The sequence below is a fragment of the Hemitrygon akajei genome, chromosome 11, assembly GCF_048418815.1.
Source record: "Hemitrygon akajei chromosome 11, sHemAka1.3, whole genome shotgun sequence".
Lineage (NCBI taxonomy): Eukaryota > Metazoa > Chordata > Chondrichthyes > Myliobatiformes > Dasyatidae > Hemitrygon > Hemitrygon akajei.
Window position 1 is genome coordinate 11,623,308 of NC_133134.1, and position 475,942 is coordinate 12,099,249.

At 43.4% G+C, this 475,942-nt stretch overlaps 1 protein-coding gene and 1 long non-coding RNA gene across 3 annotated transcripts; one reads left to right on the plus strand and one right to left on the minus strand.

Moving 5' to 3' along the window:
• Positions 1 to 7,159: 7,159 nt before the first annotated feature.
• LOC140735318 (ras-related protein Rab-26) lies at positions 7,160 to 471,179 on the plus strand. 2 transcript variants are annotated; one of them, XM_073060213.1, is made up of 9 exons: positions 7,160 to 7,248; positions 19,717 to 19,824; positions 275,187 to 275,228; positions 280,495 to 280,561; positions 301,748 to 301,800; positions 462,387 to 462,452; positions 463,973 to 464,029; positions 465,564 to 465,640; positions 469,981 to 471,179. In XM_073060213.1, the coding sequence occupies exons 1-9, from the start codon at positions 7,162 to 7,164 to the stop codon at positions 470,081 to 470,083; spliced, it is 660 nt and encodes a 219-aa protein (XP_072916314.1). In that variant the 5' UTR covers positions 7,160 to 7,161; the 3' UTR covers positions 470,084 to 471,179. The 2 variants fall into 2 exon arrangements, with proteins under 2 accessions (XP_072916314.1, XP_072916313.1); XM_073060212.1 differs by lacking the exons at positions 7,160 to 7,248; positions 19,717 to 19,824 and adding exons at positions 51,858 to 52,330; positions 56,484 to 56,594.
• Positions 409,623 to 436,612, minus strand: LOC140735073 (uncharacterized). The gene is made up of 3 exons (XR_012100678.1): positions 436,287 to 436,612; positions 411,014 to 411,073; positions 409,623 to 410,338 (listed from the first exon to the last, which is right to left on the minus strand). It is a non-coding gene; the product is annotated as an uncharacterized lncRNA (long non-coding RNA).
• Positions 471,180 to 475,942: the final 4,763 nt, after the last annotated feature.

The following is a 475,942-nucleotide window of genomic DNA, read 5'->3' on the forward strand; positions in this document are numbered from 1 at the left end:
AATCTCTCTGAATTGTAGAGGATAGCATGTGTATAAATGTCTCTCTCCAGCAGACTTCATCATGACTCCAGTATTTCTGCCAATTTTTAATGTTTCTTAATTTTACATATGATTTTTTTAATGTTCTATCGCTGAGCAGCAGTGAACCATCTGATTGGCCTATCAGAGAACTAGATGACTTTGGGAACTAGTTGACTTGACCAGCATTTCTGATCTGACTATTTTTCATGATTGCACTTAATAAAAAAAAGTCCTTCTGATAAGATCGAACATCCCCTTTGACAAACTTATTGCATGCACGAATCAAAAGGTTACCAAATCATTATTATGAGCAGTGAAATCAATACTCATGTTTTGGGGGAAACAGAAGCTTTATATCTGCAAAAAAAAAGGACATTCAGCAATATAATTGTAACTAATTCGGTTCTTAAATATTATATTTCAAATCTAAGAATGTTAATTAAAATGACATAACATTTTGTATTAGGAACCTTCACTTTATATTGCAAATACTGTTTTAATTAAACTAACTGGTAGTCTATAAACCATCCAGTCCATTATTACATTTATATACAGCCAAAAATTAACATTTAATTTCTGGATTTTGTGGTGGATTTAAGTTACAGTATAAATTAAGACCTCAATAAACTTTAAAAGTATTTTAACTTGCGGCTAACTAGAGTTTCTGTTGGAATTACTTTGTCTCACCTGCAGTAGAAAAGCAAAAAAACCTGTGGTGCTGTGTATCTGAAATAAAATCAGGGAATTCTGGGATACTCAGCAAGCTGGGCTGCATCAATAAAGAAAGAGTTAACGCTTCAGTTCAGTTCTGAAATGTTACTTCTTATTCTCTCTCTGTAAGCACCGTCTGGGTCTTTCCAGATTTTAAGCATTTGTTTCAGATTTCCCACATCTGCCGTCTTTAAAAAAATCATTATTGTTTCATCAGCAATTGTAACATTAGCCGTTTCTCTCTCCAGAAATGCTGCCTGATTTTCAGGATATTTCTCATAACTGAAGTGTTCCATCCTGGTGAATTTCCTTGGTGTCCTGTCTATTACAGTATATTTACTTAATTTCACCCAAACTATCCCATGACAAATGACTAGTTGTGTCACAATTGTGGAGGATGAGAATTGAGTCCCCATATATATACTGAATATGATGCAGAGAATATTCTCAAGCATGCTGTTGGACTGAGTGGATTGAGTTATAAGGAGAGCTCAGTCCTTTCAGTCGTAATAGCATCCAAATGAATATTTTGATGAGGAACTTCTTTAGACAGAAGGTGGTGAATTCATTGTGGAATTCATTGTCACAAATGGCTAAGGAGGCCAAGTCATTGGGTATATTTAAAACAGAGGTTGATAGGTTCTTGATCAGTAAGGGCGTTAAATGTTGTGGGGAGAAGGCAGGAAAACGGGTTTGAGAGGGAGGAAAAATATCAGCCATGATGGAATGGCAGAGGCAGACTCGATTGGCCATCCATTATTAAGGACCTCCAGCATCCATGGTATGTCCTTTTCTCACTGTTACCATCAGTTAGGAGGTATAGAAGCCTGAAGGCACACACTCAGCAATTCAGGAACAGCTTCTTCCCCTCTGCCATCTGATTCCTAAATGGACATTGAATCTTTGGACGCTACCTCACTTTTTAATATACAGTATTTCTGTTTTTGCACATTTAAAAAAATCTATTCAATATATGTAAATTGATTTACTTGTTTATTTATTTATTACTATTATTTCTCTCTCTCTGCTGGATTATGTATTGCATTGGACTGCTGCTGCTAAGTTAACAAATTTCATGTCGCATGCCAGTGATAATAAACCTGATTCTGATTCTGAATGGCTCCTGTGGCTTATGGTGTCATGGTCTTATGGAGGAGTCTCTGGGTGACCTACAGAGTTCAATAAAATCATGAGATGGCCACAGTCCTTTTCCCAGTGTTAGGGAGTCTAACACTAGAGGACATGCACTTAAAGGGAGGCGAGAAGAAATAAAAGGTAGCTGAGCAATAACTCTGTCACACAAAAAGTGATGGATATGTGGAACAAGCAGCCAGAGAAAGTGGTAGAGGCTGCTGCATCTGCAATGTTTAAAATTAATGACAATAAGAAAGACTCAGGGGGATATGAGTCAAGTATAGTCAAATGGGACTAGCTGAGATAGTCATCTTGGTTAGCATGGCCAAGTTGGGCCGAAGGGCCTGTTGTCAACGATATAATTGTGAAACTCAGGAATGAATGATGGCGTGATTACACGAGATGAGTATGATGTTCTCTCCTAAGGGGATTCCAGGACATTAGAGCGGATTACCTTAATGGAGAATGCCTGTGTGTGATTTTGTTTAACGCGGGGAGGCTGATGCATAGACAACCACCACACGGTCCTTGATCTTGTTAGATCTTCATTTATTGATTTATTGAGATCTAACATGGAATAAGCCCTTCCAGTCCTTCGAGCCACAGCCACAGCGTTGTGATCCCTTGAAGTACAGTTGGCCTCGATTTAATGTTAGACTAAACATGGGACAATGACCAATTAACCTGCTAACTGGTGTGTCTTCTGACTGTGGGAAGAAACTGGAGCATCCGGAGAAAACCCACAGGGAAAACGTACAAACTCCTTACAGGCAGTGGTGGAAATTGAACTCAGGTGACCACTATGCCTTCGTGTCACCTAGATTGTGGTCAGGGTCCAGCGGCATGGAGAGCAGAACAACTGGGGACCCCTCACTGCTGCAGCCTTCCTCCTCCTTCACTGCCGTTGTGATGCGTCATCTTACGTCAGCTGCACCGTTGAGGCCCTGGTTGGATCGCTCTTTATCTGGAACTTCCCTCTTGACCTTGCCGGCATGGGTGATCCTACCAGGAGCTAAGCGCCAGATGCCAAAACTCCAGCCGGTATCGCTCTCGGGATCCCAGGAACTCACAAACCTCTCCGCCATGGCAAAGTGATGGCCCTTGGAGAGGAAACAATGGAGCACTGGATGTGGAAATGGCAAGCTTGTGAAACTGGCTCTCATGGGAGAAGATGAGGCAGAAAGCAAACAAACATCCAGGAGGAAACTGGCGCTGCTACAGGACGATAAAATGGTCTCTTGACATCCCAATCTACCTTATAATGACCATGCACTTTATGGTTTACCTGCACTCCAATTCCTCCATAGCTGTTGCACTTTATTCTGAATTCTGTTATCGTTTTACACTGTTCTGCCTCAATGCACTGAGTAATGAATTGATCTGGATGAACAAGCTTTTCACTACCCCTCGGTTCACCAATAAACTATTCCAAGTAAGATTTAGAAGCATGTTATGCAGAATTAGTAGAGGAAGGTATCATGTATCATAGGGATGAGATCAGGGTGACTGTGAGAGACGATATAAGATCTACAGAGCAGAATGTTGAGTCTATCTGGGTAGAGATTAAGAATATTAAAGGGAAAAAAAATCGCTGGTGGGTGTTGTCTATAGGCCACCTAATAAAAATATTGCAGCGGCTGAGAGTTATTTCTCAGTTAACCAAGAAATAACTGAGACTTGTAAGAACGGAACGGCAGTTGTCATGGGGGATTTTAACTACCACGTAGATTGGGTGAATCAGGTTGGTCAAGGAAGTCTTGGGGAAGACTTCATAGAATGCATCCGTGATGGCTTTCTTGAGCAGCATGTTAGTGAACCTACAAGAGAAAATATTATCTCACCTGTGCAGTGAGACAGGTAAGATTAATGATCTTCTAGTCTGAGATCTCTTGGAAAGAGCAATCATAGTATGACTGAATTTCACATTCAGATGGAGGATGAAATAGTTAGATCTAAAACTAGTGTATTATGCTTGACCAAGGGAGACTACAATGGGATGAGGGAGGAGTTGGCTAATGTGAATTGGGAGCACAGGCTATTTGGTAGGACAGTTGAGGAACAGTGGAATACTTCCAAAGAGATTTTTCACATTGCTCAACAAAAGTATATTCCAGTCAAAAGTAAGGACAGTAAGTGTGGGGAGAGCCAGCCTTGGATAACTAAGGAAGTAAAAGATAGTATCAAATTAAAAGCTCTTGTGTACAAAGTCGCAAAGAGTAGTGGGAGACTGGAGGATTGGGAAAACTTTAAAAAGCAACAGAGAAGAACTAAACAAGAAATAAGGAAAGTTAAGATGGAGTATGAAAGTAAATTAGCACAGAATATAAAAAGAGATAGCAAAAGTTTTTATAAATATATAAAGTAGAAGAGGGTGGCTAAAGTCAACATAAGTCCCTTGGAAGACAAGAAGGGGAAACCTTTACTGGATGATAAGGAAATGGCTGAGGCATTGAATGACTATTTTGTGCCAGACTTCATGGTGGAGGACACATCTAATATGCCAAAGAAAGATGTTATGGATAAAATGGAAGGTGAGGACCTCGATAAAATCACTGTCACTAAAGAGATAGTGATGAACAAACTAGAGGGCCTGAAAGTAGATAAATCCCCCGGTCCTGATGGGATGCATCCCAGGGTGCTGAAGGAATTGGCGGAGGTTATAGTAGATGCGTTGGTAATCATTTATCAAAACTCTCTAGACTCTGGGCAGGTCCCGGCGGATTGGAAGACAGCAAATGTCACACCACTTTTTAAAAAAGGTTGTAGGCAAAAGATGGGCAACTGTAGGCTGGTTAGCTTAACATCTGTAGTTGGGAAAATGCTTGAAGCTGTCACTACGGAAGAAATAGCAAAACATTTAGAAAGGAGTGGTTCCATTAGACAGACGCAGCATGGATTCAGAAAGCGCAGTTCCTGTTTGACAAACTTACTGGAGTTCTTTGAGGACATAATGAGTGCAGTGAATAGAGGGGAACAGGTGGGTGTTGTATACTTGGATTTCCAGAAGGCATTCGATAAGGTGCCGCACAAGAGACTTAAAAATAAGATACGGTTGCAAGGAATCGGAGGAAGTGTATTGGCATGGATAGTGGATTGGTTAACCAATAGAAGGCAGAGAATTGGTATAAATGGGTGTTTCTCTGGTTGGTAGTCAGTGGTGAGTGGGGTGCCACAGGGGTCGGTGCCGCGCCCGCAGCTGTTTACCACTTACATTGATGATTTGGAAGAGGGGAATGAATGTAACAGCAAAATTTGTTGATGACACTAAACTGAGTGGAAAAGCAAATTGTACAGAGGATGTGAAGAGTCTACAGAGGGACATAGATAGGCAAAGTGAGTGGGCCAAGGTCTGGCAGATGGAATATAATGTTGGTAAATGCGAGATCATCCACTTTGGAAGGAATAATAGAAGAGCAGATTATTATTTAAATGGTGAAAGATTGCAGCATGCTGTTGTGCAGAGGGACTTGGGAGTGCTTGTTCATGAATCGCAAAAAGTTGGCTTGCAGATACAGCAGGTTATTAAGAAGGCAAATGGAATGTTGGCCTTCATTGCTAGAGGGGTTGAATTCAAGAGCAGGGAGGTCATGCTGCAACTGTACAGGGTACCGGTGAGGCCGCACCTGGAGTACTGTGTGCAGTTCTGGTCTCTGTACTTGAGGAAGGATATACTGGCTTTGGAGGCAGTGCAGAGGAGGTTCACCAGGTTGATTCCAGAGATGAAGGAGTTAACCTATGAGGAGAGATTGAGTTGCCTGGGACTATACTCTCTGGAATTCAGAAGAATGAGAGGGGATCTTATAGAAATATACAAAATTTTGAAAGGGATAGATAAGATAGAAGTAGGAAAGTTGTTTCCATTGGTAGGTGAGACTAGAACTAGGGGACATTGCCTCAAGATTCAGGGGTGAAGATTTAGGATGGAGATGAGGAGAAACCGTTTTTCCCAGAGTGACGAATCTGTGGAATTCTCTGCCCAGGGAAGCAGTTGAGGCTTCTTTGCTAAATGCATTTAAGAAACAGTTAGATAGATTTTTACATAGCAAGGGAACTAAGGGTTATGGGGAAAAGGCAGGTAGATGGAGCTGAGTTTACGGACAGGTCAGCCATGATCTTATTGAATGGTGGGGCAGGCTCGATGGGTCGGATAGCCTACTCCTGCTCCTATTTCTTATGTTCTTATGTAAAACATCAATACACACCCATGAACTACCTCATTCTTCTTCTTCTCTCCCATCATTTGTTTTTGCAACACTATTGGATGGTTTCCTAGTATAATAAGATGGAGCTTTGACTTCACAATCTACCTTATTAAGGCCTTGCACCTTATGGTCTACCTGCACTGCACTTCCTCTGTAACACTTCCTTCTGCATTCTGTTATTGTTTCACACTTTACTACCTCCATGCAGTGTTGTAATGAAGTATCTGTATGAACGGTACACAAGACAAGGCTTTCTCTGTAGCTCTGTACACTTGACAATGATAGACCAATTTACCAACGGATAGTAAAACACAAGAGATTCTGCAGGTGCTGGAAATCCAGTGTAACGTGAACTGAAGGCTGGAGGGACTCGGCAGGTCAGGCGGCATCTAAACAATGGATATTGCGGGCCGAGAATCATTTCATCAAGACCTGATGAAAGGTCTCGGCCAGAAACGTCGACTGCTTATTCCTCTTCCAATGCTGCCTGACCTGCTGAGTTCCCCCAGCAGTGTGTGTGTGTGTGTGTGTGTGTGTGAGTGAGTGAGTGAGTGAGTGAGTGAGTGAGTGAGTGAGTGAGTGAGTGAGTGAGTGAGTGAGTGAGTGAATGAGTGAGTGAGTGAGTGAGTGAGTGAGTGTGTGTGTGTTCCTGTCCTGATTATTCTGCCCCTTTTCAACAGAAAAACCTTTCGTAAACGTTCTGCAAGTTATACATGGAGTTTTGGTGTTTAGCTTTAAAGTAAGCTCACTCGAGTCTGTGTTAAATGGACCTGATTCATTAACAGCAGAGACAACAAATCAAAAGACATTTCTTCTGAATTCGGTGCCAAATTACAGCGCATGAACTATTAGCTCTAATACTTTCGCACTGGGGCAGCCACCGGGCAATAAGATGGATGGAACATACGTGCGTAATACGTGCCCCATTTCTTGTCGTTATAAGAATAAATGGTCATGGCCTTTACAATTGCAGTTGTGCGGATGTGTTCTGGTTTATTCATGATGCGAAGTGGGCCGGTCACTGCGATATGTTGGTGTTTTAAATCTTGGAGTTTCCATATCGCCTGCCTTGCTGTTGGTTGGGACCGAGAGCATGTTGACTGTAACAGGGCGTGACACTGAGCAGGTCGCGTCACCTGGAGAAGGGATGTGGGCACCTGCGCGGGAGCTTTGTTTTAAGGTGAGTGTTTGTGACAGAGAATCACTCCTCTGAATGAGGCTGTAGTTACTCCAACTCGTACCTATGTGGAAATAATACTGCGAGTGACACTTACAGCCTGCATTCTTTGCATTTTAAAACAGGTTGGATCTTCTGTTGCAGAATTCGTTCTTTTCCCTCCAGTTTCTTATCTATTTTGAAATGCAACGGCTTAACAAATCCGCATTATTTCTTTCTGTACCCGCTGGAGTTTAGAGGAATAAGAGGGAATATTATTGAAACCGATCGAATTTTGAACGACCTAGATAGACTGAACGTGGAGAGGGTGATTCAAGTGGTGGGGGAGTCCAGGACCAGAGGGAATAGAGCCTCAGAATAGAGTGACGTCCCGTTAGAACGGAGATGAGGAACAATTTCTTTAACCAGAGGGTGATGTATCTGTGGAATTCTTTGCCACAGACGGCTGTGGAGGCCAAGTCATTAGGTATTTTTAAAGCGGAGGTTAATAGGTTCTTGATTAGCAAGGGTGTTAAAGGTGACGAAGAGAACAGGGTTGAGAAGGAAATAAATCAGTCAGGTCGGAATGGAGGAAACACTCGATGGGCCGAATGTCCTTATTCCGCTACCATGTCATATGGTCTTTCAGAGGGAATACCTAGTTAACTCATTATTTTATTAGAATTTCTTTTTCGCTAATAGAAGCAGTTATTGTTCGTAATATTGCAAATGCGGTATTTGCATTTATAATGTTTTATGAAATTTACTTTTAAGAATTCAAATGCGAAATCTTTACACAGTTTAGGGCGAATTAGGCAGGGCAAGATGCACTTTCGCTGTTTAAATACGTCGGCTTTGATTTAAGGGGGGCTTACTCTTGTGTAATGCAGATACTGGGAGAGTGTATAAGCCGTTATAGCGGCGTACACGCTGACTCTTCGTTCGCATTTCAAACCTGACTGGGGAAGTTGTAAAAATGAAGGATCTCGACTTCCAGCAGTTTTTCTTTTGCGCCTGATTCCCGCACTTCCAGTCCTTCGTGCCCTGCTTAAATGTTAGTCGAAGGACGCTATCGCACAGAAACAGCTCTTGCCGAACTATTAATCCACACTATCCCATCGACCTGCACCCGGACCACAGAAACCCCCATCCCGTCCACGTACCTATCCAAATCTCTCAAATGTCGTATCCACCACTTCTGCTGGCAGGGCGTTCCACTCTCTCACCACCCTCTGAGTGAAGAAGTTTCCCCTCATATTCCCTTTAAACATTTCACCGTGCACTCTTAACCCATGACTTCTAGTTCTCATCTCAGTTGATAAAATAACTTACTTGCAATTACCCTATCCATACCCCTCATGGTTTTGTACACCTCTATCAAATCTCCCCTCATTCTCCTACGCTTCAGGGAATAAAGACCTGACCTATTCAACCTCTCCAAGAACTCAGGTAGGTCCTCAAATCCCGGCAACGTCCTTGTAAAATTTCCCTGCACTCTTTCAATATTATTTATCTCTTTACCGTAGGTGGGCGCAGGATATTTCGAATTAGGCTTCAACAACGTCTTATACAAAATATTCTGTACATTCGATAGACTATTTTAAAAAAAACTTAAACACTACAGTAATCAGCGTGCGATTGATGGAAGAAGGCAGAGGGGATGGGAGGGTTATGCAACACAGTTGGCCCTCCTTATCCACGGGGGATTGGTACCAGGACCCCCCGCGGACACCAAAATTCGTGGATGCTCAAGTCCCTTATTAACATGTCACAGTGAGGTGGCCTTTAGGACCCAGCGGAACCCCGGACTTTTATTTAACATACTTCGTGCGGTGGACATTAGGACCTGGCGGTGCAGCTCTGAATCCGCAGTGTTTCCGTTCACGAAAATAATCACGATAGCGATTGAAAATAAGGTGGAAGTAATAAAGCGACCAGAAAGAGGTGAAACGCCATCGGTCATTGGAAAAGCGTTAGGCTACATTCGGTCAACGATCGGAACAATTTTAATGGAGCATGTGAAAGGCCCTGCCCCAATGAAAGCTACAATTATTACTGAGCAACGCAGTGGTTAAATTATTGAAATACGTATGTTTCTTAAGTGTTTATATGCATAGAAAGGTAAAATATGCATTATATACTAAGAGAAACGTTTGACCAACTGACGCTAAATAATACCGGATGTACCTGTTCCGACTTCAAGTCGGACTCAGAAACGGAACTCATTCATAACCCGGGGACTGCCTGTACTTTTAAGTTATTTCTAGATTATTTATAATACCTAATTTTAAATGTACTGTATTGTTTAGGGAATAATGACAAGAAAAAATAGTCTGTACATGCTCAAGCAACGAGTGCTGGAGAGAGAACTTCCGGGTTTTCCCGATCCGCGGTTGGTTGAATCCGCGGATAAGGAGGGACGACTGTAATCAGTAACCATCCCCAATTCTGGCACCTAATCCTACTCTGTCCACACCGAGCAAACCATGCCGTAGAACCACAAGACGTCAGAGCAAAATTAGGCCATTCGGTCCATCGAGACTGCTCTGCCATTCTATCATGGCTGATTTATTATCCCTCTCAATCCCATTCCCCCGTCTTCCCGTAACATTTGATGCCCTTACTAATCAAGACCCTATTAACTTCTGCTTTAAGTACCTGCAATGACTTGGCTTCCGCTGCCGTCTGCTGCAAACAGTTCCCCAAATTCACCACCTTCTGGCTGAAGAAAGTCCTCCTCGTGCCTGTACAAAGGGACGTCCTTCTACTCTGAGGATCATTCTCGTGATCACCTTCTTGACCCTCTCACAGGTAACACATCCTTTCTCAGATAAGGCGCCTAAAACTGCTCCCAATACTCCTAAGCTTGGCCTGACCATGAAAAGCCTCAGCCTTACTTTCTTGTTCCTCAGGTAATACTGGCGATGAAGGGCCTCGGCCCGAAACGTCGACTGCTTGTTTTCTCCATAGATGCTGCCTGGCCCGTTCAATTCCTTCTGCATTCTGTGTGTGTTGTGTTTATTAATCACCAGGTCGCCTCTCCTATAGAGACCAACACTAGGGTCAATTTCAGTTCACTTGCCTTTCCAAACACAGAGTCTGACAGACACAAGATATTCTGCTGATAGTGGAAGTCCGGAGTGCCACGCACAAGAAGTGAAGGAGGTACTCAGCAGCTCAAGTGGCAGGCGGTGAGGAATAAACAGTCTAAGTTTCGGGCTGAAACCCTTCATCCGAACAGGCTGGGTTTGACCATTCGTCTTCTTAAGCCCATCGGCCCTTCTGAGGGCACAGGCCGCCGACATCAGCCCGCCAAAGTCCTCAGCCCTGGGCTGATAGGTTGATGAAGGTTTAACACGCCCCCTAGGCGAAGATCCTTCCTCTCCCAGGGATGAGGTATTTGGAACTCCTGTTGGCTTTTCTATAGCTCTGGGATTTTACGGGATGGGGCTGCTAGCCCCATGCCCAGTACTCCCCCTTTCTCAGCCGGGCGTGATACTGTCCATGGCGGAGGTAGAATTTGACAATGGTTGGTGTTGAATCTTCAGTCCTCGCCTTTGTCCGACATACCAGTGGACACATTGTAAATTTCAACCTGGATGCCGCGGTATGGCGGTAATCGCGGTAAATCACCACGCCAGGCGGCGCTGCGAGTAGAGTGGGGACACGGCGCCTCCTATGGATGGCAACACATCGGCAGAGTTTCTCGTTGTGTCACCCGTGAGCACACTCAGCGTCGCGTTTACCGCTTTAACAATTCCGTTCCGAGAACGCTTCTTAGAACTGTCACAAATCGACCCAAAGCGCCTCAGCTGCCAGTAGCGAAAATTGTCGGAAGTTCAGTCGCCCTTGTAAGGCAAGAAACGCCACTCTTTAGTCTCTGCATGGCAAGCTCCCACAGTTTTCATTAGTCAAAGTTAACGTGTCGGCAAGAGGCAACAGATAGACTGGGGTGGAGGAACAGGAGTGGAGGTACATTTTGGGGGTAGGGGACAGGGGTAAGAAGGGATGGAGTGGGACTAGGTGGAGAGGATGGGGGTGAGGAAAGGAGTGAGAGATGGGGCCAAAGTGCATTGAGATGGGAGTCCACAAGAAATACTGGGGATCCTGGAAATATGGAGCTACACACAGAAAATGCTGCAAGGACTCAGCAAGTCGGGCATCCACGGAGGAAAATGAATTGTCCACATTTCAGGCCAAGACCCTCACCAGGATTGCAAAGGAAGAGGGCAGAAACCAGAATATCCACCTCCCCCCAACTACCTATCTTCTCTGTTTCACCCAGAATCACCTATCACAGTTCGTGCTGCTCTCCAACCACACACCAGCACTTTTGTTCAAGTTTTTGCCTCCTCTCTTTCCAGTCCTGATGAAGGGTCTCGGCAGGAAACATCAGCTGAAATGTTGCCTGATAAATGTTTGGTGGGTGCATCCTGTTCCAGAGGAATGTTGTTTCATTTGTTTGTATATGTATATGGTCAGATAACAATAAACTTCGACTTGAACTCAACCAGCTGTTCATTTCCCTCTATGAATGCTGCCTGACCTGTTGAGTTCCTGTTGACTCTTTTGTGTGCATGGCTTGAAATGGGGGTTTAAGGATGGAGTTGGAGGTGGGGTTGGGAGAAGAGGGGGGAAGGGATTGAGGAGTGAAGAGGAAAAACCAAAACACATTAAACTGAAAAACCAAATAAATAAAAACTATTCATAAATCTTAGCCAGGGTATTGCTGCCAACAGGCTCTCCATTGCCTAAGGGTTTGGAGGAATCAAGTGTTTTGGTGGATGATCTAAGGTCTACCTCCCAGAGTTGTGCCTATGGCAGTGGAAGAAATGCCAGCTCACATTTAGTTGCTTTTTTTTTAGTTTTATAAAGTTGGTTTTGATGCAGAAAAGAGAGTTATGGGTCAGGTTAGGGTTCAAGGATAGGGATGTGGGAGAATTAGAGGTCAGGCCAGAGTCTAAGTCTTCATTCTGCATTCAAGTCTTGAATCACCATCATCTTGGGCGTGCAAGTGATCATGTTTTCCAAACCCGAAGCCAACTCTGGTGTAACACATACAGATTACTGGAGGAATTCAGCAGGTCAGACATCATCTCTATAGAGGGAAATAAACAGTCGACGTTTCTGGCTGAGACCCTTCATGAGGACTGCTGGTGAGGTTGGGATTGGTACAGTGAGAATGAAGGGTGGTGCATTCAGAGTGGACGGGGTTGGAATAGGTGAGTGTATTGGTAACGACGACATGGTTGATGTCTCATCGTCAGTTAGAGATGAAAAGGTCCAGAGTGGGTAGAAGGCCAGTGTGGGTGTCCTAGAGGAGAAGGAGGGTTGAAGATGGGAGAAGGGGTCATCAATGGGTGCTGAGGAATCCTTGCCGAAGGAGTAGGCCTGGTGATGAAAGTGATGGAAGAAGGGCACGATGTAATGGTAGGCACAAAACTTACTGAGATGTGGGCACGAGGGGGCAAACATGCTGAGGATAGAATGCTCTGTCTCAAAGACAGTCAGGATGGAGGGGACGTTGAAGGCATGTCAGGGGAGGGTAGAGTGTTGGAGGGGTCAGAGAAGAGAGGAAAGAGGAGGGCAGAGGGTTTCAGGGAAAGTGGGGTGTGAGGGAGGCAAAAGGTCCAAGGAGTGAAGGGAAAACAAGGGGCAGAGGGGAGCTTGAGAGGCCAGGGGTGGGTGGGGAGTTGTGGTGGATGAAGAACACTGTAGAGCCCAATGGCAGTGCCTGGAAGTGGTGTTTTGGGCTGAGGGATTTTGGCCCGGAATGTTGATTGTCTATTTCCCTCCATAGATGCTGCCTGACCTGCTGAGTTTCTCCATCATTTTGTACACGTTGCTCTGGATTTCCAGCATCTGCAGAATCATCAATGCCCAGCTCAGGAGTATTGGGTACAGTTTTGGTCAGACAGTTGTAAGAAAGACATTATTAGTGAACAAAGCAGATTTATGAGAATGTTCTCAGGACTTGAGGACCTGAGTTATAGGGAGAGGTTGGACAGCTGCGGACTTTACTTCTTCGAGCAGAGGAAACTGAGGGGTGATCTTATAGAGGAGTATATACAGTAATCAGGAAGATAGAGAGTCAACTCTAATTTTTTCTTTCTTTTTGTATTTGCACAATTTGTTGTCTCTTCCACACTTTTTAGCGTGGTCTTGCATTGATTCTATTATGATTATTGGACTTATTGAGTATGCCTGCAAGAAAATGAATCTCAGGGTTGTAAATGGTAAAATATATGTACTTTGATAATAAACTTACTTTAAACTTTGAATTTTGATGAGTTGTAGAGTCTTTGAAAGTGAGTCTATAGGTTGTGGATTCAGTCTAGTGTTGAGGGTTTTAGAGGGATATGGGTCAAATGCAAGCAAATAGGACTAGCTTATTTCGGCATCAAGATTAGCATGGGTGAGTTGGGCCAGAGAGTCTAGTTCCATGCTGTGTAACTCAATGTCCCCTAGACCTTCAATCAGCCCCCTTCCACCAGCCTTGGGAATAACACTAGGCTTGTTCTCCCTTAATTACCGTGTGGTAAAATCAAGGTGATTAAAATGATTAAACCAGTTGATTGTGTCATCACCAATTAACTGGACTCTGACCACTTGAACTCGTTCCTCAATCACACTTTAATACTTGTGCACAAGGAGCTCAGCCGCTCTCACCAAACTGCTCTGAAGGTTGAGCAAAGGGATGCCATTTTTACACAGATACCATATACAAATATTGATCCGACAGAACCGTTTTGCAGTTCTGAATCCCATCACTTTCATATTTCAGTATGGACCATGATACATATTTCAGGTGTTAATAACCAATTAAATCTAAGTGTTAAAGGTCAATCATACTTGAGAATTAGTAAAGTAACTGTCCAGTTAAAAAAGTGCTGCTGCCTTTGCATCTTTACCATGTTTTGGTATGCTCAGTGACCTTAGTTCCCAGGCTTGTACAAGAGTGGGGCTTTCAAGAACCATGTTTATCCTGGGCAACTGCACAATGTCTACAGATGGTCCCTGTCAGCTTATCATCTAGACTGTTGCCTTACTGAACTTCCACACATAGAAAAGCTGTACAAAGCGCCTGCGCTCTGTTCTGTTAGCACAGCATTTTAACCCTTGTTTTGCTGCAATTTCCAAACTGAGAGAAATTACATCCTCTGGTTGTTTCCATTCAGGATGAGGCAACATGGACTTTAAATTAAAACCAGACGTGTTGCCAGGAAGAAGGGCTTTATAGAGTGTGCAGTAGATTTCTGGAAGTCACTCTCCCAAATATTGAGTTGCAAGGATCTGTCAAGAAAGTCAAAGATGAGATTGATGGTTAATCAGTTGGACAAGGGTATTACAAAGATTAAAGATTAGGTTTATTTGTCATATGTACATCAAAACATACAGTGAAGAGCGTCATTTGCGTCACCATCCTTGTCTGAGAATATGCATGTCTGGCCATGTTTCTGGCACCAACTTACTAATCCTAACCTGTATGTCATTGGAATATGGCAGAGGTCCTGGAGGAATCTCATGCAGTCACAGGGAGAACGTAGAAGCTCCTTACGGAGAGCATCGGGAATTGAATCCTGATCGGTTATCGCTGGCACTGTAAAGCTAAATGCCTTGCTGTCTCGTTGTAGCCATGGTGACAATGCAGGGGTCACAGAGGCACCAGAGACGGCCGATGCTGGAATCTGGTGCAACAGACAATCTGCTGGAGAAACTCAGCGGGTTGAGCAGCATCTGTGGGATGTTGGGTGTGAATGTTCTGCACCGGCAACGTTTTAGGTCAAAACCCTTCATCAGGGCAACATAGATGGGGCATATTGAATGGCAGAATGGCAGTCTTGTTTATAAGACAAGTCAATGGAATCCTTCTAGAAGGCAAAGAGTTAAAGGTGAAACAGAGAGAACTCCCTATTCCCAATTCATTACAGCCCTAAAAAACATACATTACACCATCTTATTTAAGAGATTCAATGTGTGAAGTTTGGACAGAAAATCGATGCTCGTTACCACAACATTGTGCTATGTTTCACCTCACTGTACTGCATGGAACAGTAGTAGCTACAGGCATTTTTTGCCGAGCAAACGGCTCTCTCATGCACTGCCCCGACAAAAAGTGAAAACAATACATCAAATACTTAATAGCATGGCATGTTGTTCTAATGCTACTTAATTACCAAATTGTTAGGTGCTGAATGACTTTTATATATATATAACACCATCCAGTACTTCGGGGCATTGCAGAGTGCAAGAACCAATTAAATACTTTTGAAACGCATTCATTTTTACACCCAGTGGCCACTTTATTAGGTACACCTGTGCTCCTGTTCCTTAATGCAAATATCTAATCAGCCAATCACATGGCAGCAACGCAGTGCACAAAAGCATGCAGACATGGTCAAGAGGTTCAGTTGTTGTTCAGACCAAACATCAGAATGGGGAAAGAAATGTGACCTTTGACTGTGGAATGATTGCTGGTGCCAGATGGGGTGGCTTGAGTGTCTCAGAAACTGCTGATTTCCTGGGATTTTTGTGCACACACAGTCTCTAGAGTTTACATAGAATAGTGTGAAAAAAATTCAGTGAGCAGCAGTTCAGTGGGTGAAAACACCTCATTAATGAGAGAGGTCAGAGAGAATGGCCAGATTGGTTCAAGCTGACAGGAAAGTGGCAGTTGCTCAAGTAACCATGTGTTACAACAGTGGTGTGCAGACGAGTATCTCTAAATGCACGCACAGGCTCCAGCAGCAGAAGACTACAGACATACACTCACACAGTGGCTACCTAATAAAGTGGCCACTGAATGTTAATAACACCACCCAGTGCCTCAGGACATTGTAGTATGCTAGAGCCAATTAAATACTTAGATGTGTAGTCATCTCTATAATTTAGAAAAGGTGGCAGGAAGCTCTTTATAACAAGCTCCTGCAAACAACCATGAGGTGTGACCAGATTAGATGGTTGGTAATGTTGATTGAGAGAGGAATTTCGGCTGGAGCACAAGGGCTAGCTCCCCTGTTCATCCAGAATAGAGTCTTGGGATCCGTTCAATGTTCCTATGTACAAAGTGAAAGTCTCAGTTTAGCATCTAATCTGGAAGAGCTTCGCTACACCTGGAAATCAACTGGTTAACGTAGAACAAAATAATATAAAGCAGATGATCTTGTAGCGTTGTTAGAAATTGGATGAGATGGCATTAAGAGCACCTCTGAGTCATGGCTGAAAGAAGATCATAGTTGGGAGCTTAACGTCCAAGGATACACATTGCATCAAAAGGACAAGCAGGCAGGCGGAGGGGGTGGGGTGGTTCTATTGGTAAAGAATGAAATCAAATCCTTAGAAAGAGGTGACATAGAATTGGAAGATGTAGAATTGTTATGGGTAAAGTTAAGAAACTGCAAGGGTATAGATATAACTCCCTGATGGTAGTTATATATAGGCCTCTGAATAGCAGCCAGGATGTGGGATACAAATTACAACAACAGATAGAAAAGACATGTAAGAAGGGCAAAGTTACAACAATGATGGGGACTTTCAATATGCAGATAGTTTGGGGAAGTCCAGATTGGTGTTAGATCCCAGGAAAGGGAATTTGTAGAACGCCTACAAGGTGGCTTTTCAGAGCAGCTTGTGGTTGAGCCTTTTAGGGGAAAGGCAATTCTAGACTGGGTGATTGTGAATGAAGCAGGTTTGATTAGGGAGCTTAAGGTGAAGGAACCCTTAGGAGACTGTGATCATAATATGATAGAATTTGCCCTGCAGTTTGAGAGGAAGAAGATAAGGTTAGATAGATCAGTATTCCAGTGGAATAAAGGAAATTACAGAGGCATGAGAGAGGAGCTGGCCAAAGTTGATTGAAAGGGGACACTAACAGGGATGACAGCAGATAGCAATGGCTGGAGTTTCTGGGGGAATTTCAGAAGGTGAAGGATATGTAGATCCTAAACATTAAGAAATATTCTAAAGGGAGGGTGAGGCAACTATGGCTGACTAGGGAAGTCAAAGACAGTGTCAAAGAATGAGTGGGAAGTTAGAGAATTGGGAAACTTTTAAAACTCAACAGAAGGCAACTAAAAGGCCATAAGGTTGAAAAGATGAAATATGAAGGTAAACTAGCCAATGATATAAAATAAGATAACGTAAGTTTTTTCAGACATACAGTATAAAGAGTAAAAGTGAGGGGAGAGTGGGTATCAGACTGCTGGAAAATGATGCTGAAATGGTTGCAACGGGGGAACAAAGAAATGGTGGATGTTCTTAACAAGTATTTTGTGTCAATCTTCACTGTGGAAGACTTTAGTAGTTTGCCAGAAAATTGAGAGTGTCAGGGGCAGGAGTGAATGTGGTTGCTCTTACTAAAGAGAAGGTGCTCAGGAAGCTGAAAGGTCTGAAGGCAGGCAAGTCAACTGGATCAGATGGACTACACCTTAACGTCCCAAAAGAGGTAGCTGAAGTTATTGTGGAGGCATTACTAATGATACTTTGAGGTTCTGGGGGACTGGAAAATTGCAAATGACACTCCACTCTTGAAGAAGGGAGGGAGGCAGAAGAAAGGAAATTATAGGCCAGCTAGCCTGACCCCAGTGGTTGGGAAATGTTGGAGTCAATTATTAAGGATGAGGTTTTTGGGAACTTGGAGGCACATGATACAGTAGGCCAAAGTCAGCATGGTTTCCTTCAGAGGAAATTATGCCTGACAAATCCATTGGAATTCTCTGAGGACATAACAGGCAGGTCAGACAAAGGAGAGTCAGTGGATGTTGTTTGCTTGGATTTTCAGAAGGTCTTTGACAAGGTGCCAAACATGTGGCTGCCTAACAAGATAAAAGTCGATGGTATTACAGGAGATATACCAGAAGAGACAGAAGACTGGCTGACTGTCAGAAGGCATTGAATGGGAATAAAGGGGGCATTTTTCTGTTTCGCTGCTGGGGACTTCTAGTGTTCCACTGTATTTGGACCACTTCTTTTTATGTTTTACGTTAATAATTTGGAGGATGGAATTGATGGCTTTGTGGCCCATTTTGTGGATGAAATGAAGATAGGTGGAGGGGCACATAGTTTTGAGGAAGCAGAGAGTTTGCAGAAGGACATGCAGAATGGGAGAATGGGCAAAGAAGTGGCATATCAATTATAGTGCAGGGAAGTGTATGGTCATGCACACTGGTAGAAGAAATAAAGGTATAGACTATTTTCTAAATAGGAAGAAAATTAAAAAATCAGTGGGACTTCAGAGTCCTCATCTTTCATTAAAGATTACTTTGCAGGTTGAGTCGGTGGTAAGGAAGGCAAATTCAATGTTAGCATTCATTTTGAGACAACTAGAATACAAATGCAGGGATGGTATGTTGAGGCTTTTTAAGTCACTATTCAGACTGCACTTGAAGTATCGTGAGCAGTTTTCAGCCCCTATCTAAGAGAAGATGTGCTGGCATTGGAGAGGGTACAGATGTGGTTCATAAGAATTATTCCAGGAATGAAAGGGTTGATATATGAGGAGCATTTGATGGATCTGGGCCTGTACTTGCTGGAGTGCAGAAGAGTGAAGTGGGGGGGGGGGGGGGGGGATATCATTCAAACCTATCTAATATTGAACGGCCTAGATAAAGTGGATGTGGGGAGGATGTTTCCTATTGTGGGTGAACCTAGGATCAGAGGACACAGCCTTAGAATTGAAGGATGTCCATTTATAACAGAGATGAGGAAGAATTTCTTTAGCCAGAGGGTAGTGAATCTGTGGAATTCATTGCCACAAATAACTCTGGAGGCCAAATCATTGAGTATATTTAAAGCAGAGGCTAGTAGGTTCTTGGTTAGTCAGGGTGTCAAAGGTTATGTGGAGAAGGAAGGAGAATGGGATTGAGAGGGATATAAATCAGCCATGTTGCAATGGCAGAGCAGACTCAATGGGCTGAATGGCCTAATTCTACTCTTATGTCTTATGGACAGGGTAGACAGCAAGAAACCATTGCCCATATCAGAAGAAGATAAAGCTAGAGGACATAGATTTCCCCTGTAGAGGGGATATGAAACCATTGTACATCCAGAAGGTATTGCCTACCAGAAATATATTTTCTTGAGAGTAGTGGAGGCAGGGAGTTGCTGACAGTGTTTAAGAAGTGTCTAGATGGGCACTTGAATCACCCAGGCATAGAAGGCCAAGTGGTGAGATTAATTACATTGGACATGGACACGGTGGGCTGAGAGGTAATTTTGTATGACTCTCCGTCTCCGAGTCTATGAGCAGCAAATTCATCTGGGACCTAAACATCATTAGGAAGCAGCTGGGCAGCATGTTCCATGCAAAATAAATCACACCTACAAACAGTGTCCTCAAAACTGCACTCTTACTGATCTTGCTATTTTTATAAGTATTAAGAAAGTTTGCAATATTTGAAGAATACATTTATGAAACACTGGTGCATTCAAACCAATTTTGCTGAAGATTTAAGATGAATACTAATGAAGTACAAACTCTTTTGTGTATTTTAGACAATACTCTTTGGAGATTCTGGTGTTGGAAAAACCTCCCTGTTGGTCAAACTGAGCCAGTGCAATTTTCAAAGGCATCTAACCCCCACTGTCAGCATGGGACTGACGGTAAGCACTTGTGATATGTTCCATTTAAAATAATATTTAATAGATGGTAAATTGTTCATGATCTGTTCTCCAACTGTTCACTGCAGTGCAATATGTAGAAGCTTCATTAGTGATGTTAGTATACTTACTGCCTGTTACACCTCTGGCATCTAGGGCAGCTATGAAGGTCCTTCATCTCTGGCATGTTCAGGGCTTCCCTCGTCATGTCAGTAGCTTCCTCTTGCTTTTCACGACAGTCTGTCATGCAAGTCCCAGGTGGAGACTCAGGAATACCGTCACACTCAGCTGAGGAAGGATCCTTCATTGCTGTTTCTGTAACAATTTTGTTTGACCAATCAGAGCTGTTAGGCCTGAGCTGAACCCCTTGAACCTACAGGACAGGTGGACCACCCTTTGTCTGACCTATACCCTTTGACCTGTTTGGCATGGGTGACCCTACCAAGAACCAAAGCATTTTCTTGCAATCATGCACAGGAAAATAAATTTATACAGTAGAATCAATGAAAAGGTACACAAAAAGGGGTACTGATTGTGGATGATCAGCCATGATCACAGTGAATGGCGGTGCTGGCTCAAAGGGCCGAAGGGCCTACCCCTGCACCTATTTTCTATTGTCTATAAAAGACTGATCAGTAACCAATGGGGAAAATAAGACAAACTGTGCAAATGTAAATAAATAATACTGAGAAAATGAGCTGTAAAGTCCTTGAAAGTGAGTCCATGGGTTGAGGAATCAGTTCAGTATTGAGTTCAGTGAAGTTATCCACCCTAGTTCAGGAGCCTGATGGTTGAAGGGTGATAACTTTTCCTGAACCTGGTGGTTTTGGACTTAAGGCTCCTGTACCTCCTTCCCAATGGCAACAATGAGAAAAGAGCATAGCTTGGATGGTGGGTACCTTGATGCTGGACACTGCTTTCTTGTGTTAGCATTCCTTGTAGAAGTGCCCAGGGCTTTTCCTGTGATGAAACTGGGCTCCGTCCACCTTTCCATTCTTGGGTATTGCTACTTCCATACCAGGTTGTGATGGAATGAAGATGTAATGCTTAATATTAATATTTTTGAAACATTATCAGCATTTCTGAGAAAGTAGATTTTTCTGCCATACACAAACATTGGTAAGCAGTTTGTGCAATGCTATTACAGCTTGGGGCATCAGGGTTCACAGATCAATTCTGGTGTCCTCTTTATGAAGTATGTACGCTTGTGGGTTTCCTCCAGGTACTCTGGTTTCCTCCCACAGTCCAAAGATGTATTAATTAGTAGGTTAATTGGTCACTGTAAATTGTCCTGAGATTAGGTTAGGATTAAATAGGTGGGTTGCTGGGCTGTGGGGCTCATTGGGCCAGAAGGGCCAGTTCTGCACTGTATCTCTAAGTAAGTAAACAAATTCTGAGGACTTGGAGCCTTTGCAGAACAGGTATTGATGTAAACTGAATGTATAATATAATTAGGCATCAGTTTTGATCCTGACCAAAGGAAACAGCACGGTATAACTTCATTCATCAGGATTTTTTCTGTTTTTATGTTTATCTGTATTCAATCGGTCATCTGTGATCCAAAAGCTGATGGAAATCCAAAATAAAAACACAAAATGCTGAAGCACTCACAGGTGAGGCAGCATCTGAGGAGAAAAGAGAGATTTAATATTTAATAGTAACAAGAGCTTTGCAGATGGTGGAAATCTTCAGCAACACACTCAAAATGCTGGAGGAACTCGGCAAGTCAGGTAGCATCTATTCAGGGGAATATGTAAACGATGTTCCAATCCTGATGAGGGACCTCGCCCCAAAACATTGACTGTTTATTCCCCTCCATAGATGCTGCCTGACCTGCTGAGTTAGTCCAGCACTTTGTATATATCACTCAGTTTATAGTTGAGGTAATTTCACCAAATTGAAAATTTAGTACCAAGTAGGTCAACCTCGTTGTGCAGTTCTTGCATTTTAAGAACATACGGAAATAGGAACAGGAAAAGGCCACTTGGCCCCTTTAGCCTGTACTTCCATCCAATAGGCCGCAATTCCTTGACCTTTCAAAAGATGTATCTACCTTCTCTTTAGCAATTCCCAGTGATGTAACCTTCACAATCCTCCAGGATAGAGAATTCCAGAAATTCGCCACTCTCTGCGAGGAGAAATTCTTATCATCTTAGTTTTAAATGGTTACCCCAACCCTATGGCTGTGCCCACGCATTTGAGAGAGTCATAGAGTCATACAGCAAGGAAACCAGACCCTTCGGCCCAGCTGGGTCAGGCCAATCAAGGAGTCCCATTTGCCATGATTTGATTTCAGAGGCCTCCGTCGGTCGGGGTTGACAATGGATGTTGTGTCCTGGCTGTCTAGATATGTAAGTCCTGGGCAGTACAATCTGGAGAGCAAACTGCTGCCCATGTTCCAAGCTCCCCCTCTCCATGCATCTGATGAACCGAAAGGAACAGCAGCAACCGATACAATTTGACACCAGCGACATCGCAGGAGTTGTCAGTCAAGGTTGAACTCAAGGTAGGACTACCTCAGGGACTCCTGCTCTGGATTATTCCCTCAGTGTTTACTCCTGAAGACTTCCCCCTGAGTGGGTCTATCCATAAGGCAGCAGAAGTCTGAGATCAGAGATTTCCTTTTCCTGGATGAGCTGACAACCACGGCTGACGAGCCATATCTGACCAAAGTGACTGGTTTCAAGGCACCAGTAATCTGCCTTTGCATCTTCTACTGCCAGTAGAAATGGTTCCACCGGGCTTGGTAGCTAAGCCACATGTGAAGGCCAGAAGCTAGACTTGGTTGTCAGAGGCTATGTGAGGTGCACACCATTGGGAGCATTTAATAGATAGTGGGAGCTTGGTTCCCATTACCACCCTGGCTATGACAACCTTAAGGAACCAAAAAGCCAGCATTTAGCCCATAACCTTCTAAACATTAATGGAAACACCTCAGCAACTACTCTGTCAAACCCCCTTAGGTTCTTGGTCGGATGTTCATCGAAACATACAGTGAAATGCACTGTTTGCATCAAATCAAGTCAGCGAGGATTCCACGTCCCATTCCCATTCTAATATGTCTATCCATGGCCTCCTCTATTGTCAAAATGAATCCAAACTCATGTTGGAGGAACAACACCTTATATACCGGCTCCAACCTGATGGCATGAACATTGACTTCTCTAACTTCTGTTAATGCCCCTCCTGTCCTTCTTACCCCATCCCTGACATATTTAGTTGTTTGCCTGTTCTCCATCTCCCTCTGGTGCCCCCCCCCTCCTTTCTTTCTCCCGAGGCCTCCCGTCCCATGATCCTTTCCCTTCTCCAGCTCTGTATCACTTTCATCAATCACCTTTCCAGCTCTTAGCTTCATCCCACCCCCTCCGGTCTTCTCCTATCATTTCACATTTCCCCCTCCCCCCACTACTTTCAAATCTCTTACTATCTTTCCTTTTGGTTAGTCCTGATGAAGGGTCTCGGCCCGAAACGTCGACAGCGCTTCTCCCTATAGATGCTGCCTGGCCTGCTGTGTTCCACCAGCATTTTGTGTGTGTTGTTGTTCAGCGAGGATTATGCTGGGTGCCATGCTTCTGGCACCAACATAGCTCACAACTTACTAACCCCAACCTGTACCTCCTTGGAATGTGGGAGGAAACCGGAGCACCCGGAGGAAACCCATGTAGTCAAGGAGAGAAAGTACAAACTCCTTAGAAACAGTGACAGGAATTGAACCTTGATCTTACAGCTGATCAGCTGTAGAGTTGTGCTAACCGGTACACTACTGTGCCACGCTTGTCAATAAGATCACCTCACATTCTTCTAAACACAAAAGAATACAGAATATGGTCAAGGAATTTTAGGTGGACTTTTTAATATATTTATACAAAATACTGTGTGTGTGTGTGTGTGTGTGTGTGTGTGTGTGTGTGTGTGTGTGTGTGTGTGTGTGTGTGTGTGTGTGTGTGTGTGTGTGTGTGTGTGTGTGTGTGTGTGTGTGTGTGTGTGTGTGTGTGTGTGTGCGTGTGTGTGCGTGTGAGATTGCATGTGTCAGATGTGCTACGGACTCAGGGAGGAACCTGCCATTGCAACAGCACTACGTGGAGAGCGGATACAATGACATATTGACAAAGTATTACTGGCATAAATCCCTGTTTATATTTTGGGATGAGCACTGAAATCTGCTGTGTGTTTATTGAACCCTGCACTATATTCTGAATGTACTAGGCCAAGTGTGGAAATCCTTTTGAAAGCATGTATCCAAATTGGCGACAATTGTTAAAAAGGTTCTCTTGTGTTCCATAGTCATCGATTAATGAATTAGTAGCAATATTTTTGGACATTTTTAAGGAAAAAGGATGAGTCCTGTTGTTTATTTACATGTATCCATTGTTTTACTATTAATAAAAATAGTAGATTGAAATAAATGAAGCATTTTAGAAAACCTGTTCGAAAGTTATTAATATTAATCTTTTAAAAAGACAATTGAAAAATAACACCATTTCTAAACAGTATTGTGATTGTACCTCATATATAACATATGAAATGTGAGTGTGAAATTATAAACTTTGGTGCAGATTCATAAAAGACCAATGAAAGGAAAATAGACACTCTTTGCTCCCACTGAGACTTCGTTGTTGCACTAACAATGACAAATATTTTACATCCAGCCTTTTGGTAATATAGAACATAGGATAGGCCCCTCAGCCCACAATGTTGGCTGACTCTAAGATCAATTTGTCCCTTCCCTCCAACATATCCCTCCACTTATTGAGATACCACACGGAATAGGTCCTTACGGCACTTTGAGCTATGCTGCCCAGCAACCCCCAATTTAATCCTAGCCTAATCACAGGACAATTTACAATGACCAATTAATCTACCAACCGGTAGGTCTTTGGACTGTGGGAGGAAGGCAGGGCACCTGGAGGAAACCCACACAGTCATGGGGAGAATGTACAAACAGCAGCACTTGCAGGCAGCGGTGGGAATTGAACCCAGTTTGCTGGTACTGTAAAGCATTGTGCTAACCACTACGCTACTGTGCCGCCCTATCAAAGGGTCTCTTAAATACTCTTCATATATCTGCCTCTACCACTACCCTTGGCAGCATGTTCCATGCACCCATCACTCTCTGTGTTTAAAAAAAATCCTACCTCAATGTCCCCCCTATAGTTTACTCCAAACAGCTTAAAATGATGTTCCCTCATTATAGCCATTTCCTCCCTGAAGAAAATCTCTCCAGCTGTCCACTCGATCTATGCCTCTTATCATCTTGTACAACTCTATGAAGTCACCTCTTATCCTTCTTCACTCTAAAGAGGAAGCTCTTAGTTTGCTCAACCTAACCTTATAAGACAATAAGAACAATGACAAATAATTTATTGTACTTACCGCTATTATCAGTGAATGTCCAGTGTTCGTTCACAAATGACAGAGGAAGAAATATATGAGCAGACCAAAGCCAATGCCAACTGGCCCAACTGTTTACTATCCAAATACTGATGTGTACATTAGGTATACGAGGAATTCAAAATGTATTATCCACCATTGCGCGTTCCTGCAACTATCTAACTGGCATCAAGCCAAAGTGAGACACTTCCTCTGAAAGCACCTCACTGCTCTCGGGTTGTAAAAAATCCTTGGTTTCTTCATTTGGCAGTAAAGGTGATCATTATTATATTTTTATTATGGGTGGGGTATAAAGAAATAAGGGGCAGCACTGCATGCCACACGCCAACAAAACTTTTGCATGTTTACCTCTGTCTTTTATGATTTGCTGCTCCATGGCGAGTGTACCTAATTAAGTGGCCACTGAGTGTACACAAAAAAATCGCTCAGTCTGTTTCTCTTGCAATGTAATGAGTGACGGCAAAAGTTCATAAGACTGATATGAAAGAACAATGATGTCACTGAAGTTTAGCAACACCATGACGACTTTGACAACTTACACGAAAATAAACTTTACTTTTTGTGTTAATTGTGTTTTTCTGTATAAATGTGTATAATTTATGTTTATTGGTATTAATTTATTATAATCACATCTACCAAGATATTGTGAAACACATGTCATACATACTGTCTATACAGATCAGATCATTACACAGTGCATTGCACTAGAATAAGATAAAACAGTAATAATGCAGAATAAAGTGTAAAAGTTGCGGAACAAGTGCAGTGCAGGTAAGGAATAAAGTGCAAGATCATAATGAGGTATAGTAAGGGGAAGAAGCAATGTTAGAGTCTATTTTATTGTTAAAGAGGTTTAACAAGAGTAGTTCATTTTTGACTCTTCCAGTTTTGATTTATATATTCTGTGTTTTTGCACATTCTTTCTTGTTTCTCTTGTGCCATTTCTTTGAGTGGGGGGTTTCGGGGTTTGATGTTCTTGCTGTTTGTGTGATTTGATTGTTTTTTCGCGTGGGGGGTTTGATATTTTTCTTTGAATGGCTTCCATGGTTTTCTTTGTCTTGTGGCTGTCTGGAGAAGATGAATCTCAGTGTTGTATACTGCATACTTTGATAATAAATGTACCTTACACCTTGATAACAATGGGATAGAAGCTGTGCTTGAGCCTGGTTATACAAACTTCCAGGCTCTTGTACCTTCTACCTGCTGTGAGAGGGGAGTAGAGAGAATGTCCAGGGTGGGAGGGGTCTTTGATAAAGCAGGCTGCATTGAGAAGTATAGGGTACACAGAGGGGAGACTGGTTCCTGTGATGTGCTGAGCTGTGACCACTACTCACTGCTGATAAAGCAGGCTGCATTGAGAAGTATAGGGTACACAGAGGGGAGACTGGTTCCTGTGATGTGCTGAGCTGTGACCACTACTCACTGCTGTTTCTTGTGGTCTCGCCATGCCAAGTCATTAGGCATCCAGGAGAGTTACGGTTTTCTCGTGAATGCTGCATATTTGATACAATGTGCCTGCGATGCTGCTGCAAGCAGGATTCTCTGTGCATACATGCACAAAGAACGATACAGCACAGTACAGGCCATTCAGCCCACAATGTTGTGCCGACCCTTAAACCTTGCCTCCCATATAACCCTCCACCTTAACTTCCTCCATATACCTGTCTAGTAGTCTCTTACAAGTGTACTTGTATGTGCAACAATAAATTCAATGTTGAATTACTAAACGTGGTAAGAAAGGGGAGATTCATTATGCTGTTCACAGTGTGTACATTGTACTTTAAAATTAAATAATATTATGGGAGATCATTCATATGAAGGAGTGTCCATAGTCCAGGGGTTCACAACCCAGAGACAGCTTGTTGTGTCCAGAGCTGTAGGCTGGCTTCAGCTGCACTGGGCTTTGTATCTAAGGACTCAGTTTAGTTTTGAATGCTGTTGCTTGCTTTTATTGTTTGCAGGATATAAGTTTTTTTCTCTCTCTATGCATTGGGTGTTTGTTGGTCTTTTTTTATGGGTTCTTTTGGATTTCTTACTTTGTGGCTGCCTGTAAGGAGACAAATCTCAAGGCTGTGTAATTTATACATACTTTGATAATAAATGTACTTTGAATGTTGAACTTTGAACTATGAATGTTCTGCATTTCCTCATTCCATTGTAGTTTTAATAGGAGCCTGAAGAGGGCAGTGTCATTATGCAGTTGAGCATTGATCCTTTGTTAGGTTGCGGACAGGTAATTTCGGTCTCCACTTCTGGCGAAGTGTAGACAGCAAGCAACAAGCTTAAATAGAACACAACAAGCTTAATATACGGAAAAGCATATTAATGCAACAACACAGACCTGAGTGGTCATTCTGAAATATAAAAGATAGATTAAGATTTAAAATTAAGATTTGCTTTAAGATTAAGATTTAAATTTAAGATTTGCTATGTCACATGTACAGTACATAGCGAATGGTGGGGTGGAGATGAGTCTCTGCCAAAGGAGGTGTGAGGCGCTCCTTTCCCTCCGCTAGCCTTCAGGTCACCCTTGGGCAAGGTGTAGCACCTGCTTAGCCCCCTCACCAACCCCCCCCCGATCAGGGTGATGTGAAGTCATGGGAGCAGGTGGTGGATGGTCGTAGGAGCAGCCGGTGCAGATCACAAGTCCTGGTTATGCAACCACTGACGTCAGGCGGACTATCTGTAGAGAGTACTGACAATGGCTGGGGTCACCCGTCTTGTAAAGACTCTGCACAGAAGAAGGCAATGGCAAACCACTTCTGCAGAGAAATTTGCCAAGAACAATCATGGTCACGTAAAGACCATGATTACCCATGTCATACAACATGGCACATAATGAATGAACAGTACATCAAAACATCAAAACATGTGGTGAAATGCATTGTTTGTGGCAACAACCATCACAGTCTGAGATGTGCTGGGGGCAGCCCAGAAGTATTGCTTTGCTTCTGGTGCTAACATAGCATGGCTACAATTTATTAACCCAAACCCGTATATCTCTGGAACGTCAGAAGAAGTTGGAGTACCCAGAGGAACCCATGGAAGGAACGTACAAACTCCTTACAGGCAATGGCAGAAATTGAACCCTGATCTTATAGCTGGCACTGTAGGTACACTACTCTGTTACCCATACGACCATAATTGATATGAATTATATGAAGTAATTGTGTGTAAACAGATTTCCCATAATTTAATTTTTTATCACTTTAACTTGTTTCTTTATCATTATTAAATATTTTAATGTATGAGAGTGAGGAGATTTAAGGTTATTCAGGGTCACAAATCATTAACAATACCAAATACTGTGTAAGTGTATTTTCTGAGTTAGTGTGGATGTGTTTCCTATGGAGAGAATGAAGACTTGACATTTCAGGCCGAGACGCTTCATCAGGATTGAAAGGGAAGGGGGAAGAAACTTCTACACTCCTGATGAAAGGTCTCAGTCTGAATCATCGACTCTTTATTGATGCTGCCTGCCCTGCTGAGTTCCTCCAGCATTTTGTGCATGTTGCTTAGGATTTCCAGTATCTGCAGAATCTCTTGTATGAAGTTTTTCCTGTTTGTGAAAACCCAGAATTAGGTTTTAATCTTTTGCTACCAAAGTCTTTTGATCCACAGGATTTCGGTTCAATAAACTTGGCAGCTTAACTTGATTGTAAAAGAGCAGAAGAGGGAGGCAGAGATTTTTCAGTAGTGGGGTGGTCAGGAAGGTCAGCTTGGACAAGATGGCTGAAGGGCCTGTTCCTGTGCTGTATGACTTTTTCTCAGGATCAGAATCAGGTTTATTATCACTGATATATAGACATGGAACAGAACAGCACAGGAACAGGTCCTTTGGGCCAAAATGTTTTTTCAAGCCAAATAAATTAATAATTAAATCCTTTATGCTTGTTCATATCCTTCCACTTTCTTCACATTCATGTGCCTATCTAATCATCTCTTAAAAGTGCCTAATGCATTGGTCTTTTAATCTGCTCTAAGATCAACCTAACACTTTGTGAAATATATTATGAAATTTGTTGTTTTAGACTATAAGATATAGGAATAGAATTAGGTCCATTGAGTCTGCTCCACCATTTCATCATGGCTGATCCATTTTCCCTCTCAGCCCAAATCTCCTGCTTTCTCCCAGTTTCCCTTCACGCACTGACCAATCAAGAATCTATCAACCTTTGCCTTAAGTGCACGCAATAACTTGGCCCCCACGGCTACCTTAGCAACAGTATAGTGCAATACATGAAATAGTGCAAACAGCCTCTGACAACCAAGTCCAACTCCTGGCCTTCACATGTGGCACAGTTCTTATGCCCGGTGGAGCTCTTCTCACTGACAGGAGAAGGGGCAAGGGCGGGCCACTGGCACCTTAAAACCAGTTGCTCCGGGCAGATGGGGCTCGTTAACCACGGATGGTAGCTCATCTAGGAGAGGGAAAACTCCGATTTCAAATCTCCGCTGCCTTGCGGCTATACCCGCTCACGGGAAAGGCTTTGGGAGTAAATCCTGAGGAAAAATCCGGAGACGGAGTCCCGAAGGCGGCTGACTGCTGTACCCAGCGGCACGGCATCTCCTGCAGTGCTGCTGGCACCAAACAGTATCAACTTTTGTCGTTCCTTTGGACCTGTCACCAGCATAGAGAGGGGTGTCCCACTGTATGGGCAACAGATGGATCTCCATATCAACTCTGCCCTGACTCGTGTTCTGGAGAAGCCTCTCTCAGTGACTACCAGAGGCGCAGTATCCACAGTCAACTACAACTGACGGAGGCCACACTACAATTTGAAATAATTTGAAATATACTGTTATTCGAAAAAATAAATAAGTAGTGCAAAGAGAAAGAGAGCAAAAACATTGAGGTAGTTTTCATGGATTCATGGTATTTGGTGGCGGAAGGAAAGAAGCTTTCCTAAAGGATTGAAGAGGGATCCTGTATCTCTTCTTTGGTAGTGGTAATGAGGAGAGGGTGTTGTTGTTGCTAGTTAGATATAAATGTGATGGAACACACACAAAATGCTGGAGGAACTCAACAGGTCAGGCATAGAGAGGAACAAGGAGCTGACATTTTGGGCTGAGGCCTGTCACTAGGACTGGAAAAGTAGTGGGAAGGAGCCAGAATGATTGGAAAGGAAGGGGGAAGAAATCAGTTCTTTGTACCTCTCCATAGATGCCGCCTGACCTGGTGAGTTTCTCCAGCATTTTGTGTGTGTTACTCTGGATTCCCACCTCTTGAAAAGTCCAACCCTACGTCCCCATTGTGGGAGGTGGAAATGGGTAAGGCCGGCCAACTGGGCAAATCTCTCCGTACCATGGCTACAATGGATTACAGAAATATTGGTGATCTCCAAAGGAAGGTTGTCGCTGCCCTATGTTCCACTGGGAACTAACGGCCCAGGAAGAAGACTCTGTATTTCCAGCATCTGCAGAATCTCTTGTGTTTAAAAATGTGATACTTGCTTCTGCTGCTCTTGCAGCGGTTTTCCACCCTGTGTAAAAGGGTATCTTAATGCCTGCTCTTGAACAGCACAGCTACAGGTGACAAGTGAAGAATGAAGCAATTATCCAACATTACCAATGATAATATCCCAGTTCACAATCACCCAGTCGTAATGCAAGAAGCGAAGAGCAACCAAGAAATAAATGCGTTATTCTGCCAATAGCAGCAGCAGATGTCTGATTCATCGCACAGTTTATGTTCCAGTATTAATGGAAATGTTTTTCAACTGGATTGATATACACATAGCAAAAAGTTTATTTTTATAACATATTATTTTAAATTACTGGAAGATGCAATGAAAGTAGAGTCCTGAGATTGCTATGTGAAAGAATTCTATTCAGAAGGAATCCAGAATGATGTGACTGGTGTATATAGAATTGAAGCAGACGATATTAGTCTTTAGTGCAATGAAATTGAATATTTTTTCGGAGGGCCGTGGTCATTAGAGGTGTGATCACTTGACTCAAGTATAATGTTCTCCTAAGGGTCTAAAGTTAGTTGTAGAGGCCAGTCCAGGATCCACATAATCCTGCCCCTTTGCCCCTTGCTGAGCACCATGGGACTTAATCCAGGATGTTAGGGTGGATTTGCTTAATGAAGGATGCCTGTGTGTGACTTTGTTTTACATGGGGAGGCTGATACATGGGCAGCCATCATACAATCCTTGACAGATTGGGGTCGGGATCCAGTGACATGGAATGCAAGATGACAGAGAAGGCTTCACTGCTATTGTGAAGTGTCATCGTTTTCTGCCAACTCCACTGTAGAGGTCTTGGTGGGATTGCTCTTTGTCTGGAACCTTCCCCTTGACCTATGGGCAACCCGACCAGGAGCTAAGTACCAGACAGCATCGCTCTTGGAATCTCAGGAGCTCGCAAGCCTCCGCACCACAATAAGGTGATGATCCTCGGAGAAGAGGGGAGTGGGCAATACAGATGGAATGACAAATTGTATCCATTGTCATGAAAGAGGATCAAGGAAACAATGAAGGATCAGACAAGTTAGGAAAGCGTTTAATTAAAGTAAAGGGAGATATGAGGCTATCAGGCAGGAACTTGGAAGCATAAGTTGGAAACAGATGTTCTCAGGGAAAAGTACGGAAGAAATGAGGCAAATGTTCAGGGGATATTTGCACGGAGTTCTGCATAGCTATGTCCAATGAGACAGGGAAAGGATGGTAGAGTACAGGAACTGTGGTGTACAAAGGCTGTTGTAAATCTAGTCAAGAAGAAAAGAACAAGTATGTTTTATAAGTTACTCTTCGTGATTTTAAAAATGACCTGGATGAGGAAGTGGAGGGATGGGTTAGTAAGATTGCTGATGACACAAAGGTTGGAGGTGTTGTGGACACAAAGGTGTTGTGGATAGTGTGGAGGGCTGTCAGAGATTACAGCAGGACATTGATAAGATGAAAAACTGGGCTGAGAAGTGGCAGATGAAGTTCAACCCAGATAAGTGTGAAGTGATTCATTGTGGTAGGTCAATTATGATGACAGAATATTGTATTAAAGTTAAGACCCTTGGCAGTGTGGAGCAATAAAGGGATCTTGGGGTCCGAGTCCAAAGGACATTCAAAGCAGCTGCGCAGGTTGACTCTGTGGTTAAGAAGGTGTACGGTGTATTGGCCTTCATCAATCGTGGAATTGAATTTAGGAGCTGAGAGGTAATGTTGCAGCAATATAGGACCCTGGTCAGACCCCACTTGGAGTACTATACTCAGTTCTGGTCGCCTCACTACAGGAAGGATGTGGAAGCCATAGAAAGGGTGCAGAGGAGATATACAAGGATGTTGCCTGGATTGGGGAGCATGCCTTATGAGAATAGGTTGAGTGAACTCGGCCTTTACTCCTTGGAGCGACGGAGGAAGAGAAGTGACCTTATAGAGGTGTATAAGATGATGAGAGGGAGGCATTGATTGTGTGGATAGTCAGAGGCTTTTTCCCAGGGCTGAAATGGTTGCCACAAGAGGACACAGGTTTAAGGTATTGGGGAGTAGGTACAGTGGAGATGTCAGGGGTAAGTTTTTTACTCAGAGAATGGTGAGTGCGTGGAATAGGCTGCTGGCAATTGTGGTGGAGGTGGATACAATAGGGTGTTTTAAGAGACTTTTAGATAGGTACATGGAGCTTAGTAAAATAGAGGACTATAGGTAAGCCTAGTAATTTCAACTTTGTGGGCCAAAGGGCCTGTTTTGTGCTGTAGGTTTTCTATGTTTCTATGAACAGCTTATGAAAGGTTCAAAAAGCTAGGTGATGATAGAGATCTAGAAGATTATAAGGCTAGCAGGAAAGAGCTCAAGAAAGAATTTAGGAGAGCCAGAAGGGGCCATGAGAAGGCCTTGGCGGACAGGATTAAGGAAAACCCCAAGGCATTCTACAAGAATGTTAAGAGCAAGAGGATAAGATGTGTGAGAACAGGACCAATCAAGTGTGACAGTGGGAAAGTGTGTATGGAACCAGAGGAGATAACAGAGGTACTCAATGAGTACTTTGCTTCAGTATTCACTATGGAAAAGGATCTTGGCAATTGTAGGGATGACACAGCAGACTGAAAAGCTTGTGCATGTAGGTATTAAGAAAGAGGATGTGCAGGAGCTTTTGGAAAGCATCAGTTAGAAAAGTCACCAGCACCAGACAAGATGTACCCCAGGCTACTGTGGGAGTCGAGGGAGGAGACTGCTGAACCTCTGGTGATGATCTTTGCATCATCAATGGGGATAGGAGAGGTTCTGGAGGATTGGATGGTTACGGAATTTGTTCCATTATTCAAGAAAAGGAGTAGAGATAGCCCAGGAAATTATAGACCAGTGAGTCTTACTTCAGTGGTTGGTATGTTGATAGAGAAGATCCTGAGAGGCACAATTTATGAACTTTCGAAGAGGCATAATATGATTAGGGATAATCAGCATGGCTTTGTGAAAGGCAGGTCATGCCTTATGAGCCTGATTGCATTTTTTGACAAAGGATGTAGAAGTCACAGAAAGGGTGCAGAGGACATTTACAAGAATGTTGCCTGGATTGGGGAGCATGCCTTATGAGAATAGGTTGAGTGAACTCGGCCTTTTTTCCTCAGGGCGACGGAGGATGAGAGGTCACCTGATAGAGGTGTCGAAGATGATGAGAGGCATTGATTGCGTGGATAGTCTGAGGTTTTTTCCCAGGGCTGAAGTGGCCAGCATGAGAGAGCACAGTTTTAAGGTGCTTGGAAGTAGATGCAGAGGAGGTATCACGGGTAAGTTTTTTACTCAGAGAGTGGTCAGTGCATGGAATGAGCTGCTGGTGATGGTGGTGAAGGTGGATACGATAGGGTCTTTTAAGAGACTCCTTGACAGGTACATGGAGCTTAGAAAAATAGAGGGCTATGGGTAACCCTAGGTAATTTCTCAGGTAAGGACATGTTGGGCACATCTTTGTGGGCTGAAGGGCCTGTAATAAGCTGCAGGTTTTCTGTGTTTTATGTTTCTATGTTTATTCATCCTATCCAGTGACACATATTAGTAATTTGTTGTGGTGTGTTGACTCAACGTGAATCAAAATCAGTATCAGGTTTATTATCACTGACATATGTCATGAAATTTGTTGCTTTGCAGCAGCAGTACAGTGCGATACGTAAAACTACTATAAATTGCAATTTGAAAATATAAATTAAATGTAGTGTTAAAAGAATGCAAAAATAGTGAGTTAGTGTTCATGGGGGGTGGTTCATTGTCCATTCAGAAATCTGATGGCAGAGGGGTAGAAGCTATTCCTAAAATGTTGAGTGTCTTCAGTCTCCTGTTCCTCGTCCTTGATGGTAGCAATAAGAAGAGAGCATGCCCTGGGTGGTGGGGCTCTTCAATGATGGAAGCCCCCTTTCTGAGGCATTGCCTTTTGAAGGTATCCCGGATGCGAGTGTGTGGTGAACTACATATACCTGTCTGGACATGCCCCTCTGCTGACTGCTCCTGTGGCTCCTCCCACAGACCCCCGTATAAAGGTGGTTGGAGGCACTGCTCCCCCCTCAGTCTCCAGGATGTTGTGTGGTGGTCTCTTGCTGCTAATCGTGGTCTCTTGCAGCTAATAAAAGCCTATCGTTCGCCTCCCATCTCCGCGAGTTATTGATGGTGCGTCAGTGTGCTAATCAGCAATCACTGTCATTTTATAAAGCTCAGTCTATGGTTCCAAATTCAAGTCTGTAAGTGGGTTACAGCACATCAAATGTGAAGGTGGCTTCTAGCTCCTCTATTCTGTTAGGCTGTGCATGCCAGACCCCATCCACATGTTGAATTTGGACAAAAAACCTCTTTAATCCTTCCACCGATAACCTCCAACCTCTGCCCCTTGCTTTCGATCTGTCCGCACAGTGAGAAAGGCTTTGCCTACCTGTTCTATCTTTCCACTCGTTATTTAATAGTTCTCCCTTCTTCTCTGTAACACTGAAAGCTTGACAGAGAGCAGGGAAAGAAACCTAAACACAGGAGATTCTGCAGACATTGGCAATCCAGAGTAATACAAGCAAAGTGCTAGTGGAACTCGGCAAGTCAGGCACGAAACGTTGACTGTTTATTCTTCTCCAAAAGAAACTTAAAGTTGAATAGTGAAGCCTAGTGTCATCATGGTTGTGATTTGCTCACACAGTCCAAAATCACAGGTAATATCTTCATGATCTGGAGCCTGGAGATGGGGCACGAGTCTATGATCGACTCTATTTCTTGGTAATCCCCTGATAAAGGTGCTGAGGGCGACTGAAATCATTGAGGAGAGTGCAAAAGGCAGGTGTTCAGTGCCTTCTACTGGTCTCTCGCTCACTGCTGCTGAAAGAAGGTGTCCGTGAATGACAGTCTTTCTCTCTCTCCCTCTACGCTGTCCGAGGATGATACTGGAGCTCTGGGTCTCAGGCAAGATTTTATTGATGCGCTTTGTAGATTGGACTCTGTACGTCACATTATAACGTATTTCTGGTTTCTCTTCAGTCCTTTTTATGTTGTTACTTTGGGTGATTTTGAATCAGGACAGCCTGCAGATAACAAACACTGAGCTGAACTGAATATGCCTACTCTTTCAATTTTGCGTTTTATATTCTGTGTTTCTCGCTCATATTTTGTTGCTGTTTGCACGTGGGAGGGTTTGATGTTTTTCTTTGAACGGGTTCCATGAGTTTCTTTGTTTTGTGGTTGTCTGTGGGAAAGACAAATCCCAGGGTTGTAAATACTTTGATAATAACCGTACTTTGAATTACCTCTAGCCAGTCTATCACGATGGCCTCCTGCAGGTGGGAGAGTCACCCTCCCTCTATTAGCCTCTTCAGCAGTGCCTCTATTGTATACCCTCTTTGACTTTCACACCATTGGTTGTCTCCCTAGACACTACAGCAAGGAACACTTTCTAAGCTCAAGTACCTCCGTTTCTTCTGTGAGGCCAACAGCACAAACCAAGCCTTGGTTGCACTCCCCATTTTATTCAGCACCTATCTGTTCCATCATGTCTCTCTGAGGCTTCTTTTCCCCATTGTATAAAGGGACGCTGATATACTTTGTTTGCTGATTGAATCTCATTCAACTTCCTTTCAGGGATTTCAGCATTCACTGGAAGGACAACCAGTCTTAGTATCTTCTGCTAGGACCACAAGCCAAAAATTGAGGCCCTAATTACTTTGGCCATTTATGATGGGCATTCTATATTGACTTCATGCCCAGAGCCAGACCGTTGAAATTGACATTCTATTCACAGTTCTGGTTTTGAAGGACACCATAAGACATAAGAGCAGAATTAGGCCATTTGGCCCATCAAGTTGGTTCTGACAATTAATTGATTTATTATCCCTCTCAACTGTGTTCTCCTGCCTTCTCCCTGTAACCTTCGACACTCTTGAAGAACCTATCAAACTCCAATTTAATATACCAAATGATTTAGCCACCTCTGCCATATGTGACAATGAATTCCGCAGATTCACCACCTTCTGGCTAAAGAAATTCCTCAAGAGACTGTAGGCGGACATTGAAAAAGATCCAGTGATGTTCCCAAAGCCTCCCTGAAGAACTGACAGATCTTCACTGGTGCCTGGAAATCTCTGACCCATGACCACTTGATGTGGAGAAAGAGCTTTCAGGATGGTATTGAGGACCTCAAGGTCATAGATCAACAATACAGAGGAGCCCTGCATAAATGGCACCTCACAAACTATTCCCACCTGTCCATCAACTACTCCCTGCCCCATCTGCAGAAAGGTCTTCAGTTCGCACATTAGCCCTGTCAGCCACCTCAGAACCCAATCGTCAGTCTAGAAAGCCCAAGAAGAAGAAAAAGCCAAAGTCAAACTATTCATGGCAGACATGAGTTATGATTTTCAGAACAACACAACTCTCAGTGTCCCCTCTACTATCAGATTTCTGAAGTCCATCAACCCATGAGCACCCATTATTCTCTTTAATGCACAATTTATTTATTTAGTAATTCATAGTAATTTTATGCCTTTGCACGGTACTGCTGCTGCAAACAACAAATATCATGTCATATATGTCAGTGATACTAAATCTGATACCAATCATAGAACACACTATAGACGTAAGTTTAATTAAGACATAATTAGGACATTTATGATCCTCCAATGTATTATATACTGGACACATATCTGTCTAAATAATAATTATAGTTATATATTATACAAATGCTTTGCAATCAATTAAGATATTTTAAGACTATAAGATATATGAGCAGCATTAGGCCATTTGGCTAATCGAGCCTGCTCTGCCATTCTGTCATGGCTGATTTATTATCCCTTTCAATCCCATTCTCCTGCCTTCTTCCCATTACCTTTGACGTTGTTACTAATCAAAACTCTGTCAATCTCTCCTTTTAAATATACCCAATGATTTGGCCTCCCCAGCCATCCGTGGCAATGAATTCCACAGATTCACCACCACCTGGCTAAAGAAATTCTTCCTCATCTTCGTTCTAAAGGAACATCCTTGTAGTCTGAGGATGTACCCTCGTACACACCACCAATACTGAAAACATCCTCTCACATGCAGTATATCTCGGCCTTTCATTATTCAATAGGTTTCCATGAGATCCCATTTCATTCTTCTAAGATCCAGTGAATACAGGCCCAGAGCCATCAAATGCTCCTCATACATTAACCCTTTCATTCCAAGGGTAATTTTTGTGAACCTCTTCTGGACCGTTTCCAATGCCTGTAAATTATTTCCTAGATAAGGGGTCCAAAATTGCTCACAATACTCCAAGAGCAATTTGACCAATGCCTTATAAAATCTCTGCATTAGTCCCTGCTTTTATATTAAAATCTCCTTGAAATGAATGCTAACGTTGCATTTTTCCTTTATTACCACCAACTCACCCAGCAAGTTAACTTTTGTGGAATTTTGCACAAGGACTCTCAAGTCCCTTTGCCCCTCTGATTTCTGAATTGGCTTCCCATTTGTAAAATAATCTATGCACCACCTACCAGAGGAGCATAATAGTATGATTTAATTAAAGTTGAACTAGCAGTGGCCAAGAGTACACAACAATATGGTAGGAATCAGTTTCTTTCAGAGAACTTGATCTGGACATGGAGGAAACTTCATCCTGTACTTCAGAGATGGCATGAAGACTTGGTTAAATATCTCACAAGGTTCAAATTTCAAAGTAAATTTCTTACCTAAAACATATATGTCACCATATACAACCCTGAGATACATTTTCTTGCAGGCATACTCAATAAATCCAATAACCGTAATAGAATCAATGAAAGATCACAGCAACTTAAGTGTTCAACTTGTGCGCAAAAGACAACAAAATGTGCAAATAAAAATAGAAAGAGGAAAAAAAAGTTGTTATTCAGAGCAAACATCAAAATGGAGAAGAAATGTGATCTAAGTGAATTAGACTTTGGAGGGATTGTTGGTGCCAGATGGGGTGGTTTGAGTATCTCAAAATCTGCTGATCTCCCGGGATTTTCACGCAGAACAGTCTCTAGAGTTTACAGAGAATGGTGCGAAAAACAAACATAAAAAAGAATCCAGTGAACAACAGTTCTGTGGGCAAAAACACCTTGTTAATGAGAGAGGTCAGAGCAGAATGGCCAAACTGGTTCAAGCTGACAGGAAGCCGAAAGTAACTCAACAACAGTGGTGTGCAGAGGAGCATCTCTGAATGCACAACACGTCAATCCTTGAAGTGGATGGGCTACAGCAGCAGAAGATAATGAATGTACGTACATTCTGTGGCCACTTTTCTAGGGACAGGAGGTTCCTAGTAAAGTGGCCACTGTGTATACAGCTTCATTGAAATACAGCTGCACCTGAAGACAACTATTAAATGGCCATGAATGCTGCGTCAGATTTCCAGGGCAAATCACATTGCCGATGCACCCACTAAGAGGCTAACATTATTGCAATAATAACTGCATATCTCTGAGACCTACACTTGATTGACAGAAAACTCCATTGCTTGTGTCTATTATACTGTAATGATGGACAATTGGGAGCGATTGCAAAAACCCCAGCATAATCAAGTGACTTAGAGGAATGAAAGTGAGAGAGAGAATTGCAAGTAATTTGCATTGAACAGCTGTACTTTAAAGTGTGATTGCAGTATTAAAATTACCCTGGGAATATAGACATAGCTCAATTTAACACTGTTTTTTTCTTTTATCATTTCCACCCTGGAGTGCTGGCTGGACATAGTCCCTACTGCAATATCCTGCTTTGTTAATGCAGGATAAAATTGTTCGCAGTTACACAGCCCTTTATAGAATGTCGAACAGTACAGCACAGAAACAGGTCCCTTCAGCGCACAATGTTGTGCTGAATAAATTAAATTAGTAATCAATTGGCCAACTATACTAATCTCTTCTGCCTACATAATGCCCATATCCTTTCATTTTCCTCACATTCGTAAGATTATAAGGAAGAAAATTAGGCCATTTGGCCTATGGAGTCTCCTCTGCCTTTTCATCATGGCTGCCCCATTTTCCCTCTCAGCCCCAATCTCCTGCCTTCTCCCTGTATCCCTTCATGCCCTGACAAACCAAGAAGCTATATACCTCTGCCCTAAATATGCCCAATGACTAGACCTCCATAGCGGACGGTGGCAACAAATTCCACAGATTCACCACTCTCTGGCTAAAGAAATTCCCCCTCATGTCTAATCTAAAAGGACGCTTCTCTATTCTGAGGCTGCGTCCTCTGGTATTAGAATCCTCCATCATAGGAAACAATCTCTCCACGTCCACTCTATCGAGGCCTTTCAACATTCGATAGGTCTCAATGAGATCACCCCTTATTCTTCCGAGTTCATATGCCTATCTAAACGTCTCTTAAAAGCCTCCAACCATAACTGCGTCTACCACCACCCAAAGCAACACATTCCAGGTACCCCCCCCCCCATTCTCTGAGTGAAAGAACCTGCCTCTCATATCTCCTTCGAAACTCCCCCCTCACCTTAAATGCATATCCTCTGGTATTAGACATTTCAACCCTGGGAAAAAGATATTGTTTGTCTACACTATCTATAGTTCTTATATTCTTATAAGCCTCTATCTGATCTTCCTTCAGCCTCCGCTGCTCCAAAGAAGACAACACAAAGATGTCTAACTTGTGGTGCCACAGTAACGTAGCAGTTAGTCAGTTGTCTTTACAGCTTGGGCCATCAGATTCAGAGTTCATTTGCGGTGCAGCCTGTACGGAGTTGGTACGTTTTTCTCATGAGCGCATGGATTTCCCCAGTGAGCTCCAGTTCCCTCCCACATTCCAAACACGTACCAGTTAGTAGGTTAATTGGTCACCGTAAGTTGTCTGCGCTGTATTTCTAAAATAGACTGGGCCATCTCCAGTACTTTTTGTAGGAATTTCCGTTCAAGGGCATTGGTATTTCCCTACCAGGCTATGATGCAGCCAGTCAATATACTCTCCACCCCATATCTATAGAAGTTTGTTGAAGTTTTAGATGTCATGCAGGATCTTTGCAAACTCCTAAGGAAGAAGAGGTGCTGCTGTGCTTTCTTTGTAATGACACTTATGTACTGGGCCCAGGACAGGTCCTCTGAAATAATAACATCGAGGAATTTAAAGTTGCTGACCCTCTCCACCTCTGATCCTCCGATGAGAACTGGTTGATAGATGTTTGGTTTTCTCCTCCTGAAGTCAATAATCAGCTCCTTGGTCTTGCTGACGTTGAGTAAGAAGTTACTGTTGTGGCACCACTCAACCAGATTTTCAATTTCCCTCCTATATGCTGATTCATCATCACCTTTCATTCAGCTGGCAACAGTGGTGTCGTCAGCAAACTTGGATATGGCATTGGAGCTGCGCTTAGCCTCACAGTCATCAGTGTAAAGTGAGTAGTGTGAGGGGCTAAGCACACAGCCTTGTGGTGCACCTTTGCTGATGGAAATTGTGGAAGAGATGTTCTTGCCAATCTGAACTGCAAGTGAGTAAATCAAGGTTCCAATAGCATGGGGAAATATTGAGGCCTGGGTCTTGGAGCTTATTGATCAGGTTTGAGGAAATGATGGTATAAAATACTGAGCTGTAGTCAATAAAGAGTATCCTAATGTATGCACCTTTGCTGTCCAGATGTTCCAGGGTTAAGTGAAGAGCCAATGAGATGGCATCTGCTGTGGACCTATTATGCCAGTCGGCAAATTGGGGCAGATCTAAGTCACTTATCAGGAGTTGGTATGTTTCATCACCAACTTCTCAAAACAGTTCATGTAAGTGTGGATGTAAGTGCTACTGGACAATAGTCGTTAAGACAGGTTACCACGTTCTTCTTAAGCAACAGTATAAGTAAAAGCCTGCTTGAAGCACATGGGTACCTCAGAATGCTGAAGCAAGAGGTTAAAGGTCTCCAGTCAGTGTATGAGAGTTTTATAAAGTTTCATTGTAATTTCCTGTTTATAAAGCAGCAACATAACTACCTGTCACATTAAAATAACAGGACTTGGCTTCGCACAGTCTATTACTCTCTTTGTGTGGCCACTGTTGACACAATGTTTGGATATGGCCCCAGAGTGTAGAGAGAGACACTGAAGTGGGTCAACAGTTCACTGACTTTAATGAGAACTGTTGCAGAATTTAAAAGAAAAAAAACAATTAATTAAAACTCTCAAATTGAACATTAAATGCCAACACTGTGGCTCGAAGCAATTGCCAAATACTAAATGAATACTGGTCCTTTACAGTGCCTGTCAAAACGGTAGTCCTCATTCCTGCCAGGGTTGAAGGTAAGCAGGGTGCATAAATATTGCTGAGCTTTTGGTCAAGTCTCGACAAGGGTAGAATGAAAAGAAAGGAGTTAAACACCACCACATGAAACAGCAATTACTTTGAATGTGCATACACATGAACGATCTTGCCAAATCTGTTGCCTAACCCACCTGCACAGGCGCATAGTCCATGGTTGTGACAATTGTCCTCCAACAGGACCACAACCTTGCCATGGTTTGGAGGCTTGCATGCCTCATTTACTCAAACTGTGCTTGATGAAGGAGCAAGCTGGCTTCAGGAAGAACGGAAAGTGTGCTGACCAGATTTTCATACTGTGTAACAACATAGAGCAGTGCACAGAATGGCAGAGACAACTGTATGTAAATTTCATGGACTTTGAAAACGCTTTAGATAGCATCCACAGGGAAAGCCACTGGCAAATTCTCAGATCATATGAGATCTCTTCCAAGATTGTCCAGCTCATCCAGAGTTTCTGTGCTAACTTCACCTGCACATCTGGGGACTGCAACTTGAGCTTTGAAGTCAAGGCAGGCTTCAGGCAAGGCTGTATAATGTTGGCAATATTGTTGAACCTGGTGACTGACTGGGTTATGAGGCAAACAAAAGACAAACAGAGAGGCATTAGGTAAATTCTATTCTCTACTTTGGAAGACGACTTGGCAGATGACCTTGCATTACCATCACATACACCCCAGCACACGCAAGAGAAAACTCAGAGCCTGTGGACCTTTGGTGGACAAGTTGGACTCAGAATCAGTCAAAGAAAGACTGAGACCGTGACCCACAATGTAGGCTCTCCTCGTCTTGTCAACACATACAGCATCAACTTATCCAGTGCCGGCAGATCCACGTACCTGGGCAGTATCATTCAGCAGGATGATGGGATCAAGGACGACATTGAGTGCAGACTCAGAAAAGCTAGAAACATCTTCAGAACAATGAGCGACGTATGGGGATCAACCGAGTACAGTGCCCACACCATGGTGAAGCTGTACCAGAGCTGTGTTCTGTCCATGCTCTTGTATAGGTCAGAATGTTGGCACAAGACAGGGAAACCTTGCCAATCTGTCATCATTTCACACCATGAGCTCTGGAGGACCCTCTGCATTTTCTGGCCAAGAAAGATCACCTCCCACATCCTTATGCTTCCAAAGTCATCAAGAGAACGTGGGTACAAACATCATGAGGAAACACTGGAGATGGATTGGGCATGTGTGAAAAGAGAGGTCAATTTCATCATTAAGACAGCACTTCACAGGGAAACCAAAGACAACTTGGCACCACACCGTAGAGGTTGAAATAAGGATATTGAACCACACCTGGGGCACAATAGAGAAGATTGCCAAGGACAGACAGGGATGGAAGACATTCATTGCTGCCCTAAATGCTGTGGCATAACGGGCAGTAACTAACAACCCCATTTTCCTGCCTTCTCCCCATAGCCTTGGAAACCCAGTCTAATCAAGAACCTCAGCCTCCATTTTAAAAATACTGAATGACTTGGCCTCCACAGCCATCTGTAGCAATGAATTCTATACATTAATTACCCTCTGGCTAAAGAAATTCCTTATCATCTCTGTTCAAAAGGGACTTGCTTGTTTTCTATGCCCTCTGGCCCCATCAGGGAAGAGTCTGGATAGGAATAAAGAGTTGATATTTTGGGCAAGACCCTTCATCAGGGCAGCCTGTATGCAGGCTGTGTTTTTCTGATTTGAAGCACACACAGAAAGGTAACCATCTCCATCTATTCTCTATTTGCCCTTCAGACTGCAAAATCTTTTCATAAATTCATTCTCATTAAAAACCTAAAAAGAAAGCTTCCACCTGATTTTTGAGAAGTTGTTTAGTTCACTGCATATCTGTGCTCACATGCACAGTGAAGGCAGTAGAACTTCTAAAATAATTTTTTTCTTGAATGTCTTTCAATTGTTTTTGTTCACCTAGTCACCTTGTTGTGGCGGGGAGGCTTATGAGTTCCAGAGATCCTGAGTGTGATGCCTTCTGGAGCTTAGCTTTACCAAGATGGTAAAGTCAAGGGGAAGGACCAGACAAAGAGCTCAAGACCTCAACAATGGAGCTGGCGGTAGATAATGACACGTCACACCGGCAGTGAAGGCAAAGGAAGACTGCAGCAGTGAAGGGTCCCCAGTCATCTTGCATTCCACGCCACTGAACCCTGATCCTGATCTGTCAAGGACAGTGCGGTGGCTGCCTGTGCATCAACCTTCCCACGTTACACAAAATCATGCACAGGCGTTCACCGTTGAGGGAAGAGCCCTTTGGGAGTACATAATACTTGACTCAAATGATCGCAGTACTACTGCACTCAAAGGAGCATCTCATAACACTCCAACCACACTGTTATACTCAGTTTAATGATAGTTTCTTGGTGTAGATTCTGAACTGTACTCTGGGGTGGATTCAGTAGAATGCAAGGAAAACTACTTAACACGGGCAATCAGATTGCCTACACACTGGTAGAGGTATTTATAACAATCAAATAAGAGTACAAAATACAGTAACTGCAAATGAATTAAGAATTATGTTTGACCATCTCCTCCAAAGAGGGGCAATGACATTGCTTTGCTGGTCCCCACTCTCGTCGTCGCAGGAGCGACCTCTCTTTCCCTCGCCGAAGAGAGAGAGCCTGTCTAAGATATCGAAGTGCTGGGTTGTGGACTGTAATTTTGATGGACTCTGGACCAAGGTCTCTTTGGAGGCTTTTGCTGTTGCTTGCATGGTGGGAGGGGGTGAGGTTGGTGCATCTGCTGGCGTGAGTGGGGGTGGAGGAGGGGTTGATGTTTTGCTGCTGGCCCTGTGAAGGGTGTGAGTAGGAGGGTTATCGGGGCTTTGATGTTCAATCACTCATTCTATGGGGTCTCTTGTCTCATGGATGTCTGTGAGGAGCATGAATTTCAGGTTGTATACTGTATACATTCTCTGATATTAAATTGAACCAAAATGAAATGAAATGATGACCTCGAGAGGAAACGGGCAGTTGATGTCAATAGATGCTGCCAGATCCACTGAGTTCGTCTGGCTGTCAAAGGTTCACTTATTATCAAAGTGTACAACTCTGAAGATCTTCTTCTCCAGGTAGCCATGAAACCAAGAAAGAAAAGAAAGACGACACAATCATCAACCCCCAATTCCCTCCTCCCAATCAAAAAAATTAACAAAATGGAACAGACACCCAAACCCCCAAATCCCCCTCCCTGCACAAAAATTGAGAAAGATTGGGCGAGAAACACAGAATCTAAAAAACTATAAGACCGAAATAAGTCTATAGTCCAAGTCCACATCCAAAATGCAGAAAACCTGGGTAGCACACTCCAGGCACAGGGGGAGGCTCTCCCCTCTCCAGTACAGAGCAATCAGAGGACAGGTAGCTCACTCTCCACACTCCCCTCAATGCTTCCATCGCCCTCATTGCTTTAATTGGTGCACAGTGGAAGCTGTTACTGGAGAAATTGAGTCAAACACCAGTTTGCGCCCTGCCCCCCAGCCTGCCCACTACGAGATTCTGGCACGCTGCCTCTGTCTCCTGGAATCCTCTCGGAGACCGTAGAGCACTGGAACACCCAAACTATCTCCAAACTTCCACATTCGCCTCGATGTTTCAATCTCTCTCAGCACTTCATTCGGCGAACGGCTCCAACAGTTCCAGAGTCACATTCAAGATGAAAAACAAATGTAAAAGACATAAAAGAAATGACATACATGTTTTCATGATCTATCCAGAAGATGTTGACTGAAGGAGAGCTGTACTCGGGCGCCATCTTGACTGGAAGGTTGGAATGATAGAAGCTGCTTGCTTTTTCTTGCACCAGCTTTCAGTATCTGCAGTCCCTTGTGCCTCCAAAGACCATCCAGGATTTGTGTAAACATAAATCAGGAATATTAACAGAAAATGTAGGAGGCATGGGAAACTCAGCAGGTTGGGCAGCATCTGTGGTGAATGAAATAGAGACATCGAACATGTGGGGAGATTTGATGGAAGGACACATAACTTTGGAAGGGTACAGATAGGGAAAATGCAAGCAAGCTTCCTCCACTGAGGTTGGGTGGGGCTAGAACTAGGGATCAAGGGTTAAGGGTGAAAGGTGAAATATTTAAGCGGAACCTGAAGGGTTCAGAGGGTGGTGAGAGTGTGGAATGAGCTGCCAGCAGATGTGGTGGATGCAGGTTCCATTTCCACATTTAAGGGAGATTTGGATAGGAATATGGATGGGAGTGATGTGGAGGGCTATGGTCCAGGTGCAGGTCGATGGCAGAATAATAGCTGGCACAGACTAGATGGGTCAAAGTTCCTTTTCCAGTGCCGCAATGCTCTATGCTCTAAGTCTCTAGGTATCAGCTTTCACTTTGCGGGGAGAACTCTAGACTCACGAGTTAGAATATTATTAGTTTCAGAGTTGCTCCAGAAACGTATGTAGATAATCTTGGTTGACAAACTACAATCCTGTCCTGAGGAAGCACCAGCCTTCCTTTCAGATAGGATACTTAAATGAGGCTTTGTTACCTTGCCCTCAAGCAAATGCAAAGATCCTAGAACCCACAACATAGAACATCACAGCACAGTACAGGCTCTTCAACTCATGATGTGCCAATCTTTTAACCTGCTCTAAGATCAATCTAACCCTTCCCTCGTACAAAACCTTCCATCGTCCTGTCGTCCATGTGCCTTTCTAAGAGTCCTTTAAATGTCCCTAATGGACCTGCCTCTACCACCAGCCCTGGCAGCTTGTTCCACACACTCACCACTCTATGTGTAAAAAACCTAACTCTGACATCCCTTCTCGATATTCCTCCATCACCTTAAATTCATGCCCATTCACATTAGTCATGCTGTATGACTTTGAGAAACTACTTTGAAACAACATCTCTGAACAGACTGTAAGTCAGGAAGTTATTTAGGCCCTTCAGCCCATTTATGCCATGCTACCCATAAGGTACTCAGTTACACTAAGTCATTTTATTACCTCCACCTTCCCATCAACTCTCCACACATTCTACCACATGGGGTAATGTGCAGTGCCCAACTGATATACCAACTGGCATGGCATCGGGATATGGAATAAACCACAGCACCTGGGAAAAACCTATTAGAATCAGAATCAAGTCTATTATCATTGACATATGTCATGAAATCTGTGGTTTTGTGGCAACAATACATTCCAGTACATAAAATAAACTATAAATTACAATAAGAAATATATATAAGATATGGGGTGGTGGGTTGGGAGATATATCTCTTCCAAAGGAGGTGTAAGGTGCTCCTTCCCTCTGCTAATCTGCAGGTCGCCCTTGGGCAAGGTGTAGCACCTGCACAGACCCCTCCCAAATCAGGGTCACGTGAAGCCATGGAAGCAGGTAGAGGATGTTTGTATGAGCAGCTGGTTGATATCAGAAGCAGAATCAGGTCTAATATCACTGGCATATGTCATGAAACTTGTTAATTTAGTGGCAGCAGTACAGTGCAATGCATGATAATATAGAAAAAATAAATCTTTTACAGTAAATATACAAACGTTTGTATATATAAAAAATTTTAAAAAGTGATGTATTATTCATGGGCTCAATGTCTATTCAGAAATCAGATGGCAGAGGGGAAGAAGCTATTTCTCAGTTGTTGAATGTGTGCCTTCAGGCTCCTGCCCTTCCTCCCTGACAGTAGCACCGAGAAGAGGGAGTGTCCTGGGTGTTGGGAGTCCCTAATGATGGATGCCGCCTTTTTAAGTCTTCACTTCTTGAAGATGTCCTGGATGCCGGGGAGGCGAGTTCCCATGATGGAACTCACTTGAGTTTACAACTTTCTGCAGCATATTTTGATCCTGTGCTGTGCTTCCCCCCCTCCCCCGTACCAGATGGTGATGCAGCCAGTTAGAATGCTTTCCACAGTAGAAATCTGTGGAAATCTGTCCATCTGTGGATATTAGCGAGTGTCTTTGGTGACATACCAAATCTCCTTGAACTCCTAATGAAATATTACTGCTGTTGTGCCTTCTTTGTAACTGCATCGATACGTTGGGCACAGCATAGATCCTCAGAGATGATTCAGGACCTTGAAATTGCTCACCCTTTCAATTTCTGATGCTGTACATCTGTAGAAATCTGATGGAGTCCTATGGAAACTCTACAGACCTACACGGAGGACGTGGAAACTCCACACAGAGATCAGGACTGAACATGATTGACTCTACTATTTGTGCCATTTTGTTGCTTATTTGCCATTTGGGGATGTTTTTTGTAAGCTAGTCACTTCTGATCCTACACGTCGCCAACATGTGTACGAACAGTGATTATTGCATATAGTTCTGCTCACCCCACTATAGAATGGATGTTGAGGCTTTGAGGTGCAGAAGAGGTTTACCAGGAGGCTGCCCAGTTTAGAGGATGTGTGTTATTATGAGAGGCTGGATAAACTTTGATTGTTTTCTTTGGAGAACCAGAGGATGAGGAGAAATCTGATAGAGGTTTATAAGATTCTGAGAAGCATAGATAGGGTAGTCAAGGAGTATCTGTTTCCCAGGGTTACAATGTCTAATACCAGAGGGCTTGCATTGAAGGTGAGGAGGAGTAGGTTCAAAGGGGATGTGAAGAGAAAGTTTTTTACTCGGAGAGTCACGGATGCCTGGAATGCACTACCTGGTATGGTGATAAAGGCGAATACATTAGAGACTTTTAAGAGACTTTTGGATGGGCACATGGATGTAAGGAAGACGGAGGGCTATGGATAGGGTGTGGGTAGGAGGGATTAAAATTTGGGTGTTTCTGATTTGCTTTTTACCTGGCTCGGCACAACATTATGGGCCAAATGGCCTATTCCTGTGCTGTATATTCTAAGCTCAACCTCTAGCAGGCTGACGGAGAGGCTGCAGATACTGGAAATCTTGAGCAACACACACAAAATGGTGGAGGAACTCAGTAGGGCAGGCGGCATCTGTGGACCCTTCATCAAGATCTCGGCCCAAAACGATGACTATTTATTCCCCGACATAGGTGCTATCTTATCTGGTGAGTTCTTACAGCACCTTGTAGGTACGTCACCCCGGCTGGCTGTAAATTTGTTTTGATGGGAGGATGGAGTCCTAGGCTTGTGAGAGGCAGCATATGGATGCAAAACCTTCTTTCACAAGAATCCATGCTGCTGATTCTCCACGTCGATGCATTCTTTGCAAGATTAGTGAGAGAGGGCATGAGAACAATGCTAAGTGACTTTTCAATACATTATGTTGTATCAGTGAAAAAGTCATCACTGACTGAACGTCACAGATTCACAATAAAAGAAAATCGCAGAGGCTCTTGAGCTATGATACACTGAACAAAACCATGGTTACAGAATCAGGAGATTTTGTCGCTGTGTCATAGAGTTATACAACAGGTCCTTCTGCCCAACTCATCCATACTGCACACACAAAATGCTGGCGGAATGCAGCAGGCCAGGCAGCATCTACAGGAAGAAGTACAGTTGACGTTTTGGGCTGAGACCCTGCGTCAGGAGTCATCCATGCTGACCAAGATGTCCATCTGAGCTAGTCCCATCTGCCTCCCGTTTGGCCAATATCACTCTAGGCTTTGCAAATACACATATCTGTCCAATATTTTTTAACATTGCAATTGTACCCACCTCTGGGGATCTCCTTTGTAGCTTGTTCCACATATCCAGCATCCTCTGCGTGAAAACATCCTACCAGGTCCCTTTTAAATGTTTCTTCTCTCACATTAAAACTATGCCCTCTAGTTTTAGACTCCACTTCTTGAGGAAAAGATTGTAGTCACCCACCGTATCTATACCCCTCATGATTTTATATATCTCTATAAAGCCACCACTCAGCCTCCCTCATTCTGGGCAAAACCCTCATACTGTTGAGTCTCTCCTCATAACACAAACCCTCCAGTCCTGGTAACATTCTTTCCGCACCCTTTTCAGCTCAAAGATCAGCTTTATTTGTCACATGTACATTGGAAGATACAGTGAGGTGTATTGTTTGCGTCAGGTTAAGTCGGTGAGGATTGTGCTGGGGGCAGCCTGCAGATGTCACCATTCTTCCGACGCCAACATAGCATGCTCGCAACTTACTAACCCTAACTCATAAGTCTTTGGAATGTGGGAGGAAACTGGAGCACCTGGAGGAAACCCACACGTTCATGGGGAGAAAGTTAAGCTTCTTACAGACAGCAGTGGGAATCTAACCTGTATCAGCAGTTGCTGGCACGGTAAAGAGATTGTGCTAATCGCCTCACTACCATTCAAATCATAACCCTCTTCCTTCAGTTGGGTGACTCGTACTCTAAGCATCACACAATGATTTGTACAGTCGCTACTTGACGTCCCAACCACTCCAGTCAACACACACGATGCAATGTTCAAAATTGACCACAGAGCTTCATGGTTTTGCCTCTGCACAAAAAGAGGTCATTTTCCCCATCAGGTAGTTCAGTTGGTGCCGCAACAATGTTTTACTGAGGGACTGCCACACTGTCAGGGGGATACTAAACTGAGATGTTGCCTCAGATGTTCACAAAATATCCTGGGTTATTATTCTCTATAGATTTCTCCAGTGTCCTGACTAACTTTCACCCCTCAACCAACATCATAAAGACAGGATGTTCCAAGTCTTCCACCAAAGCGCTGGGGATTCTCTGTAACTAAAACAACTGGTGCCCTTGTGTAAAAGTGCACAGCTTCAAACTAAGCAAATTTCCAAACAGCTGATGCCATTTGGCTTCCTGTAGCCAGATTTCTTCAGAATAAAGGTAGACTTTTGCTATATTCCAATAACTTTGCAGGAGAAGATGTCCCAAGATGTCTATTTGGACTAGTCTTATTTGCTTGCCATTTGGCCAGCATTTCTATAAAACTTTCATATGCACTCAGTGGCCACTTTATTAGATACTCCTGCTCATTAATGCAAATATCTAATTGGCCAATTATGTGGCAGCCACTCAATGGATAGCAATATGCAGTCGTGGTCAAGAGGGTCAGTTGTTGTTCAGGCCAGATATCAGAATGGGGGAATAAATGTGATTTAAGTGACTTTGACTGTGAAATGATTGTTGAAGCCAGAAGGGGTGGTTTGAGTATCTCAGAAACTGCTGATCTCCTGGGATTTTCACACACAACAGTCTCTAGAGTTTACAGAGAAAGCTGTGAGAAACAAAAGAAACATCCAGTGAGTGTGACAGTTCTGTGGGTGAAAGTGCTAATGAAAGAGGTCAGAGGAGAATGGCCAGACCAGGTCAAGCTGACAGGAAGGTGACAGTAACTCAGCTATCCACGTCTTACAACAGTGGTGTGCAGAAGAGTATCTCTGAATGCCTAACACATTAAAATTAGAACTAGAGGGGCTACAGCAGCAGAAGACCATGAGCATACATGCAGTTTCCACTTTATTAGGTACCTCCTGTTCCTAATAAAGTGGCCACTAGTATTAGATTTCTCTACCTGGGAAAACGACTCTGGCCTTGCACCTTACCTGCGGCTCTCATGATCCTACATAACTCTGTAAGGTCAGCCTACCTCAGCCTCCTTCACTCCAGGGAAAAATGTCCCAATCTATCCAGACTCTCCGACCTGCTGTTCCAGAGCCAGGTGGGAGTCTAATGGGCCTCAAATTTTCAAGCCATTATCTAATTATTATATTAATCCTCGTAAGATCTACCTGAGAGCAAATTGGTAGCCACGTTTCCTTCATTGCAACTTCAAGGAAGTAGTGCATTGACTGTAAAGGGGTTTGGGACATCGTGAAGACACGCCGTCTGTGGGCGTGTTTCTTTAACGGACTATGATCAGCTCTCAAAGGGTTAACCAGCAAAGGTGTATGATGTTTACAGTTAATTTTACGGTGCCCCGCCCATATCTCTGCGTCCATTGGACAATCTCCTGGACCAGGAGCAGACATACGCTTTGCTGGTTTGCTGGCCGTCTTGTCTGTCAGTGTAGGGTGGGCGTGGCCGTGCTCGGAGCGAGCGGGTAGCGCGTGTAGGGAGCAGGAATCCGGGCTGTTGGTCAAGTCGCTGCCGAGATGTTCAGGAGGCACATCCCAATTTTGACAACAGACATGATCCCTCCAGCCAGGTGAACAGCAAACACTGCAGTCACCACAGAGCTCCTACGTTGCACAGCTTGCTGGAGGATAGACGCTGCAAACTCGCGAACTGTTGTTTTTTTTTAATTCATAAACTCCTCCCCAGTTGAAAGGCTGCAGATCACATCCGAGATGTCGAGGAAAAAGACACTAAAGAGCAAAGGTACCTCGTCTCCCACCACCACCTTACCGGCAGGACGAAGCAAAGAGCAGAAGAAGTCGGCGAAAGCCAACTCCGGGGCCCAGGGTCCGATTAACGGGGTGGCCATTCCAAACAGACCATCCCTGAGTAACAGCAGCGAGTTTTATGACATTGCATTTAAGGTTAGTTCTTGCCAGGGAGCCTGGCAGATTTGTGGTCGTTTCTGTGTGTTTATCGAAGGATTTATTGCATGTGTTCATGTGTTTGCATGACACCATTTCATGGTCAACACTCACCTGGATATAGAATTAAAAGCTGACAGAAACTGAGGTTATTTTAATCAGTCAACAGCCTCTGCGCTGTCAATATATATATATATATATTGTCTTGAGTTGCTGTTTTGACAGGGAATGTACAACAAAGAGACAGACCATTCGGTTTAACTCTTTGTGCTCCCAACGTTGCTTGACACCCCGCATCACTCGGTGTTTAACTCTAGAGAGAAGACTCAGACGCTGACTCGGCTTTTTACCACCTCACTATCTCGGGAGATGCTAAATGAAGCAAGATCACGTCGATCCATTAGCCCGGACTCCTTCGGCAGCCCGCAGTGCAGATTGGGACCATTCATCCCGTTTTGCCTGTACTATCTCTGAGAGAAGTTCTCTCCAGTAAACCCCACCCACTTTTTCCCCTTCACATTTCCGTCTTGTGTTGTGCACTTTGCCCCCCCCCCCACCTTCACACCGATCTTACGTAATTTCAACCGTTAAATTGCCAGAAACCCCAGGGTATAAACTATAGAGCCCCGTCAGTTGGGTTATGAGGCTTATCAAGAAGGTTATGTAATAGGCAGCGATAACAGAATCCACCGTATAGCGTGCCCGTTGAAGGGCCCCTGAGAATTGACCGATTGTTTCCTGGTTGGATAGCAAACGTTGCCCAAGTGTTGCAAATCTGGAATGAAAACTCGTCTTATTCAGTATCAGACAGCCCATTAAAAGAGGAGATTGAAGTATTCTAGTCCTCGGGGAGCTCCGTTAACTCTCCTTGCCAACCTTGGGGTCGGTTCATAACTGAAAACCTCACAATGTCATCAATGGAGGACTGAGAAAGTGGGTCAAATCCCAACACTGAGGGCAAGATTTTCATATAATTCTTTGAAGAAGTCACGGTGCCGAATGTACTGGAGGAACTCAGTGGGTTAAGCAGCACCTGAATTTTCCTCCCAAAAAGGAATTTTTGAAATTTTGCTGAAATCCTGTTGCAGCCAGAACCAATTTATGAATTTTCTGTTTCTGAAAGGTGCCGACATATGGTAGTTTTTTTCCAACTGCGGTCTGCACGCGTTTTGCTGAAGTTCCCGATGAGTTGATGAGATTGTTGCTGTGTTCCACAGCGAGGCGAAGTTAGACGCTGCCAGAGTCCCTGATCTTCACAGATTGGAAGGCATTCACTTCTCATTTGCAGAAGAGAGACTCTAGTGTAAGATTAGGAGTCGGCCATTTGGCCTGTTTGTCTGCTCTCTCATTCAGTAGGATCCACCTTAGTGCTTGTCCCATTATCCTTGATTCCATTTCTATCGAAAATCCGTTTCAACTACTCAATAGCTGAGACTTTTGGGTGACAATGTTCAAAGATTCACTATCTTCTCACTGAATGAGTGACCCATTATTTTGAGACTGTCAACCCTGTTCTAGACTAGGCATTCAGATGGAAACCCCTCCTTGCATCTGCCTGCCAAGGCTTTCCATGGACCAATGACAGGATGGGGAACAACAGAGCAGTTGCCCGTGGGCTAGTGGGAGGATGGGGAACAACAGAGCAGTCATCCATAGGCCAATGGGAGGATGGGGAACAACAGAGCAGTCACCCATGGGCCAATGACAGGATGGGGAACAACAGAGCAGTCATCCATAGGCCAATGGGAGGATGAGGAACAACAGAACAGTCATCCATAGGCCAATGGGAGGATGAGGAGCAACAGAGCAGTCATCCGTGGGCCAATGGGAGGATGAGGAGCAACAGAGCAGTCATCCGTGGGCCAATGGGAGGATGGGGAACAACAGGGCAGTTAACCTGTGCATATAGATAAATTAACTTTGACATTCCCCCCACCATACTTTCCTCCAATAACCCTAAAATTATGTCCCCCACAGTACTGGCCATCTCTGGCCTGGGAAAAGGTCCCTGGCTGTCCACTTGATTTATGCCTTTTATTGTCTTGTGCACATCTATCAATTTGCCTCTCATTCTCCTTCATTCCAAAGAGAAACTCTCTTTTTTGCTCAGCCGATCCATGTAATAGACAATTTCTAATCCAGGCAGCATCTGGTAAATCTCCTCTGCACCCTCTCTGAAGCTTCTAGATCCTTCCTATAATGAAGTGACCAGAATGGAACACAATCCTCCATGTGGTCTAACCTGGTTCCAGGTTCCAGTTCAGTCACTCAGAGATGCATGGTGCTGTTACCTGTTGAGGTAACAAGGAGGTTATCCCCTTTTTGCTTAATTATGTTTTACATTTATTGCCTGTGGTCAGACTATAGCCGTTGGGTACAAAATGTTAAAAATCTTATTTCCCTGTGCCCCCTAACCAGAGGACACAGCCTCAGAATAGAAAGGTGTCCTTTTAGAACAGAAATGGTGAGGAATTTCTTTAGCCAGAGGGTGGTGTTTCTGTGGAATTCATTGCCACAGACAGCTGTGGAGGCCAAAGCATTGGGTATATTTAAAGCAGAGGTTGATAGTTTCGTGATTAGTAAGGGTGCCATAGATTATGGGGAGAAGGCAGGAGAATAAGGTTGAGGGGGATAATAAATCAGCCATGATGGAATGGCACAGCACACCCAATGGGACAAATAGACTAACGCTACTTCTATGTATTATGGCCTTATCTCAGTGCTTTCTACTTCCCCCAACCCCAGTCCTCTTGGTTACAAAACTGCTAGTTCTCTCCAAAAGGAAATGGCACTGGATTTTGGAACACCTGAAATTAATGCAGAAAACTATAGAAAATCTAGTGAGAGAAAGGGAGTTAAATTTTGATATGAACTATTATCAGAGCTGGTGACTCTTTGTGGTGGTTGACTTATGGGTAAAGATTTGAAGGAAAATTGATAAGTTTATAAGTAGATAGGGGAAGTTCAAGTTTATTATCTTGGCCATACATAACACTGGGTATAAACACCATGGAAATTAGTGTTCTGCAGCTGTCATTATAAACATAAATTAGCATAACTAAAGACCAGCAGTGGAGATTTACAAGGATGCTGACTGGATTGGAGAGCATGCCTTATGAAAACAGATTGAGTGAACTTGGCCTTTTCTCCTTTTGTAGCGGTGGAGGGTGAGAGGTGACCTGATTGAGGTCTGTAAGATGATAAGAGGCATTGATCATGTGGAAAATCAGAGGATTTTTCCCAGGGTTGAAATGGCTAACACGAGGGTGCATTGTTTTAAGGTGCTTGGAAATAGGTACAGAGGGGATGTCAGGAGTAAGTTTTTCATACAGAGAGTGGTGGGTGCGTAGAATGCACTGCCGGTGAGACGATGTTAGAGGCAGATAAAATAGGGTCTTTTAAGAGTCTCTTAGATAGGTACATGGAAAAATAGAGGGCTACACAGTAGGGGAATTCTAGGCAGTTTCTAGAGTAGGTTACATGGTTGGCACAACATTGTGGGCTGAAGGCCCTGTAATGTGCTGTAGATTACAGCAACCAGCATAATTAAAGACCCCACCCATCCCGGACATTCTCGCTTCTCACCTCATCCATTAATACAAAAGCCTGAAAGCTCTTGCCACCAGACTTGAGGACAGCTTTTATCCTGCTGTTAGAATTGTTCCTTAGTATGATAAGATGGACACTTGACCTGACAATCTAACTTATGATATTGTCTACCCGCACGGACTGTGACCATAGTTGTTCCACTTCATTTCTGCTATCTCTCACTGTTTTCCTTGGACTCCTTCAATGCAAAGCATAATGAATTGATCTGTTACAAACAGTATCCAATACAAGCTTTTCACTCTATCTCAGTGCATGTCACAATAACAAAACCAATTTCAATTCCACCAATACACACCACTCAGTGCAGTACGGTCTGTGTCATACAAGGATGATATCTTGCTCATGTTTTATGCATAGATGTTCAAAGTAGTCTTTCTTTTTTTTAATATAAAAAGAGTTTCACTTTTTATTAATACAAGGAATTCAGGCTGAGAATTCCAGGATAGGCACAACTTGTGGCTCATTACAAAAGTGCACAAGTATTGGTAGCGCCTGCTCCCCGCTCACGTGCATGTTGCAGTAACCATCGCTTGTTTTATTTCAGGTCATGTTAGTTGGAGACTCTGGCGTAGGGAAAACCTGTTTGCTGGTGCGCTTTAAGGATGGAGCGTTCTTAGCAGGAAGCTTTATTTCTACAGTGGGAATTGACTTCAGGGTGAGATGTCCTTGTATTTCTTTATCCTTGTGTTTAAATATGCTGCTCGGACAATGACACGAAGCTCAAGGCACAGAAAAGCACCTGCCTATGAGTTGCAAATTGCACCGACTGCACACATCTATATCTGTTCACATTGATGCCTTTTGCTTGGTGTTTATTGGTATGGAATCTGCCTTGTTGAAGGCACTCTTGTCTCGCACTGACTTTTCCATGTGAAGCATTAAATTAAAAATGTATGTGCAACTTTAAAATGGTTTCTGTCATCACTGCAAAACCAGGAGCGAGTTGCTGAAACTGAAGTTGACTACTGCTGGTAGATGCTGAGAAGCTGAGCCGAGCTCTGAGGTTCAAAGTTCGAAGTAAATTTATTATCAAAGTGTATGTATATATCTATCACCGTGTACAACCCTGAGGTACATTTTCTTGCAGGCACACTCAATAAATCCATAATAGAGTAATAACCATAATGGAATCAATGAAAGACCACAGCATCTTGGGTGTTCAATCAGTGTGCAAAAGACAACAAACTGTGCAAATACAGAAAGGAAAGAAACACTAATAATAAATAAATAAATAAATAAATAAATAGATAACATCGAGAATGTGAACTGAAGTATCCTTGAATGTGAATCCATAGGCTGCAAGGGCACTTCAGTGATGGGGTAAATGAAATTATCACGTCTGATTCGGCAGCCTGATGGTTGAGGGGTCAAACTGTTCCTGAGCCTGGTGGTCTGAGTCCTGGGTTCTGATGGCAGCAGTGAAAAGACAACATGATCTGGGTGGTGCATTGGGTGTGCTTATTGTGGTTGAAACTAGTATAGGGATTGACCGAGGGTGCTGTCCATGGTGATTGATGGGCATTGTCTACTGGGCCACAGAACTGAACTGATCACTAAACACAACCAATGGACTCATTTTCAAGGACTCTACAACTCCAGTTCTCAGTATCAACTAATTAATTATTATTATTATTGCTATTTTTGTATTTGCACAGTTTGTCTTTAACATTTTGGTTGTTTGTCAGTCTTTGTAGTTTTTCATTGATTATATTGAATTTCTTTGTTTCTACTGTGAATACCTGCACAGTATGTGATGACACATAAGTACTTTATGGTGTCATGTAAGTACTTTAATAATAATAGTTGCGTTCAGCTTTGAATTTTGAGGTTGGTAAAACTCCATGGCAATGCCGCCAACAGTGTATGCAGGCGTACTTCTCGTGTTGGAGGGATTCATTGCCAGTGGAATTAAAGACAGGTGTACGAGTCCCCATCTCCAGAAGATCACTTTTCGGTACGTGCCAGTGAGTGTGCAAATGGTATAAAAATGCTTGCGTTCCCATGCCACTTCAGTGACTAATTGTGTTGCAGTTCAGTGTGATGGTTTTGAAATATAGGCAGGTTTATTGGAGCAACTAATTTGTGAAAAGATGATTGGCCAATTAACTACTCGAACAGGTGTGAGTTTTAGACAGGACTTCGGGGAGAAATGCTCGTTTCAAAGCCCCACCATAGCATCTTTGACATCCAAATGAACAGAGTGCCTCTATAACGTTCTCATTCTCTCTGAGTATCATCCAGGATCAAGTCTCCAGCTGTTCAGATCAATTTACTACTGAAGTACCTGCTACCCTAAGATTCATTTTCTTGCAGTCAATCACAGTTGAACAAAGGAATACAACAGAATTAATGAAAAACTACATGTGAAGACCGACTGTGTAAAAGAAAACAAACAGTGCAAATAAAAAATAATAATATTTTCTTAATAACTAAATAAATAATACAGAGATCATGAGTTGTGGAGTCCTTGAAAGTGAGTCCATAGGTTTTGGAATCTGTTGAGTGAAGTTATCCACACTGGTTCAGGAGCTTGATGACTGAGGGATAGTAACCGGTCCTGAACCTAGCCGTGTGGGACCTAAGGCTCCTGTCCCTCCTTCCCAATGGCAGTAGTAAGAAGGGAGCATAGCCTGGAGGGTGGGGGTTCTTGATGATGGATGCTGCTTTCTTGAGGCAGCACTCCGTTTGTATTGGATGGTGAGGAGGGCCTGTTTTGTGATGGGTTGGGCTGTATCCAGCACTTTTTGTGGACTTTTCCATTCTTGGGCATTGGTGTTATGGAAACACCAAAGCCCAGTGTGGGAGCTGATGAATTCCTAATACCAGTCATTTTTGTACTGAGTCACAGACAGCACCTGATGCTAGGGACCATAAATTAAGAGCAACCTTCTGTTCAGGATGAAGAAGGACTGTTTGGTACTGACTCTCACCTGTTAGTTTATTTAGGTTATCCTCTACTGCACATTAACTTCCCTTGATATACAGCCGAGGTAAATCTGACCGTCTTTGTTGGCTGCATTACTTAGAAAGTCAGCCCTTCATCATTTCACTTTTTAATCTTCTACATTCTCCTCTGGCATGCAGAGAGAATGGCTGCCCTGGAAACGATCATCTCCACTGTATTTCAGATAGTCTCTTCAAGTTAGAGGCAGCCCAACAATAAGGATCATGATGGAACCAGAGTGGTGGTTGTCCTCAGAAAGACCAATCTCCATTCTTGTTTCCCTCTCATACTTTCTCTCTGTATCTGCCCATCACCTATTTCTGGTGCTCCTCTCCCTTTCTTCCATGGTCTGTCCTCTCCTATCATGCTCTCCCTTCTCCTGCCCTTTATCTATTTCATCAAACAACTTTCCAGTTCTTTACTTCACCCCCTCCCCTTCTCCTGGTTTCATCTATCACCTGGCACCTTGTACTACCTCCCCCTCCCCCCACCTACTTATTCTGACTTTCCAGTCCTGATAGATAGATAGATAGATACTTTATTCATCCCCATGGGGAAATTCAACTTTTTTTTTTCCAATGTCCCATACACTTGTTGTAGCAAAACTAATAACATACAATACTTAACTCAGTAAAAAAAAATATGATATGCATCTAAATCACTATCTCAAAAAGCATTAATAATAGCTTTTAAAAAGTTCTTAAGTCCTGGCGGTTGAATTGTACAGCCTAATGGCATTGGGGAGTATTGACCTCTTCATCCTGTCTGAGGAGCATTGCATCGATAGTAACCTGTCGCTGAAACTGCTTCTCTGTCTCTGGATGGTGCTATGTAGAGGATGTCCAGAGTTTTCCATAATTGACCGTAGCCTACTCAGCGCCCTTCGCTCAGCTACCAATGTTAAACTCTCCAGTACTTTGCCCACAACAGAGCCCCCCTTCCTTACCAGCTTATTAAGACGTGAGGCATCCCTCTTCTTAATGCTTCCTCCCCAACACGCCACCACAAAGAAGAGGGCGCTCTCCACAACTGACCTATAGAACATCTTCAGCATCTCACTACAGACATTGAATGATGCCAACCTTCTAAGGAAGTACAGTCGACTCTGTGCCTTCCTGCACAAGGCATCTGTGTTGGCAGTCCAGTCTAGCTTCTCGTCTAACTGTACTCCCAGATACTTGTAGGTCTTAACCTGCTCCACACATTCTCCATTAATGATCACTGGCTCCATAAGAGGCCTAGATCTCCTAAAGTCCACCACCATCTCCTTGGTCTTGGTGATATTGAGACGCAGGTAGTTTGAGTTGCACCATATCACAAAGTCCTGTATCAGTTTCCTATACTCCTCCTCCTGTCCATTCCTGACACACCCCACTATGGCCGTCACCCCACTATGAAGGGTCTTGGCCTGAAATGTCAACTGCTTACTCTTTTCCATAGATACTGCCTGGTTTGCTGAGTCCCTCCAGCATTTGTGTGTGTCCTTGGAAAGTTTTGGAAAGGGGGTTGGGGGTTTGGGATAGGGCAAGAAAAGGGAATGAATTAATGGTCTTTCTGTCAGGTCAATGCACCGAGGTATTTTAAGCTGTCTTCACAGGTTGCCATGATAACACAAGTTCACAGGTTCTTATTACTACCATCAGGGAGGAGGTATGGGAGCCTCCTCAAAATGTATTATTCCCCTCTGCCACCAGATTTCTTAATGGACAATGAATCCATGAACACTACCTCACTATATATATTTATGTATTGAACTGTACTACTACCACAAAACAAAAAAGTTTCACAACATAAATCAGTGATATTAAATTTGGCTGGCTGCATCACAGTTTAGTATGGAAGCATCAATGCCCATGAGTGAAAAATCCGACTAAAAGTAGTGGATACGGCCCAGTCTATCACAGGTAAAGCCCTCCCCACCATTGAGCACATCTACATGGAGTGCTGTCGCAGGAAATCATCAGGGAGCCTTACCACTCAGGCCATGCTCTCTTCTCATTGCTGCCATCAGGAAGAAGGTACTGGAGCCTCAGGACTCACATCCCCAGGTTCAGGAACACTTATTAAAGAGCATCATGCTTTTGAACCAAAGGGGGATAACTTCATTCAACTTTACTTGACCCATTGTGAAATGTTCCTGCAGCCTGTGGACTCACTTTTAAGGACTCTTCAGCTCATGTTCTCGATAGTTATTGCTTATTTATTCATCATTATTATTTCTTTCTTTTTGTATTTGCATGCTGGCTGAACGCCCAAGTTGGTGTGGTCTTTCGTTGACCCTACCATGGTTACTGTCCTGTTATGGATTTATTGAGCATGCCTTCAGGGTTGTACATGGTGACTGATAATGAATTTACTGTGAGCCGGAACTTTGAAATTTGATTATGAAAAACATGCCGTGGTTGAATAGTGGTGGAGATTCGATAGGCTGAATCGCTCAGTTCTGCTCCTATAACTTGCAGCATGGAAATGAAACATGTTAGTTTGAACAGTTGAGCACGAATTCCTCAGCATGGCTCTGAGTAGTGGATGTATTTGCATACGAATTATCCAAATATTTATCCTGCAGAGCAGATGTGCTGTCTGATTATTTAATTGAATACTTTGGATAGAAAATACATTAAATGAATACTGGGCAATTAAATGAATAATTGTTGAAGGGCACGTTTAGAAGTTTGAAAGTTTGGCAATTGAAATTAAAGATTAAACTTCTCAGTGTTGGGCTTGATCATTAGCCTTGAGTTCTCTGTCATGATCCTCACAATGTTATCTTCTCTTGCTTACTGCTCATTCATTTCTATTAGCCTTTCTTGCTACTCGTTGGGATTTAAAGCCCAAACTTGGTGGCAAGGATATCGAAAAGATTGCAGAACTATACAGTTATAGGCCTGTTCCTCACTGTATCTCTAAATTAAAAAAAAAGGTCTATAAGTTGTGGACACAGCTCAGCAAAACATAGAAACCAGGCACCCCTCTGTGCACTCTGTCTACACTTCTCACTGCCTCAGTAAGTAGCCAGCATAATCAAAGATCTGACAAACCACAGACATTCCCTCTTCTTTCTCCCCTTCCCCCCCCCCCCCCCCCCCGGTGGATAGAAGATACAAATCAGTAACCAAAATGGTCTTTTTCTTATGGTTTTGTGAATCAAGCCCAATCCCTATGATGAAGGAATAATATACTAATCCATACATCTCTCGATCACTGTATCTCTGCACCAGGACGCTCAGTCTCGAAAACAGTTACTTTCCCCAAGTTGTAAGGCTGATCAACAGCTCCACCCACTAACTCACCCCAACCACCACTACTTTATAATTTACTGTCCGAGTCACCTAACGTACAGACACAAGCGCATCTACCCTTGTTGTTTGATTACCCTTGTTGTTTGATTTCCCACCTTGGTAGAGAGTCACCAGGAAAGCAAGGACCAATGCAGTCATCAATGTAGCAGAAGAAGAATTGGGGAGCATTACCAGGGAAGGCTTGGAACACAGACTGTTCTACATAGCCAACAAAAATGCAGGCATAGTTGGCGCCCATGCGGGTGCCCATGGCTACCCCTCAAGTCTGGAGAAAGCGGGTGGAGCCAAAAGAGAAATTGTTGAGGGTGAGGACCAGTTCTGCCAGTCGGAGGAGGGTGGCGGTAGAGGGGAACTGGTTGGTCCTCTTATTGAGGAAGAAAATGTAGAGAACTTTAAAGCCTTCTTGATGAGGGATCGCAGTGTACAGGAACTAGGCATCGATTTTGAAAATGAGGCAGTCAGGGCTGGGGAATTGGAAGTCAGTGAGGAGATCAAGAGCGTGAGAAGTGACATGGATGTGGGTGGGAAGGGACTGAACCAAGGGGGATAGAGTGGAGTCAAGTTATGAGGATCGGAGTTCAGTAGAGAAGGAGCAGGCAGAGACAGTAGGCCTACCCGGGCTGTCAGGTTTGTGGATCTTGGGTAGGAGGTAGAAGTGAGTAGGGCAATGGACGTGAGTTCTCCAGAGCTGATGAGTTTAATTTTTTCTTGTTTAATAATTTATCTTATTTAATTTAATATTTAATAAATTCACTTATTTAATAATTTCGTTTTGATTCACTACCTCTCCACTGTGATACATCTGAACCATAGTGGAGTCAGAACAAGAACTTTAATTGGCCCTCTTGATTTCCCTGCGGAACAGCACAATGGCGCAGTTAGTCGAGCTGCTTCCTCGCAGTGCCAGTGACGCAGGTTCGATCCTGACCTTTGGTGCTGTCTGTATGGAGTTTACACAGTGAAGACTGCACCAGTTCAATAAGGCTGCTCATCAGTTCCTTCTTTCCCCTCTCCACTTTTGTGCAGGAAATGATATGAAACAATTTTGAATCATAAAGAGTAGTTAGTGATGATCAGTTAATGTTGGCTTTGCATTATTTAAAATGCTTTAAAATTAATTTTAAAGTACGGTTCTCTTATTGATTTAGAGGGTCTTTACAGAGCTGCCTCACTTGGAGTAGAATGATATGTTCTTAATTGGATGATTCTTGTGGATTGTATGGCAGTTCATGTACCCATGAGACCTGTGTGGTGTTTTTTTAAAATGTTCAACAAAAAATCTTTATCAAGGAAAAAATATACTGTTCTTCCCTGAGCATTGTTAAACTCTTGAGATGACATAATTTATTATTGTGAAATCCTGAGTGATTTCTGGGCACGTGCTTCCCCCTCTGTTGTGGTGCGATTTGTTGGAAAGGAGGTACTCTAGCTGCGACAAGACAGATCACACGGCACTCCAATGAGTGATTAGTATGGCTCAGCAGATCATTGGGACTCAGCTGCTGGACTTGAAGACAATTTATAACTCTAAAAGCCAACGGCATGCTCATAACTTTATTAAAGACCCATCCTATCCTGAACACAATCTTATGCCATTTGGTAGGAGATACAGAAACATCTTAGCCAAGACAGTGAGACTGAAAAACAGCTTCTTCCCGCGGGCTGTTGTGCAGCTGAATAAAGCTACACTCAGCTTGTCAATGGCCTTTGAATGTTATGGACTATCAAAGTCACTTGTTGCATGTAAATATGGGATTTTTAAAAATTAAGCTGTACTGCATACATTGTAAATATTTGTTTTGCATGGACTGGAGTAGCACCGTAATCTCGTTGTCTTGAGCAACGGCAATAAAGTTCTGTTCTATTCTATTGATGTCAAATTCAAAGTTGAATTTAATGCCTTAGGTTCATCTTGGAGTGATGGAGTGGAAATGCGTTTCTACCAAAGCAGGTGTGTCTCACCTTCCCTCCGCTCCTGCTTACGGTCATGTGAAACCACGGGAGCAGGTGGTGGATGGTCATATGAGCAGCTGGTGCATATCGCAAGTCCTGGTTATGCGACCTCGGACGCCAGGCAGACAATCTCTGAAGTGGATCCATAATTGACTGGGTTCACCCGTCTTGTAAAGACTCTTCCCAGAAGAAGGCAATGGCAAACCACTTCGGTAGAAAACAAATTGCCAAGGACAATAGAGTCATGGAAAAGTACAGCACAGAAATAGGTCCTTCGGCCCATCTAGTCCATGCCAGACCATTTAAACTGCCTACTCCAATCCACCTGCACTGGGACCATAGCTCTCAATGCCTCTATCATCCACGTACCTATCCAAACATCTCTTAAACATTGAAACTGAGCTCGCATTGGAAAGACCATGATCGCCTACAACAGGATGCATAACAAGTGAACGATGCACATCAGGTGCACTGAAAACTTCCTGCAGCAGCATTACTGACATATAGAGCATTCACAACAAAGCATAAATTAGAAATAAATTGTACAGTTTTTTTTTGCAATTGAAGTTCTTTCTGGTCAAAGCATTAGTGGTGTTGCTAAACTGTAGTGATCAGGGTGTTGTGATTGGGGTAAGATCTGAATGGTTGAAAGGGAAGGGAAGAAAGTGCCCTTGACCTGGTGGTGTGAGCTCTTTAGGCTTCTGTACTTCCTGCCTGATGACACAGGGTGCAAGAGGAAGGATTTAACAGCTCGCTGGGAATTGTTGGTGCTGAAGACACACATCATCACGGTGTCTTTTCTGCCTATTTTGTTTTTGTTTGAAGATTGAAGAGGTTTCGGGGAATTCAGTGTGTAGAGATGTGGGTTAGTATATCAAAGGAAGGGAAGGGAATACGAATGTCTGTGAGATACTGAGAAGTGTTGTGGAACAGGGGGATTTTGGTGTATGTGTCCACAGATCTCTGAGGCTGGCAGAGAAGGTAAGAGCTTTAAGAAATTCTGTGGAAAACTACACTGTATTTGCTGTGGAATACAATATTAGTTGAGGAATAGAATATTAGAACAAGGAAAAATGGTGGCTATTTATATACAGTGCTAGATGGGTCACATCTGGGTTAGATTTGTTCACTGAACGTAGACAGATCTCGTGTTACCACCCTGCTCTAATATTCTTCTCCTTAACTGACACAAAAGAGTTTTATGTTGCCCTTCTTCATCAAGTTTGGAATCAGATTTATTATCACTGATTTAAATGTTGTGAATTTTGTCATTCTGCAGTAGATTGATTTGCAGGGCATAAGGTCAGTGGCAGAGCAACTCTCCCTGGATGCTGCCTGACCTACTGAGGATCTGCAGTGGTTTCTGTGTGACAGAGCCAGTCGTGCTGTCCACTACAAATAGATTTTCTAAGTGATTAGTACACAAAGGCATTTCCTCCTGAGTCAAAGCATTTGCCTTGATTCCTTCCCTGATGATGGAATAGTTGGATTTTGAGACTGAAAGCCAAAAAGTCTGCGGATTAATATCTGATTATGCCCTCCTCTCATTACTACAAATGAGGGAGGAGATACAGTAAGGTGTAGACCCCACTCAATATTTTTGGAACAAATTCTTTCCCTCTACCATCAGATTTCTGAACAGACAATGGACCCATGAGCACTACCCTAGTTTTTGCACTATTTATTTTTCTATATACTCCTTATTGTAAGTTCTAGTATATACTATGTATTGCACTGTATCACTGCCGCAAAATGACAAATATTCACAATGTAGTATGTCCATGATAATGTACCTCATTATGATTCTGGGTTGGGAAAAGGTTCTGGATTTTGAGCATTTTTAGAAGCAGTCACACACGGTTAGACAAAATCTTATCTTGATGAATCCAATCTCTTTCTTGTTCTCCTATATTCCGATGTATTCCTCTTCACCATCGTACTTCATCCTAGATCCAAAACAAAATTGCCTTTCTCATCACCCTCCATTTGTAGCCTCCTCTGCCAGTTGTAAGGTGTAAAGGGTTCTGCCTAATTTCCCTTCCAGCATTTTAACTTTCAAGTGCTAATTCAGCTCTTCAAAGTCATAAAAATTAACCCACACTTGGTGACCTACAGTGTCTTCCACTTAATGATCTCAACTTTTTAAATCTTATTTTCATGTCTCTGTCTCTGTGCTTGCCTCCCTCTCTCCCAGCCTCTCCCCTCTCTCCATAACCTCCTATCAGCCTTGCAGTTTTCCTGGAATTTGTGCCACTGCGTGTCTATCCATTGAATTCAGTTGATTGGTTGCTCAGCAGCCGTACTTCCAGCTGCCTTGAAGATAAGCTCTGGAATTCACCCCTGACTTCTCCTTTCTCTCTCCCTCTCTCCCTCTCTCCCTCTCTCCCTCTCTCCCTCTCTCCCTCTCTCCCTCTCTCCCTCTCTCCCTCTCTCCTCTCTCCCTCTCTCCCTCTCTCCCTCTCTCCCTCTCTCCCTCTCTCCCTCTCTCCCTCTCTCCCTCTCTCCCTCTCTCCCTCTCTCCCTCTCTCCCTCTCTCCCTCTCTCCCTCTCTCCCTCTCTCCCTCTCTCCCTCTCTCCCCTCTCTCCCTCTCTCCCTCTCTCCCTCTCTCCCTCTCTCCCTCTCTCCCTCTCTCCCTCTCTCCCTCTCTCCCTCTCTCCCTCTCTCCCTTGTGCTTCACCTTATCCCTTTGCAGTCCTGCTGCCCCTCCCTGTGTGACTTGGTGTCAGGTTATTTTAAATAACGTCTTCATGAAGTGTCTGGACACAATTCCATAAGATAGAGGCACAATGCAGACACTGTGTCTCGGTGCAAGGAATCCACAGGAAATAATTAAAGGTTTAATTTTTAAAGTGATTTTTTAAAAAAAAAATTTGTTTGGTGTGCTGTCAGGTTTTTTTTGGTATATACGAGTGTAGCTAAATCAGTATACTTGGTTATTTTTAAAAAGAGTTCTGGCATGAATCTGCAGTCTGCAAATAGTGCAGTTAAATTGAAGTCAACAATGATAACATCGCACATAGTCATGCACAAGATAGTTATTATGCCTTTATTTCATCCTTTTTTATTAGGGCCATTCTACTTTCAGTCTTTTCTCTTTTAAAATATTCAAGGTTCATGGTTGTTGTGATCTTTCAGTATACGAGAACAAAATGATTGTTACCCCAGATCCGATACAGCATTAAATACAAAATTAGCATAGAGAACACTATAAAAAACCACAATAAATATAAATGTGAGAGTAATCCTATAAAACATGAGTGTGGCCACATACCTGTACACGTTTGGGTGGTGAAATGGAGATGTGTCTTTACTAAAGGAGGTGTAAGGCACTCCTTCCCTCCACCAGCCTGCAGGTCACCATTGGCATTGGGCAAGGTGTAGCACCTGCTTAGCCCCCTGGGATCAGGGTCACGTGAACCCATGGGAGCAGGTGGTGGATGGTCATATGAGCAGCTGGGTCATATCAAAAGTCCTGGTTATGCAACCACTGATGCGAGGCAGACAATCTCTGAGGAGTATTGTGAGTGGCTGGGGTCACCCGCCTTGTAAAGACACTACCCAGCAGAAGGCAATGGCAAACCACTTCTGTAGAAAAATTTGCCAAGAGCAATCATAGTCATGGAAAGACCATTTTGATGTGGCACATAATGAGCAAACGAACATGTACGCAGTACATAAGATTAGTTGACATATACATGTAGCCTGATTATATGTACATAATCACAACCTGCAGTGTATGTATATAAGCTGATTTTATGTCTATATGGTTATAAATACGTAACCATATGTTTTGTGCAGGAGTATCTGTAAGTAAGGTGGCTTTGACAGGAAATGACAAAGTGACTCTTGGCAAGAGGAAAGTTATATATCTTGGAATATTAATCCCCAGATTTAATTAGTCTCTGTAATGGGTCGGGTTAAATAATTTTAATTCCCATTCCCATTCCACTGTGTCGGACCATTGCCTCCTCTTGTGCCGAGTTGAGGTTACCTTCAGGGTGGAGGAGCAGCACCTTATTTCATCAGGGTACCCTCCAACCTGATGGCATGAATATCGATTTTCTCCTTCCACTAAACATTTTCACTGCCCCCACCCCATCTATTCCCCACTCTGACCTTTTGCTTCTCTTCACTTACCTATTACTTCCCCCTGGGTCCCCTCTTCCTTCCCTTTCTCCTGTGGTCCACCCTCCTTTCCTATCTGATTCTTCCTTCTCCAGCCATTGACCTTTCCTACCCACCTGGCTTCACCTGTCACCTTCCAGCTAACCTCTTTTCCCCTTCCATCCCCCCCCCCTCCACCTTTTCAGTCTGATATCTTCCCCCTTCCTTCTCCATCCTGAAGAAGGTTCTCAGCCCGAAATGTTAACTTTTTTTCCTTTTCCATAGATGCTGCCTGACTTGCTGAGTTCCTCCAGCATTTTGTGCATGTTGCTGTGGATTTCCAGCATCTGCAGACTTTCTCATGTTTGTTGGTTACAGATTCCTGTTGGCGCCGTTTATAGATCTAGCTTGTTATGGATGTTGCATACATTCAGAAGAAGAGCCTTCAATTTTGTGCTTTTACCAATTATCGCTGCCCCATGTCTAATTGGTGATAAACTCTTGAATGCTCTCTCTTCCTGCTGCACATTTTCCATTTAACAAACTACTTGGTCATGCCACCGGCTGCTGTCTGGAAGATCCCACAAGCAAATGTGATTGGTTAATGGTTGTGCAGCATTCTTTACACACAACAGTCAAGAAAGTGCACCGGCACTCCTATTTCCTCGGGAGGCTGGATAAATTGGCATGTCCCTGTTGACCCTCACCAATTTTTATCGATGCGCCATAGAAAGCATCCTGTCCAGATGCATCATAGCTTTGTAAGGCAACTGCTCTGCCCGAGGCTGCAAGAAATTGCAGAGAGCTGTGAACACTGCTCGGCACATCACAGGAACCAGCCTCCCTCCGTGAACTCGATATTTTTTGCTGCCTCAATTAAGCTGCAGAATAACCAAAGACCCCCCACCCCCCCCCCCCATGGATATTCTCCCTTCTCCGCTCTCCTATTGGGCAGAAGACACAAAAGCCTGAAAGAAGGATGCTTTTTTTTTTGCTGTTATAAGACTATCAAAGAATCCCTTAGTACAGAAAGATAGACTCTTAGCCTCACAGTCTACCTTGTTATGATCTTGTGTCTTATTGTCTGCTGACACTGTCCTACCTCTGTAACTGTGACACTTCATTCTGCATTCTGTTACCCTTTTCCTTGTACTACTTCAAGTTACCAAGGTTATTTGTTTTATTTATTTAGAAATACAACATGGTAACAGGCCCTTCTTTACAAGCCCGTAACGCCCAATTACCGTCATGGTAGTGTAGTGGTCAGTGAGACACCATTACAGCTCGGGGTGTTGGGGTTCAATTCTGGTGTTGTCTGTTAGGAGTCTCTCAACATCCTCTCCGTGGTTTTCCCCGAGTGCTCCAGTTTCCTCCCACAGTCTGAGGATGTGCTGGGTAGGTTAGTTGGTCATTGTAAATTGTCCCGTGATTAGGTTAGGGTTAAATAATTTTGTTGGGGGTTTGCTGGGGTGGCATGGCTCAGAGGACTATAAGTGCCTACTCTGGGTGTGACGATAAATAAATAAATTACATGGATGTGATCAAATAATTTACTAACCGCTACAGCTTCGGAATGTGGGAGGAAACCTGAGCACCTGGAGGAAATCCATGCGGTCACGGGGAGAACATACAAACTCCTTACAGATGATGTGGAATTGAACTCTGGTTGCTGGTGCAGTAAAAACAATACATTAACAATGTACCTTGCTGCCCAGCATGCAAAAACAAGTTTTTCTCTGTACCTCGGTACATGTGACAATAATAAACCAATTTAGCCTAAATTCTACATGGTTGATATTGCTGGTGGAACACAGCAGGCAAGGCAGGATCTATAAGGAGGAGCACTGTCAACGTTTTGGGCCGAGACCCTTCGTCAGGAGTTGTTTGAATTTCCAGCATCTGCAGATTTCCTCATGTTTGCTTTTTATTATCATTGATATATGTCATGAAATTTGTTCCATTTGCAGCAGCTGTACAGTGCAATACATAAAAATTTTCTTTCAGTTATAAAAGGAATATATAAAAAAATAAACACAAGAGATTCTGCGGATGCTGGAAATCCAGAGTAACACATAAAAAATGGTGGAGGAACTCAGCAGGTTAGACAGCATCTATAGAGAGGAATAAATAGTCAATGTTTCAGGCCAAGACCCATCATTGAGACTGGGAAGAGTGGGGGGGCGCAGAAGGCAGAATAAAGGGAGGGGGGAGGGGAAAGAGGAAAAAAAACTGGCAGGTGAGGTGGGTGGGGGAGGGGAGAGTGAGAAGCTGGGAGATGATAGGTGGAAAAGGTAAAGGGCTGAAGAAAAGGAATCAGGTGGGAGAGGAGAGTGGACCATGGGACAAAGAGAAGGAGGAGGGGTACCTGGGGCAGTGATGAGAAGAAGAGGTAAAGGGGAGCCAGAATGGGGATTGGAAGAAGAGGGAAGGGGGAGTGGGGGAAACTTCCTAGAGGGAAGACGAGTTGTCGCTCCTACACCCCAAGAGTGGCCTCATCTTGGCAGTAGAGGAGGCTCTGGATTGCCATGCGGGAATGAGGATTGGAATTAATATGGCTGGCCACAGGGAAGTCCTGCTCGTTGTGAGAGGTACAAAAGTGCTCAACAAATCTATGTTGGGTCTCACCACTGTAGATGAAGCTGCTTTCGAGAGCATAGGATACAGTAGATGAGCCCAACAGACTTTTGCAGATAAAGTATTGTCTATATAAAAAGAAGTAGCACAAAAATAGAGCAAAATAGTAAAATGCAGAGTTTTAACATTGAAAAATAAACCCTTTTTTGAGATATTCCTTATTCCCAAAGAGTGAGGTTCGGAGGTTTGGCATTGAAAAATAAACCCTTTTTGAGATGCTCCTCCATCTTAATTTTTAAAATTAGTTAAGTCTGGAAAAAATCAAGTACTTTATCAGCTTGTCTTCCTTCTCTGTTCCCTCATCTGTTATGGAATGCTGAGACATCACACGTTAAACCTCGAAGTGTTTGCCTGTTTACATTTCCTTCCTAGTCACTTCAACTAGCGACGTGTTAGTCTTCTGCTTTGCAAGATGTTGCACTTTGAGCATTGAATGAGATCTTCAACTAGTCACTCTTAACATCTAAACCCTGAAATTGTCCTAGACTTGCTGCTGTTATGATAGCTGGTGAAATGATGGTGCGATTGGTAGGGTTGTCAGCCGAGCTCTATTTTGGTTCTGAGTTGCAGATTGACAAACTGGATTATAAATAAGTGGATGGACTCTGCCTGAAGTGCTTGAGTAGGGTGCACTCTTACCTTTGAGTCAGAAAGATTTGGGTTTGAATCCCACTCTGGGAAAGTGGTTATCTTATAAGACCGTAAGATGTAGGAACAGAATTGGGCCATTTGGCCCATCACGTCTGCTCCATCATGGCTGATTTTTTTTTCCCTTTCAGCCCCTTACTTATGTAAGCTCTCAAAATATAATACTAAACTCTGTGAGCTTTTACGAGACACAAGAGATTCTGTAGATGCTGCAAATCTTGAGCAAGAAACACAAAATACTGGAGGAACTCCGCAAGTCAGGGACCATCTATTGAGGGGGACAAACAGTCAACATTTCAGCACAAAATTTGTCATAGCGAAGTGTGGCACAGGAACAGAACTTTGAGCTCATTCAGTCCATGTTGAAATCATTTAAACTACCTACTCCCATCGACCTGCATTGGGACCATAGCCCTCCATACCCCTACTATCCACGTACCTATCCAAACTTTTCTTAAATGTTGAAATTGAGTTCTGATACATGACTTGTGCTGGCAGCTCATTCCACACTCTCATGACCCTCTGAGTCAAGAAGTTTCCCTTCGTGTTCCTCTTAAACTTTTCACCTTTAACCCATGACCTCTGGTTGTAGTCCCAGCCAACCTCAGTGGAAAAAGCCTGCTTGCATTTACCCCATCTACATCCCTCATAATGTTGGCGATTTTGTGGCCTGATAAAGGGTCTCAGCCCAAAATGCTTACTGTTTTTTCCCCTCTATAGACGCTACCCAGCAAGCTTATATGGTATAATACTGAACTCAGGGAATTTTAAGAAGCAGACAGACAGACATACTCTATTGATCCCGAGGGAAATTGGGTTTCGTTACAGCTGCACCACCAAGAATAGTGAAGAACTATAGCAATATAAAACCATAAATAATTAAATAATAATAAGTTAATCATGCCAAATGGAAAAATAAGTCCAGGACCAGCCTATTGGCTCAGGGTGTCTGACACTCCGAGGGAGGAGTTGTAACGTTTGATGGCCACAGGTAGAAATGACGAGAGCACAAGAGATTCTGCAGATACTGGAAATCTTGAGCAGTACTCACAAAATGGTGGAGGAACTCAGCAAGTTGGGGAGCATCCATACAGAGAGAGAAACAGTTGACATTTCAGACCAATTCCCTTAATCGCAACACATTTTGGGGGGGCGGGTGTGATTGGTCAAGGTAAATGAAAGATTCCCTTCCACTATTTTCACAGTAAGTTGTCTTGCTCATGCACTGTTAAACTCGGGTCCTCTTTTCATAGATATATGTAACTTGCATAAATTTTTAAAAAACCTATGGTAGCCAAGGAATTATTCATCAAAAGGAGCTTATTAAGAATGCTTAAGTGAATGGCAGGATGATTGTAGATAGGAAATTCAATGATTACGGGAATCAAATGGAAGAAAGCATGGCTGATACTGATAGGATGGGAGAAAGAATAGCAAATGCCAGAAAGCCGGGCAGTGAGGTTTGGGAGGAAGGGTGGGGTAAGACCATAAGACATGGGGGTAGAATTAGGCCATTCATCCCATCAAGACTGCTCTTCCATTCCTGATTCATGGCTGATTTATTATCCCTTTCAACCATATTCTCTTGCCTTCTCCCTGTAACCTTTAATGCCCTTACTAATCAAGAACCTATCAAACCCTACCTTAAGTATGCCTAATGACTTGGCCTCCACAACCATCTGTGGCAATGAATTCCACAGATTCACCAGCCAATAGCTAAAGAAGTTCCTCCTCATCTCTGTTCCAAAGGGATGTCTTGTTCTGAGGGTGTGCCCTCCTATCCTAGACTCCATAAGTGTAGGAAACATTCTCTCCACGTCCACTCTGTCTAAGCCTTTTAATATTTGGTAGGCAGCGCTGGAGAAACCATTTGGAAGGTGTGTTGCAGTTAACAGGGAGAGGGGCTCTGTGTCTTGAGTGCACACCTAGTTAAGTCGTGTGTTTATCATTTGTTTAATCTTGTTTTGTAATGCGGACAAATTTATCAAGTTTATTGAGTGTTCATTGTTGCAGTTTCTGTAGCTTGGGTGACGTGGATGAGTACTTGTTCGATTTGCACGTGAGTGAAGTGTTCCATTGCTTACTTGTGAATAAACAGCTGCTGTACTTGCCCACAATCAATATCTGCTGCTTCACTTACTGAACCCCCAAATCTGCTTTAAATTGATAGAACAAAAAGTGTTCTTTTAAAAAAAAATTGAATTGACATTTGGTGCTGTTCAACCTGGGATGTTCTTTTCACCAAAAACTTCCAAATGGAAGTTTAAAGAAGAAGCAGTGTTTTTAATGTGGGCATTTTGGCCAACGACAGCATTTATTACCTATGCATAATTGCCTTGAAGAGAGCGGTAGAGGGAAAGAGTGATGGGGGAGGGTATCGAGGAGGAAGAGAGGGAGAGTGACGGAATTTGTGATGGGACAGAGGGAAACAGAGAATCTCTTGGAATATATTTTATTCTTTCTTTCTTTCTTTCCCTGGGTTGAACTGTCTAATACCAGAGGGCTTGCACTTAAGGTGAGGGGAGTAATTTCAAAGGAGATGTGAGGGGCAAGTTTTGTTTTAACCTGAAGAGTGGTGGTTGCCTGGAGTGCACTGTCTGGGGTAGAGGTAGAAGCGGAAACATTAAGGGCTTTTTAAGAGACTTTTCATGAGGCACATGAATGTGAGGACTGAATGGAAGGATATCGATACTTTGTAGGCAGAAGGGATTAGTTTATTTGGCCTTTGATTACTAATTTATTTGGTTTAGCACAATATTGTGGGCCAAAGGGCCTGTTCCCTGTACTATGCTGTTCCATGTTCTGTTATTTATTAATTGTGGTGTACATGTATAAGGTTGAGTGAACTTGAGCTTCAGAATGCAGTCACAACGGGCCAGATGGCCTAATTCTACTCATGTGTCTAATGGCACACTTAATTCTGGTGAAGGTACTCCCACCTTGGGCAGGGGATTCCAGGATTTAGAACCAGTGATGAAGGGTCAGCTTTCTCTCTGTCTCAGGCTGGGGGATTGTAGAGGGGAATACCCAAGGCTGTTCCCGTGCACCTGTTGCCCTTGCCCGCATTGGTGGAGGTCACAGGTTTGGAGATGCTGTTGGTATTACCTAGCCAAGTCACTGCAGAGCCTTTTGTAGCTATTGTGCACCAGTGTTGGGGGGGGGGGGGGGGGGAACAAATAAAGATAAAAGATTAGTCACGTGAACATCGACACCTACAGTGAAATGCTTTGTTTGCGTCAGCGCTTGCCTGGTCTTCCTCCGGGTGCTGTGGTCTCCTCCCACGTTCCAAAGGTGTACTGGTTTGTTGTGGGCATGTTGGAAGCATGGTGACACTTGCAGGCCGATCCTCAGACTGTTTGATCATTCATGCAAAAGGAGAACTTTTCTGTGTGTTTTGATATACACTCTATAGGACAACTATCTTTTTCATACGCAATCTGTGACCTATTCTTGTCGCCACAAAGATATGGCAGGATGAAGCCAATTAGATGCAGTACCTGAGCATCAAGTGCATTGACTGGCTGTCAAAGAACTGACTATTTCAAAAATCTTTATCCCCCATGCAGTGAAAGGCTTTACACAGCTTCTGTCTCACCCAGTGCATGCTGCGTTTTAAAAAAAAAGATAAAGTGCTAAAAATGCCTGTAACACAATCTTACCTGGTGCTGAGGTAATTTAGTCAATAAATCTGTCGAGGGAGATTGACTGTGCTTTTGATGGTTTAGCTCAAATCAGTAAGATTTCTGAAAGAGTGTGAGTTATAATGTTCCAACTTTCCAACCAAGGCACTGAAGAATTGCAACAGTAGGACTTTGGGGCAGCATCCAGTGACCTGGACAGCACTGACAAGCTGCTCCTCACAGATCCAGTGACCTGCGTTCGATCCTGGCCTCTGGTGCTGCCTGTGTGGAGTCTGCGTGTTCTCCTACTGACTGGGGGGCCCATTGTCCCATTTTCTCCTGCATCCAAGGGCATGGTTTGAAAACAAAATCAAGTCTGAATATGGTGGAAATCTAGATCATAGTCAGATTTAATATCTCTGGTATATATTGTGGAATTTGTTAACTTTGTGGCGGTAGTACGATGCAATACATGATAATAGAGGGAAAAAAACTGAGATGGAGATGGAGCTTCTGTACCTCCTTCCTGAAAGTAGCAAAGAAATGAGGGCTTGTCCTGGCTGATGGGGGTCCTTAATGATAGACACTGCCTTTTTGAGGCATTGCCCCTTGAAGATGTCCTGGATACTACTGAGGAGGTGCTTATGATGGAGCTGACTAATTTAAAAACTCTCAGCTGCTTACTTCAGTCCTGTGCAGTAGCCTCTCATACCAGACGGTGATGCAGCCAGGTAGAAAGCTCTCCATGGTACATCTGTAGAAATATGGAAGTGTTTTAGGTGACAAAGCAAACCTCCTCAAGCTCCCAATGAAAGACAGCCACTGTCTAGCCGCTTCTGTAGCTGCATCTTTCCAGCTCATTCAGTTCTGATGAAGAGTCTCTGCCTGAAATGTCGACTGTTCATTTCCCTCCATAGATGCTCTCTGAACTGCGGAGTTCCTCCAGTTTTTTGTGTGTTGCCATGGTTTGGAAATTTAATTGGGCTGCTGTGAATTCTCACTACCATGGATGTGTGTGATGGAATCCAGCGGAGTTAGATCATACAGCATCTGGCAACAGGCCCTTCAGTCTAACTGGTCAATGCTGACCAAGATGCCCATTTGCCCACATTTGTCAGAGGGCGTAGAGGTAGCTACACTTCAATGAGCCTGCCAGCTCCTCATTCTGATTTGTAGATGGAAGCACACAGATGACATTCTCCCCCTCCTCCACTCCTCCCACCCTCCAGTCACCGGGCAGATCTCCAGACTTCAGCGAGGAGGTAAATATAGAAAGGCCCCTCCTCTTCCCCTCCACCCTCCCAGAGTGAATGCATCAGAAGCTGGAGCATGAGCTGTTTTAAGAATCAACAGTTCTGGCAAGGACTAGTTCTGCATCCACTTTTAGATGTTAAGTTTTAGCATCTACGTCTGCTGTGAATGTGGTGCCTGCGATGACTGAATCCAGATACATTTTGAGGCTCGGTGCTGATCCAAGCCCTCTCACTATCGCAGAACAGCATACAGCAAACCTCGAAGGATCTGATGGCTTGGGAAATCCAGTAATTCGGCATCTGGCTCACCCTAACCCTACCTCAGCAATGCAATACCACTGATCGCCTCTTGTACAGATCAATTCTTGCTGCCTCAGTAAAGCAGCCAGCATAATCAAAGACCCCACCCACCCTGGTTATTCTGTCTGTACCCCTCTCCCATCGGGCAGAAGATACAAAACCCTGAAGGCATGTACCGCCAGGCTCAAAGACGGCTTCTCCCCCACTGTTATCATAACACCATACGAGATAGGAGCAGAATTAGGCCATTTGACGCATTGAGTCTGCGCTGCCATTTCATCACGGCTGTTGCATTTCCCTCTCAACCCCAATCTCCTGTCCCCTCCCCACAACCCTCAATGCCTTGAGTAATCAAGAACCTATCAACCTCTGCCTTAAATATACCCAATGCCTTGGCCTCCACAGCTGCTTGTGGCAATGAATTCTGCAGAGTGACAGCCCTCTGCCCAAAGAAATTCCTCCTCATCTCCATTCCATTCCTCTATTCTGAGGCTATGCCCTCTGGTCTTAGACTCTCCCACCATAGAAAACATCCTCTCCACATCCACTCCATCAAGGCCTTTCAACACTCCTCGTATGACATGCCTTTCAATACCAGAACATTTTCGTGAACCTCCTTTGAACCCTGTCCAGTGTAAGCACATCCCTTTCTTAGATGAGGGGCCCAAAACTGCTCACAACACTCCAAGTGAGGCGTCATCAGTGTTTTATAACACATTACACCCTTGCTTTTATATTCTTATTAGACCTCGGGTACAGTAAGATGGACCTCACAAATTACCTCATTGCGATCCTGCGTTTAATTGTTTCCCTGCTGTGCACTTTCTCTGTACTGTATACACTTCATTCTGCATTCTGTTATTACATAGGATATTGAACAGACCATTACAACACAATACAGGCCCTTTGACCCACGATGTTGTGCCAACCTTTCAACCTACTCTAGCCCTTCCCTCCTACATAACCTTCCATTTTTCTATCATCCATGTGTCTATTTATGAGTTAAATAATTCTATTAAATGTCTGTAGTTTTCCTTGCTCTACCCCAATTCACTGTGTAATGATTCGATTTGTATGACCAATATGCCTTGGTACATGTGACAATAATAAACCAGTACCAGTATCACCATGGATGTGCCTCTGATTCTGTCTTAACTTAAGGTATTATGCAGACGCTGGCTCCTTCCTGTCCAGTCCTGGTGAAGAGTCTCAGCCCAAAAACGTTAACTGTTTATTCCCCTCCATAGACGTTGCCTGACCTGCTGAGTATTTTGTGTGTGTCCCTTTGGATTCAAAGTTCAAAGTACATTTATTTCAAAACACATATACAGAATATACCTCTGAGATTCATTCTCCCGCATCTGCAGTCTCTTTTCCAGCATTTCCATCATCTGCAGGATCTCCTGAGTTTTTGATTTTGAATTTGTCTTTTTATCTGCACTAAGGTGTTGTTTGCGTGCAGACATTCCTCTCTCTCTCTTCACTGTCGTGTGTAATTCATGTATAATTATTATTCTGCGCATTGCCTGCACCAGCCTGCCTTTGATGCAGCTGCTGCAAGCAAGATTTTCTTAGTACCTGTATCTCACCCGTGCATTGCTGAAGAATTTCTGCGCCCCTCTGACCACTTGTCGGTTCCTACAAAGAGCCCAGAAATTATTCAGCAAAGCCTGGAATAAAAAAGGAAAGTAGAAAATGCTCCATTTGTGTAGCAGGTCAGGCAGCATCTGTGGGGGGTGGGGGGGGGGGAGAGAGAGAGAGAGAGAGAAGAATTAAAGTTCCCATCTAATGATACTTCATCAGATAGTGGAAGGAAACTAAGCAAGTTTCATCCAAGCCTTCTGAATCCCTTTTTCTCCCATTGGCTGAATGCACACAGTCTTTTCCCCAGGGTTGGGAAATCGAGAACGAGAGGGCATAGCAGTATGCAAGACAAGTGTAATAATGTGCCTTTATACACACGACAAAAATAAGCCAATCAACAACTTGAGGGGCAACTTTTTCTGTTCACAAAGGGCAGTATGTATGTGGAATGAACTGCTGGAGAAGTGTTTGAGGCCATTGCAATAACAACTTCTGAAAGGAACAGGAAAGATTTAGAGCAGGGGCTCCCAATTGGGAGCCTACGCACCCCACGATTAATGGTAGGGGTCTATGGCATATAAGAAAAATCAGGAACTCGTGCTTTATAGGGATGTTGGGCAAATGTTTTAACATCTGAGTTAATGTGGACCCTTTAAGCCAAAAGGTGTGTTTCCACTCTGATGACCTTTTGGCTGTCTGAGTCCCAGTTGGGGTTGATGTGTTCAGTTGGATTTGATTTCAGAGCTTTGCTGTTGTCCTGTTATTGTCTCTAGTTGTGCTCAATGCCAGCAGTCATCAGATTTGGGTTTATTATCACTGATGTATGTCATGAAATGTGTTGTTTTGTGGCAGCAGTACAGTGCATTTCTTAAGGTATATTAAATTTATAATAAGATATATATATGTATGTGTATGTATATATATATATATGTATATATATATATATATATGTATGTATATATATATGTGTGTGTATATATATGTATATATATGTGTGTGTGTGTGTATATATAAATTAAAAAATATATATATATGTGTGTATATTTTGCTGGCTGGTGGTGTACTGGCATCAGCACTGGACTTCGAGGCGAGTGGTCTCGAGTTCAAATCTGACTGGCTCCTTGCACATTTTCCATCTGTGCTCGGTTGGGTGTTGAGCCAGCAACTCGGCCTCACTCAAAAAAACAATAGTACAATGCTGCGGAAATGGCAAAATGCCTCCCACCCCCAATGCGCCACAAGGTGTGAAGAGGGTCAACAACAACAACAATGTGCATACGTACTGTATGTGAGCATATATAATTAAATAATTGTAAAAGAAAGCAAAAATAGTGAGGTAGAGTTCATGGGTTCATTATGCGTTTGGAAATCTGATAGTGAAGGGGAAGGAGCTATTCCTGAATCGTTGAGTGTGTGCTTTTAGGCGTCTGTACCTCCTCTGTGATTGGTGTAATGAGAAGAGGGCACGTCCTGGGTAGTGAGTGTCGTTAATCATGGATGCTGCCTTTTTGAGGCATCGCCTCTTGAGGATGTCCTCGATGGTGGTGAAGCTCATGCCCGTGATGTAAGTGGCTGTGTTTACAAACCTCTGCAGCTGTTTTTTTTTCTGATCCTGTGCAGTGGACACCTTCATACCAGATGGTGATGCAACCACATGGATATTGGTAGAACATAGAAAATGGAACAGTAGAGTACAGGCCCTTCAGTCTGCAATGTTGTTCTGACCTTTTAAGTTGCTGTACTCCAAGATCAACCTAAACCTTTCCTCCCATATGGCCCTCCAATTTTTTTTTTTCCCTTCCATCCATGTGTCTACCTAAAGAGTTTCTTAAATGGCCCTAATGTATCTCTCTCTACCACCACCCATGGCAGTGTGTTCCATACACCCAACTCTCTCTGTGTAAAAAGCCTACCTCTGACATTCCCTTATACTTCCCTCCAATCAGCTTAAAATATTGTCCCTTTGTATTGGCCATTTCCATCCTGGGAAAATGTCTCTGGTTGTCCATGAAGAGTTAATAGTATTTGCAGACTTCAGAAGCAAGAAGGCTCAGGAGAAATTCACTCTGTTCCAGTGGTAATGGATACAATGAGGCAGGCATTCATTGAACAAATAATTCAGGGAGCCTTATACTAAACACAAGGCCCATGACCATTTAACACCAGATGTGGGACTAGCATCCAGGCACATGAATTGCATCCTGGTCAGATTCAGAGCAATTCCAAGGCAAGAGCTGTAGATCTTGTGTATACTGATGCCTTGCATTTCCTCCTCGAAGGACCGGCTTAATAAAAATCTTAGTGCCGAGGTTGGGAAGAGGGAATGGGAATAGAAATTGTTCTGTTGTGCGAGGTACCAACAATATCAATTCTATGGAAGAACTGGAGAAAGGGACTTCCTTTTGTATAGCACACCCCTAGAGTCCATAAGCATTCCACAGTCATGGGAGTACCTTTGATTTGAGGTATGGTTAGCGATTGTAGTGTAATAAAGATTCAGATTTATTTATCACATATACATGGAAACACCCAGTGCAATGTGTCATTTGTATTAACAACCAACAAAATCGGGGTTCTGCTAGGGCAGCCCACAGGTGTTACCACACTTCCTGGCACCACCATAGAATGCCAGCAGTGCTCGGCAGAACAACTCCGAATCCATCAAAATAGAACACAACAAGCGCAAAAAAAAAACAGCAGCAAAACAAGCCCCTTTCTTCCCTTCCACCCACCCACCCAGTTAAGCCACTGACTTCCAAACTTCTGATCGACCTTCAGGCTTTGCTGTTCTGTATCACCCCCTGGACCAGCCGATGAAGGGGCCCCAAACTCCTGCTTGAACTCCGGGCGTGCCAACTGACTGGCCCTCGTGCCTCCTACTCACACAGGCATTTGATTATGGCAGTGAGATTCATGCTCAATACGCTTCAACATGCGTCAGTACGATAATCTGCTTTAGATCATTTGTCTCTGTTTTAGGGGAGGTATGAATCAGAATCGGGTTTATTATTAGTGACATAAATGCTGTGAAATGTGTTGTTTTGTGGCAGCAGTACAGTACAAAAATATTTTTTAAATTACTATAAATTACTAAAATAAATGGGTGGTGTAATAAAAGGAATAATGAGATCATGTTCATGGGCCATTCAGAAATCTGTTGACTGAGGGGAAGAAGTTGTTTCAGAATCATTGACTAGATGCCTCCCCCCTGACAATAATAATGAGTATGTCCTAGACAGCGAGGGTCCTTAATGATTGATGCCTCCTTTATTGAGACACATCATCTTGAAGATGTCTTGATGGTGGAGAGGGGTCAAGGTACATTTTATTATCAAGGTATGTAGCCACATACAGCCCTGAGATTCATTACTTATGGGCATACTCAATAAATCTGTAGAGTAGTAACTGAAACAGACCAATGAGAGACCGCCCGACCAGCGTGCAGAAGACCACAAACTGTGCAGATGCAAATATAAATAAGCAATAAATATCAAGAACGTGAGAGGAAGCGTCTCTAAAAGTGAGTCCAGAGGTTGTGGGAACATTTCAATGAAGTTACCGATTTTTTGGGTCAAGAGCCTGAACTTGGTGGTGTGAGTCCTGAGGCTCTTGTACCTTCTTCCTGATATTGCACCCATGGTGGAGCTGGCGGATTCTACAGCCTCTTGCAATTGTTTGCATTGGAGCCTCCGTGCCGGGCTGTGATGCATTCAGTCAGAATCCTCTATAGAAATACCACATACCAGATCATCTCAGTCTCCCAAAAGAATGGAGCCACTTATGCCTGGCTATAATACCAGTGATAATTCCTCAGCTCTTCTTCAGAGCTTTGCTGTGTGATCTCCCTGTGAATGTACACAGGGACTCTATTAGCTATCACAATAATAATTTAAAAAAAAGATCACGCTTAAGACAGTTCAGTGCTCCCTCAATACTGACCCTTGAACAGTAAGGCTGTGAGCTACTCCAGTCACGTAAAGAGCCGGAAAAGCTCAGCAGGTCAGGCAGCATTGACGGAAAGAGGAGGGGTTCATGTTTGCATTCCACGGCCCTCGAGCATTAACTGTTTCAGAGATAAGAGATTGCAGATGCTGTGAATTTGGAGCAACATAACAGGGAGCTGGCTGGGGTCAGCAGGTCAGGTAGCGTCTAAGGAGGAACTGGTTTCTAAATAGGGAGAAAATTCAGTTGTCAGAGGTGCAGAAGGGATTTGGAGTCCTCATGCAGAGGGTACTGGCTCAGATTGGAAGGACGACAATTAGAACAGAAATGGTGAGGAATTTCTTTAGCCAGAGGGTGGTGAATCTGTGGAGTTCATTGCCACAGATGGCTGTGGAGGCCAAGTCATTGGGTATATTTAAAGCAGGGGTTGACAGGTTCTTGATTTGTAAGGGTGTCAAAGGTTATGGAGAGAAGGCAGGAGAATGGGGCTGAGAGGGATAATAAATCAGCCATGATAGAATGGTGAAGCAGACTTGAGGGGCTGTTCTTAATTCTGTTCGTATGTCTTAAGGTCCTTGTGGACATGGGCAATCAACATTTAAGGCTGAGTCCTTTCATTAGGATGACTACTATTCTGCATTTTGGATGGTTGGGTGAAGGTATGTTGCTACCAAAGGAGGTATAAAGTGCTTCTTCCCCCACTGGCCGGCAGGTCACTCTTAGACAAGGGGTAGCACCTGCTTAGCCTCCCCCGATTAGGGTCACGTGAAGCTATGGATGATCATAAGAGCTGCTGGTGCATATCAGAAGTCCTGGTTATGTGACCCCTGGTGCCAGGCAGAGAATCTCTGAAGAGTGTTGTTAATGGCTGGGTTCACCTGTCTTATAAAGACACTGCTCAGAAGAAAGCAGGGGAAAACAACTCCAGTAGGAAAAAATTTGCCAAGGATAATCATGGTCATGGATAGACTGTGATCGCCCACGTCATACGACACGGCACATAATGAAGAAGACTATTCTATGTTAACAAGTCACACTATTTTTCTTTGACTTGCTGTGTTTTCCACCATTTTCTGCTTTTATTTCAGAATTCCAGCACTTGTAATTTATTTCTTCTTGATCTTTATTGATTACTAATCACATTTTTCTCATGCATTTGGAGATTTCATTGAAGATAAATGAACCCTTCTTGGGCCTCCAGCCGGGTACAGGTATCAAATATAACCAACGTTTCGATCGTCAAGGATTCAAGCGTTGGTTATGATCCCAGCTGTACCTGGCTGGAAGTCTGAGAAGAGTTTCTCCTTCACTGGGGAAGCACTTGATGCTTTCTCAGTAGAGATAGTTTGCTGGTTTTCGACGTGTCATGGACGTGGGAAGGTTAGCAACTTGACTGCTCTGGTTAACCTTGACGCGGTTGGCCTATTTATCTTATTTTGCTGTTGGCCTTGCTAACAAAGCACAAGCAAGTGTGAGATTAGTACACAAATGCTTATTTTAATGTGTATTGGGATGCATCGTAAGGATTTCTGTCTCCACTCAAGTGCAGAAGTGAATACATTAAGTGCATTTATTATCAAAGTATGTATACTATATACAACCTTGCGATTTGTCTCCTTTCAGGCAGCCACAAAACAAAGAAACCCAATAGAACCATTAAAAATGAAGAGTGTCAGACACTCAATGGGCAGAAAAAAAACTGTACAAACAATAAAAGTAAGCAAATAGCATTCAGAACTGAAGTTCACATGGTGGGTCCACAGCCACGAAGCCAGTCAACACAGCAGCCGATTCAGGAGCCCGTTAGTCACAGGCTACTGCCTCAGTTCAGTGGAGAGAGAAGTGAACCTCACAGAGCAGCGAGGTGAATACCAGCCCATCCCTCACCTCCGGCTCTGACACCCCAACCTTTGCATACACTATTATCATAGTGTGGGTCACTGAAGATAGCACCGTATGACATAGATGCAGAATTTGGCCATTCAGCCCATCGAGTCTGGTCTCTATCTTGAAGAAATTCTTCCTCATCTCTGTTCTAAAGAGACGATCACATATTCTGAGGCTGTGCCCTCTAGTCCTAGACCCTTCCACTATAGGAAACATTCTCTCAATGTCCATTCTGCTTGATGTTCTATTTTTCTGTAGACAGTTACTGATCAAAGATCATTGGGGAATCCAGGATCCAAAGGTTTCCTGGATACTAAAGCAGTAGAAAAGTGTCAAGAGACAAATACCTTACAGCAGAACAGAAAATTATAGGCACAGGTTATGCTTTAAAAAAAAATGTAACCATGGCAACGTCAAACAGTTTTCTAACCTGAAATGTTAACTTCCATTTAGAACAGAGATGAGGAGGAATTTTGTCCGCCGGAGTGTGGTGAACCTGTGGAATTCATTACCACATGCAGCTCTGGAGGCCAGGTCATTGTGTATATTTAAAGTGGAGGTTGATAGTTTCTTTATTAATAAGGGCCTTAAGACATAGGAGCAGAATTAGACCAAATTAGAGCAAATCTGCACCACCACTCCATCATGGCTGATTTATTATCTCTCTCAACCCTGTTCTCCTGCTTTCTCCCCTTAACCATCGACACCCTTGCTAATCCAAAGCCTATCAACCATCAATTTAAATATACCCAATGACTTAACTTCCACTGCTGTCTTGTCAATGAATTCCACAGATTCTCCACCCTCTGACTGAAGAAATTCCTCCTCATCTCTGTTCTAAAGGGATGTCCCTCTTTACTGAAGCTGTGCCGTCTGGTCCTAGGCTCACCCGCTAAAGGAAACACCTTCTTCACATCCACTCTGTCTAGGCCTTTCAGTATTCAACAGGTTTCAATGAGATCCCCGCTTGTTCTTCTAAACTCTAGTGAGTACAGACCCAGAGCTATCATATGGGAAGAGTTCATACTGTGGTAAATGCTCTGCATTTCCATACATCCCATTCTCACACAAGCAGTGGTACCAGTGTGGTAGTTTAAGGAGACAAAGCTGCCCCAGACTTCTCCTAAATTCACAGAACAGGGTCACACCACTGCTTCAGGCTTCCACTGTTAAATTACCTTTCAACCATCAGGCTCTTGGACCAGCGTGGATAACTTCACTTACCTCAACACTGAACTGATCCCACAACCTATGGACTCACTTTCAGGGACTCTACAACTCATGTTCTTAGTTTTATCTGTCTCTCTATTATTGTTGTTTGATTTTCTTTTTGTGTTTGCACAGTTTGTCTTCTTTTGCACATCGGTTGTTTGTCAGTCTTTGTGTGCAGTTTTTCATTAATTCCATTGTATTTCTTTGTTCTACAATGTCTGCAAGAAATGAATCTGCTGAGTGTGGTGACTTGTTGCAAGCTACACATCCGTTCATTACTTCTTTTAGAATCATTCTATTCTTTTAAATCTAAATTCTCTGACAATTACTAATGATAGTCTATTCAAACTTGTTAAGGGAGTGGCATGGCAGTGTAATGGTCAGTATAACGCTATTACTGCACCAGCGACCTGGGTTCAATTCCACCGCTGTCTGTATGTTCTGCCCGGGTTTCCTCCCACACCCCAAGGCCGAGTGGCCCAGCAGGGTAATTGGTCACATGGGTGTCATTGGGAGGAGCGGGTTCATTGGGCTGGAAGGGTCTTTTACAGTGCTGTATCTCTATCTAAAAAGAAATTTCACTTGCCACGCAGGTGGAAGTCCTGAGTAGAGTGGGCATCAAACCACCCTGCCCCAAAGGTTGGCATCTGTAGCCATGAGGGGTGGCACTGTGGTTAAGTTACTGAACTGGTAGCCAGAAGCTTAGAGACCCAAGTTCAAAACTCAACATTACTAATGTTGAATTTAAATTAGCTTGGCACTGGAAAAGTAATGCTAATGTTTTTCCTTTGTGCTACTGTGATCTGTGTGGATGGCATACAAAGGAAAGTTTTACACTGTATCTTGGTACATGTGGTACGCTTTACAGTACCAGTGACCCGGGTTCAATTCCCTGTACTCTCTGTAAGGAGTTTGTACGCTCTCCCTGTGACCACATGCATTTCCTCCAGATGCTCCAGTTCCCTCCCACAGTCCAAAGGCGTACTGGTTGGTAGGTTACTTGGTCATTGTAAAAGGTCCCGGGATTAGGCTATGGTTAAATTGGGAATTGTTGGGCATCGTAGCTCTAAGGGCCAGAAGAGCCTATTCCATCTGTATCTCGATAAAATAGATAATAAATGTGGTAATAATAAACCACTTGACCAACTACCAGTCTCTCCTTTGAGATTCAGGTTTCTTTCCTGAGACCTGAGTATCTGGCTCATTCAGGGACACTTGGTTTTGTACTGAGGGTAGACTGCGTTGTCTGAAGCAGCTGTCCTGAATGTTGGCCTGAGTTTCTGAACTTCAGGCGGGTGTGAAAGATCCCAAGGCAATTACATAACCAGAATCAGGTACATTATTGGATACTTCCATAATGTGAAGCCCGTCATCTAAGGCAGCAGTACAATGCAAACACACAGAAATGACTATAAATTACAAAATAAATAATGCACTAAAAGGAATAACAAGGTAGTGTTCATTTGTTCATAAACTATTCAGAAATCTGTTGGTGAAGGGGAAGAAGCTGTTTCTGAATGGTTGAATCTGGTTCTAAAGGCTCCTGTATTTTATTTCTTTATTAAGATACAGCCAGCTGGTAGCGTAGTGGCATCTTCGGGGCGAGAGGTCCCGAGTTTGAATCCAAGTTCGAATCCAGCTGACACCTTTGCACGCTCTTCATCCGTGCTGGGTTAAGAGCTGGTGATCGCTTTAAAAAAAACAGCAAAAAAAAACCTCACCCGGCAGAAGGCAATGGTAAGCCACTGCTGTAACTTCCATCGTACATGATTTCCCAATACATCAGTGCGGCGTGGAAGGAAATCGCCCGCTAACTGGAAAATTCTGGATGCGACATACCTTTCCTATTAAGATTCCAGCCCTTTGAGCCGTTTACAATGACCAGTTAACCAGTTACTGCTACATCTTTGCACTGTGGGAAGGAACTGAAGCGCCCACAGGAAACCCATGCAGTAACGGGAGGATCATGGGAGAACGTACGAACTCCTTTCAGACAGCAGTGGGAAATGAACCTGGGCTGCTGGTACTGTAAAACATTGTGCTAACTACTACAGTACCGTACCCAATGTATCCGCTTTGGTTTGGTAGGTACAAGGTGTCCTGGATGGTGAAGTCCTTTGTGACAGATACCACTTTTTGAGGCACTACCTCCTGAAGATATCCTTGATGGTGGGGAGTGTTAAAGTAAACGATTAGCTTTATTTTTCATATGTACACTGAAATGTGAAAACATGCAGTGAAGTGCATCATCTGCTTCAAATGAAATCAATGAAGATTGTGCTGAGGCAACCTAAATACTTTGCCATGCTTCCAGTGCCAACACAGTATGCCCACAGTTCACTAACCCTAACCATACACCTTTGGTGAGTGGGAGGAAACCTATGCTGTCACAGGATAATGTACAAACTCCTTACAAGAAGCTGTTCTTGAATTACTGAGTGTGGGTCTTCAGATTTAATTTAGCCAAAGTCGGTCCCAAGCCTGGATGTGCAAGGAGGAGGATTGGGCATGAGGCCAGCAACCCTGCCTTGTAAAATCCCAGGGCTGCAGAAAAGCCAACAGATGCTCCAAAGGTCTCATCCCTGGGCGAGGAAGGATCGCCAAAGACGGATGACATGTGGGGACAACTTGAAAGACTGGGACAGAGGATTCTGGTGAGCTGCTGTTGGTGCCATTTTGATGAGCTTAAGAAAAGTGAAGAAAGGTCTTCAGGCTTCTGTACCTCCTTCCTGATGGTAGTAATGAGAAGAGGGCATGTCCTGGTGGGTGAGTGTCCTTGGTAATAGATACTGCCTCTTGAAGATGGTGGAGAAGGTTTAACCTGTGATTAAGCTATTTCAAAGAAGTGAGGATGCCCCACCTAATAGTTGCTGCCTTTATCAGATTATCTCTCCATTTATCTTGCTGCTGATTGTAGCATCTTGAGTAGAAATTACTGTATTTACTACATTACAACAGTGATTACATTTTATTGGCTGTAAGCTGCCTTGTGTTGTGAAGACTTAATATTAATGCACATCCTTTCACATTCCTGCTGGCCAAGCAATACTTGGAGATGCCTCAACTGCAACGCACTACAAAAGATTTTGTTTTATAAACTGCATAACTACAGACCCTGGATGCCAGTGGGCTGGTGATCTGCCCTCTCCTATTTGCACATTAATCTCACCCTCAACGTGTTCCCACCAGTTGATGGCTGTGATGCTTTTTCTCCCCACACACACTATTTTTAGTTGGCTCCCTTATTATACGTTCAACAGATGTCCTTTGTGAAATTTTGTAATGACGTTAGTGGGAGAATTGCACAATAATAGGAGCTGTTCAGATGAGCTGTTGCCTGAGCAATGCGAAGTCTTCATCTGCCCAAGTGGTAATTGCATTCAGTGTCAAAACTGCAGTATTCCGCAAATCACAAATAGACCCATTGTGTGAGTGTGCATATGTACATAGAATAGCGAGCAGTACTGCACCGTACGGGCCCGTCGGCTCACGATGTTGTTCTGACCTAAATAAGCCTACTCCATGAACAATCAGAGACAATGCTGCACAGGTTCAGCAAGTCAGTCAGCATCTATGGAGAGGGATAAGTGGTCTCTGGTCAAATCGTCAACTGATGCTGCCTGACCTGCTGAGCTCCTCCAGCATTTTCTGTGTGTTGCTCCAGAGTTCCAGCATCTGTAGAACCTCTGATGGCCTTTAATAAATTAATCCTTTCCCTCCTACATATAGCACATAACACTTCATTTTTCTTGCACTCATGTGCCTATCTAAAAGTCTCTTAAATGTCCTAATGTATCAGTGTCTCCCACCACCCCATACTTGTGCATTTCAGATACCTACCACTTGCTGTGTATATTTTTTAAAAAAAACTACCTCTAACATCTCCCTTAAACTTTCTTCCAGTACTGGCCTGGAGTGGACGTCCTCTGGTATTGGCCATTGCTGCCTTGGGACTGTGTCTATCGGTGTCTCTCATAATTTTATACATCTCTATCAAGAAACTTCTCATCCTCCTTTGCTCCAAAGAGGAAACTTCTGCCTTGCTCAACATTTTCTCCTAAGGCATGTTCTCTGATCTAAAGTAGATCTCCTCTGTGTCTTCTCTCAGCTTCCACACACTTCCTATATTGAGGCCATCAGAAATGAACTCAGTACTCCAATATATGTACATGCATGCCTTTTATAGGTCCTGCTTAATTTAGTAATAAAGAGTAAAGTTTCTGGTTTTCAATGTTACAGTGAGAGGCTGGAGAAGTCAGACTTTTTTCCTTGGAGTGTAGGAAACTGAGGGGTGACCTAATACAGGCATGGCAGCACCTATATTTCATTAGGAGTTTGAGGAGATTTTGTATTCACCAAAAACACTCGCAAATTTCTACAGCTGTATTGTGGAGATCATTCTAACTGGTTCCATCACTGTCCGTTGAGGGGGTGGAGGGCTACTGCAGAGGATCGAAAGAAGCTGCAGAAAGATGTGAACTCAGCTTCAACATGGGCTCTAGCCTCCCCGGCAGCCAGGATGTTGGAGCGATGCAATGCAAAAAGGTGGCATCCATTATTAAAGACCTCCATCCTCAGGACATGCCCTCTTCACATTTCTATCATCAGGAAGGAAGTACAGGAGCCTGAAGGCGTACACTCAACGATTGAGGAACAGCTCCTTCTCCTCCGCCATCAGCATCAGATTTCTGAATGGACATTGAACCCATGAACACTACCTCACTAGTTTTAGCACTACTTATTGAATATATATGTGTAATTCACAGTTATTATGTATTGCAATTTACTGCTGCTGGAAAAACAACAAATTTAATGGCATGTGCCAGTGATATTAAATCTGATTCTTATTCTGTTTCTGTATGAAGTCATGAGGGGCATGGATAGGATGAATGGACTCAGTCTTTTTCCCAGGCTTGGTGGATGAGGAACCAGTGGGTATAGGTGTAAAGTGAGTGGGGAAAGATTGAACATTAACTTGAGGGTCAACATTTTGACCGTGTGTAAGGATTGAGCCACCAGACGAAATGGTTGAGGCAGGTACTTTTGAAAGACAGCTGGACAAAAAAAAACAACAATTGCTTGGAATTATCTGGGCCAAATCCGGGCAAATAGGACTAGCTTGGATGGAGACCTTTATCAGCATGGACCGATTGACCTGAATGATCTGTTTCTGGACTGTACAACTCTGCAGCACGTTTTGAACAATATGTTGGCAATTTCATGCCAACCCATAGCCCTTCATTTGAAGGGTCTTCAAACCAAATGATAACCTCTGTTTCTCCCACTACAGATGCTGCCTAATCTGTTGAGTATTTCTGATATTTTCAGGTTTTACTTTGCATTTCCAGTATTTGCATTTTTAGATTATAATTTATAGCATAAAAGGCCACTCAGGCCTAGATACAGAACAAATTGGACCTATCCCATCGCTGTTAGAAGGTAATGCTGCTGATGAGAGACTTTGAAATAATCTTGCTCCTTAACATTCTACAATCACACAATAATACTGCATGGTAATTTTTAATTCCAACAATGCCATTAGTGCCTCTGCCACTAAACCCACCCTTCAGATCTCTTCCAAATAAATTAGTTTTAGTAAAGGTAAAGTTCTGAAAACTGTTCAGAAGCAACATCACTTTTTCTCAGTATTAGTAAAGACTTCTTAGAAGAGAGTGCATGAGACAAGATAGTAGATTAATGATTGCTAGCAATAATGTAATGTGGACAATTCATTTATAGTCACTCCGTATTATGTTAATAAGCCTCTTAATAATCTGTTACCTGTTGAACCAGCCAGGAGGATCCGATTGGTTCTCTTGAGATGCAAATGTTCAATATTTTGCAATATGTGCTGTGTGTGATATGAGTCTTGTGTGTGCACTGTGGTCTGGAGGAACATTGTTTTGTTTGGTCAGGTGACAGTTATCTTGAACTTGAAATATGTGCCCATTACAATGGAATCTCATTATTGAGAGTATGGGGTGAAAAAAAAAATGAGTTCCATTAAGATTCAATTTTTTTCTGAAATCATCTTATCTGAATTTAATAAGAAGGTGATTCAGAAATGATACCTCGAAGCAATGGTTGTTCATTTTTCAGTGGCGTGAAGGGGAATTTCTTTGGTCCAAAACATATGTGAAAAGAGACTGATAACTTATAAATTAATGTTTTTCCACATCACCTCATCAAAGCTTCTTCCTCGTGGGTGCAGTACCTTTGCAGAAGTCTTGGGCACTGTATCTATATACACATGTCCCTAAGGCTTTTGCACTGCACTGCACGTGAGTACATTTATGGACTGGGAGACAAGACTCAAAGGCATTAGAGTGAGCCAGTCTGCATTCAGAGTATGTAATATTTGTAAGGTGCTTGTTGGGACAAGGTGCTGAGGGAGATGGAGTGAAGGTGAATAGGGAGATACAGATTCGTTATGATTCAGTTTAACGGTAGAACAGAGTTGAGAGGCCAGATACCCTTTAATTGTTCCATAAACTGGCCAATCTCCTTGGACATTTAATAGGCAACAGATTAGTTATATTGTTCTCTGACACGTTCCTATCCTGTGGATAGACAGGTCATTCAACCACAAGATGTAGAGGAACATGACCTTCGGCCCAAGTTGTCCATGCTAGTGAAGATGCCTATCTAAGCGAGACTCATTTGTCTGCATTTGGCCTGTGTCTTTCTAAGCTTCTCCTATCCATGTACCTGTCCCTTAAATGTATCTGCCTCAATCACTTCCTCTGCCAGCTCATTCCAGAAAATCTAGGCAAATAAGCTATAACTGAGATACATCTTTTCATTCAGTCTTTTTTTTCAGGATATAGCTGTCACTTGGCAGGGCTGGTATTTATTTCCCATCCCCGGTTTCCCAAAGGAATGAGCTCGGGAGATGCCTTCTTAAAACGGAGTGGCTTGCTAGTCCATTTCAGAGGGTGTTTAGCAGTCAGCCATATTGATAATGTTCCACAGATCAACTGGTAATATTCGTGGTAACAAACACAGGAAAGTCTGCAGATGCTGGACATCCAAAGGGACGCAAACAAAATGCAGGAGGAACTCAGCAGGTCAGGCCGAATCTGTGGAAAGTAATAAACAGTCAGTGTTTCAGAACGAGTCCCTTCTTCAGGACTGAGAAAGAAGAGGGACAATGCCAGAATAAACAGGTTGGGCAAAGGGGAAAGAGACCAGCTTGGAGGTGATAGATGAAGCCAGATGGATGGGAAAGGTCAAGGAATGGAGAAGAGAAAAAATCAAATGGGAGAGGAGAGGAGTGGACCTTTGAAGAAAAGGAAGTTGGCGGTGGGGGGAGGATCCAGGGTGAAGGAATAAGCAGGTGCGAAGAGGTAAAGGTCAGAGTGTGTGGGGGGGGGGGGGGGTGTTACAACATATTACTTGAAATGCTGCTGCCTGGATTAAAGGGCATGAAAGGACAGGTTGAGCAAGCTAAAGCTTTTCTTTTGGTACCAAGGAGGATGAATGGTGACTTGATAGAGGTGTACAAGATAGGGGGCACAGATCGAGTGGATAGCTAGAGGCTGTCAACAAGGGCAGATATGGTTAACGCAAGGGGGTACAGTTTTTAAAATGATTGGAGGCAAGTATTGAGGGGGGGGGGGGAGAGATGTCAGAGGTAAGTTTTTTACACAGAGAGAAGTGGGTTCGTGCTACACCCTGCAGGGGATGGTGGTAGGGGCTGATACATTTGGGACATTTAATAAACTCTAGATGGTCACATGGATGATAAAGACATGGAGGCTAATGTAGGAGGGAAAGGTTAAATTGATCTCAGAGTAAGATACTGAGGTTAAAATATTGGAGCTACCAGCATGTATGTGCAATGTAAATAGAATTATAAAAATTGGTTTAAAGTGTTTACAGTGCAATACAGTGACAGGGTTAATAGATCACAGATGTCCATACATTGCTGGGAAGATTGGTTCTGAACCTGGTTCTGTGGGGTCAGTGATGAGTTCTTTACCCAGGATGTTGTTCTGCTATGACATCCATTGTTCTTTTGTGTTGAACAAGGCGACTTGGCATTTCTCTCATGGTGGCTTCCTGGTTTAAGCAGTGATTTTGCTATTTCTGCCAGCCGGGGGTGGTTAGGTGTGATGGATGTGCAGCATGGTAAAATGAGCAAAGGGGCTGTTCCTCCTTAGATCAGGGGAGTGATGTTCCCCAGAAGTGGGACCAGGTCCACCCCCATAAATTTGATTGCCCTGGTAACAGTATGTTTAGCTTCCCTTTGAAGCATTGGTTCATTAAGGTTGTTGTAACGGGGGGAGGGAGTGGGGATAAGCCCCCACTACCTATTAAATGCTCCCAATGGCATGCGTCTCAAATAGCCTCTGACAACCAAGTCCAGCTCCTGCTCTTCATATGCGCCTTCCTGCTAAGCCAGTGGAACTGTTTCTACTGACTGGAGAAGGGGCAAAGGCACATTACTGGCACCTTGAAACCAGTCGCTTTGGGAGATGGGGCTCATCAGCCGTGGCTGGCAGCTCATCTAGGAGAAGGAATACTCTGCTCTCAAACCTCCGCTGCCTTGCAGCTATACCACTCATGGGGAAGGATTTGGGAGTTAACCCCGAGGAGCTGGAGTCCCTAAGGCAGTCCTACCTTGAGTTCAACTCTGGCTCGTAGTCCCTGTGATGCTGCTGGTGCCAAAATGTATCAGTTTCTGTCGTTCCTTTGAATTCATCAGCTGCGTGGAGAGGGGGAGCCTACTGCATGGGCAACAGCTTGCTCTCCATAGTGTACTGCCCTGGCTTGTGTATCTAGACCGCTAGGACCCAATATCCATGGTCGACCTCAACCAATGGAAGGCCTGAAGCAAACTGCACATCCAGTCATAGAGCACTACAGCAAAGATTTATACCCTTCAGCCCATCTAGTTCATGCCAAACTATTATTCTGCATAGTCCCATCGACTTGCAACTGGACGTGAGCCTTCCATATTCACCCATCCCGGTACTTTTCCAAGTTTCTTTGCTTTGGCATAGTAATTGGATTATCTGTTTGGTTTACAGTGAAATCACCACTGCGCGGGCCTTGTGTGGAACGAGATTCTGGGTTTGTTAAAAATCAAAGATTAACCAAAAACTGAATCCTAATTCTATTTATTTAGGCTTAAAAATCTTTACACGCAGCTGGTCTCAGTCAATTATAGCTTCCATTGTGAAGACTGAATCCAAGCCAGCGTTTAATTGATGGCGTCTCGTATAGTCGTTGCTAAGAGACTGTGTATAAATGACCATAATAATTCTTTGTTGCTCTCTCATTCCTTTTCACTCTTGCATCGGGTGTTAGAGGTGGGCAATATTTCTCAGCAGCCCAGCACTTTTATGACAAGTGTAATTGATTTGTGTGTGCATAGCAGGCTTAAGTAAGTTCGGTTCCGGCTGGAGTACATGTAATATGTGCAGATATGGGGAGGCTGAAGATCTCACTGCATGATTTATGTAACACGTGTGTTATTTTCCCGTAATCACACTTGCGCAATGAACAAACAGGCTAAAACGCCTAAGCAAGTCTTAATTATGGTAACACAGACAGTGTGCTGGAGGAGCTCAGCTGGTCAGGCAGCATCTATGGGTGGGAATGAACAGTTAGCGTTCGGGCCGAGGTGTCCTGATGAAGGGTCTCGGCCCGAAACATTGACTGTTTATTCCCATCCATAGATGCTGCCTGACCTGCTGAGCTTCTCCAGCACATTGTGTGTATTTCTCTAGATTTCCAGCATCAGCAGTACCTCTGGTGTCTTATTATGGTGCTAAGGCCAACTCTCATTTGGGCTGTGTATTAAAGGAAAGATCTGCTGGCTGTGGAGGGGTTCAGAGGAGATGCCCAAGAATTATCCCAGGACTGAGACCCTAGCATATGGGCGGCATTTGATGGCTCTGGGCCTGTACTCAATGGAGTTCAGACAAATGATGGGAATCTCATTTAAAAACTATCTAGACAGAGTGGATGTTTTCATTAGTAATCTAGGATTCCAGGGCAGAGCCTCAGAATAAAGGGATGTCACATTAGAACAGAGATGAAGGAGAAATTTCTTCAGCCTGAAGGTTATGAATCTGAGTCTGGATGTGTGTACCAGCATGTTCACTCCACATTTGTGCCCCACTGATATCAAAAGGTATCAAAAGGCAAATATCATTTGCTGCTTCACTTTGCCTTCCCATCAAATCTCTCACATGGGGAAATGGAGGTTGTTGCTGCTCTGGCTTTGCTGACGCCGGCATCTCTACGTCAACTGCCAATCATTGTTCCCATCGCTGGGCAACTGCCTCCTTCAGGCTGCAGGGTGTCTGTGGCATCAGACATGTTGTGGCCACCGGTGGCTGTGGCAGGCTCTGCAGAGTACACCTGATGAAGGAGAAGGGCGAGCCTGATGAAAAGTTACCAGGCATTAGCATTCTCGTCTGCAGTGCCTTCACTGTTGTCTTTTTCAACCTGTTTAACTGTCTTCTTGCATTGGCTGCCTCCTCCTCGTGGGAAGCACTCTCTCCACCGAGAGACTACAGGATACAGGAGCATGGTTACGCCATTTGGCCCATCATCTGCTCCACCTTCAATCACGGGTGATTTTTTTTTCCCCCTAACTCATTCTGCCACCTTTTCTCTTTAACTCATAACCCTCTCACCAATCAAGAACTTGTCAATCTCTGCCTTAAATACACCCTATGATGTCTTCTGAGATAATAAATTCCACAGATTCACAAGCACCTGGTTGAAGAAATTTCTCTTTCATCTGTGTTCTAATGAGGCATCCCTTTATTCTGAGGCTCTGCCCTCAGATCCTAAGTTTTCCTGCTAATACATACATCATGTCCACATCCACTCTATCCAGACCTTTCACTATCTGCTAGTTTTCAATGAGAACCCCCTCATCCTTCTCAGCTCCACTGAGTACAGTACCAGAGCCATCAAACATACCCCATACATTATTGTGTCTGTCCTGGGACCTTTCTCACGCAGCTCCTCTGGACCCTCTCCTGGGCCAGCACATCTTTCCTTCGATACGGGGCACAAATGAGAGATGGCTGGGTGTTCAAGTCCCACTTGAGACACTGATTCTGGTTCAAGATGATGGAGGTGATGCCCAGTAAATACTTATGGGCGGCAAAACACCTTATTAATAACACTGCTAATAATGATCGCTGCTAACAGTGGAGAGGCGTACAGAGGCAAGGCTTGGTGAGCGGAAGCTGGAGGAGGAGGAGGTGAAGGCGAGTCACGGTGGAGGCAAGCGGAGGTGGGGGGCGAGGGAAGTCCAGATGTTTGATCAATTTAAGTGCTGGGCAGAAGGGGAAAGGTCGCGTAAGGCCGAATTGCGGCAGCGGGGACCAGGCTGCAGAGCTGTCTGACAGCAAGGAACAGCATGATGTGTGGACGATTTAAGCAGCGGCCCGGATTGAAAAGGGCAAGGTGTTGGGACCAGAGGTGGGGGGCAGGCTGGTTCTGCTCTGCGACGTTATGTGAGCTCTGTACTGAACCGAGGCTGAGGTCTGCTCCAGTTGCAGTGACGCCTGGCTTTGTGCCTTTTGTAAAACTTCACTTCTGATTACTATTTGCTTATTTCTATTGTTCGCACGATTTATTTTTCTCTGCGCACTGGGTGTTGTCATTCTTTATTTAATGGGTTCCTTTGAGCTTTCTTTCTTCTGTGACTCCCTGTAGAGAGATGAATCTCAAGTTTGTGTAATGTATGCATAACTTGACAATAAATGTACTTTGAACTTTGAAGCAAAAAATCTGGGTTGCAGTACTGAGCAGTCTTAATCCTCTACCTTCCCACCAAGCCTTCCCCACCTGCCCTCTGATCTTCTAAGATCTCGATTGTCATTTTGAAGAAGGGCAAAGCTTTATCACAGGAGATGTTTAATCTCTCTGTCAATATCATAGATTATCCAATAGTTGCTTGGTAGATCTCCAAGGGCATTCAATCCAGCTGTAGATTGGAAACCTGTCTCTATCCATGGGTTCACAGACCGGTAGGAGCCTGTCATTTGGGGGCATGGGCAAACATTAGAGCTTAGGAATGCCAGTGACCTAGTAATTTGTGAAGATGACAAGTCATGATTTGTCAATCCCAGGAAATTGTAGGCCATGATGATCACATTGATTTCTCTGAGAGCTTGTGTTTCCTGTATTGTATAGGATATATTAAATAGCATATAGGATGTATTAAAAATCTGGCATAACAACAAAGGTTCAAAGGTACATTTATTATGAAAACATGTATGCAGTATACAATTGAGATTCGTCTTCTCCAGATAGCCTCGAAACAATGAAAGCCATGGTATTCGCCAAAAGAAACACATCAATCCCCTCCACGTAGAAAAACAAACCATGCAAATGGCAAGAACATTAAACCCCTAAAACCATTCCCTCTTACCTGATGTCAGCAAGACCAAGGAGCTGATTATTGACTTCAGAAGAAGAAAATCAGATGGCCATGAACCAGCCAGAGGATCAGAGGTTGAGAGTGCCAGGAACTTTAAGTTCCTCGGTGTTATCATATTTGAGATCCTGTGAGTGTAATTATGAAGAAAGCATGGTAGGGCCTCTACTTCATTAAGAGTTTGTGGAGATTTGACATGACATCTAAAACTTTGACAAACTTCTATGGATCTATACTGGAGAGTATGTTGACTGGTTGCATCACAGCCTGGTATTGAAACACCAATGCCCTTGAACGGAAAATCCTACAAAAAGTACTGGACATAGCCCAGTCCATCTCAGGTAAAGTCCTTCACACCATTGAGCACATTTATATGAAAAGATGTCACAGGAAAGCTTCATCTATCATCAAGGGCACCAACACCCAGGATATACTCTCTTCTCTCTGCTGCCATTAGGAATAAAGTACAGGAGCCACCAGGTTCAGGGGCAGTTATTACCCCTCAACTATCATGCTCTTGAACTAGAGGGGATAACTTCACTTGCCCCATCATTGAAATGTTCCCACAACCAATGGACTCACTTTCAAGGACTTTTCATCTCCTGTTCTTGATATTCATTCCTTATTTACTTATTATTATTTCTTTCTTTTTGAATTTACACAGTTTGTTGTCTTTTGCACTCTTAGTTGGTCAGTCTTTCACTGATTCTGTTATGGTTAATATTCTGTAGATTTATTGAGTATTCCCATAAGAAAACAAGCCTCAGGTTTGTATATGCAGACATATGTATTTGATACTAAATTTACTTTGAACTTATGGAGAAGCTCAACTCTGGCTGTAAGTTGCTTCAGGGTAATGATAGGTGGTGAAAGGTACTCCAAAAATACAAATCTTTCCTTCTTTATAAAGGGGTGAATTGTAACTATCACAAATACAAGTGATTCTGTGGGTGTTGGAAATCCAGGGGTAATGTGCACAAAATGCTGAAAGAACTCAGCAGGTCAGGCAACATCTATGGAGAGGAACAAACAGTCGATGTTTCAGGTCAGGATCCTTCTTCAGGACTTGAAAGGAAGGGGGAAGAAGCCAGAATGAGCAGGTGGGGCAAGGGGAGGGAGTTCAATCTGGAAGGTGGTAGGTGAGAAACAGGTGAGGGGAAAAGTAGATGGGAGAGTGGGGATGAACAGAGAAAACCATTCAGTCCGTCGGCCTGTTCCTTCATTCTGTCATGGCTGATCTATTTCCTTCTCAACCCCATCCTCCTGTTGTCCTCCTGTAATCTTTCATGCCCTGACTAATCAAGAGCTGTCAACCTCAGCCTTAAGACCTGGCTTCTAGAACCACTTGTGGCAACAAATTCCCCAGATTCACCACCCTCTGGATAAAGAAGTTCCTCCTCATCTCTGTTCTAAAGGGATGTCCTTCTGAGGATGTGCCCTCTCGCCCCAGACTCCCCCATCAAAGGAGATATCCTCTTCACGTCCACTCTATTGAAGCCTTTCAACATTTGATAGTTTTCAATCGCATCTTCCCCACCCCCCCATCATTCTTCTAAATTCCAGCGAGTACAGACCCAGAGCCTTCAGGTGCTGCTCATATGGTAACCCTTTCATTCCTGGAATCATTACAGGAAGCTTTGAGGTGAAGAGCTGAAGAAGAAGGAATCTCTAACAATACAAAGTGGTAACAGCACACCTTCTGCAGGAAGTCGAGCTACTGGTGTGTTTGTTTTTCTGCTACTTGGCCCTTTAACAGTTGACACCGCAGTGACAAAGCTCTACTGAACACTAACCTCTGGGACAAGTGAAAACTCCCTGCAATAACCGAAAAATGTAATTTTTAACATGAAATATAATTTGGCTTTGCACCACTGCAGTTGATGTAGTTGTGTGCAATGTTAACGTGACTGAGACCTGGCAGGGAACTTGTTCAGTGGTTTCTTGGATACCAGGCAATTGAAGATGTAGTGTGCTCTGGCAATAGGTGGAAGATAAGCCAGAATTTTATTGCGGTTCTGTTCATTCAGATTCTGATTTACTTTATTTATTTATCACACATACATTGAAAAATGCAGTGAACTGCAGACATCGGGCCTACAGCCTCCAGTTCCTATGCTGGACCAGCAGACATTGGGCCTACAACCTCCTGTCTCTGGCTATAACATCGGGCTTACAACCTCCCAGTCCCTGACCCAGACTGTAGACATCACATGTACAACTTTGAGACATGCTGACCCAGTGGCTTTGAACTTTGGCCTTCACCATCACTAACATCGGTCTTTGAACTGAGCTTCAACCTCTGGTATTGGATGCAGGACTAGCCGAGGGCTGGGCCTCAACCTTGGACTCGCATGAATTTCCAATCCCAGCACTTGCCAAATGAGGGAAGGTCACTAGCCTTGTCCTCAGTGCTTTCCAACCATGTCCTTGACCACAGGGTTTTGCTGGTCTTCATCCTCAGCACATGCTGACCCAGTCCCTGGGGGCTGCTGGCCTTCCACTGTGGAACACTCTGACCACAGGCCCCTATCCCTGACCTCTTCATTCACTCCCCCTCTTCCCTGTTCCTCAACTTCAACCTGATCCTAAACCCTGCACTGTCTCCAAAACTATCCCCATGGAAACTAAAAAAAAAACCTAACAAAGTCTGAACCATGATCTCAACAGTCATTGCAGCTCGACACCATCAGAAGAGAGGTTGTTTTATTCAACTGATGTTGCATTCAAAAGAGATGGGTACATTTCTGGGCGAGAAAGATAGGAAATTGGTGCAGAGGTAAAAGTTTAGACCCTTTCCTGAACAGAGTAGACCTGGAGGGTGTATTGGTCCACCAGTCTTACTATGTTCTTAATGGGCTGAATCATCTGCTCCGACACATCTTTCCTATGTAATTTTAGATTAGGTTAATTTGAAACAGAGTGAAATGCATTGTTTACGTCAATGACCAACACAGTCTGAGGATGTTCTGGGGGCAGCCTGCAAGTGTCACCACACTTCTGGCACCAACATGGCATGCCTGCAACTTAGTAACTCTAAATTATATGTCTTGGGGAATGCGGGAGGAATCTGGAGCACATAGAGGAAACATGCGATCACAGGGAGAACATACACTCTCCTTACAGATGGTGGTGGGAATTGAACCCCGACTGCAATCACTGGCACTGCACCGCCTCGTGCAGCTGCAACCTGGACTTCCTGTCAGATCGCTCATCGCTCTCAGGTGGTAAGGGTGGGCACCCTCACCTCTGCCCCTCTGACCCTCAACAGAGGAGCCCCCCCCTCCCCCACCAGGACTGTGTCCTGAGCCCCCTCCTCTACTCCTTATACACCGATGACTGTGTGGCCATGCACAGTTCCAACCTGCTGATCAAATTTGCAGATGACGCGGCGTTGATAGGCCTTATTTCCAACAATGATGAGACAGCCTGCGGAGGAGAAGTCGACGCCCTGACACAGTGGTGCCAAGAAAACAACCTCTCCCTCAATATCGATTAAAACAAAGGAGTTGATTGTGGTTTACAGGAGGAACAGAGACAGACTAGCCCCTATTGACATAAATGGGGCTGTAGTTGTGAGGGTGAGTAGGTTCAATTTCCTGGGTATACACATACTGGCTGTATGGTGAAAAAAGCACAATGGTGCCTCTTTCACCTCAGATGGCTGAAGAAGTTCGGCATGAGTCGCCAAATCCTCAGGACGTTTTACAAGGGCATCACCGAGAGCATCCTGACTGGCTGTGTCACTGCCTGGTACAGGAGCTGTACTACCCTGGATCGCAGGGCACTGCAGAGAGTGGTGTGGACAGCCGAGCACGTCTGTTGATGTGAACTTTCCTCTATTCAGAACATTTACAGCAGCAGGTAAATAAAAAAGGCCCAGAGGATCATCAGGGGCTCCAGCCACCCCAGGCACAAACTGTTTCAGCCACTTCTGTCTGGCAAATAGTACTGCAGCATTAAGGCCAGGACCAACAGGCTCGGGGACAGCTTCTTTCACCAGGCCATCAGATTTATCAATACATATTGATCTGTTTGCATACCTGACTGTACATGCATGTATACTAAACAATGATGTTTACAGTCTTAGTGTTTGGGCAATATTCTTCCACATTTCCCTTCCTTACTGCTTGTACATTGTAATGGAGACGCAACATAAAGATGGATGTAAGAAATAAAATTCTAATTCAAGTTCTAATTCTAAAGCATTACACTAATGGCTATAATACTGTGCTCCACATGTCATATATAAAGTAAACCATTATATTTAATATATAAAGTGAAATATTAGAACAAATTAGCACAACTAGACTGAGAGTTTCCATGTCGATCTCCAGTCAGAGCCCAGTGATCAGGCAGCTTTACAATTCCTACCTCCAGGGTTAAGGAGTGGGAGAAACTGTTTAACATCGTACAAGTCTATGTGGATTTGGCAAAGAGAAGATCAGGTTTTCCTACAGCAATGTTTAAAGGTTCAGGCAAGGAAGAGCTTAAGTTTCAATGTAAATCATCTGCAGCACTTTCAAAGTTCAAAATAAATTTATTATATAAGTACACATTGTCAGCAAATTCAGCCCTGAGATTCATTTTCTTGTGGACTTAAGAAACACCATAGAATCAGTAAAAGTCCACACCTAACAGGGTGGACAAACAACCAATGTCCAAAGACAACAAACTGCAAATACAAAAGAAAAAAATGATAAACAGATATGTAATAAATATCAAAGACATGCGATGAAGAGTCCATGAAAGTGAATCCATAGGTTGTGGGAACAGTTCAGTGAAGGGGTGAGTGAAGTTATCCCCTGTGGTTCAAGAGCCTGATGGTTGAGGGTTAATATTTGTTCCTGAACCTGGTGTGGGTTCTGAGGCTCCTGTACCACCTTCCTAATGGCAGCAGTGAGAAGAGAGCATGACCTGGATGGTGGGGTGTCCTTACTGATGGATGTTACTGTCCTGAGACAGCGCTCTATGTAGACATGCACAATACTGGGGAGGGCTTTGCTTGTGATGGACTTGGCTGTATCCACCACTTTTTGTAGGATCTCAATGGATCTCAAATATTTTTACACTCTTTTGCACTATATTTCCTGTTGTAGTGTTTTAGATTTACCTCCCCTCACTCTCTGCTTTCCTCAGAGGTGGCTCCCTTTGTGATTCCCTTATCCATTCATACCTCCCCACTAAGCTCTCTCCTGGCACTTGCACCTGCATTGAGAAGGAGTGCTACACCTGCCCATCCACCTCCTCCCTCACCAGCACCAGGTGAGGCAACACCCCACCCTGCGTATCTCTTGGGGCTGTCTACTGTAACTGATCCTCCTTTATGTTGGTGAGACCCCGGCATAGATTGGGCAATTGCTTTGTCGAGCACCTTCGCCCCATCCACAAGAAGCAGGATTTCCTGGTGACCAGCCCCTTTCCCATCCTGACATGTCAGTCCATGGCCTTCTCCACTGGCGTGATGAGGCCACTCTCGGGTTGCAGGAGTTACACACCATATTCCATCTAGGTAGCCTCCAACCTGATGACATGAACATCAAATTCTCCAATTTCAGTAATTTTCCCCCTCCCACTTTCCTTTTCTTCATTTCCCCACTCTGGCACCCATCTTTCCTCTTCTCTCCTCACCTCCTATCATCTCCACCTGGTGCGCCACCTCCTTCCCCTTCTCCCATGGTCCACTCATGTCTCTTATTAGATTCCTCCTTCTCCTGTTGTTTACCTCTTCTGCCTATTATCTCTCGGCTTCTCACCTCATTCCTCCTTCCCAAACCACTCGGCTTCACCTATCAAGTTCTAGTTTGTACTTCTTCCCTCCACCCCCCCCCCCCCATTCTGACGTTGTCCCCTTTCATTTGAAATCCGATGACATCGACTGCTTACTCCTTTCCATCGATGCTACCTGACCTGCTGAGCTCCTCCAGCATTTTGTGCATGTTGCTCTAGATTTCCAACATCTGCGGAATCTCTTGCATATAATGTTGCAGCTATTGTGTGAGTGTCAAACTACAACAGGGACATGACAGGACATATGAAAGTTAAAAATGAAAATGCTTGAATTCTGAAATATAAACGAAAAGTATCAGAAGTTCTCAGCACGTCAGGCTGAAAATGTGAGAAGAGAAAATTAACGTTTTAGGTTGAAATCCATTGTTAGATGCGGTCTGACCTCCTGCATAGTTCCAGAATTTTCTATTTTTAGAATTTACACAGAATGACCACTTTATCAGGGAACCCCAATACATAATGAAGTGGTCACTGAATGTATGTTTGTGGTCTTCTGCTGCTGTACCTCATATATTTCAAGTTTTGACGAGTTAAGACACTCTTCTGCACATCACTGTTGTAACACGTGGTTATTTGAGTTAATGTTGTCTTCCTGTCAGCATGAACCAGTCTGGTCAATCTTCACTGACCTCCCTCATTAACAAGGTATTTTCACCCACTGAACTGCCGCTCAGGGGATTTTTTTTGTTTTTTGCACCATTCTTTGTAAACTCTAGAGACTGTTGTGCATGAAAATCCCAGGAGATCAGCAGTTTCTGAGATACTCAGATCACTCTGCCTGGCACCAACAATCAACATTCCATTGTCATAGTAACTTAGATCACATTTCTTCCCCATTCTGGTGTTTGGTCTGAATATCAACAGAACCTCTTGGCTGTGTCTGCATGCTTTTATGCATTGAGTTGCTGCCACATGAGTGGCTGATTAGATATTTGCATTTATGAGCAGGTGTACCAAAAAAAAAAAAAATTGGCCACTGATTGTACAGTACGTAGGAATTCTGTTGTTCGGTCATTGCTTGTGATGAGATTTTTTTTAAAAATGCTGTTTATTACTTAATTGTAAATCCCATTGAGTTTGAATTAGAGTTTCTGGATGACTTGGCCGGTAATGTACCTGCAGTAGCACTAATAAATTCAGTAGGGAATTTAGCAGAATTCTCTTAACACAGCGAGTGCTGTGTGTGTAGCACAGTTTACCACAGGTGGTGACTGGAATAAACAGCAGGGATATATTTAAAGAGATGCTGGAGAAAGGTTTTTGTGAGGATAAAGTGATAAAGAAAGATTGAGGAGGTGGCTGAGCACTCACGTGGGTGGACAGCCAGAATAAATTTACTCCTTCTCTGAAGTTAGCAACTGTAAGAGCAAGGTGTCACTAAAATTGTATTCAACAGCCACAACAGAATTGAGCAGAACTGCAGGAAAGTCATAAGCCAGACAATATAAAAGAAGAATTAGACCCTTCAACCCATTGAGTCTGCTCTGCCATTTCCCTGTAAACCATGGCTGATTTTCTTTCAACCACATTTTCTTCCCTTCTCCCTATAATCCTTAACCCCCTTCTCATTAAGAACCTATAAAAGGCACAAGAGATTCTGCAGATCTTGGAAATAGCTTTGTTAGAATGCTTTTATTAACTACAGCTTAGCGTTTAACACAATCATTCCTACAGTTCTGATCAAAAAGCTCCAGAGCCTAAGCCTCTTGTACCTCCCTCTACAAATGAAGCCTCACCTTCCTAACCAGGAGACCACAATCTTGTGTGGATTGGAAATAACATCCCCACCTTGCTGACAATAACCACTGGTGCACCTCAAGGATGTGTGCTTGGCCCACTGCTCTACTGTCTCTACACCCGTGACTGTGTGGCTAGGCACAGCTCAAATGCCACCTATAAATTTGCTGATGATGCTATTGTTGGCAGGAATTCAGATGGTGACGAGATGGTGTACTGGAGAAGATATATCAGCTGGTTGTGGTGTAGCAGCAACAACCTTGCACTCAATGTCAGTAAGACCAAAGAATTGGCTGTGGACTTCAGAAAGGGTGAGACGAGGGGCAGACACCAGACTTCACAGAGCAGTCAGAAGTGGAGAGAGTGAGCAATTTCAATTTCCTGGGTGTCAATATCTCTGAGGATCTGAAACATTTTTCCTTCCCCCCCCACTTTCTTGCTCTGACATCTTATCTTTTTTTCCAGTGTTGATGAAGGGTCCTGGCCCAAAACATCGACTTTCGTTTCCATTGATGCTGCCTGGCCTGCTGAGTTCCTCTGCCATTTTATGTGTGTTTCTCTGAGGACCTATTCTGGACCTAACATATTGATGCAGCTATAAAGAATGCACAGCAGTGGATATATTTCACTAGGAGTTTGAGGAGATTTGGTATATCACCAAAGACACTTGTAAATATCTGCAGAGGTACTGTGGAGAGCATTCCACCTGGCTGCATCATCATCTGGTATGGGGGTGCTAGAGTAGAGGATTGAAATAAATTGCAGAGGGTTGTAAACTTAGTCAGCTCCATCATGAGCACTAGCCTCTGTAGTGTCCAGGACATCCTCAAGGAGCGATGCCTCAAAAAAGCGGCATCCATCATTAAGGGCACCCATCACACAGGACAGGCCCTCTTCTCGTTGCCACCATCAGGGAGGAGGTACAGGAGCATAAAGGTACACACTCAGTGATTCAGGAACAGCTTCTGCTCCTCTGCCGTCAGATTTCAGAATGGACATTGAACTCACGAACACTACCTCACTACTATTTTTATTTCCATCTTTGCAATACTTAATTTAACTATTTTATATTTACCATTATTCATATTTTATTTTCTATTATCCTGTATTGCTGCCGTAATGACAACAAATTTCACGACATACGCCGGTGCTGTTCAACCTGATTCTGATCAGATCTATAAATTGCAAAATAAATAGTGCAAAAACAAAGGAATAATGAAATTGTGTATTACGGACCATTCAGAAAGCTGATGCTGGAGTGGATGAAACTGTTGCTAAATGTTTGAGTGTGGTTCTTCAGGTTCCTGTACCTCCTCCCTGATGGTAGCGACAAGAAGAGGGCATCATCCTTTATCCTTCAGATCTCCATCGAGTAATGGCCCAGAGCCATCAAACAATACTCATACATTAAGCCTTTCATTCCTGATGTTATGCTTGTAAACCTCCTCTGGACCGTCTCCATGGCCAGCACATCTTTCCTTAGTTGTGAGGCCCAAAATCGCTTGCAAATGCAGTATGACCAATGGCTTGAAGCCACTGCAGTACATCTTTGCTTATATATCCTAGTCCTTTAATATAAATACTAACAGCGATTGTATTTGCCTTCCTTACTCTTAATCCAGATCCTTCAAAAGATAATTGTTATGAAGCTTTAAAGTTATTAAAATCAGTTCAGCGCAGACACAAGCTCATCCATAAGTGCAGGTCAAACTCCCAATTTTGTGTCAGATCAGAAACTTTTATAAAAAAAATATTGCTTTTTCCAGATGAGTTTGTCCCAATTCTACTTTTGGACAAATACAAATGATAACTGCCTGTGTTTCACTGTGATGTATTTTCAAGGAAAAATTACTGCTGTTATGTAAAGGGATTGTTCACCCCAGAGTTGAAATTTGAACTTTTGCTGATAAGAATCAACCAATTAGATGATGCCTGCTATTTTTTATACTAGATGAATGCATGGAATGTCAGCAAGTTGTATCTGATATCAAATAGCCTCCTTTTGAAAAGTTCAATGTAAATTTATTATCCAAGTATGTATACTACCCTGAGATTAATTTTCCTGCAGACATTCACAGTAGAACAAAGAAGTACAATAGAATCAATGAAAGCTATACACAAAGATTCACAACCAATATACAAAAGAAAAGTTGTGCAAATACAAAAAAATGTCAATAAATAGTTCTGAGATCTGAGCTACAGAGTCCTTGAAAGTGAGACCATTGGTTGTATGCAATTCCGTTTTGGGGTGAGTGAAGTTATCCACGCTGGTTCAGAAGCCTTGTGGTTGAAGGGTAATAACTGTTCCTGAACCTGGTGGTGTGGGACCTGAGGCTCCTGTACAAAGGCAGCAGCAGGAAGAGAACATGGCGTGGATGGTGGGGGTCCTTGATGATGGATGCTGCTTTCTTGTGGCAATACTCCTTGCAGATGCGCTCAATGCCAGTTTGCAAGTTGGTTTATGCATGGCTGCAAGTGTTGAAGGGGAATTCTTTTATAATCAGAGCAAGGCTGGTGTTATACTAAACTTGTTCTGAATCCAATGCATATGCTTTTTGCATTATGTGGAAGAAAATTGCGTCAATTGGGGCAACATGGAAGCGTAGTGGTTAGTGTAACGTTTTATAGCGGCAGTGACCAAGGTTCAATTCCTGCTGCTGTCTTTAAGGAGTTTGCATGTTCTCACAGCGACTGCCTGGGTTTTCTCAGGTGCTCCAGTTTCCTCCCACGTTCCAAAGACATACGGGCTAATAGGTTAATTGGTCATATGGATGTTATTGGGCTGGAAGGGCCTGTTACTGTACTGCAACTCTAAATCAAGTACAATTAAATGAATATATGAATTTATTCCTCAGAGCAAGGAATCTGCTTGAATTTATTTTGAACTTTATTGTTTTTCATTAAGTCTCATAGCTTTCTTACAGTTGAGGTAAACCTTGTACCTTTCTTACAGTTGAAATACATCTAGGTAGCCTCCAACATGGTGGCATGAATATCGATTTCTCTTTCTGGCTAAAATAATTTTCCTTCCCCCTCCCGTCTTCTATTCCCCACTGATCCCTTACTTCTCACTTGCCTATCACCTATCCCTTGGGTCCCCTCCTCCTTCCCTTTCATCTCCTCCTTGCCTTTCTCCTAAGGTCCACTCTCCTCCCCTATCAGATTCCTTCTTCTCTAGCCCTTTGCCATTCCCACCTATCACATTTGAACTACCCTCCTTCCCCTCTCCTCACCTTTTTATTCTGACATCTTCCCACTTCCTTTCCAGTCCTGAATAAAGGTCTTGGCCTGAATCTTTGATTGTTTATTCATTTCCATAGATGCTGCTTGCCTGCTGAGTTCCTCCGGCATTTTGTGTGTGTTGCTCAAGATTTCCAGCATCTGCACAATTTCTCTTGTTTGGGTTGAAGTATACACTAATTTTCTATTCATTGCTTTGGCACTGTTGATTAGACAAGCAGTTGTCGTTCATCCCTGGTTGAAGAGGTAAGTGTGAGTGAGGGATCCTGAATAGCTGAAATCCTTCTGGTGAAGGTGTTCCTGCAACGCTGTTGGGCAGAGACAAAATCAGCAGGTGCTTGTGAACACCAAAACCTGCGGGCTCCCTCCCACGCTGCACACTATCCAAATTTGGATGTAGACAGTCAGTGACCTCTTTATTAGGTAGTCCCTGAAGCTAATAAAGTGGCCACTGAGTGTATGTTCGTTGTCTTCTACTATAGCCATCCACTTCAAAGTTCGAAGTGTTTTGCACTCAGAGTTGTTCTTCTGCACACCACTGTTGTAACGTGTGGTTATTTGAGTTATTGTCGCCTTCCCGTCAGCTTGAACCAGTCTGATAATTCTCTTCTGACCTCTCTCATTAATGTAGCGTTTTTGGCCACTGAACTTCCACTCACTGAATGTATTTTTGTTTTTTTTGCACCATCTTCTGTAAACTCTGGAGAGTGGTGTGCATGAAAATCCCAGGAGGTCAGCAGTTTCTGAGACCACTCCAGCTACCCTGTCTGTCACCAGCAAACATTCCACAGTCACTCAGATCACATTTCTTCCCCATTCTGACGTTTGGTCTGAACAACAACTGAACCTCTTGACCATGTCTGCAGGCTTTTGAGCTGCAGCCGTATGATTGGCTGATTAGCTATTTGCATTAACGAGCAGGTGTAACATTGAGTGTGTATCCCACAGTACTCTTTGTAATCCTTGTACACTACCCACATGGCCACGAATCATTGTGTCATGTATGGATTTACGATCTCACCCATTGAGGTTTTCATCCAGGTCATATATATATATCACAACCAGCTCACCATCACCTTAATGAGAGCGGGCATGGAGAGATAATGAGAGCCTACCTGCCCGCGGTGCCTACATCCAGCATCACAATTGAAATATCAAATTGGATTATGCAGGCTTTATTCTAACAGAAGTGGAGCATTAACTTTCCTATGACATGAATAATCTGCAGACAGCATTGACCCCGTGGAAACATCAGGGAATATACATCAGTTCCACTCAGATATTCATGGGTTTCTCGCTCATTCAACATGTTCGAGGTAATGGGCTGCCACTATCACTTAAGACCATGTTGAAGTTAATAAAATTTTGGTATTGAACTATTCACAACTGCTGAAGTACTTATGAGTGGTAAAGATAATGAGGTTAAAGCAGAGTAGAAATGTGATTAAGGAAGATGTAATGAGTTTGACACGCATAATCAAGGATCAAGGATCAACCTTATTCACCAAATAAATTTACATGTATCAGGAATTTGTTGTAAAGTGTTGACGTGATGTGCAACAACAAAAAAAGCAACATTCAACAATTATAAAGAGGCAAAGAGTCATAGAACACTGCAGCAGAGAACCAGGCCCTTCAGCTCATCTAGTCCAAGCTGAATTATGAATCTGCCTGGTCCCATCAACCTGCACCCCGACCATAGCCCTCCACACCCTCCCATCCAAATTTCTCTTAAATGCTAAAATCAACCCCGCGACCACTATTTCCTTTGGTATCTCTTTCCACACTCTCACCACCCCCTGAGTGAAGAAGTTCCCCCTCCTGTTTCCCTTAAAGATTTCACTTTTCACCCTTACTCTAATTCTAGTCTTACCCAACCTCGATGGAAAAAGACTGCTTGTATGTACACCATCTACACCCCTCATAATTTTGTATACCTTTATCAAATCTTACCCCCCCCCCCCTTCTCCTACACCCCAGGGAATAAAGTCCTAACCTATTCACCTTTTCCTTATACTGTAATCCAAGTCCCGGTAATATCCTTGTAAATTTTCTCAGCACTTTTCAATCTTATTGATATCTTTCCTGTAGGTAGGTGACCAAAACTGCACACAATATTCCAAATTAGGCTTCACTAATGTCTTATACAACTTCAACATAACATCCTGTCTCCTGATTTAAGAAGGCCAATGTGCCAAAATCTTTCTTTACAGCCCTATCTATCCTATTAAGAATAAAGAATTATATAAAGTACAGCTGTGGAATAAAATGTGCCTACATGCATAAATACCAGCATGTATTTGAAATGTAAACAGTATTATAAAAAGTGATTTAAAATGACTACAGAGCAGTGCAGCCATGGCGTGATAGATAGGAGGTTGGGTAGGGGAGGGGGGGGGGCTAACTAGAATGGTTGATCAGATGAACTGACTGAGAGAAGAAACTTTTAAGATGACATGAAGTTTTTTTTTGTTTTAATAGCCCTATAGCATATTCCAGAAGGGTGCTTTTTGGAAAAGGCTGTTTGCAGAGGGTAGTTTCCGCAATAATTTTCCTGCCTGCTTCCTTGTCTTGGACCATGTTCACCCTGCAGTGATGGTAGACTGCAGCCTGTGACCTTTTCTGCTGACCTGACAGTTGACTGTAGTTTTCGTCTATTGTGAGGGGATGCCGAACCAAACCAGACAGTAATGCCTAAACAAACATTGCCCTTCTTCACAAGAGCTGTTGCATTTAACTGCAAACGACATTTCAAGATCTGGTTAGTCACTGTCTGATGTGATAATCAAGGTAACAAATATCTGTGAATGCCTGATTCCCTAATTGATCCATTTATCTCTCTCTCTGGCCCTTCTTTCACAGCCTCTTTGTAAAAATACTGTCGGAAATCTAGCTTGCTAGCACGATATCTTTTGAGGATATTTATACTCCTGTCATGCTTTACTTCAAGAAGCTTGAGAAAATGCCATGAAATTATTCTATTGATACAGTTTAATGGAACAAATTGCGTTTAAAACTTCAAATGTGATTGAAGCGCTCTAGAATGCCATTGGATCAACGCCGTAGAAAGAGATCAAACTCAGTACCAGTCCTTGAGCACTCTAGTGTCTCTTTCTAGTTGAACCTTTTGTGACACCAAATCAGCAAAATCGACAAAGTCATTGGAAAAGATTAGGAACTAAGTAGAGAGAAATAATTCAAGAGTAACACACACAATATGCTGGAGGAACTCAGCAGTTCAGGCAGCATCTATGGAATGGACTAAAGATTCAACAGTACAGGCCAAGACTCTTCATCAGCATTTTGTGTGTGTAACTCTGGATTTCCAGCATTTGCAGAATCTCTTGTGTTTAAAAATAATTCAAGGACGTCTTCAAAGTTCCCTTGAAAACCTCCAGTGCTTCCATTTCCGTTTTGTGGGTTCTGAGGTGGCTGATGAAGCAAGTGTGGGAACTGCAGACTCTCCTGCAGGGACAGAGAGAAGGTTTCACTGAGCCAGGTGGCTGAGGAGTTCGTTGAAGGCATGTATTCCTCCTGTCAGTTACCTTTAGTCTTCCTGCAGACTCCAAGTATATGGTCTCAAGGTTCTGCTGTCTTGAAAACTCCTACTCCACTTTGAGTGGTCATGGGGCAGGGATTGAAGGAAACTTGGAAGACATCCTTGAATTATTTTTCTTTGTTTGGTTCCAGATCTCTTCCAATGACTGTGCCTGTTTACTAATTTGGTGTCATGTATGGGTGAACTAGAAAGAGTCACGAGAATGTTTGGGGACTGACTTTGCCGAGTTTGATCTCTTTCAACATTGACACTTATTATTGAAATACAGTGTGGAATAGTCCATCTGGCCCTTCAAACCATGCTACCCAGCAATCACTGATTCAGTCTTAGCTTAGTCACGTGGCAATTTACAATGTCCAATTCTACTACCAACTGGACCATGGGAAGAAACTGGAACTCCCAAAGGAAACCCACACAGTCACTGGGAGAGTGTACAGACTCCTTAGAGACAGTGGCATGAATTGAACCTGCTCACTGGTACAGTAAATCATTGTGCTAACCACTACACTACAATGCCGTTCTACATTCTGGAGTACTTCAATCATGTTTGAAGTTTTATATGCAATTTGCTACATTAATCAGTATCAGTAGAATAATTTCAATATATTTTCTTAAGCTCTTTGAAGAAAAGCATTACAGGACTGTAAATATACCCTCAAATATTCAGACTACTGTGGAAGACTTTCCAGTGGCACCGTTGATAACTGGTCTGAGAAGGTTAGCTGTCCTATTGGAGAACGTAATATCACATTAAGGTGCAAAAAATCCAATAGGGTGTTAAGGTAGCGTAGATGATAATGTAATGTTATTACAATGCCAGGGATCGGTGATCAGGGTTCAATTCCCATTGTGATCCATAAGGAGTCTGTGTGTTCACTCCGTGACCGTGTGGGTTTCTTCAGGGTGCTCTGGTTTCCTCCCACTTTCCAAAGACATACGGGTTAAGGTTATTGAGTTGAGGGCATGCGATGTTGGCACCAGAAGCATGGCAACACCAGCAGGCTGCCCCCAGCGCATATTCGGACTGTGTTAGTTGTTGATGCAAATTTCACTTTATATTTTGATATTTTGACATACATGTGGTGAATGAAACCAATCTTTAAATCTTTTTTCCGAAAGGACAGCTTAGGGGAGGAAGAAGTTATAGTCCAATCATCTCAATTTCATCTTTCTTCAACCAACTAAAGCAGATGACCTCACTTTTAGACAGTGCTTAGAATTGTTATTTTTCTTGGAGTCTAACTTTCTTATATTTATATTTTTTGTATAATCACCTGTATGTATGGAACTGTTCAGTAAATTTTTCAGTAAGTGCGGTATAGCTGCTTCTGAATTTTTCTAGAAGCTTCTTAGACTTCTGTAGGTGATGTCACGCCACTTGAATCTGGCTATTCTATAGCGTACACCTCATCAATGGAATGTGCCTTATCTCTAGTGTGAGCATCAGATGATCATGACTTCCTTTGCTTTGTCCTCTTTCTTTGTTCTTGTAGCACTTAACAACCGCCAAATTTTATGCCTCATTCTTGACTTCTGAAGAACCTCTGGAACAATGTCAGCTGATCCAGCAAGGACTTCGGCTTGATTGCTGTTCGTAGGAGCTTGTTGTGTGCATGGTAACTGCTGTGCCTTCTTACCTTACACCAGTGACTTCGTCTCTAAAGTACTTCAAAAGTTCAAAGTAAATTTATTACCAAAGTATGTATAATGTCACCATATACAACCCTGAAATTCATTGTCTTGCAGGCATTCGTAGTAGAACAAAGACATTCAATAGAATTAATGGAAAATAACACACAAAGTCTGACAATCAACCAAGTGCAAAAGAGTACAAACTATGCAAATACAAAAAAAAATGAAATAAGTCAATAAGTAAAACTGAGAACATGAGTGCCTTGGAACATCTTGACACAGGGAAGGGGCTATAGATAATTGCAAGTTCCTTCCCTTGTATAAGCATGTGGTGCGAAATTACAATGTAACAGGATGCAATTTGTACCAAATTCCAACAAGTAGTTTCCATAGAAACATGTCATTCGGCCCAGCTGATTCACACTGTGCTTACCTGCCACATGAGCATTCTCCCAGGCCTTTTGATCTCACTGAATGCGAGGCTTCATAAGGCATTGGCCAGATTGCACTTGGAGTATCAGGTTAGCAGTTTTGGGTCTTTTATCTAAAAAAGAATGTGTTGACATCGCCAAGGGTCCAGAGGAGGTGCACGAGAATAATCTTGGGAATGAAATGATTAGTGTATGAGGAGTGTTTGTACTCTGTGCCTGTACTCGCTGGAGTTCAGAACTTTGAGAGGGAAAGAATCTCATTGAAACTTATTGAATATCAAAAGGCCCAGATAGAGTGGATGTGGAGGGGATGTTTCATATAATGGCCGAGTCTAGAAACAGAATGCAGAGTATCAGAATAGAAAAATGTCCCTTTAGAACAGAGGTGAAAAGGAATTTCTTTAGCCAGGAGCTGACAAATCTGTGGAATTCTTCATTACAAATGGGTGTGGAGTCCAAGTCATTGGGTATCTTTAAAGAGGAGGTTGATTGGTTCTTGATGTAAGGGTGTCGAAGATTACAGGGAGACGGCAGGAGAGGGAAAATAAATCGGCCAAGATGGAATGGCGGAGCAAACTCGATTGGCTGAATGGCCTAATTCTGCTCCCATATTCTTATGTTTTATGGTCTTATCTTTTTGACCTTTTCTCTGAATCAGAATTGGGTTTATTATCACTGACTTATGCTGTGAAATTTGTTTGCGGCAGTACAGTGCAATTCATAACATATGCTATAAATTATAATAATACATCTATATACATATATGTATGTATATATTAGATAGATATTTTATATAATTTGTAGTATTCTTTATGTATTGCACTGTATATAATATATACTTATTTATGTTGTATATTTACAAAATAGATCAGCAGTGCAAAAAGTGAGTAAAAAAATAGTGAGGTGGTGTTCATGGGTTCATGGACCATTCAGAAATTTGATGGTAGAAGGGAAGAAGTTGTTTTGGAAACGTTGAGTGTGTTGGATTTGTTTAACAGAACAGCAGTCTCATCTACAACATCCCCTTGTGGCACCAAATTCCCATGTTTGAAGACAACGCTAAGAACATTTAGGCTCCCCTGCCTCAGCTGCCAGACACTTCAGCATGAAAACAGTGCCCCTTGAAAGCTGCTAAGAATAGATTTTATTCCAATGTGATGACTCCATGTTCACAATTCCACTGAGACTACCAGCTTGCTGTCAACCCTCTATGTTCTGGTTGCTGATAGAAAATGCTGAAGTTTGACTCTACCTTCAGCCCCAGACCCTCGCTCATTATCTTTCCCTGGTGTTAAATTGCCTTCGGTTTGGTGCCAGTGCGAATGACTCTAGTCCTTCAGCTATCTCTCAACCGTCTCGCTGTGCTATTTCAAGTTCAAGTTTATTGACACTCAGCCATACGCTTCCATAGAGCTAAACAAAACACTGCTTTTCTGGGGCCAAGGTGCAAAACACAGCACATACAACTAGGATCTAGCCATATGGTCACAATTCCCTGAGTCGCATGGCTTGAAGAGTGACAGGTTGACATGAAGTGCGAGGTGCATGTTAATGTAAGACAGTATAATGTTACTGACGCTATTATAATAGTAGTATAAATGTGTGAAACAGCGGCAATAAAAGATTAGAAGTGCCCACTGCAGGATGAGAGCGTGTCAGTGAGTTGGGGAGTGGGAAGGGTGTCAGAGCATTGATTGTGTGATTGATAAAACGTACGGTGTGTTGATCTTCATTAGTCAAAGGATTGAGTTCAAGAGCAAGTTAGCACTGTAGGACCACACTTGAGTTATTGTGTTGAGTTCTGGTCGCATCATTCCAGGAAGGGTGCGAAGGAGATTTGCCAGGATGCTCCCCGGATTAGAGAACGTGTCTAATGAGGGAAGGTTGAGCAAATCTTTGGAGCAAAGGAGGATGAAAGGTAATTTGATAGAGGTGCATAGGCTTAAGGAGGCATAGATAGAGTGGACAGAAAACACTTTTTACCCAGGCACCAGTAGCCAATACCAGAGGATTTTGGTTTTAGGTGAGTGCAAGGAGGTATAGGGAGAACGTCAGGGATAGGCTTTTTACACAGAGTTGTAAGTGCCTAAAAACACTGTCAGGGCTGATAGAACAGGGATATTTAAAAGATTCTTAGATAGGCATATGGATTTAAGAAATTTAGAGCGTTACGGGCTGTGTAGGAGGAAAAGATTTGATTGATTGTGGAGTAGTGTTAAATGGGCTGGAACAACACGATAGGTTGAAGGGCCTATACAGGGTTGTTCCATTCTGTGTTCCAAGCTCAAACCACTAACAATCAGAATGTTTAGTCACTACCACGCAACTGTTTCTGGATGCTTGCTGTGTACAAATTGGTTCCGCAAGTCTGCTATACAATGGTGATTGTTGGCTGTAAAGCATTTTGAAGTGCCCTTAGGAGGGAAATGTGTCGACAAATTTCCACACTTTTCTCCTTTCGCAAGCTGGTCCTGATATGGGGCGAATAATAGTGTAGAAGTTTGTTGAAAGCTACAAAGGGACATTTGTAGGATGCTGAGAAGTGGCAGATGGAGTTCAGCTCAGAGAAGTGTGAAGTGATTCACTTTGGAAGCTTGAACTTGAAGACAATACAGGGTTAATGGCAGGATTCTTGGCAGTCTGGAGGAACAGCGGGATCTTGGGGTCCACATCCATAGATCACTCAAAGCTACCATGCAAGATGATCGGGTGGTTAAGAAGGCATTCGGTGTGTTGGCCATTACTGTTCAGGTTATTGAGTTCAAGAGCTCTGAGGTAATGCTCTATAAAACTCTTGTTGGACTGCACTTGGAGTAATGAGTTCTATTCTGGTCACCTCATTATAGGAAGGATGTGGAAGATTTAGAGAGGATGCAGAGGAGATTTATTAGGATGCTGCCTGGATTAAAGAGCATGTCTTATGAGAAAAGGTTGAGTAAGCTAGGGCTTTGCAGTTTGGGGTGAAAGAGGCTGAGAGGTGACTTGATATCACCATCATCATTATGTGCCATGTTGTTTGACATGGGCAATCATGTCCATGACCATGACTGTTCTTGGCAATTTTTTTCTACAGAAGCAGTTTGCCATTGCCTCCTTCTGGACAGTGTTTTTACAAGACAGGTGACCCCGACCATTATCAATACTTTCCAGAGACTGTCTGCCCGCCATCAGTGGTTGCGTAACCAGGATCTGCGATATGCTCCAGCTGCTCATACGACCATCCGCCACGGCTTCATGTGACCCTGGTCAGGGGAGGGCTAAGCAGGCGTCACACCTTGCCCAAAGTGACCTGCAGGCTAGCGGAGGGAAGGAGCGCCTTCCACCTCCTTTAGTAGCAACGTACCTCCACCTCGCTACCCATATAGTTGGTATACAAGATGAGAGAGTGGCAGTCGGAGACTTTTGTCTCAAGGAGAAATGGCTAATACAAGGGGGGGGAGTGTCATTATTTTAAGGTGATTGAAGGAAGGTATAAGGGAGATATCAGAGGTAGGTTTTTTAAACACGGAGTGGCAGGTGCATGGAACACACTGCCTGGGGAGGTGATAGAGGCAGATACATTTGAGAGAATCTTAGATACATGGATGAAATAAAAATGGAGGACTGTGCAGGAGGGAAGGGTTAGATTGATCTTCGAGTAGGGTAAAGCATTGGCACAACATTGTGCACCAAAGGGCCTATACTGAGCTGTACTGTTCTATGTGTTTTGTTCCTAATGAAGGTGGGCCCATTCACCAACAAAGCAACAAGGCAGTGATAATTCATCATTTGGTTCCACTGTACCTGATCTAATATAACTACTGCTGTTCTAATTAGACTGTTTTCCTGCTCTGTCAGAATTAGCCCAAGCTTCCTTCTCAACGTCTGCAGCTATATATCATGATGGTTTATCATGACATGATAAAATCATTGTTCTGCAACCAGATGGGAATGCCTGAAAAACCACTGATGCTCAGCTAATGAAGAGCAAATTGATCTGTCCCAGTGAAATACTTTTAAAATTGAGAAGCTCGTACTTTTCAGGCTCAAACTCTTGTCTGATATCTTTTTATCTCCCCATCCCCTCTTCTTCTGTTCTCCACTCTGGCCTCTTAACTCTTCTTGCCTGCCTTTCACCTCCTCCTGGGTCCCCTCTTCCTTTCCTTTCTCCTCTGGTCCACTCTCCTCACCTATCAGAAAATTTCCTCTCCAGCCCTTTATCTTTCCTACCCACCTGGATTCACCTATCACCTTCTAGCTATCCTCCTCTCCCTCCCCCCCCCCCCCCACCTTTTTATTCTGGTGTCTTCTCCTTCCTTTCCAGTCCTGAAGGAGGGTCTCAGCATAAAACGGTGACTATCTATTCATTTCCGTTGATACTGCCTGACCTGCTGAGTTCCTCCAGCACTTTGTGTGTTTTGCTTTAGATCTCCAGCATCTACAGACTCTCTCGTGTTTATTGTTGTCTGATTCCTGTCTAGTTTCAGCTGCCAATAATACACCCTGAGGATGTTGTTCCAGGTCCCTTACAATTCCTTTTCCGCACACAAAATTTTGTGCAGTGCATATCAAATTCCCATAAGTTCCTGGAGTGCAGCTTTGTAAACTCAGTCCTAGACAGTAAATCATTATCACGAGATTCTGCAGATGCTGGAAATCCAGGGTACACACTCAAAATACTGGAGGAACTCAGCACAAACAAGAGAAAATCTGCAGATGCTGGAAACCCGAGCAACACACGCAAAATGCTGGAGGAACTCAGCAGCAGCTATGGAGAGGAATAAACAGTTGACGTTTAGTCTGAGATTCATCATCAGGATGAAGGGTCTTGGCCTGAAACATTGCTCTCCATAGATGCTGCCTTACCAGATGAGTTCCTCCAGCATTTTGCATGTCACTCCTAGACAGTGTAACAGATCAGGCCACTCGTATACAAACCAGATTCTTGGGTTTTCCAGTTTTTCAATGCATAGCAGGAGCGTTAACACACTGTTCATTTCTAAACAGAGTAGTATGGATCAAAAAAGAGTCACTCTCTCAGTGGTGAAATGTCATTATGTGATGGATGTCAGGTACCTTGTCAGTACCTGATTTAGTATACACTGCTTTGTAAGCTGCTCAGTTCACAATGTAGTCTTATGCTATTAGTCCTTCAGGAGGACAGTGCACATTGCATAATAGTGACGGGTATTTCCATGCTGTCAGTCAATCTATAGAACATAGAACATCACGGCACAGTACGGGCCCTTCAGCTCACCATGCCCTTTTAACCTACTCTAAGATCAATCTAAGACACTGATTCCCAAGGGGGCATTAGAGGAAAATAGAAGTTGTCAGGAGGCATTCAAGATTCTTGGTGGGGGGGGGGGGGGGGTGGAGTAAGTGGCACCCTAACTTGAGACATGATTCCTGACTGACTGTGTCAACTCGCTGCTGTCATCAACATCCGATAGGCATTCCCAGTTTGCGTTAACTTTTTGTTTTAATTTAGCCCCGTTACTGATGGATAAATAATGATTTCAGTTAGTCCCTACGCGGTGAAGCCTTGAATTTGAATCCTGCTAAGAAACAGAAATGACAGAAAGTGTGTCAATTCAATGTTACATACCTGCAGTATGGTTTTATTCTGTTCCCATCAGATCAGTGACACCCTATGTATCTTATTTTAATACTGTACTAGTGAAACCATCAAGATTGCAGGAACACTTCCGTAAAAGACACCTGAAAAATCTACTGAGCAAACACGAGGAAATCTGCAGATGCTGGAAATTCAAACAACAACACACACAAAATGCTGGTGGAACACAGCAGGCCAGGCAGCATCTATAGGGAGAAGCGCTGTCGATGTTTCGGGCCGAGACCCTTCATCAGGACTAACCGAAAGGAAAGATAGTAAGAGATTTGAAAGTAGTTGGGGAAGGGGGAAATGCGAAATGATAGGAGAAGACCGGAGGGGGTGGGATGAAGCTAAGAGCTGGAAAGGTGATTGGCGAAAGTGATACAGAGCTGGAGAAGGAAAAGGATCATGGGACGGGAGGCCTCAGGAGAAAGAAAGGAGTGGGGGGGAGCACCAGAGGGAGATGGAGAACAGGCAAACAACTAAATATGTCAGGGATGGGGTAAGAAGGGGAGGAGGGGCATTAACGGAAGTTAGAGAAGTCAATGTTCATGCCATCAGGTTGGAGGCTACCCAGGCGGTATATAAGGTGTTATTCCTCCAACCTGAGTTTGGATTCATTTTGACAATAGAGGAGGCCATGGATAGACATATCAGAATGGGAATGGGACGTGGAATTAAAATGTGTGACCACTGGGAGATCCTGCTTTTTCTGGCGGACCGAGCGTAGGTGTTCAGTGAAACGGTCTCCCAGTCTGCGTCGGGTCTCACCAATATATAAAAGGCCACACCGGGAGCACCGGACGCAGTATACCACACCAGCCGACTCACAGGTGAAGTGTCGCCTCACCTGGAAGGACTGTCTGGGGCCCTGAACATTGACTTCTCTAACTTCTGTTAATGCCCCTCCTGCCCTTCTTACCCCATCCCTGACATATTTAGTTGTTTGCCTGTTCTCCATCTCCCTCTGGTGCCCCCCCTCCTTTCTTTCTCCCGAGGCCTCCCGTCCCATGATCCTTTCCCTTCTCCAGCTCTGCATCACTTTCGCCAATCACCTTTCCAGCTCTTAGCTTCATCCCACCCCCTCCGGTCTTCTCCTATCATTTCGCATTTCCCCCTCCCCCCATTACTTTCAAATCTCATACTATCTTTCCTTTCGGTTAGTCCTGATGAAGGGTCTCGGCCCAAAACGTCGACAGCGCTTCTCCCTATAGATGCTGCCTGGCCTGCTGTGTTCCACCAGCATTTTGAAAAATCTACTTATGGTATTACTCAGTTCCAGAAGATGAAAGAAGCATTTGAAAAGCCTTGCACCCTTGAGTCATTTAGCAAGAAAGCTAAAAATGAGCTTGATAGTGGTCTCATTGCTTCTCATAATGTTTCCAAAATGATTGCAATGTGTGGAAAATATCACACAATTGGTGAAAGATTATGAATGCCCACTGTATCAGAAGTGCTCATCAGTGTTCTCAAAATGGATGCCAGTATTTTAAAATCAATTAATAACTCTGTAGTTCATCATATTGACGAAATGAGTGAAGACATTGAGTATCAACTATGCACAGAGCTACAAAAAGCTGAATTTGGGATACAATGGATGAGTCAATTGTGCAAGACAATGAGGTATTGCTAATGGCATATGTACAGTTTATCAAAAATGAAAAAAAATTATGAAGAGATTCTCTATTGTAAAAAGTTAAAAAGAAAAATCAATGGAGAATCAATCTACAATGAGCTCAGAATGTATATTGAGGACAAAAGTATTTTAATTAGAAACATGATTTCTTGTGCAACAGATGGAGCACCATATATGACAGGTTGCCATGCTGGTTTAGTGGCATTTATGAAAAAAGAAATTCCAAGACTGCTTGCAATCCATTGTTTAATTCATCATCAACATGTCACAGCCAAAAACCTCAGCCGGTGACTTTTTTCAAGCATAACTTTTGTAATAACTGCCATCAACTAAACTAAAGCATATCCATTAAATAGCAGAATATTTCACCAGTTATGCCAAGATAATGGGGAAGAGTTTGAATGCTTGCTTCTTCACACTGAAGTGCATTGCTGTCAAAAGTTTGCTGCTTAAAATGTTTCTTTGATCTTTTTGACACTGTGGTTGAACTTTTGCTCCAAGTTGACAAGAGCTTGGGAAACAAGATTGAACTTCTATGTTGAGATGTGGCATCCTAGCCGATCTGTATTACAAAATGAACATTCTAAATATGAAACTGCAGGGTGGGAATTTCAATTTAATCCAGCAAAAAATGTAGTGTCCATTTTTATCAGAAAATTGGAAATATATAATCAGACATTGGGAGAAGAATGTTCTCACAGTTTCCCTACATGGAAAGTGTGGTACTTTCTTTCACAGACAGTGATTTGCAAGAGTACTGCTTATACTTGCAATCACTGAAGAAGGATTTTCAGAATTGATTCAAGGATTTGAATGATCTGGAAATTCCAAACTGAGTAATTAACCAATTTCTTTGCAAGGTGGAAGAACAGAAAGAGAGCTTGCAGGAAGAAATTATCGAAATACAAAAATTTCAGCTTTTGTGGTATGTGGCTACACTGTCATATAATGCTTCCTTGTCTTTGGAGAAGAACCAAACTGCTCTTCGTTGCATTTCCATCCTCCTACCTTGTTGAAAGAGGCTTCAGTGCAGTGAACCACATCCTCACAAAAGCTAGAAACTGCATGGACATTTTATATCTTATAAGGTAAGATAAGGTAAGATTTTATAAGGTATTTGCTATCACAACTTGAACCAGATATTTCAACTCTTGCTAAAAACCATTAAGCTCAAGGATCACATTGACATTGAAGCTGCTGTACTGTGTAAGCTAGGTTTAAAGACAAACAAAAATTTAAAGCAGAATTATTTTTCTCATGTTAGCATATAGTAGATATGTTTTTACACTATGAGGGCGCTGGAAAGCATATTGTGCCTAAGAGGGACATTGGCAAATATGAAGGTGCTTTAGGGGGACACTGGGCTAAAAAAGGTTGGGAAACACTGATATAACCTTTCCTCCCACATAGCTCTCCATTTGTCATTCATACATGAATTTCTTAAATGCCCCTAATATATCTGGCGCTAGCAACACACACTTATCACTGTATAAGAAAACTTACTTCTGACATCCCCCCTATACTTTCCTCCAATCACTTTAAAATTATGGGCCCTCGCATTAGCCATTTCTGCCCTGGAAAAGAGTCTCTGGCTGTCCACTCTGTCTATGCGTCTTTTAATCTTAAACACCTCTATCAAGTTACTCTCATCCCCCCTCATTCCAAGGAGCCCTAGCACACTCAACTTATCCTCAGAAGACATACTCTCTGATCCAGGTAGCATCCTGGTAAATTTTCTCTGCACTCTGAAGTTTCTCAATCCTTCCTCTAATGAGATGACAAGAACTGAACACAATACAACAAGACCAGAGTTTTATAGAGCTGCAACGTTACCTCATGGCTCTTGAACTCAATCCCCTGACTAATGTAGCCCAACACTGCATTACATATCTTCTTTGTAATGCATTCCTTTATTGACTGTCTGTGCACCATTGCTTTGTTCTGTTGTCTGAAGGGGACATTGAGGCACATTCAGATTGTAGAATATCCTTCCCAAAAGCAAAATGCTGCAGATGAAGTGAATTGTCTTTATTACTTACATCCTTCACATATATGAGGAGTACAAATCTCTACGTTACGCCTCTGTCTAAATGTGCAGTGTGCAATTTATAGTAATTGATGATAAATAGTATGTACAACAGGACAGTCAACATAACATAGAAATACAATTGTATCAGCATGAATTAATCAGTCTGATGGCCTGGTGGAAGAAGCTGTCCCGGAGGCCTGTTGGTCCTGGCTTTTATGCTGCAGTACCATTTCCCGATGGTAGCAGCTGGAGCAGTTTGTGGTTGGGGTAACTTGGGTCCCCAATGATCCTTCGGGCCTTTTTTACGCACCTGTCTTCGCAAATGTCCTGAAAGTTCACAACTACAGATGCGCTGGGCTGTCCGCACCACTCTCTGCAGAGTCCTGCGATTGAGGGAAATACAGTTCCCTTACCAGGCAGTGAAGCAGCCAGTGAGGATGCTCTTAATTGTGCCCCTGTAGAAAGTTCTTAGGACTTGGGGGCCCATACCAAACTAATTCAACTATCTGAAGTGAAAGAGGCGCTGTTGTGCTTTTTTCACCGCACAGCTGATACGTAGGTATGAAGCCAGAAGGCACACACTCAGCGATTCAGGAACAACTTTTTCCTCTCCGCCATCTGATTCCTAAATGGACATTGAATCTTTGGACACATACAATATTTCTGTTTTTGCATGTTTTTTAATCTATTCAAAATACTTAATTGATTTACTAGTTTATTTATTATTATTTTTATTTTATTTCTTTTTTCCTCTGTGCTAGATTATGTATTGCATTGAACTGCTGTGGCTAAGTTAACAAATTTCACGTCACGTGCCGGAGATAATAAACCTGATTCTGATTCTGTACAGACCACGTGAGATCCTCGGTGATGTTTATGCCAAGGAGCTTAAAGCTGTTTACCCTCTCAACCCCAGATCCATTGAGGTCAATAGGGGCTAGCCTGTCTCCATTCTTCCTGTAGTCCACAACCAGCTCTTTTGTTTTTGCGACATTGAGGGCGTGGTTGTTTCCTTGACACCGCTGTGTTAGGGTGATGTTGGAAATCAGAAATAAAACAGGAATTGCTGGAAATGCTTTGTAAATCAGACAGCATCTGTGGTGAGAAAAATAGAGTTATGAATCCAGTGACCATTCATCAGAACAGATGTAGACGGTGCAGAGGAGGTTTACCATGATATTGCCTGCATTAGAGAGCATACCTTTTGAGGAAAGGTTGAGTGAGCTATGAGAGGTGAAGTGATAGAGGTGTACAAGAGGATAAGAAGCATAGTTAGAGTGGTTAGCCAGAGATTTTTTTCCAGTGTAGAAATGGCTACAACTGGGGACATAATTTTAATGTAATAAGGTGAAAGTATGGGGGGGGTGGGTTTTGGATGTCTGAGGTAAGTTATTTATACAGAGAATGGTAGATGCATGGAACGCGCTGCCGGGGGTGGTGGTAGTGGCAGAAACATTAAAGACATTTAAAAAGCTCTTAGGTAGTCACAGAGATGATAGGAACATGGAAGGATATGTCAGACGGAAGGGTTAGATTGATCTTAGTTGGTTAAAACGTTGGCACAACATCATGGGCCAATGTTCTAGAACGATCTGGTCAGTTCTCATGAAGGGTCATGGATTGGAAATGTCAACCGTGTTTCTTTCACCACCAATGTTGTCTGATCTGCTGAGTCTTTCCAGCACTTCCTGCTTGAGTTTACTTAGAGCAGGGGTTCCCAACCCTTTTTTATGCCATGGACCCCTACCATTAACTGAGGGGCCCTGATTTAGAGATGCAGCATGTTAGCAGATCCTTTAGGCCCAATGAGCCTATGCCACCCAATTACACCCATGAGACCAATCACCCTACTAACCTGGACATCTTTGGGATCGAAGAATACCTTGTTGAGCTATCTCAGCCGTCGTACACTTCAATGTGAATCCAATGCCCCTTCAAAGCTGGCAAGACTGGATTTTATTCCAACATAACAACTCCAGGTCATTAGTTCCTCGGAGGGATCACTGAGGAATATTTGTCCAAAATGAATTTGCATCCCTGAACCGTTGATTAAAACTGCGTGATGATTTAGACGCAACTTTGCTGAGATGATTAGTGCATGGCTAACAGGAAGTGTAGCAGTTAGTGCAATTGCTTTACCGTGCCGACAGTCACAGATCTGGGTTTGATACCCGTCTCTGTTTGTGAGGAGTTTGTACATTCTCCTGTGACTTTGTGGGTTTCCTTTGGGTGCTCCCGTTTCCCCCCCACATTCCAAAGATGTTTGGTTGGGGTTAGTCAGACATTGGAATGCTGCGTTAGCACCAGAAGCCTGAAAACACTTGTTGAGTACAATCCCTGCTGATTTGATTTGATGCAAACAATGCATTTCACTGAATGCTTCCATGTACATGTGACAAATAAAGCACATCTGAGACATGGTGTGAGATGCTGGAAATACACTCAGTGGCCATTTTATTTTGTAGCTCCTGTACCTGGTCAAGAGGCCAGTGAGTGTATGTTCATGGTCTTCTGGTGCTGTAGCCCATCCACTTCAAGTTTTGATGTATTGTGCTTTTGGTGATGCTTATCTGCACACCATCGTTGCTGCACATAGTTACTTGAGTTATTGTTGCTTTCCTGTCAGCTTGAAACGGTCTGGCCATTCTTCTCTGACTGCTCTCATTAGCAAGGCATTTTTGCCCCCAGGACTGCCATTCACTGCATGTTTTTTTTTTGTTTCTCGCTCCATTCTCTGTAAACTCCAGAGCTGGTTTCCCAACCTGGGTCCACAGACCCCTTGGTTAATGGTATGTATTGGTCCATGACATAAAAAAAGGTTGGGAACCCCTGCTTGAGAGACTGTTGTGCATGAAACTCCCCGGAGATCAGCAGTTTCTGAGATAATCAAACCACCCCGTCTGGCACCAACAATCATTCCATCATCAGTCACAAAGATCATATTTCTTCCCCATTCTGATGTTTGGTTTGAACAACCACTGACCCTCTTGACCATGTCTGCATGCTTTTATGCATTGAGTTGCTGCCACTTGCTTGGCTGATTAGATATTTGCATTAACGAGCAGATGTACAGGAAATGGCCACTGAGTGTATGTCTAAAAAGATGCAGGTTATTATGGTCAATTGGTCACATGGGTGTAATTGGACGGTCCGGGCTCATTGGGCCTGTTACTGTGTTATATCTTTAAATAAATACGTGTCTTTCTTCTTACCATCATTTAAAGTCAAGTGAGTTCCTAAAACATTAATTATTCCACAATCAGGAACACCACCACCCAGGATATGCTCTCTTCTTGCTGCTGCCATCAGGAAGAAAGTACTGGAGTCTTAGGACTCACACCTCCAGGTTCAGGAACAGATATTAACCCTCAACCATCAGGCTCTTCAATCTGTAGGGATAGCAGTGACCTGGGTTCGTTTCGAGCTGCTTCCTGTTTGTCCTCCCTGTGACTGCTTGGGTTTCCTCTTAGAGTCCAAAGATGGAGTGGTTGGTAGGTTAGTTGCTCATTGTAAATTGTCCTGTGATCAGGCTAGGGTTAAATCAGAGGATTGCTGGGCTGTGCAGATTGAAGGGCCTATTCTGCACTGCATCCCAATAAATAAATAAACTAACTTCACTTGCCCCATCACTGAACTGTTCCTACAGCCAATGTACTCACTTTGCAGGTCTTTTCTTATCATGTCCTTGATATTTCTTGCTTAATTATATATTATTATTTTTTGCTCTCATATTTGCACAGGTAGTTCTCTTTAGCACACTGGTTGTTTGTGTGCCCTGTTGGGTGCAGTCTTTCATTGATTCTTGTATTTATTTAGTATGCCCTCAAGAAAACCAATGTCAGGATTGTGTATGGTGTCAAATATGTACTTTGATAATAAGTTTGCCTTGAACTTTGAATTGAAACCGATCCTTGCTTACTCTCTCGGTAAATTTGCACAGGGATACATGTCACACTAACCAGCTGGTGTTGACAAATGTGGCAGCTGATCAGAGACGGTATCTTCTTTGTGCACATGTATCAGATTTGAACCTAATGCATACGGGCTGTGGGAACACTATGTTGGCACTGTATTGACAGTCAGTCACTCTGTTAGATAAATTGTCCAAAGCACATTTGCTGAGCATATCATTACCAAGGATTTCAATCATTGAAACTTTGATTGATGTTAATTATGTTGAATTATTGAACCAAATTCAACTTCTTTAAAAAAAAATCCATCAAGACATCATGATTGTGAAAGCAAAACAATACAATGTGTGAGACCCAAGATTCTGCAGATGCTGGAAATGTTGAGCAACAGGCACAAAACGCTGGATATAGAAGTGGGGAGGTTTAGGGAAGAAAAATTTTGCCTTCAGAGTAACATACAAACTGCTGGAGGACCTCAGCAGGTCAGGCAGCATCTGTGGAGGAAGATGAAGTGTTGACATTTTGGGCCGGGACTCTTCTCAAGATGAGTGAAATGGGTCCGTAAAGTAGAGTTGAACTCTTAAAGGGATTGGTCACAACGAATTCCATGTGAGGGAAGGGTTAACATTTGACCCATCATTCAACTTCTGGACGAAGTTTGGCTTGTATTCCTGAGAGACAAGAGGGTGAAAATGCTGGAATCTGGAACAGTGTGCTAGAGGAACTCGCCAAGCAAGCTTTGGAGAAAGTGTGGAAGAGGTTTACCAGGAATCTGCCTGGATTAGAGGGTATGCGTTGTAATGAGAAGCTGGACAAACTTGGGTTGTTTTCTCTGTAGCAGAAGAGGCTGAGGGGAGATCTGATGGAGGTTTATAAGGTTTATAGAATAGACAGACAGCATCTTTTTCCAGGGTTGAAATGTCTAATACCAGAGGTCATGTATTCAAGGTGAGAGGGAGTAATTATAAAAGGAGATGTGAGGGACAAGTATTTTATACAGTGGTGGGTACCTGGAATGCATTGGAATGGTTGAGGCAGAAACATTACAGACTTCTAAGAGACATTTAAATAGACACATGAATGTGAGGAAAATAGTGGGATATGGACATTGTGTAGGCAGAAGGGATTAGTTTAGTTGACCATTTGGTTACTAATTTACTTGTTTCGGGACAACATTGTGAGCTGAAGGGCCTCTTCCTGGGCTGTACTGTTCTATGCTCTTTGAGCAGATTCTGTGAGAGCACGGGCAGTTGGGAAGCGATTGTGGATGTTTCGGATGGAGATCCTGCATCAGGACTGAGAGTGGAGAGGTGAGGTGGCCAGTGCACTGGACCTCCCTCCAGCAGATTGTGGGTGGCATGTCTGATTGGAGACATCCATGTTAATACAACACATCTCTCATGTGGCCTTCGCACACAATCATGCCAGGGCCACTCTCACTTGCATGTGCATGGATACAGGTCCAATTGTGGTATTTAAGAGAAGTTTGGATAGGTCCATGGATGGGAGGGGTATTGAGGTCTATGGTCTGGGTGCAGGTAGATGAGAGTAGGCAAAAAACCAGATTGCACAGTTGAGTTGGACCAAAGGGCCTGCTTCTGTTTCTGAGAGGAGAGAAGAGGGAATGATTTTGGTGGGTGGGGTTATAACTATTCTGGCTGATAATTCACAAGATATAGGAGAAGAATTTGGCCACTTGGCCATTGAGTCAGTTTTGATATTCAGTCGTGGCTGATTTATCTTCGCCTCTCAGCCTCATTGTCCTTACTAATCAAGAACATCCTTACTCATCAAGAACTTAACAACCTGCACTTTAAATATACCCATTGACTTGGCCTTTACAGCATCTGCGACAATGAATTCCACAAATTCACCACCCTCTGGCTAAAGAAATTCCTCCTCATCTCTGCTTGGAAAGGAGAACTCATGGAGAAAAGCCTCCCCTTCAGAGGGCACATCCTCAGAACAGGACATCCTGCTTGAAGAAAATATCCTGTTCTGAGGATGTGCCCTTTGGTCTCTCTTCATTGACAGACTTCTCCACATCTACTTGATGTGGGCCTTTCGATATTCAGTAAGCAGTGAAAAGTGTGCACTGAGGATGAGGAGGGGAGGCTGGTTCCTGTGATGTACTGAGCTGTGTTCAAGGTTTTTTTTTCTTGCTGTCTCGGGCAGAGCAGTTGCCGTTCCAAGCCGTAAAGCAGCATTTTACTGTGATGGAAAGTTATGCCATGGTAAATTGCTCAGGTTTCTGGAAGGGGACCTGAATCCTCTGCTGTCTTACTACGATGAGTGGTTTACCCTGCTGAGCTGCAGCAGACTTCAAAGATCAAAGTACCTATACCTCACCATATACAGCCTCGTTGTCTTGCCAACATCTCTATAAATCCGTAATGGAATCAGTGAAGGACTGCTCAACTTGGGTGTTCAACCAGTGTGCAAAAGCCAACAAAATCTGCAAATTAAAAGGAAAAAAATAATAATAATAAACAAATATGCAGTAAATACCGAGAACAAAAGATGAAGAGTCCTTGATAGTGAGTCCATAGGTTGTGAGAACATTTCAATGATGCGGCAAGTGAGGTTGAGTGAAGTTGTCCCCTTTGGTTCAAGAGCCTGATGGTTGACGGGTAATAACTGTTGCTGAACCTGGTGATGTGAGTCCTGAAACTTCTGTAGCTTCTTCCCTGGGGTCTTGCGGTGTACAGAAGGGCACCCATGCCTCCAGCATGGCAACAGTTGTCATGCTTCCAAAGCATTTTGGTACATCTGAGCTTGTGAAAGATGTAAACTGAAAGGCGCTTATTACTTCCTTGATGATAGTCTATTATTCATCATCACCCAGACTGGACTGACTGATCACAAGTCTGTACGTTGTTGTTTGCAAAACGATTATAGCATTTAACTGTGTCGTAATAACAACTACAGAGCAAAACAGCTGCAAGCCCTGTGGGATGTTTGTGAGAACTGGCATAAATGGATGTGCAGTCTTTCCCAGGGCTTGACTTAATCCGACTGCACGTTATTGTTGCTACTTCAAAATTGTTTGCATTGGTGAAACTGAGGATAAAATGTGAGCATTTTTTTAATTGCTTACGTATAAGGTCCATTCACACCATTCTCTGTAAACTCTAGACACTGTTGTGCATGAAAATCCCAGGAGGTCAGCAGCTTCTGAGATACTCAAACCATCCTGTCTGGCACCAAAAATCTTTCCACAATCAAAGTCACTTATAACACATTTCTTCCCCCATTCTGATGTTTGGTCTGAACAATAACTGAACCTCTTGACCATGTCAGGATGCGTTTATGCACTGAGTTGCTGCCACATGATTGGCCGATTAGATATTTGCATGAACGAGCAGGTGTACAGGTGCATCTAATAAAGTGACCTCTGGGAGTAAGTCATTGGGTTCTATCTCGTTGGACATAGTCTTTGTGTATCTGGTACTTCGGTAATGCAACTTTTACTTACCACTAATCAGCCCAGTTTTGAACAAAAGCCAGGTCTTGCACGTAAGCTGTCCAAAAACATCTACTGAAAGCACCACAACAGACCATGCACACGTGCTCTAAATGCATCCAAATACTGCCTGCATTGGTAATAACAGCAATTACCTACAGAGCACAATATCCAATCTTGACACTTTCTAAAACAAGCCTCCGTATGCCACTCACAGACAAGATTTCTTTTGCAGCTGATGGTGTAATGCTCCCTGTTAGTCACCCGTTGCACTCACTTCTCTTGGATAAGAATGAGTATTTCATACGTCCTCATGTTGTGCATGCCTTGATGGAATTATGATGTGGAATATGACGGCTGAAAGCTGTATCTGAGCATAGTCCATCGGAAATGAAATGTAGTTCTTAGCTTTCAGCATTTTTTTGCTGAATATTATTTATAGTAAAATAAACTGTAGACATTGACATAGGATGTAGCTATCAAAATTATTATTGACTCATCTGCTTCTGGTGCCAACATAGAATGTCCGCAACTCTCTAACCTTAACCTATGGGAAATCTTTGGAAACCAGAGGACAGGAAGGAAACCCACGCGGTCACAGGGAGAATGAGCAAACCCCTTACAGGCAGTGGCAGGAATTGAATCCCAGTTGGTGATCGCTGGCACTGAAATAACATTACGCTGGCTGTGTTGCCATTTTGGCCAAAGGTTTGTGGGAACAGATTGGCTCTGGGTGGTGGGGTGGAGATATGTCTGCAGCAAAAGAAGTGTAAGGCATTCATTCCCTCCGCTAGCCTGCAGGTCACCCTTGGGGAAAGGTGTAGCACCTGCTTAGCCCTTTGATCAGGGTCATGTGAAGCCATAGGAGCAGGTGGTGGATGGTCGTATGAGCAGCTGATGCAGATCACAAGTCCTGGTTATGTGACCACTGATGCCAGGCAGGCAATCTCTGAAGAGAATTAATAATGGCTGGGGTCACCCGTCTTGTAAAGACACTGCCCAGAAGAAGGCAATGGAAAACCATTTCTGCAGAAAAACTTGCCAAGAACAATCATGGTCATGAGACCATGATCACCCACATCATATGACATGGCACATAATGATGATGATGATAACTCATCTCTTCAATCGTAACTAACTTTCAGTAGTAATGCACTTAAAATGCTGGAGGAACTCAGCAGGTCAGGCAGCGTCAATGGAGGGAAATAAACAGTTGATGTTTCAGGATGAGACTCTGCAGCAAGACATGATAATCATCAACAACTCAATCCTTCCCTTAGCTGCTGAGTTCCTCCAGCATTTTGTGTGCCTTACTCTGGGTTTCCAGCGTCTGCAGAATCTTTTGAGTTTATAACTCAAGGAATGTTCCCTTGGCCCATCAGACACCCCGATGAAACCAGAATTGTTCTGTCATCGAATGACTGAATAATGCCCAATGCCTTCTTGTGATCTTCCGGCCAGTAACCTTGGAACAGAGGTAATCAAAATCTCTTTAGTTATGGGGCAGGGGTTCCCAACCTGGGGTCCACAGACCCCTCGATTGGTGGTAGGGGTTCATGGCATAAAAAGGTTGGGAACCTCCGGGAGCAATAATATGGGTCAGGATGTTGACCATTGAAGTTGCAACAACTAAAGCACTGTTTATCAAGGATTTGAATTAAGCTTCAGTTTTACTTATTACATGTACATTGAAAGCTACACCAAGTGGCCACTCTATGAGGCACCACCTGTACATAATAAAGTGGTGTGGTTGCTGAAAATACGTTCATGGTCTCCTGCTGCTGTAGCCCATCCACTTCAAGGTTTGATATGTTGTGCATTCAGAGATGCTGTTCTGCACAGCACTGTTGTAACACGTGGTGGTTTGAGTTACTGTCATCTTTCTGTCAGTTTGAACCAGTCTGGACATTCTCCTTTGACTTCTCTCATTAGCAAGGTGTTTTTACCCACAGAACTACTGCTCACTAAATGTTTTTTTTTGATCAGGTGACCCCTCAGTCTTCTACATTACAGGGAGTGAGGTTCTAGTCTGTGCAACCTCTTCTTGTAACTCAGGCCCCCAATTCCAGGCAACACCTTGGTAAATCTTTTCTGCACTCTTCTCACCTTAATAAAATCTTTCCTATATCAGGGTGACAAAAACTTTATTAAAAAAAAACTCCAAACAAGATCTCAGCAACATCTTATATAACTGAAACATAACTTCCTAACTCCTGTATTTAGTGTTCCAACTGATGACGGCCAGCATGCCAAATGCCTTCTTTGCCTTCTGAGACATTACCTTAAGTGAACTATACACTTGTACTGCTAGGTCCTTCTGTTCTACAACACGCCCCGGGGCACTATCTTTCATAGAATAAATCCTACTCTGGTTTGATCTACCCAAATCTAATACCTCACTGGATTGAAAGCCATTTAGAATAGAGTCATTGAACACTACAGTACAAAAGCAGGCTCTTCGGTCCATCTAGCCAAGCTGAACCATTATTCTTCCTAGTCCCATTGACCTGCACCTGGGACAAAGCCCTCCGTACCCCTTCCAGTCATGTACATATCCAAATTTCTCTTTAAGTGTTGAAATTGAACCTGAGTCTACCATTTCCGCACTCCCGCTGGCAGTTCGTTCCACAGTCTCGCCACCCTCTGGGTGAAGAAGTTTCCCCTCAGGTTGGGCGCTATGTCAGCGTAGCGGTTAGTGCGCCACTATTACAGCTCAGGGCGTCGGAGTTCAGAGTTCAATTCTGACATCATCTGTAAGGAGTTTGTACGTTCTCCCCATGGGGTTTCTCCGGGTGCTGCAGTTTCCTCCCACAAGACGTACCGGTTATTGTAAATTGTCCTGCGATTAGGCTAGTGTTAAATCAGTGGTTGCTGGGCACGCCACTTAAAGGGCCAGAACTGTATCTCAATGAATAATAAAAAAAATAGTTTCCCTTAAACATTTCACCTTTCACCCTTACCCATGACCTCTACATTTAGTTTCACCCAAACTCAATGGAACAAGCCTGCTTGCATTTACCCTATCTGTTCCTCTCATTATTTTGTATGTCTCTGTCAAATCTCCCCTCATTTTCCTATATTCAAGGGAATAAAGTCCCAACCTATTCAATCTTTTCCTTACAACTCAGGTCCTCAAGTCCCAGCAACATCCTTGTAAATGTTCTCTGTACTCTTTCAATCTTATTGATGTCTTTTCTGTAGGTAAGTGACGGTAGCTGCATGTAGTGCTCCAAATTAGGCCTCACAAACATCTTGTACAACTTGAACATGACATCCCAACTCCTGGACTCAGTACTCTGATTTATGAAGCCCAGTGTGCCAAACACACTCTTTACAGCCCTATCTCAGCCCACATACAGCATTCCCCTGCAATTTTTTCATAGCCTTCCACACTGTGTACAACACCAGCTTTTCAAATATAATCTGCAAACTTACCAACCATGCCTTGCGGATCCGAATCATTAATATAAATTACAGATAGCAAACGTGCCACCTGTGATCTCTGTGGCACAGCACTAGGCACAGCCCTCAAGTCTGAGAAACAATCTTTGACCATCAAATTCTGCTTCTTACCACTAATCCCAGTCATCCATCTCCTCAAATCCCATGCGAAATAACCTTCCAGATTAGCCTGCTATGAGGGTCCTTCAGACGCCTTCCTAAAGACCATACAGTCAACATCCACAGCCCTATCCTCATCTATTATTTTGGTTATCTCCTCAAAAGAAGTCCAAGAGATTTGTCAGACATGAATTCCTATGCGCAAAGCCATTCTGACTGTCCTGACTCAGACCCTCTCTCTCTAAGGGGATCTCCTGGCCCTCAGAATCCCCTTTAGCAATTTATTGACCACCAAGGTCAGACTCACCAGCCTGTACTTTTGTGGCTTGCTTTTTCTCATCGATGGTACAACATTAGCAATCTCCAGCCCTCCAGAACCTTGCCTGTGGCTGGAGATGAAGCGAAAAATCTCTGCAAGAGTTCCACAGTTTCCTCCCTAGCTTCCTGCAAGGTCTGAGAATGTACCAGATTAGGCCTTGGGTATTTGCTCACCTCATTGTCTTATGAGGAAAGGCTGCGTGAGCTAGGGCTTTGGAGCAGAAGAGGTGTGCAAGATGATGAGACGCATAGATTGAGTGGATTGACAGAGACTTTTTCCCAGGGAAGAAACTGCTGATCCCAGGGGGCAAACTTTTAAAGTGATTGGAGGAAAGTACAGATGGTGTCAGAGGCATGTGTTTTTACAGAGTGGTGAATGTGTGCAATGCCCTGCCAGGGGTGGTGATAGAGGCTGATACGGTAGGAACATTTAAGAAACTCTTAAATAGGCACATGGATGATAGGAAAATGGAGGGCTATGTAGAAGGGAAGGGTTAGATCGATCTTAGAGTAGGTTGAAAGTTCAGCGACAACATAGTGTCAGGTAGGGCCTGTAATGTGCTGTAGTGTTCTGTGTTATACACTCTGAGGCAGGGATGGCCAAACCTATGGCACATGCACCAATAGTGGCGCATTGGATGTTTAGAAGTGGCGCGATGAACAGTGGGAGAATTTATTTATAGCGGGTCCGTCAGGAAAACCATTGTGCATTGTTTGTGCAAACACTTACTCACATAATAGAAGACATAATCTTAATAGACACTATAAAACACAACATCAGACTGAAATAGAAGGAAAACTGAAGCTGATGCTTGGGTCTGAGTTACAGAAAGAATATGTGATTAAGAAAAAGGAAGAAATTAAAAGATGACAAAATATATTTGTAAAAAGTCTCATTAAGGTAAGTAATGTTTATCTTGTTTTATATTAAATCAATATATCATGTAAAAATGCTAAATATGTCTATAACATATTTTTACAAGAATTGAATGGGGGTACAAGAGTTGTATGGCACATCTGAACTTGTGCGTGAAAAAATTGACGTATGGAAAGTAAAAGGTTGGCCACCCCTGGTCTAAGTTCTCCAGTGCTTTTACCCTGTTAATTTGTATGTGGTTGATTCATTTCCTTAGCCTCAATGGTTTACTCCACAGTAAAAACTGAAGAGAAATATTTTTAGAAATCTCTCCCATTTCATTGGTTCCACATGGAGACCACCATGCCGATGACCATGGTCGTTATCTGACTTCCATTCTTGGGAGCTCCCTGCATTATAAGCGACAGCACTTTTTAAAGCTACTTTGTTGATTTATAAAGCCATTTGCAACATTCTGAGGTTGTGACAGGTGCTATGAAAATGAAAAGGCCAAGTTCCATCAGCATTTTGTGTGTGCTGATCCAGATTTTCGGTATCTGCCGTCTGTCTTGTGGCTGAGGCATTTAGACTTAATGGCCATTTTATGAGGTACAGGAGTGGAACCCAGTGGGCTTCTGACTGCTGTAGCCCATCCACTTCAAGATTCAATGTGTTGTGCATTCAGAGATGCTCTTCTGCACACCACTGTTGTAATGTGTGGTCATTTGAGTTACCGTTACCTACCTGTCAGCTTGAACCAGTCTGGCCATTCTCCACGGATCTCTCTCTTTAACCAAGTCATTTTCACCCTCAGAACTGCCACTCACTGGATGTGTTTTTGTTTTTCACACCATTCCCTGTAAACTCTAGAGATTGTTGTGTGTGAAAATCTCAGGAGATCAGCAGTTTCTGAGCTACTCAAACCACCTCATCTGGCACCAACGATCATTCCACGATTAAGGTCACTTAGTTCACATTTCTTCCCCCATTCCGATGCTTTTTCTCCAAACTACAATCTTCAGCATGTCTGCACGCTTTTATGCAATGAGTTTCTGTCACATGATGCCAAGGAACTACTGTACAGCGATGTGTTGCGGGCGGCTTACAAAACCTTAATTGATTCGATTGTGTCTTTCACTGATTCTATTATGTTTCCGGTATTTACTGTGTCTGCCCACAAGGAAATTAATCTTTGGGTTGTTTATGGTGACATATATATACTACAAAAATAAATTTTCATTGAACATGATGTTTGACTAGATATTTGCAATAATGAGCAGGTGTACAGCTGTACCTAATATAGTGGCCACTGAGCGTCTGTGGTCTTTTATTTGTGAACTGAAATTGTTCCTTAATTATGAGCCTGTTCAAGCAGTTGAGGGATTTTAGCTTGTTGCTGTTCAAGTTAATTGGTATAAATATTAATAGAGCGTGGCTGATGGTGTCAAATAGATAATGTACCTCAGATCATTAACATTTTAGAGAGCAGGGGAAATGCACTGCTGGCAAAAATTGAATGGAAATGCATAAATCATACTGCTTATGATTGTACCACAACTAATAGAGAAAGTTTTCTGTCAAAGCTTGAGAAAAGCCATGACTTCAGTCTTGTCGTCAAAACCGCTGTGAATTGGGATTCATGCTTTAACACAAAAGGCCATAATTTTAAGGTGCTCACTCAAAATGCTGGAGGAACTCAGCAGGCCAGGAGCATCTATGAAAAAAAAAGTGCAGTCAACGTCTCGGGCCGAAACCCAGTCCTACTTGAAGGGTTTCGGCTCAGAACATCAACCGTACTCTTTTCCATAGATGTTGCCTGGCCTGCTGACGTCCTCCAGCATTTTGTGTGTGTGTTGCTTGGAGCTCCAGCATCTGCAGATTTTCTGTTGTTTATAATTTTCAGGTGATTGGACAGAAGTATGGGGGATGTTCGTACAGAGTGGTGAATGCCGGGAACACCCTGCCAGGGGTGGTTGTAGAGCCAGATACTTTAGGGGAATCAGTGGTAATGTTAGCATTCATTTTGACAGGACAAGAATGTAAAAGCAAAGATATAATGCTAGGTTATTTTAAGGCATTGGTCAGAACATACTTGAGGTATTGAGAATAGTTTTGTGCACCTTATCTTAGAAAAGATATGCTGGGCAATGGAGAGGTCTAGAGGAGGTTCATGATAATGCTTACAGGAATGAAAGGGTTAAGGTATAAGGATGTTTGATGACTCTGGGCCTGTACTTGCTCGAATTTAGGAGAATCGGGGGGATGTCATTGAAACCTAATATTGAATATTGAAAGATCTAGATAGAGTGGACATGGACCAGAGGGCACTGCCTCAGAATAGAGGGACGTCCCTTTAGAACAGAGATGAGGAGGGTAGTGGATGAGCCAGAGAGCAATGAATCTGTGGAATTCATCGTCACAGGCGGCTGTCCAGGCCAAGTCACTGGGGTGTATTGATGTGTAGGATGATAAGTTTTTAATTAGACAGTGCATCAAAGGTTATGGGGAGAAGGCAGGTAAATGGGGCAGAGAGGGTTAATAAATCCAATAAATTTAATGATTAAATGGCGGAACAGACTTGATGGGCTGATGGCCTTAATTTTGCTGCCATGTCTTATGGTCTTATATTCCCGTGGCCCTGTGAGTGAAAAACAAACCCCTCAAGTCCTCCGTCTCTAATCTGCTTCTCGGTGACCTTCTCTACGAGGTTACCCATTCTCTCATCACACTAAAGTAGAGCACTGCTTTCCCACAGCAGCATAAGCACTGTGATCCATCATCATTTAACTAGGCCACAAAGTGACAAAGGCAGAGTTTGGTTTCAACACAACCCTTGTAGTGAGTGAGAAGTGTAAAGTTGAACATAAGGAACAGTGGCTCATGGTAGCACGGTTAGGACAAGGGAAATGGGGAAGTTAGTCTGATGAACAAGGGGGCTCCAGTCGTCATGGTACCTCAAGGCATTTAAAGGACAGGATGGCACTGCACTGTTCCCAATAATTTCTCCAAATCATCCACATATGTTTAACAAATACAGATTGGTGAGAACAAAATGATTGCTGTGGTTAATAACTTGAATGCTTTCTCCATGATGAAGAATTATTACATTTAAAATTACAGAGTTGTGCAGTCTGGGAAAATTCCATTTGACATGGGAGCAGAATAAGGCCATTCAGCCCAATGAGTCTGATCTGTCATTCCATCATGGCTAATTTATTTTCCCTCTCAGCCCCCTTCTCCTGCCTTCACCCCCTAACCTTAGACACCCTTACTAATCACGAACCTACCAAACTTCACTTCATATATACCAAGTGCCTTGGCCTCCACTGCTGTCTGTGGCAAAAAATTCCACTGATTCTACACTTCCTGGCTGAAGATTAAAAATTAGCTTTATTTGTCACATGTATGTCGAATTATACAGTAAGCTTCCGCCACCACCCCTGACAGGCCATTCCAGGCACCCACCACTCTCTGAGTAAAACAACTTGCCCCACACGTCTCCTTTAAAAACTTTCCCCCGCTCAGCTACAATGCATGCCCTCCAGTATGTGAGCAATTACGTGACGTAGTTCAAGAACGATGGAATGCTGTCCTCCTGCCTGGATGAGAGCAGCAATAACACTTCTCAAGAACTCAACACGTCCAGGACAAAGATACTGGAAGCACACACAAAATGCTGGAGGAACTCAGCAGGTCAGTCTGAAACGTTGACTGTTTAGATTAATTTCCATAGTTCTGAGCGGCGCTAGCACACAACAGTTGCAGTGTGTGCCACCTAGCAAACACTTTGCAGATTCTCAATCGGGTTAAACTTCCAGAAGTGACAATCTGTATACCAAGAAAAACAGCAACAGATACAATAGGAATATCACCACCCACAGGTTCCACCTCAAGTTTTCCACCATACCAGCTTGGAAGTATATCACTGCTCCTTTGTTGTTGGGTCTAAATCCCGGGCTGTTGCGGATGGTGGTGAAAGCAGTGGTGATGATGGCATCGTAGTGGCTTTAGATAGGCACAGGAATTAGAAGGGATGTGTATCTTGTGCAGGCAGAAGAGATTTAAGTTCAATTTGACATTGTGTTTGGTACAGGAGGTGCCTAATAAAGTGGCCAGTGAGTGTATTTCTGTATGTCCCTGGTCTTCTGCTGCCGTAGCTCAGCCACTTCCAAGTTCTGTTGTGTTGTGCGTTCAGAGATGCTCTTCTGCACATCCCCACAGTTGTAACACGTTGTCTCCTGAGTTACTGTTGCCTACTGTCAGTCTGGCCATTCTCCTCTGACCTCTCAAATTAACAATACATTTTATACACAGAACTGCCACTCACTGATTTTTGTTTGCTTTTCACACCATTCTCTGTAAACTCTAGAGACTATAGTACATTGTATGAAAATGCCAGGAGATCAGCAATTTCTGAGATACTCAAACCACCCCATCAGGCACCAACAATCATTCCACAGTCAAAGTCATCTAGATCACATTTCTTCCTCATTCTAATGTTTGATCAGAGCAACAACTGAACCTCTTGACTGTGTCCCATGCTTTTATCCATTGAGTTGCTGCCACATGATTGGTTGATTAGATATTTGCATTAACAAGGTACAGGTGCACCTAATCAAGGGGTCACTGAGTGTAGAATTACAATATTTAAACAAGAGGTTTATGGATAGAAAACATGAGCCAAATGCAGGAAAATTGGACTGTTTTGGGCCAAAATCTGTGCCTCTGATATGTGGCTGCAATTCCTACCACGTTTTGTGTGTGGGTTGAGGTCATTCAGTTCACGTGTAGAATTCACACTATTTTACGCATGTGTTCAACATATAATCAGCTAAACTGCTTAACTCAGCAGAGGGATCCTGTAAAATGTTTGGATAAACTGCTACTGGGCTAATAATGTAATATTTTATTCTGAAAATTACCTAAAACTGGCAAACTCAAAGCTCATTATCATGGATGCTTAAGTGTACTGTGGTGGAAAGGCCTTGAGGAATTGGTTTATTATTTTCACATATACAGTGAAACACTTGTCTTGCACACTGTTTATGCACATCAATTCATTACACAGTGCATTGAACTAGAAGAAAGTAAAACAATAACAATGCAGAAAAAATGTAAAAGCTACTGAAAAATGCAGTGCAGGTAAATGATAATGTGCAAGATCATAATGGGGTAGATTGCGCAGTCAAGGAAGAGTCCATCTTATCGTATAAGAGGTCCATTCAAGACTCTGATAACTTCCTTGAGCCTGATGCTATGTGCTTTCATGCTCTTCTATCTTCTGCCCAATGGGAAAGAGGAGAAGGAAGAATGTTTAGGATGGGTGGGGTCTTTGATTATATCCGCTGCTTTACCAAAGCAGTGAGAAGTGTAGACAGAGTGCATAGAAGAGAAGGCTGGCTTCAATAACTTACTGAGCTGTGTCCACAACTCACCGCAGTTTCTCGTGCTCATGTGCAGAGCAGTTGCAATACCTGGCCATTGCGCATCCAGAGGAGTTACGCTTTTCTTGTGAATGCTCCAGGTTGTGAAGTCAAGAGTCCACCTTAATGTATAAGAGGTCCGTTCAAAACATTGCAGAAGGCATGACAGGTAGATAGGGTTGTAAAGAAAGCTTTTAGCACACTGCCCTTTGTAAATCAATGTATTGAGTACACGAGTTGAGGTGTTATGTTGAAATTGTATGAGATAATGGTGAGGCCTATTTTGGAGTATTGTGTGAAGCTTTGAGCTCCTGCCTACAGAAAAGATGTCAATAAGCTTCGAAGAGTGCAGAGAAAATTTACAAGGATGTTGTGGGGACTCGAGGACCGAGTTACAGGGAAAGATTGAATAGGTTAGGACTTTATTCCCTAGAATATGGAAGATTGATGGGAGATTTGATAAACGTATACAAAATTATGAGGGGTATAGATAGGGTAAATGCAAGCAGGCTTTTTCCACTGAGGTTGGGTGAGAATAGAACTAGAGGTCATGGGTTAAAGGTGAAAGGTGAAATGTTCAATGGGAGCCTGAGCGGGAATTTCTTCACTCTGAAGGTGGTGAAGGTGTGGAATGAACTGCTTTGTGCAAGTGTTGCATGCAAATGTTGGATTTCAACATTTAAAGGAAATTTAGATGGGTATATGGATGGGAGGGGTATGAGGGGGCTATGCGTCCCTCAGGTTGATGGGCACAAATATTAGTTTGGCACAGACTTGATGGGCCAAAGGGCCTGTTTCTGTGCTGTAGTGTTCTAATGAATCTTTGACTCTCAGAGCCTAATAAAAGCAGGATAAATCTGTCCTTGAGCCTGGTGGTACCTACTTTAATTGTCAAGTAGTGAGTTATTTACCATATCTGACCTCTACTTCATCACCCTCCCTATAACGTTACCCAATTTACCATCACACTAGATTAGAAAAATACTTTTAGACAGCATCCCCAGAGATCTCACAATAGTGTTATCCTGCAGAATTTAACTGGGCCAAAAAGTGCCTAGCAGCAAGGCGAGGGCACCTTCACCCAAAAAAAAAACTTCTTGGCTTTTAAGAAAATAAAGGCTCACTGCTACTTCCGCAAAGACGATTGGGAATCGGTAATAAATGATATCCTTCCCAGTACAAAGTAAATATATTATCAAAGTATATATGTGTCAACGTATACTACCTTGAGATTGATTTTCTTACAGGCATTCACAGTAGAACAAAGGAATACAATAAAATCAAGGAAAAACAACCAATGTGCAAAAGAAGACAAACTATGCAATCAACCAATCAATAAATAGATAGATAGATAAATAAATAAATAGTACTGAGAGCATGAGTTTTGGAGTCCATGGAAGTGAATCCATAGGTTATGGAATCAGTTTAGTGCTGAGGTGAGTGAACTTACACACACCGGTTCAGGAACCTGATGGTTGAGGGGTAATAATTGCTCCTCTGCCTGGTGGTGTGGGACCTAAGGCTCCTGTACCTCCGGCCGCATGGTAGCAGCGAGAAGAAAGCTGCTGGATGGCAGTGTTCCTTGATGACTGATGCTGCTTTCTTGTGGATGTGCTCGGAGTGGGGAGGCCTTTGCCAGAAATGAAGAATAGACATTAGGTGCCATTCAGCCCTTCGAGCCAGCAGCGCCATTCACTGTGATCATGGCTGATCATCCACAATCAGTACCCCGTTCCTACCTTCTCCCCATATCCCTTGACTCCGCTACCTTTAAGAGCTCTATCTAACTCTTTCTTGAAAGCATCCAGAGAATTGGCCTCCACTGCCTTCTGGGGCAGAGCATCTCACAGATCCACAACTCTCTGGGTGAAAAAGTTTTTCCTCAACTCCGTTCTAAATTGCCTACCCCTTATTCTTAAACTGTGGCCTCTGGTTCTGGACTCCCCTGACATCGGGAACATGTTTCCTGCCTCTAGCGTGTCCAATCCCTTAGTAATCTTGCATGTTTCAATCAGATCCCCTCTCATCCTTCTAATGTGCCCATCACTTTTTGTAGGCCTCTTCTTTCTTGGGCACTGATGTTTCCATACCAGGCTGTGATACCAGTCAGGATAGTGTGCAGTGACACTGAGATCCTCTAAACAGTGGGTAAAAACAAGTATTAGTTGACGCTATTGTGGAGAAAGTGGGTCTGACCTGTTTGGCAAAGTCAGGTAGAAGATGGAGCGTGCAGCACGCAGTAACTGGGCTTTGCTTCAGAGCAGATATCGAGTTGCTTGCTTGCTGTTGGGATTAGCAGTCCAAGTGCATTGGCACTCACACTGCACAATTACCCAGCAGAAAACCTAAAAGGCAGACACGTGTTGTGATTCAGTCTGCCACAACACTTGCACTGACACTCTTTTTTTGCCAGAGCGTTGAACCCGTGAATCTGCACTGTGCCGTGGTTTGGATGGAGCTTATTTTTAAATTGTTGCATGCCTGGGATGAAGTATTTTCGAGCAGGGCAGGACCAGCTCTCACACGAGAGCATGCAGCGTGCAATGTGAGCAGGCTGAGCTGGCATCTGTCTGCATTTTCAGTTCCTGACAAGCCTTCGGTGACTGGGTGGCTTGAGCGGTCCTCAGCCCTGTGCAGGTGGGTCCCAGCCTCACCGGTGAAATAAAACCAGCAAGCTGAGCCTGCGTGTAATTCCACACTTGTAGTGAGGTTGTGATGTAAAACAGACTGCATCTGTAATGAGCATGTTTAATAATACTGACAGGTAATTTGACAGAGAAGGGTAGTTCTGCAGATCCTTATGGAGATTGTGAGACTGCTGGGGTCATCTGTTGTACTGCCTCACCAACATTTAGGGCCCCAAATAATCCTTCCAGGTGAGGCGAGTCTGTCAGGGTATCTGGTGCTCTCAGTGTGGCCTCCTCTGCATTGGTGAGACCTAATGTAGATGAGGGGACTGCTTTATTGAGCCCCTTCGCTCTGTTCGCTGCAAAAGGCGAGATCTCCTGGTGGCCCCCCATTTGAATTCACCTTCCCATTTTCATTGAGATGTTTGTTCATGGCCGCCTCTAATGCCACGGTGAGGCCAAGCTCACGTTGGATGAGTGACATCTCTGGGTAGCATCCAACCTGATTTCATGAGCATAGATTTCTCTAACTTCCGGAAATTTCTACCACTCCTCTCTTTTTCCATTCCTCATTCATAATACCCCTTCTCTTCCCCTCACCTTTCCATCACCTCCCTCCTCTTCCCTTCTTCAGCCCTTTACCTCTTTCACCTATCATCTCCCAGCTTCTCACTTCACCCCCCCACCTCACACCCAGACATCTTCCCCCTCACCTATCACCTGCCAGCTTGTATTCCTTCCCTTTTCCCCCCACCTTCCTATTTTGGCTTCATCCTCTTTCCAGTCTTGATGAAGGATCTCGACCCGAAATGCTGACTGTTCATTCCTCTCCACAGATGCTGCCTGTCCTGCTAAGTTCCTCCAGCACTTTGTGTGCGTTGCTCTAGATTTCCAGCATCTGCAGAATCTCTTGAGTATGTTTATTTTTCTTTCTCTACTTCCTTGCATATAAATTGCCAGAATCTATATGAAAACGGTTGTAAGTGATTCCATCAGTCCCTCTTCTGCCTTCCTTATGCTCCCACTGTCAAGGAAACAAAACCATATATTATTGGTAAATTGGTTTATAATTGAGGTACAGTGAACAAACTCATCTTGAATACCATCCGTACAAATGAATTCATTACAATGGTGCAGTGAAGTAGTACAAAGTACAACAATACCAGAATACAGAGTGGAGAAAGTGGAGTTCAGGCCGTTGATAAAATGCACGGCCACAACGAGGTAGATTGTGAGGTAAAGAGTCCATTTTCTTGTACTAGGGAACCATTCATAATCATAGAGTCATAGAAAAGTACTGCACAGAAACAGACCCTTTGGCCCATCTAGTTTGTGCTGAGCCATTTAAAGTGCCCACTCCCATCAACCTGCTCCGGGACCATAGCCTCTGTACTCCTACCATCCATGTACCTATCCAAGCTTCTCTTACACCAGCAGCTCATTCCACACTCTCATGACCCTCTGAGTAAAGAAGTTTCCCTTCATGTTCACTTTAAACTTTTCACCTTTCACCCTTAAGCCATGAACCCTAGTTGTAGCCCCACCCAACCTCAGTGGAACAAGCCTGCTTGCATTTGCCCTATCTGTACCCCTCATAATTTTGTATACCTCCACCAAAACCCCTCCAAGTCTTCTACATTCCAAGAAATAAAGTCCTCACCTATTCAGTCTTATAATAGTGAAGCTGATCTTGAGCCTTTTGGTACGTGTTTTCAGGGTTTTGTACGTTCTGCTTGATTGGAGGGGAAAGAAGAGAGAGTGTCTGGTATGGGAGATTTGTTGGGATATTTTAAAGTTCAAAGTAAATTTATTATCAAAATATGTACTGTATATCTCACCGTATTGTATCTGGAGATCTATTTTCCTGCAGATGTTCACAGTAGAACGAAAAATACAATAGAATCAATGATAACCGACACACAAAGATTGGCAAATAACCAACGTGCAAAAGCAGACAAACTGTGCAAATACAAAACAAAACATAATAAAAAATAATACTGTAAAAATGAGTTGTAGAGTTGTTGAAAGTGAGTCAATACTTGTGAGACCCTAGTTGTAGTTGACAGCAAAGGTAGTGATATTTGTCAAAGACATCTGCTTACCACACAGGACAAGGCTTCACCTCGGCATTTAAACCCCTGCAATACCCGAGAGGTAGAGTTAAGCATACTATTTAACCACTTCAACATGTTCTGTTGTGCCTCTGAAAAACACTTCATTGATTTCAGCTCTGCAGACAGAGTACAAAGCATCGTGGATTTCATTTGCAGTTTGTAGCACTCTGGTTGGGAGCTAATTGCCAACCAATTTACTTCCAACAAAGAACACCAGGTAGGAGCCACGAGCTCCAGTAATGAGTGGATTTAAAGTTGTCAGAGAGTACAATGTACCCAAGAGGGATGTTACTTCAGCCCACGTAATGAAAAGTGAAGAAATTTCATTTCAAAATGATCACTATTAATATTATTTATAATGAAAAGACCATAAGAGTGGAGTCAGGCCATTCAGCCTGTCGACTGCTCTGCCATTCCACCATGGCTAATTTATTATCCCTCTCAACCCCATTCTTCAGCCTTCTCCCCAAAACCTTTGATGCCTTTATTGATCAAAAACCTGGAAACTTCTGCTTTAAGTGTACCCAATGATGTGGCCTCCACAGCCATCTGTGGTAATGAATTCCACAGATTCACCGTAAACCTTTAAAAGAATTCACCCCGCCCCCAATTTGAGGAACCTCCCAATCAATTTAATCTCCCATTTTATCTGGTTTTGCTCTGTTAACTGGCTGTTAGGTTTGGCTGTCCTAGAACGTGACAAGAGAAATCATAGAGGTACAGAAGGAGGCTTTTCAGCCCATTATCTCAATGTTGGCTCAAGACCAGAGAAACATTCCAGTTTTCCATTCCTGATCCTGTTCTCTCTAGCCACTGTCTATTTATTCTTTTTCCTCTTGAAGCGCATTATGGAATCGCCATCCACCAACCTGCAGACAGCGCATTTCAGATTTCAAACGTATGCTACTTCCCCCAAAAAAAGAATTCCTCATATTTAACTTAATTAGCTTCCCTAGGATGTTAAGACGGACTCTTAACCTCACAATCTAGTTCATCTTAATCTTGCACTTTATTGTTGAACTGCAATACACTTCCTCTGTGTCTATTTCACTTTAATTCTGCACTCTGTTACTGTTTTACCTTTTGCTATCTCAATAATCGAATCTGTTCAAACAAACTTTTCATTCTACACGTGACAATTTCAATTCCAATTCCGATTAATTCTGTATTTAATGACTATGATGTTGCACACTGAATCATTCCACTAATGGGAGCAGCCTTCCCTCATCCATTTTGCTCAGGCCCTCTATTTTCTCTCAAATCTCTCTTCACTCCTCTCTTTGAGGGAGATAGTCCTGGTCTCTCAAATCCTTCCTTGTAACTGTTGTTTCTTTTCCCAGGAGTCTTTCCCAGATCCTTCAAATGACTTCACGTCCTGCCCAATGTAGCCACCACAACTGAATATTGTGCTCTGGTTGGGGCTGGACCAGTGTTTTATAGTTTCCTTGTCTTTATATTTTATATCTCTAATGATAACGCTCAGAAACAGGATGAAGAGGTCAATACTCCCCAATGCCATTAGGCTTTACAATTCTACCGCCAGGACTTAAGAACTTTTTAAAAGCTATTATTAATGCTTTTTGAGATAGTGATTTAGATGCATATCATATTTTTTTACTGAGTTAAGTATTGTATGTAATTAGTTTTGCTACAACAAGTGTATGGGACATTGGAAAAAAGTTGAATTTCCCCATGGGGATGAATAAAGTATCTATCTATCTATCTATCTATACACTATTGTGCAAAAGTCTTAGGCACATGTAAAAACATTCTGTGAAGTGAAGATTCTTTCAAAAATAATGAAACTAAAAGCTTACAAAGATCAAAACATTTACTATAAAGAGCAGTGATTAGTAAAAAAAAACCTAAATAAAATCAATATTTGGTGTGACCACCCTTTGTCTTTAGAAGTACATCAATTTTCTTAGGTATACTGTTGTGCAGTTTTATAAGAAAATCAGCTGGTAGGTTGTTCCAAGCATCTTGGAGAACTTGCTACAGTTATTCTGCTGACTTTGGCTGTCTCGCTTGCTTCTGTCTCTCCAGGTAATCCCAGACAGATGCCTCGATGATGTTGAGATCAGGGCTCTGTGGAGACCACACCATCTGAAACCATATAATAAAAAAATTGAGGGTGCTTACAAATTTTGCACAGTAGAGTTCATTTGCTTGTTATGTGCCGTGTTGTATGACATGGGTGATTATGGTCTTTCCATGAACATGATTGTTCTTGGCAAATTTTTCTACAGAAGTGGTTTACCATTGCCTTCTCTGGGCAGTGTCTTTACAAGACGGGTGAGCCCAGCCGGTTATCAATACTCTCCAGAGATTGTCTGCCTGGCTTCAGTAGTTGTATAACCAAGACTTGTGATATACACGAGCTGTTCACACGACAATCCACCACCTGCTCCTATGGCTTCACATGACCCTAACCAGGGAGCTAAGCAGGTACTACATTTTGCCCAAGGGTGACCTGCAGGCTCGTGGGGGAAGGAGTGTCTTGCACCTTCTTTGGTAGAGATGTATCTCCACCCTACCACCAAAAAGTGTTTAATAAGGCATGTACAGTAGTGTGCCTGTCTTATTAACCCCTTTCTCAATTCCCTCTTAATGACTTATGAGCATATGAACTCAGGTTTGTTCATACACTCCTTTGAGCAGTATTCTTTACTCTGTGTTATCCCTCCTCAATCTTATAAAATGCATTACCTCAAGATACATTACTCCTCTCTATATTCTTGCCAGCTGCATTGTATGGGTCAGACTTCATCTGATTGATGATATGACCTGAAGTCTGTTTAAACTTTAATGATTAGCTTTATTTGTCACATGAAGGAAAACATTCAGTGAAACTAGAACTAGGGACCTAGCCTCAAGATTCCGGCGAGTAAATTTACGACGGAGATGAGGAGGAACTGCTTTTCCCAAAGAGTGGTGAATCTGTGGAATTCTCTGCCCGATGAAACAGTGAGGATTACCTCAGTAAATATATTTAAGACAAGGTTGGATAGATTTTTGCATAGTAGGGGAAGTAAGGGTTATGGGGAAAAGGCAGGTAGGTGGAAATGAGTCCTTGGCCAGATCAGCCATGATCTTATTGAATGGCGGAGCAGGGCCCATAGCCAACTGTTGCTCTTATTTCTTATGTTCTAATGAAATGCATTGTTTGCCTCAATGACCAACATAGTCCAAGGGTTGACTGCCAGTGACTAGTAGTGTTCCTCAGGGGCCAAAATTGGGACTGCTACTTTTCACATTGTTTGTCAAAGAATTAGATAGTGGAATTGATGGCTTCGTGGCAAAGTTAGCAGATGATACAAAGATAGGTGAAGGGGTAGGTAGTGCTGAAGGAACAATGCGATTGCAGCAGGACTTAGACAAATTGAAAGAATGGGCAAAAAAGTGTTGGGAAATGTATTAATAATGCATTTTGGTAAAAGGAACAATAGTGTGGACTGTTATCTAAATGGGGAAAAAATGCAAACTTCAGAGGTGTAAAGGGACTTAGGAGTCCTCATTCAAGACTACCAGAAGGTTAAATTTGAGCGTGTCCGGAGGTTTACAAGGATGATTCCAGGAATGAAGGGGTTAACATATGAGGAGCACCTGGCAGCTTTGGGCCTGTACTTACTGGAATTTAGAAGAATGCATGGGGATCTCATTGAAACCTACTGAATGTTGAAAGGACTAGATGAGGTGGAGAGAATGTTTCCCCTGGTGGGGGTATCCAGAATTAGAGGGCACAACCTCAAAATACAGGGGCAACCTTTTAGAACAGAAGTAAGGAGGAATTTATTTAGCCAAAGAGTGGTGAATCTGTGGAATGCTCTGCCACAGACTGTGGTGGAGGCCAAGTCTGTGGGTATATTTAAAGTGGAAGTTGATAGATTCCTGATTGGTTGGGGCATCAAGGAATATGGTGAGAGGGCAGGTGCATGGGTATATGGGGTTGAATGGGATCTGGGACCAGCCATGATGAAATGGTGGAGCGGACTTGATGGGCTGAATGGCCTAATTCTGCTCCAATGTCTTATGGATGTGCTGGGGACAGACCATGAGCGTTACCATGTTTCTGGTGCCAACATAGCATGCCCACAACTCACTAAATTTAACCCATACATCTTTGGAATGTGTGAGGAAAGAAGAACAGCTGGATGAAACCCATGTGGTCATAGGGAGAATGTACAAACTCCTTACAGTCAGCGGCAGAATTGAGCTCAGGGATTTAAAAGACTTGTAGATAGATAAATAGATGAAAGAAAAATGGAGGGCAATGTACGAGGGAGGGTTTAGATTGATTGATCTTATTGTAGGTTAAAGGGCTGGCACAAGATTTTGGGCCGAAAGGCCTGTACTGTGCTGTAACATTCTGTGTTCTAGACTGGAATCTTAGCTCTGAAGTCCAACAGTAAAGCTCTTAGCATGAGAGTTGTGAGAAGATGCCAACACTGCAAGTTGCCTCGCTATCCTCTGTTGCTTAATTGGAGACGAGGGGCAGAGAGAGGAAGTTCTATACAATACCCCGCAGGGCAGTAACAAGCTTTAAAGGTGCTTTTTAATGGAGATTAATAAACAGCCAAGTTAGAGTTCAATTCAGAATCTCCCTATCCAAATGCCAGAACATTGCCCCTTAGCTGAAAAGAGACTACTGTAGTTCATATTTAATAGGAAAGATGATTATAATTACCTGGCAGAAGCACATGATTATAATAAATTTACTGGCCTGCTGATGCAGCAAGCATCTTGCAATATCCTGTTACTGAAATACATGGATAATGCAAATACTTCCAGGTGCAAGGCTGTGTCTTCCCTGAGGCAGAGAAGGTTCAAACAAGATATTTATTTTTTAAAATGCAAATCAAACTTGGTAAATTTCAACCAGGGTTCCCCAGGCATTGGCAACATCCTGCTTAGAGTTAGACTTGTTTAACCCTGTTAGATTTTTATAAGTTCCCATGAGATCCCTCTAAACCCTAGAGAATCTAGGACAAATAATGCAATATATCCATCTTCAGAATCAAGTTTGAATTCAGAATTAAGCGGGGTACAGATAGGGTAAATGCAAGCCAACTTTTTCCAGTGAGGTTGGGTGAGACTAGAACTAGAGGTCATGGGTTAAGGGTGAAAGGTGAAAAGTTTAAGGGGAACTTGAGGGGGAGCCTTTGTCACTCTGAGGATAATGCAAGGGAATGAGGCTGCAAAATTGCCTGGCTTTGTAGCTTTTGTAAAACTTCGGTTCTGAATGCTATTTGCTTCATTTATTGTTGGCACTGTTTTTTTCCCTCTCTGCGCGCTGGGTGTTTGACAGTTTTTTTTAAATAGGTTCTTTTGGGGTTTCTTTGTTTTGTGGCTGCTTGTAAGGAGCTGAATCTGAAGGTTGTATAATGTATATGTACTTAGTTAATAAATGTACTTCTAACTTTAAGTGTGGAATGAGCGGAAGTGGTGGACGTAGGTTTGATTTCAGCATTTAAGAGTAAGTTGGATAAGTACATGGATGGGAGGGGTATGGTCCAGGAGTAGGTCGATGGGACTATGCAGAATGACAGTTCTGCGTGGACTAGATGGGCCAAAGGGCCTGTTTCTGTGCTGTAGTGCTCTGTGATGCCTTGGTTAATCTTCTTATCACTATCGGCACACTGGTATCTGAAATTTGTGGGATTGACTCATTCTTCTCCATGGTAACATAGCCTGTATGATGCGGTTGTGGCCTGTTTGGTTGCTCTGAGACAGAGGGCTCATTACTCATGCTGGAGGTTTGAGCACAAGCAATTTCTGTGGCTCCCCGTGCAGTTCTAAGCGAGGGCTGCATTGCCAGAGATACCATTCTTCAGGTGAATATTGCTTAGTGCTCCCTTGGGGAGCTAAAACATCTCATAGCATGGTATCAAAGACCAGCAATACACAGGAAAATAATTACCTCTTAATGGCCATCGTTGAGATCAGATCATTACAAAGCTGCTTGTGGGAGTGTGTTTGCTCCGGTACAACATGTCTGACAGGTTTTAATCACTCTAGGGCGAGTATGTCAGCATGAGATGGGAGTGAGCCTGATAATAAAAGTGAGAAGGATAGAGGTGAGGAAGTGTAGGAAAACCAGGAATGGAGTAGAGAGGCTAAGGAACAGCAAGGTGCAGGAAACATTAATCTGAGTTACCTACACTCACTGGCCACTTTATTAGCTACCTTCTTTACCTATTAAAGTAGCCATTGATCGCATATTTGTGGTCCTCTGCTGCTGTAGCCCATCCACTTCAAGGCTTGACATGTTGTGCATTCAAAGATGCTCTTCTGCACACCACTGTTGTAATAGGTGTTTATTTGAGTTACTGTTGCCTTCCTGTCAGCTTGAACCATTGGGGCCATTCTCCTCTGATCTCTCATTAACAATGCATTTTTGCCCACAGAACTGCTGGTCACTGATTTTTTTTTGTTTTTTGCACCATTATCTGTAAACTTTAGAGAACAGTGTGCATAAAAATCCCAGAAGAGCATCAGTTTTTGAGATACTCAAACCACCCCATCTGACACCAACAATTATTCCATGGACACAGTCACTTAGATCATATTTCTTCCGCATTCTGATGTTTGGTCTGAACAACAACTGAACCTCTTGACCATGTCTGCATGCATTAAGTTGCTGCCACATGATTGGCTGGTTAGATATTTGCATCAATGAGCAGGTGTACCTAATATAAGTGGCCACTGAACATATAGACACCAAGTGGTTCTAATGATGGACATTTATTAGTTCAAGAACTTAGAAGTGCACAAAACAAAGAGTAATAATCCCGTAGAACTTTAATCCATGTAGTCTGGGAAAATCAGGAAAAGAGGAGGCTATTTTCAAAGTTCAAAATAATTTTATCAAAGTACATACATTCTCCTTAAACAACACTGGGATTCATTTTCTTTTGGGCATTCTCAATAAATCTATAATAGAATCAATGAAAGGCCACACTGACTTGGGCATACAGCCAGTGTGCAAAAGTCAAACTGTGAAAATACAAAAAGAAAGAAATAATAATAATGAATAAATAAGCAAGAAATATCAAGAACATGAGATGAAGAGTAATTGAAAGTGAGTCCATTGGTTGTGGGAACACTTCAATGATGGGGCGAGTGAAGTTATCCCCTTTGGTTCAAGAGCCTGAAGGTTGAGAGGTAATAACTTTAACTGAACTTGGTGGTGTGGGTCCTGAGGCTCCTGTACCACCTTTCTGATGGCAGCAGCGAGATGAGAGCATGATATGGGTGGTGGGGTGATGCTGCTTTCCTGTGACAACACTCAGTGTAGATGTGCTCAGTGGCGGGGTAGGCTTTACCCGTGATGGACTGGACCGCATCTATTACTCTTTGTAGGATCTTCCGGTCAAAGGCATTGGTGTTTCCATGCCAGGCTGTGATGTAGCCAGTCAATATACTCTCCACCACACCTTTATAGAAGTTTGTCAAAGTTTTAGGTGTCATGTCAACCTTTGAAAACTCCTAAGGAAGGAGAAGCACAATGAACAACCAGTGAGGAAACATGCTGGAGATACAAGAGCATGCAGATACTGGAATACGGTAGCGTAGCATTTAGTGCAATGCTATTACAGCTCGGGGTGAGGTGGGGGGGTCAGAGTTCAGAGTTCAATTCCATTGTCCTCCGACAGCAGTTTGTATATTTCTGTTTCCTGTTTCTGCGTGGGTTTCCTCCCACAGTTGAAAGACGCACTGGTCAGTAGGCTGATTGGTCATTGTAAATTGTCTTGTGCTCAGGCCAGACTTAAACTGGTAGGCTGCTGGGTGGCGTGGCTCGAAGGGCCAGAAGTGACTCTTCTGCACTGCATCTCCAAATAAACAAATAAAACTCAGCAGGCCGGGCAACATCTGTGGAGGAAAACGAACAGTCGATGTAGTGGCTCAATAACCTCTCCACCCTCAGAATGTCGATCCTAGTACAGACGCGGTCTGACCTGCTGAGTTCCTCCTGCATTTTGTTCATCCACCATGCCAGATGTAGTTGTGGAAGGAGAAAGGACCAATTAATAATCTGGTAGTTAAGAAGCTTCTGGGGAAGAGTGCTCACTGTGAACACAGAACATTACAGCACAGTGCAGACCCTTCAGCCCATGATATTGTGCCGACCTGCTCTGAGATCAATCTAACGCTCACCCCCCCACTTATCCTCCCTTCTTCTATCATCCTACCTAAGAGTTTCTTAAATGTCCCTAATGTACCTGCATTTACCACCATCCCAGAGAGTATGTTCCATGCACCCACCACTCTCTGCGTAAGTAACCTACATCCCTCTTATTCTCTCCATCATTCACTTAAAATTGTGCCCCCTGCTATTAATCACCTCCCCCCAATTTTGTGTGAAAGTTAGGAATGATTATTTTTATATCAGGACCTTAAATCTAAACACAGAAAACCAAAAAACTATAAGCTGTTAGTTGGCTATGCTTAATCAGGAAAATACATTAGTATTTTAGTACAGTAGTAAAGAGCGTTGCTAATGTTAAAAAAAAAACATATGTAATAAATCTCTTCAAATATATTGTGGTTTAAGGCAAAAAACCCATTTGTGGAAGTTAAAGGTTGTATTAGATTAAAGGTTAAGACTTATAACATTGTTTAAAAGAGTAATGATGACACACTGCTGAAGAAAAAGATCCAGAAATTGATAATGGAATGCGAATGTAAAAAATATTACTATTTCAGAAAGTTCATACAGATGTGTAAAAAGGAAAAGTTTGCCAAAAGGTTAATGTGGGTCTCGTATAGAATGAGACAATAAGGACATTGGACAATAAGGAACTGGAAGATTAATTAAACATACATTCATACGCTTGGTGCCAGATGAGGTGGTTTGAGTATGTTAGAAACTGCTGATATCCTGGGATTTTTGTCCACAACGGTCTGAAGAGTTTACAGAGAATGGTGCAAATAACAAAAAATAAAACCATTCAGTGGTGTCAGTTCTATGGCGTAACTCTCTTGCTAATGAGGAAGGTCAGAGGAGAATGTCCTGACAGGTTCAATTTGACGGGAAGGTGACAGTAACTCAAATAACCGCACATTACAACAGCGGTGTGCAGAAGAGCGTCTCTGAATGCACAACACGTCAGATCTTGAAGTGGATGGGCTACAGCAGCAGAAAACCAAGAACATACACTCAGTGGCCACTTTATTAAATGCCAGATGTACCATTGAGTGTATTTTGCATTGGTCTTCAGAAAAGGAAATAGAGAAAATTCCCAGAAATAGTAAAAAGACTGCACATCGAGAGTGAAAGGTGAGCTGAAAGAAATCATTATTAGTGATGAAAAGGGGAAATTAGTAGGATTGAAAGCCAGTAAATTTCCAGTTCCTAGGGACTTCTCCATGTTTTTATACATGTGGTGGATACACGATATCCTCTAGTGATTATTATCTTTCATTATTTCACGTGCAGGAGAACAGTTCCCATATGATGGAAGGCAGAAAATGTAACCCCACTATTTGCGAAAGGAAGGAGAGAGAAAAGGGAAACTGCGCCCTGCTTGGCTGACATCAATAGGATGTAATTCTAGAAGTGGTAGCTTGTAATAAGATGATAGGGCAGGGTTCACTTGGACTTGCAAAAGGAAAAATCTCATTTGATTTATAACTAGCAAAATCAATCAGAGTTAACAAGTAGGTGTGATGTATTTGGACTTTAAGAAGGTCTTTGATAAGCTATTGCAAATAAATTATTAAGCAAACATAGGGCAGTATGGTAGCATAGTAGTAAGTGTAACGCTTTGCTGTGACAATGATCGCGCTTCAATTCCTTCTGTTTATAAGGAGTTTGTACTTTTCCCAGTGACCACAAGGGCTTCATCCAGATGTTTTGGTTTCCTCCCATGTTCCAACCATAGACAGTTTAGTGAATTGTGGACAAGCTTGTTGACATTTGCAGGCTGCCCCCAGCACATCTTCAGATTGGGTTGGTCGTTGATGCAAGTGTGTGTGTACAGTGCATATAAAAAGTATTCACCCCTCCCTCCTACCCCCAGAGGTTTTTATGTTTTATTGTTTTACAACATTGGATCACAGTGGATTTAATTTGGCTCTTTTGACATTGATCAACAGAAAAGACTCTGTCAAGTCAAAGTGACAACAAATTGGTCTAAATTTATTACAGTTATAAAACACAAAATAATTGATTGCATAATTACTCACCCCTCAAACCAGTGTTTAGTAGCTGCACCTTTGGCAGCAATTACAGCCTTGAGTCTGCCTGGATAGGTCTCGATCAGATTTGCACATCTGGACACTGCAACATCTTTCCCCATTCTTCTTTACAATACTACTCAAGCTCTGTCAGATTGCATGGGGGTCATGAGTGAACAGCCCTTTTCAAGTCCAGCCACAAATTCTCAATTGGATTGAGGTCTGGGCTTTGACTTGGCCATTCCAGGACATTAACTTTGTTGTTTTTAAGCCATTCCTGTGTAACTTTGGCTTTATACTTGGGATCATTGTCTTGCTGGAAAACAAATCTTCTCCTAAGTCACAGTTCTCTTGCAGACTGCATCAGGTTTTCCTCCAGGATTTCCCTGTATTTTGCTGCATTCATTTTACCCTCTACCTTCACAAGCCTTCCAGGGTCTGCTGCAGTGAAGCATCCCCACAGCATGATGCAGCCATCACCATGCCTCACGGTGGGAATGGTTTGTTTTTGATTATGTGCGATGTTTGGCTTATAGCAAACATAGCATTCAGTCTGATGGCCAGAAAGCTCAATTTTGGTTTTATCAGACTACAGAACCTTCTTCCAGCTGATTTCAGAGTCTCCACCATGCCTTCTGGCAAACTCTAACCAAGATTTTATGTGAGCTTTTTTCAACAGTGGCTTTCTCTTTGCTACTCTCCCATAAAGTTGCAACTGGTGAAGCACCCAGACAACAGTTGTCTCTCCCATCTCAGCCTCTGAAGCTTGTAACTCCTCCAGAGTTGTCATAGGTCTCTTGGTGACCTCCCTCACTAGTCCCCTTCTTTCACATTAACACAGTTGAAACACCTTGACTGCACACAGGTGATCTCCATTTAACTAATTACTAATATTAAAGGAGGTGAGTACTTATGCAATTATTTTCTGTTTTATATTTGTAATTAAATCACTTTATAGAGATCTGTTTTCACTTTGATAGCAAGGAGTCTTTCTATGTTGATCAGTGTCAAAAAAGCCAAATTAAATCCACCGTGATTCAATGTTGTAAACCAATGAAACATGAAAACATTCTGGGACCGGGGGGGGGGGGTGCGGGTTGTGAGTTGAATACTTTTTATAGGCACTGTATATGTGGGTACATATGTATACACTAGCCCATGGTGTAGTGGTATCCATACTGGACTCCGAAGCGAGTGGTCCTGGGTTCGAATCCAGTTAGCTGCTTTCACACTTTCCATCCATGCTGGGTTGAGCGTTGAGCTAGCAACTCAGTCTCGTTAAAAATAGACAAGAATACTAAACATGTATATGTAGGTAGATAGATATATCTGTTTATTGTAAGAGTATTTGTGAAGAAGAGTAAAAGATAGCATATAAGGTTTTCTTTGAAAACTGCACTTGGAGTATGGTGTTTAGATCTGGTCTCCCTACCTAAGAGCAGACAACCATTTTAAGAAAAATATGAGAAGGAATTTCTTCATTCATTTTCTTGGAATTCTATTTTTAAGAGCTACAGCCCGATAACAGACGTTTCCAGCCCAGTGAGTGCACGCCGTCCATTTCTGTGACCAATTAACCTACTGACCCGGACCCGCTCCTCCGCCACTCACTGCCACCCACGTGCTCGCTGCTTTGACAACTCCGCGTCCCCGACGAACCGAGTGGCATCACCCCATTGGACAGCGCGGTTGGCCAATAGGAAGTGGGCAACTCAGAGGAAACAAACTGAAGAAAGAGCGGAGGGCGTGTCTGTGGAGATAGCACGAGGCGCGGAACAGGACGTGCTGGGAGGGCGAGCGGTGGGGAATTGGGGAGACGAGGCTGGCGTTCGAAGGGAGAGGGCCAGGCTTATCGCGAGATAAAGGGCCCTGTGCGTGACGCAGAGCTCGAGCAGTGGAGCGTATCTATCGGTGACACACGGGGGTTCTGGCGGCCGCCGGGGGAATTCAATGGAACTGAAGAAAGTGTCGTTGTTGCTACTACTGGCACAGCACATTTGGAATGTGGGAGGAAACCAGAGCACTGGGAGGAAACCCACATAGTCATGGGGAAACGTGCAAACTCCTTAAAGACAGCAGTGTATTGAAACCCAGTCGCTAGTGCTCTAATAGTGTTATGCTAACCACTATGCGGTCACGGTGATAGCATACAGACTCTTTATAGACAGTGGAGAATTGAAACCCAGTCACTTGCACTATATTAGTTTTATGCTTCCATATTGCGTTGCTCCAAGTTGTGGTGGCTGAAATAGATTATTGGATCATTGTGAATTTGAGGGATACAGGGAATGAGCAGGAAAGTGGAACTGGGGTCAAGAGCAAGCAAGCTGTGATCTTAGTCAAGATTCGAATTTGTTTAATGTCATTTCCTGTACACAAATGTAAAACAGAACAAAATAATTGTTCATAAGCACTCGAAAATCTGCAGATGCTGGAAATCCAAAGCTACACACACAAAATGCTGGGGGATCTCAACAAGTCAGGAAGCACCCATGGAAAGGAATAAATAGTCGGCGTTCCAGGACCAAGGCTCTTCTACAGGACAATAAAGGAAGGAGAAAGACCCCAGAATAAAAAGGTGGGGAGTGGGGGGGGGGGGCTAGAAAATGATAGCTGAAGCCAGGTGGGTAGGAAAGTTAAAGGTTGAAGAGGAAGATATCTGATAGGAGAGGAGAGTGGACCCTAGGAGAAGGGGAAGGAAGAGAGTATCGGGGGGAGGTAATAGGCAATTGAGAAGAAGTAAGAGCCCTTTCTTATGGGAACAGAAGAAGACAGGAGTAGTAGGGAAATTTATTTTTTTAATTGGAAAGAGAAATCGATATTCATGCCATCGGGTCAAAATACTTGTTCCTCTGGATCTTATGTAAAAAAAAGCAATAAGATAAAGAACACAGTAATAAAAAATGTCTAATATATAAATGCATAAAATCTTATATTATAGCTTAATTGTATGTCCATAAAGTGATGCTAGGCTCTATATAAGAGGACTCTGGCAGGAGATAACAAAGTAGTAGTGGTGGGAGTGTGTGGAGGGGTGAGTTAGTGGGTGGAGGTGTTGATCAGCTTGACAGCTTGGGGAAAGTAACTGCTTTTGAGTCTGATGGTCCTGGTGTGGATGCTACATAGCCTTCTCCCTGATGGGAGTGGGATAACCAGTCCATGTGCAGGGTGGATAGGATCCTTCATGATGTTGCTGGCCTTCTTCCAGCATCTTTCTGGATGTACGTCCTTGGTGGCGGGTAGACTGGTGCAGGTGATGCTTTGGGCCACTTTAATGACCCATTGAAGAGCTTTCCTGTCCATAGCAGTGCAGTTTCTGTACCGTGCAGTGATGCAGCACGTTAGGATGCTCTCCACTGAGCATCTGGGTGCATAGACCAGCTCCCTAGAGCCTCCTCAGAAAGCAGAAGCATTGGTGAGCTTTCTTGATTGTGTAGGATGTATTCTGTGACTATGAAAGGTTGCATGAGATGTGCACTCCCAGGAGTTTCCACTGCTGTGCTGCCGATGTGAAAAAGAGGTGTGAGTTTTGAATTAACACACACAAAGTGCTGGTGGAATGCAGCAGGCTAGGCAGCATCTGTAGGGAGAAGCACTATCGATGTTTCGGGCCGAGACCCTTAGTCAGGACTCGGCCCGAAATGTCGACAGTGCTTCTCCCTATAGATGCTGCCATGTCTACTGCGTTCCACCAGCATTTTGTGTGTGTTGCTTGAATTTCCAGCATCTGCAGATTTCCTCGTGAGTATTGAATTACCTGTTTCCACTGCTTACTGCCTTTTGATCTTATGTAAGTTCACAGTTCAAAAAACAAATTGTTGCAGATGTTGGATATCCAAATTTAAAAAATAAAAACAGTGGGAAATACTCAGTGGGTCTGGTCAGACATTATCTATGAAAAGAAAAGCACAGAGTTATCACCTTGACATTCATCAGAATTGGGAATAGTCTGAGAGTGGACCATTGCAGGTTCATCATATCCTTCCATCTGATCTGCCTTCATGGTTCGTTACTTCAGGAAGACTAACAATAACGTCAAGGATGTCTGCTGCCCTGCCCATTCCCTTTTCTCTCTTTTAACTTCTGGGAGAAGACAGAGGAGCTTGAAAGCCCAGATGGCTAGACTCACAAAGAGTTTCTTCCCCACTGCTGTCTGTCTCTTGAACCAATCACCTCTTTCCAAAGTTCAAAGTAAAGTTTATTATCAGAGTGCATACATGTCACCAGATACAAATCTGAGATTCTTTTTCTCGGGCATACTTAGCAAATCTATAGAGCAGTCACTGTAAGCAGGATCTGTAAACGGTAAACAATGTGCAAATGTGGTAATAAATAAATAGCAGTAAATAACGAGTGTAAAATAACAAGAAAATCATTCCTTCAAGTGAGACCATCGGTTGTGGAACACCAGAATACAATGAGCGTAGTTATCCCCTTTTCAATAGCCGGATGGGTGAGGGTTGGTAACTGCTCCAGAACCTAGTGGTACAAGTTCTGAGGCATCTGTACCTTCTGCCTGATGGCAACAGCGAGAAAAGAGCACGGCCTGGGTGGTGAGGATCTTTGATGCTGTTTTTCTACGGCAACGTTTCATGTTGATATACTCAATGGTTGGGAGGGTTTTTTTTTTACCCTTGATGGACATCCCTTCACATCGTCTTCCCGGTGGTGCTGCCTAGCCTGCCCGACCTCTCCCTATGAGTCTGGGCAACATCTTCGTAAATCTTTCCTGCACTCTTTCCAGTTTGATGATAGAGTAGAGTGACTAAACCTGTGCCCAATGCTCCAAGTATGTCTCACCAATATCTGGTATAACTGTGACATAATGCCCCACCTCCAATACTCAACATTGAGTCACATGAGTCTGGTTGGTTGTATTGTTGTAACGCCAAGGCAGATTCAGGGATCCACTGAGTGAAACAGATTACAAATAGCTATTTATTGATAAATGGACAGTGATACACTAAACCGGGCGTCTAGCTAAACAGTTGCTCATCTAAACTATGCTAAACTACACAAAACTACAATACTGCACGTTCCTTTAGTGTAATGGTTACTCCATCAAATCTCCCCAAGTTATAACTGTAGAACTAAGCAAACAAATACCGAACTAAGCAAATGCAGGGGGCCCATCCCTGACCAACAGCCCTTCAGTGCAGGTTGCAACTTCAGCCTGAAGTGGGCCCTGAGACAAAGGAAAGAGACCGAGTCTCTTGCACTTGCTACTCTTATTCCTCCGAGGTGCCCGTGACCGGAAACCGGTGCTGTAGCGCGCAAGGCTGCCAATGGAAAAGAGCGGCCGCATCCTTTGAATGGGCCGATCACTTACCGGTGCGGCAGAAATGGCTTTCGACTGGCAAATAAGCCAACCCCTCGCACGACAATTGTGCCTGGTCAGAGGGTGGAGGATGAACCGGTGTTCAGCTCACCACTCCATGTCTTACTCGCTTCAGTGCTGAACTGATTCTGCAGCTCTGGCCTGCAAGCATTGAGTTGAAGATCACGTTCTGAGTATTATTCGTCCACTTTTTCATTGTTTGCAAGATTTCTTATTTTTTTCCACCTTTGGTCTTTGTTATAAGGGTTTTTTTTGTGGATTCTATTTTGTTTCTTTTTGGCTACAAAAAGATGAATCTCATGGTTGTACATGTTATCCATACTTTGATAATAAGTATGCTTTGAAGGTGCTGGCATTCAGGCTTAATTTGAGCTCTACCGTTGTGCTCACCGGGAATGGGAAAATGAGACAACTCTCTTTCATCATCTTTATTTAGTTTCACAAGAATGTATCCATTTGACCAGTCACTACTTCCCCCTGTTTATTCTTTCCAGCAGAATGTTAGCTACAGCAGTGCCACACACCAGACAGAATACAGAAGCTGAAGCTGCACTGTGTTGTACAACAAAGGCTGGAGATGCAGTCAGGCAACAATTAAAGTGCATGCTCGACAGCAACAATACAAGATGCACGCAAACGCAGAACAAACAAAATCTCATTCCCAAAGGAATGAGAAACAAAAGACAAATACATTAACGGGAGATTGCAGCGAGGCTGCTGGAACAGGGTGAGATCTGACAGCTCGACACCATCCAGGATGAAGCTTCTATTTGATTGTTGCCTTCTCTCTTTATTCATTCCCCATTCTGGTTCCCTTCTCAGCCCGTCTCCTCACCTGGCCATCAATTCCCTCTGGTCCTGGACTCTCCTCCTTTGAGGGCGTCTAGGAGCAGAGGACTTAGCCTCAGAATACTAGAATGTCCCTTTAGAAAAGTGATGAGGATTTTTTTTAGCCAGAGAGTGGTAAATCAGTAGAATTTGTTGCCACAGATGGCTGTGGAGCCCAGGTCATATGTTTGAAGTGGAGGTTGATAGGTTCTTGATCAGTAGGGGCATAAAAGATTACAGGAAGAAGGCGGGAGAATGGGATTAAGAGAGATAATGAATCAGCCATGATGGAGTGGTAGAGCAGGTTTAGAGAGCCGAGAAGCCTAATTCTGCTTCAGTGTATTGTGGTCATAGGGCCTTGTAGTTCCTGTCCTCCTTCACTTTCTTCCATGGTCCACTATCCTCTCCTATCAGATTCCTCCTTCAGTCCACCAAGTACCTCCCAGTTTCCTATTCATATCCATTTTCCCCCTCACCTGGTTTCACCTATCACCTGCCAGTTTGTACTCCTTCCCCTCCCCAGTTTCTTATTCTGGTCTCTTCCCCCTTCCTTTCCAGTCCTGCTGAAGCATCTCAGCCCAAAACATTGAATGTTTATTCCCCTTCACTGATGCTACCAGACTTCCTGAGTTCCTTCAGGATGCTATGTGTTTGCTCAAGCTCTTCAGCACCTGAAAAATCTGTGGTGTTTATGATTCCAGTCATGAACATTCCTGTAGCAAAGTTCTGTTATTCTCATGGACTGTATTCAAAGCAGAGGTTGATAAGTTCTTGAGTGGTCAAGGTGTCAAAATATTGAGAGAAGGCGGGAGAATGGGGTTGAGAGGGAAAATAAATCAGCCATGGTAGGATGGTGGAGCAGACTCAGTGGGATGCATGGCCTAATTCTGCTTCTTTGTCTTATGGTCTTAAAGCCTTGGGTGAAAATGAATGGACCATCCACCCTTTAAGGATTGAAAATACACTGCCCTGATTTAGGGGGTTGAGGGGCAACCTGTGCAAAGAAGGCACATCGGAGGATGTACGGTAACTGGGAAAGATTATGAGGGGTCATGGGCTGGGGATCAACCGAGGATTGTGGGTCTCGATGAGTGAACCAGGATGGGACATCAGCGTCCTTGGCATCTAAAGATAGGCATTAGGGATGAGTGGATTGGGGAGCTGGTGGGTGAGGTGTGGCGGATGGAGAGTCATGGCTGGGATCTGGAGCTTCTCAAGCCAGAAGCAACATGATGAAGGATAAGAATAGGACTTGTGTGACTAAGGGTCTAGCCCTGTTTATTTTGGACATGTCTGACAGTGGTAAGTGGCTCATGAAAGTCATTCCACATGACTTTCCTGGGGGTCCTCTGGATACAACATTAAAGCCATGACGACTATCCAAGATCCTAATAAATTTGTATTTATTTATTTATCAATACAGTGCGGAATTGGCCCTTCGAGTCACACCACCCCAGCAACCCCTGACAAACCCTACCCTAATCACAGGATAATTCACAATGACCAATTAGAATACCCGGTATGTCCTTAGGTGTGGAAACACAAGTATCCGGGTAAAACCCATCCATTCCACGGGGAGAACATACAGAGTCTCCTCACAGACAACGCCGAAATTTAACTCTGAACTCCAGAACATCCGGAGCTGTAATAGCGTTGCGCTAAATACGATGCTGCCGTGGTACTACTGTGGAGAAGCTGATTGGTTGAAGGGTAGAGGTCACGTGGATAAGGTACTGGACTAGCCCAGAACAGCCTGAAAACAAACTAAAATCGTGTAGTTGAGCTATGCCAGGCTTGGTCCTGGTTTACCAATCTCCAGCTGTGACTCCCTGCAGAATTTGCACTGAAAATTATTATCATTGTAATTTACTCTGAGAAAAATTGATTTTCAGTTGCCTACTGTGGAGAAAAAAGAAGTTCTTCATCTTCTCTTCTTAAGCCCATCACCCCTACTGAGGCACAGGCTGCCAACAGCAGCTCGCCAGAATCCTCTGTCCTGGCCAAGAGTTGATTGGCTCTGTGGCTTCCACTTTCTCCACAGGACCTCATTTGTCTTCTTGGTGAATGTCCTTCCTCTCCCAGGGATGGGGTCTTTGGTCTTCTGTTGAGGTTCCTGTAGCACTGGAGTTTTTGCAGGATGGGGTTGAAAGCCCGATATCCAACTGTCCACTTTGTGCAGCCGGACTTGGGATTGTCCATGGTGGAGTTGGCAAAAAAAGTAACATTATGCAAGTACATTTTTAGTCACAAGTATTTATGATCTTCTTATGTGGTAAAATCTCTGAAAGTGTTGTACTTTGTTGCAAATGTAAGTGAGTTCTTAATGGCGAGCTAATCCATAATTACTGGTTAACGACATCCTTAGCTCCAAAAACATGTGTACTGTCATTCTATCAATAATATAGTACAAGATTCTGTGCTTTTTAACATAATTTTGTTTTTTAATATTCTCAAAAAATGATGCAAGATTCTGTGCTTTTTAACATAATTTTGTTTTTTAATATTCTCAAAAATAGTACAAGATTCTGTGCTTTTAAACATAATTCTTTTTAATATTCTCAAAAATAGTACAAGATTCTACACTTTTAAACATAATTTTGTTTTTTAATATCCTCAAAAAATAAGACAAGATTCAGTGCGTTTTAATGTAATTTTGCTTCTAATGTTCTCAACAAAATAGTACAAGATTCTGTGCTTTTTAACGTCATTTTGTTCTGATGGTTCACCTATCTAAATCTTATGTGTATGCTTTGATCTTTATTTTGCTCTTTGTAAAGTGTTTAAAAATTATCTGGTTCAGAATTGTGCCCCTGGCTCATTGATGTGGAAGAGTAACATTAGTTTACGGGTGACTACAAACCGTAAAATCTGCTGATGTCTGCAGTCAGTCTTGGACTAACAAGAGAAACCTTGTGTTTACTATAGACACCCTGATGCTTTCTGGCATTTTGGTAGTTAGAATTGGAATCAGATTTATTATCACTGATCAAGTTTGTTGCTCTGTGGCAGCAGTACAGTGCAAGACATTGAAAAATTACTATATTACAATAAAATTAATACATAGTGTAAAGGAGGAATAGTGAAGTAGTGCTCATGAATTCATGGGCTGTTCAGAAATCCGATGGTGGAGGGGAAGCAGCTATTCCTAAAATGTTAAGTGTGAGTCTTCAGGCTCCTGTATCTCCTCCCAGTTGGGAAGGCATGAGAAGGCATGTCTTGGATAGTGAGAGTTCTTAATGATGAATGCCACCTTCTTGAGGTACTGCCTTTTGAAGATGTTCTCATGCTGGGAAGGGTTGTGCCTGTGATGGAGTTGGCTGAGTCTACATCACTCTGCGGTCTCTTTCAATCATGCACGTTGGAGGCTGCATACCAGGTGGTGATGCAACCAGTCAGAATTCTCTCCACAGTCATCATCGTCATCATTATGTGGCGTGTCATGACGTGGGCGATCATGGTCTTCCATCTGTCTTTAATCTGTCTTTCCATCTGCTGTTCTTATTCTTTTCTCTATCCATGACCATGATTGCTCTTGGCAAATTTTCTACAGAAGTGGTTTGCAATTGCTTCCTTCTGGGCAACGTCTTTACAACACAGGTGACCCCAGCCATTATCGATACTCTTCAGAGAGTGTCTGCCTGATATCAGTGGATCACATAACCAGGACTTGTGATCTGCACCAGCAGCTCATACGACCATCCACCACCTGCTCTCATGGCTTCACGTGACCCTGATCAGGGGGCTAAGCAGGTGCTACACCTTGCCAAGGGTGACCTGCAGGTTAGCAGAGGGAAGAAGCACCTTACACCTCCTTTGGTAGAGACGCATCTCCACCCTGCCACCCACAGTACATCTGCAGAAATTTTCATGAGCTCTTGGTGGCACGCCAAATCTCCTCAAACTCTGAACGAAGTAGAGTTGCTTGCGTGTCTTCTTCACGATTGCATCAATGGTGCAGGATAGGTCCTTTGAAATGATGACACCCAGGAATTTGAATCTGCTCACCCTTTTCTCTGCTGACCCGTCAACGTGGACTGGTGTGTGTTCTCCGGTCTTCCTTTTCCTAAAGTCCACACTCAGTTCCTTGATCTTACTGACACTGAGTGCAAAGTTGTTGTTGCGACACCACTCAACTATCTGGCCTATCTCACTCCTGTATGCCCCTCATGCTATCTGAGATTCTGCAAACTATTGTGGTGTTATCCGTGAATTTAACCAAATTGCCTTTTCGCTCTTTCAAAGGTCTTTCATAAATCATACCTGGACTTCTTGTAAGGTTTTGGGTCATTGGTCTTGAACAGCACAGATCTAGCCCTCAGTCGTCTGAGCATTGGAGTCTCAATGGAGTTTTCAATCTCCTGTTTCCGACCAGTTCCTCTTCACTATGGATTTCTATTCTCTCTAGAGCATGTTGACCTGAGTGTTCGTTGCTTCTCCTTGAACAGTGATCTGACAGGCCTTCCTCCAGTAACACCCTTCACTCACTTGGCTGAATTCACTTTTGCATTAGAAAATCTTCCCTCGGTTCCTTCTAATCAAAGGTATAGCTGTTGATGACAGAAGGGATGCAGAAGCTGGAGTCTAAAGCAACACAAAAACTACTGGAGGAACTTGGCATCTGTGGAGAGAAAGTAACAGATGATGTTTCAGGTTGACACCTTTTATCAGGACTGGGTCTCTCCATTTCTGTCCATAGAAGCTACGTGACCCATGGACCAGTGATTAAAAGGTTTGAATTGAAGATCTAGAGAGATTATTTTAATTTCGTAACTTCTGGGAAATTTTCTCCCTCCTTCCTTCTCTCTTTTTTCTTCATTTTCGTTAACCTCTCACCCCTTTTCTTCTCCTCACCTACCCATCACCCTCTGCTGTCCCTCCTCCTTCCCTGTCCTCCATAGTACACTGTACTCTATTAAATTCCATCTTCTTCAACCCTTTACCTCTTCTACCTATCACCTCCCTGCTTCTTACTTCATCCCCTCACCTGGTCTCACCTATCACCAACTAGCTTGAATTCCTTCCCCTACTCTCACTGCCCCCCCCCCCCCAACTTTCCTATTCTGGTTTCTTTTCCCCTTACTGTCCAGTCCTGATGAACGGTCTGGCCTGCCCTGTCGACTTTATTCCCGTCTATAGATGCCGCCTGACCTGCTGGGTTCTTCCAACATTTTTAGTCTGTTGCTCAAGATTTGTAGCATTTGCAGAATTTATAATTAATGGATCAAAAGCCTGCTATCAGCTCTCTTGTCCTTGAAAATATTGTATTGCTGTAAAATCACATCGAGTTGACTCATACAGAAGGAGCACTACTGTGCCTGTCTGGTCATACTTCAGAATCTCCGTGGTTCAAAGTAGGTTTATTATTAAAGTCTGTATATATTGCCATATACTACCTCGAGATTTATTGATTTATTTATTGATTGATTGAATGGTTGAATACAGGGTGGAGGAGGCCCTTCCGGCCCTTTAAGCTGCGCTGCCCAGCAACCCCTAATTTTAACCCTAGTTTAATCATGGGGCAGTTTACAATGACCTGTTAACCAGTACGTCTTCAGACTGTGGGAAGAAACCAGAGCACCCAGAGGAGGCCCACAGGCACACGGGAAAAACATACAAACTTCCTTACAGAGAGCGCTGGGTATTGAACCTGGGTCAAGGGTACTGCAAAGCGTCATGCTAATCACTATACTACTGTACTGATTCTTGCAGTATTCACAGTAGCACAAAGAAATACAATAGTGCAGGCGAAAACAAGCAACTAATGTGCACAAGAAGACAATCTGTGCAAATAAAAACAGTAAATAAATAATACAGAGAACATGAGCTGTAGGTTCCTTGAAAGTGAGTCTGATGGTTTTAAACTATTGCTGAGCCTGGTGGTGTGGGACTGATGGCTCTGATGGTAGCAACAAGAAAAGAGCATGGCCTGGATGGTGGAGTCCTTGGTAATCGATATTGGTTTCTTGTGGTAGTGATCAATGATGCTCAGAATAAATTGAGGAACAGCCTTTAAACAAAGAGCTTGCTGGTGACATCCACATCCCTTGTACAAAGAAAACATTGAGAACTGAGTTAATGTGTAGTGGAGCTTGGAGGTTGTACAGAGCAAATCAATATTGTCCAGTCACGGCAGGAAGCATTTCTTAAGAAATGCCTTTGGACCCAAATTTAAATTGATTTTCCTATGTGCAATTCATTAAGTGGAATCATTTAGAAACATTTTATTCAGCACTTTCACCAACTCTTGTCCTCAAAATATTTGTTAATTTTTTTTTAATTGAGAGTGTCCTGACCAGCTGCACCACTGTCTGGCATGGGGATATCATTTTATTTATTTATATTTTATTTAGAGGTACGTTTGGCATAGGCCCTTCCAGCCCACCAAACTGCACCACCCAGCAACCCCAATTTAAACGTAGCCTAATCACAGGACAATGACCTATTAACCAGTGCATCTTTGGACTGTGGGAGGAAACCGGAGCACCCGGAGGAAACCCACAAGCGCATGGGAAAAAACATATGAACTTTCTTACAGATGACGCTGGAATTGAACTCAGAACTCTGACAGCCCAAGCTGTAATAGTGTTGTGCTAACTGCTAGGCTGCCGTGGCGTCCTTATTGCAAGGCATCTGACTGCAAGACACTACAAAGGATTGCCAGAACCACCGAGAAGATCATCAGGGTCTCTCTTCCACCCATCTGAGATACTTATCAGGAGCACTGCATACACAGGGCCCTTAGCTTTGTCAAGGATCCCTCCCATCCATCCCACAATCTCTTTGACCACCTACCATCAGGCAGGGGGTATTAGGATGGGGAAACAGCCTCTTCCCCCAGGCTGTGAGACTGATGAACTCCCTGCCAAATCCCAGGTCTCATCGTGTATGAAGCACCAGTAATATTATGCAGTTTACTGTTTAACTTGCTTCCTAAATGCGTCTTTTGCAAAATGTCGAACTTCTGGAATATATTTTATTATTTTGGTAATATATTTATGGTAATATTACTTTAATGAGTTGTGTGTGACTTATGTGCACCTTGGTCCAGAGGAACATTGTTTCGTTTGGCAGTACACATGTATACAGCTGAATGACAATTAACTTGAACTTGGAAACTGCATTTTAACGACTTCAGTGATTATGCTTACTGAAACTTTCCATCGTGCTTTGATGGCTTAAGTTTGTCTCTGTTTTAATAAATAGTTGGAATTGGTTTGGTAGTGAATGGTTGAATTCTTGTTGCTTCCCTAAAATGTGTCCACCATCCACAAGGCACACTAAGAAGAATGCAGATAGGTTGAGTGAGGCTTTTCTCTTTGGAGTGAAGAAGGATGTGAGGTGACTTGATAAAGGTGTGCAGAATGATAAGAGGCATAAATCAACTGGACAGCCAGAGACATTTTCCCTGGGTTGAAATGGCTAATTCAGTGGGGATAAGGGGGGGGGGGGCGTCATAATTTTAAGGTAATTGGAGGAAAATATATGGGGAGATGTTAGAGGTAAGTTCTTTACACAGATAGTCGTAGCTGTGTGGAATGACCCTACTGGGGTGGTGGAGGAGGTGCATTAGGGGCACTTAAGAAACTCTTAGATAGGCACACGGGTGATAGAAAAATGGAGGCTATGTAGGGGGGAACTGTTAAGTTGATCCTAGAGTAGGTTAGAAGGTTGGCACAACATTGTGGACCAAAGGGCCTTTACTATGTTCTTTGTTCTTATCTAGATGAGTATAGCTTCAACAGCCTGATACCTCCCAGGACAAGGCAGACCAGTTGTTTGTTACCCCAGATGACACCCTAAATAATCTACCATGAATGATAGATTGGTGTTAAACAGATTGGATGCAGGCCCTTCAGCGTGCGGGCTGACCAAGTTATCCATCTGAATTATTCCCTTTTTTACCTTTATTTCGTCCATATCCCTCATAATTGTTCCAATCTGTCTACAGAACGTAGACCAGTACAGCCTAGGAGCAGGTCCACAATGTTGTGTCGAACCAGTTAAATTAGGAAACTAAACTACCACCCAGGCCGTGCTCTCTTCCTGCCACGCCATCAAGTAGAAGGTAGAAGAGCCTCAGGACTCACACCAGGTTCAAGAACAGTTACTACCCCTCAACCATCAGCCTCTTGAACGAAAGGGGATAACTACACTCACTTGCCTATCCATTGAGCTGTTCCCACAACCATTGATCTCACTTTGAGGAATCTTTACCGTGTAATTTCATGTTCTCATTATTTAATTGCTATTTATTTATATTTGTATTTGCACGGTTTGTTGTACTGTGCATTCTGGTTGATGTTTCAGTGATCCTGTTATAGTTACTATTCTATAGATTTGCTGAATATTTCCGCAAGAAAATGAATCTCAAGGTTGTATATGGTGACATATATGTACTTTAATAATAAAATGTACTTTGAACTTTAATCTCGTCTGCCTACACAATATCCATATGCCATCCCCTCTGATATAAATTTGTGGTAATTGTATCCACCTCTGCCAGTTTCTCTTCTGTACTTGCATCATCCTCTGCATAGAAAAAGTTTGCTCTTCAAGCTTTTAAATCTTACCCCTCTTACCTTAAACCTATGCTTTCTAGTTTTGGAACTATGCCCCTCCCATCCTGGATAAAAGACTTCGGCTATTCACTTGATCTATACCCCTCAAATTTTATAAACCTCAATAAGGTTTCTTCCACGCCTTTTTCAATCTTTTCGGTATAGTCAAATGAAAAATTTCACAAATCATGCAGAATTTACACAGCCATCGAATCTTAACTGCAACGTTGTGTCACAGCTTCAGAAAAATATCCCTGTTCCACCTGTCTCCCTCCCCCAACCTCCCTATTAACCAGACTCATAAACACAAGTGATTCTGCAGATGCTGGAAATCATGAGCAACACACACACAAAGCTGGAGGAATCCAGCCGGTCAGGCAGCATCTATGGAGGGGAATAAACGGTCGACATTTCTGATCCTGAAGAAGGATCTCAGACCGAAATGCTGACTGTTTATTTCCTTCCATAGATAGATAGATAGATACTTTATTCATCCCCATGGGGAAATTCAACTTTTTTTCCAATGTCCCATACACTTGTTGTAGCAAAACTAATTACATACAATACTTAACTCAGTAAAAAATCTGATATGCATCTAAATCACTATCTCAAAAAGCATTAATAATAGCTTTTAAAAAGTTCTTAAGTCCTGGCGGTTGAATTGTAAAGCCTAATGGCATTGGGGAGTATTGACCTCTTCATCCTGTCTGAGGAGCATTGCATCAATAGTAACCTGTCGCTGAAACTGCTTCTCTGTCTCTGGATGGTGCTATGTAGAGGATGTTCAGAGTTTTCCATAATTGACCGTAGCCTACTCAGCGCCCTTCGCTCAGCTACCGATGTTAAACTCTCCAGTACTTTGCCCACGACAGAGCCCGCCTTCCTTACCAGCTTATTAAGACGTGAGGCGTCCCTCTTCTTAATGCCTGACCTGCTGAGTTCCTCCAGCATTTTGTGTATAATACTCATGCTGACTTGCTTTCCTCTTTCTTCATTGTCATGAAACGTTAACTGTTTCCCCTTCTGCAGATGCTGCCTGACCAGCTGTTTTTCCCTTGCTTCTTTCTGTTTTTATATAATATTTGCCCATTGTTTTTGATTACTTATGAACAGTCAAACTCCTGGTATAGTTGCCATTAAACAAAAGTCAAAGTCTAGTTTATGGTGATGTTCACAAGTGCATGGAAAGCGGCCAGTGAGTGAGTGGGCCAGTGAAGGAGTGGAGATTTGAGGCTTTGACTTGAGAAATTCTGGCAGTTTTGGCAGTTGGACTGTTCAATCAAGTCAATCAAGATTTGAATAGCTCAGCAGAAAGCCGTTGATTAGACAATCAAGATTTGAATAGCTCAGACTCAGCAGAAAGCAGCTGATTGGGCAATCGAGGTCAGGTGACCAAGCAGTTTGAAAAGCTCAAACAAATAAATAGAGGGTTACCTCAAGCGGAGCAGCCTGTGGAAAGTGGCCAGTGAAGGAGTGGAGATTTGAGGCTTTGACTCGAGAGGCTTCGACGAGAAGAGGTGAAGGAGGAGCTTGTTCCCAGTTAGTCTTTACAATGCCTGCTGAGACGGTGATGTGCCTCTCCTGTGAGATGTGGCAGTCTTGAGGGAACTCCCCTCTCCCACAGAGTCACATCTGCCGGAAGTGCTTGCAGCTGGGCGATCTGGAAGACCGTGTGAGGAATCTGGAGCAGCAGCTGGATAACCTTCGACTCATAAGGGAGAATGAGGCAGTCATAGATGAGAGCTACAGGGAGGTAGTCACACCTAAGCTGCCGGAAGCAGGTTGTTGGGTGACAGTCCGAGGGGGGAAAGCGAAGGAGAGTAGACAGGTAGTGCAGAGCACCCCTGTAGCCATTCCCCTGAATAATAAGTTTACTGTCCTGGATGCTGTTGGTGAGGACGACCGACCAGGTGTGAGCCACGGTGGCAGGGCCTCTGGCACTGAGTCTGACCCTGTGGTGCAGAAGGATGGGACAGAGAAGAGGAGAGCTGTCGTCATTGGAGACTCTATAGTCAGGGGAGCAGACAGGAGATTTTGTGGACGCGAAAAGGACACCCACATAGTTTGTTACCTCCCGGGTGCCAGAGTCCGGGATGTCTCTGACCGGGTGCATGACATCCTGGTACAAGAGGGAAAGCAACCAGAAGTCGTGATACATGTTGGGACCAATGACATAGGCAGGAAGAGGGATGAGGTCCTGAAGTGTGAGTTTCAGGAACTAGGCAGAAGGCTGAAGAACAGGACCTCAAGGGTGGCGTTCTCAGGATTGCTGCCAGTGCTACGTGATAGTGATGGTAAGAATTGGAGGAGATGGCAGTTGAATGCGTGGCTGAGGAGTTGGTGCAGGGGGCAGGGTTTCAGATTTTTGGACCATTGGGATCTCTTCTTGGGAAGGTAGGACCTGTACAGATTGGATGGGTTGCACCTGAACTCGAGGGGGAGCAATATCCTTGCTGGTGGGTTTGCTAGCATGGTTCGGGAGGGTTAAACTAATTTGCAAGGGGGATGGGACCCAGAGCGATAGAGCAGTGAAAGAAGTGCATGGAGTAAAGCTAGATCTAACATATAGAGAGGCTTTGAGGAAAGAGCAGCAGAATAAAGGGTGTAAAGGTAGTAAGGTAGAAGGGCTAAAGTGTGTGTACTTCAATGCAAGAAGCATCAGGAACAAAGGTGATGAACTGAGAGCTTGGATACATACAAGGAATTATGATGTAGTGGCCATTACAGAGACTTGGCTGGCACCAGGGCAGGAATGGATTCTCAATATTCCTGGATTTCAGTGCTTCAAAAGGGATAGAGGGGGGGGGGGAAGGGGAGGAGGGGTGGCATTACTGGTCAGGGATACTATTACAGCTGCAGAAAGGGTGGGTAACAGGATCCTCTTTTGAGTCAGTATGGGTGGAAGTCAGGAACAGGAAGGGAGCAGTTACTCTACTGGGGGTATTCTATAGGCCCCCTGGTAGATAGATAGATAGATAGATACTTTATTCATCCCCATGGGGAAATTCAACTTTTTTTTCCAATGTCCCATACACTTGTTGCATCAAAACTAATTACATACAATACTTAACTCAGTAAAAAATATAGCAGCAGAGGTAGCAGCAGAGACACCGAGGAGCAGATTGGGAGGCAGATTTTGGAAAGGTGCAAAAATAACAGGGTTGTTATCATGGGTGACTTTAACTTCCCTAATATTGATTGGCACTTGATTAGTTCCAAGGGTTTAGATGGGGCAGAATTTGTTAAGTGTGTCCAGGATGGATTCCTGTCACAGTACCTTGACAGGTCAACTAGGGGGAATGCCATACTAGATCTAGTATTAGGTAACGAACCTGGTGAGGTCACAGATCTGTCAGTGGGTGAGCATCTGGGGGACAGTGATCACTGCTCCCTGACCTTTAGCATTATCATGGAAAAGGATAGAATCAGAGAGGACAGGAAAATTTTTAATTGGGGAAGGGCAAATTATGAGGCTATAAGGCTAGAATTGCGGGTGTGAATTGGGATGATGTTTTTGCAGGGAAATGTACTATGGACATGTGGTCAATGTTTAGGGATATCTTGCAGGATGTTAGGGATAAATTTGTCCCGGTGAGGAAGATAAAGAATGGTAGGGTGAAGGAACCATGGGTGACAAGTGAAGTGGAAAATCTAGTCAGGTGGAAGAAGGCAGCATACATGAGGTTTAGGAAGCAAGGATCAGATGGGTCTATTGAGGAATATAGGGTAGCAAGAAAGGAGCTTAAGAAGGGGCTGAGAAGAGCAAGAAGGGGGCATGAGAAGGCCTTGGTGAGTAAGGTAAAGGAAAACCCCAAGGCATTCTTCAATTATGTGAAGAACAAAAGGATGACAGGAGTGAAGGTAGGACCAATTAGAGATAAAAGTGGGAAGATGTGCCTGGAGGCTGAGGAAATGAGCGAGGTCCTCAATGAATACTTCTCTTCGGTATTCACCACTGAGAGGGAACTTGATGACAGTGAGGACAATATGAGTGAGGTTGATGTTCTGGAGCATGTTGATAATAAGGGAGATGAGGTGTTGGAGTTATTAAAATACATTAAGATGGGTAAGTTCCTGGGGCTTGACGGAATATTCCCCAGGCTGCTCCACGCGGCAAGGGAAGAGATTGCTGAACCTCTGGCTAGGATCTTTATGTCCTCGTTGTCCACGGGAATGGTACCGGAGGATTGGAGGGAGGTGAATGCTGTCCCCTTGTTCAAAAAAGGTAGTAGGGATAGTCCAGGTAATTATAGACCAGTGAGCCTTATGTCTGTGGTGGGAAAGCTGTTGGAAAAGATTCTTAGAGATAGGAACAATGAGCATTTAGAGAATCATGGTCTGATCAGGGACAGTCAGCATGGCTTTGTGAAGGGCAGATCGTGCCTAACAAGCCTGATAGAATTCTTTGAGGAGGTGACCAGGCATATAGATGAGGGTAGTGCAGTGGATGTGATCTACATGGATTTTAGTAAGGCATTTGGCAAGGTTCCACACGGTAGGTTTATTCAGAAAGTCAGAAGGCATGGGATCCAGGGAAGTTTGGCCAGGTGGATTCAGAATTGGCTTGCCTGCAGAAGGCAGAGGGTCATGGTGGAGGGAGTACATTCAGATTGGAGTGTTGTGACTAGTGGTGTCCCATAAGGATCTGTTCTGGGACCTCTACTTTTTGTGATTCTTATTAAAGACCTGGATGTGGGGGTAGAAGGGTGGGTTGGCAAGTTTGCAGACGACACAAAGGTTGGTGGTGTTGTAGATAGTGTAGAGGATTGTCGAAGATTGCAGAGAAACATTGATAGGATGCAGAAGTGGGCTGAGAAGTGGCAGATGGAGTTCAACCTGGAGAAGTGTGAGGTGGTACACTTTGGAAGGACAAATTCCAAGGCAGAGTACAAAGTAAATGGCAGGATACTTGGTAGTGTGGAGGAGCAGAGGGAACTGGGGTTACATGTCCACAGATCCCTGAAAGTTGCCTCACAGGTAGATAGGGTAGTTAAGAAAGCTTATGGGGTGTTAGCTTTCATAAGTCGAGGGATAGAGTTTAAGAAATGCGATGTAATTATGCAGCTCTCTAAAACTCTAGTTAGGCCACACATGGAGTACTGTGTCCAGTTCTGGTCGCCTCAGTATAGGAAGGATGTGGAAGCATTGGAAAGGGTACAGAGGAGATTTACCAGGATGCTGCCTGGTTTAGAGAGTATGGATTATGATCAGAGATTAAGGGAGCTAGGGCTTTACTGTTTGGAGAGGAGGAGGATGAGAGAAGACATGATAGAGGTGTACAAGATATTAAGAGGAATAGACAGAGTGGACAGCCAGCGCCTCTTCCCCAGGGCACCACTGCTCAGTACAAGAGGACATGGCTTTAAGGTAAGGGGAGGGAAGTTCAAGGGGGATATTAGAGGAAGGTTTCTCACTCAGAGAGTGGTTAGTGCATGGAATGCACTGCCTGAGTCAGTGGTGGAGGCAGGTACACTAGTGAAGTTTAAGAGACTACTAGACAGGTATATGGAGGAATTTAAGGTGGGGGGGTTATATGGAAGGCAGGGTTTGAGGGTCGGCACAACATTGTGGGCCGAAGAGCCTGTAATGTGCTGTACTATTCTATGTTCTATGTATGATTGGTGCATTAAAAACTTGCAGCAGTATCACAGGCACATAGAATCAGAGACACAACGTTCACAAGAAGACCGTAAAATAAGCATAAGTTGTACAAAATTCTGCAAGAAAGAACACAATTAGGACAAAGGAATCCATTGTTGTGCACAGTGGTCACAGTGTTGCTACACTGAGCTAGATTGTGCTGTTTGGTTCAAGAAGGGAAGGGAAGTGGCTGTTCTTGAACCTGGTGCCATGTGACTTCAGGCTTCAGTACTTCCTGCCCAATGATGACTGTGGGAAGATGGCATTTCTGTCCCTTTCTACTGATCTGCAGGTGAATAAGGAGTTATCCAACATATCCTGAAGAACATTTCACTCAACATTTCTAAAATTGGCTGTGATGATTTCTCTGTGGAAGAGCAAACAGGATACAGCATTTCCTACATTTTAGCTTCATTGGCAATATACAAATACAAGCCCTTCATTTCTTTCATGAGGGAATGGGGAAAAACAGAGCAATTTTCCCACTCAGAGGAGGAATATTGAACCTACTTGTCTACAACAATTTGGTGTATCAGTGCAGGGGTGGTGGTGTTTGGGAATAAAGATATGATTTACGCAGTTGAAAGTCACACTCTGTGGCCGCTTTACTAGGTATCTTTTCTACCTACGTAATAAAGTGGCCACTGAGTGTATGATTGTGGCTTCTGGTGCTGTAGCCCGTCCACTTCAAGGTTCTACTTGTGCATTCTTCTGCACACCACTGTTGTAACACGTGATTATTTGAGTTACTGCCCCCTTACACGTCATCTTGAACGAGTTTGGCCATTCTTCTCTGACCTCTCTCATTAACAAGGCATGTTCACCCACAGAAGTGTCACACGATTTTTGTTTGTTTCTTGCAAACTCTAAGAGATTGTTGTGCATGACTCGCCCACTATAGGAACTGTCCTCTCCACATCCACTCTGCCTTTCAATATTTGATACTCGGTTTTAATGAGAAACTAAAATCAATTTTCTGAACCTGATGGTGTGGGACTTTGGGCTTCCATACCTCCTGCTTGATTGTAGCTGCAGGAAGGTCGATGATGATGTATGTAAGGTTTAAAATGCTATTTGCTTGAAATTAATTAACAAGGGCGAACGATTTTACAGAGATGCTTCCCTTCATTGTCTCTGCTTGTGCCGTGACCACCTCTACACATTCATCCACAGCCAAGCAGCGTAAACTGAGCCAAGTCTGTTTATTTAATGAGAGACTCCACTATGAACATACACAATAATTACAGTAATTTCTGGGTGTTTTGATTACCAGGAATTAGCATTTGTTTAAGGAGCCATCACAGTGACAGTGTGTAAGTTTTGATGCAGGCGGAATAGTGCAGTACGGTAAGGAACTACTCAAAAGCAGCTCATGTTAGCTTTTCAGAGCTCCAGTTGAATCTGCTATCAACTTGAGGGTCAGAGAGTCATACAGCACAGAGAAGATGCATTGCGTTCATGCCAACCTATCTGGTGCCCATCTCTGTGAACCCCATTTGCCTACATTAGAGTTTTATCCTTTTGTGCCTTGCGCATTTTAGTGTCTGCCTAAATGGCTGGTAACGTGGAAATCATGTCTCATGAATTGGGTTAATTTTTAAGCGTGACCAAGTGGATTGACAGGTGCAAAGGCTGTAGCAGTAGATGTTGTCAACGTGGATTTTTTGCAAGGGCTTTGACAAGGTTCCATGTGGTAGGCTGGTCCAGAAGGTCTATTTTAGTGTAAACTGATCAGATTGGCCATAGCATTGCTAAACTGCAGTGAGTAGGGTTGTGCTGGTTGGTTCAGGAGCCAGATGGTTGAAGGGAAGTATCTATTCTTGAACCTGGTGGCATGGGGCTTCAGGCTTCTGTACCTCCTGCCGGAAGGCAGCTGCAAGAAGATGGTGGTTTGTGTGAGGGGATGGGCTGGTTTTGCAGTTCCTTGCCATCTTGCGCCAAGTGGTTGCTGTATCAAGCTGGGATGCAACCAGATAGGACGCTTTTGTGGTGCATCGGTAAAAATTGGTGAGTCATCAGGGACTATCAACTAGCTGCATGTATAAACAAAAATCCACTGTCCCAGTTGAATGTAAGGAAGGCTGCTACTGGAACACCATTCTTACATAGCTTGACATTTTCCCACTTCCACTTTGATCTTGTGTGAACATAGCACAGGAACAGGCTCTTCTGCCTTCGATGTTGTGCTGAACCAATTACCCCAATAACTACAATCCCACTAAGCTAGTCCCTTTTGCCTACACAATGTCCATTTCCCTCCTTTCTCAATACGTTCATCTCACTAAGGGGCTGTTAAACGCCTCTGTTATGTCTGCCTCCGCTATCACCCCTGGCAGCACATTCCAGGTACCCGCCACTCTCTGTGTGAGAACAAAGTGCCTCTTACATCTCCTCTGAGCTTCACCCTATCACCTTAAATGTATGTAAATCCTCTCATATTAGACTTTGGGAGAAAGATACCAGCTGCCTACTCGATCTATGCCCCTCATAATCTTATAACCTTCCAGCTTCCACAAATCCAGAGAAAACAACACAATTTTGTCCAACCTCTACCCACAGCACATGCCCTCTAATCCAGACAGCATCCACGTAAACCTTCTAGAGGATCATACGTCCAGCACCCTATGAAGAAACCTCCTCTGCTGACATTATGGCTATCAATTCTCTTTGGGAGAATATCTAATCATTCACAACAACATCTTTCTATCCTACTAATACCCCAATTTATTACCTAACTTGTTCATTGACATGGCAATTTACAGAATCTATTTCATTTGATTGGCTGACACCCTATCACCTATAATTATTATAGTCAACAGATGACAGTAAAAAGAAATCAAAGCTTTTAGTATCTCACAGATTTGTCTCCTGCCTTTGCAATCAATCTTTAACCATATAACCGTATAACAATTACAGCACGGAAACAGGCCATCTCAGCCCTTCTAGTCCGTGCCTAACGCTTACTCTCACCTAATCCCACTGACCTGCACTCAGCCCATAACCCTCCATTTCTTTCCTGTCCATATACCTATCCAATTTTGCTTTAAATGACAATACTGAACCTGCCTCTACCATTTCTATTGGAAGCTCATTCCACACAGCTACCACTCTCTGAGTAAAGAAATTCCCCCTCATGTTACCCTTAAACTTTTGCCCCCTAAGTCTCAACTCATGTCCTCTTGTTTGAATCTCCCCTCATCCATCTATCTATCTAGAGATGTCAACTCTCTCTATCCCCCTCATAATTTTAAATACCTCTATCAAGTCCCCCCTCAACCTTCTATGCTCCAAAGAATAAAGACCTAACTTGTTCAACCTTTCTCTGTAACTTAGGTGCTGAAACCCAGGTAACATTCTAGTAAATCTTCTCTGTACTGTCTCTATTTTGTTGACATCTTTCCTATAATTCGGTGACCAGAACTGTACACGATACTCCAAATTCGGCCTTGTACAATTTTAACATTACATCCCAACTCCTATACTCAATGCTCTGATTTATAAAGGCCAGCATACCAAAAGCTTTCTTCACCACCCTATCCACATGAGATTCCACCTTCAGGGAACTATGCACCATTATTCCTAGATCACTCTGTTCTACTGCATTCCTCAATGCCCTACCATTTACCATGTATGTCCTATTTGGATTATTCCTACCAAAATGTAGCACCTCAATTTTTGCAGGATTTATCCTGGAAGGTTGACAACCTGGACTGACGTTTGCCAACTGCCGTGGTCTGCACAAATGCTGTTGTTGGTACAAGGGCTGGGTGATGTTAAATAAGGATTCAGTGATGTAATGAATGTAATAATGACTTGTGTTGAGCTGAGATACCTGAGCCAAGGGTCAATCTTTCATTATTCAAGATATTTTAAGAATCAAGATTCAGGATTGTCTAATGTAATCTCCAGAACCCAAGTGTACAGGAAAATGAAATTGTTGTTACTCTGTACCTGATGCAACAAAAAACACAATAAGTTAAAGAACACAATAATAAAAACCACAATAAATATAAATACATAAGCCTACCGCATACACGTACTTAAATTGTATGTCCATAAAATGATGCTAGACACAGGAGTGGCCATACATAAGGTGACTGGCAGGAAATGATGAAGTAGTGGTGGTTGGGGGTGTGGAGGGGTGGGTTAGTGGGTGGAGGTGTTGATCAGCCTTGCTGCTTGGGGAAAGTAACTGTTTTTGAGTCTGGTGGTCCTGGCATGTCCTGAATTCGAGAACCATCTCCTTCGCCTTGTTGACATCAAGGAAGAGGTTATTTGCCTGGCACCAGGCCTCGAGTTCTTCCTCTGCTCATTGTTATTGGTGATGAATCCCACCACTGTTGTGTTATTGGTGAACTTGACAATGTGATTACCTCTTAATTCCAGTGTGTGTTAACTTGATCCTTCACCCTATAAAAGGTGGACAAACTTGCATTGTTTTCTCTGGAGATTCAGTGGCTGGAGTTGAGGGGTGGGGGCGATCTAATTGAAGTATATAAAATTTTGATAGAGTCGATAGCATGGAAGTGTCCAACACTGGAGGGTGGATGGAGATTGGTATGTGCCTGGAATGTGCTGCCAACAGGAGGTAGAGGAAGCAGATACATTAGCAACATGTAGATCACATTTAGACAAGCACATGAACAGACAGGAATGGGTGGATATAGACCACGGACTCGCAGCTAGGGATCAGTTACTATTTGCATCATGGTCAGTACAGACATTGTGGGCTGAAGGGTCTGTTCCTATGCTGTTCTCTTCAATGTTCTTTATGAAATAAACATAAATAGGAGCGAAGATGAGCCTTCCAGTAATTAGAGGTGTGCTGCAGGGGTCAGTATTGGAACCCTTGTTATTTATATGAATGATCTGAATTAAAACACTTGAACAGGAAGTTGGCGCTGTAACAGAGTTACACTAATCACTATGCTACTGTGTCGGCCTGGTCTAGGGAATTAACCCTGCATGGCTGTAGGTTCCACTAGGTCCAGGAATAGTTATTTCCTCAATCATCAGGCTCTTGAACCAGAGCGAATAACTGTTGTCCTTTTCACAGTGGTTATTTGTCAGTCTTTGTACATGGTATTTTATTTAATTATTGTGTTTCTTTTAGTTGCTGTGAATGCTGGCAAGGATATGAATATGTATACTTTGATAATGCATATACTTGGAACTCTGAATTAGTCCTAGCTGTTTATTTTCATGTAAACCTGGGTATTTCACTCCTGTCTTTTCCACTGTATGTTCCTAATTTATCCTGAATGGCTTTGATGCAGTTGGAATGAGTGCTGAGTTTGTGGAATTTGTTAGCAAGAAATGAAAGTTGCAGCTGCCATGATCATCAGTATAGACAATGTATATCATTAACTTGGCTGCAGCTTCCCAAGTTTGTTGATCCACAGTCCTTATATTTTAAAACATTACCAGGAATTCCAAATTATTTAATGTGGCTTGCTCAGATAAAATATTGGACAGAATTAATGCTGCTGCTGTGACGTGGGTTCGATCTGGTTAGATTGGTCTGTGGAGCTGTTAACACAAGAGATTCTGTAGTTGTTGGAAATCCAGAGCAACACATACAAAATGCTGGAGGAACTTGGCAGATCAGGCAACATCTATGGAGAGGAATAATGACATTTCAGGCTGTGCCCCTTCATCATGTAAAATTGTGATTTTTCTTGTAGTTTAACTTTTGTAAGCTTGCTTTAATTTTATTTAATAACCTATATACATGTGATTGTTCAATGAGTTTTCTAGTGGTTGCAGTTGCCTCTGTATTTTTCTGGTTTTAGTGGCAGGTATCACATTACTTGAATCTGATGATTTTATTGGTTAACTGTTATCAATGGATTTTTCTGTTATCTCTGGTCTGGTATGAGAAGACCACAACTACTTTTTAATCTCCCATTCTCTTGGTTTTCTGGACACTTTCTTCTTCTTTGCTCTTCTAACACCAAATAAACGAGCAAGCAACAAGATTTATGCCTCATTCTTGACTTCTGAAGAACCTCTGGATCACAAAACCAGCAGGGTTCAGCGATCCTTGGGTGCTGTCAGTGCAGTCTCCCCGTAACTGCAAACACTTTGCAGTCTGCAAGATTCTCTGCTTTCTGCTCACATCCCAAAGACAAGCCGGTCACTGCAAAACCCCCTTAGTGTGGGTGGGCGGCTGTCAGAAAACCTGGGGAGGTCTATGGGCTTGTGAATACTTTGCAGAGAAATAACGAAGAGAGTGTGGGGAAAATGGTATCAATGCAGGGTTTCCCAACTTGGGGTCCACAGACCCCACAGTTAGCGGTAGGAGTCCATGGCATAAAAAAAAGTTGGGGATGGTAACTAACAGGATTCCCCTGAGAGCTGATATGTAGTTGATGGGCCAGATAGCCTCCATCTATGTCATTAAGAAATATGAGAACATAAAAATGGAGAGCTATGTGTGAAGAAAGGGTTAGATAGATCTTGGAGTGTTTGGCACAACGTTGTGTGTACTGTACTATATTCTGCAGAATGTTCTAGAACAATACAGCACAGGAACAGATCCTTCAACCCTTAAACCCACAATGTCTGCAACGAACATGAGTCTAACTAAAAGCCTCCTAAATGGCACTATCCTGTCTGCCTCTACCACTGCCCTTGGCAGCCAGTTCCAAACACTTGCCACTCTGTGTGGAAAGAAAAGCTTCCAAATTCAGATTTAGATTTATTTGTCAAGTGTACATTGAAACATATAGTGAAGTGTGTCACACAGAGAAACCATTGGTCCATGAACCAGTTATCATTGGAGGTTCAGAGAGGGAGAGGATCAGCAAATTCAAATTCCTCGGTGTTATTATTTCGGAGGACGTGTCCTGAGCCCAGCATGTGTGCAATTAGAAGGAAGGTATGACTGCGCCTCTGCTTCCTTAGGAGTTTGCGTAGATTTGGCATGACATCTAAAACTCTGCCTAGCTTCCATAGCTGTATAGTGGAGAGTATATTCACTGGCTGTATCACAGCCAGGTACGGAAACATCAATGCCCTTGAACAGAAAGTTCTACAAAAAGTAGTGGATGTGGCCCAGTCTATCACGGGTAAAGCCCTCCCCACCATTGAGCACATCTACATGGAGCGCTGTCAGAGGAAAGCAGCATCCATCATCAGGGACTCCCACTGCCCAGGACATGCTCTCTTCTCACTGCTGCCACTAGGAAGAAGGTACAGGAGCCTCAGGACTCACACTGCCAAATGAAACAGCAGATGATTTTTTTTACAACCCAAAGGCAGAGAGATGTTTTCACAGGAAATATCTCACGCTGGCTTGGTGCTAGCTAGACATTTGCGAGAACACATGAAATTGGATGATAGGTTTTGAACCCCTCATGGACCTGGTGTACTCATCAGTATCTGAGAGTAAATGGTTACAATAACAATACTATTTAGAACTGATGTTATTTTTTAGTTTTCTTTTTAAAGATTAATATTAATATTTTTGAATAAGTTTTCTGAAATGCTTGACTTATTTCAATCTGTTTTTGTTACACTTTTATTATGGTTAGGATTATGAATGCATGTAAATAAGCAACAGGATTCATTTTTCTTTAAAATGTCCATAATTATTGTTACTGATTCATTAATCAACAATGATCTCTAATCAAAATTACCATGGCATGTGAGAGGATTTTTTAGAAGGTTATCACCATTTTGGGCACATGCTCCCATGAAGGTTTGCCACCCCTGTCTAGGGAATATTTTGAGTTCTATTGATCAGGACAATTGAAGTATATTACATCACCTTCTAACTTCAGCATTGTGTTGGCTGGGGGAAGTGGAAATAAGCTTTGGAGATAGAGTTGGGAGATGAGCCAACAGATAATCAGGAGCATCACTTACTGTCTGGTCCAATTGGGTTTCTGTTTAATGCTTCGATAATGTTCTGGTAAATGGATGAAATGGAAACATCATGCATCAAAGTCTGATTGTTTTGAACATTTATATTGCCTTTAATATTATTATATGCTTCAGATTACATCCTTCTGCTGTTCTTTTGGTGCATTATTTCAGAAAGACATTATGTCAGTTGGAGAATCATTCTCAAGTTGTATGATTGAACTCGGTCACAATGTTTTAATAAAATAAGATAGTAGACCATCGTGGTGATAGCTTGGATTTCCTTTCCTGTAGTAGTGTTGGTTTCTGTCCCAAATCTGCAGTGAGTAGGCATGGAAACAAATTACTTTTCAATGTGCTAGCCTTCACTTAGAATAGTCAGAGGGACATGACGGGATGGAAGTTAATTGGAACTTGTCTTAGAGATTATTTTCTTTCTGAGTTTTGTGAGCACAACTTTTGCAAAGTTGAACAACTGAATTCATTTCAGGCGTGGATGTGGTTGGTAAGGCCAGAAGTTATTGCTGGTCCCCAAGTGCCCCTGAGAAGGTGGTGGTGAGATGTTACCTTGAAGCGCTGTCCCAATTGGTGAGTGGGTTCCATGATTGGACAATTTTTATCTGTGCACTGTAGAAAGCAACCTTTTCAGATGTTTCACAGCCTGGTGTGGCAGCTGCTCTGCTTGTGACTGAAAGAAACTGCACAGTTGTAGACAAGTCTTAGCATGTTACAGAAATCAGCCTTCCCTCCATGGGCTCTCTCTACATTTCACACTGCCTTGATAAAGCAGCCAGTATTAGCAAAGATCCCTCCCACCCCTGCAATTCTCTCTTCTCCCCCCTCCCATTGGGCAGAAGATACAAAAGCCTGAAAGCACGTACCACCAGGCTCAAGGTCAGCTTCTATCCCGCTGCTGAATGATAATTGAACAACTGAATGGCACTCTAGTTTGATAAAATAGACTCTTGACCTTCTAATGAGCTTGCTCCTGTTCTGTGCATTTTCTGTAGCTGTTACACTTCATTCTGCATATTGTGTTACCTTCGACGTTACCGGTGCATTACCTCAATGAATACAGGCTTTTTACTGTACGTCGGTCCATGTGACAATGATAAACTGATTCCAAGTGACTGTGCTGTGTTTCCATGACAGAGTGGTGTGTGTGTCTGCTACAGGAAGTTGCAGGGGATGGCATTCCTAGGTATCTATTGTCCTTGCTGACAGCTCACAAGTTTAGCAGAAGCTGGGAAATACAGTCCAGGAGGGACTTTAATTTCAATAGAGTCCATTTTCTTTGGGGCTGGAGAGATGGAGGAAATACTTTCTAAATTTATATGTATAAAGGTGTGGTGAACTACATATACCTGTCTGGACACGCCCCCGCTGACTGCTCCTGTCCTCCCACAGACCCCAGTATAAAGGCGATTGAGGTCTGAGCCCGGCCTCTCAGTCTCCAGGATGTAGTGTGGTGGTCAACCACTGCTTGTTCCTTCTTCCAGTCAATAAAAGCCGATATCTCACCTTTATGTCTCAGAGAGAGTTATTGATGGTGCATCAAAAGGTATCATATTCTTTGGACACTTACCATCGTCTAAAGTACATATAACTAAGGTATAGGAGCCTTGGATCCCACACCACCAAGTTCAGGAACAGTGCTTACTCTACAGCCATCAGTCTCCTGAACCGGCATGGATAACTTCATTCACAGTCTTTGGACTCATTTTCAAGGACTCTGCAACTCATGTTCACAGTTTTATTTTTACTTGCACAGTTTGTCTTCTTTTGCACATTGGCTGTTTGTCAGTCTTTGTGTATAGTTTTTCATAAAATTCTATTGCATTTTTTCCTCTAAATGCCTGCAAGAAAATGAATCTTGAGGAAGTAAATGGTAGCATATACATACTTCAATAATAAGTTTCCTTTAACTTTGAAGAGAAGAACAAACAAATTAGTAGAGCAGCTGTCTTGGTGTAGGAGAAGACCCAGTCTAATCCTGACCTTGAACATGTGCCATTAAGCAAAACTAGTTTCTTTTTTTTTAGGCTATTTTGCAATCTTTGTTTCCGATTTCATCTCTGCTCAGTATGTGCACCTCTCTGCCAAGTTCATTCGAGGAGAATGAAAAGGAATTTCTTTAGCCAGAGGGTGGTGAATCTGTGGAATTCTTTGCCATGGAGGGCGGTTGAGGCCAGGTCATTGGGTATATTTAAAGCAGAGGTGATATGTTCTTGATTAATAAGGCTACAGAGATAAGGCAGCAGAATAGGGTTGAGAGGGATAATAAGGAAAAACCCTTTACAGTATTGATGGGCAGAGGGATCTTGGAGTTCAAGTTCATAGCTCCCCGAATCTGGTTACACAGGTTGATAGGTGGTTAAGAAGGCATATGACCTGTTTGCCTTTATTAGTTGAGGCACTGTGTTCAAAACTCAGGAAGTTATGTTGTAGCTTTATGAAACTGTAGTTAGACTGCATCTGGAGTATTTGCATACAGTTCTGATTGCCTCATTGTAGGAAGGATGTTGAGGCTTTGGAGAGGGTGCAGAAGAGGTTTACCAGGATGTTGTCTAGATTAGAGGGCATGTACAATTAGATTAGAGGTTGGACAAACCTGCAGTGGTTTTTCTCTGGAGTGGTAGAAACTGAGGGGAGATCAGATAGAGGTTTATAAGATTATGAGAGGCATAGCTAGAGTAGACAGTCAGTATCTTTTTACAAGGGTTGAAATGTCTAGTATCAGAGGGAATGCATTTAAGGTGAGGGGATAATTTTAAAGGAGATATGAGGGGCAAGTTTTTTTATGCAGAGAGTGGTGGGCGCCTGGATTTTGCTGCCTGTGGTGGTGGTGGAGACAGATGCATTGAAGATTTCTACGAGATGTTTAGATAGGCAAATGAATATAAGGGAAATGGAAGGATATGGACATTGTGTAGACAGAGAGAATTAGTTTCTCGGCCATTTGATTATTAATTTGCAAACACGAGGAAATCTGCAGATGCTGGAAATTCAAACAACAACACACACAAAATGCTGGTGGAACACAGCAGGCCAGACAGCATCGATAGGGAGAAGCGCTGTCGACGTTTCGGGCCGAGACCCTTTGTCAGGACTAACCGAAAGGAAAGATAGTAAGAGATTTGAAAGTAGTGCGGGGAGGGGGAAATGCGAAATGATAGGAGAAGATCCAATCACAAACGAGAAAATCTGTTGATTATTTATTTAATTGGTTTGGCATAAGGTTGTTACCGAAGAGCTTTTTTCTGTGTGGTTCTTTTCAACAGTACTGAGCAAAAGTCTTAGACACCTACTCTCTATCTAGCTAGGGTCCCTAAGATACTTGCACAGTACTGTAGTAATTTTACGTAGTGCACTGTACTGCTGCCACAAAAACAACTCATGAAAATTTGTGAGTGATGATAAACCTGATTCTGATACGGGTCTCTATTGTGGACTGAGAGTGGGAAGGGGGCAGGGAGAGGGGAATCATGGTTGGCAAAAGGGGAAGGGAGAGGGGAGGGAGTGGGAAGCACTAGAGAGACATCTTGTAATGATCAATAAACCAATTGGAATCAAATTGCCTGGTGTCTCAGGGTTGGGTGTGTCTGCACCCATGCACACTCACCCCCCCATCCACCCCTGGCACTCCTCCTCTGCCACCTGTCCCACACCCCTCCCGCAACACCCAGACAGACAGACATACTTTATTGATCCCGAGGGAAATTGGATTTCGTTACTGTCGCACCAGCCAAGAATAGTGTAGAAATATAGCAATATAAAACCATAAATAATAATAAATAAATTATTCCAAGTGGAAATAAGTCCAGGACCAGCCTATTGGCTCAGGGTGTCTGATACTCCTAGGGAGGAGTTGTAAAGTTTGATGGCCACAGGCAGGAATGACTTCCTATGACGCTCAGTGTTGCATCTCGGTGGAATGAGTCTCTGGCTGAATGTACTCCTGTGCCTAACCAGTACATTATGGAGTGGATGGGAGTCATTGTCCAAGATGGCATGCAACTTGGACAGCATCCTCTTTTCAGACACCACCATCAGAGAGTCCAGTTCCACCCCCACAATATCACTGGCCTTACTCCACCCTCACCATTCCTAACATCCTTTGCTCCTGCCAGACTTACAAACGTGCTTTCTGCTCCACTTTGTCAAATACAGTACCGTGCCTTAGGCACCGTAGCTATAAATATGTTCCTCAGATTTTTTGCACAGTACAGTACGATATATTCAATGTTCTATGTTCTAAATCAGCAATGATGGAATACCGATGCAGACTGAATGGGCTGAATGACCTAATTCTGCTCCTGTGTCTTCTGGTTTTAACACTTTCCAGCAGCACTGGCAAACACAGGATATTGATGGTGGGAAACTTTATCTATACAGAGGATGGTGAATCCCTGGAATGAGCTGCCCGAGGAGGTGCTGAAGGCAGATACAATATAATATTTAAAGGGGTTTGACAAGTACTTGGATAAGAAGTGCGGGAAGAGATATCTGCTTAATACAGACCATGTGGAATTCGCACAATAGATCCATTTCTATCTGGTCCTATTCTATGAGGAAACAAAAGAAAATCTGCAGATGCTGGAAATCCGAGCAACACACACAAAGTGCTGGAGGAACTCCACAGGCCAGGTAGCATCTGTGGAAAAAAAGTACAGTCGACATTTTGGGCCGAAACCCTTCGGCAGGGTGAGCATTTAAAGTGAAATTGAAAGGGTATATGGACAGGAAAGGAATGGAGGGTTATGGGCTGAGTGCAGGTCGGTAGGACTAGGTGAGAGTAAGCGTTTGGCACAGACTAGAATGGCCGAGATGGCCTGTTTCTGTGCTGTAATTATTATATGGTTATATAGCAGGGACCACAATGGGGGAGCAGTGAGAGAGAGTTTCAGTGAACTCCTGTCAAAGGGAAGATTTAAACTTCTTCAGGCTAGGTGTCCCTGGAAGAGACTTTGCAGATCCAATCACAAACAAGAGAAAATCTGTTGATGCTGGAAATCCAAGCAACACACATAAAATGCTGACTAAAATGAGCCTGCCTTCTCCAGTCCTGCCGAAGGGTTTTGGTCTGAAACGCCGACTGTACTCTTTTCCATGGATGCTGCCTGGCCTGTTGAGTTCCTCCAGCATTTTGTGTGTGTTATTCTATGAAGAGTTGTTTTCTCAGCACCAATATAAACTGAAGGGAGGTCTGACAGAAGGTTGAGAGAGGCATAAATAGTCTGCTAGTATCTTTTTCCCATGGTTGAAATATCTAATACTATAAGCCATGCATTTAAGCTGAAAAGGGGCAAGTTTTAATATCTAATACTAGAGGCCATATTTTAATATCTAACACGAGAGGCCATGCCTTTAAGATGAGAGAGGGAAAGTTCATTTAAGGGGTAAAGGGAGATTCACAGGTCCAGTGTTTTTCTACAGAGTGGTGGGTGCCTGGAATGTGCTATCGGGGGCGATGGTGGGGGCAGATACAGCAAAGGTGTTTAAGAGCCTCTTAGATTGCCACACAGGTATGCAAAGATTGGAGGGATAGGAAGCATGCACAGCCAGGAGCCATTAGATATCATCAGTTTGCCTGGTAGTGTAGTGTTTAGCATAGTACGATTACAGTGGGATTCATTTCCCACTACCGCTGTCTTTAAGGAGTTTATACATTCTCCCCGTGACCATACAGCTTTCCTCTGGGTGCTCCAGTTTTCTCCCACATAACAAAGTTGTACCGGTTGCTAGCTTAGTTGGTCACATTGGTGCAATTGGGCGGTGGGAGCTCATTGGGCCAAAATGGGCTGAAACCATATACTGTATCTCTAAATAGGTAACACTATTGTGGACCGAAGGGCCTGTTTATGTGCTGTACCTGTTCTGTGATGAGGTGCATCATACCCACTTGACTTGGATGTGTCCCAAAACAGGCTAAACTGGGAAACTTACTGCTGAGTGTGTTTCCTGTTGATGTCGACGATTTATTTAGTAACACGATGCACAGGAGCCGATGAATATGCAAAGGAGGACTCTCATAGGATATGTTTTCTTTAATTTATTCTGCTTGCCTGATTTGAGTGTATTTGAAGTATTCTTCAGTGCATCATGATTGGCATACTTCTGGCTTCTCAACTAATCCATGTTAGTGAAGTTCAAGGACACTTGGAGTGTTTTGTTGATGAGTAACAGAGAAGGACTGAACAAGCCACATTCGTGTTCGTTATTTAACACCAAAGCTTTAAGGAGGCCATTGTCACATGCAGTTTGGGACTGATACTGTTCTGCAATAGTCATACAGCCCTGAAAAAGGCCCTTCGTCCCAATTGGCTGCTGCTAATGCTCATTTGCCTGCACTTGGACCCCATCCTTCTAAATCTTTCCTATGCCCGTACCTGTCCGAGTGTCTTTTCAATGTTGTTATTGTACCTCCCCGAACCAGTTTTTAATATCTAAATAATCTTTATTAATAATCAAAAGTATTTACAAGATTAAACTCTGCAAAGGCTTTTTGTTCTTATATTTATAGTCACTGTGTTCTATTATTTTCCTTAAAACCAATAGGACTGTTAACACTCATGTTGGTTCACTACAGTAATTGAAGACATTCTCACCCAACTGTGGCCCCTCCCTGTCCAGCAGCTGAAGAGCCCTATACTCTTGTCCTTCCCCACCGAGCCCTTGCAGTGGCTGCACCAAGCTTCCCTTAGCACGTGCTCCTGCAGTCTGAAATATGACAATTAACAGCATTCCTCTATGGCAGAGGTTCTCAACCCAAGGTCTAAAGACCCCTCAGTTAACAGTACAGGTCCATGGCAGAAAAAGGTTGGGAACCCTGCTCCATGGACATCTGAACGTGCTGGCAGGCCAACAAGTTTTGGGCAGAGCAAAGGACTTCCTTCACCCAGTTGATGGCCTTCCAGCAGCACTTGAGGCCTGGCTCTGAGTGAGGCACTAAGAACAGCGTGAAATCCGTAGAGTCCTCTGCCATGCAGCTGCTCAGAATGAGCCGTGACGAAGGCCCATGCATCTTCCTCCACACCCTCTTCACAAACCCACCGTCTGCTAAGAGCCGAACTTCCATCCAGCAGCTCAGTCCCTGTGCAGGTGACCCCCATGTGGAAAGGTCGACCCTCAGGTTTGTACTAAACTTCTCCCCTCTCACCTTCAACCTATCCCTCCTGGGTATTACACAGTTATGTGAAGGGCATCTGTTAATTCTTTATCCTAAATTGTTGGATAGTCCCAAATCTGGATGTTTGCAATGAACCTGGGAGAGAGGAAAGGTGCAGTTCTGTGGCATTCTCTGAGGTTACTGGGAAAGTGCTCTCTGCAAGATTGCGGTGACAGAGGAGAACAAAAATATCCCTGCAATTAGAAGCCAGTTTGAATCCCTCCAGCTCCTCGGGTTTTGCAAACTACTTCTCTGTAATGGAGTTCAGAGCTTCTTAAGTAATTAATTTGTTTGTTTGTTTATTTACTTATTGAGATACAGAACAGAACGGGCCCTTCCAGTCCTTCGAGCCACACTGCCCAACAATCCCCCGATTTAATCCTGGTCTAATTGTGGGACACTTTACGCTGACCAATTAACCTACCAGAATCAGAATCATGTTTATCACTGACACGTGACGTGAAATTTGTTAACTTAGCAGCAGCAGCAGTTTAATGCAATACATAATCTAGCAGAAAGAGAAAAATAATAAATAAACAATTAAATCGGTTATGTGTATTAAATAGATTTTTAAAAAGTGCAAAAACAGAAATACTGTATATTTAAAAATTTTTAAGTTTCAAAGTCCATTTAGAAATCGGATGGCAGAGGGGAAGAAGCTGTTCCTGAATCGCTGTGTGCCTTCAGGCTTCTGTACCTCCTACCTGATGGTAACAGTGAGAAAAGGGCATGCCCTGGGTGCTGGAGGTATTTAATAATGGACGCTGCCTTTCTGAGAAACTGTTCCCTGAAGATCTTCTGGGTACTTTGTAGGCTAGTGCCCAAGATGGAGCTGACTAGATTTACAACCTTCTGCAGCTTCCTTCGGTCCTGTGCAGTAGCCCCTCCATACCAGACAGTGATGCAGCCTGTCAGAATGCTCTCCATGGTACAACTATAGAAGTTTTTGAGTGTATTTGTTGACATACCAAATCTCTTCAAACTCCTAATAAATTATAGCCACTATCTTGCCTTCTTTATAACTACATCGACATGTTGGGACCAGGTTAGATCCTCAGAGATCTTGACACCCAGGAACTTGAAGCTGCTCACTCTCCACATCTGATCCCTCTATGAGGATTGGTATGTGTTCCTTCGTCTTACCCTTCCTGAAGTCTACAATCAGCTTTTTTGTCTTACTGACATTGAGTGCCAGGTTGTTGCTGCGGCACCATTCCACTAGTTGGCATATCTCACTCCTGTACGCCCTCTCGGCACTACCTGAGATTCTACCAACAATGGTTGTATCATCAGCAAATTTGTAGATGGTATTTGAGCTATGTGTAGTCACGCAGTCATGTGTATATAGAGAACAGAGCAATGGGCTAAACACACACCTCTGAGGCGCGCCAGTGTTGACCGTCAGTGAGGAGGATATGTTATCACCAATCTGCACAGATTGTGGTCTTCTGGTTAGGAAGTCGAGGATCAACTGGTACCATCGTTGGATTATGGGAGGAAACCAGAACATCCAGATGTTCCTATGTGATCACGTATACATGCTCCTTACAGGCATCGGTGAGAATTGAACCCAGGCCGCTGGTACTGTAAGGCATTGTGCTAAATACTACACTATCATGCAGACCCCAACTTGTGACTTTAATGAATCAGAATTAGGTTTAATATCACTGACATTTGTCTTTAAATTTGTTGTTTTGTGGCAGCAGTACATTGCAACACTATAATTATTGGAAATTACAATAATCAGTGGCAACTTAATTACCGGTAGGTACACCTGCTCAATACTGCAAATTTCTAATCGCCAATCATGTGGCAGCAACTCAATGCATAAAAGCATGCAGACATGGTCAAGAGGTTCAGTTGTTGCTCAGACCAAACATCAGAATGGGGAAGAAATGTGACCAAAGTGACTTTGACCGTGGGATGATTGTTAGTCTAAGACAGAGTGGTTTGAGAATCTCAGAAACTGCTGATCTCCTGGTATTTTCACACACAACAGTCTCTGCAGTTTACAAAGAGTGGTGCAACAAACTAAAAAAACATTCAATGAGCGGCAGATCTGTGGGCGAAAATGCCTTATTAATGAGAGAGGTCAGAGTAGAATGGCCAGACTGGTTCGGGCCGACTGGAAGGTGATAGTAACTTAAATGACCATGTGTTACAACAGTGGTGTGCGGGAGAGCAGCTGTGAACACACAACACATCAATGGGCTAGAACAGCAGAGTGAACACGAACACACGCACACAGACACACACGCACACGCACACACACACACACACGCACGCACACACACACACACACATGTATTGAACTGCACTGTTGACACAAAAAAGTATACGTGAGTGATGATAAAACATGATTCTGATATGGGTCTCTTGTGAACTGAGAGTGGGAAGGGGGCAGGGAGAGCGGAATCATGGTGGGGAAAAGGGGAAGGGAGAGGGGAGAGAGCAGGAAGCGTAAACATGAGGAAATTTGCAGATGCTGGAAATTCAAGCAACACACGCAAAATGCTGGTGAATGCAGCAGGCCAGGCAGCATCTAGTACAGTAACGTTTCAGGCCGAGATCCTTCGTCAGGACTAACTGAAAGAAGAGATAGTAAGAGATTTGAAAGTGGGAGGGGGAGATCCAAAATGACAGGAGAAGACAGGAGGGGGAGGGATGAAGCTAAGAGCTGGAAAGTTGATTGGCAAAAGGAATACAGAGCTGAAGAAGGGAGAGGCTCATGGGACAGGAGGCCTAGGGAGAAAGAAAGGGGGAGGAGATCATCAGAAGAAGATGGAGAGCAGGCAAGGAGTGATTGTGAGAGGGGCAGAGAGAGAGAAAAGAGAGAGAGATGATGCACCATCAATAACTCACGCAGAGACTTAGGAAGTGAGATATCGGCTTTTATTGACTGAAGAACAACACTACATCCTGGGAAAATGAGGGAGAGCAGCAGGCCACAGTCGCCTTTATACAGTGGTCTGTGGGAGGAGCCACAGGGGCAGTCAGCAGGGTCTGTGGGAGGAGCCACAGGAGCAGTCAGACAGGTATATCTAGTTCACCACATTCACCCCCCCTTTGTTTAAAAAAAAATCCCCAAGCATATTTACAGGTTAAGTCTATCAGGTGGTCGAATCGTTCGCTGCGATCTACGTAGCTCCGGCTGCAATTGCACAGGAGCCGGAGGTGATGATGGCACAGGTGCCGGAGGTGGTGCTTGCTCCGGAGGCGGAGAGTGGGTTGGTTCTGTCCCAACAGGAGGTGTCAGGGATCCCTCGCGTGTGAGCGAGGTCCCTGGAATAGACGCGTACGGGATGCCCGGTACATGAGCGTCGTGAGGAGTCTGGGTGTGGCACGGTGTGTGCGGAGTCACCTCGGGTACAGGGTGCATAGTTACCGTGGAATGCTCGGGGTAGTGGTCTGCTGCTCCGGCGGGCGCCAGGTCGCGGACAGAGACCGTGTCCTCCCGCCCATCAGGCAAGACCACGTAGGCATACTGGGGATTAGCATGCAGGAGGTGAACCTTCTCGACCAGCGGTGAGTACTTATTACTCCTCGCATGTTTACGTAGCAGCACTGGCCCCGGGGACGTCAGCCAAACTGGCAGGGTGGTCCCAGTGACAGACTTCCTGGGAAAAGAGAATAAGCGTTCGTGAGGGGTGGCATTAGTGGACGTACACAACAGGGAGCGGATAGAGTGGAGTGCCTCAGGGAGGACCTCCTGCCATCGGGAGACCGGCAACCCTTTTGACTTAAGGGCTAAAAGTATGGCCTTCCACACTGTGGCATTCTCCCTCTCCACCTGGCCATTCCCCCGGGGATTATAACTCGTGGTGCGACTAGTAGCAATGCCCCTAGCAAGCAGGAACCGGCGCAACTCGTCACTCATAAAGGAGGACCCTCTATCACTGTGGACATAGCAGGGATATCCGAACAGAGTGAAGAGCTGGCGCAGGACTTTTATGACCGACGTGGTAGTAGTGTCGGGGCAGGGAACGGCAAAGGGGAATCGCGAGTACTCGTCAATAATACTGAGAAAGTAGACATTGCGGTCGGTGGAGGGAAGGGGGCCCTTAAAGTCAATACTCAGTCGCTCAAAAGGGCGGGTGGCCTTGACAAGCTGCGCAGTGTCAGGACGGTAGAAGTGCGGTTTGCACTCAGCGCAGATCTGGCAGTCCCTGGTCATCGTCCTGATGTCCTCCAGGGAGTACGGCAGGTTCCGGGCTTTAATGAAATGATAAAACCGGGTGACCCCCGGGTGGCAAAGTTGGGCATGAAGGGCATACAGCTGGTCGAGCTGGGCACTAGCACACGGTCCCCGGGATAGGGCATCAGAGTGTTCATTGAGCCTGCCAGGCCGGTACAGTATATCGTAATTGTAGGTGGAGAGTTCTATTCTCCATCGCAAAATTTTATCATTTTTGATTTTGCCCCGCTGTTGGTTGCTGAACATGAACGCAACCGAGCGCTGGTCGGTCAGCAAGGTGAACCTTCTGCCGGCGAGATAGTGCCTCCAGTGCCGAATAGCTTCCACTATGGCTAGGGCTTCTTTCTCCACCGTGGAGTGCCGAAGTTCAGAGCCTTGAAGGGTACGAGAAAAAAACGCCACTGGTCTGCCTTCCTGATTGAGGGTAGCAGCCAGCGCGACGTCAGAGGCGTCACTCTCTACTTGGAAGGGAATGGTCTCGTCTACCGCATGCATCGTGGCTTTGGCAATGTCCCCTTTAATGCAGCTGAAGGCCGCGCGGGCCTCGGCAGAGAGGGGAAAGGTGGTAGACTTGACCAGGGGGCGGGCCTTGTCTGCGTAATGGGGAACCCATTGGGCGTAATAGGAAAAAAAACCCAGGCACTGCCGGAGGGCCTTGAGAGTAGTGGGAAGAGGGAGTTCTAACAGGGGGCGCATACGGTCGGGGTCAGGGCCAATGACCCCGTTCTCCACGCCATACCCAAGGATAGCGAGTCGTGTGGTTCTGAACACACACTTGTCCTTGTTATAAGTGAGGTTCAAAGCATCGGCCACTTGGAAAAATCGTTGGAGGTTGGCGTCATGATCCGACCAGTCGCGACCACAGATGGTGATGTTATCTAGATAGGGAAATGTGGCCGTCAGTTTGTACTGGTCCACCATCCGGTCCATCTCCCTCTGGAAGACTGAGACCCCATTTGTGACACCAAATGGGACGCGCAGAAAGTGATAGAGCCTGCCACCCGCCTCGAAGGCGGTGTAGGGGCGGTCCTCTGGGCGGATGGGGAGCTGGTGATAAGCGGATTTCAGATCAATTGTCGAGTACACCTTGTACTGAGCTATCTGGTTGACCATATCCGCGATGCGGGGTAGGGGGTACGCGTCAAGCTGCGTGAATCTATTGATGGTCTGGCTGTAGTCCACAACCATCCTATTTTTCTGCCCAGTCCGAACAACGACCACCTGGGACCGCCATGGGCTTGTGCTCGGCTCAATGATCCCCTCCCTGAGCAGCCGCTGCACCTCTGAATGAATAAAGGCCCTGTCCCCCGCACTGTACCTCCTACTTTTAGTTGCCACAGGTTTACAGTCGGGGGTCAGGTTGGTGAACAGCGATGGGGGAGGGATCTTGAGGGTGGAGAGGTTGCAAATAGTGTCAGCAGCACAGCTATCGGCATGGTGCTGGGCGGGATGTGGGGTTCGGTGTGTATGTGCGTGTGGTAACGGAGTATATGGCGAAGTCCCACCAAACTGAGGATTCCTGACAGTGAGTGGTGGGAGGGGCCCGTCATATGCCATAGTCACACTTTCGAGGTGGCTCTGGAAGTCCAGCCCCAATCGCACAGGTGCGCACAGTCGAGGCATGACCAGTAGCGCAAAGTTCCGATATTCTGTGCCCTGCACCACCAATGTCGCTACACAACCCACCCGGATGTCCGTGGAATGCGACCCAGAAGCCAAGGTGATCTTCTGACGTACCGGCCGTGTCACGAGTCCACAGCGTTTCACTGTGGCCGGGTCAATAAAACTCTCAGTGCTGCCCATGTCAAACAGGCAGCTAGTCCTGTGCCCCTCCACCAGGATGTCCATCATCGACCTTGCGAGCTGGTGTGGGGCGCTTTGGTCGAGGGTCACGGAAGCCAGCGTTGAACGGGGCGTGTCGGGGGCGGGGCCTGGTGACGCCGGCAAAGATAGTTGTCCACATCCGGTCATGCAAAATGGCGGTCCCCAGGTCTCAGACGCAGCGCTGCTCGACCCCGGGCGCGGTTTAGACTTACATACCTTGGCGAAATGGCCCTTCTTCCCACAGCTGGAACAAGTCGCTTCGCGAGCCGGGCAGCTGTTTCTGGGATGTTTCGGAAGCCCACAAAAGTAACAGAGTTTCATACCTGGCGAATTCGAGGGGTTCGAGATACCGCGACTGGCAGCGGCGTTGGCGAATTCGCTCGGAACCGGGGAATCGCGCGGCTGGACCTCTTCGGCGTACAGCTGCGCAGCCTCTATCGTATCGGCCGTCTCTATCGCGGAGCGTAAGGTAAGATCAGCTTTTTCCAGCAGCCGCTGGCGTATACACACTGACCGGACCCCAGTCACAAAAGCGTCTCGGACCAAGAGTTCCGTATGCTGTTCCGCTGTGAGCGCTTGGCAGTCACAAGTCTGCGCGAGTGCCTGTAGATCTCGGAGAAATTCAGCAGTCGACTCCGTAGGCCGCTGTTTTCGTGTTGCCAAGCGGTGCCGTGCATAAACTGGATTTACTGGCCGCAGGTACTGTCTTTTGAGGGCGGCGAGCGCCTCCTCGTAGGTGGATATGTCCCTGATGAACGAATAAACTTTTGGGGCGACCCTCGAGAGGAGAAGTCTGAGCCGAACGGCCGAGTCGGTGGCACGAACCTCCTCTAAGTACGATTGGAAGCACACCAGCCAGTGTTCAAAGGCAAGAGCTGCTCCAGGATCTTGGGGGTCCAAGTCCAGGCGTTCTGGGCGTAAAACGGTTTCCATGTTGTAACTTTCAGTCAATAAAATTGATGCACCATCAATAACTCACGCAGAGACTTAGGAAGTGAGATATCGGCTTTTATTGACTGAAGAACAACACTACATCCTGGGAAAATGAGGGAGAGCAGCAGGCCACAGTCGCCTTTATACAGGGGTCTGTGGGAGGAGCCACAGGGGCAGTCAGCAGGGTCTGTGGGAGGAGCCACAGGAGCAGTCAGACAGGTATATCTAGTTCACCACAAGAGAAAAGAAAAAGGGGGGAGGAGAGACATAAATAAAGGATGAGGTGCTATAAATAAAGGGGAGGAGGGCATTAACAGAAGTTAGAGAAATCAATGTTCATGCCATCAGGTTGGAGGCTACCCAGACAGAATAAGGTGTTGTTCCTCCAACCTGAGTGTGTCAGATTCTGATATGTCTATCCATGGCCTCCTCTACTGTCAAGATGAAGTCACACTCCGCTCCGGCACTCTTTCTCTGCCACCTGTCCAACACCATTCCTGCAGCACTCCACCTTCACCAGTCCTAACATACGTGTGTGTGTGTGTGTGTATGTATGTATGTATACTCACACACACACACGTGGGGTGGTTGATAAGTCCGTGGCCTAAGGTAGAAGGAGATGAGCTATTAACTTTAAACTTTCTGCATAATCACTCAAAGAGTTGAACTGCATGTGCATGTAACAAGAGCTGTATAACTCATCTCCTTCTACCCTAGGCCACGAACTTATCCATCAACCATCTATGGACGCTTTCTGGAGGTCCAAGATCCGTATGCTCCACGACCGCTGGACTAAGTGTGTAAATGTAGGAGGGGACTACGTTGAAAAATAAATATGTTAGGTTTTCTAAAATTGACTCCTTCTACCTTAGGTCACAAGCAAAAAGAAAGGATATAGTTGGCTGGTTTAGAACTGATATTTGGATACATAAGTTTAAATTGGTTCTGGCAGAACATGAGGACTCTTAAGTGGAATAGAGGGCAAAAAGAGCTGATGTCTTAATGGAATCTGGTTTAATGGCTGCCATTACAAGCTGTTTGAAATAACATTTCTACTTATTCTCCACTCAATCTTTAAGCATAAGTAACTATTCAGCCCGTTTATGTACTGTGGCCTGTCCAATGTTCTGCTTCAAGTACTTAAGCTTTATCAGTGTTTAATGTAATCTTTATAAAAGCTTTTGAGGTCTTTCACATACAGGATATTTTTCATTTGTTTTCTTGTTTAGCTTAATGTCCATTGACAATTTAAAATTGTTTTCGCCTTCAAAATTTTCCTTTATTTAAATAAAAAACTTTCCACAACAGAATTTAGCTGGTATGAAGGGTAAAGAGAAACACATACAGAGTGCTGGAGGAACTCAGCGGGTCAGGTAACATCTATGGAAAGGAATAAACGCAGTTTTGACGAAGGCTTCTTCCTTCCCCCTCCCCCAACCTTATTCTGGCTTCTGACCCCTTCTTTTCCAGTCCTGGGTCTCAGACTGAATTTTCAACTGTTTATTCCCCTCCATACATGCTGTCTGACTTGCTGAGTTCCTCCAGCATTTTGCGTACATTGCTCAAGCTTTCCAGCATCTGCCAATCTATTGTGTTTATAATTAATGGATCGAAAGCCTGATGTCAGCTCTCTGGGCTTTGAAAGTATTGTATTGCTGTAAAGTCACATCTAGTGGACTCTTACAGAATGAGTCCTACTGTGTCTGTCCGATGTGACTTCGGAACCTTAGTGGGCGGATCATTAACTGCCCCCTGGAATATCCCAAGGATAAAGAGAACATGAGATTTGTTCTAGCATTAAAGAGACTTAAATGTTTCTGGTAGTTCCGCTTCAGTCTTTTCTCAAATCTGATGGTCCTTTCAAAATGGCTGATGGGACAGACACAGAGAGAGATGGCTCTTGCATTCAGGAGAAGTTAGGTCCAACAGGAAGTGTATCAGATGAAGAGGTACCTGTTTAAGCTGGGGATGAGGAGGAGTTCCTTTCCTTGGGGAGTTGTGAATCATTAGAATTCTCCGCCCCAGACAGCTGCTTAAGGCTGAGATGAATTTTTATGGATTGGGGGAATTGAGGGTCAAATATCCAACAGGAGAGTGAAGTTGATGTATGCAGTCAGATTTGCCATGGTGATATTGCATGGCAGATCAGATTCAAGGGGCTGAATGGCCTATACTTGTTCCTATTTCATCTTATTGCCTGGCAGTTTAGATAAGTACATGGATGGGATTGGTATGGAGGGCTGGTGTGGGTCAATGGGTCTTGGCAGAATAATAGTTCAGCATGGACTAGATGGGCTGAAGGGACTTTTTCTATGCTGTAGTACTCTATGACTCCAAATCATCAGGCCAAGTTAGTAGAGATGGATAACCAAAGTCTGCAAAGCCACTGTTCACTGGAACTGCTGAGTGATCTTGTGAAGATGTGGCTTAAAGTTGTACAGTACAGTAATGGGTCCTTGGTTCAAATGGTAAATGAGAAAAGTATCTAAGCTAGTAGCATTTGCCTGTGTTTTTCACATTTCGTTCCCAACCTTTATTATCCATGTAGCATCGAAGGCTCTTTTCAACGTTGTTAATGTACCTGCCTCTACTTCTGGTAAGGAATGTCATAGTCAGTAAGATTTAAGAATTCTGTCCACGATGAGTGTTAAAAATAAACTGCACAAACAGAACGAGGCAGTCTCACTCCCAATTACAATGTAAGGTGTTGTGTTGACCCAGAGACAGCAGGGGCTTGATGGGCCAAAAGAACATCTTGCTGCGCTGTATCTCAAAGCAAAATGATGCTTGTCCAGAGTGGGATTTAAAGAGAGATGTGTCATGTGATGGAACCACTTGATGCATTTCCAATATTTACAGATAGAGAATTTGCAGGTTGGAGAATCTATGGTGGGATAAAAGGGTGATAAAGAGAGCTTTTGGCACGTTGGCCTTCATAAATCAACGTACTGAGTACAGGAGTTGGGATGTTATGTCAAAGTTGTATACGATGTTGGTGAGGCCTAATTTGGAATGTTGTGTGCAGTTTAGTTTTGTTCACATACCTATAGAAATGATGTAAATAAGATTGAAATAGCGCAGAGAAAATATATGAGGATGTTGCCAAAACGGAAGGACCTGAGTTATAAGGAAAGATTGAATAGGTTAGAACTTTATCCCCTAGAATGTGAGAGATTGAGGGGAGATTTGATAGAGGTATACAAAATTACAAGTGATATCGATACGGTAAATGTAAGCAGGCTTTTTCCACTGAAGTTGGGTGAAACTAGAACTAGAGGTCATGGGTTAAGGGTGAAAAGTTAAATGTTTAAGGGGAACATGAAGGGGAACTTTTTCACTCAGAGGGTAGTGAGAGTGTGGAATGAGCTGCCAGCACAAGTGGTGGACGCGATTTTGATTTCAACACTTAAGAGAAGTTTGGATAAGTACATGGATAGTAGGGGTATGGAGGGCGATGGCCCAGGTGAAGTTAGATGGGACTAGGCAATTTAAATGTTTTGGCATGGACTAGATGGGCTGAAGGGCCAGTTTGTACACTGCAGTTTTCTGTGACTCATTGAGACATCCACTGTATGGCAGTGGTAGAGAAAATGAGCATTTAGGTCAATGGAGAGACAGCTGATCAAGTGGATGGAGACACAGGAGACTGCAGACGCTGGAATCTGGTTTGTATGTTGATCAGCTGGACTGCTTTGCTCCAGAAAGCTGAGCAGATTAGCTCCAAATTTTGATGAAGTCAATGATGAAGGATCAACTTTATCCGCCATATACTTTACATGCATTAGCAATTGGTTGTGGTGTATAAATTAGTGGTTAAAGTACAGATATGGAATAAAATGTGCATAAATACATTAATAACAATGTATTTACAATGTAAACAGCATTATAAAATGTGTTCAAAGTACTGTGCAGTGACTGAGATCATAAATTGAAGGGGTGTGAGGGGCTAACTAGAATGGTTGAACAGATTAATTGCTTGAGGGAGGAAACTTTGAAGGTAGTGTGAAGTTTTTGTTTAATAGCCCTACAGCATTTTCCAGAAAGAAGTTCTGGGAAAAGAAAGTTTGCTGGTTGGGTAGCGTCCACAATGATTTTTCCTACCTGCTTCTTTGTCCTGGACACATACAAGTCCTGCAGCCAACAACCTTTTCTGCTGACCTGACAGCTCACTGTAGATCTCATATACTGCAAGAGGAAGCTGCACCAAATGATACAGTAATGGCTGATCTGAGAATGATCTTAATGATGGTAGTGTAAAATTTGTTGGCTTTATATCCCCTTCATGATTTGGCATAGTTTCTTCCTGATGCAAGTTAAGTTTTTAATTTTGCTGCCTCATTGCAGTTCATTGAAAAACACAGGGCCTCATTCCAGTAGTATTGCACCATTAACTTTGAAATTAACCGCTTCAAAGAGGCATTTGCACTCTTATAGAACTTTTCATTAAAAATATCTCTGGGTGAATGAGTTTTTTGCTAAAGGTGGTGGAAAATGTGTGATAATTGCGATTGTCAGAGGATTTATCCTTGTCAGCGGTTGTGGAAAGCTCTAAGGATTGTGAAAAGATGAAGTGAAGATGTCATCTTGCTCTGTGCCCACACTGGTCGTTAAAGTAGATTGATAGGCCACCGAGGTTAACTCACAAGATAATTAGTTTTGCTTTAAATCATTAGATGACTTGAGCTCACATATTGGTAAGGCAAGGAAGTTTGGAGTCATGAGAAGTTATTTAGCCAGCTAAGTAATTTATTAGAGATACAGACCTGTTCTTTACCAAAGAGTCACACTGCCCACCTATTTAACCCCTAGCGTAATCACAGGGTAATTTACAGTGACCTATTAACCTATTAACTGGTACACTTTTGGACTGTGGGAGAATTCAGAGGAAACCAGCACATTCCATGGGGAGGATGTACAAACTTCCTACGGGCACTGTCGTAGTTGAACTCTGAACTCCGACGCTCCGAGCTATAATACAATCGCACTAACCATTATGCTACCATGGCGCCCCTAATACTTCCTTATCCCACTGTGTCAGGGAACTCTTCAAAGTTCAAAGTAAATTTATTATCTAAGTTCATATATGTCACCATATACAACCCTGGGATTCATTTTCTTGCGGGCAATCACAGTAAATAGAGGAAGCACATTTGAATCAATATAAGGCTGGACCCAACAGGACAGACGAAGAACCATTATGCAAAAAAAAACAACTAATTGTGGAAATGGTCTGCCTGATGAGCTTCCGGTTGAGATGGAGCCTGACTACAACGCTCCTTCGGTCGACATCTTCTGGATAGATCATGAAACCAGATATTTCATTTCTTTCATGTCTTTTACGTTTGTTTTTCATTTTGAATGTGACTCTGAAACTGCTGGAACCTGTGATTTGCAGTTTGGAGATTGTTTGGGTTTTTCAGTGGCTCTGCAGTCTCCGAGAGGATTCCGGGAGGCGAGCGAAACTCGTGGCGAGAAGGGTGTGGGTACGATGTTTGACTTCATTTCGCCAATTAAATCTTCCACTGTTCTCTGATTAAAGCGACGAAGGGGATTGAAACATCGAGGCAAATGCGGAAGGTGAGCGCCAGCTGCCTGCCTTTGATTGCTGGTGAGATTGCTCTGCTGCCGGAGAGGGGAGAAAGCCTGTCACTGTGCCTGGATAATGCTCCCCAGGTTTTTTGCATTTTGGATATGGACTAGGACAATAAACTTCTTTTTCAGTCTTATAGTTTTTTTATATTCTGTGTTTTTTGCCTGATCTTCCTTGTTTTTTTGTGTGTAAGGAGGAGGATTTGGGGACGATGTGCCTGTTCCATTTTTGTTCATTTTTTTTATTGCAGGAGGAGGGATTTTGGGGTTGGGTGATTATGATGCTGTTCTTTGCTTTCTTGGTTTCATGGCTGTCTGGAGAAGGATTTCAGAGTTGTATACGCTGATAAAAATGAACCTTTCAAATATCAAAAATAAGAAATAATAATAATAAATAAACAATAAGTATCGAGAACATAGGCTGAAGAGTTCTTGAAAGTGAGTCCATACTTTGTGGGAACAGTTAAGTGATGGGGCGAGTGAAGGTGACTGAAGTTATCCCCTCTGGTTCAGGAGCCTGATAGTTGAGGGGTAATAGATGTTCTTGAACCTGGTGGTTTGGGTCCTGAGGCTCTTGTACCTTCTTCCTGATGGCAGCAGTGAGAAGAGAGCATGTCCTGGATAGTGGGGGTTACTGATGATGGATGCTGCTTTCCTGCAACGTTTCATGTCGATGTGCTCAATGGTGGGGAAGGCTTTACCCATGATGGACTGGGCCATAACCAGTACTTTTTGTATAAGGGCATTGGTGCTTCCATATTTGGCCATGATGGAACCAGTCAATATATTCTCCACCACACATAGATAGATAGATAGATAGATAGATAGATAGATACTTTATTCATCCCCATGGGGAAATTCAACTTTTTTCCAATGTCCCATACACTTGTTGTAGCAAAACTAATTACATACAATACTTAACTCAGTAAAAAATATGATATGCATCTAAATCACTATCTCAAGAAGCATTAATAATAACTTTTAAAAAGTTCTTAAGTCCTGGCGGTAGAATTGTAAAGCCTAATGGCATTGGGGAGTATTGACCTCTTCATCCTGTCTGAGGATCCATTGTAGTCTGTCTGAGTGTTAGGTGACATGCCAAATCTTTGCAAACTTCTATGAAAGTGGAGGCGCTTTCTTCATTTGGCATGTTTTCTTCATGATGGCACTTAAGTGCTGGACCCAGCACATCAAGACTTACAAAAAAGCTGGATGAACTCAGCAGGTCGGGCAGCATCCGTTGAAAGGAGCAGTCAACATTTCGGGTCTCAACTCTTCGTCAGTCCTGTCCTGACCTGCCCGACCTGCTGAGTTCATACAGCATTTTTGTACGTCTTGATTTGACCACAGCATCTGCAGAGTACTTTGTGTGGGCCCAGGACATATCTTCTGAAATGATAACACTGAGGAATTTAAAGTTGCTGACCCTCTCCACCTCTGATCCCTCCAATGAGGATTGGCTGATCGAACCCGGGTTCCTCCTCCTGAAGTCAATAATCAGCTCCTTGGTCTTGCTGACATTGAGTGACAGGTTGTTGCTGTGGCACCACACAGCCAGATTTTCATTCTCCCTCCTGTATTCTGATTCGGTGCCACCTTTGATTCGCCCAATGACAGTGGTTTTGTCAGAATCTTAAATATGACCTTGGAGCTGTGTTTAGCCTTGCAGTTATAGGTGTAAAGTGAATAGAGCAGGGGTCTAAGCACACGACACCTGTGCTGATGGAATTTGTGGAGGATTCAATTGTGGATCCATTCTCTGCTTTCTTTGAATGGACCAGATTTGTAAATAGTGAATTTCTACAGATGTACCATGGAGAGTGTAACCCAGGTTAATTAAACCCAAAGAGGTAATGTTAGAAAGCTCCACCTGTGGAGAGATGAAAATGAGGTTTACTGAATTAAAGAAAAAGAACTTCTTCGGGGGAAGCTATATGCAAGAATGAGGCATGGCTGACGCAGCGCAGGAAAGCAAGAGAAGCGCAGCAAACTATTAGAAACCAAAGATATAAGCTGTTAAAAGTGGAATTAGTAGTGAGTATATCTCTACCCTACTTGAAAACCTCAGGGTGAAACCCCTGGAGGAGAGACGATAGCGATAAAAGATCTATTGAAGCTACAACTATAACGAGACAATATCGGCAGAGACAAGTGTTCAAAATCTCTACCGGGTAACCGGGATTTAGTTTTGATAAATCACACCAAGGGAGTTAGTCAGGTTTCCTTTTCTAAGTACTGTATTGTGAATCGACTTTCCATGGATGATCAACTATTTCGTCCAATGAAACAGGAAACGATGGCGAGCCACCCAAAATGAAGAACCAGCGCGGGAACGAAATATTTAATGATGTCGAGGATTTAATACGGTTGGATGTACAAGTTTATTTTCATCTGTGTTAAGTTACTGAATGAGATTTACTTTGTTTAAAAGTTGTGATGTTGGAGAATTGTGAAAGGAGTTAAGCTGTTTAAATATATAATTTTTGAATTTGAATTTGTAGACATACTGACTTGAACTGAAACTGAAGTTAACTATAATACTTAAGAATAGGAATTCAGTTAGTTTTCTAATTAATAGCGATAAATAAAAAGGAAGGGTTAGTCTGTAAATAAGGAATAAGACTAGATCTAATTAGTTAAAGAAATTGGGAGTAACATAGGTTATTCTATTGAATATCACTGATTCTAACTAAAAAGGAATTTGGTTTTTGTTAAATATCTGAGATTTTGAACCTAAACAGAATGTTCAAGTTTTCAATTGTTCTTACTCATGTAAATATTTTGTATATATTTATTTTTTAATAAACAAAACTTACCTCCAGAAGTGTGTGTTTTCCATTGGCTACCTCCTTCCAATATCTAGAGCTTCTGATGGCCTACTAGCAACTAATGTAGTACAATGTAATTTGATTTTTCTTATAAAGAGTGTGGTGACCATTCACACAAGATGGGGCCAGCACTGCTCAGGTGTTACAAGAACAATCTGACGGGTTGTATCACAGCCTGGTATCAAGCATCAGATAGACAGAAACAAACGGGGTTGCAGCTCCATCACGGTACAACTCTCCTCACCTTTGAGGACATATTCAAGAAGGCAACATTGACACAAGAGACCCTGCAGATGCCGGAGATCTTGAGCAACACAGAAAATGCTGGAGGAACCCAGCATGTCTGACAGTATCTATGGAAAGGAATAAACAATTGGTGACTTGGGCCGAAAAACTTCATCAGGACCGGAAAGGAAGGGGGATGAAGCCAGATTAAGAAGGGGGGGGGGGAGGGGAAGGAGTACAAGCTGGCAGGTGATAAGTGAGACCAGGTGAGGGGGAAGGTGGGTGGGTGGGGGGAAGGGGTTGAAGTAAGAAGCTGGGAGGTGCTAGGTGGAAGATGTAAAGGGCTGAAGAAGAAGGTGATGCACCATCAATAACTCTCGGAGACGGGAGGCAAACGACAGGCTTTTATTAGCTGCAAGAAACGATCACACAACATCCTGGAGACTGAGGGGGGAGCAGTGCCTCCAACCACCTTTATACAGGGGTCTGTGGGAGGAGCCACAGGAGCAGTCAGCAGAGGGGCATGTCCAGACAGGTATATGTAGTTCACCACAGAAGGAATGTACCGGTAATAGAAGAAAGGAAAAGAAAAACAGCACCAGAGAGAGTGAGGTGATGGGCAAATTTGAAGAGAAGGAGTGAGACCTTCCCAGAATGGGGAATGGAAAATGAGAGAAGGAAGGAGGATGAGAAATTAGCAGAAGCTGGAGAAGTCGATGTTTGTGCCGTCAGGTTGGAGGCCACTCAGATGGAATTTATGTATTGGTGATGTTCACTCCTTGGGACTGGAAGCTCTCAGCCCTCTTCATTGTTATTTTTCTGAATTCCAGATTCATGTTATTATGTGTGAATTCCCCATAGACTAGTTTTAGATTGGATTATCTTTGTCAAACGTACATTGAAACACACAGTGAGAATGCATTGTTTGTGTCAGTGATCATCACAGGCCGAGGATGTGCCGGGGGCAGCCCCGCAAGTGTCATTACATTCCTGGCGCCAACGTAGCATGCCCACAACTTACTAACCCAAGCCCGTTCATTATTGGACTGTGTTACAAAACCAGAGCACCGAGAGGAAATTCACATAGTCATTGGGAGAACGTACAAACCTTACAGACAGCACGGGAATTGAACCCCAATATCGCTGATGGTCTAAAGCGTTATACAAGCTGCTACACTGCTGTGTCGGTGACTAGGGAGGGTTTAGAACACAAGTCTCAGAGTAAGTGGGTGAGAGCTCAACTGTTAGTCCAGTAACTCAACCACCGTGTGCCTTCACTCCTCCGACATAAGGAGGTCAAAGTTGCCCTGGATATTTTGTCACACTGTACTGAACAATTCCAAAGTGAGGCATGACAAATATTGTTGCTTTAAAAGTCATTATTCTCTCCCAGTTCTGTACCTTTTGCTGAATCGCTGTGATTAATACTGTATTTCTCCCACAGCAGAAATCCATATACTTGATGTAATTTATTTCACGTTTACCAAACCCTCTGGAACCTTTCTGAATTGGATATCTAGGAGGCAGGGATGGTGTTCTAAATTGTTAAATAATGAGAAGTGTTGTGCACTGCCTTTAAAAATACTGCTTGGAGAATCTTTGTCTCCCTTCCTGTTGTCATGAACGGGACGTGATGCTCATTCATTCTTCACTGTCTGGGCACAGAATCAATAAAAACAGAATTTATATTTTGACTGTAGCTTCCTCAACCTTAACTCATCCCTGGGGCTTCACAGTGAAATAAGACTTTTTAAACTGTAATAGATTGGAAAATCAGAAGCAGCCACATTCTAAAATTCGCGATGCCTTTAAAGACCAGAACTTCTATCAGAATCAGAATCACATTTATTACCACCGACATATGTCGTGAACTTTGTTGTTTTTTATTTAGTTTTAATTAGAGATACCGTGCAGAACAGGCTCTTCTGGCCCAACGAGCCACACTGCCTAGCAGACCACCTATTTAACCCTAGCCTCATCACAGGACAATTTACAATGACCAATTAATCTACTAACCTTTGGACTGTGGGAGGAAACTGGAGCACCTGGAAGAAACCCATGCATTCATGAAGAGGAATGTACAGACTCCTTACAGATGTTGTTGGAATTTAACTCCGAATTCCAACACTGCAAACTGTAATAACATCGCACCAGCTGCTACATTGCCATAAAGAAGCAATTGCACACATTGCAGTACATAAAATATTCTATACATTACAATAAGAGATGTATGCAGTATAAAATATAGATCAGAGCGAAGATAGTGTGATAATGTCCATGGGTTCATTGTCTGTTTAGAAATCTGATGGCGGAGGGGAAGAAGCCATTCCTAAAATGTTGAATGGGTGTCTTCAGGCTCCTGTACCTCCTCCCTGATGGTAGTAATGAGAAAAGGGCCTGTTCTGGGTGGTCAAGGTCCTTAATGATGGTTGTGGCCTTTTTGAGGCATTGCCCTTTGAAGATGTCTCGATGCTGGGGAGGCTAGTGCCCATGATGGAGCTGGCTGAGTTTACAACTCTCTGCAGCCTTTTCTGATCCTGTGCAGTGGCCCCTCCACACTAGACGGTGATCCAATTAGTTAGAATGCTCTTCACGGTACATCTGTAGAAATTTGCTAGTCTTTGATGACATACTAAATATTCTCACACTCCTAATGGAAAGTAGCCGCTGGCGTGTCTTCTTCGTAATTGCATCAATATGCTGGGCCCAGGACAGATCTTCAGAGATGTTGTCACTCAGAAACCTGAAGCTATTTACTCTGCGTTTGTTATTGGGTGCTATTTGAAAGGTAGACCTCAAGCTCTTAGAGGTGATGCCTCCAATGAAGTGTGGTCATCATTATCCAGTTGTGCAAATGTATGAACTCAGTGGCCCCTTTATTAGGTAGACCTGTGCACTTACTCATCATCTGAGGAGTGGCAGTTCTATGGATGAAGATGACTTGTTAACGAGAGAGGTCAGAGGAGAATGGCCAGACTTGTTCAAGCTGACAGGAAGGTGACAGCAACTTAAATAAAGATGTGTTACAACAGTGGTGTGCAGAAGGGCATCTCTGAGCTCGCAACGTGGTGAACTTTGAAGTAGATGGGCTACAGCAGCAGAAGACCACAAACATACACTCATTGGCCACTTTGATAGGTACAGGAGCTCCCTGATAAAGTGGCCAGTGAATATAGGGTCTCAGTTTAATGTTTCATAATATGGGAATGGACGTGCTTGGTTTGTGCAGGGGAAGATGCACGAGGATCAATGAGTGTAGGACAGTGAATGTTGCCTATGTATAGTAAAGCCTTTAACAAGGTGTCTCGTGGCAGACTAGTCTGGGCGCAGATTGAATTCATAATTGGCTCAGTGGTGGAAGGCAGAGGGAATGAGCACCCATAAACACAGGAGATTCTGCAGACACTGGAAATCCAGGGCAACGTGACCCAGGTTCGTTTCCAGCCGCTGCTTGGAAGGAGTTCTTATGCTCTCCCTGTGTCCGCGTGGGTTTCTCCTGGGTGATCCAGTTTCCTCTCACAGTCCAAAGGCCTACTGGTTGGTAGGTTAATTGGTCATTGCAAATTGTCTCGTGATTAGGCTAGGATTAAATCGGAGGATTGCTGGGCGAGTGGCTCAAAGGGCTGGAAGGACCTGTTCCGTGCAGTATCTCAACAAATTAATAAGCTCAAAATGCTGGAGGAACTCAGCAGGTCAGGCAGCACCTATAGAAATAAATAAGCAGTCGACCCTTCTTCAGAGCTTCGAAAGTAAGCACCCTCTATGTTCTATGGTCAGTGGTTGTTTCATAGACAGGAGGCCTGGGTCTGGTGGTGTGCTACAGGCATTAGCACTGGGAACTTGGTGATGCATATTTGGAATGAGATGCCAGAAATAGTGACTGAGATTGACATCTTAACAACAGTTAAAGGAATCTGGATATGAACACAGATAGGAGAGGTTTGATGAGCCAAATGCAGGCAGATGAAGGACAACACTCTGGACAACACAGTTGGATAAGTTGGGCCAAAGTCGTTTCCACACTGTATGTGTATAGGATTCTGTAAGGAAGTCAGCACCTCTAACGGTGTGGCACCTCCTCTGGGCTACATCAAAGCATCAGACCAGATTTCTGTATTTGCATTTCTTGGATGTCATTTGAACTTAGCAACTTATGATTCTGGAATGAGGGGGCTCACCGCCACTAGAATGTGGCTGTTTCTCATGTATGTCCTTAAGAATGATGATGGACCATCAGGGAACTGACATGAGAGGGGAGAAGAGAGAATGAACAGGTTGGGATTATATTGGCTGCTTTCCAGAGGCAGTGGAAGTGTAGGCGGAATCAGTGGGAAAAGAGGCTGGTTTGTGTGGTAGATTGGCAACTCCGGAATTTCTTGTGTTTTTGGGAAGAGCAGTTACCTTGCAATGCATCTGGATACGATGCTCTCTATGGTGCATCCGTTAAAATAGCTGATTGTCATCAAGGACATGTTGAACTTCCGTAGCCTTCTGAGGAAGTTGAAGTATTGGTGTGCTTTCTTGGCTGTAGCTTCTGTGTGGCTGGAACAGGACAAATTATCAGTGATATTTGCACTTTTGAGCTTGAAGCTCTCATCTACGTCTACCTCAACGCTAACGATACAGATTGTACTCCACCCCACTATTGCAAGTCAATGATGGCTCATAATTTTGCTGAAATTATATGAGGTGATTGTCTTGACACCATGCCACTAGGCGTTCTGTCTCTTTCCTGTACCCTGTCTTGTCGCAACCCTTCTGTGTAAACATACGTACACAACGCTGGAAGAACTCAGCAGGTCAGGCAGCATCCGTGAGAAAAGAGTAGCCAACGTTTCGAGCTGAGACCCTTCATCAGGAATGGGGGGGAAGAGAGGGCCGAAGCCCAGTAATAGAGATAGGGGTGGGAGAAGGGCTAGAGGTGCCAGGTGGAGAACCAATCAGAGGAAGGATAAAGGGGGGAGGGGATAAGCATGAAAGAACTGTAGAGGTAAAGGAGCAGAAAGTTGAAAGGGGAGAGAGGCAGAGAGGGACCTAAGATAGGGGAAGGGGGAGGGGGAGGGAATTACCGGAAATTGGAGAATTCAATGTTCATACCACCAGGCTGGAGGCTATCCAGACGGTAGATGAGTTGTTGCTCCTCCAACCTGAGTTTGGCCTCATCATGGCAGTAGAGGAGGCCATGTATGGACATATCTAGATGGGAATGAGAGGCAGAGTTGAAGTGGGTGGCAACTGGGAGATCCTGTCTGTTGTGGCGGACGGAGCGGAGGTGCTCGACGAAGCGGTCCCCCAATCTGCGTCGGGTCTCGCCGATGTAGAGGAGGCCGCACCGGGAGCACCGGATGCAATAGACAACTCCAGCAGACTCACAGGTGAAGTGTTGCCTCACCTGGAAGGACTGTCTGGGGCCCGGAATGGTGGTAAGGGGGGAGGTGTGGGGACAGGCGTAGCATTTGCGTTTACAGGGTTAAGTGCCGGGTGGGAGTTCTGTGGGGAGGGACGTGTGGACCAGGTAGTCGCGGAGGGAATGATCCCTGCGAAAAGCTGGGAGGGGTAGGGAGGGAAAGATGTGCTGGGTGGTGGGGTCCTGTTGAAGGTGGCGGAAGTTGCGGAGGATAATGTGTTGGATCCGGAGGCTGGTAGGGTGGTAGGTGAACATCTGTGGTTTTTATCAGTCCCTCCCCTCTCCCTTCCTCTTTTCCCAACCATAATACCCCTCTCCCTGCCCACTTCCCACTCTCAGTCCACAATAGAGACCCATATCAGAATCAGGTTTATCATCACTCACATATGTCATGAAATTTGTTTTTTTTTTGTGGCAGAAATACAGTGCAATACATAAAATTACTACAGTACTGTGCAAAAGTCTTAGGCACTCTAACTATATATGTGTCCTTAAGACTTTTGCACAGTACTGTAAATCAAAATATTCTGATCTCACTGCCTCAGCGGTGCATCGATGGAACGGAACTTCTGACTCAGAGTAAGCACCTGATAAAATAGCAAACAATGTTAATTTGTTTAGCAAACTGTCTCTGTAAAGGATGGAGCAAGCAGAAACTACAGCATCTTCTCCCAAAAAAAGCTGGATCATTTCTACAGGACAGAACAGTGAGTGAGAGAGTGCAACTCTTACACACTGCTGATGTGAGCACAGAGGGCTGAACCGACTCCTGCGCTGATTCAGATGGACTTGTCACATGTAAGTTCATTTCACCAATTTGAATATGTAAATTCAAGGATAGTTGATGGTGACAGAGTCACAGCACAGAAACAGGCCCTTCAGCCCATCTACTCCATTCTGGACCACTTAAACTGCCCTCTCCCATCAACCTGCACCTAGACCACAGCCCTGCACTCACTTAGCATCCAAACTTCACTTAAACATTGAAATTGAGATTTCATGCACTGGTTGTGCTGGCAGCTCGTTTCACACTCTCTCGACCCTCTGAGGGAGGAAATTTCCCCTCATGTTCCCCTTAAACTTTTCACCTTTCATCCTTGACCATTGACTTTCAGTTGTGGTCCTGTCCAACCTCAGTGGACAAAGCCTGCTTGCATTTACCCTATCTACACCCATAATAATTTTGTATTCCTCAATCAGATACTCTCTCAATCTTCTACATTCCAAGGAATTCCTAACCTATTCAACCTGTTCTTATAACTCAAGTTCTCTGCTCCTAGTATATTCCTTGTAAATCTTTTCTGTATTCTTTCAACCTTATTTACATCTTTCCTGTAGGTAGGTGACCAAAACTGCACACAAGATTCCAAATTAGGTGTTATACAACTTCAACATAAAATCCCATTTCCTGTACTCAATACTTTGATTTATGAAGGCCAATGTGCCAGAAGTTTTCTTTACGATCCTATCTACCTATGCTGCCACTTTCAATGAATTATGGACCTGTATTCCCAGATCCCTTTGTTCTACAACACTCCTCTGTGCCCTACCGTTCACTATGGAGTCATCAAGGGAACAGGTAGTTGCAAGAACCTGAAATCTCAGTAAAGACAGAAAATGCTTGAAACACTCAGCATGTCAGGCGGTACGTTTGGAAAGAGGGTATGTGTAGCTCAGTTCAAATTCTAGTTTATTGTTGTCGCAGGCATACGTACACAGGGTATAAATACCATAACAATTAGATTTCTGAGTACAATATAAATGACGACAAACATACAGTAAGTTAACATAAAGTTAGAGTAACACAGTATACAAAATACTGGGGAACTCAGCAGGTCAGGCAGCATCTAGAGAGGAGTAAACAGCTTAAGTTTCAGGCTGAGACCCTTCATCAGGGCTCTAAATTCAATTTAAGTTAAATTAACATAATGTATTATGCAAAAGTCTTGGTCACACACATAGCTAGGGTGCCTAAGACTATTGCATAGTACAGTAGTAATTTTATTTATTGCACTGTACTGCTACAGCAAAAAAAAACAAATGTCATGACATATGTGAGTGACCTGATTCTAATATGGGTCTCTATCGTGGACTGAGAGTGGGAAGAGGGCAGGGAGAGGGGAAATCATGGCTGGGAAAAGGGGAAGGGAGGGGAGAGAGAGCAGGAAGCACCAGAGAGACAGTCTGTAAGGATCAATAAACCAATTGTTTGGAATCAAATAAACCTTGCCTGTTGTCTCTGGGCTGGGCATGTCTGCACTGAGACCCCCCCACCCCCACCCCAGCATTCCTTCTCTGCTACCTGTCCCACCCTTCTCTTGTGGCGCTCCAGCTTCACCATTCCCAATATCCTTTGCTGCTGCTAAATTTACAAATGCTCTCTCCACTCCACATTGACAAATACAGTTCTGTGCAAATATATACCCGGGGGGGGGGGGGGGGGGGTGTGCCTGTGCCTAAGACTTAAACTGAGATTCAGATTTAATCACAAGCAACCAGTGACATGTGTCATCTTGCGTTAACAACCAACACTTCCAAGAATGTTCCGGGGGCAGCCCCCAACTGTCGCCCCACATTCCGGCACCAGCTGGCACAAACATTTTCGGCAGCGTGCTGTTACCTTTCAGTGATCAACGGAAACTCTTTGGACATAACAGAGTTAAGGGTTTTAAGGGTTGGGGATCAAACTGGATGGTTTATCTTTGGAATTGCAGATTCGCGTTAAAGGAAAGTTAGCAGCAGGCTATTTGAAAGCCAAATCTGTGAGTATCATTTTCCTTCCTCAAGTCATTTGGCATCCAGAGCCCGGAGTGACATGTTCCTTATCCAGGCCTCTGGACTGAATATTTTCATAAGGATTAAAGAAATGGTATTTTTGACCTCAGCCAATATTGTCCCTTGATGTGCCCTTTGAGTCCAGTGCATGATTTGATTGGAACATTTGCTAATTGAAACATCTGCCCTAAGTTTTCTCAGTGTAAGTTTTATCTCTGTCTGCACAGATACATTTACTGTCAGTTGACAAAAGCCAATTAATTTTTCATTCAATGTTCCCCACAATGTCACAGGCGATGATCTTGTCAGTGGCAAGCTATCATTTTCTGCAGCTTTGCTGCAACAATGCACAGGAAGACTTTACTGCAGCTGAGGTGATAAAAAAACATTTTATTTATTTTTATTTAGAGATACAGCTCGGACCAGTTCAATGAACCACGCCGTCCGATTTAACTCTTGCCTAATCACAGGACAATTTACAATGGCGAATTAACCTACTAACTGGTATGTTGTTGGACCGTGGGAGGAAATCAGAGCGCCCAGAGGAAATCCACGCGCTCATGGGGAGAATGTACAAACTCCTTATAGCCGGCACCGGAATGCCCCGAGCTGTGATAGCGTCGTGCTAATCACTATGCTAGCGGAGTGTGTCTTTCTGTAAACTTTTAATTATCCTTGGCACCACAGGTATTCTGAAGAAATTTGACGCTGTCAGCACTGGCTACATAAAGTGTCCTCTGAGGCATTGACATATATTCCCAGCCTATCCCTCTGTCTCTGGTGTTAGCCGGGCCAGTCAGTGTCTCATACGAGTTCCTCAGTTTTGAAGGTCTAAGCTGAGTCGGAATCTACCCACAAAACCAACTTAAGGGAAAACAGAAAAAAAAAACTTGCAACAAAAATGTCTTGAACGCTTTTGTTGAACAAAGAGAGGGTGGAGAGGCGCATTCAAGTGGAGTTCAGACAGACAGACAGACATACTCTATTGATCCCGAGGGAAATTGGATTTCGTTACAGTTGCACCAACCAAGAATAGAGTAGAAATATAGCAAAATAAAACCAAAAATAATTAAATGATAATAAGTAAATTATGCCAAGTGGAAATAAGTCCAGGACCAGCCTATTGGCTCAGAGTGTCTGACACTCGGAGGGAGGAGTTGTAAAGTTTGATGGCCACAGGCAGGAGTGACTTCCTATGACGCTCAGTGTTACAGTGGTAGGATATGACCATACTGGGATTTCCTCGACCTCCTTGGAGGAGCATCTTCTGTTAGTCAGACTTTCAATGGTCTTTCTAACCCTGAGCTTAGATGGCAAAAGGCAAGTTAGTTCTTTCTTTTACTGATTTTATTTTAATTATCTTTTAAATAATTTCTTACTGTTTTAACAAGCTTCTAATCAATTTTAGTTTTCTATTTCTAATCTGTTGAAGTATTTTGAATTATTTACATTAATTTAACAGTTTTCAATATTTCTGTGTATCAAAGATCAAAAAGCCATTAAAACTCCATCAGGAGGTGAGCCTCTACCCTCAGCCCAGCTCCTTTCAGACAGAGGATATGGTGTATCTTACCTGGATGTGTCACAGCTTGGTAAAGCAAATGCTTTGCCAAGATTGCTGGGAAGTGCGGAGAGCTGTGACTGCAGTCCAACCCATCGTGCAAAGCAGTCTTCCCTACCTTGACACTGTCTGCACTTCCCACTGCCTTGGGAAAGCAGCCAACATAATGCAGGACACATCCCACCCTGGGATTCTCCCTCCTCCCCTCTCCTGTCAGACAGAAGATCCAAGGCTCGAGAGCATGTATTGCCATACTCAAAGACAGCTTCTATCCCATTGTAATCAAACTCTTGAAAGGACCTCTTGTATCATAAACGATGAACTTTATATCTCCAATCGATCCCATTACAGCCCTTTACTTGTTTCTCTCCACTATACCTTATCTATACCCACAGCACAATATCCTGTATTCTGTTTTTTGTTTTTATTATCTTGATGTACAGTACTGTATAAAAATCTTAGGCACATAAATATATATATAGGGTACCTAAGGCTTTTGGACAATACTGTACTAATTTTATGTATTGCACTGTACTGCTGCAAAAAAAAACTAATTTTATGACATGTGAATGGAGGTTGGCTCACAAATAGAGAAAGCTTGTAGACAGTGTGAGAGGGAGGATCGGCAGGTGATAGAGAAGGGACACGCTCAGACCGAAGGTTTGAGATGTGTTTATTTTAACGCAAGGAGTATTGTGAACAAAGTGGATGAGCTTAGAACCTGGATCAGTACTTGGAGGTATGACCTGGTGGCCATTACAGAGACTTGGATGGCTCAGGGACAGGAATGGTTACTTAAAGTGCTGGGTTTTAGACCTTTCAGAAAGGACAGGGAGGGAGGCAAAAGGGAGGCAAAAGAGGTGGGGGTGTGGCACTGTTGATCAGAGATAGTGTCATGGCTGCAGAAAAGGTGGATGCCATGGAGGGATTCTCTACGGAGTCTCTGTGGGTGGAGGTTAGGAACAGGAAGGGGTCCATAACTTTACTGGGTGTTTTTTATATGCCGCCCAATAGTAGCAGAGATATCGAGGAGCAGATAGGGAAATAGATCCTGGAAAGGTGTAATAATATCAGAATTGTCGTGATGGGAGATTTTAATTTCCCAAATATTGATTGGCATCTCCCTAGAGCAAGGGGCTTACATGGGGTGGAGTTTGTTAGGTGTGTTCAGGAAGGTTTCTTGACACAATATGTAGATAAGCCTACAAGAGGAGAGGCTGTATTTGATTTGGTGTTGGGAAATGAACCTGGTCAGGTGTCAGATCTCTCAGTGGGAGAGCATTTTGGAGATAGTGATCACAATTCTATCTCACCTGTTTGCAATCAGTAACTTGGGCCGGATGAAGTCTGTCCATGTTTGCTGACAATATGAAAACTAGGTTAGGAGGTAGAAAATTTACTAACAATGCTCATTTTGGTTTTTCATCACTTGCAGTATATTGATTTCTTTAAAAGCAGTGTTAAAGTTGGGAATTTGAGGTAGATACCAGAATGTCCTCATTATTAACCGGAGGGCAGAATACGTTATGGGGAGAAGGCAGGAGAATGGGTCAAGAGGGATAATTAATCAACCATGCTGGAATGGCAGGGCAGACTAGATCAGCTGAGTGGCCTAATTCTGGTCCTCTGTCTTATGGGCTTCTATGTGGCTGCCATCCTGAAGCTTCTGAATAAAGGATCACCTGTTAGAAGACTGTTGCAGAGAGCGATGAGTGACTATAACAATCCCTAGGATCGGGAATCAGAATTAAAGTATTTGGCCACTGGGAAGTTTTACATTTGGAGGTTGGAAGGAAGGAGTTTACTGAAGCGGTTTATCCATGGCCTCTTCTTGTGCTAAGATGAGGCCACCCTTATGATGGAGGCAGATCACCTGACATTGCTTTTGGGTAGCCTCCAACCTGATGGCACAAATAGCAATTTCTCCTTCCAGTTTAAAAAAAAATCTTACCCTCTCCTCTCTTCTTCTATTCCCCACCCTCGCCTCTTACCTCTTTTCATCTGCCTATCTCCTGTCCCTGGGTCCTCTCCTCCTTCCCTGTCACATATAGTCCACTCTCTTCTATCAGATTCCTTCCTCTCCAGCCCTTTGCCTTTCCTACTTACCAGGCTTCAACCAATCATCTTATAACCATATAACAATTACAGCACGGAAACAGGCCATCTCGGCCCTTCTAGACCGTGCCGAATGCTTACTCTCACCTAGTCCCACCGAACTTCACTCAGCCCATAACCCTCCATTCCTTTCCTGTCCATATACCTATCCAATTTTTTTTTAAATGACAAAATCGAACCTGCCTCTACCACTTCTACTGGAAGCTCGTTCCACACAGCTACCACTCTCTGAGTAAAGAAGTTCCCCCTCGTGTTACCCCTAATCTTTCACCCCTTAACTCTCGACTCATGTCCTCTTGAAAGTCATCTTCTAGCTATCCTCCTTCTGATCCTCCCACCTTTTTATTCTGGCACCTTCCCCCTTCCTTTCCAGTCCTGGTGAAGGGTGTCGGCTTGAATCATGGACTGTTTATTCATTTCCGTAGATGCTGCCTGACCTGCTAAGTTCCTGAGGCATTTTGTGTGCGTTGCTTGGATCTCCAGCATCTGCGGACTTTGTTGTGTTTAGAATTTCACAACCCGTGTCAGTGATAATAAACCTGATTCTAATTCTGATACTGAAGCTTTGCAGTGTGACAGAATAATCTCACTATTTTACAAAATGATTTCCGACTGGACTCTACACATGGTGTGGTGCTAATTGGTAGAAAAATAACACCATTAATGGAGATCTGTACATAAAAATCAAAGCTAAGAGAGCAGTTTAGTGGCAACTTGCTGGCATTATCATCTTTCAAATGAGTCTTTAAAGTAAGGCCCCATGAGCTGTGTAAGATATTGAAGGGAAGTATCTGCTCTAGATCAATAGCTACACTGCACTGGACAACAGTGAAAAACATTTTATGTTAATTTATATACTACAGTTTGAAGGCTTCTCTTTCACAATGTTACCTACACTTTGCTAGTACCTCATTGGCTGTAAAGTACTTTATGATGCTATGAAAGGGATTTGGGGGACACTATATAAATCCATGTCTTTAGAAATAAGAATTAGCAGTATTTATCATATGTACATCAAAGCGTACAGTGAAATGCATCGTTTAATTCAAATCATCTCATTGGAAGATCATGCTGGGCAGCCCTCATATGTCACACACTTCCACTGCTAATATAGCATGCCCAGAACACACTAACCCTAACTGTAGGTCTGTGGATTGTGGGAGGAAACCCACATGATCACGGGAAGAAGGTACAAACTCCTTACAGACAGCGGTGGGAATCGAACCCTGATTGCTGTAAAGCAACGTGCTGACCGCCGTGCTACTGTGCCACACCTGACTGCCTTCTTCATCAGGAAAGCGGCATTCGTCATCAAGACCACCACCATACAGGCCATGATCTCTTCTCACTGCTGCCAACAGGAAGGAAGTACAAGAGCTTTAGGACCAACACCAACAGGTCCAAGAATGATTGTTACTATTCAACCATCAGGCTCCTGGGCTAGCGTGGATAACTTCACTCACCTCAACACTGAACTATTCCCACAACCTATTGACTCACTTTCAAGGACACTACAGCTCATACTGTCAATGTGATTGATTGATTGATTGTATTTGCTCAGTTTGTCTTCCTTTGCACACCGGTTGTTTGTCAGTCTCTGTATATTTTTTCATTGGTTCTATTGTGCATCTTTGTCCTGCTGTGAATGCCTGCAAGAAAATGAATCTCGGGTGGTATGTGGTGACATTTACTTTGATCTTTCATCAGGCTGAGAGGTGTGATTCAACTCCCCTCCCTGTGCAACTTCCACACACGCCTTTGAAAGGTCTGCTCACACATTAATGCCTTTTCCTCGTCTCTATCACTGGCATTTCAATGTTGAAAGTCCCAGGGTCAATGTGAAGGTTAGAATTGATGACAGTCCAGTTGTAATGGTATTCTCTATTGCTGGATGGTTTTCGTTTTACATCCAAAGAATGTGATGTTGAATTATACATGAAAGCTCTTTGGTATTCTGCAGATAGGTGGCCAAGCCAAGGGATTGTCATAAAAAGAGCAAAGGTCTGGTAGATCAAAAGAACTGCTGGCACTTCAGATCTTCAGTATCCATGAACTTCCCTCTCTCGGGGCGCCGACAGATTTGGTGGGAGAGTTTGTTGTTTGGCTGTGCAGTTTGACTAACTGTGGGTCTGATTGTGAGATAGGAATCTCCCAAGAGTAACTGGGATATCATCATTTGGATCGCACATCAATGCAGATGTAAGGCTTAGGGAGATTTAGGGAGCAACAGGGAAGGCTTAACTGTTAAAAATTGATCTTGTTTTAAATGTTTAAAGGTTAGAGATTAGCTTTATTTGTCACATGTGCATCAAGACGTACAGTGAAATGCATTATTTGCATCAAATGAAATCAGCGAGGATTGTGCTGGGCAAGTGTTGCCATGCTTCCAGCGTGCCCACAACTTACTGACCTTGACCATACGTCTTCAGAGTGTGGCAGGAAACTGGAGGAATCCCACAGGGAGAACGTGCAAACTCCTAACAGAGAGCAGCAGAAATCAAATCTTACAACTGGTGCTGAAAAGTGTTGCAGTAACCACTACACTACCATGCCATCATTTTAGTTAGTTAGTTCCGATCATTTCTAGGTGTTTTATGTCTTTTATTTTAGCTTTTACTTAGGTGGTTCTAATCATTTAAAAATGTTATTTGCCTATTTTAGATTCTTTTTTAATGTTTAATTGGTTTTAAAATTATTTGCATTTTTAATAGTTTTCATTTGCCTTGAGCCAGTCTCTGAGGTGTTTTTGCATGACCTTCTTCCAACCATTTCACCCCCACCCCCCCATACTCCATGCATTGGTCATCTAATGTGTTACTTGATTACAGTCAATAGTCATGCTTTCCTATTGCCAGTAATTTTAGAGCTGAACCAGAAGGGAAAAGCAGAAAAGATTTGTGAGAGTGTTACCTGTATCTTAGGGACTGGATTATCAGAAGAGGTTAGGACTTTAGAGCATAAGAGATCTTATGCCCCGCCCAGCATATCCTTTGCTTCTGTTGGTTGTTAATACATATGATATACTTCACTGTTTGTTTCGATGTCCATCGAAAAAGAAATGAATATGAATCTTATAGAAGTTGTATAAAATTATGAAGAATTTAGAGCGGTTGAAGGCTCACAATCTCTTTCTCCCAGGGTTAGAGTCTCAAGGTTTAAAGTGTGAGAAACGAGATTTAATAGGAACCTGGGGGGGCTACTTTTTCACTCAGAGAGTGGTTCGTATATGGAATGAGCTGCCAGAAGAAATGGTCAAGACAGGTATAATGACAACACTTTAAAACATTTTTGACTGGTGTATACAAAGGAAAGGAATAGATTCTAATTTGCTTCCCAATTTGGGGTCCACAAACCCCTTGCTTAATGGTATTGGTCCATGGCATAAAAAAGGTTGGGAACCCCTGGTTTAGAGGGATTATGGGTGATATGTCAGCAAATGGGATTAGTTTAGTTGGTCAGCATGGATGAGCTGGGTTGAAGTGTCTTTTTCAGTGCTGTATGACTCTGAGGAGTAGAATGGAAACACTAAGTTTTCTTTGACTCCCTTTTGAATTCCATTCTCTCTTGTAGTTCTCATCATTTAGATCATTCAGTCATCAATCAGATTAGGCTGCAATTTGTAGACATATCTGGATGGTTTTTGTAGGCTTGGAGATCCCTCAGCAAATGAGAGTGTGAATGGGAGAATGGAGAGGGCAGGTGGAAATCAATCACGTCACCTGCCTGATGCAGTGTAGTCACTGAGTGTTCAGACTGCTGGAGAACTGACATAAAAACAGTGAAACACTTAGCAAGTCAGGCAGCATCTGTAGAGAGAGAAACCCAATCATTGATTTGTGTTGGGGCCCTTCGCTGAAATGGAGAAAGGGCTCTAGATCACACACCTTAACAGTTTCTTTCTCTACAGATGCTGCTTGACCTTTTGAGTTTTTCTTGTATTTTCTAGTTTTATTCTATAATTGAAGTCTTCTTGTTGCTCTGGTTTTGATGTAAGATCTTAGCACAGCTGTAACAGAGGGTTTCATGCTTCTTCTTCAGCCTGACAAACCAAGGTACTTTACAAACATACACACCATAGTAACACACACAATCTGTAGGAGGAACTCAGCAGGTCAGGCCGTATCTAAGGAAAGGAATGAACAGTCAACATTTTGGGCTGAGATCCTGAGACCCCAATCCAAGTTTTGGTAACTGCAGAAGATGTAGGTCTAGGAGCAAAAATTGACACAGCCCCAGCATGTCTTAATCAAACAGCCTGCATTGTTTCATGACCCAGTGTTTCCAATGGCCAATGCTCTGAAATCTCCAGAGCCTACCATAGCTTTGTACCAGCTGTGGTTGAAGCAGTCCTATTAAAACACTTGGAGAAATGATCTTCATCAATACCAGAAGAAGCCTCATTAAGAAGCTAGACTGGACCCAGTCAGAAGATATATTACGTTAAAACAAACATATTACATGACATTATTTGTTTTAATTAGTGTCATTTGTGAGAAACTCGTTATGTTAATATAAAATATTACATAAGATTTTTTATTAGAGTTATATGTGTGAGAACCACATTATGTTAAAATATAATATATTACATAAGTTTTTATTAGTGTCTTGTGTGAGTAAAAATACATTATGTTAAAATACAATTCCATTCTGTTGATGTTGTGTGTGGTACTTTACAAATAATTATGAGTGTTTGAAATGCAGTTTTCAGATTCGCGCACAATCATAGTCCCACAAACAGCAAAATAACCATTACTAAGTAATAAGTTTCTCTAATTAAGGGAAAATTACTGTTCCTGAACAACAGGAAGGATTCTCCAACACACACACAGCATGCTGGAGGAACTCAGCAGACCAGGCAGCATCTGTGAAAAAGAGTAAACAGTCGACGTTTTGGACCGAGACTCTTCATCAGGACTGGAAAGCAGTCAGAATAAGGTGGGGGAGGAGAGGAAGAAGCACAAGGTGCAGCTGATATGTGAAGTCGGGGGGGGGGGGGGGTAAGGGGCAAAGTTGATTGGTGAAAGAGATAAAAGCTGGAGAAGGGGAAATCTGAAAATAATTCTCTCACTCTTCTAGGGATAAATTACTTTACAGGCAGGAAGAGCTTTATGTCAATGAATCACATCAAAAGACAGAGATGAGGGGCTGCAGATGCTGGAATCTAGAGCGACAAGCAACCTGCTAGAGGAGCTCAGCGGGTCAAGCAGCGCCTGTGGGGAGAGGAATTGGACCAAATGATGCTGATACTGGGTTTTGACCTGAACATTGAAATTCCTTTCCTGCCCCACAGAAGCCGCTCAACGTGCTGAGTTCCTCCCGTAGGTTATTTGATCCATGAAAGCTGGCGTAGCAGCACAACGGCAATGTCCATCCTGGGTTTGTCTTGTTCGAGTCTCTAGTCTAAGCTGCCCAGCACCAGACTACCCGCTGTCAAGGACATAGTAACAGATGGATAACGGCCCGCAATATCATGAAGGTTCCCACCCATCCTGCTCATGAACTGTTTGTCCCACTCCCATCAGGGAAGAGGCTGCATAAGATTCACACCAGGGCCACCAGACTCAAAAACAGTTACTTTCCCCAAGCTGATCAACACCTCCACCCACCAACCCACCCCACAACCACAACTTTATCATTTCCTGTCAGTCACCTTATGTACAGACTCTGCTGTGCCTAGTGTCACTTTATGGACATACAAGCAAGCTATCTTATGGATTTATATTGATAGTGTTTTTTTTTATCCTGTTCTTTATCTCATTGTGTTTTTTTTTGTGCTGCATCAGATCCGGAGTAACAATTATTTCATTCTCCTTTACATTTTTGTCCTAGAAAATACATTAAACAACCTTGACCTGTTCTTTTCTTGCCCACTGGATGTTGGTCATCCTTTGTAGTGTGTTGCCTTTCATGGATTCTAATGTGCTCCTTTGTCTTGTGGCTCTCTACAAGAAGGTTAATCTCAAGGTTGTATGGATACTTTGATGATAATTTTACTTTGAACTTTGAATCTTGAACCTTGAGAGGGTCCTTTGCCCATAACAACGCAGACCTGATCAATAAGTTGCAGCTGACTAACCTGAAGCAAGGATTGACTTGATGTGGGTGACTCTGAGCCAGCCAGTGACGTTCACCCAATTCTGGATCCATTTTGTTTTTGCTGTTGATTAGTTACGGCTGATTGGATATGGAGTTCCAATAGATATCAAAGGAATTCACACCTTACAGATGATAATGCTAGGCCTCATGCACTGTTACATGTCAAGTTGCTAGGGCTCAAGTGTGGTTGCTAGGCAGTTTAGTGCCACTTCATAGAATGGCCACAATAGAAAGGGTCATAGTATTGATAGATTACCCCAATGATAGGTCATGGTTTACAACTGGAAGAAGTTGACTTTGATGAGAGGTGATCTAAAAGAGGGTTATAAGATTAAAGGAGGCGTAGATAAAATGGGCACCCAGCGTCTTTTTTCCCAGGGTGGCAAAGGCCAATATTGGAAGGCATCAGTTTAAGGTAAATGGAGAAAAGTTTAGGGGAAAAGTCAGAGGTAGGTTTTATTTACAAATGGTGTAAGAAGAATGGAGGATGAAATTGAGAAGGGTAAATTGATTGTGGAGTAGGTCTATATAGGTCAGCACAGCATTGTGAGATGAAGGGCCTATACTGTGCTGTACTGCTCTATGTTCTCTATGTTTTGTGGGTCAGCGCAGTAGCATAGCGGTTAGCACAATTGCTTTACAGCACATGCGATCATCTATCAGGGTTCAATCCCCTCCGCTGTCTGTAAGGAGTTTGTGCGTACTGCGTGGGTTTTCTCCCAGTACTCCAGTTTCCTCCCACAGTCCAAATACATACAGATTAAGGATAGTAAGTTGTTGGGATGTCAGGTTGGCACTGGAAACACAGTGAAACTTGTGAGCTGCCCTTTGCAATCATTTGCTGATCTTATTTGACGTAAACAATGCATTTCACTGTCTTTTGTTGTTTCAATGTACATGTGGCAAATAAAGCTAATCTTCTTTAAGGCAGAGATTAATAGGTTCTAGAATGGTAAGGGGCTTAAGGGTTATGGTGGAAAAACAGGGTTAATAAAAGCCCTGATTGAATGGCAGAATAGATTCAATGGGCTGAATGGCCTAATTCTGCTCCTATACCTTATGTACTGCTGCCACATAACAACAAATTTCATTACATATAGTAATGTGCAAAACTCTTAGACACGTACAGTGCCTGTAAAAAGTATTCAGTCTCCTTGGAAATCTTCATGTTTTATTGTTTTACAACATTGAATCACAGTGGATTTAATTTGGATTTTTGACACTGATCAACAAAAAAAGACTCTTTCATGTCAAAGCAAAAACAGATCTCTACAAAGTGATCTAAATTAATTACAAATATAAAACACAAAATAATTGATTGCGTAAGTATTCACACGTGTCCCCCCCCCCCCACCTTTAATATGACACACCATATCATCACTGGTGCCGCCAAATGGCTTTAGAAGTCACATAAGTAGTTCAGTGGAGATCTGTTTTTGGAGACCTGTGTGAAGTCAAGGTATTACAGTTAATTGTAGTAAGAGTACACCTGTATCTGGAAGGTCCAACTGCTGATGGGTCAGTACTCTGGCAAGTTTACACCATGAAGAGAAAAGAACACTCCAAGCAACCCCGCAAAAAGGTTGTTGAAAAAGCACAAGTCAGGAGATGATACAAGAACATTTCCAAGACACTGAATATCCCTTTGAGCACAGTTAAGTCAATCATGAAGACATAGAAAGAATATGGCACAGCTGTAAATCTGCCTAGAGCAGGCTGTCCTCAAAAACTGAGTGACCGTGCAAGAAGGGTCTAGTGAGGGAGGCCACCAAGAGACCTATGATGACTCTAGAGGAGTTACAAGCTTCAGAGTTTGAGATGGGAGAGATTGCACATACAACAACTGTTGCCCGGGTGCTTCACCAGTCACAGCTTTACGGGAGAGTGGCAAAGAGAAAGCCACTGTTGAAAAAAAACTCACATGAAATCTTGGGTAGAATTTGCCTGAAGACATGAGGAAGGCTCGGAAGTCAGCTGGAAGAAGGTTCTATGGTCTGATGAAACCAAAATTGAGCTTTAGCCATCAGACTAAAAGCTGAGTTTGGCGTAAGTCGAATACCGCGCATCATCAATAACACACCATCCCTATCGTGAAGTGGTGGCTGCATCATGCTGTGGGGATGCTTCACTGCACCAGGCCCTGGAAGGCTTGTGAAGGTGCAGGGTAAAATGAATGCAGCAAAAACAGGGAAATCCTGGAGGAAAACCTGATGTAGTCTGCAACAGAACTACGACTTGGGAGAAAGTTTGTTTTCTAGTAAGCCAATGACCTTAAGCATAAAGCCAAAACTACACAGGAATGACTTAAAAACAACAAAGTTAATGTTCTGGAGTGGCAAAGTCAGAGTCCAGACCACAATCCAATTGAGAATTTGTGGCTGGACTTGAAAAGGGCTGTTGACTCACGATCCCCATGCAATCTGACAGAGCTTGAGCAGTTTTGCAAAGAAGAATGGGGAAAATTGCAGTGTCCAATTGTGCAAAGCTGATAGAGACCTATCCACACAGACTCAAAGCCGTAATTGCTGCCACAGGTACATCTACTGAATACTGACTTGAAGGGGGTGAATGCTTATGCAATCAATTATTTTGTATTTTTGTATTTGTAATTCATTTAGATCACTTTGTAGAGATCTGTTTTCACTTAGACATGGAAAAGTCTTTTCCTGTTGATCAGGGTCAAAAAAGCCAAATTAAATCCAGAGTGATTCAATGTTGTAAAACAATAAAACATGAAAACTTCCAACAGTGGGTGAATACTTTTTTTTAATTAGTTTTTTTTTATACATTTTCTACATAGCTACAGATAAAAAAAACCCCAGATCAAAATGAAGAACATTGATACAGTGCAAAAATAAACATACAATAATAATATGATACAAAGAAAGATAATTAAGAAAGCACCCAAATTGAGGACATATAAAATTGGTATCCTCCCCAAGCCCCGCAACAAAAAAAAACTCCAGACCAACCACAACACAATGTAGAGAATATAAATCAGGACAATCAAACCCCCAAAACTGTAAATACATTTAGCAACAGAAGATATTAATGCCTACTACCAACAAAAAGGAAAGAAAAGAAAAGGAGCTGAAAGCAAGGGACCGAAAAAAAACCTTAGTTAAGAGGAAGGTTATGAAAGTACTCAATAAAAAGTCCCCAGACCTTATGGAACTTTAAATCCGAATTAAGGACTGAATAATGAATTTTTTCAAGGTCTAAGCAGGCCATAATATCGTTAAGCCATTGAGCATGCGTGGGCGGGGCAACATCCCTCCATCTAAGGAGGATTAAACGTCTAGCCAGGAGAGAGGCGAAAGATAATATTCGACACTTAGTTGAACTCAGACGTAAATCTGTCTCACCCCAGAAACCGAACAAAGCAATTAAAGGGTTGGGTTCTAGGTGGTGATTCAGAATATATGATAGCGTTATGAAGACATCTTTCCAAAATTTCTCCAAGCTAGGACAAAACCAGTACATATCAATGAGAGAGGCCTCGCCCCTTTTGCCTTTATCACAAAGTGGACTAATGTTAGGGTAAAATCGAGATAATTTAGATTTAGACATATGGGCTCTATGAACAATCTTAAACTGTAAAAGGCAATGGCGAGCACAAAGAGAGGTTGAATTAACCGATTTGAGAATCGAGTCCCAAGTCTCATCAGATAAGGAGGTATTTAAATCGTGTTCCCATGCCATTTTAATTTTATCCACAGGGGCACATCGTAAGGCTGCTAACTTATCACGAATAAATGATATTAAACCTTTACCTAGTGGATTAATAGAAAGAAATAAGTCCATAACATTTTTCTCAGGTATTTCAGGGAAGTTAGGAATTAAAGGAGTAATAAGGTGTCTAATTTGGAGGTATCTGAAAAAATGAACATTGGGCAGATTGAACTTAGCAGAGAGCTGTTGAAAAGAAGCGAAGCGATTGTCAATAAAAAGATCTTCAAAATGTCTAATGCCCTTCCTATACCAATCATGGAATGCTGAGTCATACGTAGTAGGTAAAAAAAGGTGATTATGTAAGATAGGGCTAGAAAAGGAAAAACCATGGAAACCATAAAATTTCCTAAACTGAGCCCATATACGCAAAGTGTGTCTAACAAGAGAATTAACTATTAATCTGGACAAACTACTAGGGAGTACAGAGCTAAGAAGTGCAGAGATAGATGGTGAATACTTTTTATAGGCACTGTATATATAACTAGAATACCTAAGGCCTTTGCACAGTGCTGTATTTGTCAACATGGAGCAGTGAGTGAATTTGTAAATCTGGTGGGAGTGAAGGATGTTGGGAATGGTGAGGATGAAGCGCTGTGGGAGGGGTATGGGACAGGTGGCAGAGAAGGAGTGCCAGGGGTGGAGGGTGGCATGGGTGCAGACACACCCAGCCCTGAGACACCAGGCAAGGTCATTTGATTCCAAACAACTGGTTTATTGATCATTACAGAATGTCACTCTGGTGCTTCCCACTTCCTCCCCTCTCCCTTCCCCTTTTCCCTACCATGATTCCCCTCTCCCTGCCCCCTTTCCACTCTCAGTCCACAATAGAGGCCCATAATAGGATCAGGTTTACCATCACTCACAAATGTCACAAAATTTGTTTTTCTTTCAGCAGTACAGTGCAATACATAAGATTACTACAGTAATGTGGCAAAAGTCTTAGGCACCCGAGCTACATTCTGTATAACTGCCCAAGACTTTTGCACAATACTGTATGTCAGTGATAATAAACCTGATTCTGATTCAGATACCTTGTGATATAAGTACACGTTATCTGCCATTGTCATGTTGACCTCCCTGTAAAAACGTATGCTTGCTGCTCCTCCCTCATTACAAAACCTCAAATGGTTACAAACCACTTTAACACATCTTGGAAGTCATGAAAATGGCAGCATAAATAGAGGAATTTTATCAGCATTCACCGGCTGTTACTTTTGACAGTGTGTGTGAAGGGTCCTTAGGACACAGCTGAAATAAAATCAATATCTTAGAAGCATGTCAAGTGCCAACAACCCATCCCAAGGGCAGCAAGGTTCACTGCAACGCCCCGATGGAGAGAATAAATCAAAGAAAGTGACAGGATATTCCCATGGTGGTTGGCAGAAGAAGAGCTTTTAGTTCCTGCTTCTCCATTAGCAATACAGAGCTTCAAACCACACCAACACTCTCAACGGTCACAAAGCCAAAGTCAAAAATCAAGTAAAAGGTCATGTGCACAAGAGATGGTAGTGTAGCGGTTGGTGTAACATTATTACACCGCCAGCAGCTGGGATTCACTTCCTGCGGCTGTCTATAATGAGTTTGTACGTTCTTCTCGTGACCATGTTGGGTTTCCCTCAGGCGCTCCAGTTGAGGGAGCTAGGACTTTATTCTTTGGAGTGAAGGAGAATGGGAGGTGACTTGTTAGAGGTGTTACAAGACAATCGGAGGCATAGATCAAGTGGACGGCCAGAGACTTCTTCCCAGGCCAGCAAGGGTTAATACGATGGTGTGCCACAGTAGTGTAGTGGATAGTCGAATGCTATTACAGCTTGGAGCTTTGGAGTACGGAGCTCAATTCTGGCATACTCTCTAAGAAGGTTTGTACGTCCAGGTTCTCCGGTTTTCTCCCACAGTCCAAAGACGTACCGGTTGGTAGCTTAATTGGTCATTCTAAATTGTCCTGTGATTAGGCTAGGGTTAAATCAGTGGTTTGCTGGGCTGAGCAGTTTGTTAGGCTGGAAGCACCTGCTTCGCTGTATTTCTAAAATGAATTAAAATAATATTAAGATGATTGGGATGTCAGAGGTAAGTATTTTGTACAGAGTGGAACTTCCTGCCAGGAGTGCTGGTAGAGACAGATACATTAGGGACATCTGGGGAAGCGTTTAGGTAGTTACGTCGATGATAGAAAAATGAAGGGCTTTCTAGGAGGGAAGGGTTAGATTGATCTGAAAAGGTAGCACTACATCATTGTCCAAAGGGCCTGTACTGTGTTCTGCACTCAACAGCCACTTTATTAGGCACCTGTTCACCTGCTCATTAATGCAAATATCAGATCAAAAGTTCGAAGGTTCATTTATTATGAAAGTTTACAACTCTGAAATTCTTCTTCTCCAGATAGCCACAAAACGAATAAAGAAAAGAACGGCAGCACGATCATCAACCCCCCAAATCCCCACTCCCCGCACAAAAAAAAACAAAAATGGAACAGGCACATGGATCCCCAAACCCTTCTCCCTGCACACAATAAAAACGTGGAAGATCGGGTGAAAAGCACAGAATATAAAAACGCTAAAACTGAAAAAAAATCTGTAGTCCAAGACTAGATCCAAAGCACAGAAAACCTAGTTGACATTCTCCGGGCACAGAGTTAGGCCTTCCCTCTCCAGTGGCAGAGTGATCTCTCACCAGTGATCAAAGGCAGTCTCCTTTGTCTGGTAGCAGAGTGATCCCCCAGCGATCAAAAAGCAGTCTCCCCTCTCCAGGGTCACCCTCTGCGTTCCCTCGTCACTTTACTCTGTGAACGATGGAAGCTTTAATTGGGGAAGAGTCAATCATTGGCTTGCGCCCCGTCCCACAGCCTTCTTACCACAAGTTTCGTGCTCACTGCTACTGCTTCCCAGAATCCTCTCAGAGACTGCAGAGTATTGAAACAGCCAAACGATCTCCCAACTGCAAATCAAAGGCTCCAACAGTTCCAGAATCACATTCAAGATGTAAAACAAATGTAAGAGACATAAAAGAAATGAAATATATGGTTCCATGATCTATCCAGAAGATGTTGACCAAAGGAGCCTTGTATGCAGGCGCCATCTTGACCCGATGCCAATGAGCCATTCATGCGGCAGCAGCTGAATGAATAAAAGTATGCAGACATGGTCAAGAGGTTCATTTGTTGTTCAGACCCAAGATCAGGATGGAGAATAAATGTGATCTAAGTGACTTGGACTGTGAAATGATTGTTGGTGCCAAGCATGATGGTTTGAGTATCTCAAAAACTGCTGATCTCCTGGGATTTTCACACACAGCAGCCTCTAGAGTTTACAGAGAATGGTGCAAAAAAACCAAAATCCATCCAGACAGCAGAAGTCCTGTGGGTGAAAACGCCTTGTTAATGAGAGAGGATGGTGGAGAATGACCGGACTGGTTCAAGCTGACAGGAAGGTGATAGTAACTCAAGTAACCACATGTTACAACTATGGTGTGCAGAAGAGCATCTCTGAATGCACAAGGCATCAAACCTTGAAGTGGATGGGCTACAGCAGCAGAAAACCATGAACATACACTCAGTGGCCACCTTATTAGATACAGGAGGTACACTAGCCATTGAGTGCATGTTCAATGACATGACAGGGGTTTCCAACTTTTTGTATGCTGTGGACCAATACCATTAACTGAGGAGTCCATGGACTCCAGGTTGACAAACACTGATTCAAAAGAAAGAACAGTGGAGCACTGGAAGAAGACGTTTGACTCATGACGTTCTGCCCAGTTCATTAAACTAATAATTTTCTTCTTTTATCAGTAAAAGGCCACATTTATTTAGAATCATAGTGGAATAGAGCATGGAAACTGGCCCATTTGGCCTGTTGGTTTCTTAAAATATATAGTGTTATATTGGTGTTGTGTCATGAAGGAGAAATAGTGACAGTATATACCACCACTGTCACATTGTGGTTGTGTTCCTTGATCAGTGTTATAAAGCCTGGTCTGTTGACTTGGAGACGTGAGTTAAAATCTCAATGTGGATGTTAGGCTGCTTAACTTCAAGAACGAACTACTTAGGTTTTTTTTTCAGACATCTGCTGTTGGTATTGAAGCAATAAACAATTTTCCAGAGGTGCACAGCAACTGTGGAAGTAAGGGAGCTGGCAATGCTTCGCACTTAAACCTAGCTCAGGACCGAGAATGGTGGCATGGGGGGTGGGGGGGGGGGAGGGTGTATAACAAGACAGTTTATTTTCCTCCTCTGTGCTATTTGTGTGTCGCCTCAGATTCAGCATGAGCAGTCTTTCGTAATAGTCTCTCTATTATGCCACTCTGCTGAAGATATGCCAACTCTGAAGGAATTTTTGTCCTTGCTGCAATGGGATTTCTGTGAGACCTTCTCTCACTCTTTGATTATATCCACTCTATACTTCTCTATTCTGTGTCCTGATGCCGGTCAGCACATACCACCAAGCTCAAGGAGAGCTCTGTGTCACTGCAATCAGACTCCTGAACGGAAATCTTGTCCAATAAGATGGACTCTTGATCTCAATCTACTTCATGATCTTGCACACTCTCTGTAGCTGTTACACTTTATCCTGCACCGTTATTGTTTCCTTTGTTCTAGCTAGGCATTGTGTTATGATGTGATCTGTATGAACAGTATGCAAGACAAGTTTTTCACTATATCTTGTAACATAGAATTGTAGAAATCTACAGCACATTACAGGCCCTTCGGCCCACAATATTGTGCTGACCATATAACCTACTCTAGAAGCTGCCTAGAATTTCCGTACTGCATAGCCCCTTATTTTTCTAAGCTCCATGTACCTATCGTAAAAGATAGGTAAAAGACCCTTAAAAGACCCTATTGTATCCGTCTCTACCACCTTCGCTAGCAGTGCATTCCACGCACCCACCACTCTCTGTTTGAAAAACTTACCTCTGACATCCCCCTGTACCTACTCTCAAGCACCTTAAAACTATGCCCCCTCATGTTAGCCATTTCAGCCCTGGGAAAAAGCCTCTGGCTATCCGCACGATCAATTGTTACATTACATGTGACACTAATTAACCAATACCAAGACCAATAACAATGTCAGTTGCAAATACAAGAGATTCTGCAGGTGCTGAAAATCCAGAACAACTCATACAAAATGCTGGAGGAACTCAGCAGGTCAGGCAGCATCTATGGAGAGGAATAGACAGCTTACGTTTTGGGCCGAGACACTTCACCAGGACTTATGAAGGGTATCAGCCGAAATATTGACTCTTTATTCCTTTCTATAGATCATGGATCCAAACCTTTTTCATACCATGGACCAGTATGTGGTCTGTGGACCCCAGGTTGGGATGCAGCCTGACCTGCGGAGTTCCTCCAGCATTTTGTCTGTGTTAGGATCGTAGTTATGCCAGGGTGAGCCAACCTCCACTACCGCACTGCAGTATTGATAAACATAACCAGACAGACCCAGGTTGTTAATTATTGTTGTTGACCGTAGTAGATAATTCCTCAAGCAAGACTAAATATGCAGCAATCTTAAAGGCAGTCGTATTAATCCGCTGATCTGATGACTTGATATTTTAGTGCTGCCAGCTTACTGAGAGATACTCTTACCTCCTGAGTCAGATGCTAGTAAATGCAAATCTTATCACTAGACAAACACTGGGGATTAGGTTAATAGGAAGGCAGAAATCACCTTGAAGACAGGATTGTCATAAAACACTAGCAAATAGGAGCGAGAGTAAACCACCTCATTATGATCTTGCACTGCACTCTCTCTGTAGTTGTTACACTTTATTCTGCATTGTTATTGTTTTACCACGTTCTACCTCAATGCACTGAGTAATGATCTGATCTGTATGAGCAGTATGCAAGACAAGCTTTTCACTGTATCTTGCTATAATAATAAACCAATTCCAATTCCACTGGGCTCCTCAAGCCTGTTGGGGGAGGGAGGGGTGGCAGGCAGTTGCAGGCGATAATTGAAACAAAATCTACAGATGCAACCTGGGTCCCGGAGAAGGGCCTCGGCCTGAAATGTCAACTGTTTATTCATTTCCACAGGTGTTGCCTGACCTGCTGAGTACCTACAGCATTCTCTGTGTATTGATTTAGATTTCCATCATTTACAGAATCTCTTGTGTTTATGAAAAACTGCAGGTTCTAGAACTGTGAAATAATTCTGCAAGTGCTCAGCAGGTCAGGCAGCATCTGAGGAGAGAGAAGGAGAGGGATAACATTGCAAGCTGGGATACTGACAAGTTACAGTTGGGCTGGAGATGGATGGAAGGAAGGGTGAGACCAAATAGGTTAATGTGACATTATGAAAGGAGAGGCAATCTGTCTCCTACTCTGCTGACTGTATACCTACTTCATAATCATTTGAAGAACAATTCTTAGTTTGTACCTGATAATCTGGACCTTCTTAAGAAAGAAGGGAAACTCAGCCTTTCATGAATAATAATTCAGCAAAATCTTGGCAGTTTCAAGTTCCTGGGTGCCAACATCTCTGAAGATCTCTCCTGGACCCAACATATTGATGCGATCACAACGAAGACATGACAATGGCTATATTTCTTTAGGAGTTTGAGGAAATTTGGTATGTCACCATAGATACAGATTTCTACAGATGTACTGTGGACAGCATTGTAAATGGTTCTTCCACTGTTCGGTACAGAGCAGCCATTACACAGGATGAAAGAAAAGCTGCAGAAAGTTGCAAACACAACACGAGCACTGGCCTCCCTGGCATCGAGGACACCTTCAAAAGGCAATACCTCAAAAAGGCGGCATGCATCATTAAGGACCCCCATCACCCAGAACATGATCTCTTCTGATTGCTACAAGAGCCTGAAGATACACACTCAACATTTTAAGAACAGCTTTGTCCTCTCCTCTATCAGTTTTCTGAAGGGACAATGAACCTCACTACTTTTTTTTCTTTTTTGTTCTCTTTTTGCACTACTTAGATAATTTTTATACAGTACTGTGCAAAAACCTTAAGCACCCTAGCTAAATATAAGTGCCAAAATTTTTACACAGTGCTGTGTATGTATATATATATATATATATATATATATTTCTTTCTTTTTGTAATTTATAGATTTTTATTAAGTATTGCAATGTACTGCTATTGCAAAACAACAAACTTCACAGCATATGCCAGTGATATTAAACCTGATTCTGATAACCCTGTGGTGATGTGTCATTGTAAAACAGGGTTCTGTCACACTCGCACCGGATAGAAATGTTTCCACAGTTGAAGACACTTCTGCTCTAAACAGGAAAATTATTGAGTTTAGTATCTATAAAAGGGAGAGATGTATGATAGTTACATTTGAGATTAATAATTAACTGCATGAAGGAGATGTGCATGCAATTGTCCATTTCAAGGCAACGCTGCTGCTTTAATTAATTCTTTTGAAGAACTTTTCCTTTTGACTAAGTTCCAATTAACCAACGTACACCATTATCCAAAGACTGTGCCTGTCTCTTATTAAAAGACAAATAATCATTTAATAGATTACATCTGTTTCAGTACCCCAAGCACTAATTAAATAAATGAAATCTTCACAGAAGGGTACAACCAGAACTAGTTCCTTTGCAGCTGTAGTTCAATTGGATGTGCTTGGAAATTTTAGAGTTTGCCTTATGTTAGAACTCTTAAGCTCATGTTATGCTGAATTGTGTAAGACTTTGGTGAATTCACATTTGGAGTATTGTCAGCAGTTCTGGTCACCTATCTACAGAAAAGATATCAACAAAATTGAAAGAGTACAGAAAAAAATTACAATTTCCTGGCCTTAAGGATCTGAGTTATAGAGAAAGGTTGAATAGGTTAGGACTTTATTCACTAGCGTGTAAGTAAATGACCCAAGTTTCGATAGAGGTATACAAAATTATGAGGGTTATAGATGGGGTAAATGTAAGCAGGCTTTTCTCACCGAGGTTAGGTAAAGCTAGAACTAGAGGTCATGGGTTAAGGGTGAAAGGTGAAAATTTTAAGGGGAACCTGAGGGAGGGGGGCTTCTTCAGTCAGAGGGTGGCACGGATGTGGAATGAGCTGCCAGTAGAAGTGGTGGATCTGGGTTCAGTTATAACATTGAAGAGAAGTTTGAATAAGTACATGGTTGGGAGGGATATGTAGGGCTATGGATCAGGTGCAGGTCATTGGGATTAGGCAGAATAACGGTTCAGCATGGACTAGATGGGCTAAAGGGCCTATTTCTGTGTTTAGTGCTCTGTGACTGTGTTGTCTGTGCAGCACTGAGGTAGTGTTCTGTTGTTTGGGGGTGGTGTGCTTTCAATGAAATATCAAGCCGTTTGCTCTGTCCCAGGGACATTAAAAGATCTTTTGCACAGAACGGCAAAGAAATTACCACCAACGACTTGACCAATATCTATCCCAGCACTTGCTTTTCTAGCACCTCTTATTTGGTTGTTGTCACAGTGTTTGTTGTAGGAGCTGGCTGATCGTAAATCCCATGCTACGTTATTTACAATGGCAACTATACTGTACGTCAAGAAAGCCCGATTGTAAATTGTTTTGGGACGAACTCAAAAAGGTTTGGAAGACATGATGAAAATGCTTGTTTTTCTTTTTATGGATCCCGAGAGGGAGACTGAACCGCAGTAAACTGGTGGATTGGCTTATTATTGTCAGGTATAGCAAGGTGCAGTGAAAAACTTAGTTTTGCATTCCGTCCATAAGGATCATCACTTCATCAAGGCTGTTCTAGGGGCAATCAACAATAGAATGCAGAATGAAGTGTCACAGTTACAGAGAAAGTGCCGTGCAGGAAGACAATAAGGTCTGATCTCGAGGCTGATTCTGAGTGCAATAGTCTGTCTTTTCTTACTAGAGGATCATTCAATAGTCTTACAACAGCAGGATAGAAGCTGTACTTGAGCCTACTGGTACATGCTATCAGGTTTTTTTATCTTCTGTATGGGAGGGTGGAGAGGAGAGAACATCTGGGGTGGATGGGATCTTTGATAATGCTGGAGTCTGGACTTTAGCCTCCTCCCCCTTCCTTTCCAGTCCTAATGAGGGGTCTCAACCCGAAATGTGGACTGTTTATTCCCCTCCATAGATACTTCCTGAGCTGCAGAGTTCTTGCAACATCTCGTGTTTGTTGCTATGAATCTAGAGGTGGTCTGTAGGTGTGTGGTGGACATTATATTGATTGGCTGTGTCACAGCCTGATATGGAAACACCAATGCCCTTGAACAGAAAATCCTACAAGAAGTACTGGATACAGCCCAGTCCATCATGGGTAAAGCCCTCCCAGCTATTGAGCACATCTACATGAAACGCTATCGCAGGAAAGTAACATCCATCATCAGGGATCCCCACCACCCAGGACATGCTCTCTTCTCACTACTGCCATCAGGAAGGAGGCACAAGAGCCTCAGGTTCAGGAACAGTTATTACCCTTCAACCACCAGACTTTTGAACCAAAGGGATAACTTCACTCAGCTTCGCTTGCCCCATCATTGAAATGTTCCCACAACCAATGGACTCACTTTCAAGGACTCTTCATCTCATGTTTTTAATACTTATTGCTTATTTATTTATTATTATTATTTCATTCATTTTGTATTTGCACAGTTTGTTGTCTTTTGCACACTGATTGTATGCCCAAGTTGTTGCGGTCTTTCATTGATTCTGTTATGGTTATTATTCTATAGATTTATTGAGTATGCCCACAAGAAAGTGAGGGTTGTATATGGTGACATGTGTACTTCGATAATAAATTTACTTTGAACTTTGAAGTGACGATATAACAAAGGGGGTATGATCCAATGTTAGAACCACTTCTTAAATCAATCAAAAATAATGCAAACATTCAGCAGGTCAGACAGCATTTGTAGAGAGAGATAAAGACTTTTCATCAGAAATAATCTGATGATTGCTCATCGACTGTAAACATGAGCTCTGTTTCTCTCTCTCTCCACAGATGCTGCCTGACTTGCTAAATATATCTGATTTTATTTCACATTTGAAGCATCTGTGGTATTTTGCTTTTGGGTTAATGTTAATCAATGTGTTTGCAAGCCAATTTGGAGTAACCTTGTTAAAGGGGTTGTTGTTTGAGTGAGTAATTTCAAAGAGGAGCTTTAGATAGATGCGTCTGTGATTTTGAGACTGGCAGAAACTGGGTAGAATTGGGAAAGGTTAAGACATTTTGGTGGTGTCAGAAAGTTGACCACAGGGATAACTGGTGTTTGGAGGCCAGGCACTCATAGTGACATTGCTCTTTGATCTTTGGATGTCGGCTCTTCCTACCAACGTCACACCAGTTCACCAAGCGTTAGATTGTTCACCCACGAATAGAGAATGTGAGCTGGGTTTAGATTGCTGTGTGATTGGTCGGTTTTACCCTACAGATGAAGTGGGGCTGTGTTAGTAATCATACTGAGATTAAAAAGGACTTTTAGACAGGCACGTGAAGTTACTGCAGATCTCGGCAACAAGGGGCAATCTGGAGGAAGAACTCATCCAGCCAAGCAGCACCAGTGGGTGGGGTGGGGGGGGTGGGGGGTAGGAATTGTGAAAACTTCAGGTTGAATTCCTGCATGTGAAGGCAGGTAAGTCAAGAAAGTAGATCACCTTCAGGCAAATGTGCAGTTTAAATTGGTGTCATGGTTGGCACTGACATTGTGGGCTGAAGGGTACCATTCTGTATTCTAAAATCCACGAGTACTTGTTCTGTTGATTTACAGCACGGACCAGAGAATGCTGCTTAACTGTGCGGTGAGGTGGGGTGGACTCTTATGCATTGTACTTAGAACGTACAACGTAACAGCACAGTACAGGCCCTTCAGCCCACAATGTTGTGCCGACCTTTTATCCTACTCCAGGATCACAGTAGCACAGTGGTTAGCACAATGCTTTAGAGTACCAGCTTCCCGGGTTCAGTTACCACCGCCGTCAGTAAGGAGTTTGTACATTTTTCGCGTGACTGTGTGTGTTTCCTCCGGGTGCTCCAGTTTCCTCCCACGGTCCGAGGATGTGCCGGTCGCTTGGTTATTTGGTCGTTGCAAATTGTCCCGTGATTAGGCTAGGGTTAAATCGGAGGTTGCTGAGCAGCGCAGCTGAAAGAGCCAGAAGGACCCTTGCTGTATCTCAACAAATTTTTTAAAAATCATCCTAACCTTTCCCTCCATTTTTCTCTCATCTGCTTGCCGATCTAAGAGGTTCTTGAATGGCCTTGATGTATCTGCATCTGCCACCACCCCTGACGGTACTGTGTGCACCCACCACTCTGTGTAAAAAGCTTACCACTGACATCACCCCACCGTATTTTCCTCCAAACACTGTAAAATTACACTCCCTGGTATTTGTCATAAACTTGTTCCCACAGAGCCCACTAATTGATCTACAGTCATCCTCAGCACGTGCCGCAAACTCAAAAGTGCGACAACTTTGAAGTAAGACTGGAAAAAGAATTGTGTCACCTTTCACAATATAATGACACATTTCAAATCTGTTATAAAGATACCAGTCGTAATATCCTCTCGAAAATATCCAGCAGGATACTATCAACCGTTAGCTCTGCAGAATCGCTTCTGGCTAGTGTTGTTTGCAGAATGAGTTGTTGAAATTAATTACTGGAAAAAAAAACAGAGATTATAGAAGCAGGATTAAAGCTATCTCACGTTCCAATATGATCATGACTGATTATCCATTTCAGTATCCTGTGCACGGTATTTCCTAGATCCCTTTCGTTAAGAAATAAATCTGTCTCTTTCTTGAAAATTCAAACTAGAATCAGATTTATGATCAGTCTTTTTTATGATGTGGACATTGTTGTTTTGCAGCAGGCATACAGTGTAAAGTGTGTGCATCTCAAATAGCCTCTGACAACCATGACCAGCTCCCGGCCTTCACATGTGGCTTCGCTACTAGGCCTGGCAGAACCGTTTCTACTGACAGGAGAAGTGGCAAAGGTGTCAGAGAGTCATATTGTCATAAAAAAGTACAGCACAGAAACAGGCCCTTTGGCTCATCTTGTCCATGCTGAACCATTTAAACTGCCTACTCTCATCGACCTGCACTGGGATCATAGCCCTCCATACCCCTACTATCCATGTATCTATCCAAGCTTCCCTTAAATGTTGAAATTGAGTTTGCATGCAACAGTTGTGCTGGAAGCTCATTCCACACTCTCCCAGCTCCCTGAGTGAAGAAGTTTCCCCTCATATTTCCCTTAAACTTTTCACCTTTCATCCTTAACCTATGACCTCTAGTTGTAGTCCCCACCCAGCCTCAGTGGAAAAAGCCTGCTTGCATTCATCCTAAAGGCGACTGTGGGAATTGAACTCCAATCGTGCAGATCACACTACAGTAGCATTAAGCAAACTGCTTAGCTGCCGTACCACCCACCTCCCCTTCCTGTCCCGATGCATCGCGGCTTGCTATGGCAACTGCTGTGTACGTGACTGAAAGGAGGTACAGAGAGTTGTGGACACAGCTCTGCACATCATGGAAACCAGCCTCCCCTCCTTGGACTCTGTTTACACTTCTCCCTGCCCCGGTAAGGCAGCCAGCATCATCAAAGACCGTACCCACCGTGGCTATTTTCTCGTCTCCCTCCTCCCATTGAAATACAAAAACCTGAAAGCACGTACCACCAGGCTAAAGGACAGCTTCTGTCCCACCGTTATCGGACTATTGCATGGTTCACAAATACAAGAAAGTCTGCAGATGTTGGAAATCCAAAGCAACACACACAAAATGCTGGAGGAAGTCAGCAAATCAGGCCATAACTATGGAAAACAGTAAACGTTGAGGTTTTGGGATATTTTCAGCCCATTTTCCAGACTGAAAAGGAAGGGGGAAGATGCCTGGATATAAAGGTGGGGGTAAGGGGAAGAAGCTAGCTGGAAAGGTGATTGTGAAGACAGTTGGGTGGGTAAATTCAAGGGCAAGAGAAGAAAGAATCTGATAGGAGAGCAGAGTGGACAATAGGAGAAGGGGAAGGAAGAGGGGTCCTAGGGGGAAGTAAAAAGCAGGTGAGAAGAAGTAAAAAGTCAGAGTGGAAAATAGAGGAAGGAGGGGTAGGGGAAATTTGTTCACTGGTTGGAGAAATCGATATTCATGCCATCAGGTGTAAGGGTTCCTTGGTATGATAAGATGGACCCTTGACCTCATAGTCTACCTCGTTTTGACCTGCTTTGCACTTCCTCTGTAGCTGTTACACTTTATTCTGTAACTGTTTTACCTTGTTCTACCTCAGTGCACTGTGCAAGGAATTGATCGGTGTGATCAGTAGGCAAGACAAGCTTCTCACTGTATCTCGGTACATGTGGCTATAATAAACCAATTCCAATTCTGAGTTGGCATTCCATCTGCTTTTGATTAAATGATGAGGGCTCATCACCCATTGTGATTCCTGGGCCAGTTTTTAAGTGCTAGGCACGAGCTAAAATGTCTTTGGAATGGATAATGGAAAATGTAACCTTACTTTTAATAGCTGACAATCTTGAAAGAGCTTTTTTATTCAATCGTTATTAGTCGTTGTGCATGATTTGTTGGTTTAAATTGTTATAATGGGGGATAAAAAGCCACTTGTACTTGCTGACAGTCTGCCTTGGGCTACTGATATCTCCTGGTGGATAGTTGGTGATGTTCCATTATCCTGACATAATCTGGTAATTGTGCTAGCCTCTTTTACTCAAGCATTTACAACAGATGTCACTTGCTCAGTCATCAGCCTGTCCTCCATGCAAATCATTTCATCAGAAACACAAGAGATTCTGCAGATGCTGAAATTCTGGAGCAACACACACAAAATACTGGAGGAACTCAGCAGGTCAGGCAGCATCTACGGAGGGGAATAAGCAGTTGGCATTTTGGGCCCAGACCATCAAAAAGAGGAACCAAAGCCAGAATAAGAAGGTGGGGTGGGTGGTGAGGTAATGTGTACGAGCTGGCGGGTGCTAGCTGAGACCAGGCGAGGGGGGAGTTGGGTGGGTAGTGAAAGAGGGAGGGGGTGAAGTAATAAGCTGTGAGGTGATTGGTAGAAGAGATGAAGGGCTGAAGAAGAAGGAATCTGATCGGAGAGGACAGTGGGCCACGGGAGAAAGGGAAAGAGGAGGGGAGCCAGAAATGATGGGCAGGCGAGGATAAGAGAAGGAGTTAAGATGGGTGACAGAATGGACAATGCAAAGAAGAAGAGGTGTGGTGGGGGGGAGGGGGGGAGGCATTACTGGAAGTTAGACAGACTGATGTTCATGTCATCAGGTTGGAGGCTACCTGGACAGAGAATGAGGTGTTGTTCCTTCAATCTGACTTGTCATAGTAGTAAAGGAGGCCGTGGACAGACATGTGAGAATAGGAATAGGGAGAACGCTGTCTTACCAATTACTATAGATGTCAGTTCATGGCCTCCTTTCAGCCCTTACCTCTTCCACCTATCAAGTGGCAGCTTCTCACTTCATCCCCCTCCCCCTCACCTGGTTTTATCCGTCACCTGTTGACTTAGACACCTTCCCATTCACCCACCACCTTGTTCTGGCTCTGCCTCCTTTGTTTCCAGCCCTTATGAAGGGCCTCAGCCCAAAATATTGACTGTTTATTCATTTCCGTAGATGCTGAGTTCCTCCAGCGTTTTGTGTGTGTTACTCTGGATTTCCAGAATCTGCAGACTCTCTTATCAGTTGTGCCTGGCTGGACAGATAGATTTAATGAAAGAAAGCTTCTGTACAATGCAGTGATCCCTTAGCACCACACGAAGACTGAACTTGACTTTGACTGTGGGATTTTGTGTTTACAGAATGGACAGCTTACCAAAGTATCAAGTTTATCCTGGCTCCACTGGGAAGTAAATTCAAAGACTAACTCAACTGAAGGGGAAACTCCTAATGCAAACTGCAATGCACTCAGTGGCCATTTTATTAGGTACACCTGTACACCTGCTCGTTAATGCAAGTATCTAGTCAGCCAATCATGTGGCAGCAACACAATGCATTAAAACATACAGACAGGGTCAAGAGGTTCAGTTGTTGTTCAGACCAAACATTAGAATGGGGAAGAAATGTGACCTAAGTGACTTTGACTGTGGTATGATTGTTGGTGCCAGACGGGGTGGTTTGAGTATTGTAGAAACTACTGATCTCCAGGAATGTTCACACAAAACAACCAGGTTCTAGAGTTTACAGAGAATGGTATGAAAAAGAAAACATCCAGTGAGCGACAGTTCTGTGGACGAAAATGCCTTGTTAATGAGAGAGGTCAGAGGACAATGGACAGACTGGTTCAGGCTAACCTGAAGGTGACAGTAACTTAAATAACCATATCCAAGGCACCTGAACTATATACAAAAAATATATCTGAGTGATGATAGACCTGATTCTGATATGGGTCTCTGTTGTGTGTGAACTATGCAAAAAGCATAAAAAGGCAGTGAACAATAGTCCTGTGGACGAAAACATCTTTTTAGTGAGCGAGATCAGAGGAGAATGGCCAGATTGGTTCAAGCTGACAGGAAGGTGACAGTAACTCAAATAACCACATACTACAACAGCAGTGTGCTGAAGAGCATCTCTGAACGCACAACACATTGAACCTCGAAGTGGATGGGCTACAGCTGCAGAAACCTACTTTATTAGGGACAGGAGGTAACTAATAAAGTGGCCACTGAGCGTAGTTTAAGCATCAAACATTATGAAAATATGGCTTAAAAATTTTACATCGACTGGAAGTTCCTAATAGATTGGAGATGAAGATGGGAACAGCACATGAGCCAATTTTTGTTTCCACAGTAGGACCAGATGCAGGGTTTGGAATGTTCCTTCAGTTTAGATATGGGAAGGCATGAAGCAAGTCAGTTGCTGAGTTGGATGGGGGCTTCACAGTCAGGTTTCCTTTCCTGTGATCTCTCAACTGTCAACCTTGTAGAATTAGGTTACAGGGCATCATGTCCTCATCTTCATCATTGTTTGCTGAATAATCAATTATACCCTTCCTTTGTTTACATACTTAGCAATCCTTCCTCATGTTACCACCCCAATCCTTTGCACACTGTTAGAGTCATAGATCTCTACAGCACAGAAGGAGGCCCTTTGGCCCGTCTAGTCTGTGCCAAACTATTAATGTGCCTTGTCCCATTGACTTGTACCCAGATTTAGCCCTCCATACCCTTCCCATCCATGTACCTATCCAAATTCCCCTTAAATGTTGCATTTGAACCTGCATTCACAACATCCTCTGGCAGTTCGTTCCACACTCTCACCACCTTCTGAGTGAAGAAGTTCTCCCTCAGATTCCCCTTAAACCTTTGCCCCTTAATTTATGACCTGGAGTCTAGTCAACTAGCTAATAATAGTTGTTATGTAAAATTAACTCAAACCCTTCCTATAGCATCATTCATTGGCTTGGATGAGGAAAGATTTACCTGCTGTAATGTGCAGAGGATATAAGATGTAATCCTTGGTTTATCCAAAGATGGACAACTGATGTGCAAAAGAAGACAAGCTGTGCAAATACAAACATAAATAAATAATATTGAGAACATGAGTTGTAGAGTCTTTGAAAGTAAATTGAAACAGCAAACTGTTGGTCTCCTCTCTGTTTATTGCACGAGCAATATCTCTCTCTCCTTTGCCAGTGAGAGAAAGAGAGAGAGAGCCTGTCTGAGATGTTGAAGTGTTGGGATGGACAGTAATATTTCATGGACTTTATCATGGTCCCTGGGGGCTTTGCTTTTGCCCTGTTGGATGGTGGGGGATTGCAGCTTTTGCTGCTGCTTGTGCATGGGAGGTGGGTGGGATCTTTTGGGTTCTGTCATTCATTCTTCGGGTTTTTCTCTGTTTTGTGGATACCTGTGTAGAGTAAGAATTTCAGGTTGTATACAGTATACATTCTCTGATATTAAATTGAACCATTGAACCACAGGTTACTGACTCAGTTCAGAGCTGAGGTGAGGAAGTTATCCACAATAGTTCAGGAATCTGATTTTTGAAGTTTAATAACTGTTCCTAAACCTGGTGGTGTGGGACATAAAGCTCCTATACCTCCTCCTTATGGCAGCAGCGAGAAGAGAGCATGGCCTGGATGGTGGGGGACCTTGGCAATGGATGCTGATTTCTTGTGGCTGCACTCCATGTAGATGTGCTCTCCTTGTAGGGGTTTTTTCCTGTGATGGACTGGGTTTTATCCTCTATTTTTTTGTTGGCTTTTCTGTGATACAACCAGTCAGGGTACTCTCCACTGTGCACCTGTAGAAGTTTGTCCAAGTTTTAGATGACATGCAAACTTTTGAGGAAGTAGAGTTGTTGCCATGTCTTCTTTCTAATGGCACTTATATGCTGGTTGTAGGACAAGTCATCTGAAATAGTAACACCAAGGAATTTAAAGTTCCTGATCCTCTCCACCTCCAATCCCCGATGAGAACTGGCTCATGAACGTCCAGTATCATCCTCCTGTATACAACAACCAGCTCTTTAGTCCTGATGATGTTGAGTGAGTTTGGTTATCTTAAATTTTGCAATTGTATAAAGATGTAGTATTTACCATTCACTACATCTTGGGTGTAAGATATAAAATGTCTCCCAAACAGATCCAGACGTGGTAGCGTAGCAGCTGGCGAAACGTTTTACAGAGCCAATGACCCAGGTTCAATTTGTACTGCCACCTGTAAGGATTTTGTACGTTCTCCCTGTGACCGCGTGGGTTTCATCCTGGTGCTCTGGTTTCCTGTCACAGTCCAAAGACGCATGGGTTAGTAAATTGTGGGTGTGATGTGTTTGTGCCAGAAGCTTTATCTGTCACCGAGTTTAGACTGTGTGACTCTGAACTGGCAGAGCAAATGTAGAGTTTCCAGGGTGTGATGTTTTCCTTTTGCTGACCTAAGATGTGTGTTGTGTCATATTGCTTCTGAGATGCAGCTGGTTTTAAACTGGCTTACCTCTAATAGCAGGTAGATGAAGTGCTGTATCTCAGAAAGCAGAAGCTAACAAAAGATAATGGTGCTCTGGTTTATGGATCTGTTGCCTCCTGATGCTTAACAGACCAAATAAAGATGCTAATTCCTATCCTGGGGGCTGATCACTTGTACAGCATATTGGAAATCAACACAGCTGCTGTTAATGAGGACTGTTTGGAGATGGTTGTTTTCTGTAGGTTCCTGACTAACTGCTGTTTTTTTTCTGTGTACTTTTAACACTTTGAAGTCCAACATCTGCAAAGTGATTAACAGAATATTGTGAGCAGTTTTAGGCCCCTTATCGAAAAAAGGAATTGCTGGTGTTGGAGAGGGTCCAAAGATGGTTCACAAGAATTATCCCAGGAATGAATGGGTTAAAGTAGGAGGAGTGTTTGATGGCTCTGGGCCTGGACTCAATAGAGTTTACAAGAATGAAGGGGAATCTCATTGAAACCTATCGAATATTGGAAGGACCAGAAAGAGAGGGTGTGGAGAGGACGCTTCCTTTAGCGGCAGTCTAGAGGGCATAGCCTCAGAATAGAGGTACATCCCTTTAGAGCAGAGATGAGAAGGAATTTCTTTAGCCAGAGGGTGGTGAATTTGTGGAATTCATTGCCACAGATGGCTGTGGAGGCCCAGAGGAGATTGATAGGTTCTTGATTAGTAAGGGTGTCAGTGGTTACGGGGAGAAGGCTGGAGAGCTGGGGTTGAGAGGGAAAATAAATCAGGCATGGTGGAATTGCAGAGCAGACTCAGTGGGCCAAATGGGCTAATTCTGCTCCTATGTTATATGGTCTTATGGTCTGACAGACATTTGAGAGGTGTGCCAATGACAGTAAAGTGCTTTCACAAGATGGTGCAAGGACATCTTCCTCTTCTCCAGTGTGATGGTCTTCAGTGATCCTTTGGGACTGAGGAGAAATTGCTTGCTCTCTGGCTCTGTCAGTGTTGAGGTGACTGATGATGCCAATGTGGGACCTACTTGTTCTGCAGTAGGAGGGACAGAAAGTGCCTGGTGGCGGGGCCAGGTGGTTAGTTTGTGGTTTGCTGTATTCTGTCTTTTGGCACCTTCTGGTGTATAGACATGAGATTCTTGAAGCCGTCCTGAATGCTTGTTCGCTCTGAAGCGACCTGTGTGGTTCTAAAGCACCGCACAAGATGCTGGAGGAGCTCAGCGGGTCAGCAGTGTCCGTGGAGAGAAATGGATAGGCGACATTTCAGATTGCAAGCTGTCACCTGGACTGGATTTAGCCAGTGTTTGCGGAAGAAAATGGACAGTTGATGCTCCAGGTCAAGCCTGGGATGAACTTGAGGCCAAAAGAAGGGGGCCCCAACCTGAAACGTCAACTGTTCAAAGTTCAAAGTACATTTATTATCAAAGTATGTGTACAACCCTGAGATTTGTTTTCCTGCAGGTAGCCAGGAAACAAAGAGACACCGTGGAGCACATTTAGAGAAAAACCCCACACAGCAAACACCCAAAATGCAAAAAAAAACCCATAAGCAACGAAGAGTGAGCAAATAACACAGAACTTTAAACATCAAGCCCCGTAGTCCCCGAAGCTTCCCTCCATGGGTGCTGCCCAAGCCCAGTCCAGACGAAGGCTGCTGACCAGAAACTTTGATTGCCCATTTCCTTTCATAGATACTGTCCAGAGGAAGGATTCGATCCAAACCTTTGACTACCCACTTCTCACTACAGATAGTGCGGAAACCCAATCCAGGGGAAGGCTCCTGACCAGAAATTTCAACTGCCACAGGTGCTGCCTGACCCACTGAGTTCCTCCACTATCTTGTGTGTTGCTCCAGGCTCCAGTGTTGCCAGTCCCTTGCATCCCCTATGTGCTTCTAACATGGCTGACAGAAATTGGCATTACCTGAGTCTCCTTGCACAGATTTATCTTATTGGTACAGAATTACTTTCTATGTTGTTCCCAAAATCCCTGAAGTATCTGATCCCATTAATATTTACAGGCTTTGTCACCTGCCTTGATGAGAAAAAGGAACAAACTTTCATTCACACCTTTAGAAATTATTAAGAGCTACAAACCTGACAGTGATTGATGATGCTCCCTTTTAGTCTCAGAAGCTTGGAAATCAGTCCAATGTCACCACGACATTCATTATCATCTCATTCATCATGCCTGTGTATCAAAGCCTCTCAGCCTCCTCCTATTTGCTTGGTGGTTTGTGTGTGTGTGTGTAATTGAAGATTGATGGGTGAGCTTTCAGCTAGAATTGGTTAATAATTACAGTCATTCAGTAGACCCCGCTTCTGGTCATACCACCCTCTCTGTAGGGTAATTTGTTATTGAGTTATAGAGTCATAGTCATACAGCAAGGATCGGGGCCCTTTGGACCAATTGATCCATGTTTACCAAGTTGCCCACCTAGTCACATTTTCCCATTTATCCCCCTTTCCAATAAATATATTTATCCAAATGTCCATTAAGTTAGGTTTTTGAACCTACCTCAAACACCTCCTCTGATAGCTTGTTCCAAGTACGCACTAACCGTTCTGTAAAAATGAGTTGCTGCTCAAGTTCCTATTAAACCTTTACCCCCTCACCTTAAACCTGCCCTTTAGTTTTTGATTCCCTTCAAAGATCAAAGTAAATTTACTGTCAAAGTGTGTATATGTCACTGAGATTCATTTTCTTGTGGGCATTCACAGCAGAACAACAAAATGCAGTAGAATCAATGAAAGGCTATCAACAAAGACTGACAGTCAATGTGCAAAACTGACAAACTCTGCAAATACGAAAAAATAAATAAGCTGAGCTGCACAGACAAAATGCTGGAGGAACTCGGCCGGCCAGGCGGCATCTGTGGAAAAGAGTATATAGTCAACGTTTCAGCCTGAGACCCCTCTTCAGGACCTGATGAAGGGTCTCTGCCTGAAATGTCAACTGTTTACTCTTTTCCATCGATGCTACCTGGCCTGCTGAGTTCCTCCAGCATTTTGTGTGTGTTCCTTTGGATTTCCAGCATCTGCAAATTTTCTCATGTTTGTAAATAATGCTGAGAACGTGAGTTATGCAGTTATATGTAATTGTGAATTTGCAGTTCCTGGGAAAAAGGCTGTGTGCATTCACCCTATCTATGTCCCTTCTGGTTTTTTACTCCTCTATAAGGTCACCCCCCCGAAGTCCTACTCACCAGGGAATAAGGTCCCAGCCTGCCCAAGCTCTCACTGTAATTCAGGTCTTTGAGTCAGGGTAAAATTCTCATGAATCTTCCTTCCAGCTTAATCAAAGACAAAGTTGACTTTATGCATGTATGCACAGGCGCAATGGGAAACTTACCTGTGGCGGTATCACAGACATGTAGCATTGAAGACACAGCATTCTCAAGCGAAACAGAAACCTGGGCCAGCACTGTAGCCTAGCCGTTGGCGTAACGCTATCACAGCCCCAGTGATCAGGTTTCAGTTCCGCTGGTGTCCGTAAGCAGTGTCCCGTGACTGATAGATAGATAGATAGATAGATACTTTATTCATCCCCATGGGGAAATTCAACTTTTTTCCAATGTCCCATACACTTGTTGTAGCAAAACTAATTACATACAATACTTAACTCAGTAAAAAATATGATATACATCTAAATCACTATCTCAAAAAGCATTAATAATAGCTTTTAAAAAGTTCTTAAGTCCTGGCGGTAGAATTGTAAAGCCTAATGGCATTGGGGAGTATTGACCTCTTCATCCTGTCTGAGAAGCATTGCATCGATAGTAACCTGTCGCTGAAACTGCTTCTCTGTCTCTGGATGGTGCTATGTAGAGGATGTTCAGAGTTTTCCATAATTGACCGTAGCCTACTCAGCGCCCTTCGCTCAGCTACCGATGTTAAACTCTCCAGTACTTTGCCCACGACAGAGCCCGCCTTCCTTACCAGCTTATTAAGACGTGAGGCGTCCCTCTTCTTAATGCTTCCTCCCCAACACGCCACCACAAAGAAGAGGGCGCTCTCCACAACTGACCTATAGAACATCTTCAGCATCTCACTACAGACATTGAATGACGCCAACCTTCTTAGGAAGTACAGTCGACTCTGTGCCTTCCTGCACAAGGCATCTGTGTTGGCAGTCCAGTCTAGCTTCTCGTCTAACTGTACTCCCAGATACTTGTAGGTCTTAACCTGCTCCACACATTCTCCATTAATGATCACTGGCTCCATATGAGGCCTAGATCTCCTAAAGTCCACCACCATCTCCTTGGTCTTGGTGATATTGAGACGCAGGTAGTTTGAGTTGCACCATATCACAAAGTCCTGTATCAGTTTCCTATACTCCTCCTCCTGTCCATTCCTGACTGTGTGGGTTTCCTCCATGTGCTGCAGCATTTTGAGGATGACTGGTTTAGTCGGTTAATTAGCGTATACTCCCTCGGCACTGGGAGTTCAAACCCGGCATCCTCTGTAAGGAGTTTGTATGTCCTCCCCGTGGGACGCGTGGATTACCTCTGGGTGCTCCGGTTTCCTCCCACAGTCCAAAGACGCACTGGTTGGTAGGTTAATTGGCCATTGTGAATTGTCCCGTGATTAGGCTAGGGTTAAGTCAAGGGGGTTGCTGGTGCCACGGCTCGAAGGGCAGGGAGGCCCTATTCTGTGCTTTAAGTAAATAAATTGGGCAGCACAGGCTCGTTGGACCGGAATGTTGAGAAAGGAAGCTAGATTGAAATCACTGGAATGGAAGATGGAATTGTCAGACAAGTGCAGCAAAAAATAAAGGCAACTTGAAGGAATAGAAGCCTCGCATAATACCGCTGATTGCCTGCAGGCTGTGGGACCTGGAATAAAAGAAATGCATCTCAGACCCGAGGCAAATAATTATCTTCCTAATTAAATACCGCAGCCCGGGAGACACCAAGATCATTTTACATGGACCCTTTGATTCTAATTTGAAATCTCTCCTAAGAAGATTATGAAGGAAAATAAATAAAAGTGCAAGGGGAAATTTCTGCAAGTGATGGTAGCAGAGTAATAAAGAGGAGAGTGGGCTTTAGCTGGAATAAAGCATGTCAGCCATTAAGACCATAAGGCCAGAAACTTACTGTCTGGTTTGAAGCAGCACCCTCTCACAATATCCAAAGACTACAGCGGGCTGTCAGGTCAGCAGAAAAGGTTATTGGCTGCAGTTCACCATCGCTGCAGGACTTGTAGGTGTCCAGGACAAAGAAGTAGGTAGGGAAAATCATTGTGGACACTACCCACCCAGGAAACTGCTTTTCCACGAGCTCCCTTCTGGAAATCACTGTAGAGCTATTAAAACAAAAGCATCATCCATCTTAAAAGTTTATTTCGTCTGGGCAGTTAGTCAGATCAACCATTCTAGCTAGCTGCCCCCACACCCCACTCTGTAGTGAAATCACTTGAGTCAAAGATGATTAAACTCCAGTTTAAGATGGTGCTGGTGAAGCACAGCGATGATTGCTAGCAGCAAAACAACTATTAATTGCTTCATTAATCGCATTTTTTTCCCTCAAAAAATGCAATCAATAGCCTCTACCTTCCCTTTTGGAGTTGAGCGTTTGATCCAGCTGCACCACATGGCATTTTTGCAGCGTGAACTGAAGTCTGAAATTGAAGATGATTGACAGTGTCAGCTCACCTCTGTGCTGAGCCAAGGCTGTGTCCTGCAACTAACAGGCTCCTGGAGCGGCTGTGACTGGCTTAATGTTATTTGCTTACCTCTATTGTTTGCAAAATGTGTGGGTTTTTTTTGCCTATTGGGTGTTTGATGGTTGTCTTTTTTAAATGGGTTCAGTTGGGTTTCTTTGTTTTGTAGCTGCCTGTAAAGAGCCAAATCTTGTCTGTATATCGTATAAATACTTTGATAATAAATGTTCTTTGAACTTTGATGTGGGTCTGTTGGTGGGTTCTCAGGTGGGTCTGGAGGCTGATCTGGGATCCACATATCTGGAACGTTATGGTGCATTCCCTTAATGGAGAATGCCTGTGCATGACTTTGTTTAAGGTGGGGAGGCTGATGCACAGGCAGCCACCGCACGGTCCTTGACCGATCAGGATCAGGGTCCATTGGCATGGAATGCAAGATGACTGGGGCCCCTTCACTGCTGCAGCCTAACTCCGCCTTCACTGCCACTGCGATGTGTCATCGTCTCCCACCAGCTCCACCGTGGAGGTCTTGGTTGAATCGCTCATTGTCTGAAACCTCCCTCTTGACCTAGCCGCCACGGGTGAGCCTACCGGGAGCTAAGCTCCAGACCTCATCGCTGTTGGGATCTCAGGAACTCACAAGGCTCTCCACCACACCAAAGTGACAATCCCCAGAGAAGCCCCTGTACCTGTAACCTTGGTCACTGTAAACACTTTAAACTACTTCTTAAAATGCTGTTTACATTGTAAATACATGCCGGTATTTATGCACATTTTATTCCATATCTGTACTTCAACCTCTAAGTTTAGTTTTATATAATTCTTATTCTTAATAATTGTCCAATGTTATTTTTTTCTGCATGTTGTGCTCTGACCTACACACCAGAACAAATTCCTAATATATGTGGCGAATTACATTGATCCTTGATAAAGCATTAGGAAGTAGATCCAGGAAGTAGATTGATCAGCTGAGTTGAAGTTCCAACTTGCCCTGATGTTTGGAGTAAGTGGCTCGGCTTTTAATGATGAGCACTCAGCTCTCATACTCTCCTGTCTCGGAGAACACGTTTGGTGACGTGGTGAGGCAGCTGGTGGAGATGCTGCGTCACAGTGCCACAGATCTGTGTCCAACCTGGACATCAGGTGTGGAGCAAGCACGTTCTCCCAGTGGTCGTGTGGGTTTGGAATCATGGAGAACAGGAACAGGCCCTTAGGTCCATCTAATGTATGCTGAACTATTCTTCTGCCTAGTCCCATCAGCCTGCACCTGGACCATAGCCCCCTATATCTTCGCATCCATATACTTATCCAAACTTTTCTTAAATATTGAAATTGGACCCACATCCACCATGCCTGCACTCTCACCACCCTCTGAGTGAAGAAGTTCCCCCTCATGTTCCCCTGAACCATTTCACCTTTCACCCTTAACCCATGACCTCTAGTAGTAGTCTCACCCAACCTCAGTGGAAAAAAAACCTACTTGCATTTACCCTATCTATACTCCTCATTCTCCTATGAATCTCCCCTAATTCCTCCTATGAACTTCTGCTGGGTGCTCTGGTCTTGCCTACTGTCTCGGGCCAGAAGGTTACTTGGCCTTTGTAAATTGTCTCTTGTGCGTAGGTGAGTGGTGAAATCCGGGGTAATTAATGGTAACGTGGAGAGGATTAAAATGGGATTAATGTTGGGCTGCAGACAATCAGAATCAGGTTTATTATCACTGATGTATGTAGTGAAATTTGTTTTGTGGCAACGGTACAGTGTAAGACATAAAAATTACTATAAATTACATTAAGAATATATATATTTTTAAGAAAGTAGTGCAGAAAGAGCAAAATAGTGAGGTAGAGTTCATTGCTTTAGAACTTAGAACATTTCGGCACAGTACAGTCCCTTCAGCCCATGATGTTGTCCCGACTTTTTAACCTACTCCAAGATCAATCTAACTCTTCCCATCTACAGAGCCCAGGGTTCACTTCCCGAGAAATGTCCATGATCCCACCTGGAAAATTGTTCCTAATCCATCCGAGTGGTCTCCCAAATACTCATAGGTAAAGTGTTTGTGAATTCTGAGGGGCTTTAGTGTAAGTATGTGGTTGATGGCCAGCACAAAGTTAGTGGGCTGAAGACCATAAAGAACATAAAACACTAAGCACAGAACAGGCTCTTCGACCCTCAATGTTGTGCCAACCTTTTAACCTACCCCAAGATCAATCCTGCATAGCCCTCTGTTTTTCTTTCATCCATGTTCCTCTCTAAGAGTCTCTTAAATGACCTTGATGTATCTATGTCTACCACCACCCCTAGCAGGGTGTTCCCTGTACTCACCACTCTCTTAGTAAAAAATTTAACTCTGGCACCCCCCCCCCCCCCCATACTTTACTGCAATCAAATTGATTCCGTGATTCTAAATTCTGTTCAACTTGTAAGAAAAGAGCAAAGTGCTTTGTCCCCAGGAAGGAAGTAAATCATCATGGTTGTCCTCTTCCATTTTGATTTCGACAGATTTCTTAAATTGGCCAAGGCTACATTTCTGCTTTATTAATGAAAAGTTGAGACAAGTCCCAGGATGGACAACAATGAGGTAAATCAACAGTTAATAAATCAGTGGTACTGAATTTAGATTTTGAGAACATTTAGTCTGTAGGAGAACATGAGGCAATTCACAGTTTTGAGTTCTAAGTGTAACCAATTTAAAATGGGAGACATTGCAATCAATCTTGAGTTAAATTGTGCTTATCTCTATTGTCTCTTTCCCGATTAAGGAAATTCTTATTCAGTCCAGGTAACGGATAAATGTGACATATGCCTTGCTTCGGCTGACTGAGTTATTTTGTTGATTAGTAATAGATGGATGTAAATTGCTGTTTGTCAGCCAGACAGAGAAAATAAGAGTCTTTGTGCTTCTGATTTAACATTATGATTTACTTCCCCTCTAGAGATTGTCCGTGCAGAAAATATAGAGATCCTTGGTGTCACAAGTTCCTGAATAGGAAATATCATCTCCGAGATTTTATTGATCACCTCTGTGGCTTTAGAAAGCTTTTCTAAATCAGAGTGTCAATTGACAACATTGCATCCCTTAATGAGTTAGAGCTGAGAAAAAAGTTCAGCTAGCAGTCTTTTACATAAATTCCATCACGAAGAACCCTTACATGCCCTCTTCCCTTTGCTATCATCAGGGAGGAGGAACAGGAGACTGAAGACACACACTCGACATTTTGGGAACAATTTCTTCCCCTCTGCCATCAGTTCAAAGTTCAAAGTAAATTTATTATCAAAGTACATATCTGCCACCATATACAACCCTGAGATTCATTTCCACAGTAAATACAAGAAACAGAATTGGATCAATGAAAGACCAGACACAACAGGAACTACAAACAACCAATATGCAAAAGAATTTCAAACTGTGTAAATATAAACAGAAAGAGAGGAGAAAACAATTTCCGAATGGCCTGTGAACACTGCCTCACGATTCCTCCTTTACACGATCTACTGATTTACTCTTATTTATTTAGAAATAAAGTGCGGATCAGGCCCTTATAGCCGAAAGATCCACATCGCTCAGCAACCCACCGACTTAACCCTAGCCTAATCACAGGACAAGTTGCAATGACCAATGAAGCTACTAAGCGGTACATGTTTGGAATGTGGGAGGAAACTGGAGCACCCAGAGGAAACCCACACACACACGGGAAGGATGTACAATGTTCTTACAGGCAGTGTTGGAATTGACTCTGAATTCCAACGCCCCAAGCTGTAATAACATCGCACTAACTTCTGCGCTACCATAGAACCCTGTTTATTTGGTTTTTATTGTAACTCACAGTGATTCGTTATGTCAAGTCAAGTCACTTTTATTGTCATTTCAACCATAACTGCTAATACAGTACACAGTAAAAACTAAACAACGTTCCTCCAGGACCATGGTACTACATGAAACAACACGAAACTACACTAGACTACCTGAAACAACACAAAACTACACTAGACTACCTGAAACGACACGAAACTACACTAGACTACCTGAAACAGCACAACACTACACTAGACTACATGAAACAACACAAAACTATACTAGACTACCTGAAACAACACAAAACTACACCAGATTACCTGAAACAACACAAAACTACACCAGACTACCTGAAACAGCACAACACTACACTAGACTACATGAAACAACACAAAACTACATTAGACTTCAGACCTACAAGGGACTACATAAAGTGCACAAAACAGTGCAAGACAGTACAATAATTAATAAACAAGAAAATAGACACAGTAAAGAGCAAATTACTATATAATAATAAATGATGTAAATGTAAACAATGTTTTAGCAGGAATTGAGGAAGAAATCAAAAATTGCAAAGGGAGTGGAGTGGTGTTCAGGTGCGTGCGTGCGTGTGTGTGTGCGTGTGCGTGCGTGTGTGTGTGCGTGCGTGCATGCGCACTGTACTACTGCCACAAAACATCAAAAATTCACAACTTATGTCAGTGGAAATAAACCTTATCCTGATTCTGAGATGCTGCCTATTGGACGAGACACTGGACTGGATTGTGGGGTGGAGATGCATCTCTTCCAAAGGAGGTGTATGGCGATCCTTCTCTCCGTGAGCCTGTGGGTCACCCTTGGGCAAGGTGTAGCACCTGCTTAACCCCCCAATCAGGCTCAGGTGAAACTATGGAGCAGGTGGTGATAGTTGGATGAGCATCTGATGCATATCACAAGTTCTGGTTATGTGACCACTGATGTCAAACAGTCAAACAAACTGAAGAGTATTGACCATGGCTGGGGTTAACCATCTCGTAAAGACACTGCCCAGAAGAAGGCAATGGCAAACCACTTCTGTAGTAAAATTTGCCAGGAACAATCATGGTTATGGAGACCATGATTGCCCACGTCATACAATAAGGCACAAAATGATTATGATGACTGGACTGGACTGGGTTGGAACACCTTGCAGGACATCTGCACAGCTTCCAATGTCCTGCTGGTCTTACTACTGTTCCAAGAACCAGGGTGAACTGCAGATGGTGGCAGCAAAGTAGGCAAATGAATCTGTGGCCAAACACATTGCAAGCTTGCTCTCAGTATTTTAGAAAGGATGTAATAGTGTTGGAGGCAGCCCAGATGATATTTACTTGGCTAATTCCTGGGATCACAAACAATCCGCCAAAGGAACTCAGCTGGTCGTGTGGCATCTTTAGACGGAAAGAAATAGTCGATGTTTTAGGGCAAAACTCTGCATCAAGCCATCTGTATTTCTTTGGTTAATTCCTTTCACCTGTTATGTGGTGGGCAACAATGGGCATAGAACTGAGTCAGGTTTTATAAACAAGCATAAACATTTATTAAACTCTGCTCAACAAAAGTGAAAAGTAAACAAACGACTAACTTAACCGGAAGTTAACTGCTATACGGCAATTTAACAAACAGACAAACTCTGGAATAGTTCTTAAAGTGGTAAATTCAAAAGTCCAAGTGATTTATACAGTCAGTAAGGAGAGACTTCCGTGAAACAAACGATTCCTTCGAAGTATCGACGTTACTGCTGATCGCAGCCGAGAGATGCCTTGTCCAAAGGATTCACGATGAAGGAAATAAAACGGCTTAAAGGAACTGACCTTTTTTTGCTGGAGGGTAAACACTGCACAAACCTTCCTGACCTTGCAGGGGTTATCTCAGATGCAGGCCACTATTGCTGAATGAAGATTCAGTAAGGTTGATCCTTTACAGAACCATTGAATGACACCAACTTTACTCAATCCTTCAGGTTCCCGTACTTTGGTAAGGTCTTCACTCTCCAATGCTAGACTGTAGAGATGAAACAAAGGTGTACAAACAAAAACTGACAGTGGTTGGCGATACTGCCAGCAATAACATTTCCACCTTAAAATAGAAAGTAAAACTCCACTTTAAAATGAAACTGCGTCATGAAACGAATACGCAGCAAAACTAACTAACGAACTAACCAACGATCTACCCCCGTGACAACAGGGGTTTCCCCTTATATACCTATTGGAACATGCCATCACGTGACCTCACACCAGTGGGAAAATTACATTATGTGACCTCACACTGGCGGGAAAACTGTATCACCCCACCATTACAAGACAATTACATCATGCTCACAAGATACTCAATTACATCATGGTCATAAGACAATCACAAGATACCCACAGGGTATGTAACGCACCTCACAAATGTTGCTCAATGCACAATTCAGAAGATTGTTTGTTGCGCCAGATTCCAGCATCTGCAGTCTCTTGTGTCTTAATTTCTGGGGTGGGAGTATTTTCATCTCAATAATAGCTAAAGAATTTGGATTGAATTGAATTGACTTTATTATTTACATCCTTCAAATAGATGAGGAGTAAAAATCTTTACGTTACATCTTCGTCTAAATGTGCAATGTGTAATTATAGTAATTTATAATAAATATTATGTACAACAGGACAGTCAATATAACATAGAAATACACTAGTGTCAGCATGAATTAATCAATCTGATGGCCTGGTGGAAGAAGCTGTCCCGAAGCCTGTTGGTCCTGGCTTTTATGCTGCAGTACCATTTCCTGGATGGTAGCAGCTGGAACGGCTTGTGGTTAGGGTGACTCAGGTCCCCAATGATCCTAGGGAATCTTTTTACACACATGTCCTTGTAAATGTCCTGAATCGTGGGAAGATGACATTTACAGATGCGCTGGGCTGTCTGCACCACTCTGTGCAGAGTCCTGCGATTGAGGGAAGTACAGTCCCCATATCAGGCAGTGATGCAGCCAGTCAGGATGCTCTCAATTGTGTCCCTGTAGAAAGTTCTTGGGATTTGGGGGCCCATACCAAACTTCTTCAACCATCTGAGGTGAAAGGAGATCCTCGGTGATGTTTATGCCAAGGATTTTAAAGATGTTCACCTTCTCAACTCCAGATCCATTGATGTCTATGGGGGTTAGCCTGTCTCCATTCCTCCTGTAGTCCACAACCAGTGACATTGAGGGAGAGTTTGTCTTCTTGACACCACTGTGTCAGGGTGATGACTCCCTCTCTGTAGGCTGCCTCATTATTATTTGAGATTAGGTCAACCAGTGTAGTCTTGTCAGCAAATTTAATTAGCAGATTGGAGCTGTGGTTTAAGTTCTTTAGAGTTTAGAAAAATGAGGGGTGATCTTCCTGAAGTGCATATTCTCCTACAGTGCTTGACAGGGTAGCTGTAGCATTTTGCAAGAGACTGCCTTTGAGGTTAGCTTCACAAACACGAGGAAATCTGCAGATGCTGGAAATCCAAGCAACCCACACAAAATGCTGGTGGAACACAGCAGGCCAGGCAGCATCTATAGGGAGAAGCACTGTCGACATTTCGGGCTGAAACCCTTCGTCAGGACTAACTGAAAGAAAAGATAGTAAGAGATTTGAAAGTAGGAGGGGGAGGGGGAAATCCAAAATGATAGGAAAAGTGCAGTAGTGAATTTAAAAACACAAACACAAGGAAATCTGCAAATGCTGGAAATTCAAGCAACACGCACAAAGTGCTGGTGGAACACAGCAGGCCAGGCAGCATTCTATCATTTCCTATCATTTCGGATTTCCCCCTCCCCCTCCTACTTTCAAATCTCTTACTATCATTTCTTTCAGTTAGTCCTGACGAAGGGTCTCGGCCCGAAACGTCGACAGTGCTTCTTCCTATAGATGCTGCCCGGCCTGCTGCGTTCCACCTGCATTTTGTGTGTGTTGCTTTAAGGTTAGCTTTATTTGTTACATAAAGTGAAATGAATTTTTTTGTCAAATTAAATCCTCAAAGATTTTGCTGGGCAGCCGATAAGTGGCACCACACTTCTAGCATCAGAGCATGCTCACAACTCACTAACCCTAATCCTGCGGTTGGACTGTGGGGTAAAACCATAGCAACTGGAGGAAGCCCACGTGATCATCGGGAGAATATACAAACACCTTACAGGCTTCCGTGGGAATTGCACCCTGGTTACTGGCGCTGAAGTGTTACACTAATTGCTACGGGTAGGGTGGTTATCATTTAAAAGTGAAATGTGTCGTAATTTCTTCTCGCAGATGGTGGTGAATTTCTGAAATTCCCTACCCTCGAAGGGAGTGGAGATGAGATCACTGAAGGCAAGTAAAGAGGATGTAAATGTAGAAAGATCGTGGAACTGAGGTCTGCGAGGAACTGACACAGACTGAGAGTTAAGGCCCAGGGCAGATTATCCTTAAAAGGCGAGCTAGGCCTGGGGGCCAGGTGGCCAGTTGCTGCTCCCATTTTCCTGTCCTGGGGTATACCGATATAATTTATTTATTTAATGATACAGCGTGGAGTGGGCCCTTCTGGCCCTTTGAACTATGCTGCCCCAGCAACCGTTGACAAACTCGATTAACCCTAACCTAAACACGGGACAATTTACAAAGACCAATTAACCTACCGGGTACATCTTAGGACTGTGGGAGGGAGCAGGAGCACTTGGGGAAAATCCAAGCCTTCCACGGGGAGAACGTACAGACTCCTTACAGAATGGCGCTGGAATTGAACTCCGAACTCTGGAACGCCTCAAGCTGTAATAGCACCATGCTAACCGCCACGCTACCATGGCAACCATCATCTGAGAGCTTATTCTGTCAAAAGACTTTCCCCCTGTTTCTAAAAGTCTGATTTTGCTCAGGGACATGCAGAAACAGTTGAAAACATAACTAATTAGAAGTATATCGAATGTTAATGAAAAATAAATGTATTTAAAACATGTTCAACTCATGCTAATTAATTAAAGCATCAATATTAATTAGGTAAATTTATTGAAATAAACTACTTATGCTTGCTGCCCAGTTTGATGACTTCATCAGATGATAAATGCTCCATCCAATAATGAGGGAATGACATAATTATACCCAGCACCTTGGCTCTATACCTGATGGACCTACCCTTTATGTCACTATGTGGTGTACTGGAGTCCTCAGTGAAAGGACTCCCACACACTCAGCTGAGCATGCAGTCCACACCAAACTATAACAGTACTCTTAGACTATAAGACATAGGATCAGAATTTGGCCATTCAGCTCATTGAGTCCACTCTTCTGCCATTGCATCATGGCTAATTTATTAGCCCTCTCAACCTCATTCTGCTGTCCGGTGGTGTAGTGGTATCAGTACTGGACTTTGAGGCGAGTGGTCCTGGGTTCGATTCCGGCTGGCTCCCTGCACGCTTTCCATCTGAGCTGGGTTGAGCAGCGAGCTAGCAACTCGACCTCGTGAAAAACAGACAAAGTGCTAAGGAAACGGTAAGGTGGCCACTGGATGTGCCACAAGGTTCGGAGAGGAATAACAATAACAAACCCATTCTCCTGCCTCCTCCCCGTAACTTTTGACACCCTGACTAATCAAGAACCTATCAACCTCTGCTTAAATGTACCCAACATACTTTTGATATGTTTCAAAACAATGAACAGTCAGACAGATAGACAGGGTAGTGAAGAAGGCATTTGGGACACTGACCTTCCGTGTCAGGGCATTGAGTGTAGAAAGCAACCCACACAAAATGCTGGAGGAACTCAGCAGGTCAGGCAGCATCTATGGAAATGAATAAACAGTCGACGTTTCGGGCTGAGATCCCATGTTTTTATTGAGAATAGGAGTTTGGGACGTTATGTAGCAACTGAACAAGTTGTTGGTGAGGTTGCACCTGCAGCATTTATGATCTTTGTTTCCCTGTTATGGGAAAGATGTCATTAAGCTGGAAAGAGTGTGAAGATGACTTACAAGAATGTTGACAAGGCTCGAAAGACTGTTATAGGAAGAGGTTGGGCACTTTATTTCTTGGAGATATTGAGGGGGGACCTGACAGAGGTGGCTAATAAAATGAGAGGCATAGATACGGTGAATGCACACTGTCTTCCTCCTAGGCAGAGGGAACCAGAAACTAGAGGACATAGGTTTAAGGTGGGAGGGGAAAGAAGATGAGAAGATTAGTTTTCTTTGTCATATCTACATCGAAACATTGAGCCATGAAGTGAAATAGGTCATTTGCATCAATGACCAGCACATCGGAATATGTTCTGGGTGCAGCCTGCAAGTGTCACTGTGCTTCTGGGGCCCAGAGCTTACTCACCCGAATCCGTACGTGTTTAGAATGTGTGGAGAAACCAGAGCACCCAGAGGAAACCCCTGTGGTCACGGGGAAAACGTACAGGCTGCTTACAGGCGACGGCTGGAATTGAATCCCGATCGCTGATTGCTGGCGCTGTGATAGCATTATGCTAACTGGGACCTGAAAGTCAGCTTTTTTTTTGGAATGAGCTGCCAGAGGAAGTGGTTGAGGCAGGTACAGTGACAAGATTTAAAAGACATTTGGCCGGTGTATGGACAGGAGGAGTTTAGAGGGACTCTGGGCCAATTGCAGGCAAATAAGACTCACTTAGAAAGGGCATCTTGGTTGGCATTCTCCAGTTGGACTGACGAACCTGGTTCAATTATGTGACTCTTAACTGAAGATTTTAATATCCACAGATCAGGAGCAGCAGGGTTAGAGTGCTGGGGAGGCAGTTTCAGAACTTGGACCCAGTCACACTCCAAGCTGCACTGAGTTCCGCTGAGATATTAGATCAGGAAGTACGAAGATGGAGGGGAACCTGCAGATGGAGGTGCTCCCATGTACCTGAACACATCGCAGGTGATATACACTTCAGCTGCAATACGCACATCACGCTGGAGGAACTCAGCAGGTCGGGCAGCATCCGTGGAAATGAACAGTCATCGTTGCAGGCCGAGACTCTTCGTCAGGATGCAGCTGGATGGGAGAAGGGAATGAAATGTTCTGGGAGGTTGATGAGGTGCTAATCAAGGGGGGGGGGGGGGGCTGCTTTCTCAGTGTCCAATCCAAAGTCGAATTTATTGTTGTAAGCTCAAGTACGTGCGCACAGATGCAATGAAGAGCTTACTTGTAGCAACATCAGAGGCACATGGCATCACATTGAATAGCAATTCACAGGAAAAGCATAAATGTAAATTATATCCATTTTTACAAGAAAGAACACAATTAGACCAAAAAAAAATCAAGTTTAGTGCAAAGTGATCAAAATAGTCATCGTGTTACTAAGCTGTAGTGATTAGGGTTGGGCCAGTTGGCTCAAGGACCGAATGGTTGAACGGAAGTAACTGTCCTTGAACCTGGTGCAGTGGGACTTCAGGCTTCTGTACCTCCTGCCCGATGGTGTGAGAAAACAGCATGGCTCTGATGCTGGGGGTCTTTGATGATGGGTGCTGTCCTCTTGCGGCAGCGTCTCCTGTGGATACTACCGATGGTGGGGAAGGAGTCCTCAGTGGAAGGGAGATTGTTGAGAATTGTTGGCTCTGCACTAATCCAGGTGACTGGCAGCATTCCATTACGTTCCTTACATGTGTCTCATGGGTGGTACTTGGCATATCAGCAGATGAGTAACATGCCAGAGGATGACTAGGGTACTGAGCAATTAACAACCAAGTTGCAAGTTTGCCTCAAAAACTACATGAACTCAGAGTCTTAGGGCACAGCAGCACAGGAGCATGGCCTTCAGCCCACCTAAGCTGTGCCCGACATTTTTCCGCCTTGTCCCATCAAAGTACATGTGCCTTCTGTCCATGTATGTACCCAAATTTCTCTCAAATGTTGTCATCGCACTCACATTGACCACTTCCGCTGACAGCTCATTGCACTCTCGTGCTACTCTCTGAGTGAAGAAGTTCTCCTTAAATATTTCACCTTTCACACTTAATCTATGACCTCCAGTTCTCATTTCACCCAACCTCAGTGGAAAATGCCTGCTTGTATTTGCCCTACCTATACCCCTCATAACTTTGTATACCTCTATCAAATCTCCTAAGCACCAGGGCATGAAGTCCTAACCTTTTCAACCTCAGGTCCTCAAGTCCTCTCAACATCCTTGTAAATTTTCTCTGCACTCTTTCAATCTTATCAATTGCTTTCTGATAGGTAGGTGACCAGAACTGTACACAGTACTCCAAATTTGGCCTTGCCGACATCTTATACAACTTCAACATAACGTGAGGTTAGAGTTTTCAATCAGCCTCTAGCGCAGAGGTCCCAACCCTTTTTATGCCATAGACCCTTACCATTACCCGAGGGATCCACGGACCCCAAGTTGGGAACCCCTGCGGTGATTCAGCAGTCTGTAAAGGCCACACCTTGAGATGGCCAAACAATGAAATATAACTGGGTTGAAATTCTTCGCCAGTGTGTGTACTAAACCTGTGACACTTCCATCTGTTTCACCTCACATCGATTTCCGTGGAAATAACTTTCTGACACAGAGATCAGACTGGTGTGTGCTTTACAACTGCAACAAAAGACAAACTGCTGCCACATTGATTTTGGTAACATTACTGCTGTCATGATAATGCTGTTTGAAGTTGCTCTCAGTGTATCCCCGAAGCCCTTTAGAAGCTATCGTGCCGAGCTTTAACCAGTTTATTATTAATTAAAAGATAAGAAAGTATGTCTCTTTTTAATACTTTTGCCTAGCTAAAGGCCAAATGGATTTGAAGTATTTATATCACGGGGAGTGTCATGAAAGAGAAAGTGAGCTAAGGAATAAACTACATTTGTTTGTTTATTTTTTTTATTGAGATATAGTGCAGAATAGGCTCATCTGGCCCTTCAAACTGTGCCATCACCATGTGCACCTGGCAACAACCCCCCCCCCCCCCCCCCCCCCACACTTCGATTTTTAACCCTAGCCTAACCACCGGACAAGTTACACTGACCAAGTAACTTACCAACCAATATGTCTTTGGACTTGTGGGAGGAAACTGGAGCACCAGGAAGAAACGCTCGCAGTCACGGGGAGAATGTACAAGCTCCTTACAGGCAGTGGCAGGAATTAAACCCGGGTCGCTGGTACTATAAAGCATTGTGCTAACCACTACGCTGCCGTTAATTTGCTACGTTAACTGATGCCGTCCTACAACTCGAGATAAAGTCCGTCAGGCACACAAGGGAGATATGAAGAGAATGAAAGGGTACTCTTGCGGGTGGTCGGCATGATCTCTGTGGGCTTAAAGACCTGTTTCCATGCTGTATGACTCTATTTCCAAAGCAAGTTCTTTCAGCTACAGGGTAACCTAATTAGTTTTAATATCAGAGAGCTGGCATTGCAAGACAGTCCGAAAATAGTATAGTTCGAGATTCAGAATCAGGTTTATTATCACTGACATATCAGATTCCTTCCTCACCCATTGATCTTAAGTTTACAAACCTCTGCAGCTTTTTGCAATCTGCGCAGTGACCCCTCCGTTCAGGACGGTGATGCAACCAGTTAGAATGCTCTCCACGGTACATCTGTAGAAATCTGCTAGAGTCTTTAGTGACATAACAGATCTCCTCAAACCCCTAATGAAATACAGCTGCTGTGAAATGTAGTCAATGTTGTCAGTTGGGAAGTACAGCAGCCAATATATACACGTCTCCAAGAGGTCAACCACCATAATAAAATTAAACAGAGGCATCTTTCAAGATGACTCTCTAAGCCCACTATGGTTTTGTCTAGTTTTAAACCCACTCTCTAATTTACTGACTTGGATACAGTTAAAGTCATGTACCATGGGAGGTAGGGAAGAAGAAGGCACAGCAGGAGGAGGTGATAGGCAAGTGGAGAGAAGAAGCCAAAGTGGGGAATAGAAGAAGAAGGAAGGTGGAGGAAAAACAGATTACCAAAAGGAGAAGTCATGCCATCAGGTTGGAGGCTACCTCGACAGTATACAAGGTGTTGCTTCTCCAACCTGCAAGTGGTTTCATCATGGCAAGAGAGGAGGCTGTGGTGAACTACATATACCTGTCTGGACTGCTCCTGTGGCTCCTCCCACAGACCCCCTGCTGACTGCTCCTGTGGCTCCTCCCACAGACCCCCTGCTGACTCCTCCCACAGACCCCCTGCTGACTGCTCCTGTGGCTCCTCCCACAGACCCCCTGCTGACTCCTCCCACAGACCCCTGCTGACTCCTCCCACAGACCCCTGCTGACTCCTCCCACAGACCCCCTGCTGACTGCTCCTGTGGCTCCTCCCACAGACCCCCTGCTGACTCCTCCCACAGACCCCCTGCTGACTGCTCCTGTGGCTCCTCCCACAGACCCCCTGCTGACTGCTCCTGTGGCTCCTCCCACAGACCCCCTGCTGACTGCTCCTGTGGCTCCTCCCACAGACCCCCTGCTGACTGCTCCTGTGGCTCCTCCCACAGACCCCCGCTGACTGCTCCTGTGGCTCCTCCCACAGACCCCTGCTGACTGCTCCTGTGGCTCCTCCCACAGACCCCCTGCTGACTGCTCCTGTGGCTCCTCCCACAGACCCCTGCTGACTGCTCCTGTGGCTCCTCCCACAGACCCCTGCTGACTCCTCCCACAGACCCCCCGCTGACTGCTCCTGTGGCTCCTCCCACAGACCCCTGCTGACTCCTCCCACAGACCCACTGCTCCTGTGGCTCCTCCCACAGACCCACTGCTCCTGTGGCTCCTCCCACAGACCCACTGCTCCTGTGGCTCCTCCCACAGACCCCCTGCTGACTGCTCCTGTGGCTCCTCCCACAGACCCCTGCTGACTGCTCCTGTGGCTCCTCCCACAGACCCCTGCTGACTCCTCCCACAGACCCCTGCTAACTGCTCCTGTGGCCCCTCCCACAGACCCACTGATCCTGTGGCTCCTCCCACAGACCCCCGCTGACTGCTCCTGTGGCTCCTCCCACAGACCCACTGCTCCTGTGGCTCCTCCCACAGACCCCTGCTGACTGCTCCTGTGGCTCCTCCCACAGACCCCTGCTGACTGCTCCTGTGGCTCCTCCCACAGACCCCTGCTGACTGCTCCTGTGGCTCCTCCCACAGACCCCCGCTGACTGCTCCTGTGGCTCCTCCCACAGACCCCCGCTGACTGCTCCTGTGGCTCCTCCCACAGACCCCCGCTGACTGCTCCTGTGGCTCCTCCCACAGACCCCTGCTGACTGCTCCTGTGGCTCCTCCCACTGACCCCCTGCTGACTGCTCCTGTGGCTCCTCCCACAGACCCCCTGCTGACTGCTCCTGTGGCTCCTCCCACAGACCCCTGCTGACTGCTCCTGTGGCTCCTCCCACAGACCCCTGCTGACTGCTCCTGTGGCTCCTCCCACTGACCCCCTGCTGACTGCTCCTGTGGCTCCTCCCACAGACCCCCTGCTCCTGTGGCTCCTCCCACAGACCCCTGCTGACTGCTCCTGTGGCTCCTCCCACAGACCCCCTGCTGACTGCTCCTGTGGCTCCTCCCACAGACCCCTGCTGACTGCTCCTGTGGCTCCTCCCACTGACCCCCTGCTGACTGCTCCTGTGGCTCCTCCCACAGACCCCCTGCTCCTGTGGCTCCTCCCACAGACCCCTGCTGACTGCTCCTGTGGCTCCTCCCACTGACCCCTGCTGACTGCTCCTGTGGCTCCTCCCACAGACCCCCTGCTGACTGCTCCTGTGGCTCCTCCCACAGACCCCTGCTGACTGCTCCTGTGGCTCCTCCCACAGACCCCTGCTGACTGCTCCTGTGGCTCCTCCCACAGACCCCTGTATAAAGGCGATTGAGGCCTGAGCCCGGCCTCATTCTCCAGGATGTAGTGCTGTTCATTCTTCCAGTCAATAAAAGCCGATATCTCAGAGTGAGTTATTGATGGTGCATCAGAGGCCATGGACCAATATGTTGGAATGGGTATGTGGATAGGAACTAAATTGGTTGGCCACTGGGAAATTGCACTTTTGGTGGATGGAGTGGAGGTGCTTGACAAAGTGGTCCCCTTATTTATTAATGTGAAGAAGGCTGCATCGGGAGCACTTTATGCAACAGAGAACCCCAACAGATTTCCTCACATGAAAGCACTGTTTGGGGCCCTAAATGGAGGTAAAGGAGGGGGTAAATGGGAGGTGTAGTATTTCTGTACCTTGCCAGGAGTAAGATTAGTGGAGAGGGATGAATGGACAAGAGAATCACGGAGGGAGCGATCACTGTGGAAGGTGGGGATTAGGTAAAGATGTGCTTGGTGGTAGGATCCCATTGAAGATGGTAGAAATTGCATAGAATTATGTATTAGGTGCAAAAGCTCATGGGGAGGAAGATAGGCAAAGACAAGAGGAACACTATCCCTGTTGAGGTGACGGGAAGATGGGGTGAGGGGGGGGATGTCTGGGAAATGGGGTGAGGGCAGAATCAATGGCGGAGGAAAAGAAACCCTGCTCCTTAAAGACAGAGGACATCTCTGGTGTCCTGGAAAGGGAAACCTCATATTGGGAACAGATGCATCAGAGACAAAGGAACTGAGAAAAGGGAATAGCATTTTTACAGGAGACATAGTGGGAGGAGGTGTGTCAAATACCTGTGGGAATTGGTAGGGTTATAAAAGACGTTGGTACTCAGTTGTCTCCAGAGAAGGAGACAGAGAGATAATGAATGGGGAGGGTGGTGTCTGAAATGGAATAAGTGAATTTAAGGTTAGGGTGGAAGTTAGGGGCAAAGTTGATGAAACTGGCTACTCTTGAGTAAGGAGAAAGTGGGAGGAGCTGAAAGGTTGAGGGTGGGGACTAGTTTTGCCAGACGGAGGAGGGTGGCGGTGGGGGAGAACTGGTTGAATCTTTTGTCAAGAAAGAAGCAGAGAGCTTTAAAACTTTCTTGATAAGGGATAGAAGTGTATAGGGACTGGATAACCATGGTGAAAATGAGGTGCTCAGTGCCAGGGCCAATTTCACAGTATTATGTCAGTATTAATGAATCTGATTCTGCTGCTGGATATGTAAGAAATGGAGAGAGATGGATCATGTCTTGACAAAAAGGCATTTAGTTGTATCGTGCTTGGCACTGACATTGTGGGCTAAATATTCTATGTTCTAAATATGACTTGTAAATCAAACCCTTTACAGCAAAGACACAACACTGCTTTTAGTGGACTTTCCACATTGGGGCCCTGCAGGCTTTGAGTGAATTAGGATTGACAATTAATTTCTTAGTTCAGTGGGTCGCAATATATTTTGCTCACAGTGTTGGCAGAGACTTGAAAAGCTGGTATTACAAGCAATCAGTGTCAGTAGTGATGAATGAAGGGGCGTTGCAACAGCTTTCCTCGCGCAGGAAACAAACCGCTGGAGGAGCTCCTGAGGGGCAACAACATCTGTGGGGGTAAAGGAACTCCAGGATCTTGACCTTAAACATTGACTGTTCATATTTATTTATTGAGATACAGTGTAGAGTTGGCCCTTCTAGCTCTTAAAGTCACACTGCCCAGCAATCCCCTCATTTAACCCTAGCCTAATCATGGGACAATTCAAAATGACCAATTAACCTACCAACCGGTAGGTCTTTGGACTGTGGGAGGAAACCAGAACATCCGGAGGAAACCTGTGCAGTCACGGGGAGAACGTACAAACTCCTTACAGGCAGCAGCGGGGATTGAACCTGGGACGTCTGTACTATAAAGCGTTGTGCTAACCACTATGCTACCGTGCCGCCCCTTTCCCCTCTCCACTCAGTCCTATACTGGGTTTCAACCCAAAGCACCGACGGTTCCTCTCTTCCCACAGATGCTACCCAGTCCGCTGAGTTCCACCAGATTGCTTCTTGCTGCAGGTTCCAGCATCCACAGCCTCTCATGACTCAGTTTTCACTCAGTGCCCTGTGAACCAATAGAAACATTGTCTGTGGAACTAAGACATACTTAGTGGAGACTTCCAGGTTTCCGTTATGCTGTCAGACGTCAGTGCACATAAATCTAGTGATACATATCTTTATACCCACAGGTTTTCCAGTGGCACCCAGGACAGCTTCTACCCTGTTGTCATAAAACTCTTGTAACATTTAAAAAAAAACTTTGGATAGGTTGATTAATGGAAGGATATGATGCAGGTATAAGTAGATGGAAGTAGGTAGAAGATCAGGTCGACATAGACAGATGAGCACAAGAGCCTGGGGTAGTGCTTTATGTCTTGAACAAACCTCTCGCACAATAAAGATAAACTTTTGATCTCTCTCTCTCTCTCTATATATATATATATATATATACCGCTTTTTATCTTCTGTTGCCACAAAACAACAGATTTTATGATATATGTCAGTGGAGACCAAAAGTTCATCTTTTAGCACGAAAGTCTGATTACAGCAGGATTGAAGCTGTCCTCGAGCTTGGTGGTACGTGTTCTCAAGCTTCTGTATCTCGCTCCAGGATTCCAAATTGAGAATGGGATATCACTTTCTTTTATCTTTAGTTTGTAAAGGAGAAAAGGGGTTGTTGATAGGGGAGGAATAATTTCTTAGTGTTCTTTCCTCTTTGTGGAACGCAGACTCTTCCCTCAACTTGAAGCAGTGCATTTAATATGGGTAACAGAGATTTACCTGGTACATAGAGAACAGGAATAGGACACTCTGTCCATCTAGTCCATGCTAGTATTTATGCTAGCATCACTCCAGAGAGCTGTATGCACCCAGGACAAAGAAGGGGGCAGGAAAATCATAGTGGACACCAGCAACCCTGCAAACTACTTTTTCCAAAAGCTCCCTTCTGGAAAGCACTATGAGACTACTAAATCTGAAACTTTACGCTATTTTAAAAGCTTCTTCCACAGGCAGATTATCTGATCAAACATTCTAGCTAGCTCCCCCCAGCCCCTCTATCTATTACTCTGCACTATAAATATTTTAAACCACTTTTTAAATGCTTTTTACATTGTAAATATATGTTGTTTTGTATAAATACACTTTTAATTCCCTATCTGTCTAACCTCTAACTTTTATTTTTTATTGATGTATTTTTATTTATATATATATATTTTTGATACTTCTTTATTATTTTGAATTGTTAAATGTTATTCTTTGTTGTATGTTGTACCCAGACCACCTCACCATGGCAAATTCCTAATACATGTAAATCTGTTTTTATTTATTTATTTGTTGTTTTGTTTAGAGGTTCAGCGTGGTTTGGGCACCTCCACCCCTTCAAGTCACGCTGCCCAGAAACCCCTGATAATGCTGATTTAACCCTAACCTAATCGCAGGACAATGTACAATGGCCATTTCATCTACCCGAATGTCTTTGGACTGTGGGAGGGAACTGGAGAGCCCGGGAAGGACGTACAGATTTCTTATAGAGGATGCCGGGATTGAACTCTGAATTCTGATGCCCAGAGCCGTAATGTCATCTTGCTAACTGCTACACTGCTGTGGTACCCAAATCTATATGGTGAATAAAGTTGATCTGTGATTCTTAATCCTCTTCCCACCCTTTATTCCCACCCTTTATTCCACCCCACCAGTGTAAACTCCTGTTCTATTTGTCCATACATTTACAATGTTCATCTTCCCCTTGACATAAGTCTGTCTTTCAGGAAAAGATGTAAATAAGGTTGAAAGAGTACAGATACAATTTACAAGGATGTTGCCGGAACTGGAAGACCTCACTTAAGGAAAGATTGAATAGGTCAGGACTTTATTCCTTTGAATGTAGAAGATTAGGAGGATATTTGACAGCTGTGTAAAAAAATTATAAGGGAGTATAGATAGGGTAAATACAAACAGGCTTTTTCCTCTGAGGCTGGGTGCCACTACAACTAGAGGTCATAGGGTAAAGGTGAAACCTTTAAGGGGATCATGAAGGGAAACTTCTTCACTCAGAGGGTATTGAGGGTTCGAATGAGCTGCCAAAGCAAAGGGTACATGTGAGCTCGATTTCAACATTTAAGAGAAGTTTGGGATGGGAGGAGTGTGGTCCTGGTGCAAGTTGGTGGTATTAGGCAGTTTAAATGGTTCAGCATGGACTAGATGGGCCAACTGGCCTGTTTCTGTGCTGTACATTTTTATGCCGCTTTCCCATCATTCTCATTACCTTAAAGAAACTTTACTTCAATTCCCAGTTAGATGTGCCAGTGACTTGCCTTTCAGTGCGCTAATGAAAAATTATGCAAATTCCACTCTCCAGTTTAATGGTGCAAATGCTATTCTTCATTCGGGTTAATTTGCAAAACAGGTCTGCTGTAACTTGTGCTATTATTTAATGGGATTTAAATGAATATTTATTCTGATCTCATCTGTGACAACGAGTGAATGGTTTGCACTGAAACTGTTCCTCTGCAACTGTCAATGAAATGAATACGACCACAGTCACAAATAAATCATTCAGATCTTTGCAACAACCTGCTTATGCATCGGCACCAATGAGTATTTGCAGGGCATTATTTAAAGGAGCCTGGTCATAATCAAAGATAGGCAGTGTTAGATCAATGGTGCATCAGGCACTGCTTTAGCAGGTCTAGCGAGACAGTCTAAAATTAACTTCTCATTCAAGAAGCCCCATTGATTAAATGTCTGGTTAAGAAAGCAGAATCTCCCGTCAGGCACCAAAGTGCCAATAATCAGAATTGGCAAGTGGTGTCGATATAACTGTCTCCATGGCCCACAGTCTCTGTGGTACACACCCACCCACTCTCTGACAACATGGAATCATAATCACTAGAAGTCATGCAGATGCCAGAAACCTAGAGTCTCTCTCTCACACACACACACACACACACACACACACACACACACACACACACACACACACACACACACACACACACACACACACACACACACACACACACACACACACACACACACACACACACACAATACTGGAGGAACTCAGCAGGTCAGGCAGCTTCTATGGAGAGGAATAGAGTCGACTCAGGTGCCAATGAGGGTTTTTGGCCTGAACTGTCGATGATTTATTGGCTCTCTGATGCGCTATCAATAACTCTAGGAGACTGGAAGTAGGGTACAAAATGATAGGCTTTTATTAGCAGTGAAAATGAGCACGACATCTCGGAGACTGAGGGAGGAGCAGTGCCCCAATCACCTTTATAGAGGGGTCTGTGGGAGGAGCCACAGGAGCAGTCAGCAGAGGGGCGTGTCCAGACAGGTATACATGGTTTACCACACTCTCCCTAATCTGTTTGGGGAAAATGGTAGAGAGCAACCATCTATTGACTGTATCCTAGGATTCGGTCCCAGCAATGATAAAGGGTTGACTTCTGAGACCCAATGAAGGGTCCAGGCTAGAAACATCAATTGTTTATTCCTCTCCATGTATCCTGCCTGACGTGCTGAGTTCCTTCAGCATTTTAGAGTCATTAGAAAAGTACAGCTCAGAAACAGGCCTTTCAGCTCAACTAGACTATGCCGAACCATTTAAACTGCCTACTCCCATATGAACTGGTGCTGGGCCTGTAGCCCTCCATTCCCCTATTAGCCATGTACCTATCCAAACTTCTCAAACATTGAAACTGAGCTCTCATCCACCACTTGTGCTGGCAGCACGTTCCATACTCTTACAACCCTCTGAGTGAAGAAGTTTTCCCTCATGTTCCCATTAAACTTACCACCTTTCACTCTTAACCTATGACTTACTCAACCTCAGTGGAAAAAGCTTGCTTGCCTTTACCCTACATATATCTCTCATAATTTTGTATACCTCTATCAAATCTCCCCTTAATCTTCTACATTCCAAGAAGTCCTAACCTATTCAATCTTTTCTTAAAACTCAGGTTCTCCAGTCCTGGCAACATCTTTGTACATTTTCTCTGTACTCCCTCAACCTTATTTACATCTTTCCTGTAGGTAGGTGACCAAAACTGTCCACAATACTCCAAATTAGACCTTACCATCGTCATATACAACTTCAACATAACATCCCATCTCCTGTACTCAGTACTTTGATTTATAAAGGCCAATGTGCCAACACCTCACCTTTGTCTACATTAAATTCCATCTGCCATTTTTCAGCCCATTTTTCCAGCTGATCCAGAGATCCAAATCCCACTGTAAGGTCTGATAGACTTCCTTGCTGTCCACTCCCAATCTTCCTGATCAAGTTAACCACATTATCATCCAGATTGTTAATATGGATGGCATACAACAATGGACTAACAGCAGAACACAACAGACTAGAGAGTAAATTGTGAACAGCAGGACTTAGATAGATAGTTACTTTATTGATCCCAAAGGAAATTAGAGTGTCACAGTAGTATTACAAGTGCACAGGTATATGCAATTCAGTGTAGGCAATGCCCATATCATATACATAGGGGAGACAGGCAACAGCCTAAGAGTCAGACTTAAAGGGCACCTCTGTAATATTGCAAGGGAAGACCAGAACAGACCTGTTGGCAGACATTTCCAGCAGCACGGATTCCATTGGAGATCCTGGACCTGGAAATGGACATGAACTGGTCAAACCTTTAAAGAAAAAGAGCAAGGAGAAAATGGATTGAAACATCACAAACCTACTCCCCAAATGGTCCAAACAAAACTTGTGAACTAGGCCGAGAAACAAAACCTACTCCCCAAATGGTCAAAACTATCTCTGGGAAGCGAAACTTCCCATAGAATGGGGCTGACCTGCAGAGTGTCGGCAGCAATTTCTGTTTTTACTGTAGGTTTCCCATGTGGAGTACTGTGTTCAGTTCAGGTCAGTTCATAAACATGTACAGCTGCCTTACTTGCTGAAATTCTCAGCATTACATATAATGCCTTACGTACTGAGTATTTCTAGTATTTTTTAACTCAATCCCTTACTTTATTGTAGTATAATGCAATGGTGGAATGATAAAAGATTGGGAATGTAGAAAGAGCAAAGAAGATAAAGTTAAAGATTAAAGATTAATTTTATTTGCCACATGTGCGATGAAAAGCTGCAGTGAAATGTGCCATTTGCATTTAATCAAATCAGTGGGGATTATACTGAGCAGTCCACAAATGTCGCCACGCTTCCAGTGCCAACGTAGCATGCCCACGACTCACCCTAACCGTACACTTTCGGAATGTGGGAGGAAACCAGAGCACCCGGAGGAAACCCACAGGCTCATGGGGAGAACCTACCAACTCCTTACAGACATCAGCAGGAATCGAGACTCAATTGGTAATTGCTGGCACTCGTGCCACCTTCTGAGCCAGTGGAATTTATGGAGATAAGAGGCTGAGTGTTCACTGGGTATCTAGTCTATAAATCAATCTCGGACTGTCTTCTTTATTAATGAGAAACAGTAACTGGGCTCTTCCTGTATCAGTTGCAATGTTACTTTGAGATGGAAAAGGGTTCTGAAAGCTGCATTTCTCACATTCTCCCTTTCTTTATTTCAGAACAAAGTGTTAAACGTGGATGGAGTGAAGGTTAAGCTACAGGTAGGTCAGTCTTCCAATCCGGTTCTAACTCACGGGGGAACAGATGCGTGAGGTTACACAATAAAATAAGTTTCTTTTATCCTTGTTCATGTATAGTTTCTCATGATTCTACTGTCTTTATTTACTTTTCCTGTAAGAGAATGAAACTCAAGAAGGTGTATGGTGACGTATATGTATTTTGATAAGGCATCACCCAGAACCATTAACTGAGACTGATGGATACAGCTCCTAAGTGTTATCCAGGCAGTTCCTGCCTCACATAAATGAGGGGGATCACATAAAAGCAAGGGGCAGACAATGGTGTAACAGTTAGTGTAATGCTTTTCCAGCACCAATGATCGCTGATCAGGGTTTAATTCTAACCACTGCCCGTAAGGGTTTTGCACATTCTTTCCGTGACCATAACATCCTCTCCTCGCTAACGATCAACACTGGCGCTCCTCGAGGATGCGTACTTACCCCATTGCTCTACTCTCTCTACACCCATGATTCCCCATTTACATGACAATGAACCCATGGGCACTACCTCAGTTCTTTTTTTCCTCTCTTTTTGCACTATTTATTTAACTTAATTTTCTTTATATATATATATATATAGATATATATATCATATCTATATATATATATATAGATATATATATCATATCTATATAAAATTTATTCATTCATTCATTTATTTATTGGAATTTACATTTTTTATTCTTATGTATTGCAACATGGTGGTAGTTGCCCATCGTGTCCAACGATGACAGGAAACCTGTGCGGGGGAGTTTTTAGAATGGAAAAGCCATTGCACTGGAGCAGTTCTGCTCTCCTTCAAAAGTCCGGGTCCAGTGGTACCCATCACAAATGTCACAAACTGGGGTCTCCCTTCTTTGCAGTGGATGACCATGCCGTCTTCTACGGCTCGTCGTGCTGACGCAAGGCAACGAATTTCACGACGAATGCTGTTGTTATTAAACCTGACACCAAACTACGTTGGTGTCAGAAGCATTGTGACACTTGCAGACTTGTTGCAGACAACGTATTTCAGAGTAAGCTTCCGTGAACCGTTTGTACATGCGACAAAGCTAATCTAAAAAATAATCTGAATTTTAAATGTCAGCCGATTTCTCTGTAAGTCAGAAACATCCATGCTCAATAGCTGCTTATCGCTGTACATACAGCTTGTGTGATTCTTTTATTCAGAATCAGAAACAGATTTAGTGACAGTGACGCATGTTTTGAAATATGTTCTGAACATTCTAACTGGCTGCGTCACTGTCTGCTATGGGGGTGTGGGAGGAGGCCACTGCACTGGATCAGAGTAAGCTGCAGAGAGTTGTAAACTCAGCTTAATCGTGGGCACAAGCCTCCATGGCATCCAGGACATCTTCAAGGAGCGATGCGTCAAAAAGACGGTATCCATCATTAAGGACCCCCATCACCCAGGACATGCACTGACCATCAGGAAGGAGGTACTGAAGCCTGAAGGCACACACTCGATGATTCAGGAACAGCTTCTTCCCTTCTGACATCTGATTTCTGAATGGACATTGAATCCATGAACACTACCTCACCACTTTTATTTTTGCACTTCTTATTTCATTTATGCATGGCATCCCTTAGCCTCGCGAGACCATGGGTCTGCACCTGGAAAGTCTTCTCCAGGGCACAGAGCTGGGCAAGGTTGTATGGAAGACAGGCTGTTGCCCATACAGCAAGTCTCCCCTCTCCACGATACCAGTGTTGTCCAAGGGAAGGGCAAGGGCCGATACAGCTCGGCACCAGTGATGTTACAGGAGTTGCCAGAACGAGGTTGTAGGCAATGTTGGACTGCCTTAGGGACTCCAGCTCCGGATTTGTCCTCAGGGTTTACTCCCGAAGCCTTTCCCATGAGTAGGTATGGCCACAAGGCAGCGGAGGTTTGAAATCAGAGTTTTCCCTCTCTTAGATGGACTGCCTTCCCAGGCTGACGAGCTCCATCTCCATCTAGCATTGCATTGTACTGCTGCCACAAAGACAACAAATCTCACGAAATATCCGGTGATATTAAACTTGATTCTGATTCTGAAGTTTGTTGTTTTGTGGCAGCGGTACAGTGCAATAGGATAAAAATTTACTCTGCAATAATAAAAAGACATAGAATATAAATAAATAGTGCAAAAAGAAAATAAAATAGCCAGTAGTGTTCATGAGTTCATGGACCATTCAGAAATCTGATAGCAGAGAGGAAGAAGCTGCTCCTCAAAGTTCAAAGTAAATTTACTATCGGAGTATATTTATGTCACCGTATACGACCTGAGATTCATTTTCTTGCAGGCATTCACAGTAGAGCACAGAAATAATAAACATCGAATCTGTGAAAAACTACATACAAAGGCTGCCGAGCCAACAATGTGCAAAAGATGACAAACTGTGCTAATACAAAAAATAATAACTATAATAAATAATACTGAGAATACGAGTCGCAAGAGTCCTTGAAAGTGAGTTCATAAGTTGTGTTATCAACTTAGTGTCGAGTTGAGTAAAATTATCCATGCTGGTTCAGCAGCCTGATTGTCAAAGGGTATGAACTGAAATACTGAGTGGGCGTCTTCAAGCTCTTGTACCTCCTTGATGGTAGTAATGAAAATAAGGCATATCCAAGATGGTGAAGGGTCCCTACAGATGAATGCTACCTCTCTGTAGCATTCAGTTTTTGAATAATCTCTATAACCTCATAATTAAACTAAAGGAATATATACTGTAGTCATTAATGAGCACTGAAACATTTTATTATTATAGCCATCTTGAAAAATGTATGGAAGAATTTCCTCAAATTCAGTTTTCTGTAACCTGGGGCACACCTGTTTCTTTGGAAAGTCTCTTGCAGCTTAAGGAAGTGAATATTTCTGTAGCGAGTCTCTAGTGACATAGAGAAGAAAGTGTTCTTTACTTTGACCTGAGGTGTGCTTAAGCAAAGTACAGTCAGATGCCTCCTATTTGTCATGTCCCTTAAATCAAAGGAGCTTGAAAATGAGATTAACATAATCACTTTATATGTGAATTCTCAATTACTTATATAGTTCGACTGTGAAGGCTAATCCTGACTAATTCTTATCCTTATTCGAAGGCTATAGTGTTTCTCATTTGAGGCTGTGCCAATTATTTTAAATGGGCATTACAAAATCACTTGGCAGTCTTTTTAAATCTGTCTCCTTGTTTTTCTTGCGGTCACTGTTCCTCAGTCAATAACACTGAAGTGTGTTACCTGACCAGTTCAAAGTTCAAAGTAAGATGTATTGTCAGAGTCCGTACATGTCACCACATGCAACCCAGTGGGTATACTTAGCAAATCTATAGAACAGTAACTGTAAACAGGATCAATGGACAACAAACTGTGCAAATGCAGATATATATATATAAAACAATAAATAATGAGCATGAAATAACAAGATAAAAGGTACTTAAAGTGAGACGATCGGCTGTGGGAACACCGGAAATAGAACGTGCCGTTATCTCCTTTTGTTCAAGGGCTGGTTGGTTGAGGGGTAGCAACTGTTACTGAACCTGGTGTTGTGAGTCCTGAGGCCATTGTACCTTCTACCTGATGGCAGCAGTGAGAAAAGAGCACGGCCTGATGGTGAGGATCTCTGATGATGGATACTGCTTTTCTACTGCAACGTTTCATATAGATGAGCTCAGTGATTGGGAGGGTAGTACTGGGCCAAATCCGTTGCCTTTTGTAGGATTTTCCGCACATTCCACCACACATCTATAGAAGTTTGCCAAGGGTTTTGATGACATGCTGAATCTCCGCAGGCTCCTGAGGAAGTAGAGGTGCTGTCGTGCTTTCTTTGCAATTATATTTATATGATGGGTCCAGGACAGGTCCTCTGAGATAGTGACACCCAGGAATTTAAATTTACCTTCTCTACTCTGAAGCCAGGTGGAAAGGAAGCAATCGGATTAAAGAGGAGAGTGGATCACCACAGGATAAAGGGAAGGTTGGGAGGCACCAAGGTGAGGCAATAGGCTGGCAAGAAGTGGAAAGAGGTCAGAGTGGAGAATAGAAGAAGAAGGGAGGGTGAGGGATTTCTTTTAATTTATTATGATCAATATTATCAATATAAATAGTGTTGATTTCACCATAGTAAGATGAAAATTAAGTCACAATATATTTCAAAAGCTGAGGCAAAGACTAGTGGGAGATCTGATAAAAGTTTAAAAAATTATGAGAGATGTATATAAGGTAAGAATCTTTCTCCCAAGGGAGAAATGTTGAATACCAGAGGGCATAGGTAAAAGGCAAAAAGGGCAAAGTTTAAAGAGAACGTGCGGAGTAAGTTTTTTTACACAGGGAATCATGGGTACCTGGACCGGATGCCTGGGAAGTGGTGGAAGCAGATACAAAAGTGGCATTTAAGACGGTTTTAGACAGGCAGACGAATGCAGGGATATCATTGTCCAAAATCCTCACCATCCAGGTCACGCTCTCTTCTCGCTGCTGCCATTGGAAAGGATGTACAGGAACCTTAGGCCCCACACCAGCAGATTCAGGAATAAGTATTATCCTTCAACCATCAGGCTCCTGAACCAGTGTGGACAACTTCACTCACCTCAACTCTGAACTGATTCCACAGCCTAAGAACTCACTTTCAAGGATTCTCAGCATTATTTATTTATTTACCTATCTATTTATTCGCACAGTTTTCTGTTTTTTGCCCCTTGTTTGTCTTTATTTCTCTATAGATTTTCATTGATTCTATTGTCTTTTGTTCTATTTTGAATGCTGGCAGGAGAACTGTGGGGTGAAGAGCCTGTTTCTGTGCTGTACTGTTCTAAAATGAATCTCGGGGTAGTATATGGTGACATATACATATTTGAATAATAAATTTACTTTGGACTTTGGATGTGGAGGCAGAAGGGATAGGCATCGAGCTTGGTGCCGGCATTATGGGTTGAAGAGCTGCACTGTACATTCCAAATAACAATCTGTGGATGCACCGTCTTCATTCCGAGGAGGACCTGCTGCCAAAGATGTGAAGGCATAATCTCACAGAAATTCTCCACTGGTGTCCTACGCCGACAGTGTGGCATTGATTTATCATTCACATTCTGTCTGCAGCTGTGCCATTCTGCTGCCTGATCATGTATCTGACGGCCCGCTCATACACGTTCTTATCTAGAGTAACACAATCTGATGTGTGGGAAATTGAATTTCCGTCAAGCTGACGAGAGGCACGCTGATGTCTCGACAGGAGGTGTAACGAGAATAACTCACAACTTTGTTTTCTCGTTCCAGATCTGGGACACTGCCGGCCAGGAGAGATTTCGCAGCGTAACTCATGCCTATTACCGAGACGCCCACGGTAAGTGATGTATAGAGCATACAGCACAGGGACAGGCCCTTTGGCCCATCTAGTCTGTGCCGAACTATTATTCTGCCTAGTCCCATCGACCTGCACCTGGACTATAGCGCCCTCCATGTCCGCCCCATCCATGTACCCATCCAGAATTTCCCCTAAACGTTAAAATCGAACCCGCATGCGCCACTTGTGTTGGCAGCTCGTTCCACACTCTGAGTGAAGAAGTTCCCCTTAAAAATCCCCTTAAGCTTCCTTATGTTCCTCTTAAAATTCACCTTAAAGTTCCTCATGTTCCCCTTAAAAATCACCTTAAAGTTGCTCATGTTTCCTTCAAAATTTTCACTTTTACCCTTGGGCATGCCCTTTTCTCACTATTACCATCAGGTAGGAGGTACAGAAGTCTGAATGCACACACTCAGCGATTCAGAAACTGCTTATTCCCCTCTGCCTTCTGAGCTCTAAATGGACATTGAACCCATAAACACTACCTTGTAGCGGCTGCTTGCTGAAACAATAGGTGAGGTTGTAGCGTCCAGAAGCTTGGCAGTTTCAAGGAAACTGCATGAACAGATGCGGCGTCGTTCATCTCCAGTCCAAAAACGTTTGGACCGTCGGGGTCACCAATTGTAGCGGTGTGCTACACGCAGCGCTAAAATAACGGAGTCGGTAAACTGCAGTCAAAGTTAAAGTTTATTCCAACTTCACAGCCTTGCTTTAAAGCCTCCCTCCCCCGCGCGGATGCCTCGAGAGGCACGTACTGACACCCCCTCAGGCTTTCTCCCTTTGTTGCGGACCTAGCCTTTGTGCCTGCACGTTGGCTAATTGTCAGCCGGTTCGAGTGTGCTAGTAATTGGGTCGCCACAACCTCACTTTTTTTAATAGATATTATTTCTGTTTTTTGCATGATTTTTAGTCTGTTCAATATACATATACTTTAATTGATTTACTTATGTATTTATTATTATTATTTTTTCTTCTTCTATTTTTATATATTACATTGAACTTTTGCTGCAAAGTTAGCAGATTTCACGACAGTGATAATGCCAGTGATAATAAACCTGATTCTAATTCTGATTGTGATAAGCCATGACCTTAATCCTATCTCAGTAGAAAGACGGCTTGTGTTTACCCTGTCTATAGCCCTCATAATTATGTATACCTCTATTAAATCTCCTCTCAATCTTCTACACTCCAGAGAAAAAAGTTCTAACCTATTCAACCTTTCCTAACAACTCGGGTCCTCAAGTGCTGGCAACATCTGCCTCCTGTGTGCTTGTTTCAAGAAGTAGCAAGTTCCATAGTCATTGAGTAAAGAGGTTCTCCTGATTTTTTGTTTAAATAGTTGTTCATGGCACAAGCTCTTGCTGGCAAGACTGTCTAATTTTCCACCCCTAACTGCCTCTGAGGAGGCAATGAAGAATCCATCATATTGTTGGATCTGGAGACATGTCCAAGCTAGACCAGGGAAAAAGTGGAAACAGTCCTTCCCCAAAAGTCACCAGTGAGGCAGCTCACAACTTTGATCACAATCCTGTGACCTCATACCACAGGACTTGGACAAATTAGAAGAAGGGGCAAAAAGGTGGCAGATCGAATACAGTGTTTGGAAATGCTTGATAATGCACTTTGGTAAAAAAAACAACAGTGCGGGCTATTATGTAAATGGGGAGAATGCTGAAAGATCAGAGGTACAGAGAGATTGGGGAGTCCTCGTGTAAGACTCCCAGAAGCTTAATTTATAGGTTGAGTCTGTGGTAAAGAAGGCAAATACAATGTTGGCATTTATTTCTAGAATATAAAAGCATGGAGATAATGCTGAGCCTTTATAAGCCACTTGTCAGGCCACACTTGGAGTATTGTCAATAATTTTGGGCCACATATCTCAGAAAGGATGTGTTGTCATTGGAGAGAGTCCAAAGGAGGTTTATGTGGATGATTCCAGGAATGAATGGGTTAATATATGAGGAGCGTTTGGCAGCTTTGGGCCTGTACTCATTGGAATTTAGAAGAATGCGGGGGGTTCTCACTGAAACCTACCAAACTTTGAAAGGACTAGGCAGGGTGGATGTGGAGAGGATGTTTCCTCTGGTGGGGGCATCCAGAACTAGAGGGAACAGCCTCAAAATTGAGAGGTGACCTTTTAGAACAGAAGTAAGGAGGAATTTTTTTAGCCAGAGAGTAGTGAATCTGTGAAATGCTCTGCCACAGACTGTGGTGAAGGCCAAGTCCGTGAGTATATTTAAGTTGATTGTTTCCTGATCGGTCAGGGCATCAAAGGATATGGCGAGAAGGCAGGTGTACGGGGTTGAGTGTGATCTGGAATCAGCCATGATGGAATGGGAGAGTAGACTCGATGGGCTGAATGGCCTAATTCTGCTCCAATGTGTCATGTTTGCGTTAGAATGTAGAAAATGACAACAAATGCTGTTATCAGCAACGGAACATGCTGTTATGCTGAACTAAATATTCTAAAATGACTTATTAAACTGATCCGTCTGCATGCACATTGTCTATATTCATCATTTGCTGCATATTCATGTGGCAATCTAAGAGCCTTGTAAATATCTTTATCTTATTTGCCTCTACCACCATCCCTGGCAGCACATTCCAGGCACCCACCACTCTCTGTGTAAAAAAAAAATAACTTGCGCATCTCCTTTCAACTTTCCTCCTCTCACTTTGAATGAGAGCCTTCTAGTATTAGGCATTTCAACCCTGAGAAAAAAGATACCAGCTGTCTACCCTTTCTATGCCTCTCATAATTTTATAAACTGGTCATGTCTCCCTCAGTCTCACTATTCCAGAGAAATCTACCCTAGTCTAATTTCATTGATCATAGTTTTTTTTTGATTTCTTGTTTCATGCTGTGGATTAGAACTTCTCTGAAGAGGAGATCCAGATTTTTGAGTTCTAATCCAGTGGCAAAAACACCATCCATAGATACTTCAAAGAAAATATGCACGGCATCAACCCACCTAAGGACATAGCTATGTAGCAATTTAAAGGAATTAGAATTGGTTTCTTATTGTTACATTTACCCTACTGTATACTATAAATTCCTTATTAGGAATTTTCCATTAATATCTGCTACTCAGTGTGAACTTCATAAACTTGACCTTGACTGAATGTTTCTGCCATGACCTAAACCTACTGTAACTTCAAGAACTCATTATGGTCACTCATCTCTCAGTGATCTGTTCTAGCTCCAGTGAAGCTTTGCCTTAATTTTTAAAGCCTCATCTTTGTTCTAAGACCCCCCCCAGGGGCTTCCTGCCCTTCATATTCCTGTCCTCATGAACAGTTTTGAGATTGGGAGGTTTGAGAGCGTCAAGTACTGAGGAATGAACATCACTAATAGCTTGACCTGCTTTGCTCATGTAGACGCCTTGGCCAAGAAAGCTCGCCACCATCTCTGTTTTTTCAGGAGGCTAAAGAACTTTGACATATCCCAGTCTGGGCCTCACAATCAACCTCGTTATCACCGTTAACATTTTGAGTTGTGTCGTATGATGTGGGTGATCATGATCTATGACCATAATTTTTCTTGGCAAATTCTTCTACAGAGGTGGTTTGCCATTCTGGGCAGTGTCTTTACAAGACAGGTGGCCCCAGCCATCATCAATACTCTTCAGAGGCTGTTTGCCTGGCGTCAGTCGTCACATAACCAGGACTGGTGATATGCACCAGCTACTTATATGACCATCCACCATGTGCTGCCATGGGTTCACGTGACTCTGATCGGGGGTGGGTGGGAGGGGGGGGTCTAAGCAGGTGCTACACCTTGGCCAAGGGTGACCTGCAGGCTAGTGAAGGGAAAGAGTGCCTTACACTCCTTTGGAAGAGATATATCTCCAACCCACCACCCAAACCTTCCTATAATCTTGCAATTTATTGTTTATTTGCACCTTATGTTAATGTCTGTCGCTGTTACACTTAATTCTGTATTTTGTGATTATTTTACTTTGTTCTACCTCAATGCACGGTGTAATGATTTGATCTGTGTGAAGTTTGCAAGACAAGCTTTTCCCTGTACCTTGGTACGTGTGACATTAGCAAACCAATTCCATTTCCAGTTACTTTGGCCAGCTGATGTCCTGATGTCCTGATGTGGCTCAATATTATTATTTTTTCTCTTTGAAGTATCTTGGAATGTGTTTTCTTTTACTCCATGAAGGTAAATTCCCAGATTTCTCAATTGTCATCCAGAACTTCCAAGGTAAGTTCATTGCAGGTCAAGGAAATTTAAAGTATGTTTGAAGGAAGTGAACAATACTGTGTCCAAAATCAATAAACCATAATAAAAATCAACAAGCTTTCATGTCAGACGTCAAAAGCAATTTATATCACAAGGATCTGCCTCATCTTTGTTGAAAACAGATGTTTTCGCTTGTTGTTTGATCCTTCACTGTAGATAAATGAAAAGAATAATTTTAATGTCCTTGATATTGACCCACAGAGGCATCAAAGTTCTTTGACATTGTTATTATTTCTCTTTTATCTCTCTATGGTCTACTTTATTCCTTGACTTGCTCTCAGTTTCCAGTGCAAAAGTGCCACTTTGTGCAAGGGGTGGTGATCTGAACGGTATCACAAGGGGGATGGAGCTTTTCACTGTACCTCTGCAACCCCGCTGGTTTCCTTGGCTACACACTCCGGTCCCGCCAAACCCGTCAGACTGAGACGGCTCTCCCACCCCAAATCCCGGCTTGTGTGGATGCTGCGTAATTTGCTACCCTGTTACAAATCAGTGCCAAGAAACAACAGACAGCACACTGCATACGATTAAAGGAATTACGTTTATGAATTCTAACTGCAGGGTTAGTAAAGAAAAGAAAGAAAAACTAAAATGGGCCCATTATAATTAAACAGTCAAATGTGTACCAGTTGGAGCTTAAGTCACTAATACTTAGTCGATCTTGCTGTCCAGCTCCATCGAAGCATGATCTCCCCACCGGGTCCTATCCTACGAATAGTTCTCAACAGTGTCTTCTCTCTTCATCTCACGCTGAACAAAAGACCCTGCTGATATTCCAAAGCATCCATTATCTCTAACCATAACCCAAACACTGCTTCTACAGAAAGACCATTACGTTAGCAGTGAAACCTCTCCCAGGCTGTTACACCTCACTTTACACTCAGTGGCCATTTTATTAGGTACACCTGCTCGTTAGTGCAAATATCCAATCAGCCAATCATGTGGCAGCAACTCAATGCATAAAAGCATGCAGACATGGTCAAGAGGTTCAGTTGTTGTTCAGACCAAACATCAGAATGAGGGAAGGAAAATTGTGATCCAAGTGACTTGACTGGAATGATTGTTGGTGCCTGACTGGATGATTTGAGTATCTCAGAAACCGCTGATTTCCTGGGATTTTCACACACACAACAGAGTTTTCAGAGAATGGTGTGAAAAACGAAAAAGCATCCAGTGAGCGGCAGTTCTGTGAGCGAAAATGCCTTGTTAATGAGAGGGGTCAGAGGAGAATGGCCAGACTGGTTCAAGCTGACAGGAAGGAGGCAGTAATCCAAATAAACACATGTAACAACAGTGTTGTGTAGAAAGCATCTCTGAATGCGCAGCATCTCGAACCTTGAAGTGGATGGGCTTCAGCAGCAGAAGACCACACCAGGTGCCACACCTGTACCTGATAAAGTGACTACTGAGTGTATGTGGCAGTATTAAACCAATCTCATCAAGGAAGGTAGAGAGTACAGATATAGTTGAGTTTGAAAGCAAATTGGAAAAGTATTAAAAGGGGAAAAAACAGTCAGCCATAGGGAAAGTAAGGAGAGCAGAAACCGTTAGACTGCCATTATATAAAGATAATATGGGGTTTTCGTGAGTTAAAGTTTTCTTTACCTCCTGTTGGAGGAACTCAACAGGTTAGGCAGTATCTATAGAGGGAAATGAAGAGTGGACATTTCGGGCCAAGACTCCTCATCAAAGAAGTATAATTAAAAATCCAATTCAGTCTTCAACCATAGAGTCTGCCAGACAAGTCTGTTCCATCATTCCATCATGACTGATCTATTATCCTTTTGAACCCCATGCCCTGCCTTCTCCCCTTAACCTTTGACGCCCTTACTTATCAAGAGCCTATCAATCTCTGCATAGCCAGTGACTCTGCCTCCATTGCCATCTGTGACAATGAATTCCACAGATTCACCTCCCTTTGGCTAAGGAAATTCTTCCTTTGCTCTGTTCTATTCTGAGATGGTGCCCTCTGGTCCTAGACTCCCCCTCTATAGGAAGCAGCCACTCCATGCTCACTCTATCTAGGCCTTTCAATATTCAATAAGTTTCAATGAGATCCCTTCCCCCTCATTCTTTTAAGCTCCGAGGACATGCCCAGAGAGTCATCTAATGCTTCCCGTATGTTAACCCTGTGTTGATTATTTTTGGATGAGAGAGTTACTAATTTGAAGGTTGGGGGGTCTGATACTTGCCATTCAGAGACAGCCTGTCCTGGGGTTGGAGGCCAGTCTGTATGTGTGGTTGTGTGGCTGGAAGGGTAGGAAACAGGCTTGTTTTGTTTTGTTGTTGCTGCTGCTTGTGTTGTTCTGCGGAATATAGTGGGCATGTTATGTTAGCACCAGAATGTGTGATGACGCTTGTGGACTGCCCCCAGTACATAGAACATAGAACGTTACAGCACAGGAACAGGCCCTTCAGCCCACAATGTTGTGCCAAACCAATTAATTTAGTAATCAAATGGCCAACTAAACTAATGCCTTCTGCCTACACAATGTCCATATCCTTGCATTTCCCTCACATTCATGTGCTTAGCTAAAAGTTGCTGCTAAATTTATATTTTCTCTGCAATTGTCAGTTTTTTTTCTATCTTGCTCTCATTTCCCAGCACTCTCCACATATTCGCTTCTGGAAATCAGGGATCGAAACTCCACAGCCCTCTGGGGTGGAGGCATCCAGAGATTCACCTCCCTTCTTTCCTGTGTGCCTGTCCTTTACTCTGCAACAACAGTCCCTACTCTCCTCAGTTCCAGACTTTGGACAGTAGTCTGGTGCAGCTGGTCCCTTTTGCACTCTTTATTATTTGAAACGTACAGTAATTTTTATATACTGAAACTGTGGTGCTGCTCCAAAACAACAAATTTTGTGACATACGTGAGTCACTCCAAACCTGGTTCTGATATTTCACAGAATTCAACAGAACATTGCCTATATCGATAAAACAAGAATATACGTAGAACATCGAATAAGCACTCAATCCCGACCACAGGTGCTGTCAGTGTGGAGTTTTCACGTTCACCCTGTGCCAGCTTGGGTTTCCTCTGGGTGCTCCAGTTTCCTCCTACAGCCTCAGGACTCACACCACCAGTCTCAGGAACAGTTATTACCCCTCAACCATCAGGCTTTTGAACCATAGGGGATAACTTCACTCAACTTCACTTGCCCCATCATTGAAATGTTCCCACAGCTTATGGACTCACTTTCAATACTCTTCATCGCACGTTCTCAATATTCATTATTTATTTATTTATTATTATTTCTTATTTTGTATTTGCACAGTTTGTTGTCCTTTGCATTCTGGTTGAACCCTCAAGTTGGGCGGACTTTTACTGACTCTGTTATGGTTATTATTCTATAGATTTATTGAGTATACCCTCCAGAAATTGAATCTCAGGGCTGTATATGGTGACATATCTGTACTTTGATAATAAATTTACTCTGAACTTTGAAGTTCGGTCACTGAACTTGCTCCTACTGTGAGGCCCATTCCTTGTTTGGTTTATTTAGAGAGACAGGACGGTAAATGGTCCCAATGAGCCCAGTTATACCTGTGCGACCAACTAACCTACTAACCTCTTATTGTTGTTCAGTCATTAATTCGAGCCGACTCTTGTGACCTCATGGAGGCCTGCACACCAAGCCTTCTTGTTGGAAACTGGAGCACCCGAAGGAAACCCACACAGTCACGTGGAGAACGTGAAAACTTCTTTAGATTAGATTGGCTTTATTTATCACATGTACATCGAAACATGCGGTGAAATGCATCATTTGCATTAACTCAAATCAGCGAGGCTTGTGCTGGGCGCAGCCTGCAAGTGTTGCCACGCTTCCGGCACAAGCAACTTACTAACTCGCGTGCCTTTGCAAGGTGGGATCAAACCGGAGCACCAGAGGAAACCTGGCCATTCATGGGGAGAATGTGCCAAGTCCTTACAGTCAGTGGCAGAACTGAACCGGGGTTGCTGGTGCTGTAATAGTGATATGCAGTTACAGTACTGTGCAGCATGAATCCATTACTCCTCATACAAGGAAAGCAGCCTCGCTGAATTCACCTTATCGAACCTTTCAGGATCCCCAGGACTACTGAGAAGAGAGGCAGGAAATAGAACATAAGGCTGGGAAAATTTTTACCCAGCCCAACAGATGGGAGGCGAATGGGATTGCGTGGGCTGTTGTTGACTTTATGCCCTGCCCAGTTGTACACTCCCTTAAATATTGTGAAGAGGATAATATTGTTCTTGGAGGAAATCCAGCATAAATTGCTTTTATTACTACCTCCTGAACACTGAGGACTAAGTTATGGGGAGAGACGCTGGCAACAAAGGTTGTAGAAGTTTCAAATGAGATTTGTTTGAAGAGTTTAATTTACGGGAGAAAACTGAGTAGATGGAGAAAGAAGGAGCATCTGTTTCTGCTGGGTTGGGAGTGTATCTCAGTGGCCACCTTATTAGTTACTGCCCGTACCTAGTAAAGTGGCCACTGAGTGTATGTTTGTGGTCTTCTGTTCCTGAAGCCCATCCATTTCAAGGTTCGACATGTTGTGCGTTCAGAGATGCTCTTTTGCACATCATGCATGGTTATTTGGGTTACTGTCACTTTCCTGTCAGCTTGAACCAGTCTGGCCATTCACCCCTGATCTTGCTCACCAACTAAGCATCCTCGCCCACAGAAGTTCCTCCCACTGGATGTTTTTGTTTGTTTATTGCATCATTCTCCGTAAACTGTAGAGACCGGTGCATGTGTAAATCCCAGATGATTAAGAGTTTCTGGGATACTCAAAGCCCCCAAATTCTGGTTTGGAGGGGTCACTACACAAAATCAGAAAAAGCTGCAGAAATTTGCAAACTCAGCCAACTCCATCCTGAGTGCTAGCCCACCCCCCCCCCCACTTCCCCACCCCCCAACAACAAGGACACCTTCAAAAGGCGATGCCTCAAAAAGACAGCATCCAAAATTAAGGACCACCACAGGCAAGGACATGCTATGTTTTCATTGCTACCATCAGGAAGGAGCCTGAAGAGATACACGCAATGTTTCAGGAACAGTTTCAGAAACACTACCTCAGTATTTTTTCTCTTTTTTTGCTACTTATTTAATTTCGCTATTTATTTAATTTAGTTTTATATATTCAGTAATAGTTCAAAAGGGTAAGACAAAGGAACACGTACCAATCCTCATCGAGGGACCAGAAGTGAAGAGAGTGAGCAGCTTCAGAAGTTCCTGGGTGTCAAGATCTCTGAGGATCTAACCTGGTCCCAATAAATCGATGTAGTTATAAAGAAGGCAAGACAGCGGCTGCACTTTATTAGGAGTTTGAAGAGATTTGGCATGTCATCATATACGCTCAAAGACTTCTATAGTTGTACCACGGACAGCATTCTGACAGGCTGCATCACTGTCTGGTATGGAGGGGCTATACTGCACAGGTCTGAAAGAAGCTGCAGAAGGTTGTAAATCTAGTCAGCTCCATCTTGGGCACCAGCCTACAAAGTAACCAGGACATCTTCAGGAAGTGGTGTCTCAGAAAGGCAGTGTCCATTATTAAAGATCTCCAGCACCCAGAGCATGCACGTTTCTCACTGTTACCATCAGGTAGGAGGTACAGAAGCCTGAAGGCACACATTCAGTGATTCAGGAACAGCTTCTTCCCCTTTGCCATCCAATTCCTAAATGGACTTTGAAGCTTGGGACACTACCTCACTTTTTTTAATGTACAGTATTTCTGTTTTCGCACATTTTTTCATAATCTATTCAATATACATAATTGATTTATTTGTTTATTATGTTTTTTTTTATTTTTTTCTTTCCCTCTGCTAGATTATGTATTGCATTGAACTTCTGCTTCTAAGTTAACAAATTTCACGTCACATGCCAGTGATAAAACTGATTCTGATTCTGATATATGTATTTCTTAATGTAATTTATAGTTTTTATTTTTATGCATTGCAATGTACTGCTGCCGCAAAACAACAAATTTGACTTCATTTGCCACTGATATTAAACCTAATGCTGATTTACTTCACTGGAGTATTCTCTTATTAATCCTTCTGTTGCTTCCTTTATGATCTGATTTCTTGTCCTGGTTGCCTCATCCTCAACATCATCTGACGAATCCTCTGTTTTTGTATTTCCATTGGCTCCTTTCTTTTTGGCCTTCCGTTCATCCAGCTGGGCTTTGGTCTTTGCATCTATTTTACAAGCAGCTTTTTGTCTCCCACTTGAAGTTCATGCAATAATCTTAATGTATGTAGAGTAGATTCTGGTTCTTTATACCCAGAAAAGCCGAATGTTTGCAACTTTCCTGAGGCTCCTTGAACTCTCCTCCAGCTTAAAACCAAGCTGCATTTTGCAAGCAACTGCTTGACTAACATATCAGAAAGTTCTCAGATGTGTTGTGCTTCCTCAGAGGAGCATGGTCCTTCTTTGGTCCAATATGCTTTCCAGCCAAAGGCAAGGAGGTCATCACCAATACATGTTTGTCCTCTGTTGGGCAATGGTTCACAGTGTTCAGCATGGAAACAGTTGTGGCATCATCCAGTACCTTTCTTAATTCACTTTCAGTTGGCTTCATTGCAGGGATCATGGCATGCAAATGGTGGATGGATATCCAAACAAGTTGTAGTTGTTTCAGCTAATAACACCCCCACAATGCTGGTCCTCTTGTTTTTGCCACCTACAAACTCAATGTGGCTTGTTGGTTATTGTATTTCACTGTTGCATTAACAGGGAACTTTCAGGAAGGAAGCTGTCACCTCCAAATTATCTGTGGCGTGAATGTATGCTAGGAGACTTGTTCTAAGATAGAAACCTCTACAATCAATCATTGAATGCCTATGACAAATCTTTTCCTCTTTGTCTGCAGTTTAATCCTTAGCTTAAGTATTATTGATTATTTGCCCTGTCTAGTGATAGATTTTCTCCTTGAGGCTTTGAATAAAATCGTTAAGTGCAATCATTCACAGTGTATGCTGTGCTTCAATGATGGCAGCTAAACAGACAGATGATTGTGAAGTTCACCTTCCTGCGTCGTTCAGTACGGTGACCCCTCACATACTGCACAGCAGAGAATTCGGCTTCTGACTTTGTTCCATCGTCCAGGTTGAGTCGGTGGTGAAGAAGGCGAATGCAATGTTGGCATTCATTTCTAGAGGAATAGAGTATAGGAGCAAGGATGTGATGTTGAGTCTCTATAAGGCACTGGTAAGACCTCACTTGGAGTACTGTGTGCAGTTTTGGTCTCCTTATTTAAAAGAAAGGATGTGCTGACGTTGGAGAAGGTTCAGAGAAGATTCACTAGAATGATTCTGGGAATGAGAGGGTTAAGATATGAGGAACGTTTGATTGCTCTTGGACTGTACTCCTTGGAGTTTAGAAGAATGAGGGGGGACCACATAGAAACATTTTGAACGTTGAAAGGCATGGACAGAGTGGATGTGGCAAAGTTGTTTCCATTGGTGGGGGAGTCTAGTACGAGAGGGCATGACTTGAGGATTGAAGGGCGCCCATTCAGAACAGAGATGTGAAGAAATTTTTTAGCCAGAGGGTGGTGATTCTGTGGTATTTATTGGCACAGGTGGCAGTGGAGGCCAAGTCATTGGGTGTATTTAAAGCAGAGATTGATAGGTATCTGAGTAGCCAGGGCATCAAAGGTTATGGTGAGAAGGCGGGGGAGTGGGTCTAAATGGGAGAATGGATCAGCTCATGATAAAATAGCGGAGCAGACTTGATGGGCCGAATGGCTGACTTCTGCTCCTTTGTCTTATGGTCCAAGAGGAAAAGGCCGCTTGGTGGGTTCCTTGAAAGGGATGCTTTGTAAAACTTCTACAAATGCACAAGTTGAGGGTATCGTATCTGGTTGCATCATGGTTCCAATACCCAGGAATGGAAAAGCCCACAAGTAGTGGTAAATAGAGCCCAGTGCATCAAAGGAAAAGCCCTGGCCACCACTGAACACATCTGCAAGGAGCGCTGCCACAAGTAAACAGCATCCATCATCAAGGACCCCCACCACCCAGGCCACGATCTCTTTCCCCTGCTACCATTGTCATTGTCAGTCTATAGGTCAGTTGTGGAGAGCGCCCTCTTCTTTGTGGTGGCGTGTTGGGGAGGCAGCATTAAGAAGAGGGACACCTCACGTCTTAATAAGCTGGTAAGGAAGGCGGGCTCTGTCGTGGGCAAAGTACTGGAGAGTTTAACATCGGTAGCTGAGCGAAGGGCGCTGAGTAGGCTACGGTCAATTATGGAAAACCCTGAACATCCTCTACATAGCACCATCCAGAGACAGAGAAGCAGTTTCAGCGACAGGTTGCTATCGATGCAATGCTCCTCAGACAGGATGGAGCTGACTAATTTTACAACTTTCTGTAGATTCATTCGATCCTGTGCAGTAGAACCCACCCCCCACCAGACAGTGATACATCCCGTCAGAGTGCTCTCCATGGTACGTCTAGTTTTTGAGCATTTTAGGGGACAAAGCAAATCTCTTCAAACTCCTATTGAAGTATAGCCGCTGTCTTGCCTTCTTTATAACTGCATCGATATGCTGGGACCAGGTTAGATCCTCAAAGATACTGTCACCCAAAACCTGAAATTGCTCACTCTTTCCTCTTCTGCTCGCTCTGAGGCTTGTTTCGTGTCTGCTCGTCCTACCCTTTCTAAAGTCCAAAATCAGCTCGTTGGTCTTAATGACATTGAGGTGCAAGGTTGTTGCTCCAACACCTGTTGCATTGTTTGCCTATTTGAAACCACCTGCGCGGAAAATTTTGCTCCCCTCCCCTTATTGACATAAGGCAGCACCAGCCAACTGTAATTGGATTACTCAGTGGCAGAAAATGCTTTCATAATCTTTGCAAGGCTGGAGAGGGGGGAAAAGAAAGACTTGTTGTGACATTCATTTCATTTGGCGCTGGAAGCTAACCAGGAATGCTAATGAGGTTTTTAATTGAGTTCAACACCTACATCAGCCCTGCAACTTACAACTGACACACTTACACATGTAGCAGATGCACAGGGTATTAATTAAGAGGAGGATGATTTCAGAAAGGATAATACTGCGTTGATTTTGTTCAAAGTGGATTGAAGAGGGGAATTATTTTATTCTGAAGCTGAGCAGTGCCCAGCCCTACAGCTGATGATATCTTTACCTCAGAGATGTTTGGCCTTGGTGCGGGACTATAATTTGCCAGCATCGTCTGGCAGAATGACAGGTTTCAACTGTACGTGGGAAGTCATTAACTCCTGGCTGGTGCAGAGAACATCTGGCACTTCAGGGCAAATGGACACTGCAGTTGGCAGCTCAGTGTCTTTCTGTCAGCCTGTTGATTGCAAACTGAACAGAGAGAGACACACATAAATGTCTTTTCATTCACAACATTGGAGGAACTCAGTGGCATCTGTTGAGCCAAAGGGATAAAACCTAGAACAGATGGGCCAAAGAGCCTAATTCTGCTCCTATGTCGTATGGTTTTATAGTATGGCACAGGAACAGGCCCTTCAGCCCACAATGTCTGTACCAAACATTAAGCAAATTAACCTGATTCTCTATTAATCTGGATTTCTAGCATGTATAGAATCTCTTCTGTTTATGTCTAGACTGTCGTGCTTGAAGGACTCTAGATCATGGTCTCTTTGGCGGCTTTTGCTATTGCTTGCATGGTGGGTGGGGGGGGTATTGGTGCTTCTGCTGGTGCATTTGGGAGGTGTTGAGTGGGAGGGTTGATGCTTCTGCTTCTGGTTGTGCAATGGGAGGGGGAGGTGGGCTTTGGGGGGGTTCTGATATTCTATCATTCAATCTTTAGGATTTCTTGTTTTGTGGATGTCTGTGAAGAGTAAGAATTTCAGGTTGTGTGCTGTATACATTTTCTGATATTAAATTGAACCATTGGAGCCATTTGTAAAAAGTGTCAAGGCCCCTCTTGATTTTATAAGATCACCTCTCATTGTCCAAAGTCCTAGCCAGCCCAACATTCCCCTATAGCCCAGTTCCTCAAGTCTTGGCAACATCATCATAAATCTTTTCTGCACTCTTTCCAGCTTAGAAGCATCTTTCCTATAACAGGGTAACCAAAACTGTGCATGGTATTCTGAATTCAGCCTCACCAATGTCTTGTTCAGCACAACGCTGACACAAAACTCCCATAGTAGACTCTGTCCAAAGACCATTACCATCCAACATTTCCATGTCTATTATTAATTTATACACTTCTATAAGATTACCTCTCATTCTCCTATGTTCCAAGGAATGCAGACCTAGCCTGGCCAAACTTCTCCTATGACTCAGTTGCTGGTAACGTCCTTGTAAACCTATTCTGCACTCTTTCCAGTTTAACCATTTCTTTCCTGTAACAGGAGGTCCCCAAACTACACACAGTATCCCAAGTGCGGCTTCATTTATAGGTTACAGGGAAAAGACAGGAAAATGGGGTTGAGAGGGATAGGAAATCAGCTCTGATTGAATGGAGGTGTACACTTGATGGGCTGAATATCCTAATTTTGCTCCTGTATCTTATGGTCTTAAAAACTCAAAGTTCAAAGGTTCATTTATTATCAAAATATACAACTTGAAATTCTTCTTTGGCTAGCCATGAAACCAATAAAGAAAAGAAAGGCAGATCGATCATCAACATCCCCCCAAATCCCCCGTCCCCTTGTAAAAAAAAAGAATAAAAATGGAAAAGGCACATGAGCCCCCAAATTCTTTCTCTTGCTTACAAAAGAACCGAACAAAACGGAACAGGCACATTGACCCCCAATTCCTTCTCCACATAAAAAAATGAACAAAACGAAGCAGGCATATCAACCCCAAATCCTTCCTCTCACACAAAAAAAACCCAATCAAGATGGAACAGGGACATCAATCCCCAAATCCATCTCCCCACAAAAAAGAAAGAACAAACAGAACATCAGCCTCCAAAAAAACAAGAAAGATCGGGTGAAAAACACAGAATATAAAAAATTATAAGACAGAAAAAAAAGTCTATAGTCCAAGTCCACATCCAGAACGCAGAAAACCTGGGCAACATTCTCTGGGCCCCAGTGGCAGGCCTTTCCCTCTCTGTAGCAGAGCCATCAAAAGACAGGCAGCCAGCGCTTATCCTCCGATGCTTCAATCTCCCTCATTGCTTTGTTCGGCTAAATGGAGTTGAACAATGGATTTTGCGCCACGTCCTGTAGCCTTCTCACCATGAAGTTTGTGCGCTCTTCCTCTACCTCCTGGATTCCTCTCGGAGACTGTGGAGTGTTGAAGCACCCAAACAATCTCCAAGCTTCTGCATTCGCCTCGATGCCTCCCAGAATCCTTTCAGAGACCGCAGAGTGCTGCAACAGCCAAACAATCTCCAAACAGCAAATTACAGGTATAAACCCCAAATCTGTATAAATTACAGGTATACAGGTATGCACTTTGACTCTCCAAAGTGCATCAGCACATTGGGAAGAGATTACCACTCCCAAAGACTTCTTGGAATGCAACATCCCCACTAATCCCTTGCAATCTCAGGCCTGTGGTCACTCGGAGTGGAGAAAGAACGTCCATTCGGGATGTTATTGAGAACCTGAGTGCATGCTTTGGGAGCCCGCAGACACACCGTATAACTGGCCAAAGAAGCAGAGCAGCTCACAGTGCACCTACCTTGTCAGATAACTTCTGTCCCATCCGTGGCAGACTCTACGGTTTCCAACTTGGCCTCAAAAGTCAGAATCAGAACCTCTGAATCTGATTTATTATCATTGACGTATGTCATGAAATTTGTTTAGAGCTGTGAGGTAATGTTGCAGCTATATAAGACCTTAGTTAGACCCCACTTGGAGCACTGTGTTCAGTTCCGGTCACCTCACTACAGGAAGAATGTGGAAGCCATAGAAAGGGTGGAGAGGAGATTTACAAGGATGTTGCCTGGATTGGGGAGCATGCCTTATGAGAATAGTTTGAGTGAACTCGGATTTTTCTCCTTGGAGCGATGGAGGATGAGAGGTGACCTGATAGAGGTGAATAAGCCAAACGTTATGTGGATTTTCTGGTGTAGTCTATTTTGTCATGTGCTTTGTTGATATCATTCTGGAGGAACATTGTCTCATTTTTTAATTGCATTGCATTTGTGGTTTTTAAATGACAATAAACTGAATCTGAATCTGAATAAGATGATGAGAGACATTGATCGTGTGGATAACCAGAGGCTTCTTCCCAGGGCTGAAATGGCTAACACGAGGGGGCATAGTTTTAAGGTGCTTGGAAACAGTTACAAGGGGATGTCAGAGGTAAGTTTTTCACACAGAGGGTGGTGGGTACATGGAATGCACTGCCAGTGATGAAGGTGGAGACGGATACAATAAGATTTTTTAAGAGGCTCTTAGGAACATGGAGCTTAGAAAAATAGAGGGCTATGCGCTAGGGAAATTCTAGGCAGCTTCTAGAGTAGTTTACATGGTCGGCACAACATTGTGGGCTGAAGGGCCTGTAATGTACTGTAGATTTTCTGTGTTCTATGAAATTTATTGTTTTGCGGCAGAAGAACAATGCAAGACATGAAAATCATTCTAAGTTACAATAAAATATAAATAGTGTAAAATACCTCCAGTAGGACCATAACCTTCTCATACTTCGGATGCTTCTTGTGCCTCAATGACCCCGAGAGCTATCTATGTCGGCTGGAGTCAGAGCTTTATGCTTGGGCTCTTGGCAGGGTCAAAGGGTAGAGGGCAGACTAAGAGTTGCCCACCAGTTCTCCAGGTTTAGGGGTTCAGCTCAGGACTAACAACCCTGACTGGTAAATCAAAATTGTTACGGTAACACAATGAAGGTCCCTTCTACATCATGCCACCCAGGACCTACGTGACTGACAGTGATGAAAACTGCAATGAAGCTACTAATACGATGAAAGAACAGTGCCAGAGATGGAGGACCCTCATTGCTGCCCTCAGTGCAAGTGGTGTAACGGGCAGTAATGAATATGCAAAAAAAGGAATATTGATATAGTGTTCATGAGTTTATGAACCGTTTAGAGATCTGATGGTAGAGGGGAATCATTGAGTGTGGGTACCTCCAATCAGTGTATCCTGTACTCCTCCCTGATGATGGTAATGTGAAGAGAGAATACGATCATAAGACATAGGAGCAGAATTAGGCCATTCAGCCCATCGAGTCTGCTCTGCCATTCCATCATGGCTAATCCCAGATCCCACTCCACCACGTACACCTGCCTTCTTGCCATATCTTTTGATGCTCTGACCAATCAGGAAACGATCAGCTTCCATCTTAAATATACTCACGGAGTTGGCCTCCACCACAGTTTGTGACAGAGCATTCCACAGATTCATTACTCTCTGGCTAAAAAAAATCCTCCTTACCTCTCTTCTGAAAGGTTGCCTCTCAATTTTGAGGCTGTGCCCTCTAGTTCTGGATATCTTCACCATAGGAAACATCCTCTCCACATCCACCCTATATAGTCCTTTCAACATTCAGTAGGTTTCAAAGAAATCTACCCCCCTCCCATGTTCTTTTAAATTCCAGTGAGTATTGGCCCAAAGCTGCCAAACGCTCCTCATATGTTAACCCCTTTATTCCCAGAATCATCCTCATGAACCTTCCCTGGACTCTCCCCAGCGACAGCACATCCTTTCTGAGATATGGGGCCCAAAACTGTTGACAGTGTTATGGATGGTGAGGATTCTTCCTCATGGATGCTGCCTTCTTGAGGTACTACCTCTTGAAGATGTCCTCACTGGTGGGGAGGGTTGTGTTCTTGATGAAACTAACTAGGTCTACAATGTCAGAACCAACAGATCTGGAACAGAAGTGTGCTGTCCTCGATCCTGATGGGAATGTCCCAGAAAGGAAACTGGACAAGAGAAGGACAAGGAAGATAAGTGGGTCAGATCTGTAACCCGTGCTGAAGTTAGTGACTAAGATAAAGGAACTGCGTATATTTTAGTCACATTTACTGATGATGCAAAGATAGAGGGCAAAGAAAATGGTTCTTTTGCCTCTGCTGAAATACTGAAGGTCACTGAGTAAGAGAAGAACTGTCCTTACAAGGACATCCCTGTTTTCTACAGCATCTGACATTACAGTCTTCTGAGAAATCAGAAGAGTTGTGAACTGATTAAACAGAATGTGCTCTCTGTCTCCGAGCTAAAACGACCAGGAAAGTGGTTTACAACCTGGCTCCCCACAGGGATCAACTGCGCTATTTGTCTTACACAAGCCCAAGTTAATCATTCTTTGGATGCGATTATCACACACAGCAGGAGCGAGGCACTTCACGTTGAATAAAAATGAAGTGGCTCGCTTAAACTGCAGATGGCATTGAAGCAGGTAATGAAGCGGCTCTGCAACTGGGTTCCTTAGATCCCACACCACCAAGTTCAGGGACAGTTATTACTCCACTACTGTTAAGAAGGAGGTCTCATGCGACCAGGTTCAGGAACAGTTATTATCCCACTGCCTTCGAGAAGCAGGTGCAGGAACCTTAGGTTTTACACAACCAGGTTCAGGAACAGTTACCCTACTATCATTGAGCAGGAGGTACGAGAGTCTTAGACCCACACCACCAGATTCAGAAAGTTACCCTATTATCATCAGGCAGGAGGTAGAGCAAGATTACGTCCTCATTACCAGCCTCACACCCTACAGACATCGGGCTCCTGAACCGATGTGGATAACTTTAGTCAGCTCCGCTCTGAACTAATTCCATAACCTACAGACTCAGTTTAAAGGACTCTACAACTCAGCACTTCTTTTTCATTTACACAATTTGTCGTCTTTTACAGTTGTTTGTCGGTCTTTATGTATAGTTTTTCAAAAATTCGATTCTTTTCCTTTATTTTACACAATGTAAGAACATAATCAGAATCAGAATCAGGTTTATGATCACCGGCATGTGACGTGAAATTTGTTAACTTAGCAGCAACAGTTCAATGCAATACATAATCCAGCAGAGAAAAATAAATAAAAATAAAAATAATGATGATAATAATAAATAAACAAATAAATCAGTTATGTATATTGAATAGGTTTTTTAAAACATGCAAAAACAGAAATATTGGATATTAAAAAGAAGTGAGGTAGTGTTCACGGGTTCAATGTTCATTTAGGAATTGGATGGCAGAGGGGAAGAAGCTGTTCGTGAATCACTGAGTGTGTGCCTTCAGGCTTCTGTACCTCCTGCCTGATGGTAACAGTGAGAAAAGGGCATGCCCTGGGTGCAGGAGGTCATTATTAATGAACGCTGCCCTTCTGAGACACCACTCCCTAAAGATATCCTGGGTACATTGTAGGCTAGTACCCAGGATGGGGCTGACTAGATTTGTAACCTTCTGCAGCTTCTTTTGGTCCTGTGCAGTAGCCCCTCATACCAGACAGTGATGCACCCTGTCAGAATGCTCTCCATGGTACATCTATATTTTATTTGATAGTGTATTTGATGACATGCCAAATCTCTTCAAACACCTAATAAAGTATAGCCACTGTCTTACCTTCTTTATAATTACATCAGTATGTTGGAACCGGGTTAGATCCTCAGAGATCTTGACACCCAGGAACTTGAAGCTGCTCACTCTCTCCAATTCTGATCCCTCTATGAGGATTGGTATGTGTTCCTTTGTCTTACCCTTCCTGAAGTCCACTTCCCCTTTTCCCAACCATGATTCTCCTCTTCTTGCCCCCTTCCCACTCTTGGTCCACAAGGGAGACCCATATCAGAATCAGGTTTTTCATCATTCACCTATGTCATAAGATTTTGTTTTGTTTTTGCAGCAGCAGTACAGTGCAGTCCATAAAATTACTACAGCACTGTGCAAAAGTCTTGGCACCCTAGCTAGATATGTGTCCAAGACTTTTGCATGTTATTGTATATCCAGATCACCATGAATGAGTAGTCAGTTTCCAAATGAGGAGAACCAGTCAAGTGTAGATTTACAGATTGACAGAACTGTTCCACCCTGTCTAGGAGAGCTGAAATAGAGATTAATATTGTCACCCGTACTGAGGTACAGTGAAAATCTTTTGTTTTGCATGCCATCCAGATAGATCGAGGTAGTTGTGGTGAACTACATATACCAGTCTGGACACGCCCCCCCTCCCCCCCCCCCCGACTGCTCCTGTGGTTCCTCCCACAGACCCCGGTATAAAGGCGATTGGAGACACAGCCCTGGCCTCAGTCTCCAGGATGCAGTGTGGTGGTCAATTGCTGCTTGCCTCACGTCTCCGAGAGTTATTGATGGTGCATCAGCAGTGAAAAGAAGAAAAGGATGCAGAATATAGAACAGTAAAGGCCCTTCAGCCCACAATGTTAAGCCATTAGGGACATTTAAGAGACTCTTAGAAAGGCACATGGATGAAAGAAAAAATGGAGGGCTGTGTGGGATTGAAGTGTTAGATTGATCTTAGAGTAGGCGCAAAGTTCAAAGTACATTAATCAGCAATTTACCTATACATTATACAACCCTTGAGATACATCTTCTTGCAGGTAGCCACAAAAGAAATCCAATAGAACTCATTTAAAAAAAAAGATTGTCAAGCACCCAATGTGTAGAGAAAAACACATTGTGAAAACAAATAGCTTCAGAACTGAAGTGGTATGAAAGAAATGAAGTTTTATGAAAGGTTAAAGGGTCAGTGCAAAGTTGTAAGCCCAAAGGACCTGTACTGTGCTGTAATGTTCTATGTTTTATGTTCAACCAGTGATAGGTTTCTGCCCTTTTGAATCTCATGTCACAGTGGCAGTCTATTCAGTCCATCATGTCTCTGTAGGTCTTGTTTGAAAGAACTATCCAGTCAGGAATGCCCTCTCATAAAACTGCAGACAACTTGACATTAATCATTATATGTTGTCATAACCCTGTGTATTTGGTTTCTTATTGTTAATGCACCATATTCTTTTCTTGTACATTAATCCCGTGCGAAGATTAATTTTTATAAATGGCCTCTTTTCTCTCCCCAGCTCTGTTGCTGCTCTATGATGTCACAAGCAAAACATCATTTGACAACATTCAGGTAGGCAACGTATCACTTAGCAGAGGTGCTAGTTGGTACTTTGTATATGTTGAAACAAGAGACAACCATCAGTTTCATATTGATTGCTATGGACAGGAGTGACTGTAAAGGAACTTCAATAAAGGAATGAGAGTCAACGCCTGGTTTTATTGTAAATAGGTTTTATTCTTGACTAAGGTTTGAGAGTCAACGAATGATTTATTGTAAATAACTTTATTTATTGAATAAGGACTCATAGCTAACAAATGGTTTTTGTAAATAATTTTATTTTGTAATATTTCTGAATAAAGTATATTTTTGGAGGAAAAAAATATGACTCCAATTTGAAATGAACTGGTTGTAATCTGGGTGATAAGTGCACTGTTTCAATAGCTTGTTCAAAATAAAATGATCACCCACCTTGAAGGAGAAACAAAAATCAGCAGCTCTCTGTCTGCAAGAACAAGGATAAAATGAACTTTTGAGTTGCTTATTTGGAACGGCAGACTTGGTATTTTAGGCTCTGAAGGCTGTGAGTGCAGAAATTGTTGAGGACTGTTTGCTTACAATGCTCTATATTAAGATTTATTAAAATGTTAATCAATGCTGAGGTTTGTGCAAAGCAAACAAATTGACTTTTCTGACCAATAGCCTTGTGTGTGACACATTGTATAATCAATTGTTAAGGCTGGTTCCCATTTTATGAATTATAAATACCTGCTTCATTATTTGGAAGTGTGATATATGGATAAACCGCTCGCTCAGTTTGTACGGCATGATGAATTAGTCATCAGGGACCCCACCATCCAGGCCGTGCTCTCTCCACACTGCTACAGTCGGGATGGATGTCTGGGAGCCTCAAGACTCACACCACCAGGTTCAGGATTAGTTATTACCCCTCAACCATCAGGCTCTCGAACCACAGGGGTAATAACACCCCAACCCTGAATTTATATATCCACTTTTAAGAACTATACTTCTCATGCTCGATATTTATTGTTTATTAATGCTTATTATTATTATTTTTTTAATTTGCACAGTTTGTTGCCTTTTACACATTGGTTGTCCATACTTGTGTGCATTTTCATTGATTCTGCTGTTTCTTTGTATTTACTGTGAATGCCCACAAGAAAATGAATCTCAGGGCAATATATGGTGACATACATGTACTTTGATAGTAAATTTACTTTGAACTTTACAGTCTATTCAGTGCTATACCAAAGGAGTGTTAGAGAGAACTGCATTTACTCTTGACTTCAAAAGCTCTTTTACATTTCGTGATTTGTGTTTCCTTTTGGAAGACCTTTTCTTCAGAATTAAATGGTCAAGTAATTGCAAGTGTACCGAAGATCAGTTTCCTATCTGGGCAAGATGTTAGGAGAGCTGAAAGGTTTGTAAATAATGTTTGCTTGTTGGTAACCTTTGCAAATCCTAATCATCTTTGCTTAAAGGTTGAATCTACACTCAGCGGCCATTTTATTAGGTGCCTCCTGTACCTAATAAAATGGCCACTGAGTGTATGTGGCCTTCTACTGTTGTAACCCATCCACGTCAAGGCTCAATGTGTTGTGCATTCAGAGATGCTCTTCTGCACAACACTGTTGTCATACATGGCTATTTGAGATTGGGGACCGCTTCGTCGAGCACCTCTGCTCCATCTGCCACAACAGACAGGATCTCCCGGTTGCCACCCACTTCAACTCTGCTTCACATTCCCATTCGGATATGTCCATACATGGCCTCCTCTACTGCCATGAGGCCAAACTCAGGTTGGAGGAGCAACACCTCATATACTGTCTGGGTAGTCTCCAGCCCCTTGGTATGAACATCAAATTCTCCAACTTCCAGTAATTCCCTCCCTCTCCCTTCCCCCATCTCACTTTCACTCTGCCTCCTCTTCCAGCTGCCTAAAACCTCTCTCATGATTCTGCCTTCTTCTACTACCCATAGTGCTTTCCCCTTACATTCCTTCTTCACCTCTCCGGCCTATCCCCTTCCCCACCCCTTGATCTTTCCTCTGATTGGTTTTTCACCTGGCACCTTTCACCCTGCCTCCTCCTTCTTCAGTCTTGACGAAGGGTCTCGGCCCGAAACCTTGACTGCTCGTTTCAACAGATGCTGCCTGACCTGCTGAGTTCATCCAGCTTGTTTGTACATATTGATTTGACCACAGCATCTGCAGTGTACTTTTTGTTTACTATTTGAGTTGCTGTTGTCCTCCTGTAAGCTTGAACCAATCTGGTCTTTCTCCTCTGACCTCTTTCACTAAAAAGACATTTTTGCCCATAGAACTGTTGCTCACTGGATGTTTTTTGCTTTTTGCATTGTTCTCCATAAATTCTAGAGACTGTTATGCGTGAAAACTCGAGGAGATCAGCAGTTCTGAGGTGCTCACACCATCCCATCTGGCGCCAACAATCATTCCACTCTCAAAGTCACTTAGATCACATGTCTTCCCTGTTCTGATGTTTGGTCTGAACAACAACTGGACCTCTTGACCATGCCTGCATGCTTTAATGCCTTCAGTTGCTGCCACACGATTGGCTGATTAGATATTTGCATCAACAAGCAGGTGTACAGGTGTATTTAATAACGTGGCTACTGAGTATAGTTTCACATCGTTGTTTTGCTCATTCAGAGAAGGACAATAGGTGTGAAGACAAGCAAGTGGAAAAATAATGTAATAGCTTGTGTTTTGTAATTATAATAAAGATGAAACTGTAGAGTAGTGACAGCTGCTGTTGACAGAACTGTCAGGTGACTTTAGGTTACCAGTGATGTACTCACCATTATCCAGTTTGGGTGTCTCCACGGCAACTCAGTACCATGCCTCACAAAAGTCTTGCTCTAAATAGGACCTGAATTCTGCAGGTGTAATTAATTTTTAAATTTGTTCCTTGTTCTCTGATTCAGTAGTAATAGATATTTGCAAACAAAGGAAACACTGTACATGTGTTAAAGTTTGTAAAGACTCTAGGATGATATAAAACTACTCACTAACCCCATTCTCCTGCCGTCTCCTGGTAACCTTTCTAAGCAAGAATCTATCAACCTCCGCTTTAAATATACCCGCTGACTAAGCCTCCACGGATGTCTGAGCCAATGAATTCCACAGATTCACCACCCTCTGGTTAAAGAAATTCCTCCTCATCGTTGTTCTAAAAGGCCGTCCTTCTAATCTGAGGCTATGCTCTCTGGTCCTAGACTTCTCCCATCTTTGGAAACATTCTGTCTTTCTATGTGGTCGAGTTGTTAAGTCGAATCCAACTCCTTGTAACCTCATGGTCCGTAGGGTTTTCATGGCAAAATACGGAAGTAGATTGCCAGACCTTTCTTCCGCGCAGATACAGCTGCCCAGGTTGGGAGCCGGCTGGGTTTGAACACAGGACCATCTGCCCTGAAGTCCAGTGCTGATGCCACTACACTACCAGCCAGCCCCTCCTTCTATACCTTTCAGAATCTGTGTGGGTTTCAATGAGAAACCCTCCCCCCATTCTTCTAAGGTCTATTGAATACAGACTCATAACCATCAAATGCTTTTCATAACGTTAACCCTTGGACCAATGTTCCCTCTAAGGTGTGCATGTGTGCGAGGTAATATATCTTTTGCTATTTGCTCACAAAGGAATTTAAAAGGCGCACGAAAGGTTGTCACCCTCTACCTGATTGACATGTTAAGTATATTTCACGATCGTACACAATCACATTTCCTTTTCTGATTTCTGATGCAGACGGTGTTGACAACATGGTGTTCGCGATGATTTGTCTGCAGATATTGGAACTGGCTTATTCATACCGTCTTTATTGAAGAAATTATTCAGTGTACACCTCTATTGTTGTCACCCAGCAAAAAATTGCAGAGCACAAGACATTTGTGCACACTGGTCATTACAAACTAGAGAGAACACTGGTCGGCACCTTCTTCGGTGTCAGCACACCCTTCAGTTATACCTGGGAGCAGAATGACACAGAATGCTCTGAATGCTCTTTGATCAAGTGGTTCAAGCGTTCCAGTGCATTCGAAATGCCGTACCACATCGTGATACAAACAGACAAATAAACATTGAAAAAGGGAGCGTAAAACTGAGATGATGAAGATGTGTCCATACAGTCACCCCTTCATATTAAGGACTTGCACTTCTCTGCATCTTTAAAGTTATCACAGGTGATAACTTTAAATGCTTACATACCCCCTCTGCTATAACTCCACTTTGAAGTTTGTAGCAAGAGGCTGATTCATTGCCTTTGCTAGGTTTAAACTGCTCTGCACTCTTGTAGAACATCACCATTGTAGCATGAGACACTTTGTGGTGTGTGTGACTTATGAGCTCCTCTTAAGTCGTAACTCATAATCAGTGCTGAAAGATGTCTGTGCACTGCAGGGTACTGTCTTACAAGGCTAATTAAACATGGCATCAACCCAACTTGCTCATCACTGCTAAGACAGCGAGGAAATGTTAGATATTTGCAACGAAGGACATGGTAGAAGTACTCACTGCTGGAATCTGGCTGTGAGGACGATTGGTATTGGAACCAGTTTAATATTGTCACGTGTACCAAGATTCAGTGCAAAGCTTGCCTTGCATATGACGCATTTCGCTGTGAGTTTCAGTGGTTCCATTTAATATCAGAGAATGTATGCAGTGTACAACCTGAAATTCCCACTCTCTGCAGACATCCATGGAACAGAAAAACCCTAAACAATGAATGATAGAAAAAATGTAAGAACCCCAAAGCCCCCGCCTGTGCACAAGCAGCAACCCCCCTCTTATTCCAGCATAAAGAATCATCATTCCCACCACCTGCCATGCAAACGACAGCAAAGCCCCCAAAGACCATGGTCTACAGTGCATCAAAAACAAACTGTTCTCTCCGACATTTTCGACATCCCACAGGCGCTGTCTCTCACCAGCAGGTGATGAATTAATAATCTGAATCCTGAATCTGTTTGTACAGATCAAATCATTTCACGGTAATGATTAATGACTAGGTTGGGGTAATAGTTGTCCAGAAGTCAGAGACTGGCTGGGATGACACAAAGGTCGGAGGTGTTGTGGATAGTGTGGAGGGCTGTCAGAGGATACAACAGGACATTGATAGGATGCAAAACTGGGCTGAGAAGTGGCAGATGGAGTTCAACCCAGATAAGTGTGAGGTGGTTCATTTTGGTAGGTCAAATACGATGGCAGAATATAGCGTTAATGGTAAGACTCTTGGCAGTGTGGAGGATCAGAGGGATCTTGGGGTCCGAGTCCACAGGACACTCAAAGCAGCTGCGCAGGTTGACTGTGTGGTTAAGAAGGCATACGGTGTATTGGCCTTACATCAATTGTGGGATTGAGTTTAAGAGCCGAGAGGTAATGTTGCATCTATATAGGACCCTGGTCAGACTCCACTTGGAGTACTGTGCTCAGTTCTGGTCGCCTCACTACAGGAAGGACGTGGAAACCATAGAAAGGATGCAGAGGAGATTTACAAGGATGTTACCTGGATTGGGGAGCATGCCTTATGAGAATAGGTTGAGTGAACTCGGCCTTTACTCCTTGGAGTGACAGAGAATGAGAAGTGACTTGATAGAGGTGTACAAAAGAATGAGAGGCATTGATCGTGTGGATAATCAGAGGCTTTTCCCCAGGGCTGAAATGGCTAGCTTAAGAAGGCATAGTTTCAAGGTGTTTGGAAGTAGGTACAGAGGAGATGTCAGAGGTAAATTTTTTATGCAGAGAGTGGTGAGTGCGTGGAATGGGCTACCGGTGGAGGAAGAAACGATAGGGTCTTTTACGAGACTCGTGGATGGCTACATGGAGCTTAGAAAAATAGAGGGCTATGGGTAAGCCTAGGTAGTTCTAAGGTAGGGACATGTTTGGCACAGATTTGTGGGCTGAAGGGCCTGTATTATGCTGTAGGTTTTCTATGTTTCTATGGCGAAGGTATGAATCTGTGAAGTGGACACGTTGATGTTTCAGGTTGAGAACCTTTGTTTGTACTGAAAGAGGAGAGTCTTATAGTCATAGAGAACTGCAGTTCAGAAGGAACCTTTCGACCCATCTTGCCTATGCTAATCCATTTTTTGCCTAGCCTGAACTACCCGCACCCAGACCACAGCTCTCAATACTTCTCTCATCTATGTACCTATCTAAACTTCTTGTGAGTGTTACAATTGAACCCGCATCTACCACTTCCACTGGCAGCTTGTTCTGCACTTACATGACCTTCTGAGTGAAGAAGTTTTCCATCAGATTCCCCTTAAATATTTCATCTCGCACCTAAACCTAAAACATCTAGTTCTAGTCTCATCCAATCGTAGGGGAAAAAACCTGCATGTATTTTGCCGTTCATAATTTTACATGCCTCTATCAAATCTCCTGCCATTCTCCTACACACTAGGGAAGAACACTACTCTGGGTGATGGTTCCATGAGACTGTTACTTTCACTTCTTTTACATCTTTTTCTTTTAAATTTGGTTCTGGTCCTGTTGGAACCTGTTGGAGTAGAGTGATCTTGCACTTTGCTGTCTCCAAGAAGGTTCTGGGAGGCGTGTGGCCTCGAGGCCAAGAAGCTTAGAGACAGGGTGCAAGCCCATGATTGACTCCGTTTCTCACCAATTTCACCGATTAAAGTGTGGAGGAAGATTGAATATATCAAGGCGATTGTGGAAAGCGAGTGAGTGGGTATATTTGGTCTTTTACTGTTGCTAGTTTGGGTGACTTTGAATCGGGATGGCTTGCAGTTAATGAAGTCTGAGGTGAATGGAATATGGACTCTTGATTTTGTGTTTTATTTTCTGTGTTCTTGCTTGTTCTTTCGCGTTGGTGTTTTCTCGTTTTTTTTTGCATGGGGGAGGTTCATTGGCATGATTTGTTATTTGTATGTGGGGCGATGGAAGTTATTTTTTTCTTTGAACGGGTCCCATGGTTTTCTTTGTTTCATGGTTGTCTGTGTTATGTGGCTGTCTCAGGGTTGTATACTGCATACATACTTTGATAATAAATGTACTTTGAATCTTTTGAACTTTGAATCCTTTAAATCAAGTCTTAACCTTTTTCACCCTTTTCTATAACTCAGGTTCTCAAGTCGTGATCTCATTCCTGCACTCTTTCAAACTTATTGATATCTTTCTTGTAAGTAGGTGACCAGAACTACACATGATGCCCCAAATTAGGTCTCACCAATGTCTTATACAACTTCAACATAACATCCCCACTCCTGTACTCACTGCTTTCATTTATGAAGGCAATTTTCCATAAACTCTCTTTACGGCCCTATCTACCTGTGACATCACTTTAGACCATGAAAGCATAAGGCATAGGAGCAGAAATAGGCCATTCAGCCCTTTGCATCTGTTCCGTCATTCTGCCATGGCTGAGCTGTTATCCCTCTGAACCCCATTTTCCCTGTAACCTTTGACATTACTAATCAAGAACCTATCAACCTCCACTTTAAATATATCCAGTGACGTCCTCCACAACCATCTGCAGCAGTGATGTCCACATATTCACCACCCTTTGACTAAAGAACTTCCCCTTCATCTCTGCCCTAAATAGGTGTCGCTCTATTCTGAAGCTGCACCTACTGGTCTTAGACTCCCCCACTGTAGGAAACATGCTCTCCACATCCACTCTATCTAGGCTTTAAAGTATTCATTAGGTTTCAGTTAAGTTCCCCCTTCATTTTTCTAAACTCCAGTGCGGCCAGTCCCAGACCCATCAAACACTCCTCAGGTGTTAACCCTTTCATTCCCAGAATCATTCTCATGAACCTCTTCCAGACCCTCTCCAATGCCATCATACCTTTTCTTAGATAAGGGGCACAAAACTGCTCACAATACTCCAAGTGTGGTCTGACCAGTGCCTTAGAAAGCCTCAGCACTGCATCCCTGCTTTTATATTCCTTTTTTGAGAGGACTAGAATACTTCACTCGTATCTTCTTGGAACTGATTCCACACTGTCAAGGACTCTACAGTATTATTTATTTACATTTACTTTTTATTTGCACAATTTGTCTTCTTTTGTACGTTGGTTATTTATGTCTTTCTTTGCATGTGGATTTTTTTGTTTCTATTTTACTTCTCAGTTCTACACTGCATGGCTGCAAGAAAATGTATCTGTGTAGTCATTGTCGTCAATATGTGCCATGTCATAAGACATGGGTGATCATTGTCTTTCCATGGCTATGATTGTTCTTGGCAAATTTTTCTACACATGTGGTTTGCCATTCTGGGCAGTGTCATTACCAGACGGGTGACCCACCCATTATCAATACTCTTCAGCAATTGTCTGCCTGATGTCTTTTCAAATCTTTTTTTTATTATTATTATTATTATTATTATTATTATTATTATTCAAAAATACACAGGTACATCAAAGTAACAACACTTACAATGCTCAAAAAAATTATCTTAAAGATTGAAAATTTTTGTGAATAAAAAAGCAAGAAAAGTGAGAAAAAGAAACCCATTGAGGGCACAACCCCGGAGCCAGGCGTCATATAGAAAGCTTCTAAAAATAAACATCAAACCACCAACAAGAAGAAAAAATATATCAAAACAAAATTTACACTTAGATTGTGGAGGAAATCTATCAGTTAACTGAAATGATAGTAACGAGCAAATGAGCCCCATCTCTTCTCAAAATCAAATAAAGGTTCAAAGGTTCGATTTCTAATTTTCTCCAAACTGAGACACAGCATCACTTGAGAGAACCATTGTGACAAAGTAGGAGCAGATATATCCTTCCATTTCAACAAGATGGCCCTCCTAGCTATCAATGTAACAAACACAATAACATGTTGGTCAGACAGAGAAATACCATGAATATTTTGAGGAATTATTCCAAAAAGCACAGTCAATTTATTAGGATGTAAGTTGATTCTAAGTGCTTTAGAAATTGTCGAAAAGACTGACTTCCAGAACGGTTTTAATATAGAACATGACCAGAACATATGTGTCAGTGTAGCTATCTCAGTTTTACATCTATCACAATAATTGTCAACATTGGGAAATATTTTAGAAAGTCTTTCTTTTGTCCAATGGTAACGATGTACAATTTTAAATTGAATCAGTGAATGACTAGCACAGACAGAGGAAGAGTTAACCAACTTCAGAATCCACGTCCAATCCTCTCATATAAAAGTCAAATTGAGTTCTTTCTCCCAATCCTGTTTAATCTTAAGTAAAGGACGCTTATCCCATTGTAATAATAAATTATAGATTCTGCCTGATGTCAGTGGTCGCATAACCAGGACTTGTGATATGCACCAGCTGCTCACACGACTGTCCACCACCTGCTCCCGTGGCCTCACATGACCTTATCGGGGGCAGGGGCTAACTAGGTTCTACATCTTTCCCAAGGGTAACCTGCAGGCTAGTGTTGGGAAAGAGTGCCTTACATCTCCTTTGGTAGAGATATATCTCCATCCTGCCGCTCAAGGTAGTGTATATAATTTGATAATAAATTTGATTTGAACTTGGAACTTTGAAGTTTGATGATCCAGTTTACCACATGATCATCTAAATGATCCAAGTATAGATGACAAACAACAATGGACCCAGCACAATCTCTGGGGCACTAGCCACATTCCTCCAGTCCGAGAGTGACAACCATCTCCTACCACTCTCTGTCTTCTCCTGCAAAGCCAATGCTGAATCCAGTTTACTACTTTATCCTGAATGCCAAGTGACTCAACGTTTTGGACCAGCCTCTCGTGCGGGGTTGCCAGTATCTCCACGATACTCTTTCAGTTCTGACAAACGGCCTCGACTCGATACATCAACTGTCCCATTTCAGTCCACTGATACTGCCTGACCTTCTGATTTTCTCCAGCAGGGTGTGTAAAAAAACACAAAGAAAGCTCCAGATTCCAGCATTTACATTTTGAAGGTCAGATTCTTTTGGGAAGTGGGAGGTATAGCAGACAGCTTGAGCACAGCTAGCTCCCATGTGATGATAAACAGATAATCTCTTCAGGTTAATGTTGACTGCAGGATAAATCTTAACCATAATGCAGGGAGATATGGCTCCTCGGCCCCTTGAATTAATGCCAGGGAATCTTTCACATCCTCCTTGGGAAGCTCGCTGTATGCACTTCTCTGCAGATCAGACGGTATCTGGAGACTGAAATGGAACAGTCAGTGTTAGTACATAGAACATAGAATAGTACAGCACATTATAGGCCCTTTGGCCCACAATGTTGTGTCAACACTCAAACCCTGCCTCGCATATAACCCCCCACCTTAAATTCCTCCATATACCTGTCTAGTAGTCTCTTAAACTTCACTAGTGTATCTGCCTCCACCACTGACTCAGGCAGTGCGTTCCACGCACCAACCACTATCTGAGTGAAAAACCCTCTAATATCCCCCTTGAACTTCCCTCCCCTTACCTTAAAGCCATGTCCTCTTGTACTGAGCAGTGGTGCACTGGGGAAGAGGTGCTGGCTGTTCACTCTGTCTATTCTTCTTAATATCTTGTACACCTCTATCATGGCTCCTCTCATCCTCCTTCTCTCCAAAGAGTAAAGCCCTAACTCTCTTAATCTCTGATCATAATCCATACTCTCTAAACCAGGCAGCATCCTGGTAAATCTCCTCTGTACCCTCTCCAATGCTTCCACATCCTTCCTATAGTGAGGCGACCAGAACTGTACACAGTACTCCAAGTGTGGCCTAACTAGAGTTTTATAGAGCTGCATCATTACATTGCTTCTCTTAAACTCTATCCCTCGACTTATGAAAGCTAACACCCCATAAGCTTTCTTAACTACCCTATCTACCTGTGAGGCAACTTTCAGGAATCTGTGGATATGTACCCCCAGATCCCTCTGCTCCTGCACACTATCAGGTATCCTGCCATTTACTTTGTACTCTGCCTTGGAGTTTGTCCTTCCAAAGTGTACCACCTCACACTTATCCGGGTTGAACTCCATCTGCCACTTCTCAGCCCATTTCTGCATCCTATCAATGTCTCTCTGCAATCTTCGACAATCCTCTACACTATCTACAACACCACCAACCTTTGTGTCATCTGCAAACTTGCCAACCCACCCTTCTACCCCCACATCCAGGTCGTTAATAAAAATCACAAAAAGTAGAGGTCCCAGAACAGATCCTTGTGAGACACCACTAGTCACAACCCTCCAATCTGAATGTACTCCCTCCACCACAACCCTCTGCCTTCTGCAGGCAAGCCAATTCTGAATCCACCTGGCCAAACTTCCCTGGATCTCATGCCTTCTGACTTTCTGAATAAGCCTACCGTGTGGAACCTTGTCAAATGCCTTACGAAAATCCATGTAGATCACATCCACTGCACTACCCTCATCTATATGCCTGGTCACCTCCTCAAAGAACTCTATCAGGCTTGTTAGGCACGATCTGCCCTTCACAAAGCCATGCTGACTGTCCCTGATCAGACCATGATTCTCTAAATGCCCATAGATCCTATCTCTAAGAATCTTTTCCAACAGCTTTCCCACCACAGAGGTAAGGCTCAGTGGTCTATAATTACCTGGACTATCCCCACTACCTTTTTTGAACAAGGGGACAACATTCGCCTCCCTCCAATCCTCTGGTACCATTCCTGTGGACAATGAGGACATAAAGATCCTAGCCAGAGGCTCAGCAATCTCTTCCCTTGCCTCATGGAGCAGCCTGGGGAATATTCCATCAGACCATCATAATGAATGAAATGCATTCATTAGTAAATAAATGTCACCATCTCCAACCCTGAAATTCATTTTCTTGTGGGCATACTCAATAAATCTATAAAATAATTACCGTAACAGAATCAATGAAGGACCACCCGACTTGCGCACTCAACCAGAGTGCAGAAGACAACAAACTGTGCAATACAAAAAGGAAGAAATAATAATAATAAATTATAAGCAGTAAATCTCAAGAACATGAGATGAAGAGTGCTTGAAAGTGAGTCCATTGGTTGTGGGAAAACTTCAGTGATGGGGCGAGTGGAGTTGAGTGAAGTTATCTCCTTTGGTTCAAGAGCCTGATGGTCGAGGGGTAATAACTGTTCCCGATCCTGTTGGTGCGAGTCCTGAGGCTCCTGTACCTATTTCCCGATTGGCGATCACAGGTGCTGTAAAGCGATTATGCCAACTGCTATGCTACTGCCCCACTCTCAAAAGAGCTCCAGTATATGCATGCCTTCCTGTTCTTTCTCAGTATGTGATCAGCACTGGGTGCCTTACACTGTCATCTAAGATATATCATGACATTGAGAAGCTCATCTGTGCCGTAGTGTATTGTTCTGAACGAGAAGGTTAATCTGAGGTTCCCCGTCAACTGTCATTGAATGAGGCACTGTGCTTAATCAAGTTCAATCTCTAGTGACCATTCCTGCAGGTTTCAATTCAAGGGCATCTTCAATTGAATCTGCTCCAGCTTTGTAGCAAGTCGATACAGCACTTGTGTTTGATTACGCTGAACTAATGTGCACCTTGACACATACTTCACCTTCTTTCGGCTGCTGTTTCCTCATCTGTCGTGTGGAAGCAAGTCGAAGGGTGCAGCCTCAATATTTTCATTCAGCTGACAGCAGATGTTCAGTCCCTAGAATTCTTGCCTCATTTTGATGTCAACCACGACATTTGTATGGTAGTGTTGTGGTTAGTATGACACTATTGGGGCATTCTGGAGTTCAGGGTTCAATTCCAGCATTGTCTGTAAGGAGTTTCTACGTTCTTCCCGTGAATGTGTGGGTTTCCTCTGGGTGCTCTGACTTCTTACAACATTCCAGAGACGTACTGGTTAGTAGGTTAAGACCATGAGATGTAGGAGCAGAATTAGTCCATTTGGCCCATCTAGTCTGCTCCACCATTTCATCCTGGATGATCCATTTTTTTCCCCCTCTCAGCCCCAGTTCCCTGCCTTATCGCTTCATGCCCTGACCAATCAAGAATCTGTCAAACTCTGCCTTAAATACACATAAAGACTTACCTCCATAGTTGCCCGTGGCAAGGAATTCCACAGATTCACTAGTCTCTGACTATAGAAATTCCTCTTCACCTCCATTCTAAAATTTCTCCTCATCTACCCTCTATTCTGAGGCTGTGTCCTCTGGCCTTAGACACTCCCACCATAGGACACATCATCTCCACATCCACTCTATCAAGGCCTTTTACCACTCGCTAAGTTTCAATTAGGACACCCATCATTCTTCAAAATTCCAGTGAATACATGCCCAGGACCATCAAATGCTCTTCATATAACAAGCCATTTAATCCTGGAATCATTTTCATGAACCTCCTTTCAGTCCTCTCCAGTTTCAGCATATCTTTTCGAAGATAGGGAGCCCAGAACTGCACACAATACCCCGAGTGAGGCCTAACCAGTGCTTTATAAAGTCCAAACATTACATCCTTGCTTTTATATTCCAGTCATCTTGAAATGAATGTTAACATTGCATTTGCCTTCCTCACCACAGACTCAACCTGCAAGTTAACCATTAGGGAATCCTGCACAAGTTCTCCCAAATCCCTTTTTGCATTTTCTCTTCATTTAGAAAATAGTTAACCCTTTAATTTCTTCTACTTAAGTGCATGACCATACACTTCCCAACATTGTATTCCATCTGCCACTTATTTCCCATTCTCTTAATCTAAGTCCTTCTGTGACATCCTTATTTCCTCAAAACTACCTGTCCCCCCCCCCCACCTATCTTCATATCGCCTGCAAATTTTGCAAAAAAGCCATCAATTCCACCATCTAAATCATTGACTTGTAATGTAAAAGGATCAGTCCCAACACAGACCCCTGTGGAACATCACTAGTCACTGACAGCCAGCCAGAAAAGGCTCCCTTTATTCCCACTCTTTGCCTCCTGCCAGTCAGCCACTGCTTTATCCATGCAAGAATCTTTCCTGTAATACCATGGGCTCATAAAATGTTAAGCAGCTTCATGTGTGGCACGTTGTTAAAGGCCTTCTGAAAATCCAAGTACACAATATCAACCATTTCTCCTTTGTCTGTCCTGCTTGTTAAGTGGTCATTATAAATTGTCCTGCAATTGATGATGATGATGATGGTGGCATCCGTCTGTCTTGAAGGACAATGGAGTTTGTCTCACCGGAGTGACCTCTCCAGGGCACAAGCCTGCGTGAAAGGTATGGAGATCTTGGGATGTCCAGTCATCAAGATCCCTCTCTGGGCCTCAGCTGTGCAGTCAAAGGTGAAGTAATACGTTTGGCACCAGCTTGGGTGGAGGAGCTGCTGGAAGGACGTTCAATGATGTCCAGCGGCCTTAGGGGCTCCACTCTGGATTTGCTGTCTGGTTTTACTCCCATGGCCTTTGTCTCTCCTAAGGCTGCCCACAAGGCAGTGGGGCTATTTACCCATAGCTGAGGATCCGGTTCACGAGCACCAGGGCGTGTCCACACACCAGTGGGCCTGCGTGCTATGTGTTCAAAGGCCAGACTTCCTCCCCGTCCTCTGTAGTTCAGCCTGAGTCTGAAAGGAGTTCAGTTTCCATGTGTCGCCAGCGAGGAGACACTAAATGAGGCTACGTACTGACTTACACATTCAGCTCTCCTTTTTGTGAGACTGGTAGGCAGCGGTGGAAGTTGAAAGCAGGAATGTCAAACACTAGATGCATCACAACAATCACTTTGACAACATTTTGTCCTGTAATTAGACTAGTGTTAGATAGATGGGTCATTGGGCAGTGCAGCTCATTGGGCTGGAATGGCCCTGTTCTGTGCTGTATTTCTAAATAAAAATAAAATGACAGATTAATCAGCATTCAGTATGGTGACAAGGAGTGATACAGATTGGCTGGTTGAGTGATGTCACAACAAACTTGTACTCAACATCAGTAAGACCAAGGAATTGATTGTGGACTTCAGGAAGGGGAAGTTGAGGGAACACGCACCAGTCCTCATTGAGGGATCAGAAATGGAAAGGGTGAGCAGTTTCAAGTTCCTGGGTGTCAACATCTCTGAAGATCTATCCTGGGCTGAACATATTGATGCAATTATGATGAAGGCATGACAATGGCTATGTATCATCAGGGCTTTGCGGAGATTTGGTATGAAGCCAAAGGATCTGGCAAATTTCTACAGATGTACCATGGAGAGCATCTGAGTGATGACTGGTTACATCACTGTCTAGTGTGGAGGGGTCAATGCACAGGATTAGAAAAAGCTGCAATGGGTTCTAAACTCAGCCAGCTCCATCATGGGCTCCAGCCTCCCTAGTGTCCAGGATGTCTTCAATTGGTGAAGTTTCAAACAGGCAGCATCCATCCCTAAAGACACTCACATGCCCTCTTCTGAACAAGGAGGAGGTACATTCTATGCTTTATGAGCAGCTTCTCCCCCCACCCCCCCCCCCCCCCCACCATCAGCAATGTGAGCAGACTATGAATCACGGACACCTCACTTTTTCTCACTTTTTGCTCTCTTTTTGTATGACTTTTTTGTTTCTTATTGGAACTTACAGTAATTATTTTGTGTATTGCATGGTACTACTGCTGTAAAACAACCAACTTCACAACATGCGAAGTCTTAGGCACAGATATATAGCGAGGGCGCCTTAGACCTTTGCACAGTACTGTAATAATTTTATGCTGTGGGAAGCACCAGAGAGACATTCTGTAATGATCAATAAATCAATTGTTTGGAATCAGATGACCTTGCCTGCTGACTCAGGGCTGAATGTGCCTGTGCCACCCCTTCCCGATGGCACTCCCTCTCTGCCACCTGTCCCTCACCCCTCCCCTGGCTCTCCCAACATCATTTGTTCGTGACAAATTTACAAACTCACTTCCACATTGACAAATACAGTACTGTACAAAGGTCTTTGGCACACGAGCTATCTATATGCATCAAAGAATTTTGCACATACTATATGTCAGTGAAAATAAACCCGATTCTGATTCTGATTTATTGAGAGATTGACTGCTTCCACTAACCATCCGAGACTCTTTAACTGGTAATGGTAAGTTCATCGTCATTCAACCATACACACATGCACAGCTAAACGAAACATTATTCCTCTGCAGCCAAAGTGCAAAACACAGTACATACAGTTACACACATCACATATAGTTATGTTAACTCGTATAGTCACAAAATAATATTAGAACAAGTCCCTGAGTGGCATGGCCTGGAGATTGATGGTGCATGGGAGGTTGTCTTGGAGCCATATTTCTACAAGAACAAGCACGCAGCCGTTTCTCATCTCCCGCAGCTGCAGATGAAGGCAATCTAGCTTGTCTTCCATGGAGCGAGCACTAGAGAGCAGGCCCGATGGGGGAGTCCAGCCCCCAACCCACTACATATTCTTGCCTGTCTGCCACACCTCTGTTCTCTCTCACACTACCTCCGGAGCCTCCTCTCCTGGGTGGCCGGTAACAGGAGATGCCATGACATCAGCAACAACCAAGGCCACACAGCTCCGCCATCACCAATCTTTCCAATGAACCAATGAACCAGACATACTGTATTTTGTATTGCCGTTGTCCATCGGGGTCTTGCAATCACAAGAAAAATGTTTAAGATAAACATCTGTACCTTTTATTAGACCTGAAGAGGCTACTGTGACCAAGCACATCACCATTTTACCAAGAGATGTCTATTGTATGAACAGAGATTGAGTAGGTTAGGCCTCTATTCTCTCATCGTGCAGGGTCTCGAACTGAGAAGTCAAGCATCCCTTTGCACTCGTAAATGTTTCTTGATTCTGTAAGTTCATCGAACAGTTTATATTTTGCTTTTTCACTGACATTTAGAAGAATGAGTGATGACCCCATAAAACCATTAAGAGAATCGCAGAATGTCCAACAGGGTAGATGTGATGAAGACCTAGTTGAGGACTTTAGTACCAGAGATCATTATCTCAGAGCTTAGGACTGAAACAAGGTGAGAATTTTCTAATCAGGTAGTGGGGAATCTTTGGAATGCTGTACCCTGGGGAGCTGTGAAGATCCAATCATCAGCTGCACTCAAGACAGAGACCACTGGATTTAAAATTTAAGTTTATTTTTGCATTCAAATTTCAAAGTATATTTATTATCAAAGTACATATACTATATACAACATTGAGATTCATTTCCTTACAGGCACCCATATAATGAAAGAAACCCAGTAGAATCATAGACTCCCAGAATCATAGAGAAGTACAACATAGAAACAGGCCCTTCAGCCCATTAAGTCCATGATGGAACCATTTATACTGTACTACCTACTCCCATTTATCTTCCAGTCAAGATGGCACCTGTGTACATCACTGCTTCAGTCGACATTTTCTGGACAGATCATGAAAACAGATATTTTACTTCTTTTATGTTTTTTTTAGTTTGTTTTTCATCTTGAATGTGATTCTGGAACTGCTGGAGCCAGTGATTTGCAGTTTGGCGATTGTCTGGGTGTTTCGGTGGCTCTGCAGTCTCCGAGAGGACTCTGGGAGACGGAGGCAGTGTGTGTGAACCTCATGGCGAGAAGGCTGTGGGATGGAGTGTGAGCTGATGCTCGACTCCATTTCATTGATTAAAGCGACGAGGGAGATTGAAACCTCAGGGCAAATGCAGCAGGTGAGCTCTGGCTGCCTGCCTTTTGGTCGCTGGTGGGATCACTTGGGGGTTGCTCTGCTACTGGAGAGGGGAGACTGCCTTTTGATTACTGGTGAGATCGCTGCTGCCGAAGAAGCAAAGACCTACAGCTGTGCCCAGAGAATGTTACCCAGGTTTTTCTGCATTTTGGTCGTCGACTTGGACTGCAGACTGTTTTTCAGTCTCGAAGTATTTTATATTCTGTGTCTTTCACCTGATCTTTCTTGTTTTCTCTGTGTGGGGGAGGGGTTGACGTGCCTATTCCACTTGTTTTTGTGCAGGGAGGAATGAATTGCGGGATGATGATCGTGCTGCCGTTCTTTTCTTTCTTGGTTTCATGGCTATCTGGAGAAGAAGAAGAATTTCAGAGTTGTATACTTTGATAATAAATAAACCTTTCAACATTTTTGAAACTTTGGCCTGCATCAGGACTTTCGTATCCCTACTATCCATGTTCCTTATCAGATTTCTCTTAAATCTTGACATCAAGCTGGCGTGGACCACTTGTGCTGGCAGCTCATTGCACATTCTCACAACTCTCTGTGTAGAAGTTTCCCTTTATGTTTTCCCTTAAACTTCTCACCTTTCATCCTTAAGCCATGACCTCTGGTTGTAGTCCCACCCAACTCAGTGGAAAAAGCCTGCTTGCATTTACCCTATCTATACCCCTCATAATTTTGTATACCTCTATCAAGTCTCCTCTCAACTTTTACTTTCTAAAGAATATAGGCCTATTTAATCTTTTTCCTTATCTCAGATCCTCCATACCCACCAACATCCTTGTAGATTTTCCCTGCATTCTTTCAAACTTGTTTACATCTTTCCTGTAGGTAGGTGACCAAAACTGCACACGATACTCCAAAATCAGGCCTCACCAACGTCTTATACCACTTCAACATAACATCCCATCTCCTGTACTCAATACATTGGTTTATGGAGACCAATGCACAAAAAGCTGTCTTTGCGACCCTATCTACCTGTGACACCACTTTCAATGAATTATATCCCTGTACTGCCAGATCCCTTTGTTCTACCACGCTCCTCAGTGCCCTACCATTCATTGTGTAAGACCTACCCTGGTTGGTCTGACTGAATTGTAAAACCTCTTACTTGTCTGCATTCAGCTCCATCTGCCATTTTGCAGCCCATTTTTCCAGCCGATGCAGATCCTACTGTAAGCCTTCCTCACTGTCCACTACAGAATAGCCCCTGTCTTGGTGTCATCCACAATAGAACCCATTAACCAAAAGGGAGACTATCAATCACCCTATGTCCATTAAAAAAAAACACAGATTGTGCAAGCAACGACCGTGAGTCCACAGCCGCGAAGCCAGTCATCACTGCATCTGATCCAGGAGCCCGCCAGTTGCTGGCCACAGCCTCAGTTCAGCGCAGAGACGAGTAAACCTTGCCTAGCAGTGAGCTGAACACTGGCCGTCCCTCTCCTCCGGCCCTGACCTCTTCAATCTGGCTCGCATCTTAATCGCCTAAACCTTGGGTCATTTCTTGCACCCGTACCCGAGCCCTGCTGTTTTGCTAAGCTCTCAGGCCCGGGCACATTGAAATATACAGGGAACTGTGTCACTCACATTACCAACCAGCATTATAATTCTTTCATTTGGCTGCTAGTCTTGTGATATGACCACTAAACTATAACGGCATTCTACCAAGTGTTCAACAAGGGTAACTACCAAGGTTACGCAGGGGGCAACTCGCAAGGGTTGCCATACATTCTGGTGCTACATAGTATGCCTATAATTCTCAGCAGAACAACACAGAACACAACAAAACAATAAATCTGATCTTTAATCTTTTGTTGTATTTGTGTATCTTGTGGCATGTTCCCATTATATTTCTGTTAGTTTTTTTTTGCAATTCACAGTTCAAAGCATTGTCAGCCTTTGATGCAAGAGAAAGGATTCAGTATTTTTCAGTCTCATCCATTGGAAAATCTCAAATTGCTCAGTACCAGTTACTTACTGTAAAGTTGCAGGCATTGTTATAAAGTGGAACAAAAGCTTAGCTTGGCATGCAACTACTCTTTAAAAAAAAGCTGAAATGAAATTAAATTTATTATCAAAGAACATGCATTCTTTGGCCACTTTATTAGTTGCATCCTGTGCCTAACAGAGTGACCGCTGAGTGTATGTTTGTGGCCTTTTACTCTTGTAACCCATCCACTTCAATGTGTTGTGCACTCAGAGATGCTCTTCTGCACACCACTGTTGTAATACGTGGTTATTTGAGTTGCTGCTGACTTCCTGTCAGCGTAAGTCTGTCTTCACAGAACTCTCTCATTAACAATGTGATCTTGACTATGGAATGATAGTTGGTGTCAGATGGGGTGGTTTGAGTATCTCAGATACTGCTGACCTGCTGGGATTTTCATGGACAACAATCCCTAGATTTTACAGAGAATGGTGAGAAAACTAAAAAACATCCAGCGAGCAAAAACGTTGGGCAAAAATGCCTCAGATTGTGGTGCGTGAAAATCCCAGGACAATTAATGAGAGAGATCAGAGGAGAACGGTCAGACTGGTTCAAACTGACAGACAGGCGACAGTAACTCAGATGGCCACGTGTTACAACAGAGAGGTGCAGAAGAGCACCTCTGAATGCACAGGTTGTAAATCTTGTATTGGATCAGCTAAACCAGCAGAGGAGCATGGACATACGCTCAGTGGTCACCTTATTAAGTATAAGAGGTACCTAATAAAGCGGCTACTGAGTGTACATATGTTGTGCCAGAGAAAGTTGGCAATTTTCCCTCCCTGAAGCAAACCATCATGGGCATTAGTCTCCCCTGCATCAAGGACATCTTCAAAAGGTGGTGCCTCAAAAAAGTGGTATCCATTATTAAAGATACCCTTCATCCACGACGTGCCCTCTTCTTATTACTGTCATCAGGGAGGAGGTACGGGAGCCAGAAGGCACACACTCAACATTTTAGGAACAGCTGCTTCCCCTCCGCCATCAGATTTCTGAATGGACAATGAAACCATGTGCTCTAACTCACTACCTTTTTCTTTGTTTTGCTCTCTTTTTGCACTACTTGTGTGTGTGTGTGTGTGTGTGTGTGTGTGTGTGTGTGTGTGTGTGTGTGTGTGTGTGTGTGTGCGCACGTGCCTCAATATATATACAGTACATGGGGAAAACTATAAATTACATTAAGAAATATATATATATACACACTGTTCAGTTTTGAAATGCTTAAAGAGAAACACTTATTAGAAAAACAAGATTTTTATCGCTATTTACAGGTGTGACAATATGTTAATAAGATGCTTAAAAATGTAACCAAGGCAAATACATGCTTGATAGAGCTCTTTAGAAAAGCAGATAATTCAGATAATGGTAGTAGAATCATTTCAAGCATGTATAAGGGGTTGTCAAATCTTAACAACACATTTGACTTCATACATTAAAACAAAATGGGAGAAGGAAGGAGGGATAATTATATCTGAGGAAGAATGGACAACAATATGGAGGTATCAATGGAAGTGTACCAGTTCACAGAAATGGAGGGAGTTTGGATGGAAAAACTTGATAAGATATTTTATTACACCCTCTCAGAAATCCCATTATGATAGTAACCTCCCTGTTTGTTGGAGAAATTGTGGAAATCAAAATGCAAATCATTATTATAATTTTTGGGACTGCCCTGTTATCAAAAACTATTGGCGGGGGATACACAATGCCCTACAAGACATCTTTAAATGTGAAATGCCCTTGGAGAGTAAGACCATATATTTTGGATATATCCCTCAAGAATGGTTGAAAACAGATAAATATTTAATGAATATACTGTTGGTGGCTGGTAAAAAGACTCTTACTAGGAAATGGTTATCACAGGAGAGCCCAACTTTAAATACATGGATGGAAATTACAATGGACATTTACAAAATGGAGAAGATAACAGCATTGTTAACCATAAGCTGGAACAATTTGATTCATACTGGGAAAAATGGTTTAACTACATAATGCCTCATAGGCCTGATTTTATTCTCACAAATCAATGAATTGTAAAAAAAAACATCACTCCCTACTTGTACATAGTTCTTTCCTTTTGCTTGTTTCTTCTTTCCACTCTTTTCTATAAGTGTATACCCCAGATAAATACTTTGTGGAGATTTGTGATATATATGGTTATATGATATATATGTACAATGTCTGAAATACATCTTATGGAAATGTTTGTTTGATGAACTTCAATAAAAAAATTACAAAAAATATATATACCGTAGATTCCGGACTACAGAGCGCACCTGATTAAAAGCCGCTGGCTCTAATTTTAGAAAGAAAATCAATTTTTTACTTGTACAGGCCGCACCGGATTTTCGGCCGCAGGTGTCCCACGTTGTAATATGAGATATTTACACAGAAAGATATTACACGTGAGGATTTTTTAACTTTTAATTAAATCCATATGGTAACATAAACAAATACATATTGCAAATGCTTTTTCTCGAACTGTGCCTGTAACGCGGCTACTTTTAAATATATGTTGCGTATACTTTTTTACTGAACAACATTCCAATATCTCCTAACGACTGGTAAAAAATATATATACTGCAGCCTACCAGGAAAAGTTATTGATCGCCTTTAACTTAAAAGCAGCGTTCGCTCAGATCTAATGCCGCTCCGCCGCTCGCCCCCCCGCCGTCCCGTTTATCGCAAACCGGCATTTTCCCACAAGACGCGGCGAAACCGGGTGTGACGTCATAGCATCCCGCGATGTAGTACAGAAAACAAATATAGTTAAAACTCTTCTAACTTTAACTAGAAAATGAATTACTAAGCGAAAATATTATAAACTAAATAACTGCCATAAAGGCAGCACAATGCTTTTCTTCGAGTGTTTTCCATGTTGATGAGGGTGAGTACAAATGACTGATTTACAATAATTTAATTGTGAAAGTGCGCTTGATTTATCATACAATTTCATTGGACCTCTGTGAACTACTCATCAATTTTATTGGTCTACTGTTACGAGGCAAAATGTTTTTGGCGGCATGAAAAAAAACCATGCATTAGCCGCACCGTATTAAAGGCCGCAGAGTTCAAAGCTGTTCAAAATGTGGGAAAAAAGTAGCGGCTTAAAATCCGGAATCTACGGTATATATACAGTACTGTGGAAGTCTTAAGCATATATATGTCTAGAATGCCCAAGACTTTTGCACGGTACTGTACACGTATATATTTGTTACTGTAATTTACAGTTTTTGTATTATGCATTACACTCTTCTGCTACTGGATTCATTCTGTTTCACTTTAATTACCACGGCCCTTGTCCTATTTCATTTTCATTTCATTTCATTTTCCATCCATTTTAGCCTTTCTTAATACAGATATCCTGATGACTGCATGAGAACCAATTTAAGGTAGTTTTGTACACTGTAATCTCAAAGGAGCTTTCATTTAAAAACATTAATTATTTCACAAACATTTGCACATACTATTCCTGCATTGAGAGGCAATGTTTCATTATTTTACAATCCACCCTGGCTGCAATTACTATAATTTTAATCGTGAGGAAATTCAATTCAGAAGCAGGAGATGCTGGATGTCAAATTTAAGTTTCAAGTTCAAGTCTATTGATATGCGCATTGCATACCCAGGGTATAAATACCATGAAATTTGGCTTTTTGCAGCAGCAGCTCAGTACATCATAACCATGGCAAATATAAATTGCTTAAACCTAAATTAACTTAGCTTGTACGAAGCTTGCATGATTCAATGAATAGAAATAAATCTAACAACATCATGCAAATTGAACAAAATATAGTCTGAAGTAGAATTAGGGCTTTTTTTTTCAGGATGATTCAATAACCTGATTGATGTCAGTGGGGAAGAAACTGGTGATGAACCTCGAGGTCTGGCTCTTCACGTTCCTGTACCTCCTGTTTGCCGGCAGCAATGAGAAGAGGGCGTGGCTGAAAAGGTTTCAAAGATTTCAAAGGTACATTTAACGTCGGAGAAATATATACGATTTACATCCTGAAATACTTTTTCTTTGCAAACCATCCATGAAAACAGAGGATTGCCCCAAAGAATGAACGACAGTTAAATGTTAGAACCCCAAAGCTCCCCCCCCCCAGCTCCCCCTCCCATGCGTAAACAGCAGCAAAGCAATGATCCCCCCTCCCCCATCAACAAAAACGCATCGGCACCCCCTCCACTGAACTCTCAAGTGTGCAACAAAGCAAAAATAAAGACACAGACTTGCAGTACCCCAAAGACTACTCGTTCATCTGGTATTCGACATACCACAGGCTCTGTCTCGCTCCCTAATAAAGGAAAAAGAGGTGTCTCCGTTTCACAGCGAGTGGGGAGACATAGCAAACAACTCATTGATTTACGATGTTAAAAGTACGTTGCGTCGCTTTTTCCGAGCTCTGTGCCCAAAGAACTCGGGTCTCTAGGGACACAGCCAGCAGGCAGCTCGCTGCTTTCAATCTTCCGTCTCCCGTGACACACCGATTTTCCTGCAGAGGCAGCAACCTCTGGTTCACCCGCCTCCAGAGCCACGAAATCCTGAAACTCCGAAGGCGAGCTAATCTTCTAGGCTGCTTCCTTGGCGTATCGAGCAACGGCCAGTGCTGAGATTCCAACAGCCGGTCCCATTCCTGCAAAGAACCGAAGTCAACACGTAACTCCAAGTCAGGGTCTTCGATAGAACCCTGAAAGGGAGAAATGGAGATATTAAAGACAGAAGCAGAGCTGGTTCCGAAGATGCAAGCAAAGGAGTCGCCATTAGGCGGGTGTCCCTGATGATGGATATCACCTTCCTGAGATATTGCCTCTTGTAGATGTCCTTGATGCTGGGGAGATGAGTCTGTGATAAAACTGGCTAAGTCCACCAGTCTCAGTAGCTTCAGAATCAGTATCAGGTTTCATATCAGTGGCACCTGAGAAATTTGTTCGTCTTTCGACAGTAGTAGAATGTGATACATAATAATAATATCTGCAAATTATAGTAAATATATATGTATAAATAATAGTAAAATAAGTAGTGCAAAAAAATAGTGAGGTTGTGTTCATGAGCTCAAAGCCCATTCAGACATATGGTGGGGGAAGAGGCTGTTCCTGAATCACTGAGTGTATGTATTCAGGCTCCTATACTTACTCCTTGATGGGGTAATGAGAAGAGGGTGTGTCCTGGGTGACGGAGGGTCCCTAAGGATGGATGTCGCCTTTTTGAGGTTTTGCTCCTTGAAGACGTCCTGGATGCTACAGAGGCTAGTGCCCATGATGGTGCTGACTAAGTTCACAACTTTCTGTAGCTTATTTCGATCTTGTGCAGTAACCCCCATGCACCCCCCCCCCCCCCGTACCAGACGGTGATGCAGCCAGTTAGAATGCTCTCCACAGTACATCTGTTGAAACTTGTGAGTGTCTTTGGTGACATACCAAAATTAATGCAAAGGTTCCAAGATTCATTTTATTATCAAAGTATACAACTCTCATCTTCTTCTTCTCCAGATAACTGCGAGACCAAGAAAAAGAACGGCAGCACGATTATCAAACCCAAATACCCCCTCCCCAAAAATGAACAAAAATGGAGCAGGCACATCGAACCCCCAAAACCCCCTCCCCTACACACAAATCCCCACAGGATTTGGTGAAAAACACAGAATATAAAAAACTGTAAGACTGAAAAAATTATTAATTGCACTAATAATTGGTATTTGTTTAATAGTATTAATAATTATTTTGTTTTCATTTGTTTATTATTGTCACATGTACCAAGGTACAGTGAAAAGTTTGTCTTGCACACTGTTCACACAGGTCAATCATTACACAGTGCATTGAGCTAGAATATACTCAGTGTCACTTTATTAGAAGTGGACGCGTGAATGGAACGGTGTGCTCTTCTCTGCTGTGGTCCATCCACTTCAAGGTTTGAGCCGGTGTACCTAATAAAGTGGCCACTGAGTCTATATATTATGTTTACAAACCCAGTGTGGTAGATGGTGCAGGTGATTCTCAGTGACTTCTGGTGGGTGGGCAATGAAACAAGGAAAACAACCAAGTACTTAGTTAATCCCTCTTTTTCTGGTAAGCAATCATCGCTAACAGTAGCCTGTAGCTTCACTTTGGACTTGGAGGCATTTCGATGTGGTGGAACCGAGGTGAGGTGAGGCCGTGGGCCCATCACTGAGAGTGAGGGATCCCCGAGATCTGATTGAATTCAAAAGGTCGGCTACAGGCCGAATCGAGGCAGTGGGGTCCGGGCCCGGAGCATACCAAAGTGACAGAACCCAATGTTTGGGCAAAGATTTAAGCAGCAAGTCAAAATGGAAAGGTCAGGTACAGCACAAATTGAGGCTGCAGGGTCCAGGCACCGGAGAATGCCAAAGCAGCTGAACCCTATGCTGGAACGATGATTAGGCGCCAGGCCAGATTGAAAAGGTCAGGGTGTCGGGGTCTGAAGCGATCGATAGCCAGTTCAGCTTGTTGCTCCTGCTCTGCGCTGAACTTCGGGTGAACTCTCTTTGTGACTTCAATTCAGATCGCTATTTGCTTACGTTTACTGTTTGCATGATTTGTTTTCTTTTTCTCTACACATTGGGTGTTTAACCTCTTTTTTTACATGAGTTCATTGGGGTTTCTTTGCTTTGTGACTGCCTGTTCGGAGACGAATCTCAAGGCTGTATAATGTTTACATACTTTGATAATAAATGTACTTTGAATTTTGACTCCTAGTTGAGACACAAGAGATTGCAGATGTTTGACTCTGTAGCAACAGACAAGATGCAGGGGAAATTCAATGGGTCAAATTCTGTGGAGGGAACGGGCAGTCAATGGTTTGTTTTGAGAGCCTTTATCACTTAGTTACCAGCTTGGTTGAGCAGCAGTTATGACAGACAATTAGCAAAAGACCATAAGACATAGGAGCAGAATTAAGTCATTTGGTCTTTCGAGTATGCTTCACCATTCATTCGTGGCTGATTTATTTTTCCTCTGAACCCCATTCTCCTACCTTCTCCCTGTAACCATTGAACTCTTACTAATCAGGAACCTATTAAGCTCTGTTTTAGATATACCCAATGACTTGTCCTCCATAGCAGTCTATGGAAATGAATTCCTCAGATTCACCACCTTCAGACTAAAGAAATTCATCTTCATCTCTGTTCTAAAGGGATGTCCTTGTATTCTGAGGCTGTGCCCTCTAGTCCCAGACTCCCCCACTGTAGAAAACGTCCTCCGCATGTCCACTCTGTGTAGGCCTTTCCATATTCAACAGGCTTTAATGCAATCCCCCACATTCCTCGGTAGTCCCATCGAGTACAGGCTCAGAGCCATCAAATACTCCTTACATGTTCACCCTGTCATTCTCGTGAACCTCCTGTGGACCCTCTCCAAAGTCAACATAGATTTGGGGCCAAAAACTCTTCACAATACTCCAAATTGCCTTACAAAGCCTTAGAATTTCATCCTTTTACATTCTAGTTTTCCCAAAAAGCATGCTAACATTGCATTTGCCTTCTTTACTAATGACCCAACCTGCAAATTAACCTCCAGGTCCCTCTGCAGCTCTGATTTCTGATCTGCTTCCCTGTAGAGAAAGTAGTCTGCACCTTTATTCCTTCTAGCAAAGTGCACAATCAGAGCATTAGCAGTGACATCTGTATTCTGCAAACAAACAAAACACAATTAATTCAATTCTTTAATTAAGCTAAGATTTCACTTCCATGCAACACTGCTGGGAAAACCGGTGTCCTTACTGATGATTTCTGTAGCCAGAGTAACACCATTATCTCTGAGAAAAGTTAGCATCGGAGAATTGGCTCATCAATCTCATCAATCGGGATGTGGCCTGGTCAAGGGAAGTGCCTGGTGTGAAAAGTGCTAGTCTTTGGCTCGTGAGTCTTCGGCAAGGAGACTACGCCAGGCACAATTGTAGAGGGTGAAGACACGACCGCTAAGCTGATTCAGTGTGCTACGTGCATGATGTGGGAGGTCAGGGACACTGATGGTGCCCCCGGCTGCTACAGCTGTGGAAAGTATGTCCAGATTCAGCTTCTGAAGGAGCATGTTGCAGCACTGAAGAAAGAACTGGATGACCTCAGGTTTATCCGCGAAAATGAGCGTTTTCTGTACAGGACCTACAGTGAGGTTGTTACACTGAGGATACCGGAAGAGAGAAAGGAGGCGACGATGAGGAAGGAAAGGATGCTTGAAGTACAGGAGACCCCAGGGGATGTACCTCTCGTAAACAGGTTCACCCTCTTGGAAGCTGTCAGGCCAGAAGATACTGCCAGTCTGAGAGGCGGACAGGTCTGCGAGCCGAAAATTGGTGCAGAAGCAGAGCCGAGGAGTCAGACATCAGGAAGAGCAGTGGTAGTAGGGAACTCCATAGTAAGAGGTATGGAAAGGGGTTTCTGCGGCAACAGGCGAGATTTAAGGATGGTGTGTTGCCTCCCTGGTGCTAGGATCCAGGACATCACGGACCGATTGCAGGGAATCCTCAAGGGTGAAGGTGAACAGCCGGAAGTGGTAGTGCATGTCGGCACAAATGACATCAGGAAGAAGAGGAAGAACATTCTGCAGCGGGACTTCAGAGAACTCGGAAGAAGGCTGAAAAGCAGGACTTCCAGGGTGGTTATCTCTGGTTTGCTTCCAGTTCCTCGTGCTGGAGAGGGCAGGAACAGGGTGATAATGGATCTGAATGTGTGGCTGAGGAACTGGTGCAGGAAGCAAGGATTTACATTCTTGGACCACTGGGATCTGATTTGGGGTAGCGATGAATTGTACAAAAGGGACGGGTTGCACCTTAATAGGCGGGAGACCAGCATTCTGGCAGACAGGTTTGCCACTGCAACACGGATGTAGTGGGGGAGGGGATGAACTGGAAATATAAGGATGGAGTTAAAGGGAAAGTGAAAATAAGAAAAGTTAAAAAGGTCAACAGAATCAATGGAGTAGAATGCTCAAGAAGAGATCATACAGTATGGCCAAGTGAAATAGGAACTGATATGAAAGGAGAGGGGAGTAACGAATTAAAAGTATTATATATGAATGCACGAAGTATAAGGAATAAAGTAGATGAGCTTGAGACTCAGTTGGAAATTGGCAAGTACGATGTTGTGGGAATAACTGAGACATGGCTTCAAGCGGACAGGGCCTGGGAAATGAATATTCAAGGTATACATCTTATCGAAAGAACAGACTGACTGGCAGAGGGGGTGGGGTGGCTCTGTTGGTGAGGAATGATATTCAGTCCCTTGCAAGGGGGGACATAGAATCAGGGGATGTAGAGTCAGTATGAATAGAACTGAAAAATTCTAAGCGTAGAAAGACCCTAATGGGAGTTATCTACAGGCCTCCAAACAGCAGTCTGGATGTAGGGTGTAAGTTGAATGAAGAGTTAAAATTGGCATGTCGCAAAGGTAATGATACAGTTGTCATGGGGGATTTCAACATGCAAGTAGACTGGGAGAATCAGAATGGTACTGGACCCCAAGAAAGGGAGTTTGTGGAGTGCCTCCGAGATGGATTCTTAGAACAGCTTATACTGGAGCCTACCAGGGAGAAGGCAATTCTAGATTTAGTGTTGTGCAATGAACCGGATTTGATCAGGGACCTTGAGGTAAAGGAACCATTAGGAGGTAGTGACCATAATATGATATGTTTTAACCTACAATTTGAGAAGGAGAAGGGAAAATCGGATGTGTCAGTACTACAGTTGAACAAAGGGAACTATGGAGCTATGAGGGAGGAGCTGGCCAAAGTTCAATGGAACAATACCCTAGCAGGGAAGACAGTGGAACAAAAATGGCAGGTATTTCTGGGAATAATGCAGAAGGTGCAGGATCAGTTCATTCCAAAGAGGAAGAAAGATCCCAAGGGGAGTAAGGGGCGGCCGTGGCTGATGAGGGAAGTAAAGGGCAGTATAAAAATAAAAGAGAAGTATAACATAGCAAAGGTGAGTGGGAAACCAGAGGACTGGGAAGCTTTTAAAGAGCAACAGAAGATAACAAAAAAGGCAATAAGCCAAGAAAAAATGAGGTACGAAGGTAAACTAGCCAAGAATATAAAGGAGGATAGTAAAAGCTTCTTTAGGTATGTGAATAGCAAAAAAATAGTTAAGACCAAAATTGGGCCATTGAAGACAGAAACGGGTGAATTTATTATGGGGAACAAGGAAATGGCAGATGAGTTGAACAGGTACTTTGGATCTGTCTTCACTAGGGAAGACACAAACAATCTCCCAGATGTAATAGTGGCCAAAGGAACTAGGGTAAAGGATGAACTGAAGGAAATTTATATTAGGCAAGAAACGGTGTTGGATAGACTGTTGAGTCTGAAAGTCCCCGAGACCTGATGGTCTGCATCCCAGGGTACTTAAAGAGGTGGCTCTAGAAATCGTGGATGCATTGGTAATCATTTTCCAATGTTCTATAGATTCAGGAACAGTTCCTGCTGATTGGGGGTTGGCTAATGTTGTCCCACTTTTCAAGAAAGGAGGGAAAGAGAAAACAGGGAATTATTTAGACTGACGTCAGTGGTGGGAAAGATGCTGGAGTCAATTATAAAAGAGGAAATTACGACACATTTGGATAGCAATAGAAGGATCAGTCCAAGTCAGTATGGATTTATGAAGGGAAAATCATGCTTGACTAATCTTCTGGAGTTTTTTGAGGATGTAACTATGAAAATGGACAAGGGAGAGCCAGTGGATGTAGTGTACCTGGACTTCCAGAAAGCTTTTGATAAAGTCCCACATAGGAGATTAGTGGGCAAAATTAGGGCACATGGTATTGAGAGCAGAGTACTGACATGGATTGAAAATTGGCTGGCTGACAGGAAACAAAGAGTAGCGATTAACGGGTCCCTTTCGGAATGGCAGGCTGTGACCAGTGGGGTACCGCAAGGTTCGGTGCTGGGACCGCAGCTGTTTACAATATACATTAATGATTTAGATGAAGGGATTAAAAGTAGCATTAGCAGATTTGCTGATGACACAAAGCTGGGTGGCAGTGTGAAATGTCAGGAGGATGTTATGAGAATGTAGGGTGACTTGGACAGGTTGGGTGAGTGGGCAAATGTATGGCAGATGCAGTTTAGTGTGGATAAATGTGAGGTTATCCACTTTGGTGGCAAGAACAGGAAGGCAGATTACTATCTAAATGGAGTCAAGTTAGGAAAAGGGGAAGTACAACGAGATCTAGGTGTTCTTGTACATCAGTCAATGAAAGCAAGCATGCAGGTACAGCAGGCAGTGAAGAAACCTAATGGCATGCTGGCTTTTATAACAAGAGGAATTGAGTATAGGAGTAAAGAGGTCCTTCTGCAGCTGTACAGGGCCCTGGTGAGACCCCACCTGGAGTATTGTGTGCAGTTTTGGTCTCCAAATTTGAGGAAGGACATTCTTGCTATTGAGGGAGTGCAGCGTAGGTTCACAAGGTTAATTCCCGGAGTGGTGTGACTGTTATATGTTGAAAGATTGGAGCGACTGGGCTTGTATACACTGGAATTTAGAAGGATGAGAGGGGATCTGATTGAAACATATAAGATTATTAAGGGATTGGACACACTGGAGGCAGGAAGCATGTTCCCGCTGATGGGTGAGTCCAGAACTAGAGGCCACAGTTTAAGAATAAGGGGTAGGCCATTTAGAACAGAGATGCAGAAAAACTTTTTCACCCAGAGAGCGGTGGATATGTGGAATGCTCTGCCCCAGAAGGCAGTGGAGGCCAAGTCTCTGGATGCATTCAAGAGAGAGTTAGATAGAGCTCTTATAGATAGCGGGGTCAAGGGATATGGGGAGAGGGCAGGACCGGGGTACTGATTGTGTATGATCATCCATGATCACAGTGAATGGCAGTGCTGGCTAGAAGGGCCGAATGGCCTACTCCTGCACCTACTGTCTATTGTCTATTATCAATCATCTCAGCTCATCAGTACCTAGCTTGTCATTCCAACGTACTTCAGAACTCCAAAGTTCAGTCCATTAAAGCCCTCACCACACACAAATCAAAGCTATTTTCAGAAACATTCTGCGGGAGAAAATTGCATCATTATTTATCAAACTATATTGACTGTACAAAATAATCCATGGAACAAACAGCAGGCCACACGTAGTAATGGAATCAGTTTGGGGAACTGTTCATCAGCGATGGCTCTTATCAAATATTCCCTTTATGGATGAAACCATTTGCTTCATGCCCACTTTCTCTTCACCTACCAAAACTGCAAGCAGCACAGGTTATAAAGTTCCACACAAGCGTCATTATTAGGCTTTATGAGGGCGTCACATTCCAAGTTAATAGAAACATAGAAAACCTACAGCACAATACGTTTACCAGGTGGGTCTAAGGACCTGTTGCTGTGCTGTACGTTTCTATGACTATGACTCTATGATTCCACGACCTGTACACTCACTTTCCAGGACTCTACAACTCACATCCTCAGTATTATTTATTTACTATTTAAGTTAATTGCACGATTTGTCTTCTTTTCCACATTGTCAGTTTTTGTGTAAATTGTTCATAAATTATTGTATTTCTTCATTTTCCTGTAGATGCCTAATGGGAAATGAATTTCAGGGTGGTATATGGTGGCATCTACACACATTGTAAATAAATTTACTTTGACTTTGAGGACTGGGGTGCATCAGTTCTTGATAGAGCACATTCATAGTGGGCCTTTTTAGCGCTGTATGATTCTAACTTCTGGAACCCTCAAAAGTGCCTTGCATCAACGATATGTTTAAGTAGTTTGACATAATGGTGGTGACAGTAATACCAAGCGGTCTGTGTCACCACCCTCCTTTATGGCTGTGAAGCTTGGGTAACCTACAGCCGTCACATCAAGTCCTTGGAGCGCTTCCACATAAGCTGCCTTCAGCGCATCCTGGGAATTACTTGTTGTGAGTGGGTGCCTCACACTGAAATACTTGTAAAGACCAACTGCAGAAGTATTGAGGCCATGATCACCCAGCATCAGTTGCAGTGGCTGGGGCACGTGATAAGGATGCCCCCATGTCGGCTACCCCACAGAGTGTTATACGGCCAGCTACATCATGGTCGACGCTCAGCTGGAGGGCCGAAGAAGCGCTATAAGGATCAAATGAAGAATGCTTTAAGGAAGCATTAAAGCATCAGACCTGAGGACCTGGAGGATGTTGCTGCTGACCGTAACACTTGGCGACAGCTGTGTAGGGACGGGGTTCGTATTCTGGAAATGGTAAGAACAACCAGAAGACAGCAGAAGAGAGCCAGGAGAAATGCAGCCATGGTTGCCATCACTACCACCACTACCACATATACATGTCCCACCTGCAATAGAACTTGTGGGTCCAGGATAGGACTGTACAGTCATCAAAGATCTCGCCGTTAAAGGAGTGGACGTCGTCATTGGATTCCGACGGACAACCGAAGAAGAAGACAGTAATACTAGGCACACTAAATTATGAGGGGTAGAGATGGGGTTACTACAAGCTGGCTTTCATCACTGAAGTTAGATGAGACTAAAGCTATGGGTCATAGGCTAAGAGTGAAATATGAGCCGGTGGGGGGGCGGGGGGGAGAGCTTCTTCACTCAAAGGGTGGTGTGAGTATGGAAAGAGCTGCCAATAGAAGTTTTATTTATTTATTAAATTTATTGAAATACAGCGCAGAATAGGCCCTTCCAGCCTTTTGAGCCATGCCACCCAGCAATCCCTTATCTAATCCTAGCCTAATTACGGGACAGTTTACAGTGACCTACCAGCTGGTATGTTTTTGGATTGTAGGAGGAACCAGTGCGATCACAGGGAGAACATTCAGACTCCTTACAGGCAGCGGCAGGTTGCTGGTACCGTAAAGCATTGTGCTAACCACTACGCCACAGAGGTTCATGGGTGTGGGTTCGATTTCAACACTGAAACGAAGTTTGGACAAGTCCACAGATGGACTATTGTGGGCTAGAGTCCAGGTGTGTGTTGATGGGACTAGGCAGAGTAACAGTTTGGCAGGGATTAGATGGTTATAGCTAGCCGGTGATCTGTACCAGACTGCGAGGAGAGTAGTCTCAGGTTCAAATCCGGGTGGCTCTTTGGACAGTTTCCATCAGTGCTGGGTTGAGCGTCAAGCTAGCAACTCGGCCTTGTAAAAATCAGACAAATGCTAGAAAAATGACCAGGTTGCTGCCAATACACCACAAGACGCAGAGAGGAACAACAGACTCAAAGGGCCGAAGGGTCTTTTTCAATGCTGTAGAACTCTATGACTCTAAGCACAATGCAATTGATTGGGCAGCTCTACTGTCAATCAATCTTGCAAATGCCATTGCTGTAAGTAACAGGGATCATGATAACAACCTCACTATTTTTGCTCTCTTTTAATGCTAAATTATTTTATATATTTCTTGTTGCAAGTTAGAGTAATTTTTATGTATTACACTTTACGGCTGCCACAAAACAGTGAAAATCAATGATAATAAACTTGATTCTGATTGTGAAGATTGAGTCAGAGCAGATAATTTGTCCTCCACTCCCTTCATCTTATTTTGGTTACTTTCATTATCTTTCGCCTAGATTATCAAAGCATGTTGTAGTTTCTTTCATCAGTTTTCTCTCCTGCACTCTTAGGTTGAATCCCAAGTAGTAATAATAATAATAATAATAATAATAATAATAATAATAATAATTATTATTATTATTATTATTATAATGATGATGATAATAATAATAATAGCCAAGCACACTCATTTCTCAATTGCTATGAACTTTCAGACTATTGTAGTGGTGTTTAATATTGTGGCTTTCTGGAGATTTACATCGATAATAACTTTATTTGTACTGCTCTATTCATACAGATGATGTAGTTCAAAGTGCTTTACAATCAGATAAAACTACAAACATGAAAATAAAATAAAAAATAAAAATAAACATGAAAATAAAAGACAAGAAGATGCTAGTTAAAAGCAAGGTTAATAAATAGGTTTTGAACAGGTATTTAAAAAAGACAACTGAGCCTACATCCCTTATAGTTTTAGGCACTGAATTGCACAGTTTAGGAGTGTAGTTCAAAAGAGCTGACCTTTCAATTATCTTTTGAGGGGAATTGTTTAAATTTAAGAGACCAGTGGAAGAAGACCTGAGAGCTTGAGCAGGATTTGAAAGTATTTCAACATTGTTAGCTGCACAGTCATTTAGTTACTTTGAGCCACCTTCTAATCCATCGGCTAACACTGAACTGTTGATAGACTCTCATCAAGAACGTGTGTATCCACAGCAGCTTCCTTAATGAAGTAAAAGCAGAAAAGATTTTATTTATTCCAGGGCTGAAGGCTTTACAGGTTGAGTCAGCATGTCAGTGTCCATCCCTGTTTTCCCTTGAGAAACAGCTTTCCTTCATTAAGAGTTTGGGGAGATTTGGTAAGTCACCAAAGACTCCAGCAAATTTCAAGATTCAGGTACATTTCTTGTCAAAGAATGTACAAATTACACAACCTCGAGATTTGCACGCTCACATCATTTGCTGATATGAAGCCTCCAATACACATGATTGCAAAGGCTGTAGAGGGTTGCAAACTCAGCCAGCTCCATCACTGAGGACATCTTTACGAAAGGCAGCATCCATCATTAAGACCATAAGATAGGGGTTCCCAGCCTGGAGTGCATGGAGCTCTTGCATAATGATATTGGTCCATGGCATACGAAAAGGTTGTGAACCCTGCTATAAGTCCATAAGTCTGTAAGAGCGGAATTAAGCCATTTGGACCATTAAATCTGCTCTGCCATTCTATCACAGTTGATTTATTATCCCTCTCATCCCCATTCTCCTGCCTTCTCCCTGTAAAGACCCTTTTCTATTCCAGTCATTGTCCTCTTCTTATTACAACCATCACAGATGAAGCACAACAGGCCTGCAGACATACACTCAATGTTTTAGGAACAGCTTCTTCCCTTCCATCAGCAGATTCCTGGATGGTCCATGAACCCATGAGCACAGCCTCGCTATACCTCTTTCGCACGATTTAGTCTTAAATTTGACTTACAGAACTTGTTTCTTTGTCTTGCACTGTACTGCTGTGTGGCGCGTGGCCAAGTGGTTAAGGTGTCGGTCTAGTGATCTGAAGGTCGCTAGTTCGAGCCTGAGCTGAGGCAGCGTGTTGTGTCCTTGAGCAAGGCACTTAACAGCACATTGCTCTGTGATGACACCGGTGCCAAGCTGTATGGGTCCTTGGACAACATCGGTGGCGTGGAGAGGGGAGACTTGCAGCATGTACATCTGCAGGTCTTCCATACCATGCCTAGGCCTCAGTCATTATCGAAAGTTGACGGACAGCGGAAAAAGACTGTACTGGTGCCACAAGGCGACAGATCTCATGGCAGATGTGATTCTGATTGTTGAATGCTTTTGGAGGGAGAGGCTTTCAGGACTTTGATGCAGCGGCAGTGATCTCCTGTATGGCCATGTCTAGATGGTGTGTGCCTTGGCGGACAGCCTCCAGCTGGTAACAGCCCCCCAGGCTTCTGCTGCCATTGTCCTTCCAGCTGATAGAGCTGGTGGCGCTGCCTCAGGAGCCCGGCAATACATTGTGTAGATGGTACAAACTGTTGCCACCGTGTGTCAGTGTGGAGCGAATGACTGGTTGGGGACGTCCTTATCAAGTGGGCTGCTCTATCCTGTATGGTGCTGAGGTTCTTGCGCTCTGACACTGCATTCATCCAGGCAAGTTCAAAGTAAATTTATTATCAAAAAAATTATACGGTATTGTGCAAAAGTCTTAGGCACATATATATAGCTAGTACTACACAATACTATAGTAATTTTATGTATTGTGTTGTACTGTTGCTGCAAAAAAAATCATGATATATGAGTGATGATAAACCTGATTCTGATATGGGTCTCTGTTGTGGACTGAGATTGGGAAGGGGACAGGAAGAGGGGAATCATGGTTGGGGAGAGGGGAAGGGAGAGGGGAGGGAGGGGGACGCACCAGAGAGACATTCTGTAATGATCAATAAGCCAATTATTTGATTCAGATTACCTTGTCCGGTGTCTCAGGGCTGGGTGTGTCTGCACTGTCACTGGTCCCACACCCCTAGCACAGTGCTCCAGCCTAGCTACTCCCAACGTTCTTTGGTCCTGCAAGATTTACAAACTCACTCTCTGCTCCATGTTGATAAATAGAGTGCTGTACAAAAGTTTTAAGCACCCTAGCTATATATATTTGCTCAAGACTTTTGTACATATACAACCCTAAGCTTCATTTCCTTGCAGACATTCACAGTGGAACAAAGAAGTACGATAGAATCAATGAAGAACTACACACAAAGATTGACAAGCAACCAGTGTGCATAAGAAGGCAAACTGTGAACATGACTTGTAGAGTCCTTGAAAGTGAGTCTGTAGGTTGTGGAATCAGTTCAGAGGGCTGGAGAGGAAGGAACATGATAGGAGAGGAGAGTGGCCCTTCCATTCCAATCCTGAGGAAGGGTCTCAGCCCGAAACTTTGACTGTTTATTCTTTTCTGTAGATTCTACCTGATCTGTTGAGTTCCTTCAGCAATTTGTGTGTGTGGCTTGAGAAACTAATTCAGCTGCTGTTCTTCAGAATAGTTCCTTGAGATCTTTTATTTCTACTTGAGATTGTAGGCCAGGGGGTTTCCAGCCTTTCTTTATACTATTAAGCAAGGGGTCTATGAACTCCAGGTTGAGAATCCCTAGTGTAGACAGAGCTGTTTAACATTTCATCCAAAAGATGACATCTTGTTCCTGCACTTATCCTGAATCACATACTAGTCAGGAATCAGACAACTGTGCTACTTTTAGCATCTCGCAGATGTCGCTGCCAATGATGAACATTTATAAAGTGCAAGCAATGTTACTATGGCAATATTCACTCGGGGAACAAAGGCATTGTCCATTTACCGTGAATAAATTAGCTCCTGATTAAGGGGTAAAACTCTGCTCATATTCCTGTGTAGGTATTCTCTTCCTTCAGAAGTTCACAGCACTGTAGGAATTAACCCTTGCTGAGAGTCTTAGAGCACAGAAACAGGGCCGTTGGCCCATCCAGTCCATGCTGACCTTGTCTTCTCCCATCTACCTGCACCTGGACCGTAATCACCCAAGCCCTCACACCCATGTACCTAATCAAACTTCTCTTAAATTAATGAGAATTAGGTTTGTTATCACTGCTATATATGGTGAAATTAGTTTTGTAGAAGCAGTACAGAACACAACATAAAAATATGATGTTACAATAGGAAATATATACAAAATAAATGACACTGCAAACAAAGATTTTGCTTCCTGAATATCTCATGGACTTTGGGCTGCTGATCATGAAAATGATCATGAAATCTCCCTATCATGCACCATTTTTGAAAATTGCCTATATTTGTTATTTCAGTTCATCAAATCAAAGTAACTGATACCAAGATTAAGGAAGGTATTTTTGTTGGTCCACAAATCAAACAGGTCATTAGTGACAGGCAATTCAAAGAACTTCTAGTGGGACCAGAGAAGATCTCACAGAAGGCATTCAAAAATGTTGTTGAAAATTTTCTTGACAACTACAGAGCACCAAAATACATGCAGCTGGTTAACAACATGCTTCAAACATACAAAACCATGAAGTGCAACATGTCACTAAAGATTCATTTTCTGCATTCCTCTTTAGACTTCTACCATGCAGATCTCGGCACTGTCAGTGACGAACGTGGTGAAAGATTTCACCAGGACATTGCGGTCATGGAGAAATGATATCAGGGCAACTGGATTCCATCAATACAGGCTGATTATTATTGGACATGCTAAGTGAGAAGCCTTAGGCACTGCATACAAACAAAAATCATCAACAAAATATTTTTAGCTTAGTTGAACCATTGCAAAGCATCAGCCCCATTATGCAATTAAACACATTATATTCAATAAAATTAATTTCTTGTTTCTCTAAATTCCAACGTGATACAAGTAGTCTGAAATTATATTTGTGTTTAGCCTCAAGTGGTCTGTAATAAACAAAAAGAAAAATTCAGAGGAAGACACAGGAAAAAAAATTCAAAACGAGAAAATCTGTAATGCTGGAAATCAAACTAATACACACAAAATGCTGGAGTTGTGCATCAGGCCAGGCAGCATCTATGGAAAGGAGTGAACAGTCAGCATTTTGGGCTGAGTCCCTTCATCAGGAGTCCTCCAGCATATTGGGCTGAGACCCTTTGAAAAAACTTGTCCGGTGCAAATGGTGCAGAAAGAGAGCAAAGTAATGAGGTAGTGTTTACGGGTTCATGGACCATTCATTCAGAAGTCTGATGGTGGAGGGGAGGAACCTGTTCCTAAAACACTGAGTGTGTGCCTTAAGATTCTTGTACCTCCTCTCTGATGGAAGTAATGAGAAAAGAGCATGCCCACAGTGGCAGCAGTCATTAATGATGGATGCCACCTTTTACCAGGCATTGCTTTCCGAAGAGTTCCTTGATGGCGGGGAAGGCTACTGCCCATGATGAAGCTGGCAGAGTTTGCAACCCTTTACGGCTTTTTCCAATCCTGTACAGTGACACCTCCTTGAGCCCCCATCCACCATTCCTGCTGGCAGCTCGTTCCACCTTCACACCACCCTCCGATTTCACCCTAAATCCATGACCTCTAGTTCTACTCCCACCCAACCTCAGTGGAAAAAAGCCTACTTGCATTTACCGTGTCTATACCCCTCATAATTTTGTCTACTTCAATCAAATCTCACCTCATTCTCCTATGCTCCTGACCTATTCACGCTTTCCCTATAACTCAGGTCCTCAAGTCCTGGAAATATCCTTGTAAATTTTCACTACACTCTTTCAATCTTATTGATATTTTTCCTGTAGGTAGATGACCACAACAGCTTACAACACTTCAAATTCAGCCTCACTAGCATCTATTACACTCAACAGCATTGTGCCTGGGAGATGTGTGCTGCAGCAAATGCTGCATTTATTGCCCATTAACTGTTTAACCTGCTGGGCAGTGTTGCCTCAGGGTGTCTTGGGATGCTATGGAAATGCAAAGTTTGGAGCTGCAGGTAAGCCAGTTCAGATATAGATGGTAGATTAATTCTGCTGAAGGATATTAGTGAGCCGTATGGGTTTTAATTAAAGAAATATCATCATTATCAATGCCAGGTTTTTACGGTAGATTTACTTAACAACTTGATTCCCCAGCATAATTTTTCTGAACAGAGCCGAGAGTCATTCACTTAGACGTGGAGCATCGAGTGAGCACCACCGTTTATTGTGGCAGTTAGATTTCAGACGCAGGACACAAACAATCTTAAATAGATAACCATGTAACCTATTAAATGGTGAAGGGCCTCCAAAGAGTGGATGTGGAGAGGATGTTCTCTATGATGGGGGAGTCTAGGACCAGAGGACACAACCTCAGAACAGAGGGGGATCCTTTTAGTACGGAGGTGAAGAGGAATTCCTTTAGCCAGAGCGTGGTGAGTCTGTGAAATTCATTGCCACAGGTGGCTGTGGAGGCCAAGTCTGTATGTATATTTAAGGCAGAGGTTGATCGATTCTTGATTAGTCAAAACATCAAGGGATACGGGGAGAAGGCAAGAGATTGGGGCAGAGGGTGAAAGTGTATCAACCACAATGAAATGACGGAGCAGACTCAATGAGCCAAATGGCTTCATTCTGCTCCTATATCTGATGGTCTTATGGTCCGAATGGTTTATTTTCCAGACAGTAGTTACCCATCAATCTCCAGGTAGTGGAAAAAGAAAATAAATAAATGTGAAGATGCTGGAAAGACTCAGTATTTCAACGGAAATTAAAATTGAGTTAATGTTTCAGGTCTGTGAAAGTTGTGACTGGATATTTCTGATAAATGTCCCCGTAGGGCTTTCAAAGTTCAGAGTAAATTTATTATCAAAGTACATATATATCACTATATTCAACCTAGAAATTCATTTTCCTGTGGGCATACTCAATAAATCTGTAGAATAATAACCATAACAGAATCAATGAAAGGCCGTACCAACTTGGGTGTTCAATCAGAATCAGGATCGGGTTTAATATGAAATCTGTTATTTTGTGGTAACAGTGCAATGCAGTACATATATAAACTATAACTAACTATAAGAAATATTTATAGATCATTATCATCAGCATTATGTGCTGTGTCATATGACATGGGCGATCATGGTGACCATGATTGTTCTCGGCAAATTTTTCTTCAGGAGTGGTTCGCCATTGCCTTCTTCTGGGCAGTGTCTTTACGAGATGGGTGACCCCAGCCATTATCAATACTCTTCAAAGATTGTCTGCCTGGTGTCAGTGGTCACATAACCAGGACTTGCGAGCATCAGCTGCTCATACGACCATCCACCTCCTGCTCCCATGACTTCACGTGACCCTGATCGGGGGCTAAGGAGGTGCTACATTTTGCCCAAGGGTGACCTGCAGGCTAGCGGAGGGAAGGAGAGCGTTACACCTCTTTTGGTAGAGACGTACAGGTGCCCCCCCACTTTACAAAGGTAGAGCGTTCCTATGAAACCTTTCTTAAGCTGAAATGGCATAAAGTGAAGAACCATTAATTTATATGGGAAAAATTTTTGTAAAAGCGAAAATCCTCTTTGTCATGCGAAAACAGGTTACTAATGTAGGGCTTTTGTAAAAGCGAAGTGGCGTAAAGCGAACATTAGTAAAGCGGAGGACACCCGTATCTCCATCCAACAGCTGATATAAATATAGAGAGAGAGCAAAAAATAATGCCGTAGTGTTCAACGGTTCTTTGTCTGTTCAGAAATCTGATGGCGGAGAGGGGAGGAAGCTGTTCCTAAAATGTTGAGTGTGTGTTGTCAGGCTCCTGTACCTCCTCCCCTATGGTGGCAATGAGCAGAGGGCAGATCCTGGGCAAGTGCATCATCTGCGTCAACGACCAACACAGATGATGTGCTGGAGACAGTCTGCATGTGTCACCATGGAGCTGGTGCTAACATAGCGTGTCAACAACTTACTAACCCACACATCTGTGGAATGCGGGACGAAACTGGGGCATGCGGGGGAAATCCACGTTTATCACGGGGTGGGGGGGAGGACCACAAACTCCTTATAGACAGTGACAGGAATTGAACCCCATTTGCTGGCGCTGTAAAGTGGCATGCTCGCTGCTACACTAGTGTGCCTCAGATCAAGTTAGCAGTTGCACTCCATTCCTCCACAACTAGCAAACGTTCAACATGTTATGTTGAAGCTGTATACGATATTAGTAGGGCCTATTTGGAGTATTGTGTGCAGTTTTGGTCACCTGCCTACAGGAAAGATGTAAATAAGGTTGAAAGAGTACAGAGAAGACTTATAAGGATGTTGCCAGGACTGCAGGACCTGAATTATGAGGGAAGATTGAATAGGTTAGGACTTTATTCCTTGGAGTGTCAAAGATTGAAGGGAGATTTGATAGAGGTACAAAAATTATGAGGGGTATAGACAGGGCAAATGCAAGTAGGCTTTTTCTACTGAGGCTGGGTACTACTAGAGGCCATGGGATAAGGGAGAAAGTGACGAGTTTAAGGGGAACATGAGTGGAAACTTCTTCACTCGGAAGATCATGGAAGTGTGGATCGATCTGCTGGTGTAAGTGGTGCATGCTAATGTTTAAGTGAAGTTTGGACAGGTACCTGAATGGTAGGGATATGGAGGACTATGGTGCCAGTGCAGGTCGATGGGAGTAGGCAGATTAAATGTTTTGGCACAGTCTCGATGGGCTGAAGGGCCTGTTTCTGTGCTGTACTTTTTTATGACTCTATGAATTAGCTGTATGGTTTGGTTTGAGTTTATGTCTTCAGATTATTAGTGCTGGGTTTTTAGTTCAACTACAAAATTGCTTTTCTCTGTGCGGTATAATTTTATAGGTAATTTATATTATGTGCCTATGGGCCTGTGTTGCTGCTGTAAGCAAATTTTTCATTATATCTGTACCTCTCTGTATTTGCTCAGCTGATAATGAACTTAACGACTTGACACACTCGACACTTATCACAGGTAGACAGGGTCGTAAGAGTGCTTTTGGCAAAAGATAGACAGGGTCGTAAAGAGTGCTTTTGGCAAATTGGCCTTCATAAATCAAAGTACTGAGTACAGGAGTTGAGATGTTATGCTGAAGCTGTACAAGATGTTGGTGAGGGTGAATTTGGAGTATTGTGTACAGTTCTGGTCAGCTGCCTACAGTAAAAACATCAATAAGCTTGGAAGAGTGCAGTGAAAATTGCACTCTTCCAAGTGCAAAGTTGTTAGACCATAAGACATAGGAGGAAAATTAGGCCATTCAGCCCATTGAGTCTACTCTGCCATTCCATCATGGCTGATCCTAAATCCCGCTCAACCCCATACACCCGCCTTCTTGCCATGTCCTTTGATGCCCTGACCAATCTGGAAACTATCAACTTCCGCCTTAAATAAACCCACGGACTTGGTCTCCACCACAGTCTGTTGCAGAGCATTCCACAAATTCACTACTCTCTGGCTAAAAAGTTTCTCCTTAAGTCTGTTCTAAAGGGTTGCCCCTCAATTTCGAGGCTGTGATCTCTAGTTCTGGACACCCCCAACAGACGGAACACCCCATCCACATCCACCTTGTCTAGTCCTTTCAACATTTGGTAGGTTTCAATGAGATCACCCCCGCCCCCCCCACCCCCCGCAGTCTTCTAAATTCCGGTGAGTACAGGTCTAAAGCTGCCAAACGCTACTCATATGTTAACTCCTTCATTTCTGGAATCATCCTCGTGAACCTCCTCTGGACTCACTCCAATGACAACATATCCTTTCTGAGATAAAGGGCTCAGATTTGTTGACAATACTCCAAATGTGGCTTGACTTGTGCCTTATAAAGCCTCAACATTATCTCCTTGCATTTGCCTTCTTTACCAAAAGCTCAACCTGTAAATTAACCTTTTGTGAGTCTTCACGAAAACTCCTAAGTCCCTCTGCACCACTGATGTTTGAACCTTCTCCTCATTTAGATATTAGTCCGCACTATTGTTCCTTTTACCAAAATGCATTATCATACATTTCCCTACACTGTATTCCATCTGCCACTTTTCCAATTTGTCTAAGCCTTGTTGCAATCGCATTGCTTCCTCAGCACTACCTACCCTTCATCTATCTTCATATCATCCGCAGACTTTGCCACAAAGCTATCAATTCCGTTATCTAAATCATCGTTAGACAATGTGATCCCAGTGCGATCCCAATGCTGACCCCTTGAGGAACACCACTAGTCACTGGCAGAAAACCAGAAAAGGCCCCCTTTATTTCCACTCACTGCCTCCTGCCTGTCAGCCGTTCCTCTCTTCGTGCCAGTATCTTTCCTGTCAGCCATGGGATTTTATCTTGTTAAGCAGATTCATGTGTAGCACCTTATCAAATGCCTTCTGAAATCCAAGTGAATGACATCCTCTGCCTCTCCTTTGTCCACCCTGCTTGTCACTTCCTCGAAGAACTCTGACAGATTTGTCTGGCAAGACCTCCCTTTAAGAAACCATGCTCACTTTGACTTATTTTATCATTAGTCTCCTAGTACACCGAAACCTCAATAATAGACTCCAAGACTTGAGAACCTAGGTTATAGGGAAAAATTAGATAGGTTAGTGGTTTATTCCTGGAGCACAGGAGATTGAGAGATGTCTTCACTCAGAGTGTGATATGAGTGTGGCTCAAGCTGCCAGTAGAAGTGGTAGATGCAGTTTCATTTGCAATATTTAAGAGAAGTTTGGATAGGTACAGGGTGGCAGGTGCAGGTAGATGGGACTAGGCAGAAAAATAGATTGGCACAGATTAGATCGACCGACAGGCCTGTTTCTGTGCTGTAGTGCTCTAAGGCTCCATGACTGTGCTGTTACTCAGTAGATTCATGGTCCTAGAGGCATAACTGCTTTGATCTTTATCTATAGGTAGGAGCTAGGACTGTGGAAAAGACCAAGGTCACATAGCATCCTTCAGTGTAAACCTAGCATAAGGGTGACCGTTACAATAACTTCTCCTTATAAAAGGGACTCAGGCTCAACCACATCTTCTATGCCACTGTTACCAGAGTCTTGAATTGATCTCTTGTATGGTAAGATTGATTCTTGGTTTCACTGCCCACCTCCTTATAATCTTGCACTCTAACCTGCACTACAGACTAGCTTTTGCACTTCATTCTGCATAGTTATATAGTCTTACCTTATGATTTGATCTGTACAAACAGTATCCAATACAAGCTCCTCCTGTATCTTGGTACTTGTGACAATAATAAATACAAATTCCAAAACTGTAACTACTACAACTACTACTTCCATTTCTATTGCAGCTTTGATGTAATAAATCACCACAGGGTAATAACCTAACCTGGGCTGCTTCGTGGGGTCCTCTTGTTTCTCAGTAGCCTGTGTTTCATTATTCAAAGTACTAAGTTCAAAGGAAGTTCAGTATCAAAGTTTACACACAAGCCCGAGCTTCATTTTTTTGTGGGCAATCACAGTAAATACAAAGAATCGCAATAGAATTAACGAAAGACCACAGCAAACAACCAGAGTGCAAAAGACAACAAACTGTGTACATTCAAAAAATAAATAAATAATGATTACTAAATGAACAGAAAATATCAAGAACATGAGGTGAAGACTCCTTGAACACGAGTCCGTACGCTGTAGGAACAGTTCATTGATGGGGCAAGTAAAGTTGAGTAAAATTAATCCCCTCTGGTTCAAGAAGCTGATGGTTGAGGGGGGTAATAACTATTCCTGAACCTGATGGTGTGAGTTCTGAGGCTCCTGGACCTTCTTCCCGATGGCAGCAGTGAGAAGAGAGCATTTCCTGCGACAATGTTTCACGTAGATATGCTCAGCAGTGGGGATTGCTTCACCCATGATGGGACTGGTCTGCATCCACTAGCTTTTGTAAGGACACAATAATTTAAAGAACATAATAAATATAAATACATAAGATAGTTAATACACACAGGATGATCCTATTGTTGATGAAGTGACGCGAGGGACAGGAGTGTCCGTGCAGAAGGTGACTGACAGGAAATGGTATTCGGGGTGTGGAGGGGTGGGTTAGTGGGTGGACTTGTTGATCAGTCTTACTGCTTGGGGACAAGTAACTGTTTTTGAGTCTGGTGGTCGGGGAGTGGATGCTACATAGCCTCCTCCCTGATGGGAGTGGGACGAACAGTCCATGATCAAGGTGGGTGGGATCCGTCAGTGTCTGCCCTTTTCTGCATATATGTCACTCCTAAACTCAAGTCTCTGAATTATTAATTAATTCAAGATTCTGCAGCTGTTCGAAATATGTGCTGTGGGATTGTTTGCACTCATCCCAGTGGAAGGTTTGACACTGCATCCAGCAGATGGCATTTCAAACTGTGCAGCGCTCCCGTGCACTCCAGGCTGTGAAACGGGACCTCCCATGACCCAGGGCAAACGCGCTGCCAACTAAACCGCAACTGATGCGCAACGATACTGGCCGAGACACTTTGCTGTCACTGCACCAGTGGCAATGCAGCTCTGACGTTCCAGCTGAGATGGCAGAAAGCATTTGGCATCCTGTCTGATGGTCTGCTGCTCTCTAATTAAGTAAGAGAAGTGTCAGCCTAGTTTTTGTCTGCAAATCTCTGGAGAGGGGCTTCAACCCTTGGTGCCTCTAATTCAAAGGCAGAGATGAACCAGGCCTGACCCTAGGACGCACGGTGTTGCTGACATTTAGCAGTTTTGAACATCATTTATAAAGCTTCACTTAGACAGCGAGCAAACATCAACTGAAAGCCTGTTTTAACAATTTTTTATTATGCTCCCTGAGTCCAAGCTATCTGGAAAGCAATACAGAACTGTTAAAATGTGAATATTTAAGCTATCAGCTGTGAAGATTTGGTGCCGTTTCAAATAAGCTGCTGGGTCCTGATGTTCTCAGAGATGTTATCGAAATTCTGAGATTTACGGATTGGACTGTAGTTCATATTGGCCTCTTTCTGTTCTAATTTTTTCTGTGTTCTCACCCTTTCTTTCTTGTTACTGATTGCTGAGCTGTGGGTTTGGGTGATCTGTTGGTTTTTGTGCAAGGGAAGGGTTGGGGGGGTGTTTAGGGTTTGTGAGTTTTTGTTTCTTTTTCTTTTCGTGTGGGGTTCTTTACAGAAAACCAAAGTAGTTGAAAGAAAGTGGCTATCTGGAGAAGACAAATCTCAGAGTTGTATTCTGCATACATACTTTGATAGTAAAATTAACCTTTGAACTTTTGAACCTTTGAAGAACATAGAACATGGAATATTAAAGTACGCTACAGGGCCATACACTACGATGTTGTGCTGACCTTCTAACCTAAAAGAAGATCAGTCTAATCAATTGAAGATCAATCTAACACTTCCCTTCCACATAGCCCTCCATTTTCCTGTCATCCATATGCCTATCTAAGTTTCTTAAATGCCCCTAATGTATCTGCCTTAAATATACCTAATTAATGTACTCCAATTCTGCTCAGTACAGATGATTTACGGAACTCCCTGATAATAAAATTGAGGTGCCGACATTAAATTCACGCAGGTACTTTCTCTCTGGGTTCTCATTTCCAGTGGCGGCTGTGACTCAGCCTACAGCACCCTCAGCTCTGAGTCAGACGTTTCATCATTCAAGCCCTGCTTCAGACACTTTAACGATCACCCAGGTTGCCTTGTCGATGCATTTTTCTCTATTAGAGAAATGGAGGGCTACGTATGAGGGAAGGATTACGTCGATCTTAGAGTAGCTAAAGGTCAGCACGACATTGTGGGCCAAAGTGTACTGTGTACTGTGTTGTAATGTTCGATGTTTTGTGATCTTTGAAACTGCACCAAAAGGAAAAAATGTAATTTTTGTTTGCAAAAATTTGGAGAGGGGCTTCAGCCCTTGGTGACTCTAGCTTTATTATAGTAACTTCACAGCTAGTAGCTTAAATGTTCAAATTTTGAGTTATTTCCCTGATAGCTTAGTCCCAGGGAGCATCATACAAAACGGTCTGGGCTCTATGTTCTATGTTAGATGGCTTTGTGTGAACGTGTCAGGAACTCCCGAGGTGGTGTCAGACACTACGGAGTGGTTTCTTATCATCCCCATGATCCTTGCACCTTATTCATTGACTGCACTACTCTTTATCTTTAATTGTTACATGCTATTCTGCATTCTGTATTGTTTTACCTCGTATACCTCCAAGCACCAATGTCATGAATTGATTGGCAAGGAAAGTTTTTCCACTGGAGCTCAGTACATGTGACAGTAATAAACAAACTTACTATCTGATGAAAATCAGTAGCCTAAATATTGAAACCATTAGTCATGGAAATGACCTTAAAATTAAGTTTAGAATGTGAAAGCTATTATATCCAGTCAGATCCTGTTCTAGAGGACTTCAAAATTTAAATAAAAACACAAAATGCTGGCAGAACTCAGCAAGCCAGACAGCATCTATGGGAGGAGGTAGTGACAACGTTTTGGGCCGAAACCCTTCATCAGGATGGCCTGCTGAGTTCTGCCAGCATTTTGTGTTTTTATTTATTTCCAGCATCTGCAGATTCACTCGTGTTGCCTTCGAAGTTTAAAGTTAATTTATTATCAAATTGCGTATATATATCATACAACCTTGAAATTTGTCTCCTTACAGGCAGCCACAAAACCAGAAACCCAAACGAATCCATAAAAAAAGACCAACAAACACTCAAAGCACAGAGAGAGAAAGAAAAACACAAATCGTGCAAACAATAAAAGTAAGCAACAACATTCAGATCGGAAGTGAGTCCATAAACAGGAAAGTCAGAGCAGCCAGAGAAGGCCCACAGCCTCAGACTCAGTGCAACGATGTGCAGAACCGGCCCAGCCCTCACCTCCAGTCCTGATGTTTAAGTTGTCCAAACATTGCTCGCTCTAAGACCCGGGCCCTGTCACATCGGCTCGTTGCTCGTTCTAAGACCCGGGTCCTGTCACATCAGGTCGTTGCTCGCTGTAAGACCCGGGCCCTGTCACACCAGGTCGTTGCTCGCTCTAAGACCCGGGTCCTGTCACATCAGGTCGTTGCTCGCTCTAAGACCCGGGCCCTGTCACATCGGCTGGTTGCTCGCTGTAAGACCCAGGCCCTGTCACATCGGGTCGTTGCTCGCTCTAAGACCCGGGCCCTGTCACATCGGCTCGTTGCTCGCTCTAAGACCCGGGCCCTGTCACATCGGCTGGTTGCTCGCTGTAAGACCCGGGCCCTGTCACATCGGCTGGTTGCTCGCTGTAAGACCCGGGCCCTGTCACATCGGGTCGTTGCTCGCTCTAAGACCCGGGCCCTGTCACATCGGCTCGTTGCTCGCTCTAAGACCCGGGCCCTGTCACATCGGGTCGTTGCTCGCTCTAAGACCCGGGCCCTGTCACATCAGGTCGTTGCTCGCTGTAAGACCCGGGCCCTGTCACATTGGGTCGTTGCTCGCTCTAAGACCCGGGCCCTGTCACATCGGGTCGTTGCTCGCTGTAAGACCCGGGCCCTGTCACATCGGCTCGTTGCTCGCTGTAAGACCCGGGCCCTGTCACATCGGGTCATTGCTCGCTGTAAGACCTGGGCCCTGTCACACTGGGTCGTTGCTCGCTCTAAGACCCGGGCCCTGTCACACCGGCTCGTTGCTCGCTCTAAGACCCGGGCCCTGTCACACCGGGTCGTTGCTCGCTCTAAGACCCGGGCCCTGTCACACCGGCTCGTTGCTCGCTCTAAGACCCGGGCCCTGTCACATCGGGTCGTTGCTCGCTCTAAGACCCGGGCCCTGTCACACCGGGTCGTTGCTCGCTCTAAGACCAGGGCCCTGTCACACCGGGTCGTTGCTCGCTCTAAGACCAGGGCCCCGTCACACCGGGTCGTTGCTCGCTCTAAGACCCGGGCCCTGTCACATCGGCTTGTTGCTCGCTCTAAGACCCGGGCCCTGTCACATCGGGTCGTTGCTCGCTCTAAGACCCGGGCCCTGTCACATCGGCTTGTTGCTCGCTCTAAGACCCGGGCCCTGTCACATCGGGTCGTTGCTCGCTCTAAGACCCGGGCCCTGTCACATCGGGTCGTTGCTCACTCTAAGACCCGGGCCCTGTCACACCGGCTCGTTGCTCGCTCTAAGACCCGGGCCCTGTCACACCGGCTCGTTGCTCGCTCTAAGACCCGGGCCCCTGTCACATCGGGTCGTTGCTCACTCTAAGACCCGGGCCCTGTCACACCGGCTCGTTGCTCACTCTAAGACCCGGGCCCTGTCACACCGGCTCGTTGCTCGCTCTAAGACCCGGGCCCTGTCACACCGGCTCGTTGCTCGCTCTAAGACCCGGGCCCCTGTCACATCGGGTCGTTGCTCACTCTAAGACCCGGGCCCTGTCACACCGGCTCGTTGCTCGCTCTAAGACCCGGGCCCCTGTCACATCGGGTCATTGCTCGCTCTAAGACCCGGGCCCTGTCACATTGAAACACTCTGAGCCTGGACCCTGCTGCCATGTTTCAGTTCATACCTGACCTTTCCAATTTGGCCCGGAGCTTAGATCGATCAGACCTTGTTCTCAGTTTTGGTGGACAGGCTCCGAATCTCCTCCTCTCTGACTTCTGTGAATGATTCCGCTTTAGATATCTAATGCTTCCCCAGCACCTAATAAAGCCCCATTACCTTTCTTCCTTACTGAGGTAGGCCTCAGCGTATAAGAACAAACATAGGTAAAACTTACAATCTTCCTTGAACACTTGTCAAAAAATTAGGTGCACTTCACACAGGGAACAACATGGGGTCTGCTAGTTAAAGGGTCTACACCATGAGCACAGAATTTGACACTCAGTATAATGGAGGTCTCACCACAGATTGTTCCATTGTTGACTGTTGCTTCTTTATGCTCTACGTCAGAGCAATCCACCGATACCTCTGGCTCCTCGATCGGCCTGTCCCTCGCAATGCTGTGGGCCCATTCAGACCATGGGGCTCAATGGGGAAGACCACTGTGTGTAGTACAGCAGCCCTTGTCTCCTCCTCCCCACCTGTCCTGTGGCTGCCCAGGGGTTGCCCCTCCAAGGACCAGTGCATTCCCTGCCTGATCGGTGCGGCAAAGATGCGAGGCATGTTGCACGGCTCCTGTATGGGTCAACTTCCAGCTCGCAGTCCTGCACAGGAGCAACCTTGCAGTGCCCCAGGTGGGACGGACACATCAGGACAGCAAAAAACAAAACCCTTTTTCCAGGCCGTTCAAAGGAATCAGTTAGACAGAAGCCAAATGGAGATGTGGGCAGAGAGAAGGCAGGTAGAGTTTAATCTGGACAAGAATGAGGTGTTGCACTCTGGGAGGCCAAACAGACGAGGAAAGCATACAGTGTATCTATGGAGGAGGATAAATAGCCAACGCTTCGGGCTGAGACCACCCATCAGGTCTGAAAGGGAAGGGGCTGAAGCCAGAATAAGAAAGTGGGGGGGGGGGGGGGGAGGAGAGTACAAGGTAATGATAGGGGAAGCCAGGTGAGGGGAAATGTGTATGGGTGCAGAAGGGGATATGAAGTGAGAAGCTGGGAAGGGATGTGTGGAAGAGGTAAAGGAAGAAGGAATCCCATGGGAAAGGACAGTGGAACATGGAAGAAAGGAAAGGAGGAGAGGAACTAGAAGGAGGTACTGGCTTCTGTCCCCCTTCCTTTTCAGTCGTGGTGAAGGGTCTCAGCCTAAAGCATGGACTGTTTACTCCCCTCCATTGATGCTGCCTGACCTGCTGAGCTCCTCCGGCGTTCTGGGTGTGTTGCTCCAGATTTCCAGCATCTACACTGTCTCTAGAGTGCGTAGCTTTAAGGTGAGCGATGGGGAAAGTTTAAAGGGATCCGAATCCACAGTTAAAGAGGCGAATTTTTAATGAGAGTGGTACGTGCCCAGGGAAAAAGGTAAAAGAAGGCATGATAACAGCTTTGAAGAGGTATGAGGCAGACACATGACAGGCAAGCAGGGAATGGAGGGATAGGGACCCTTGTGCAGGCAGGTGGAATTGGTTTGAATTGAAATCATGGTTAGCACAGACACTCTTCTGTCCTGAACTGTTTGATGTTCTGTGTTCCCAGTCTTACCTCTGTCTTGTGTGCAGCCAGGTTTATCTTCAAAGGGTGCCCGAAGAGGGACTCATCAAATGTAAGCTGTGCTGCTGGGCATTCCAGCCCGAAACGTTGACTGTTCTCTTTTCCATAGATGCTGCCTGGACCGCTGAGTTCCTCCAGCATTTTGTGTGTGTTGCTAGGCACTTGTGCCATCTGGGTAATAAAATCAGCATGCCTTCAGTAAACTTGTGGGACTTGCTCAGCGCTGATGTCTGCTGGAAAATTTCAAAGACTATTCCTGCTACCAAGGTCTATTCCCCTTTTAGTCGTGAATTGAAGCATCAGCTGGTGCTCAGTGCACAGACTACTTCATTGAGTCGAGTCCTCTGGAGCACAAAATGCTTACTCAGACCTCCAGTATGGAAGGGCTAGACAATATCTGTACTATTGTCTTTCAGAGGAGGTGTTGGACCTGACACCATGAGCATCGATCTCTTCAACTTTTCGAGCATCAATCAGCACAGGATAGAACAGGCCTTTCGGCCCGCAGTGTCTGTGCTAACCATGATATCAATTCAGACTAATTTTCCCCTCCTTGTAGTAAGTGCCTTGGACTGACTGCAGGGGATGGTAGTGGAGGCTGATACATGAGGGACATCGAAGAAACTCTTGGATAGGCACATGGATGAAAGTAAAATGGGGGTTGTTATGGGCTGTGTAGGAGGGAAGGTTAGACTGATTGTGGAGTAGGCTTAAAGGTTGGCATAACATGGTGGGCACAAGGGTCATACTGTGCTGTACTGTCCTATATTCTGTGTTCTATGCAAGCCAGACAGAGAGCTGCTCAGCGATGTGTGGAAGTTCACCCTTGTCTCTGGGCTGGATGAATCTGCAGCTTTCCAAGAGAAGAGCTGTGGGAGTTAAAGGCCTGGAGAAAAGAATGCCAGTGGGGAGAGGAAGGAAAGTTTAATCAAAGCACATACTGTATTTGTCACCGTACACATTTTATTGTGGGCGTTGACAGTAAATACAAAGAAACACAATAGAATCAGTGAAAACCCGCGCACAACACACACACAACCAATGTGCAAAACAGAAAAAACGGCAAATACAAATAAAGACAAAACAAAGTAAAAATAAATAAGCAATACATATCGAGAACATGAGATTTTAGAGTGCTTGAAAGTGCGTCTGTAGTTTAAAAAGTCTAGATAACTTAGAAGAATCTATACTGAAATCATTGCTGATCTGAAGCCACTTGGTTCCGTGGAACCGGCAGTGATTTGATTTGAAAGTGATTGGATCTTTTAAGAAGTTCGAATGCTTCGTCGTTAGCCAAAAGGAATTGCATCGTTAAAAATTAATGGCAGATTTCACATGCAGCCACCCAGAAAACATGGGAATAATAAAAGTTTAATTTCCTGATTCTTAAATTATACCCGTGCAAAATTAGATATTTAGATCCTACACAGCCGGGCTATCGTCCAAGATGGATAGGCATCAAGAAAGTCCCAGCCTTTGTACTGCCTGGAATTTTCAGAGATCTGCAGCGTTTGAACTTTTGTCTGTGGAATAGTCTTTAATGCTTTGTTCTGGCTTCAGGATGTAGGCTCATTGTTTGCACAGCGAAGGGCTTTTATGTAAAGCTGAAGAGGCAGCATGGTAGCGTAGCAGTTTGCACCTCGCGGTTACATTACCAGTAACCTGTGTTTAACTCCTGCTGCTGTCGGTAAGGTCTTGGCACATACTTCACCTGGGTGCTTAGCTTTCTCCCTGGAGCACCATTTTCCTGCCACATTCCAAAGACGTATGGGTTAGTCAGTTAATTAGTCACATAGGTGTAATGGGGTGGCACGGGCTCCTTAAGCCGGGAGGGCTTGTTGCTGCACTGTATCTCTAAATAAAATTTTACTGTGCGTCGTGACCAATGCTGTGGCTCACCCGTGGTTGGCTTGTACTGAACACAAGGGACATGTGCCCTTTCCCAGCTATCGTCCTATTCCATGAGAAACACAAAGTCTTTGACCAGGCAAGCTGTCCAAAGGCTTTCTCATCACAGAGAACTGTTCAGTGTACACACATGCCATTTCTCTCATGTCACAGGACCACAGTAATATGAGGAAAGATCTTGCAGAGGTATACACAATTACTGAGGATGTTCATAGCGTGAATGCAGGCCTTCCCCCTCAGGTTGGATGAGACTAGAGCTAGAGGTCATCGGTTCAGGGTGGAAGATGAAATATTTAAGAGGAATCTGAGGGGGAGCTTTTCCACTTGGTGTGTACTGTGAGTGTGGAAGAACTGCCAGCAGAAGTGGTGATGTGAGTTCAATTATAACAGTTAAGAGAAGTTTAGGCAGGCACATGGATGGGAGAGGTATGGAGTTCTATGGTTTAGGTACAGATAGCTGAGACTAGGCAGAATTCTAGGCCAGCATGAACTAGATGGACTGAATGGCCTGTTTCTGTGCTGTATTTCTCTATGACTCTATGTTTTTATGTCATAGTTTCTTTTTTCGTTGTTGTATTCCACTTTGCCCTAACTTTCTATTTTTTCCCCTCCAAAAACCTTGTATACTTATTTAGTTTCCCCCTTTGGTGTATTCATCTGAATCGCCATGCCTTTTCTATCTGTGACAGGAAGTTTTCATCATTCTACAGTTTAGTGCATTTCTCCTCAATTGCTACGTAAATTTAAGCAGACACAATTACAAGATACAAATAAGGCTACTAATTCCATTATTTTGTGTTTATTATGAAAAATATCAAATCTCATACATACAGGGTCTCTGTCCCTCTATTTTGCATTGTCTAATGGCATGATATGGTTTCATTCCTATGTGGTGGCTTTCAGAAAGTTGTGAAGTTAGTCAGCTCCATCATGGATACTAGCCTCCATAGTATCCAAGACATCTTCAAGGAGTAGTGCCTTAGGAAAGCAGCATCCATCGTTAAGGATCCCCATCATCCAGGATTTGTCCTTGTCTCTTTGTAGGCTAGACAAGGGAGATGCAGTGGATGTTGTGTATTTGGATTTTCAGAAGGCCTTTGACGAGGTGCCACACATGAGGCTGCTAAACAAGATAAGAGCCCGTGGAATTACGGGGAAGTTACATATGTGGATAGAGTGTTGGTTGATTGTCAGGAAACAGAGAGTGGGAATAAAGGGATCCCATTCTGGTTGGCTGCCGGTTACCAGTGGTGTTCCACAGGGGTCCGTGTTGGGGCCGCTTCTTTTTACGTTGTATATCAACGATTTGGATTATGGAATAGATGGCTTTGTGGCTAAGTTTGCTGATGATACAAAGATAGGTGGAGGGGCCAGTAGTGCTGAGGAAACAGAGAGTCTGCACAGAGTCTTGGATAGATTGGGGGAATGGGCAAAGAAGTGGCAAATGAATTAAAATGTTGGAAAGTGTACGGTCATGCACTTTGGTAGAAGAAATAAACGGGCAGACTATTATTTAAATGGGGAGAGAATTCAATGTTCTGAGATGCAACGGGACTTGGGAGTCCTCGTGCAGGATACCCTTAAGGTTAACCTCCAGGTTGAGTCGGTGGTGAAGAAGGCAAATGCAATGTTGGCATTCGTTTCTAGAGGAATAGAGTATAGGAGCAGAGATGTGATGTTGAGGCTCTATAAGGCACTGGTAAGACCTCACTTGGAATACTGTGTGCAGTTTTGGGCTCCTTATTTAAGAAAGGATGTGCTGACATTGGAGAGGGTTCAGAGAAGATTCACTAGAGTGATTCCGGGAATGAGAGGGTTAACATGTGAGGAATGTTTGACCGCTCTTGGACTGTACTCCTTGGAGTTTAGAAGAATGAGGGAGGACCTCATAGAAACATTTCGAATGTTGAAAGGCATGGAGATGTTTCCCATGGTGGGTGAGTCTAGTACGAGAGGACATGACTTGAGGATTGCAGGGCGCCCATTCAGAACAGAGATGCGAAAAAAAAATTTTAGCGAGAGGGCGGTGAATCTATGGAGTTTGTTGCTACAGGTGGCAGTGGAGGCCAAGTCATTGGGTGTATTTAAGGCAGAGATTGATAGGTGTCTGAGTAGTCAGGGCATCAAAGGTTATGGTGAGAAGGCGGGGGAGTGGGACTAAAGGGGAGATTGGATCAGCTCATGATGAAATGGCGGAGCAGACTCGATGGGCCAAATGGCCGACTTCTGCTCCTTTGTCTTATGGTCGTATGGTCTTACCATCAGGAAGGAGGTATATGAGCTGAAGATGCCCACTCAATGATTCAGGAACAGCTTCTTCCCCTCTGCCATCCGATTTCTAAATGGACATTGAATCCTTGGACACTACCTCACTACTTTTTTTTTGCACTACTTAGTTTAACTTAACTATATAAGATGCACATATATAATTATTGTAATTCAGTTTTTTTCTATACTTACATTGTCTTGCGTTGTACTGCTGCTGCAAAGTTAACAAATTTCATGACATATGCTGGTGATATAAAACCTGATTCTGATTGTAAACCTCTGTGTAACAAGGTTGGATATATTGCCAACAATACCCACGTTGTATGCATAACAGCCTGTACAGTGTGAATGAAATGTAGATGTATTTAAAGTTCAGTTTTAAAGTTAATTTTTAATGCTTGAGAGAAGGTGAATGGGAGATTAGTGGCACGCAAGTTCAGAATGTGCCTACTTATATTTGGGCTTATTCCTCATTTCTTCAAAGCAACCAGACACTGAGCTTCCAAGTATCGATTACATGTTTTTGCACTGTGATATATAAATCAGGGCTGCTTCTCCACTTCTATTTTGAAATCCTTTGCATTAGTTTGCTTTTGAGGAAATTGTTTACAGACAGGCCTTTGGGGAAGTTTGTCCTATATTTAGAAAGGCTGTCAGGTAGAGGAACAGGATGAAAGTCATGGCTGACAGAGGGAGGTTACCAGTGGGAGTAACAGAATGTCTTAAAGGTGTATTGACCACTGTTAATTGCTCCCTGTGCGTATGTCCGTGGTTGAATCAAAGTCATAAATCAGAAAATAGGAGTAGGAGTGGGAGTAGGCCATTCGGGCTTTTAACCAAGTTCTGTCAATGAATATAATAATGGTTGATGACCCAAATTAGCACCCTGTACTCGTTTTTCCCTCATATCCCTAGGTTATTCTGGCCCTAAGAACAGCATCTAACTCTTTCCTAAATACAAGGTTTACCTTCACTTGCTTTCTGTCAGACAGAATTCCACAGATTCATCACAGTGGCTATATTTCATTAGGAGTTGGAGGAGATTTGATTTGTCACCTAAAACACTCAAAAAAAATTTACAGGTGTACCGTGGACAGCATTCTGACAGGCTGCATCACTGTCTAGTATGGTGGGGGAGAGGGGTGCTACTGCACAGGATTGAAAGAAGCTACAGAAAGTTGTAAAATTAATCAGCTCCATCATGGGCACCAGCCTCTGTAGTATCCAAGACATCTTTAGGCAGCAGTGCCTCAGAAAGGCAGCATCTATCATTAAGAATCCCCACCACCCAGGACAAGCCCTCTTCTCATTGTTACCGTCAGGAAGGAGGTACAGAAGTCTAAAGGTACACCTTCAGCAATTCAGAAACAGCTTCTTTCCCTCTGCAATCTGATTTCTAAATAGATATTGAACCCATGAACTCTTCTTCAATACTTTTTATTATTTTCTTTTTTTTGCACTATCTTTAACTGTTTACATATATATTTCTGTAATTCATTAAGTTACTTATTTTTTCTTTCTCTATTTATCATGTATTGCAGTATACTGCTGCCACTAAGTTAACAATTTTCATGGCACTTGCCAGTGATAATAAACAGGATTCTGATTGTGATTCTGACTTTGACTGTCACAGAAAAGAAACTAAAACTGTGGTTCCTGCTTATGAACCAACCTATCACTGGGAATGTCTGTCGGTACAAAATCTCTGGAAGTTGATGAAAATGTGCAGGGAACAGAGTGAGATTAGTGTCGGACTGGTGTAAGTCAATGTACAGTACAACCTGTTCACCACCATCGAGGTTATCTTCAACAGGCAATGCCTCAAGAAGGGAACATCCATCATTAGGGACCTGCGCCAACTGGGATATGCCATCTTTGAATTACTACCATTAGGGAGGAGGTACCGGAGCCTGAAGATGCACATTCTACATTTTAGAGACAGCTTCGTGCCCTCCACCATCCGATTTCTGTACGGTCCTTGAACACGACCTCAATTTTACTCTTTTGCACTATTTATTTTTTATTGTAATTTATGGTAATTTTTATACCTTGCACTGTTCAGCTGCCACAAAAAAACAAATTTCATTAGGGACCCCCTCCATCCAAGACATGCTCTCTTTTCAGAAAGGTACAGGAGCCACAGGACTCACACCCCCAGGTTCAGGAACATTTATTACCCCTCAAACATCAGGCTCTTGAACCAAAGGGGATAACTTCACTCAACTTCACTTGTCCTCTTATTGAAATGTTTTCACAACCTATGGACTCATTTTCAAGGACTCTTCATCTCATGTTCTTGATATTTATTGCTTATTTATTTATTATTATTATTATTATTATTATTTCTTTCTCTTTTTATTTGCACAGTTTTTAGTGTTATGCACTCTGGTTGTACCAAGTTGGGTGGTCTTTCATTGATTCTGTTATGATTATTATTCTATAGATTTATTGAGCATGCCCTCCAGAAAATGAATCTCAGGGCTGTGTATGGTGACATATCTGTACTTTGATAATAAATTTGCTTTGAACTTTGAATTTTGAAATTTCCTGACATACATCAGTGATAATAAATCTGATTTTGATTCTCCTTTGTAAGGTCTATGTGGTATCAAGTGTACACTTGGCCATTTGAAAATAATTCTAAATTGTGATTCAGAATGCTGATGAACGGGGCTTGAACGCAAATGGGCAATAAAGTCACACAGTGTGGTGGAAGAGCTTTTATTTATTACTTATGTGTGAGAGGGGAAGCTGGAGGGGGGGCTTTGGGGTTCTAACATTTAACTGTCATTCATTCTTTGGGGCACTCCTCTGCTTTCGTGGATGGTTGCGAAGAAAAAGAATTTCAGGATGTATATTGTATACATTTCTCTGACATTAAATGTACCTTTGAAACCTTATTATTTTATTTAGAGATACCAAATGGATTCAGTCCCTGCACCATCCTGCAAACCCTAATTTAATCCTAGCCTAATAACAGTCATTGTAAATTGTCCTATCAACTTACTAACTGTCCTACTAACTGTCCTATCAACCTACTAACCTTTGGACTGTTGGGGGGGGGGGGGGGGGGCGAACTGGAGCACCTGGAGGAAACACACGCAGTCACGGGGACAACGTACAAACTTCTCACAGTCGGTGCTGGAATTGAATTCCAAACTCCGGCATGCCCTGAGCTGTGTGAGCGTTGCACAAACTGCTACATTACCGTAGCATGCAGTTAGTTGTAAATTAGTGAGGAGAAATGCAGTCAATATACTTACAGAGTAGCCCTTCAGAAACATTAGAAAGGAATTCATTAACAAAAATGTGCTGCATGCAACCTAACCAGAAAAAGCTCCTTTTATTCCCAGGCTGTTTGCCTTCTTCTAATCAGCAAATGCTTTATCCACACTAGTATCTTTCCTGTGCAGCACCTTGTCAAAGGCTTTCTGAAAATCCAAGTTACATAATCCACCGTTTCTCCTTTGTCGGTCCCTCTAGTTATTTCCTCAAAGAATTCAAGTGCTTATCCAGACACTTAAATGCTATCAGCACTTCTGCTTCCACTGCTCTCTCAGGCAGTTTATTCCAGCAACTCACCACTCTCTGAGTGAAAAAGATACTCCTCAGATCTCTAAATTCACAGTTCAAAGTACATTTATGATCAAAGTACATTTAGGTCACCATATACAACCCTGAGATTCATTTTCTTGCAGTCATACACAGTAGGTACAAAGAAACACAATAGAATCAATGAAAAACTACACAGAGACAGAAAAAGAACCAAAATCCAAAAGAAGACAAACTGTGCAAATGAAAACAAGTAATAATAACAGTAAATTAATAAATAATACTGAGAACATGGGATGTAGAGTCCTTGAAAGTGAGTCCATAGGTTGTGGAATCAATTCAGAGCTGAGGTGAGTGAAGTTATCCATGCTGTCAGGAGCCTGATGGTTGAAGGCTAATAACTGTTCCTGACCCCCTTGTGGTGTGGAATCTAAGGCTCCTTTATCTCCTTCCTGAAGACAAGAGCGAGATGAGAGCATGGCCTGGGTGGTGGGCATCTTCGATGATGGATACTGCTTTCTAGTGGCAGCCCTCCTTGTAGATGTGCTCAGTGGTGGGGAGGGCCATTCCTGTGATGGACTTGACTGCATCTACTATCTGTTGTAGGCTTTCCCATTCATGGGATTGGTGTTTCCAAGCCAGGTCATGATACAAGCAGTCAGAATACCTTGGACTGTGCATCTATAGAAGTTTGTCAAAGTTCTACATGACTTGCCAACCTGTGAAAGTAGAGGCATTGTTGTGCTTCTTTGTGATGGTAGTTTTGTGCTGGACCCACAACAGATCCTCTAAAACAGGGGTGTCAAACTCATTTTAGGTCACGGGCCGGATTGAGCAAAATGCAGCTTCATGTGGGCCGGATCAGTCGGACGCGTGCGAACGCAGCTTTCGTTGCCTCCGTTTTTTCAGCCTGCTCTCATGTGTCTCAGTCTCTGCTATAACTACAAAGTGTTTCACTTTACAAATTCAGTTTCTTATGAAGAAGACTGCCGAATAAACACTAAAACCCCTGAAAACCTGGTACCTGAATAAACTCAGCATTAGCCATATCATACGCCATAGGCGCTTCGATTACTGGGGCCAGCTTTAATAGTAATTAGATATTATCTCGCGGGCCAAAGATAATTCCACCGCGGGCCTTGAGTTTGACATATATGCTCTAAAATGATAACTCCGGTGAATTTAAAAATAGTGATCTTCTCCACCTCTAATCCCCAGTTGAGGACTAGCTCATGGATCTCCAGCTTCCTCCTCCTGTAGTTAATAATCAGCTCTTTGTTTTCCTCTCATCTAAATCTCTTTCCGTTTGCCCTAATTTATGATCTCTAGTTTTATTTATCATTGATATGGGGAATTGTTTCCTGCAGTCCTGTTGTGTTGATACCTGTACCGTGGAAAAAGAGTTCTATCAATCTGAAAGTCAAAGTAAAATTTATTATCGAAGTACGTATATGTAGTACCTTGAGGTTAATTTCTTGCAGGCATTCGCAGGGAAATTAAAAATGTAATAGAATTTATGAAAAACTACACATAAAGACTGGCAAACAAGCAATGAACAAAAGAAGATAAATTGTGCAAATGAAAATATAATACTGAGAACATGAATGGTAAAAAGTCTTTGAATGTGATTCTGTGGGTCATAGAATCAGTGAAGTGAGTGAAGTCATCCACAGTGTATTAGATGCATATCTATGACTCTTATCATTTTGTACATCTCATTCATGTTCTCTCTGAGCTTTCTCCACTTCAGGGAAAGCAGACCAGCCTCTTCAGTCTCTGTTCAATACTGAACAGTTCGATCCTAGGCAATAGCTTAGTGAATTCCTTGTGCACCCCCTCCAGAACTATCACAGGGGTTTAAGTTCATGTATTCAAATTCCTTAAAATTGGCAGAACAGGTGGATAGGGCGGTGTAAAGGGTACATGACATGCTTGCCTTTATAGATGGGGGCATGGATTGTAAAAGTTGGAATATAATGTTGGAACTTTACAAGATCCTGATTAGACTATTCTTGGCCTGTTGTGTGCATTTGTGGATACAGGAGGGGTGTGAGTGCAGACCACACTATATTGTTCTCTTTTTGTACTACTTTTTTATATTTTTTTCTTACTGTAACAATATTTTTATGTATTGCAATGTACTGCTGCCGCAAAACAACATATTTTGCAACTATGTCAGTGATAATAAAGCTGATTCTGATTCTCAGGCAATTCAGCATCATGTTGCCTGGAGTGGAGGATTTTAGTTATGGGAAGAGATTGGACAGGCGTTTTTTTTGCTGGAATGAAAAATACTGAGAGGTGACCTGATAGAGGTGTATAAAATTATAAGCAACATAGAGTAGATAGCTAGAATCCTTTTCCCCTAGCCATCATCATGATTATGTGCCATGTCATGTGACGTGGGCAATCATGGTCAATAACTATGATTGTTCTTGGCAAATTTTCTACAAAAGTGGTTTGCAATTGCAGCCTTCTGGGAAGTGCCTTTACAAGATGGATGACCTCAGGAATTATCAATACTCTGGTGTCAGTGGTCGCATAACCAGTACTTGTGATCTGCACCAGCTGCTCATATGACCATCCACCACCTGCTCCCATGGCTTCACATCACCCTGATCGGGGGGGGGGCTGAGCAGGTGCTACACCTTGCCCAAGGGTTACTTGCAGGCTAGCAGAGGGAAGGGGTGCCTTACATCTCCTTTGGTAGAGACGTATCTCCAACCCACCACCCAATTTCCCATGATAGGGATATCAAGAACAAGAGGGCACAGGTCTAAGGTAAAAGCAAGCAGTTTTAAAGGAGATTTGAGATAAAAGTTTCCTTTTATGCAGCAAATCATCAATGTTTGGAATTTGTTGCCAGGGAAGATGATGCAAAAGACATTTAGACAGACACTAAAATTGGCAAGACATAGAAGGATATATCTAATGCAGGAAAAAGGGATTAGTGCAGATCAGGGGTTTCCAACCTGGGGTTCAGTGACCTCTTGGTTAATGGTAGGGGGTCCATGGCATTAAAAGGGTTGGGAATCCTTGGTTTAGATGGTGGTGGAGTTCAGCATGGTCAAGGTAGGCCAAAGGGCTTGTTTTTTTGCCAGCCAACTCTGTGACTGAAGGCCATTCCCAGGAAGACATGTTCATGATCTAAACCTACATAAGAATTTTCACACCACAAAAAAAAAGCCATTCCAACCTTTAGTTGATGCTCACTCTTGGTACATAGAACATTAAACAGTACAGCACAGGAACAGGCCCAAATAAATTAGTAACCAAACTGGCAGCTGAATTAATCCTCTCTGCCTGCTCAATGCCCATATCCTTCAATTTTCCTCAGATTTATGTGCCTATCTAAACATCTCTTGAAAGTCCCAAATGTTTTTGTCTCTACCACCACCCAGGCAGAGTGTGCCAGGCACCCACCACTCTCTGTGCAAAAAAACTTGCCACTCACATCTCCTTTGAAATTACCCCCCTCTCACCTTAAATGAGCACATGGAGCTGGTGTAAGAATTGTCTTGGGCTATTTTTTTTTTGTCTAACTGTACTTCCATGGTTCATTTGTTCCATTTAAAATCAGAGCATGTACACAGTTTACAACCTGAAATTCTTACTCTTCACAGACATCCACAAAACAGAAGAAAAACCCAAAGAATGAATAAAGTTAGAACCCCAAAGCCATCCTCTCCTCCCGAGCAGCAGCAAAACATCAACCCTCCCCCTCCCCTTCAGAAGCACAGAAAACCTACGGCACAATACAGGACATTCGGCCCACAATGCTGTGCTGAACATGTACGTACTTAGAAATTACCTAAGGTTACCCATAGCCCTCTAATTTTCTAAGCTCCTTGTATCTGTCCAGGCGTCTCTGAAAAGACCCTATCGTATCCGCCTCCACCACCATTGCCGGCAGCCCATTCCACACACTCACCACTACCTTTGTTAGAAAAAACTTACCGCTGGCATCTCCTTTGTACCTATTTCCAAGCACCTTAAAACTGTGCCCTCTCGTGTTAGCCATTTCAGCCCTGGGAAAAGCCTCTGACTATCCACACGATCAATGCCTCTCACCATCTTGTACACCTCTATCAGGCCACCTCTCATCCTCCGTCGCTCCAAGGAGAAAAGGCCGAGTTCACTCAACCTCTTCCTCCCATGTTCCAGCAGGAAGTAACTACAGCAACCCCCCCACCCACAACCTCCCACCATGCAAGCAACAGCAAAGCCCTTAAAAAAGACCGTGATCCAGGTTCAATAAAAACTACAGTCCATACTCAGCACTTCAACATACCACAGGCTCTCTCTCTCTCTCTCTCTCACTAACCAGGGAGAGAGAGGTGTCACTGCTTCCACAGTGAGAGGGGAGACCAATAACTTGCTGTTTCGATATTACAGTCTGCAGCGTCACTATTATTCCAACTTTTCGAATCAAGAATCAGCAGCAAACTCTCTCTCACCATCTGATATCTTGTATGTGCTTGCTGTCTTATAGATTGCTGTGTGTGCCCTTGTGCTGCGTGTGACTGTTGGTACTGTGTTTTGCACCTTGGCCCCAGAGTAATGTTTCATTTGGCTGTTTTCATGGATATTCGTGTATGTTGAATGACAATTAAATTCGAACTATTTAAATGCATGCCCTCTGGTTTTAGGCATTTCAACCCCAGGAAAAAGATACTGTCCGTCTGGTATTGAAATCCTGTCAATCTGTTCCTCATATCTGCCAGAGTATACCTGTACAAACGGATTGCTAAAGAAATGAAGGTCTAATGTTATGTATTTCAGAGTAAAATGGGAATTCTCTTAGCAGACTATCCATACTGTGCGTATCTTCCCTTCACTTGTAAACTTTAACGTGTGTTGTGTGCATCAGACTTTGTAGAAACTCCAGGGAAAACAAACTCCCACCAAGCCAGTCTCTCCCCATAACTAAAGACGTCCATTCCAAACAACATCCTGCTGAACCCCCTCTGCACGCACATCCTTCCTATGGTATGGCGACCACAAATACACACAAAATACAAAGTACAAAAGCCATTCAAGACTGTCGTGAAGGTTGACAATCAGCCCTGTTGGACATCCTGAGCTGACAAATCTTTAAGGTACACGAACGATTGAGAGAAACCCAACGCAGCTGGTGAGAAAGAGCAGAAGGCGAAGTTGTACATACCCAGCATTGATGCTGTCCATTACATCCACGTAATTCAGTCCTTTTGCAATACAGGCTTAAATCAGTTTTTTAAAAACATTTGTGACCAGGTATTATTTCTAAGACTAGATGATATTTTAAGATTAGCTTTATTTGTCATATGTTTATCAAAACATACCATGAATTATAACAACACACAAAATGCTGGTGGAACGCAGCAGGCCCGGCAGCATCTATAAGAAGAAGCACTGTCGACGTTTCAGTCCCAGACCCTTGGTCAGGACTAGAATTATGACATGAATTATAACATTCTGATAAGATGGCGACGCGCTTGGTCACAGCGACTTCTCTGGGTCCAACAAATGGTGCAAATGTCTACCTTAAACATTTTTCCTGTGATCACAAACCCTGATGGACATCGGTAATACAAGATACTGCAAGTCCGGTTCACTGGCTAGGCCAACGGTGGGGAGCTGTGTGTGACCCCATTTGTTGTGTGGACCAGGCCTTCATGCTGTGGTGAGGCCTGTTACAGCCACCCAAGGGAGGAGGTGCTGGAGTTGGTGTGGGAGGGAGCAGAGGTGTGGTGGGCATGCAGGAACCCATGCTGGGTTGGGGGTTGGACCCTGCGGGCCGTCTCTCCCACTGGTGCTGCCCTCTAGTGTTTGATCCCTGGAAGACAAACTCCCTTTGTCCACGGCTGCGGGAGTTGAGGAACTGCTGTGTGCTTGTTCTAGCAGAAACGTGGCTCCAGGACTGCTTCCCATACACCGTCAATCTTCAGTCCATGCCACTCAGGGACTTCTGGTAATATTATTTTGTGACTGTATGTGTTGGATTGTAACTATGTGTGACCGAGTGCACTGTGTTTTGCACCTTGGCCTCTGAAGAATGTTGCTTGGTTTAGCTGTATACAAATGTATGGTTGAATGACAATTAAGCCTGAACTTGAAATGAGTCCATTGCATCAACTCAGTGAGGATTGTGTTGGGCAGCCCACAAGCATTGCCATGCCTCTGGCACCAGCATAGCATGCCCACAACTGGTGCATCTTTGGAATGTGGGAGTAAGCCCACAGGGTCACGGGCGAACATGCAAAACTTCCAGGCTGAGGTGGAACTGAACTCTAATCTTACATCTGGTGACGCTGAGGTACATCCTAGGATGCACTGGGACACATCATCAGTGATGGGACCTGGGACCTGGGTGTTTCAGGTCTTTCAACATCAGACACTCATACCCCAGGCGTCCCAACCAGGGTTGATCAGGCCCCGGCTTGTATCTCAGCAGCACTGGCTCACCGGTCACAGCTCTTGACCCATAGCCACCTGGAGGCTTGCTCAGCAGCGTTTGTATAAGACCTTACGCTAACCACTATATAAAACAGCCTCGGACACCTCCAAACTGCTGATTGCAAATATCACTTCCACCACCTACACTACCATGCTGCCTCATTTCTATGACAATGATAGCAATGATCTTTCTTATTAGTAAGTTCCTTGTGATAGCGTAATCACAACTGAGTATCTGAAAACCAAGGTCGTTCCTAAATGCTCACTGCAAAAATTCCTCAGATTGGATTCTTATCTCCAGAATAACGTGTTGACAAGAGGCAAAGACAAAGGCAACATGCCTGAAAATGAAATTAATTCCTTCATCTGCCTCATGAAGGTAAAATAATCCAGTCAGATTGACAAATGTCAGCCTGATTCAACTAGTTTATGTATATTGAAGTAACAGGTGGGCACTGGACTCCACTCACGCTGACAGCTCATTGGCCCAAAATGTTAACTCAGTTTCTTTCTCCACAGGTGCTGGCCAACCTGCTCGGTATTTTAAAAAGATTCGTTGATATCATTATGCACTGTGTTGTATGATGTAGATTCCCCAGCCTACTGCCACGTCTTCTGCAATAATTCTCTGATGACTCCGCAATAGTTGGGTGTATAAAGGGAGGATAGGACGATGAATACAGGGTGCTGGTGGAGGACCTGCTCGAATAGTGCAAGTCCATTGTTTGTGGGAACATCTTAATCCCACATTTCAGTCCATGAACAGGGTGGTGTCCTCCATAATACTGCTGGCCCTTCTCCAGCACCATCTGTTTGTCCATGATAGTATCTTGGGTAGACTAGTGTTTAGTCTGGTGATGCGTCTTGTCCGTTGCAGTGCAGTTTCCGTACCCCACAGAGATGCAGCAGGTTAGGATGCTCTTAACTGCAAATCTGTAGAAGATCCTGAGTATTGACATGCATAATCCAGCTCTCTTCAGCTTCCTCACAAAATTGAGGTGTTGGTGAGCTTTCCTGACTGTGGAGAATGTGTTCTGGGTCCATGAGAGGTTGTGTGAGATGTGCACTGCCTGGAGTTTGAAACTGGTCACAGCTTCCACCACTGTGCCACCAATATAAAGAGAGGTGTGAGTGATGCAAGTTCTTCTGTCATGGATAACCATCTCCTTTGTCTTGCTGACAGTGAGGAGAAGGTTACTTGGCAGGCACCAGGCCTTGAGCTCTTCCAACTCCTCTCTAAAGTAGCAAGAAAAATAATATCATTACTGTGGCTGAGAGTGGCTAGGGTGTTCACATAGTGAACTTACTCTGGCTGATGGGTTTGATGGTTCTAACTGATAGGTGAAGCAAGAAATGCTGAAGAGATCAGATCATGAATATTTGCACAAATGCTGAAACCTGAGCCGATGGTAAAACGGCCTGGTTCAGGAATATGCAGCTTGCAAAAATGTACCATTGACTTGTATGCTCTGACTGAGAGATCTTGGCAGGAACCCATGTAATTAAACACATGCAAAGTAATGGTGAAAGCACAGTTGGGTTTAGTTTAAGTAAATGGTCCTGTATCAAATCAATATGTGTTGAATCCCAAAATGGATCGTCAACATATTGATAGGAACTCTCTAAACTTTCCATTTCTAAAGCCCTCAATAAAAACTGAGCTCGGTTGCTGCTCTACAATGAGGATTAACACAGATTCCCACTTCCAATGGATGTGTTTAACTCTGAACAGCTGTGGATGGATTCAGTGGTTAACTTGAGTTAAAGATCACCTTTGAGTCTTTTGTGTTGATTAGTTAGAGCCAAAGCGATATCAAGGCATTGGAAATGTTGCATTTTGCCTCGGAAGAGATTGCAAAATCACATTTTCTGCCAGTAGATATGCTCATTAGGATCAGAATTAAGTTAATCATCATTGACTTATTGTGTGAAATTTTTTGTTTCGTGGCAGCAGAGCAGTGGCATATATAACACAATAAACTATAAATGACAATAAAAATATACAGTCCTGTGCAAAAGTCTTAGGGACCTGCATATAGGTAGGGTGCCTAAGACTTTTGCACAGTACCGTATTTGTCCATGTGGAGCGGAGAGCGGGTTTGTAAACCTGGAGGGAGGAAAGGATGTTGGGAATGGCGAGGGTGAAATGCCATGAGGTGGGGTGTAAGACAGAGAAGGAGTGCTAGGGTGGGTGGGGGGATTGTGCTGGCATAGGCAAGGTCATCTGATTGATTGATCATTACAGGATGTCTCTCTGGTGCTTCCCACTCCCTTCCCTCTCCCTTCCCCTTTTCCCAACCATGATTCCCCTCTCCCTGCCCCCTCCCCACTCTCAATCCACAACAGATACCATATCAGAATCAGGTTTATCATCACTCACATACGTTATGAAATTTGTTTTTTTCTTGCGACAGCGGTACAGTGCAATATGTAAAAATACTGCAGTACTGTGCTAAAGTCTTAGGATCTCTAGCTGTATATATGTGCCTAAGACTTTTGCACAGTTCTGTATATAAATATAAAAATTAGATCAGCAGTGCAACAAGAGAGCCAAAACACAGTGAGGCAGTGTTCATGTCTCCATTGTCCATTCAGAAATCTGAAGGTGGAGGTGAAGAAACTGATCCTAAAACACAGAGTGTGTGTCTTCAGGCTGCTGTACCTGCTCCTCCTTCAGGGCAGTAATGAAAAAAGGGCATATCCTGGATGATGGGAGTCCTTATTGATAGATGCTGCCTTTTTGAGGCATCACCTTCTGAGGATGGCCTCAGTGGCGGGGGAGTCTAATACCCATGTCGGAGTGAGCTGAGTTCGCAACCTTCTGCAGCTTTTTCCGATCCTGTGCAGTGACCCCCTCCCGTACCAGACGGTGATGAAACCATTTTGAATGCTCTCTGAGCTACATTGATTCAGTTGTTAGCTTGTTTGAAGAGAGTATAAGATCTTTTGTGTTCTGACAAGTGTTGATTAATCAGAGCCAAAGCAATATCAAGGCATTGGAAATGTTGCATTTTTTTCCCTCAGAAGAGATTGCAAAATCACATTTTCTGCCAGTATTGATTCAGTTCACCTTCCATTCAGAGAGTAGCATTGAAAATTTAGTCACATAATACAAAGATTCCAACAGTGTCTCTGGCCAACAAAGAGGTTTGCAGAGAAAAGGAGCAAAATGTTCTTTGTTGCAATTGAACTTACGTTCAGTAGCCTCTTTATTAGTGCTGTGTATGATGACATGGTGATAACAAATGATGAGCTTTCATCAGGGAGAGTCTAGATGAGGTTTACGAGAATGATCCCGGGAATGAAGGGGTTAATGTATAAGAGTGTTTGATGGTGATGGGCCTGTACTCACTGGAGTTTAGAAGAATGGGGGGGATAGCTATCTCAATGAAACCTATCGAGTACTGAAAGTCCTGCAAAGAGTGGAGGTGGAGAGTATATCTTCAATGGTGTGAGAGTCCAGGACGAGAGTGCACTGCCTCAGAATAGAAGAATGTCCCTTTAGGACAAGTGTTCCTAACCTGGTGTCTACAGACCCCTCGGTAATGGTAGGGGTCCATGGCATAACAAATATTTGTGAGCCCTGCTTTCAAAGGGTGCGATGCTGACGCTTTATAAGGCATTGGTCAGACTGCATTCGGAGTATTGTGAGAAGCTTTGAGCCTCGTATCTAACATAGAAACATAGAAAATAGATGCAGGAGTAGGCCATTTGGCCCTTCGAGCCTGCACCACCATTCAGTATGATCATGGCTGATCATCCAACTCAGAACCCTGTACCTGCTTTCTCTCCATACCCCCTGATCCCTTTAGCCACAAGGGCCATATCTAACTTCCTCTTAAATATAGCCAATGAACCAGCCTCAACTGTTTCCTGTGGCTGAGAATTCCACAGATTCACCTCTCTGTGTGAAGAAGTTTTTCCTCATCTCAGTCCTAAAAAGCTTCCCCTTTATCCTTAAACTGTGACCCCTCGTTCTGGACTTCCCCAACATCGGAAACAATCTTCCTGCATCTAGCCTGTCCAATCCCTTTAGAATTTTATACGTTTCAATAAGATCCACCCTCAATATTCTAAATTCCAGTGAGTATAAGCCTAGTCGATCCAGTCTTTCTTCACATGAAAGTCCTGCCATCCCAGGAATCAATCTGGTGAACCTAAGAAAGGATGCACTGGCGTTGGAGAGGAGGTTTGCAAGAATGACTCTGGGAATGGAAGGGTTAATGTATCAGGAGCTTTTGGTGGTTCTGGGTCTGTACTCACATTGAACTGGGGTCGCTGAGCTCAGAGGCAGCCACACTAACCGCTGTAATGCTGTTTCTGTAACTTTGTATGTACAGTATCGTAGTTGAGAGTCAGTTGAAAGATGTCTTTCATGATGTTTCTTGATGTTCCTATTTTTAAGTGAGTCTAATCAATAGGCCACCACATGATGTACGGGGGACACAAATATTTTGCAGATAACATTCCTGCATTGTGCTTTCTTCTGCATCTTTAAAGGTGCTGTACAAATAGACATTGATCCGTCTATTTTACAGGTGCTACGGTATAAAGAACATGCGCTTGGATATGTCACAGGTAGACAGGGTCGTAAAGAAAACTTTTGGCACATTGGCCTTTATGTCAAATTATTGAGTACAGGATATTAGGTTGAAGTTATAGAAGACGTTGGTGAGACCTTATTTGGAGTATTGTGTGCCATTTTGGTCACCTACTTGCAAGAAAGTTGTAAATAAAGTTGAATGGGTACAGAGAAAATTTACAAGGATGTTGCTGTGTCTGTAGGACCTGCGGTATATCGAAAGATTGAATAGGTTAGGACTTTATTCCTTGGAACGTAGAAGAGTGACAGGAGATCTGATAAGAGTTATACAAAATTATGAGGGGTATAGATAGAGTAAGCAGGCTTTTCCCACTGACCTTGGGTGGGACTACAACTAAAGGTCATGGGTTAAGGGTGAAAGTTGAACTGTTTAAGGGGAACATGAGGGGAACTTTCTTCACTAAGAGGGTCGTAAGAGTGTAGAACGGGGAGCCAGCGGAAGTAGTGCATTCAAACTCGATTTCAATGTTTCAGAGCTATTTGGGTAGGCGCATGGATAGCAGGGCTATGGAGGACTGTGGTCCAGCTGCAAAATTGATGGGAATAAGCAGTTTAAATGGTTTGGCACAGACTAGATGGCCTGAAGGGCCTGTTTCTAAGCTGTACTTTTCTATGACTCTATGTTTCTATGTTTACCCACAGCACCTTGTTCGCAAAATTGTTCCTGAAAATGCGATTTTCACAGAAATCCTTTTAAGTCATATCTCTAAGTGTCAGCTCCCATAATCTGCTTGTTGGATAAAATATCAACAGTTGCTGGTTTTCTCTGCTGAATAAAGTGAAAGGGTTGGAGAAGTGTCTTCTCCCGTTGCCTTAAGGTGTGAATATGTCTGCTTTAACAGAGTGTCCTAAGCCAGTGGGAGGGAGAATAAACCAGAGAAGGTAAGTGTTATCTTCCACAAAATTGCATTCTAAGATCACGACAGACACTGGAAATCTGAAATGAATTGGTAAATCGGTTTATTGTTGTCACATAAGCAATGAAAAGCCTTGTTTTGTGTGCCAACTATGCAAATCATCCATCATAGATACAAGAGGTTCTGCAGATGCTGGAATTCCTGAGCAACACACAGAGAATGTTTCAGGAACTCGGCAAGTCAGGCAGCAAGGGAACAATCAGTCTGTGTTTCAGGCCGACTGCAAAGGAAGGGGGTACAAGCCAGAATAAGATGGTGGGAGGGGAAGGGGTACAAGCTGGTAGGTGATGAGTGAGGCCAGCTGAGGGGATGTTAGGTGGGTGGGGGGATGTGAGAAGCCGGGAGGTGATAGGTGGAGAGGCTGGGGCAGAAGGAGTCTGATGGGAGAGGACAGTGGACCATGGAAGAAAGGTAAGGCAGAGGGACACCAGAGGGAAGAGATGAGCAAATCAAGAAATGGGAAGGGCTGAGAGGGTAACCAGAATGGGGAAATGAAGAAGTGAGAAAGAGAAGGAGGAGAATTTTGTCACATCAGTGCACTGAGGTAGAACAACGGAAAAGCAATAGCTGAATGCAGAATAGAGTGTTACCGTTACAGAGAAAGTGTAGTGCAGGCTCACAATAAGGTGCAAGGTCATGTTGAGGTAGATTGTGAGATCAAGAGTCCATTATACAGTATGGGGGGGGGGGTGGCGTTCAAAAAGCAGGCAGTGCTTATAAAGTTGGTGTTTTCTCTCCACAGATGCTGCCTAAGCCTTTAGGTACCTGCACTTTTGGTATTTTTATCTGAAGAGTTCTGAAGCCGATGGAGAAGTTTGCAAATTGTGGGGCTAGCAGTAGGGAGGAGAGGGAAAGATCATGTAGAGCTGAGTAAGTATTGAGTGCACTGTCCCTAGATCAGCAGACCCCACTCCCAGAAATACACTAAAATGCCTGTACACCAAAACTTAGCATGCAGGCGTCTCTCACGCAAGCAACGTGCAGACGTAAAACACGAGATATCATTTCCTGGAAGGGCAGAGAAGGCAACAGGAGCCAAACAGTCCACTCCTGTTCAACACACACAGAGGGTATCAGCCTGAAATGTCGACTGTACTCTTTTCCTAGATGCTGCCTGGCCTGCTGAGTTTCTCCAGCAACAGGTGCACTCCTGTTTCTAGTTGTTGTGTAGTACTGAGGGAGATTGGCACTGACAGTAGACTTCATGGCACTATCTTCCTCCCGTACTGTTCTTCCCATGCCCAAGGTTCAAAGTAAATTACAGGAAAATAAAGAAATACAATATAATTTATGACAAGCTATAAATAACACAGGCTGACAAACAACCAATGTACAAAAGAAGTCGTGCAAATAATAAAAAGAAAGATACATAAATAGCAGAGAGTTATAGAGTTTCTGAAAGTGACTCTATAGATTGTGGAATCAGTTTGGTGCTGGGCATTTGTGTGACTGAAGTCTGCTCGAAGCAGTTGAGCACCTTAGACAGCCGCAAGAGGTTGCAGATGTCAGTAAAACACTCCAGCTAATTGTCAGTCTTTGACTAACTATTGACTTCGGGAGGAGAAAACCATAGGTCCGTGAGCCAGTGCTCTTGGGGAATCAGAAATGGAGAGAGTCTTTAAAGTCCTCGGTGTTATCTTTTCTGAGGACCCGCCCAGGGCCCAGCACGTTAGTGCAATTACAAACAAAATATGTCAGTGCTTCCACTTCCTTAGAAGTTTGTGAATATTTGGCATGACATCTAAAACTTTGACAAACTTCTGTAGATGTGTGGTGGAGAGAAAATTGACTGGCTACATCACAGCCTGGTATGAAGCTCCAGTGCCCTTGAAAAGAAAATCCTACAAAAAGTAATGGGTATGGCCCAGTCCATCATAGATAGAGTCCTCTCCACCATTGAGCACATCTACATAGAGCACCGTCACAGAAAGGCAGCATCCATCATAAGGGTTGTCCACCACGCAGGACATGTTCTTGTCTCACTGCTGCCATCAGGAAGAAGGTACAGGAGCTTCAGAACTCACACCACCAGATTCAGGAACAGTTATTACCCCTCAACCATCAGGCTGTGGAACCAAAGTGCATGACCAGTCAAACTTCACTCGCACTATCATTGAAATGTTTCCACAACCAACGGACTCACTTTTAAGGACTCTTCATCTCTTGTTCTCAATATTTATTGCTTATTTATTATTGTCATTTATTTGTACACTGGTTGCCTGCCCTGTTGTTACGGTCCTTCATTGATTCTATTATGGTTATTGGATTTACTGAGTATGCTTGCAAGGAAACGAGACTCAGGGTTGTATATTAACTTTGAACTTTGAACTCAGCCAGATACGCCATCTGTTATTTCTCAGCCAACATCACCAAATCAGATTATCTGGTTATAGGTTGTCCCTGGGTAACAAATGAGTTCTGTATTTACAAATATACTTGCGTCAGAAAACACACAAAAATAATTTGATATAGTAGTCATACTTAAAGAATATTGTAATCAATGGCATAAAAACATTAAGATTGATTTGAAAGAACAATTATTAAAAGTGGAGAAGTAAGAACACTAATTCCGCAGTTTGTAAAAGCGGGTACTTTGGATTTCTGAATTTAATAGCATTGTGGGAGTCTGTTTGTATACACAAATGTCCAGAACCCAGGTGGCACTTCCCTGGGAATGGCCTCTACTATCACTCTGCTGCTTGTGGGAGCTTGCTATGCACAAAGCTGCCTTGTTCCTACATCTAGTCCTGACGAAGGGTCTCGGCCCAAAACGTCGACAGCGCTTCGCCCTATAGATGCTGCCTGGCCTGCTGTGTTCTACCAGAATTTTGTGTGTGTTGTTGTTTGAATTTCCAGCATCTGCAGATTTCCTCGTGTTTGTTCCTACATCACAAGTGTAACCAGGCTGCCTGTAGAAGTAAAACAATTTCACTGAAATATTCTGAGGCACGATAAGTTCAAGTTTATTGTCAAAGCCATATATACTCAGGGTAGAAATAAATGCCATAAAAACCTTTGCAGTGGCAGCAGAGTAAAGAGCAGACATAAGTTAACATCAATTTAAATTGACATAGATTATCCATAAGCATATCTATGCGAGTCTACCTGTTTGTACAACCATAAGACTATAAGACATAGGAGCAGAATTAGACCATTCGGCCCATCGAGTCTGTTCTGCCATTCGACCTGGCTACTTCATTTTCCCTCCCAACCCCAGTCTTCTGCCCTCTCCCCATAACCTATGACACCCTGCCCAGTCAAGAACCTATCAACCCCCACTTTAAGTATATTTAATGAATTGGCCTCCACCCTCTGGCTAAAGAAATTCCTCCTCATCTCTGTATTAAAGGGACGCCTTCCTATTCTGAGGCTGTGGCCTCTGGACCTAGGCTCTCCCACTAATGGAAACACCCTCTCCATATCCACTCTAACTGGGCCTTTCAATATTCGGCAGATTTAATAGTCCAGGAATACTTTAGTAGCCATGACTAAAGCAGTTTAATTAATTGCCAGAGTGTGTAGAGCAGCCATGATGTAATATTTAATGAGTGATTACAGTTCAGGTGTGTTTACCCTGCAGCAGGTGGATTCCTGTGGTCAGGAAGCGGGAGAGGGACCAGCCTTATTCGCCCCTCCGCCCTACTTCACAAATTTTTTCCGAGTGTAGCTGTCAATCTGTTATCAAACATATGTCCACCTGTGGCAGTCAAGCTAAACAAACAGTGGTGCGGCTAATTGAAAATCGCCACGTCAACAAAGTGAAAATTTCTTCCCAGCACTGCGCAGGCAGCCTGGCTTCAGGCCTTATGCCTGATCCTGTAGCGAATTATTTGTAACTACTTTCCTCACTGTAACTTGCCAGTGTTCCTTCCTCAGAACGTAGGAGAATGAGGGGATGGGGACTCAGTGTTCTGCGAGAGATCACCTGTATCTTCTTTGAGGCAGATACCGTTTCCCTCCCCATCTCCTGCTGCTAATCCAGGACATACCGGAGTATCCTCACGGAACACCCGGGTCAGGACACAGGCACTGATGTGTTCTCAGGGGCCATATCTGTACGGTAATGCCCTCTAGACCTAGACTCTCCCACTAATGGAAACATCCTTTGCATGTAATCAGACAATCACATAGCAGCAACTCAATGCACAAAAGCATGCAGACATAGTCAAAATGTTCAGTTATTGTTCAGACCAAATATCAGAATGGAGAAAAAATGTGATCTATGTGACTTTGACTGTAGGATGGTTTTTGGTGCCAGGTGGGGTGGTTTGGTATCTCAGAAACTGCTGATCTCCTGGGATTTTCACTCACAAATGTCTGGAGTTTACAGATGTAATGTCCTGGTTCACATCTTTACTGTTCTGCTGTAGGTATTTCATTTAGCATCTCAGTAGGAGCTGTTCGTTCTGCTTTCAGCCTGTCTGAATTATTGTTGAAGATGAGGAATGATGTGGAGTGTGTGCCATCCAATTAGCGGGAGGTTTTCTTGGTCAGGGACAATAAGGTTGGGCTTTTGTTTGAGAGGACATGAAGGGAGAAGATGCTGGGGAGAACCGGTCGGAGCATACGATGCGGTGGGTGGCCCGGTTGTTCGAGATGGATTGCAAGCGACATTCGGAAGGTGGTGTGTGCTTTCATGCTGACTGACGGCCCAGAGCGCGAGTGACAGAGAAGTTCAAGATGAGCAACTTGTGCACGTTTGACTGTTTAATTAGAATGGCCCTTTTCGTTTTGTTATTCTTTACTAACCCTTCAGTTAAGATTCTTAAACGTAATTCCTTTAATCATATGCAGCATACTGTCTGTTATTTCATGGCATTAATTTGTAACAGGATAGCAAATGACACAGCATCCGGACAAACTGGGGTTTGGGGTGGGATCAAGCGTGCCTCGATCTCTAAACTTTGGCGGGGCCAGAGGTCATCTTCCCTAGACTTACGCAGCCAAGGAAAGCAGAGTGTTTCACAGAGAATAGTGCAAGTATCAGAGGAGAATGGCCAGACAGGTTCAAGCTGACAGGGAGGTGGCACTAACTCAAATAACCACGCGTTACAATGGTGATGTGCAGATGAGCACCTCTGAACACACAACACATTGGATCTTGAAGTGGATGGGCTACAACAGCAGAAGACCACAAGCCTACATCCAATGGCCACTCTATTAGGTACTGGAGTCTGGGTCTCTTTCTCGTATAAATTGGCAGAACAATATTGGGTGTAAAGGTTCTGCCTCTGACATTACTATGACGAGATCAGTGAGTAGCAACAAGTGAAGGAGAGCGATCGGCTTTACAATTCTGTTTGACATAATCCTGAAGATCTGTTCTCTTTACTTGAGGAAAGATATGCATTGGCTTTTGAGGCAATGCAGAGGAGGCTCACTGTAGATGAATGAATTAGCCTATGAGGAGGGATTGAATCACCTGGGACTATGCATGCTGGAATTCAGAAGAATGAGGGGAGTCTTCTAGAAACATATAAAATTATGAAAGGAGTCAATAAAATAGAGGCAGGAAAGTTGTTTCCACCTGTAGGTGAGATTATAACTAGGGGAAAAAGCCTCTGGGGGGAGTAGATTTAGGATGGAGATGAGGTGGAACTCTTTATTGTTCAAATTTGAGAATACATTTATTATAAAAGTACGTATACTATTTTCTGCCTCAAGGTTCTTGTCCTTCAAGGCAGGTAAAATCAAGGAAGCACAATAGAACCCATTAAAGCAAAATAAGACTGTCAAACATAACGATATGCAAAAAAAATTAGGAAAACATTAAAAGTAAGCAAATATCATTCAGAACTGGAGCTCAAAAAAGTGAGTCCATAGCCACGAAGCCAACCATCACCGCAGCCAATTTCTTAACAACTTTTAAGGAACAAAAACTAACTGAGAAAGTTGCTAGGATTCCCTCTGGTTATTTGGGACACAATGCTGCTTAATTGGGACAGGAGACTGTGACCAAACAGTTTGTTGCTAGTGCCAGTCACGTGCACTTGTGTGGCTGTTAGGCACTACACCATGCTTAGTGCGAACAGCTTTTAAATAGCGTCAGTTGTGTGTGTGCTTGTGCTGAAAAAGCAGTAACGATTGGCAAGAAATAAGCAGTAAGATAATGTGGAGCAGTTTTGCTCACTGTGGTTTCAGGCCTTCAGGCTTTGAAATGCCAGGCACAGCTGAAAGTGACAGCTGACTACTTCAACAATTTAATAACTGAAGAATTTGAAGGTATCGGCGATCATCTTGAATGGTACAATGAAAATGAAGATTTGGAGGATTCAATCTTTGAAAGCATTGTATGAAGGCAGTCCGCTATCTACATGAGATGTCTGCTGGTTTTGTTTACTTACAGTCAATTAAAAAAACATAGCAGTGTACATTGGATGTTTTTTTCCACTAATAACTATTAGGAACTAATACACAGTTTTATAGTACTATAGTAGTATTGGTAGTGTTCTAATTTGTTCTGTATTTCACTTGAATACATAATTTCTCATTCAGTTAAATGGTAGTTTGTCCTTTTTATACCTTTTTAACTATTTCCATGAAACTTTGGTGAATTAGGACAGCTGCTAAATTGCCAAATTAAGTACTGGTCCAGATGTTTCCCAGTTAACTGTATATTTAAAACACAGATAGATGGAAAAAGGCAGATTGATGGAGATGAGTCCCTGGCCAGATCAGCCATAACCTAGGAAAAGGCAGGCTGGTGGAGATGAGTCCCTGGCCAGATAGACGACTCCTGGTGCTTTTACTTATGTTCTTACATTCACATGACTTCCTTCTTCCAACCCTCCCTGTACCTTGTAGCCCTTTGCCAATATTTTTTAATCATTAAGCTAAAATGTTGATAGAAAATCAATTTGTTAAGCCCCAAATATTTTGCATGGTCTTTGCTGATAGCAAGCTCCCAGAGTCATGGGGGTAGAGTCAGCAACCTTCGAATGAAGACATCTGACCTCTTAAACCTTAACATATTCAGTCAAAGTTGAGGTAATGGAGCACAACAAAGCAGCTAATCTCCAAATCTCTTCTGCCCTGGTAATGGCTGACGTTTGGATATTGGAATAAATCATTGAGTGACTCTCTGCGATACAGTCCGGCCTGTGAAGCAAGCAGGCTGTAATCTGATTTTATTCTCCTTTGGAGATAGACTCTATTAGTGACTGGATGCCTTGTACAGATTGCTTTCTGGGGAGTTGCGCTTCTGGGTAATAACTCAGGGAGCAAGTGAATTCTGATCAGAATCAATCAGAATCACTTTTCTGCCGTATGTGAAACATACCAGAATTGATTGTGGTTCAGTGCCAGACGTAAAACACAGGGCAATGCCATTAACAGACAACACAAAAGCAACCAACAATTTACAGGACACTAGTGCAAACAGCCATGAGTAATCAACAATTAGCAGAATAGTCACATGCACAAATGTCAATAATCAAACGTAAATAAATGTGAACATGTGAACAGACATATGTTCACTAATGGAAGTTGTTTGAAACTAGATAATCCAAAACAGCTGTCAATCCAGGGAGAGATGAGAGTTTCCCCACACAAAATGCTGGAGGAACTCAGCAGGTCAGGCAGTATCTATGGAAAAGAATAAACAGTCAACATTTCAGGTTGAGGGTCTTGGCCTGAAGCGCTGCTTGTTTATTCTTTTCCATAGATTCTGCTGGGCCTGCTGAGTTCCTCCAGGATTTGTGTGTGTTGCAAAGGACTAAGTAAATTTGAGGGCAGGGTGGAAGTTAAGGGCAAAGTTGGTGAAATTGGCTAGCTCAGCCTGGGTGTAGGAAGCAGCACCAATGCAGTTTTTATTGTAGCTGATGAAGGGTCCCGGCCAAAATGTCAACTGCTTACTCTTTCCCATAGACGTTGCCTGACCTGCTGAGTTCCTGTAGTATTTTGTGTGTGCATTGCTTTGGATTTCCAGCATCTGCAGATTTCCTTGTGTCTGACACATTTCTCTTCTCTGTTCGCAAAGCCTTTCTTACTAAGTGTTAGTACATGTTGTGAACGTCAAAGACAATGGGAATTTATTATCAAACTTCATACATGTCACCATATACTAATCTGAGATTCACTTTCTTATAGGTACTTACAGGAAAATAAAGAAATACATTGGGAATTCATGAATCACAATAAATAACAAAGACTGACAAACAACCAATGTGCAAAAGAAGGCGTAATATAAATAACAATAAACAGCATAAATAATACTGAGATGTAGAGTTGTAAAGAGTCCTTGAAATTGAGTCTGTAGGTTGTGGATTCAGTTCAGAGTTATCCATTCCGGTTCGAGAGCCTGTTGGTTGTAGGGTAATAATAACTGTTCCTGAGCTAAGTACTTATGCTAGATGTTGGTCTTAAATCTTGTCACAGTCCCCTATCTCAGTCGAGCAAAATGAAGCATGGGAACAGAAGTGGAGGAATTTCTTTAGCCAGAGGGTGGTAAATCTTTGGAATACATTGCCACAGACGGCTGTGGAGGCCAATTCACTGGGCATTTAAAATGGAGCTTTATTAGTAAGTTGTCAAAGGGAATGAGGCGAGGGCCAGTTCTGCCTGATTCTGCTCACTTCTTCATGATGTTTATTCAGCTCTACCTTGATCTGCAGAGCTGGCTGCTTCACGCCTGTGGTCTTGCAACATCTGCTCGGCTTTGCGATGAGGTGTGCCGGTTGCCTGCTCTAGCTGCGGTGATGTCTGGCCGTGTGATTTTCGTAAAACTCCAGTTTTGAATGTTACTTGCCTACTTTCATTGTTTGCACGATTTATTTTTAATTCCCTGCCTGCACATTGGGTGTGTGACAGTCTTTTTTAAGTGGGTTATTTTGAGGTTTCTTTGTTATGTGACTGCCTGTAAGGAGACAAATCTCAAGGTTGTATAAAGTACCTTGATAATAAATGAACTTTGAACTTTGAGAAGCCAAGAGAATGAGGTCAAGGGGAATAGTAAATCAGCCATGATGGAATGGCAGAGCAGACTTGATGGGCTGAATGGTCTAATTCTGCTCCTATGTCTGATGGTGTCTTGTGGTCTTACTTGCCTATTGTCTGGAAACTAAACAGGAATAATATTGATAAATGGACATTCAGTCACATAGCTTGAAGCAAATAGTAGAGTACTTATTTCCTTGCTTCTTTCCTCCAACTAACATCTTGAGGAACATTTGGAATAACAGCAGGTGTGGCTCGGTGGTGTAGCTGTTAGCGTAAAGCTGTAAGATCAGGATTCAATTCCTGTCGCTGTCGGTGAAGAGTTTGTATGTTCTCCCTGTGCCCACGTGCTCAGTTTGCTCCCACGTTCTGAAGGTGTGCAGGTTCAGGTTAGTGAGTTGCTGGCGTGGCATGTTGTTGCCAGAACAGTGGCGACACTTGCAGCTGCCTCAGCATAATCCTTGCTGGTTTGATTTGATGCAAACGACACATTTTGCTGTATGTTTGGATGTACAGGTGACAAATAAAGCTAATCTTTAAAGTCGTCTTTATGTTTAAGTCTCTCAAGCCTGCTCCACCATGTGATAAGACTGTGCCTGAGTTGATTGTAATCTTGCTCCACATTTCCTCAAGCAAACAGGAGCAGGCCGTAATTCACTTCCTAACTTAATTTTTTCCCTTCATCGCAGCACAGCCTCCTTGTTAAGATTTTGTTAACTCTGTGTTCAGCTCCTCAAATGACAAAAGCATTTCATTAAGTGGAGTTTAATAAATAAAAAAGTCTGAGGAGGCTGAAGAGAGTTGGACTATGACTATCAATACTCACAAGCTGCAGTTGAGAGCATCCTGGCATGTGGTATGGAAAATTCTCTGCAGCAGACAGGAGGGTTCTACAATGGGTAGTTAACTCTGCCCCAAGCATCACCAACACCAGCCTACCCACCATCATATACAGAAAGGTGCCGGAAAAAGGCCAGCAGTATCATGAAGGATCCCACACACCTTGCTTATGGACTGTTTGTCCCACTCCCATCAGGGAAGAGGTTACGTAGCATCCACGCCAGGACCACCGGACTCGAAACCAATTACGTCCTCCCAGATGTCAGGCTGATCAACACCTCCCTCCATTAACACAACCCCACCACAACTATGTACACAAGAGCCACTCCCCTCCACAGCCACTCAACACCTTCGACCCCCGTACACTGCCACTTTACTTGAACAGTGTGCTTCATAGGATTGCTTTTCTTTTTACAGTATTTTTTTTATGTTTATTGTGTTTTTTATACTGTATCAAATTGGGACTAGCAATTATTTCATTCTCCTTTATACTTGTGTCTGTACTGGTGGTGTAGTGGCATCTGCACTAGACTTTGGAGCAAGAGTGCTGAGTTCAAATCTGGCTGGCTCCTTGGGTTGATTATTGAGCTAGCAGCGTGGTTTTGTAAAAGAGACAAATGGTAAAGAAATGGCGAGGTTGCTCCCTGATGTGCCAAATCAGTGTGGGGTGGAAATTATATAACCTTTTGCACTCAGGACAATAAACAACTTTGAAACTTGAGTGTTGAAAATGCGTTATATTTTGCCGTATTGCCTAATATATGTGTCTAAGACTTTTGCACAGGATTGGTTTTGTCAACATAGAGCAGAGGGCGACTTTGTAAATCTGGTAGGAGCAAATGATGTTGGGAATAGTGCGGGTGGAGTGCCACGGGAGGGGTGTGGGACAGGTGGCAGAGAAGGAGTGCTGGGGTGGGGAGGGGGATGGCACGAGTGCAGACACACCCAGCCCTGAGACATCAGGCAAGGTCATTTGATTCCAAACAACTGGATTATTGATCATTACCGGATGCCTCTCGGGTGCTTCCTTCTCCCTTCCCCTTTTCCCAACCACGGTTCCCCTCTCCCTGGCCCCTTCCCACTCTCAGTCCACAACAGAGACCCATATCGGAATCAGGTTTATCATCACTCACATATGTCATGAAATGTGTTTTTTTTTTGTGTGGCAGCAGTACAGAGCAATACATAAAGTGTATATACAGTATATAGTTAGGGTGCCCAGGACTTTTGGACAGTGCTGTAGGTTATGAGCAGTTCTAGTTCAAGAGGATGTGACCTTAAAGAACTCTAATTGCAGTACTTAGAAAGGGCGATTCTTGTTAAAGTTGTCAACAGAGTAGACAGAGGGAAATGTTTAACCCATGAACAATTTGGTTCAAGGGGCCCTGATCTTTAAAGACAAAAGCTGTAGGTGCAATGAGCACCTCCCTACTTGTCTGTGCCAACTTCCTGGAACTCCTTTCCTTCTAATTCTGAAGGATTTGCTTCACCAGGCAGCCAGCAGCAGCTGAAGTTGGTGGCTCACCAGCACCTCCTGAAGGGCAGCTAGGAACGGGGAATAAGTTCTGGCCTTGGCACCAATTTCCACATCCTGTAAATGCAGGGGCAAAAATTGGTTTATTATTGTCACATGTACAGAGAGGTACAGTGAGGTACAGCTCGGTAAAATGACACCAACTCCAACGGACAGGTCATGTCATCCAGATGCCTAACTCACCTTTCCCCAAACAGGTTACTCCCAGTTTACGGAAAGTCAGAGAGCCCCTGGTGGGCAAAGGAAATGCTTCAACGATAACATCAAAATCAACCTGAAGAGATTCAACATTACATCTAATGACTAGGACGAGGATGTTGCTCTCAGTAGATACAGCTGGAGGAAATCTGTTCAAGAGGGAGCTGCTCTACAGGAGAGTGACTCCGCTGTGCCGTAGAGAACAAGTGGCAGCTGTGAAAGGACAGACTGAACAACCCAAAGACCCAACCACTAACCACAGTCACCACCCACTTTTGCCCATACTGCGCCAGAATAGGTGGATCTGGATCGACCACTACAGCCATACAAGGACCAACAACCTCTTAGGAGAACATCATACTCGGCTTGAATGACTGGACTACTACAGTGAAAATCTGTTTTGCGTGCCAAACACCCAGACAATTTCATTGCATCTGTGCATCAGCTTTGAGCCTACTCCGGGCTTCGGATCTGAGGACTGGCTTTTGGTCTGGAATATTTTTGTTCGTTTCAATTGTTTCTATGACCTGTACTTTTTTTTTCTTTCTCTTGCGCATCGAGTGCTGGTCTTTTGCTTTTATTTTTATTCTTTATTTTTCTTTGAATTGGGTCCTTTCAGGTTTCTTGCTTTCTGGCTACCTATGAGAAGGCAAATCTCAAGATCGTATAATTTATGCATTCTTTGATCATAAATGTACTTGAAATACATCATAGAACAGGGGAAAACAATAACAGAATGCAGAATAGTGTTACAGTTACAATGTAATCACTAGTTAATTGGTTTAAACATCGTTACTGTCACATATAAAAAACTTGCCTTGCTTACCATTCATACAGATCAATTCATTACAACAGTGCATTGAAGTAGAAGTAATGTGATCGTTTGGGTGGAATGTAATGTTTCCCAAGGGGTTGACTATTGGTGGGTTCTCAGCTGGCTCGGATCCACATATTCTGGTGTAGTGTGGCCAAGAGTGAGTGAGTGATGGCTGTGATTAACGGTTGGATAAAACAATAACCGAATAGAGTACAGTTGACATTTCCACAGATGCTGCCTGACCTGCTGAGTTCCTCCAGCATTGTGTGTGTGTGAATTTAGAAGATTGAGGGGGGGATCGTATTGAAACATATAAAATTCTAAAGGGATTGGACAGGCTAGATGCAGGAAGATTGTTTCCGATGTTGGGGAAGTCCCGAACGAGGGGTCACAGTTTAAGGATAAAGGGGAAGCCTTTTAGGACCGAGATGAGGAAAAACTTCTTCACACAGAGAGTGGTGAATCTATGGAATTCTCTGCCACAGGAAACAGTTGAGGGCAGTTCATTGGCTATATTTAAGAGGGAGTTAGATATGGCCCTTGTGGCTAAAGGGATCAGGGGGTATGGAGAGAAAGCAGGTACAGGGTTCTGAGTTGGATGATCAGCCATGATCATACTGAATGGCGGTGCAGGCTCGAAGGGCCGAATGGCCTACTCCTGCACCTATTTTCTATGTTTCTATGTTTCTCTGTGTGTGTGTGTGTGTGTGTGTTGCTCGGATTTGCAGCATTTGCAGATTTCCTCTTGTTTGTGAGCAGTTTTGGATCTTATAGCAAGGTTTCCCAACCTGAGGGTCACGGACTCCTCGGTTAATGGTGAGGCTCCATAACGTAAAAAGGGTTGGGAAACCCTGCTCTAAGAGCCTCACTGATAGCACATCATTCGGAGTGGCTTACTCCCACCTTCTCAGGATTGATTTCAATCTGTAGATAGTTGTAAAATCCAAAAGAGAAGAAAATCCTCTGGATTGATATGGGTCGTGTGTGACAGCTGACTCACCTGCTCTTAGTCTCAACCAGCAGGAAAAGCAAACTGCGAGAGGAACTCAGCGGGTCAGGCAGCATCTGTGGAAAGGGATAAACAGCCAACATTTCAGGATGAGACACTTTGTCGGGACTGGAAAGGAAGGGGGAAGACACCAGAATAAAAAGGTGAGGGGAGGGGAAGGAGGATAGCTAGAAGGTGATAGGTAAAGCCAGATGGGTAGGAAAGGCAAAGAGCTGGAGAGGAGGGAATCTGAAGGAGAGGAGAGTGGACCAGAGGAAAAAGGGATCTGGGAGAGGTTGCAGGTGAGACAAGGCTAGAAGAAGAGGGGAGGGTGAGGGAATTTTTTTACGGGAATGAGAAATTGATATTCATGCTATCTGGGAGGAACATAGGTAAGAATATCTGTGGAGAGGAATGGACAGTTGTCATTTTGGGTTGAGATTCAGGACTGATCAAGGGGAGACAGCTGGTATAATTCTGAAATCAGTTTTATTGTCACTAATGTATGGCACGAAATTTGTTGTTTTGTGGCTGCAGTACAATGCAAGGCAGAGAAACATCGTATCGCGAAACTAAATAAATGGGTAAATAGATAAACAGTGAAAAAGAGCAACAGTGAGGTGGTGCTCACGGACCATTCAGAAATCTGATGGCTGAGGTGAAGAAGCTGCTTCTAAAATGTTGAGTGTGGGTGCCCTGTCTCCTGTACCTTCTCCTCGATGGTAGGAATGAGAAGATAGTGGGGAGGCTTTTTCCTGTGATGAACCTGGCCGAGTCCACAACCATCATTCCAGATGGTGATCCAACCAGTCAGAATTCTCTCCACCGTACATTTGCCAGAGTCTTTGGCAACGTGCCAGGTCTCCTCAAACTCCTAATGAAGCATCGCTGCTGGCACGCCTTCTTTGTGACTGCATCATTGTACTGGGCCCGAAGGGGAGGGGAAGAAGTGGAGAAAGACTTGACAGCTGATAGGTGGATCCAGGTGAGGAAGGGTGATAGGCTGATGGCAGAGGGAAGAGTGGAAATCGTGCTGGAGGCTGGGAGGTGAGAGGTTGGCTGAAGATAGTTGATTTTTTAAAAATTTATTGATACAGCGCAGAACAGACCCTTCCAGCCCAACGAGCCACACACACTGCCCAGCAACCCACCTAGTTAACCCTAGCCAAAACACAGGACAATTCACATTAACTAATTAACCTGCCAGCTGGTATATCTTTGGACTGTGGAAAGAAACCAAAGCACCAGGAGGAAATCCACATGTTCACGGGGAGGACGTAGAAATTCCTTACAGATGCGCCAGACTTGAACTCTGAACTCTAAACTCTGAAGACCCGAGCTGTAATGGCCTCTACACCACGATGGTGAATCTGCATGGAGAGCAAGGTGGAGCTTAGAACATAGAACAGTACAGTACAGCACAGTACAGGCCCTTTGACCCACAATGTTGTGCCAACCCTCAAACCCTGCCTCCCATATAACCCCCTACCTTAAATTCCTCCATATACCTGTCTAGTAGTCTCTTAAATTTCACTAGTGTATCTGCCTCCACCAGTGACTCAGGCAGTGCATTCCACGCACCAACCACTCTCTGAGTGAAAAACCTTCCTCTAATATCCCCCTTGAACTTCTCTCCCCTTACCTTAAAGCCATGTCCTCTTGTACTGAGCAGTGGTGCCCTGGGGAAGAGGCGCTGGCTGTCCACTCTGTCTATCCTCTTAATATCTTGTACACCTCTATCATGTCTCCTCTCATCCTCCTTCTCTCCAAAGAGTAAAGCCCTAGCTCCCTTAATCTCTGATCATAATCCATACTCTCTAAACCAGGCAACATCCTGATAAATCTCCTCCACACCCTTTCCAATGCTTCCACATCCTTCCTATACTGAGGCGACCAGAACTGGACACAGTACTCCAAATGTGGCCTAACTAGAGTTTTATAGAGCTGCATTATTACATCGCGCCTCTTAAACTCTATCCCTCGACTTTTGAAATCTAACACCCCATAAGCTTTCTTAACTACCCTATCTACCTGTGAGGCAACTTTCAGGGATCTGTGGACATGTAACCCCAGATCCCTCTGCTCCTCCACGCTACCAAATATCCTGCAATTTACTTTATACTCTGCCTTGGAGTTTGTCCTTCCAAAGTGTACCACCTCACACTTCTTCGGGTTGAACTCCATCTGCCACTTCTCAGCCCACTTCTGCATCCTATCAATGTCTCTCTGCAATCTTTGACAATCCTCTATATTATCTACAACACCACCAACCTTTGTATTGTCTGCAAACTTGTCAACCCACCCTTCTAAACCCACATCCAGGTCGTTAATAAAAATCACAAAAAGTAGAGGTCCCAGAACAGATCCTTGTGGGACACCACTAGTCACAACCCTCCAATCTGAATGTATTCCCTCCACCACGACCCTCTGCCTTCTGCAGGCAAGCCAATTCTGAATCCACCTGGCCAAACTTCCCTGGATCCCATGCCTTCTGACTTTCTGAATAAGCCTACCATGTGGAACCTTGTCAAATGCCTTACTAAAATCCATGTAGATCACATCCACTGCACTACCCTCATCTATATGCCTGGTCACCTCCTCAAAGAACTCTATCAGGCTTGTTAGGCACGATCTGCCCTTCACAAAACCATGCTGACTGTCCCTGATCAGACCATGATTCTCTAAATGCCCATAGATCTTATCTCTAAGAATCTTTTCCAACAGCTTTCCCACCACATTCGTAAGGCTCACTGGTCTATAATTACCTGGACTATCCCTACTACCTTTTTTGAACAAGGGGACAACATTCGCCTCCCTCCAATCCTCCGATACCATTCCCGTGGACAATGAGGACATAAATCCTAGCCAGAGGTTCAGCAATCTCTTCCCTTGCCTCGTGGAGCAGCCTGGGGAGTATTCCATCAGGCCCCGGGGACTTATCTGTCCTAATGTATTTTAACAACTCCAACACCTCCTCTCCCTTAATATCAACATGCTCCAGAACATCAACCTCACTTATATTGTCCTCACCGTCATCAAGTTCCCTCCCAGTGGTGAATACCGAAGAGAAGTATTCATTGAGGACCTCGCTCACTTCCACAGCCTTCAGGCACATCTTCCCACTTTTATCTCTAATCGGTCCTACCTTCACTCCTGTCATCCTTTTGTTCTTCACATAATTGAAGAATGCCTTGGGGTTTTCCTTTACCCTACTCGCCAAGGCCTTCTCATGCCCCCTTCTTGCTCTTCGCAGCCCTTTCTTAAGCTTCTTTCTTGCTACCCTATATTCCTCAACAGACCCATCTGATCCTTGCTTCCTAAACCTCATGTATGCTGCCTTCTTCCACCTGACTAGATTTTCCACTTCACTTGTCACCCATGGTTCCTTCACTCTACCATTCTTTATCTTCCTCACTGGGACAAATTTATCCCTAACATCCTGCAAGATATCCCTAAACATCAACCACATGTCCATAGTACATTTCCCTGCAAAAACATCATCCCAATTCATACCCGCAAATTCTAGCCTTATAGCCTCATAATTTGCCCTTCCCCAATTAAAAATTTTCCTGTTCTCTCTGATTCTATCCTTTTCCATGATAATGCTAAAGGTCAGGGAGTGGTGATCACTGTCCCTCAGATGCTCACCCACTGACAGATCTGTGACCTGACCCAGTTTGTTACCTAATACTAGATCTAGTATGGCATTCCCCCAGTCGGTCTGTCAACATACTGTGACAGGAATCCATCCTGGACACACTTAACAAAACTCTGCCCCATCTAAACCCTTGGAACTATGGAACAGTGGAAGCAAGGAACCAAAAGTGGGGTGGGCAGATAGGAACAGTGCAGGGAGGGATCCCACTGGGAGGAGTGTGTGAGCAATGGGCAGATGGAGTACAACTCCCTTCGTTGTTCCAGTTTATCACCTCCCAACCCCTGTTGTGACTTCCTTTTGTTTCTTTGCTGCATCAGACTCCAGCATCTGCAGTCTCTTGTGTCTCCTTAAGTGCTTTCAGTTCCTTTGTGCTTCAGTATGGCTAGTGACCTCTACATCTACGCTCCAACCCCAGGAATTACAGCATGTCACCATGAGGCAGGCGTACAAAGGGTTAAAGCTGATTCGCTTATCGAGACTCGTGAAGCCGTTGCGGAGGGGAGGAACTGCACACCAAATCAATCCACCTACAAATATTGTGCAGTCACAATGTATCAAATACAGATGGGCAAGCTAAACCGGATTTATGTACAAACAGCTCCTGGAGTATTCATCAAGAAGCAAAATTTTGCGCACAGTTGCAATCTGCAATAAAGCAGCAAATGATGAAGCAGTTTCAAAGTTAAAAGTTTCAGAGTAATTTAATATCAAAGTCACCATACTGAGATTCATTTTCTTGTGTGCATCGCAGTAAATACAAGGAAACATAGTAGAATCATTGCAAACCACACACAAAGATGGGCAAAAGAAAACATTGGGCTGAAGATAAAAAACTGGGCAAATGCAAGAAGTTAAACAAAATAATACCAGATAAATAAGTAATCAATAATACTGAGAACAAGAGTTGTGAGGTCCTAGAAAGTGAGTCTGTAGGTTGTGGAATCGGTTCAGGGTTCGGGAGAGTCAAGTTATCCTTGCTGGTTCAGGAGCCTGATGGTTGAAGGGTAATAACTGTTCCTGAACTTGGTTGTGTGGACCTAATGCTCCTGAACCTCCATTGCAATGGCAGCAACAAGAAGAGAACTTGGCCTGGATGGTGGGGGTGTTTGAGGATGAACACTGTTTCCCTGTGAAGGTGCTCTTTCTAGATGTGTACAATAGTGGGGACAGCTTCACCTTTGATGGACTGGGCTGTATCCACTACCTTTTGTAGGGTTTTCTATTCAAGGGCATTGGTGTTTCTTGGAACAGTGCCTCTCAAGAGAGACTACAGATGCTGGAATTTGGAGCAATAAACCTAGAGATACTCAGTGGGTCAGGCAGCATCTGTGGAAGGAAAAGGCCAGTTTAGGTTGAAACCCTTCATCTGGACTCCGCAGTGGCTCGCTGACCCACTGAGTTCCTCCATATTTGAAGACACAAGCAGGACTTCCCAAGATGCAGAACTGTGCAAAGACATGAAATTACTATAATTTACTAGTTACTTCCTGCACCTAATAAAGTGGCCACTGAGTGTATGTTCGTGGTCTTCTGCTGCTGTAGCCCATCTACTTTAAGGTTTGACGTGTTGTGCATTCAGAGATGCTCTTCTGCACATCACTGTTGTTAACGTGTGATTATTTGAGCTTCTGTCACCTTCCTGTCAGCTTGAACCAGTCTGGCCATTCTCCTCTGACCTCTCACATTAATGAGTGTTTTCGTCCATAAAGCTGCCGCTCTCTGGACATCTTCTTATTTTTTCCACCGTTCTCTGTAAACCCTAGAGACTGGGTGAAAATCCCAGGAGATCAGCAGTTTCTGAGATACTCAAACCACCCCATCTGGCACCAACAATCATTCCAGGGTTAAAGTCACTTAGATCACATTTGTTCCCCATTCTGATGTTTGGTCTGAACAACAACTGAACCTCTTGAGCATGTCTGCATGCTTTTATGCATTGAGTTGCTGCCACCTGATTGGCTGATTAGATACTAGCATTGACCAACAGGTGTACCTAATAAAGTGGCTACTGAGTGTATTTCTTATTGTAATTTATAGCACTGTACTGCTGCAGCAAAACAACAACATTTCCCAACATGTGTTGATGATAATAAACCTGATTCCGATTCTCATCTTTCTCTGGAACTGTCACCCTTGAGAGAATGCTTACTCCTTTCTTTCATTCTGTCCAATAATTAAATATTTTTGCGCAGATCATATAATTCTTTGTCAGTCTTCCAGTGCTAGCTTTACAGTTCTTAGGGTTTTTTATGCCTTGGAAATAGTCACATCCACAGTAATTATTTTCAAAATTAGTGCATCGGTGTAAGTCAGAGAGAGGGGGTTCATTTCCATTGATGGGTCATTATGAACTATCTTCACATTGTCTGCTCTTGCTCTGTCACAGAGGGTGGTGGGTGTGTGGAACGTGCTCCCAGGGTCGGTAGTAGAGGAAGATACATCAGGGACAGTTACGACAATCTTGGATAGGTACAATGATGACTGAAAGAAACACACACACACACAATGGTGGAGGAGCTTACCGCGCCAGGTATGGAAAAGTATAAACAGTCGATGTTTTGGACCGAGAGCCTTCATCAGGACTGGGAACAAAGAGGAGAACTCAGGGTATGAAGCTGGGTGAGGGGTGGGGGAGAGGTTAGCTGGAATGGGTTAAGGTGAAGCCAGGTGGGTGGGAAATGTCAAGATCTGGAGAAGAAAGAATGTGATAAGAGAAGAGAGTGGACAATAGGAGGAAAGGAAGGAGGAAGGGACCCAAGGGGAGGTGATAGCAGGTGAGAAGAAATAAATAGTCAGAGTGGGAATAGAAGTGGGAGAATTTGTTCACCAGAAGGAGAAATCGATATTCACGCCATCAGCTTGGAGGCTACCTGGATAGGAGTTGCTCTGACAACCCCAAGGGCATCCTCCTCTTATCACAAGAGGAGTCCATGGACCCACATGTATTTTTTATTTACATTTTTATATTATCTGCACGATTTGTCTTCTTTTGTACATTGGTTGGTTATTAATCTTTGTTATGTATGGTTTTCCATAAATTCTATTGCATTTCTTTATTTTTCTATAAATGCCTGTCAGAAATGAATCTCAAGATATTATACAATGACATATACTGTAGGTACTTTGATAATAAATTTACTTTGAATTTTGAACTTTGATTTTATTTGGAACAGTTGCAATACCTCCTCCATTTATCCATTGTTCTTTCACTTCCCTACGTGTTTGTTCAAAGTTTTATACTTGACACTGTTCTTTGGTGTGATTTTCTGTCTTTCTTTCACTAGATCCAGAATTTTATCTGTCATCCATTTTTTCTTCTCTTTTCTCTTTTTCGGTATCACTTCACTAGACACATCCACCACTGCTGTTTTAAACTTCAACCAGCTTGGTGTGTTCTCCTTTGATAGGGCTTCAAACCTGTTCTTCACTGCCTCAGTGTATTTCATCTTCATGCCTGGATCTTTCAAGCAAGCCTGGCCTAATTTCGTATTACCCTTTGACTTCTTTAACCATCTAAGCCAGAACCTCAGCTTGCGTATCACTGGAAAATGGTCACTCTCACTGTCCACTCCTCAATATGCCTTGGCATTCCTGAAATGTTTACTGATTGTGATGCGGTGTATATGATTGTGGTACTAATCTTCTGGGCCTTTCCAAGTCCACAACCTTCTTATGTGTTTCTCGAACCAGGAGTTTGTTATTATCTGACCAGTCTATGTGTGTATGGCTAAATGGTCTGAATACATTGTTTGAAGATATGAGACGAGAGGTGATAAACATGGACGGCCCACTGATTATGAAATCTTAAGTTAAAGCAGCAGTGGAGAAAATGAAAAAGAATCAGCCATTAGGACTGGATGGCATTGCTATAGCAATGATTCAAGTGCTGGAAGATTTTGTGATTGAAAGCTTGACAGATTTGCTGAATGAATTATATGATAGCAGGGATTCGCCTGAGGAAATGGTCAAATCATTCTTTATTGCACTGCTGAAAACATCTAGAATGTGAGTTACACCGCAGAATTAGTTTGATGAGTCATTTTGTGAAAGTCCTCCTACAAATCATCAGGATGAGGGCAAGAGAAAGCATGGAATTGGAGACTGCGCAAGAGCAGTGCGGCCTCATTTTTAGATAGTGGAACACGAAATGCAATCTTCATCAAATGATTTGTGAGCGTGCCATAGAGGTCCAGAAAGACCTATCCCTATGTTTCACCAATTATACCAAAGCTTTGGACAAGGTAAGACATGAAGAGCTTATAAAAATTGTTCAGCACTTGGACGTTGTTGGAAAAGATATCAGAATGCGGAAGAAGATGGCACCAGCGAACAACACCGCCAAGGGCAACATCCTCCAGGCAGTTCACAAAACTAATTCATCTGTTTCTTTTACCAATTCTTTTTCTTTCAAATGTGGTTCTGTTACTGTTGTATCTTGTGACCTACATGTCGGTGGTGTGTTTTCTGGCTGACTGAATGATCTGGCGCTTTGCCGTTTCTGAGGGGGTTTGCTGAGGTTTCGAGCGAAGTGAGCAGCCTGGAGACGGAAAGCAAGCCCACGATCGACTCCATTAATAAATTTCGGCCAGTTTCGCTGATCAAAGTGTCGAGGGAGAATGAAATCAACGAGAGCGGAAGGCGGGCGGGTGTTCAGCACTGTCTACCTGCGTGTGACAGTCTCTCTCTCCTTCTCACCTGCTGCTCCCAGAGGAAGGTGCCTGCGTACAAATGGTCTCTTTCTCTCTCTCTGTCGCTCAATGCTGCTGAAGTCCTGGTCTTGGGCAGGTTTAATCAATGCGGTTTGCAAATTGGGCTCTGTAGTTCACATTATTGATCTGTTTCTGATTTCTAATCACTCCTTTTCTCGTTGCTATTTTGTGCGATTTTGATCGGGACGGACTGGCTCTGCGGCCTGCAGATAACAAACGACACAGTGCAAGATTGAACTGAACTGAGCTGAAGTTAATATTTCTGGACTCTTTTGATGAGCTTGTGGTTTGGTATTTTATATTCTGTTTTCTTTTCACTCATTTTTTCCCATTTGCATGATTTGTTCCTTTTTTTGCATGTTGGGGGTTTGATGTTTTTGTTTGATGGTTTCCATGTTTCCATGGTTTTCTTTGTTGGAAGTCTGTTGGGAGATGAATCTCAGGATTGTATACCTCATGCATACTTTAATAATAAATGTACTTTGAATCTTGAATTTCTTTGAATCTTTGAATAATCAATAATTTATATTGGGAACAAAGAGCAGGAATGAGAGTTGAAAATGAGACAAGTAATTTTGTCCAGATTAAGAGGGGAATCAGACCAGGTTGTGTTTTCCTGCCTGAACTATTCAAACTTTTATAGCGAGAAGATTCTAACAGAAATGAGCAATATTCCAGGCATGATCATTGGTGGATACAATTTGAACAAACTGCGATAAACAACAAAGCAGTGCTGTTAGCTATTCTAAAGAAAAGCTCCAAGAAATATTAGATAAAGTCATCCGGAAGAAAGTGCAAAGAGAGGTTTGACCATCAACTCCATGTGTATGATTGTCACAAAGAAGAAAGAAATACAGAAATGTGAACTGAAAGTGGGCAACAAAACAATTAAACAAACATGGAAGTTCAATTACTTTGGGAGCACGGTAACATCTGATGGTAGGGCTGATGTTGAAATTATAAGGAGGATTGGGATTACTAAATGCACGTTTGAGCAAGATACTAAAGAATAACATAATTTCTATGGGCTTGAACCTCAGAGCAGTGCTATGTTCACTCCACAGTAACATATGAAAACGAATGTTGGACAGTATCAAAGCAAAATGAGGGAAGACTTGAAGCTGCAGAAATGTGGTTTTTGAGAAGAATGATGAGAATATTGTGGAAAGACTGACCAACAAATGAGAAAGTTTTGTGAAAAGCCAGAATAAGAAGAAAGCTGATATCATCAATCAGGAAATGGCAGCTGGAATTTCTGGGACATATACTGAGGAAAGAGAAGCTTGAACATCTTGCAGTGATGGGAAGGAGAAGCTGCAGTTGACTGCGTGTGACATTGTTGAGTTACATCAAGGGATGAGCAGGCAAAGGTTTTGAAGAGCTTATAAGAACTTCTCAGATTAAAGACAGATAGAAGATCATGATCACCTACATCATATGATATGGTTCATAATGATGGTGATGATGACAATATCTCAGTATGTCTTAAAGAGGAAAACTCACTGCAAAGCTGCTGATCCACACCTTCCATGGCACCATGACACAGGACAGGACTGTGCACTCAACATCCCAAAAAATCGATGAAACCTCTCCCACTGATGCACACCAAACTTCATTTGTGAAGCTGAAGCAATTCAGCCCATTGTACAATTCTGCACGATCACAGTTCACTTCACACTGAGCACTGGCCTGGCTCCAGCAGAGTGTAACTGGATCTCAGATTCAAAGTGATGAATATTCTCAAAGCTCATAGTAAACTTATTATCGTAGTATGTATATGTACCCGTATACTACCTTGAGATACATTTTCTTTCAGGCATTTACAGGAGAGAGCCCCTATACTCAATTTTTGATACCTATCTCTCCTTCTCCCCCTCCCTCTCTCACCCCCCCTCTCCCCCTCTCTCTCCACTCTCCTCTCTCTCCCCCTCCCTCTCTCTCCCCCTCCCTCTCTCTCTCCCTCTCCCCCTCTCCCTCTCCCTGTCAGTCCTCGTGTTGGGGGACTTGGAGAAGTGATGCAGTAGGTTGTAATATTGGAACAGTGAGATGCTGTTTGTTGCAGGAGTGATCTCTCTCCTTCGCTGGTGACAGAGAGCCTGTCTGAGAAACCAAAGTGCTGGGTTATGGACTCTAGATTAAGGGCTCCTTGGGAGCTTTTGCTCTTGCTTGCATGGTGTGGGGGGGGGGGGGGGTCAGTGCTTCTGTTGGCAAAGATGGGGGTGGGGGGAGCGTCAGTGTTTCTGTTGCTCATGCGTGGGGGCTTTGGGGTTCTGATGTTTCTATTCTTTGGGGTTTCTTGTTTTGTGGATGTTTGTGAAGAGCAAGAATTTCAGGTTCTATACTGCATACATTATCTGATGTTAAATTGAACCATTTGAAAAGAAATTCAGTAAATTTACAGGGGAGAAAATACATAAACAGACTGAGTCTGACAAATAACCAATGCGCAAAACAAATCGTACAAATGAAAAATAGCAGTTCTGCAAAGAGTCATTGGAAGTGGGTCTTCAGGTCATAAAATCAGTTCAGAGTAGTGGTGATTGAAATTATCCACGTTGGTTCAGGAGCCTGATGGTTGTAGGGTAATAATTGTTCCTAATTTCTATTAGGTGTTCATAAGTAACTAACGGTCTCCAACTCATACTACTAAAAGTAAGAACCAAAGAAAGAAGACAAAGAGGTCATGATCATCTTATATTAAAATCTAGCTCAAATTAGACAGATAGAAAGTTCAGTGACAAGAGCAGCCTGTGAGACAAGGCTCAATTCATTTGTGGTGTGACAAAGTCTGCAAAAAATGCAGAACTGCAACAGTACAGATTGCAGACAATCCACTGAGACAAGCAGGTGATTATACAAACATGAGCAGAAGGAAAGTCGGTCTGCAAGAAAAATGAGATTTTTTTTGTTAAACACGAGATTCTGCAGGTACCGGAGACACTGAGCAGCTCACCTAAAGTGCTGAAGGAGCTCAGCAGGTCAGGCAGCATCTGTGGTGAATAGTTAATGTTACACCTGGCCTCACCTATCAACTGCCACTTGTACTCCTTCCTCTCCCCCTCCTTATTCTGGCTTTTGCCCTCTTCCTTTCCAATTTAGTCCCCAATCCAACATAGGTATGTACCAACGCACAGTATGGCAATTTACGTGATTTCATTGTTGAAGTGTTTCAGAGTACCCTGTACTTCTTTCTTTTGAGTGTGAAGTAAAAGGAATGGACCACTCTTGTCATCCCATTCTTCGGAAACTGACATATAGCCGACCATGGGAAAAGTATTGAGAGGTTAAGGACAACAACGTTTAGTAATTGTATCTACACCTACATAGCAAAGTGCTTGAATTATAAAGGTAGATTAAATGGGACAATTGGGGATGAAGATTTTTTTCTCAGAAGTCATTATTGTAGCCTCAGTAACACACAGTAAGCTTTGAACTGATAATCTTTTGCTCTTACATGGTATTGGTGGATTTGAATTACTGAGTAGCATGACTGGAGTACAGATTTATTTATCACACGTGCATTGAAGCATACAATGAAATGTGTCATTTGCGTTAACAGCCGACACATTGGTTTAAAATGGCGCTGGTGAAGAACGGTGATGATCTGTGGTTAGCAATCAAAACAAACAAAACTATAAATTCCTGCATTAAGCACACTTTCTCTATCAATAACCTGCAACCTCCCTTTCGGAGTTGAGCTTTAGAACCCCCCCCCCGGACAACCTGCATTACTGCAGTGTGAACTGAAGTCTTGTGTGCAGCGTGGCCAAGTTGAGGCAGTGGGCCCAGGTCTGAGAGCAGGGAATGAACCAATGTTTAACAATTGATGCAACAGACTTGGAGGCAATTCAATTCAGCCGAACCGAGGCAAGGCAGGCCCCGGGCCCAAGAGTGAGGAAAGGCCCAAGGTTTGATCGACTTAAGCACGTGCCGAATTGGCTCAGGCTGAATCGAAGTGGCAGGGCCCAGGCCTGAGAACATATTGAAGTGGCAGAACCTGGATCCGAGAGCAGGGAATGACCTGAGGTTTGGACGATTTAAGTGCCGGGCCAGATTGAAAAGATCAGGGTGTCAGGGCCGGAAGTGAGGGATGGGCTGGTTCAGCAGGCTGCTGTGCGAGGTTTACTCACCTCTGCGGTGAACCGAGGCTGTGGCCTGCAACTGACAGGCTCCTGAATCGGCTGCGGTGATGACTGGCTTAGTGGCTGTGGACTCACTTTCATGAAATTCAATTCTGAATATTATTTGCTTCCATATTTGCACGATTTGGTTTTTTTTCCATTGCCCACTGGGTGTTTGAGAGTCTTTTTTTTTGATGGGTTTCTTTGTTTTGTGGCTGCCTGTAAGGAGACAAATCTCAAGGTTGTATATAGTATACATACGTTGATAATAAATGTATTTTGAACTTTGTACGTTGGGATGGGTTGGGGGGGCGGCCCGCAGATGTCGCCACACATTCCGGTGCCAACATAGTGTGCCCACAGTTCTCGGCAGAGCAACACAATGCATAAAAAAACAGAACACCACAAACAACAGAACTATAACAGCAAAACAAGCCCCTTTCCCCCCCTTTCTCATCCCACCCACCCACACAAACTCCAACTCCAATACAAGCCTCCTCTAGTCTCCACGATTTGGCATCAGACTTTGACTTCCTGACTTCCAATCAACCTTCGGGCTCCGACCTTCAGTATTGACTGAGGTGTAGTTTTAAGATTATCTGATGATGCACTGGGTGGTCAGAGGGAGAGTTTAAAATTCAGCAAGGAAATGTACAGCCTCATTGATGCATGTCACACTGTCAATAGACACGTTGTAAAGGTTGTCCTTAAAGTTTTGCAGTAACATCTTTATTCATAGCCTGTAATGTGTCATTTCTTTAGTGTTAAAATTGCTCTTTCATGCACTGATTGGTAATCATAATAGTATTGAGTGACCTTTGAGAAAACAGCTTGTATCAGATCATGAAATGAATAATTCAGCTCGAGCTTTTTATCCGAAGAATTTCTGTTGTCTTCATTTCTAACATTGACGTTTTGCTAATTTGAGGGATTTCGAAGCAATCTCTCTTGCAGCTGGATTGCTGGTCAAACTCACTCACGTTTTGGTTTTCAGGTGTAACTATTTGGTGTTTTCATAAGTTCAGGCTTTCAATTTGTCTGATTTAGTACCTCACAGGATTACTCGAGCATTTGTCTAAAGAGTCCAGCTAGTGCTAAAGTAATACCTCTCATTAAGTTATATTATTGTCATAGATCACTACAACTGAACATCAGGCCCTTCAGCCCATCTAGTCAATGCTGAACTGTTACTCTGCCTAGGTTCCATCGACCCACACTTTGACCTCAACTCTTCATACCCCTCCCATCCACATACTTATCCAAATTTCTCTTAAATAGGTTCTTCAATAGATTAGACAATTGATCCCATTTGTATAAGCACTATGAGGATCATATTTTTTGATTTCTCAAGTGCCTTCAATACCATACAGCCCTCATTGCTGGGCTGCTCAATGCAGGTTGGCACTTCCATTGTATCCTGGATAATGGACTGCCTGACGAGTAGACCACAATTTGGGTGGCTTCAGAGCTGCGTGTCAGAGATGGCTATGAGCAGCACTGGGGCCCCACAGGGAATTGTATTGTCTCCCTTCCTGTTTACCTTGTATACCTCAGACTTCAGATACAACACCAAGTCATGTCATCTACAGAAATTTTCTGATGACGCAGCAATAATTATGTGTATAAAGGGAGGATGGGAGGATGAATACAGGTCCCTTGTGGAGGACTTTGTCAAATGGTGCAAGCTGAATCATCTGTAACTCAACACCAGTAAGACAAAGGAGATGGTGATGGACTTTAGGAAGACTAAGCCTGCACTGCTCCCTGTTACTATTGATGGTAAGGATGTGGATGTGGTGAGGACCTACAAGTACCTGGGGTTGCACCTGGATGACAGATTTGAGTGCAGCACCAACACAGAGGCTGTTTACAAGAAGGGTCAGAGTCACCTCTACTTCTTGAGGAGACTGAGGTCCTTTGGAGTATGCAGGCCTCTCCTTCACATGTTCTGCCAGGTCTTTTGTCCCCGTACAATCTCCTATGCGGTGGTGTGCTGGGACAATGGCATCAACGCGGGTGATGCCAACAGGCTCAATAAACTTATTAGAAAGACTGGTTCTGTTGTAGGAGTCAAACTGGACACACTGGAGGCTGTGGTAGAACAAAGGACACTATGGAAAATCCTGGCAATTCTGGACAATGTTTCTCACCCTCTGCATGCCACCTTGGCTGAACAGAGGAGCACTTTTAGATTTAGACTGCGCTGCTCCAAAGAGCACTGCATGAGGTCATTCTTACCCTCGGCCATTAGGCTCTATAGCCCCTCCTGCTAGACTTTTTAGGTAACTTATTTTTTATTCGTTCTTTCTTCTCTTCTCATATTTGTATATCTGTGCACTTGCACTGCTACTGTGACGCTGAAATTTCCTTTGGGATCAATAAAGTAACTATCTATCTAAGTGTTAAATTTGAACCCACATCCACCACTTCCACTGGCAGCTTTTCCCCACTCTCATCATCTTCTGAATGAAGAAATTCCCCTTCAGATTTCTGTTAAATATTTTGCTTTCCACCCTGAACCAATGGCCACTAGTTCTAGTCTCACTCAACCTCAGTGGAAAAAGCCTGCTTGCATGTACCTTATCTATATACCCCACATAATTTTGTATACCTCTGTCAAATCTCCCCTCAGTCTCCTATGCTCCAGGCATGTAAAAAAGTCCTAACCGATTCAATTTTTGTCTACAACTCAAGTCACATCACATCCTCGTAAGTTTTCTCTCCGGTCTTGTGTCTAAGATCTTGCAGTGTTAGATCTAATGCTTCAGAGACTGGGAAATGATGTTTTCTCTTTGAACTTTAGCCAAAAGTAGATTTTTAGGCTGTACTGTTTTGAGATTCACCCAAGAGAGGAAATAACCTCTGCACATTCACTCATAAGCTTTCTCATTATGTAATATAATGTGGGCAATCATGGTCCCATGACCATGATTGTTCTTGGCAAACTTTTCTACAGAGTCATTGTCTTCTTCTGGGCAGTGTCTTTACAAGACAGGTGACCCCAGCCATTATTTATTCTCTTCAGAGACTCTGCCTGGCGTCAGTGGCTGCATAACCAGGACGTGTGATCTGCACCGGCAGCTCCCATGGCTTCACATGACCCTGATCAGGAAGTTACCTTGCCCAAGAGTAAGTGGCAGGCTAGCAAAGAGAATGAGCACCTTACACCTCCTTTGGGAGAGAAGTATCTCCACCCCACCACCCAAGACCCTTCACAATCATGTGAACCTCGTGGATGAACTTCAGATTGTTAAGAGAGACCAAAGAAATTTTAATAACAACTTTCATTTACATAGCAGTTTGAATACTGCAGAAGATGTCCCAGTGTGCTTCAGAATGTTAACAGATCATAGTTCACATTAAAACATTTGAAAATTGGCAGGACCTACACTCTGTCAAAGGCGGTAGGCTACCCCTCATCAACTTATGATCTAATACAAGCTGTTTTCTTAAAGGTCACTCAATACTATTATAATTGCTAAGGTTGCATGAAAGAACAATTTTAACACCAAAGAAATGATGCAGTGCTGGCCATAAGTAAAGAACGTTTTTCAAAGCTTCCAGGACAATCTGTATGATATACACTCAGTGGCCACTTTATTAGGTACACCTGTACACCTGCTTGTTTATGCAAATATCTAATCAGCCAATTATGTTGCAATAACACAATGCATAAAAACATGCAGACATGGTCAAAAGATTCAGCTGTTGTTCAGGCCGAATGTAAGAATAAGCCCTTAAGATACAGGAGCAGAATTAAGCCATTTGGCCCATCGAGTCTGTTCCTCCATTTCATCATGGCTGATCCATTTTTTCCTCTCAGCCCCAATCTCCTGCCTTGCCCCCCCCCGTAATCTTTAATGCCCTGATCAATCAAGAATGTTTCACTCTATGCTTTTAATATATGTAAGGATTTGGCCTCCACTGCTGCCTGTGCCAATGCATTCCACAGATTCACCACTCTCTGGCTAATGAAATTCCTCCTCACCTCATTTATAAAAGGATGCCCCACTATTCTGAGGCTGTGTCCTCCACCATAGGGAACATCCCCTGCACATCCACTCTATCAAGAAAGGGGAAGAAATGTGATCTAAGTAGCTTAGAAAGAAATAGAGGAGTGCAGATGTTTAGATCGCGGTGATGGGTCTCGAGAGAAGGTTGAAGGAAAGTGTGAACACTGGGAGATCAGTTGGGCTGAATGGCCTGTGTCTGTGCTGTACCTTCATGCAATGATATGGCATTTGCTGTCATGATAATTCTATATTGAGGAGGTATCTCACTGAAACCTACTGAATGTTGAAAGCCCTAGATCAAGGGCTCTCAACCTGGGGTCCACTGACCCCTTGGTTAATGGTAGGGGTCTATGGCATAAAGTAGTTTGGGAACCCCTGGCCTAGATAGAATCGAGAGGATGTTTCCAATAGTGGGAGAGTCTATGACCAGAGGACACAGCCTCAGAATAGAATATCCCACTAAAATGGAAATGAGGAGGAATTTCTTTAGTCAGAGTGTCATAAATCTGTGGAATTCATTGCTATGTCTTAACACCTTATGATTTTATATTTAAAGTGGAGATTGATAGGTTCTTGATTAGTAAGGGTGTCAAAGTTTAAGGGGAGAAAGGAAAAGAATAGAATTCAGAGGGAAAATCAATTAGCCATGATGGAATGGTTGGAGCAGTCGATGGGCCGAACGTCTTAAGGTCTCTTGGTCTAGTTGGCAACTGTAAGAAGCTCTTACAAGATGAATAAGCATTTAAACACCAAGAATTAATGGAAATAATTGGTCTGTTTTTGTAGTGCTAGTCAGATGCTTTGGTATTAATCGCGTCTAAGATTTGCAATGCCAGAAATTGCTGAATTAGACTTCCGCAGCTTAATCCTAGTGTCAAGCACCCAGGCCAGAGACCCACAGGTCACAGCTCTACAAGCACATATCCAAATAGTTTACCGTGATGTGGGTTTCTGTCTCCACCTTTCTTTCAGGAAGCAAGTTCCAGACCCCGCCCCTCACCCACAACTGAATGAAAGATATTTTCCTAATCTCCCTCACCCTCTCACCCTGCCCCAATTCTTTTGCCAGTTACTTTGAATGCATTCCTCCACTTTTGATAGTGGAAATAGTTCCGTCCAATTCACTGGAGTCAGTACAGTTTTTTTTACTGATTCTGTTGTATTTCTTTGTTCTACTGTCAAGGCATGCAAGAAAAGGAATCTCAGGGTAGTGTATGGTGACATATGTATAAGAAATTTGCTTTAAACATAGAACTTTGAAGTTGCTCGCCAATTTAACCTCCTATCAGCTTTTCCTGTTCAAAAGAAATCAACCTAGTCTAGCCAGTCCTTTTAACCAACACACACAAAATGCTGGAGAAACTCAGCAGGCCAGGCAGCATCTAGGGAAGAGTAAACAGTCAACGTTTCGTGCTGTAAAAAAAGATGAGAAGTCTGAGCAAGAAGGTAGGAGGAGGGCAGGAAGAAGTACAAGGTGCAAGTGATTGGTGAAACCGGGAGAGGGGAAGGGTTGAAGAAAAGAACTGGGAAGTTGATAGGTGAAAGAGATAAACGGCTGGAGAAGGGAGAATCTGATAGGGGAGGATAGAAAGAGAAGTGGGAGGAGGGAGGTGTTGGGCAGGTAAGGAGATAAGGTGAGAGAGAGGGAAGTGGGAATGAGAATGCTGAAGGTGGTGGGGGGACAATTACTGGAAGTTCGAGAATCAATGTTCATTCCATCAGGTTGGAGGTTACCCAGATGGAATATAAGGTGTTGTTCCTCCAACCTGAGTGTGGCCTCATCACAATTGGAGAGGAAGCCAAGGATTCACACGTCGGAATGGGAATGGGAAGTAGAATTGAAATGGGTGGCCACCAGAAGATACTGCTTTTGCTAGCAGATGGACCGTAGGTGCTTGGCGAAGTGGTCTCCCAGTCTGTGGTGGGTTTCACTCTCACACCTTGTCTCCTTGCTTGTCCACCACGTCCCCCGGTGTTCCTCCCCCTCCCTTTCTTTCATGGTCTTCTGCCCTCTCCTATCAGATTCCCCCTTCTCCAGCTTTTTATCTCTTCCACCTATCAACTACCCAGCTCTTTACTTCACCCCACCCCCTCCCAATTTCACCTATCACCTGCCACATTGTAGTTCTTCCTTGCCTCCTCCACACCCTCCCCCCCCCCAATTCTTGTTCTAACTTCTCATCTTCTTTTCCAGTCCTGTTGAAGGGTCTTGGCCTGAAACATTGACTGTTTACTCTTTTCCATAGATGTTGTTCGGCCTGCTGAGTTCCACTAACATTTTGTGTGTGTTGCTTGGATTTCTAGCATCTGCAGATTTTCCTGTCTCTATCCTGTCCTTCCTTACATTCCTATACTTCCTGTCTTTGCAACATCTTGGTACATCTCCTCTGCACCTTTACCAGGGCAATCACTCATGTTTCAGTTGATTGGTTTAAACAGACTCGTTATTATTGTCACATATACCAAGGCACAGTGAAAAACTTGCCTTGCTTACCATTCATACAAATCAATTCATTACAAATGAAGTACCAGTGGTAGTGTGATCATTCAAGTCGATTATGATGTGCAACTCTCCCACTAGTGAAAACTTCTCAACATTTACCGTTGTGTCCTCGAAGATCTTATTTGACTCAATGTAATCAGTTTTAATTCTCCTAAACTCCCAAAAAACAATCATGATGAAAAACAAACCTTATGATAAACACGAGGAAATCTGCAGATGCTGGAAATTCAAGCAACACACACAAAATGTTGCCTGACCTGCTGAGTTCCACCAGCATTTTGTGTGTGTTGCTTAACCTTATGATATTTACTTTTCCTGCAAACGAGCCTTGAGGTTAATGACTTATTTCAATTAAATGCTTTTTCAAGAATCTTTGTAGATCAGCACTGTCTTTAGTTTGCACACAATGGGGATGAGATATTAAAATGATTTTAATTATTTCAAAGTCCCTTTTGCATAAAATGAATGTGTGGTGTACCAAAACAAAATTGCTTTAATACTAATATCACAAAAATAATCAGAAACACATCAGACACAATATACCAATTTACTGGGTGCTCTAGCATAATCCCAAAGAATCACAACGTCCATTTCCATATATGTTACCTGACCTGCTGAGTTCCTCCAGCATTTTGTGTGTATTTCTAAAGTACTGGATTGGTAATCTAGAGTCCAAAATCATGCAGCATTGAGACAGAACCAACATCCAACCAAATCAGATTTCCTAAACTCCTCCGGTCTCTTAAATATAAACAATCTCCCTCAAAAGATAATTGGCAGGACAGCTTTTTTGAACTATGCTCCTAAACTATGGAATTCAATACTTAAAACTATAAGGGATGACGCTTTTAGACACCAGCTCAAAATCTATTTATTTAACCTTGCTTTTAACTAACATCTTTTTGTCTTGTTTTTTCATGTTTATTTTTATTTTTTTAAATTTTATTTTCATGTTTGTACTTTTATCCCATTGTAAAGCACTTTGAACTATATCATCTGTATGAAAAGTGTTCTAGAATTGAGTTATAATAATAGTAATTATTATAAGTATTTGTTGACGATTAGGTACCATTAACACTAATCCTGCACTAATTCTGTCTTATTTTCCCATTTTTCCACCCCCTAGCCCTTCCAGATACTACATCTCTAACACTTTGAGAGCAATGTATAGCAGTGAATTAACCCATACATGCACATATCTTTGGGATGAGGTTGGAAGCTCAAGTAGCGAGATGAAAAAGGTGCGAACTCCTCATAGACAGCAGTCCAGGTCAGGATCGAACATGGATTGCTGAATTCTGTGAGCTGGGAGCTCTAACAGATGTGCTGTCCCATCGGTCTTGAACTAAATATCCACAGTTAGAAGTACAAATGCCAGCATGGAAGCTGGGTCTTAATTCAGTTCAATGAATCTGGAACTAGTAATAATATCCCAGCTGTATTGTTGCAAAATCCAGTCTCATTCTCTAGCACCCTTTGTGAAAGGGTGTTAGTGAATGACTTACCAGTGTCTCCTGACCCATGGAAGTGGTTGACTCTGGAATGGGCCACCCTTTTGTATCAGGAATACTGGGGACTGTAGCGGCAGCTAATCAAAGTTTGAAATTCAAAGTAAATTTATTGCCACATACACTCCATGTCATCAGATACCGCAGTGAAATTCATTTTCTTGTGGGCATACTCAATGCATAATAGGGTAATAGCCATAATAGAATCCATGAAAAACCACACCAACTTGGGTATTCAACCAGTTTGCAAAAGACAGCAAACTGCAACTACAAAAAATGAAAAAAATATATATTAATAAATAAATAAGCATTAAGTATTGAGAACATGAGATGAAAAGTCCTTGAAAGTGAGTCTGTTGGTTGTGAGAGCATTTCGGTGATGGGGCAAGTGAAGTTGAGTGAAGTTATCCCCTCTGGTTCAAGAGCCTGATGGTTGAGGGGTGGTAACTGTTCCTGAGGAATCCAGAAGGGATTGGATGGCTCATCCCCTCCCCATCTTCAAAGGTCAATTAATGATGGGCAACACATAGAGTCATAGAAAAGTACAGCACAGAAACAGGCCCTTCAGTCCATCTAGTCTGTGCCAAACCAATTAAACTGCCTACTTCCATCGATCTACACCTCGACCATAGCCCTCCATACCCCTACTATCTACTTGCCTATCCAAACTTCTCTTAAACGTTGAAATCGAGCTCGTATGCACCTCTTGCACTGGCAGCTCATTGCATACTCTCACAACCCTCTGAGTGAAGAAGTTTACCATGATCTCCTTAAACCTTTCACCCTTAACCCATGACCTCTAGTTGTAGTCCCACCCAACCTCTGGAAAAAGCCTGTTTGTGTTTACCCTATCTATAGACCTCATAATTTTGTATACCTTTATCAAATCTCCTCTCAGTCTGTTGCATTTCAAGGAATGTAATCCTAACCTATTCAATCTTTCCTTATAATTCAGGTCCTCCAGTCCCAACGTCCTTGTAAATTTTCTCTGTACTCTTTCGATCTCATTTACATTTTTTGTGTACGTAAGTGACCAAAACTGTACACAACACTCCAAATTAGGCCTCACCAACGTCTTGTACGACCTCAGCATAACATCCTATCTTTCCTGTACCCAGTGCTTTGATTCATGAAGCCCAATGTGCCAAAAGCTTTCTTTACGACTCTGTGCTACCACTTTCAATGAATTATGTTGGACTTTATCCAATCCCTTCAATAAATATAAAATTCTAATAAGAAAAAAAATCAACCCAAAATATCAAATGTTCTTCCCGGTTGCTATTCCAGCACAGAATCCAAGAATCTGTTGATATGCACTCAGTGGCCATTTTATCAGATACAGGATTAGAATCCAGTGTAGTCTTCTGCTGCTCAAAGTTTGATGTGTTGTCCATTCAACAATGCCACCACAGTTGTAACAAATGGTTATTTGAGTTAATGTTGCCTTCCTGTCAGATTGAGTCAGACTGGTTATTCTCCTCTGACCTCTGTAATTAATAAAGCATTTTCACCCACAGAACTGCTGTTTACTGGATTTTTTAATCATTCTCTAAACTGTAGAGACTGTTATGCATGAAAATCCCAGGAGATCAGCAGTTTCTGAGATACTCAAACCACCCCATCTGACACCAACAATGTCAATTAAATCACATTCCTTTCCCCATTCTGACGTTTGGTCTGAACAACTGAACCTCTTGATTGTGTCTGCATACTTTTATACACTGAGTTTCTGTCACGCGGTTGGCTGATTCGATATTTGCACTTATGAACAAATATGCAGGTGGACTTAATAAAGTGTATAAAGCAGTTTATTGAATGGCTCACCCCCACCTTCTCAAGGATAATGTTTGATGGGCAACACATGTTGAACCTTATCCAAATCCCTTATATGAATATAAAGGAACTAATGGTAAAAAATTAACCCAAAATGTCAAATGTTCTTCCCAGTTGCTATTCCAGCACTCAAACTGAATCTTTTGTTGTAATTTCCTTCAGATTAGCAAGTTTCCATAAATGCTTTAAAAGAGATAACTTTGTCTGCCACATGTGCATCGAAACATTGAAAAATACAGTGAAATGTGCTGTTTGCATCAACAACCAACACAGTCCGAGGACTGTTCTGATGGCAGCCCACAAGAGTTGCCACACTTCCAGTGCCAAATGGCCAAGCCCATAACATATAATCATGACCCATACACCTTTGGAATGTGGGCGGAAACCAGAGTACCCAGAAGAAGTCCATGCTGTCATGGGGGAAATGTATGAGCTCCTACAGACAGCGGAAGGCTGTGAGCCCCTGCCTCGTTACTACGACAGCGAGCTGTTTACTCTTTACTGTACTGTTTACTGTTTACCCGTGACACACACTTCACATGCATGTATTTTATTAAATTATTTGTGGGTATATTTAGTTTTGTGGACAGTGTTGTGGTTGTACTGTGGTCTGGAGTAACGTTGCTTTGTTTGATAGTATATATGTTCTGTCAGATGACAATAAACTTAAACTGAACTTGAACTTGAACCTCGATTAACTGTCCCTGTCAAAAGCTAGCTTGAGGCAAGTTGATTTCTGTTATGATTAGGGTGCCATTGAAATAATCACGGGAACTTGAAGAAGAAGTTTCTATATGTTTCTATGTATGAAGGAGGAGGCGAAGAGGCTGTAATTTTTGGGGGGAAATGGCAGACACTAGCTGAGCTGATGTTAATGGTGGGGCGAGGAGAAAAAGCACGCAGAAGTTTGAGTTAAAATTCAAGTTCAAGTTTATTGTTACTCAACCATAGACATGTATACTGCCAATTGACACAATGTTCCTTTGGACCAAGATGCACAACACAGTGCATATAACTCATACACAACTCATAAAGTAATATTACCACAAATAAGTGAACAAATAATAAAATATAATCCAGATGTTTGACATTTTTTAACGTTATGACACAAGTTAAGAAGTAAACAGTATAACACTACTAGTGTTTCATATGTGATAATACTCCAGTGAATTCTGTAGTCTTACGGCCTGGGGAGGAAGCTACTTCCCATTCTAACAGTCCTTGTCCTAATGCTAAGGTACCTCCTGCTGATGGCAGAGGTCCAAAGAGATTGTGAGACAGATGGGAGGGATCACTAAGGGCCCACGTGGGCAGCATTCCTGGTAAGTATCTCAGATGGGCGGAAGAGAGATGCCGATGATCCTCTCTGCAGTCCTTGCAATTTTTAGAATCTTGCGGTCAGATGCCTTGCATTTCCTGTACCAGATGGTGATGCAGCTGGAAAGATGGAAGCTGGTGGGTGGTGAGTGGTGACTTGCGATGTTCACGGCTCCTTGGAATGACTGCAACTCTAGAATAAGAGTTCTTTCTCCATATACAGTACTGTGCAGAAGTCTTAAGCACATATGCTGTATATAGCGAGGGTGCCCAAATCTTTCCCACGGTGCTGAAGTGACTTTTATGTATTGCTGCCACAAAAAAAAAACAAATTTCATGACATAAGTGAGTGATGACAAACCTGATTCTGATATGGGTCTCTGTTGTGGACTGAGAGTGGGAAGGGGGCAGGGAGAGGGGAATCATGGTTGGGAAAAGGGGAAGAGAGAGGGAAGCACCCGAGAGACAATTTGTAACAATCAATAAACCAATTGTTTGGAATCAAATGACCTTGCCTGGTGTCTCAGGAATGTGTGTGCTGCACCCACGCAGCCCCCACTTGTGGCACCCTTTCTCAGCCACCCATCCCACACCACGCCCACAGCTCCCCACCCTCACCATTCCCAACATCCTTTGCTCCCAACAGATTTACTAACTTGCTGTCCGCTCCCACTGACAAATACAGTACTGAGCAAAAATCTTAGGCACCCTAACTACAGTACTGTACATATACATGCCTAAGACTCTTACACAGTACTGTATATCAGCCATTGAAAAGGAGCAGATTATCCGGTCTGATTTCTCTTGATAATTGCTTTATTGTTTTCTCCTGGAGCTGAATCATGGACACCTGAAAGCCCTGGGACAATACCACCAAAGAACCAAGGATTTTGAGGATCAGCGGGAAGGACAGACATTAAACACCAGCGTACTGGAGGAGGCCACCATGATAATGCAACACCAACGCCGATGGATAGGTCACATACCTAACTTGCGTCTCCCCAGACAGATCCTTTACTCCTTGTTGAAGGAAGGTCAGTGAGCCCCTGGTGGGAGAAGGAGACACTTCAAAGAAGACATCAACATCAGCCTGAAGAAATTAAGCATTACATCTGAAAACTGGGAGGACGTCGAACTTGATCGTTGCACCTGGAGGAAATCTGTTCAAGAGGGAGCTGCTCTACATGAGAACAGCCTCTGATGTGCCACAGAGAACAAGTGACGGCTGCGAAAGGAGAGACTGAACAAAGCAAAGACCCAACCGCCAGCCACAGCCGCCACTTCCTCTTGCCCACACTGCAGCAGAATATGTGAATCCCAGATCGGCCTCCACAGCCAGCTGAGGACCCACCAATAGACAACACCTTAGGAGGACATCATTCTGGACTGGAGTGATTCTGCTGCTAAGTGGACTGGGATACAGGGCAAAGCTTTTTCATGCACGCATCCAGGCAGATTATTCTGTACGTAAATACACTGAGGTGTTACAAAGGAAGAACAAAAACAGAATTCAGAATATAGGGTCACAGTTACGAAAGTGCAGTGCGGGTAGACACATACAGTGTAAAGGCCACAAAGAAGTAGTTCGGGAGACCAAGAGTCCTTTACTTCTCCTCTATGTGGAGAGCAGATTAGGCCGATGGTCCTCTGAGTCTAGATAAATAGAGAGTGACAAAAGATCAACAGACGAAAGACCTGCAGCGTATAAAACGTCCTTGCTATGAGTTGGTTGCTTTATTACACACATTAGAAAAGTGACTACAAATGTACTCCATGGGCTGTGAGGGCTTCTGACATTGCTAAGGGCCTTCCAGAACTACAAGTCTTGTTCTTGGTCACGCACCAATATTCATCTCTCTTTTCCTGGTTCTGATCCCCTCTATTTACTCTGCACGGCGTCGTCTGACCTTCACCGTGGGGTCTTTTAGCAGAAATGATGCACGTTTCTCTTCGCTCCTTGGTTCCTGCTCCTGAATTGGAAATTCATCTGGAGCTTGTGAATCAGACGCCTTCTTCCTCACGGTAATTTATGGATTGTATTAATTAGCTATTTAGCTAGACTGAAAATGATTAACTGAGTGGAATCCAAACACTGATCGGCAAACTTGCTGAGGTGGATTATAAAATCAATAGCATTTTAAATGTATATATTTGATTCATTTGATTGTTGTATTTTGTTTTTAAATAATTGATGTTTAACTGTGCAGTGGTGTCTGATGTTATTTGTTATGTGGAGTTACAAATCTAAATAAGCTCCCGGGATGATAAAATGAGACTCTAGAAACTGGTGGCTGATCTAACAGAGTCTGTTTTTCTTGACTAAGTCAGCAGTTATGTACTGTGGGATTTAAAAAAAAAACAAGACAAGAGGGAAAAATATTGTGTTATTTTGCTAACAGGTCCTGTGTTGCAGGAGACCAAAGCAGAACAGAGATTATCCAGGGGATAACCGTGAGCTACAAGACAGTAATTAAATCAGACCTGTCAGAAGCTCCAGAACAAAGCTCCAGTGACAATAGCAGAAGGACACCTTAATGTTATCATTCCCCAAGTATGATGAATTGCAAGGAAACAGTGATGCTTGCCCCAATATTTATCTATTTTCAGTAACATGGTACTCTATTTTTAAGATCTGGTTCAATTTCAGAAGGGTGGGGGGGGGGGAGATATGTCCCTACCAAAGGAGGTGGAAGGCATTCTTTCCCTCCTGCGGGTCATCTTGGGCAAGGTGTAGTACCTGCTCAGCAACCCCCCCCCCCCCCCGACCCCCTGATCAGGGTCACAGAAGCCACGGGAGCAGGCAGTGGATGGTCGTGTGAGCAGCTGGTGCAGATCACAAATCCTGGTTATGTGACCACTGACACCAGGCAGACAATCTCTGAAGAGTATTGCTGAAATGCTGAGGTCACCCACCTGGAAAAGGCATTGCCCAAAGAAGGCAATGGCAAACCTATTTTGTAGAGAAATTTGCCGAGAGCAGTCATGGTCTTGGAAAGACCGCAATCGCACAAGTCATACGACATGACATATAATGATGATGTCATACAACATGGTCCATAACAATGCAGAGTATAATGTATTAATGCTGATATTTAGTGGAATATCTGTTTAATGGTGCGATTGCTTTACACCGTCATGGCGGGGTTCAGTTACCATCGCTCTCTGAGGTGTTTGGGTGTTCTGCGTGTGAGTTTCCTCCTGGTGCTCCAGTTTCCTCCCATATTCCAAAGTCATACAGTTAAGGTTAGTAGGTTGAAAGTTGTGGGAATGCTGCGTTGGTCCAGAAGCAAGGTGATGCTTGCGAGCTGTTCCCATTACAATCCTCGCATATTTGATTTGAGCAAATGACGTGCTTCACTGTATGTTTTAATATACTTTGCACGAGCCAAATAAGGCTAATCTTTATCTCTGGCTGCTTTCAGTAGCTGGAGAGATTGGAGTCAATGGGCCTACGTATAATAGGGTTGCTTGTGCAGGCTGGAAAAAACCTCTTGTAGATGTCATGGCCAAGTAAGCTCACCAACATCTTTAATTCCTCAGGAAGCTAAAGACATTTGGCATTGTCCTGGTTAACAATTTTAATCAGTGTTCCATAGAAAGTATTCTACCTGGATTCATCACGGGCTGGTATGGCGCCAGCTCTGTACGTCACCACAAAAAACTGCAGAGGGTTGTGGACATACCTCAGCACGCCATGGAAACCAGCCTCCCCTCTGTGAACCCTGTCGAAGTTTTTTGTTGCCTCAGTAAAAGCAGCCAGCATGGTCAAAGACCCCACCTTCCCCATTCAATCTTCTCCCCTCTCCCATCAGGCAGAACCTATGAGAGCCTGAAAGCTGTTACCACCAGGCTCAAGGACAGAATCTTCCCCACTGTTATAAGACTACTGAATGGCTCCCTAATACAAGATGGACTCTTGACTACACATTCCCCCTCGTTATGATATTGCGCGTTATTGTCTACCTGCACTGCACTTTATTTTTAATTGTTACACTTTATTCTGCACTCTGTTATCGTTCTACTTCATTGCATTGTGTAGTGAATTGATCTGCATGAACAGTATGTAGGACAAACTTTTCACTGTATCTTAGTACATGGGACATTAATAAGCCAATTCCATTTCTACCTAAGCTAATCTTTATAACCATATAATGATATAACAATCATAGCACAGAAACAGGCCATCTCGGCCCTTCTAGTCCGTGCCGAATGCTTACTCTCACCTAGTCCCACCGATCTGCACTCAGCCTATAACCCTCCATTCCTTTCCTGTCCATATACCTATCAATTTTTATTTTAAATGACAAAATCGAACCTGCCTCTACCACTTCTACAGGAAGTTCGTTCCACACAGCTACCACTCTCTGAGTAAAGAAGTTCCCCCTCGTGTTACCCCTAAACTTTTGCCCCCTAACTCTCAACTCGTCCTCTAGTTTGAATCTCCCCTACTCTCAATGGAAAAAGCCTATCCACGTCAACTCTATCTATCCCCCTCATAATTTTAAATACCTCTATCAAGTCCCCCCTCAACCTTCTATGCTCCGAAGAATAAAGACCTAACTTGTTCAACCTTTCTCTGTAACTTAGGTGCTGAAACCCAGCTTTATGAGGAAGCTTTGTCATGGAAACATAGAAAAAAAGGAACAGGGATACTCCATTCATTGCTAGAGCCTGCTCAAACATTTATCAAGATTATGGCTGACCACCGTTTTCCTAAGGGGAGATAATAACCTCCCACTCCAGCTTTACCATCTGTCAAAGTGGCTGGTTCCATTTCCCAGTGTAGGCGCTGGGGAATTCCAGCAATTATGTAACCACTACTAGATTCCTCACGGGGTGGGGGCTCCTGTTGTTGCTGTCAGAACTGACGAAGTATGGGTGTGATGGATGTGGAGGCTGCTGGGCTGAAAGTTGAATTCATGAGGATGGGATTGAATTGACTTTATTTCTTACATCCTTCACATAAGCGGGGAGTACAAATCTTTACGTTGTGTCTCCATCTGAATGTGTAATGTGCAATTTATAGTAACTTGTATATACGTACGTCATACATACTTGTACATACTTGTATAGTATGTACATCAGGACAATCAATATAACATAGAAATACAATCGTATCAGTCTGATGGCCTGGTGGAGGATTCTGCCGCAGAGCCTGTTGGTCCAGGCTGCGGTGCCATTTCCTGGATGGTAGCAGTTGGAATAGTTTGTGGTTGGGGTGACTCAGGTCCCCAATGATCCTTTGGGCCCTGTTTATGCACCTGTCGCAGTCTTGAATAGTGGGAAGTTCATATCCACAGACGTGCTGGTCTGTGAGAACCAGCATAGACTCGATGGGTTGAATGGTCTGATTTTATATTTTAAGGAAATCAAAGCGGTGATTAAGAGCAACCTAGCAGTCAAGTTGCAAATCGAGCACTTATCCATGAATCCATCTGAGGTTGTAATTGGCTGGAATTCAAGCAGAAGATACTGCTTGTCCCATTAACACTGTTCGACTGTGTGCTGTGTTTGTATCAGGCTTAGCATACTGATGTGTGAAATAAACACAGCCTTGGGCTGCACCGTCTTTTTAGAATGAAGTGTTTTAAATGATGCCACTGCTCAGGTTATGTGGTTACATTCAAAGGGCAAGATCTCAGCAGCAAGCGATTTATCTGAAGTTGAAAAGTTTTGCAGCCAAGATTGTCTGTTTGAGTGTGTGGTTGTGGAAAATGGTGATCTAATCTCATAGAAATGTGTTGTCCCAGTGTTGCACGCAATGAAGATTGACATCTGGGGGTTTGCAGGTTTTCGTTTATTTCCTTCTTCCCTTTCAGAGGGGAAAATAACATAGATTTAGGGGTGGACAGAGATTTGGGGGGGGGGGGGAAGAAAAGCTGAAGGGCACCTTTTTGGTCATTATATAGAACAACCTGAGGCAGGTCCATAAATAACATTCAACAGGCTCTTGGACATGAACATGGATAGGAGAAGTATAGAAAGATGCACACAAAACGCTGGATGAACGCAGTAGATCAGGAAGGCCAGGTGTAGAGGGACGTAGGCCATACATGGGCAAGTGGGACAAGCTTAACTGGGAATTTTGGTTTGTGTTGAGGAGATGAGCGGAAGAGCATTTTTCCAGGTTGTAGGACTCAATGACTCAAAGTGACCTCCAGCTCACTGTCTCGACTGTTCCTTAAAGTTTTCATTCCCTTTGTATCCAGAACTCTGCAAAGCCTAGCCTTGAGTAGGGACCATGACTCTGGGCTGAGGATTTGAGAGCTCCACTACCCCCTGAGCAAAGAAAACATTTTATTTTTGAGTGGGCCCCTGTTGGCCTTGAGACTGCAGCCCCATCTCCTCATCCTCCCTTCTGAGTCGTAACACCGTAAGATACTTGGTAGTGTGGAGGAGCAGAGGGATCTGGGGGTACATGTCCACAGATCCCTGAAAGTTGCCTCGCAGGTAGATAGGGTAGTTAAGAAAGCTTATGGGGTGTTAGCTTTCATAAGTTGAGGAATAGAGTTTAAGAGTTGTGATGTAATGATGCAGCTCCTAATCCTGACGAAGGGTCTCGGCCCGAAACGTCGACAATGCTTCTCCCTATAGATGCTGCCTGGCCTGCTGCATTCCACCAGCATTTTGTGTGTACAGCTCTATAACACTCTGGTTAGGCCACACTTGGAGTACTGTGTCCAGTTCTGGTCCCCTCACTATAGGAAGGATGTGGAAGCATTGGAAAGGGTACAGAGGAGATTTACCAGTATGCTCCCTGGTTTAGAGAGTAAGGATTATGATCAGAGATTAAGGGAGCTAGTAGGGCTTTACTGTTTGGAGAGAAGGAGGATGAGAGGAGACATGATAGAGGTGTACAAGATATTAAGAGGAATAGATAGAGTGGATAGCCAGCGCCACTTCCCCAGGGCACTACTGCTCAGTACAAGAGGACATGGCTTTAAGGTAAGGGGAGAGAAGTTCAAGGGGGATATTAGAGGAAGGTTTTTTACTCAGAGAGTGATTGATGCATGGAATGCACTGCCTGAGTCAGTGGTGGAGGCAGATACACTAGTGAAGTTTAAGAGACTACTAGACAGGTATATGTTGGAATTTAAGGTGGGGAGTTATATGGGAGGCAGGGTTTGAGGGTCGGCACAACATTGTGGGCCAAAGGGCCTGTAATGTGCTGTACTGTTCTATGTTTTATGTTCTTAAGATATAGAAGCAGAATTAGGCCATTTTGTGCATCTCCAGTCTAAAAAGACGCCCCTTTATTCTAAAGCTGTGTCCTCTGGTTTCAGACTCCTCCATCATAGGAAACATTCTCTCCACATCCACTCTATCAAGGCTTTTCATCATTCAATAGGTTTCAATAAGTTCACTCCTCATTCTTCTGAATTCTAGTGAATACAGGCCCAGAGCCATAAAAAGCTCTTTATATGACAAACTATTCAATCCTGGAATCATTTTCATGAATATCCTTTCAATTTCTCCAGTTTCAGCACATCCTTTCTAATATAAGAGGCCCAAAACTGCTCACAATACTCCAAGTGAGGCCTCACCAGTGCTTTATAAAATCTCAACATTACATCCTTGCTTTTATATTCTAGTCCTCTTGAAATGAATGCTAACATTGCATTTCCCTTCCTCCTATTGACTCAACTTGCAAATGAACCTTTAGGGAATCCTACACAGGGACTCCCAAGTCCCTTTGCACCTCAGTTTTTATATTTTCTCTCCATTTAAAAAACAGTCAGCCCTTTCATTTCTTCTACTAAAGCGTATGAACATACACTTCCCAACATTGTATTCCATCTGCCATTTCTTTGCCCATCCTCCTAATCTGCCAAAGTCCCTCTGTAATTCACTACTTCTTCAAAACTGCCTGCCCCTCTACCTATCTTCATATCATCTGCAAACTTTGCAACAAAGCCATCAATTCCATCGTCCAAATCATTGACATATAACGTAAAAACAATTGGTTCCAACAAAGACCCCTGTAGAACATCACAGTCACCAGCAGCCAGTCAGAAAGGCTCCCTTTATTCCCAGTCTTTGACTCCTGCCAATCAGCCATTATTTTATCCATGTTAGAATCTTCCCTGTAAAACCATGGCCTTGTAACTTGTTTTGTAGCCTCATGTTTGGCACCTTGTCAAAGGCCTTCTGAAAATCCAAGTACACAACATCAACCGATTCTCCTTTGTCTACCCTGCTTGTTATTTCTTCACAGAATTCCAACAGGTTTGTCAGGCAAGATTTCCCCTTGAAGATACCACGCTGACTGCGGCAGATTTTATCATGTACCTCCAAGTACTCTGAGACGTCATCGTTAATAATCGATTCCAACTGAGGTCAGACTAACTGGCCTATAGTTTCCTTTCTTCTGCCTCTCCTCTTCTTGAAGAGTGGAGTGACATTTGGATTCATCCAGTCTTCCAGAAACTAGTGATTCTTTAAAGGTCATTACTAATCATCCACAATCTCTTCAGTCACCCCTTTCAGAAACATATGGTCCAGGTGACTTACCCACCTGTAGACTTTTCTGTTTCCCAAGAACCTTCTGTCTAGTAATAGTAACTTCACACACTTCATGACCCCTGACCCCTGGAACTTCCGCCTTGCTGCTAGTGTCTTCCACAGTGAAGACTGATGCAAAATACTTTCCTGATTTTCCCAATCTACCTGCATATTGAAATCCCCCATTACTGTTGTAACATTGCTCTTTTGGCGTGCATATTCTACCCCCCTTTGTTATTTGTAGATCACATCCTTACTGAAGTTTGGGGGTCTGTATTCAATTCCCATCAGCCTCTTACCCTTGCATTTCCTTAGCTCTACCCACAATGGTTCAACACCTTTCACCGCTACGTCACCTCTTTCTAATGATTTGATTTCTTTTTTTACCAACAGAGCAACACTGCCCCCTCTGCCTTCCTGCCTGCCCTTTTGTAACAGTGTGTATCCTTGGACATTAAGCCCCCAGCTATAATCTTCTTTCAGCCATGATTCAGTGATGCCTACAACATCATACATGCTCATCTGTTACAAGAGTTACAGTATATTATTCAGTATACTGTGTGATTCAAATACACCCTATCCTTGTTATATGTGAGGAATACGTTCCTTGCAGTCGGCGCATAGTATGGAAAACGCACAATGTGAATAATTATTTAAATGGAGAAGAAAGGGATGCATTCTGGAGGGCTTCCTAAATTTTTTTTATCTGTAATTTATTCACATTTTCATACCAATACAACACAAAAGCAGTACCAGAAGGCAACATTCATATTATATTTCATCAATTTAAGGTGATATTCAACGTAATAAATCATAGAAAGTTAACACATTGGAACACATAAGCAGAGTCAACCTATCCTTTGCTGCCTTGAAACCTGATGCAATCTTTTCATCCTTACTTATGTAAATGAATTTCAGCATACATTTCCAATAAAGCCCGGTCTCGTCTGCATTAAACACCTGCGTTGGTGTGATGCCTAACTCAGCTATCATAGCTTGCAACTGCACAGAGTAGCGTTCAGCAGCTTCGTGGTCAGCACTAGCTTGCTCACCACGCACAGCTAAACTGTGAAGCCTGTGACGATGAACAAACTTAGAAAACCATCCCCTACTTGCATTAAAGCAAAAATATCACTTGACACTTCCTCACTAGCCTCTGAACAAAGGCAACCATAAATTTCCAAAGCTTTCACACGAAGATGATCAGAACTGAGTGTTGTTTTTCACTTTGTTTCATGCTCAGTGTACAAACTCAACATTTTCTCCATTTTTGTCATAATTGGGTTATGCACTTTGGTAACAATCTTTGAAGACACCTGTGATGAGTCAATCACTGCACTTCTTATTTTCTCAGCATTTTTTTAAATGTTTCTGATCGTGGACTCACCCAGGCCGAAGTAGCGTCCCAGAGCTGTGTTACCTTCACCTGACGCCACCCTGTTTATAATTTCCAACATTTTTTCAAGTGTTAAAGCAGTTCTCTGCTGCTTGGCTGATGGCCCAGGACTTGACACAGGACACTTAGGAGGCATAGTTAAATCAAGTCAAGTCAAGTCAAGGAAGTCATTTTTATTGTCATTTCGACCCTAACTGCTGGTACAGTACACAGTAAAAATGAGACAATGTTTTTCAGGACCATGGTGTTACATGACACAGTACAAAAAACTAGACTGAACTATGTAATAAAAAAAAACAACACAGAGAAAGCTACACTAGAGCACCGTAGATAATTACAACAGAAGTTTAAGAGCGCAAGATTGCACATCCACACGCTGCCAAAACCAATGTGTGACTGGCAGGAGTGAGACTGTGAGGCATGTGCACGTGACTTGTATTGGCGGGAAAGCAATGCTTCTTGTCCCAACAGCCTCGCATAACTGTGAGTTTTGGACGCTTATAAGGAGAAGTTGGTAAAAATAGGTTTAACGCATAACTGTGAATCCACATTGTCTGAAGACGCATATAGCGAGGATAGGGTGTGTAACATCTCCAGTCCTGTATTCACCCTTTTCGATTTTGTCTGCCTTTTACGTTGCAACTCATCCTGTTGACTGCAAATTTCCCTATCAACAGCCTCTCCTCACAACACATTACCTGTTTGTAAACCTCATTACCTCATCTTCAGCACCATTATCTGCCTTTCCTACGATACAATAGACAGTAGGTGCAGGAGTAGGCCATTCGGCCCTTCTAGCCAGCACCGCCATTCACTGTGATCATGGCTGATCATACACAATCAGTACCCCGTTCCTGCCCTCTCCCCATATCCCTTGACCCCGCTATCTATAAGAGCTCTATCTAACTCTCTCTTGAATGCATCCAGAGACTTGGCCTCCACTGCCTTCTGGAGCAGAGCATTCCACATATCCACCGCTCTCTGGGTGAAAAAGTTTTTCTGCATCTCTGTTCTAAATGGCCTACCCCTTATTCTTAAACTGTGGCCTCTAGTTCTGGACTCACCCATCAGCAGGAACATGCTTCCTGCCTCCAGTGTGTCCAATCCCTTAATAATCTTATATGTTTCAATCAGATCCCCTCTCATCCTTCTAAATTCCAGTGTATACAAGCCCAGTCGCTACAATCTTTCAACATATGACAGTCACGCCATTCCGGGAATTAACCTTGTGAACCTACGCTGCACTCCCTCAATAGCAAGAATGTCCTTCCTCAAATTTAGAGACCAAAACTGCACACAATACTCCAAGTGGGGTCTCACCAGGGCCCTGTACAGCTGCAGAAGGACCTCTTTACTCCTATACTTAATTCCTCTTGTTATAAAAGCCAGCATGCCATTAGCTTTCTTCACTGCTGCTGTACCTGCATGCTTGCTTTCATTGACTGATGTACAAGAACACCTAGATCTCGTTGTACTTCCCCTTTTCCTAACTTGACTCCATTTAGATAGTAATCTGCCTTTCTGTTCTTGCCACCAAAGTGGATAACCTCACATTTATCCACATTAAACTGCATCTGCCATACATTTGCCCACTCACCCAACCTGTCCAAGTCACCTTGCATTCTCATAACATCCTCCTGACATTTCACACTGCCACCCAGCTTTGTGTCATCAGCAAATTTGCTACTGTTACTTTTAATCCCTTCATCTAAATCATTAGTGTATATTGTAAACAGCTGCGGTCCCAGCACCGAACCTTGCGGTACCCCACTGGTCACAGCCTGCCATTCTGAAAGGGATCCGTTAATCACTACTCTTTGTTTCCTGTCAGCCAGCCAATTTTCAATCCAAGTCAGTACTCTGCCCCCAATACCATGTGCCCTAATTTTGCCCACTAATCTCCTATGTGGGACTTTATCAAAAGCTTTCTGGAAGTCCAGGTACACTACATCCACTGCAATACTTGCATTGAAATGTATTCAGCTCAGGACATTAGTCGCACCATGCTCAGTCTTTTGATTCTTAACTTTGTCTGAGGTCTCACCAACATCTGCCTCCACAACCTCTCCACTAACTGTTCTGGCACTCTGAGTCCCAACCCCCTGCAAAATGTTACAGTACCCCCCCCCCACACTAACTCTTTAGCCACATATTAAACTATATAATCTTCCTATTTCTGGCCTCACCAGCACGTGGCACAGGTGGAAATCCTCAGATGACAACCCAGGAGGCCCTGCCCTTTCACATAGCACCCAACTCCCTGAACTCCCTGTGCAGAACCTCATCACTCATCCAACCCATGTCATCGGTAACTACATAGACCACGACTTCTGGCTGTTCCCCCTCCCACTTGAGAATGCTGAGGTCTCAGTCTGAGATATTCTGGAACCCGGGAGGCAACATACCATCTGGGAATCTCGTTCTTGCCCACAGAACCTCCTGTCCATTCCTCTAATTAATGTATACCCTATCATCACAGCGTGCCTGTTCTTCCCCCTTCCCTTCTGAGTTGCAGAGCTAGGTTTAATGCCAGTTACTCAATTACTGTGACTCCCTATGAGGTCAACCCTCTGACCGTATCCAAAGTGATTTACCTGTTGCAGCTGGATGCATTTCTCACAGTTGTAGTCATCAGGGGCACTGGAGGTCTCCCTGCTTTCCCACATCCCGCAAGAGAAGCATTTCACTATCCTGCCTGACGTCTCCACAGTCCTAGCTGACCAAATATAAAGAAAAACATTAACTTAGTGCTTTCCTTTTCTTTTGTTTTCTCCTACTGAAGCCTCTCTTCGCTGAAGACTCAATAAGCTCCTTGGGCAGTGGACCTGAGTGAAATCCCCTCCTCTCAAAACTTCCAACGTCCAGATTGGTTGCTGGTCAAAGCTCTTTTTGTATCCTTCTGCATATCTTGTTCTGGGTTCACCTTAGCATTTCGGCATCTGCAGCGTAACGTTATTACAACACCAGCATCCCAGGTTCAATTCCAGTATAAGGAGTATGTTCGTTCTCACTGAGACTGCATGGATTTCCTCTGGGTGCTCAGGTTTCCTCTCACAGTCCAAAGACGTTAATAGGTCGCATGAGTGTAGGCTTTTTGGGCCAGAAAAGTTTGTTACCGTGCTGTATCCTAAACTTAAAAAAAACTTCTAATGCTTAACGCATCATTGTATCTTATTCCATTATTCTTCAGAGAAGATAAAGCAGGTGACTGTCAATAACACCTAGTGAAAGGGGTGGCAGGAGGATGAAAGAGAAGCTGACGGCTAAGTGAGAGAGAGTGAGTACCAGGAGTAAGTGGGGCAGTGGGATAGGTGGGAGTGTTGACGTGCTCACGAATCATGAACATAGAGAATAAAAAGAATTAAATGGGAACTCCCACAGCACAGGTTCTGTAAGGCAGTCATACCTGGGGAGTAGTGGGGATAAGCCCCCACTACCTAGTAAATGTTCCCAATGGCGTGCATCTCAAGTAGCCTCTGACAACCAAATCCAGTTCCTGGCCTTCATGTGTGACTTAGTTGCTATGCTTTGTGGAATCGTTGCTGCTGACAGAAGGGGCAAAGGAGGGTTACTGGTGCCTTAAGACCAGTCACTTCAGGTAGTTGGGGCTTGTCGGCCATGGAGGAGGAAAGCTGATCTCAAACCACTGACGCCTTGTGGCTGTACCCGCTCCGGGAGAGGACTGCGGGAGTAAACCATGAAGGAATAATCTGGAGCTAGAGTCCCTAAGGCAGTGATACATTGAGTTCAATGCTGACTGGCATCTCCGGTGACACCGCTGGTTCAAAGCTGTATCAGTCACTGCATTCCTTTGGGTTGATGAGCTGTGTGGGGAAGGTATCCCGCTACCTGGGCAACAGCTTGCTGTCCGTATCGTACTGCCTTTGCTTTGCAGACAGCTGGGGCACAGCCTCTGGGGTTGACCTTGACCAACAGAGGGCCTCACAGGCATCAGCTGCAAAGCTGCACGAACGATGGAAAGGATTTAGCCTGACAGGATTGTTGTGCTGGGAGTTCGCATGCATCTGAACTAGAATTGGTTTATTACTGTCGCACGTCACAAGTTATAGTGAAACGATTGACCTAGAGTCATAACTTCCTACAGCATAGAAACAAGCCCTTCCGCCCATCTAGTCTGTGACAAACTATTAATCTGTCTAGTCCCATCGACCTGCACCTAGACCATAGTCCTCCATACCCCTCCCATCCAGGTACTTACCCAATATTTTCTTAAACTTTGTAATCAAGCCTACAACCAGCTCTTCCACAGCAGCTTGTTCCAAACTCCCACCACTCTCTGAGTGAAGAAATTCCCCCCCCCCACATGTTCCCCTTTAATATTTCACCTTTCACCGTTAACCCATGACCCCTAGTTCTAGTCTCACCCAACCTCAGTGGAAAAATCCTGCTTGTATATACCCTTTCTATACCCCTCATAGTTTTGTAGACCCCAATCAAATCTCTCATTCTCTTGCACTCCAGGGAATAAAGTCTTAACTTAGTCAATCTTTCCCAATTGCTCAAGTCCTCAAGTCCTGCAGCATCCTTGTAAACTTTCTCTGCACTCTTTCAATCATATTGATAACTTTCCTGTCGGTAGGTGACCAGAACTGCACACAGTACTCCAAATTAGGCCTCAACAGCATCTTCTACAACTTCAACATAACATCCCAACTCCGCCAGACTTGCTTACTCTTTGTACACATCAGATCATTAAACATGCACTGAGGTAGAGCAAGGTAAAACAATAGCACAATGCAAAATAACAGCTTACAAGTATAAACGGGACAAATGGCCTCTTTCTCTGTCATAATAATAACATTCTGGAAAGCAGTCGTGTGCAAGAGGGAACTGTGGCATTCTTAATCTTTGGATTTCATGGGGTTCTCCCTCCCAGTACTGATGGTGCTTATCTATATTATACAGGCAAGGTGGGACGAATTTCAGCGTTAGTGTTAAGAAGATAGATATACGTGTACACTCTGCGGCCACTTTATTAGATACAGGAGTGGAACCCGATGTGGTCCTCTCTACTGTGGCCCATCCTCTTCAAGATTTAACATGTGTGTTCAGAGATGCTCTTATCACACACTGAATGTCTGTTTTTTTTTTATTTTGTTGTTCACACCATTCTCTGTAAACTCTGGAGACTGTTATGTGTGAAAATCCCAGGAGATCAGCAATTTTTGAGCTACTCAAACCACCCCATCTGACGCCAACAACCACTGTGGTCAAAGTCACTTAGATCACATTTCTTCCCCATTCTGATGTTTGGCTTGAACAACAACTGAACCTATTGACCACGTCTGCATGCTTTTATACGTTGAGATGCTGCCACGATTGGCTGATTAGATATTTGCATTAATGAGCAGGTGTACAGGTGACCCTAATAAAGTGGCCACTAAGTGCACTTGCAACACAAAGACTTTATTATAAGAAAGGTAAAAGGTTGGAGAGTATTGGTTGATAAAGGCACCGTATTAATGCCAGTCATAAACACGAAAGGTTCTGCAAATACTGGAAATCCAGAGTAACACACACAAAATGCTGGAGGAACTCAGAAGATCAGGCAGCATCTATGGAGGGGAAGAAACAGTTGACGAGACTCTGAGACTCTGCATCCGTACTGGAATGTATGGCTTCTTCCCCCTTCACCCTGCTCTGAAATGTCAACTGTTTATTCATTTCCATAGATGTTGCCCGTCCTGCTCAGTTCCTCCAGATTTTATTTGTTGTTCTAGAGTATTGCAAGTTATATCTTTGAAATAAAAATGCCCTTCTTTATTTTTACCTCTTGGTTTTTGTGTGATTGTGTTTTCCCGACAAGTTTATAGTCCCTGTTATTTGCCTAAAAGCTAACTTTATAAAATAAAGTATTTTACTTCATAAATGGATTAACAAAAGGATAATTAAATGTGCCGACTTGGAACAAGGGAACTGCTTCTCATTCCCTGATGTAATTTGGGTCTTAATTAAAACTCGTCTACTTTGCCACTCACTGTATACAATGTCTTCAACGGATTAAGCCCATGAGAGCAGAGGTTTAGGAATGGCTTTGTCAACTGGGCTTGTTCAGATAACAGGACAAGACCATCAATCCAACAGCCTTTCAACCACTGAGTGCAGAATTGGCAAGGGCCATGCTTATGAATTGAGGGATGGTGGGGACATATTGTAGCCGTACTTATCTCTCGCTGAACATGGTGACAGGCCTGGTCTCTGAGTGAGAGAAGGAAGCTCACACGTTTCTGCTGCAGCCAGATGCAGCAACCCATATGTGCACAGTAAGATCACGCAAATAGCGTTGAGACTAAGGAGCAGCTAATCTGATTCTGCTGGGATTTTCCAGCCAAGTTATTGTGTATGTTTAAAGTGGAGGTTGACTGGGTGTCAAAAGTTACTGGAAATGGCAGGAGAATGGAGTTAAGAGGAATAATAAATCTGCCATGATTGAATGGCAGAGCAGACTCGATGGGATGAATGGCCTAATTCTACCCCTTTTGGTCTTGGGATTGGTGAAAGCAGAAAAAAGTGTCATGGGATGGTTGCAACTTCCATAACTGAGGGCGACTGACTTGTAGCAAGGAGAGGTTATTAAAGGGTTAAGGAGAATCAATCTAACTGGGGGGCCAAACATCAACCAAATCCAATAAAACACGTTATTTTGTGGAAGTGAAGTTGCACAAGCCTATGTTATAACATTGCACATCATCCTGGCGAAGGGGTGAATGGCTTTGTTGCACCAGCCTTTTGCCTGAACTAAATGTGAAATGTAACTTAGGCCCATGGAACTTTTGCTTTGCTGTGGTTTCTGGGATCTTGTTATGCAGAAATCTGTGCCCTTTCCCCATAACTCTCAATTCCTTAATCTTCTAGATATTTGCTATCTTCACCTTTAATACGTTTAGTGGTCACTTTATTAGGTACACCTGTACACCTGCTCACTAATATAGCTATATAATGGATTCCACAGATTCACCACGTTTCGTCATCTCTGTTTGAAGTGGATGTCCCTCTACTCTGAGGCTGTGCCCTCTGGTTGTAGACTCCCCCACTATAAGAAGCATCCTCTCCACATCCACGAGTCCTTCAGGCCTTTCAATGGTCATTAGGTTTCACTGAGATTCCCCCTTCATTCTTCTAAACTCTAGCAAGTACAGACCCACAGCCATCAAATGCCCCTCCTTTATTAACCCTTTCATTACTGGGATCATTCTCTAAACCTCCTCTGGGCCCTCTCCAATGTCAGCAGATCTTTTCTTCGATAAAGGGCCCAAAACTGCTCACAATACTCCAAGTGCGGTCTGATCAATGCCTTCTAAAGCCTCAGCGTTACATCCTTACGTTTGTATCCTACTCCTCTGGAAATTAAGGCTAACATTGCATTTGCCTTCCCTACTACTGACTCGACCTGCAAGTTAACCTTCAGGGATTCCTGCACAACTACTCCCAAGTCCCTTTACAGCTCTAATTTTCTTTCCTTTTAAAAAATAGTCCATGCATTTATTCCTGCTACAAAAGTATATGGGCATGCAGTTCCTACACTATATTCCATCTGTCACTTCTTTGTCCATTCTTGCAAACTGTCTAAGTCCTTCTGCAGACACCATGCTTCCTCAGCATGACCTGCCCCTCCACCTATCTTCATATCATCTGCAAACTTGGCCACAAAGCTATCAATTTATTCATCCAAATCACTGACATATAACGTGAAAGGAAGCGGTCCCAACACCAATCCTTGTGGCACACTACTAGTCACCAGCATCCAACCAGAAAAGACCCCCTTTATTCCGACTCTTTGCCTGCAGCCAGACAGCCAATCTTCTATCCATGTTAGTATCTTTTCTGTAATACCATGGGCTCTTATCCTGTTAAATAGCCTCAGGTATGGCAGCTTGTCAATGGCCTTCTGATAATCCGAATAAATAACATCCACTGACTCTCATTTGTCTATCCTGCTTGTTACTTCCTCAAAGAATTCCAACAGATTTGTCAGATAAGATTTTCCCTTAAGGAAACCACGTTGACTTTGTTCTATTGTATGATGTGCCTCCAAGTACCCTGAAACCTTATCCTTAATAATTGACTCCAACATCTTCCCAACCACTGAAGTCAGGCTAACTGGCCAATAATTTCCTTTCTTCCACCTCCCTCCCTTTTTAAAGAGTGGAGTGACCTTTGCAATGTTCCAGTCCTCCGGATCCATTCCAGAATCTAGTGATTCTCAGAAGATCATTACTAATGCCTCCACAATCTCTTCAGCTACCTCTTAGGGTGTAGTCTGTCTGATCCAAGTGACTTATTTACCTTCAGACTTCCCAGCTCCCCAAGCACCTTCTCCTTAGTCATAGCAACGACACTCACTTCTGCCCTCTGACACTCTGACATTTCTGGCATACTGATGGTGTCTTCCACAGTGAACTATGACACAAAATAGGTTCACCTGCCATTTCTTTGTCCCCCGTTACTAGCTCTCCTGTGTCATTTTTCCAGTAGTCCGATATCCACACTCGTCTCTTTTTTACTCCTTATATATCCAAAACATACTTCTGTATCTTCTTTTATATTATTGAATATTTTACCTTCATATTTCTTCTTTTCTCTCCTTATGGCCTTTTAGTTGCCTTGTGTTGCTTTTTAAAAGCTTCCTAATCGTCTAACTTCCCATTAATTGTACTCTGTTTTATGGCCTCCCTTTTGCTTAAATAGCACAGAAACTAGCCCTTTGGCCGAATTGCCCTTGCTAACACAGATCTAGTCCCGTTTGCGTGCATTTGGCCCGTGTCCCTCTAAACCTTTCCTATCCATTTACCAGTCTAAATGACTCTTAACTGTTGTAATTATACCCGCCTTTATAGCTTCCGCTGGCAGTTCGTTGAATTTATCTTTCATCCTCTGTATGGAAACAGGTCCCTTTTATTTCAAGTGACCAGGTCTCACCACCTTTTAAGGGCAGATAATTCCAGAGCTTGAAAGCATGTACCAGCAATCTCAAGGACAGCTTCTACCCTACTGCTTTCAGACTCCTGAATGGACTTCTTGAACAATAAGATGGATTCTTGACCTCACAATCTACCTCGTTATGATCTTGCACTTTTCCTGCACTGCACCTTCTCTGTCACTTTCACACTTAATTCTACAGTTATTGTTCTCCCTTTTTTCTATGTCAACGCATTGTGTAATGATCTGAGCAACACACACAAAATGCTGGAGGAACTCAGCAGGCCAGGCAGCATCTATGGAAAAGAGTACAGTTGATGTTTCGGGCCGAAATGTCCCAATTTTCTGTTGTTTGTGAAGCCATATAACCATATAACAATTACAGCATGGAAACAGGCCATCTCACCCTTCTAGTCCGTGCCGAGCACTTACTCTCACCTAGTCCCACCAACTTGCACTCAGCCCATAACCCTCCATTCCTTTTCTGTCCATATACCTATCCAATTTTTTTTTTAATGACAATATAGAACCTGCCTCTACCACTTCTACTGGAAGCTCGTTCCACACAGCTACCACCCTCTGAGTAAAGAATTTCCCCCCTCGTGTTACCCCTAAACTTTTGCCCCATAACTCTCAACTCATGTCCTCTTGTTTGAATCTCCCCTACTCTCAATGGAAAAAGCCTATCCATGTCAACTCTATCTATCCCCCTCAAAATTTTGAATACCTCTATCAAGTCCCCCCTCAACCTTCTACGCTCCAAAGAATGAAGACCTAACTTGTTCAACCTTTCTCTGTAACTTAGGTGTAATGATCTGATCTGTATGAACAATATGCAAGAGAAGCTTTTGCCTGTATCCTGGTACGTGTGACAATAATAAACCAATACCAATAACAAAGATTGACTAACACAAGAGATTCTGCAGATGCTGGAAATCTTGAGCAACGCACACGAGGTGCTGGAGGCACTCAGCAAGTCAGGCAACATCTATGGAAGGGAGTAAGCAGTTAACGTTTTGTACCGACGAAGGGTCTTGGCCCGAAATATCGGCTGTTTGTTCCCCTCCTTGGATGCTGCCTGGCTTGCTGAGTTCCTCCAGCACTTTATGTGTCATTCAGATTACATTTGTTCTGCCTGACTTGTGAGGAGTATTTTCAAAGGCACTTTCTTTACTTTTGAAGCTGAGACTGATAGCAATTGATGTCAGTACACGAATTTGTCTGTAGGAATATATATTGGAGCTGACATGAATCGAAATTCATTGCAGAATATTTAACATGCATTACTGGTGTTGACTAGCGTGCAAACCTAGCTGGTGGTTGGTTTAAATCCTGTTGCAGAGATTTGAATGCAGAATTTAGGCTGGTTCTCCAGCACTGCACTGATGGAATGCTGTTGTGCTGGCTGATTTTCCACCGCATGGACGAGGCAGTAAACCAGAGCTTCATTTCGTCACTGGTTTTGCAGCCTCAATAGTATGGAAACAGGCCCTTCAGTCCAACTGGTCCCTGCCAACCATGATGTCCATCTAAGACAGTTCTGTTTGCCTGCATTGGCTTCTGATGAAGGACAATCCATTTCACTGTACATTTTCGATGTACTTCTGATAAGTAAACCTGAACCATAAAAATTTGAATCATTTATTTGCGTTTAAAGGTTCAAAAATCTGGCAGTTTTGTAACATCGCAACAACTGTGCATCCATGAAAGTCATGGCAAAAACACGCAGCACGCAAGAGAGTTCCTAGAAGTGTGGTTTTCCCCAAATAATTCTGTAAGCAAAAACATAGACCTTGATCCGATTTATGAGTCGATGCGGGAAAAATTCATGACCACAACGCACAAAGGTCACAACACTGCCAATCAGTGATGAGATTTCCTCCCCACATCACAATGGAATTTTGGAAATAGTGTCCCAATCAGCTGATAGATAAGTATATAAAGGCCAAGCGTTCTGAGAATGCACCACTATCAACAGAGCACTGACGATGTCTCCTCGCATGGTGATGAAACGTTTGCAAGTAAATTGCCAAGATCGGGGAACTCAATCCAACCATCAACCACCCAAGCTACACATCTTTCAGGTTACTTCTAATCACTACCTCTGTTTATACCAGGGGTTCCCGACCTTTTTAGTGCCATGGACCCTTACCATTAACCATAGACCTGAGGTTGGGAAACCCAGGTTCAAAGGTTTCAGGACACTAGTTCTTACTCTATCAAGAGGGCATAAACTAGAAGGAAAATTGGACTCTTTAAATAAAGTCATCAATTCAATGCCATTATGCTGTTAGTGAAGTTCTGACCAAGGGTCTCGACCTGAAACATTGACATTTCATTCCTCTCCAGCACCTTCAGAATCTCTTGTGTTCTTATTTCTCTCTTCCTTTCCTATCCACATATCAGCCCGGGTGCCTCTTAAGTGTTATTATTGCCCCTACCTCTACTGCTTCCTCTAGCAGTTCAGGTGGGTGAAAGAAATCCCATTGTACACTTTAAAAAAGATTTAAGATTTAAGATTCATTTAATATCAGAGAATGTATACACTATACAACCTGAAATTCATACTCTTCACAGACATCCACGAAACAAGAGACCCCAAAGAATGAATAATAGAAGAACAGCCAAGTTCAGAATCAGGTTTACTATCATTGCATTACGTAACATGAAGCTTGTTCATTTGTGGCAGAAGTATGTTACAAGGACATAAACTTACCATAAATTTCATAAATAAATAAATAGGATAAAATAAAAGAATAGTTAGGTAGCGTTCATGGGTTCATGGACTGATGGTGGAGGGGAAGAAGCTGTTGTTAAAACATTGAGAGGGAGCTCTCAAGCTTCATCACTGATGGTAGTAATGAAAAGAGGGCGCGTTCTTGAGAAGACGCAAATTCGTGCCACTTTTTCTCAGAGGCTTCCCTCAATCTTCCCCCAAGTTCACTTACAGTATGTGGATGAACTTGTACATTAGGGGACCTTGCTGTGTCCTGATGGTGTTTGCTCTTCCTACATTGTGACTGTGGTTATAAACTACTTTGGGAGTTACTGAGAGTGTGAGAAGTTCCATGTCAGTTTTGTTTAAATTGTTTCATCTTGTTCTTCTTTTTATAAAGGTTGCCTTTGAAATGTTAAAAGTGCTGATGGTGCATATTTATTAAAGCAGCTAAAAATAGTTTTAAGCAGAGCTGGTAAAGAATGCTAAAGAGGTGCACCAGGTCTCCATGCACAAGTGACCAGAAATCTTAACTAGTTTACATTAGCAGGCCTGCTCTTTCCTCCTCTGAGCACACTTACATGGAGTGTTGCCACAAGAAAGCAGCATCCATTATCAATGACCCCCACCATCTGGACCAGGTCCTCTTCTTGCTGCTGTTATCAGGCAGAAGGTACAGGATCCTCAATTCCACTCCATCAGGTTCAGGAACAGTTATTATCCTACACCTGAACCAATGTGGAGAATATTTCTCATCGCTACCCTGAACTGACCTGGGTTCAATTCCTTCTGCTGCCTGTAAGGAGTTTGTACATTCTCCCGGTGATCGCGTGGGTTTCCTCCCACATTCCAAAGAGATGTGGTGGGTGGGATGCCCCCAGCACAGTCCTCGCTGATTTTGTTTGACACAAACGATGTATCGCACTGAACGTTTCCACGTACCTGTGATAAATAAATCTGAGTCAACCATGAGCTACTACATCATGGACCATGAGCTACTACAAAAATTTTTTTTGGAGTAGTGACAAAATCCTACAGGCAAATTTGAAGGAGTCCAGAAAGAGATTAAGAAGGAGTCCTCAAAGGTCACAAGAAACAGGGCAGATGGGCACACAGTGGAACAAATGCAAAGCTGTTTTATAGCTACATGTAGAGCAAAGCATTAACTGAGAGAAGGGGCCCTGTTAGAAAACAAAAAGTAATCTGTTATGGTGCTACAGCACAGAAACAGGCCCTGGGGCCCTTTCAGACCACAGCGAAATGTTATTTTGCCAAGTTCCGTCTGGACCTTCACCCTCCATACCCCTCCCATCCATGTACCTATCCAAACTTCACTTGAAAATTGTAATCAAACTTACATCCACTATTTCCACTGGCAGCCTGTTCCACATTTGCACCATCCTCTGAGGGAAGAAGTTCCCCCTCAGATTCCCCTTAAATATTTCACATTTCTTCCTTAACCTATGACCTCTAGTTCTAATCTCACCCAACCTGAGTGGAAAATACCTGCCTACATTAAACCTATCTATATCCCTTATAATTTTGTATACCCTTATCAAAATTCTCGTCATTCTCCTATGCTCCAGGGAATAAAGTCCTAACCTATTCAGCCTTTCCCTCAAGTTCTCAAGTCCCAGCAATATCCTTGTAAATTTTCTCTGCTCTCTTTCAATCTTATTGATATCTTTCCTGTAGGTAGGTGACCAGAACTGCTCACAATACTCCAAATTGGGCCTCACCAACATCTTGTATAATTCCAACATAACATCCCAACTCCGCTACTCAATATTTTAATCCAGGTGCAGGACACGATGACTATTTTGTGACAACTGTAACAAAAGTGGATGATGCTGATGTTGTAAAATCAGTGTGAAAATTGGATGGTGTATTTATAATAACAAGGCAAAGGTTAAAATGATTATTGCCTTTGAAAATGGATACGTATATTGCCAGGCAGAATGGAATATATCCCAGGCTTTTGATAAGGTCCCTCATGGCTCTTTGTTCACTGAAGTCAACCGGAGCCTTTGATTACATTTTATTTAAATCTTCACCAGCTGCAGGCACAATGCCAGAGGGTTGGGAAACTGTTACCATTGTACCACTGACCAAAATGCATGGGCAGAGGTGCATCCCTCCCCACCATCGGTAGTATCTACAGGAGGTTGTCCCTCAAGAAAGCAACACTCATCATCACAGATCCCCACCACCCATCCCAACCATCTTCTTGCAGCTACCATCAGGAAAGAGGTACAGAAGTATGAAGTCCCCCACCACCAGGTTCAAGAACAGTTACTTCCCTTCAACCATTGCATTCTTGACCCAACCTGGATAGCCCTAATCACTTGAGTCTAGCAACACTTTGCACTAGAATGAATTTTATTATTTTTCTGATCTGAGTTATTTCTAGTAAAATTTTATTTACGTTTAATTTGATTTTCTTGTGAATACTGTTTGTCTAATGCCATGTTCCTGTGATGCAGTAACAAGTACGTTTTTTATTGTACCCGTACTTGATATGACCATAAATAGGACTTTTGACTTTGACTTTAATCACAGCCAGTCGGTTTAACTTCAGTCATAGGTACGAGGGGTGATTGATAAATTCGTGGCCTAAGGTAAAAGGAGTCAATTTTAGAAAACCTAGCACATTTATTTTTCAACATAGGCCCCTCCTACATTTACACTCTTAGTCCAGCGGTCGTGGAGCATACGGATCTTGGATGCTCAATAATATGGATTATGCAGAAAGTTTGAAGTTAATAACTCATCAGTTAATAACTCATCGGGGTGATTGATAAGTTTGTGGCCTAAGGTAGAAGGAGATGAGTTATTAACTTCAAACTTTCTGCATAATCACTCAAAGAGTTAAACTGCATGTGCATGTAAACTTCAGTTCTGAAGCTGTTTGCTTACTTTTATTGTTAGCACGATTTTATTTTCTCTCTGTACAATGGGTATTCTTTTTTAATGGGTTCTTTTAGGTGTCTTTGTTTTGTGGCTGCCTGTAAGGAGCTGAATCTCAGGGTGATATAATGTACACATACTTTGATAATAAGTGCACTTTGACCTTTGAACTTTAAATATAAAGATAGGTAGCTTTCAGTAGAACTGGTCCGATACCAGTGGACCATGCAGTTCTGGTTCCATTTTACAGGACAACTGTAATTGCTGTGGAGAAGGTGGAGAAGAGATTTAAGAGGATGTAGCTGGGACTGGAGTACTGCAGCCATGGGGGAAAATTGGATAGGCTGGGGTTGTTTTCTTCAGAGCAGAGAAGGCCAAGGACAGACTTAATTTTAAGGTGTGTAGAGGCTATTGAGAAGCCTAGACAGTGGAAATAGGAAAGATGTATTCCATTTAGTAAAGGGATTAAAACGATGGGGCAGAGATTTAAAGCAGGATTAGTGGGGAGATGAGGAAAGATATAAACTTATAAATAAGTTGAATAGCTACGGTTTTCCCCTGGTTAGGGGAGTCCAAAACTTGAGGCATAGGTTTATAATGAGAGGGGCAACTTTTTCACACAGTGGGTGGTGCTAAGATGGAACAGGTTGCCAGAGAGAGCAGCGGGTGTTGATACTGTTATGATGTTGATACTGTTATGATGTTTAAAAGACATTGGGACAGGTATAGGGGAGGTTTAGAGTAGGTGTTCCCAGGCTGGGCTCCATCAACCACTTAGTTAATGGTATTGGTCCATGGCATATAAAAGGTTGCGAACCCCTGTTTTGTAGGGATTTGGGCCAAACAGGGACAAATGGGCAATGAACAATCCACTGACAAATTCCTAGAGTCAAGCAGCATTTGTGGACGGAAAGGAATTGTCACCATTTTGGGTCAAAATTCTGTGTTCTTTCCAGCATATCCTCTATTGCTCCTGTTTCCAGCGTCTGTCGTCTCTTGAGTCTCCACAGCTCAGTTGTGCATCTTGGTTGGCATGGATGAGTTGGACTACAGGGCCTGTTTCTGTGCAGTATTGCTCTATGACTCTACAGCCTAGTGGGTTTTAAAAGTCTGGAACAGACTGACTGAAAAATTGGTGGAGGCAGAAACCCTTACAACTGAACAGTCTTTGGACACTGTAGGAGCATGGAGCTGAACTGGTTCTCTCTCCACAGATGCTGCCTGACTTGTTGAGTATTTCACCAGTTTCTGCTCTTGTTATTGATTCCTGTTGACTGCTAAGGCCTTTTTGTTCATTTCCAAAGTACATTTATTATCAAAGTGTGTAAGCATTATACAACCCTGAGGTTTGTCTTCCCACAGACAGCCACGAAACGAGAAAAACCATGGGACCTGTTCAAAGAAAAACATCAACCACCTGATTCGCAAAAAGCAAACTGTGCAAATGGCAACAAGAAAGGACGAGTGAAAAGAACGCAGGATAGAAAATCAAAGAGTCCATATACAGTTCAGCTCAGTGTTCATTATCTGCAGGCTGCTCAGATTTGAAGTTGCCCAAAAATAGCAAGAGAAAAGCACATTATAATGTGAACTACAGACCAATGCACAAACTGCAGACCCAGAACTTCTGCACCATCCTCTGAGAGCAGTGAGGGAGAGAGAGAGAGGGAGAAGCCATTTAAACACAGGAACTCTCCTTCTAGAGCAGCGAGTGGGAGGGGGAGAGAGAGACTATCACACACAGTCACCTTCCTCCAGCAAGCGAGAAACTGGTAGACAGCGCTGAACACTCGCTCACCTTCTGCACTCGCCTCGATGTTTTCAGTCTGCCTCAATGCTTTAATTGGAGAAAGTAGCGAGAAATGGAATCAATCACGGGCTCCTGCCCCTCCTCTGAGCTTCTTGGCCTCTGAGGCCGCTCGCCTCCTGGAGCCTCCTCGGAGACAGCAAAGCGCCAGATCGTTCAATCGGCCCGAACACCCGCCACCAAACAGTAGATCACAGGTTCTGACAGTTCCAGAGCCACATTTGAAAGAAAAAGAAGATGTTGAGTGATGTGAAAGAAACATCTGGAGAATGTTACCCATGGTAGCATTGTTAACTCCATTTCCAACTCCAGTATGTTTAAATATCACAAACAAATGTGTTAAAAGGAAAAAGAAAAAAAAATCAACCTTAGTTAATGATCATGTGGGCAGCTGTTGGCACTAGAGTGTAAAAGATTAATCTTTAAGTTCAAGTTTATTGTCAATCAATCATACACAAGCATACAGGTAAACAACACATCGTTCCTCCGGGTCCAAGGTACAAAACACAGTACATACAGTCACACACGGCACATATAGTTACAATCTAGAACATACAGTCACAAAATAATATGAACACGAGTCCCTGGGTGGCACAGCCTGAAGGTTGACAGGTTGGCATAACGTGTGAAGTGTAAGCTTAGGTCAGACACTGTAATGTTACTGACACTATCGCAATAAAACAAGCAGTCGTGTGAAGATGTGAAACGGCAGCAAAGAAAGAGAGAAAGTGGTCAGTTGATCAGTGACAAGAGCATTCAGGCAGGGTGTACATGTGTGCTGGGTGTACAGCAGAGTGTTAAGAAGCCTAACAGCCTGGGGGAAGAACCTGTTCTCCAGCCTGACAGCTCTGGTTCTTAGACTGCTGTACCTTCTACCCAACGCAGGGCTTCCCAGCGGACCCCTTGTTTAATGATATTGGTCCATGGCATAAAAAAGGTTCTAAACCCTTGGAGCAGAAGGAGGTCAAAGATATTATGAGAAGGATGGGAGAGGTCTTCCACCTCTTGGAGATTTCGAGCTTATCCTAGGAAGCTGAAAGCAGTGGCTCAAGACCCGGAGGAAATAACGTTCCTAGGATAAGCTCGAAATTAGGTTTGCATGGTCTGGAAATAGATGAAGAGTCAGAATTGACTGATGTTTCCAACAGCCCATGACTTACAGATGAAAGTGTACTCATTACTGATCAGGGAGTTTAACGACAGCAGTGGGGAGATATTTCCAGGCGTTTTATGGGCCAATATCAGTGCTTATTGAACATGCCCCTTTGCTCTGCCTTAATCACTTCAGAAGCAGTTACCAAGGCCACAATTCATCAATGCTTTGAGCAAGCACAGAAATGACTCGATAATAGCTTTGGACCATATCCTTGGATTTAAAATATCTGTGGTATTTAGTTAAAGCATAATATATAAGATAATTTTTAAAATATTATTCATTGGATATTCTAAGTAACTAAATATTGCTGAAACCTGCTGAACATTAAGGACATTAAGAGTGAATTGTGTGTTAGTGGAGAAGCAGAAGGAGCTGGATTTGGTGCAGGCTATGTTGCTGCCTGCGACAGAGAAACGTGAAGGAGTTTATGCGTGAAGGCGGTGTGCGGTCTAGTCAGCGAGTGATTGTCTTAATAGCTTTTCTTGCGATGTCGAGACCCTGTTGAACATTGGCAATATGGAACACTTCAAGTCCGGTTCACTGGTTTATTGGCGAACGGTTGGGGAGCTGTGTGGCCTCCATCATAGCAAGGACTAAGCCTCGAGCCACTGGACCACCTGTTTGCAGTTGTCCAGGAGAGTGGCACTGGAGGGGGTGTTGCGTGGCGTCCATACTGGCAGTGGCAGTGCTGCTCTCTAGTGTTCGCTCAGCAGAAGACAGGCTGTATTCTGTTTGACTGCAGACTGCTGCAACATTCATGGACTCAGGGACTTGGGCTATATTTTTGTGTGACTGTACTTTACTGCCTATCTATCTAAGAAGCTCTTAAAAGAGCCTATTGTATCCGCTTCTACTACCGTCACCGGCAGTGCATTCTATGCACCCACCACTCTTTCTGTGAAAAACTTACCCCTGACATTCCCCTTGGTACCTATTTCCAAGCACCTTAAAACTATGCCCCCTCGTGTTAGCCATTTCATAAAGAGGGTGAGTGGAATCATTCATGATAATGCTGACCCCTTCCTGGTACCTTTCTGTAGGTATGTCTTTGATGGTGGCTAAGCTAATGCGGCTGAGGTGTTCAGCAGTTTTGGCTATCCATTGTAGAGCCCTCCTGTCCACCATTGTGCAGCTTCTGTACCATGCAGTGATGCAGCTTGTTAGGATGCTCTCTCCACTGCACTCCTGTTGAAGGTAGTGAAAATTGGAGTGCATAGCTCAGCTCTCTTCAGCCTCCTCAGAAAGTAGAGGCGTCAGCGAGCTTTCTTGACTGTGCAGCCATTTATTTAAGCTGCCAGTCCAATTCCGAAACATTAAGCAGTATAAAAAATTAGCATTCGCTTTCTGAGTGCATTCAGATGTGCTTTATAGGCAGCAAAGGAATTCTGAAACACAGTCACTGTAGTACAAGGCTTGGGAAGATTACAGGGGCAAATAACCTGTTCTTAATGGGAGATGAACGTGACAACAAGATGGCCAGGGAGAAGGTCATTGCTACCTAACATCAGGCGGGTTTGAACTCTGAATGATAAATCCATGAGTGAAGAGGCTTTATGAAAGTTGGCAAAGAGTTTGTCAGTGAATTCCCAGAGACTGAAAGTCGTGGGGAAAATCCACAAAAATGAACAAAGAATAGTTTTGAAAGGATTAAAGTCAGCTTTAGAGATATGGCATGGTAACTGGCCAATCTGGAGCAAAAAGCCTGTGCTGGCCGGTTACACCCATGTGACCAATTAACCTCTTTGGAATGTGGGAGGAAACCCACGCAGGGATTGTGTAGGATCTATCCCTGAGGTGGGACTTGAATCTGGGTCGTGGGGGCTGTATTAGTGTTACATTAACCGCTGTGTAACCATGTTGCCTCAGTCATTAGCTTTGTTTGTCACATGTGCATTGAAAGATAGAGTGAAATACGTAATTTCACATCAGTGACCATCACAGTACAAAGATATGGTGGGGGGGGGCAGCCCGTAAACGCCCCCACCCTCAGCATGCCCACTGCTTAATAATCCTAACCTGTATGTCCGTGGAGTACGGGAGGAAAACAGGTTACCCAAACGGGTCATGGGGAGGGCACACAGCCTCCTTACAGACAGTAGTGGGAATTGAGTCCCAATCGATGATTGCTAGCACTGTAAATCACAATCAGAATCAGGTTTATTATCACCAGCATGTCATGTAAGATAAAGCATTGTGCTCACCACTACACTCGCTCGCTTTGGGTCGCACCTGGAAATTCAAGTTGGAGGACAATTTCCGTCCACGCCGCTCTGGCATTTTGGGAAATCATGTACTCGGCAGGTTACGGCAGTGGTTTGCCATTGCCTTCTGCCGGGTGAGATTACCACCTCTTGTAGTGGATGACCAGGATGTCTTAAGTGCCTTGTCACGCTCCACCAACGCCTGCTGGCCTGCCTTCTTGACCGTTGGACCATTAATCGGTCTCCTCCGCTCCATCTGCCAGACTTCACACGCTGGGACAGGCCGATCCCCTCCCTCACCGAGGGTCGAAGACCCATCGGCTACCCTCACCTGGTTTGGCCCGTCTGCCGAGACGGTTTACCGGGGTGTGGCCGCTGCACGTGCTACAGCTACTTGGAGCCACGGGTGAGAGCTGAGCGCCAGGTGGGGACCAAAGGTGGACGAGCTGCCCTGAATAGAGCTCGGTGGGCCCCCCCACCAGAGGTGCTGTCCCTCCCTAGACACCCCATGCACCCCAACCACTACACTACCATGCCATAAAGAAGCATTCCAATGAGTCAGATATGAAACTCAGCGTTGGGTTAAATCATTGGAGATTAGGAAGCACTGGCACTCATTTGGTTTTGATTTATAGGTATATAACACCAGAGTAATGGATTGTAGTGAGATTAAAAAGAGGGATTAATGTAGAACTAGTGTTATTTGATGTTTCTTGGTCAGCACAGACTTGGTGGGTTGAAGGGTCTGATACTGTACTGTCTTTCCGTGACTCTATGAGAATCCATATCATCTTTAATTATCTCTCTTGGTGTTCAAAGCTCTGTCGATTTTTGCCTTGAATCTCTTCAATGGCTGACTTCCACTGCTTTCTGCAGTCCGAAGGCTCACGACCCTCGGAGTGGAGGAGGACAGCTACAAATCAATCTTAAGCAAGTTGCCCTTTATTCCGAGAACGTGACGCCTGCTGCAATGCCCTGGTTAAGATTTCTGCTACTACGCTGTGAGGTAGTTTATTTCTAGCAGCTTTCTGTAAAAGCAGTGTGCCATGCTGGAAAGAGTGTTTTGGCTTTGGCTAAAGGTAGGGGAGACATGCTGTCCAACTTAGGAATGTGTGTCAGCCAGTCAGGATTGTGGGATGTGGGAGAAGGATCTAGAGAGCTGTGGGGAAGACGTTTCTGAAGGACAGTGGTCTGGTTTGGGGTCTTTTGGCGGGAGCTGCGAGTCGGGCACAAGGGGAGATGCCATTAGATGGAGAGTCCCTGTTGCAAGAAATGCTTTGTGCAGATGAATGGCTCCAAGAAGGAAGGGCCAATACTCCTGAGAGCCAGTTCACTCGAGTTGGTCTTTGAGGGAAGATCAGAACGTGGCTGGTGCTTTCATGGACCACAGGTCCAGTGTGCGGGTAAAGAGATATACCCACAACTACTCCAGAGTGATTTCCAATGTCTCTGTGCACGTTGAATTGGTTTAACTGTAAAGGGCCCTGTTATTTTTCTTTTCTTTCTCTGTAACTGTTTGTTAAAGTTGAAAATTTGGTGAACATCTTTTCTTTATAATTTTATGTTGGTGTGCTGGGCTACTGATAGCTGTGTATGGGCAGTATTTACACAGCATTCGGTCAAACTGAGGTTGTTTTAGCTGGAATATCACAACGTTCCTGTTTGGCTGAACGCCAAATTATACCAATCCTAGACAGATATTGCTTGTGAAAGGTGGCCTTCTCACCACGGAGTCACGTGGCTGTTAGCAAAGTTAGCTAACAGGCCAAGTTGGTGTATGAGCCCCAGCGAGAGAGTTACATTGTCTTTGGGTTCCACGGCCAGCGGACCATCCTCCCTGGCGGCGTGCTGAGTATGGACATTGTGGGCTGAAGGGCCTGTTCTTGTGCTGCATTGTTCAGTGTTCTAATAGTTCCATGAACAAAGGGATTGTGCTACAGAGAACCTAGGGTTGTGCTCCTTGGAGCAAAAGAGGTTGGGAGGGGATTTGGTGGGAGTGGACAGGCTGTTGAGTGGATTGGACAGGGTAGAGAGAGGGATGTTGTTCTTAACAAGAGGTGGATTGAAGACTGCTCTCTAATCTACTGCCTGTTACGCTGCCGGCATTTAGAGCAGAAATGGAAGTCCTTCATCCCTTGCGGGTCAGGGCTTCCTTCAATGTGTCAGTAGCTTCTTTGTTTTCACTAGTGACAGTCATGCAAGTTTGAGGTGGACACTCAAGAATACCGTCACACTCAGATGTAGAATGATTCTTCATTGCTGTGTCTGTAACAGTTTTGCTTGACCAGTCAGGGTTGTTAGCCCTGAGCTGAACCCCCGAACTTGGAGACTGGTGGACCACCCTTAGTTTGACCTGTTCGGCATGGGTGACCCACCAAGAGCCAAAGCACAAAGCCCTGACTCCAGCCAACATAGCTCTCCAGGTCATTGAGGCATGCAAGCCTCCAATTCCTATGACATTGTGGTCCTCTTAGAGGAAAGGCTACAGGATATGAATGTTAAATGAAGATGGCGGTGAACAGCAGAGATATGAGGAGAAATATATTTTATATGGAGAGAGGTGATGACCCTGAACACATTGCTGGTAAAGAGATGGTGGAAAGAGTGGCAATGGTGCCTTTCAAAGAAGATTTGGATGGCCACTTGGGGAATAGTGGGAGTAAGGTTAATGTGAATACTCTGTAGGGAGCCAGGAAAGGGTCAGTGGCCTCCTTCAGTGCTTTCCTGTCCAGATGCATCAGTGCTTGGTAGGGTAAATGCTCTACCCATGACCACCAGAAAATCCAAAGATGGCCACACAGCTCAGTACATCAAATTGGCTACATTTCTCAGAAAAGCAGCTGCCGTATCAAAGACTTCTCCCAGCCTGGACATTCACTATTCCTCCCCCTCCCATCAGGCAGAAGATTTAAAAAAACCTGAAAGCAAGCACCACCAGCCTTATGGACAGACTCTACCCCACTGTTAGAAAACTATTGAGCAGACCTATGATAAAATCAATTTGTGACCTCACAATCTACCTTGCTATGCCCTTGGACCTTATTGTCTATCCACTCTACACTCTGTAACGCTGTATTCTGCTTTTCCCTTGTGCTGCCTCGATGTACTGTTGTTGTGAGATGACCTGTGTGGATGGCATGGAAAACAAAGATTTTCACTGTACCTCAGTACATGTGACAGTAATAATCCAATTTACCATAGTTCCTTTACCAATGCAACAGGCAGAAAACAAGTTTACCTCAGAATGCCCATCATTCGACTTCCATCACAAGCTAAAAAAACTGAAATAAAACCCAAATGGTGGGTACATTTAAGAGAAGTTTGGATTATTATGTGTATGGGTGGCCTACAGATGATTATGGTGCATGTGCGGATCAATGGGAATAGACAGAATTCATTTCCCACTGCTGCCTGTGAGGAGTTTCTACGTTCTCCCCATGACTGCGTGTGTTTCCTCTGGGTGCTCCAGTTTCCCCCAACGGTCCAAAGCTGTACTGGTGGGCAGGTTATTTGGTCATTGTAAGTTGCCCTGTGATTAGGCCAGGGTTAAATCGGGGGTTTCTGAGTGGTGTGGCTCAAAGGGCCGGTAGGGCCTGTTCTGCGCTGTATCTCAAAAAATAAATAAATCATAGTTCCCCACAGACTAACGGCCTGAAGGGACTGTTTCTGTGTTGTAATACTCTGTGTAATGGTTGTCCGTCGTGTCCAATGATGAGAGGAAACCCCTACAAGAGAGTTTTTAAGGTGGAAAGGCCATTGCACTGGGGCTGTTCCACTCTCTGGACCTCAGAAATCCAGGTCCAGTGGTATGAACAAGCATCTCAAACTGGGGTCTTCCTTGGTGGCGGTGGATGACCGCGAGGTCTTCTGAGCCTTGTCGTGTCTTTACTCTCCACGGGACTGTTGCAGTACAGACCTCCCCGCCATTGGATCTCATCCACCCAGTTAGCCAGAGCTGCCTTTGCGTGCTAGGACGGGTGTGTCCCCCTCTCACCAGGGAATGAGGCCTCCAGCTACCCTCGCCTGGTTTAGGCCCACCTGTCGAAGCAGCGTGGCTGCTGCCGCATGCAAACAGCTACTTGGAGCCACGTGTGAGATCTGAGTGACCACTGGGAACCAGAGGCGAGTGAGCTGCCCCGGAAAGGACATGACAAGCCCCTTCCACAGATGGTACCCATCCCTACACACTCTGTACATCCTCTACGACTCTCAGATAGTCAACAGGTAGTAACTAGAGCGAGAGAAACCAGAAAGATCATTGCAGGTGGATGAGTTTCCGTTGGAACCAGCCTGTATTGCTAACTGTTTCTTTTTCTACAGATGTTATCATGTGTTACAGCAGAGCATAAGGAAGTAGGCCATTCAACCCCTGAAGCGTACCCCTTCCATTCAGTATGGCTGATCTGCAAATTCCTGCTTGAACCCCGTTAAAAGTGCTGTTCATCCTTCTTACACTAGAAGTTAACATTCGCCAAATGGAGTCTCATTCCTTCAGCCTTCAGTTACTTTAGGAAGTCTTATTTGTGAAGATGTCACTGCAAAGTGATAATGCTAATCACTCTCAGGGTTCAGTAACCAGGCCTGGTCTGTAATAGTTTGTAAATTCTCCCCATGACCACATGGGTTTTCACTGGGTGCTCTGGTTTCCTCTCATAGTCTAACGGTGTAAAGGTTAGGTTTAGTACGTTGTGGGAATGCTATGTCGGTATCAGAAATGTGGTGATACTTGTGGGCTGCACCCAACATCATCCTCAGACTGTGTTGGTCACTGATGTAAAACAACGAATTTCACCATACAATGTACATGTGATAATAAAGCTAAGCTTTATTCTTTATCTTGATGTGTTGGCATCAGAGAGGATTCAACAGAGGTTTACAACAAAGATCCTGGAATGAAAGTGTTCATGTTATGAGGAGCACTCGATGGCCCTGGGCCTGGACTCAATGGAGTTTAGTAGAATGAGATGAGGGGTGACCTCTTTGAAACTCATCGAATATTGGAAGGACTAGGTAGAGTGCATGTGGAGAGGTTGTTTCTACCGTGTGGGAGTTAAGGACCAGAGGGTATAACCCCACAATATAACGATGTCTCGTTAAAGCGGAGATGAGGAGGAATTTCTTTAGCTAGAGGGTGGTGAATCTGTGGAATTTATTGCCACGGGTCGCTGCAAAGGACAAGCTGTTAGGGACATTTAAGTGGAAATTGAATGGTTCTTGATTAGAAAGGGCATCAAAGGTTACAGAGAGAAGGCAGAAGAGAGGGGTTGAGAGGGATAGTAAATCAGCCATGATGGTTGGCAGAGCAGACTCAGTGGGCCAAATGGCCTAATTTGCTCCTATGGTCTTATGATGGCAAGAAAGATCATTACTCTATAATACATGACTAGCAATACCCTCTGTGTGCAATTAACATAGTTGCTCATTTCTGTGTTTCACTGAAGTTGAAAACAAATAAAAGAGGAAGCACGAAGTGGTTGACAATGGGCTTCTGTTCATGGGGTTAATTTTCCGCCTGATGAGGAAGATTACAGAGTGGAAGCATGCTGCTTCTCCACAGGAGGGAGAACGAATTGAAGAACAAATGATCCTGACTCTCCTTGGGGTACAGTCCAACAGATGGATACTGTGCATTGCTGGCAAATGGATGATGCCACTTATCCAGTTAACCTTCTCGGGCAGAGACTGATGTACTGAAAGATTTAGTCTCCGTCTACTCAGGTGGAAGGTCTATCCATCACGCAATGTTATGTCTCATACTGGAGGCTAATATGCAGTTTTATCTGCTCAGAGTATAAGAAGCAGAAGTTGGAACAGACCATTCAGCCCTAACTGGCGCATTACCATTCGATAGGAACGTGGCTCTAAGGATTAGCTTTATTTGTCACATGTGCATCGAAACATGCAGTGAGATGCATCGTTTGCATCAACGACTAATACGGGATATGCTGTGGCCGCCAAGATAGTACGTCCACAACTTACTAACCCTAGCCTGTACCTCTTTGGGTATTTGAGGAAACCGGAGCACCCGGAGGGAACCCATAGGGTTTATGGGGAGATCAAGCGAACTCCTTACAGACAGCAACAGGCATTCAACCCCATTTGGGGGTTGCTGGCACTGTAAAGTGTTGTGCTAACCACTACACCGCCCTGCGACCCCCGTTCGTCGCCATCATTCCATGTGGCCAGAGGCACAGTGTATATCTGCTGCTAGCCTCTCGCTCGCTGCTGCCGGAGAAGGTGTCTGTGTTTGGGTGGCAGTCTCACACTCTCTTTCATTTGCTGCTCCCGAGGGAAGGTCCCTCAGGTATGAGTGGTCTCTCTCTCCCTCGATGCTGCCAATGGACGGTGCTGGAGCAAGGTTTAATCGACTTGGATTGTGGATTTGGACTTTAATTCAGGTTTATGACGTGTTCTAGTTTCAAGCTCCAGTTCTGGTCTCTCTTCTTTGTTACTACTTTTGGTTAATTTTTGAATAGGGCAAGCTGGAGATAATGAACACTGAGCTGAACTGTATTAAAATATGCCTTTAGATTTTGTGTTTTATAGTTTCTGTTTTTGCTCTTTTTTTGGGTTGCTGTTCGTGCAGTTTGTTTTTGCATGTGGAGGAGGGGGTTTGATGTTTTTCTTTGAGCGGGTTGGTTCCTTGGTTTGCTTTGTGGCTTCCTCTGGGACGACGAATCTCAGGGTTGTATACTGCATACATACTGTACTTTGAATCTTGAATCTTGACTTCTATCATTGGTAGGCAAGGTGAGGGAAAGCTGTTGCGTTAGAGGAAAGATTAGATATTGATCTGCTTCAGTGTTAGAGCCGCACACTCTATTTCTTTCTCCACAGATGCTGCCTGGCCTGCTGAGCAATTGCAGCCCTGGCACGTATGGCCGTGCACCTTGTTAGAAGGAATAAAAGCATAGACTATTTTCTAAATGGGGAGAAAATTCCAATATCCAAGGTGCAAAGGGGTTTGGGAGTCCTCATGCAGCGAGCGTACCCTGAAGGTTAAATTGCAGGTTGAATCGGTGGTGAGGAAGATGAATGTAATGTTCACATTCATTTAAAGAGGTCTAGGATATCAAAGCAAGGTTGTAATGTTGAGGCCATATAAGGTGAGGCTTCACTTAGGGTATTATGAGCAGTTTTCGGCTGCTTATTTAAGGAAGGATGTGCTGACATTGGAGAGGGTCTAGAGGAAGTTCACGAGAATATTTCTGGGAATGAAAGGGTTATCACAGGGGCAGCGATTGAAGGCTCTGGCCGTTTACTCGCTGGAATTTAGAAGAACGAGGAGAGATCTCAATCGAATGTTGAAAGGCAAAGACAGAGTGGATGTGAAGAGGATGCTTCCTTTGGTGGACGATTCAAGGACCAGAGGGCACAGCCTCAAAATAGAGGGATGTCCATTTAGAACAGATATGTGGAGGAATTTCTTCAGCCAAAGGGTGGTGAATCTGGGGAATTCGGGCTGCTGTGGAGTGCAGCTCACTGAATGCGTTTAAGGTGGAGGTTGATAGGTTCTTGATTAGTCAGGGCATGAAAGGTCATGGGGAGTAGGCAGAAGAATGGAGTTGAGAGAGAAATGGATCAGCCATGCTGAAATGGTGGGGCAGACCCGATGGTCCGAATGGCCTGATTTGTTCCTGTGTCTTATGGTGTATGGTTTTGATTTTTTTTTTTGGTCAGATTTCCAGCATCTGAAGAAATTTGACTTTTTTTTGTCTTAGTTGCAGTTGAGATCTGTCTCCTTTCCAGAGACAGGCCCTACGATTCAAATGAAAGTGAGTAGTTGCCATTGGCGAATGCTACCAGCAAAGACTCATCTCACTGATCTCATCAGGCTCTTTGTAAGCAAGCCTGAGTTTAATTCCAATTCAGTAGAACTATGGCAATCTTAAGAAGATTAACATGCATGGAAAATTGTAACAAGAGGGTCATTAACATTGTGTTGACTTTCATTATCACCAACCTCCCAAATAGTGCATTACTTCAGGAACACAATGTAATAATCACTTTAATATATGCCTGACTGCTTCCTTATGGATGTTTGTAAAGCACCTATTTGAAGTTTCATCATTTATAATTGTTGTACTGTGAGGTGGGCCATCATTTTATAGCCTCAGGGAATCTTTTTTTATTAATTTAACTTACAACTTGTTTTCCTAGAACTTGTGATGAGGTTAGACCATGAGACCATAAGGCATAGGAGCAGAATTAGGCCATTCGGCCCATTATGTCTGCTCCACCATCAGTTGCAGTTGATTTATCAACCCTCTCAACGCCATTCTCCTGCCTTCTCCCTGTAACCATTAACCTTTGCCCTTACTAATCAGGAACCTGTCAACCTCTGCTTTAAATATTCTTGACTTTCACAGACGTCTGTGGCAATGAATTTCACAGATTCTCCTTCCTTTGGCTCCTTAAATTCCCCCCCCCCCATCTCTGTTTGTCAGGGATATCCTTGTATTCTGAGGTTATGTGATTATGTAATTCAATTTACAGCATCTGCGGAATCTCTTGAGTTTATGCTCCACCATTTGATCCTATCTGATTTATTTTCCCCTTCAACCCCATTCTCTCTGCCTTCTCCCCGTAACCTTTGATGCCCTGACTAATCAAGAATCTATCAACCTCTGCTTTAAATATGCCCAATGACTTGGCCCCCCACAGCCGTCTGTGGCAATGAATTCCACAGATTCACCACCCTCAGGCTAAACAAATGCCTCCTCATCTTTGAACTAAAGGAACATCCTTAAACACACACGAAATGCTGGAGGAACTCAGCAGGCCAGGCAGCATCCAGGAAAAGAGTGCAGTTGACATTTTGGGTGGAAACCCTTGTATTCTGAGGCTGTGATCCTAGACTCCCCCAATACAGGAAACATCCGCTCCTTGTCCACAGTCCTGAACTTGCTGTTCAGTCGAATTGTGGCAATTTAAGAAGATGCAGAAGCATAGAAATGTGTAACAAGAGAGACATTGAGAATATGTTGTCTGTCATTATCACCTGCATCCCAAATAGTGCATTACTTCGGGAACTCAATGTAATAATCACTCCACTATATTCCTGACTGATTAATTTTTCAATGTTTGTAAAGCACCTATTTGAAATTTCATCATTTATAATTGATGTATTGTGAAGTGGACCATCATTTTATAGCTTCAGGGAATATATTTTTATTATTAATTTAACTTACAACTTGTTTTGCTAGGACTTGTGATGAGGTTAACTTTTTTTTCCAGTCCAGTCCAAAACTTCATTAACTTTAGATGGCCAAAACATGAGTAACTTCTTCGCAGAGGTTAAAGTCGAAGTAATTGTTAGATTTATTTTCAGGAAAATTATTCAGTAATGAGAAATGGACATCCCTAGCCTTGCCAGCATTTGCTGTCAATCCCTAGATGAGCTGCCACCCGTATTGCCTGGTGAGATGATCCAGTGGGGGAGTTAAGATGCAATCATTGAGGATAAATAGAAGGATAGCAGGTTTTTTACAAAATGAATACACAACAAACTGCAGACGCTTGAATCTCCAGCAACAAATGAGATGCTGGAGGAACTCAACAGGTCAAGCAGAATCTGTGAAGGGAAATGGGCAGTGAGCGTTTTGGGTTGAGGAAAATGGACAGTCAACATTTTGGGTCAAAGGAAATGGACGGTCAGTGTTTCAGGTCAAGGGAAATGGACGGTCAGTGTTTCAGGCCAAGGGAAATGGACGGTCAGTGTTTCAGGACAAGGGAAATTGACAGTCAATGTTTCAGGACAAGGGAAATGGACAGTCAATGTTTCAGGTCGAGGAAATGGATGGTCAGTGTTTTGGGTTGAGTGAAATGGAAAGTCAATGTTTTGGGTTGAGGGGAATGGACAGTTGATGTTTCGGGTCACAATCCTTCATTTGGACTATCAAATTCAAATGAATCTTGCTGGCTTTTTAAACTTTGACTATGAGTGTCCATCTTTTATCTCAGATGCTGAGTTCCTCCAGTGCTTTGTGCATTGCTGGATTTTTACAAAGTTAATGAATTATTATGTTTTAGGTTCGTAGTGATCGTTTTGAGGACAAAGGGGGAAGTTAGGGATCAGGTCAGGGTTTAGGGACAGGATATCACAGTGTGCGTGGTAATGTGGGAACCCGAGTGCGGGGGAAAGACAGACTCCACTGTAGCGAGGCTGCCCAGAGTTTACTCATTAGAATTCCAACAGAACACTGGCGGCTTGGCTGAGCGACACCTTGAGACGTAACATTCTCAAAACTAGGACCCCACGATTAACATTAATCAGGCATCCACTTCGATAATACAAGTAACACAGAATCCCAAGCCCATCAAAATAAACTTAACAAGTTTAAACAGAAGGTAGCAGTAGACTGCATTATAAGGAGTGAGTAAAAACACCAGGAACTCTAAATGATTAACAACTCTCATTAAGCAACAATTAACCAGTTCAGGTGCTCTAAAAACCTTGAAGCCCAGAGCTGTCCGATTCCCCACACAGACCCAAAGAGCTCGTTACATGGGGATGCGTATTAATGATAGGACAGGCTGAGTCTAAGATTCTGCTCTGAATTCGAAAGTCATTGATGGGGACGTGGTCGGACGTTGGACCCGCAGATCAGCGAGGATGAGGGCTCGAGTCATGGGTATGTTCTGGGGATAGGTGTTCTGTTCAGGCAGGAGGTAAAAGGGCCAATGATCCCCTGGGTATGCAAATCATGAAATAGGCCTTCGAGGCCTAGTACTGGAGCTCCATCATCAGCAAATCCGGAGCTCGGGGTCTGGATTTCAGGGACTCATTCATTATCATTGGCAAGTCCTGGGTCGGTACTGAGGGTCAAAGCCCGAAGTTCAGTTGAAAGCCCAGGAGTCAAAGCCTGATGTCCAGGGCCCGGAGTTTGTGAGTCTCTTCAGGTGCGCTGGGGGAGCTGAAGGTGCAGTGTCCGTGAATCCACTCGCCCGCTGGAGGCTGAAGTCGGACAGTCCTGGGGTTAGAGGTGTGCGTGTGTGCATCGTTTGGTGAGAGGGAGGACCAGGAGCTTGTTTTGCTGTTGTTACCTTGTTGCTTTGTATATCCCGTTTTAATGTTTGTTGTTCTGCCAAACAGTGTGCACGCTACCGGAATCAGAATCAGCTTTAATACCACTGGCTTATGTCATGAAATTAGTAGTCTTATGGCGACAGGACAGTGCAATGCATAATAAGAACTACAAATTACGATAAGAAATAGGTATATATATATATTAGAGCAATATGAAATGGAGAGAAAGCTGTAGCCTCTGGAGCAGGCTCCTCCTCTCCGCACAGCTGACAAATCCAAAGGAACAGCAGAGACCAATACAGGAGTTGTCAGTCCAGCTCCGTATTTTTCCTCAGGGTTTACTCCCAAAGACTTTACCATGAGTGAGGACAGCTGCAAGGCAGTGTAAGTTTGAGATCAGAGTTTTCTCTCTCCTGGATGTCCTGCCGGCAATGGCTGATGAGCCTCATCTGCCCAAACAGAGATTGGTTTTGAGGTCAGTAACTCACCTTTGCCCCTTCTCCTGTCAGAAGAAACAGTTCCATTGGGCTTAGGCACATGTGATGGCCAGGAGCTGGACTTGGTTGTTAGAAGCTATTTGAAACGCACAATATTATCCCCACTGCCATCCCCAGCTATAATAACCTTAAGGAGCCATATATATATATATGTAAGTGTGTTGTAATATATGTGCAAAAAGAGAGAAAAAAATACTGAGGTAGTTTTCATGGGTTCATTCATTCTCCATTCAGAAATCTGATAGCAGGCGGGAAGAAGCTATTCCTAAAATATTGAGTATGTGTGTGTCTTCAGGCTCCTGTATTCCCACTTTGATGGTAGTAATGAGAAGAGGGCATGTCCTACGTAATGGGAGTACTGAATGATAGACGCTGCCTTTTTAACACAACAGCTTTTTCTATGCTGTGCTGGCACTGACACTTGCAGGCTGCCCCCAGCACATCCTCGGGTTTGTTTGTTGCTAATTCAAATGACAAGTTTCACTGAACGATGTGCGTGAGATAATTGAATGAATCTGAATCGGATTAAGGCAGCTTTTGGATCTAGATTTGCTTGTTGAAAATTCTCAGCCACCAGGTTTGAATTAGGCCTTGTGTTCTCTGGAGCGTCAGATTATTGGCCATTGATGTTACTACTATGAAGCCACACTCAGCAGCTGCATTAACAGAAGTCTGGATCTGTGCCTCCGCGATCTGCTCAGATTTAATCCCAGTGGATAGGTCGCCAGTTCCTTGTCCCCACACCATAAGGTGGCACAGGAAGCTGCTATAAAAGAAAGGCTGGCACATTTTACTGGCTGTGGACATCCCAAAGTGTTTTACATGTACTTCTTGGCCAAAATAAAATCTATTTATTTAGCCATACAGAACAGTCAGCCCAATGAGCTGCACTGCCCAACAACTTATCACTACGTTAGATTAGTCACCGGGACTGGACAAGATGTACCCCGGGCTACTGTGGGAAGCAAGGGAGATTGCTGAGCCTCTTGTGATGATCTCTGCATCATTAATAGGGATGAGAGAAGTATCAGAGGATTGGAGGGTTGCAAATGTTTTTCCCTTGTTCAGGAAAGGGAGTAGAGATTATAGACCACGGAGTCTTACTTCAGTGGTTGGTAAGTTGTTGAAGAAGATCCTGAGAGGTAGGATTTAAGAGCATTTGGAGAGACATAATCTGATTAGGGATTGTCAGCATGGCTTTGTCAGGGGCAGGCTGTGCCTTACGAGCCTGATTGAGTTCTTTGAGGAAGTAATAAAACACATTGATGAAGGTAGAGCAGTGAATGTAGTGTATAAGGATTTCAGCAAGGCATTTGATAAGGTTCCCCATGCAAGACTCCTTTACCAAGTAAAGAGACCTTGCTTTGTGGATCCAGAATTGGCTTGCTCACAGAAGGCGAAGGGTGGTTGTAGATAGTTCATATTCTGCACGAGGTTGGTGACCAGTGGTGTTCCGCAGGGATCTGTTCTAGGACCCTTCATCTTTGTGATTTCTATAAATGACCTGGATGAAGAAGTAGAAGGGTGGGTTAGTAAGTTTGCTGATGACACAAAGGTTGGGGGTGTTGTGGATAGTGTGGAGGGCTGTCAGAGGTTACAGCGGGACATTGATAGGATGCAAAACTGGTCTGAGAAGTGGCAGATGGACTTCAACCCAGATAAGTGTGAAGTGGTTCATTTTGGTAGGTCCAATTTGAAGACAGAATTTAATATTAATGCTAAGACTCTTGGCAGTGTGGAGGATCTAAGAGATCTTTGAGTCCACGTCAATAGGACACTCAAAGCTGCTGTGCAGGTTGACAGTGTTGTTAAGAAGGCATGTGGCGTGTTGGCCTTCATCAACCGTGGGATTGAATTCAAGAGCTGTGAGGTAATGCTAAAGCTATATAAGACCTTGGTCAGACCCCACTTGGAGTACTGTGTTCAGTTCTGGTCCCCTCACTACAGGAAGGATGTGGATACTATAGAGAGAGTGCAGAGGAGATTTACAAGGCAAGGATGTTGCTTTGATTGGAGGGCGTACCATATGACAATAGTTTGAGTGAACTAGGCCTTTTCTCCTTGGAGTGACAGAGGATGAGAGTTGACCTGATAGAGGTGTATAAAATGATGAGGGGCATTGATTGTGTGGATAGCCAGGGGCTTTTTCCCTGCGCTGAAATGGCTAACACGAGGGGGCATAGTTTTACGGTGCTTGGAAATAGGTACCGAGGGATTGTCAGGAGTAAGTTTTCACGCAGAGAGTGGTTGGTGTGTGGAATGCATTGCCGGTGACGGTGGTGGAAGCAGATACAATAGTGTCTTCAAGAGCCTCTCAGATAGGTACATGGAGTTTAGAAAAATAGAGGGCTATGCGCTAGGGAAATTCTAGGCAGTTTCTAGAGTAGGTTACACAGTCAGCACAACATTGTGGGCTGAAGGGCCTGTAATGTGCTGTGGATTTCTATGTTCTGTGTTCTAACCCACCTATTTAACACTAGCCTAATCACAGGATAACTTACTTAGCAGTATGTGTTTGGACTGCGGAGTCTGGGCGCTCTGACATGTGGTCTGCTGAAAGGAGACGGCAATCACGCACATGAGAATGCAGGCACTGCAGCCAATTCGGGTTTCCTAGTAACTGCGTTTAATTCCTTTCCTTTAATTTCAGTCTTGTCAAGCCATGATTGAAGCACGGCGATGACAGCACTTTCTGCTTACCTTAATCCACGTTCCAGGAAGGATTCGTGATTTAGATAGTTGCTATTAAAGGAGCAGTGTTCACTTAGTTCTCAGTTACTGTGGTGCAGTGACGGCATTAGTTTATAGTTAGTTTGACAGTTTTTAGTTATTGGATGCATTGGCCTAATGTTTATAATTTTCCTTTATTCTGTGCAGTTCTAATTAAATCTCAGTAAACTATTCATTGTGTCTGTGTCTGTGTCTCTCCCTCTGTACTTGTTCTATCACTGAACTCCTGTCAGTGAGAGGAAATTAGAGCACTTGGAGGAAATCTATGAGAATGTACAACCTCCTTACTGATGGGGCCGGAGTTGAACTCTGAACCGGGGAACACCCCGAGCTTCAATAACTGTTAGGCTATTGTGACTCCCTTATGCAGCCACCAATTTATGCACCACCGGATCTTACAGAGAAGAATGTAATAATTTGAGTGATGTTGATTCAGGGGCGGTAATGGTAGGCTATGGGATTCTGGCATTCATGACCAGGCAAAGTTTGAAAAAACAGGAGCCTGATTATGTTAAACTTGAATGAAACATTGGTTAGGTAAGGAGAAACTTTTGTTCAATGTAGAGTAATTATTATCTGGAATTCACTTTCGGTTAGGATGGTGGAAAGAGAATTCAGCTGGGTGTTACAGTCACCGGCTTGTGAATACAAATATTCAACTTGGTCAGCCAATCACGTGGCAGCAACTCAATGCATAAAAGCTGCAGACAAGGACAAGAGGTTCAGTTGTTGTTCAGACCAAACATCAGAATGGGCAAGATCACTAAGTGACTTTGAGTGTTGAATGATTGTCGGTGCCAGATGGGGTGGTTTGAGTATCTCAAAAACTGCTGATCTCTTGGGATTTTTACACCTATCAGTCTTCAGAGTTTACAGAGAATGTTGCAAGAAACAAAAAAAGACATTCTGTGCACAAGACTCATGTGGGCAAAAATGCCTTGTTAATGAGAGAGGACAGAGGAAAATGGTCAGACTGGTTCAAGCTGACATTAACTCAGACAACCACACATTATAACAGTGGTGTTCAGAAGAGCATCTCTGAATGCACAACACGTCAAACCTTGAAGTGGATAGGCTACAGCAGCAGAAGACCATGAATGTACATTCAGTGGCCACATTATTAATTACAGGAAGTAGGCTCTTGACAAAGAATAGTTTGCCAGGGTATGAGGGAAGTTGGTGAGAGTGATATGAATGTTCTGCCTAGAGCAAAATGACCTCTTTCTCTGCTGTATCATTTCCACGATTCTGTGTATTATCAGTGTTCACATGGGAGAAGTTTCCTGCTTTTCATCAAAGTGCTGGTGGATCTTCTGAGAGAGCCTCACTGATGCAGCTGCCACACAGGATTCATTGGCTCACGTCCAAGGTCAAAATCTTCAGAGAGCTACAAAGGCTCAACCCTGCTTACTCCTGCCCACACTACTCCACAGGAGCCTGGAACTGTCTGCCAGGGTGGTGTAGAGGCAGATACACTAGGGGCATTTAAGAAACTCTTGGATAGGCACATGGACGACAGCAAAATGGAGGGGTCTGTAGGAGGGAAGCGCTAGGTTGATCTTAGAGTAGGTTAAAAGCTCGGCACAGATTCGGGGTTTGAAGGACCTGTACTGTGCTGTGTTCTAAGTTTTGTTTTCTGTGTGGCCCTTAAGCCCATCAGTTCTGTGCTGACCATCAACCACGTACACTACAGACCCTCAGAATTTGGTAGTGCACTGGTTAGCAGGATGCCATTACAGCTTGTAGTATCAGAGTTCAGAGTTCAATTCCAACGCTGCCTGCAAGGAGTTTGTACATTCTGCCCGTGACTGCATGGATTTCCTCTGAATGCTCCAGTTTCCTTTCACAGTCCAGAGATGTACGGGTTGGTAGATTAATAGGTTATTGTAATTTATTCTGTGATTAGGCTAGCACAGGGTGGAGGAGCAACACCTTATATTCTGTCCAGGTAGTCTCAAGTCTGATGGCATGAATATCAATTTCTCCTTCCGGTAAAAAATAATGTCCCTCCTTTCTTCTTCCCCACTCTGGCCTCTTACCTCTTCTCACCTTCCCCGGGTCGCTTTCTCCTATGGTCGTCTCTCCTCTCCAACTCCTCCTTTTCCAGCCCTTTACCTTTCCGACCCACCTGGCTTCACCTGTCACCTTCGGGCTGTCCTCCTTCCCCTCCCTTCACCTTTCCTTTCTGACATCTTCCCCCTTCCTTTGTGGTCCTGAGGACGGGCTCGGCCCGAAACGTTTGTTCATTCCCCCAGCGTTTGGTATGTGCTCCTGCTGGATTCCCAGCATCTGCAGAATCTCTTGTATTTATCTAAAACTATTCTGTTTGGCTGAGATGAAGATGAGTTGTGTAGCTGTTAAATTAAATGCTCGATTTTTCTGCTGTACGTTCTTTGTAATTTTATTTCGGCGTATGATTGATAATGCCAGCCGCACTATCAGGCAGTAAGCTGCATCCAGAATGATGTTACCACTTATTTGTTTCACTTATTTATTTTTATTTAGCGATACTTCACGGAATAGGCCCTTCCAGCCCTTTCAGGCGCGCTACCCTGCAACCCTGGTTTAACCCTAACCTAATCACAGGACAATTCACCGATTAACCGTTCCAAGGGAAGGGCGTACAGAGACTCCCTATAGAAGATGCCAGAATTGAACCCCAAACTCCAAAGCTGTATAGCATTGTGCTGACTGTTGCATTACCATGGCGCCCAATAATGTGTGATCCTCTACTAGACGATTAATTGTAAAATACGATGTGATCGCTGATTGCATGATGAATCCATAAAAGAAGAGTGATTTTCAAGCTTATTTCTACCTCTTCCATTGAAAACTTCAACAAAACTTATATGAAGGAATATGAGTACAGGGCAATAGTTAAACGGCAGGCTGATTCAAACAGAGAGTTATGCACATGTATATATATATATATATGAAAGACTCAAAATATGAATCAAAGGTGTTGACGAATCAGTATACGGGGGGAGACTGAAAATCTGGCACAACAACAACCTCTTAATCAATGACAGCAAGACCAAGGAACTGATTATTGACTTCGGGAAGAGGAAACCAGAGGTCTGTGAGTCAGTCCTCATCGGGGAATCAGAGGTGAAGAGGGTCAGCAACTTTAAAGTCCTCTGTGTTATCATTTCAGAGAATCTGTCCTGGGTCCAGCACGCAAATGTAATTACAAAGAAAGCACTGTAGCGCCTCTACTTTCTTAGGAGTTTACGAAGTTGTGGCATGACACCTGAAACTTTGACAAACTTCTAAAGGTGTGTGGTGGAGAGTGTATTGACTGGTTGCATCACAGCCTGGCGTGGAAACACCAACACTCTTCATTGGAAAATCCTACTGTAGGGAGTGGATATGGCCCAGTCCATCAAGGGTAAAGCCAGTTCTACCACTGTGCTCATCAACATGTCACAGGAAAGAAGCATCCATCATCAGGGATCTGCATCCCCATGGAAATGCTCTCTGTTCACTGCTGCCTTGAGGAGAAAGGTACAGAAGCCTCAGGACTCACACCACCAGGTTCAGGAACAGTTATTACCCTTCAACCATCAGGCTCTTGAACCAGAGGGGATAACTTCACTCAATTTCACCAGCACTATCATTGAAGTGTTCCTTCAACCTAAGAACTCACTTTCAAGGACTCTTCATCTCATGTTCTCAATATTTATTGCTGATTTATTATTATTATTATTATGATTTCTTTCTTTTTGTATTTGTACAGTTTGTTGTCTTCTGCACATGGTTGAACACCCAAATTGGTGCGGTCTTTCATTGATTCAATTATGGTTATTAATCTAGTATTGATTTATTGAGTATGCCCATAAGAAAATGAATCTCAGGGTTGTGAAGGTTGACATTTAGCTGTATGTATGTTGATAGTAAATTTACTTTGAACTTTGTCTTTGAGTTCAGAACAATGGTTAAATAGAGAACTGTTCCTGACATGAGCACTAGCCTTTGTAGTATCCAAGACATCTTCTAGGAGCATTGTCTCAAAAAGGCAGCATCCATCATTAAGGACACCCATTACCCAGGACATGCCCTCTTCCCATTACTACCATCAGGAAGGAGGTTCAGAAGCCTGAAAGCCCACACTCAATGATTTAGAAAGAGCTTATTCCCTTCGCCCATCTGATTTCTGAATGGACATTGAACAAATGAACACTACCTCACTACCTTTATTACTTCTGTTTCTGCTCTACTTATTTAATTTAACTATTTAATATATACTTACTGTAATTCACGTTTTTCTCTATTATTATGTATTGCACTGTACTGCTGCCGCAAAGTCAACAAATTTCATGACATATGGTGGTGATATTAAACCTGATTCTTAAAGTTGTGCACTTTCTAAGGACAGATTAAGGGTCACTTAATTACCTGGAACCATTAACTAGGCACAGAAAGCTAAACAAACTGGCTAGCTCACTCAACAAGAAAGGGAAAAAAACTGTACGTAGAGTCGTACTGACCTCACTAGAAACCACGCTGGTGTTTCACCGTTTCATATGGTTTAGAGCTAAGCTCCCAACCTGGGGTCCACAGACCCCTCTGTTAATGGTAGGGGTCCATGGCATAAAAAACCCATGGTTTAGAGGGATATGGGACTAATGCAGGCAAATGGAACTAGCTTAGAAAGGCATCTTGGTCAGCATGGGCCAGTTGTGCTGAAAGGCCTACTTCTTTAACTATGTGGGTTCCCAGTGTCTTTAAGCCAGGGTCCATGGACCCCAGGATGGGAACACCCTACGCTGACTCTGAATTGCTGCCCGTAAACAATCACTTGCATCTTACTTTTATTATTTATGGTTTTCCGTGATTTTGGATTTTTTAAAAATGCAAACATCTTGTCTTTTTTTTTATTTTGGACTTTAAACCAACTAAGGCAAACTTCATGGCTCTACTGCTGAGAGCTGACTCTTTAGATAGGGACTCTGTAGTTCACATTATGATGTGTTTCTAGTTTCTGGTCGTGACCTGGTTAATCCGAAAGGAGACTAGTCCTGACACCACTCGCCAGACAAGAATAGCTGACTGTCTGGTGCGAGTCACTAAAAAAAAAAGTCTCTGGTCGCTCCTTTCTTTGTTGCTATTTTGAAGCTGCCTGCAGATAACGAACATGGAGCTGAATTAAATATGCCTGGACTCTTTGGATTTTGTGTTTTCTGTTCTGTGTTTTTCACTCATTTCTTTTGTTGCCGTTTGCACAATTTGTTTTTTTTTTTGCAGGTGGTTGGGGGGAGGTTGATGTTTTTCTTTGTTTTGTGGCTGGGTGTGGGATGAAGAATCTCAGGGTTGTATACCGCATACATACTTTGATAACCAACGTACTTTGAAACTTCGGACCTTAATAAAGGAGTGCAAGCAGTATAACTAAAGCACCACATATTCAGGTGTAGACAAACAGATTCATAGATTAAGAGATAATCAATAGAGACATGAAATGAGCGTTGTAGAGAATGTGTGATCTAATTGATGCTGCAAAGTATGTTGAATGTGACACTACAACACTACCAGTGAACAGGAAGTACGGAGAGGGTTTATCATCTACTACGTAACGATGAGCTGTAAGAGTGAGTGCTGACATAACTAAAGCAGCTCCTCCCTCAGAGTGTCAGACACCCTGAGCCAATAGGCTGGTCCTGGACTAATTTCCACTTGGCATTATTTACTTATTATTATTTAATTATTTTTGGTTTTATATTGCTATATTTTTGGTTTTATATTGCTATATTTCTACACTATTCTTGGTTGGTGCGACTGTAACGAAACCCAATTTCCCTCGGGATCAATAAAGTATGTCTGTCTGTCTGTCATCAGTAAGTGTAAAAGAATCAATTTCAAGCCAGCCTTTTCCCTTCCATATAAAATTGTACAAAACGCATAAAGAGGGATGAAAACATAGGGTAATACTGCCCCCCACCCCAGTGTTTACTAGGCAGAAGACGAGCTGTATTGTGGTCGACTGAAGGTTTCAATGGACTCTGTATTTATATATTGTGTGTGGTTGTATTTTTCTGATACCCTGTAGGTGCTTGTTATCTTGTGTATGTGAGGACTTGGTTCAAGCCGTGGTGTCACCTGAGAGAGGCATCGGAGCTGGAGAGCTCCACTGTGGGAGGTGTGGTGAGACGTCCAGGCTGGAGTTGCTGCTGCTCGCCCCAGTGTACACTCAGCAGAAGACAAGCTCCATTCTGGTCGACTGCAGATTGATGGTGCCAGTTTTGGACTCTCTTACTGAGTGATCGTGACACCATCTTTGTGCTTGCTACCTTGTGTGTGCCTTTGTGCTGTGTGAGACTGTTGGTAGTGTGTTTTTCACCTTGACCCCAGAGTAATGCTGCCTCGTTTGGCCGCATTCACTGGGGTCAAGGTCAAGACAGTATTTAGGTATGGTTAAATGACAAGTAAACTTGAACTGGATTGAAATCTAGTCATGTGTGTCATGTGCATTTAGCAAGACAAAGATTGGGCTGGGAAAAAACAAAAGTAGGAATGAACTGCACTAGGGTGTAGCAAACCGGTTTAAGGCCCAAACTCAGGGCCAAATCTAGACCACAGTTCCTAGACTGAATTCAATTCTGTGGTCTGGTTCTGGAACATGGGCCGAATCCAGAGTAGAATCAGATTGACATATGATGTGATACTTGTTGTTTTGTAGCAAGCAAAGACTGTTACCTAATGGGTAATTTTTTTATCCTGAATGGTCAGTATATAGAATAGCCCGGTAAAAGATATGGTGAGGCAGATATTTTAGCAACGTTTAAAAGGTACCCTGATTAAAAAGGGGTTACCAACCTGAGTCTCAGGGACCCCTTGGTTAATGGTAGGGTTCCATGGCATGAAAAAAGTTGGGAACCTCTGATTCAGAGGGATATGGGTTAAGCAATGACAAATATGAGTGGCTTTGGAGGCAGTGCTGAGGAGGTTCCTTGGGTTGATTGCAGAGATGAGGGGGTTAGCCTATCGGGGAGATTAATCACTGGAATTCAGAAGAGGGAGAGGGATGGAGTGATAGTGAAGTGCAGCATAGAAACAGATCCCTTGGTTCATTCAGTCCATGCTGAAACCATTTAAACTGCCTACTCCTATCGACCTGCACCAGGTAGACTATAGCCCTCCATTCCTGACTATCCATGTACCTATCCAAACTTCGCTTAAATGGTGAAATTGAGCTCGCATACACCATTTGTGCTGGCAGCTCATTCCACACTCTCATGACCCTCGGAGTGAAGAAGTTTCCCCTCATGTTCTCCTTAAACTTCTCACCTTTTCCCTTAACCCATGACCTGTAGTTGTAGTCCCAGCCAATCTCAGTGGAAAAAGCCAGCTTTACCCCTCATAATTTTGTATACCTCTATCAAATCTCCTCCCAGTCTTCTATGTTCCAAGGAATAAAGTCCTAACCTATTCAATCCTTCCGTCGAACTCAGGTCCTCCTTGTAAATTCAAGGAGCAGTGTCTGAGAAAGGCAGCGTCCATTATTAAGGACCTCCAGCACCCAGGGCATGCCCTTTTCTCACTGTTGCCATCAGGTAGGAAGTGCAGAAGCCTGAAGGCACACACTCAGTGATTCAGGAACAGCTTCCTCCCCTCTGCCATCCAATTCCTAAATGGACATTGAATCCTTGGACACTACCTCACTATTTTTTAATATATAGTATTTCTGGTTTTTGCACTATTTTTTTTATCTATTCAATATACGTATACTGTATAAAGTATATTGAATAAGATTTGCTTATTTATTTATTATTATTATTTTTTTCTTCTATATTATGTATTTCATTGAACTGCTGCTGCTAAGTTAACAAATTTCACATCACATGCTGGTGATAATAAACCTGATTCTGATTCCAAATTTTCTCTGCACTCATTCAACCTTATATTCAACTTTCCTGTAGGTAGGTGACCAAAACTGCCTCCAACTGGGATCTTATAGAAACATAAAATTATGAAAGAGATAGAGAAGATAAAGGCAGGAAAGTTGTTTTTACTGGTGAGTGAGATGCAAGCTAGGAGATATAACCTCAAGAATCTGGGGGAGTAGATTTCAGACGGAGAGGAGGAGAAACTGCTTTTCCTAGAGTGTTGTGAATTTGTATAATTCTCTGCCCAAGGAAGCAGGAGCGGCTACCTCATTAAATATATTTAAGACATAGACAGATTTTTGTATAGCAGGGGAATTGAGGGTCATGGGGAAAAGGCGGGCAGGCACAGCTGAGTCTATGGCCAGATCAGCCATGATCTTATTAAATGGCTGAACAGCCTCGACAGGCCAGATGGCCTGCTCCTGGGACTCTTGGTTGGCGTGAGCCAGTTGGAGTGAAGGGCCCATTTCTGTGCTGTATGACTCTGTTTCTGACCAAGGCAAAACTGAACTGAGTCGCTTTGACCTCTCGCTGGTCTGTGGTTCACCTTTGGTGCCGTTCATAATGTCATCTTCCTTTTTTTTTTGTCTTTTAGGCTTGGCTGACAGAGATCCATGAATACACAACGCAAAGCGTGGTCATCATGTTACTGGGAAACAAGGTGAGTTTCGCTGGTGGGCACCGTTACTTTCCCTCTTTTGAAAGCACCCTTTATCCTGGAATCTGAGGCCCAGGTCAGGTGCAGCTGATCCTGGCATGAGCCACTTGGTCCGAACTGGTCAGGGTGCACAGGGTTAGCGTACAAACTCCTTACAGACAGTGACCGAAATTGAATCTGGGTTGCTGGCGCTGTGATAGCATTGCGTTAACGACTATACCTCCCATTGTGGCTTTACAACGCTTACATCATCAGGGAAGCTTGGACCAACTTGTCCCGTGGAAACCCAGCATTTGTTAGAGGGGACGGTGTGAGGAGAGTTTGTGGGGCAGGTGGAGACAGAAGAAGGCAAGGAATTGTCACATTGTGACCATGATCTTCTTTCTGCGGCCGCTTTGGCTGCTTCTAATTACAGTACTGACTATACTGGACAGCAAAGTGCTGCTTCCTCAGAATTTTTTTGTTTGTTTATGACAGGCCACTTGAAGGTGAACACAAGTATAATTTCAGACTACTTGTATCGTGTAGGAATTTGAAGAAACAAGAAATTAACTTTTGTTAAATATAATGCATTTAATTGCATAATGGTGCTGACACTTTGCAGTAGTTCATCTAAGCAAAAAATATCCTGTTGATGATTTTCATTTGTACTCAGTGTTTGAGGCTTCTTGCTTAAGTGTCCAACAATAATCAGCCAGCGTTGACAGATTCCAGTTCCCCTGATACTCTTCCTCCATGACCGCAATGTCCTGGTGACACAAAGCTTGTCCCGGTCAGTGCAAGGTTTGCAGAGAAGAAGTCTAAATGGGGATGGACAAAACGAATCATCAGTGACATGTTGTACTTCATGGTTTTGTATGCTTGAAGCACGTTGTCAGCCAGCTGCACGTAGTCTGATGCACAGCCGTTGCCAAAGAGTCATCCTCGAATGCTTTCCGTGCAATTTTTCTCCAGTCCCACTAGGAGTTCTTCGAATTGCCTGTCAATGATGACCTGTTCGATTTGTGGGCCAGCAACAACACCATCCTTAATCTTGGCGTCAGTTATTCTGATTTGAATTATGAATTGAGATTACAATTATAGGCGATTTCAAAAAAGGTGGTGTGTGATAGGGAAATTGCAGGGTGATTTTCATGATCAGCGGCCCAAAACTCATAAGACACACCCAAAAGTATTCAGTTGTCCAGTGTTTTTGTTACCAAATTATTGATTAATGATAAACTCTGTTCACAATTGCCATGGCATATGACAAAGTTTTTTAGAAGGTTAAAATTTTGTCTGGATGAAGGGTTTTGGCCCAAAATGTCGACTGTTTATTCCTCTCCATAGATGCTGTATGACTTTCCAAGTTCCTTCAGCATTTTGTGTGTGTTGCTCTGGATTGCCGGCTTTTGCAGTCTCGTGTGGTCAGGTGCTGCCACCTATTGGCACTTGGTGAACAGCAACGATAATCTCTTGTTCCAGTCTCTCATGTAAAGTTGCGATTATAGAGTTTATTCACTGCTGTTACTCTTTTTTTGAAGGCTGATGCAACTCAGGAGAGAGCAGTAAAGAAAGAGGCAGGAGAAAAGTTAGCCAAGGTAAGTTACTCAGTTTACTCTTTTCCATAGATGCTGCTAGGCCTGCTGAATTCCTCCAGTGTTTTGTGTGTGTTGCTTGGATTTCCAGCATCCGCAGATTTTCTCTTGTTTACATTACTCAGTAAACCACTCATGGGTTATGTTTTCCTTAAAATTAATATATTGTGTAATATTCTGCAAAAATGCTGTCAAGCCAGACTAGCTAATCAGGAGGTACGTTATGTAGGACTAGATGGTAATATCCCTTATGAGACATGCTGCCTAGACTCTGCGGGGTAGCCGACTGAGTGGTGGCACCTTCTGGGTTATCAAGTGGGCGCCCTCTTTCCTCAGTGTTTCACTGATAGGCCCACGACACCTCCAGAGTGTTCAGCAGTGAATCCCGGCGTCCTGGGCTCACCCCCTAGATGCCAGTCACTCACTTGGGAGCCCAGATGGAATCCTTTCTCTTCATCCCGAGCCACTGACTACCCTTTTCAGCAGCTCTGGAGAGGCCTTTGACTGCCTGTCGGTGTGTCTCCCCTCGCACTCCCAGCTCCCGGAGTAGCCTTGGTGTTGATGTGGCTACAAATCCTCTGCAGCCTACTTCGACCGGTCGGACCCTTGCTTCCCAGCCACGTTGCTGCACATCGGCTGCAAGCTCAGCGTACCTCAGCTTCTTGCCCTCGTAGGCCTAGCTGATCAGGAGAAAATAAGAAAAGACCTCATCGCTGCAAATCAAAGGTAGATTTGAACCCAGGTCTTTGAAGTGAAATGCAAGAAGCTGCAGATTTGGAGGATCAGAAATAAAACAAAGTGTGGTTTAGTCACAGATGTTGGGGGTCATTGTAACTTCTGCTAATCCTTATTATTTGAAAGCTTCCTTTTAGATATTTTATCTGGCTGGATTGCCCTACGTTGTGGGGGCCATTGCTACAGTCCTGAGCTCTGTCTGTGCTTTCCACTGCATAGGACTTCCTTATGAGGGTGCTCAGTTGATGAAGGTGTCTTGGATATGAAGGTGTAACCCCTTGCATAACTCTGCGACTGTGCAAACCTCTCTTGTGCCTTTATTCCACCTCGGTCGGGTTTTCAATGGCATCGAACAAATGTCTACGTGATTAAGTTCCAAATTTCCGGTGACAGAATCCTAGCCCGAGTAATGATGTAGAACAGTAGTGTGGTCAGAGAGGCTAGGGTGGCAGTCAAAGCCGTTAGGAAGTTGATTGCTTTCTAAAGCAGGGCGTGCAAAATATACAAAATTCTGAGGAATATAGATAGGGTAAAGGTGCAGGAAAGCAGAAACGTTTCCACAATGGTGATTGAGTTTGGGTCAGTTATTAATTGTAACCTGAATTTGATGATGCACCTCTTAACAAGAGTCTGAGGGGAATGAGGGTGCCGTGACCTCATTGAATGGTGTCATGAGCTCAGAAGTGTGAATTATCTCCTCTGGTTCCTGTGTGGCAGTGCGAGAGTGATTCAGACTTCTTGACCTGGTAGGGTGGGCGAAAACACTCAGCAGTACGACTGATCAAGATTCATTTTCTTCCAGGAATACGGTGTGCCCTTTATGGAAACAAGTGCCAAAACTGGCCTAAATGTTGAGCTGGCATTTATGGCCATTGCAAAGTAAGTTGTGCAAGGGGATCTGTAAAGTTTATAATTGATTAATGATCTGTAAAGTTTATAATTGATTAACAAGCTGTAAATCCCAGGGATAAGGCCAGCTTTTATTGCCCATCTATAATTACTCTGAAAATCAACTCAAGTCAACTTTATAATCAGTTAACTATATGCATGTATACCGTCAAACAACGCGTTTCCCCGAACCAGGGTGTAATACACAGTAGTACACATAACACACATTAACTTATGAAAGTAAGGATGAAATCTACAGATGGACTACACATAAAGAAAACAAACTATAGTGCATAAATTAAATATTGTAAGGTACAGGACGGATTAACCAGTGACACTTTGAATGTGATGCGGCCAGGAGTTCAGAAGCCTAATGGCCTGAGGGGAAAAGCTGTCTCCCATCCTAGCCGTTCTTGTTTTTAATGTGGCAGAGTCTCCGGCGTAATGGTGGGGAAATCAAGGAGGATGCTGGATGAATGGGTGGGATCCTTGATAATACTAATGGGCCTGTGTACGCAGCACTCCTGATAACTGTTCCTGATTGAGACTCTTATGAGCCTCTCAGCTGTTCCCACAGCCCTTTGTCGGGATTTCCAGTCCGATGCTTGGCTGCTCCCTTCCCATACCAGAAGGAGATGCAGCTTGTCAGAATGCTCTCAATGGTGCTCCTATAAAATGCAACTAAGACGGGGAGGGAGGGAAGCCTGACTTTTCTCAATCTCCTTAGCAATAAGGATAAAGATCAGCTTTATTTGACACATGTACATCGATCCATGCAGTGAAGTGTATCATATTTGTCAAAGACCAATATAGTCTGGGGGCAACCTGTTTCTGGTGCCAACATAGCACGCTTACAACTTACCCACCCTAACCCTGATCGTCTTTGGAATGTCGGAGGAAACCGGAGCACCCAGAGGAAACCCACGCAGTCACGGACAGATCTCCTTACAGACGGCGGTGGGAATCGAGCCACGGTCGCTGGCGCTGCAAAGCGTTGTGTTTGCTGCTAGGCTACCGTGCGGCCCGAATGGTGGTGAGCTGCCCTTTATGAAGCTCTGCAGCCTGTGAGGTGAAGGAATTGTTGGTGGGTGAGGGATCCAGAAGGTAGAGCCGTGAACAGTCTTGGAGAGGCATTTTTGTTTTCATCCTCTCCGTTACCTCCACCACCCATACGTCCTCTACTATGTCGTTTGCATTCTTATTCTTCAGTAAATGGCAATAAAAATATAGAACTTAGAACACTAAAGCACAGTACAGCCCCTTTGACCCATGATGTTGTGCCAGTCTTATAAGGTACTCCAAGATCAATCTAACCCTTCCCTCCTACATAGCCCTCCATCCTCCGATCATCCATGAGCCTAACAGCTTCTTCAGTGTCCCTAATGTACCTGCCTCTGCCACCACCCCTGGCAGCACGTTCCACTTACCCACCACTCACTGTGTATCTCTGACATCTCCCTTCTACTTCCCTCCGATCGTTCATTCGTTCATCTTGTGCCGTGTTGTACCACTCGGGCAATCGTGGATTTTCCGTGACCACGGCTGTTCTTGGGAAATTCTTCTACAGTAATAGTTTGCTATTGCGAATCCAATCCTTATGCCCCCTCATATTTAGCCATTTCCACCCTGGGAAAAGGTCTCTGGCTATCCACTCGATCTATGCCTCTTATAATCTTGTACACCTCTACCAAGTCACCTCTCATCCTCCTCTTCTCCAAAGAGAAAAGCTCCCACTCTCTCAGCTTAACCTCATAAGACATGCTCTCTGATCTGGTCAGCATCCTGTAAAGAAATTTACAGTACTGTCCAAAAGTCTTAGGCACATACACATAGCTGAGGTGCCTAAAGACTTTTGCACAGTACTGTGGTAATTTTATGTATTGCACTGTACTACTGCTCCAAAAAAAAAGGAAATGAATTTCATGACACATGGGAATGATGACAAACCTGATTCTGATACGGGTCTCTTCTATGGACTGAGAGTGGGAAGGGGACAGGGAGAGGGGAGTCATGGTTGGGAAGAGGGGCAGGGAGAGGGGAGGGAGTGGGAAGCACCAGAAAGACATTCTATAATGATCAATAAACCACCCCCACCCTGCCACCCTGTCCCACACCCCTCACACGGTGCTCCACTCTTCTTTCCCAGCATCCTTTGCTCCCATCAGATTTACAGACTCACTCTCTGCTTCATGTTGACAAATACAGTACAGTGCAAAAGCCTTAGGCACCATAGATATATATATATAGATATAGATATAGATGTGCATGCACACACATATATATATGCCTAAGACTTTTGCACGGTACTGTATATCTGAATATTAAGCACCTTCATTTCTGTTTTTGGCACTCCATAACATTCCCTTACAGCTGTTTGTGCTTACAGTCCACCAATCATTCATGGAGTAGTATTTGCATATACTTTCTAAATTTGTATTCCTTTTTACTTTGATTTGTTGTAATATGGTGCTACTTCAATATCTGATCCTGTCCAACACTCACTTATTTATGCACCACCTTCTCCTCGTCCATGTGCTGGTGCCCAAACTGCCATCAATTTTATTTCCTCCTGCTTCCTCCCACAGTCCATAGGTTCGGGTTGGGGAGCTGGCACCAGAAGTGTGGTGACACTTGCAGAGTGACCGCGGTGGGCTTTGCTGCAAATGACACGTTTTAATGTCCCTGTGACAAATTAAGCTAAACCTTCTTTAAACTCCATCTTACAGACGTGCAAATCTAACAACAAAATAAAGGTAATGACACCAGTACCGGAAGTAGAGAGTGAGAAACACAGTCTCGCAACCACAGTAATGAACCTCCCTGTGGGTGCATTGAAGTGTCTCTGGCACCAGACCTGGTCCCAGTATCCGAGAGCCTGAAGCCCTCGCTCCTGTATATCTTCCTACTTTTGCTTTCCCTCGTGTGTGCATACTGGGAATGATCTGGAGGCCCTATATTTGACTTTCTCTCTAGCTGGCTGGATCAGTGTGTGTTCTATTGTTTGATCACGGTGAGTGGATGTAGGTGCCACTTAAGTAACAAACCAGTTGCTTCTGAGAATGAGAAGGCAATTTAGAGTCAACCACATTTGGTAGATCTGACATAGCAGGTATACCCGACCAAGTAAAGATAGAGCACATTCCCTTCTCCAACACAGATAATGAGTCCGTTGGGTTTCGAAATAAATCTAGTGGTTTGATAACTAGCATTGCTAGCTTTTTGTTAAATTCCAAGTTCAACAACTTCCATTTATATTCCTCTTCAACCATGATGGGATCAGGCATCATGTATCAGTTTTAGTGGCTTAGATCTCTGGACAGTAGACCAGTAACATAATCTCTACACCACTCGATAGGTTATAATCCCTTAGCAGAACATAGGACGTTATAGCACAGCATAAGGCCCTTTGGCCCATGATGTTGTGCCAGCCCTTTAACCTATTCTAAGAACAATCTAACCCTTCCCTCCCACATAGCCCTCCATTTTCTATTGTCCATGTGCTTACCTAATGAGTCCGCCCCTGGCAGCACGTTCTCTGTGTGGAAGAAGTGTCTTATGCCATGTTACGCCTCATTATTGACAGGGCAGAGAACACTAAAGCACAGTACAGACCCTTTGGCCCATGATGTTGTGCCAGCCCGAAGGTTGTAGGGCAATAAATGTTCCTGAACTGGATGGGGTGGACCTGAAGCTCTTGTCCCTCCTGCAAGGAGACAGCCTGGCCCGGATGGTGGGGTTAGAACATAGAACACTATAGCACAGTAGGGTCCCTTCAGCCCACGATGTTGTACTGACATTTTAACAAACTCTAAGATCAATCCGACCTTTCCTCATAACCCTCCATTTGCCATCGTCCATGTGCCCATATAAGGATCCCTTAAATACTCCTAATATATCTGCCTCTACCACCACCCCTGGCAGGGCATTTGACGTTCCAGGCACTCACCACTCTCTGTGTGAAAAACTTATGTCTGTAATCCCTCCCTATACTATCCTCCAATCAACTTTAAAATAATAGTGTATTAATAGAGGTGTAAAATTAGCAGTGTGATATAATTATATTTTTGGGGCAGTACGGCAGCGTAGTGGTTAGCACAACGCTTAAGAGTACAGGTGACCCGGGTTCACTTCCTGCTGCTGCCAGTAAGGATTTGAACGTTCTCCCTGTGTCCATGTGGGTTCCTCCAAAGACCTTCCAGTTGGTAGGTTAATTGGTCGTTGTAAATTATCCCATGATTAGGCTAGGATTAAGTCGGGGAACTGCTGGGCGGCACTGCGGGGAGAGTCTGTTCCATACTGTATCTCAATAAACAAACTGTGTTTTATTCCAGAGAACTGAAACATAGGTCAATTAAATCACCAAATGACCCCAAGTTCAAGCTCCACGACTACGTGAATGCCGAGATGAAAGGCACAGGCTGTTGCAGCTCGTAACTCCCTCGGCCATGCTGCTGACATACTGGTACAAGACTGATCCGCGTTCAACAGCCAGGACACTTCTCCTTGTGCTCTACCATCCTTTGTAAAGTCCTTGCATGTCTGTACTTGTTGTCTGTACATTTGACAAGTGTTTAATCCAAGGAGAAGACCTTGAATTCACGCAGAGGGTGTGTGGAATAAAGACGCTATAACTTAAATGACGGCAAATCAGGATCGAAATCATTATCCTTGATTGTTTACCTAATCAAAATCTGCTTTTGCTGAATAACGGTTTGTATCAGTAGAAAAACAACAATGTGTAGGACAGTAAATATACATCGATGTCCGTGAAAGTATGCTGTGTATATTTTTTAAATCCTTTTAATTTAACTTCATTGGGGAACAGTGGAGAGTCCACATGTCTGAAAATAAATCAAGATACTGGTTGCAAGGAATAACTTGGAAAGTGAATTCAACAAGTTGCTGAAATACTGAAAACCTTTTTTTAAGAACTATGAAGTTGGACTTAATGATAATTTTATTAATAGTTACAAGATCCGTACAAAATGTTTTTGAAGTAAACACACTAGAGTGGATAGAAATGCCGGTGAATATGATTGGAAATCATCGTCGTTATGTGCTGTGTCGTATGACATCATCATTATGTGCCGTGTTGTAAGACGTGGGCAATCACGGTCTTTCCATGACAATGATTGTTCTTAGCAAATTTTTCTACATAAGTGGTTTGCCATTGCCTTCTTCCAGGCAGTGTCTTTACGAGACGGGTGACCCCAGCCATTATCAATACTCTGCCTGACACCAGTGGTCGCATAACCAGGACTTGTGATATGCACCAGCTGCTCATACGACCAGCTACCACCTGCTCCCATACTTCACGTGACCCTGATCGGGGGGTGGGGAGGGGTGGGGTGCTAAGCAGGAGCTACACCTTGCCAAAGGGTGACATGCAGGCTAGTGGAGGGAGGGAGCACCTTACACCTCCTTTGGTAGAGACGTATCTCCACCCTGCCACCTCATGTGATTGGGAGGACTGTTTAATTGTGTAGTATATTGCTTTTTGCTGAAAGTAAAAGTATCAAAACTAGTCTCACACTGGTCTGATTTATACCCAGCACTAATCTCTATTTCCATTTTTCTCTGGTCACTGAAACAAAGGATTGCTGGACTGGAATCAAATTTTTCATCACTGTTCTATATAATGTTGAAGTTGTTTTGTGGCAGCGCAGACAAAATTACTATAAATTAGTGGGGAAAACTGAAATAACAATAAAAAGAAAGCTGTTCCTGAGTCATTAAATATGAGTCTTAAGGCTCCTGAACTTCCTCCTCAATGGTAGTAATGAGAAGAGGGCTTGTCCCAGAGGGTGAAGGTCCTTTCGAGGACATGGAACAAGCTGTCAGAAGAAGTGGTACAGCAGGGCACAATCATTATACATGCACTTGTTCAGCACACTAAACAATAAATAATGCAAAATAAAAGGAACAATAAGGTAATGTTCATAGGCTTATGAACCGTTGAGAGATCTGATGGTGAAGGGAAGATGCACTTAATAATTGAATTTGGGTCTTCAGGCTCCTGTACCACCTCCTTGATGGTAGTGATGAGAAGAGGTGGTGTCTGGGATGGTGAGGGTTCTTAATGATGGATCTCACCTTGTTGAGCACTACCTTTTGAAGATGTCCTCAGTGGTGGGGAGGCTTGTGCACAAGATGGAGGTCGATACGTCTATAACCCGCTGCAGCCTGTTTTCCGTGTATAGATTACCCTGATGAATGTCTCTCAAGCCCATTTTCCCATCTAATTTCCAAATATCTCTAAATCCACAAATCCGTGAATTTGTGCTGGAATATAATCAAAATTGGACTGCTCCCGAGGACAGCAAACTAGATTTACGGTGCTCTGCATGAACTTTTTAATTTCAAACTTGAAATTTATCTATTTGTATGTTTACTTTTATTTAGAGATACAGTACAAATCAGGCCCTTCCTGTCCAAGGAGTCACCTATTTAACCTTAGCCTAATCACTGGACGATTTACAATGAGCAATTGACCTTCTAACCAGTATGTCTTTGGTCTGCGGGAGGAAACCCACCCAGTTCATGGGAAGAATGTACAAACTCCTTACCTACAGCTCTGAAATTGAGCTTCAAACTCCAGAATGCTCTGAGCTGTAATAAATTTGTACTAACTGCTACGGTACTATGGAACTCACTGAACTAGAATGGTTGACCTTTGAACTGAGACGATGACCCCTACTGCTAGTTCATCTCAGTAAATCGCCTTCTGTTTCTCAAGCAGATCACCTCTCATTTTCTTAAGAACAAGGCAAATTTGGTCATTAAGGATGAGCTGTTCACCCAGAGTCTTTCCAGTGGCTACACAGCATCAACTCCAGTGGTTGAAAGAATGAAGTATTTGGAATTAAATACTGCATCCACCATCAAGTTCCATGCAGCTTTGGGTGTTGCAGCCCCAGCGCAAGATCATTTAAGGACAGAAAGAAAGAGGGAAGAACAAACAAAATGCAGGAGGAACTCAGCCAGCCGGGCAGCATCTATGGAAAAGACAGTCGACATTTTGGTCTGAGACCCTTTATTCCTATTTCCAGCATCTACAGATTTTCTCACTTGTGAAACAAAACACTAATTCCTTTGCATGTCCTCAAGCCTCAAATTATTTCCCCACGTAATCTCAATAACTACAGTGTCTTTGATCATGGATATGATGAACAGCTGATTGTTTTGCTCTTCCACTTTCCCTCACGAGGGGTCATAGGTGAAGAGTGAAAGGTGAAATATTTAAGGGGAACCTGAGGGAGATCTTTCTGAAGGTGGTGTGATTGTGGAATGAGCTGCCAGCGTAAGTGGTAGATGCTGGTTTGACTGCAAAATTTAAGAGAAATTTGGATCAGGACATGGATGAAAGAGGTATTTATTTATTTATAGAGATTTAGAGCAATTCCCCCAATTTAACACTAGCCTAATCACAGGACAATTTACAGTGACCAATTAACCTACCAATGAGTACATCTTTGACTGTAGGAGGAAACCGGAACATCCAGAGGAAACCTGTGCAGTTACGGGAAGAACATACAAAACTCCTTACAGGCAGCCGCAGGATTTGAACCCCATTCACCTGTACTGTCAATTGCTGTACTAACCACTATGCTACTATTCCCCATCTTACATGCATAATCCATTATTTTATGAGAGAACACATGACAGCACGATGGCTCAGCTGGTAAAGTTGATGCTTCATAGCTCCAGTGACACATCTCAAACTAAATACTGTACTAACATCTCAAGCGTTTTTCATCCGTTTAGATATTGGAACAACTCAGAATGGAGTCAATGGTGCATAGCATGGAGGTAGAGTGCCCTCTGCTGGTCGTATAGTCAGTTTTATAATCTGATCCAAACTGCCACTATTCTATCTCAAAATTCAAAATTATCAAAGTACGCATACATTATACAACCTTGAGACTCACCTCCTTAAAATAAAAGAAACCCAAAAGAACCTATTAAAAAAGACCATCCAGTTATTCTAACCAGTTACATATGCAGCACAGCAAGTCTCTTAATAAACACTGGATTGTGTATGCACCCAAAGGAGTATAGCCACCATTTGGTAATTGGTATAGGTAAAAGTATTGGTTAAAAGCATCTGCCAGAGATCATGGTTAGTGTAACATTTATTACAGTGTCAGTTGAAAGAGTGGGATTCAGTTCCTGATGCTGTCAGTAAGGAGTTTGCACTGTTACCGTGCAGGTTTCCTGCCATGTTTCAAAGATGTGCATTTAGGGGCTAGCGAGTTGAGTGTCACGTTAGTGCCGGAAACACGGTGACACTTGGCTGCCCAGCCCAACCCTCATTTGATTTAATGCATTGACACATTCCACTGATTAAATGTACGTGACAAATAAAGCCAATCTTTAAAATAAATCTTTATCATAACATAAAAGGAATAAAAAGCTGTAATTACACACCCTCACAGGTATCAGAGCAGGGGCCCTTAACAAAATGTGGAAAGGATGTTTCCAATAGTGGGAGCATCTTCTAGGACTAAGGGATAAAGCCTCAGAACACAAGCTCATCCCTTTGGAATGGAATGAGTAATCTCTTTAGCCAGAAGGTGGTGAATCTGTGGAGTTCATTGCCACAGATGGTTGTGGAGGCCAAGTCATTGGACATAATAAGCAGAGGTTGAGAGATGCACTGTGGCTGAGGAGAATAAGGTTGTAAAGGGAAATGAAACAATCGTGATTGAATGGTAGAGATCTCAATAACCAAATGGCCTAGTTCTGTTTTTATAATCTGGATATGTAACACATGGCCCTTTTGCTGATGCTGCGATACTAAAAACATGCAGCTCTTGCATTTACACTCCAGTTAAGATGGTAGCGCACTTGTTTGCAGCAGCCTCTCCAGGTCCAACAAATGGTTCAAATGTTTTGTCTTAAGCATTTCACTTGTGATCAACAAAACCCTGTTGGGCATTGGTAATAAAACATACTGCAAGGTCTCATTCATTGAATCAGTAGAGAGCAGTGACAGGGAAGATGAGATGCATGGCCTCAGTTGTGTGGATCAGGCCCCTATGCTGTGCCATCACCTATTACAGCCACCCAGGAGAAAACAGGACATGCTGAAATCCCTGCTAGTTTGGGGGTCTGATCCCTGCAGGCCAGCTTTCCCATCATTAGCAGGTAACAGGCCCTTCCATCCCAATAATCCATAATGTCCAGCAACCTACCAGTTAACACTTATTTACAAGGACCAACCATTAAATCTTTGGAATGTGGACCTGCCTGACATCCCAATCATACTTTCCTCCCAGTAAAACTGTAAACAAGAAAATCTGCAGATGTTGGGAATCCAAGTAACATACATAAGATGCAGTAAGAACTTATGCCAGGCAGCATCTATGGGGGAGAAAAGTAAACAGCTGACATCTCAGGTCTTTATGAAGAGCCTTGGCCCAAAATGTCAACAATTCTGTTTTCCTTGAGTGCTAAATTACACCTCATATTAGCCATTTCTGTTGTCCATTTGATCTATGCTTCAATCAAATCACCAATCACCCTCTCCAAAGAGGAAAAAACCCAACTACTTTCTTAAAACCTCCAATCCAGGGGTCATATCAAACATTGCTGTCAAATTGCCAAGATCATTTAGATCTTGTGCTCAGATTTCTCTAGGTTGGAATTGGTATTGTATTAGCTCAGTTTTAAAGTACAAAATGCAGTAAAGCATCTCTGAAAACCTTGGGTAAGATGGCAGCACTCTCCAGTCACAGCAGCCTGTGTCCAACAAATGGTGCAAATGTTCAGCCTTTATTCTCTCCTGGATATTCAGAATCAGGTTTATTATCACTGGCATGTGTCATGAAATTTATTAACTCAGTTGCTGTTTAATGAATACATAATATAGGGAAAAAACAAAAAAGTAAATCAATTACAGTATACATATCCAATAGATTAAAAATCATGCAAAAACAATGTATTAAAAAGTGAGGTAGTACTCGAGAGTTCAATGTCCATTTAGGAATCAGATGGCAGAGGGAAGAAGCTGTTCCTGATACTAATACAAGTTCTCTTAAGTGTGATTCATTAGTGAGTGACAGCAGAGCTGTACAACTGCTTTATGTTATTGCACAGACCAGATACCCATACTTAGGCATCACCAGTTACAGCCACACAGTGAGGCATCAGAACCAGCAAGAAAACACAGCAAGCATGCCAGAATGTACCAACCCTTGCAGGTTCACTCATCTGCAGCTGACCCATTCTTACTGAAATGTCACTCCCATACAGCAGCAATCTGAACACCATGACACTGAGGCACTTGTGGTA

Bases quoted from the DNA above. Each gene is read 5' to 3' on its own strand.
- LOC140735318 (XM_073060212.1), top strand. From the start codon at position 52,139: ATGTCGAGGAAAAAGACACTAAAGAGCAAAGGTACCTCGTCTCCCACC. The intron at 280,562-301,747 runs GTAAGTGATGTA...TTCTCTCCCCAG, and splicing joins CTATTACCGAGACGCCCACG to CTCTGTTGCTGCTCTATGAT. The intron at 301,801-462,386 runs GTAGGCAACGTA...TTTGTCTTTTAG, and splicing joins CATCATTTGACAACATTCAG to GCTTGGCTGACAGAGATCCA.